Here is a 576,716-nt window from a genome sequence, read left to right on the forward strand (position 1 = left end):
AATAATAAAGCGGTTAAGTAAAAGAAAATCCTCAACCAACCGACCAAGGTTAATTATGGTCAATGGTGTTTCCGCCAAGGAAGCAAAATATTGGGAGGATTACCAATTCTCCGATGAATCGGATTCCGACGAGAATTCCGATGATGTTATAGAAATTACCCCAACTGAATTTAAAAAGGCAAAAGAAAATAATAAGGGAAAGGGCATAAAAATAGAGAAATCTAATTCCAACCCCGATGAACTTTATATGTATCGTCAACCCCTGAAGTCCTTAAGTTGTAACAATGACCCGGGAACCTCTAAACCACCAGGTTTTTCTAAACCAATGTGGAAAACGACGGCTCGTATTAGGGGAACATCATATATCCCTAGAAACTTGGCAAAACGAACCAAAATCGAAGAAGAAGAAACAAGTGAGTCGGAATAAGATAGCTGTATTCGTGTGGTGTAATATATGTAATATAGTGTGCTTATGCTTTATGATATATGTAAAAATTGCTTGTATTAATAAGTATTTTTTTTATGAATCTAACTCTTGTCTATTTTACAGTATAAAACACAAAATGGATAAACAACCCAATATTTTAAGAGACCTACCCGGAGACATGATTGATGAAATCTTGTCTAGAGTCGGTCAGAATTCTTCGGCACAACTATTTAAGGCGAGATCAGTTTGTAAGACATTCGAAGAACATTCCAAGAATGCCTTGGTTTATAAAAGGCTTTCGTTTGAAAGATGGGGGATATCACATTGGGAAATCCATAAGTTACGATGTGTTTACTTTGACGCATATATTGCGGGGAACCCAAATGCTATTTTACGCAATGGGTTAAGAAATTATTTTGACTCAATATATCCGAAAATTGGACTTCGTGATTTAGAAAAAGCGGCTAACATGCAACATAAAGAAGCATGTTATGCTTACGGATTAGTATGTTCGCTTCTCACCAAAGTGAGAACAAGAACATCGGGCTACAACTATTAAACAAAACGTTCCCACAAGTGACGGAGTCGGTAATTGGGGTAAGAAATGAGGTTTTTAGATTGTTACGGGACTGTTGGACATTACGTAACCCTCGTCCCTTTGACGACGTTACAACACGCTGTCTTATCAACGGCCATAACAGTTATGTTCCACAAGACCAAGGATGGGAAGTAATCCTAGTAAAACCAGAATGCATGACTTGTTTCTGGACGTATGAATTACGTGTCTTTATTGCCTTTACTGAACGACTTGTGTGTTAGCTAGAATTATCTTCACAGCCATCTTGTATCAAATTTATTGTGTGCTATATTTCATGCTATATGTAAAATAAGCGGTATTGTAAGTTTGTAAAATATTGTGTAAAAGTTTGAACGCGAAATATTATTATAATCAGTTTTTCATATAGAATTGTAGTAGTTGAATTGTATATTAGCTACTAAGTATGAACTTAACGGGTAGGTACTACCCGAATTTAAACTTATAAAACGCTAATATGAAGAAAAAGCTTTTATAAATGAGTTCATATTATGCTACGAAATACTATTAACTACTCTTAATATTCTGTATGATTAACTGGTTCCATTTGACTATTTTGAAGGAAATGGCACCGACTACTCGACACACCGTGAATATGAATGAAGAGGAATTCCGTACTTTTCTAGCTTCAAACATAGCCGCAGTACAGGCTGCGCTACATACCAACAATAACCTTGGATCTAGCAGTACAGGAAATCATGTAGGATGCACCTACAAAGAATTCACTGCCTGCAAACCTTTGGAATTTGATGGAACCGAAGGACCGATCGGATTGAAACGGTGGACCGAGAAGGTCGAATCGGTGTTTGCCATAAGTAAGTGTACTGAAGAGGACAAAGTGAAGTACGCTACGCATACCATCACAGGTTCTGCGTTAACATGGTGGAATACCTATCTAGAGCAAGTGGGACAAGACGATACGTACGCACTACCGTGGTCAGCATTCAAGCACTTGATGAACGAGAAGTACCGTCCCAGAACTGAGGTCAATAAGCTCAAGACAGAACTTAGAGGGATACGAACCCAAGGATTTGATATTACCACGTACGAAAGATTATTCACAGAATTGTGCCTATTGTGTCCTGGAGCATTCGAAGATGAGGAAGAGAAGATCGACGCGTTTGTGAAAGGATTACCGGAAAGAATCCAAGATGATATAAGTTCACACAAGCCTGCCTCCATACAACAGGCATGTAGAATGGCTCACAAACTAGTGAACCAGATTGAAGAAAGAATTAAAGAACAGACTACTGAAGAGGCCAATGTGAAGCAAGTCAAAAGAAAGTGGGAGGAAAACGGTGATAAGAATCACCAATACAACAACAACAGCAATTACAACAATAATCGCAACAATTATCCCAACAATCGCAACATCAATCGCAACTACAACAAACGGCCCAACAACAACAACAACAACAACAACAACAACAGCAACTACAACAATCATCCCAACAACAATAATAACCACAACAACAACAACAATCAGAAGCAGCTATGCCAAAGGTGTGAAAAGTACCACTCGGGGTTCTGCACCAAATTTTGCAACAAGTGTAAAAGAAATGGTCATAGCGCGAGGTTAATAGAACGAAAGGAACAAATGGTGTCGGAACGAGTAATGGCGGAGCAAGTAGTGTCGGAGCAAGTTATTCCAATGTAGTTTGTTATAAATGTGGAAAACTGGGCCACATTATTAGAAATTTCCCGAACCAGGAGAAAACGAATGGACAAGGCCGCAGAAGAGTTTTCAATATTAATGCGGCAGAGGCACAGGAAGACCCGGAGCTTGTTACGGGTACGTTTCTTATTGACAATAAATCTGCTTACGTTTTATTTGATTCGGGTGAGGATAGAAGCTATATGAGTAGAGATTTTTGTGCTAAATTAAGTTGTCCATTGACGCCTTTGGATAGTAAATTTTTACTCGAATTAGCAAATGGTAAATTAATTTCAGCAGATAATATATGTCAGAATCGAGAAATTAAACTTGTTAACGAAACATTTAAGATTGATTTGATACCAGTATAGTTAGGGAGTTTTGATGTGATAATCGGTATGGACTGGTTGAAAGAAGTGAAAGCAGAGATCGTTTTTTATAAAAATGCAATTCGCATTATACGAGAAAAAGGAAAACCCTTAATGGTGTACGGAGAAAAGGGCAACACGAAGCTACATCTTATTAGTAATTTGAAGGCACAAAAACTAATAAGAAAAGGTTGCTATGCTGTTCTAGCACACGTCGAGAAAGTACAAACTGAAGAAAAGAGCATCAATGATGTTCCCATTGCAAAAGAATTTCCTGATGTATTTCCGAAAGAATTACCGGGATTACCCCCACATCGATCCGTTGAATTTCAAATAGATCTTGTACCAGGAGCTGCACCAATAGCTCGTGCTCCTTACAGACTCGCACCCAGTGAGATGAAAGAACTGCAAAGCCAATTACAAGAACTTTTAGAGCATGGTTTCATTCGACCAAGCACATCACCGTGGGGAGCTCCTGTTTTGTTTGTCAAGAAGAAAGATGGTACATTCAGGTTGTGTATCGACTACCGAGAGTTGAACAAACTTACCATCAAGAACCGCTACCCACTACCGAGAATCGACGACTTATTTGATCAACTACAAGGCTCGTCTATTTATTCAAAGATTGACTTACTTTCCGGGTATCATCAAATGCGGGTGAAAGAAGATGATATTCCAAAGACTGCTTTTAGAACACGTTACGGTCATTGCGAGTTTATGGTCATGCCGTTTGGTTTAACTAATGCACCAGCTGTGTTCATGGACCTTATGAACCGAGTGTGTGGACCATACCTTGACAAGTTTGTCATTGTTTTCATTGATGACATACTTATTTACTCAAAGAATGACCAAGAACACGGTGAACATTTGAGAAAGGTGTTAGAAGTATTGAGGAAGGAAGAATTGTACGCTAAGTTTTCAAAGTGTGCATTTTGGTTGGAAGAAGTTCAATTCCTCGGTCACATAGTGAACAAAGAAGGTATTAAGGTGGATCCGGCAAAGATAGAAACTGTTGAAAAGTGGGAAACCCCGAAAACTCCAAAACACATACGCCAGTTTTTAGGACTAGCTGGTTACTACAGAAGGTTCATCCAAGACTTTTCCAGAATAGCAAAACCCTTGACTACATTAACGCATAAAGGGAAGAAATTTGAATGGAATGATGAACAAGAGAAAGCGTTTCAGTTATTGAAGAAAAAGCTAACTACGGCACCTATATTGTCATTACCAGAAGGGAATGATGATTTTGTGATTTATTGTGACGCATCAAAGCAAGGTCTTGGTTGTGTATTAATGCAATGAACGAAGGTGATTGCTTATGCGTTTAGACAATTGAAGATTCACGAGCAAAATTATACGAAGCATGATTTAGAATTAGGCGCTGTTGTTTTTGCATTAAAGACTTGGAGGCACTACTTATATGGGGTCAAAAGTATTATATATACCGACCACAAAAGTCTTCAACACATATTTAATCAGAAACAACTGAATATGAGGCAGCGTAGGTGGATTGAATTATTGAATGATTACGACTTTGAGATTTGTTACCACCCGGGGAAGGCAAATGTGGTAGCCGATGCCTTGAGCAGGAAGGACAGAGAACCCATTCGAGTAAAATCTATGAATATAATGATTCATAATAACCTTACTACTCAAATAAAGGAGGCGCAACAAGGAGTTTTAAAAGAGGGAAATTTAAAGGATGAAATACCCAAAGGATCGGAGAAGCATCTTAATATTCGGGAAGACGGAACCCGGTATAGGGCTGAAAGGATTTGGGTACCAAAATTTGGAGATATGAGAGAAATGGTACTTAGAGAAGCTCATAAAACCAGATACTCAATACATCCTGGAACGGGGAAGATGTACAAGGATCTCAAGAAACATTTTTGGTGGCCGGGTATGAAAGCCGATGTTGCTAAATACGTAGGAGAATGTTTGACGTGTTCTAAGGTTAAAGCTGAGCATCAGGTCTACTTCAACAACCCGAAATTCCGGAATGGAAATGGGAAAACATTACCATGGATTTCATCACTAAATTGCCAAGGACTGCAAGTAGTTTTGATACTATTTGGGTAATAGTTGATCGTCTCACCAAATCAGCACACTTCCTGCCAATAAGAGAAGATGACAAGATGGAGAAGTTAGCACGACTGTATTTGAAGGAAGTCGTCTCCAGACATGGAATACCAATCTCTATTATCTCTGATAGGGATGGCAGATTTATTTCAAGATTCTGGTAGACATTACAGCAAGCATTAGGAACTCGTCTAGACATGAGTACTGCCTATCATCCACAAACTGATGGGCAGAGTGAAAGGACGATACAAACGCTTGAAGAAATGCTACGAGCATGTGTTATTGATTTCGGAAACAGTTGGGATCGACATCTACCGTTAGCAGAATTTTCCTACAACAACAGCTACCATTCAAGCATTGAGATGGCGCCGTTTGAAGCACTTTATGGTAGAAAGTGCAGGTCTCCGATTTGTTGGAGTGAAGTGGGGGATAGACAGATTACGGGTCCGGAGATTATACAAGAAACTACCGAGAAGATCATCCAAATTCAACAACGGTTGAAAACCGCCGAAAGTCGACAAAAGAGCTACGCTGACATTAAAAGAAAAGATATAGAATTTGAAATTGGAGAGATGGTCATGCTTAAAGTTGCACCTTGGAAAGGCGTTGTTCGATTTGGTAAACGAGGGAAATTAAATCCAAGGTATATTGGACCATTCAAGATTATTGATCGTGTCGGACCAGTAGCTTACCGACTTGAGTTACCTCAACAACTCGCGGCTGTACATAACACTTTCCACGTCTCGAATTTGAAAAAATGTTTTGCTAAAGAAGATCTCACTATTCCATTAGATGAAATCCAAATCAACGAAAAACTTCAATTCATCGAAGAACCCGTCAAAATAATGGATCGTGAGGTTAAAAGACTTAAGCAAAACAAGATACCAATTGTTAAGGTTCAATGGAATGCTCGTAGAGGACCCGAGTTCACCTGGGAGCGTGAAGATCAGATGAAGAAGAAATACCCGCATCTATTTCCAGAAGATTCGTCAACACCTTCAACAGCTTAAAATTTCGGGACGAAATTTATTTAACGGGTAGGTACTGTAGTGACCTGAACTTTTCCATGTTTATATATATTAATTAACATTGATATTTACATGATTAAATGTTTCCAACATATTAAGCAATCGAACTTGTTAAGACTTGATTAATTGAAATATGTTTCATATAGACAATTGACCACCCAAGTTGACCGGTGATTCACGAACGTTAAAACTTGTAAAAACTATATGATGACATATATATGGATATATATATAGTTAACATGATACTATGATAAGTAAACATATCATTAAGTATATTAACAATGAACTACATATGTAAAAACAAGACTACTAACTTAATGATTTTTAAACAAGACATATATGTAACGATTATCTTTGTAAAGACATTTAATGTATATATATCATATTAAGAGATATTCATACAGGATAATATCATGATAATATAATAATTTAAAATCTCATTTGATATTATAAACATTGGGTTAACAACATTTAACAAGATCGTTAACCTAAAGGTTTCAAAACAACACTTACATGTAACGACTAACGATGACTTAACGACTCAGTTAAAATGTATATACATGTAGTGTTTTAATATGTATTTATACACTTTTGAAAGACTTCAATACACTTATCAAAATACTTCTACTTAACAAAAATGCTTACAATTACATCCTCGTTCAGTTTCATCAACAATTCTACTCGTATGGACCCGTATTCGTACTCGTACAATACACAGCTTTTAGATGCATGTACTATTGGTATATTCACTCCAATGATCAGATCTTAGCAGCCTATGTGAGTCACCTAACACATGTGGGAACCATCATTTGGCAACTAGCATGAAATATCTCATAAAATTACAAAAATATGAGTAATCATTCATGACTTATTTACATGAAAACAAAATTACATATCCTTTATATCTAATCCATACACCAACGACCAAAAACACCGACAAACACTTTCATTCTTCAATTTTCTTCATCTAATTGATTTCTCTCAAGTTCTATCTTCAAGTTCTAAGTGTTCTTCATATATTCTACAAGTTCTAGTTACATAAAATCAAGAATACTTTCAAGTTTGCTAGCTCAATTCCAATCTTGTAAGGTGATCATCCAACCTCAAGAAATCTTTGTTTCTTATAGTAGGTTATCATTCTAATACAAGGTAATAATCATATTCAAACTTTGGTTCAATTTCTATAACTATAACAATCTTATTTCAAGTGATGATCTTACTTGAACTTGTTTTCGTGTCATGATTCTGCTTCAAGAACTTCGAGCCATCCAAGGATCCGTTGAAGCTAGATCCATTTTTCTCTTTTCCAGTAGGTTTATCCAAGGAACTTAAGGTAGTAATGATGTTCATAACATCATTCGATTCATACATATAAAGCTATCTTATTCGAAGGTTTAAACTTGTAATCACTAGAACATAGTTTAGTTAATTCTAAACTTGTTCGCAAACAAAAGTTAATCCTTCTAACTTGACTTTTAAAATCAACTAAACACATGTTCTATATCTATATGATATGCTAACTTAATGATTTAAAACCTGGAAACACGAAAAACACCATAAAACCGGATTTACGCCGTCGTAGTAACACCGCGGGCTGTTTTGGGTTAGTTAATTAAAAACTATGATAAACTTTGATTTAAAAGTTGTTATTCTGAGAAAATGATTTTTATTATGAACATGAAACTATATCCAAAAATTATGGTTAAACTCAAAGTGGAAGTATCTTTTCTAAAATTGTCATCTAGACGTCGTTCTTTCGACTGAAATGACTACCTTTACAAAAACGACTTGTAACTTATTTTCTGACTATAAACCTATACTTTTTCTGTTTAGATTCATAAAATAGAGTTCAATATGAAACCATAGCAATTTGATTCACTCAAAACGGATTTAAAATGAAGAAGTTATGGGTAAAACAAGATTAGATAATTTTTCTCATTTTTGCTACGTGAAAATTGGTAACAAATCTATTCCAACCATAACTTAATCAACTTGTATTGTATATTATGTAATCTTGAGATACCATAGACACGTATACAATGTTTCGACCTATCATGTCGACACATCTATATATATTTCGGAACAACCATAGACACTCTATATGTGAATGTTGGAGTTAGCTATACAGGGTTGAGGTTGATTCCAAAATATATATAGTTTGAGTTGTGATCAATACTGAGATACGTATACACTGGGTCATGGATTCATTCAAGATAATATTTATCGATTTATTTCTGTACATCTAACTGTGGACAACTAGTTGTAGGTTACTAACGAGGACAGCTGACTTAATAAAATTAAAACATCAAAATATATTAAAAGTGTTGTAAATATATTTTGAATATACTTTGATATATATGTATATATTGTTATAGGTTCGTGAATCAACCAGTGGCCAAGTCTTACTTCCCGACGAAGTAAAAATCTGTGAAAGTGAGTTATAGTCCCACTTTTAAAATCTAATATTTTTGGGATGAGAATACATGCAGGTTTTATAAATGATTTACAAAATAGACACAAGTACGTGAAACTACATTCTATGGTTGAATTATCGAAATCAAATATGCCCCTTTTTATTAAGTCTGGTAATCTAAGAATTAGGGAACAGACACCCTAATTGACGCGAATCCTAAAGATAGATCTATTGGGCCTAACAAACCCCATCCAAAGTACCGGATGCTTTAGTACTTCGAAATTTATATCATATCCGAAGGGTGTCCCGGAATGATGGGGATATTCTTATATATGCATCTTGTTAATGTCGGTTACCAGGTGTTCACCATATGAATGATTTTTATCTCTATGTATGGTATGTGTATTGAAATATGAAATCTTGTGGTCTATTATTATGATTTGATATATATAGGTTAAACCTATAACTCACCAACATTTTTGTTGACGTTTTAAGTATGTTTATTCTCAGGTGATTATTAAGAGCTTCCGCTGTCGCATACTTAAATAAGGACGAGATTTGGAGTCCATGCTTGTATGATATTGTGTAAAAACTGCATTCAAGAAACTTATTTTGTTGTAACATATTTGTATTGTAAACCATTATGTAATGGTCGTGTGTAAACAGGATATTTTAGATTATCATTATTTGATAATCTACGTAAAGCTTTTTAAACCTTTATTGATGAAATAAAGGTTATGGTTTGTTTTAAAATGAATGCAGTCTTTGAAAAACATCTCATATAGAGGTCAAAACCTCGCAACGAAATCAATTAATATGGAACGTTTTTAATCAATAAGAACGGGACATTTCACTTCAGGTGGATAATATCCTCTTCAAGCTTAGGTAGATCAGGTACAGCGTCATTAATGATTAATTGTAGAAAACGGGCGTATATCAGATACTTCTGGGAAGAACTGAAGTGGTTTGCCTTGAAATAGTAGAAAATAAAACCTGAAAAATCATATGGAGCCTTGAGAACAAGTGCCACAAACATACTTTGCACTTTCTCGTTCAGCTTGTCAAAACCAGACTTGCGTCCACTCAAACAATGCATGATTACATGAGCAAGATATCTAAACTGCGGTGGCAGACATGTCTTCACCAGCTCAGATTTGCCAACAAGGTAACCAGAATAAGCACATCTTCTGAAACAGCCATGGATTCGTTCTCTACTGATAGTCATATGGGAGCATTTCTCGTCATTGAACCCCAAAATCCTTTTAATCACATTCTTAGAAACAGTAATATCATGACCTTGAATCTTACTAACAAGCTTATCTTCATCAACATCCAACACAGAATTTCTCCAGAACTCTCTGATGACTGTAGTATGCAGTGCATTCAGTAGAAATAGCATTGTGTATCCTTGATCTCTTAAGAAATTCGATAATCTCCTTAAAGTGAGAACCTCTCTCTAAAGTAGTGTCATAGAGAGCGACTTGATTGTTCAGTTCACCCATCTCTAGAGGAATCTCTTGCTGAGCAGGTGGGATGACTGGATTCACTTGAGGATTCGCTTGTGGATTAACTTGTTGCTCCCCCTGTCCTTCAACGTTATCAACTGGAACGTTTACTTTTTGTTCTGCCATCTGATGATATCTAAACAGAAACTGAAACATTTACAGAACAGTTAGATATATAAATCAATCACCATAAAACATTAAAGCATTTGCATCAACGCATCATAAAGGTGTTGAATATCATGAAACGTGCGAGTGACAGTGTCACACGTGCGGCTGAGAGATCAACCGTGCGAGTGATATAGTCACTCGTGTCACTGTTGACACGTTTGAGCAGTAATATGGTTTCAGACAGGGTACACAGCTGATACAAAAATTCTAAGCGAGTGAATCAACCGTGTGGTGACTCGTGCGGTTAATCACACGTGTCAGCTCTTGCAGACGAGTGATAAACAAAATCAAGACAAACGAGTGAGCTTAAATGGTCGACACGGTTGATCATCAACCGTGCACTGACTCGTGCGAGTCATGTCTCACACGTGCGAGTGATGTCACTCATGCATATCAGATGAAACCCGATATTAAATGCCTTTTTAAATCATCAAAATCACATAATCGAACGTTTTATGGACCGATTTACATCACAATAGCATAATAAGGTTCCAATTAACACAAAACAATAGCAAACTCAGTTCAAAACAAGCTCAAATTACATAAAATTCGATTTATAACCCTAAGGGTTTCGAATCACACAAACAACAAATTAAGCAACTAAAACTTGATGAAATTGTACCTAATAGGGGGCGCTGGGTTCTTCTAATGATGCTTAACGTTCATTGCAAAAGAATGCTTGATTGGTGATGATCGAAAATAGAGAGAGAAAAAGTATTGGGTGCACAAGTGTGAGCTGTTGAGCTCATCATCCCTATTTATACTCTCGTGATCAACCGTGCAGTTGATCACACGATCCACCATCAAACGTGCGTCTCACCTAGATCACACGTGCGTGTGACCCAATTGTCTTAGGACAAGTTGATCAGGGTCATCCGTACGGTTAACCTCAAACGCGTGGTCAATCGTACGGTTCACACATCAAACGTACGAGTGAGCACTTAGGCAATTTCAAAACTTCAAAATTTTACAACCTTAGGATTTCGACTCGTTCGTCAATCTTAGATCTAACAATCACTTTCAACTTGAGTCAAAAATCACTAAACCTTCAAGAAATGATCATTAACACTTAGGCAGATAATATCCTAACTAAACAAGGTTATTACTCTTAATCATTCTTTATTTCAAGAGTAAATCCTACAGTGTAATGTCAACTTAAGTTCATTAGCAATCTAAATCATCAATGTCCTTCAAACAGTCACAAGTTCTACGAACTTCTATCTCATGGATTTGGTGGCCCAATATCTTGATTTCAACAAAGTTCTTTCAGATGTCGTTATGCACTCAGAGGATAATCAGAAAAACAAGGAAATGATAAAATCTTTATGGATTTTCTGATGCAAAATGTCATGCAAATGAAAGACATTCTATCATGAAATGCAATAACATGCAAACCAAAATCTTTTTGTTGTTTTATAGATTACAATGCAGACAAAATAACAGAACAGATATATAAGACATACAAATCCACATTTTTTTTTTGTGAGCAAAATGATTAACTATTTTAAAATGGATCAGAACTGACATATTGAATCAATTTATGTTGTTCATTCCTAATTATCCAGTCTATGTCTATTATCATGCAATTACTGATATCAATCCTCATTAAACATGAACATATTCATTTCGGACACTTCGACAATCATGTTGGCATTAATTACTTGAACACTATAGAGCAATGATTTTTGAGATCATGCTAAGTTCATTAATCCTTGATTCTTCCAGCACTTATGATTGTGCGTTTTTATTAGGTAGTTAATTCATTACAAGTAACTTTTTGTTATCTCTTTCCATGTACTTCATTCAAATTGAACAGGATGGTTCTCACGGCATTTTAAATAACCCTGTCAGCCTTTGGCTTCTACCAATGTGTTGACAATCTTCAATCTAGTTGGCTCGGATGATCTCAGAGTATATTGGATTATTCAAATACGCACACTATTTACCGCGGGGATTAGTCTACAGTTAAAGCAGACTTGCCTGATGACCAGTCGTTACACGAAATAAATCTCGAGGCCCTTAACTTCTTTATGTTCAAGTTATCATGGAAAACGGAATCGAAAGTTAAACTTTCAAAAATAAGTATTAGAGTATATCTAGATAATTATCTTTCCAACTTACAGTCTTAATGGATATAACTCTATATTGCAGACGACAAGAATCTTGATAGTTCTGTGTGAACGTCGTGATTAACAATTCAAGCTGCGCGGGGGCGTCACACTAAGAATGATCTGAGTTCTTTATGAGCACATCATGAATCAGCATTCTTCATACTTTCAGGACTTTGCCATCTTGATACGCCAATTTTATTGACATTGAATTTCTTTTTATATTTAGATTTTTCAGCATATCACTGTCTTTTGATATATTGATTTTGAACGCCATCATGAATGGATTTTCCCTTTTTATGCATGAACTCATGTTTCTTTGTTGTGTGCTCAGATCACTCGAAGGTGTTCTCCCTTAAATGCTTAAACAGTCCGCAATAAGGAGTTATACTTTTTAACCTTAAGTGAGAAGGGACACTTACTTTCGACATAAACTAGTTTTCTCTGTATTTTCAGGGTTTAGTTTCGATTATTAATTCTAAGGCCCGTGACAACGTGGTATGCACCAGCCAAACAGATAATCCTCAACCCCTTAAATTGAAAGGACCCGTTCATATACATTATAAAGGATTCACAATAGTTGATTACATCGCGAGGTATTTGACCTCTATATGATACATATTACAAATATTGCATTCGTTTTTAAAAGACAAACTTCGTTTACATCGAAAATTGACAGGCATGCATACCATTTCATAATATCCACTATCCAATTATAAATTAACTTAATAGTAATCTTTGATGAACTCAATGACTCGAATGTAACGTTCTTCGAAATATGCCATGAAATACTCGAAGTAATATCTTTAAAACAAGCAAATGCACAGCGGAAGATTTCTTTTATACCTGAGAATAAACATGCTTTAAAGTGTCAACCAAAAGGTTGGTGAGTTCATTAGTTTATCATAATCATTCATTTCCATCATTATAATAGACCACAAGAATTTCATTTCCAGTTCTCATAAATATACGTCCCATGCATAGAGACAAAAATAATCATTCATATGGATTGAACACCTGGTAACCGACATTAACAATATGCATATAAGAATATCCCCATCATTACGGGATCCTTCTTCGGACATGATATAAATTTCGAAGTACTAAAGCATCCGGTACTTTGGATGGGGCTTGTTGGGCTCGATAGATCTATCTTTAGGATTCGCGTCAATTAGGGTGTCTGTTCCCTAATTCTTAGATTACCAGACTTAATAAAAAGGGGCATATTCGATTTTGATAATTCAACAATAGAATGTAGTTTCAATTACTTGTGTCTATTTCGTCAAACATTTATAAAAGCAGCGCATGCATTCTCAGTCCCAAAAATATATATTGCAAAAGCATTTAAAAAGGGAGCAAATGAAACACACCATACTGTATTTCGTAGTAAAAATACATATAACGTCATTGAACAAGTGCAAGGTTGGCCTCGGATTCACGAACCTAAATTAATTATGTATATATATGTGCTGGTCAATATTTGTCTAACAAATTAGGTCAAGTCATAGTGTACCACAATCCTAATGCTCGAGACTAATATGCAAAGGTCAACAAAAGTTAATTTGACTCAAAATGATTTCCAAAATTTATACATGATTATTATATAGTTTAAATATCGTCGTTTTATATTTTTAAATATTTTTAAAAGATTTAATAGAGTAAATAATATAATTCATTTATTAATAAATAAAATTTTATATAAAAATATACTTTTATATATCTTAAGTAATAAAATTTATAAAGTTAATTTAAAAAAAATATTATGATAGGTTTTATTAAGGTAATTATATTATTTGTATTACATATTTATTTGATAAAATAACATTGATAATAATAATAAGTAAAAGTTGTATTATTTTGCAATAATAATTATTATTATTCTTTTAATATAAATATCAATATTTATATTTACTAATAATGATATTATAATAAAACGATAATTCTAATTATGATAACTTTAATATTTACGATACTTTTTAATATTAACTTTAAAATAATAATTCTATTTAAAATGTTAATAATAATGATATTTTATAATAACAATGACATTTCTATTAAAATGATATTTTTTGTTAAAATGATAGTTTTAATACTAACGATACTTTTAATAATAATAGTAATGATAAAAATAATAAGAATGATAATTTTATCTAGATCAATATCTTATAATATTTTAATTTCATCATGATACTCATACTCATTATTTCCTAATCGTTTCGTTTAATAGCTTTTAATCGTCTTTTATATTGTGTTCATAATACTAATAATAATAGTACTAAAAAGAATTAGGTGTTACTAATATTAGTTTTAATTACAATAATACTAATAATGATAATTACTATGATATTATTAATAATACTAATAACTATTTTAATGATAATAATAATAATAATAACAATAACAATAACCATTTTTAAATAGTGATATATATATATTAATAATGATAATAATAATAATAATAATAATAATAATAATAATAATAATAATAATAAGATAATAATAATAATAATAATAATAATAATAATAATAATAATAATACTAATTATAACTTTAACGATGATAACAATAGTAATAATAATAAAAATAACAATTTTTAATGATAATTCCTTTTATTAATAATGATAATAATAAGATAAAATTAGAACGACGGTAATAACGACGATAATAATAATCATTTTTATAAAAATTCAATTGACTATAACTTCTAATCCGTTCATCGAACCCATTCGATATCTAAATGAAAAGTTCTCAATTTTTCGCTAGCCTTCCAAGGACATGCATATCTTATACCTTATCTCAACCGCAAGTGTAACTAATTCAGGATTCAGCATAACCTATCTAAGGGCAATATCAAAAGTACAAGCATGCATAATCCTATATTCTCGAGCGCTAGTAAGGGATACACTATTAATATGTAAAAATAATTTACGAGTACTCACGTATCAATATTGAGATTCAATATTGCAGGAAAGGTACGTAGACGCAACAGAGACGATAAACACTAGATTGACCTCATAAGCATACCCATGAACCATACCCATCACCTCCATAGCTATAACCCATGTTTTCCTTAACTCTATCCCACTCTAAAAATCCATTTTGAAATAATACGCTCATGACCTCGTCGTAGCATTTTATGTATACTAATAATATCTTGAAATAATACTGAGTAAATATATATATGTAAGTCGATTGAGAGAGTTTAGAGAAATATATTTCAAGTTTCTATGAAATAATGAAACCTATTGAATTCTATTTATAATAGATTTTTGAATTATTAAAGTGAATTATTAAAGTATGAATTATTAAAGTGAATTATTAAAGTATGAATTATTAAAGTGAATTATTAAAGTATGAATTATTAAAGTGAATTATTAAAGTATGAATTATTAAAGTTAAAGTAAAGTAAAAGTAAAGTAAAGGTAAAGTTAAAGTATAGTAAAAGTATAAAACGATGTACGTATAATACGCGTATAAATATATATAAATTTAATTTAAATCATTATTTATATTTAATAAAATAAAATATAAATATCGTTATCTTTATCATACTGGTTAAGTAATGAGTTGTCAAAAGTGGTTCTAGATATTTATAAAAGTTATATACGTGTTAATAATAAAGTTCTTTTTAAACTAAAAACGTTTTTGTACGTTTGAAAATAAATCAAATAAATATGATAATTTTGTTTTCCAAAACTAAATATATTTAAGAATCATTTTGTTAAAAGGTTAAAATAATGGAAATTGTTATATCATAAAACGTTTTAGAAAAGTAGAATCATATATATTCATAATAGGTTTCAAGTTTTTAAATTATGGTCTGTTGGTGAAGCATGGGATAAAGTCCAAAGGTTAAATAAACGTATGAAAAATGTCGAGTTACTTAACTTGTCGATATCCAACATCTAAGTTATTTACACTCCACGTTCTTACTTATAAATCACTTTACCATTTTTCGAATGTTGTCAAAAAGAATAGATTTATTAATTCACAGTGGACCTCATAACATAGACCCGTAATCATATCACAATGTATCTGATAAATTAATCATTTGATATTATCTTCTAATTCCATCGATAAACATATTGAAACAAATACGTTCGTGTAAAGTAATATACGTTTAATACTTTATTAATATTCTCAAGTTATAATATATATATATATATATATATATATATATATATATATATATATATATATATATATATATATATATATATATATATATATATATATATATATATATCTATTTATATATAACGGTTCATGAATCGTCGGAATTTGGTCGAGGTTATAATGAATGTATGAACACAGTTTAAAATTCTTGAGATTTAACTTAACAAACTTTGCTTATCATGTCGGAATAATATAAAGATAAAGTTTAAATTTGATTGGAAATTTCCGGGTTGTCACAGTACCTACCCGTTAAAGGTACGAGTGAAGTTATCACAAAAGAATGAAATGAGTAAATGCACGTTCTTTTTAACCAATGACATAGTCACGGCTGATTTCCGAAATTCAAGGAATTTAGAGAAAATCTTCGTAATAAGATTTGGTTCTTCGGAAATTAAGGAAGTTAAGATCAGCTTTGATTAAATGCGATAATATGTTTTGATTGCTCTTTCGGATATTTTACTATATATCCACCCTCTTCGTTTCCTTATTTCCACAACTCACACCTTTTATTCACTAATATGCTCCATCCAGTTCTGATTCTTGATATACACCTAACTTTCATATCTGTCATTCTTTTCTTTCATCTACCACCGGAAGAATCTATTTACTTTTACTATACTCTTAGTTTTATAGTGTTTTTAGTTCTCCCGTGTATTTATATTGCTATATGCATCGATATATATGGTTTATAATTTATGGGTCGTCGTTGGGCTTTATATCCTCCTTTATATTTCGAAGTCCCTGCTTCTGTCTTCTATAATTATTGTCATCTACAGTTAATGCTCCTTTCTATTTGCTGCGATTTATACTCCTATTTCTATTTCGGAGCTTCATTCTTTCGTTTCCTCTTCTTGAGATTAAGCACCGTATGTAATGGTCCAAAATTCGTAGAAATGAATTTCTGAATGAACATAGTTAATGTTCTAAGAAGGAAATTATAATGGCACGATCTTGATTTGTTAAATTATCAGAATACCCTAGAAAAGACCGAATCATTAAGAAATATTTTCTTGATATTTTAGAGATTAAATAGAATATAGGAGTCGTGTAACATGGCACATGATGACGTTATGATCTGTGAATCATCACGTTCCATTTAGAAACTCAGCATGAATTACTGTAATATAATCACGTTGATCAAGTGTCATTATATTATACTAACTCATGCTTCAGCTCAAAACACTACTTCAAAAAAAAAAATATTCCTATTTTAAACTCGAATGTTTCAGAATTTAGAAACTAAAATAGTTTCTTTTATGATGTAATACAGATAGCGCGAAGAGGTAAATGATTTCGGATAAGAATAATTAAGAAAATATCTTCAGAAATATGGAGGATATTTATAATGAAAGATATGATGATATCTTAGAATTTCTAATATCAGAGGATGATGAAGAATATTGTCCGCAGGGGTTTAGAGTCAAGAGCAAGGTATTCCTTTAATGACTTCAGTAGGTACTGAATCATTTAGATTCTTTGAAGGCATGTTTCGCCCTTATGATTTGTCCACAGCCTCTTTCATACTTTGCTCAATCCGTTTTCCAGTTCCAAAACTTCTCTTTTTCTGAGCTTTGCCAATACACTATTCTTTATCATCAAACTTTTTACTGTTAAGATCGTTTACAGTTGTTGCTGCTTCATCAGCATTTCAAGAACTAGTTCGCAGTTCAAGGTGTTTTTCAAAAACTTCACATTCAAAGTATGTAAGTCCAGGAGATAGATGTTGTACGTACACATATAACTGTTGGCGTAGACATGCTGCGAGATTTCAAATTAATGATTACTAATTCCCGATGATTCGTATGGCAATTCATGTTATAAGATGTAAATGAGTAAATGGTGGGGTTTCAATGAATAACTATAATGACTTTTTGGAGAGGTTAAAGTCAAAGGGTAATGAAGTTGTTGGTACATTTGCTAATAATGTGGTGGGATGTAAAAGGTTCCCTGGTAACGATGGTGTATATCTTAAGGTTATAATAAGGTTAGTCTGACTGAAAAGTCGAAGTTGACTTGCTGGAGCTGTGACAAAACTAGCTACTTTGAAAAGGAATTGCAAAGTTATTTTTGCTAATAAATGCCAAAGAATCTGACACAGATATGTGTGGAATTATGACTTTGGTTTCGAGTGCTTTTTAAGTACCTAACTGTGGGTAATATGTGGTTGGATCATCATCTCGATTGCTCATTATATGAAGTGTCTTCAGATATTTTCGAAGGGTTTGAAAACAGATTGTAATCGTTAATATACATTTGATGTTCTAACACAGTTTTGAAGTCAAAGTATAGCTTTGAAAGATGTAGGAATCTAAAAGTGATGATACCGGTTATATCTCAAATTGAATTCTGAGGTTTCAAAATCAAAATTTGTAATTGGGTTTGAATGAGTATGGTTGTTTTGATCTCTATGAAAGAATGTATATTATTGTGAAAGTAGGAAGTATAGTTGATAATTTGCTTGATCAGATTCGAAGAATGTAACATATTAATTGTGAATATATATATCTCTTGGGTATTACCTACCCGTTAAAAAATTTCACAATTAATATTTTGTACATAAGAATTTTATTACAGTCTTTGTGAAAATATATATGTATATATTCTCCTCAGATATAACATAAATTTTAATGAGTTAATACTAAATTAAACTTATTCGATTTACGGTTGAAACTAGAATTGAATAATCCCTTGAAGGCTTTAGAGATTACATAAGTATTTCTTCAATAATATTGAAATTACGAATCAATACTTCATTATTTTTTGAGGCAAGATGTTGATTTTTGTTAAATTCTTGTGAACTTCGCAAAGTACGAGTGATGGTATCTGAGAAGTTTCGGTTACATCGATGATGAAAGTGTAAAATCAAATATATACTTGATTTATTATGAATTGGAATTTGTTGAATTGAGACAGAGATTGTAGTTAACGATGGTTAAGTTGCGGGTGAACGACGTACATTATTGCATATTTGTAAGATGAATTAACCGAGTAGTTAAGATTCACACACAATAGCGTAGCACGGAAAGATTTATTTTTATTTCAAAATATGTATATATAAAATATACATATAATTTCTTCAGAGGGAATGAGTTAACTCTTCATAAATCCTTGATACAATATACGCGTTATTGATTTGTAATGATGTCCACAGTGATTCTTGAACTGACGGAGTTTGTGATGTTATAGGTGTTGTTGATTCTGATGTTGACTGTACTGACGATGCTGGTGACGCTGACGGTACTGTTGATGCTGTTGGTAAACCAAGTTTAGCTTGTTAATCACACACTATTTTTGTCAGGGTTTCTACTCTTCCTTCTATCATTTTGGTTCGCTTAACTAATTTATGGTTAGGGCTAGATTAGATAATCTCTAAGACTTTAGAGATTACATAATCTCCGTGGAATGTTTCTCCAATGAAGTTATGAATTAATACATCGTCAGTTATTGTTGCTAGTATTCCTTGATATCTATGGTGCGTATGACGTTGATGCTCGTGGACAGATTGTGAAGTTGAGGTTTACGACGCGGTTGTGGTTGGAGGTGGTAATGGTACTGTTGGCGTTGATGATGGTGGTACTGGTTATGCTGCTGGTGCTGCTACTGGTGCTGCTACTGGTGTTTGTAATTTCTGCACCATATTCTCCAAAGCCACTACCCGAGCGCGAAGCTCGTTTACTTCTTCTATTACACCGGGGTGATTGTCGGTTCGGACGAGCGGATAAATAAAATCTAGAATTTGATGGAGTATATAATCGTGACGAGATACTCTGGAAATGAGAGAGAAAATGGTGTTTCGGACAGGTTCGCCGGTAAGTGCTTCAGGTTCTTCGTCAAGAGGGCAATGTGGTGGATGGAAAGGATCGCCTTCTTCTTGTCTCCAATGATTGAGGAGACTACAAACCCATCCCCAATTCATCCAGAATAGATGATGACTGATTGGTTGATCCATTCCGGTCACACTGCTTTCGGAGCTTGAGTGAGATTCCATTTCAGAATTCGAGTGACTTGAACTGATGACAACTTCCATTTCGTACGATTGGATAAAGGATTTTTTGATATAAAATGATTTTCCAGCTATCGGGTGGTATTCTATTTACATAGGATATCCATATATGTATATAGATCAAAAGATTTCGTAGATTACGGAGGAATTTACAGAATATGTCAGGCAAAGTTTACAGTAATAGATACGATAAGATATGATTTAGCAGATACGCTAAGATATGAATTTTGTCTATACACTACTCATGCAATTAATGTAGCAAGACGTGTCTAGACTAATAATGATAAGTAGGTAATTTCCTAAGGATGATAAGCAGATGATTTTCGACTAGAAATGATAAGCAAAACTTTTGACATGCAGACACGGTCAAAGTCCAGACTCACTAATGCATCCTAACGACTTATCAGTTAGACACACTAATGCAAACCTGGTTCGCTAAGACCACTGCTCTGATACCAACTGAAAGGACCCGTTCATATACATTATAAACGATTCACAATAGTTGATTACATCGCGAGGTATTTGACCTATATATGATACATATCACAAACATTGCATTCGTTTTTAAAAGACAAACTTTCTTTACATCGAAAATTGACAGGCATGCATACCATTTCATAATATCCACTATCCAATTATAAATTAATTTAATAGTAATCATTGATGAACTCAATGACTCGAATGCAACATTCTTCGAAATATGCCATGAAATACTCCAAGTAATATCTTTAAAAGAAGCAAATGCACGGCGGAAGATTTCTTTTATACCTGAGAATAAACTTGCTTTAAAGTGTCAACCAAAAGGTTGGTGAGTTCATTAGTTTATCATAATCATTCATTTCCATCATTTTAATAGACCACAAGAATTTCATTTCCAGTTCTCATAAATATAAGTCCCATGCATAGAGACAAAAATAATCATTCATATGGATTGGACACCTGGTAACCGACATTAACAATATGCATATAAGAATATCCCCATCATTCCGGGATCCTCCTTCGGACATGATATAAATTTCGAAGTACTAAAGCATCCGGTAGTTTGGATGGGGCTTGTTGGGCCCGATAGATCTATCTTTAGAATTCGCGTCAATTAGGGTGTCTGTTCCCTAATTCTTAGATTACCAGACTTAATAAAAATGGGCATATTCGATTTCGATAATTCAACCATAGAATGTAGTTTCAATTACTTGTGTCTATTTCGTCAAACATTTATAAAAGCAGCGCATGCATTCTCAGTCCCAAAAATATATATTGCAAAAGCATTTAAAAAGGGAGCAAATGAAACTCACCATACTGTATTTCGTAGTAAAAATACATATAACGTCATTGAACAAGTGCAAGGTTGGCCTCGGATTCACGAACCTAAATTAATTATGTATATATATGTGCTGGTCAATATTTGTCTAACAAATTAGGTCAAGTCATAGTGTACCACAATCCTAATGCTCGAGACTAATATGTAAAGGTCAACAAAAGTTAATTTGACTCAAAATGATTTCTAAAATTTATACATGATTATTATATAGTTTAAATATCGTCGTTTTATTTTTTTAAATATTTTTAAAAGATTTAATAGAGTAAATAATATAATTCATTTATTAATAAATAAAATTTTATATAAAAATATACTTTTATATATCTTAAGTAATAAAATTTATAAAGTTAATTTAAAAAAAAATATTATGATAGGTTTTATTAAGGTAATTATATTATTTGTATTACATATTTATTTGATAAAATAACATTGATAATAATAATAAGTAAAAGTTGTATTATTTTGCAATAATAATTATTATTATTCTTTTAAAAAAAATATCAATATTTATATTTACTAATAATGATATTATAATAAAACGATAATTCTAATTATGAAAACTTTAATATTTACGATACTTTTTAATATTAACTTTAAAATAATAATTCTATTTAAAATGATAATAATAATGATATTTTATAATAACAATGAAATTTCTATTAAAATAATATTTTTTGTTAAAATGATAGTTTTAATACTAACGATACTTTTAATAATAATAGTAATGATAAAAATAATAAGAATGATAATTTTATCTAGATCAATATCTTATAATATTTTAATTTCATCATGATACTCATACTCATTATTTCCTAATTGTTTCGTTTAATAGCTTTTAATCGTCTTTTATATTGTGTTCATAATACTAATAATAATAGTACTAAAAAGAATTAGGTGTTACTAATATTAGTTTTAATTACAATAATACTAATAATGATAATTACTATGATATTATTAATAATACTAATAACTATTTTAATGATAATAATAATAATAATAACAATAACAATAACCATTTTTAAATAGTAATATATATATTAATAATGATAATAATAATAATAATAATAATAATAATAATAATAATAATAATAATAATAATAATAATAATAATAATAATAATAATAATAATAATAAGATAATAATAATAATAATAATAATAATAATAATAATTATAACTTTAACGATGATAACAATAGTAATAATAATAAAAATAACAATTTTTAATGATAATTCCTTTTATTAATAATGATAATAATAAGATAAAACTAGAACGACGGTAATAACGACGATAATAATAATTATTTTTATAAAAATTCAATTGACTATAACTTCTAATCCGTTCATCGAACCCATTCAATATCTAAATGAAAAGTTCTCAATTTTTCGCTAGCCTTCCAAGGACATGCATATCTTATACCGTATCTCAACCGCAAGTGTAACTAATTCAGGATTCAACATAACCTATCTAAGGGCAATATCAAAAGTACAAGCATGCATAATCCTATATTCTCGAACACTAGTAAGGGATACACTATTAATATGTAAAAATAATTTACGAGTACTCACGTATCAATATTGAGATTCAATATTGCAGGAAAGGTACGTAGACGCAACATAGACGATAAACACTAGATTGACCTCACAAGCATACCCATGAACCATACCCATCACCTCCATAGCTATAACCCATGTTTTCCTTAGCTCTATCCTGCTCGAAAAATCCATTTTGAAATAATACGCTCATAACCTCGTGGTAGTATTTTATGTATACTAATAATATCTTGAAATAATACTGAGTAAATATATATATGTAAGTCGATTGAGAGAGTTTAGAGAAATATATTTTAAGTTTCTATAAAATAATGAAACCTATTGAATTTTATTTATAATAAATTTTTAAATTATTAAAGTGAATTATTAAAGTATGAATTATTAATGTGAATTATTAAATTATGAATTATTAAAGTGAATTAATAAAGTATGAATTATTAAAGTGAATTATTAAAGTATGAATTATTAAAGTAAATTATTAAAGTTAAAGTAAAGTAAAAGTAAAGTAAAGGTAAAGTTAAAGTATAGTAAAAGTATAAAACTATGTACGTATAATACGCGTATAAATATATATAAAATTAATTTAAATCATTATTTATATTTAATAAAATAAAATATAAATATCATTATCTTTATCATACTGGTTAAGTAATGAGTTGTCAAAAGTGGTTCTAGATATTTATAAAAGTTATATACGTTTTAATAATAAAGTTCTTTTTAAACTAAAAACGTTTTTGTACGTTTGAAAATAAATCAAATAAATATGTCAATTTTGTTTTCCAAAACTAAATATATTTAAGAATCATTTTGTTAAAAGGTTAAAATAATGGAAATCGTTATATCATAAAACGTTTTAGAAAAGTAGAATCATATATATTCATAATAGGTTTCAAGTTTTTAAATTACGGTCTGTTGGTGAAGCATGGGATAAAGTCCAAAGGTTAAATAAACGTATGAAAAATGTCGAGTTACTTAACTTGTCGATATCCAACATCTAAGTTATTTACACTCCACGTTCTTACTTATAAATCACTTTACCATTTTTCGAATGTTGTCAAAAAGAATAGATTTCTTAAATCACAGTGGACCTCATAACATAGACCCATAATCATATCACAATGTATCTGATAAATTAATCATTTGATATTATCTTCTAATTCCACCGATAAACATATTGAAACAAATACGTTCGTGTAAAGTAATATACGTTTAATACTTTATTAATATTCTCAAGTTATAATATATATATACATATATATACATATCTATTTATATATAACAGTTCATGAATCGTCGGAATTTGGTCGAGGTTATAATGAATGTATGAACACAGTTTAAAATTATTGAGATTTAACTTAACAAACTTTGCTTATCATGTCGGAATAATATAAAGATAAAGTTTAAATTTGATTGGAAATTTTCGGGTTGTCACATAAATGAACTATTGAATGTCCCATTCATAGCTGTGAAGCTGAATTGGTAGAGCAACGCTGAATATTGCTTGGGGACATCCAACACCAACTTTCTCTTACGATTATCAATTATGATAGGGGATACCCTCAACCGACTGTTAAGTTCCTCAACAACTATCATTTCATATAGTTTCGGAGATAATTAGGTGATTACCTTCAAACGTTACAGATCTTCCATGACTTCTGAATCTTAGATGATCATTATTCTTATTATGATTGTCTAATGCCAAGAATTCATTAGTCACGTCTATCAATACATCACACAACAGATAGACATAAACGTTCAAATCAGTCATTACTAATCAAATATATTAATTCTCAGTACAGTAGTTTCTTCATCTCCAACATATTAATCAAAACAAGCTCATTTTCGGATTTTTCAACTTTTTAAGATTTTCTGGTGAGGCATTTTTCACTTTTTAGGTATTTTCTGCTGATAACATATACTCCCCCTAAAATGCTGAAATATAAAATCTTTATGTGTTTTAGCATTTTAACCAAACAGAAAATAACTACAGACTAGCATGCAAACATGAAATAAATCATGCAAAGGAATGCAAACAGAAAGCAAAAATATGCAATACAGATAATTAAAACAATTAAAAATCTACATGTCATGCATCCTATATGCAAAGTCTAAATGGTTGACTAACCCTCATACGCAACATCCGAAATTACTTTGTCTCGATCAACAATGCCATTCATCTCTAGTAGGAGTAAGAACCTAGGTTTATCAAAAGCCTTAGTGAATAGGTTAGCCCTTTGGTCCTTAGTACCTATTCTCTTAACCTCAATAATCTTCTTCTCATGACAATCCCTAAGAAAATGATATTTAACACCTATGTGTTTGGTCTTAGAATATTGCACAGGATTCTTAGTAATTGCTATAGCAGCAGTATTATCAATATAAAGAGGAGAGAAAGAGATTCTTAGCCCGTAATCATGAAGTTGTTGTTGGATCCAAACAACTTGCGAACAACAACTAGCAGCAGCTATATATTTAGCTTCACACGTGGAAAGGGCAACTGCAGTTTATTTCTTGCACTGCCAGGTCACCAGTCTTTCACCTAGAAATTGACATCCTCCTGATGTAGACTTGTTGTTGATTTTGCAACCAGCATAATCTGAATCGCTGTAAGCCACAAGATCAAACTTCTCATCGTTCGAATACTAGATGCCGAGATTTGGCGAGTGCAACAGATAACGTAGAATTCTTTTGGCAGCTGTAAGATGAACTTTATTCGGATTAACTTGATAACGAGCACACAGACATGTTGCGAACATAATACCTGGCCTGGACGCAGTGAGATACATGAGCGATCCGATGATTGCTCGATAATATGTAGGAACAACAGGTTCTCCTTCGCACTCTAACAGAGTTGACACAGGACGTTCTTGAGTCATACCGAATCGTTCGAGTATATCATTTACATACTTTGCTTGATGAAGAAAAATACCATTACTAGTCTGTTCGACTTGTAAACCAAGAAAGTAGTGTAAGAGACCCAATTTACTCATTTCGAACTCGTCCTTCATCACCTGTTCAAACTCATCAACGAGTTCCTGCTTAGTAGCACCGAAGATAATATCGTCAACATAAATCTGGACCAAAATAATGTCGTCATCTTGAACTTTTGTGAACAGAGTACAGTCTACCGTGCCCATTTGGTATCCTTTTTCAATCAGATAACTCGATAACCGTCCGTACCAAGCTCTAGGAGCTTGATGTAAACCATAAAGGGCTCGACGTAATCGGTAAACTTTGTCAGGATGAAGATGATCTTCAAAACCCGGAGGTTGACTGACATATACTCTTTCATTTAGCTTGCCATAAAGAAATTCACTCTTAACATCGATTTGATAAACTTTAAACTTCATAAAAGACGTGAAAGTCAAGAAAATGCAAATCGCTTCCAATCTGGCAACAGGAGCAAAAACCTCATTGTAATCAAATTCAGGATCTTGCTGATAACCTTTAGCAACTAATCTTGCTTTGTTACGGGTAACATTGCCATCTTCATCGAATTTGCACTTCCAAACCCATTTGAGGTCGATTACTTTCGCACCATGCGGCTTAGTAACTAACTTCCAAATATCTAGACGATGGAATTGCTGAATTTCTTCTTGCATAGCCATCACCCAATCAACATGCTTCAAAGCTTCTTTTGTTGTCTATGACTCTATTCTAAAAATATGACATGAGTACTCGTAATATGCAGCAGCGGCTGTCATATGAGAATCAACTTAACCATCAAACTGAACTTGTCTTCTTGTCCTAACACATGCATTCGAATCTCCAATTATATTTTCTCTAGGATGAGCAACTGTAGATCTAGGAACTGGGTGTGCAGGAACATGTATTTCTTAATGTAGATTCGTGGTATCTCCATCTTCAGGATTATCAGAATTGTCACTCGAAATATCAGATCCGCAGGTATCGTACACTGGATCAACATCTTGATCTGAATCTTGTGCTGGTTCAACGACAGTAGGTAATGGAGTTGGAGTAGGTACAGACACTTCTAGCTCATTCTGTAAATCAAACAGCATTTGTAACTCTACTTCATTCTCTGTCTGATCTGGAGCAAGATTAAATGAATCAATCAGCTCATCATAGTTGTAGATCCAAGGATGACTTTTGGTAGCAGTCTTTGTGAAATTCCGTTGGACGTCAACTTCAGACCATTCTTCAACACATCTCGTTTCATTGTTGAAAACTCTCTTCTTAGGAGAACTGTAACCAAGAAATACTCCAGTAACCACTTTTGAATCAAACTTACTTCTGGGTTTTCTTTTCAAAATGGTGCACGGCGCACCAAATGGTTCTAGATGCTTCAATGATGGTTTTCTCCCATGTAATAACTCATAACATGTTTTACCCAGTCGTTTAACAGTTAATACTCGATTCATAGTGTAACAATCATTTGCAACAGCTTCACCCCAAAAATGAACAGGTAAAGATGAATCAGCTAGCATAGTTCTAGCAATCTCAATCAAAACCCTATTCTTTCTTTCAGCAACACCATTCATCTGTGGAGCGTATGCAGAACTGAACTGCATATTGATACCTTTTTTGATACAAAAACCTGCAAGAAACTGATTCTTGAATTCTGTACCGTTGTCGCAACGAATCTTTCTAACTTTCAAATTAAAACCTGTCTCTAATCGATTGATTAGCACTTTCAAGTTCTCAAACGTATCAGACTTCTCTTTCAAGAATATTACCCAAGAGAATCTTGAATAATCATCAGTTACCACCAGACAATACTTACTTCCATCAATGCTTTCAAACCGGATTAGACTGAAAAGATCCATATGTAACAATTCAAGTGGAGCAGAGATAGGATTGTACTTCACCAACTTATGAGCTTTCTTGCTCTGCTTACCCTTCTTACACGGAACACATGTTCCTGGGATCTGAAAAGATCGAAGATCAACACCTTCTACAAGATTGTTGTGAACCAGATGGTTCATCTTTTGAAAACTTAAATGACCCCTGCGTTTGTGCCATGTAATAGAATCTTGTTCAGTCGCTTTAGAAACAAAAGCTTGATGATGTTCAGCAGTTGAAGTAGCAACATTCATATCTAGCATGTATAAATCAGCTTGTCTAGGAGCCTTCATCAAAATCATTTCTGGAGGAATCACAAACTCTGGTTTCAAAATGTAACTGAAATTGTCATCAAATGCTACTTTGAAGGATTTTTCACAGATTTGTGAAACCGACAACAAATTGTTTGCAAGCTCTTAACAATAGTTTACTTTGTAAAAACTAACTTTATCATTCTTCAATAAATCTTGAGCTGAAATGTTACCTCCTTTATCTCCAGCAAATGCAACATAACCTCCCTTAATTAGGTGTACATCCGAGAGAAGAGATAGCTGCCCAGTCATATGTCTTGAAGCGCCGCTATCCACTATCCAGGTGTTGTTTGTAGGTAGCCTGGTTCCCTGCATATCACATTAAAAGAATTAATTGATAATGGGAAATCACGCCCGGACGGCAGTAGGTTGTCCATTAACACCCATAGCTTGAACTTCCATCCATTACCCATTTGAGTAAGGTGGAACCTCATCATCTGAAACCATAAACTTAGACAGTTTAGAAGAAGCAACATTGCTCTTCTGGTTTTTCACATTCTCTCATCTTCAGAGCGATTTGCTCATGGTCTGGTACGGGAAAAATATTTCCTACGACTAGCCTTTTGCGAAGGTGATCGTGCCTTAAATTCATAGGCTTTACCTCGATCACTTGATTCGGCATCTCTTGCCTCGGTATCCTTCTTAGGAACCTTCATCTTCATAGGGGAAATTGATCTATTGAAGTTGTTTCTCTTATAGTCTCCATAGACAACATTTGTCGTATGTCTTCTAGTGCGAACTTCATCACGAACAGGTAAACCTGTTCTGTGAACATGAGGTGATCGGTAATCATCATATGTGAGGTCAATCTTACGTCTTGGTGTTCTATAACTTGTAGGACAGTTAGCAGCAATATCTCCAAACACACCACAACTAAAACATTGTCTAAATTCTCTATATCCTCTAGATTGATATTGATTATTAGAGTTAGAGGAAGAGGGATCTTGTGTTTTTGCAGACACAGGAGAAACGTTTGACCTCTTTCTAGGAACAGATTTATATACAGGTTTAGGTGTAATCGGTGAAACCACTCTATTAGAAAACTTTGGATTTTTCATAATCCGAATTGGCTCATCAGGTGTTATCACCTTCCTTTTCTCCGACTTATCTCCTAGGCCAGTTTTCTTATCTTCCTCATGATCTAAAGATCCTTCAGTTGTATCATCAGAAGGTGCATTCTCAGTTGAGCTACACTTTTTGTTCTTCTCAACATAGTCCTCATAACTAGGTGGAATACAGTCTTTTGGTTGTCCATCAACAACATTTGCATTAAAAAATTTGTTTTAAAACGGTGGAGCTGCGGCCTTTAATCCAATACCCTTTCCCTTGGTGCCATTTAATTCCACCATTAATGCATTCCATTGTGACGCACTTGCCCAACATTTCATCTTAATTGACATAGCTTCTAAATCAGCTTTAACACATTCATTTTCTTTCTTCAATTCGTTTATTGTGTAAACACGTTTAACTAAAGCTTGATTTATATCAAAGTTATAACATTTCAGATCGTGAAGTTGTTTTTTATAAACTTTGATTTGCTCTTTCAACTCATTTCCAACCTTAGTGGTTACATGGTCAGCATGCCATTTTCCTTTCACTTCCGCATATTCCTTAGTTAAATTATCTATTGTTACCTTAGATTAAGCACATTTAACACATTCAACAACAGTAGATGGATCTGAAGATACCTGTTGAGCATTATTTGATGAGGAAGTCTCAGCCATAAATGCAAAGAAATCTGTCTTCTTCCTATCATCCAGCTCATCTTCTGATTCTGACGAGTTTGTAAGAAACTCTGAAGTATCAGCATCTTTCCCCAAATGAATCTGCTCAAGTTTATCGCATATATCCTTAGCTCTTGTCAAACCGGAAACTTTTTCAAGATTACTAGCTGATAAGCACATCTTCAATAAGTCAACTGCTTGATTGTTCAATGCTTCAAAATCAGTTTGATCTACCCCAGTATGATCAGCTTTATCTTTAATCTATGATTCTGACGTCTTGTCTGAATCATCAATATATGAATTTACACTCTCGAGATCTAAACCTTCACCCAAAAGAACTAACATCTCCAATTCAACAGCAATCATTCTACCCCATTCGTCTAATTTCTTATCAGCATCAACCAATGTTTCTTCACTATGATCTGCTTCTAGACTGTCTTCAAACACTGAGGTATCACCATACTTATCCTTCCAACTGTTGAAGTAGTAGTCCTCTGATTATGTCGGTGAAACACTTCCAGATTCAGGTGTACAAGGAAATGAATCACGTGCTTTTTTGAATTTGCTCACAACTTGATTCTAAACCTTCTCTCTTCGAATGGTTCTTGACAATTCTTAAGCTTTTTCAGCACGAGAAGTCAGCTTCTCAATTATTTTTTGACTAGTGACGCAGTCTTCTTCTACTTCGGTGATCTTTGCTATGTCGGCTTTAGGTTGCTGGTCAGCCACATTTAACTTCATAGACCAATCATCATCATCTCCATGAATAACAACCAAAGCTTTGTTCGGACTTTTAGTTGCATCAGCTTCATTTAATTTATCAGTAATGTAGATCTCACGTTTAGTTGAATAACTCTGAGAACTGTAGTTCTGATTCTTAAACGGATTACGATTACCCTGCTTCTTCTGTTTTGTGCACTGTCTTGAAAAATGACCTAGTTCTCCACAGTTGTAACAAGTAACAGAATTCATATCAAAACCCAGTTTTGTATCTTTGGTCAGACTGATTGGTTTCCCAGTTCGCTCTTCATAATCTCTAGCACGTCTCACAAGATTTGCCATACCCCACATAATATCCATCTTTTCGGCTTCGTTCTTATCAAGTTGATGATAATCTTCAGTTGTTAGATGAATATTACCTACGCGACCATCAAGATAACTATCATAAGAATTAACAAGGCTTGACAGCAAAGCTATATCTTCACTAATCTTTTCTTTCCTGGCTTTCCTCATGTTTTCGATCTTAAGTGCAGAAAGAACATCTGATGCAATCGGCGTAGATGACTCAGTAGTATTCGAAGTAGGCTGTGATTGATTGTTGAGTGAACATGGTGAAACTTGTGGTGGATACGAAGTTTGTTGAATAGGTGTACTGCTAACATTCAAACCATACATATTCTGATTGTTAGTGGCAAAAGCTGTTTGAAATGGTGCATGAGCCGACTTGGGTGGTGTGTAACCATTTGGACAGTACATTTTGGTGTCTTGAACTTGTTTAGACCTCTTGACTTTGTTTAACAACTCTAGTTCTTCTTCCTGAAGTCTTGCGATAAATGAGCTCACTGTAGCAGTAGCTAATTCTCCACTAGTTTTCATAGTTAATACAAAACCATTTCATTCTAACGGTAATGCTCCAGCTAGACCTGTCACTTTGTCTTTCTCTTCAATAGTTACATCATGCTTATGTATTTCAGCTAGCAAATGACGATATCTTTCAACCAATACTGTAATAGACTCTCCAACTCACCAGTGAAAACGATCAAACTCAGCTTTTAGCTCTAAACCTTTTCTCGTTCTGTAAGATGAATTTCTTTCATTGAAAGTATGAAGTGCTTCCCATATCTTGAATGAATTATCATGACACAGAAATTGATGGAAAATCGGACCATCAAGAGCACTTGTCAAATTACAGTACATCTTTTTCTCCAAGTTATACTCCTCACGTTCTTCAGAAGGCATGTTGTGTAATGTATGCAACTCATTCGTAACTGGTGAACGTGGCCATTGATATTCCGTTTCAATGTACTTCCAAAGCTTCGTGTCCTGACCATCAGACCAAATCTTAAACCTCGACTTCCAAGTAGAATAATTATCCATATTCAGTAACCTCGGACATTTCGTACCACTTCCTGATTCACTCTCAGTAAGGAGTAATCGTTGAATCATATTCGTAATGCTCTGAACTGACGGTGTGGCCAACGCGTAATCATTTGAATTAAACATCTTGAAAACTTTACCAAAGGGTAAACCGTGCGGTTCAGGTTATCAATCGTACGTGTGATAGTATCAACCGTGCGTGTGAAAGTATCAACCGTACATGTCACAAACTCAAGCGTACGTGTTACTACTTAACCAACTAACCTAACACTAAGAATCAACCGTGCGAGTGACAATCACCCGTGTGATTACTCGTACGTGTCACAATCAACCGTTTGATCACCCGTGTGATCAGACTGTAGTCACTTAACCTCAAAAGGTTATGCTGATCAGTACGTGTGAGTTCATGAGTGATGATCGACCGTGTGATCAACCGTACGTGTGATCAAAAAGTTTGACCCACTCGTGTAAACTTCTGTTCAGCTCAAATCACCCAAAAACCTTAAAAATTGATGTTAAACCTCAATTTCTTCGTCCAAAAGCCGGTTTAACACTAAACAAACATAAACACACTATCTAATTACAATTACACACGTAAAAAAATTCCTTTTTAATTAAAATCACTTTTATCTCAAAAACCATAACAATAAACCCTATTAATCACCAAAAATCACTTGATGATGTTGAAATCACAACCAATGCTCTGATACCAATGATGAAACATGACTAGGAACTTCGAGATCAACAGGTTTAATTCACACAAAGGTGGAATTAGTAAATTAAACCAATCAAAGTGAATATGGGTAGCTTTTTGGGATTAAATTAGTCAAACCACAACAAGGATTGTGATTAGATTAATACCTAGAGCTATTATTCACTACCAGGAGTGATTTGGGTTGAGAGAGAATCGGATCAGGTGAACCAGATCTGAGTGATTGTGTGTGAGAGAGGCTTAACCTAAAATGAAGAACATAAGACTTTATATACCCCTGCTGTTGACTCACCCGTACGAGTCATCCATCACTCGTACGAGTTGGCTTCATCAGTCGTATGGGTGATCACTCACTCGTGTCTTTTCATTCAGGTTATAATTATGACTTAGCTCAGCATCAACCGTGCATATGAGCCTGTCTGCCGTACGAGTGATGCTTCACTCGTACATCTGACTAAGTCTAACATAGTCAAACATCCGTATCGCGTTCCTGCAGTACCTGTAACCACATACAAACACAGATAGGATAATAACGAGCGATCATGGTATCCCATAAATTGAAGTACCTGCAATGGACGTAGGTTAGATGTCTAGGGACTTACATAAAATGCATCAACAAAAATACTCACCCCCAAATTCACTATCAAATACGTTACCCTTTCCACCCTCTTTCTTTTCTCATTTCCAAAATCTAGAAATTTAAAAAGATAGATCGACCAAGTTTACTTCAAAACACTTGTCAAAAAATTCTGAAATTCCCAACTGTTTTTGATGTGCCATAAAAAGACCTATTTCTAGTAAAATAACCTTCTCTATGGGCACAAGAAGTAATAGACAAAATTATGAAGATGGGATATGCAAAAAAAAAAAAGTTGAGCAAATTCTCAAAAATAAAGAAGATAAAGGTCTTCGAATAAAAGCATATATTCCCAAAAAAAAATGAAGATTGTGAACCAGGAGGATTGCAGAAAAGAAGCAAAGTCTTCGCTGAATATCAGCACCCTCCAAAGGAACTCTTCAACAAAAATAGAGTACCATCTTTCCTAGAAAAATTATATCCTCATTGAAATCGAAATCTATCAAATCTCTCTAAATTTCAATGATTTGAAATCACCCTTTTCGCCATATCAAAACCTTCACTTTTCTCCGCAAACCAACCTTTAAACCAACTCTTCCTCTTGAAAGAATGATTAGGGAGAAGATCAGTGTCGTCCTTATCTAACCGGTGGGGATTTGATTCTTGGTGAAGCCTATGACAATACTTGCAGCATGACTGGCTATGAGCGAATTCATTTCCTAGATTGATAGGGAACCCCAAACACTTAAGTGATTTGAGTGACCTATGTAAGGAAGCCAATATCATGTAACCTCCCCTCATGCTTGCAGAGATAGTTTTCACCCCTTTTAGAAGACAGTTTGTCTGATCTTTCTCTTATAATAAATAACAAGCCACTTGAATAATAGAATGAAAACCTCAGAAGCATCCTTGAACTTAAAATAAAAGAGAGGTTTGCTTGAGGACAATCAAAGTCTAAGTGTGGGATATTTGATATTGGCTAAATAGTCACGTTTTTTTCTTTCGAAAAGCAATTTTATTAATCACGAAGCCCAATAAGGCCGGGCAGCCCAATACACGAATTAGCCCAATTTAAATGGACCAAACACGATCCTAAGCTTATGAACTATTACAGGAAAGAAATAAACAATCAGCAAGAAGAGTTGCAGAGATAGCAACTTTACAAAAGTGAAGACTAAACAAAATAGGACCAAGGATCCGAGATCCAAACTAGCCAATCCAACTTCCTATTCTTCATATGACTCGAAATACATTCAAATGATTTAAGTTGAACCTCCATTAATCCCGTAGGACCATTCCAAGAGCAGTTTGTAAATACTTTTTGATTGCGGTTTCAACAAATCAAATAAGCACACGACCATCCAATAGCTTGCCAAATACTTGAACTCAGAGAAGATAAGGTGCGGTTACAATTACCTCGAAAAGCTTCATTAATACTTAGATTTGTTACCGCACCTAAACCCCACCAATTGTAGACGCGTTCCCAAATTTCCATTGCATACCAACAAAAAATTAGAGTGTGATCAATTGTTTCCACGTCGTCATCACATAGAGGGCATCAGATGGACCCCAAGTCAATACCTATTTTATCAAGTTCAGTACAAACCGGGATCCGCCTTTTTAGAACCCTCCATATGAAAACTTCAATTTTTGGCGGCATGAACTTGTTCTTTAATGTTTCAACTCGATAATTGTTGTTGTTGCAGCAGAGTATCTGTTCATCAATGAGACCCGATAGCGACTTAGTAGTGAATATTCCGTTGGAGGCTAAGGTCCAAATCCACAAATACATGACCCTGTCCTGTTTTACATACAACATTAATAACTAGGTAAGTGAAGCTAGTTCTAGCTGTGCCCGACCTGACGGCTCCCTATTCCAACACCAATTCGTTGTTACAGCATGCTCAGACCAATTGACTCAATCATAAACTCGTACATCTTGACCTGCCTCTAAGTGGAAGAGGCGATTGAATCTGACTTTTAAATGTGTTGTATCCAACCACGGTTCTTCCCAAAAAAGCGTGCTGTCTCCGTTTCCAATTGACTTTATAAACGAGGAATTGAAATTTAATCCAGTTTCTTCAATTGCCCTACTTGCACGTAAAATATTGGCTCAAACACTACCCACTCTTTGCGGCCTGTTAAGGTCCGTCGGAGAAAGTAGTCCGTTAGTTCGATAAACACTTTTAATAATTGAGACCCAAAAAGCATTAGGTTCGAATATTGAGACCCCCATCCTCATAGGGTAAAAGACATTCCTCCCATTTAACCCAACTCATTTTACGACTCTCACCCGACCCGCCCCAAAAAAAATTGCGTCTAATACACTCTAATTTTTTATAACATTAGCCTCATTTATGATAAAGTAATTGACTTTATCATCTAAATAAGCATTTGTTTGCTTCATTTGGTAGATTATGTCATTACAAAGGCTATGTTTCAAGAATCACTAAAAATGGATGAAAAACAGGGAAAAACGATCAAAATCGGGTAAGACGTTTAACTCGCGTTTAAATAACTTATTTTATAATTTTTGGAAAAGTTTATTTACTTAATCTCATGTTGTATGATATTTAATTACGAATGCATGGGTGCCTGTACCTGCTCCGGCACCTAATAACCCTGCACCTGCTCCAATGTCTAACCATCATGTTACCATCCTCGTTATGGACCTAATCCATACTAACAGGAATCTGTTGATACGAGATCGTGTGAATGCCCTCAGTTATGTCATAAGAGTTACACTGTCATGACCCGTCCTAATCCATAAGAACGAATACATTGCACTTGGTTACATCGCGAGGTACTTGACCTCTATATGATACATTTTACAAACATTGCATTCGTTTTTCAAAGACAAACTTTCATTTCATCGAATGTTGACAACATGCATACCATTTCATAATATATTCAACTATAATTGACTTAATAATAATCTTGATGAACTCGACGACTAGAATGCAATGTCTTTTGAAATATGTCATGAATGACTCCAAGTAATATCTCTTAAATGAGCAAATGCACAGCGAAAGATTTCTTTCATACCTGAGAATAAACATGCTTTCAAGTGTTAACCAAAAGGTTGGTGAGTTCATTAGTTTATCATAATCAATCATTTTCATCATTTTAATAGACCACAAGATTTTCATTTTCATTTCTCATAAATATACGTCCCATGCATAGAGACAAAAATCATTCATATGGTGAACACCTGGTAACCGACCTTAACAAGATGCATATAGAATATCCCCATCATTCCGGGACTCCCTTCGGACATGATAAATTCGAAGTACTAAAGCATTCGGTACTTTAGATGGGGCTTGTTGGGCCCAATAGATATATCTTTAGGATTTACGTCAATTAGGGTGTCTGTTCCCTAATTCTTAGATTACCAAACTAAAAAGGGGCATATTCGGTTTAATAATCCAGCCATAGAATATAGTTTTAAGTACTTGTGTCTATTTCGTCAAACATTTATAAACGCAGCGCATGTATTCTCAGTCCCAAAATATATATTGCAAAAGCATTTAAAAAGGGAGCAAATGAAACTCACCTAATATATTTTGTAGTAAAAATACATATGAGTATATTGAACAATGCAGGGTTGGCCTCGGATTCACGAACTTATGTCATTTGTATATATATTAAAACATATACTTGTAAACCACGTAAATGACTAATCTTTATATTATTTTTAATAATATACTTGATAAATTATTTGTTACATAGATATAGGTATATTTGATTTATCTATTTTATTTAACTAGCGTTTATCTTTCATTATCACATATTAATAGTAATAATTTATATTATGGTTTATATATATAAAAATATATATATATGTATATATTAATTTATATATTATATATATAGCTTAGTTATTATATCGTTAATAATAAAATTATAGTGATATGTGATTTTTATATTTTGGTAATGTGTTTTATATAAAAATATTTATATAGTAATATTTATTTGTACTTGACCTCTATATGATACATTTTACAAACATTGCATTCGTTTTTCAAAGACAAACTTTCATTTCATCTAAAGTTGAAAACATGCATACCATTTCATAATATATTCAACTATAATTGACTTAATAATAATCTTGATGAACTCGACGACTAGAATGCCATGTCTTTTGAAATATTTCATGAATGACTCCAAGTAATATCTCTAAAATGAGCAAATGCACAGCGGAAGATTTCTTTCATACCTGAGAATAAACATGCTTTCAAGTGTCAACCAAAAGGTTGATGAGTTCATTAGTTTATCATAATCAATTATTTTCATCATTTTAATAGACCACAAGATTTTCATTTTCATTTCTCATAAATATACGTCCCATGCATAGAGACAAAAATCATTCATATGGTGAACACCTGGTAACCGACCTTAACAAGATGCATATAGAATATCCCCATCATTTCGGGACTCCCTTCGGACATGCTAAATTCGAAGTACTAAAGCATCTGGTACTTTAGATGGGGCTTGTTGGGCCCAATAGATATATATTTAGGATTTGCGTCAATTAGGGTGTCTGTTCCCTAATTCTTAGATTATCAGACTAAAAAGGGGCATATTCGGTTTAATAATCCAGCCATAGAATATAGTTTTAAGTACTTGTGTCTATTTCGTCAAACATTTATAAACGCAGCGCATGTATTCTCAGTCCCAAAATATATATTGCAAAAGCATTTAAAAAGGGAGCAAATGAAACTCACCTAATATATTTTGTAGTAAAAATACATATGAGCATATTGAACAATGCAGAGTTGGCCTCGGATTCACGAACTTATATCATTTGTTTATATATTAAAACATATACGCGTAAACCAGGTAAACGACTAATCTTTATATTATTTTTAATAATATACTTGATAAATTATTTGTTACATAGATATAGGTATATTTGATTTATCTATTTTATTTAACTAGCGTTTATCTTTCATTATCACATATTAATAGTAATAATTTATATTAGGGTTTATATATATAAAAAATATATATATGTATATATTAATTTATATATTATATATATAGCTTAGTTATTATATCGTTAATAATAAAATTATAGTGATATGTGATTTTTATATTCTGGTAATGTGTTTTATATAAAAATATTTATTTGTAGTAATATTAATAATAATGACCATGAATATAACAATTTTACTACTAATAATAATAATGATAATAAGTTTAATTATAACTATACTAATAGTCATATTACCAATAATAGTGATTTTATTAATATTACTTTTGTTGATAATAACAATACTTATAGAAATACTAATGATATTAATGTTTCTGATACTTGTAAATCTAAATATGTTAACAATATTAATGATATTTATAATACTAATAATAGTGATAATAATAATACTAATTATACTAATAACCATATTCTAACATTAGTAATAACAATAATTTTGTTAATCATTTTAATATTAATGATAATAATAATTGTAACACTAATAATAATAATAACACTAATAATAATAATAATAATAATAATAATAATAATAATAATAATAATAATAATAATAATAATAATAATAATAATAATAACACTACTAATAATAATGATAATGATACTAATTACATTAATGATAATAAAAAATTTATTTCTAGAATTAGTAATAATAACATAACAATAATAATTTTTAATCTCAATAATAATAATAATAATAATAATAATAATAATAGTAGTAATAATAATAATAATAATAATAATAATAATAATAATAATAATAATAATAATAATCATAATAATAATCATAATAATAATAATCACAATAATAATAATAAATATGAAAATATAAAAGTGTATACCCTTTTTAAAAACTTCACTAAAAAGAATTGTCCATGTCGGGGTTCGAAACTGAGACCTCTCGATAACCCGTACCCTACTTAAACCAATGCACCAATTCCATTTTTCTGATTAAACCTATAACCTAAAAGTATTTAGCCCGTATTGTTTTTGTTCTATTTCTTCCCCTTCTTCTTCATGAATCAGTCGACCCAGGAACCAAAGTGAATCATAACACACATACAAAATTGGTGTAAAAATTGAATCATAACACATAAACGACCTGGAGTAATGTGTTTAAATAAAAAAAATGAAGTCGAACGGCAGCAGAAGGAGCTGTGCCCGTAAAAAAAAATATACACTCCATTATTGAATTCAAATTTTGAAACATTTTTACACAATGATTTCTACATGAACAAGGTCTTAATTTGTAACGACCCGGATATTTCCGATTGTTTTATACATATAAGATTAATATTTACATAAATTAAACATTACCAACATGATAAGCAATCCAAATTGTTGAGTCTTGTGTTTTTGAAAAGAGTCTTACACGACGTTTGACCGTCCAATTTGACCGATGATAACACAAACTATATAACATACGATGATTATACGATTGTGTACATATACGTATTTATACATATTTAACATGATCTAAGGATGGTTTAACATATCATTGTGTACTAATAACAATGAGTTATAAGTATACTTTGAGACTACTAACTTAAGTTTTCAAAACGGTAACTATACGTAACGTTCTTTGACATATATACCTATAATCTATAATGCTTATACAAGTATCGTATAAATACGTACTTAATCACTTTTAAAGGGCTTAAATACATAAAAAAACATAAGTATATTCGTAAAAGATAGTTATATTTGAATTCTCGCTCCATTTCCTCAAGATTTCTACACGTATACTTAGGGTATATGTACCCGTATTATATGCAGCTTCTAGATGTATTTACTATTAATAAATACCAATTATTAGATCTCAATTATCTGCTCTTAGCAGCCATTGTTAGTCAACAACATGTGGGATCAATTAGGAAGACTTATGAGCTAAAAAACAAACTTAAGGATTTTTTTTTCTATATAACAAGTAAATTCGTTTTTATGATTTCACCTCATTTTTTCATTCCATTTTCTCATACTTACACTCCAAATTCTCTCTCAAAATACTCCTAACATCATACTTGATCATCTCCAAGCATTTTCACCATCTTTTAGCTTCATAATCAAGGTAAAACTATGTTTAAACTTTGATTCAATTCATGTAAGTTATTTATCTTAAATCAAGATATAAACTTACTTACAACCTTTGTTTCTTTTCATGATTTCACTTCTTAATCTTCCAAGTCATCAAGAACAAGTTCATATCTTGTTTATTCAGTAACTTTCTTCATCATACTTGAGGTATAACCTTTGTTCATCATCTTGTTCAATTATAACTATCTTATTAAGAATATACAAATCATAATAACAAGAACATAGTTTGAATGATTTCAAACTTGTTTGCAAACGAAATAGATCCTTCTAACTTGACTTTTAAAACACTTCAAGACCTATAATATATCATAATGACATGCTAACTTAACAAGATATAACTTGATTTTACAAAGAACACCTTAAAACTGAATCTACATCGTTGGAGTGCAATCGGGGGCTGTTTTGGGTTGGATAATTAAAAACCATCTTAAACTTTAAATTAGAAGTTTATATTCTAGAAAAATGATATTTCTTATGAATATGTTAATATATAAAAATCTCATGGTGTAACTCAAAGTGCAAGTATTTTTGTAAAAATGATCATCTAGGTGTTGTTTTTACAACGGAAATGATCACTTTCATAAGATTCACCAAAGTTTGACCTATAACCTGTGATTTCGAATGCAAACTAAGGTATTTACAGTTCATATTCATAAATAATGGCTCGATCTAAGGAAGTGGCAAGTTGAACCAACAAAAACGGAGTTGTATTGAAGAAACTGCGGCTAAAACAAAATTGGGTATCCGAAGCTAGTTTAGCTACGAAATTAATTGGAGTAAAACTAAACAAATCATGTCTTTGCTAATTAATATGATATTTTATATATATTTACTTTTGATTTGATTTTATATATTTCAGGACCACCGTAAACAACACGAGAGGATTAATTATAAGACCTCATGATTGTACGCAACACGTCATTTGACAACACGGTACTTTATGTACGCAACACGTCATTTGACAACATGGTACCATGGGTCGAGATTAATTCCGATTAATACGAAGACGATGGGGTCTTTATTTATTTTATTGAGCAACTAATTGTGGACCACTAACATCGGACTGTTAACTATAGACTAATAGATATTAAAAGTATTATAAGTATATATGAAACGATTATTTGAAAAGAAAATATGTTGATATATTATATATATGGTTAGGTTCGTGATATCTATCGGAGACCAAGTCATGTTAAATATCTTCAAAGCAAAAGTGAGTATATAGTCCCACTTTTAAACTCTAAATATTTCGGGATGAGAATACATGCATTTTATGATTTACGTTATGGACACAAGTGATAAAAAATATATATTCTACGTTGAGTTGTACCACTGGCATACTTCCCTGTAACTTGGTAACTACTATTTACATGCGGTATTGTAAACGCGAATCCTGTTGATAGATCTATCGGGCCTGATAACCCCAACTGGACTGGACGACCAATATTCAACGGTTGCACAGTACTTCGTTTCGGTAACTATACGTGGTACGGTGTAGTGAGATTTCATAATAAAGGGAATATGACCTTGATTAAATGTTAAGTATGGTTATCAAGTGCTCAACCACTTAGAATATTTTTATTAAAACGTTTGTGTATATGAAATCTTGTGGTCTATATTTATAACGCTGCTAGCATTAAACCTATATCTCACCAACTTTATGTTGACGTTTTAAGCATGTTTATTCTCAGGTGATAATTAAAAGCTTCTGCTGCATTATGCCGAATTTAAGCAAGATTTGGAGTATGCATATTTGTGTCAAAAATAAAACTGCATATCGGAAGATTTGTAATGTGAAATATGTTGGAAATCGTACTGTTATTATCAAATGTAAAGTTTGTAAGACTAAGATTATCGCTAAACAATAATCAATATTATGTTGTTTAAGTCTTTGGTTATAATAAAGTTTATGGTTTGTATTATAAAAACGTATGCAGATTTTTTTTTTAAAAATGTCACATATAGAGGTCAATACCTCGCAATGACACCAATGAATACGTGACGTTTATATTCGATATGAACGGGATGTCTCAGGTGGTATCAAAGCGTTGGTCTTAGAGAACCAGAAAATTTGCATTAGTGTGTCTTATCGAGTTTGTTAGGATGCATTAGTGAGTCTGGACTTTGATCGTGTTTGATTTCGAAAACTATTGCTTATCCTTGTTGGTTAAAAATTAATATGTAAATATTATGAGGTACTAACGTGCTAGTTGTTGTGTGATAGATGTCTGGCATAGAACTTGATATCACATTCAGCGACTCCGAACCAAAATCCTCAGATGGTGTTCTAGTCATTAACATATCCGATGATGAGGAAGAAATACAGGAAATTACGAAAGACAAGTACGAACGAGGAAAGAAACGAAAGGCTACTGAATTGGAAAATCCAAATCCCGAGTTTAGTGAGGATGTTGTGGCACCAACTCCACCAGACATTTCCACCCATATTCCCGCTATTCCTATTAGTTCTATCCTGGCATCCAGTTCTTCGGCCCCTCAGCCAAAACGTAGGGAGACAGCCAGGATAAGCTTTAAGCGATTTCTTTGAACACAAACATTTTGGGTTAAATGATGCGTTGTTGTTTTAAACCATGGGATCGTATAATGTTTTGTATAATATTACTAGTGTAGTTTGCTTAATGTTTGATGTAAGATAAGCATATGTAAAATAGTGAAGTGTAAAATGCAATAATTTTCCATGGTGAAGTATTATTTAGATGGTAGTAATTGATTTCCGTACTAAGCTATTAAGTATGAACTTTAACGGGTAGGTACTACCCTAGATATAATTATAAAACGCTAATAAGAAGAAAAGGCTTTTATAACAATAACTGGTTCATTTTATTAATAAGCTATGATGTACTGTAAATACACACTACATCTATAATATTCCATGTGAATAATTATTTTTTTCATTCTTATTGAAGAATATGGCGCGAATGAACCGAATGACGGAACAAGAAATCGAGGAACTCATCAATCAATGAGTGAACGACAGAATGTTATGGATCGAGGCTACAAGAGGTGCTGCAATTAACCCAAATCCTCATGTGGGATGCACCTACAAAACTTTTCAAGGTTGCAAGCCCTCATCATTCAGTGGAACAGAAGGACCGATCAGTTTAACCCGGTGGATCGAAAAGATTGAGTCTGTGTTTAAAATTAGTGGTTGTATTGAGAAGAACATGACCAAGTATGCATCGTGCACCTTACAAGATAGTGCACTCACGTGGTGGAAAAACTTTGTGAAGGCCGTAGGAGGAGATGTAGCTTATGATACTCCATGGGAAGAATTCAAAACAATGCTAATCAACGAGTATTGTCCAAGGAACGAGGTTAGGAAGTTGGAAGCTGAATTACGAAGCCTGAAAGTTGTTGGTACTGAACTCACCAACTACAATCAGTGATTCAGGGAATTAGCTTTGCTATGTCCCGAATTGGTACCAACCGAAGAACGGAAGATAGAACTGTACAAAGATGGTTTGCCTAAAAATGTCAAGGCAAATGTTACAGCATCAAAACCCAAGACTATTCATGAAGCCATCACTATGGCAAACGAGTTGATGGACCAGATTATTCTGGATAAGAACACCGATGTCAAGTCATCGGAAAACAAAAGAAAGTGGGAAGGTAATCAACAATCCAACAAGAAACAAGAAACCACGCAAGGTGTGGGTAGTGGTTCAAGCTCAGGTTACAAAGGACGAAATCCTTTATGTAACAGATGCCACAAACATCACTCTGATTATTGTAATGTGGTGTGCGATAATTGTAATCGAAGGGGTCATCTTGCTGAAGATTGTAGGATTCCTGTTACAAATACCAATGGCACCAACACTCCTACCACCAATGCAAATAGAACTGCCTTGGCCACTGTTACTTGTTATGGATGTGGGAAACAGGGTCATTATAAGAGCCAGTGCCCGAATCCAGAGAAGAATAATGGATCTGCACGTGGAAGAGCATTTATTATTAATACTAGAGAGGCGTGTGAAGACCCGGAGCTTGTTACGGGTACGTTTACCATTAATAACTTATCAGCATCTATTATATTTGATACTGGTGCTGATAGAAGTTACGTGTGTAGAGACTTTTACGCTAAATTGAATTGCTCATCATTACCTCTAGATGCTAAGTACATGATTGAGTTAGCTAATGGTAAACTAATTAAAGCCGATAAAATTTTCCGTGATTGTAAAATAAATTTAGCCGGAGAAATGTTTAAAATTGATTTGATACCTGTAGAATTAGGGAGTTTTGATGTAATAGTCGGCATGGACCGGATGTCCAAAATAGGAGCTGAAGTTGTATGGGCCAAGAAGGCAATTCGCATTCCTCGTAAGGATAAAACGCCAGTAATGATTTATGGAGAGAAGGGTAACTCAAAGCTAAAACTCATTACTGTTTGAAAGCCCAAAAGTGCTTGAAGAAAGGGTGCTATGCTATCTTACCACATGTTAATAAAGCCAAAACGAACGAAAAAAAGAAGAGCATCAACGACGTGCCTGTAGCAAAAGATTTTCCTGATGTATTTCCGGAAGAGTTGCCGGGATTACCTCCATTTAGATCTGTAGAAATTCAAATAGATCTAGTAACAGGGGCGGCACCAGTGGCTCGTGCTCCATACAGACTTGCACCATCTGAGATGAAAGAGTTACAAAGCCAGTTACAAGAATTACTGGACCGTGGTTTCATTCGACCGAGCACTTCACCGTGGGGAGCTCCGATTTTATTCGTCAAGAAGAAAGATGGATCCTTCTGAATGTGTATAGATTACCGTGAATTAAATAAGTTAACTATCAAGAATCGGTATCCACTACCGAGAATTGACGACTTATTTGATCAACTGCAAGGATCATGTGTTTATTCGAAAATCGACCTAAGATCGGGCTATCATCAACTATGCATCAAAGAAGAAGATATTCCGAAAACTGCTTTCCGGACACGCTATGGTCATTATGAATTTTTGGTCATGCCGTTTGGATTGACGAATGCGCCAGCTGTATTCATGGACCTCATGAATCGATTTTGTAGTCCGTATTTAGATAAGTTTGTTATCTTTTTCATTGACGATATTCTCATCTATTCCAAAAATGAGCAAGAGCATGAGCAGCATTTAAGGTTGGTATTAGAATTGTTAAGAAAAGAACAGTTATACACCAAATTTTCTAAGTGTGTATTTTGGTTGAAAGAAGTGCAATTTCTTGGTCACGTTGTTAGTAGCAAAGGAATTCAGGTTGATCCAGCTAAAATTGAGGCCATTGAAAAGTGGGAGACTCCTAAGACACCAACACAAATACGTCAATTTTTGGGTTTAGCCGGTTATTATATAAGATTTATTCAAGATTTTTCCCGAATAGCTAAACCATTAACAGCGCTAACGCAAAAAGGGAAGAAGTACGAATGGACTTCTGAGCAGGAGAGTGTATTTCAATTACGGAAGAAGAAGTTGACTACGACGCCTATTTTATCGTTACCTGAAGGGAACGATGATTTTGAGATATATTGTGACGCTTCGCGACAAGGTTTTGGTTGCGTCCTTATGCAACGAAAGAAAGTTATTGCGTACGCATCCCGACAATTGAAGATTCACGAGCGAAATTATACGACGCATGATCTAGAACTGGGAGCAGTAGTGTTTGCATTGAAGATATGGAGACACTACTTATATGGGGTTAAATGCACTGTGTTTACCGATCATAAAAGCCTTCAACATATTTTCGATCAAAAACAGCTGAACATGAGGCAACGTAGGTGGGTCGAGCTGATAAACGACTATGATTGTGAGATTCGCTATCATCCCGGGAAAGCAAATGTAGTGGCCGACGCTCTAAGCAGAAAGGAACGAGAGCTAATTCGAGTACGAGCGATGAACATAAAAATTCGCATGAATCTCAACTCACAAATCAAAGAGGCTCAACGAGAAGCTCTTACTAAAGAAAACCTAGGAAATGAAACAATGAAGAAGTATGAGAAGTAACTCATTATACAGGGAGATGGAATTCGATATTTTGCAAAACATATATGGGTACCAAAGTTGGGTGCATTAAGGAAGTTGATATTGAACAAGGCACATAAGATAAGATACTCGATACATCCTAGAGTTGGAAAGATGTATCAAGATCTTAAGACGCATTATTGGTGGCCTAATTTTAAGACAGACGTTGCAACATATGTCGGGGAATGTTTAACTTGTTCTAAAGTCAAAGCAGAACACCAGAAGCTGTCAGGGTTACTTCAACAACCAGAAATCCCAGAATGGAAGTGAGACGGTATTACCATGGATTTTATCACAAAGTTACCCAAGACTGCATGGGGTTATGACACCATTTGGGTAATAGTTGATCGTCTCACCAAATTTGCACATTTCTTGCCTATAAAAGAAATGGATAGAATGGAGAAACTATTACGGTTATACATAAAGGAAATTGTTTCAAGGCATGGAATACCTATTTCCATTATATCCGATCGTGATAGTAGATTTACATCAAAGTTCTGGCAATCACTACAAGAGGCCCTGGGAACTCGTTTGGATATGAGCACCGCATATCATCTGCAAACTGATGGTCAGAGTGAAAGAACAATTCAGACTCTTGAAGACATGCTCACGGCATGTGTGATCGATTTTGGAAACGGATGGGATAAATATCTACCATTAGCAGAATTCTCGTATAATAATAGTTATCATGCGAGCATTAAAGCTGCACCATTTGAAGCACTATATGGAAGGAAGTGTAGATCCCCTATCTATTGGAATGAAGTAGGAGATCGACGATTAACTGGTCCCGAGATCATACACGAAACTACTGAGAAAATAGTACAAATCAAGGAGAGATTGAAAACAGCCCGTAGTCGCCAAAAGAGCTACGCCGATGTCCGAAGGAAACCATTAGAGTTTCAGATCGGTGACATGGTTATGCTAAAGGTGTCACCTTGGAAAGGTGTAATACGTTTCGGCAAAAGGGGTAAACTGAACCCAAGGTATGTAGGCTCGTTCAAGATCATCGAATGCATTGGACCGGTAGCTTATCGACTCGAGTTACCACAACAACTCGTCGGAGTACAAAATACGTTTCACGTTTCAAACCTTAAGAAGTGTCTTCCAAAGGAAGACCTCACCATTCCCTTTGAAGAAATCCAAGTCGACGAGAAACTACAATTCACAGAAGAACCAGTCGAAATCATAGACCGTGAAGTTAAACAGCTCAAGAAGAGCAACATACCAATCGTTAAGGTTTGTTGGAATGCTTGAAGGGGTCCCGAGTTTAATTGGGAACGGGAGGATCAGATGAAACAAAAGTACCCACATTTGTTTCCCGAGAACGCAAAATAGGTACAACTTTAAAATTTCGAGACGAAATTTATTTAACGGGTAGGTACTGTAACGACCTGGATTTTTCCGATTGTTTTTTACATATAAGATTAATATTTACATAAATTAAACATTACCAACATGATAAGCAATCTAAATTGTTGAGTCTTGTGTTTTTGAAAAGAGTTTTACACAACGTTTGACCGTCCAATTTGACCGATGATATCACGAACTATATAACATACGATAATTATACGATTGTGTATATATACGTATTTATACATATTTAACATGATCTAAGGATGGTTTAACATATCATTGTGTACTAATAACAATGAGTTATAAGTATAATTTGAGACTACTAACTTAAGTTTTCAAAACGGTAACTATACGTAACGTTCTTTGACATATATACCTATAATCTATAATGCTTATACAAGTATCGTATAAATACGTATTTAATCACTTTTAAAGGGCTTAAATACATAAAACAACATAAGTATATTCACAAAAGATAGTTATATTTGAATTCTCGTTCCATTTCCTCAAGATTCTACACGTATACTTAGGGTATATGTACCCGTATTATACACAGCTTCTAGATATATTTACTATTAATAAATACCAATTATTAGACCTAAATTATCTGCTCTTAGCAGCCATTGTTAGTCAACAACATGTGGGATCAATTAGGAAGACTTATGAGCTAAAAAACAAACTTAAGGATTTTTTTTTTCTATATAACAAGTAAATTCGTTTTTATGATTTCACCCCATTTTTCCATTCCATTTTCTCATACTTACACTCCAAATTCTCTCTCAAAATACTCCTAACATCATACTTGATCATCTCCAAGCATTTTCACCATCTTTTAGCTTCATAATCAAGGTAAAACTATGTTTAAACTTTGATTCAATTCATGTAAGTTATTTATCTTAAATCAAGATATAAACTTACTTACAACCTTTATTTCTTTTCATGATTTGACTTCTTAATCTTCCAAGTCATCAAGAACAAGTTCATATCTTGTTTATTCAGTAAATTTCTTCATCATACTTGAGGTGTAACCTTTATTCATCATCTTGTTCAATTATAACTATCTTATTAAGAATATACAAATCATAACAACAAGAACATAGTTTGAATGAATTCAAACTTGTTCGCAAACGAAATAGATCCTTCTAACTTTACTTTTAAAGCACTTCAATACCTGTAATATATCATAATGATATGCTAACTTAACAAGATACAACTTGATTTTACAAAGAACACCTTAAAACTGAATCTACATCGTTGGAGTGCAACTGGGGCTGTTTTGGGTTGGATAATTAAAAACCATCTTAAACTTTGAATTGGAAGTTTATATTCTGGAAAAATGATATTTCTTATGAATATATTAATATATAAAAATCTCATGGTGTAACTCAAAGTGTAAGTATTTTTGTAAAAATGATCATCTAGGTGTTGTTTTTACAACGGAAATGATCACTTTCATAAGATTCACCAAAGTTTGACCTATAACTTGTGATTTCGAATGCAAACTAAGGTATTTACAGTTTATATTCATAAATAATGGCTTGTTCCAAGGAAGTGGCAAGTTGAACCAACAAAAACGGAGTTGTATTGAAGAAACTGCGGCTAAAACAAAATTGGGTATCCGAAGCTAGTTTAGCTACGAAATTAATTGGAGTAAAACTAAACTAATCATGTCTTTGCTAATTAATGTGATATTTTATATATATTTACTTATGATTTGATTTTATATATTTCAGGACCACCCGTAAACAACACGAGAGGATTAATTATAAGACCTCATGATTGTACGCAACACGTCATTTGACAACACGGTACTTTATGTACGCAACACGTCATTTGACAACATGGTACCATGGGTTGAGATTAATTCCGATCAATACGAATATGATGGGGTCTGTATTTATTTTATTGAGCAAGTAATTATGGACCACTAACATTGGACTGCTAACTACGGACTAATAGATATTAAAAGTATTATAAGTATATATGAAACGATTATTTGAAAAGAAAATATGTTGATATATTATATATATGGTTAGGTTCATGATATCTATCGGAGACCAAGTCGTGTTAAATATCTTCAAGGCAAAAGTGAGTATATAGTCCCACTTTTAAACTCTAAATATTTCGGGATGAGAATACATGCATTTTATGATTTACGTTATGGACACAAGTGATAAAAAATATATATTCTACGTTGAGTTGTACCACTGGCATACTTCCCTGTAACTTGGTAACTACTATTTACATGCGGTATTGTAAACGCGAATCCTGTTGATAGATCTATCGGGCCTGACAACCCCAACCGGACTGGACGACCAGTATTCAACGGTTGCACAGTACTTCATTTCGGTAACTATACTTGGTACGGTGTAGTGAGATTTCATAATAAAGGGAATATGCGACGTTGATTAAATGTTAAGTATGGTTATCAAGTGCTCAACCACTTAGAATATTTTTATTAAAACGTTTGTGTATATGAAATCTTGTGGTCTATATTTATAACGCTGCTAGCATTAAACCTATATCTCACCAACTTTATGTTTACGTTTTAAGCATGTTTATTCTCAGGTGATAATTAAAAGCTTCTGCTGCATTATGCCGAATTTAAGCAAGATTTGGAGTATGCATATTTGTGTCAAAAATAAAACTGCATATCGGAAGATTTGTAATGTGAAATATGTTGGAAATCGTACTGTTATTATCAAATATAAAGTTTGTAAGACTAAGATTATCGCTAAACGATAATCATTATTATGTTGTTTAAGTCTTTGGTTATAATAAAGTTCATGGTTTGTATCATAAAAACGTATGCAGATTTTTTTAAAAAAATGTCACATATAGAGGTCAATACCTCGCAACGACACCAATGAATACGTGACGTTTATATTCGATATGAACGGGACGTCTCATAATTCATCTTTAGAAACTTTTGGGACTATCAATTTTAACATAAACATTTCAAATAACCCGAATTCGATTTGAAAAACAAGGTTTGACTTTTTAGTTTTAAAATTTGACTCTTCAAATTCGGGTTCGATTTAGCGAATTAAAACTTGAGAAATTGAAGAAACAATCACGATGCAATTTAAAACACTTCTGCACTTCCACTTTTCTTCAAATTCGGGTTCGTGGTTTATTTTGAAGAATATGAATTGATTTATTTGATCTCTCTCTTCTCCCCATAACAGCAACGATTGGCAGAATATCAATGATATTGAAGATGGAAATTGAATGATTAATTTGCAGACAGGAAAAAGGATCACTTGAGGTGGTAGGTTTAGGTGTCGAGAGGAATCACAGGTGCACACAGAAAGAAGAAAACAAAATGTAAAGTGGGAAGGGTACATATTTCTGATTTATTTATTATATGTATTATTACAAATCTAATAATTATAAATATGTTAATAATAATACTATTTAATATTAATAATAATAATTAATAATACTACTACTAATAATAATAATAATAGGAACAATAATAATAATGTTAATAATACTAATCACAAAATAATACTACTAATAAGAAAAATGATAAAAATAATAAAAATAATCTTAAATAAAGATGATAATTTTTAGTAATTATATTGATAATGATAATAATAACTATATAATTGGTATTAATAATTTTATTAATGATATTAGTAATAATACTTATTATAATGATATTAATATTATTAATGATAATAGTAATATGAGTAATAATAATACTATAACAATTTATATATATATCAAAATTATATCTATAGATTATATATCTAAAATAATAATATTGATAACATTAGTATTGATATTAATATTGAAAGTAATAATAATATCATTATAACAACCTACATTTATAATTAAATTTAATATATTGGTATTACATTTTATTGATTATGTAATATCACTATATAATATTTATTTTGTAATAACTTATTTTGAGTATTAACTTCTTATACATTTTAATGCATATACATTGTACATATTTTAATTATGTGCAGAAATCATATATATTTTATATAGATTCATTATATTATTTTACTTATTTAATTCAGATGATTAAACTGCATTCTATAATTCCAATTCATTATATATACTTATTTTTATATTTAAGTATACATATATATACATATTTACTTGCAAACAATTGTTCGTGAATCATCGGGCTTAGTCAAAAGGTTAAATGATTCCATATAAATAGTTCAAAATGTTTGAGATTCAACTTAACAGACTTTGCTTATCATGTCGAAATCAAATAAGGATCAAGTTTAAATTTGGTCAAAAATTTCCGGGTCGTCACAGTACCTACTCGTTAAAGAAATTTCGTCCTGAAATTTGATCGTGGTCGTCATAGTTAACATTAAAAATATTTTCCTGACGAATTTGAGCTGATAAATAGAATTTTATTTCTGTTAAGTAATATGAATAAGATAATTCGATTACTCGAAGAGTACGAGTGAAGCTATCACTAAATTGTGAAATGAGAAAGACATATTTCATCATAACTTTTGACTAGTCATGCTTGAATTCCAGAATTCAAGGGATTTAAAAGAAATTCTTTGGAAATCTATAAGATCTGATTCTTCGTCGAATAAGGAAATCAGGATCTCTCCAATTAAATGCGGAGATCTGCCTTGATTACTCTGTCTGGCATTTCCATTATAAATTAAACTCTTCCGTTCCATTATTTTCACCCTTCCTATACTTTCTTTCTTAGTTCATACATTCAAAAGGTTATGAAAATGTTTAATCCAGTTCTAATCCTTGATATTTTCCTAATTATCATATCTGTCATCCTTCTCTTCAACCTTTCACCAAAAAAATCTGTTGACTTCTACTATTGCCTTGAGGTGATACTATTCTTAATTATACCGTGTCTTTATATTGCTATTCGTATTAATATCCACGTTTGTAACTTCCGTGTTGTTATTGTGCTTTATATTTTCTCTTATATTTTGGAGCTCTTTGCCTTTTTATTATCCTCCCGACCTCTAGTAAAGCGAGTAACGGTCCAAAATTCGTAAGTATGGAATTTCGGATAAACATCATGTTCTAAATAAGAAATAATGTATTAGCACGATTTGATTTGTCAAATTACCAGAATCACTGGGAATAGAACTATCAAGAATATACTTTCTTGATATGTTCAGAAGTTAAACAGAATGAAAGAGTTATGTATCATGGCACATGATGACGTTATGATCTGTGAATCATCACGTTCCATTAGAAACTCGGCATGACTTACTGTAATATAATCACATTGATCAAGTGTCATTATATTATACTAACTCATGCATAAGTTCCCAACACTACTTCAAAAATATTCATACTTTAAACTCGAAGGTTTCAGAATTTAGAAACTAAACAGTTTCCTTTATGATGTAATACAGATAACACGAGGAGATAAATGATTTCGGAAGAGAATATTTATGAAAATATCCTCAAAAATATCGAAGATATTTATGATGATATTTTGGAATTTCTAAGTTCAAAGGTTGATGAAGAAAAATTTTCCGCAAGATTTTAACATGACTTCGGAGCAAGATATTCTCTAAAGATTTCATCGGAAACAGAATCATCAGGATCCTTTTATGTACAAGTTTAGTCCTTGTTTAGAGTCTCTTTCATGATTTGATAAATTCATTTTTTTTCAGTATCAAAATCTTTGAGCTTTTTCAACACTCCATTCTTTATCAAACTTTTGACTGTTACGGTCGTTTACAGTTTTTTTTTCTGCTTCATTCAACTTTTAAATATTCAGAGTATTGATTCGCAGACTGGGCGCTTTTCAGAATTTCAGAATGGAAGATCATAATTGTAAAAAAAAAATGTTATATGTATACATATAACTGTTGATGTAGAAACGTTGCGAGATTCAAAATACTGATTGCTGATTCCCGATAATTGGTATGACAATTCTTGTTACAATATGCGGATGAGTATATGATAGGGTTTCAATGAACAGATAGAATGGTTTTTCGGAGAGACTTAAGCCAATGAGTAATGAAGTTACTGGTAAGTTTACTGCTAATGTGGTGGAATAAAAACGGTTCTCCGGTAACGATGACGAAATGAAAACTTATATATCGAGGTTATAATAAAACTAATCCGAATGAAAACTTGAAGTTGACTTGCTGGAGCTGTGACAAAATTGGCTACTTTGGAAAGGGACTGTAAAGTTATTTTCGGTAATAACAACGCCAAAGGAGCTAACACAGACATGTGTTAAACGTTTACTCAGGTTCCGAGTATTTTTAGGTGCATAACTATATGCATCAATCTTTTCTCCCGTAGATGAAGTGTGGTTGGTTCATCCTCTCGATTGAAGTGTTTTTAAGAATCGTGAAAGGTTTGAACGCAGTTTGTAATTGTCAAGATACAAACGAGGATTAAGATGAAATCAAGTGGAAAACTTGAAGAATTGTTTAGTTTCATATGTTATAGTCAATATTTTAATTCATTTTAATTGTCCAATGTTGGTAGTCCACAGTTAGCAGTTCACAGTTACTAATTCAATAATTTATATATAGTTTATAATATTCGAATTAATTAATACGTATCGTGATCCGTTATATACATGTCTCAGACTCGATCACAACTCAAAGTATATATATTATTTGAGAATTAACCTCAACCCTGTATAGCGAACTCGATCATTACAGCATATAGAGTGTCTACGGTTATTCCAAATAATATATATAGATGCGTCGATATGATATGTCAAAACCTTGTATACGTGTTCCGATATTTAAATGTGTAAATAACAGTATTTAAATGACGATAAATAAAGTGCATAAAAAAATAACAGAAATTAAATGACGATAAATAAAATTGCGAGAATTAAAATTGCGATAAAATAAATTGCGATAATTAAATTGCGATAAATAAATTGCGATAATTAAAATGTAATACGGAATTAACAGTTAGCTAGGAACAGTTAGCTAGGATTAGTTAGCGTGGATTCTTAACAAAATTTCTCATAATTAATTTGTTTGTTTCTAACAAATTTTATTTTGTCCAATGTTTTCTTCATTATGCCACTTGTTGAATTCTGATAAGTCAAAATTCAAATATGAAATTGAATGAAAATGGTTATTCTGCGGTGAACGGATACGTATATCGGTGGTTGTAAGTAGGATAGTAAATGACGGTTGAATCAACTTCGAAGAATGTACAGTGTAACTTATTAAGGTTAAATCTAAATATTCCTCGGGTATTACCTACCCATTAAAATATTTTAACCATTAACAGTTTGTACGAAAGAATGTTTAATTACAATCTTTGTGAAAATATACTTACATATATATTTTCTTCAGATGTAATCATGGATTTAATGAGTTAATATAGTATTAAACTCATTTGGTTTACCATCAAAACTAGAATACACAATCTCTATAACATTAGAGATTACATAATCGCCATGAAGAATGAAGATAATTGATGTAGAACGATACGTAGAATGATGATTATACTTGAGGTACAGAATGAGATGTTGAGGCATGGATTGTTGATGGTACTGGTGCTGTTACTGATGGTACTGTTGGTGCCGATGATGTTGTTGAAGCTGGTAAATTTTGCACTATATTCTCCAAAAATCATTACTCAGGCGCGAAGCTTGTTAACTTCTTCGATTACTCTGGGATGATTGTCGGTCAGAACGAGCGGATGAATAAGGTTTAGAATTGTGGATAGAAAATAATTGTGAAGAAATACTCTGGAAATAAGTGTGGAAATGGTGTTTCGAATGGGTTCGCCGGTAAATTTTTCAGGTTCTTCACCAAGAAGTGAATTCGGTTGGTGGGAGGGATTGCCTTCTTCACGTCTCCATTGATTAAGTAGACTACGAACCCATCTCCAATTCATCCAGAATAGATGATGGCTAATTGATTGATTCATTCCGGTTACACTGCTTTCGGAGCTCGAGTGAAAATCCATATCAGAATAGCTGTAGGAATAACTATCGGAATAGCTATCGAAATCTGAGGGACTCGAACTGGTTGAGTGATTCATCTCTTATGATCAGATGAAGTATTTTCGGTAAGAAATAGATTATAGGATGTAGATTATTACCCTGCAATACATAATTTACATATGCATATATAGTACTAAAATCCCATAAGTTACGGAGGAATCTACGGAAGCTGTCAGGCAAAGGTAATAATAACAGATACGCTAAGATATGAATTTTTCTATACACTATCTACGAAATAGAGGCAATAAGACGTGTCTAGACTTTAAGGATGATAAGCAAATAATTTTTGACACTAAATGATAAGCAAAACTTTTGACATGCAGACACGGTCGAAGTCCAGACCCACTAATGCATCTAAACAACTATCAGTTAGACACACTAATGCAAGACCTGGTTCGCTAAGACCATCGCTCTGATACCAACTATCATTACAGTGGGGACAACCACCGTCCCACCCAGTGCCTTCCCAGCTAACCGCCTGGTGACCACTGAGTGTACCTCAGATACTGATTTTAGGGCCTGCCTCTTGGCTACTGCCAACCCTCGTAAGGGATCGCAAGGAGTAAGAGACAATGCTTCGTCACAGGTAACACTATGAGAACCTCCTTTACAACTAACCTGCCACACATGGACGGTGTTATACTAGCTCTGATGCCAACTGTCATGACCCGTCCTAATCCATAAGAACGAATACATTGCACTTGGTTACATCGCGAGGTACTTGACCTCTATATGATAAATTTTACAAACATTGCATTTGTTTTTCAAAGACAAACTTTCATTTCATCGAAAGTTGACGGCATGCATACCATTTCATAATATATTCAACTATAATTGACTTAATAATAATCTTGCTGAACTCGACGACTCGAATGCAACGTCTTTTGAAATATGTCATGAATGACTCCAAGTAATATCTCTAAAATGAGCAAATGCACATCGGAAGATTTCTTTCATACCTGAGAATAAACATGCTTTCAAGTGTCAACCAAAAGGTTGGTGAGTTCATTAGTTTATCATAATCAATCATTTTCATCATTTTAATAGACCATAAGATTTTCATTTTCATTTCTCATAAATATACGTCCCATGCATAGAGACAAAAATCATTCATATGGTGAACACCTGGTAACCGACCTTAACAAGATGCATATAGAATATCCCCATCATTCCGGGACTCCCTTCGAACATGATAAATTCGAAGTACTAAAGCATTCGTTACTTTAGATGGGGCTTGTTGGGCCCAATAGATCTATCTTTAGAATTCGCGTCAATTAGGGTGTCTGTTCCTTAATTCTTAGATTACCAGACTAAAAAGGGGCATATTTGGTTTAATAATCCAGCCATAGAATGTAGTTATAAGTACTTGTGTCTATTTCGTCAAACATTTATAAACGCAGCGCATGTATTCTCATTTCCAAAATATATATTGCAAAAGCATTTAAAAAGGGAGCAAATGAAACTCACCTAATGTATTTTGTAGTAAAAATACATATGACTATATTGAACAATGCAGGATTGGCCTCGGATTCACGAACCTATATCATTTGTATATATATATTAAAACATATACTCGTAAACCACGTAAAAGACTAATCTTTATATTATTTTTAATAATATACTTGTTAAATTATTTGTTACATAGATATATGTATATTTGATTTATCTATTTTATTTAACTAGCGTTTATCTTTCATTATCACATATTAATAGTAATAATTTATATTAGGGTTTATATATATAAAAATATATATATATGTATATATTAATTTATATATTATATATATATAGCTTAGTTATTATATCGTTAATAATAAAATTATAGTGATATGTGATTTTTATATTCTGGTAATGTGTTTTTATATAAAAATATTTATTTGTAGTAATATTAATAATAATAACTATGAATATAACAATTTTACTAATAATAATAATAATAATAATAATGATAATAAGTTTAATTATAACTATACTAATAGTCATATTACCAATAATAGTGATTTTATTAATATTACTTTTGTTGATAATAACAATACTTATAGAAATACTAATGATATTAATGTTTCTAATATTTGTAAATCTAAATATGATAACAATATTAATGATATTTATAATACTAATAATAGTGATAATAATAATACAAATTATACTAATAACCATATTCTAACATTAGTAATAACAATAATTTTGTTAATCATTTTAATATTAATGATAATAATAATAGTAACACGAATAATAATAATAACACTAATAATAATAATAATAATAATAATAATAATAATAATAATAATAATAATAATAATAATAATAATAATAATAATAATAATAATAATAATAATAATAATAATAATAATAATGATACTACCTAATAATAATGATAATGATACTAATTGCATTTATGATAATAAAAATTTTATTTCTAGAATTAGTAATAATAACATAACAATAATAATTTATAATCTCAATAATAATAATAATAATAATAATAATAATAATAATAATAATAATAATAATAATTATTATAGTAATAATAATCATAATAATAATAATAATAATAAATATGAAAATATAAAAGTGTATACCCTTTTTATAAACTTCACTAAAAAGAATTGTCCATGACGGGGTTAGAACCTGAGACCTCTCGATAACCCGTACCCTTCTTAAACCAATGCTCCAATTCCATTTATCTGATTAAACCTATAACCTAAAAGTATTTATCCTGTATTGTTTCTGTTCTATTTCTTCCCCTTCTTCTTCACGAATCAGTCGACCTAGGAACCAAAGTGAATCATAACACACATACAAAATTGGTGTAAAACTTGAATCATAACACTGAAACGACCTGGAGTAATGTGTTTAAATAAATAAAAATGAAGTCGAACAGCAGCAGAAGGAGCTGTGCCCGTAAAAAAAAATACACTCCATTATTGAATTCAAAATTTGAAACATTTTTACACAATGATTTCTACATGAACTAGGTCTTAATTCATCTTTAGAAACTTTAGGGACTATCAATTTTAACAGAAACATTTCAAATAACCCGAATTCAATTTGAAAAACAAGGTTTGACTTTTTAGTTTTAAAACTTGACTCTTCAAATTCGGGTTCGATTTAGCGAATTAAAACTTGAGAAATTGAAGAAACAATCACGATGAAATTTAAAACATTTCTGCACTTCTACTTTTCTTCAATTGTTTTTGAATTAAATTAGAGGTTAAATGGGTTCGTGGTTTGTTTTGAAGAATATGAATTTATTTATTTGATCTCTCTCTTCTGTGATAACCCGAAAATTTCCGACCAAATTTAAACTTTAATCTTTATATTATTCTGACACGATAAGCAAAGTTTGTTAAGTTGAATCTCAAGAATTTTAAACTATGTCCATAAATTCATTTAAACCTCGATCAAGTTCCAATGATTCACGAACCATTAAATTGAACGAACATGATTATATATGTATATGTGTATATATTATAACTTGAAAACATTAACAAAGTATTAGGCGTATAATACTTTATATAAACGTATTTGTTTCAAAATATATTCTAATAGTTATTAACGGAATTCGAAGATAATATCAAATGACTGATTTATCAGATACATTGTGATATGATTACGGGTCTATGTTATGAGGTCCACTGTGATTTGAGAAATCTATTCTTTTTGACAACATTCGGAAAATGGTAAAGTGATTTATAAGTAAGAACGTAGAGTGTAAATAACTTAGATGTTGGATATCGACAAGTTAAGTAACTCGACATTTTTCATTAAGATGATTTCATACGTTTATTTAACATTTGGATTTTATCACATGCTTCACCAACAGACTGTAATTTAAAAACTTGAAACCTATTATGAATATATATGAATCTACTTTTCTAAAACGTTTTATGATATAACGATTTTCATTATTTTAATCTTTAAACAAAATAATTCTTAAATATATTTAGTTTTGGAAAATAAAATTTTCATATTTATTTGATTTAGTTTCAAACGTACAAAAAACGTTTTCAGTTTAAAAATAACTTTATTATTAAAACGTATATAACTTTTATAAATATCTAGAACCACTTTTGACAACTCATTACTTAACTATTATGATAAAGATAACGATATTTATATTTTATTTTATTAAGTATATATAACGATTTAAATTAATATTATATATATTTATACGCGTATTATACGTACATATTTTTATATACTTTTACTGTACTTAAACTTTACCTTTACTATATTTTTACTTTACTTTAACTTTAATAACTCACTTTAATAATTCATACTTTAATAATTGACTTTAATAATTCATACTTTAATAATTCACATTAATAATTCAAAAATCTATTATAAATAGAATTCAATAGGTTTCATTATTTTATAGAAACTTGAAAATATTTTCTCTAAACTCTCTCAATCGATTTACATATATATATTTACTCCGTATTATTTCAAGATATTATTAGTATACATAAAATATTTCGACGGAGTGCTGTTCGAGTGATTTCGAAATTGTTTTTCGAGCGGGATAGAGCTAAGCAAATTATGGGTTATAGCTATGGAGGTTATGGGTATGATTCGGGAGTATTACTCGTAAGTCAAACTAGTGTTTATCATCTCCGTTGCGTCTACGTACTTTTCCTGCAATATTGAATCTCAATATTGATACGTGAGTACTCATAATTTAATTTTTATATATTAATAGTGTATCCCTGACTAGTGCTCGAGAATATAGGATTATGCATGCTTGTACTTTTGATATTGTCATTAGATAGGTTATGTTGAATCATGAATTAGTTACGTATGCGGTTGAGATAAGGTATAAGATATGCATGTCGTTGGAAAGCTAGCGAAAAATTAAGAACTTTTCATTTAGATATCGAATGGTTTCGATGAACGGATTTGAACTTATAGTGAATTGAATTTTTGTAGTATTATTAAAAATTATTATTATTATCGTCGTTATTATCGTCGTTCTAGTTTTATATTATTATTACTATTATCATTATCAATAAAAGGAATTATCATAAAAATTTGTTATTTTTATTATTATTACTATCGTTATTATCGTTAAAGTTATAATTAGTATTATTATTATTATTATCTAATTATTATTATTATTATTATTATTATTATTATTATTATTATTATTATTATTATTTTTATTATTATTATCATCATTATTAATATATATATATATATCATTTTTTAAAAATGGTTATTGTTATTGTTATTATTATTATTATTAATTATTATCATTAAAATAGTTATTAGTATTATCGTTAATAATATCATAGTAATTATCATTATTAGTATTATTGTAATTAAAACTAATATAAGTAATACCTAATTATTTTTATTACTATTATTATCATTATTATGAACACGATATAAAAGACGATTAAAAGCTATTAAACAAAACGATTAGGAAATAATGAGTATGAGTATCATGATGAAATTAAAAGATTATAAGATATTGATTTAGATAAAATTATCGTTCTTATTATTTTTATCATTACTATTATTATTAAAAGTATCGTTAGTATTAAAAACTATCATTTTAACAAAAAATTATCATTTTAATAGAAATATCATTGTTATTATAAAATATCATTATTATTATCATTTTAAATAGAATTATTATTTTAAGGTTAATATTAAAAAAATATTGTAAATATTAAAGTCATCATAATTAGAATTATCATTTTATCATAATGTCATTTTTAGTAATTATAAATATTGATATTTTTATTAATAGAATAATAATTATTATTATTACAAAATAATATAACTTTTACTTACTATTATTATAGATATTATTTTATCAAATAAATATGTGATACAAACATATTTTACTACGTGTAATAAAATTACTTTAATAATACCTATCATATTATCTTTATGATATTAAATGAACTCTATAAATTTTATTACTTAATATATATAAAAGTATATTTTATTATATAAATTTTAATATAAAATTTTATTTATTAATAAATGAATTATATTATTTACTCTAATAAATCTTTTAAAAATATTTAAAAATATAAAATGACGATATTTAAACTATATATTAATCATGTATAGATTTTGGAAATTATTTTGAGTCAAACTGACTTTTCTTGACCTTTACATATTATTCTCGAGCCTTAGGATTGTGATACACTATGACTTGACCTAATTTGTTAGACAAATATTGACCAACACATAAATATATATAATTAATTTAGGTTCGTGAATCCGAAGCTAACCTTGCACTTGTTCAATGACGTTATATGTATTTTTACTATGAAATACAGTATGGTGAGTTTCATTTGTCTTTTTACCCTTTATATTTTTGGGCTGAGAATACATGCGCAACTTTTATAAATGTTTTACGAAATAGACACAAGTAATTGAAACTACATTATATGGGTGAATGATCGAAGCCGAATATTCCCCTTTTGCTTGGTAACCTAAGAATTAGTAAACCGATCTACTAATTGACGCGAATTCTAAAGATAGATCTATTGGGCCTAACGAACCCCATCTAAAGTACCGGATGCTTTAGTACTTCGATGTTGTTTTTATCATGTCCGAAGGATTTCCCAGAATGATAGGTGATATTCTTATATGCATCTTGTTAATGTCGGTTACCAGGTGTTCACCATATGAATGATTATTTTTGTCTCTATGCATGGGACGTATATTTATGAGAACTGGAAATAAAATTCTTGTGGTCTATTAAAATGATGAAAATGAATGATTATGATAAACTAATGAACTCACCAACATTTTGGTTGACACTTTAAAGCATGTTTATTCTCAGGTGTTAAAGAAATCCTCCGCTGTGCATTTGCTCATTTTAAAGATATTACTTGGAGTCTTTCATGGCATATTTCGAAGAACGTTGCATTCGAGTCATTGAGTTCATCAAAGATTATTATTATTAAGTCAATTTATAGTTGGATAGAGGATATTATGAAATGGTATGCATGCCTGACAATTTTCGATATAAAGAAAGTTTGTCTTTTAAAAACGAATGCAATGTTTGTAAAATGTATCATATAGAGGTCAAATACCTCGCGATGTAATCAACTATTGTGAATTGTTTATAATGTATATGAACGGGTCCTTTCAGTTGGTATCAGAGCGGTGGTCTTAGCAAACCAGGTCTGCATTAGTGTGTCTAACTGATAAGTTGTTAGGATGCATTAGTGAGTCTGGACTTCGACCGTGTCTGCATGTCAAAAGTTTTGCTTATCATTTCTAGTCGTAAATCATCTACTTATCAACCTTAGGAAATTACCTGCTTATCATTATTAGTCTAGACACGTCTTGCTATATTAATTGCATGAGTAGTGTATAGACAAAAATTCATATCTTAGCGTATCTACTAAATCATATCTTATCGTATCTGTTACTTTAAACTTTGCCTGACATATCCCGCAAATTCCTCCGTAATCTACGAAATCTTTTGATCTATATATATAGATATCCTATGTAAATAGAATACCACCCGATAGCCAGAAAATCATTTTATATCGAAAAATCCTTTATCCAATCGTACGAAATAGAATTTGTCATCAGTTCAAGTCACTCGGATTCCGAAATGGAATCCCATTCAAGCTCCGAAAGCAGTGTGACCGGAATGGATTAACCAATCAGTCATCACCTATTCTGGATGAATTGGGGATGGGTTCGTAGCCTCCTCAATCATTGGAGACAAGAAGAAGGTGATCCCTTCCATCCACCACATTGCCCTCTTGGTGATGAATCTGAAGTACTTACCGGCGAACCTGTTCGAGACACCATTTTCTCTCTCATTTCCAGGGTATCTCGTCATGATTACATACTACATCAAATTCTAGATTTTATTTATCCACTCGTCTTAACTGACAATCACCCCGGTGTAATAGAAGAAGTCAACGAGCTTCGCGCTCGGGTAATGGATTTGGAGAATATGGTGCAGATATTACAAACACCAGCAGTAGCACCAACAACATAACTAGTACCACCATCATCAACGCCAACAGTACCATTACCACCTCCAACCACAACCGCGTCGTAAACCTCAACTTCACAATCTGTCCCACGAGCATCAACGTCATACGCACTATGAAAGGAACCGTCCTATTCCATCCGGATGAAGTCCGTATCGATTATAAACGATTCATAATAGTTGATTACATCGCGAGGTACTTGACCTCTATATGATACAATTTACAAACATTGCATTCGTTTTTGAAAAGACAATATTTCATTACATCGAAAGTTGACTGCATGCATACCATTTCATAATATATCTAACTATAATTGACTTAATAATAATCTTGATGAACTCAATAACTCGAATGCAACGTCATTTGAAATATGTCATGAATGACTTCAAGTAATATCTCTAAAATGAGCAAATGCACAGCGGAAGATTTCTTTCGTACCTGAGAATAAACATGCTTTCAAGTGTCAACCAAAAGGTTGGTGAGTTCATTAGTTTATCATAAATAATCATTTCATAATTTTAATATACCACAAGATTTCATATTTCCATTTCTCATAAACATACGTCCCCTACATAGAGACAAAATATCATTCATATGGATTGAACACCTGGTAACCGACATTCACAATATACATATAAGAATATCCCCATCATTCCGGGATCCTCCTTCGGACATGATATAAATTTCGAAGTACTAAAGCATCCGGTACTTTGGATGGGGCTTGTTGGGCCCGATAGATCTATCTTTAGAGTTCGCGTCAATTAGGGTGTCTGTTCCCTAATTCTTAGATTACCAGACTTAATAAAAAGGGGCATATTCGATTTCGATAATTCAACCATAGAATGTAGTTTCACGTACTTGTGTCTATTTCGTAAAACAGTCATAAAAGCAGCGCATGTATTCTCAGTCCCAAAAATATATATTGCAAAAGCATTTAAAAAGAGAGCAAACGAAACTCACGCATATAATTATTGTAAAATAGTTAATAAAGCATTTGCATGTTTTCTCAGCCAAAAAATGTAATGAGTAAAAAGGGAATAATGAAACTCACCTAATGTATTTTGTAGCAAAAATACATATAACGACATTAAACAACTGAACAATGCAGGGTTGGCCTTCGATTCACGAACCTATATCATTTGTGTATTTATATTAAAATGTATATTCGTAATCGGACAAAATTTAATTATTATTAGTGATATAGTTTTTATATTAATAACTTATATTCATTTTATAATATAAAAGCATAAATTTTGTTATGTTGATTGTAATAAATATATATTTATATATAAATGTCATTTGTTTGTTTAGAACAGTATAATAATAATACAAGAAAATATTTGAAATGATTAGAATAATGATATTACTAATAAAAGTCATGATATTTATTTTAGTAATCACATAATAATATTACTTGTGATAATATAACTAATATTACTTATGTTAATTTTGTTTATAAAAAGATATTAATACTAATATCTATGAAAATAATAATAATTTATATTATTTTTACAATAATAATAATATTAAACATATTTATCATAATAATACTAATATTAAAGTTTTAAAATTAATAATAATAAATATAACACTTGTAGTTATAATAAAGTTAACAATTATGATATTTACAATAATAATTACCATATTACATATAATACTAGTATTTATGACAACAATAATACTATATTTATAATACTCTCAAAATTTATATTAATACTCATGATAATCACTAATATTCAAATATTAATAACAATAGTTACAATAATAATGATAATAATAATAATAATAATAATAATAATAATAATAATAATAATAATAATAATAATATTCAGTTTTATAATTATAAACCTAACAATAATAATATTTAATATTTGTATTAGTAATAAAGATAACAATATTACTAATCGCAATAACAATAACTAATCATAACAATAATAATAAAAATAAAATTTATAATAATAATAGTTTTAAGAAAACTACCTCATCAAAAATCGGCCCAAAAAAGATATATAATGACCAAGTCATGGCTCGAACCCGAGACCCCTCGCTCAACCGCTAACACTCTAAACCCTTGCTCTAATTCCATTTTTCTGATTTAAACTCACAAAATAAATATATAACCCGTCGTTCTAATTCTCCCTTCTTCTTCTTCTTCCCTCAAATCATACGATCCAATACATTTGCATCTTGTTAACATATACAAAACTGATTTTATGGTGTAATATTCGATACAACAACAACAACTATATAAGATTAACTGAATTAAAGAAGAAAAAAAATAATTAAAAGATACATAAGAAAAATTCTGCTGTCGCAGATTTAAAAAAAAAAATTTAATTAAAAAACGAATTCAAGCAAGTTTTGGACAATGTTTATAACATAAGATAGGTTGGAAATCATCATTAGAAATGTTCCAAATCCTTAATTGGTTCTGAAACATCAAAACAACTTCAAATTTCACGAATAACAAATGGGTTGACTTTTTACTTCGAAACTTTGACTTGCAAATTAGAACTCAATACGAAAAATTGGATTTTGAAACTTTACAAATAGTTTATATAAGAGATTCCTAACAATTCTGCATTTAAGGATTTTCAAATAAAACTTTAATTCGAATTTTGACTCTAAGAATGAAGAACAGAGATATTTTGACTAGTTTTCTTGAATTTCTTCATTTTCTTTTCAGACTGCAGTATGTAAATCCTATAGTGTAATTAAGTACTTGATTTAACAGTAATATTGATTTGTAATTGATCTGTGAAATGGACGTTTATGGATATGGACGAATTTTTCAAGCTGGAACAAGGAAAAAAAATAAAACAGAATAAATATATATTCAATTCGTACATTCACATGATTTGATTGTTAGCAACTTTTGTTTCCATCTGAATGTATCTGTATTATTAATAATTTATAGAATAGATAATATGCAGTTAATAAATGAGTAGTAATAATAATTATAGTAATAACATTAATAATAGTAATATCAAATTAATAAAATTATACTATTAATAATGATAATTAATAAAAATAACGTAAGTAATGATAATAATAATATAAATGATAATAATAATCTTATTAGTTTTAATAATATTAATAGTAATATTACTAATGTAAATAAAAATGTTAATATCAATATTGATAATAATAATGAGAGTTGTACTAATATTTTTGATATAACAATTTATGCTTATCAAATCTTATCTAATATTTAATTAATAGTACTGGTATCAATATTAATAATGAAAGTAATATAATAGCTTTATATTAACTTGTAATTAATAATAATAATACATATATTAATTATGTAATATTTATATTATATAATAGCATATTTGGATATTTAATATTTATATATATTATGACATACATATAATATTAGTTGTGTACAGAATTCATATATATACCTATATATATATATATATATATATATATATATATATATATATATATATATATATATATATATATATATATATATATATATATATATATTATTTATTTATTTATTTATTTTAAATAACATCTTAAATTATTTTGCATTTTACTCTTCATATTTAATTCAAATGATTAAATGGTATTATATTAATTTAAATTAATATATGAAATTTTATTTATACTTACATATATATAGATATATATAGATATAGATATATATATATATATATATATATATATATATATATATATATATATATATATATATATATATATATATATATATATATATATATTTATTTACGTTTTTATTTACACACAATCGTTCGTGAATCGTCGGGAATGGTCAAAAGGCAAATCTATTTATGTAACTGTTCCAAATTTTTGCGACTCGGTTTATAGACTTTGTTTATCGTGTCTGAATCATAATAAGATTTAAGTTTAAATTTGGTCGGAAATTTCCGGGTCGTCACAGTACCTACCCGTTAAAGAAATTTCGTCCCGAAATTTGAGTGAGGTCGTCATGGCTAACAATAATTATGTTTTCCTGACGAATATGAGTTGATAACTTGAGTTTTATCATCATTGAGCAATATGGATAAAAATAATTCGATTATTCGAAGAGTGCGAATGAAGCTATTCACAAAAGAATGAAATGAGAAACAAAGATTTGTTTTTAACTTTTGACATAGTCAGGTTTGAATTTAGAAAATAAGGCGCGTCTTAACTTTTGACATTGCCTTGGTTGAATTCCGGAATTTAAGGGATTTAAAGAAAATCTTGAAGATCTATAAAATCTGAATCTTCGGGGTTTATGGAAATTAAGATCTCTTTAATTAAATACGGTAATCTGCCCCGATTACTACGTCTGATATTTTCTTTATAAATTTACCTTTTCCGTTCCATTTATTTTCACCACTTCTATACTCAATTCCCAAATTCAAAATATTTATGAAAATGCTTAATCCAGTTCTGATCTTTGTTCTTATTCTAACTATCGCCATGATCGTTCTTCTTTTCCAACTTCAACCAGAGGAGTCTGCTTTTCTACTTTGCCCTCGGGATTATAATGTTTTTAATTCTCCCGTGTCTTTATGTTGCGATAAACATTGATATACACGGTTTGTAATTTGTATGTTGTTATCGGGCTTTATATTCTCCCTTATATTCCAAAGCTCTATGCTTTTGTTTCCTCTTCTCGACTTCAAGTCAAGCGAATAATGGTCCAGAATTTGTAGATACAGAGTTTCGAATGATTATAATGTTCAAAGCAGGAAGGAACGTGATAGCACGATTTGATTTTCAAATTTATCAATCATCACGGAAGATAGAACCATCAAGAATACATTTTCTTGATTTGTTCAGGAGTTAATTAGAATGAAAGAGTTATGTGACATGGCATATGATGACGTTATAATCTGTGAATCATCACGTCCCATTAGAAACTCAGCATGACTTACTGTAATATAATCACGTTGATCAAGTGTCATTATATTATACTAACTCATGCATCAGTTCTCAACATTACTTCAATATATTTTAAGCTCGAAAGTTTACAGAATATAGAAACTAACAGTTTCTATATGATGTAACACCGATAGCACGAAGAGATTAATGATTTCAGATAAGAACAGTTATGAAAATATCTTCAGAAATATGGAGGATATTTATAATGAAAGATACGATGATATCTTGGAATTTCTAATATCGATGGATGATGGAAACTATTGCCTGCAAGGGTTTAGAGTAAGGAGCAAGATATTCACTAAACACTTTTTAGCAGACATTGAATCATTTGGATTCTTTGAAGTCAAACTTATTCTTTGTGATTTATCCACGGCTTCCTTCATAGTTTGCTCAATTAGTTTTTCAGTTTCAAACTTTTTCTGAGCTTTGCCAACCTACAATTCTTTATCATCAACTTCCGACGATTAAGGTCATTTACGGTTGTCTACGGTTTCTGCTGCTTCATTCAGCTTTTTCAACATTGAGAGTATTTGATTTGTAGACTGAGTGTTTTTCAGGATTTCAGAATGAAAGACCATAATTCTAAAAGATAAATGTTATACATATAACTGTTGATGTAGATATGCTGTGAGTTTTCAAAGTACCGATTGCTGATTCCCGGTAACAATAAAAGAGTACGCATATATATCAAGGTTTTAGTAAGGCTAGTCCGACTGAAACGTCGAAGTTAACTTGTTGAAGCTGTGACAAATTTGGCTAATTTGGAACGAAATTGCAAATTGATTTTTGGTGATAACAATGCCAAAGGAATTAGCACAGATACGTGTTAACGTTTATTCAGATTCTGAATGTTTTCCAGTGCATAACTATATGTATAAATCCTTCCTTCCGTAGCTGAAGTGTGGTTGGTTCATCCTCTCGATTGAGGTGTTTTCAAAATTCATGAAAGGTTTGAACGCAGATTGCACTAGTCAATATACAAATGAGGTTTAAGATGAAAATCAAGTGGGAAACTTGAAGTATTGTTTAGTTTCATATGTTATAATCAATATTTTAATTTATTTTAATTGTCCACTGTTGGTAGTCCTCAGTTGATTAGTCTACAGTTAGCTAGGAACAGTTAGCTAGGATTTTGTTAGCGTGGATTCTTAACAAAATTTCTCATAGTTACTTTGTTTGTTTCTAACAAATTTTATTCCGTCAAATGTTTTCTTCATTATGCCACTTATTGGATTCTGATAGGTCAAAATTTAAATATGAAATTGGAACGGAAATGGGTATTCTGTGGTGAACGGATTCGTATATCGGTGGTTGTAAGTAGGATAGTATATGACTGTTGAAACAGATTCGAAGAACGTACAATGTAACTTATTAATGTGAAATTTAAATATTCCTCGGGTATTACCTACCCGTTAAAATATTTTCACCATTAGCAGTTTGTACAAGAGAAATTTTAATTACAATCTTTATGAAAACATATATACATATATATTTTCTTCAGATGTATTCATGGATTTAATGAGTTAATATGATATTAAACTCATTTGCTTTTTGGTTGGAACTAGAATAAATAATCTCTAAAACTTTAGAGATTACATATTCGCCATGTCGAACGAAGATAAATGAGGTAGAACGATACGTAGAACGAATATCATACTCAAAGTACAGATGATGATATTGAATCATGGATTGTTGATGGTACCGGTGCTGTTATTGATGGTACTGTTGGTGCCGGTGATGTTGCTGAAGCTGGTACATTTTGCACCATATTTTCCGAATTGATTATTCGAGCGTGAAGTTCGTTGACTTATTACTCCAGGATAATTGTCGATCGGAACGAGTGGATGAATAAGGTTCAGAATTGTGGATAGAATATGATCTTGTCGAGTTACCCTGGAAATGAGACTAAAAATGGTGTCTCGAACAGGTTCGCCGGTAAACGCTTCAGGTTCATTGTCAAGAGGTGAATTCGGTTGATGGAAGGGATTGCCTTCTGCGCGTTTCCATTAATTAAGTCGACTATGAATCCATCAGATGAATTAGGGATGGATGATTGGTTGCTTCATTCTGGTGTCGTTTCTTCCGGAGCTTAGATGACTATCCATTCTGAATAACTGTCGGGATAACTATCGGAATAGCTGTCGGAATTCGAGGGACTCGATCTAGTTGAGGGATTCATCTCGTACGATCAGATGAAGGATTTTCGATAAGAAATAGATTATAGGATGTAGATTAGTATCCTGCAACACGTAATTTACATATACATATATAATACTAAAATCTCATAAGTTACGGAGGAATCTACGGAAGCTGTCAGGCAAAGATAACAATAACTGATACGCTAAGATATGAATTAGCAGATACGCTAAGATATGAATTTTGTCTATACACTTTTCATGCAGTCAAGGCAATAAGATGTGTCTAGACTAAGAATAATGAGCAGGTAATTTACTAAGGATGATAAGCAATTGATTTCCGACTAGAAATGATAAATAAAACTTATGACATGCAGACACGGTCGAAGTCCAGACTCACTAATGCCTCCTAACGACTTATCAGTTAGACACACTAATGCAGACCTGGTTCGCTAAGACCTCTGCTCTGATACCAACTGAAAGGACCCGTCCTAATCCATCCGGATGAAGTCCGTATCGATTATAAACGATTCATAATAGTTGATTACATCGCGAGGTACTTGACCTCTATATGATACAATTTACAAACATTGCATTCGTTTTTGAAAAGACAATATTTCATTACATCGAAAGTTGACTGCATGCATACCATTTCATAATATATCTTACTATAATTGACTTAATAATAATCTTGATGAACTCAATGACTCGAATGCAACGTCTTTTGAAATATGTCATGAATGACTTCAAGTAATATCTCTAAAATGAGCAAATGCACAGCGGAAGATTTCTTTCGTACCTGAGAATAAACATGCTTTCAAGTGTCAACCAAAAGGTTGGTGAGTTCATTAGTTTATCATAAATAATCATTTCATAATTTTAATAGACCACAAGATTTCATATTTCCATTTCTCATAAAGAGACAAAATATCATTCATATGGATTGAACACCTGGTAACTGACATTCACAATATACATATAAGAATATCCCCATCATTCCGGGATCCTCCTTCGGACATGATATAAATTTCGAAGTACTAAAGCATCCAGTACTTTGGATGGGGCTTGTTGGGCCCGATAGATCTATCTTTAGAGTTCGCGTCAATTAGGGTGTCTGTTCCCTAATTCTTAGATTACCAGACTTAATAAAAAGGGGCATATTCGATTTCGATAATTCAACCATAGAATGTAGTTTCACGTACTTGTGTCTATTTCGTAAAACAGTCATAAAAGCAGCGCATGTATTCTCAGTCCCAAAAATATATATTGCAAAAGCATTTAAAAAGAGAGCAAACGAAACTCACGCATATAATTATTGTAAAACAGTTAATAAAGCATTTGCATGTTTTCTCAGCCCAAAAATGTAATGAGTAAAAAGGGAATAATGAAACTCACCTAATGTATTTTGTAGCAAAAATACATATAACGACATTAAACAACTGAACAATGCAGGGTTGGCCTTCGATTCACGAACCTATATCATTTGTGTATTTATATTAAAATGTATATTCGTAATCGGACAAAATTTAATTATTATTAGTGATATAGTTTTTATATTAATAACTTATATTCATTTTATAATATAAAAGCATAAATTTTGTTATGTTGATTGTAATAAATATATATTTATATATAAATGTCATTTGTTTGTTTAGAACAGTATAATAATAATACAAGAAAATATTTGAAATGATTAGAATAATGATATTACTAATAAAAGTCATGATATTTATTTTAGTAATCACATAATAATATTACTTGTGATAATATAACTAATATTACTTATGTTAATTTTGTTCATAAAAAGATATTAATACTAATATCTATGAAAATAATAATAATTTATATTATTTTTACAATAATAATAATATTAAACATATTTATCATAATAATACTAATATTAAAGTTTTAAAATTAATAATAATAAATATAACACTTGTAGTTATAATAAAGTTAACAATTATGATATTTACAATAATAATTACCATATTACATATAATACTAGTATTTATGACAACAATAATACTATATTTATAATACTCTCAAAATTTATATTAATACTCATGATAATCATTAATATTCAAATATTAATAACAATAGTTACAATAATAATGATAATAATAATAATAATAATAATAATAATATTCAGTTTTATAATTATAAACCTAACAATAATAATATTTAATATTTGTATTAGTAATAAAGATAACAATATTACTAATCGCAATAACAATAACTAATCATAACAATAATAATAAAAATAAAATTTATAATAATAATAGTTTTAAGAAAACTACCTCATCAAAAATCGGCCCAAAAAAGATATATAATGACCAAGTCAAGGCTCGAACCCGAGACCCCTTGCTCAACCGCTAACACTCTAAACCCTTGCTCCAATTCCATTTTTCTGATTTAAACTCACAAAATAAATATATAACCCGTCGTTCTAATTCTCCCTTCTTCTTCTTCTTCCCTCAAATCATACGATCCAATACATTTGCATCTTGTTAACATATACAAAACTGATTTTATGGTGTAATATTCGATACAACAACAACAACTATATAAGATTAACTGAATTAAAGAAGAAAAAAAATAATTAAAAGATACGTAAGAAAAATTCTGCTGTCGCAGATTTAAAAAAAAATTTAATTAAAAAACGAATTCAAGCAAGTTTTGGACAATGTTTATAACATAAGATAGGTTGGAAATCATCATTAGAAACGTTCCAAATCCTTAATTGGTTCTGAAACATCAAAACAACTTCAAATTTCACGAAGAACAAATGGGTTGACTTTTTACTTCGAAACTTTGACTTGCAAATTAGAACTCAATACGAAAAATTAGATTTTGAAACTTTACAGATAGTTTATATAAGAGATTCCTAACAATTCTGCATTTAAGGATTTTCAAATAAAACTTTAATTCGAATTTTGACTCTAAGAATGAAGAACAGAGATATTTTGACTAGTTTTCTTGAATTTCTTCATTTTCTTTTCAGACTGCAGTATGTAAATCCTATAGTGTAATTAAGTACTTGATTTAACAGTAATATTGATTTGTAATTGATCTGTGAAATGGACGTTTATGGATATGGACGAATTTTTCAAGCTTGAACAAGGAAAAAAAATAAAACAAAATAAATATATATTCAATTCGTACATTCACATGATTTGATTGTTAGCAACTTTTGTTTCCATCTGAATGTATCTGTGTTATTAATAATTTATAGAATAGATAATATGCAGTTAATAAATGAGTAGTAATAATAATTATAGTAATAACATTAATAATAGTAATATCAAATTAATAAAATTATACTATTAATAATGATAATTAATAAAAATAACGAAAGTAATGATAATAATAATATAAATGATAATATTACTAATGTAAATAAAAATGTTAATATCAATATTGATAATAATAATGAGAGTTGTACTAATATTTTTGATATAACAATTTATGCTTATCAAATCTTATCCAATATTTAATTAACAGTACTGGTATCAATATTAATAATGAAAGTAATATAATAGCTTTATATTAACTTGTAATTAATAATAATAATACATATATTAATTATGTAATATTTATATTATATAATAGCATATTTGGATATTTAATATTTATATATATTATATATATTATGACATACATATAATATTAGTTGTGTACAGAATTCATATATATACCTATATATATATATATATATATATATATATATATATATATATATATATATATATATATATATATATATATATATATATATATATATATATATATATATATATATATATATATATATATATATTTATTTTAAATAACATCTTAAATTATTTTGCATTTTACTCTTCATATTTAATTCAAATGATTAAATGGTATTATATTAATTTAAATTAATATATGAAATTTTATTTATACTTACATATATATATATATATATATATATATATATATATATATATATATATATATATTTATTTACGTTTTTATTTACACACAATCGTTCGTGAATCGTCGGGAATGGTCAAAAGGCAAATCTATTTATGTAACTGTTCCAAAATTTTGCGACTCGGTTTATAGACTTTGTTTATCGTGTCAGAATCATAATAAGATTTAAGTTTAAATTTGGTCGGAAATTTCCGGGTCGTCACACACTATAGATACCAAGAAGTACCAACAACAATAACTGACGAATTATTAATTCATAACTTCATTGGAAAAACATTCTGCGGCGATTATGTAATCTCTAAAGTCTTAGAGATTATCTAATCTAGCCCTAACCATAAATCAGTTAAGCGAACCAAAATGATAGAAGGAAGAGTAGAAACCCTGACAAAAATGGTGTGTGATTAACAAACTAAACTTGTTTTACCAACAGCATCAACAGTACCGTCAGCGTCACCAGCATCGTCAGTACAGTCAACATCAGAATCAACAACACCTATAACATCACAAACTCCGTCAGTTCAAGAATCACTGTGGACATCATCACGAATCAATAACGCGTATATTGTATCAACGAGTTATGAAGAATTAACTCATTCCCTCTGAAGAAATTATATGTATATTTATATTTATATATATATATATATATATATATATATATATATATATATATATATATATATATATATATATATATATATATATATATATATATTGAAATAAAAAAAAAAATCTTTCTGTGCTAAGCTATTGTGTGTGAATCTTAACTACTCGGTTAATTCATATTACAAATATGCAATAATGTACGTCCTTCGCCCGCAACTTAACCATCGTTAACTACAATCTCTGTCGCAATTCAACAAATTCCAATTCATAATAAATCAAGTATGTATTTGATTTTACACTTTCATCATCGATGTACCCAAAACTTTTCAGATAACATCATTCGTACTTTGCGAAGTTCACAAGAATTTAACGAAATCCAACATCACGCCTCAACAAATAACAAAGTATTGATTCATACATCATGCCTAAACAAAGTTTTAGGGATTTCTCAATTCTAGTTTCAATCATAAATCAAATGAGTAAAATTTAATATTAACTCATAAAATCTATGTTACATCTGAAGAAAATATACACATATATATATTTTCACAAAGACTGTAATAAAATTCTTTTGTACAAAATATTAATTGTGAATTTTTTTTTAACGGGTAGGTAATACCTGAGTGATATATTTAAATTCACAATTAATATGTTACATTCTTTGATCCCGATTCAACAAATCATCAACTATACTCATTACTTTCACAATGATATACATTCTCTCATAGAAATCAAAACAACCATTCGCATCCAAATTAGATTACATATTTTGATTTTGATAAATCAAAATCCAAGTCAAGATTTAATAGAAGACATCACTTTTAGATTCCTACATCTTTCAAAATTACACTTTGACTTCAAAACTGTGTTAGAACATCAAATGTATATTAACGATTACAATCTGTGTTCAAACCCTTCGAAAATTTCTGAAGACACTTCAAATAATGAGCAATCGAGATGATGATTCAACCACATATTACCCACAGTCATGTACTTAAAAAGCTCTCGAAACCAAAGTCATAATTCAACACCTATCTGTGTCAGATCCTTTAGCATTTATTAGCAAAAATAACTTTGCAATTCCTTTTTCAAAGTAGCAAATTCTATCACAGCTCCAGCAAGACAACTTCGATTTTTCATTCGGGGTAGCCTTATCATAATCTTGATATATATGTTGCCCTTTCGCCATTGTTACCGGGGAACCTTTCTTATCTCGCCACATTAGCAGCAAACTTATCAGCAACCGTAATAATCTGAGATTTTCCGAAAAATCAATATATTTATCAAAACCCCATCATTTACTCATCTGCCTCTTGTAACGAGAATTGCCATACGAATCATTGGGAATTAGCAATCAATATTTTGAAATCTCGCAGCATGTTGACGCCAACAGTTATACATATAACGTCTATCTCCAAGGCTTACATACTTCGAATGTGATGTTTCTGAAAAACACCCTGAACTGCAGAATAATTCTCGAAATGTTGATGAAGCAGCAAAAACTATAAAACGACCTTAACAGTAAAAAGTTTGATGATAATGAATAGTGTGCTGGCAAAGCGAAGAAAAAGCGAAGTTTTGGAACTAGAAAATGGATTGAGTAAAGTATGAAAGAGGCTGTGGACAAATCACAAGGACGAAACCTACATTCAAAGAATCCAAATGATTCAGTATCTGCTAAATTCATTAACAAATATCTTGCTCCTGACTCTAAACCCTTGCGGACAATATTCTTCATCATCCTCTAATATTAGAAAATCATAAGATATCATCATAACTTTCATTATAAATATCCTTCATATTTCTGAAGATATTTTCTTAATTTTTCTTATTTGAAATCATTTACCTCTTCGCACTATCTGTATTACATCATAACAGAAACTATTTTAGTTTCTAAATTCTGAAACATTCAAGTTTAAAACAGGAATATTTTGAAGTAGTGTTGGGAACTGAAGCATGAATTAGTATAATATAATGACACTTGATCAACGTGATTATATTACAGTAAGTCATGCTGAGTTTCTAAATGGAACGTGATGATTCACAGATCATAACATCATCATGTGCCATGTTATAAGACTCTTGTATTCTATTTAACCTCTAAAATATCAAGAAAATATTTCTTGATGATTCGGCCTTTTCCAAGGTATTCTGGTAATTTGACAAGTCAAGATCGTGCCATCACAATTTCTTCCTAGAACATTAACAATGTTCATTCCGAATTTCATATCTGTGAATTCTGGACCATTACAAGCGGTGCTTAATCGCAAAAAGAAGAAACGAAAGGACAAAACTCTGAAATAGAAATTGGGGTATAAATTGTAGTAAATAAAAGAGAGCATTAACTGTGAATGACAATGATTATAGAAGATAGAAGCAGAGACTTTGAAATATAAGGGAAGATATAAAGCCCAATGACAAACCATAAATTATAAACCATATATATCGATGCATATAGCAATATAAAGATACGGGAGAACTAGAAACACTATAAACCCAAGAGTATAGTAGAAGTAAATATATTCTTTTGGCGGTAAATGAAAAAGAAGAATGACCTATATGAAAGTTAGAAGTATATCGAGAATCAGAACTGGATGGAGCATATTGATGAATACTTTAAAATATGAGTTAAGGGGGAAAGAATAGAAGGTGATGAAACATGACTAGGAACTTAGAAATCAACAGATTTAACTCACACAATGGTGGAATAAGTGAATCAAACCCTCTAGTGAATAGGTTAAGTTTTTTTGGATTAATTTAGTTAAACCACAACTAAATCAAGTGTGACTAGATCAACACCTAGAGCTGTTATTCACCACCTGGGTGATTTGGACTGAGAGAGAATCGGAGGAGCTCACCAGATCTGAGTGTGTGTAACAAATGAGAGGCTTAACCTAAAATGAAGAACATAAGACTTTATATACCCCTGCTGTTGACTCACCCGTACGATTCATCCATCACACGTACGAGTTGGCTTCATCAGCCGTACGGGTGATCACTCACTCGTGTCTTCTCATTTAGGTTGTAATTGTGACTTAGCTCAGCATCAACCGTACGTATGAGCCTGTCAGCCGTACTAGTAAGGCTTCACTCGTATGTCTGACTAAGTCTAACATAGTCAAACATCCAAATCTCGTTCCTGCAGTTCCTATAACCACATACAAACATGGATAGGATAATAACGAGCAATCATGGTGGCCTGTAAACTGTTGTACTTGCAATGGACGTGGGTAGATGTCTAGGGACTTGCATAAAATGAATCAACAGAAGGTGTGAGTTGTAAGGAAATGAAGGAGGTAAATTTTTAAGAAAATCTCTGACAGAACAATTAAAATGGACGATCGCATTTAAAGTGGATCCTAATTCCCTTGGTTACCGGAGAATCAAATCTTATTACGAAGATTTTCTTCAAATCCCTTGAAATCTGGAAATCAATCATATCTACGTCAAATGATAAGATGGACCTACACTTACTCATTTCACTCTTCTATGTTAGCTTCATTCGTACTCTTCATATAAATGGATTGTTTATCCAAATTATTCGCTGATGATAAAACTCTAATTTTCAACCCGTATGCATCATGAAAACATACTTATTATCATTCACGACCTTTCTACTCAAATTTCGGGACGAAATTTCTTTAACGGGTAGGTACTGTGACAACCAGAAAATTTCTGACCAAATTTAAACTTTAATCTTAATATTATTCTGACACGATAAACAAAGTTTGTTAAGTTGAATCTCAAGAATTTTAAACTATGTCCATACATTCATTTAAACCTCGACCAAGTTCCAACGATTCACGAACCATTAAATTGAACGAACATGATTATATATGTATATGTGTATATATTATAACTTGAAAACATTAACAAAGTATTAGGCGTATAATATTTTATATAAACGTATTTGTTTCAAAATATATTCTAATAGTTATCAATGGAATTAGAAGATAATATCAAATGACTGATTTATCAGATACTTCGCGATATGATTACGGGTCTATGTTATGAGGTCCACAGTGATTTAAGAAATCTATTCTTTTTGACAACATTCGGAAAATGGTAAAGTGATTTATAAGTAAGAACGTGGAGTGTAAATAACTAAGATGTTGGATATCGACACGTTAAGTAACTCGACATTTTTCATTAAGATGATTTCATACGTTTATTTAACCTTTGGATTTTATCCCATGCTTTACCAACAGACTGTAATTTAAAAACTTGAAACCTATTATGAATATATATGATTCTACTTTTCTAAAACGTTTTATGATATAACGATTTCCATTATTTTAATCTTTAAACAAAATAATTCTTAAATATATTTAGTTTTGGAAAACAAAATTTTCATATTTATTTGATTTAGTTTCAAACGTACAAAAAAATGTTTTTAGTTTAAAAAGAACTTTATTATTAAAACGTATATAACTTTTATAAATATCTAGAACTACTTTTGACAACTCATTACTTAACTAGTATGATAAAGATAACGATATTTATATTTTATTTTATTAAGTATATATAACGATTTAAATTAATATTATATATATTTATACGCGTATTATACGTACATAGTTTTATACTTTTACTATACTTAAACTTTACCTTTACTTTATTTTTAATTTACTTTAACTTTAATAATTTACTTTAATAATTCATACTTTAATAATTCACTTTAATAATTCATACTTTAATAATTCACTTTAATAATTCAAAAATCTATTATAAATAGACTTCAATAGGTTTCATTATTTCATAGAAACTTGAAAATATTTTCTCTAAACTCTCTCAATCGATTTACATATATATATTTACTCCGTATTATTTCAAGATATTATTAGTATACATAAAATATTACGACGGAGTGCTGTCCGAATGATTTCGAAATTGTTTTTCGAGCGGGATAGAGCTAAGGAAATTATGGGTTATAGCTATGGAGGTTATGGGTATGATTCAGGAGTATTGCTCGTAAGTCAAACTAGTGTTTATCATATCCGTTGCGTCTACGTACTTTTCCTGCAATATTGAATCTCAATATTGATACGTGAGTACTCATAATTTAATTTTTATATATTAATAGTGTATCCCTGACTAGTGCTCGAGAATATAGGATTATGCATGCTTGTACTTTTGATATTGCCATTAGATATGATATGTTGAATCATGAATTAGTTATGTATGCGGTTGAGATAAGGTATAAGATATGCATTTCGTTGGAAAGCTAGCGAAAAATTAAGAACTTTTCATTTAGATATTGAATGGTTTCGATGAACGGATTTGAAGTTATAGTCAATTGAATTTTTGTATTATTATTAAAAATGATTATTATTATTATCGTCATTATTATCGTCGTTCTAGTTTTATATTATTATTACTATTATCATTATCAATAAAAGGAATTATCATTAAAATTTGTTATTTTTATTATTATTACTATCGTTATTATCGTTAAAGTTATAATTAGTATTATTATTATTATTATTATCTAATTATTATTATTATTATTATTATTATTATTATTATTATTATTATTATTATTATTATTATTATTATTATTATTATTATTATTATTATTATTATTATTATCATTATTAATATATATATATATATATATATATATATATATATATATATATATATATATATATATATCATTATTTAAAAATGGTTATTGTTATTGTTATTATTATTATTATTAATTATTATCATTAAAATAGTTATTAGTATTATCGTTAATAATATCATAGTAATTATCATTATTAGTATTATTGTAATTAAAACTAATATTAGTAATACCTAATTATTTTTATTACTATTATTATCATTATTATGAACACGATATAAAAGATGATTAAAAGCTATTAAATGAAACGATTAGGAAATAATGAGTATGAGTATCATGATGAAATTAAAATATTATAAGATAATGATTTAGATAAAATTATCGTTCTTATTATTTTTATCATTACTATTATTATTAAAAGTATCGTTAGTATTAAAAACTATCATTTTAACAAAAATTATCATTTTAATAGAAATATCATTGTTATTATAAAATATCATTATTATTATCATTTTAAATAGAATTATTATTTTAAGGTTAATATTAAAAAAATATCGTAAATATTAAAGTTATCATAATTAGAATTATCATTTTATCATAATGTCATTTTTAGTAATTATAAATATTGATATTTTTATTAATAGTATAATAATAATTATTATTACAAAATAATATAACTTTTACTTACTATTATTATAGATATTATTTTATCAAATAAATATGTGATACAAACATATTTTACTACGTGTAATAAAATTACTTTAATAATACCTATCATATTATCTTTATGATATTAAATGAACTCTATAAATTTTATTACTTGATATATATAAAAGTATATTTTATTATATAAATTTTAATATAAAATTTTATTTATTAATAAATGAATTATATTATTTACTCTAATAAATCTTTTAAAAATATTTAAAAATATAAAACGACGATATTTAAACTATATATTAATCATGTATAGATTTTGGAAATTATTTTGAGTCAAATTGACTTTTCTTGACCTTTACATATTATTCTCGAGCCTTAGGATTGTGATACACTATGACTTGACCTAATTTGTTAGACAAATATTGACCAACACATAAATATATATAATTAATTTAGGTTCGTGAATCCGAGGCCAACCTTGCACTTGTTCAATGACGTTATAAGTATTTTTACTACGAAATACAGTATGGTGAGTTTCATTTGCCTTTTTACCCTTTATATTTTTGGGCAGAGAATACATGCGCAACTTTTATAAATGTTTTACGAAATAGACACAAGTAATTGAAACTACAATATATGGGTGAATGATTGAAGCCGAATATGCCCCTTTTGCTTGGTAACCTAAGAATTAGTAAACCGATCTACTAATTGACGCGAATCCTAAAGATAGATCTATTGGGCCTAACAAACCCCATCCAAAGTACCGGATGCTTTAGTACTTCGATGTTGTTTGTATCATGTCCGAAGGATTTCCCGGAATGATAGGGGATATTCTTATATGCATCTTGTTAATGTCGGTTAACAGGTGTTCACCATATGAATGATTATTTTTATCTCTATGCATGGGACGTATATTTATGAGAACTGAAAATGAAATTCTTGTGGTCTATTAAAATGATGAAAATGAATGATTATGATAAACTAATAAACTCACCAACCTTTTGGTTGACACTTTAAAGCATGTTTATTCTCAGGTGTTAAAGAAATCTTCCGCTGTGCATTTGCTCATTTTAAAGATATTACTTGGAGTCTTTCATGGCATATTTCGAAGAACGTTGCATTCGAGTCATTGAGTTCATCAAAGATTATTATTATTAAGTCAATTTATAGTTGGATAGTGGATATTATGAAATGGTATGCATGCCTGACAATTTTTGATATAAAGAAAGTTTGTCTTTAAAAAACGAATGCAATGTTTGTAAAATGTATCATATAGAGGTCAAATACCTCGCGATGTAATCAACTATTGTGAATCATTTATAATGTATATGAACGGGTCCTTTCATCTTCTCCCTATAACAGCATCGATTGGCAGAATATCAATGATATTAAAGATGGAAATCGAATGATTAATTTGCAGACAGGAAAAAGGATCGCTTGAGGTGGTAGGTTTAGGTGTCGAGAGGAATCACAGGTGCACACAGAAAGAAGAAAACAAAATGTAAAGTGGGAAGGGTACATATTTCTGATTTATTTATTATATGTATTATTACAAATCTAATAATTATAAATATATTAATAATAATACTATTTAATATTAATAATAATTAATAATAATACTACTACTAATAATAATAGGAACAATAATAATAATGTTAATAATACTAATCACAAAATAATACTACTAATAAGAAAAATGATAAAAATAATAAAAATAATCTTAATTAAAGATGATAATTTTTAGTAATTATATTGATAATGATAATAATAACTATAGAATTTGTATTAATAATTTTATTAATGATATTAATAATAATACTTATTATAATGATATTAATATTATTAATGATAATAGTAATATGAGTAATAATATTACTATAATAATTTATATATATATCAAAATTATATCTATAGATTATATATCTAAAATAATAATATTTATAACACTAGTATTGATATTAATATTGAAAGTAATAATAATATCATTATAACAATCTATATTTATAATTAAATTTAATATATTGGTATTACATTTTGTTGATTATGTAATATCACTATATAATATTTATTTTGTAATAACTTATTTTGAGTATTAACTTCTTATACATTTTAATGCATATACATTGTACATATAATAATTATGTGCAGAAATCATATATATTTATATATAGATTCATTATATTATTTTACTTATTTAATTCAGATGATTAAACTGCATTCTATAATTCCAAATCATTATATATACTTATTTTTATATTTAAGTATACATATATATACATATTTACTTGCAAACAATTGTTCGTGAATCGTCGGGCTTAGTCAAAAGGTTAAATGATTCCATATAAATAGTTCAAAATGTTTGAGATTCAACTTAACAGACTTTGCTTATCGTGTCGAAATCAAATATGGATCAAGTTTAAATTTGGTCGGAAATTTCCGGGTCGTCACATACCCCTCATCCCAAGGTGATCGAGGGATTACAGGTGATGGTGATGTCCATGAACGAGTACTTGTACGAGATAGTGGCTAGATTTCACGAGCAAGAAAAGTTAAATGCAACATATGTTGCAAGGATATCTAAGCTTAAGGCGGATCTAGCCAAAGCTAAGAGTGATGATGGACCAGCCTTTCACACTAGGAAGAGGAAGAAGTCAAGGAGTCACTTGACTTTGGACTTTCTTCTACTCATTTCTTCGTTATTGTTTCCACTATTTATGCATAGACTTACCGGGTGGTTTATATCGGGCTATTAGTACTTGACATTTATTTTGGTTAGATATGTTACTTTTGGATTATTTTTGAATATGATGGATTACTTATCATTTATGGTTACTATTTACCTTTTTATTGTGTGGTGTGGTCTTATTTATATATCTGCAATTTGTGTGGTATTTATATTACTCGATGTTATGTGATGGATAATTACATGTGTTGTAGGAATACTACTATAATTAACACTGTTGTCACTACTCAATACTATTACCACTACTATCACTACATAACACTAGTGTCACTACTACCACTACTATCATTACTATCACTGGTGTCACTACTGTCACTACTGTTACTACTTGCTACTACTAGTACCACTTAACACTACTTCTCACTACTAAGAAATCTCTACGTATTTTTACTACTTACTAGACTTCACTACTCGTAGCTAGTATATTTTTATGTATAACGCTATTTTCAATTTACACTAATCTGGTGTGATATTCTGTTTTTAAGATCATGCCTGTGAAGGAATCTGCAGCAGCACAAATCAGGAGACTTGTCGTCGAGGGTATTGCGGAAGAGAGAGCTGAGTTACTCAGAGAGTTCAACTATACACATAAACACAACAATAACAATGGTGGACCGAGTAACAACAATAACGGAAACAATGGCCGTGGTGGTGTTCTTACAAAACATTCACTAGCTGCAACCCACACTCCTTTAGTAGGACTGAGGGACCAGTTGGTCTCAATCGATGGTTCGAGAAGTTAGAGTCAGTTTTCCGTATTAGCGGGTGTAATGATGATGACCGCGTAGCTACAGGCACGTTATCTGATAGTACGTTTACTTTGTGTAATTCCTACTCGCAATCCGTAGGTCATGATCAAGCTTATGCTCTTCCATGGGAAACCTTGAAACAACAGATGATCGAGGAGTACTGTCCTCGTAACGAGATTAAGAAGATGGAAGTAAGTTCTGTGGGTTGAAGTTAGTAGGTGTCAAAACCCGTCCTTAACCATAAGAACGAGTTAGATAACGTATGATTTCATTGCGAGGTATTGACCTCTATATGCGACATTTTTAAAAGAACAACTGCATTTATTTTACATTACAAACCATAACTCTTATTTTAATACAAGCTTTAGACAATAAAAAGATGATTATCGTTTAGCGATAATCTTAGACTTACAAACTTTACATGTGATGATAACAATACGATTTCTAGCATATTTTACATTACAAATCCTCCGGTATGCAGTTTTATTTTTGACACAAATATGCATACTCAAGATCTTGTTTAAATTCAACATGTTGCAGTGGAAGCTTCTAATTATCACCTGAGAATGAACATGCTTAAAACGTCAACAAAAAGTTGGTGAGATATAGGTTTAATGCCGGCAGCGATATAAATATATAGACCACAATATTTCATATATAAACATTTTAATAAAAATATTCTAAGTGGTTGAGCACTTGATAACCATACTTAACATTTAATCACGTCGCATATTCCCTTTATTATGAAATCTTACTACACCGTACCAAGTGTAGTCACGAAACGAAGTACTGTGCAACCGTTGAATACTGGTCGTCCAGTCCGGTTGGGGTTGTCAGGCCCGATAGATCTATCAACAGGATTCGCGTTTACAATACCGCTGTAAATAGTAGTTACCAAGCTACAGGGAAGTATGCCAGTGGTACAACTCAACGTAGAATATATTTTTCAGTTACTTGTGTCCATATCGTAAAACATAAAATACATGTATTCTCATCCCGAAATACTTAGAGTTTAAAAGTGGGACTATATACTCACTTTTGCCTTGAAGATATATATATATATTTTGACTTGGTCTTCGGTTGATATCATGAACCTATCCATATATAATATATCAATATATTTTCATTTTAAACAATCGTCACATATATATACTTATAATACTTTTAATGTCTTCTTAGTCCGTAGTTAGCAATTCAATTTTAATGGTTCATATTTAGGTGTTTAATAAATAAATTAAACCCCCCCTCGAAATAAATAAAACCCCATCATATTCGTATTGGTCGGGATTAATCTTGACCCACGGTACCGGTGTTGTCAAATGACGTGTTGCGTACATAAAGTACCGGTGTTGTCAAATGACGTGTTGCGTACAATCATGGGATCTTATGATTAATCTTCTCGTATTGTTTACGGGTGATCCTGAAATATATAAAATTAAATTATGAGTACATATATATAAAATATCATGTTATTTTAAAAAGATGTGATTTATTTAATTTTTCTCCAATTATTTTCGTGGCTAAACTAGTCTTGGATATCCGATTTTGTTTTGGTCATAGTTTCTTCGTTACAACTCCGTTTTCATTGGTTCAACTTGCCACTTCCTTGGATCGAGTCCTTCTTTAAGAATATGAACTGTAAATACCTTAGTTTGTATTCGAAATCACAGGTCATAGGTCAAACTTTGGTGAAACTTATGAAGTTAATCATTTTCCATCATATAAACAACCTTAAATGATTATTTTTCTAAAAATACTTATACTTTGAGTTAAATCATGAAATTTTTATGTGTTATCATATTCATAGTAAATATCAATTTTCCAGAAAATAAGCCTCTAACTCAAAGTTCAAGATAGTTTTTAATTATCCAACCCAAAACAGCCCCCGGTTGCACTCCGACGTCGTAAAAATAGTTTTTAAGGTGTTCTTTGAAAAACCAAGTTATACCTTGTTAAATTAGAATATATTTATGATATATTACAGGTCTTGAAGTATTTTAAAAGTTAAGTTAGAAGGATCTATTTAGTTTGCAAACAAGTTTGAAATCATTCAAACTATGTTCTTGTTGTTAAAATTGTATACCATAAAATAAGATAGCTATATATATATGAATCGAATAAGGTTATGAACAAAGTTACTACCTCAAGTTACTTGGACAAGATTTCTGTAAAAGAGGAGTAAAAACCTAGAACCAAAAGAGTGGTGGAGTTGGATGAAAGATTGGAAGTAAACTTGTGTTCTTGGAAGGATTCTTGAAGTGTTTTTGTAAGGGTTTTCTTATGGTGTTTAAGTGATGTTCTTGAAGCTAGATTTTCATGGTGATAGGCTGAGATGGTTAAGGTGTTTAAGTGTTATGAAAGGGTGTTCCTAACTAGCAAAATGATGTAGCAAAGTTGAAGATGGATGGAGTATTTAAGGTGGTGGTGGTGGCGTGAATGATGAGGAACAAAGACATGATCTTTGTTGTATTTTTGTGTAATAATTCATGCATGCATCCAAACTCTAATTACCTCTCATGTAGGGCAGTAATAATGGCTAGTTAGGTGGTGATTTGATGTGTATATACTAATAGTAAATACGTATAGAAGCTAGGTATGATACGAGTACATATACTCTAGATATACGTATAGAAATCTTGTGAAAAATGGAATGAGAATTCAAATATAGCTATCTTTTGTGAATATACTTATATGGTTTTATGTATTTAAGTCCTTAAAAAGTGATTAAATACATTATATATACGATATATGTATAAACATTATAGGTCATAAGTATTTATGTCAAATGACGTTACGTATGGTTATCGTTTTGAAAACTTAAGTTAGTAGTTTCAAAATATACTTATAACTTATTGTTATTAATACAAAATGAGGTATTAAAACATTCTTAGATCATGTTAAATATGTATATATACATATATATACACAAACGTATAATTATCATATGTTATATAGTTCGTGATATCATCGGTCAAACTAGACGGTCAAACGTTGTGTAAAACTATTTTCAAAAACATAAATCTCAACAATTTGGATTGCTTATCATGTTGGTAAGGTTTAATTTATGTAAATATTAATCTTATAAGTATAGAACGATCGAAAAAGTGCGGGTCATTACAGTACCTACCCGTTAAATAAATTTCGTCCCGAAATTTTAAAATTGTACCTATTTTGCGTCATCGAGAAACAAGTGTGGATACTTTTGTTTCATCTGATCCTCTTGTTCCCAAGTAAACTCAATACCTCTTCGAGCATTCCAACGAACCTTAACGATCGGTATGTTGCTCTGCTTGAGTTGTTTAACTTCACGGTCCATGATTTCGATTGGTTCTTCGATGAATTGTAGTTTCTCATCGACATGGATTTCTTCAAGAGGAATGGTGAGGTCTTCCTTTGCAAGACACTTTTTAAGGTTTGAGACGTGAAATGTATTATGTACTCCGGCGAGTTGTTGCGGTAACTCGAGTCGATAAGCTACCGGTCCGATGCGTTCGATAATTTTGAACGGGCCTACATACCTTGGGTTTAGTTTACCCCTTTTTCCAAAACGTATTACACCTTTCCAAGGTGACACCTTTAGCATAACCATGTCCCCGATCTGAAACTCTAATGGTTTCCTTCGGACATCGGCGTAGCTCTTTTGGCGACTACGGGCTGTTTTCAATCTCTCCTTGATTTGTACTATCTTCTCAGTCATTTCGTGTATGATCTCGGGACCAGTTAATTGTCGATCTCCTACTTCATTCCAACAAATAGGAGATCTACACTTCCTTCCGTACAATGCTTCGAATGGCGCAGCTTTAATGCTCGCATGATAACTATTATTATACGAGAATTCTGCTAATGGTAGATATTTATCCCATCCGTTTCCAAAATCGATCACACATGCCCTGAGCATGTCTTCAAGAGTCTGATTTGTTCTTTCACTCTGCCCGTTGGTTTGCGGATGATATGCGGTACTCATATCCAAACGAGTTCCTAGTGCCTCATGTAGTGATTGCCAGAACTTTGAGGTAAATCTACTATCACGATCAGATATAATGGAAATAGGTATTCCATGCCTTGAAACTATTTCCTTTATATATAATCGTAATAATTTCTCCATTCTATCTGTTTCCTTTATAGGCAAGAAATGTGCTGATTTGGTAAGACGATCAACAATTACCCAAATGGTGTCGTATCCCCAGGCAGTCTTTGGTAACTTCGTGATGAAATCCATGGTAATACCGTCCCATTTCCATTCTGGAATTTCTGGTTGTTGAAGTAACCCTGACGGCTTCTGGTGTTCTGCTTTGACTTTGGAACAAGTTAAACATTCCCCAACATATGTTGCAACGTCTGTCTTTAAATTAGGCCACCAATAATGTGTCTTAAGATCTTGATACATCTTTCCAACTCCAGGATGTATCGAGTATCTTGTCTTATATGCCTCGTTCAATATCAACTTCCTTAATCCACCCAACTTCGGTACCCAAATACGATTTGCAAAATATCGAATTCCATCTTCCCGTATAACGAGTTGCTTCTCATACTTCTTCATTATTTCATTTCCTATGTTTTCTTTAGTAAGTGCTTCTCGTTGAACTTCTTTGATTTGTGTGTTGAGATTCATGCGAATTTTTATGTTCATCGCTCGTACTCGAATTGGTTCTCGTTCTTTTCTGCTTAGAGCATCGGCCACCACGTTCGCTTTTCCGGGATGATAGCGAATTTCACAATCATAGTCGTTTATCAGTTCGACCCACCTACGTTGCCTCATGTTCAATTGTTTCTGATCAAAAATGTGTTGAAGGCTTTTATGATCAGTAAACACAGTGCATTTAACCCCATATAAGTAGTGTCTCCATATCTTCAACGCAAACACGACTGCTCCCAGTTCTAGATCATGCGTCTTATAATTCCGCTCGTGAATCTTCAATTGTCGGGATGCGTATGCAATAACTTTCTTTCGTTGCATAAGAACACAACCAAAACCTTGTCGCGAAGCGTCACAATATATTTCAAAATCATCGTTCCCTTCAGGTAACGATAAAATAGGTGCCGTGGTCAACTTCTTCTTGAGTAATTGAAATGCACTCTCCTGCTCAAAGGTCCATTCGTACTTCTTCCCTTTTTGTGTTAACGATGTCAATGGTTTAGCTATTCGGGAAAAATCTTGAATAAACCTTCTATAATAACCGGCTAAACCTAAAAATTGGCGTATCTGCGTTGGTGTCTTAGGAGTCTCCCATTTTTCAATGGCCTCAATTTTAGCTGGATCAACCTGAATTCCTTTGCTACTAACAACGTGACCAAGAAATTGCACTTCTTTCAACCAGAAAGCACACTTAGAAAATTTAGCGTATAGCTGTTCTTTTCTCAACAACTCTAATATTAACCTTAAATGCTGCTCATGCTCTTGCTCACTCTTGGAATAGATAAGAATGTCATCAATGAAAACAATAACAAACTTATTTAAATATGGACTACAAACTCGATTCATGAGGTCCATGAATACAGCTGGCGCATTCGTCAATCCAAACGGCATGACCAAAAATTCGTAATGACCGTAACGTGTCCGAAAAGCAGTTTTCGGTATATCTTCTTCTTTGACGCGTAATTGATGATAGCCCGATATTAGGTCAATTTTTGAGTACACACATGATCCTTGGAGTTGATCAAATAAGTCGTCAATTCTCGGTAGTGGATACCGATTTTTGATAGTTAACTTATTTAATTCACGATAATCTATACACATCCTAAAAGATCCATCTTTCTTTTTAACAAATAGAATCGGAGCTCCCCATGGTGAAGTACTTGGTCGTATGAATCCACGATCCAGTAATTCTTTTAACTGACTCTGAAGTTCTTTTAACTCGGACGGTGCAAGTCTGTATGGAGCACGGGCCACTGGTGCAGCTCCTGGTACTAAATCTATTTGAAATTCTACAGATCTAAATGGAGGTAATCCCGGCAACTCTTCCGGAAAAACTTCAGGAAAATCTCTTGCCACAGGCATGTCGTTGATGCACTTCTCTTTTTCTTTCTTTTCGACTTTATTAACATGTGCTAAGATAGCATAGCACCCTTTCTTCAAGCACTTTTGAGCTTTCAAATAACTAATGAGTTTTAGCTTTGAGTTACCCTTCTCTCCATAAATCATTACTAGCGTTTTATCCTTACGAGGAATGCGAATTGCCTTCTTGGCGCACACAACTTCAGCTCCTATTTTGGACATCCAGTCCATGCCGACTATTACACCAAAACTTCCTAATTCTACGGGTATCAAATCAATCTTAAATGTTTCTCCGGCTAAATTTATTTTACAATCACGGCAAATTTTATCGGCTTTAATTAGTTTACCATTAGCTAACTCAATCATGTACTTAGCATCTAGAGGTAATGATGAACAATTCAATTTAGCGTAAAAGTCTCTACTCACGTAACTTCTATCGGCACCAGTATCAAATATAATAGATGCGGATAAGTTATTAATGGTAAACGTACCTGTAACAAGCTCCGGGTCTTCACACGCCTCTCTAGTATTAATAACAAATGCTCTTCCACGTGCAGATCCATTATTCTTCTCTGGATTCGGGCACTGGCTCTTATAGTGACCTTGTTTTCCACACCCATAACAAGTAATGGTAGCCAAAGCAGTTCTATTTGCATTGGTGGCAGGAGTCTTGGTACCATTTGTATTTGTAACGAGAGCCCTACAATCTTCAGCAAGATGACCCTTTCGATTACATTTGTTGCATACCACATTACAGTAGCCAGAGTGATGTTTGTGGCATCGGTTACATAAAGGATTTTGTCCTTTGTAACCAAAGCTTAAACCACTACCCGCACCTTGCGTGATTTCTTGTTTTTTAAAAGATTGTTGTTGGTTACCTCGATCATAATTTCCATTCCACTTTCTTTTGTTACCTGATACCTTCACATCAGTATTGGATACTTTCTTATCCATGATGACCTGATCCATTAGCTCGTTTGCCATGGTTATAGCTTCATGAATTGTCTTAGGTTTCGATGCTGTAACATTTGCCTTGACCTTTTTGGGCAAACCATCTTTGTACATTTCAATCTTCCGTTCTTCGGTTGGAACCAATTCAGGACATAGCAAAACTAATTCCATGAATCGCTGATTGTAGTTGGTGATTTCAGTACCAACAACCTTCAGGCTTCGTAATTCATCTTCCAACTTCCTAACCTCGTTCCTTGGACAATACTCGTTGATTAACATTATTTTGAATTCTTCCCATGGAGTATCATAAGCTACATCTCCTCTTACAGCCTTCACATAATTTTTCCACCACGTGAGTGCACTATCTTGTAAAGTGCACGATGCATACTTGGTCATGTCCTTTTCAACACAACCACTGATTTTAAATACAGTCTCCATCTTTTCTATCCACCGGGTTAAACCGATCGGTCCTTCTGTTCCACTGAATGATGAGGGCTTGCAAGCTTGAAAAGTTTTGTAGGTGCATCCTACACGAGGATTTGGGTTAACTACAGCAGCTCTTGCAGCCTCGACCCATAACATTTTGTCGTTCACTCGCTGGTTGATGAATTCCTCGACTTCTTGTTACGTCATTCGATTCAATCGCGCCATATTCTTCTATAAGAATGAAAAGAAAATAATTATTCACATGGAATATTATAGATGTAGTGTATATTTACAGTACATTATAGCTTATTAATAATATGAACCAGGTATTATTATAAAAGCCTTTTCTTCTTATTAGCGTTTTATAATTATATCTAGGGTAGTACCTACCCGTTAATGTCCATACTTAATAGCTTAGTACAGAACCAATTACTACCATCTAAATAATACTTAACCATGGAAAATTATTGCATTTCATACTTCACTATTTTACATATGCTTATCTTACATCGAACATTAAGCAAACCACACTAATAATATTATACAAAACATTATATGATCCCATGGTTTAATACGGCAGCGCATTGTTTGGTCTATTTTCTAGGATGTTTAGGTTCAAAGAATCGCTTAACGCTTATCCTGGCTGTCTGCCTATATTTTGGCGGTGTCTCCCTATATTTTAGCTGTGGGGCTGAAGAACTGGATGCCGGGATAGAACGAATATGAATAGCGGGAATAGGGGTGGTAGTGTCTAGTGGAGTTGGTGCCACATCATCCTCACTAAACTCGGGATTTGAATTTTCTAGTTCATTAGCCTTTCGTTTCTTTCCTAGTTCGAACTTGTCTTTTGTAATTTCCTGTATTTCTTCCTCGGGTTCACTTTCCTCCTCGGATTCACTTTCCTCCTCGGGTTCACTTTCCTCCTCGGGTTCACTTTTCGGGTTCTCTATAGTCGGTTCATCCGAAATTTGTGAGTCTTCCCCAAAGATATTATTTTCGTCATCGGATAGGTTAATGACTGGAACACCATCTGAAGATTCTGGTTCGGAGTCGCTGAATGTGATAACAAGTTTTGAGCCCGACATCTATCACACAACAACTAACCCATTAGTACTACATAATTTTTACATATAAATTTTAACCAACAATGATAAGCAATGGTTTTTAAATCAGACCCGGTCAAAGTCCAGACTTACTAATGTATCCTAACGACTTATCAGTTAGACACACTAATGCAAACCTGGTTCGCTAAGACCACCGCTCTGATACCACATGTCAAAACCCGTCCTTAACCATAAGAACGAGTTAGATAACGTATGATTTCATTGCGAGGTATTGACCTCTATATGCGACATTTTTAAAAGAACAACTGCATTTATTTTACATTACAAACCATAACTCTTATTTTAATACAAGCTTTAGACAATAAAAAGATGATTATCGTTTAGCGATAATCTTAGACTTACAAACTTTACATGTGATGATAACAATACGATTTCTAGCATATTTTACATTACAAATCCTCCGGTATTATCACCTGAGAATGAACATGCTTAAAACGTCAACATAAAGTTGGTGAGATATAGGTTTAATGCCGGCAGCGATATAAATATATAGACCACAAGATTTCATATATAAACATTTTAATAAAAATATTCTAAGTGGTTGAGCACTTGATAACCATACTTAACATTTAATCACGTCACATATTCCCTTTATTATGAAATCTTACTACACCGTACCAAGTGTAGTCACGAAACGAAGTACTGTGCAACCGTTGAATACTGGTCGTCCAGTCCGGTTGGGGTTGTCAGGCCCGATAGATCTATCAACAGGATTCGCGTTTACAATACCGCTGTAAATAGTAGTTACCAAGCTACAGGGAAGTATGCCAGTGGTACAACTCAACATAGAATATATTTTTCAGTTACTTGTGTCCATATCGTAAAACATAAAATACATGTATTCTCATCCCGAAATACTTAGAGTTTAAAAGTGGGACTATATACTCACTTTTGCCTTGAAGATATATATATATTTTGACTTGGTCTCCGGTTGATATCACGAACCTATCCATATATAATATATCAATATATTTTCATTTTAAACACTCGTCACATATATATACTTATAATACTTTTAATGTCTTCTTAGTCCGTAGTTAGCAATTCAATTTTAATGGTTCATATTTAGGTGTTTAATAAATAAATAAAACCCCCCTCGAAATAAATAAAACCCCATCGTATTTGTATTGGTCGGGATTAATCTTGACCCACGGTACCGGTGTTGTCAAATGACGTGTTGCGTACATAAAGTACCGGTGTTGTCAAATGACGTGTTGCGTACAATCATGGGATCTTATGATTAATCTTCTCGTATTGTTTACGGGTGATCCTGAAATATATAAAATTAAATTATGAGTACATATATATAAAATATCATGTTATTTTAAAAAGATGTGATTTATTTAATTTTTCTCCAATTATTTTCGTGGCTAAACTAGTCTTGGATATCCGATTTTGTTTTGGTCATAGTTTCTTCGTTACAACTCCGTTTTCGTTGGTTCAACTTGCCACTTCCTTGAATCGAGTCCTTCTTTAAGAATATGAACTGTAAATACCTTAGTGTGTATTCGAAATCACAGGTCATAGGTCAAACTTTGGTGAAACTTATGAAGTTAATCATTTTCCATCATATAAACAACCTTAAATGATTATTTTTCTAAAAATACTTATACTTTGAGTTAAATCATGAAATTTTTATGTGTTATCATATTCATAGTAAATATCAATTTTCCAGAAAATAAGCCTCCAACTCAAAGTTCAAGATAGTTTTTAATTATCCAACCCAAAACAGCCCCCGGTTGCACTCCGACGTCGTAAAAACAGTTTTTAAGGTGTTCTTTGAAAAACCAAGTTATACCTTGTTAAATTAGAATATATTTATGATATATTACAGGTCTTGAAGTATTTTAAAAGTTAAGTTAGAAGGATCTATTTAGTTTGCAAACAAGTTTGAAATCATTCAAACTATGTTCTTGTTGTTAAAATTGTATACCATAAAATAAGATAGCTATGTATATATGAATCGAATAAGGTTATGAACAAAGTTACTACCTCAAGTTACTTGGACAAGATTGCTGTAAAAGAGGAGTAAAAACCTAGAACCAAAAGAGTGGTGGAGTTGGATGAAAGATTGGAAGTAAACTTGTGTTCTTGGAAGGATTCTTGAAGTGTTTTTGTAAGGGTTTTCTTATGGTGTTTAAGTGATGTTCTTGAAGCTAGATTTTCATGGTGATAGGCTGAGATGGTTAAGGTGTTTAAGGGTTATGAAAGGGTGTTCCTAACTAGCAAAATGATGTAGCAAAGTTGAAGATGGATGGAGTATTTAAGGTGGTGGTGGTGGCGTGAATGATGAGGAACAAAGACATGATCTTTGTTGTATTTTTGTGTAATAATTCATGCATGCATCCAAACTCTAATTACCTCTCATCTAGGGCAGTAATAATGGCTAGTTAGGTGGTGATTTGATGTGTATATACTAATAGTAAATACGTATAGAAGCTAGGTATGATACGAGTACATATACTCTAGATATACGTAAAGAAATCTTGTGAAAAATGGAATGAGAATTCAAATATAGCTATCTTTTGTGAATATACTTATATGGTTTTATGTATTTAAGTCCTTAAAAAGTGATTAAATACATTATATATACGATATATGTATAAACATTATAGGTCATAAGTATTTATGTCAAATGACGTTACGTATGGTTATCGTTTTGAAAACTTAAGTTAGTAGTTTCAAAATATACTTATAACTTATTGTTATTAATACAAAATGAGGTATTAAAACATTCTTAGATCATGTTAAATATGTATATATACATATATATACACAAACGTATAATTATCATATGTTATATAGTTCGTGATATCATCGGTCAAACTAGACGGTCAAACGTTGTGTAAAACTCTTTTCAAAAACATAAATCTCAACAATTTGGATTGCTTATCATGTTGGTAAGGTTTAATTTATGTAAATATTAATCTTATAAGTATAGAACGATCGAAAAAGTGCGGGTCATTACAGTAGGCACTGATCTTACTAGTTATAACAAAAGGTTCTTCGAGTTGGCACTAATGTGTCCAGAGATGGTCAGTCCCGAGACTCGTAAGATTGAATAGATATTGAAGGTTTAAGTGAGAACATACAAGGTGGAGTTACTACTTCCAAATCCACAACTTTGCAGGAGGCTATTGATATGGCAAGTTTGTTACTGGATCAGATTACTCAGAGAGGGAAGGTTACTACAGCTAGTCAGGTTAAGTCAAACGATGGAAAGAGAAAGTGGAACAACGAATAGGATAAGAACCACAACCAGCAACCGTTTAAAAAGTAGGAAACTTATAGAAATGATACTGGTGTCAAAGGAGCTGACTCTGGGTATAAGGGTAAGAAGCCACAATGTCAAAGGTGTGGAAGGCATCACTCTGGAACCTGTACTGCTGTGATTTGTGACAGGTGTAAGAAATTTGGTCATTTGGCCAAGGATTGCAAGGTTAAACTCAACAACAATACAAACAATTCTATTAATACTAAGAACTGCTATGGTTATGGACAGTCGGGTCACTTTAAGAAGGATTGCCCCAAGAATAACGTAACTGGAACTGCTCGAGGTAGGGCGTTCAATATTAACTCTGCAGAAGCTCGTGTTGACCAGAAGCTAGTCACGGGTATGTTTTCACTCAATGATCAACATGTTTATGTTTTGTTTGACATTGTATATCTAAAAATATTTGTCACAACGTTAAGTACCCTATTTCTCCCTTAGATAACATATATTCTATAGAACTAGGGAATGGTAACTTGATGAGAGTTGATAAGATTTATCGTGGTTGTATTTTGAAGTTAGAGGGCAAGTCTTTTAACATTGATGTGATACCTATTAAAGTGGGAAGTTTTGACCTTGTGGTTGGAATGGACTGGTTATCTGACAAAAAGCCGAGGTGGTATGCGACCAAAAGGCTATTCGTATTCCTATTGGAAACGGTGAACCAATCATGGTGTATGGAGAAAAGAGCAACACAAAACTACATCTTATTAACTGTTTCAAAGTCCAGAAGTATGTGAGGAAGGAATTTATCACATTTATGGAAAACGTAAGCCAAGTTGAACCTAAAGAAAGGAGACCCGAAGATGTCCCTATCGTTAAAAATTTCGTTGAAGTTTTTCCAGAGGAAATACCTGGTCTCCCACCGCATCGAGAAGTTGAATTTCAAATTGATCTAGTACCAGGAGTGGCACCAGTGGCTCGCGTACCATATAGGCTTGCACCTCAGAGCTAAAAGATTTGTCTAGCCAATTGCAAGAGCTGTTAGACAAGGGGTTTATACGACCGAGTTCTTCACCTTGGGGAGCTCCGGTCTTGTTCGTTAAGAAGGAGGATGGGTCGATGAGATTATTTATCGACTATAGAGAATTGTGTTGGATCCCTTGCATCAGTAGCTAGGATCTTTAGATCAAGGAACAAGCATCGATTAGCAATTTAAGCATAAAAGTGATAAATGAGATGAACATGATGAATATGAGATGAACACAAACAAACTCAGTGATAATCAGCTGATTATAGATCAAGATTACATGTAATAGATTGATAAACGAATTACAATAGCCATTACAAGAATCTAATCTAATCAACCTTGTCATTTTCAAGGTGGCTGGGGCATCAATCCACCATGGATCCTCTCCACCATGAAGGTGAAGAGGAGGATCACACACCTCACACACACTCAAGTGATCTTGGTGGAAAAGCCTCAACTCCAAATGAATAAGGAAAACTCTATTTATAGTGTCTGTCTACTATCAGCTCTGATGGTATTTCGTATGCCCGAGAGACATATTAAATTAATGTGGCTAATATGTTATGATCCAAGTCGGGTCATACCCAATAACAAACTTACCGACACCTTATATGTATTTAATCTTAACGATTGGATCGTTAAATAAATACGCGACACTTGAATTTTAGAAAATCGGTTTTCTAAAATGTAATCACTTGAGATAAATTATTTGGATAATTTATATATAATTGTTTATAGGTTTAAATGATTATGTTGTGTTATATTTTATAAAAATGTTTATAAAATGTGGAAGTAACAAAATAAATACATGTTTTTATATATATATATATATATATATATATATATATATATATATATATATATATATATATATATATATATATATATATATATATATCAAGTTTATGTATATATATATAACATTATTATTTAATATAAAGAGGATGCAGAATTTTGGTCTTCAAGAAAACATCCCATGCTCATTTTGTGACTTCCAACCCACACACAACTTTAGAGGTGCATGCTATTTACTTCAACCAAGGCTTGACCACTTCTATCAAGTGGGTCTTTACATTTTAGCTTGAAAAAAAAAACTGCATAACCAGTTTTTTTGAGAGCTGCTGGCCGTGCTTTTTGGTACTCAAAGGGAGTCCAAATATTGTTCTTCAAGCTCATATTAAGTGTCTAGTAAAATCCTAACTAAAGGCTAGGGTGTTGGTGATAGGTTTGGGGTATTATCTCTTGAGGTTTCATAGTTTTGAGACTCCATTCATCATCATCTTTTGACAAGCTGCTGTCCAGAATTTTGGGTTCAAAGGAAGTGGGTTTCTAGCTTGGTTTTAAGGTGATTAAGTGCCTAAAACATAACCAAGTTCAAGGGTGGTGTTGGTGCATCAAAAGCTTGGGGTTTTAACACACTTGTTCATCATCTTCTTGTATCAAACAACCCTCAACTAGCTTGAGGAGGTATTCAATCTTACTTCCTTTATTGTTATATGTAAGCATATATTCAAGGCTTGATAATTATTAATGGAGTTCAATCTAAAATGGTTTAACATATACACTTGTTTATAAATAACATAATGCTTCCGCTTGTCTTAATATTCATAAAATGGGTTTTGTGATTATATAAACATATGAACTCGTTGTCATGTTGAATTCCATCAATGGTATCTAGAGCCGAAGTCTTGAAATATGCTTCGTGATGTTTTTTTGAACTCACCATAACTTTGCATTTTATGTACATGCATGAAAATAGAATGCAAAAATTATTGGTTTTGGGTGGGTTAAGGCTTAGGCCGAATTGTTGGGGGCTCCAAAATTGGTTTTGGTTTGCCATTTGGTTCATATTTTGTTCATATGTTGTTGTTCACAATCATAGCCAAGACCTTGCGGTTGAATGAATGTTTGTTTGGTTGATTTGTTAATTTCAATATGGTTGTAATTATTCATTCAATTGGTTTGTAATAATATTCATTTGGTTATGTAATTTATTTTATATTTGGCATGCAAAATAGATTAGGTTGTATTTTCATTTTCTAGACAAAATGTATTAGGATATATTTTGTAACAAGATGAAGATGCATGAAGAACACAAGAAGCATGTGGATGCAAGGTTAAGTGGGAGGTTAAAACCTCTTACTTTGTGTTTTACCCATTGACCGGTGGCATTTTGTTTTCGGCTAAACAAAATGTCTACCAATAGGCTTGATTGTGAACATTTGTTTTGCATGCGTGGTTGTTTTAATTTCTTGTATGATTATGGATTGTGTATGTTACTACAACAAGTTATCACACAAGTTAACAACAAGTAAAACTACAATTTAATTGGTTAAATTATTAACTATATGCAATGAACAAAACGACAATTTAATTGGTTAAATTAGAAATCTCTAAAAGGACATTAATAAACGGTTATTAAGAACATGATAAGGATCATATATATAAATTGGTTTATATCAAGTAATTGGTTAAAATTACTAGACTTGAAAATGGATTTCAAATAAACCATACACTAAATGCATGTTGGTGTATGGCATAAATGTTTTCTCAAACTAGAATTAAAGAAAACTTAAAACCCTTTACACTAGGTCAACAAGTTTAAACGCCATCCTATTGTATGACACTTAAAAATATTAGGGAACTTATAATTGGATAAAGGTCACCTAACCGTTATGAGTAAACTAATATGATTAAGGTAAATTTCGCACACTTGTGGGATAAAGGTCACCTAACCACTTGTATGCTAAGTTTACATGTCTATACAAGTAGGACGACTTGATTTGGAAAACATGAACTTAGGGTCACCGAAGCATGATGAACAAATAGGTGTTGATGGGATAATATGCCATTTAAAAGGATTGCATGATCCCATAACTTAGAAGTTGCAAAAGGATTGCAATTGTCATACAATGACTACCTAGCTAAATCAAATGACGGGATAAAGGTCACCTAACCGAAATTTGGTTTACCGTTGGATTCTAAAATTTAATAAATATCAATTGGATTTAAAGGGTATTGATTGTTAAATTAAAATCGATACTTAAATGAACTTTGTTAAATTTTGTAGATGGCCGCCAATAACAACAACATGCAAAACGCACCTATTAACTTGAACAACCTATCGTTAAGGTCTCTCCTCGAGAAAGACAAACTCAACCATACGAACTTTATGGATTGGTTCCGCAATCTTAGGATTGTCCTCAAACTTGAGGATAAGGCGTATGTGTTGGAAGACCCCATTCCCGATCAACCCGACGAGGATGATACGAAAGGCATGGCTTATTGGGATAAGTATTGCGCCGATTCGGTGCAAGTCGCTTGCCTAATGCTTGGGACTATGATACCCGAACTCCAAAAGGATTTCGAACATCATAGTGCATATGACATGATTACGCAATTGAAGGAGATGTTCCTTCAACAAGCACGTGTCGAGCGCTTCGAAACGGTTCGAGCGTTACATGCATGTCGTATGGATGACACCCAATCCGTATCCTCTTATGTCCTCAAAATGAAAAGCCTTATTGATCACGCAAACCGTCTTAATCTCAACATATCTAATGAGCTAGCCACTGATCTTATCCTAAACTCCCTGGCAAAGAGGTTTGACCAATTTGTAATTAATTACAATATGAATGGGATGGATAAGACCATTGGTGAACTTCATGGCATGTTAAGGACGGTGGAAACTAGCATGGGTAAGAGGGCTTCACCCGTGCTAATGATCAATGATGGTGGGTCCAAAGGTAACAACACCTCTAAGCCAAAGGCGGCTAAGAGGAAAGGACCCGCCCATCAAGGCAAGGGAAAGGGGAGGATGGTTACCCCAACCAAAAACAAGAACAAGAAGCAAAAGGTTGCCGGACAAGCAAACCACAAGGAAGACCCGTGCTTCGGTTGCGGTGAAATGGGTCACTGGAAACGCAATTGCCCGGTCTACCTTAAGGAGTTGAAGGAAAAGAGGGATGCGGGGCAATCCTCAGGTAACATATATATGGTATATATAGAGCTTAGTATTACTTCTTCTAATACATGGGTATTAGACACTGGATGTGGAACTCACATTTGCAATTCTTTGCAGGGGTTCAAAAGAAGTAGCAAGCAAACGGGAACATCAAGTCTCTTTATGGGTAATGGAGCCAAAGTGCAAGTGAAGGCTCAAGGAGACTTTATATTAAAACTTCTAAGTGGTTTGGAACTTATTTTGAACAATGTTTTGTATGCACCGGATTTATGTCGAAACATTATTTCAGTTTCCCGTTTAAAACAATGTGGTTTTTATCTTAATTTTGTTAATGATGATATCCACGTTTATTTAGATAATGTATTTTATTTTAAGGCTTCGCCTTCAAATGGAATTTATGAATTGGTTCACGATGACACATCATCTAGTAGCTCAATATACCATACTAGCACCAAGAAACTCAAAAGAGATTTGAGTGATTCCTACTTATGGCATTGTCGCCTTGGTCACATAAACAAGAATCGAATGCATACACTCCAAAAGAATGGCCTTTTGAAATCAAATGAACTAGACTCGTTTGATGTATGTGAATCTTGTTTACAAGGCAAAATGACTAAAGCACCTTTCAAAGGGACCTACGAAAGGGCTAAGGACTTATTGGGATTAATACAATCAGATGTATGTGGACCCTTTAAGCCCATAGCTAGGAATGGTGAAAGATACTTCGTTACTTTCATTGATGACTTCAGTCGTTTCGGATATGTCTACTTGTTAAGACATAAGGACGAAACTTTTGAAGCATTCAAAGAGTATCAAAACGAAGTACAAAATCAACTCAATAAGACAATTAAGGTACTTCGAACCGATAGAGGAGGTGAATACCTAAGCGATGCCTTCCAAGATCATCTTAGAAGTTGTGGGATTATCTCGCAACTTACTCCACCCGGGACACCACAGCTTAATGGTGTGTCCGAAAGGAGGAACCGAACCCTAATGGATATGGTTCGATCTATGATGGCTAGAAGCTCGTTACCTCTATCATTTTGGGGTTATTGTCTATGCTCCGTGGCTCGTATTTTAAATATGGCCCCAACCAAGAAAATGGAACGAACTCCTCATGAGATGTGGTTTGAAAAACCTCCATCTCTATCATACTTAAAGGTATGGGGATGTGAAGCTTATCCTAAGCGTTACGTCCCTAATAAGTTGAATGCTCGATCCACGAAGTGTATCTTCATAGGATATCCCAAGGATGATATGGGATATTATTTCTATGATCCTTCCGAGCAGAATGTATTTGTTGCTCGGAAGGCTGAATTCCTTGAAACTAAGTTCCTAATGGAAGGCAAAAGTGAAAGGAAGATAGATCTTGAAGAGGTTCAAGATCAAGTAGATGATACACAATTGGCTGACACTAGCACTCAACATGAAAATGTTGAGAGTGATCAGATGGATGATCAAAATACACAAGACGTTCGCAGATCTAGTAGGATTAGTAATCCTCCTGAGAGATATGGGTTTCTCATGGATGGTTGCTATGTGGTTGATTTGGATGAACCAATAAACTACCAAGATGCTTTATCAAGGATTGATAAAGATAAATGGCAGGAAGCCATGAACGCTGAGATGCAATCCATGTATGACAACCAAGTTTGGGAACTTGTTGCGCAACCTCCTGGCTCTAGGCTAGTTGATTGTAAATGGCTGTTCAAAATGAAAACCGACATACATGGAAACTTGGATACATATAAAGCTAGACTTGTAGCAAAAGGTTTCACTCAAACTCAAGGGGTTGACTATGATGAAACTTTTTCGCCTGTGGTGATGCTAAAGTCTATTAGGATATTACTTGCCATTGCTGCTCATTATGATTATGAAATATGGCAGATGGATGTCAAGACCGCTTTCCTAAACGGACATCTTGAGGAAGATGTCTATATGGTTCAGCCTGAGGGTTTTGTTGATCCGAAATATCCTAAAAAGGTATGCAAGTTAAAGAAGTCAATCTACGGATTGAAACAAGCATCTAGAATATGGAATCATCGTTTTAATGAGGAGGCCAAGAAATTTGGCTTCATTAAAAATGGTGATGAAGCTTGTGTATACAAGAAAGCTAGTGGGAGCACTATCATGTTCCTTGTACTATATGTGGATGATATATTGTTATTTGGAAATGATATTCCGGCAATGCAAGGTGTTAAAACTTGGTTAAGCAAATGCTTCTCCATTAAGGATCTTGGAGAAGCACAATACGTTTTGGGGATTGGGATCTACAGGGATAGATCCAAGAAACTGATAGGTTTAAATCAAAGTGCATACATTGAAAAAATCTTGAAAAGGTTCAAGATGGAGAACTCTAAGAAAGGTTTGGTACCTATTCAAAAGGGAACACTTCTCAGTTCATCTCAGTGCCCCACCACGAAAGATGAACAGGAGAGAATGAAGAAAGTCCCATATGCTTCTGCCATTGGGTCAATCATGTATGCAATGATATGCACTAGACCGGATGTGTCATGCACTCTTAGCCTGACAAGTAGATACCAGAATAACCCAGGAAACAGTCATTGGATTGCTGTTAAAAGTATATTGAAATACCTTAGGAGGACTAAGGATATGTTTCTGATATATGGGTCTGGTGAGGAGGAACTCGCTGTAAAAGGTTACGTGGACGCGAGTTTCCAAACTGATCGTGATGATTCTCGATCACAATCCGGTTATGTCTTCACATTAAATGGAGGTGCGGTCTCTTGGAAGAGTTCAAAACAGGATGTTGTTGCTCTATCCACTACAGAGTCGGAGTACATCGCCGCATCATTGGCAGCTCAGGAAGCTGCATGGATGAAGAAATTCATCGACGACTTAGGAGTAGTCCCTTCCATTCTGGACCCTCTTGAGATCTTTTGTGACAACGAGGGTGCGATTGCTCAAATCAAGGAACCTCGTGCTCATCAAAAGACCCGTCACATTGAGCGGAGATTCAACTACATAAGGGATGAAGTTGAAAAGGGAAAGATATGTATTCGCAAAGTTCACACAGATCTTAATATAGCGGATCCTCTCACGAAGCTCTTACATGGATCAAAACATACAGCACATGTTTGTGCATTAGGGCTTCGATATTCTAGTGATTGGTCATGATCTATTTTAAGTATTGTAACGGAACTAAGTAGTTCAAACTCATTTATACAATTATGGCATTAATTTATCTTGAGTTATGTTCCTATTTTGCATATTTTATCCATGAATAAGTAATTATTCTAAAATTCCGTAGTTGATCACATTCGTGGGAACAAGTGTGAGGTTTAGACTATTATGAACTTGGATTGGTATACATTCACGGGATGAATGTGGGGCAAGGTTGCAACCAAGGTTCATAGATATTTGTGGGACACAAATATTGGAAGACCCGCTCTCAAGACTTACTAAATAGAGCCTTTGTGGTCGATCACATGTAGTCTTGATTAAAGGCGAATATCATTGTATCCTCTGACCTGAGATACATATTGGGTTCGGATATTTACCAAGTATTGTGCCTTGATTCTTTCCATCGCTAGTCTGAAATATGGTAGTTCATAAGGAAGAGCTCAGGTATAATGCAAGGTGTATATTTAGGACGTATGTAGTCAAGATGGAATTTGTCCCTCTTATTCGTTGAGAGTCAGATGTCTAAGGCCTGATAAAGTTAAATCTAAAAGAGAGTGATCACTCTGTATCTCTTGGAATTAACATGACATCTAGGACGAAAGGATGTAATGAAAGAAATTCACCTATTCATATTCGAGATGTGAACTCGAAAGGGATGATGTTATTGAATGGCAAAAGTCATAACATATTGGGGGTGATGGACGGTCGTTAGGTGGTATCCGTCACTTGCATTAATTTCTTATGTTTCTCGTGCAAGTGGGAGATTGATGGTATTTCGTATGCCCGAGAGACATATTAAATTAATGTGGCTAATATGTTATGATCCAAGTCGGGTCATACCCAATAACAAACTTACCGACACCTTATATGTATTTAATCTTAACGATTGGATCGTTAAATAAATACGCGACACTTGAATTTTAGAAAATCGGTTTTCTAAAATGTAATCACTTGAGATAAATTATTTGGATAATTTATATATAATTGTTTATAGGTTTAAATGATTATGTTGTGTTATATTTTATAAAAATGTTTATAAAATGTGGAAGTAACAAAATAAATACATGTTTATATATATATATATATATATATATATATATATATATATATATATATATATATATATATATATATATATATATATATATATATATATATCAACTTTATGTATATATATATAACATTATTATTTAATATAAAGAGGATGCAGAATTTTGGTCTTCAAGAAAACATCCCATGCTCATTTTGTGACTTCCAACCCACACACAACTTTAGAGGTGCATGCTATTTACTTCAACCAAGGCTTGGCCACTTCTATCAAGTGGATCTTTACATTTTAGCTTGAAAAAAAAAACTGCTTAACCAGTTTTTTTGAGAGCTGTTGGCCGTGCCTTTTGGTACTCAAAGGGAGTCCAAATATTGTTCTTCAAGCTCATATTAAGTGTCTAGTAAAATCCTAACTAAAGGCTAGGGTGTTGGTGATAGGTTTGGGGTATTATCTCTTGAGGTTTCATAGTTTTGAGACTCCATTCATCATCATCTTTTGACAAGCTGCTGTCCAGAATTTTGGGTTCAAAGGAAGTGGGTTTCTAGCTTGGTTTTAAGGTGATTAAGTGCCTAAAACATAACCAAGTTCAAGGGTGGTGTTGGTGCATCAAAAGCTTGGGGTTTTAACACACTTGTTCATCATCTTCTTGTATCAAACAACCCTCAACTAGCTTGAGGAGGTATTCAATCTTACTTCCTTTATTGTTATATGTAAGCATATATTCAAGGCTTGATAATTATTAATGGAGTTCAATCTAAAATGGTTTAACATATACACTTGTTTATAAATAACATAATGCTTCCGCTTGTCTTAATATTCATAAAATGGGTTTTGTGATTATATAAACATATGAACTCGTTGTCATCTTGAATTCCATCAAGCTCACACGCACGGTTGAGCTTTCAACTGTACGGATGACAGTTATCACCCGTACGAGTGACTTCAGTCACTCGTATGACAGACCTATATTACACGTTTGGTCACATATGCTCCTGCGACATGCGTTTTCTAGTTTAAACCTATGCTAGGTGTACAACATAAACCATAACTATTTCTAGTCTCTTCGATAGCGATGGACAACATCATAAAAAAATGCACTAACAAATTGAATAAGTTGACAATCAAGAATCGGTACCCACTGTAGAGGATTGATGACTTATTTGACCAATTACAGGCATCTAGTTGTTACTCAAAGATTGATCTGAGATCAGGTTATCACCAACTAAGGGTCAAGGAAGCTGATGTTTCTAAGATGGCGTTTAGAACACGCTATGGACATTATGAGTTTACAGTGATGCCGTTTGGTTTGACGAACACACCAGCAGTGTTCATGGACCTCATGAACCTTGTGTATAAGCCATACCTAGATAAATTCGTCATTGTATTTATTGATGATATATTGGTGTACTCCAAGAACAAAGGAGAGCACGAGAAGCATCTATGTTCAGTACTGACAATGCTTAGAGAAGAGCAATTGTATGCAAAGTTCTCAAAATGTGACTTTTGGTTACAAGAAGTAAAATTCCTTGCTCATGTTGTAGGTGCCAATAGAATACAGGTTTATCCGACAAAAATCGAAACGGTTAAGAATTGGGAAACCCCAAAGACACCAACTCAATTACGACAATTTCTAGGGCTAGCGGGTTACTACAGAAGATTCATTGAAGGATTCTCTATGATTTTCCGACCATTAACCGCGTTGACTCATAGAGGCTAGAAATATAAGTGGTCAGAACCACAAGAAACTGCATTTCAGATGTTGAAGGAGAAGCTTACAACTGCGCCGATATTATCTCTACCCGAAGGAAATAAAGACTTTGTTATTTATTGTGATGTCTTGATTCAAGGAATTGGTTGCATGCTGATGCAACAAAACAAGGTTATTGTTTATTAATCACGACAATTAAAGATTCACGAGCAGAACTATACTATGCATGATCTGGAACTAGGTGTTGTGGTCTTTGCACTCAATATGTGGATACACTACATGTATGGAACCAAGTTTACTATCTTCACCGATCATAAGAGTTTACAGCACATATTTGATCTGAAAAAGCTCAACATGAGACATCGAAGTTGGGTGGAATTGCTTAACGATTATGATTTGAACTTCAATACTATCCTGGTAAAGCAAATTTTGTAGTAGACACTTTGAGCAGAAAAGAGAGAGAAGCCTCTCAGGGTTAAAGCTCTTAACATAATTGTAACGACTCGGATTTTTCTGACTACTTGATTATACTATTACATGATTTAATTATTCCGACTTGATAAGCAATGAATTTTAATAAATCTTGAACTTCCAGAAAGATTTTTACACAAGCTTTTGGTCACCCTTTTATTCCGACGATTCACGAACGTCATAACTTGATTTAATTGTCTAATTGTTTAATTATTGTGTACATATATGGATTTATATATATTTAACTTGAAAATATGATAATTAAATATCTCATTATGTATATTAACAAAGTATTATATATATTTTCATATTACTAATTTAAAGAGTTTTTGAACAATATATATGTTACTATTTAAACGACGTAATTAACTTATGTTAAAATGTATTTACATATAAAGTATTACGAGTGTAAATACATCCTTACAAGTATTAAATACACTTTATAATATACCAATATATATAAAGAATAGCTATACTCGTATTTTCGTTCAATTTCCTCAAAAATTCTACTCGCATTCATACGGTATTTTTACCCGTATTATACACAGCTTTTAGAAGTATTTACTATTGGTATATACCAATAGAAATCTGCAATTATTTATGTAATATGTCATCCATGACCTAATCAATTTAATATGTCATCCATGACTTAATAAATTTTAACTTATCTTAGATATTTTCACTAAAAACTAAATTTTCAAGGCAATAAATAAGCACCATTTATAACTCATTTTTACACATTCATTTTCTAAATTTTACTTCCAATTTTCACACACACTTGCAAGAAATTTCTCAAGTTTTTTTCTACTACTTCTTTCCAGCAACTTTACATTCTAAACTTGAGGTAAAAACTCTACTTCAACTCTTGTTCAATTCATATGTCTATAGCTATCTATATAAGAGTTTATAAACTAGAACATAGTTTAGTTAATTCTAAACTTGTTTGCAAACAAAGTTAATCCTTCTAACTTGAATTTTAATAACAACTTAACACATGTTTTATATCTATATGATATACTAACTTAATGAGTTAAAACTTGGAAACACGAAGAACACCGTAAAACCGGACATACGCCGTCGTAGTAAAACCGGGGGCTGTTTTGGGTTAGATAATTAAAAACTATCATAATATTTGATTTAAAAGTTGTTATTCTAGGAAAATGATATTTCATATGAACATGATACTATATCCAAAAATCATAGTTAAACTCAAAATTGAAGTATGTTCTTCAAAATGGTCATCAAGATGTCGTTCTTTCGACGGAAATGACTACCTCTTTCAAATATGGATTATAACTTGTACCTCTGACTATAAACCACTACTTTTTCAGTTTAGTTTCACAAATTACAGTTCGTTATGAAACCATAGCAAATTGATTCACTCAATACGGACTTATAACGAAGAAATTATGGGCAAAACAATATTAGTTATAAATGGATAATTTGATTACGGGATTGATTCATTAAAATCTATACTAACCATATCCTAGCTAACTTTTCTTGTATTATACATGTATTCTAACATGTCATGGTTACACAATACATCGGATAAATCAAAAGACACCACATACACAATACATGTAACTACAATAGCGGTATTGTGGGTCATGATTGAGTCTTATACAACACGTGTATACTATGTACTACTAACTGTGGACTACTAACTGTGGACTACTAATTGTGAAATACTAACGTTGGACTACTAGCGTTGGACTTCTAACTTGACAACTTAAACAATCACACGTAATTGAAAATATAAACTTAAACAATCACACGTGATTGAAAATATGAACTTAAACAATCACATGTGATTAAAGATATGATATGAATAATAGTTGTATTACATTTTGATATACATATATATTTGTTACAGGTTCGTGAATCCAAGGATGATAGCCATATTTTTAATAAGTTGAAAACTTATTATTAATATACTTTTACTACCGTGAGTATATTGTCCCATTTTTAAAATCTAAAAATATTTTGGGATGAGAATACATGCAGTTTATGTTTTACGCCATGGACACAAGTACTTAAAATATATTCTACGTTGAGTTGTACCACTTTGCATATCTTCCCTAATAGCTTGGTAACTAATATTTACATGTTGTAAGAACATGTAAGTGCGAATCCTATTGATAGATCTATCGGGTTTGACAACCCCAACCGGGCTAGTCGCTCTAGTATCGTAAACGGTTGTATAGTACTTCGTTTTTACTACACTTGGTACAGTGTAGAGAGATTTCATAATAAAGAGAATATGCCACATTAATGGTTAAGTATTGTTACCGAAGCACTCAACAACTTATAGAATATCTTTATTGAAATATTTATAACTATGAAATCTTGTGGTCTATATTTATATCAATGATAGCTTTAAACCTATATATCTCACCAAGATTTGTGTTGAGTGTTTAAGCATGGTTATTCTTAGGTCCTTAAGAAAGTCTTCCGTTGTTTCGTTATCTGAGCAAGCTGTGCATGGAGTCTCATGCTTTTAATTAAATAAAGTGGTGTATTCAATAAAACCTTTGTCATGTATTATATTCGACTGTTATGTCACGTGTGTAGTATTTGAGAACCGATGTATTATGGGGATTATTCCTTAAATAATCACCCAATTGTTTAAAACATGCATTATGTATATTAATGGTGTACTTTTTATGAAACGAATGCAATATTTTCTAAAACATATCGTATAGAGGTCAAATACCTCGCTATAGGACTAATGAATAACGTAATGCGTTTATAGTAATATGGACGGGTCGTTTCAGTTGGTATCAGAGCTGGTTTAAGCTGTTTAATCGACTTAATCGTAGAGGGGGTCTCACAGTGTTACCTGTTGAAAGGACCCGTTCATATACATTATAAACGATCCACAATAGTTGATTACATTGCGAGGTATTTGACCTATATATGATATATTTTACAAACATTGCATTCGTTTTTAAAAGACAATCTTTCTTTACATCAAAAATTGACAGGCATGCATACCATTTCATAATATCCACTATCCAACTATAAATTGATTTAATAATAATCTTTGATGAACTCAATGACTCGAATGCAACGTTCTTCGAAATATGCTATGAAAGACTCCAAGTAATATCTTTAAAATGAGCAAATGCACAGCGGAAGATTTCTTTAACACCTGAGAATAAACATGCTTTAAAGTGTCAACCAAAAGGTTGGTGAGTTCATTAGTTTATCATAATCATTTATTTCCATCATTTTAATAGACCACAAGAATTTCATTTCCAGTTCTCATAAATATACGTCCCATGCATAGAGACAAAAAATAATCATTCATATGGTGAACACCTGGTAACCGACATTAACTAGATACATATAAGAATATCCCCTATCATTCCGGGATCCTCCTTCGGACATGATATAATTTCGAAGTACTAAAGCATCCGGTACTTTGGATGGGGTTTGTTAGGCCCAATAGATCTATCTTTAGGATTCGCGTCAATTAGGGTGTCTGTTCCCTAATTCTTAGATTACCAGACTTAATAAAAAGGGGCATATTCGATTTTGATAATTCAACCATATAATGTAGTTTCGATTACTTGTGTCTATTTCGAAAAACATTTATAAAAATTGCGCATGTATTCTCAGCCCAAAAATATAAAGGGTAAAAAGGCAAATGAAACTCACCATACTGTATTTCGTAGTAAAAATACATATAACGTCATTGAACAAGTGCAAGGTTGGCCTCGGATTCACGAACCTAAATTAATTATATATATTTATGTGTTGGTCAATATTTGTCTAACAAATTAGGTCAAGTCATAGTGTACCACAATCCTAATGCTCGAGACTAATATGCAAAAGTCAACAAAAGTAAATTTGACTCAAAATAATTTCCAAAAATTTATACATGATTAATATATAGTTTAAATATCGTCGTTTTATATTTTTAAATATTTTTAAAAGATTTATTAGAGTAAATAATATAATTTATTTATTAATAAATAAAATTTTATATTATATTTATATAATAAAATATACTTTTATATATATTAAGTAATAAAATTTATAGGGTTCATTTAATATTATAAAGATAATATGATACGTATTATTAAAGTAAGTTATTACACGTAGTAAAATATGTTTGTATCAAATATTTATTTGATAAAATAATATCTATAATGATATTAAGTAAAAGTTGTATTATTTTGAAATAATAATTATTATTATAAAAATATCAATATTTATAATTACTAAGATGACATTATGATAAAACGATAATTCTAATTATGATAACTTTAATATTTACGATAATTTTTAATATTATCTTTAAAATAATAATTCTATTTAAAATAATAATAATAATGATATTTTATAGTAACAATGACATTTCTATTAAAATGATAATTTTTGTTAAAATGATATTTTTAATACTAACGATAATTTTAATAATAATAGTAATGATAAAAATAATAAGAACGATAATTTTATCTAAATCAATATCTTATAATATTTTAATTTCATCATGATACTCTTACCCATTATTTTCTAATCGTTTCGTTTAATAGCTTTTAATCGTCTTTTATATCGTGTTCGTAATAATGATAATAATAGTAATCAAAATAATTAGGTGTTACAAATATTTGTTTTAATTACACTAATATTAATAATGATAGTTACTATAACATTATTAACGATAATACTAATAATTATCTTAATGATAATATAGTAATAATAATAATAACAATAACAATAACCATTTTTAAATAATGATATATATATTAATAATGATAATAATAAAAATAATACCAATAATAATAATAATAATAATAAGAATAATAATAATAATAATAATAATAATAATAATAATAATAATAATAATTGGATAATAATAATAATACTAATTATAACTTTAACGATAATAACGATAGTAATAATAAAAAAAAATAACAATTTTTAATGACAAATCCTTTTATTAATAAAGATAATAATAATAATAATAAGAAAAAACTAGAACGACGATAATAACGACGATAATAATATTCATTTTTAATAATAATACAAAAATTCGATGGACTATAACTTCAAATTCGTTCATCGAAATCATTCGATATCTAAATGAAAAGTTCTTAATTTTTTGCTAGCTTTCCAACGACATGCATATCTTATACCTTATCTCAGTCGCATATATAACTAATTCAGGATTCAACATAATCTAACTAAAGGCAATATCAAAAGTACAAACATGCATAATCCTATATACTCGAGCACTAGTCAGGGATACACTATTAGTATGTAAAAGTTAAATTATGAGTACTCACGTATCAATATTGAGATTCAATATTGCAGGAAAGGTACGTAGACGCAACGGAGATGATAAACACTATATTGACCTCACGAGCATACCCATGAACCATACCAATCACCTCCATAGCTATAACCCATAATTTCCTTAATCCAATCCCACTCGAAAAACAATTTCGAAATCACTCGGACAGCACTCTGAAGTAATATTTTATGTATACTAATAATATCTTGAAATAATACGGAGTAAATATATATATGTAAATCGATTGAGAGAGTTTAGAGAAAAATATTTTCAAGTTTCTATGAAATAATGAAGCCTGTTGAATTCTATTTATAATAGATTTTTAAATTATTAAAGTATGAATTATTAAAGTATGAATTATTAAAGTGAATTATTAAAGTATGAATTATTAAAGTGAATTATTAAAGTATGAATTATTAAAGTGAATTATTAAAGTGAATTATTAAAGTATGAATTATTAAAGTGAATTATTAAAGTTAAAGTAAAGTAAAAATAAAGTAAAAGGTAAAGTTTAAGTATAGTAAAAGTATAAAACTATGTACGTATAATACGCATATAAATATATATAATATTAATTTAAATCATTATATATATTTAATAAAATAAAATATAAATATCGTTATCTTTATCATACTGGTTAAGTAATGAGTTGTCAAAAGTGGTTCTAGATATTTATAAAAGTTATATACGTTTTAATAATAAAGTTCTTTTTAAAATGAAAACGTTTTTGTACGTTTGAAACTAAATCAAATAAATATAATAATTTTGTTTTCCAAAACCAAATATATTTTTAAGAATCATTTTGTTTAAAGGTTAAAATAATAGAAATCGTTATATCATAAAATGTTTTAAAAAAATAGAATCATATATATTCATAATAGGTTTCAAGTTTTTAAATTACAGTTTGTTGGTGAAGCATGGGATAAAGTTCAAAGGTTAAATAAACGTATGAAATCATCTTAATAAAAAATGTCGAGTTACTTAACTTGTCGATATCCAACATCTAAGTTATTTACACTTCACGTTCTTACTTATAAATCACTTTACCATTTTCCGAATGTTGTCAAAAAGAATAGATTTCTTAAATCACAGTGGACCTCATAACATAGACCCGTAATCATATCATAATGTATCTGATAAATCAACAATTTGATATTATCTTCTAATTCCATCGATAAACATATTGAAACAAATACGATCATGTAAAGTATTATACGTTTAATACTTAATTAATATTCTCAAGTTATAATATATATATATATACATATATATACATATTTATTTATATATAACGGTTGATGAATCGTCTGAATTTGGTCGAGGTTATAATGAATGTATGAACACAATTTAAAATTCTTGAGATTTAACTTAACAAACTTTGCTTATCGTGTCGGAATAATATAAAGATAAAGTTTAAATTTGATTGGAAATTTCAGGGTTGTCACAGTACCTACCCGTTAAAGAAATTTCGTCCCGAAATTTGAGTGGAAAGGTCGTGAATGATAATAAGTATGTTTTCATGATGCATACAGGCTGAAAATTAGAGTTTTATAATCAGCGAATAATTTGGATAAATAATCCATTTATATGAAGAGTACGAATGAAGCTAACATAGAAGAGTGAAATGAGTAAGTGTAGATTCATCTTATCATTTGACGTAGATATGATTGATTTCCAGATTTCAAGGGATTTGAAGAAAATCTTTGTAATAAGATTTGATTCTCCGGTAACAAAAGGAATTAGGATCCGCTTTAAATGCGATCGTCCATTTTAATTGTTCTGTCAGAGATTTTCTTATAAATTCACCTCCTTCCTTTTCTTACAACTCACACCTTCTGTTGATACATTTTATGCAAGTCCCTAGACATCTACCCACGTCCATTGCAGGTACAACAGTTTACAGGCCACCATGATCGTTCGTTATTATCCTATTTGTGTTTGTATGTGGTTACAGCAACTGCAGGAACGAGACGTGGATGTTTGACTATGTTAGACTTAGTCAGACGTCCGAGTGAAGCCTCACTCGTACGGCTGACAGGCTCATACGCACGGTTGATGCTGAGCTAAGTCACAATTACAATCTAAATGAGAAGACACGAGTGAGTGATCACCCGTACGGCTGATGAAGCCAACTCGTATGTGTGATGGATGAATCGTACGGGTGAGTCAACAGCAGGGGTATATAAAGTCTTATGTTCTTCATTTTTAGGTTAAGCCTCTCATTTGTTACACACACTCAGATCTGGTGAGCTCCTCCGATTCTTTCTCAACCCAAATCACCCAGGTGGTGAATAATAGCTCTAGGTGTTGATCTAATCACACTTGATTTAGTTGTGGTATGACTAAATTAATCACAAAAAGCTTAACCTATTCACTAGAGGGTTTGATTCACTTATTCCGTCATTATGTGAGTTAAATCTGTTGATTTCTAAGTTCCTAGTCATGTTTCATCACCTTCTATTCTTTCCCCCTCAACTCATATTTTAAAGTATTCATCAATATGCTCCATCCAGTTCTGATTCTCGATATACTTATAACTTTCATATCGGTCATTCTTCTTTTTCATCTACCGCCGGAAGAATTTATTTACTTCTACTATACTCTTGGGTTTATAGTGTTTCTAGTTCTCCCGTGTCTTTATATTGCTATAAGCATCGATATATATGGTTTATAATTTTTGGTTTGTCGTTGGGCTTTATATCTTCCCTTATATTTCAAAGTCTCTGTTTCTATCTTCTATAATCATTGTCATCCACAGTTAATGCTCTCTTTTATTTGCTGCAATTTATACCCCAATTTCTATTTCAGAGTTTTGTCCTTTCGTTTCTTCTTCTTGCGATTAAGCACCGCTTGTAATGGTCCAGAATTCACAAATATGATTTTCGGAATGAACATTGTTAATGTTCTAGGAAGGAAATTGTGATGGCACGATCTTGACTTGTCAAATAACTAGAATACCTTGGAAAAGGCCGAATCATCAAGAAATATTTTCTTGATATTTTAGAGGTTAAATAGAATACAAAAGTCGTATAACATGGCACATGATGATGTTATGATCTGTGAATCATCACGTTCCATTTAGAAACTCAGCATGAATTACTGTAATATAATCACGTTGATCAAGTGTCATTATATTATACTAACTCATGCTTCAGTTTCCAACACTACTTAAAAAACATTCATATTTTAAACTCAAAGGTTTACAGAGTATAGGAACTAAACAGTTTCCTTTTTGATGTAATACAGATAGCGCAAAGAGATAAATGATTCCAGATAAGAATAGTTATGGAAATATCTTCAGAAATATGGAGGATATTTATAATGAAAGATACGATGATATCTTAGAATTTCTAATATCAGAGGATGATGAAGAATATTGTCTGTAAGGGTTTAGTGTCAGGAGCAAGGTATTTGTTAATGACTTCAGCAGAAACTGAATCATTTAGATTCTTTGAAGGCAGGTTCAGTCTTTGTGATTTGTCCACAGCCTCCTTCATACTTTGCTCAATCCGTTTTCCAGTTCCAAAACTTCTCTATTTCTGAGCTTTGTTAATACACTAATCTTTATCATCAAACTTTTTACTGCTAAGGTCGTTTACAGTTTTTGTTGCTTCATCATCATTTCGAGAACTAGTTCGCGGTTCAGAGTGTTTTTCAGAAACTTCACATTCGAAGTATGTAAGCCTTGGAAATAGACGTTATGTATAACTGTTGGTGTCAACATGCTGTGAGATTTCAAAATACTGATTGCTAACTCCCAATGATTCGTATGACAATTCTCATTACAAGAGGCAGGTGAGTAAATGATGAGGTTTCGATAAATATAAAGATTCTTCGGAATGCCCAAGATCAGTGAAGTTGTTGGTAAGTTTATTGCTAATGTGGTGGAATATGAAAGGTTCTCCGGTAACAAAAGGGTAATCACATATATCAAAATTATGATAAGGCTACTCCGAATGAAAAAATCGAAGTTGTCTTGCTGGAGCTGTGATATAATTTGCTACTTTGCAAAGGAATTGCAAGGTTATTTTTGCTAATAAATGCCAAAAGATCTGACACAGATATGTGTTGAATTATGACTTTGGTTTCGAGAGCTTTTTAAGTACATAACTGTGGGTAATATGTGGTTGGATCATCATCTCGATTGCTCATTATTTGAAGTGTCTTCAGAGATTTTCGAAGGGTTTGAACATAGATTGTAATCGTTTGTATACATTTGATGTTCTAACACACTTTTGAAGTCAAAGTATAGCTTTGAAAGATGTAGGAATCTAAAAGTAATGGTACCGGTTATATCTCGAATTGAATTCTGAGATTTTAAAATCAGAATACGTAATTGGGTTTGAATGAGTATGGTTGTTTTGATTTCTATGAAAGAATGTATATCATTGTGAAAGTAGGAAGTATAATTGATAATTTGCTTAATCTGATTCGAAGAATGTAACATATTAATTGTGAATTTATATATATCTCTCGGGTATTACCTACCCGTTAAAAATTTTCACAATTAATATTTTTTACATAAGAATTTTATTACAGTCTTTATGAAAATATATATGTATATATTCTCCTCATATGTAACATAGATTTTAATGAGTTAATACTAAATTAAACTCATTCGATTTACAGTTGGAACTAGAATTGAATAATTCCTTGAAGGTTTAGAGGTTACATAAGTATTTCTTCAATAATATTGAAATTATGAATCAATACTTCGTTATTTGTTGAGAAGTGATGTTGGTTTTCGTTAAATTCTTGTGAACTTCGCAAAGTACGAATGATGTTATCTGAAAAGTTTCGGTTACATCAATGATGAAGTGTAAAATCAAATATATACTTGATTTATTAGGAATTGGAATTTGTTGAATTGAGACAGAGATTGTAGTTAACGATGGTTAAGTCGCGGGTGAGGGACGTACATTATTGCATATTTGTAATATGAATTAACTGAGTAGTTAAGATTCACACACAATAGCTTAGCACGGAAAGATTTGTTTTTTATTTCAAAATATATATATATATATATATATATATATATATATATATATATATATATATATATATATATATATATATATATATATATATATATATATATATATATATAATATATATAATTTCTTCAGAGGGAATGAGTTAATTCTTCATAACTTGTTGATACAATATACACGTTATTGATTCGTAATGATGTCCACAGTGATTCTTGAACTGACGGAGTTTGTGATGTTATAGGTGTTGTTGATTCTGATGTTGACTGTACTGACGATGCTGGTGACGTTGACGGTACTGTTGATGCTGTTGGTAAAACAAGTTTAACTTGTTAATCACACACCATTTTTGTCAGGGTTTCTACTCTTCTTTCTATCATTTTGGTTCGCTTAACTGATTTATGGTTAGGGCTAGATTAGATAATCTCTAAGACTTTAGAGATTATATAATCGCCGCGGAATGTTTCTCCAATGAAGTTATGAATTAATACTTCGTCAGTTATTGTTGTTGGTACTCCTTGGTATCTATGGTGCGTATGACGTTGATGCTCGTGGGACAGATTGTGAAGTTGAGGTTTACAACGCGGTTGTGGTTGGAGGTGGTAATGGTACTGTTGGCGTTGATGATGGTGGTACTGGTTATGCTGCTGGTGCTGCTGCTGGTGTTTGTAATCTCTGCACCATATTCTCCAAAGCCACTACCCGAGCGCGAAGTTCGTTGACTTCTTCTATTATTCCAGAATGATTGTCGGTCGGAACGAGCGGATAAATAAAATCTAGAATTTGATGTAGTATATAATCGTGATGAGATACCCTGGAAATGAGAGAGAAAATGGTGTCTCGAACAGGTTCGCCGGTAAGTGCTTCAGGTTCTTCGCCAAGAGGGCAATGTGGTGGATGAAAAGGATCGCCTTCTTCTTGTTTCCAATGATTGAGGAGGCTACGAACCCATCCCCAATTCATCCAGAATAGGTGATGACTGATTGGTTGATCCATTCCGGTCACACTGCTTTCGGAGCTTGAGTGAGATTCCATTTCGGAATCCGAGTGACTTGAACTGATGAAAAATTCCATTTCGTACGATTGGATAAAGGATTTTCAATATAAAAATGATTTTTCAGCTATCGGGTGGTATTCTATTTACATAGGATATCTATATATAGAGATCAAAAGATTTCATAGATTACGGAGGAATTTGCGGGGTATGTCAGGTAAAGTTTAAAGTAACAGATACGATAAGATATGATTTAGCAGATACGCTAAGATATAAAGTTTGTCTATACACTACTCATGCAATTAATGTAGCAAGACGTGTCTAGACTAATAATGATAAGCAGGTAATTTCCTATGGATGATAAGCAGATGATTTCCGACTAGAAATGATAAGCAAAACTTTTGACATGCAGACACGGTCGAAGTCCAGACTCACTAATGCATCCTAACGACTTATCAGTTTGACACACTAATGCAGACCTGGTTCGCTAAGACCACCGCTCTGATACCAACTGAAAGGACCCGTTCATATACAATATAAACGATCCACAATAGTTGATTACATTGCGAGGTATTTGACCTATATATGATATATTTTACAAACATTGCATTCGTTTTTAAAAGACAATCTTTCTTTACATCAAAAATTGACAGGCATGCATACCATTTCATAATATCCACTATCCAACTATAAATTGATTTAATAATAATCTTTGATGAACTCAATGACTCGAATGCAACGTTCTTCGAAATATGCTATGAAAGACTCCAAGTAATATCTTTAAAATGAGCAAATGCACAGCGGAAGATTTCTTTAACACCTGAGAATAAACATGCTTTAAAGTGTCAACCAAAAGGTTGGTGAGTTCATTAGTTTATCATAATCATTTATTTCCATCATTTTAATAGACCACAAGAATTTCATTTCCAGTTCTCATAAATATACGTCCCATGCATAGAGACAAAAAATAATCATTCATATGGTGAACACCTGGTAACCGACATTAACTAGATACATATAAGAATATCCCCTATCATTCCGGGATCCTCCTTCGGACATGATATAATTTCGAAGTACTAAAGCATCCGGTACTTTGGATGGGGTTTGTTAGGCCCAATAGATCTATCTTTAGGATTCGCGTCAATTAGGGTGTCTGTTCCCTAATTCTTAGATTACCAGACTTAATAAAAAGGGGCATATTCGATTTCGATAATTCAACCATATAATGTAGTTTCGATTACTTGTGTCTATTTCGAAAAACATTTATAAAAATTGCGCATGTATTCTCAGCCCAAAAATATAAAGGGTAAAAAGGCAAATGAAACTCACCATACTGTATTTCGTAGTAAAAATACATATAACGTCATTGAACAAGTGCAAGGTTGGCCTCGGATTCACGAACCTAAATTAATTATATATATTTATGTGTTGGTCAATATTTGTCTAACAAATTAGGTCAAGTCATAGTGTACCACAATCCTAATGCTCGAGACTAATATGCAAAAGTCAACAAAAGTAAATTTGACTCAAAATAATTTCCAAAAATTTATACATGATTAATATATAGTTTAAATATCGTCGTTTTATATTTTTAAATATTTTTAAAAGATTTATTAGAGTAAATAATATAATTTATTTATTAATAAATAAAATTTTATATTATATTTATATAATAAAATATACTTTTATATATATTAAGTAATAAAATTTATAGGGTTCATTTAATATTATAAAGATAATATGATACGTATTATTAAAGTAAGTTATTACACGTAGTAAAATATGTTTGTATCAAATATTTATTTGATAAAATAATATCTATAATGATAGTAAGTAAAAGTTGTATTATTTTCTAATAATAATTATTATTATAAAAATATCAATATTTATAATTACTAAGATGACATTATGATAAAACGATAATTCTAATTATGATAACTTTAATATTTACGATAATTTTTAATATTATCTTTAAAATAATAATTCTATTTAAAATAATAATAATAATGATATTTTATAGTAACAATGACATTTCAATTAAAATGATAATTTTTGTTAAAATGATATTTTTAATACTAACGATAATTTTAATAATAATAGTAATGATAAAAATAATAAGAACGATAATTTTATCTAAATCAATATCTTATAATATTTTAATTTCATCATGATACTCTTACCCATTATTTTCTAATCGTTTCGTTTAATAGCTTTTAATCGTCTTTTATATCGTGTTCGTAATAATGATAATAATAGTAATCAAAATAATTAGGTGTTACAAATATTTGTTTTAATTACACTAATATTAATAATGATAGTTACTATAACATTATTAACGATAATACTAATAATTATCTTAATGATAATATAGTAATAATAATAATAACAATAACAATAACCATTTTTAAATAATGATATATATATTAATAATGATAATAATAAAAATAATACCAATAATAATAATAATAATAATAATAATAATAATAATAATAATAATAATAATAATAATAATAATAATAATAATAATAATTGGATAATAATAATAATACTAATTATAACTTTAACGATAATAACGATAGTAATAATAAAAAAAATAACAATTTTTAATGATAAATCCTTTTATTAATAAAGATAATAATAATAATAATAAGAAAAAACTAGAACGACGATAATAATAATCATTTTTAATAATAATACAAAAATTCGATGGACTATAACTTCAAATCCGTTCATCGAAATCATTCGATATCTAAATGAAAAGTTCTTAATTTTTTGCTAGCTTTCCAACGACATGCATATCTTATACCTTATCTCAGTCGCATATATAACTAATTCAGGATTCAACATAATCTAACTAAAGGCAATATCAAAAGTACAAACATGCATAATCCTATATACTCGAGCACTAGTCAGGGATACACTATTAGTATGTAAAAGTTAAATTATGAGTACTCACGTATCAATATTGAGATTCAATATTGCAGGAAAGGTACGTAGACGCAACGGAGATGATAAACACTATATTGACCTCACGAGCATACCCATGAACCATACCAATCACCTCCATAGCTATAACCCATAATTTCCTTAATCCAATCCCACTCGAAAAACAATTTCGAAATCACTCGGACAGCACTCTGACGTAATATTTTATGTATACTAATAATATTTTGAAATAATACGGAGTAAATATATATATGTAAATCGATTGAGAGAGTTTAGAGAAAAATATTTTCAAGTTTCTATGAAATAATGAAGCCTGTTGAATTCAATTTATAATAGATTTTTGAATTATTAAAGTATGAATTATTAAAGTATGAATTATTAAAGTGAATTATTAAAGTATGAATTATTAAAGTGAATTATTAAAGTATGAATTATTAAAGTGAATTATTAAAGTATGAATTATTAAAGTGAATTATTAAAGTTAAAGTAAAGTAAAAATAAAGTAAAGGTAAAGTTTAAGTATAGTAAAAGTATAAAACTATGTACGTATAATACGCATATAAATATATATAATATTAATTTAAATCGTTATATATATTTAATAAAATAAAATATAAATATCGTTATCTTTATCATACTGGTTAAGTAATGAGTTGTCAAAAGTGGTTCTAGATATTTATAAAAGTTATATACGTTTTAATAATAAAGTTCTTTTTAAACTGAAAACGTTTTTGTACGTTTGAAACTAAATCAAATAAATATAATAATTTTGTTTTCCAAAACCAAATATATTTTTAAGAATCATTTTGTTTAAAGGTTAAAATAATAGAAATCGTTATATCATAAAATGTTTTAAAAAAATAGAATCATATATATTCATAATAGGTTTCAAGTTTTTAAAATACAGTTTGTTGGTGAAGCATGGGATAAAGTTCAAAGGTTAAATAAACGTATGAAATCATCTTAATAAAAAATGTCGAGTTACTTAACTTGTCGATATCCAACATCTAAGTTATTTACACTTCACGTTCTTACTTATAAATCACTTTACCATTTTCCGAATGTTGTCAAAAAGTATAGATTTCTTAAATCACAGTGGACCTCATAACATAGACCCGTAATCATATCATAATGTATCTGATAAATCAACAATTTGATATTATCTTCTAATTCCATCGATAAACATATTGAAACAAATACGATCATGTAAAGTATTATACGTTTAATACTTTATTAATATTCTCAAGTTATAATATATATATATATATATACATATATATACATATTTATTTATATATAACGGTTCGTGAATCGTCTGAATTTGGTCGAGGTTATAATGAATGTATGAACACAATTTAAAATTCTTGAGATTTAATTTAACAAACTTTGCTTATCGTGTCGGAATAATATAAAGATAAAGTTTAAATTTGATTGGAAATTTCAGGGTTGTCACACCTGTGACGAAGCATTGGCTCTTACTCCTCGGGGTCCGATTATGGTTGGCTTTGCCGAGAGGCGGGACTGTAAAATCAGTGTCTGATGTACGCTCAGTGGTCACCAGGCGGTTAGCTGGGAAGGCACTGAGTGGGATGCGTCCCCAACATTTCAGTTGGCATCAGAGCGGTGGTCTTAGCGAACCAGGTCTTGCATTAGTGTGTCTAACTGATAGTTGTTAGGATGCATTAGTGAGTCTGGACTTCGGCCATGTCTACATGTCAAAAGTTTTTCTTATCATTTCTTGTCGGAAATTATTTGCTTATCATTCTTAGTCTAGGCACATCTTACTGCATTGATTGCATGAATGGTGTATAGACAAAATTCATATCTTAGTATATCTGCTAAATCATATCTTAGCGTATCTGTTACTGTAAACTTTGCCTGACATATTCCGTAATCTACGAAATCTTTTGTTCTATATATATATATATATATATATATATATATATATATATATATATATATATATATATATATATATATATATATATATATATATTCTATGTAATTAGAATACCATCCGATAGTCGGAAATCATTTCATATCAAAAAAATCCTTTATTCAATCGTACGAAATGGAACTCGCCACTAGTTCAAGTCCCTCGGTTTCTGATATGGAGTTTCACTCGAGCTCCGAAACCAGTGTGACTGGAATGGATTAACCAATTAGCCATCATCTATTCTAGATGAATTGGGGATGGGTTCGCAGTCTACTTAATCATTGGAGACAAGAAGAAGGTGATCCCTTCCATCCACCACATTTCCCTCTTGGCGAAGAACCAGAAGCACTTACCGGCGAACCTGTTCGAAACACCATTTTCTCTCTCATTTCCAGAGTATCTCGTCACGATTATATACTATCCCAAATTCTAGATTTATTCATCCGCTCATCTGAACAACAATCATCCCGGTGTAATAGAAGAAGTCAACGAGCTTCGCACTCGGGTAGTGGCTTTAGAAAATTTGGTGCAAAGGTTACAAGCACCAGCAGCATCACCGGCATCAACAGTACCACCATCAGCAACATCAACAGTACCATTACCACCATCAACAACAACATCCACATCCCACACCTCAACGTCACAATCTATACCTCGAGCATCAACGTCATACGCACCGTAGATTCCAAGGAGTACCAACAACAATAACCGATGAAGTATTGATTCATAACTTCATTGGAGAACATTCTTCGGTGATTATGTAATCTCAAAAGTCTTAGAGATTATCTATTCTAGCCTTAACCATAAATCAGATGAGTGGATCGAAATGATAGAAGGAAGAGTAGAAAACCCGACAAGAATGGTGCGTGGTTTACAAGCTAGACTTGTTATACAAGCACCACCGGTAGTACCACCAGCATCACCATCAGTATCACCAACACCGGCAAAACCTGTAGCACTACAAGCTCCGTCAATTCCATAATCATCAACATCATCACAAATCAACAACACGTATATTGTATCAACGATTTATGAAGTATTAACTCATTCCCCCAAAGAAATTATATGTATATTTTATATATATATGAATTTTGAGATCAAAATAAATCTTTTCGTACTAAGCTATTATGTATGAATTGAAAAAGGGTAGATACTACTCGGTTAAATTCATATTAATATGCTATGATGTACATCCGTCGTTAACAACTTAACCATCGTTAACTACAATCTTTGTTTCAATTCAATGAATTCCATTTCATAATAAACCAAGTGTATTATTCAATTACATGTTTGATTTTACACTTTCATCTTCGATGTACTCGAAATCTTCTGGAAAACATCATTCTTGCTTTACGAAATTCACAAGAACTCCACAAACATCAACATCATTCACCGAAGAAATGTCAATAAGAATAAATAATGATGTATTGACTACATTAGTGAAATACTCCGCGAAGATTATGTAATCTCTAATGTTTTAGAGATTATTCATTCCTAGTTCCAGCCAAAAATCAAATGAGTTTAATATTATATTAACTTATTAAATCTATGTTACATCTGCAGAAAATATACATATATATATATATATATATATATATATATATATATATATATATATATATATATATATATATATATATATATATATATATATATATATATATATATATATATATATATATATTTTCATAAAGGCTATAATAAAAGTTCTATTGTACAAAATATTACTTGTGAAACTTTTAACAGGTAGGTAATAACCGAGAAATATATAAATTCACAATTAATATGTTACATTGTTCGATTCTGATTCAGCAAATCATCAACTATACTCACTACATTCATAACGATATACATTCTTTATAGAAATCAAAACAACCATTCTCATCCAAATTTGATTACATATTCTGATTTTGACAAATCAAAATTTAAGTCAAGATTTAACAGAAGACATCACTCTTAGATCCCTACAGTTTTCAAAGCTATACTTTGACTTCAAAACTGTGATAGAACATCACTTCTATTCATAAAACTCAGAAAAATATTCATGTCGTCCAAAACTCTAGAACATCATATGTATATTGACGATTACAATCTGCGTTTAAACCCTTCATGAGTCTTGAAAACACCTCAATTAAGAAACAATCGAGAAGATGATCCAACCACGCGTTATCTATGAAAAGAAGAACTTATGCATACAGTCATACACCTGGAAAACTCCCAGAACCCAAGTAGAAGTTTAACACGTATCCGTGTCAGATCCTTTGGCATTTATTACCAAAAATAACTTTTCAATCCCTTTTCAAAGTAGACAGTTTTGTCACAGCTCCAGCAAATCAACTTCAATTTTTCATTCGAATAAGCCTTATTATAACGATTACCCCTTCATCATTGTTACCGGGGAACCTTTTATATCTCATCACATTAGCAGTAAACTTACCAACAACTTCATTGATCTTTGATCTTCCGAAAAATCATTATACTCATTGAAACTGTATCATGTACTTATCCACATCTTGTAACAATAATTGCCATACCAACTACCAGTAATTAGCAATCAGTATTTCAAATCTCACAACGTTTCTACATCAACAGTTATATGCATACGTATAACAATTATCTCTTAGAATTATGATCTTCCATTATGAAATTCTTAAAAGCGCCCAACCTACAAATTAGTTCTCCAAATTTTAAAAAATACTGATGAAGCAGCAAAAAACTGTAAACGACCTTAACAGCCAAAAGTTTGATGATAAAGAATAGTGCGTTGGCAAAGCTCAGAAAAGAGAAGGTTTGGAACTGGAAAACGGATTGAGCAAACCATGAAGGAGGCTGTGGACAAATCACAAAGACTAAACCTGCCTTCAAAGAATCCAAATGATTCAGTGTCTGCTTAAGTCATTAACGAATACCTTGCTTCTAACTCTAAACCTTTGCAGACAAATCTTCTTCATCACCTTTCGATCTTAGAAATTCTAAGATATCATCGTATCTTTCATTATAAATATCCTAGATATTTCTGAAGATATTTTTGTAACTATTATTATCTAAAATTATTCATTTATGCACGCTATCTGTGTTATATCATAAAAGAAACTGTTTTAGTTTCTAAATTCTGGAAAAAAAAAATTCGAATTTAAAATATGAATGTTTTTGAAGTAGTGTTGGGGACTGAAGCATGAGTTAGTATAATATAATGACACTTGATCAACGTGATTATATTACAGTAAGTCATGCTGAGTTTCTAATGAAACATGATGATTCACAGACCATACCATCATCATGTGCCATGTTACATAACTTTTCCGTTCTATTTAATCTCTAGAATTATCAAAAAAATAATTTTCTTGATGATTCGGTCTTTTCCGTAATTTTCTGGTAATTTAACAAGTCAGATCGTGCTATTACCATTTCTTTCTTAGAACATTAGTATTGTTCATCCGAAGCTTCATACCTACGAATTCTGAACCATTACTCGGTTGACTTGAAGTCGAAAAGAGGAGACAAAAGCATGGAACTCTTAATTATAAAAGAAAATATAAAGCCCAACAACAATACATAAATTACAAACTGTGCATGTCAATACGTATTGCAACGTAAAGGCACGGGAGAATTAAAAACACTATAACCCCAAGGTAATAGTAAAAGTAAATAAATTCCTCCAGTTGTAGATGAAAAAGAAGAATGACAGATATGAAAGTTAGGAGTATATCAAGAATCAGAACTGGATGGAGCATATTGACGAATGTTTTAGAAGTATGAATTAAAGAAGAAAGTATAAAAGATGAGAGATGTGGAAATAAGGAAACGAAGGGGGGTGTTAATTTATAGCGAAATATCAGACATAGCAATCAAGGCAGATTACGTACCTAATCGAAGAAAATTCTAATTTCCTTAATTACCGAAGAATCAAATCTTATTAAGATTACAAAGATTTTCTTTAATCCAGAAATCAGCCGTGACGACGTCAAAAGTTAAGACGAATCTTTACTTTCCTCATTTCACTATTTTGCGATAGCTTCACTCATACACTTCACATAATCGAATTGTTTTATCCATATTACTCACTGATGATAAAACTCTAATTTTCAACTCGTATTCATCATGAAAACATACTTATTGCCAGCCATGACGATCTCGATCAAATTTCGGGACGAAATTTCTTTAACGGGTAGGTACTGTAACGACCCGGATTTTTCCGACTACTTGATTATAATATTTACATGATTTAATTATTCCGACTTAATAAGAAATGAATTTTAATAAGTCTTGAACCTCCGGAAAGAGTTTTACACAAGCTTTTGGTCTCCCTTTTATTCCGACAATTCACGAACGTCATAACTTGATTTAATTGTTTAATTATTGTGTACATATATGGATTTATATATATTTAACTTGAAAATATGATAATTAAATATCTCATTATGTATATTAACAAAGTATTATATATACTTTCATACTACTAATTTAAAGAGTTTTTGAACAATATATATGTTACTATTTAAACGACTTAATTAACTTATGTTAAAATGTATTTACATATAAAGTATTACGAGTGTAAATACATCCTTACAAGTATTAAATACACTTTATAATATACATATATATTAAGAATAGCTATACTCGTATTTTCGTTCAATTTCCTCAAAAATTCTACTCGCATTCATACGGTATTTTAACCCGTATTATACACAGCTTCTAGAAGTATTTACTATTGGTATATACCAATAGAAATCGGCAATTATTTGTGTAATATGTCATCCATGACCTAATCAATTTAGTATTTCATCTATGACTTAATACATTTTAACTTATCTTAGATATTTTCACTAAAAACCAAATTTTCAAGCATATAAATAACCACCATTTCTAACTCATTTTTACACATTCATTATCTAAATTTTACTTCCAATTTTTACACACACTTGCAAGAACTTTCTCAATTTTTGTTCTACTACTTCTTTCCAGCAACTTTACATTCTAAACTTGAGGTGAAAACTCTACTTCAACTCTTGTTCAATTCATATGTCTATAGTTATCTATAACAAATGGCCCCACTAAATTGTTGTATTTGTCTGTTGAATATGAAAAAAAAGGGATACAGCTAGAAAAAGGCGATGGCACAATTGTAATTAAATGGAACTTAAATCGGCTTGTTGATGCATTTTATGTAAAGTCCCTAGACATCTAACCTACGTCCATTGCAGGTACTTTAGTTTATGGGATACCAAGATCGCTCGTTATTATCCTATCTGTGTTTGTATGTGGTTACAGGTATTGCAGGAACGCAATACGGATGTTTGACTTTGATAAACTTAGTCAGATGTACGAGTGAAGTATCACTCGTACGGCTGACAGGCTCATACGCACGGTTGATGCTGAGCTAAGTCATAATTATAACCTGAATGAGAGGACACGAGTGAGTGATCACCCGTACGGCTGATGAAGCCAACTCGTACGTGTGATGGATGACTCGTATGAGTGAGTCAACAACAGGGGTATATAAAGTCTTATGTTCTTCATTTTAGGTTAAGCCTCTCTCACACACAATCACTCAGATCTGGTTCACCTGATCTGATTCTCTCTCAACCCAAATCACTCATGGTAGTGAATAATAGCTCTAGGCATTAATCTAATCACAATCTTTGTTGTGGTTTGACTAATTTAATCCCAAAAAGCTACTCATATTCACTTTGATTGGTTTGATTCACTAATTCCGCCTTTGTGTAAATTAAACCTGTTGATCTCGAAGTTCCTAGTCATGTTTCATCATTGGTATCAGAGCATTGGTTGTGATTTCAACATCATCAAGTGATTTTTGGTGATTAATAGGGTTTATTATTTGGGTTTTTGAGATAAAAGTGATTTTAATTAAAAAGGAATCATTTTTACGTGTGTAATTGTAATTAGAGAGTGTGTTTATGTTTGTTTAGTGTTAATCCAGCTTTTGGACGAAGAAATTGAGGTTTAACATCTTTAAGGTTTTTGGGTGAATTGAGCTGAACAGAAGTTCACACGAGTGGGTCATACTTTTTGATCACACGCACGGTTGACCACACGGTTGATCGTCACTCATGAACTCATACGCACGGATTAGCATAACCTTTTGAGGTTAAGTAACTACAGTCTGATCACACGGGTGATCAAACGGTTGATTGTGACACGTACGAGTAATCACACGGATGATTGTCACTCACACGGTTGATTCTTTGTGTTAGGTTTGTTGGTTAAGTAGCAACACGTACGCTTGAGTCTATGACATGTACCGTTGATACTTTCACATGTACAGTTGATACTATCACACAAACGATTGATAACCTGAACCTCACGGTTTACCCTTTGGTAATGTTTTCAAGATGTTTAATTCAAATGATTACGCGTTGGCCGCACCGTTAGTTCAGAGCATTACCAATATGACTCAACGATTACTCCTTGCTGAGAGTGAATCAGGAAGTGGTACGAAATGTCCGAGGTTGCTGAATATGGATAATTATTCTACTAGGAAGTCGAGGTTTAAGGTTTGGTCTGATGGTCAGGACACGAAGCTTTGGAAGTACATTTAAACCGAATTTCAATGGCCACGTTCACCAGTTACGAATGAGTTGTATACACTACACAACATGCCTTCTGCAGAACGTGAGGAGTATAACTTGGAGAAAAAGATGTACTGTAATTTGACAAGTGCTCTTGATGGTCTGATTTTCCATCAATTTCTGTGTCATGATAATTCATTCAAGATATGGGAAGCACTTCGTGCTTTCAATGAAGGAAATTCATCTTACAGAACAAGAAAAGGTTTAGAGCTGAAAGCTGAGTTTGATCGTTTTCACTGGCAAGTTGGAGAGTCTATTATAGAATTGGTTGAAAGATATCGTCATTTGCTAGCTGAAATACATAAGCATGATGTAACTATCGAAGAGAAAGACAAAGTGACATGTCTAGCTGGAGCATTACCATTAGAATGGAATGGTTTTGTATTAACTATGAAAACTAGTGGAGAATTAGCTACTACTACAGTGAACTCATTTATTGCAAGACCTCAGGAAGAAGAACTAGAGTTGTTAAACAAAGTCAAGAGGTCTAAACAAGTTCAAGACACCAAAATAAACTGTCCAAATGGTTACACATCGCCTAAGTCGGCTCATGCACCATTTCAAATAGCTTTTGCTACAAACAATCAGAATATGTATGGTTTGAATGTTAGCAGTACACCTATTCAACAAACTTCGTACCCACCACAAGTTTCACCATGTTCACTCAACAATCAATCACAGCCTACTTTAAATACTACTCAGTCATCTAAGCCGACTGCATCAGATGTTCTTTCTGCACTTAAGATCAAAAACATGAGGAAAGCTGGGAAAGAGAAGATTAGTGAAGATATAGCTTTACTGTCAAGCCTTGTTAATTCTTATGATAGTTATCTTGATGGTCGCGTAGGTAATATTCATCTAACAACTGAAGATTATCAACAACTTGATAAGAACGAAGCTGAGAAGATGGATATTATGTGGGGTATGGAAAATCTTGTGAGACGTGCTAGAGATTATGAAGAGTGAACTGGGAAAACGATCAGTCTGACCAAAGATACAAAACTGGGTTTTGATATGAATTCTGTTACTTGTTATAACTATGGAGAACTAGGTCATTTTTCAAGACAGTGCACAAAACAGAAGAAGCAGGGTAATCGTAATCTGTTCAAGAATCAGAACTACAGTTCTCAGAGTCATTCAACTAAATGTGAGATCTACATTATAGATAAAGTAAATGAAGCTGATGCAGCTGAAAGTCCGAACAAAGCTTTGGTTGTTATTCATGGAGACGATGATGATTGGTCTATGAAGTTAAATGTGGCTGACCAGCAACCCAAAGCCAACATGGAAAAGATCACCAAAGTAGAAGAAGACTGCATCACTAGTCTAAACATAATTGAGAATCTGACTGCTCGTACTGAAAGAGCTGAAGAATTGTCAAGAACCATTCGAAGAGAGAAGATTCAGAAGCAAGTTGTGAGTAAATTCAAAAAGGCACGTGATTCAGTTCCTCGTACACCTGAATCTGGAAGTGTTTCACCGACATCATTAGAGGACTACTACTTCAACAGTTGGAAGGATAAGTATGGTGATACCTCAGTGTTTGAGGACAGTCTAGAAGCAGATCATAGTGAAGAAACATTGGTTGATGCTGATAAGGAATTAGACGAATAGGGTAGAATTATTGCTGTTAAATTCGAGATGTTAGTTCTTTTGGGTGAAGGTTCAGATCTCGAGAGTGTAAATTCAGAAATTGATGATTCAGACAAGATGTCAGAATCAGAGGTTGAAGATAAAGCTGATCATACTGGGGTAGATCAAACTGATTTTGAAGCATTGAACAATCAAGCAGTTGACTTATTGAAGATGTGCTTATCAGCTAGTGATCTTGAAAAGGTTTCCAGTTTGACAAGAGCTAAGGATATATGGGATAAACTTGAGCAGATTCATTTGGGAAAAGATGCTGATACTTCAGAGTTTCTTACAGACTCGTCAGAATCAGAATATGAGCTCGATGATAGGAAAAAGACAGATTTCTTTGCATTTATGGCTGAGACTTCCTCATCAAATAATGCTCAACAGGTATCTTCTGATCCATCTACTATTGTTGAATGTATTAAATGTGATGAATCTAAGGTAACAATAGATAATTTAACTAAGGCATATGCGGAAATGAAAGAAAATGGCATGCTGACCATGTAACCACTAAGGTTGAAAATGAGTTGAAAGAGCAAATCAAAGTTTATAAAAAACAACTTTACGATCTGAAATGTTATAACTTTGATATAAATCAAGCTTTAGTTAAACGTGTTGACACAATAAACGAATTGAAGAAAGAAAATGAATGTGTTAAAGCTGATTTAGAAGCTATGTCAATTAAGATGAAATGTTGGGCAAGCGCATCACAATGGAATGCATTAATGGTGGAATTAAATGGCACCAAGGGAAAGGGTATTGGATTAAAGGCCGCAGCTCCACCGTTTCAGAACAAATTTGTTAATGCAAATGTTGTTGATGGACGACCAGAAGACTGTATTCCACCTAGTTATGAGGACTATGTTGAGAAGAACAAAAAGTGTAGCTCAACTGAGAATGCACCTTCTGATGATACCACTGAAGGATCTTTAGATCATGAGGAAGATAAGAAAACTGGCCTAGGAGATAAGTCGGAGAAAAGGAAGGTGATAACACCTGATGAGCCAATTCGGATTATGAAAAATCTAAAGTTTGCTAATAGAGTGGTTCCAACGGTTACACCTAAACCTGTATCTAAATCTGTTCCTAGAAAGAGGTTAAACGTTTCTCTTGTGTCTGCAAAAACACAAGATCCCTCTTCCTCTAACTCTAATAATCAATATCAACCTAGAGGATATAGAGAATTTCGACAATGTTTTAGTTGTGGTGTGTTTGGACACATTACTGCTAACTGTCCTACAAGGTTTAGAACACCAAGACGTAAGATTGACCTCACATATGATGATCACCGATCACCTTATATTCACAGAACAGGTTCACCTGTTCGTGATGAAGTTCGCACTCGAAGACATATGAAAAATGTTGTCTATGGAGACTATAAGAGAAAGAACTTCAATAGGTCAATTTCCACTGTGAAGATGAAGGATCCTAAGAAGGATACTGAGGCAAGAGTTGCTGAATCAAGTGATCGAGAATTTAAGGCACGATCACCTTCGTAAAACGCTAGTCATAGGAAATATTTTTCCTGTAACAGACCACGAGTAAATCGCTCTGAAGATGAGCAAAATCTGAAAAACCAGAAGAGCAATGTTGCTTCTTCTAAACTGTCTAAGTTTATGGTTTCAGACGATGAGGTTCCACCTGAATCAAATGGGAAGTGGATGGAAGTTCAAGCTATGGGTATTAATGGACAACCTACTGTCGTCCGGGCGTGGGTTCCCATTATCATTTAATTCTTTTAATGTGATATGCAGGGAACCAGGCTGCCTGTAAACAACACCTGGATAGTGGATAGCGGCGCCTCGAGACGTATGACTGGATAGCTATCTCTTCTCTCGGATGTACACCCAGTTAAGGGAGGTTATGTTGCATTTGCTGGAGATAAAGGAGGTCACATTTCAACTTAAGGTTTATTGAAGAATGATAACGTTAGTTTCGACAAAGTAAACTACTGTCAAGAGCTTGCAAACAATTTGTTGTCGGTTTCCAAATCTATGAAAAATCCTTCAAAGTAGCATTTGATGACAATTTCAGCTACATTTTGAAACCAGAATTTGTGATTCCTCCAGAAATGATTTTGATGAATGCTCCTAGACAAGCTAATTTATACATTCTAGATATGAATGTTGCTACTTCAACTGCTGAACATCATCAAGCTTTTATTTCTAAAGCGACTGAACAAGATTCTATTACATGGCACAAACGCATGGGTCATTTAAGTTTTCGGAAGATGAACCATATGGTTCACAACAATCTTGTAGAAGGTGTTGATCTTCGATCTTTTCAGATCCCAGGAACATGTGTTCCGTGTAAGAAGGGTAAGCAAAGCAAGAAAGCTCATAAGTTGGTGAAGTACAATCCTATCTCTGCTCCACTTGAATTGTTACATATGGACCTTCTCGGCCCAATCCGTTTTGAAAGCATTGATGGAAGTAAGTATTGTCTAGTAGTAACTGATGATTATTCAAGATTCTCTTGGGTAATGTTCTTGAAAGAGAAGTCTGATATGTTTGAGAACTTGAAAGTGCTAATCAATCGATTAGAGACAGGTTTTAATTTGAAAGTTAGAAAGATTCGTTGCGACAACGGTACAGAATTCAAGAATCAGTTTCTTGCAGGTTTTTGTATTGAAAAAGGTATCAATATGCAGTTCAGTTCTGCATATGCTCCACAGATGAATGGTGTTACTGAAAGAAAGAATAGGGTTTTGATTGAAACTGCTAGAACTATGGTAGCTGATTCATCTTTACCTGTTCATTTTTGGGGTAAAGCTGTTGCAAATGCTTGTTACACTATGAATCGGGTATTAACTGTTAAACGACTGGGTAAAACATGCTATGAGTTATTGCATGGGAGAAAACCATCATTGAAGCATCTAGAACCATTTGGTGCCCCGTGTACCATTTTGAAGAGAAAACCCGGAAGTAAGTTTGATTCAAAAGTGGTTACTGGAGTGTTTCTCGGTTACAGTTCTCCTAACAAGTGAGTTTTCAACAATGAAACGAGATGTGTTGAAGAATGGTCTGAAGTTGATGTCTAACAGAATTACACAAAGACTGCTACCAAAAGTCATCCTTGGATCTACAACTATGATGAGCTGATTGATTCATTTAATTTTGCTCCAGATCAGACGGAGAATGAAGTAGAGTTACAAATGCTGTTTGATTTACAGAACGAGCCAGAAGTGTCTGCACCTACTCCAACTCCATTACCTACTGTCGTTGAACCCGCACAAGATTCAGATCAAGATGTTAATCCAGTGTAGGATACCTGCGGATCAGATATTTCGAGTGATAATTCTGATAATCCTGAAGATGGAGATACCACGAATCTACATCGAGAAATACCTGTTCCCGCACACCCAGTTGCTAGAACTATAACTGCTCATCATAGGGAAAATATAATTGGAGATCCAAATGCATGCGTTAGGACAAGAAGACAAGTTCAGTTTGATGGTCAAGTTGATTCTCATATGACAGCCGATGCTGCATATTACGAGTATTCATGTCATATTTCTAGAATAGAGCCAAAGATAACAAAAGAAGCTTTGAAGCATGTTGATTGGGTGATGGCTATGTAAGAAGAGATTCAACAATTCCATCGTCTAGATATTTGGAAGTTAGTTACTAAGCCGCATGGTGCGAAGGTTATCAACCTCAAATGGGTTTGGAAGTGCAAATTCGACGAAGATGGCAATGTTACCCTTAATAAAGCAAGATTAGTTGTTAAAGGTTATCAGCAAGATCCTGATTTTAATTACGATGAGGTTTTCGCTCCTGTTGCCAGATTGGAAGTGTTTCGCATTTTCTTGACTTTCGCGTCTTTTATGAAGTTTAAAGTTTATCAAATGGATGTTAAGAGTGCATTTCTGTATGGCAAGCTAAATGAAAGAGTATATGTCAGTCAACCTCCGGGTTTTGAAGATCATCTTCATCCTGACAAAGTTTACCGATTACGTCGAGCCCTTTATGGTTTACATCAAGATCCTAGACCTTGGTACGGACGGTTATCTAGTTATCTGATTTAAAAAGGATACCAAATGGGCACGGTAGACTGTACTCTATTCACAAAAGTTCAAGATGACGACATTATTTTAGTCCAGATTTATGTTGATGATATTATCTTCGGTGCTACTAAGCAGGAACTCGTTGATGAGTTCGAACAGGTGATGAAGGACGAGTTCGAAATGAGTAAATTGGGTCGCTTACACTACTTTCTTGGTTTACAAGTTGAACAGACTAGTAATGGTATTTTTTTTCATCAAGCAAAGTATGTAAATGATATACTCGAACGATTCGGTATGACTCAAGAACGTCCTGTGTCAACTCCGTTAGTTGTGAATCATGGTATTTCTCTAGAGTACGAAGGAGAACCTGTTGATCCTACATATTATCGAGCAATCATCGGATCGCTCATGTATCTCACTGCGTCCAGGCCAAATATTATGTTCGCAACATGTATGTGTGCTCGTTATCAAGTTAATCCGAATATAGTTCATCTTACAGCTGCCAAAAGAATTATACGTTATCTGTTGCATTCGCCAAATCTTGGCATCTGGTATTCGAACGATGAGAAGTTTGATCTTGTAGCTTACAGCGATTCAGATTATGCTGGTTGCAAAATCAACAACAAGTCTACATCAGGAGGATGTCAATTTCTAGGTGAAAGGATGGTGGCATGGCAGTGCAAGAAACAAACTCCAGTTGCTCTTTCCACGTGTGAAGCTGAATATATAGCTGCTGCTAGTTATTGTTCGCAAGTTGTTTGGATCCAACAACAACTTCGCGATTATGGGCTAAGAATCTCTTTCTCTCCTCTTTATATTGATAATACTGCTGCTATAGCAGTTACTAAGAATCCTGTGCAACATTGTAAGACTAAACACATAGGTGTTAAATATCATTTTCTTATTAATTGTCATGAGAAAAAGATTATTGAGGTTAAGAGAATAGGTACTAAGGACCAAAGGGCTGACCTATTCACTAAGGCTTTTGATAAACCTAAGTTCTTACTCCTACAAGAGATGAATGGCATTATTGATCGAGACAAAGTAATTTCGGATGTTGTGTATGAGGGTTAGTCAAGCTTTTAGACTTTGCATGTAGGATGCATGACATGTATATTTTTAATTGTTTAATTATCTGTATTGCAAATTTTTGCTTTCTGTTTGCATTCCTTTGCATGATTTATTTCATGTTTGCATGCTAGTCTGTAGTTATTTTCTGTTTGGTTAAAATGCTAAAACACAAAAATATTTTATATTTCAGCATTTTAGGGGGAGTATATCAGCAGAAAATACCTAAAAAGTGAAAAATGCCTCACCAGAAAATCTTAAAAAGTTGAAAAATCCGAAAATGAGCTTGTTTTGATTATTATGTTGGAAATGAAGAAATTACTGTACTGAGAATTGATATATTTGATTAGTAATGACTGATTTGAATGTTTATGTCTATCTGTTGTGTAATGTACTGGTAGACGTGACTTATGAATTCTTGGCTTTAGACAATCATATTAAGAATAACGATCATCTAAGATTCAGAAGTCATGGATGATCTGTAGCGTTTGAAGGTAATCACCTAATTATCTCCGAAACTGCATGAAATGATAGTTGTTGAGGAACTCAACAGTCGGTTGAGGGTATCCCCTATCATAATTGATAATTGTTAGAGAAAGTTGGTGTTGGATGTCCCCAAGCAAAATTCAACGTTGCTCTACCAATTCAGCTTCACAGCTATGAATGGGACATTCAATAGTTCATTTAGGGGGTTGAGGATTATCTGTTTGGCTGGTGCATACCACGTTGTCACGAGCCTGAGACTTAATAATCGAAACAAAACCCTGAAGATACAGAGAAAATTAGTTTATGTCGAAAGTAAGTGTCCCTTCTCACTTAAGGTCGAAAAGTATAACTCCTTATTGCGGACCGTTTAAGCATTTAAGGGAGAACACCTTCGAGTGATCTGAGCACACAACAAAGAAACATGAGTTCATGCATAAAAATGGAAAATCCATTCATGATGGCGTTCAAAATCAATATATCAAAAGACAGTGATGTGCTGTAAAATCAAGATATCAAAAGAAAATCAATGTCAATAAAATTGGCGTATCAAGATGGCAAAGTCCTGAAAGTATGAAGAATGCTGATTCATGATGTGCTCATAAAGAACTCAGATCATTCTTAGTGTGACGCCCCCGCGCAACTTGAATTGTTTAATCACGACATTCAAACTGAACTATCAAGATTCTTGTCGTCTGCAATATAGAGTTATATCCATTAAGACTGTAAGTTGGAAAGATACTTGCCTATATATACTCTAATACTTAGTTATGAAATTTTAACTTTCGATTCCGTTTTCCATGACAACTTGAACATAAAGAAGTTAAGGGCCTCGAGATTTATTTCGTGTGACGACTGGTCATCAGGCATGTCTGCTTTAACTGTAGACCAATCCCCGTGGTAAATAGTGCGCCTATTCGGATAATCCAATATACTCTGAGATTTGCCGAGCCAACTAGATTGAAGATTGTCAACACATGGGTAGAAGCCAAAGGCTGACAGGGTTATTTAAAATGTCGTGAGAACCATCCTGTTCAATTTAAATGAAGTACATGGAAAGAGATAACGAAAAGTTACTTGTAATGAATTGACAACCTAATAGAAATGCACAATCATAAGTGATGGAAGAATCAAGGATTAATGAACTTAGCATGATCTCAAAAATCATTGCTTTATACTGTTCAAGTAATTAATGCCAACATGATTGTCGAAGTGTCCGGAATGAATATGTTCATGTTTAATGAGCATTGATATCAGTAATTGCATGATAATAGACATAGATTGGATAATTAGGAATGAACGACAGAAATTGATTCAATATGTCAGTTCTGATCCATTTTTTTAAAAATTGTTAATCATCTTGCTCACAAAAAGAATGTGGATTTGTATGTCTTATATATCTGTTCTGTTATTTTGTTTGCATTATAAACTATAAAACAACAAAAAGATTTTGGTTTGCATGTTATTGGATTTCATGATAGAATGTCTTTCATTTGCATAATTTTAGTTGCATGACATTTTGCATCAGAAAATCCATAAAGATTTTATCATTTCCTTGTTTTTCTGATTATCCTCTGAGTGCATAACGACATCTGAAAGAACTTTGTTGAGATCAAGATATTGGGCCACCAAATCCATGAGTTAGAAGTTCGTAGAGTTTGTGACTATTTGAAGGACATTGATGTTTTAGATTGCTAATGAACTTAAGTTTTCATTACACTGTAGGACTTACTCTTAGATCACAGATTGATTAGAGTAATAACCTTGTTTAGGTTAGGATTTTATCTGCCTAAGTGTTAATGATCATTTCTTGAAGGCTTAGTGATTTTCGAATCAAGTTGAAAGTGCTTGTTAGATCTAAGATTGCCGAACGAGTGGAAATCCTAAGGTTGTAGAATTTTTTAAGTTTTGAAATTTCCTAAGTGCTCACTCGCACGTTTGATGTGTGAACTGTACGATTGACCACACGTTTGAGGTTAACCGTACGGATGACCCTAATCAACTTGTCCTAAGACAATTGGGTCACACGCACGTGTGATCTAGGTGAGACGCGCGTTTAATGGTGGATCGTGTGATCAACCACACGGTTGATAACGAGAGTATAAATAGGGGTGATGAGCTCAACAGCTCACACTTGTGCACCCAATACTTTTTCTCTCTCTATTTTGGATCATCACCGATCAAGCATTCTTTTGCAACGAACGTTAAGCATACTTAGACGAATCTAGCACCACTTATTAGATATGATTTCATCGAGTTTAAGTTAGTTAATTTTGTGTTTTAATGTGCCGAAACCCTAAGGGTTCTTAACTCGAATTTCATGAAATTGAAGCTCATTTTGATGTATATCTGTGATTGTTTTGAGTTAATCGATACTTACACTTGCTATTGTGATGTAAATCGACACATAAAACGATCAAACTTGTGATCCCGTTAATTTAAAAAGTGCATTTAATATTCGGTTTCATCAGACATGCACGAGTGACGTCACTCGCACGCGTGAGGCATGACTCGCACGAGTCAGTGCATGGTTGATGATCAACCGTGTATACCTTTGAACTCAATCGTTTGTCTTGATTTTATTGATCACTCGTCTGCAAGAGCTGACATGTGTGATTAACTGCACGAGTCACCACACGGTTGATTCACTCGCTTAGAATTTCGGCATCAGCAGTGTACCCTGTCTGAAACCATATTACTGCTCAAACGTGTCAACAGTGACACTAGTGACTATATCACTCGCACGGTTGATCTATCAACCGCACATGTGAAACTGTCACTCGCACGTTTTCATCTTGTTCAACATATTTATGACACTTTGATGCAAATGCTATGATGATGTATGCTGATTGATTTATATATCTAACATCTCTGTTAATGTTTCAGTTTCTGTTTAGATATAATCAGATGGCAGAACAACAAGTAAATGTTCCAGTTGATAACGTTAAAGGACATGGGGAGCAACAAGTTAATCCGCAAGCGAATCCTCAAGTGAATCCAGTCATCCCACCTGCTCAGGAAGAGATTCCTCTAGAGATGGGTGAACTGAACAATCAAGTCGCTCTCTATGACACTACTTTAGAGAGAGGTTCTCACTTTAAGGAGATTATCGAATTTCTTAAGAGATCAAGGATACACACTGCTATTTCTACTAAATGCACTGCATACTACAGTCATCAGAGAGACTTCTGGAGAAATGCTGTGTTAGATGTTGATGAAGATAAGCTTGTTAATAAGATTCAAGGTCATGATATTATTGTTTCTAAGAATGTGATTACAAGGATTTTGGGTTTCAATGACGAGAACTGCTCCCATATGTGAAGGTTCTTCGTATGCCCGAGAGACATATTAAATTAATGTGGCTAATGTGTTATGATCCAAGTCGGGTCATACCCAATAACAAGCTTACCGACACCTTATATGTATTTAATCTTAGCGATTGGATCGTTGATTAAATACTCGACACTTGAACTTTAAGAAAATGGCTTTCTTAAATTATTACTTGATGTATATTTATATGAATCATGGAATAATTTATATGATATGGATTTAATTATTTATAGGTTAAATAATTAATTAATTATGTTACATTTTATAAAATAGGTTTTATAAATGATGTAAACATAATAAATAAAATGGAAGTTTTATAAAATGTATTTTATAAATTAAGTTTTATAAAATGTAATTTTATAAAATAAATCCATTTTATTTAATATTAGTAGTGGCCTTGGAGTTGTGCATACACATGCTAGAGATGCCATTCCTTTGGTCATGCTTTTCCATATATCCATATACATGTTCCTTGACTTCTTGGAACAACATACATGCAATATACTTCAAAAAAAAAAAACTGCACCAAACTCCTCCCAAATGCTGCTGTCCAGCAGTGACTTTTAGGGAAGAAAAGAGGGTTCAAAGTTTGGTTTTTGCAAGTATAATTCAAGTGTTTATAAATCCTAACTAAGGCTAGGTGTTGGTGCATAAGTTTGGGGTATAACTACTTGAGGTTTCATCCATTTGAAGCTCTATTCTTCATCATCATCTTCATCATCAACTACATAGCTTGGAGAAGGTATAATCTCTTATCTATCTTGTAGTTTGTAAGTATGTTTCACAACTTGATCCTAATTGGGATTTAACTTTAATTGGTTAAAGTTTAACAAGTCTAAAATTGGTAATTAACATGCTTCCGCTTTCTTAATTCTTAAAATGGTTTAAGTATATTATGAACTTGTTAAATCCCAACAATGGTATCTAGAGCCGAAGTTGATGGAATATGCTTCGAGATGATTTATTAAACCCACTATAATTTTGCATTCTATGAACATGCATGAAGTAGAATGTAAAATTTTCGGTTTTGGGTGGTTTGTCATTTTGGCCAAAATCACTTGTGATTCGGCATTCTGTATTGTCAATCACTTGTGATTCTGTACTGCCAATCACTTGTGATTCTGTACTTCCAATCACTTGTGATTCTGTACTGCCGATCACTTGTGATTCTGTACTGCCAATCACTTGTGATTCTGTACTGCCGATCACTTGTGATTCTGTACTGCCAATCACTTGTGATTCTGTATTGCCTATCTCTTATGTAGTTAAAGTTCACAATCTAAGCCTTGACCTTGTATTTGGTTGCATGCATGGTTGATTGATATTTATTCAATTGGTTTGTAATAATATTTATTCATTTGGCATGTAATAATTCATTTGGTTATGTAATTTATTTTATATTTGGTATGTAAAATAGATTAGGTTGTAATTTCATTTTTTAGACAAAATGTATTAGGATATATTTTGTAAAATGATGAAGAATGATGAAGACTTGAAGAACACATGAAGAAGCATTTGGATGCAAGGTTAAGTGGGAGATTTGAAATCTCCTACTTTGTGTAATTACCCCTTACCCGGTGGCGTTTTGTTTTCGGCTAAACAAAATGCTTACAAAAGGCTTGATTGTGAACATGTTGTTTTGCATGCTTGGTTGTTTTGTATGATTATGTGGATTGTGTGTTTGTATGCTACAAGTTAATCACACAAGTCGACAACTAGAAAATGGCAATTTAATTGGTTAAATTATAACATTATGCAAAACGTCAATTTAAATGGTTAAATTAAAAATGGCTAAAAGGACATTAATAATCGGTTATTAAGAACATGATAAGGATCATATATATATAAAATGGTTTATATCAAGTAATTGGCTAAAATTACAAGACTTGAAAATGGATTTCAAATGAACCATACACTAAATGCATGTTGGTGTATGGCATAAATGTTTTCTTAAACTAGAATTAACGAAAACTTAAAATCCCTTAATCGACAAGGTAAACAAGTTTAACGCCATCCTTTTGTGGGACACTTAAACATAGTAGGGAACTCATAAATGGGATAAAGGTCACCTAACCGTTATGAGCTAACTAATATGGTTAAGGTAAAATTCACATGCTTGTGGGATAAAGGTCACCTAACCACTTGTATGTTAATTTTACATGTTTACACAAGTAGGACGACTTGATTTGGGAATCATGAACTTAGGGTCACCGAAGCATGAGGAACAAATAGGCGTTGATGGGATAAATATGCCATGCAAAAGGATTGCATGATCCCATAATTTAGAAGTTGCAAAAGGATTGCAATTGTCATATAATGACTACCTAGCTAAATCAAATGACGGGATAAAGGTCACCTAACCGAAATTTGGTTTACCGTTGGATTCTAAAATTTAATATATATATCAATTGGATTTAAAGGGTATTGATTGTTAAATTTAAAATCGATACTTAAATGAACTTTGTTAAATTTTGTAGATGGCCGCCAATAACAACAACATGCAAAACGCACCTATTAACTTGAACAACCTATCGTTAAGGTCTCTCCTCGAGAAAGACAAACTCAACCATACGAACTTTATGGATTGGTTCCGCAATCTTAGGATTGTCCTCAAACTTGAGGATAAGGCGTATGTGTTGGAAGACCCCATTCCCGATCAACCCGATGAGGATGATACGGAAGGCATGGCTTATTGGGATAAGTATTGCGCCGATTCGGTGCAAGTCGCTTGCCTAATGCTTGGGACTATGATACCCGAACTCCAAAAGGATTTCAAGCATCATACTGCATACGACATGATCACGCAATTGAAGGAGATGTTCCTTCAACAAGCTCGTGTCGAGCGCTTTGAAACGGTCCGAGCGCTTCATGCATGTCGTATGGACGACTCCCAATCCGTTTCATCTTATGTCCTTAAGATGAAAAGCCTCATTGATCGCGCAAACCGTCTTAATCTAAACATATCTAATGAGCTTGCCACGGATCTTATCCTAAACTCCTTGTCAAAGAGGTTTGACCAATTTGTAATTAATTACAATATGAATGGGATGGATAAGACCATTGGTGAACTTCATGGCATGCTTAGAACGGCAGAAACTAGCATGGGTAAGAGGGCTTTACCCGTGCTAATGGTCAATGATGGTGGGTCCAAAGGTAATAACACCTCTAAGCCAAAGGTGGCTAAGAGGAAAGGACCCGCCCATCAAGGCAAGGGAAAGGGGAGGATGGTTACCCCAACCAAAAACAAGAACAAGAAGCAAAAGGTTGCCGGACAAGCAAACCCCAAGGAAGACCCGTGCTTCGGTTGCGGTGAAATGGGTCACTGGAAACGCAAGTGCCCAGTCTACCTTAAGGAGTTGAAGGAAAAGAGGGATGCGGGGCAAACCTCAGGTAATATATATATGGTATATATAGAGCTTAGTATTACTTCTTCTAATACATGGGTATTAGACACTGGATGTGGAACTCACATTTGCAATTCTTTGCAGGGGTTCAAAAGAAGTAGCAAGCAAGCGGGAACATCAAGTCTCTTTATGGGTAATGGAGCCAAAGTGCAAGTGAAGGCTCAAGGAGACTTTGTATTAAAGCCTCCAAGTGGTTTAGAACTTATTTTGAACAATGTTTTGTATGCACCGGATTTATGTCGAAACATTATTTCAGTTTCCCGTTTAAAACAATGTGGTTTTTATCTTAATTTTGTTAATGATGATATCCACGTTTATTTAGAAAATGTATTCTATTTTAAGGCTTCGCCTTCAAATGGAATTTATGAATTGGTTCGTGATGACACATCATCTAGTAGCTCAATATACCATACTAGCACCAAGAAACTCAAAAGGGATTTGAGTGATTCCTACTTATGGCATTGTCGCCTTGGTCACATAAACAAGAACCGAATGCATACAATTCAAAAGAATGGACTTTTGAAATCAAATGATCTAGACTCGTTTGATGTATGTGAGTCTTGTTTACAAGGCAAAATGACTAAATCACCTTTCAAAGGGACCTATGAAAGGGCTAAGGACTTATTGGGATTAATACATTCGGATGTATGTGGACCCTTTAAGCCCATAACTAGGAATGGTGAAAGATACTTCGTTACTTTCATTGATGACTTCAGCCGTTTTGGATATGTCTACTTGTTAAAACATAAGGATGAAACTTTTGAAGCATTCAAAGAGTATCAAAATGAAGTACAAAATCAACTCAATAAGACAATCAAGGTACTTCGTACCGATAGAGGAGGTGAATACCTAAGCGTTGCTTTCCAAGATCATCTTAGAAGTTGTGGGATTATCTCACAACTCACTCCTCCTGGAACACCTCAACTGAATGGAGTTTCCGAAAGGAGGAACTGAACCCTAATGGATATGGTTCGATCTATGATGGCTAGAAGCTCGTTACCTCTATCATTTTGGGGTTATTGTCTATGCTCCGCGGCTCGTATTTTAAATATGGCCCCAACCAAGAAAGTGGAACGAACACCTCATGAGATGTGGTTTGGAAAACCTCCATCTATATCATACTTAAAGGTATGGGGATGTGAAGCTTACCCTAAGCATTACGTCCCTAATAAGTTGAATGCTCGATCCACGAAGTGTATCTTCATAGGATATCCCTAGGATGATATGGGATATTATTTCTATGATCCATCCGAGCAGAATGTATTTGTTGCTCGGAAGGCGGAATTCCTTGAAACTAAGTTCCTAATGGAAGGAAATAGTGAAAGGAAGATAGATCTTGAGGAGGTTCAAGATCAAGTAGATGATACACAATTGGCTGACACTAGCACTCAACATGAAAATGTTGAGAGTGATCAAATGGATGATCAAAATACACAAGACGTTCGCAGATCTGGTAGGATTAGTAATCCTCCTGAGAGATATGGGTTTCTCATGGATGGTTGCTATGTGGTTGATTTGGATGAGCCAACAAACTACCGTGATGCTTTATCAAGGATTGATAAGGATAAATGGCAGGAATCCATGAATGCTGAGATGCAATCCATGTATGACAACCAAGTTTGGGAACTTGTTGAACAACCTACTGGCTCAAGGCTAGTTGATTGTAAATGGCTTTTCAAAATGAAAACCGACATACATGGAAACTTGGATACATATAAAGCTAGACTTGTAGCAAAAGGTTTCACTCAAACTCAAGGGGTTGACTATGATGAAACTTTTTCGCCTGTGGCAATGCTAAAGTCTATTAGGATATTACTTGCCATTGCTGCTCATTATGATTATGAAATATGGCAAATGGATGTCAAGACCGCTTTCCTAAATGGACATCTTGAGGAAGATGTCTATATGGTTCAGCCTGAAGGTTTTGTTGATCCGAAGTGTCCTAAAAGGGTATGCAAGTTAAAGAAGTCAATCTACGGATTGAAACAAGCATCTAGAATGTGGAATCATCGTTTTAATGAGGAAGACAAGAAATTTGGCTTCATTAAAAATGGTGATGAAGCTTATGTATACAAGAAGGCTAGTGGGAGCACAATCATGTTCCTTGTACTATATGTGGATGATATATTGTTATTTGGAAATGATATTCCGGAAATGCAAAGTGTTAAAACTTGGCTAAGTAAATGCTTCTCCATTAAGGATCTTGGAGAAGCACAATATGTCTTGGGGATTGGGATCTACAGGGATAGATCCAAGAAATTGATAGGTTTGAATCAAAGTGCATACATTGAAAAGATCTTGAAAAGGTTCAAGATGGAGAACTCTAAGAAAGGTTTAGTACCTATTCAAAGAGGAACACTCCTTAGTTCATCTCAGTGTCCCACCACGAAAGATGAACAGGAGAGAATGAAGAAAGTCCCATATGCGTCTGCTATTGGGTCAATCATGTATGCAATGATATGCACTAGACCGGATGTGTCATGCGCTCTTAGCCTGACAAGTAGATACCAGAATAACCCAGGAAACAGTCATTGGATTGCGGTTAAAAGTATATTGAAATACCTTAGGAGGACTAAAGATATGTTTCTTATATACGGGTCTGGTGAGGAGGAACTCGCTGTAAAAGGTTACGTGGACGCGAGTTTCCAAACTGATCGAGATGATTCTCGATCACAATCCGGTTATGTCTTCACGTTAAATGGAGGTGCAGTCTCTTGGAAGAGTACAAAACAGGATGTTGTTGCTTTATCCACTACAGAGTCGGAGTACATCGCCGCATCATTGGCAGCTCAGGAAGCTGCATGGATGAAGAAATTCATCGACGACTTAGGAGTAGTCCCTTCCATTCAGGACCCTCTTGAGATCTTTTGTGACAACGAGGGTGCGATTGCTCAAATCAAGGAACCTCGTGCTCACCAAAAGACCCGTCACATTGAGCGGAGATTCAACTACATAAGGGATGAAGTTGAAAAAGGAAAGATATGTATTCGTAAAGTTCACACAGATCTTAATATAGCGGATCCTCTCACGAAGCTCTTACATGGAGCAAAACATACTGGACATGTTTGTGCATTAGGGCTTCGATATTCTAGTGATTGGTCATGATCTGTTTAAGTATTGTAACGGAACGAAATTGTTCAAACTCATTAATATAATTATGGTATTAATTTATTTTGAGTCATGTTCCTATTTTGCATATTTTATCCATGAATAAGTAATTATTCTAAAATTCCATAGTCGATCACATTCGTGGGAACAAGTGTGAGGTTTAGACTATTATGAACTTGGATTGGTATACATTCACGCGATGAATGTGGGGGCAAGGTTGCAACCAAGGTTCATAGATGTTTGTGGGACACAAATATTGGAAGACCCGCTCTCAAGACTTACTAAATAGAGCCTTTGTGGTTGATCACTTGTAATCTTGAGTAAAGGCGAATATCATTGTATCCTCTGACCTGGGATACATATTGGGTTCGGATATTTACCAAGTATTGTGCCTTGATTCTTTCCTTCGCTATTCTGAAATATGGTAGCTCACAAGGAAGAGCTCAGGTATAATGCAAGGTACATATTTAGGACGTATGTAGTCAAGATGGAATTTGTCCCTCTTATTCGTTGAGAGTCAGATGTCTAAGGCCTGATAAAGTTAAATCTAAAAGAGAGTGATCACTCTGTATCTCTTGGATTTAACATGACATCTAGGACGAAAGGAAATAATGAAAGATTCACCTATTCATATTCGAGGTGGGAACTCGAAAGGGATGATGTTATTGAATGGCACAAAGTCATAGCATATTGGGGGTGATGGACGGTCGTTAGGTGGTATCTATCACTTGCATTAATTTCTTATGTTTCTCGTGCAAGTGGGAGATTGAAGGTTCTTCGTATGCCCGAGAGACATATTAAATTAATGTGGCTAATGTGTTATGATCCAAGTCGGGTCATACCCAATAACAAGCTTACCGACACCTTATATGTATTTAATCTTAGCGATTGGATAGTTGATTAAATACGCGACACTTGAACTTTAAGAAAATGGCTTTCTTAAATTATTACTTAATGTATATTTATATGAATCATGGAATAATTTATATGATATGGATTTAATTATTTATAGGTTAAATAATTAATTAATTATGTTACATTTTATAAAATAGGTTTTATAAATGATGTAAACATAATAAATAAAATGGAAGTTTTATAAAATGTATTTTATAAATTAAGTTTTATAAAATGTAATTTTATAAAATAAATCCATTTTATTTAATATTAGTAGTGGCCTTGGAGTTGTGCATACACATGCTAGAGATGCCATTCCTTTGGTCATGCTTTTCCATATATCCATATACATGTTCCTTGACTTCTTGGAACAACATACATGCAATATACTTCAAAAAAAACTGCACCAAACTCCTCCCAAATGCTGCTGTCCAGCAGTGACTTTTAGGGAAGAAAAGAGGGTTCAAAGTTTGGTTTTTGCAAGTATAATTCAAGTGTTTATAAATCCTAACTAAGGCTAGGTGTTGGTGCATAAGTTTGGGGTATAACTACTTGAGGTTTCATCCATTTGAAGCTCTATTCTTCATCATCATCTTCATCATCAACTACATAGCTTGGAGAAGGTATAATCTCTTATCTATCTTGTAGTTTGTAAGTATGTTTCACAACTTGATCCTAATTGGGATTTAACTTTAATTGGTTAAAGTTTAACAAGTCTAAAATTGGTAATTAACATGTTTCCGCTTTCTTAATTCTTAAAATGGTTTAAGTATATTATGAACTTGTTAAATCCCAACAATATGACTATCAGTAGAGAACGAATCCATGGTTGTTTTAGAAGATGTGCTTATTCTGGTTACCTTGTTGGCAAATCTGAGCCGGTGAAGACATGTCTGCCACCGCAGTTTAGATATCTTGCTCATGTAATCATGCATTGTTTGAGTGGACGCAAATCTGGTTTTGACAAGCTGAACGAGAAAGTGCAGAGTATGTTTGTAGCACTTGTTCTCAAGGATCCATATGATTTTTCGGGTTTTGTTTTCTACTATTTCAAGGCAAATCACTTAAGTTCTTCCCAGAGATACCTGATCTATGCCCGTTTTCTTCAATTAATCATTAATGATGCTGCACCTGATTTACCTAAGCTTGAAGAGGATATTATCCACCTGAAGCCGATGAATCCGATTACTTTCCGCAGAATGGAAGAGACAAGGATTGCTGAGTTAAAGCCTGACTTTAATAGAAAGCTCATTTGTCATCTTATCAAGGAGAACTATCGATGTCCAGCAGGTAATGCTTGGAGGAATGAGGATTCAGACTCTAACTATGAAGTTACAGATGAGGAAGGTGAGGGTGATAATCAGAAAGTTGCTGGTAATGTTCAAGGAGGAGGTAATGTTGATGATAAGATTATTGAGGGTGATGATGAAGCGACAGAGGAGGATGCCATCTTAATTCAGAGAAAAAGGAAAGGAAAGGATCCTATGACCGCAGAGCAACTCAAAAAGAAGGAGAAAAGAACAAAGTACTCTTATGAGTCACCTCAGAGATCATCACAGGGAGGTTCAAGGCAACAAGCTCAGAGAAAGCCATTGATGTGTAATTTCGTACTCTAAATTATTAGCTAAATACCTATCGATTATCACACAATACAGGAAACTATAACCAGTTCGTGTAGTAATTAAACAAGTATTTGACTAATTCATTCCACAGAGAGCAGGTAATTGAAAACTTGAACTATTAATTATTCTAAGATTTAAAAGGGAAGTTTTGTTGTAAAACTGACTAAACACTAAAGTAAATTAAACTTAACTCAATAAGAAACAAAGGTATCCACTTAGCTACAATTCCCTAGGCTAGGATTGCTCGGTTAAACTCGTTAAGTAAATAATTATAATGATGTGACACTGTATTTATCTGTCAATTCCTACAGTTTAAGACTAGCAACCTAAGTATAACTGTCGTTAACCTAGAATTACTAACCAATTCACAATGATATTACTCAAGATTATAATCTAACTTAGGTTGGTTTGGTGTCCCTTACAACCTCACAATTATTGCAACTAATTTCAAGCTCAACCACTATACGATTAATTTTATTATCGGTGTCCCTCATAAAATCTCACGTATTCCTAAATTATTCATGTTCAATAATCTAGTAAAAGCTATTAATCAATTTAACTGTCGTTAATTAATCAATAACTCCCGTGATCTAACAATCAATAATCTTTAATAATGGTGGATCTTAGCAAGACATAAAATTGTGTAATTTTAATTAATTGTCGTTAACCAAAAGATCACAATCCATCACCTAGGTTCATGCATCTAAGCGAATATTAAATATTTAGCTACTGATGGTAAAGCAAACAACAAATAAATAAGAAGAACAATTAAGCACGAACATTGAATTGAATAAAGAACAAAATAATAAAAGTTAAATAAGAGATTAAACTAACCAAACTTGATGTAATAAATTTAACCCTTGCAAAATAATGTAGAAAAGCTAATAAATTCGTAATTAATGTTGCTGTGAAAGAAAATTCGTAAATAAAACTGCATGCCCTAAATTAGGGTAAAATTCGTCTATTTATAGGAGTAAACAAATCAGCTGGAACTGACCCTGGTCGCGATCTGCAACAACCCATCACGAAACGCGATGAACCAGGACGCGACCAATTTGCTTGAAACGCGACAGATTGGTCAGTTTGGCTTCTTCTCCATGTCGTGTTCTAATGCACTTCATCACGTATCACGATGACCAAAACGCGATAAACCTCATCCTGAAGCAATGGAAACTGATTTTTCACCCAGGGCACGTTTATCTTCAACTCTAACTTCGTTTTGGCTATAACTTCGATGAAAATCAACATTAATGAGCCAACGAACCATATCTTGACACTTTCTTCATTTTAAACTCAAATAACTCGATATCTTAATCAAAGTCTTCAAAATACCAGCAAATGGAACAAGATAACACCCAAAATATATGTATGAAAATGGCGTTATCAAAATCCCCCACACTTGAACCTTGCTTGTCCTCAAGCAAGTCAATCTCGAACTAATAACTGTACGTATAATCTTCAACAAAATTTCGCAAGATTCAAGCCTTCAAGTCAGTCCTCCACAAGCTCTCGCACTCTTCATCTTTTCACGATTAAGCTTATTTCCTCACAAAACAATTCCTCACATTCCTGTCACTTATAAAAACAACATACAAACCATCAAACGCACCCCCCTTCTTCCCCCCATTTTCATTAAAACACATTTCAAAAACAATATCCTAAGTGGCCATTATTGCAAACAAATTTTCATAAAACATTTTTTCTAGGTCATGAATTGAGATGTAAAGATAATTTGGGTTGAGAACTCAAACTTCAAAAGTTTCCACAACTTTACTTCTTAACACAAACCTTTCATCTCAAAGCCTAAATTCTTTTCACTTAGCTTCCCCTAAAAATCACATTACTAGGCTTTCAATATCCTTCTTTTCTTTGCATCAATCAACCCTTAAGACTTAACTTTCAACCTCAATAACTAATCAACAATAAACATTCAAATTCCTACACAACGTGTCAAAAGAAACACACATTTTTTGAGTTGTTTCTACACCTGTGCTTATTTAATGAGGTAGATATAACTCGGATAACAATTGGTGTAAAATGATTACAAATGGTAAAAACAATCTTACGCTATAAGGTTTAGTATTTGTAACATGACTCTTATTCGCATCAAGATAGCCTACTAACAATATTTAAGGCACTATTGCAAATACCAATACTTCACAATTTAATTAGAGATCCAGTTATAAATAGATTCATACCTGTGTTTATGTAGGGAAACCCGTTTAACTTTTTAACTCTCTTGATTCCATTTCATGCTGATAATTTCTAAATATTCAAGCTATCCACATACTGGTCACATCTCTCTTATCCAACGTACCCCTCAAAGGTAACTCTCCCCAAGGTCTAGCCTTACTAGGTATTTCCTACATCATGAGCCAAAGGTGATCACTGCCGCATAAGTATAAGACGAGTACTTACAACCAAAACTACCTAAAGATGATCACCTTGCCTTGAGATAGTAACGTCCTTGACCCGTGTAGCGAACCTTCAACCAACCGATCCCAAACCGAAAAAAGGTCTTAGGTGGTTAGGTGATCTAGCACCCAAAAGGATCTATCGGCTCGAGTCTTAGAAACTACTACTTAAGCTCGGATCTCATAAGCATTTTTTTTTAAGAAGAACAATTATAATACTCTCTTTGAATGTCTTCCTCGTCTTCAATTTGTGATTTTGTAGAACCCGCAATGTATGATGTAGCGGATGGATAATGATGTGATCGATGATGATGAATGATTTGTTGTAGGAAGTCTTTAACTCATGACAATAAGCAATACCATTCACACCGTAGTCAGCAACAGTCACCCCTTAAAGGGTCCATTGGAGTCAGAGATTTGTGATTTTTCCTCTTCAAGCTTACATACCTAGCACTTATGAGTATAACACTTCTTTAAGAGAGTCAAAAAGCCATAAACACAAAATATGAAGCCATTTATATCCCAATCTCTAATTTAACCATTTTTCTCGCATTTTACCTTAAAGCCCTAAATACCGTTCTTCTTCATTTCTTGACACAAATAAGTTGCATTGTCATTTTTAAAACAAAAACTAAACTAGATAAAATAAGATTAAATTTTTAACATTTTTAACCAAATTTATCCAACATCTATCCCTCTCAACTTTCACCTTTCATCAATTGCCTTTCCTCAAGCATTTATATACTCAAAATTTCTCAGTCATGGTCAAAAAGGTCCATTCATAATTAACAAACCACTAACAATTTGCTTAAACCTAATAAACCTCACCGACCAAAACCAAAAATTCCAAATCAACCCCTAATCATTACGGGTGCTCTCATGGGTAAACATCTCAATTATAACCTTAAAAGTTTAAAAATTCTGACCACCAAGGCAATTAAAACATGCAAACATTTCAAAATCCGCAGAGAATTTATCTCTCCCCCCACATTTAAGATCATGTAATGCCCTCATTTACATGAAATCAGATAAACAAAAATAAATTCGAGAGGACAAAATAGTGAAAAAGGGAAAACAAAAGAAAAGAAAAACCCGGATTTTTAGATCCGTAGATCGCGGAAACACGGTGCACGATGGCGCTGAACTTACTGCCAGCATAAGAACATTGGCATCCACTCGATCACCAAAACATCATAATCAAGTAAGGTGCTGAACTTAATGCCAGACTTTGAAAAATTAAAGCATAACCACCGTGGAACCTGAAACGAAAACATACATAGCCACAACCATAACTAATGGGGTGGTACCACCATGGTACCGAAATGCCCCATTCAAAATCCAAAGTATTAAGTTTAAGACTAACAATTATAATAATCCTAATTAAGTTTACAGTCATCCAAAATAAAAAAAACAAATAAACGAAATTAAAAAGTTTTTCTTGTCAACACACGATCACCACCGCATCCAATCACCAAGGGTTATACCCTCCATAAGATCCATCATACTGCCCACCATAAGGACCACCACCACCTGAATGACCTCCCTGGTTACCTTCATCATGCTGAGAACTAGAACCTGCTCCTCTTTGTCGGACCATATCCTCCCAGACTGCCTGAGCTGCTGTGCAATCATACACCCGATAAGGACCTGTCGACTCCGGAGTCCATGGAATACGAGTGCCATAAGGAGTAAAGATGGTATTAGGAGAAACAAGATCCATGTTGTGTCGATGCCAATCATGATGATACACAACCTCACTAATGCCATACCCAATCTGACTTTCCGAGAGTGCTCGGGTCTCCTCATTATAAAGCTGCATAGTTCGCATTTGTTCCATTAAATCCCGGTTGGTAAACCACTGACCCCCGATACCTTGACCCGCATCTTGACCACCCTCGGCCATCTCCTCATCCTCCTCCTGTGCCCCCTGCGCATCTCGAAAAACATTTTCCCCTAACACAACCGCTTCAGTAACAATTCGTTCCATATCCGATCTATCAATTTCAAAAACCGACGCAATCCTCGTGATAAAGTGACCACCTCTAATCGGGCTTCCCGCAGAATGAAGTCCACTACCCTGATGTTTTAAAAAATAAGCCACTCCATAAGCAACCGAAGTAGGTGTCTTGGTTCGGAATTGGTTCACATACCAAAGGTCCAGTAAAGAGACCTTCTCGTTCCCACTTCTTCGATGTGTAATAGTATGCGAAACCATTCATTGAATTGGACGAAGAGCTAGATCCATGATGTTAACACAAGGACAGTTACTCGGGCTCCATTCAGAATCGGAAGCAATCTCCCCTCAAACTCCTGCTGCATCAAATTCACGAGGATCAATCATATCAATCACCCTTTCAGCACCCCAAAGATAATCTCGAAAACTAACTCGTGTGCATTCTTCATCGTTATAAATTCCCAAACAAGTAGCCAACTGAAATAATGACATGGAGCAGTTAACCCCACCCAATCGAAAAGTCATAAATGTTGGATCATCAACATTTTCAGGGTGAAGGTTCATCACATATGTAGCGTAAAATTCAATAACCAACTCCCGGTAAACTACTTCATGAATACCAAAGAAAGCAACCCAATCATTATACACAGCACTTCGCCATTCCAATTGCAAATATTCCATAACGGTAGCATATAAACCTCTCCGTTGTAAAACATTCCGATCGATCACCCGGTGTGGTTCAAATTCTTTCCGAATCAATTCTTGAACATCCGCCTTTCTTTGCTTAATAACCTCCGATCGACCATTAAATCATAAATTCACATGTAATTCTGTTTGAGGAATTGGAGGTTGCGGTTGAACCTCCTGAGCTGCACCGACTGCAGTACCGGAACTTGAAGCATCCCTAGCATTACCACGTCCTTCTGTCTGAAAAACAAACACAATGACATCCAAAAAGATATATCCCAAAGGACATGTTAGCGTTAGCTATAACCTGCATTCTTCCACAAATATACCTAAGGCACATAATGTCAACGGTTATTTAAAAACATGCCAAAAGCATAGATCATATAAGACTCCAACAACTATCATGCACTTATAACAAATTCCCAAGTAACATCATTAATCATCATGAAAATCCTCACAGTTATAAACAATTCAAAGCATGGATGTCAAATTAAATCAACACAAATCAATCTACTAACGTCATCCTCTCATTAACATATGCACCTTTAACTAAGTAAATCAACAATAAAAACACGTAATCAAAGCATACATATCATCAGCACATGTTAAACACAATCCAAAAGTCAAACTGAGTCAAACCCAGTCAACCAAGTCAAAAATCCTCAATTACACATGAACCCTAGAAATTAAAATCAAAATCTAGACAATTTAAGCATGCATTCATGGTAATCATACTCAGCTAATAATCATACAACATTCAAAACATATCAATTTAACTCACAAATTCAAAACCCCCAATTAATCATACCTAAGAACCCTAGAAATCAAAGAATGAATTGATAGAACAATAGGCATGAAAATCGAAGTAATAACATGTTAAGCATACATAATCTTCAATAAAAATCGAACAATAACACATAAACACACCCCCACACTTGTTTTTCTCATAAACCCTAATGAAATTTTGAGATTAAGCATGAGAAATAAAGAAAAACAAGCAAGAAGATGATAAATCATACCCTAGCCATGTTGTTAGTGTTGATTAGATGAAGATTCGTGAGTAAATCGAAGGTTTAATTGATGGGTTATGGTGTATTGAGAGCAGAAAAATTGAGAGAGATGAAAAGAATTAAGTGGTGGTAATGAATAAAGGTTGGGAAGAGCTCAAATAACCCGACCTGCTGTCGCGTCGCGTTTGGCGACAGGGTGTCGCGTTTCGTGACAGTACTGATTCCAACGCGATCTCACAGGTTCAAACGCGACAACTTATGGGGTCCGGACTGATCAATCCATCGCGTTTTGGTGGTGTATGTCGCGTTCCGCGATTTTTTTTTTTATTTTTTTCAGGTTTTATATTGTTTTTGGAATTTTCATGGTTTACCAATTAAAGCAAAAATACACACAAATTACCTAACAAATACAAACTCTACACGAATTGATTTTTTAACGAGTCATTTTCTCGACTCATGACCACGCTCATGCGTCTTTTGGGTAGAGGGTGAGGTCCTCCCTCTCGGTGTTATCGAATGCCTCGTGATACAATTTTAACCTATGACCTTTCACCTTAAAGCTTCTACCCTCGTTATCTAACAATTCCACGTGCCCGGCCGGAAAAGCTTTCTTTACCACGAATGGACCGGACCATCGTGACCTAAGCTTTTCGGCGGAGAATTTAAACTTAGATTGAAATAACAAAACTTTATCGCCCGGTTCAAATTCTTTTCTCATATTCAAATGCGCATCATGCCATAACTTCATTTTCTCCTTATAAATGCGCGAATTCTCATAAGCATGGTTTCGCAATTCCTCAAGTTCATGAAATTGCAAAAACCGATGTTCTCCCTCTTCATTAAGGTCCATATTACACTGTTTAAGTGCCCAATACGCCTTATGCTCCACTTCAACCGGCAAATGACACGCTTTTCCATAAATGAGACGGAATGGTGTGGTACCAATAGGCATTTTATAAGCAGTTCGAAATGCCCATAGCGCGTCATTCAACTTTCGGTTCCAAATCTTAGGATTATTTTTCACCGTTCTTTGAAGAATGCGTTTTAGTGCGCGGTTAGTATTCTCAACTTGGCCACTCGTTTGAGGGTGGTAAGTCGTGGAGAAACGGTGGGTTACTCCATACTTTTTAAGCACCTTCTCGAGTAGTCGATTTGCAAAGTGCGTACCACGATCACTAATCAAGGCCTTTGGAAGCCCGAAATGCGAAAAGAGATTTTTAAGGAAGTCAACAACGACTCTTGCGTCATTAGTAGGCAAAGCTTTGGCCTCGGCCCACTTTGACACGTAGTCAACCGCCACAAGGATGTATTTGCATTTGTTGGATGCGGGAAAAGGTCCCATGAAATCAATCCCCCAAATGTCAAATATCTCACAAACTTGAATACTCGTTTGAGGCATCTCATCTCTTTTGGAGATGTTTCCCACCCTTTGGCAAGCGTCACAAGTTTTGATAAAGGCACTAGCATCTTTGAAAATGGTAGGCCAATAGAATCCCGAATCGAAGATTTTCTTAGCCGTATAATTAGCTCCAAGATGCCCACTCGTGGGTCCTTGGTGACAATGCTCTAGAATTTGTTGAGCTTCCTTCCCATAAACACAACGACGAATCACTTGATCTGCCCCAATTCGAAAAAGATGTGGGGCATCCCAAAAGTAGAATTTAATATCCGCAAAGAATTTCTTCTTTTGTTGGTAAGTTAAACCTTTGGAAACAATGCCCGCGGCTAGATAATTAGCAATATCGGCGAACCAAGGAGTTTCGGATTCAATTTCAATACCCATAAGGGAGTCATCGGGGAATGTATCATGAATGTCCGATTCATTGAGTTCCTCTAGGTTTGGATTTTCAAGACGCGATAAATGATCCGTTGCAAAATTTTCGGCACCCTTTTTATCCTTGATCTCAATGTCAAATTCTTGGAGAAGAAGAATCCAATGAATGAGTCTAGGTTTAGCATCTTGTTTAGAGAACAAGTACTTAAGGGCTGAATGATCGGTGTAAACGACCATTTTAGACAACACCAAATATGACCTAAATTTATCAAACGCAAAGACGACTGCAAGGAGCTCCTTTTCCGTGGTGGTATAATTCAATTGAGCCCCCGTAAGTGTCTTACTCTCATAATAAATAGGTTTAAAGTGATTAACGTGGCGTTGACCTAAAACTGCGCCTAGCGCAAAATCACTAGCATCACACATAAGCTCGAAAGGATGTGACCAATCGGAAGATACCATGAAAGGAGCGTGTGTGAGCTTCTCTTTTAAGAAGTTGAAAGCGTTCTCGCATTCGATATTAAAGCCGAAAGGAACGTCCTTCTCAAGGAGTTTGGTCAATGGTCGGGCAATCTTAGAAAAGTCCTTAATGAACCGTCTATAGAATCCCTCATGACCAAGAAAACTACGAATGGCTTTAACATTTGTAGGTTTGGGAATGCCCGAGATAACATCAATTTTGGCCTTATCAACCTCAATACCTGCACGAGAGAATTTGTGCCCTAAGACAATGCCTTTCTTCACCATGAAGTGGTATTTCTCCCAATTAAGAACAAGGTTTGATTCCTCACACCTTTTGAGCACTTTTTCAAGATTAGCAAGACACGAATCGAAAGAGTCTCCAAAGACAAAAAAATCGTCCATGAAAACTTCCATGAAGTCTTCGATCATGTCATGAAAGATGGTGACTATACACCTTTGGAAGGTGCTCGGGGCATTGCATAGCCCGAATGGCTTTCGCCGATAAGCAAAGGTACTGAAAGGAGAAGTAAATGTGGTTTTATCTAAGTCCTACGGATCAATGGGGATTTGGAAGTAGCCTAAAAATCCATCTAGGAAACAATAGAACTCCCTTCCCGCTAAACGCTAAAGCATTTGATCGATAAATGGAAGCAGAAAGTGGTCCTTACTAGTGGCGTCGTTCAAACGACGATAATCTATACAAACTCTCCATCCCATGACAGTACGAGTAGGAACAAGTTCGTCCTTCTCATTGAGAACAACAGTCATACCCCCCTTTTTGGGCACAACTTGAACAGGGCTTACCCACGGGCTGTCCGAGATGGGATAAATTAACCCAGCATCGAGCAATTTAACCACCTCTTTTTTAACGACCTCTTTCATATTCGGGTTTAGACGACGTTGCCTTTGTACCACGGGTTTAAAATCATCTTCCATTAGGATTCGATGAGTACAAAAGGCCGGATTGATGCCTGGTATGTCCGAGGTTTTCCAAGCTATTGCCCTTTGGTGGGATTTAAGAACGGAAACCAATCGACCATTTTGGTCGCCGGTAAGTGTCGAAGAAATAATAACCGGCAATTGGGACGTACCTTGAAGATAAGCATATTCCATGTGAGGTGGAAGTTCTTTAAGCTCCAAGGTGGGCGGTTCTTCGAGAGATGTTTTGATACGGAATTCATTTTTCAACCGGATAGTTTCAAATGATTCCGATTCTTTAAGCTCATCCTCTTTAAGCAATTCCTCCAACTTAACTTCCGAGTCGAAGTCATCGTTGACTTCACCCATCATGATTACATCCGACGTGTCTACACTTAACAATTCCTGCAAATCATGCTCAACACAATCGTCAATAACATCAATAGCAAAACATTCATCATAGGTTGAAATAGGGTGTCTCATGGCTTTATTAATGTGACAAATCACCCTCTCATTCCCAACACCTAAGCTAAGTTGTTCTTTTTGAATGTGGATGATAGCATCCGCGGTGTTAAGGAATGGTCGACCTAAAATAATGGGCACCTTAGTGTCCTCTCTTATCTCTAAGATCACGAAATCAACTGGGAATACAAGTGACTCAACCTTTACCAATATGTCCTCAGCTATTCCAATGGGGATATCAAAAGAGTGGTTCGCTAAGCGAATCCCCATTCTTATAGGTTTCAAGTCTCCTAGGCCAAGTTTAAGATATAACGAATATGGCATAAGGTTAACACTAGCACCTAATTCGGCAAGTGCATCGTACACTTCCGAATTACCCATAACACAAGGGATAAGAAAACTACCCGGGTCTCCCAATTTTGGAGGCATCTTGCTCTTTTTCAAGATGGCCGAACATTCCTTATGGAGGAATGCGGCGGATACCTCATGGTACTTACCTTTCTTGGAGATTAGATCTTTAAGAAACTTCCCATAGTTAGGCATCCCCTGGAGTACTTCCGCGAGTGACATGTTCACGCTAATCTGTTTAATCATGTTTGCAAATTTCTGATATTGACTAGCGAGCTTATCCTTCTTTAATGCTTTCGGGTAAGGAATTGGTGCTTTGTATTCCTTCAATGGCGGTGATTTAGTTATGATCTCTGGTGGATCATCTTCCTTTTTCTCTTTGTCAGGCGACTTTTCTAACTCGGTGAAAGGACCCGTCCTAATCCACCTGGACGAAGTCATCAACATTTGGTCCCATTGTTATGATCGGCTCCAAGTAATGTCCTTATATTGAGCAAATGCACAGCGGAAGACTTAATTCGTACCTGAGAATAAACATGCTTTAAAGTGTCAACCAAAAGGTTGGTGAGTTCATAGGTTTATCATAACAATCATTTCAATATGTTAATAGACCACAAGATTTCATATTCATAAACATAATACACTCGCAAGTGTATGTAAAGCATTCTAAGTGGTTGAGCACTAGGTAACCATACTTAACATTTAATCAACGTCGCATATTCCCTTTATTATGAAATCTCACTACACCGTACCAAGTGTAGTCACCAAAATGAAGTACTGTGCAACCGTTGAATACTGGTCGTCCAGTCCGGTTGGGGTTGTCAGGCCCGATAGATCTATCAACAGGATTCGCGTTTACAATACCCATGTAAATATTAGTTACCAAGCTACAGGTAAATATGCCAGTGGTACAACTCAACGTAGAATATATTTTTAAGTACTTGTGTCTATTTTGTAAACATTTATAAAAGCAGCGCATGTATTCTCAGCCCAAAAATATATATTGCAAAAGCAATTAAAAAGGGAGCAAATGAAACTCACTTTTGCCTTGAAGGTATTTAATTCGACTTGGTCTCCGATAGATATCACGAACCTAACCATATATATAATATATCAACATATTTTCTTTTTAAGTAATCGTTACATATATATATACTTTTAATACTTTTAATATTTTCTTAGTCCGTAGTTAGCAGTCCGATGTTAGTGGTCCACAATTAGTTGCTTAAATAAAATAAATAAAGACCCCATCGTATTCGTATTGATCAGAATTAATCTCGACCCATGGTACCATGTTGTCAAATGACGTGTTGCGTACATAAAGTACCGTGTTGTCAAATGACGTGTTGCGTACAATCATGAGGTCTTATGATTAATCTTCTCGTGTTGTTTACGGGTGGTCCTGAAATATATAAAATCAAATCATAAGTAATTATATATAAAATATCATATTAATTAGAAAAGATATGATTAATTTACTTTTTCTCCAAATATTTTCGTAGCTAAACTAGCTTCGGATACCCAATCTTGTTTTAGTCGTAGTTTCTTCATTACAACTCCGTTTTTGTTAGTTCAACTTTCTACTTCCTTGGATCGAGTCAAATTTTAAGAATATGAACTGAAAATTCCTTAGTTTGTATTCAAAATTTTTAAGAAATATTATTTTTCCAGAACATGAACTTCCAATTCAAAGTTCAAGATAGTTTTTAATTATCCAACCCAAAACAGCCCCCGGTTGCACTCCGACGACGTAAATTCAGTTTTTAAGATGTTCTTTGTAAAACCAAGTTATATCTTGTTAGGTTAGCATATCATTATGATATATTACAGGTCTTGAAGTGTTTTAAAAGTCAAGTTAGAAGGATCTATTTAGTTTGCGAACAAGTTTGAAATCATTCAAACTATGTTCTTGTTGTTAAAATTTTATACCACAAAATAAGATAGCTATATGAATATGAATTGAATAAGATTATGAACAAGGTTACTACCTCAAGTTACTTGGACAAAGTTACTGCAAAAGATAAGAAATAATCTTGGAATCAAAGAGTTGTGGAGTTAGATCAAAAGGTTGGAAGTCAACTTCTTCAAATGGGTGGTTATTTTGATATGTTCTTGAAAGAGTTTTCATATGGTGTTTAAGGCTTGTAATTGAAGCTAAATGATGGGGAAAATGCTTGGAGATGATCAAGTATGAAGTTAGGAGTATTTTGAAAGAGAAATGAGGGTGTAGGTATGAGAAAATTGAGTGAAGAAATGGTGTTCATTTATAAAAACCTTTTTAGTTTATAAAGAAAGAAAAGGATTCCTAATTTTGTTTTCTTACTAATAATTCATACTACTTGACAAATTCTAGTTACCTCATATCTAGGGTAGTAATAATGTTGATTAGGATGTTGATTTGATGTGTATATACCAATAGTAAATACGTATAGAAGCTGGGTGTGATACGGGTACATATACCCTAGATATACGTATAGAAATCTTGAGAAAACGGAACGAGAATTCAAATATAGCTATCTTTTGTGAATATACTTATATTGTTTTATGTATTTAATTCCTTAAAAAGTGATTAAATACATTATATATACGATACATGTATAAGCATTATAGATTATAAGTATATATATCAAAGAATGTTATGTATAGTTATCGTTTTGAAAACTTAAGTTAGTAGTTTCAAAATATACTTATAACTCATTGTCATTAGTACACAATGAGATGTTAAACCATCCTTAGATCATGTTAAATATATATAAATACATATATATACACAAACGTATAATTATCGTATGTTATATAGTTCGTGATATCATCGGTCATATTGGACGGTGAAACGTTGTGTAAAACTCTTTTCAAAAACACAAGTCTCAACAATTTGGATTGCTTATCATGTTGGTATGGTTTAATTTATGTAAATATTAATCTCATAAGTATAATTTGGTCGGAAAATTCCGGGTCATTACAGTACCTACCCGTTAAAGAAATTTCGTCCCCGAAATTTGATAGAGGTTGTTATGGATAACAATAAGAAGGTTTTCATGACAAATATAAGGTGATAATGGAGTTTTATCATCATTGAGTAATGTAGATAAAACGATTCGATTATGCGAAGAATATAAATGAGACTATCGTAAAAGAGTGAGATGAGTAAAATATATTCGTCTTAACCGATGACGTAGTTATGATTGATTTCCGGGATTTAAGGGATTTAAAGAGAATCTTACGTAATAAGATTTGGTTCTTTGGTGATTAAGGAAATTAGAATCTTCTTTGATTATATGCAATAATCTGTTTAGATTGCTCTGTCGGATATTTCACTATAAATTCACCCCTTCGTTTCCTTATTTTCCACGACTCACATCTTCTATTCTTTCTCCCTTGATTCTTACTTTAAAGCATTCATCAATATGCTCCATCCAGTCCTGATTCTTAATATACTCCTAACTTTTATATCTGTCATTCTTCTTTTTCATCTACCACCAGAAGAATCTATTTACTTCTACTATACTCTTGTGTTTATAGTATTTCTAATTCTCCCGTATCTCTATACTGCTATCTGCATCGATATACACGGTTTGAAATTTCGGGGTTATTATCGAAGTTTATATTCTTCATTATTTTTCGGAGCTTCATGCTTTCGTTTTCTCTTCCCGACTTCGAGTCAAGCGAGTAATGGTCCGGAATTCATAGATATGAAATTCAGAATGAACATAGCTAATGCTCTAAGAAGAAAATGGTAATAGAACGATTTTGATTTGTTAAAATACCAGAACACCCTGGAGAAGACCGAGTCATCCAGAAAATTATTCTCTTGATATGTTTAGAGATTAGATAGAATGTAAGAGTCGTGTAAATGGCACATGATGACGGTACTGTGAATCATCATGCTTCATTAGAAACTCAGCGTGACTTACTGTAATATAATGATGTTGATCAAGTGTCATTATATTATACTAATCCAAGCTTCGGTTCCCAACACTACTTCAAAACATTCATATTTTAAACTCGAAGGTTTCAGAATTTAGAAACTAACACAGTTTCTTTTATGTTGCAGATATTACGGAGAGATAAATGATCTCGGATAAGAATATTTGTGAAAATATCGCCAGAAATATGGAGGATATTTATAATAGAACATACGAGAATATCTTAGAATTTCTAATATCAATGGATGATGAAGAAGATTTGTCTATGAAGGTTTAGAATGAGAAATAAGATGTTTGCTAACGATTTCAGCAGGCACAGAATCATTTAGATTCTTTAAAGGAAAACTTATTCTTTGTGATTTGTCCACGGCTTTCTTCATAGTTTCACATAATCCGCTTTTCGGTACTAAATTTTCTATCGAGCGTTCCTAACACTCCTTTCTTTATCATCAAACTTTTGGCCATTAAGATCATCTACAACATGCTGCTTCGTCAGCATTTTCAAAGTTAACTAATCTGGGTCATCAGTTATCAAACCGAGGTAGTTTCAGGAGAATTGTGTTTTTAGAATGATTAATCGCTGATGGTAATATTGTGGAATATAAAAGGTTCCATAGTAACAATAAAGAGTACGCATATATATCGCGGTTATAATAAAGTTGTTTCGGATGAAAAGTCGGAGTTGACTTGCTGGAGCTGTGACTAAATTAGCTACTTTGGAAAGGGATTGCAAAATGATCTTCGGTAATAACAATGTCAAAGGAACTAGAACAGATACGTGTCAAATGTTTACTCAGTTTCCGAGGGTTTTTCAGGTGCATAACTATATGCATCAATCTTTTCTTCCATAGATGAAGTGCGGTTGGTTTATCCTCTCGATTGAGGTGTTTTTAAGAATCATGATAGGTTTGAACGCTGATTGTAATCGTCGAGATACAATGAGGTTTAAGATGAAATCAAGTGGCAATCTTGAAGAAATGTTTAGTTTCATATGTTATAATCAATATTTTAATTCATTTTAATTGTCCAATGTCATTAGTCCACAGTAGATATTCCACAGTAACAGTCCAATAATTTATATATAGTTTAATATATAATATACGAATTAATTAATACATGTCGTGACCCGTATACCTCTCAGACTCGATCACAACTCAAACTATATATATTATTGTAGAATCAACCTCAACCCTGTATAGAGAACTCGATCATTACTGCATATAGAGTGTCTATGGTGATTCCAAATAATATATATAGATGCGTCGATATGATATGTCAAAACATTGTATACGTGTCCCGATATTTAAAGTGCGTAAAATAATTACAGAAATTAAATGACGATAAATAAAAGTGCGATAATTAAATTGCGATAAATAAACTGCGATAAATAAAATGTAATCAGTTAGCTAGGAACAGTTAGCTGGAAAAGTTAGCGTGGATTCTTAACAAAATTTTTCATAGTTAATTTGTTTGTTTCTAACAAATTTTATTTTGTCATATGTTTTCTTCATATGCCACTTGTTGGATTCTGGGAAGTCAAAATCCAAATATGAAATTGAATGAAAATGGTTATTCTGTGGTGAACGGATACGTATATCGGTGGTTGTAAGTAGGATAGTAAATGACTGTTGAATCAGCTTCGACGAATGTACAATGTAACTTACTAAGATGAAATCTAATTATTCCTCGGGTATTACCTACCCGTTAAAAAAAAAATTTCACCATTAATATTTTGTACAAAAGAACTTTTAATTACAATCTTTATGAAAACATATATACATATATATTTTCTTCAGATGAAATCATGAATTTAATGAGTTAATATGATATTAATCTCATTTGCTTTTCGGTTTGAGCTAGAATAAGAAATCTCTAAAACTTTTTGAAACCACATATTCTTCGCAGAATATCAATGAAGTTATGGATCAATACTTCATCGTTCATTAATGTTGGTACTCCTTGGTATCTATGGTGCGTATGATGTTGATGTTTGTGGGACAGATTATGATGTCGAGACGTGTGATGCGGATGTTGTTTGTTAGTTGTGATGATGGTATTGTTGATGTTATTGATGGTGGTGCTGATTATGTTGCTGGTGCTGCTGCCGGTGTTTGCAACCTTCGCACCATGTTCTCCAAAGCCGTCACGCGAGCGCAAAGTTCGTTAACTTCTGCTAGTACACCGGGATGATTGGCGGTTGGAGCGAGCGAATGAACAAGATTTGTAATATAGGATAGTATATAATCGTGACGAGATACTCTAGAAATGAGAGAGAAAATGGTGTTTCGAATAGGTTCGCCGATAAGTGCTTCAGGTTCATCGCCAAGAGGGCAATTTAGTGGATGGAATGGATCACCTTCTTCTTGTCTACAGTGATTTAGTATATTACGAATCCATCCCCAATTCATCCAGAATAGATGATGGGAAATTGGTTGATCCATTCCGGTGACGCTGCTTTCGGAGCCCGAATGGAAATCCATATCGGCATAACTGTCGGAATCTGAAGAATTCGAACTAGATGCGGAATCCATCTTGTATAATGGGGAAAATGAATTTTTGGTATGGAATAGATTATAGGAGTTAGATTTGGTACTCTTCAATACATAATTTACATATGTATATATAATACCAAAATCCCGTAAATTATGGAGAATCTTTGAAAAGATATCAGTCAAAGTTCGCAATAACAGATATGCTAAGATAAGAATTAGTCTATATACTATCAATGTAGTAAATGCAGTAAAATGTGTCTAGACTTATGAATGATAAGCAGGTAATTTCCTAAGGATGATAAGCAGATGATTTCCGACTAGAAATGATAAGCAAAACTTTTGACATGTAGACACGGTCGAAGTCCAGACTCATTAATGCATCCTAACAACTACTAGTTAGACACACTAATGCAAGACCTGGTTCGCTACGACCACCGCTCTAATACCAACTGAAAAGGACCAGTCCTAATCCACCTGGATGAAGTCATCAACATTTGGTCCCATTGCGATGATCGGCTCCAAGTAATGTCCTTATATTGAGCAAATGCACAGCGGAAGACTTAATTCGTACCTGAGAATAAACATGCTTTAAAGTGTCAACCAAAAGGTTGGTGAGTTCATAGGTTTATCATAACAATCATTTCAATATGTTAATAGACCACAAGATTTCATAATCATAAACATAATACACTCGCAAGTGTATGTAAAGCATTCTAAGTGGTTGAGCACTTGGTAACCATACTTAACATTTAATCAACGTCGCATGTTCTCTTTATTATGAAATCTCACTACACCGTACCAAGTGTAGTCACCAAAACGAAGTACTGTGCAACCGTTGAATACTGGTCGTCCAGTCCGGTTGGGGTTGTCAGGCCCGATAGATCTATCAACAGGATTCGCGTTTACAATACCCATGTAAATATTAGTTACCAAGCTACAGGGAAATATGCCAGTGGTACAACTCAACGTAGAATATATTTTTAAGTACTTGTGTCTATTTTGTAAACATTTATAAAAGCAGCGCATGTATTCTCAGCCCAAAAATATATATTGCAAAAGCAATTAAAAAGGGAGCAAATGAAACTCACTTTTGCCTTGAAGGTATTTAATTCGACTTGGTCTCCGATAGATATCACGAACCTAACCATATATATAATATATCAACATATTTTCTTTTTAAGTAATCGTTACATATATATATATATATATATATATATATATATATATATATATATATACTTTTAATACTTTTAATATTTTCTTAGTCCGTAGTTAGCAGTCCGATGTTAGTGGTCCACAATTAGTTGCTTAAATAAAATAAATAAAGACCCCATCATATTCGTATTGATCAGAATTAATCTCGACCCATGGTACCATGTTGTCAAATGACGTGTTGCGTACATAAAGTACCGTGTTGTCAAATGACGTGTTGCGTACAATCATGAGGTCTTATGATTAATCTTCTCGTGTTGTTTACGGGTGGTTCTGAAATATATAAAATCAAATCATAAGTAATTATATATAAAATATCATATTAATTAGAAAAGATATGATTAATTTACTTTTTCTCCAAATATTTTCGTAGCTAAACTAGCTTCGGATACCCAATCTTGTTTTAGTCGTAGTTTCTTCATTACAACTCCATTTTTGTTGGTTCAACTTGACACTTCCTTGGATCGAGTCAAATTTTAAGAATATGAACTGAAAATACCTTAGTTTATATTCGAAATCATAGGTTATAGGTCAAACTTTGGTGAAACTTATGAAAGTGATCATTTTCCATCATAAAAACAACATTTAATGATCATTTTTCTAAAAATACTTACACTTTGAGTTAAACCATGAAATTTTTATGTGTTAATATATTCATAAGAAATATCATTTTTCCAGAACATGAACTTCCAATTCAAAGTTCAAGATGGTTTTTAATTATCCAACCCAAAACAGCCCCCGGTTGCACTCCGACGACGTAGATTCAGTTTTTAAGATGTTCTTTGTAAAACCAAGTTATATCTTGTTAGGTTAGCATATCATTATGATATATTACAGGTCTTGAAGTGTTTTAAAAGTCAAGTTAGAAGGATCTATTTAGTTTGCGAACAAGTTTGAAATCATTCAAAGTATGTTCTTGTTGTTAAAATTTTATACCACAAAATAAGATAGCTATATGAATATGAATCGAATAAGATTATGAACAAGGTTACTACCTCAAGTTACTTGGATAAAGTTACTGCAAAAGATAAGAAATAATCTTGGAATCAAAGAGTTGTGGAGTTAGATCAAAAGGTTGGAAGTAAACTTCTTCAAATGGGTGGTTATTTTGATATGTTCTTGAAAGAGTTTTCTTATGGTGTTTAAGGCTTGTAATTGAAGCTAAATGATGGGGAAAATTCTTGGAGATGATCAAGTATGAAGTTAGGAGTATTTAGTGAGAGAAATGAGAGTGTAGGTATGAGAAAATGGAGTGAAGAAATGGTGTTCATTTATAAAAACGTTTTTAGTTTATAAAGAAAGAAAAGGATTCCTAATTTTGTTTTCTTACAAATAATTTATACTACTTGACAAATTCTAGTTACCTCATATCTAGGGCAGTAATAATGTTGATTAGTATGTTGATTTGATGTGTATATACCAATAGTAAATACGTATAGAAGCTGAGTATGATACGGGTACATATACCCTAGATATACGTATAGAAATCTTGAGGAAACGGAACGAGAATTCAAATATAGCTATCTTTTGTGAATATACTTATATTGTTTTATGTATTTAAGTCCTTAAAAAGTGATTAAATACATTATATATACGATACATGTATAAGCATTATAGATTATAAGTATATATATCAAAGAATGTTACGTATAGTTATCGTTTTGAAAACTTAAGTTAGTAGTTTCAAAATATACTTATAACTCATTGTCATTAGTACACAATGAGATGTTAAATCATCCTTAGATCATGTTAAATATATATAAATACATATATATACACAAACGTATAATTATCGTATGTTATATAGTTCGTGATATCATCGGTCATATTGGACGGTCAAACGTTGTGTAAAACTCTTTTCAAAAACACAAGTCTCAACAATTTGGATTGCTTATCATGTTGGTATGATTTAATTTATGTAAATATTAATCTCATAAGTATAATTTGGTTGGAAAATTCCGGGTCATTACACTCGGGCTCTTCCTCCTTTTTCTCCTCATTAATAGGTACCTGCAAAACATTAGAAGAAACAATAGGAGAAGACTTTGGAGTCTCCTTGTTAATAACCAAACCACTTCAAGTGGTTATAGCATTCACGTACTCATTCCTAGCAGGCACTTTGTTGTTTGGATTGGATTGCGTACCCGGTGGTCTCTCCGATAAAGATTGAGCGATACGCCCCACATCCCGTTCCAAGTTCTGAATCAAAGCCTGCTGATTTCTAACTTGCTGTTTTGTAGATTCCCCATCTTGCCTCAAAGCAGTGATACTTTCGTCTGTTTTCATAATAAAACCCGGTAGCAATTCCTCCAAAGGAGGCATCTTATTCTCTGGCTGCTGAACTAGTGGCATAGGCTACTGGAATTTTCTAGGTGGTGCTTGCTGATTTCTGTTATTAAACCCAGATGGCCTGTACGGATATACCTTCTGATTGCCCTGATAAACCTAATTACCACTCTGATAATTGTTACCACCCATATTATTCGCCTGATTGAAAAACTGTCTCCCACCCGGAAATTCACTAAGAGCAAAATCACCCTTCTTAACATAACCCAGATAATTAGCATGTTCCTCTATTGATGCTTGATCACAATCTTTGGTCAGATGCGGTCCTTGACAAAATTCACAACCCACCTTCATAGCGTGCATCTCTTTAGTCATTGACTCCATCTGTCTCTTTAAAGTCGCAAGTTGAGCCTTAACTGCAGCAAGCTCGTCACTAGTTTCGGTACTAGCAACATAAGAAGAGCGAGAAAGATCTAATTCTTGATGCCAATCATACGAATGCGTGGTAGTATCTGAGATGATTTCATAAGCGTCATCCGGAGTCTTTTTCATCAAAGAACCACCTGCAGCAATATCAAGTTCTTTCCTTATCGGCACATTAACACCTTTGTAGAAAATTTGGACCTTATTGAAGTTGTTCAACCCGTGTTGAGGACAATTACGTAACATTTTTCCGAACCGTGTCCAAGCATCATAAAGTGTCTCATGTGGCTTCTGAATAAAGTGATTAATGTCGCTCTGCAGTTGAGCGGCCTTTGCAGCTGGAAAGAAACGTTGCAAAAATTTATCTTCCATTGTAGTCCAACTATCAATTTCACCTTCAGGCAATGAGTCTAACCAATCCTTGGCGTCATCTTTCAAAAACCAAGGAAAAACCCTCAAATAGATAACTGTGTCCGCGATATTTGCAATCTTGAACAAGTTGCAAATTCTTTTGAAGGAACGAAGATGCTCGAATGCATCCTCTTTCGGTGTACCTCTGAATTGGCATTGGTGAGTTATCATATTAAGAATCTGTCCTTTGACCTCAAAATCTGTAGTGACTGGTGGTTACCTAATAGCATGTTCGTTACCAGCCCTTGTGGCTTTCATCAATGCTTCCATAGTCTGTCCTGCTGCTCCTTCAGCCATGTTAACTTCTTCCTTAATATACTCAAAATCCGGAATATAAAAAGGTAACTCAGCGAAATCCTCGATGATTTCCTGTTCTTCTTTAGCTTTGTTGCGTGTGTAGTAAACTCTAGACAGTTCCAGAGTTATTGGTACCTAACCTGCGATCACACCACAACAAAACCGCGCGTAAAATCAAACAAAAATAACAGAAAAGGAACCTTTGCAAGAATTGCTTCTCACAAAAGGATCAAATAATCAAAAGTTGAACCAAATTTCCAATAATTACACCGCTCCTCGGCAGCGGCGCCAAAAAGTTGATGTGTAATTTCGTACTCTAAATTATTAGCTAAATACCTATCGATTATCACACAATACAGGTAACTATAACTAGTTTGTGTAGTAATTAAACAAGTATTTGACCAATTCGTTCCACAGAGAGCAGGTAATTGAAAGCTTGAATTATTAATTATTCTAAGATTTAAAAGGGAAGTTTTGTTGTAAAACTGACTAAACGCGAAAGTAAATTAAACTTAACTCAATAAGAAACAAAGGTATCTGCTTAGCTACAATTCGCTAGGCTAGGATTGCTCGGTTAAACTCGTTAAGTAAACAATTACAATGATGTGACACTGTATTTATCTGTCGATTCCTACAGTTTAAGACTAGCAACCTAAGTATAACTGTCGTTAACCTAGAATTACTAACCAATTCACAATGATATTACTCAAGATTATAATCTAACTTAGGTTGGTTTAGTGTCCCTTACAACCTCACAATTATTGCAAATAATTTCAAGCTCAACCACTATACGATTAATTTTATTATCGGTGTCCCTCATAAAATCTCACGTATTCCTAAAATATTCACGTTCAATAATCTAGTAAAAGCTATTAATCAATTTAACTGTCATTAATTAATCAATAACTCCCGTGATGTAACAATCAATAAGCTTTAATAACGGTGGATCTTAGCTAGACATAAAATTGTGTACTTTTAATTAATTGTCGTTAACCAAAAGATCGCAATCCATCACCTAGGTTCATGCATCTAAGCGAATATTAAATATTTAGCTACTGATGGTAAAGAAAATAAAAAAATAAATAAGAAGAACAATTAAGCACGAACATTGAATTGAATAAAGAACAAAATAATAAAAGTTAAATAAGAGATTAAACTAACCAAACTTGATGTAATAAATTTAACCCTTGCAAAATAATGTAGAAAAGCTAATAAATTCGTAATTAATGTTGCTGTGAAAGAAAATTCGTAAATAAAACTGCATGCCCTAAATTGGGGTAAAATTCATCTATTTATAGGAGTAAACAAATCAGCTGGAACCGACCCTGGTCGAGATCCGCGACAACCCATCGCGAAACGCGATGAACCCCGACGCGACCAATCTGCTTGAAACGCGACAGATTGGTCAGTTTGGCTTCTTTTCTATGTCGTGTTCTAATGCACTTCATCACGTATCATGATGACTAAAACGCGATAAACCTCATCCTGAAGTGATGGAAACTGATTTTTTCACCCGGGGCATGTTTATCTTCAACTCTAACTTCGTTTTGGCTATATCTTCAATGAAAATCAACATTAATGAGCCAACAGACCATATCTTGACACTTTCTTCATTTTAAACTCAAATAACTCGATATCTTAATCATAGTCTTCAAAATACCAGCAAATGGAACAAGATAACGCCCAAAATATATGTATGAAAATGGCGTTATTAGCCATCTGGTTTCATGAAGGATGCAAGGGCTGCTGTTACCTCACCAAAACCTGCCACAACAACACCTCAGGTCACATCAGATGAATATAAGACTCAGCAAAATCTGTTGATGTCTTTGGTCATGAAAATAACCAATTTGGAGAATCAAGCTACTGAGGAGAAGAAGATCAGTAATGCTAAGATTGAATCATTGGTTGAAGAGAACAAGAGGTTATCTGAAAGGTTGAACCGTCGGAAAGAAAGAACATATAAGTTGAAGAAGAAGTTTTTGGCGATTAAGAGTGCGAACAGGGAGAAGATGAAGAAGTTAAATGAAAAGATTGAACAGCTTACCTCTGGTAAAACCAAGTTGATAAAGGAGAGAGAAGAAGAGTATTCTTCTGATTTGGGAGAAGGTGATGAAAAAGATGATGAAGAAGATGCTGGAACTGGAGGACCCTCTTTTGATATACCGTTAGTGATACCTATTCGAAGCTTTAATGAATATGGTGAGGTCTTTACTGTTGAATATTATATGAATTATTCAAATGTTTTTAATGATGCAGAAAAGGGGGACGTTCCACTAAGTGAATTTCCGATGGAACAGCTTGCTGCTCTAGCATATGACAGCGAAAATGATACGGAGAATGCAGAGTCGGTTGAAGCTGAAAACAAGGCTCCATAAGAAGAGTCATTATCAAGCATCCCTCCCGAATCAATCCAAAATATCAAGTTAAGTGATTTTAATCTGTTCGAAGATGAGAAGAGTGAAGATTCTATTGGTAAAGAGAGTTTGAAAGAGGATGTTATTATTGAGTCCAAAGACGAATTTGTAACAGAATCTGATGATGATGAAGAAGAAGAAGAAGAAGAAGAAGAAGAAGAAGTTGAGATTGCTATGCCTTCGCTTGAGCCATATTCGCATCTGTCACTCAACACCTTAAGTGAGTTCTTCAATCTGAGTTGTGAGGAGAAAAGGTGGAACTTAATTGAGTTAGAAAACGCGAGGAAGGTATACAAACAACAAGTGAAAGAAGTGGATGTTATGATAGAAAGGAACAAGAAGATCCGATATGAGAAACTGCTCGTTGAGAAAGAAAGAAAAGAAACTGAATTGAAGGATAAGAAACTCTGAGCCGAACAAGCTAAAGCCGAGACATGGAATGAGATTAATGAATGGTTCAAACGTGATAGGGTTAAAGTGAATAGAAACGTTAAGGAAGACGAAGATCGTTAAAGTTGGTGGAGACAGAACATTGTTAACCCTGATCAAGTAGATAAGCCAGTGCTCGAGCCGAAGTTTGTCAGTTTCTATGAGAAAGGTAAAAGAACCAAGAAGTACTCCAAGGGTAAAATTTTAAGCTGGGGCTATTTCAAGGAGATCAATTGTTTTGCGATCAAGAGGGAAGGAGGAGTTGATTATATGGCACGTTCAAGTCACTTCAAAACTCTACCGTACTTCAAGATCATGCAGCTTGCGAAGCTTAAGATGTTAAACGCTGAAGATTGTGACATTTCCAGACTGTTTCAGAGAAAACTCAGGTATGAGTATAAGACAGGGAAATGGGACATATTTAAGTCAACGGCCGCTAGGTTTTCCATACACCCAACAAAGAAAAATTCTAAAGGAGGACCTATCCGTGTTGTTAAGTTCCGTCCAGCTAAGTATATGAAACAATCTCCCTTGATGCCATTACCCAAGGATATCTGTAAGAACTTCAGATCGTGGTTCTATGATGAGTTGTCGGAAGAAGCAGTGATCTTAACTGCAATTAAGGAGGATGATGGAAGCATACAGTTCGACAATGTGAGGATTCTAGATCCTATGTGGCTGAGGAACTTATTGAGATTTGATGTGGAGATTCTTCACCGCCATCACATTACATTCAGAGATGATCGAAAGGAGGAAGCTATGAGATATCAACATGTGATTGATGTCCTCTATGCATACCTCAACAGAGAAAGTGATTCTCAAAGCTCAAACCAAGTTCAAGCCAGCTGATGTGTGTCGAATACTGTGATGCTAGTTTGTAATTTTTTGTTTGTTTGTTTTTGTTTTTGATGATGATGTATTTTGGAGAGAGAGAGAGAATCTGGAAATGTAATTAGAATGATGCTACTTTTGGACTTATATGTATTTTATGGACGTTTACTTTATTGTAATTGATGGTCTAGGTCCTAGGGGCAGTTGTTGATGCATTTTATGTAAAGTCCCTAGACATCTAACCTATGTCCATTGCAGGTACTTCAGTTTATAGGATACCAAGATCGCTCGTTATTATCCTATCTGTGTTTGTATGTGGTTACAGGTACTGCAGGAACACGATACGGATGTTTGCCTTTGATAGACTTAGTCAGACGTACGAGTAAAGTATCACTCGTATAGCTGACAGGCTCATACGCACGGTTGATGCTGAGCTAAGTCATAATTATAACCTGAATGAAAAGACACGAGTGAGTGATCACCCGTACGGCTGATGAAGCCAACTCGTACGTGTGATGGATGACTCGTACGGGTGAGTCAACAGCAGGGGTATATAAAGTCTTATGTTCTTCATTTTAGGTTAAGCCTCTCTCACACAAAATCACTCAGATTTGGTTCACCTGATCCGATTCTCTCTCAACCCAAATCACTCATGGTAGTGAATAATAGCTCTAGGCATTAATCTAATCACAATCCTTGTTGTGGTTTGACTAATTTAATCCCAAAAAGCTACCCATATTCACTTTGATTGGTTTGATTCACTAATTCCGCCTTTGTGTGAATTAAACCTGTTGATCTCGAAGTTCCTAGTCATGTTTCATCAGTTTATAAACTAGAACATAGTTTAGTTAATTCTAAACTTGTTCGCAAACAAAGTTAATCCTTCTAACTTGACATTTAAAAACAACTTAACACATGTTTTATATCTATATGATATACTAACTTAATGAGTTAAAACTTGGAAACACGAAGAACACCGTAAAATCGGACATATGCCGTCGTAGTAAAACCGGGGGCTGTTTTGGGTTGGATAATTAAAAACTATCATAATATTTCATTTAAAAGTTGTTCTTCTAAGAAAATGATATTTCATATGAACATGATACTATATCCAAAAATCATGGTTAAACTCAAAATTGAAGTATGTTTTTCAAAATGGTCATCAAGATGTCGTTCTTTCGACGGAAATGACTACCTCTTTCAAATATAGATTATAACTTGTAACTCCGACTATAAACCACCACTTTTTCAGTTTACTTTCACAAATTACAGTTCGTTATAAAACCATAGCAATTTGATTCACTCAAAACGGATTTATAACGAAGAAATTATGGGCAAAACAATATTAGTTAGAAATGGATAATTTGATTACGGGATTGATTCATTAAAATCTATACTAACCATATACTGGCTAACTTTTCTTGTATTATACATGTATTCTAACATGTCATGGTTACACAATACATCGGATAAATCAAAAGACACCACATACACAATACATGTAATTACAATAGCGGTATTGTGGCTCATGATTGAGCCTTGTACAACACGTGTATACTATGTACTACTAACTGTGGACTACTAACTGTGGACTACTAATTGTGGACTACTAACATTGGACTGCTAACTTGACAACTTAAACAATCACACGTGACTGAAAATATAAACTTAAACAATCACACGTGATTGAAAATATGAACTTAAACAATCACATGTGATTGAAGATATGATATGAATAATAGTTGTATTACATTTTAATATACATATATATTTGTTACAGGTTCCTGAATCCAAGGACGACGGCCATATTTTTAATAAGTTGAAAACTTATTATTAATATACTTTTACTACCGTGAGTATATAGTCCCATTTTTAAACTCTAAAAATATTTTGGGATGAGAATACATGCAGTTTATGTTTTATGCCATGGACACAAGTACTTAAAATATATTCTACGTTGAGTTGTACCACTTTTCATATCTTCCCTAATAGCTTGGTAACTAATATTTACATGTTGTAAGAACATGTAAGCGCGAATCCTATTGATAGATATATCGGGTTTGACAACCCCAACCGGGCTAGTCACTCTAGTATCGTAAACGGTTGCATAGTACTTCATTTTTACTACACTTGGTACAGTGTAGGGAGATTTCATAATAAAGGGAATATGCTACATTAATGGTTAAGTATGGTTACCGAAGTGCTCAACAACTTATAGAAAATCTTTATTGAAATATTTATAACTATGAAATCTTGTGGTCTATATTTATATCAATGATAGTTTAAACCTATATATCTCACCAACCTTTGTGTTGACTGTTTAAGCATGTTTATTCTCAGGTCCTTAAGAAAGTCTTCCGCTGTTGCATTATCTGAGCAAGCTGTGCATGGAGTCTCATGCTTTTAATTAAATAAAGTGTTGCATTCAATAAAACCTTTGTCATGTATTATATTTGACTGTTATGTCACGTGTGTAGTATTTGAAAACTGGTGTAATATGGGGATTATTCATTAAATAATCGCTCAATTGTTTAAAACATGCATTATGTATAATAAAGGTGTGCTTTTTATGAAACGAATGCAATATTTTCTAAAACGTATCATATATAGGTCAAATACCTCGCTATGGGGCCAATGAATAACGTACTGCGTTTATAATAATATGGACGGGTCGTTTCAATAATTGTACGTACGAACCTTACATCACAGATCCGTGATGCACAACATGAGGCTGTAAAGCAAGAGAATGTCGATGTAGAATTTATCAAGGGATTAGATAAGAAATTCGACATAAAAGAGTATGGAACACGATATTTTGCTAACCGAATCTGGGTGCCAAATTTGGTGGATTGAGAGAACTGGTGTTGGAGGAAGCACACAAGTCAAGGTAATCAATTCATCCAGGATCAGATAATATGTACCAAGATCTGAAGGCATTTTATTGGTGGCCAAATCTGAAAGCTGACATTGCTACCTGAAACGACCCGTCCTATTCCATCTGGACGAATACATTACATTTGGTTACATCGCGAGGTACTTGACCTCTATATGTTACATTTTACAAACATTGCATTCCTTCTTAAAAGACAAACTTTCTTTACATCGAAAGTTGACGACATGCAAACCATTTCATAAAATCCAACTATGAATGACTTAATAATGTTCTTGATGAACTCAACGACTCGAATGCTACGTCTTTTGAAATATGTCATGCATGACTCCAAGTATATCCCTAGAATGAGAAAATGCACAGCGGAAGATTTCTTTCATACCTTAGAATAAACATGCTTTCAAGTGTCAACCAAGAGGTTGGTGAGTTCGTAGGTTTATCATAAACAGTAAAATTCATTATTTTGATAGACCACAAGATTCAAATACAGTACACCTATCTCATGTACGAAACCATTTTCATAATGCTTAGTAGAGTAGGTTCGTATCCTTTTCTCCCCCGTAGGTTGCCTCGCGGTTTTTAATAATCGTACACATATCTCCTGCACAAAAATAACATATACATAACCTGTGCATAAAATCATTCTCTCGATACATAACATTCACTTTACTTTCATAGCTTGGCTTGGTAACCGACCTTAACATATAATGCGCATCAATAATATCCCTAAAACGTAACATCTCATCTGTAAAATATATAAACTTCGAAGTACTAAACACCACGCCCACTAGCCCTTCCGTCTAGTGACCATTCTGGGTGGCGGTGTTAAACCCGGTAGCTACCTTTAGGATTCGCGTGAATTAGGGTCATACCCGATTCTAATTCTTAGGTTACCAAGCAATAATAATCAGGGGAAAATATTCACAACAATTAGTGGCAATTATCACGTTCAACTAATTAAATAATAATCTACAGAACTTCTGTCTGCATAATAATTCATTCGAGGAATGTTTTGCTTGTGTCTATCTCGTCAAACATTTATAAAAGCATTTCATGTATTCTCAGTCCAAAAATATAGATTGCAAAAGCATTTAATAAAGCAGTTGTAAAAACAGGGTATGTATTCTCAGTCCCAAAAATGTAAAGAGTAAAAGGGAATCAAATGAACTCACAATACGATATTTTGTAGTAAAAATATGCATACGACGATACTGAACAATGCTGGGTTGGCCTTGGATTCACGAACCTATATTAATTATGTATATTAATACATATAATAACAACTAACAAGTTTATATATATATATATATATATATATATATATATATATATATATATATATATATATAATTTACATATTATATTACTACATAAGTTATATTTTTCCTATATTCTTTGTAATTATTTATTTCTATAATACATTTATTAATATTAATATAGTAAGTACTTATTAAAGTAGTTTAATAATATAATATTTATCATTTATCATAATATATTAAAAATAGAAATTTAATTCAAGATTTATATATGATAAGAATATATATATATATTTAATATATTTTATATATGGCTTACCTAATATCATTTTAATAATAAATATTTAGTAATATGTAATATTAATATATTCGTAATTTATTTTTGTAAAATAATTTTTATTTGTAATAATAACAATATTAGTGATAATAATAATGATAGTAATAATAATAAAAGTAATAATAAATATTACCTCACAAGAAAAGCTCCAAAAAGAAATAAACTACCTCAGCTCGGGCTCGAACCCGAGACCTCTCGCTAAACTCACAACACCTTAAACCATTAAACTGTCTTTGCTTTTCGGATAAAATCAGAACTTAATTATGTTTAACATGTATTAAGCTTTTCCATTCTTCTTCTTCTTCTCCTTTTTCTAAAAAGAAATGCCCCAGCCCGGGCTTGAACCCTTGACCCCTTATTTAACCAAAACTACCAAACCATCCTTCTGTCTTAACATTTCTGTTTTTAATTCAATTGCTAATTTTTTTTGTTTATCATGTCACTTTCTGTTTATCTCCTTCTTTCATAATCATAATCATTCTCCCTAATCATCATCGATTAATTCGTTTCCTTATTATAATTTCATAAACTAATCTAAATTGGGTTTCGGCCCAAGTATGAACCCAAAAGATGATAGTCCATGTTATAATCCAATAGCAAATTACATTTTCAATCCACCTAAAATAATAAGCGGCCCATCAGTTTACTAAGACCCATCTTGCAATTTATTAAAATCCCAAGTGGTCAATGAACATCAAATAATCATAAAAGGGTTTACGATTCCTGTTGATATGTTGTCATTGCCACGAACTAATACACCAACATGTCACCCACATGTTGTTGTTGGCCACAAGAAAGTAAATAAAACAGCCTCAATCAAAAGTTCGATTCATCATCATCATTTAATTAGCTATATGTTGTGATTGTTTGGAAACAGAAATACAGGCATCATCATATCAATTATGATAATCATCATCATCATCTTCTTTATTATAAAGTCACTTTCATCATCATTCATTATTATCTTCACTCATCAATTTAACAAAATTATAGAAATAGAAATAGCAAAGCAGCTGCATCTGCGATGGTTGTAGCAGTAACAGGAGTTATACGCAGGCTGTAGCACGAGTGTTGATTGAAGAACAGAAATAGATGGAGAAACACAAAAAAATATGATGGGTTTGGTGATGGTGATAAAATAGAAACAGAAAAGTTTTGCAGGTGTGTTGTGTGAATTTGATTGAAGGACAAATGGAACGAATAAAGCTGTTTCGTTTTGTTTTCTTTTAAACTGTACATCAACAGATTCTATGGTTTGAGGATGGTTGTTTTATCTTCGATTATGGATGGGAACAGGAACAAACATAATAACAGTCAAATTGGTGTTTGATCATAGGTTGTAGGGTGGTGGTTAATGGTTATGATGGTGGCGAAGTGGAGATGAGGGTGGTAGACGGTTGAAGTGGGTGCTCGATAACAACAAAAAGAAAGAAACATAGAAACTTACATGATGGTTTATGATCCAAGCTTTGAGTTGAAATTGATCAAAAGGTGATGGTTTGTATTGAGCTCACAGGAAACAAGAAACAGAATATATAAATGTCTAGTTTGAGTGGAATGGTGGTTTGGTGATTATCGTATTAGACTACACTAATAGTAGCAAAAACAAATTGATCCATGGTATTAATATGGGTCTGGTTCAAGCTGTAGATAGTAACAATTGTGGTAGTAGCAGAAAAACAGTTTAACAGTCACCTATGGTGATTCCGGTTGTTGTTGCAAGTGGAACAAGAAGGTTGCGGGCTATGGGGATGGTTATCGATAGTTTAAGAGAGATGGTTGTTTTTCTTTTAGATGATGTCCCGTATATATATATATATATATATATATATATATATATATATATATATATATATATATATATATATATATATATATATATATATTAGTGGATATGAGTTTGTATATAGATATGTATTCTATCTATAGGTATATATAAAGATAGATGGATAGTTGATTAGATTGAAAACAGAAAGTAAAAGAGATATTGATTGATGATAATTGAATTGAAAAAGGAACGTGATCAGATAGTATTTGAATGATTGAAAATAGAATCAATAATTGTTCCGTTTGTTTAGTAGTGTGATTGTGGTCGACATAAATCTCAATCAATAAAGAAAAAGATTAAAGTTGAAAGAGATACAAAACTGAATTTGTTGTTATGCCGAGAAAATGCATCTGTCATCCTTTGATTCTCCCAGACAAGAACAAAAAACACAAATAGTATAAAAATGCTGATATTGATTGATAACAGAATCCGAGTAATTAACTGATTTATCACTATTACTAATTAATAAATATAAATATCTTAATTGTTAATATTAATAATAATAATAATACTAATAAATTGTATTATTTGTATATTAATAATAATAATAATGATAACTATAATAATGTTAAAAATAATGATTTTTAATGATAATGGTAATAATAATTATAAAAATAATAACAATAATGATAATAAATATATTAATAATCATATTAATAATATCACAAATTACATGTAATAATAATTATATATAGGAACTATATATATAGATTCATAACAATTTATTATATCGTTTATTATTTTACTTATTTAATTTTAATGACTAATTCGTATTTTATTATTTCAAATTATATTTAAAATTATTATTATATATTTATATATTTAAATATATATGTAACTATTTACAAATAGTAGTTCGTGAATCGTCGGGAATGGTCGAAGGTCAATTGAATATATGAAATAGCTCAAAATTTTTGAGACTCAATCTAACCGACTTTGCTTATCGCGTCAAAATATAATATCGTATCGAGAGTTTAATTTAAAATTAGTCAAAATTTTCCGGGTCGTCACAGTACGTACCCGTTAAAGAAATTTCGTCCTGAAATTTGATCGAGGTCTTCATGGCTAACAATAAAAATGTTTTCATGACGAATATGAGTTGATAAATAAAGTTTTATCACCATTGAATAATATGGATAAAGCAATTCGATTACTCGAAGTGTACAAGTGGAGCTATCACAAAAGAGTGAAATGAAGAAATAGATATTCGTCTTAACTTTTGATGTAGTCACGGTTAAATTCCGGGATTCAAGGGACTTAAAGAAATCTTCTAATCAAAAAGAAAATGTAATCGCATGATTGATTAGCAAACTGTCGGAATTACAGAACAACAGAAATATCAAGGAAAATATTTCCGTGATATGCTTAGAGATTAAGTAGAATGAAAGAGTTATGTAACATGGCACATGATGAGGGTATGATCTATGAACCATCATCACGTTCCATTAGAAATTTAGCATGACTTACTGTAATATAATTACGTTGGCTGGGCGTCATTATATTATACTAACTCATGCTTCAACTCCCAACACTTCTCCAGAAATCATTCATAATTTAAACTCAAATTTTATAGAAGGATAGAAACTAAAACAGTTTCTTTTATAATGTAACATAGATAGCATGAAGAGATAAATAATTTCGGACAAGAATACTTATGAAAATATCCTCAGAAATATCGAAGATATTTATGATGATATTTTGGAATTTCTAAGTTCGAAAGTTAATGAAGAAAAATTTTTCTCAAGATTTTAACATGAGTGAGGAGCAAGATATTCGCTGAAGATTTCATTGGATCCAGAATTACCTGGATTCTTTGAATACATAATTTGGTCCTTGTATTTGTCCGCAGTCTCCTTCGTGGTTTGCTCAAACCGTTTTTTAGTACCAATTTTCTATCGAGCGTTCCCAACACTCAATTCTTTATCATCAAACTTTTGGCCATTTAGACCATCTATAACTTTTGCTGCTTCCTGAGCATTTTCTCATATCTGAATCATTGGTTATCAATCTAAGGTGTTTTCAAGAGTTTGAAGGGTTTGAATGATCATTGTAATTGTCAAGATACAAATGATGTTTAAGATGGAATCAAGTGGCAAACTTGAAGGAATGTTTAACTGTCGAAGGTGTAATTTATTACAAGTTGGCGACAAGGTCATGCTTAAATTATTACCCTGGAAGGGTATAGTACAGTTCAGAAAACGAGGTAAATTAAGCTCTAGATATGTTAGACCATTCGAGATAACTGAAAGGTTGGACCGGTGGCTTAAAGATTGAAACTGCCACAAGAACTCAGTGAAATACATGACACTTTCCATGTGTTGAACCTGAAGAAGTGCCTAGTCGATGAGAACTTGTGATTCATTTAGAGGAACTGTGCATTGATAATAAACTTCATTTTGTTGAAGAACACGTTGAGATCATGGACCATGAGGTCAAACACTTAAAGCAAAGTAATATCCCTATCGTCAAAGTTCGGTGGAATGCCCGTAGAGGACCAGAATTCACTTGAGAGTATGAAGATCAAATGAAGCAAAAGTATCCGTAACTGTATCCGGAAGGAACTACTTCACCGGATATTCACTAAAATTTTGGGATGAAATTTTCAATAACAGGTGGGTAATGTAACAACCCTACTTTTTTCGTTACTGTCGTTAACTGTTTGTTAATAATTTTAACGGTGATTATTTGACTTTATATGTGTTTAAGTGTATTAAATGCATACTTGATCCTTGGTAGGTTACTTGAATTAATATGGGTTAATATTAATTGGGAAATATATTTCGGATAATGAAATACGATAAAAATGAAACAGTTTGAATAACTGCAAAAACTATATTTCGAGTAACTAAACGCTAGGGTTTATTTAATAATTATTTTAATAATTATTAACTTTGAAAAATATTTAATTTATTAATTGTTTTAAAAAATTAGACTACTTGGTTGTGTTTTAACGATCGGTTTAGCGTTCCGGGACTTCGATACATTTAAACAACACTTGAAACGGACCACGAGTACACGAACTTGGACAACACGAGCCCGGGAATCCAATGTAAGCCATGTTTGGCCGTGACCCACCCCTTCACCCCATTAATTTTGTGCTTGGGCTTTGATTTGTCACTAGTGTTGTTGTTTGGCCCTAAATAAATTAACTAGTAATCATAACACTGCATATTATCACATAACCCTAAACACAGTCGACTTCTTTCTCCTCTCCTACTTCCCTTCATCGATAACCATCCCCAACACACCGCCACTCAATTTTAATTTTTAGCTTTTGCATTCAACACGAATATTGTAATTCTCATCGTTAGCTACGCATTGGTATAACTAATTTGTTGATCAAAGGTATAAATCTATAAACCCTAATTTTCATAATTCTGAATTTGATAAGATTTCATAGTATATGTTGTAAATTTCTCAAGTCTATACGTGTAAAATTAATTGCAAGCGTTAATTCATTCGTTTGACATGTTTAGGGTTAAAATTGAATTTGATTTGTATGATTACAGACACTTGAACTTGTTGAATATTAAATATAATTAAATATTCAGAATCCTCTCGAAAAACTAATAATTTTTGGCTTTTGAATTGCGTATTTTCGTTACCGTATGTGCAAGATATGTGTAATTGAAGTTTTGTTGCGAATCTGTGATATAATTTGAAATCTAGAAAAATAGGTAATGAATTGAGTTATAAATGATTACCATTGAGTAGATAGTTTAAAAACATTCAATTTAGACTAGGATATCATGCTATTTGGAGTTGTAAAACTCATTTTATGCTTAAATGATTGTTCTTGGTAAAACTCGTTTAATCGGTAACTTAAAACAGGTTCTAAAAGTATTTTGAAATGTGTTCTTGATATTGTAGATAACCTTTCATCTAGGCCTTGTGATAATTGGACATGTATAGCATGCGTAGTGTGCGTGCAAAAACGACTACCTGTATTCTGTCTGAATCTGCTAAGTATGAACCTTTAGCCCTATAAGTTGAGTTGTGGATAGTTTAAAGACTTGAACTTCTGGATATTTACTCATTATATGTTATAGAACAAAAGTCTAGTTCATGTAAAACCTTGTAACCTGCTACATTATGCACTATAATGCCAAAGTTTTGATAATTACTGAATTGGAATGAAACAGAATGTCTGACTTTCCAGAATAAACTGCACCAATTGGATAAACCAAATCACCTCATCTTTTGATATGTATTAGTTTAGCTTGTGCTTGAAATTAATCCACTGACCTTTCTTGATTTTAATGCTCCTAGCTTCGGTTATGCCCATTCTAAAACTGATGCGCAGATTAAAACTGATTTCGTGCGACGTGAATTGTGAATGCGATTATGTGCTTCGTACTAAGGACATAACTTTAAACTTGTGAATTGATGTAGATTATATACTGATCATTAACATGTTATATGTTCATATGTGGCTTTGTTGCACATTACTTAACATGCGGTATGACAACGAAATCGGTAATCGATTAAAACTTGAAACTGAAACTAAAAATGAACGATATAAACCAAGTTTGACTATTTGACCAACATTGACATGAACCTAATGATGGTGTGCCCTTAGGTTGACCACTTTGACTTTGTTTGACGAAGTTTGACTTTTGTTGACTTGCATGAACTAGTTGACTACGTGTTGACTTTACATTGAAACGCATCGGTCTGAGAAATAGGACAACTTACTCTATAAAATAACTATTGTACTAGATACAACTATTGCATACTTGACCGTAATTCATACAAGCTACTTGTTTCTTACTTATCATACCGAGCATTTCAAAGGTGAGTCTATAGTCTCGCTTTTTACATATTTTCTGGGATGAGAACACACACTGATTACATTTACATTTTATAAATGCTTTTACTTTTGACATGAGTAGTATTATACATGTTGAGTTATTGTTCATAAAGCCCTTAGCTTGAATACTTTAATTACCTCCGGGTAAGCACAAATTAGATGGACCGATCCATTAAGTTAGACAAACCTCACCCTACTATAACTGTGGTGCATTTACTTTGAACTATAAGTACACTCGAACAAGTGTATACGATATACGAGGCAAAGGATAAGTGTAGTTATATACTATACGCAGGTCTTTATGCTAGTATTTCAGGTGCTCATGGATGTATGTATATTTTCCAACCCTTGGGTTGTGGTTATTGAAATCTCGTGGTCAAATGCAAATGAACTATTTTTCTGAATACTATTTTTCAGATATTGTTTTTTATTACTTAAACCTGTAGATTCATCAATATTATTGTTGACCTGTTTTTGCGTGTTTGTTCTCAGGTGCATAGAGGTATATCTTCCACTGGTTTACTTGATGCATGGTCTGGACATGGAGTCAGCATTCTTTTGTCAAGACATTATTTCTATTTAATTCGCATTTAAATAATTTTTTTATATTTTCTAAATACTGTTGGCATGTGGTTACGATCACAATGATATTTCTTTATGGTTGTTGACTAGTGTTTTAAATTCAACTATTTGTAATAAAACTAAATGCGAATGCTTTTGAAACGTCTCATTTAGAGGGCGTGAACTGTTACTGTGGGACCTATGATTAACACGCCGTCAGATGGAATTTGGTGGGGTGTTATAGCTATGGAGCTAAACATTGATATTGGTATATGCTTAAACAGCAGTAGCTAGAGACTCTATACTCATCAGGAGAAGGCATTATTCTATGAAACTGTGCAACTGGATATGGACTTAGAACAATACTGCAACCTCATGGCTTCTGATGATGGTAGGCAGTTAATTCACTCAGCACGTTCCCTGAACATTACAATGAATGAATATATTACAAGTGTTCAACTGGAACAACAAATAAGGGATAACATTGATTTCCTTGAAAGAGTAAGGCTTCAGGAACAAGAAGCAAAATTGGCTGCCGATAGAGCTCATAAAGCAAAATCAATCAAATTAGCAAAAACCATCATTAAGGCACAGGAAAAGACTTTAGATAAACTTGAAGATGTTGAAAAGGCACCAGAAGTGAGTCCACAAGAGACTGAACGTATAAAACCCTTATCTAATAAGCATCTCAGGATAAAATATACTAATGTAATGACCAGGAGATCTAATCCTTGTAAAATCATCATATGTCACAGAGGAGCACAGAGAGCTTTCAGTATCAACGGAGATAATCATGTTCATGAGAAGGTAGATTATAGAGATCTAAGACTGTTTGGGTTTAGTGAATGGATGGAAATTCAGTAGTACTTCATTGGAAAAGGTGAAAGTAATCTCAAGAGCACATTGAGTCTTGATTTACAAGATTTATTTGATAAGGCAGCTAATCATGGCAATGCGCCAGTAGTAATAGTAGAATAAGTGTTATCTCAAAAGAAGAAGAAAAAGAAATCTACTGGTGGCCCACATAGAAGAGATCCAATCATTCTACCTCCTCAAATTCCTGTTTTCAAGCCTGAAGACCTACCTGGGTTGTTTCCTGAAGCTTGAAAGGTGAAAGAAGAAGAGCTATCTGAAGAAGAAAGGCAAAAAGAGAAAGATAGAGATAGATAGCCTTCTGTTGTTCAATTTTATCTTTTGTTATTTCATATTCATTGTACTGGCATGTAATTATTGTATATATTCATATGAATGTGAAATGAGTTTATCTTCAAAATCATATCAATTTATATGATATAGATAACTCAGCAAAAGATCCCAAAATAAACTTAAAAAGAGACAAAATTACTGCTTATTTTCATTAAGTCCTTTAGTACTGGCTTTAGTGTTTTCTTTATAAGTTATAGGTTTTGTCATCATCAAATATGGGAGATTGTTGAGTCCCCAAAATAATTAAGGATTTAATTATGACAAAAAAGGAATTATGTACACTAAAATGTTATGTGCAGCCAGCATAGGTTTATTTATGTATAGGTAGCATTTGTTGCTGTGTCTAATGTTATTATATGCTGCCTGGTCTACCAGCACAAGGTAGATAGCATTCTTCAACTGGCACAGGATGTGTGCCCAGCAAATCATGAAGATCAAGTGAACCAGTAGAAGAACCATCATAGTTGGTAGCAGCATACAACAGTTAGACAACTATGCACCATTACAAGCATATTAGTTTAATGAGTGGTTTACATCAATTGTACTATTCAATAGAAGTCAAAGAAAAATTTAATCAGAAAAGGACACATGTCGGTAGCTGACAAGTGACCTTACAAGATCATTTGGGAATGCAGAAGTTTGATGCATGTGCTGACATGTGTAATACTTTGTGAAAAGCTAGGGAACTCAACATTCTATTTGTTTATTCAAATAGTGGTGCCAAACCAAATTGGGGTGTTCGTGCAAATAGCTACCAAAGAGGAAAGAAGAGAGCATGCTCTCTAATGTAGTTGTCCTCATAAGTACAGACATCCTATGTACCAGTGGACAATAGATCAATTACATGGAGAGTAGGACTACTATAAATAGAAGTATTCACTATTGTAATAAGTAGTGGTGTGTGTTTATTTAAATAGAGCCCAAACATGTAATAGCTTTAAGATATCCTCTCTAACTATACTTAGGTATAATCTGTAATCAACCAACTATTTATTCCACCTTAGAACAGTTATGATTATTTGTGATTCATACAAATAAAGACTAATGTTGAAAATTACCCTTGACTCTCATTTAAATTATATGTTTGAATACTTGACTGTTACATTACTAATTTAATTATAAAGAATTTTATTTACCTCCCCTCTACAATACTCATGTTGTTAATCAAGGGATCAACAATTGGTATCATAGCTTCAGTCTTGATAATTTCATATCTTAGATCCGAGTTCTCTCATGGCTGCATACTTTAATTCAGCTTTCCTTGAAAATAGTTCTTCCAATATACCACTTAAATTTGATGAAGACGAATATGATACCTGAAAAGCTAGGTTCATGTTTCACCTTTAGTCTATTGAGCCACTTATGCCTGGCATTGCTACAAATGACCCATTCATCCCTACTGGAATAGTTAATGATGTTCCTACTACTGCAGACACTCCTGTCATTCCTGGTAGAGAGGTTATTCTTCCCCCATCTAGATGGGAGGATGAGCACAAACGTCATGTTAGACAAGACCCTAAGATTAAAACCATGATAGCCATAACTTTACCTAATCATGTGTTCAAACTAATTAAGGGAAAACCAACTGCTAAGGCCATTATAGACTATCTTGATGTCACCAATGATGGTAAGGATGAAGTTAGGTAAAATAAGATTATTGCTTTGAAAAGGGACTATGAATTGTTCTTTGCTTATAAAAGTGAGACCCTTAAACAAACCTTCATTAGGTTTAACTCCTTAGTTGCTGACCTGGATAGTTTGAAAATCAAGTATACTATTTTTGAACATGTCAACAAATTCATTGACTTATTGCCTACTAAATGAAAACCTGTTACTGACCCATTAAGAACCACACAGACCTTAAAGAACTTTGACATTTCATCTCTATATGGTACACTTTATGAAAAGGCATAAGCAAAACTTGAACTTAATTTTAAAGAAAAACTTTAATTTTGCCCCCACCACTTCAAAATATATAAAGTTAGATCATACTGCTGTTGTTGCTGCTGATAAAAGAAACCTCAAAAAGCTTTGCTGGTTCAAAAGCTGATGGCAGAAGAAGAGGCAGCTGAAGATGATGAGGGTAGTGGTACTGGGTCTGAGGAAAGTAGTGACGATCATGATGTTGAAGGGTTTGCTGAAGGGATGACTTTACTGGCTAGGCAGTTCAAGAAATTCAACCGTAGTAGGACCAGTAAGCCATACAAAGTGATCAAGAAACCTAGTGCAAGGTTTAGTAGTAAATCAGTTAAGGGTCCCAAATCTGAGTATTACAATTGTGGGAAGGTATGACACTTTGCATCCGAGTGCATGTCCAAAAAACCATCTTCACATGCTAAATCATTATCAAAAGCTGAGAAGTACAAGAACAAGTACAAAGCTATGAAGGCCCAAATGAAGGAGAACTCAAAGGCTGAGAAGAAAGAAAAGAAACTAGTAAAGGTGCTAGTTGCTAAACATCATGATTGAGATGAAACCAGTTCATCTTTATCTTCCGATAGTGAAATTGATGAGGATTGTGCTGGATATGCTACTGATAAAAAGCTTTGTTTGATGGCTAGAAAGGTTGAGGAGTTTGATGAGGAAGAAAGTGGTAGTACATTTTTAGGTTATATGAGGGAAGCTGATTAGAAAAAGCATTCACCTCAATGGGAATCTGAAATGTTGTATAAGGTTGGTAACTTTCGAACTTATACTGATGATGAAAAGGCTGAAATGTTTGACTATCTGATAATTGACTTAAGCAGAGGCAGCAAACGTGAAGAATTTTTCAAAACTGAAATTAAATCTGTAAATGAAAAACTTAAAGGCTAATCCAGCAAAAAGATTGTATCATCTTGGTGTACATCATGGTGTACATCTGCTCAACACACAGAAAAGTGCGTAAATGAGCATGTACCTGCCTAAGTTGAAGCTTTCTTTGCTGGTGACTATGCTGCTGCTGCTGCCCATGCTGAAGTTGCTTTCATAGACCCTATACTCGAAACTAATCCTGAAGCTATCTTTCCAAACACATTTTCTAAGATAGTTAAGGGTAAAAAGGTCTTAACAAATAAGTTTGTCAGACCTACAGTATCCCCACTACCTGCCATGAAAGAGATCTTGGAGGATGAAGTTAGGGCAAGAGAAGTAAGTACCTCAAATGATGAGAGCAATGACCCCTTAAGCATCTACTACACGACTCTAAAAGAAAGACGAAAGGGAAATCAATGAAAATAATCGAAGAAATTCAAAATCAGTTGATTACCCATCGTGTTCGAGTTCTACAAATACTGAGCCTGCTGATTCGAATCATACTGTTCAACCAGTAGCTGCAGACCAACTAGTAAATCCAATACTTGTAAGTCAAAGGCAGCAGTCAAGATTCATACTGGTCAACCAGTATCAGCTGACAAGCCAGTAACTTCCCATACTGGAAAGTCAAAAGACAAAGGCAAAGCAATATACCATGATTATGGTACTGGTTCCAAGCAGAAAGCTGCCCATAAGGGAAAAGCTAAAGTAGACCAAATTGTAGAGTCATGTGCTGGTCTCTCTACCACTGAGATAATGACTGTGAAGCTGGACCAGATTATATAGGCTGTATCCCAAAGCCAGCCACAGTTTCAGTCCATCAAATCTATGTATGACCATCCACCGAGACCAAAAGTGAGAAAATGCTACAAATGTGGCAGCAAAGCTCACATATCCCACTAGTGAACTGAAACCCAAACCCCATTTGCTACTGCCTCCTTAAGCAGACCAGCAGAAAGGAAAAAGTCATCAAAAATGACTCTTCTAGAACCCATCGTTGGATGGGTTCCCAAAAAAGAACTAATCTCTTAGCTTCTATGCAGGGCTTTCGAAATAAGTAAATCTAGTATCTCAATAGTGGATGTTCGAGACATATGACCAGATGTAAGTCCCTGCTGATGGACTATCAGGAAAATGGACTATCAAGAAAAAGATGGTCCGACTGTTTCATATGGAGATAATTCGTTGGGTTACACAAAGGGTTTTGGTACTTTAACACATGGGAATGTTACATTCACTAATGTGGCATACATCGTTGGTCTTAAACAGAACTTTCTCAGTATAAGCCAACTGAAAAACAAAAGAAAGATAGTCCAATTCAGAAGGAAAATTGGAACTATTTTTGATATGACAGTAAAGCCACTGCCGATAGAAAAAAGACATGAGAACATGTATCAAATTGACATGAACATGTCAGTCACAAAAACTAATACTTGTTTTTATTCAAAGGCAGCAGACAACCTCAAGTGGTTATGGCACAAGAGACTCTCACATCTTAACTTTAAAGATATTCATAAACTCTCAAGTAAAAGTTTAGTTTCTGGGCTACCCACCATATCTTATATGAAGGACAGATTGTGTCCTAGTTGTGAAAAAGGAAAGCATCACCATGCTTCATTCAAATCAAAGAAAATTTCATCTATTGAAAAGTCATTTCACCTACTTCATATGGATATTTTTGGTCCTGATTAATGTGGCCAAATGTAGTGGGAAGAGGTATACACTATACCTCTGGTTATTGTTGATGAATATTCCAGATACACTTGGGTATTCTTTTTGAAGTAAAAGAGTGAAGCTACTGATGAAATTATCAATTTTTACAAAAGAATGGAGTTATTAAATGGGCCATTGGTGAAGCAGATAAGAAGTGATCATGGTACATAATTCAGAAATGCAATATTGGAAGAATTTTGTGCTGACAAAGGAAGTTTCGAAAACATTTCTGCTGTGAGAACACCTCAACAAAATAGTGTTGCAGAAAAAGAAACAGAACTCTCATTGAAGCAGCAAGATCTATGTTGGCTAAGCCTGGGTTGAAGAATTCATACTGGGCAGAAGCTATGAATACTGCCTGTTTTACCCAGAATAGATCTTTAATAGTGAAAAGATATCAGAAAATACTTATGAAGTTCTCAAAGGAAGAAGACCCTCAATTTCATTTATTCATGTATTTGGCACTCCCTGTTTCTTTCTAAACAATAAGGATCAGCTTGGCAAGTTTGATGCTAAAGTTAATGAAGGAATATTTCTTAGATATTCTAATATATCAAAGGCATATAGGGTCTACAACAAAAGAAGGGGATGTTTTAAAGAATCTATTAATGTTACATTTGATGAAACTATCCCCTCCTTATCTGCTGGTCAAGAAGATGAGGAGTTACTGTTTGAAGAGCCTACTCAGCAAGCTCTTGATGAAGAAAAAGAATCAGCAGAAATTCCCTCACCAATCAATGCTGCAGGGTTCTCTACAAGTGAGATGGAATATTCTGTTCCATCTTTGTCTAAAACAGTTGGACCTACTGGCTCTATTGAAGTACTACAACTTGAGGAGAGGTCTACTCATTCTGAAGGATCACAGTTTGGTGCTGGTTCCACTAATAATTTGTAGTGGTCTCATGTTGATGTGCATACTGCTGAACCAACTAATGATCAAGATGATGTGTGTTCCACAACAAGCTCACCTGTCCATAACACTAGATGGACAAAGGAGCATTCAATTGAGCAGGTTATTGGTAATCTGGCTAGTAGTGTTAAAACAAGCAGGCATGCAACCAGCAACTTTTGTATGCATGTGAATTTTGTGTCTACCATTGAACCTACTTGTTGTGAAGAAGCATTGAAAGATCCTATCTGTGTAGGAGTTATGCAAGATGAACTTACTCAGTTTGATAGGAATAAAGTATGAATATTGGTACCTAAACATGATGATGATGAGTAGAAAATTATTGGTACCAAGTGGATGTTTAAGAACAAGATGGATGAAGATGGGATATGTTGCTAAGATGAACTTATGCACCAGTGGCTAGGATGAAAGCAATCCGACTTGTCGAGGCATATGATGCTAAGATGAACTTTAAGGTGTTCCAATTGGATATTAAATCTGCATTTCTAAATGGAAAGCTGCAAGAAGAAGTCTATGTCAAGTAGCCACCGAATTAGTGATGTGCAGCGGGGTAGTATATAAAATAGTTATTAATTTTAGCAGAAAACACTATTAAATACGATATAATTTTACACAAGATATTTATTTATTTATAGAATGGATATACTTAAACCTTGCTACAACACTTATAGGCAGTGTACCTAATCGTACAGTAGTGTAGTTTTTAGTAAGTCCGGTTCGTTCCACAGGGAAATCTTTAAACAAAGCTCAACGCTATATTAGTTTACTTTTATAAAAATACAAATATATATATAAGTAATATTATTATTATAAAGGGGGGTTTTTACCGTTTAATGACCGGTTTGTTGATTTTAAGACTTTAGTTGCAGTTAAAACCTAATGTAAAATATAAAATAAATACAAGACTTAAATTAAAGCGTAAAGTAAATAACGATAATGAAATTGCGAATAATAAAAGTGCGATAAAATAAAATTGCGATAATTAAAAAGTACGATAATTAAAAGTGCGATAACAATAAATAAAAGTGCGATAATTAGAAGTGCAATTAAATATAAAATAAAGGAAATTAAATATGAAATAAAAGAATTATGCTTATTTAAACTTCCGTAATCATGATGTTTGACGTGTTGATTTTAGTTTTATGCCCATGGGTTAATTGTCCTTTGTCCTGGATTATTTAATATGTCCGTCTGGTTTTTGTCCATAACAGTCCATCAGTCATAAATATAAAGTGCGAGTGTCCTCATCAAATTATTCTTATACCCGAAGTTAAATATTCCAACTAATTGGGGATTCGAATTGTAACAAGGTTTTAATACTTTGTTTAATGAATACACCAGGTTATCGACTGCGTGTAAACCAAGGTTTTACTACTTTGTTAACAATTACACCAATTACCCTTGAATGTAATTTCACCCCTGTTTTAATTATTCTAGTGGCTATTAATCCATTCCCGTGTCCGGTTAAATGAACGATTATTCGTACATATAAATACCCCGCCCATCGTGTCCGATCGAGTGTATATGGTAATTTATAGGGACGCCCAATTGTAAATCTTTATATTAACATTAACAAACTTTCATTTAGTTAAACAAATATAAAGCCCATTAATAGCCCATAGTCTAATTTCCACAAGTGTCGTTCTTTTATCCAAACCCCAATTATGGTACAAAGCCCAATTACCCAATTTTAGTAATTAGCCCAACATCATGATTACTTCGTTTTAAATAAGCATAATAATAACTTAGCTACGAGACATTAATGTAAAAAGGTTGAACATAACTTACAATGATTAAAAATAGCGTAGCGTTACACGGACAGAATTTCGACTTACACCCTTACAACATTCGCTAACATACCCTTATTATTAGAATTAAAATTAAAATTAAAATATAAATTATATATATATATATAAGTTTTACGTATGATAAGAGAAGAAAAAGATGATAGAATTTTGATCAGAATTCGGTTGGCTTTATATCCAGAGTTGATTTTTGGGGCTCCGCGACTCGCGGCAAAATCCCCTTCAAACTCCGCGAGTCGCGGAGATAGAAATTACAGCTCAGTCCTTGGAGTTTTCTCTGCCGACGGTTTTTAATATATATATATAATATATATATAATTAATATAATTAATTATATATTATATTATATTTATATACATAGTTAACTTGTAATTTTTAGTCCGTTGCGTCGAGCGTTAAGAGTTGACTCTGGTCCCGGTTCCGGATTTTCGAACGTCCTCGCGTACAATTTAATATCTTGTACTTTGCGTTTTGAATCTTGTACTCTTGTGATTTCGAGACGTTTCTTATCAATAATTGGAACCTTTTTATTGTCTTTTGTACTTTTGAGCTTTTTGGTCGTTTGCGTCTTCAATTCGTCGAATCTGTCTTTTGTCTTCACCTTTTATTATTTAAACGAATATCACTTGTAAATAGAACAATTGCAACTAAAAGCTTGTCTTTCTTGAGAAATAATGCTATGAAATATATGTTCGTTTTTAGCATTATCAAATATTCCCACACTTGAGCGTTGCTTGTCCTCAAGCAATATTGTCTTGAAATACTAGAATCACTTCTTTATTCTTCACACTTTGTACATCAGTGATTTCTATACGGCGGTATAAACAATGGTAGTAACGATATGGTTTACAGTCCCACATGACTATAAAAATTTAGATCCATTAAGGAAATTGGATCTTTATGAAAACATTTGATCTTTTGAAATCTAGTTTTTACCCTAGATAAGTTTTCCGGGATAACCCTTTACCGGTGTTTGCAAAATATTTTTGTGGGTTTGGTGGGTTTCAGATTTGAAAATTTTAGCTCAAAACTTGCGGTTTTGTGTCACCCACTTGCTAACCTTGTATTTGGAAAGCAACACGTCCAGTTTACTTGTCCCGTATATTACCTTTCGGTAAACTACCGTCCGGTTGAAAGGAAAGCGTTGAACAAGCAACTGTTAAGGCAATGTCCCGTGACATGCTTTTGATTATGGTCTATAATGTGTCGGACGTAATTACTATCCTTGGTAGGAGCAATAGTAAAGCTCACCCTTATAATTTTTTCGGTCTGGCACAAGGTCCTGTCTTTGACCATTATGCAACCACCGTTCTTACGGTTGACACCCGATTTGGTTCAGGTGACCTAATGAATTCCAGGTGAATTCCTAGGATTTTACGTTCAATGGTAATGAACGCATTGAAAATAGGGTTTTCAGAAAACAAATCGGTTTGTAATTTTTGATCAAAATATTTTCTCGTTCAAGCTCGAGTTTAGATATCATTGAATTCCATGAGTTTGAATTCTCAATCTTTAAGGTCAATCTCTAGGATTGAGTAATATCAGTCTTAAAAGCTGATTTTTAATCTTTAAGGAGATTATCCTTTCTGGGGATCTGATTCATTAGTCTTATCCAGCTAATTTGCATGGTGCCCCCCCATTGTACGAGATAAATCCTTCTCATGGTTAGGATAAATCTGACCACTTGGCGACCCTGTTTAATGCTGAGGTCCGTGGATTTCCTGCTGATTTTAGTGATGACTTTTCTAGATTTTTCGTCAACCTACAGCTGGTCTGGACGACAACTTCATGACCTAAATCAAGAAGCGCGTTTCTTTTTCGGAAGACTTTACTTCCTTTTAATGATGGAATTGATTCATCGTGTAGATCCATCTCTTCTTTTCTTTCATCGGGTAAAACAGTTTAGTTTAGTCCAAAGCAAAAGTATTTTCAGTTATTTGTTACAGATATATGTGACATATGTTTAAAATAACTTGGTAAATTTTCCCACACTTGGCTTTTTATTTTTCTTTTTATCGTCCTCTATTCCATTTTAAATGAATTTTAACATTTTAGTTTGTTTCTTAATTTATGTCCTTTCTGAGTTAACAATAATTTCGGTGTTAAAACCTAGTTTTATCGTTCATAAATATGTATAAACATGATTTGAATTCATTTAATTGAAAAATTTTACTAGAATTGGGTAGTCAGTATATAAGACTAGGGCTGTTCTTTTTTATCAGAGAGCACTAGATTCCAATTCAACTACTGCTTTACTAGTATTTTTAATGGTAACCAAGTGTTTAAGATAAAAATTTTAAAATCCGAAAGAATTTAACCCCTTCCCACACTTAAGATCTTGCAATGCCCTCATTTGCAAGAAATCAGTAACAATTTAAATTATTGAGGGTGATTTGTGTGAAAATGATTAAATTTTACCAAAGTTTCCAAATATATTGGCGTTTGTTTGCTGAATGATAAATGGTGCACATCATTTGTTCATTCCGTCTTGTTGTTATTTCACATATATTTTGCATCTTGTCGTCAAAATTAGTTGCTTTTGCTGAACTTAATGCCAGTCTTTGAAAATGCGTTGTTTTACCCTGTTGTGTACATAAGATAAACTGCAAACATATATACATATTTTTGAAGTTTGGTATATTACCCCACATTCAAAAATTATTAAAATCTAAGAATAAAAGTTAGATAATTATAAAAATGATTACAATATTAACAAAAGTATTAAACGTATCAATAATTACAAATTACAAAATAATAAAAAATAATAAGTAAACTAAGGATGATATTGGTACCAATAGGGGTTCCAGGCATAACCATAAGTGCTATAGAATGCTTCGGCAGGGTCATACGTAGGATATGGTGGCTGCATCTCTATTGACCAAGGAGGGAAGACGGGTTTCGGTGTAGGAATATAGTTTCTACCTATATGTTGGCAATGAGCTATGATCTGGTTCTGATGAACTTGCCAATCTTCAAATGCTCTCTGTCTAGTATTTTCGTATTCCTGAGAAGCTATAAACCTATGCATTTCTTGCATCTCATTCCCCCCTCCTACATTACCTTGTTGCTGGTTTCTCTCCACCTGTGGATGTCTACCATGGTATCGTACTGCGGCGTTATTTCGCCTCTTCAAAACTTTCGCACCATGGTATACATTTAAACCTATAGTGTCGCGGGGTTCCGGCTCTTCTAGTAATAATCCCCCCCGACTTATATCCACACCGAGATATTCACCAATCAAAGTAATAAAAATACCACCTCCTATTATGCTATGTGGTCGCATCCCCCGAACCATAGCTGATAAATAATAACCCACACAATATGGTATACTTACAGCGCTTTGTGGGTCTCGAATACATATATGGTAAAACAAATCTTGTTCATTTACTTTTTCTTTGTTCTTACCCCTTTGTGTAATCGAATTAGCTAAAAACCTATGTATCACTCTTAATTCGGCTCTATCTATATCCAAATAAGAGTAGTTTCCCCCTTTGAAACGGTGATGGCTTGTCATTTGACTCCACACACCGTGTGTATCAAAATTCTCATCTATCTTTCTACCGTTTAGTATCAATCCTCTACAATCGGCAGACGCTAACTCCTCAGGCGTATATATACGTAAAGCCTGAGCCATGTCCAGTAAAGACATGTGGCGCATCGAACCGCCTAACAAAAATCTAATAAAAGAACGATCGGTTAAACTAGCTACCCGATCATTCAACTCTATACTACATAACAACTCTTCACACCATACTTTATATACAGGTCTGCGTATGGTGAATAAACATATCCAGTCATTAAAAGAAGAATTACCATACCTCTGTACAAGTAATTCCCTAATTGGCCCGGCCAATTCTACAGCTTCTAAGGGTCCCCATTCTATGACCCTCGGTACCTCAACAACCTTAGAGTGAAGAGTATGCAAACCCCGTTGATATTTTGGATAATCTATCCAAAGTCTGTCAAATCTCAGGTTCGGGTGCAACTCTTCCAAATGCATATCGGAAAAGGTCATGACTGGATGAGGTACATCTTGCTTGTAGTAGTTATCTACCTCCTGTTGTTCCAAATTCTCAGCAGGAGCATTGCGGGCTTGGGATGAAGATTCACCCCTTTCATTCTGCAAAACACATCAAACACAATTTTTGTGCATCCAAATATGCATTAGTGTTAGCAAAATCATCAATCAAAATAATTACAATGACATTATCAATTTATATCAAACTTAAGCTTATTTTCACATTTTTATCAAATCTACACTTTTTCAAATAAGCATATACGAAAATTTTCGCCAAGTTCATAAGCATTCAACTCAAATAACATGTCAAAATAATCATTACTAGCAATTAAACAAGTCTCAAATGGCATTATCTTTCAAAAATCAAGTTCATGAATTTTGGACTTGAAAAAGTCCACTTTAATTCTCAAAATCATGCTTAGGCTCAAAGTTTGGATCATTTAACTACCTAGACATGTTACACTACTCAATTTAGCAACAATTCATGACAAAAATCGGCCATAACCTGTTTATATCAAAAAGCCCCAAATTTGCTCAAGAACACAAACCCTAGATTATTCAAAATTTGAAGTTTAAGGCTTCTAATCATGTTAAACAGCATCAATCTAGGTTATACAAGCATAATACATAAACAATTTAAGTCTAATTACACTAAAAAGCATCAAAATCAAATTGGGGAAAAAATAGCTCAAGAACACCAAAATTCGGATTAAATGGTGTTTAGGTGTAGAAATTTACCGTTTTTCTTGAGTAATTCTTAGATAGCATCCTTCTCAACATGATTTTAGCAAAAAATTTGGTGATTAACGGTTAAAAATTGGGATTTTTGGGGTTTTTTCTCGGGTTTTTTCGGGTTTTTTCGCTGTGAAATTCGCAGTGTTTTGTGTGGGGGAGTGAACTGATCGTGCAGTTCTTTATATTTTTTTTCTGATTTTCGGTCCCTCCGCGAGTCGCGGAGGTTTTGCATTTCAAACTCCGCGAGTCGCGGAGTTTGCTCTCTTTTTTTTTCTTTTTTTTTTATAATCATTAACTTATTAAAACAATTAAGTAATTAATTTTAAAATTTTGTTTCCCTTGTTATTTAGGACGAGGTCGTTTCGGATCGATGTCCTAGTCCGTCCTTCGACAAAATTTTAAAATTTGTCTTTTTGTAGCGATTGTTTTAAAAGCTAAGATTTTTGGGTTTTTTAATGTTTTTGGCATACTTTAAATCAATAAGATTAAAAATAATGATAATAAAAGTTCTCGTCCCTTCCTTGGGTAAAGCAATTTCGGTTCAAAGACCTAGTCTTCAACTTACGACGAATTTTAAAAATCATATTTTTAACTTAATGAGATAAAGTAAATTTTTGTTTTTAAATTCACACAATTTAAATATAAAATTCAAAATTAAAAATTAAAAATTAAAAATTCACACCAAACTTAAAATTTGAAATGCATAAAATTAAAAATTCACACCAGACTTAATTTAAAAATTCAAATATTTACAATTTTAAAAAAATATTGTTTTTACAAAGTTTACACTATTAATTTAAGATTTAAATATTAATTTTAAAAATATGGTAAAAATAAAATTAAAAATCTTTTTGTCTTTTTATCCCACTTTAATCAATCAAATATTATCAAAAATATGCGCCCCTCTTTTCGGTAAAGTAATTTCGGTTCCAAGACCTAATTTAACTCATGACGAATTTTTGAAATATTTTGGGTTGATTGATTAAAGATATTTATACCTTAATAATAAACGTTAAATTTCGCAGTGATGTAATAAATTTTTGAATGATATCAATAATTTCGGTCGCCAAACCTAATTTTATTTAATACCAATTTAATACTTTTTAGCGAACAAATTAGCGTTTATTATCAAAAGGTTAAAAATAAAAATAAAAATAAAAACTGTACAGACATACCTGTGAAATAGATTTCTTAGTTATATGATCTATTCCATTCATAAGATAGTCGGTTTAATTGATTTTCCATGGCTACATAGGCGTAACCTCAAGCATTCAGTGTCTTTTCTTCTAAACATATGAACGGTCCGTCTCTGCATAAAGTAACAAATTCGGTATTTGAATAGGTTTGATTATTTGAACATTTACCTCCATGTGACCATTTTCCGCATTTGTGACATCTTTCTAGGTGTCGTGCTCTTCTTTTCGCTGCGGATTTTGATTTTCCTTTACCAAATTGTAACTTATTATCTTCGCATCTGGATCCTTTTCTAACTCCGTAAATTCTTTCTCTGATTACTGATACTAATTCACTCGGTAGTATGTCATTATTTCTTTTAGTGATCAAAGCGTGTAGCATTAGACCATGATTTAGTTCACAGGCAGTCTTCATTTCGTAAAAACCTAAAAAAAATAAAAATTCAGAATGGGGGGAGAAGACTAGTTCTTTAGGGTCTGCTAGGGAAAGACCATACGTGTTCCATTTTCGAGAACTACACGAAAACAGACAATCTAACTCTAACAGAAATACATATTATCCTTTAAAGACTTAATTCTCCCCACACTTAGTTAGCTGTGGTGTCGAAATTGTGATTAACTTCGTTGTCGACTTCCATCGGACCATGTATGTAATGTTTAACTCTGTGACCATTAACTTTAAATTCAATCCCATTTGAATTTATCAATTCTATCGTTCCGTATGGGAAAACTCTTTTGACTATGAATGGTCCAGACCATCTTGATTTCAATTTTCCAGGAAATAGCTTGAATCGTGAATTGAAAAGAAGAACTCTGTCTCCTTCTTTAAATTCTTTTGAACTTCTGATTCTTTTATCATGCCATTTCTTCGTTCTTTCTTTATAGATTAACGAATTTTCGTATGCTTCATGTCTTAATTCTTCTAATTCGTTTAGTTGACTTAATCGTAGACGTCCGGCTTCATATAAATCAAGATTACATGTCTTCAAAGCCCAAAATGCTTTGTGTTCAATTTCTACTGGAAGATGACATGCTTTTCCATAAATAAGTCTAAAAGGTGTGGTTCCAATTGGAGTTTTGTAGGCTGTTCTAAAAGCCCAGAGTGCATCCTCCAATTTAATGGACCATTCCTTCGGATTTGATCCTACGGTTTTCTCTAGAATACGTTTTAAAGCTCGGTTGGTATTTTCAACTTGTCCACTTGTTTGTGGATGATATGCGGTGGAGATTTTATGAGTTACTCCATATCTTTTAAGAACTTTCTCAAGTTGATTATTACAGAAATGAGTACCCCGATCACTTATTAAAGCTTTCGGTGTTCCAAACCTTGCAAAAAGACGTTTTAAAAAGTTGACTACAACTCGTGCATCGTTAGTTGGGAGAGCTTGTGCTTCCGCCCATTTAGATACATAATCAATGGCTACGAGTATATATAGATTATTATGAGATTTTGGAAATGGACCCATAAAGTCAATACCCCAAATGTCAAATACTTCACATACTTGGATGACATTTTGTGACATTTCATCACGTTGACTTATTTTTCCGGCCCTTTGACATGCATCACAGGATTTGCAAAGAAGGTGTGCGTCTTTGTAAATTGTAGGCCAATAGAATCCAGCTTCATAGACTTTTCTTGCTGTTAGTTGAGGCCCATAATGCCCTCCTGTTGGTCCTGTGTGACAATGGTTTAAAATTTTACTAGCTTCATCTCCAAATACACATCGGCGTATTATTCCATCGGGACAACTTTTAAACAGATGTGGATCTTCCCAGAAATAGTGTTTTATATCACTGAAGAATTTCTTTCGTCTTTGGTACGATAATCCTTTTTCAAGGAATCCACAAACTAAGTAGTTTGCATAGTCTGCAAACCATGAAATTTCTTTATAATCTATCTTTAATAGATATTCATCAGGAAAGTTGTCTTGTATGGCCGATTCATTTAGAACTTCTAATTCGGGATTTTCAAGACGAGAAAGATGATCAGCGGCGAGATTTTCTGCTCCTCTTTTATCTCGGATTTCAATATCAAACTCTTGTAAGAGTAAGATCCAACGGATTAATCTTGGTTTAGCATCTTGTTTTGAAAATAGGTATCTAAGAGCAGAATGGTCGGTATAGACCACCGTTTTTGCTAGAACGAGATATGATCGAAATTTGTCAAAAGCAAAGACAATAGCAAGGAGTTCTTTTTCAGTAGTTGTATAGTTCGTTTGTGCTCCTTGTAATGTCTTACTAGCATAATATATAGGTTGAAATCGTTTTTCAATCCTTTGTCCTAAAACGGCTCCCATTGCAAAATCACTTGCATCGCACATTAGTTCAAATGGTAGATTCCAATTTGGTGTTATCATGATCGGTGCATTAGTGAGTTTTTCTTTAAGAATATTAAAAGATTTGATACATTCATTTGAAAAGATGAATGGAGCATCCTTTTCTAGGAGTTTATTCATAGGAGTGGCAATTTTAGAAAAATCTTTTATGAAACGTCGGTAAAAACCGGCATGCCCTAGAAAACTCCTAACTCCTCTAACATTGGTGGGATGTGGAAGTTTAGCAATTACATCTACTTTAGCTCTATCCACTTCAATTCCTTCTTTTGAAATTTTATGTCCAAGAACGATGCCTTCTTTAACCATGAAATGGCATTTCTCCCAATTAAGTACTAGATTTGATTTTTCGCATCTAATTAGCATTCGTTCCAGATTAACTAGACATGATTTAAATGTATCACCGAAGACTGAAAAGTCATCCATGAATACTTCCATGCATTCTTCTATCATGTCATGAAAAATCGCCATCATGCACCTTTGAAAGGTTGCAGGGGCGTTGCAAAGTCCAAATGGCATGCGTTTGTAAGCAAAAGTACCATAAGGGCACGTGAATGTGGTTTTCTCTTGGTCTTCGGGTGCTATTGGAATTTGAAAATATCCGGAAAATCCATCTAGAAAACAATAGTAACTATTTCCGGCTAATCTTTCCAACATTTGATCTATGAAAGGTAAGGGAAAGTGATCTTTTCTGGTGGCGTCATTTAATTTTCTATAATCAATACATACACGCCATCCTGTTACAGTCCTAGTAGGAATAAGCTCATTTTTCTCATTTGTAATAACAGTCATGCCACCCTTCTTAGGTACGCATTGAACTGGGCTTACCCATGGACTATCAGAGATTGGATAAATTAAACCTGCATCTAGCAGTTTAAAAATTTCCTTTTTAACAACATCTTGCATATTAGGATTTAGTCTTCGTTGGCGTTGCACATACGTTTTATGACCTTCTTCCATAAGGATTTTATGTGTGCAATACGAAGGACTTATTCCTTTAATATCATGAATCTTCCATGCAATGGCTGGTTTATGAGCTTTCAACACAGAAATGAGTTTTGATTTCTCATTTTCAGTAAGAGAAGACGATATTATTACAGGTAATTCAGATTCACCTTGTAAATAAGCGTATTCCAAATGGTTTGGAAGTGGCTTTAACTCTAATTTCGGAGGTTCTTCTATCGATGATTTATATCGATATCTGTCTTCTTCTTTTAGCATTTGAATTTCTTCTGTTGTTGGTTCATATCCATTAGCTATAAGTGTAGCTAACATTTCAGCTTCATCAATTGGTTCATTACCTTCTCCTAAAGAACATTCTCCTGTTCCTTGTAATTCTGGAAATTCTTCTAATAATTCTGCATGTGCATCTATAGTTTGAATATAATAACATGTATCATCTGCAGATTGTGGTTGTTGCATTGCTCTATCAACTGAAAAGGTAACACTCTCATCCTCTATACTTAGGGTCAGTTTCTTACCGAACACGTCTATCATTTCTTTAGCCGTGTTTAAGAATGGTCTTCCTAATATGAGAGGAACTTGAGAATCTTCTTCCATGTCCAAAACAACAAAATCTACTGGAAATACTAAAGTACCAACTTTAACTAGCATGTTCTCCATTATCCCTCTAGGATATTTTATTGATCTATCGGCTAGTTGTATGCTTATTCTGGTTGGTTTCAATTCTCCAAGGTCTAGTTTAGCGTATAGTGAATACGGCATTAGATTTATACTAGCACCTAAGTCTGCCAATGCTTCTATTGAACTAAGACTACCCAGAAAACATGGAATTGTGAAACTTCCTGGATCAGATAGTTTTTCTGGTATCTTATTCAACAGCACTGCTGAACAATTAGCATTCATAGTAACAGCCGAGAGTTCTTCCATTTTCTTTCTATTTGAGATTAGATCTTTCAAGAATTTAGCATATCTTGGCATTCCTGAAATCACATCAATGAAAGGAAGATTTACATTTATCTGTTTAAACATATCCAAGAATTTGGATTGCTCGGCTTCAAGTTTCTCTTTCTTCATTTTACTTGGGTAAGGAAGTGGTGGTTGGTATGGTTTAACATAAGGTTTATCCTTAACTGTGTTATTTTCATTAACCTTTTCAACTACCGGTTCTTTTTCCTTATCTTGATCAGGTTGTGGTTCTTGTGGAGTAGGAATAGTTTCATCAGAAGTTACAGGTATTTCAGGTGGTTTAAGTGTTGTACCACTTCTTGTGGTAATAGCTTTAGCTATTTCATTCCGGGGGTTAGCATTTGTATTGCTAGGTAGACTTCCCGGTTTTCTTTCACCTATTAACCTTGCTAGGTTACTTACTTCTTGTTCCAGATTTTGAATAGAAGCTTGTTGATTTCTAAATGCTTGAGCATTTTGTTCATTTGTTTGTTTTTGAGATGTGAAAAACTGCGTTTGAGTTTCAACTAGCTTCGTCATCATATCTTCTAAATTCGGCTTTTTATCATCGGTTTGTTGTGGTGGTTTGTTTTGAAAATTAGGTCTTTGCTGATTGTAAGTATTGTTGGATACTTGTTGATTGCTAGGACCTTGTTGGTTGTTGTATGGAATATTTCGGTTATAATTCTGGTTTTGATTGTAAATCGGTCTTGGCGGTTGATAATTATTCTGATAATTTTTTCCAGGCCTTTGGTTTATGTATGAAATATTCTCTCTTTGTTCCATTGTTAATTCAATACTGAGACAATCTTTTGTCAAATGTGGTCCTCCACACTGCTCACAACTAATTCGTATAGCATGAATATCTTTAGTCATCTTTTCCATTCGTCTCTCGAAAGCATCTATCTTTGCCGAAATGGAATCTAAGTCATGGCTAGAATCGGTTCTAGCTGCTTTAGATGATCTAATGATGTCTTTTTCTTGGTGCCACTCATGTGAGTGGGAAGCAGTATTATCAATAATTTTGTAAGCATCAGTTTCGGGTTTCTTCATAATAGAACCACCAGCTGCTATATCTATGTCTTTCCTTGTAGTGATGTCGCATCCTTGGTAGAATATTTGTACTATTTGACAGGTGTCTAAACCATGTTGCGGACATCCTCTTAACAACTTTCCATATCTTGTCCACGCCTCATATAGAGTTTCATTTGGCTTCTGTGTGAACGTAACAATTTCTGCTTGAAGTCTTACGGCTTTAGATGCAGGAAAGAATTGTTTAAGAAATTTGTCAATTAAAACGTCCCATGTATCGATCGCCCCTTCAGGTAACGATTCCAACCAATCTTTGGCTTCTCCCTTTAAAGTCCAGGGAAATAACATGAGATATATCTGTTCATCCTCCACTTCTCGTATTTTAAATAGTGTGCAGATTCTATTAAAGGTACGTAGATGTTCATTTGGATCTTCCTTCGGCGCACCACTAAATTGGCATTGATTAGTCACCATGTGTAGAATTTGTCCTTTGATTTCATAATCTGGCGCATTAATGTCTGGATGAGTAATTGCGTGACCTTGGCCAGTGCGTTTAGCTCTCATTCGGTCTTCCATACTTAAAGGTTCCAGATTCTCCATAATTGAATTTGTTGAATCGGTATCACTAGATGATTCTGATTTAATAGTTCGTTCCTCAACAATCTCTGTTTGAATGATTGGTGGTTCCGGAGGAAAGTTTAGTGGTTCAGGATCTATGAACCGTTCCTGAATATTTTCTGGATTCTCAATTGTGAGGTTGGGTTCAAAAAATGGATTATTGGAAATTTGAACTGAAGTACTTGGTTGACTAGATGACGATTCTAAAGAAAAATCAACGGCGGTTATATTTGCTAAATGTCTTGATCTAGTTACAGGTGGTGAACGTACAAAAGGCGATGAACGTCTTGCTCGGTGCATTCACTGAATATCCTATTAGTTTTTTAAAAGGAAAGAAAAATTATAATAAGTTATCCAATCAATAGACTTTTCTGATTTTGCCCACGTTTCGAATAGCCAAAAGATGCAGCAGAGGGGCAGGATTCGTTTGGTCTCAATATAATTGAGGACTGTTTGGCTCCAGTAACCCGGTCCACGTACAAATCCAACTATTACTACGAACCAGAAAATTTTGATGTCTATTAATTTAACCACTTAAAATAAATTTTCGTAATTTTAAGAAATTTAGATAAGAAGTAGAAAAAAAATTCTAAGTCCTAAAAACTAGAATGGCGAGAAATAAGAGAGAAAAAGAGTTCGTCGCAAAAGGTCGAAAAAGAAAAAAAATGGTTGAAAAATAAAAGGTGACGGAAAAATAAAAGAAACTTATAAAAACTTAAAAATACTTAACTAACCTAACCTTATTACTACAACTAACTTAAAATTATAATCGCAAATTGATATTACTAATTGGAATGATAATTGGTACATAGTAAAAGGTCTAAAACTATTAAAGCTTACAGGAAAAACTAAATCCCAAATGAAAATAACTTAAAAAGAAACTAAAACTTAAAAAGGCGTCGCAAAATTCTAAAGCACCTAAATCTTAGTCTAAAGAAAAAGCACTTAAGGAATTCTACGGCAAAGCCTAAAAATCTAGGAGTAAAAATGACTATAGCAAAAACTAAGTTTAAAATTAAATATGAGCTAAAAATACAAATATTACGCTACAATGATTAAAAAGGGACAAAATATAAAAATATACAAAAAGTTGTAAAAAGTACAATTTTTATAAAAATATTATTTTTATATTATTTATTTAATAAAACTACTAATTTTACAATTTAATAAAACTAATTTAACTAAAATATATAAATTAAATAAAAAGTAAAAATAAAACTAAAACTAATAATAATAATAATAATAATTAGGTTTAAATAATAATAATAATTAAAAATAACCCGTAATTAATGCAGATTTAGGGTTTTTGTCCGTGTGTCAGATGGTCTCCGCGAGTCGCGGCATTTATTGCATCAAACCCCGCGAGTCGCGGGGTTCAGAATTTCAGCTGACAGGTTTCAATTTTTACGCGTTTTTCTTTATTTTATTTTTTTTTCTATTTTCTGTTTTTTAATTAAATAAAAGATATTAAAACAAAACTTATATTTTTATAAACTAAAATAAAAATAAAGAAACTTATAAAACTTAAATATTTAACAAAATCTTAAAAATACTAATATTTTTGTTTTTCTTTTTATATTTTCGAATATTTAAAACGTATTTTTACAAAAACGACTTTTAATAAAAGTAACTAAAAATCTTATTTTTTTTTTTTATATTAGCGTTGCACTTCCGGCGTTTAAGAGAGTTCCCCGGCAGCGGCGCCAAAAATACTTGATGTGCAGTGGGGTAGTATATAAAATAGTTATTAATTTTAGCAGAAAACACTATTAAATACGATACAATTTTACACAAGATATTTATTTATTTATAGAATGGATATACTTAAACCTTGCTACAACACTTATAGGCAGTGTACCTAATCGTACAGTAGTGTAGTTTTTAGTAAGTCCGGTTCGTTCCACAGGGAAATCTTTAAACAAAGCTCAACGCTATATTAGTTTACTTTTATAAAAATACAAATATATATATAAGTAATATTATTATTATAAAGGGGGGTTTTTACCGTTTAATGACCGGTTTGTCGATTTTAAGACTTTAGTTGCAGTTAAAACCTAATGTAAAATATAAAATAAATACAAGACTTAAATTAAAGCGTAAAGTAAATAACGATAATGAAATTGCGAATAATAAAAGTGCGATAAAATAAAATTGCGATAATTAAAAAGTACGATAATTAAAAGTGCGATAACAATAAATAAAAGTGCGATAATTAGAAGTGCAATTAAATATAAAATAAAGGAAATTAAATATGAAATAAAAGAATTATGCTTATTTAAACTTCCGTAATCATGATGTTTGACGTGTTGATTTTAGTTTTATGCCCATGGGTTAATTGTCCTTTGTCCTGGATTATTTAATATGTCCGTCTGGTTTTTGTCCATAACAGTCCATCAGTCATAAATATAAAGTGCGAGTGTCCTCATCAAATTATTCTTATACCCGAAGTTAAATATTCCAACTAATTGGGGATTCGAATTGTAACAAGGTTTTAATACTTTGTTTAATGAATACACCAGGTTATCGACTGCGTGTAAACCAAGGTTTTACTACTTTGTTAACAATTACACCAATTACCCTTGAATGTAATTTCACCCCTGTTTTAATTATTCTAGTGGCTATTAATCCATTCCCGTGTCCGGTTAAATGAACGATTATTCGTACATATAAATACCCCGCCCATCGTGTCCGATCGAGTGTATATGGTAATTTATAGGGACGCCCAATTGTAAATCTTTATATTAACATTAACAAACTTTCATTTAGTTAAACAAATATAAAGCCCATTAATAGCCCATAGTCTAATTTCCACAAGTGTCGTTCTTTTATCCAAACCCCAATTATGGTACAAAGCCCAATTACCCAATTTTAGTAATTAGCCCAACATCATGATTACTTCGTTTTAAATAAGCATAATAATAACTTAGCTACGAGACATTAATGTAAAAAGGTTGAACATAACTTACAATGATTAAAAATAGCGTAGCGTTACACGGACAGAATTTCGACTTACACCCTTACAACATTCGCTAACATACCCTTATTATTAGAATTAAAATTAAAATTAAAATATAAATTATATATATATATATAAGTTTTACGTATGATAAGAGAAGAAAAAGATGATAGAATTTTGATCAGAATTCGGTTGGCTTTATAGCCAGAGTTGATTTTTGGGGCTCCGCGACTCGCGGCAAAATCCCCTTCAAACTCCGCGAGTCGCGGAGATAGAAATTACAGCTCAGTCCTTGGAGTTTTCTCTGCCGACGGTTTTTAATATATATATATATATAATATATATATAATTAATATAATTAATTATATATTATATTATATTTATATACATAGTTAACTTGTAATTTTTAGTCCGTTGCGTCGAGCGTTAAGAGTTGACTCTGGTCCCGGTTCCGGATTTTCGAACGTCCTCGCGTACAATTTAATATCTTGTACTTTGCGTTTTGAATCTTGTACTCTTGTGATTTCGAGACGTTTCTTATCAATAATTGGAACCTTTTTGATTGTCTTTTGTACTTTTGAGCTTTTTGGTCGTTTGCGTCTTCAATTCGTCGAATCTGTCTTTTGTCTTCACCTTTTATTATTTAAACGAATATCACTTGTAAATAGAACAATTGCAACTAAAAGCTTGTCTTTCTTGAGGAATAATGCTATGAAATATATGTTCGTTTTTAGCATTATCAATTAGTATTGTCATTTTTATGATTAATTATCATTATCCTTTTTATTAATATTAATTATTCATTATCATCATATGTATTATTATAAAAACTATCATTTGTTATTAATATTGTTATTTCTATTATTATTATCATTATTGTAAATATGAGTTTAGTTATTAATATAATTATTATTATTATTAGTATTATTTTTATTGATATTATTAATTATTATTATTTTTATCATTAATATTATTATTATTTCTGTATTTATTATTATTAGTATTTTATTATTATTAATAATACTAATTTTATTATTATTATTATTAACATATTTTCATTTATATTTAATAATTATTAATATTAATATTTAATATCAAATATAATATATAAGGACATATATTAAGCGTGATTAGTACAGACTTTAGCAGATTTTTTTTTTGTTTTGTTTCTTTCCTCTTGCTCGTGAACCCTGTCGACTCAATCATACATTACAAAACAAAGTTTACTCAATTATGGATGTGGAATAAATCATACAAAGTGTAACGTCCTCCCAATAGGGTCTGAAAGGAACGTCACTAATATCAAAACATACCAACATATTATAATAAACGAGAACAATACTAAATGATGAATTTAACTTTAATGAGTACGCAGCGGAAAATGAAATATCGTTACAATGACAGGAATAACAATATCGTAAATGTTCACATGCAGAAGTAATAAATGCGATATCTCTTGATCCTATGTCCAAGTAGCATCACATAAGCAGTAAGTATAAGAGCTTGAATCAAACAGTACCTGAGACAAAACATGCTAAAGTGTCATCCAAAAAGGTTGAGTGAAGTTCATAGGTTTAACAAAAAGTTTGTCGTTGTTTTAGACCACAAGATTTAGTTTGTAAAGTTGATCTCCCGCAGGATCAAAAAGTTATGCCAATGCGTGATATTTAGACTAAACGTTCAAGTTTGCCCCATAACAAGTTGTGTCTGTCCTTGTCGGTTTAATTTCATTATTAAGTAATACAATGACTTGGTCAAATATATCGGGGACTTTAATCCCGATAGGCCTATCCCCAATAATTAAGAACGCTGCAGCAATTAAAAATATCACTGTAGGGACTTAGTCGGACATAGCCGGGTATAGCATAGTTTAACAGTTTGGTACTTGTGTCTAAAGTGTAAAAAGTAAAAATAGCATGTGTCTCACCCCAAGTAAAAGTAAGTAAGTTTGCTATCAATTAAAGAGGGGCTATGAATTCACCTTAGTAAGTAGAGAGAGAGTTATTCCTCAGAATAAAGAGTTGAACGAGTGAGCAGGAAAATCAACCTATTGACATTTAAGAGTAGTTAAGTGTTTTGCCCATGTTTAAGTTTAAGTATGTGTTTAAGTATAGTTTGTTTTACTAAGTTTCTATTCCTAGTAAGTTACTATTTTTATAAAGTTTCCATTTTTAGAAAGTTTCTTATTTTACTAAGTTTCTATGACTAGAGAGTTTCTACTTTTATCAGTGTTTTCCATTTTAGGATACTTGTCGTATTAGATAAGCTTCCAATCACCCCTTTCCCTTCGAATGGCTAATTTAGATCTAGGGGCTTGAGCCATAGGACCATTTAAATCGGAAATCCAAACCCTCTGCCTAGAATCTCATAGAAACCATTCGTCAAGAAAGTTCGAAGATCTATACATCTCTAATACATATCCCAAAATGTTTTTATGTTACAATATAGGTAGTAGGTTATAGGTGCTAGTAATAGTAATAGTGTATACATGTTATTTATTTTATTTTTAATTGCATATAATTTATAACATTATTTACATGTTTTGGTAAAAATAATAACCGAAGTAAAAAGTAAAAAGTAAAAAAAAATAAAAAGTAAGAAAAGAATACTTATTAGTAGTAATTCTTCAAAGAGAGAATGAGAGAAATTTTGGTGTGAGTTTGAATTAGAAATGAGGGGTATTTATACTTGAAAAAATTAGGTAAAAAGAATAAAATAATTAAAATAAAAAGAAATATTTTAATTCTTAATAGGATTTTAAAATTAAAAAATATTAAATGTTAGGTCATGGGATAATGCACAAAATAAAATAATAAAAGTAGTTTTTTCATTACAATTTTTAATTAAAAAGTAATTTATTTATTTATTTATTTATTTATTTTTTTCATTTATTTTAAGAATTTTTTTTTTATAAATAAACAAATTGATTTAATGCTTTTCCAAGAATATTTGTCAATAATATTTTATTTTATTTTTTTATTTTTGTTTTATTTAATTAATAAATACAAATTTTGCATAAAAATAATAAATAATTTGGTATTTTGTATTTTTAATAATAATTATGATTTTAGTTATTAAACTATAGTTTTTGTAAGTTTGTAAATATTATTACATTTATATATAATTGGATTTATTATATATTATATAGTTAAATATATAATACATTAACTAAATAATAAAAGTGATACAAAGTTTATATACTTAGTTAAATTATGTCAAATTATATAAATTAATAATATATTATTTATTTAAGCGTACATTGTTGACTAAAAATTACTATTAGGTCAATATTTAATTGTATATAACAACACTTAATACATATAGTCAGACATATAACCCTAGGGTTAATTCAGTAATTTAGAAGTCGAAAAGTGAGGGTTGTTACAGTACCTCCCCGTTAATAAAAACTTCGTCCCGAAGTTTTAGGTAGCCTTCTCGGATGCATCAGCGGTTGAGAAGAGATGGGGATATTTCTGTTTCATTTGGTCTTCACGTTCCAAGGTATGTTCGGGGCCTTGCGTGTTTTCCAAAGGATAGAATATTGTTTTGTTTCAAGCGTTTAAGTCATACAAACCATAATCTCTATAGGTTCTTCTACGAAGTGCATTTTATCATTAATGCAGAGATCATTCAAAATGATGATGTTATGCAAGTCATTTCAGTAAATTGGATACATGAAATGTGTTATGAATAATATTGAGCTCATTTAAAACCTTGAGCGTTTATGCTGCAATATTAGGCAGACAAAACAGAGAGGAGTGCATGAAAATCATAGTCATGAAATTTGATAGAGATCGTCATTCTTTATAACAAGAATGATGAATTAGAGTTTTATCAACATTAAATAATATGGATAAAGTAATTCGATTATAGAAAGAGTATAAACGAAGCTATCGTAAAAGAGTAAATGAGAAAATTAAATGTTCGCCTTAACTTTTGACGTAGTTACGATTGATTTCCGGATTTCAAGGAATTAAAGAAATCTTCAAAATCTTTATAAGATTTGATTTTTCGGTAATTACGGAAATTAGGATTTTCTTTAATTAAATGCGGTGAATTGCCTCGATTGCTGTGTCTGGAATTTTTGCTATAAATTAGCTTCTTCCGTTTCATTATCTTCACCACTTATATACTTTCTTTCTCAATTCATACTTCCAAAAGTTTTGTTAATATGCTCAATCTAGTTCTTGTCTTTGACATTATATTGGTTATCGCCACAATCATCCTTCTTTTCCAACTCCCACCAGAGGAGTCTGTTTACTTCTACTATGCTCTAGGATTTATTGTGTTTTTAGTTCTCCCGTGTCTTTATATTGCTATACGCATTGATATACACGGTTTGTAATTTCAGTGTTGTTATCGGGATTTATATTTTCCCTTATATGTCGAAGCTTCATGCTTTTGTAAAGCAAGAATCGGTCCAGAATTCGTAGGTATGAAGTTTCGAATGATCATGATATTCAAAGCAGAAGGAAAGGTAATAGCACGATTTGATTTGTCATATTACCAGAATATCCGGAAAAGACCGAATTATCAAGAAAAATATTTTCTTGATATGTTTAGAGTTTAAATAGATAAGAGTCGTGTAACATGGCAAATGATAATTATAAAGTCTATGAATCATCATCTTCCATTAAAAATTTAGCATGACTTACTGTAATATAATCACGTTGGCCTGACGTCATTATATTATACTAACTCATGCTTCAATTCCCAACACTACTTCAAATCATTCATAATTTAAACTTGAACTTTACAGAATATAGAAACTAAAACAGTTTCCTTTATGATGTGATAAAGATATCGCAAAGAGATAATTAATTGCTGACAAGAATCGTTATAAAGATATCTTCAGAAATATAGAGGATATTTATAACGAATATACAGTGATATCTCAGAATTTCTTAGTTCCAATGACGAGGAAAATTATTTTGTTTCCTCTGCATTTAATGCTACCATATCTGAATCATTGGTTATCAATCCGAGATGGTTTCGAGAAATTTTATTTTTTAGATGATTAAACGCTGATTGTAATCGTCAACGGATCTAATGGTTAACGAATAGGCGTTGTTGATGATAATTTCAGTGGTTTGATGTGATAATTCATCATAGAATACGAATGAATATAATTCATGAATGTAGTGATCTTTAGGAAGATAAAACCTGCTAAAGCTTTACTTGAATTCTGGTATGTTAATTTCAGAATGTGTAATTAAATTTGTATGAAAATGATTGTGTATCACAGTGAAGGCAGTGAGTATAATTAATGATTTATGAATCGAAATTGAAGAATGTACAGTGTATTTATGTGAGATGTAAATATTTCTCGGGTATTACCTACCCGTTAAAATATTTTCACAATTAACAGTTTTTACAATCTTTATGAAGATATACGTTCATATATGTATTCTTCAGATATAATCATGGATTTAATGAGTTATTATATATTAAACTCATTTGATTTGCGGTTTGGAACGAGAGTAAATAATCTCCAAAATCTTAGAGATTTCATAATTGTTGCGAAATATTTCGCTAATGAAGTTATGAATCAATACATTCATCGTTATACTTGATTTATTATGAAATGGAGTTTATTGTGCTGAAGTAGTGATTAACAATTGTTAAGTCATTAGCGAAGGGTGTACATCATAGCATATTAGTGATATGAATTAACCAAGTAGTACATACTAGTTGAGATTCTCACGTAATTGCTTAGTACGACAAGATTTATTATTGTTCTAAATCATATATATATAAGGTATACATATATAATTCTTCATGAAGAATGAGTCAATACATCTTAACTCTTTATTGCTAATATTCCTTAGTATCTATGGGGCGTATTATGTTGACGTTTGAGGTACTGAGTGTGTTGTTGAGGCGGGGGATGCGAATGTTGTTGTTAATGAAGCTGATGCTGTTAGTGGTGATGTTGATGGTACTGATGGTACTGGTGGTGATGCTGGTTATGCTGCTGATGCTGCTGCTGGTGTTCGTAAGTTTCGCACCAGATTTTCCAGAGCCACTACTCGAGCGCGAAGCTCGTTGACTTCTTCTATTATTCAGGGATGATTGGTGGTTGGAACAAGGGGGTGAATAAGATCTAGAATCTTCGATATTATATATTCGTGACGGGATACCCTGGAAAGAAGAGAGAAAATGGTGTTTCGGACTGGTTCGCCGGTAAGCGCTTCAGGTTCTTCGCCAAGAGGTGAATTCGTTTGGTGGAAGGGATCACCTTCTTCTTGTCTCCATTGATTGAGTCGGCTACGAACCCATCCCCAATTCATCCAGAATAGATGATGGCTGATTGGTTCGTTTGTTCCGGTTACGCTGCTGTGGGAGCTTGAAGAGTTTGAGAAATTCATATTATATGTTTGGAATAGGGTTTGATATGAAATGGGTATTGAATACCGAATGATATATTCGTCTCCTTGAATACGTATTTATAGCAAAAAGATTTTCCGTAATTTACGGAGGAAATTTAGGATAAGTGGTAGACAAAGTTTATAGATATGATAATATATGATAAGATATGATGTGTCATCCATTTATGTAATAATAATGGTATGACGTGTTGAGATTTGTAACCAGATATTGATTAAAGAATTTCAATTCGTATACTGTGATAACCCAATAATATTCTCCGGTTCGTAAACCGATGCATAAAGGCATAACATACGTGAGTGTTTGAAGTAGTAGCAGGAGCTTGTGGATGAATCGTTATCTTCAATAACATATAGAAGTTTGATAAACTTGATAGGTCATAAGTTTGAAAAAAAAATTAAGTGGAATAAAGATGAATATGATATAAACGAAACACTTTATTTTATTAAGAACAAGGCTTTAAACAAGCCTTCTTATTACACGATTCGGGGATAGAAATAGTTTAAGTCCTAGCCTTTGCATACATAGAAAATAACTAGGAAATATTAAGATTGAAGTAGTCTTCATATTTCTTCTTCTCGTCCTCAACCTCCTTCATAAACTTCTCAAACTTGTCGTTCTTCTCCTTTTGTTCCTCATAAAGATACTCGATGTTATCATAAAGATTGGAAACATCATTGTTGATTACATGGTACTTGTGGTCCCTCATAGAAAGTTGATTATACACGCGGTTTTCTCCATCTTCAATCTAAAGTCAACATCTTCTCTTAGGTAGGAGAGATATTGCTTCCCCCATCGGGCATTTCTTGTAAGGGTGCAAACCAAAGTCCACATCGGTCATGGGATAAAACAAATGTATGTATATAATCTCTTTCTTTAGCTCAGCATTTTCCTCCATGAGCTTCTTGATCGCTAGGTCTTTTTCCTTCATTTGAGCATCGATCCTTGCAATATGGCGAATAAGGTCATCGGTAGTTTTTCGCAGATTCATGAGCTCGTACTTGGCATCAACTTCATCGTAGGAAGGAGATCGGGATCTTTTCTTTGACGGCCCAGTTTCTTCAAGACATTTCCTCTTGTCTTTATTCCTTGGGGTTGGATAGTATTCAGGAGACCCATGTAACTTTAGAGTAGTATTTGGGCTATAATTTGGTGAGGGAGGACCACCAAAGTCATAAGGTGGACTTTGGACTGGTCTTTCTGTGGAAGACCTTTCAGTATCTTTTTCGGTTGGCTTGAAAAGATTCATTTTGGTCATTTGATGATAATTAGACATCCTAACATTAGGAAGGATATTTTGATTAGAATCTTTAAGCATAATCGTTAAGATTATGGGGCAATCCTAAGTGCTTTAATTCTAAGGCAGGAAAGGTTATAGTTTCCTAGATTGCTAAGGCACCCTAGCTAACAAGTAAGGCACACATAAAAATGCAATCCTGGTTCTCTATAACAGCCTAGTTATGCTCTGATACCAATCTGTAACGTCCTTCCAATAGGGTCTGGAAGGAACGTCACTAATATCAAAACATACCAACATATTATAATAAACGAGAACAATACTAAATGATGAATTTAACTTTAATGAGTACGCAGCGGAAAATGAAATATCGTTACAATGACAGGAATAACAATATCGTAAATGTTCACATGCAGAAGTAATAAATACGATATCTCTTGATCCTATGTCCAAGTAGCATCACATAAGCAGTAAGTATAAGAGCTTGAATCAAACAGTACCTGAGACAAAACATGCTAAAGTGTCAACCAAAAAGGTTGAGTGAAGTTCATAGGTTTAACAAAAAGTTTGTCGTTGTTTTAGACCACAAGATTTAGTTTGTAAAGTTGATCTCCCGCAGGATCAAAAAGTTATGCCAATGCGTGATATTTAGACTAAACGTTCAAGTTTGCCCCATGACAAGTTGTGTCTGTCCTTGTCGGTTTAATTTCATTATTAAGTAATACAGTGACTTGGTCAAATGTATCGGGGACGTTACTCCCGATAGGCCTACCCCCAATAATTAAGAATGCCGCAGTAATTAAAAATATCACTGTAGGGACTTAGTCGGACATAGCCGGGTATAGCATAGTTTAACAGTTTGGTACTTGTGTCTAAAGTGTAAAAAGTAAAAATAGCATGTGTCTCACCCCAAGTAAAAGTAAGTAAGTTTGCTAGCAATTAAAGAGGGGCTATGAATTCACCTTAGTAAGTAGAGAGAGAGTTATTCCTCGGAATAAAGAGTTGAACGAGTGAGCAGGAAAATCAACCTATTGACATTTAAGAGTAGTTAAGTGTTTTGACCATGTTTAAGTTTAAGTATGTGTTTAAGTATAGTTTGTTTTACTAAGTTTCTATTCCTAATAAGTTACTATTTTTATAAAGTTTCCATTTTTAGAAAGTTTCTTATTTTACTAAGTTTCTATGACTAGAGAGTTTCTACTTTTATCAGTGTTTTCCATTTTAGGATACTTGTCGTATTAGATAAGCTTCCAATCACCCCTTTCCCTTTGAATGGCTAATTTAGATCTAGGGGCTTGAGCCATAGGACCATTTAAATCGGAAATCCAAACCCTCTGCCTAGAATCTCATAGAAACCATTCGTCAAGAAAGTTCGAAGATCTATACATCTCTAATACATATCCCAAAATGTTTTTATGTTACAATATAAGTAGTAGGTTATAGGTGCTAGTAATAGTAATAATGTATACATGTTATTTATTTTATTTTTAATTGCATATAATTTATAACATTATTTACATGTTTCGGTAAAAATAATAACCGAAGTAAAAAGTAAAAAGTAAAAAGTAAAAAAAATAAAAAGTAAGAAAAGAATACTTACTAGTAGTATTTCTTCAAAGAGAGAATGAGAGAAATTTTGGTGTGAGTTTGAATGAGAAATGAGGGGTATTTATACTTGAAAAAATTAGGTAAAAAGAATAAAATAATTAAAATAAAAAGAAATATTTTAATTCTTAATGGGATTTTAAAATTAAAAAATATTAAATGTTAGGTCATGGGATAATGCACAAAATAAAATAATAAAAGTAGTTTTTCCATTACAATTTTTAATTAAAAAGTAATTTATTTATTTATTTATTTTTTTCATTTATTTTAAGAATTTTTTTTTATAAATAAGCAAATTGATTTAATGCTTTTCCAAGAATATTTGTCAATAATATTTTATTTTTTATTTTTTTTATTTTTTTTATTTAATTAATAAATACAAATTTTGCATAAAAATAATAAATAATTCGGTATTTTGTATTTTTAATAATAATTATGATTTTAATTATTAAACTATAGTTTTAGTAAGTTTGTAAATATTATTACATTTATATATAATTGGATTTATTATATAGTTAAATATATAATACATTAACTAAATAATAAAAGTGATACAAAGTTTATATACTTAGTTAAATTATGTCAAATTATATAAATTAATAATATATTATTTATTTAAGCGTACATTGTTGACTAAAAATTACTATTCGGTCAATATTTAATTGTATATAACAACCCTTAATACATATAGTCAGACATATAACCCTAGGGTTAATTCAGTGATTTAGAAGTCGAAAAGTGAGGGTTGTTACACAAAGGCACTACATAAGTTCTAGGCTGCCATTCGATTAATTAAAAATCAGAAATTGAGAAAAATGAACCATTTTCTCTGTTCGTGACAGGTTCAAATCAAAGACTCAATTCAGAAACCATAATCAAAAATCCATGAATACAGATGTATTAGAAATCATATAGTCAAACTACCTGCATAATTTCAGATCATAATTCTTCCTATTGTGTATGAATTTCGAAGTCAAAGCATTTGATGAAAAAGTCAACTATTTCTTCTTCCTTCGAATTTATGAAATAGATGTTGTTTCTGATTCAATTAATAATTCCTAAAGTTTCTAAGAGTGATTTACTACCTAATTCATGTAGAAATCGTGATAAAAAATGTTCGAAAAATTGAATTTGATGTATGAGTTTATATCGGTGTTCTTCATCTCTGCTGCTGCTTTAATCCTTTCTTCTTTCTGTTTCTGTTTGTCTGATTGATCAAGATATCATTAAAGGACGTTTCCATTTCAATTTCAATTCATAAATCAAACTTGTAATTCATGGTTATGATGTTTGGAGATTTTTTTTTTTTGAGCAACCTTTTAATGAAGAAGAAGATGAACAGGGCATCTGTTTCATCCTCCTGTTCTCCTTATTCGATTAAATCCAACAACTAATTTCACATGTTTGTTTGTTTCGTCTATAATTCCTAAATCAAATTATTGTTGCTGCTCTGGATTTTCGATTTCAGTCTGTAAAGATTAATGGAGAAGAACAAACAGTTTAATGGGTTAAATAAGGTTTAGAATGAAAATAATCAGGAAAAACAAGATAGAGTAGTTGGTTTAGTTGTGTGTTGGGTTAACGAGAGGTTGTGGGTTCGAACACGGGCTAAGGCGTTCATTTTTTTTTTAAATCTTGTCTTCAAAGATTGTACTCTATTTTTTTATTATTCTTATTATTATTGTTATTATTAGTATTATTATGATTATTATTATTATTATTATGAAAACAATACAATTGATTATTTTTTTTTCATAAATATTATTTTTAGTATCATTTTATAACTATTAGTATTATTATTATTATCATTACTATAAGTATCATTATAGTTGAAATCTGTCATTTTTATTAAAATTAGTATTATCATTATTATTAATAATATTATTAAGTATCGTTATTAGAATTATCATTTGAACATTAATATTATTAATATGATTACTAAAATTATTATTAAAACTATTATTTTGCAAAATAAAGAAATTAATTTAAAAGTATATTTGTTACATAATTATACTAATATCACTTAATATTATGATATAATATTACTGATATTGATATAACGTTAACTAAATTATATATCAAATAAACATTAAAATATAATATAAGTATTAATGAAAGTATATATAAATATTGATCTTAATACATAACTAAATATATATAAAATTTACACGATTACGATTATATGTATTAATAAATATACAAATGATATAGGTTCGTGAATCAGAGGCCAACTCTGCATGGTTCAACATCGTCATATGTATTTTTACTACAAAATACAGTATTATGAGTTTCATTTGCTCCCTTTTTAAATGCTTTTGCAAGATATATTTTTGGAACTAAGAATACATGCACTGCTTTATAAATGTTTGACGAAATAGACACAAGTACTTAAAACTACATTCTATGGCTGGATTATTAAACCGAATATGCCTCTTTTTAGTCTGGTAATCAAAGAATTAGGAAACAGACACCCTAATTGACGCAAATCCTAAAGATATATCTATTGGGCCCAACAAGCCCCATCCAAAGTACTGGATGCTTAAGTACTTCGAATTTATCATGTCCGAAGGGCGTCCCGGAATGATGGGGATATTCTATATGCATTCGCTGTAGTATTGTCACACAGCTGCCTACCTAGAAGAGCCACTCGCTCTGTAGTGTTGTCACACAAGATAAGCACGCCGCCCGCCTGCTGATCGAAGATTAATACTAAGTCAATTATAGTTGGATATATTATGAAATGGTATGCATATCGTTAACTTTCGATGTAATGAAAGTTTTCCTTTTAAAAGAGAGTGCAATGTTTGTAAAAAGTACCATATAGATGTCAAGTACCTCGCGATGTACCTCACGATGCATATATCATGACCCGTCCTAATCCATCTGGACGAATACATTACATTTGGTTACATCGCGAGGTACTTGACCTCTATATGATACTTTTTACAAACATTGCATTCGCTTTTAAAAGACAAACTTTCATTACATCGAAAGTTGACGATATGCATATCATTTCATAATATATCCAACTATAATTGACTTAGTATTAATCTTGTAGAACTCGACGACTCGAATGCAACGTCTTTTGAAATATGTCATGAATGACTTCAAGTAATATCTCTAATATGAGCAAATGCACAGCGGAAGATTTCTTTCATACCTGAGAATAAACATGCTTTCAAGTGTCAACCAAAAGGTTGGTGAGTTCATTAGTTTATCATAAATAATCATTTCATAATTTTAATAGACCACAAGATTTCACATTTCCATTTCTCATAAACATACGTCCCATGCATAGAGACAAAAATCATTCATATGGTGAACACCTGGTAACCGACCTTAGTGTGTTTAACTGATAGTTGATAAGATGCATTAATGAGTCTGGACTTCGACCGTGTTTGCATGTCAAAAGTTTTGCTTATCATTTATTGTCAAAAATTATTTGCTTATCATCCTTAAAGTCTAGACACGTCTTACTACCTCTATTGCATAGACAGTGAATAGATAAATTTATATCTTAGCGTATCTGTTATTGTTACCTTTGCATGACAGCTTCCGTAGATTCCTCCGTAACTTATGGGATTTTAGTATTATATATGCATATGTAAACTATGTATTGCAGGGTACTAATCTACATCCTATAATCTATTTCTTTTCGAAAATCCTTCATCTGATCGTACGAGATGAATCCCTCAACTAGTTTGAATCCCTCAGATTCTGATAGTTATTCCGACAGCTATTCCGACATGTATATATATTACTATATAATATATATGATAAAAAAAATATAATTAATAATTGTAATATACTAAATTATAAGTTAAAATATAGTAAATACATTAATTGTTGTTATAAGTTATTAATAGCATCATTAAAAGTATAAACATAAGACTTGTTACATATAATTGTTATGTTATTATTAGTATTATTAGGATTACCATTTTTTTGTTAGTATTAATATTATCATACTATCATCATTATCAACAATATTATTATTATTAATATTATTATTAGTATTATTAATTATTAATAGTATTAATATATTTATAATGGTTAGATTCAAAAATTAAGAATTTGATATATATATATATATATATATATATATATATATATATATATATATATATATATATATATATATATAAACAAGATATATAATTATAGATATATATATATGAATACGTATATCTACATAAAATACAGATTATTATGCAAAATTTCATATACAGATATAGATAAATATAATCATACGAATATATATAACAGATAAATAAAAATACAAATCATATATATAATATAATTCATTATATATATATATAAATTCATATATATTTATAGATATAATTATAGATACGATTAAATGCTCATAAGGATCCAAATCAGTTTGAAATCCCTTTCCAACTGTAATTGATTGATAAACACTGTATCTAATTGTGGAGATTAAACTCATTCCCGTCCAAAATCAGTTTGATTTCACTATCAACTTTACATTTTTTTTATATTTATGTACTGGAAAAATATTTCTTGTCGACCTCAAATTCCTTTTAAAATCGATCAAATTCTGTTGCTAAACATTTCATTTAATTTTCCTCTTTCATTACCAATCACACAATACCATGTAATTTCATTCAACAGAAGGATTAATCCAAAATATTCAGAAAATAAGTTTCAGACCCCTGTACGTGCGTTTTTTTGTCCATCACTCGATTACGAATCAAATTTTAAATTCTATAAATGTAGTTTTGTTAGAATTTGTCTACTTAAACTATCTGCGAAAGATGAAACTCCAATTTTATCTATCGACTTCTAATTATCGAGTCAAAATTCATGTTTCAAAAAGTCAAAGGTAGTTCATCAGTAAAATTCGAATTCAGTTCGAGGTTTCAGAATCAATTAAGCATTTGGAAAGTTTCTTATGAAGATTTAACACCTTTTTCATGTTGGAGTCATGGCCTAAAACTTCCAAAATTCGATTTTTAATGTTTGAGTTCATATTTAAATAAAACACGCTGTATAAATTTTTTATTTATTTATTCTTTCCTGTTACTTTAATCCAAACCTGTTTCAATATTTTGGTTTCAAATTATACAAATTAATATGACCTGATATCTAGTAGCTAGGATCGATTTGGGTTTTGGTCGATTGAAAAACTTGAAGAAGGAAAGATATAATAGAAATTTCAATACGGGTTATATAAATAAAAAGATTAGTTATATCAGAAAAGTAAGCAGCAGACGGATGTGGTGGGTTATGGTGTCGGGTTTCGAGAGGTCACGAGTCCAATCCTTGCTTGTGGCAGTTTTTCTTTTTAAAAGGAACTCTTAAGGTAGTTAACATATTAAAATTCATTATTATTATTATTATCATTCTTATTATTATTGTTATTATTATTATTATTATTATTATCATTGTTATTATAAATTATTATTGTTATTGTTATTATTATTAGTATTATTATTATTATTATTAGAATTATTAAGTATTAGATAATATTATTATTAAGATCACCATTATAATGATTATCAATAATGTTCTTATTAATAATATAACTATTATTATTATTACTACTAACATTGGTATTGGAAATAACATTATTATTTTCATTAATACTAGTATTAATATCATTGTTATGTTTATTATGATATTATGATTATTATTCACATAGGTATCATTATTAACAATATCACTATTATTATTAATATTCATTATTAACAAGGTTATTATTATCATCTAGTAGAACAATAATATCAAAACTATCACTTCTAACAAGTAATTATTTTGTACATAAAAACACCCTTATTATATATATCTATATACTATAAATATATTGATAATCCATATAACTATATGAAAAACATATTATCATTATATATGATTACATATAACAAATTAGGTATTTTTTTAATAATACTAAATATATATAGATACTAATATAACTATAATAATCATTTTTGATATATATACAAAATAAACATATATAACATATAATTTAAGATATAATATAAATATATGATTTTAAATGAAATTTAGTATAAATTTTATATAACTACACTTACATAAATAACATATATTAACAAATGAAATTATGTGATTTTCAGTATACGTTTTAATATATAAATGAATGATATAGGTTCGTGAATCCGAGGCCAACCCTGCATTGTTCAATATAGTCATATGTATTTTTACTACAAAATACATTAGGTGAGTTTCATTGAACCCCTTTTTACTCATTACATTTTTGGGCTGAGAATACATGCAAATGCTTTATTTACTGTTTTACAATATTTATATGCGTGAGTTTTCATTTGCTCCCTTTTTAAATGCTTTTGCAATATATATTTTTGGGACTGAGAATACATGCGTTGCTTTTATAAATGATTTACAAAATAGACACAAGTACGTGAAACTACATTCTATGGTTTAATTATCGAAATTGAATATGCCCCTTTTTATTAAGTCTGGTAATCTAAGAATTAGGGAACAGACACCCTAATTGACGCGAATCCTAAAGATAGATCTATTGGGCCTAACAAACCCCATCCAAAGTACCGGATGCTTTAGTACTTCGAAATTTATATCATATCTGAAAGGACCCGTTCATATATATTATAAACGATTCACAATAGTTGATTACATCGCGAGGTATTTGACTTCTATATGATACATTTTACAAACATTGCATTCGTTTTTAAAAGACAAACTTTCTTTACAACGAAAGTTGACGGCATGCACACCATTTGATAATACATCAAACTATAATTGACATAATAATAATCTTGATGAACTCAATGACTCGAATGCAAAGTCTTTCAAAATATGCCATGAATAACTCCAAGTAATATCCTGAAAATGAGCTAATGCACAGCGGAAGATTTCTTTAATACCTGAGAATAAACATGCTTTAAAGTGTCAACTAAAAGGTTGGTGAGTTCATAGGTTTATCATAACAATCATTTCAATATATTAATAGACCACAAGATTTCCGTTTATAAATATATGTACACTCGCAAGTGTATAAAAGTATTCTATAAGTTGTAGGCACCCGGTAACAAGCCTTAACGTTCATGTTTTACCCTCTGAAGTACACCAGATCAGGTGTGTTTAAAATAACCTCGAAGTACTAAAGCATCCCATAGTCAGGATGGGGTTTGTTAGGCCCAATAGATCTATCTTCAGGATTCGCGCCTACCGTACATAGACAAGTAGTTTAATGTTACCAAGCTAAGGGTATATTTCTGGTTTAAACCCACATAGAATTAGTTTTAGTACTTGTGCCTATTTCGTAAAATATTTATAAAACAGCGCATGTGTTCTCAGCCCAAAAATATATATAAAAAGGGAGTAATGAAACTCACCATACTGTATTTCATAGTAAAAATACATATAACGTCATTTAACAAGTGCAAGATTGGCCTCGGATTCACGAACCTATATTAAGTATATATATTTATATGTTGGTCAATATCTGTCTAACAATTTAGGTCAAGTCGTAGTGTATCACAATCCTAATGCTCGAGACCGACATGCAAAAGTCAACAAAAGTCAACTTGACCCAAAATGACTTCCAAAATCTATACATGTTTATTATATAACTTATATATAGTCGTTTTATATATTTAAATATATTTATCAGATCTTATTATACTAAATAATACCAGTCATTTATTAATAAATAAAAATTTATATTTAAATTTATATATGATAAAAATATACTTTTATATATCTCAAGTAATAAAATTTATAAAATTCACTTAATGTCATAAAAATATAATGGTATGTATTATTAATGTAATTATATTACGTGTGGTAAAAATATCTTTGTACGCATATTTATTTGATTAAATAATATTGATAATAATAATAATAATAAAATGATAGTTTCAATAAAAATATTAATTTTTAGTAATAAAGATAATTTTAGTAATAACATCAACTGATAACAATTATAATAATCGTTTTAATAATAATATTAAAATTAATAATAATTCAGTTGACCATATCTTTTAATCCGTTCATCGAACCCACACGATTTCTAAATGAAAAGTTATTAATTTTTCTTTAGCTTTTCAATGACATGCATATCATATACCTTATCTCAGTAGCATATGTATCAAATTTGTGATTTATCATAAACTATTTAACGACAAAACTAAGCATACAAACATGCATAATCATATATACTCGAGCACTAGTCAGGGATACACTATTAATATATAAAAGATAAGATATGAATGCTCACGTATCAATATTGTGATTCAATATTGCAGGAAAGTACGTAGACGCAATGAAAGTGATAAATGTTAGGTTGACCTCACGAGCAATACCCTCGAACAATACCCATAACCTTCATAGCTATAACCCATAATTTCCTTAGCTCTATCCCGTTTGAAAACTTATTTTGAAATCGTCTGAATATAACTCCATCGTAGTATTTTATGTATACTAATAATATCTTGAAATAATACTTAAGTAAATATATATATGTAATTTGATTGAGAGAGTTTAGAGAAATATATTTTCAAATTTCTATGAAATAATGAAACCTATTGAATTCTATTTATAATAGATTTTTGAATTATTAAAGTGAATTATTAAAGTATGAATTATTAAAGTGAATTATTAAAGTATGAATTATTAAAGTGAATTATTAAAGCATGAATTATTAAAGTGAATTATTAAAGTATGAATTATTAAAGTGAATTATTAAAGTATGAATTATTAAAGTGAATTATTAAAGTGAATTATTAAAGTTAAAGTAAAGTAAAAGTAAAGTAAAAGTAAAGTAAAGGTAAAGTTAAAGTATAGTAAAAGTATAAAACTATGTACGTATAATACGCGTATAAATATATTTAATATTAATTTAAATCGTTATATCATAAAACATTTTAAAAAAATAGAATTATATATTCATAATAGGTTTCAAGTTTTTAAATTACAGTCTGTTGGTGAAGCATGGGATAAAGTCCAAAGGTTTAATAAACGTATGAAATCATCTTAATGAAAAATGTCGAGTTACTTAACTTGTCGATATCCAACATCTAAGTTATTTACACTCCACGTTCTTACTTATAGATCACTTTATCATTTTCCGAATATTGTTAAAAAGAATAGATTTCTTAAATCACAGTGGACCTCATAACATTGGCCCGTAATCATATCATAATGTATCTGATAATTCAATCATTTGATATTATCTCTTAATTCTGTCGATAAATATATCGAAACAGATACGTTCATGTAAAGTATCATATATATCAAATACTTTGTTAATGTTTTCAGTTATTATATATTATATATACATATCTATATACACATAATTGTTCGTGAATCGTCGAACACGGTCAAAGGGTAATTGATTACATGAATGTAGTTCCAAACTTTTTGAGATTCAACATTACAAATTCTGCTTATCGTGTCGGAAACATATAAAGGTTAGGTTTAAATTTGGTCGGAAATTTCCGGGTCATCACAATATCCGAAGGGTGTCCCGGAATGATGGGGATATTCTTATATATGCATCTTGTTAATGTCGGTTACCAGGTGTTCAATCCATATGAATTATATTTTTGTCTCTATGCATGGGACGTATGTTTATGAGAAATGAAAATCTTGTGGTCTATTAAAATGATGGAAATGATTATTTATGTTAAACTAATGAACTCACCAACCTTTTGGTTGACACTTTAAAGCATGTTTATTCTCAGGTATGAAAGAAATCTCCCGCTGTGCATTAGCTCATTTTAAGGATATTATTTGGAGTCATTCATGGCATATTTCGAAAGACGTTGCATTCGAGTCGTTGAGTTCATCAAGATTATTATTAAGTCAAGTATAGTAGGATATATTATGAAATGGTATGCATGCCGTCAACTTTCGATGTAAATGAAAGATTGTATTTTCAAAAACGAATGCAATGTTTGTAAAATGTATCATATATTGGTCAAGTACCTCGCGATGTAATCAACTATTGTGAATCATTTGTAATCGATATGGACTTCGTCCAGATGGATTAGGACGGGTCCTTTCAGTTGGTATCAGAGCGGTGGTCTTAGAGAACCAGGTCTGCATTAGTGTGTCTAACTGATAAGTCGTTAAGATGCTTTAGTGAGTCTGGACTTCGACCGTGTCTGCATGTCAAAAGTTTTGCTTATCATTTCGTGTCGAAAATTACCTGCTTATCATTCCAAGTCTAGACACATCTTGCTGCATTGATTGCATGAATAGTGTATAGACAAATTCATATCTTAGCATATCTACTAATTCATATCTTAGCATATCTGTTACTGTAAACTTTGCCTAACATATTCCGTAGATTCCTCTGTAAATTATGGGATTTTAGTATTATATATACATATGTAAATTATGTATTATAGGTTACTAATCTACATCCTATAATATATTTCCTATCAAAAATCCTTCATCTGATCGTACGAGATGAATCCCTCAACCAGTTCGAATTCCTCGAATTCCGACAGTTATTCCAATATGGAGTTTTACCTAAGCTCCGAAAGCAGTGTCACCAGAATGAATCAACCAATCATCCGTCCCCAATTCATCTGATGGATTCGTAGTTGACTTAATTAATGGAAACGTGCAGAAGGCAATCCGTTCAACCAACCGAATCCACCTCTTGACAATGAACCTGAAGCGTTTACCGGCGAACCTATCCGAAACACCATTTTCAGTCTCATTTCCCGGGTAGCTCGTCACGATTATATTCTATCTAAAATTCTAAACCTTATTCATCTGCTCGTTCTGACCGACAATCATCTTAGAATAATAGGAGAAGTCAACTAACTTCGCGCGCGAGTAATCGATCTGGAGAATATGGTACAAAATGTACCAGCTTCAGCAACATCACCGGCACCAACAGTACCATCAGTAACAGCACCAGTACCATCAACAATCCATGCCTCAACATCTCATTATGTACCTCGAGTATAATCATCGTTCTACGTATCGTTCTACATCGATTATCTTTGTTCTTCATGACGATTAAGTAATCTCTAAATGTTTTAGAGATTATGTATTTTAGTTCTAATGGTAAACCAAATGAGTTTAATATCATATTGACTCATTAAATCCATGATTACATCTGAAGAAAATATATATGTAAATATATTTTCATTAAGATTGTGATTAAAAATTCTTTCGTACAAACTGTTAATGATGAAAATATTTTAACGGGTAGGTAATACCTGAGGAATATTTAAATTTCACATTAATAAGTTACACTGTATATTCTTCGAATCTAATTCAACAGTTATTCACTGTCCTACTTACATCCACCGATATCCGTATTCGTTCACCACAGAATAACCATTTTCATTCAATTTTAAATTTAGATTTTGACCTATCAGAATCCAACAAGTGGCATAATGAAGAAAACATTTGATAAAATAAAATTTGTTAGAAATAGACTAATTAACTATGAGAAATTTTGTTAAGAATCCACGCTAACAAAATCCTGGCTAACTGTTCCTAGCTAACTGTTAATTCCGTATTACATTTTATTTTATCGTAATTTAATTATCGCAATTTATTTATCGCAGTTTATTTATCGCAATTTATATTCTCGCAATTTTATTTATCGCCATTTAATTTCTGTTATTTATTTTATGCACTTTAAATATCGGGACACGTATACAATGTTTTGACATATCATATCGACCCATCTATATATATTATTTGGAATAACCATAGACACTCTATATGCAGTAATGCGGGAGTTAGCTATACAGGGTTGAGGTTAATTCTATAATAATATATATACTTTGAGTTGTGATCGAGTCTGAGACATGTACACGGGTCACGATACGTATTAATTAATTCGAATATTATATATTAAACTATATATGAATTATTGGACAGTTAACTGTGGACTATCAACTGTGGACTACCAATATTGGACAACTAAAATAAATTAAAATATTGACTATAACATATGAAACTAAACAATTCTTCAAGTTTCCACTTGATTTCATTTTAAACCTCATTTGTATCTTGGCGATTCCAAACTGCGTTCAAACATTTCATGATTCTTGAAAACACCTCAATCGAGAGGATGAACCAATCACACTTCATCTACAGAAAGAAAAGATTGATGCGTATAGTTATGCACCTGAAAACTCTCGAAAACTGAATAAACGTTTAACGCATAGCTGTGCTAATTCATTTAGCGTTATTATTACCGAAAATAACTTTGCAATCTCTTTTCAAATTAGCAAATTTTGTCACAGCTCCAGCAAGTCAACTTCGACTTTTCATTCGAAGTAGCCTTACTATAATCCTGATATATACAATTACCCTTTTGATAACGGAGAATTCTTTTATATTCCACCATATTACCAGAAGACGTACCAGCAACCTCGTTGTTTTTTTTTTTTGGCTTAAATCTCTCTGACAAATCATTATATTTATTCATTGAAACCCTATCATATACTCATCCGCATCTTGTAACAAGAACTGCCATAACAATTACCGAGAATCAGCAATCAGTACTTTAAAAACTCACAGCATATCTACATCAACAGTTATATGTATGACATTTATCTCTTAGAATTATGATCTCTTATTCTGAAATTCTGAAAAGCACTCAGTCACAAATCAATACTCTGAATATTGAAAAAGCTGAATGAAGCAGCAGAAACCATAGACAACCGTAAAACGACCTTAATCATCGAAAGTTTGATGATAAATAATAGTATGGTGGAAAAGCTCAGAAAAGTTGGAACTGAAAAACGGATTGAGCTAACCACAAAGGAGACCAAGGACAAATACAAGGACCATACCATATATTCAAAGAATCCAGGTAATTCTGGATCCGATGAAACCTTCAATGAATATCTTACTCCGTACTCATGTTAAAATCTTTCCCCATCAACCATCGAACTTAGAAATTCCAAAATATCATCATCAATATCTTCGATATTTCTGAGGATATTTTCATAAATATTCTCGTCCGAAATTATATACCTCCTCGTGCTTTCTGTGTATCATTATATTGGAAACATTCAATAGAAAATTTAGTACCGAAAAGCGGATTATGCGAAACTATGAAGGAAGCCGTGGACAAATCACAAAGAATAAGTTTAACTTCAAAGAATCCAAATGATTCTGTTTCTGATGAAGTCTTTAGCGAATACCTTGCTTCCGAATCTAAACCTTTACGGATAAATCTTCTTCATCATCCATCGATATTAGAAATACCAAGATATCATTGTATCTTTCATTATAAATATCCTCCATATTTCTGAAGATATTTTCATAACTATTCTTATCTGAAATCATTAATCTCTTCCTGATATCAGTGTTACATCATATAGAAATTGTTAGTTTCTATATTCTGTAAACTTTCGAGATTATAATATGAATGTCATTGAAGTAATGTTAGGAACTGATGCATGAATTAGTATAATATAATGACACTTGATCAACGTGATTATATTACAGTAAGTCATGCTGAGTTTCTAAATGGAACATGATGATTCATAGATTATAACATCATCATGTGCCATGTTACATAACTCTTTCATTCTGCTTAACTTCTGAACATATCAAGAAAATATATTCTTGATAGTTCAATTCTCAGTGATTCAGGTAATTTGACAAAACAAATCGTGCTACTATCTTTCCTTTCTACCTTGTATATTATGATAATTCGAAACTCCATACCTATGAATTCTGGACCGTTACTTGCGAAAAGTAAACAAAAGCATGAAGCTCCGAAAAGGAAAGGGGGTATAAATCGCAGCAAATAAGAGGGCGCATTAACTGTGGATAACAATAATTATAGGAGACGAGCAGGGACATTGAAATATAAGGGAAGATATAAAATCCAACAACAACGCAAAAATTACAAACCATGGAAATTAATACGAATAGCAATATAAAGACATGGTATAATTAAGAATAGTATCACCCCAAGGTAATAGTAGAGGTAGACAGATTCTTCTGATGCAAGATTGAAATGAAGGATGACAGAAAAAAAATAATTAGGAAAAATATTAAGGATTAGAACTGGATTAAGCATTTTCATAATCTTTCGGATGTATGAACTAAGAAAGAAAGAATAGGAAAGGTAAGAATAGTGGAACGGAAGAGCTTAAATTTATAATGGAAATATCAGACAGAGTAATCGAGGCAGATCACCGTATTTAATTATAGATATCTTAATTTCCTTACTCACCGAAGAATCAAATCTTTTAGATTTCGAAGATTTTCTTTAAATCCCTTGAATTCCGGAATTCAACCCTGACTCTGCCAAAAGTTAAGAAGAATCTTTACTTTTCCTATTTAAATCTTTTGCGATAGCTTCACTCATACGCTTCAAGTAACCGAATCGTTTAATCTATATTACTCGGTAACGATAAAACTCTATTTACCACCCATATTCGCCAGAAAAACATTTTTATTGTTAGCCATGACGACCTCACTCAAATTTCGGGACGAAATTTCTTTAACGGGTAGGTACTGTGATGACCAGGGAATTTCTGACCAAATTTAAACTTAATCTTTATTTGATTTCGACACGATAAGCAAAGTCTGTAATATTAAGTCTCGAAAATTTTAGAACTGTGTTTATATATTTAAATACCCTTTGACTACTTCCGACGATTCACGAACAATTTATTTGTAAATAAATATGTAAACATTTATGTGTAACTAGATTCTATTTACAGGTAACATTAAGAATATATATAATTAATAAATATTAAAGATTCAATAAATTATACAAATTGATAAATATGATATAATAAATGAAAATATATTAAACTTAATCAAGTTTGAATATAATTGTTATGTTAATCTTATTATCCTTACTAGTAGTATTATTATGAATAAATTGTTATCATTATTATTATATATATTGTAATGTATAAATATAAATATAAAGAATACATAATAACTTGAAATCATAAAATACAATTTCATTAGTAGGATTAAAAATGTAAAATAATAATAAATAAGATAACATAAAAATGAATATATATATATATATATATATATATATATATATATATATATATATATATATATATATATATATATATATATATATATATATATATATATATACATATATAACTACATACATATTATTATGAACTTATATATAATTTCTATTTATAATTATTAACATAATGTAATTAATAGATATTGTATGATAAAAAAATATAATTAATAATTGTAATATACTAAATTATAAGTTAAAATATAGTAAATACATTAATTATTGTTATAAGTTATTAATAGCATCATTAAAAGTATAAACATAAGACTTGTTACATATAATTGTTATGTTATTATTAGTATTATTAGGATTACCATTTTTTTGTTAGTATTAATATTATCATACTATCATCATTATCAACAATATTATTATTATTAATATTATTATTAGTATTATTAATTATTAATAGTATTAATATATTTATAATGGTTAGATTCAAAAATTAAGAATTTGATATATATATATATATATATATATATATATATATATATATATATATATATATATATATATATATATATATATATATATATATATATATATATATATATATATATATAAACAAGATATATAATTATAGATATATATAGGAATACGTATATCTACATAAAATACAGATTATTATGCAAAATTTCATATACAGATATAGATAAATATAATCATATGAATATATATAACAGATAAATAAAAATAAAAATCATATATATAATATAATTCATTATATATATATATATAAATTCATATATATTTATAGATATAATTATAGATACGATTAAATGCTCATAAGGATCCAAATCAGTTTGAAATCCCTTTCCAACTGTAATTGATTGATAAACACTGTATCTAATTGTGGAGATTAAACTCATTCCCGTCCAAAATCAGTTTGATTTCACTATCAACTTTACATTTTTTTTATATTTATGTACTGGAAAAATATTTCTTGTCGACCTCAAATTCCTTTTAAAATCGATCAAATTCTGTTGCTAAACACTTCATTTAATTTTCCTCTTTCATTACCAATCACACAATACCATGTAATTTCATTCAACAGAAGGATTAATCCAAAATATTCAGAAAATAAGTTTCAGACCCCTGTACGTGCGTTTTTTTGTCCATCACTCGATTACAAATCAAATTTTAAATTCTATAAATGTAGTTTTGTTAGAATTTGTCTACTTAAACTATCTGCAAAAGATGAAACTCCAATTTTATCTATCGACTTCTAATTATCGAGTCAAAATTCATGTTTCAAAAAGTCAAAGGTAGTTCATCAGTAAAATTTGAATTCAGTTCGAGGTTTCAGAATCAATTAAGCATTTGGAAAGTTTCTAATGAAGATTTAACACCTTTTTCATGTTGGAGTCGTGGCCTAAAACTTCCAGAATTCGATTTTTAATGTTTGAGTTCATATTTAAATAAAACACGCTGTATAAATTTTTTGTTTATTTATTCTTTCCTGTTACTTTAATCCAAACCTGTTTCAATATTTTGGTTTCAAATTATACAAATTAATATGACCTGATATCTAGTAGCTAGGATCGATTTGGGTTTTGGTCGATTGAAAAACTTGAAGAAGGAAAGATATAACAGAAATTTCAATACGGGTTATATAAATAAAAAGGTTAGTTATATCAGAAAAGTAAGCAGCAGACGGATGTGTTGGTTTATGGTGTCGGGTTTCGAGATGTCACGAGTTCAATCCTTGCTTGTGGCAGTTTTTCTTTTTAAAAGGAACTCTTAAGGTAGTTAACATATTAAAATTCATTATTATTATTATTATCATTCTTATTATTATTGTTATTATTATTATTATTATTATTATTATTATTATCATTGTTATTATAAATTATTATTGTTATTGTTATTATTATTAGTATTATTATTATTATTAGAATTATTAAGTATTAGATAATATTACTATTAAGATCATCATTATAATGATTATCAATAATGTTCTTATTAATAATATAACTATTATTATTATTACTACTAACATTGGTATTGGAAATAACATTATTAATTTCATTAATACTAGTATTAATATCATTGTTATGTTTATTAAGATTATTATGATTATTATTCACATAGGTATCATTATTAACAATATCACTATTATTATTAATATTCATTATTAACAATGTTATTATTATCATCTAGTAGAACAATAATATCAAAACTATCACTTCTAACAAGTAATTATTTTGTACATAAAAACACCCTTATTATATATATCTATATATATACTATAAATATATTGATAATCCATATAACTATATGAAAAACATATTATCATTATATATGATTACATATAACAAATTAGGTATTTTTTTAATAATACTAAATATATATAGATACTAATATAACTATAATAATCATTTTTGATATATATACAAAATAAACATATATAACATATAATTTAAGATATAATATAAATATATGATTTTAAATGAAATTTAGTATAAATTTTATATAACTACACTTACATAAATAACATATATTAACAAATGAAATTATGTGATTTTCAGTATACGTTTTAATATATAAATGAATGATATAGGTTCGTGAATTCGAGGCCAACCCTGCATTGTTCAATATAGTCATATGTATTTTTACTACAAAATACATTAGGTGAGTTTCATTGAACCCCTTTTTACTCATTACATTTTTGGGCTGAGAATACATGCAAATGCTTTATTTACTGTTTTACAATATTTATATGCGTGAGTTTTCATTTGCTCCCTTTTTAAATGCTTTTGCAATATATATTTTTGGGACTGAGAATACATGCGTTGCTTTTATAAATGATTTACAAAATAGACACAAGTACGTGAAACTACATTCAATGGTTGAATTATCGAAATCGAATATGCCCCTTTTTATTAAGTCTGGTAATCTAAGAATTAGGGAACAGACACCCTAATTGACGCGAATCCTAAAGATAGATCTATTGGGCCTAACAAACCCCATCCAAAGTACCGGATGCTTTAGTACTTCGAAATTTATATCATATCCGAAGGGTGTCCCGGAATGATGGGGATATTCTTATATATGCATCTTGTTAATGTCGGTTACCAGGTGTTCAATCCATATGAATTATATTTTTGTCTCTATGCATGGGACGTATGTTTATGAGAAATGAAAATCTTGTGGTCTATTAAAATGATGGAAATGATTATTTATGTTAAACTAATGAACTCACCAACCTTTTGGTTGACACTTTAAAGCATGTTTATTCTCAGGTATGAAAGAAATCTCCCGCTGTGCATTAGCTCATTTTAAGGATATTATTTGGAGTCATTCATGGCATATTTCGAAAGACGTTGCATTCGAGTCGTTGAGTTCATCAAGATTATTATTAAATCAAGTATAGTAGGATATATTATGAAATGGTATGCATGCCGTCAACTTTCGATGTAAATGAAAGATTGTCTTTTCAAAAACGAATGCAATGTTTGTAAAATGTATCATATATAGGTCAAGTACCTCGCGATGTAATCAACTATTGTGAATTGTTTGTAATCGCTATGGAGTTCGTCCAGATGGATTAGGACGGGTCCTTTCAATTCATTCGTTTGTTCAAACCGCCAATCATTCTGGGGTAGTCAAAGAAGTCAACAACTTTGTGCTCGAGTAATCAATGTGGAAAATATGGTGCGAAACATACCAGCTTTAGCAACATCATCAGAACCGGTAGTACCACCAACAGCAACATCCGCATCCCACACATCGACAACACAATCTGTACCTCGAGCATCAACGTCGTAAGCACCATAGATACCAAGGAGTACCAATAACAATGAATGATGAAGTATTGATCCATAACTTCATTAATATTCTGCGAAGAATATGTGGTTCCTAATAGGTTTAGAGATTACTTATTCTAGCTCAAACTGAAAAAGCAAATGAGTTTAATATCATATTAACTCATTAAATCTATGATTACATCTGAAGAAAATATATATGTATATATGTTTTCATAAAGATTGTAATTAGAAATTCTTTTGTACAAACTGTTAATGGTGAAAATATTTTAACGGGTAGTAATACCCGAGGAAATATTTAACTTTCATATTAACATGTTATACTGTACATTCTTCGAATCTGTTTCAACAGTCATTTACTATCCTACTTACATCCACAGATATACGTATCCGTTTACCGCAGAATAACCATTTTTTCTTCAATTTCATATTTGGATTTTGACCTATCAGAATCCAACGAGTGGCATAATGAAGAAAACATTTGACAAAATAAAATTTGTTAGAAATAAACAAATTAACTATGATAAAATTTGTTAAGAAACCACGCTAACGAAATCTTAGCTAACTGTTCCTAGCTAACTGTTAATTCCGTATTACATTTTATTTATCGCAATTTAATTATCGCAATTTTAATTCTCGCAATTTTATTTATCGTCATTTAATTTCTATTATTTATTTTACGCACTTTATTTATTGTCATTTAAATACTGTTATTTACGCATTTTAAATATCGGGGCACGTATACAAGTGTAACAACCCAAACCAACCCTCGACCAAACCACGCGAAAATACAAAATAAAAAAAAAATTTCCTGTGCAGCATACCCGCGCGGCGCGCCAGGTAGGGGCGCGGGGCGCCAAAGTGGTCTGTCCGGAAAGTTTTAAAATGCGAAAAAGATCGGCTAGTTCCCGACATTTTTAGACGACACGCTTTTAACCACACATTCAAATATGTAAAACTATCACGATTCAAACATAAAAATGATGTTTTACAAGTTGGGCCCACATCGGCCGTTTTACGAGTTTAATACAATTCACGAGTTTCGACCACCAAAAAGTTTAAGTTCCAAACTACACAATGAGCATGGCGTCTGGGATTAAACTACCCAACTATCGGTCAAACTCCAAGAGCTACTAAAGCCAAAAGCGTCCCCTAGCATCAAGCGGGATCTCTAGTCCAAAACGATGCCCTTACCCTTGTCCAAAACCGAACCTATAAAATGGTAAACAACGAGAGGGTAAGCAAAGCTTAGTGAATGCAATAATTATACGAATACATATATAATTATACCTACTTGCATACACTTACACACCAAACCGCAAACACGCTAGCATACACATTTAGCTTACCGTCACAATAACGAGCTATAAGTCACCAATACTACAAGCTAGCATAACAACCGCATATGAATATAACTCGAATAATATAATATACTTACAACACAAATAACCATGGTCAACCAATAGTACAAGGGAACGGCGCTCGCGAAAACGCCATCGGTGTTCATAACATCCATTAGGGCACTTAACACCTCGCACCACTAACCCCTAGGGTGGCACCTTAACACCTCGGCACATCACCCCGAGTGGCATCTTAACACCTCGATGCATCACTCATTAATTTACGGAGTGGTGTCTTAACACCTCGACACTACACTCCTAGGTGGCATCTTAACACCTCGATGCTACACCCGAGTGGCATCTTAACACCTCGATGCTACACTCTTCACGTGAAACATGGTGTCTTAGCACCTCGACACTACACATTTCACGCTACAACAAATAGATACATTATATACATACGCATATAATTATTCCACTCACCTCAAAGTCTTGTGAAAAGATACCCGAGCTTGCGAAACCTCAAAGTAACGTACCTATCACATTATACATATAATCAAACGCAAACTCAAGTCGGTCAACCAAACCCTTTCACCATTCTAAGCCATTTTGACCCAAGGTGCAATTTCAACCCATTTGCACCCTTAACCCTAAATTGGGTCAACACATACCAAAACCCTAATCATTCGTCAAGATGGGTTTAAAACACACTTAGGTCACAAGGCTAACTCGTTTTCATACTTGCTAGGACGCTTAGGTCATTAAAGACTCATTTGACCCATTTCAAAGTCAACACACCCATTTGGGTCATCCATACCCAATAACACCCATTTACATATCATTAAAGTGTTCTAGTACTTTAACTAACCAATTAAGTTCATAATCATCAATCTAACACTTGAAAACCCTAGTTAGTCATCTTTGAGTCTTCACGACCCAAATTCATCCAAAAACACCCCATTCACCCACAAATGGGTTTTAAGTTCATCATTAACCCTAACTCTAACCCTTTCACAAATTAAACAAGGAAATCAAGATTAGAGCATACCACTATGATCAAAACGTAGCTAGAGGAAAGATGAACAACTTTAATACCCGCACTTTGATCCGAAATCGCCTCCTTCTTCCTTGATTCAAGCTTTCCCTCACTAAGAATCTCTCTCTCTAGAAACTAAATTGGAAGAAGTGAAGTAGATGAAAATGGAGTTATGAGGCTCCCCAAAAATGATCTAGGGCCTTAAGGTCGGCCCTCAAGTGAATTTACCCAATTGCCCTCAAAATATCTAATTAAAAACAAAGTGAGCTGTCAGCCCGTAATGGCGCGGCGCGCCATAAGGCCGCGCGGCGCGCCAAATGCCCAGTTCAACTTCTTTTGCCTTTTAATTAAATACAACCTAAACCCCACAACTTGAATAACTTATACATACATAAGTACAATAAAATATTCGGGTCTTACAACTCTCCCCCACTTAGATTGGATCACGTCCTCGTGATCCGCACCAAATACTAGAAGTTAAGCACTCTACCTTGAACATTTCCGTCTCCAATGCGGAATTACACTTGTAGCAATCACTCATCCGGGTTCTCACTTCGTACACTAACGCATCATAATACAACAACCGTACTTCACACTTCCATTCGATCAAAATTCTCACCACTCACTCGGAAAAACACCGTGAAAACATCATAATATATCTTTCCAAAAGCCATAGCACTCCATCATATCACGATATCGGGTAATCAACCCACGAGACCCAATAACTACAACCGTTTGCTCTTACGCCGAGTATCCAAACTCGTACCCTACACTCCACAATCGTCCTAAAAGTAGTAAAATCCACCGACAATCATTGTCGTCACGCCTATCAATCGTGGAATATTCGGGAATCATCCCGACACTTTTCGAAAATCTCTCGTATCCCTCTATCAGGAACTTCGCCATACCATCTCACGTCGCTAACTACCTTCGCAATTAACTCCAAAGTCCAACTTGGGACTTTTTCGAAGACCATCGAAGCTTTCTTTTCCTAAATGAGCGACACCCGTTTGCTCATCACGTCTACTAGATAGGAACTTTTCCGCATTCTCCGGCGTTGGTCATACTAAATAATCCTTCCAAGGACTCGCTATAAGATATTCGAACCTCGGTCTTTCAAATCATTTGCGTGTCAACGCTCGCTAAACATCACACTATACCACCGTTGTAAATTTGAGTTTCTCACCGGAGTCCAAAATCAAAGCAATCACATCATCGGGGTCAAAAGTTACACTAGTAGGTATAAGGAGGCACCTGACGTTGTGTTATCCAACTCCGATTACTAACACCGAGTCTCCCAGACTCGACCCTTACGGGGTCTACTCCTGATGTCACACGTCACCTAACTACACGCGGTCACACAAATCTAACGAACCTTATGGCTCGACACCCATGACTTCCTAGCGGCACCTGCTAGTCACTATCCACCTAGGCCGCATAGCTAGTCTACCTATATTCCATCTCAACACTAAGGAGGCGCTTGGAACACCAAGGCTTACACCTTTCCAACTTGGTCCTAACCATTAACCCGGTTACCTACATACATAAGGATAGTTAACCACCAAGACTCTACTCGCACACGAACGCGATTGAAATGCCTCTAGAACGCCACACCGCGTACACCCCCAAAATCATAAAAGAAAAGAGTGGCCGTCAAGAGCGTACAACACTCGCCACACAATCACAAAACCGCCATTGAAATTGAATCGTCAATTAATCATTAATTCGAAGATTATTCCAATAACTAAATACACACTTGCACGCATTCCGAAATGTGCAATACACACAACATCCGAAGTCTATAATGATCACTTGGAATACGCGAAGTCGTCACGTATTCTTCCAACTTCTCTAGGCAATCATTCTCTAAGAGTCAACATTAATAACTAAATTGTCACCTGCAATTTACTAAAGTCCACAATTCCGAGTACAAAGTTTGCTCAATCCCTTATATCGGGAAGAACTTAACCGATCTCGTGCCAAGATATCAATCCCCTAGCGTACCCTTACCAAGTACAATGCTAAAAACCACTAAGTCTCAACCTAATGTCAACAACCCAAAAGATGAAGGCCAAGTAAAAATGAATCCTTACGGATAACACCTTCCACCTAACACCCCTCTTAGTACGCATACACGGCTAAAACGCATCTACCACAAGTATTTGATCAGAACACGGCTATTGTATCACTAGTCACACAACATGGTCCTCATGACCGAACCACCGGCGTATACAACCAGTAATTTTCAATACTAACAATAAGAAGGTTATTCAATACAAAACTCAAGGTGTACAAAACGGCTATCGTGATATATCCGTAGTGCGCAAAAATGGCTATTGCAACACTACCAACAATATGTGTGTGAAACACGGCTACCGCACTATTAATACCAATGTGTGAGTAAAACCGACTATTACTCACAACCATGTGCACAAAACGGCTATGTGCACAATTCCTACAGGCAATTAAAATCGTAAATATACAAGTAACGGTTCTTCCCGAGAGCCGCTTGCCATCCATCACAACCAAGGGTGGTAACGAAGAGTTAATCCTTCCGGATATCCCTCATCACCTATCACAAGTCAAACGCGATCAACAGAGAGATGTGAAAGGACCCGTTCATATACATTATAAACGATTCACAATAGTTGATTACATCGCGAGGTATTTGACCTCTATATGATACATTTTACAAACATTGCATTCGTTTTTAAAAGACAAACTTTCTTTACAACGAAAGTTGACGGCATGCACACCATTTCATAATACATCCAACTATAATTGGCTTAATAATAATCTTGATGAACTCAATGACTCGAATGCAACGTCTTTCAAAATATGCCATGAATGACTCCAAGTAATATCCTTAAAATGAGCTAATGCACAGCGGAAGATTTCTTTAATACCTGAGAATAAACATGCTTTAAAGTGTCAACCAAAAGGTTGGTGAGTTCATAGGTTTATCATAACAATCATTTCAATATATTAATAGACCACAAGATTTCCGTTTATAAATATATGTACACTCGCAAATGTATAAAAGTATTCTATAAGTTGTAGGCACCTGGTAACAAGCCTTAACGTTCATGTTTTACCCTCTGAAGTACACCAGATCAGGTGTGTTTAAAATAACCTCGAAGTACTAAAGCATCCCATAGTCAGGATGGGGTTTGTCAGACCCAATAGATCTATCTTTAGGATTCGCGCCTACCATACATAGACAAGTAGTTTAATGTTACCAAGCTAAGGGTATATTTCTGGTTTAAACCCACGTAGAATTGGTTTTAGTACTTGTGCCTATTTCGTAAAACATTTATAAAAACAGCGCATGTATTCTCAGTCCCAAAAATATATATAAAAGGGAGCAAATGAAACTCACAATACTGTATTTCGTAGTAAAAATACGTATAATGTCATTTAACAAGTGCAAGGTTGGCCTCGAATTCATGAACGTATCAATATTGAGATTCAATATTGCAGGAAAGTACATAGACGCAACGGAGATGATAAACACTAGATTGACCTCACGAGCATTCCCATGAACCATACCCATCACCTCCATAGCTATAACCCATAATTTCCTTAGCTTCGACCCATTCAAAAAAAACTATTTTGAAATCACTCGGACAGTACTCCGTCGTAATATTTTATGTATACTAATAATATCTTGAAATAATACAGAGCAAATATATATAAATATATAAATCGATTGAGAGAGTTTAGAGAAATATATTTTCAAGTTTCTATGAAATAATGAAACCTATTGAATTCTATTTATAATAGATTTTTGAATTATTAAAGTGAATTATTAAAGTATGAATTATTAAAGTGAATTATTAAAGTATGAATTATTAAAGTGAATTATTAAAGTATGAATTATTAAAGTGAATTATTAAAGTGAATTATTAAAGTATGAATTATTAAAGTGAATTATTAAAGTATGAATTATTAAAGTGAATTATTAAAGTATGAATTATTAAAGTAAATTATTAAAGTATGAATTATTAAAGTGAATTATTAAAGTTAAAGTAAAGTTAAAGTAAAGTAAAGGTAAAGTTAAAGTATAGTAAAAGTATAAAAACTATGTATGTATAATACGCGTATAAATATATATAATATTAATTTAAATTGTTATATATATTTAATGAAATAAAATATAAATATCGTTATATTTATTATACTGGTTAAGTAATGAGTTGTCAAAAGTGATTCTAGATATTTATAAAAGTTATATACGTTTTAATAATAAAGTTCTTTTTAAACTGAAAACGTCTTTGTACGTTTGAAAACAGATTAATAGAATATTATGGAAACCAATTCTCCACTAACTTTTGTCTAAATTTCGTAAATGATACTTTTTGTTTTTATTTATAAATAGCTTTACAAATTATTCTGAATATCGTTAAGAGGAATAGATTTTCTCAAATCATAGTGGACCTCTCAACAGAGACTTGTAATCATAATTCAATATTTCTGATAATTCAATCATTTAATATATATTTTTTTAATTTCATCGAAAATTATATTGAAACAAATACGTTCGTGTAAAGTATTATACGTTTAATACTTTATTAATATTCTCAAGTTATAATATATATATATACATATACATATCTATTTATATATAACGGTTCGTGAATCGTCGGAATTTGGTCGAGGTTATAATGAATGTATGAACACAGTTTAAAATTCTTGAGATTTAACTAAAAAAACTTTTCTTATCGTGTCGGAATAATATAAAGATTAAAGTTTAAATTTGGTCGGAAATTTCCGGGTCGTCACAGTACCTACCCGTTAAAGAAATTTCGTCCCCGAAATTTGATAGAGGTCGTCATGACTAACAATGAGAATGTTATTATAACGATTATAGAGTTTTATCACGTTCAAGAAGAATGGATAAAATAATTCGATTACTCGAAACGTGTGAGTGAAGTTATCGTAAATGAATGAAATAAGATAATAGTGATTCGTCGTATCTTTTGACGTCATCACGATTGATCTCCGAAAAGAAAATCTTTGTAATCTATATTGGATTTGATTATTCGGCGATTAAGGAAATTATGATCCTCTTCGAATTAATGCGATAATCCATTTTGATTTCTCTGTCGGATATTTCACTATAATTCCACCTCATTTGTTTTCTTACAACTCACACCTTCTCAACTCATATTTTAAAGTATTTGTCAATATGCTTCATCCAGTGCTAATTCTTGATATACTCCTCACTTTCATATCTGTCGCTCTTCTTTTTCATCTGCCTCCGGAAGAATCTATTTACTTCTACTATACTTTTAGTTTTGTAGTGTTTTTAGTTCTCCCGTGTCTTTATATTGCTATATGCATTGATATATACGGTTTGTGATTTCTGGGTTGTTGTTGGGTTTTATATCTTCCTTTATATTTCAAAGTCCTTGCTTCTTCTATAATCATTGTCATCCACAGTTAATGCTCTCTTCTATTTGCTATGATTTATACTCCCATTTCTAGTTCGGAGCTTTGTCCTTTCGTTTCTTCTTCTTGCGATTAAGCACCGCTTGTAATGGTCCAGAATTCGCAGATATAAATTTCGGAATGAACATTGTTAATGTTCTAGGAAGAAAATTGAAATGGCACGATCTTGACTTGTCAAATTACCAGAATACCTCGGAAAATGTCGAATCATCAAGAAATATTTTCTTGATATTTAGAGATCAAAGAGAATACAAGTGTCGTGTAACATAGCACATGATGACGTTATGATCTGTGAATCATCATGTTCCATTTAGAAACTCAGCATGAATTACTGTAATATAATCACGTTGATCAAGTGTCATTATATTATACTAACTCATGCTTCAGCTCCCAACACTTCTTCAAGAATATTCCTATTTTAAACTCGAATGTTTCAGAATTTAGCAACTAAAATATTTTCTTTTATGATATAATACAGATAGCGCGAAGAGGTAAATGATTTCAGATAAGAATAATTATAAAAATATCTTCAGAAGTATGGATGATATTTATAATGAAAGATACGATGATATCTTAGAATGTCTAATATCAGAGGATGATGAAGGATATTGTCCGCAGTGGTTTAGAGTCAGGAGCAAGGTATTCGTTAATGACTTCAGCAAGTACTGAATCATTTGGATTCTTTGAAGGCAGGTTCAGCCTTTGTGATTTGTCCACAGCCTCCTTCATACTTTGCTCAATCCGTTTTCCAGTTCCAAAGCTTCTCTTTTTCTGAGCTTTGCCAATATACTATCCTTTATCATCTAACTTTTTACTGTTAAGGGCGTTTATAGTTTTTGCTGCTTCATCAGCATTTTTCAAAATTTCGAGAACTGGTTCGCAGTTTAGGGTGTTTTTCAGAAATTTCTCATTCAAAGAATGTAAGTCTTGGAGGTAGACGTTGTGTGTATATGTAATTTTTGATGTAGACATGCTGCGAGGTTTCAAAATACTGATTGCTGATTCTCAATAATTGGTATGGCAATTCTTGTTATAAGGTACGAATGAGTATATGATAGGGTTTCGATAATTATAATGATTTTTTTTTAAAGTCAAAGATCAGTGAAGTTGTTGGTAAGTTTATTGCTAATGTGGTGAATATAAACGATTCCCCGGTAACTTTGGCGAAAGGGCAACGTATCTATCGAGGTTATAATAAGACTATTTTGATTGAGAAGTCGAAGTTGACTTGCTGGAGCTGTGACAAAACTGTCTATTTTGAAACGGAATTGAAAAGTTATTTTAGCTAGTAAATGCCAAAGGGTCTAACACAGATACGTGTCGAACTATGACTTGGGTTTTGAGAGTTTTTCAGGTGTATAACTGTGGGTAACATGTGGTTGGATCATCATCTCAATTGTTCCTTAGTTGAAGTGTCTTCAGGAATTTCGAAGGGTTTGAGCACATATTGTAATCGTTAATACATATGATGTTCTAACACAGTTTTGAAGTCAAAGTATAGCTTTGAAAGATATAGGAATCTAAGAGTGATGATACTGGTTATATTTCGAATTGAATTATGCGATTTCAAAATCAGAATATGTAATTGAATTTGAATGAGTATGATTGTTTTGATTTATATGAAAGAATGAATATTGTTGTGAAAGTAGAGAGTATAGTTGATGATTGCCGAATCAGTTTCGAAAAATGTAATATATTAATTGTGAATTTATATATCTCTCGGGTATTACCTACCCGTTAAAAAAAATTTCACAATTAATATTTTGTACAAAAGAAGTTTATTACAGTCTTTATGAAAATATATGTGTATATTTTCTTTAGATGTAATATAGATTTAATGAGTTAATATTAAATTAAACTCATTTGTTTTATGGTTGGAACTAGAATTGAGTAATCCCTAAAACTTTATAAATTGCATAAGTATTTCTTCAATAATATTGAAATTATGAATCATTACTTTGTTATTTGTTGGTTTTCGTGAAATTCTTGTGAACTTCGCAAGGTACGAATGATGTTATTTGAAAAGTTTCGAGTACATCGATGATGAAAGTATAAAATCAAACATATATTCGAATAATACACTTGATTTATTATGAATTGGATTTTTATTGAATTGAGACAGAGATTGTAATTAACGATCATTAAATTGCGGACGAAGGACGTACATCATTGCATATGTGTAATATGAATTAACTGAGTAGTTAAGATTCACACATAATAGCTTAGTACGGGAAGATTTATTATGGTTTAAAAATTTATACATATAAAATATACATATAAATCTTTCGATTGGAAATGAGTTAATATTTCATAACTCGTTGATACAATATATTTGTTGCTGATTCGTAAGGATGTCCACAATGATTCTTGAACTGACAGAGTTTGTGATGTTACAGGTGATGTTGATTCTGACGATACTGACGGCACTGACTGTGTTGATGATGCTACGGTCCTGTTGATGCTGTTGGTAAAATAAATCTAGCTTATAAATCGTACACCATTTTCGATCAAAGTTTCTACTCTACCATCTCCGTTCACTCATCCGATTTACGGTCAGAATTAAATAATCTCTAAGATTTTGGAGATTACATAACTGCCGCAGAGATATCTCTTCAATGAAGTTTATGAATTAATACTTCATCGTTTGTTGTTGTTGATATTCCTGGATATTTACAGGGCGTATGACGTTGATGTTTGAGATACAGATTGTGATGTTGTGGTGTGGGATGTGGATGTTGTTGTTGGTGGTGGTGATGGTACTGTTGGTGTTGCTGATGGTGGTACTGTTTATGCTGCTGGTGCTGGTGCTGCTGCTGGTGTTTGTAACCTTTGCACCATATTCTCCAAAGCCACTACCCGAGCGCGAAGCTCGTTTACTTCTTCTATTACACCGGGGTGATTGTCGGTTCAGACGAGCGGATAAATAAAATCTAGAATTTGGTGTAGTATGTAATCGTGACGAGATACTCTAAAAATAAGAGAGAAAATGGTGTTTCGGATAGGTTCGTCGGTAAGTGCTTCAGGTTCTTCGCCAAGAGGGTAATGTGGTGGATGGAAGGGATCACCTTCTTCTTGTCTCCAATGATTAAGGAGGCTACGAACCCATCCCCAATTCATCCAGAATAGATGATGACTAATTGGTTGATCCATTCCGGTCACACTGCTTTCGGAACTTGAGTGGGATTCCATTTCGGAATCCGAGGGACTTGAACTAATGAAGAATTTCATTTCGTACGATTGAATAAAGAATTTTTCGATATGAAATGATTTTCCGGCTATCGGGTGGTATTCTAATTATATAGAGTAAAAGGTTTCGTAGATTACGGAGGAATTTACTGAATATGTCAGGCAAAGTTTACAGTAACAGATACGCTAAGATATGAATTAGCAGATACGCTAAGATATGAATTTTGTCTATACACTATTCATGCAATCTATGCAATAAGATGTGTCTAGACTAAGAATGATAAGCAGGTAATTTCCGACAAAAATGATGATCAAAACTTTTAACATGCAGACACGGTCGAAGTCCAGACTCACTAATGCATCCTAACGACTATCAGTTAGACACATTAATGCAGACCTGGTTCACTAAGACCACCGCTCTGATACCAACTGAAAGGACCCGTTCATATACATTATAAACGATTCACAATAGTTGATTACATCGCGAGGTATTTGACCTCTATATGATACATTTTACAAACATTGCATTCGTTTTTAAAAGACAAACTTTCTTTACAACGAAAGTTGACGGTATGCACACCATTTCATAATACATCCAACTATAATTGGCTTAATAATAATCTTGATGAACTCAATGACTCGAATGCAACGTCTTTCAAAATATGCCATGAATGACTCCAAGTAATATCCTTAAAATGAGCTAATGCACAGCGGAAGATTTCTTTAATACCTGAGAATAAACATGCTTTAAAGTGTCAACCAAAAGGTTGGTGAGTTCATAGGTTTATCATAACAATCATTTCAATATATTAATAGACCACAAGATTTCCGTTTATAAATATATGTACACTCGCAAATGTATAAAAGTATTCTATAAGTTGTAGGCACCTGGTAACAAGCCTTAACGTTCATGTTTTACCCTCTGAAGTACACCAGATCAGGTGTGTTTAAAATAACCTCGAAGTACTAAAGCATCCCATAGTCAGGATGGGGTTTGTCAGACCCAATAGATCTATCTTTAGGATTCGCGCCTACCGTACATAGACAAGTAGTTTAATGTTACCAAGCTAAGGGTATATTTCTGGTTTAAACCCACGTAGAATTGGTTTTAGTACTTGTGCCTATTTGGTAAAACATTTATAAAAACAGCGCATGTATTCTCAGTCCCAAAAATATATATAAAAGGGAGCAAATGAAACTCACAATACTGTATTTCGTAGTAAAAATACGTATAATGTCATTTAACAAGTGCAAGATTGGCCTCGGATTCACGAACGTATCAATATTGAGATTCAATATTGCAGGAAAGTACGTAGACGCAACGGAGATGATAAACACTAGATTGACCTCACGAGCATACCCATGAACCATACCCATCACCTCCATAGCTATAACCCATAATTTCCTTAGCTTCGACCCATTCAAAAAAAACTATTTTGAAATCACTCGGACAGTACTCCGTCGTAATATTTTATGTATACTAATAATATCTTGAAATAATATAGAACAAATATATATATATATATATATATAAATCGATTGAGAGAGTTTAGAGAAATATATTTTCAAGTTTCTATGAAATAATGAAACCTATTGAATTCTATTTATAATAGATTTTTGAATTATTAAAGTAAATTATTAAAGTATGAATTATTAAAGTGAATTATTAAAGTATGAATTATTAAAGTGAATTATTAAAGTATGAATTATTAAAGTGAATTATTAAAGTATGAATTATTAAAGTGAATTATTAAAGTATGAATTATTAAAGTGAATTATTAAAGTATGAATTATTAAAGTAAATTATTAAAGTATGAATTATTAAAGTGAATTATTAAAGTTAAAGTAAAGTTAAAGTAAAGTAAAGATAAAGTTAAAGTATAGTAAAAGTATAAAAACTATGTATGTATAATACGCGTATAAATATATATAATATTAATTTAAATTGTTATATATATTTAATGAGATAAAATATAAATATCGTTATATTTATTATACTGGTTAAGTAATGAGTTGTCAAAAGTGATTCTAGATATTTATAAAAGTTATATACGTTTTAATAATAAAGTTCTTTTTAAACTGAAAACGTCTTTGTACGTTTGAAAATAGATTAATAGAATATTATGAAAACCAATTCTCCACTAACTTTTGTCTAAATTTCGTAAATGATACTTTTTGTTTTTATTTATAAATAGCTTTACAAATTATTCTGAATATCGTTAAGAGGAATAGATTTTCTCAAATCATAGTGGACCTCTCAACAGAGACTTGTAATCATAATTCAATGTTTCTGATAATTCAATCATTTAATATATATTTTTTTAATTTCATCGAAAATCATATTGAAACAAATACGTTCGTGTAAAGTATTATACGTTTAATACTTTATTAATATTCTCAAGTTATAATATATATATACATATACATATCTATTTATATATAACGGTTCGTGAATCGTCGGAATTTGGTCTAGGTTATAATGAATGTATGAACACAGTTTAAAATTCTTGAGATTTAACTAAAAAAACTTTGCTTATCGTGTCGGAATAATATAAAGATTAAAGTTTAAATTTGGTCGGAAATTTCCGGGACTTCACAAGATGACCCCAAATAAACACATATATCTAATTTCCTCGTAGTACACAAAATGGCTATTTTGTAACTACTACCCAAAGTATACGACAATGAGGCATCGTACCCTTTCTCAAATCCCATTACGCTTCCTCGGTAGGAATATAAATCCTAAAAAAGTCGACACAATTTCTTTGATGTAACACTACCAACTTCCCAACGTAGAACCTCGTTCCTAAATCAAATCGTCAAGATTACAAAGTCAAACGATTTCGCCATTTACCGTCGTACACGACCATACTTGGCATCGGTCCCTCTTCCTGAATTCTCGAGAGCTCAATTCGATAATAATAAATACTAACGTCTACCGTCACCCGATTGCGCCACTAAAGTGATGACACAATGTCAACATAACACGTATCCTTTTAGAACGAAATTACCGCTACCTGCAAGGTAGACTTTTCCAACTATCAAATCCTTTGTACCCGTTACCACTACGAAAGCATCCGGTCAACGATACATACATGCTCTCAAGGGTTTCACCCACTTTACTACAAACGCGAACACTCGCTCACAACCTAACGCCAAAGTTCGTTCTCATGACTTAGTGGATTCATTTACCCTGTCACTAAGAAATGCTTGATTGCACCAAGTCTTACGCCCTCATCCGTCAATACAAATGTCATCATAGGGTGTTTCCATTAGGAATGTCACCCGCATCAATACTACGTATTACCACTATGCATTCGTCCCCAGGGTGCGTTTCCACGAGTCAACGACTCAAGCGCTACCCTGGTGCACTATCATCAAAACCATCAACCAACCGAATCTTCACCGAGTTCACTTGAGTCTAAATAGATCTCGAAGCAAAGTTTAAGTCCCTAATACATACACGAATCCATCGGCACGAATAAACAATAATAAGGCATATTTGTACCAAAGACGAAAATACCTGAAACATCATCGTTGGACCCTTGCGCTCCACTGATCATCAGATAGTCACTCTCTAACCTCCTAACCCGATCTACAAACGATTCTGAACATTCCTACTTACGGTGTCCCTTCTTTTGGCAAATAAAGCACTTGATCGTGCTTAAAGGTACACTCGTACAATCCCGTGCAAAATGACCTCGTCCTCCACACCGAAAGCACGTAGGCCCATAACCTGTCTTACTACTCTTCTTCACTTTTTCAACACCTCCGGGCGTACTTCTCGCCCTTTTACTAGGAGCACCTCTTGATTCTAACTTTCTCTTACCCAAAGAGTGATCAGCAAATTTTGAAGCATGAGATTCAATCCCCATAGTTGTTCCTTCGTCACCGTTACCTTGAGGTTTAGGAAACCTCTTTTCTAACTCTTCCTTCACGACCTTAGGCACTCGGTCTCGAACCATCTCGGTCACTATTCCCTCGAACGACTCTTGGAGAACTTGCTTAACCTTGTTGGCGAAAATCAAGATATAGCGTTCGAACTCCGCCTCAATCCTTAATGTTAACTCATCCTTCCCCTCATGAATAGGCGCGTCCTTTCCGGTTCCATCTTTCGTCTTCATTCTAAAGAATGCATATAGATTAAACAACGAAACAAAAAGTAACGACATACATATACCACACCGCCCCATCTTGGTTGATACTCGTCGTACATTGCTTGTTTGACACGTCTTGAACCCGTAACAATGGTAGCTAATCATTGTTACACGAGCACGTCGCATTAACTTGCTAGTACAACGTCTATCTCGCTTGATGATTGCTAAAACAACACAAAACGATTAGTGCAAGGTTAGTTCACATAGACCTAAGCACTAACCAAATCCCCGGTCCGACCCGTCTCCTACAAGTCCCGCAAAAAGTGCATACACATTAAAGTCTAAGTCTAGGCACCTATCTCAAGTCGCCTAAATCCCTTAGACCATGCTCTGATACCACTTGTAACAACCCAAACCAACCCTCGACCAAACCACGCGAAAATACAAATTAAAAAAAATAATTTCTGTGCAGCATACCCGCGCGGCGCGCCAGGTAGGGGCGCGGTGCGCTAAAGTGGTCTGTCCGAAAAGTTTTAAAATGCGAAAAAGATCGGCTAGTTCCCGACATTTTTAGACGACACGCTTTTAACCACACATAAAAATGATGTTTTACAAGTGGGGCCCACATCAGCCGTTTTACGAGTTTAATACAATTCACGAGTTTTGACCACCAAAAAGTTTAAGTTCCAAACTACACAATGAGCATGGCGTTTGGGATTAAACTACCCAACTATCGGTCAAACTCCAAGAGCTACTAAAGCCAAAAGCGTCCCCTAGCATCAAGCGGGATCTCTAGTCCAAAACGATGCCCTTACCCTTGTCCAAAACCGAACCTATAAAATGGTAAACAACGAGAGGGTAAGCAAAGCTTAGTGAATGCAATAATTATACGAATACATATATAATTATACCTACTTGCATACACTTACACACCAAACCGCAAACACGCTAGCATACACATTTAGCTTACCGTCACAATAACGAGCTATAAATCACGAATACTACAAGCTAGCATAACAACCGCATATGAATATAACTCGAATAATATAATATACTTACAACACAAATAACCATGGTTAACCAATAGTACAAGGGAACGGCGCTCGCGAAAACGCCATCGGTGTTAATAACATCCGTTAGGGCACTTAACACCTCGCACCACTAACCCCTAGGGTGGCACCTTAACACCTCGGCACATCACCCCGAGTGGCATCTTAACACCTCGATGCATCACTCATTAATTTACGGAGTGGTGTCTTAACACCTCGACACTACACTCCTAGGTGGCATCTTAACACCTCGATGCTACACCCGAGTGGCATCTTAACACCTCGATGCTACACTCTTCACGTGAAACATGGTGTCTTAGCACCTCGACACTACACATTTCACGCTACAACAAATAGATACATTATATACATACGCATATAATTATTCCACTCACCTCAAAGTCTTGTGAAAAGATACCCGAGCTTGCGAAACCTCAAAGTAACGTACCTATCACATTATACATATAATCAAACGCAAACTCAAGTCGGTCAACCAAACCCTTTCACCATTCTAAGCCATTTTGACCCAAGGTGAAATTTCAACCCATTTGCACCCTTAACCCTAAATTGGGTCAACACACACCAAAACCCTAATCATTCGTCAAGATGGGTTTAAAACACACTTAGGTCACAAGGCTAACTCATTTTCATACTTGCTAGGCCGCTTAGGTCATTAAAGACTCATTTGACCCATTTCAAAGTCAACACACCCATTTGGGTCATCCATACCCAATAACACCCATTTACATATCATTAAAGTTTTCTAGTACTTTAACTCACCAATTAAGTTCATAATCATCAATCTAACACTTGAAAACCCTAGTTAGTCATCTTTGAGTCTTCACGACCCAAATTCATCCAAAAACACCCCATTCACCCACAAATGGGTTTTAAGTTCATCATTAACCCTAACTATAACCCTTTCATAAATTAAACAAGGAAATCAAGATTAGAGCATACCACTATGATCAAAACATAGCTAGAGGAAAGATGAACAACTTTAATACCCGCATTTGATCCGAAATCGCCTCCTTCTTCCTTGATTCAAGATTTCCCTCACTAAGAATCTCTCTCTCTAGAAACTAAATTGGAAGAAGTGAAGTAGATGAAAATGGAGTTATGAGGCTCCCCAAAACTGATCTAGGGCCTTAAGGTCGGCCCTCAAGTGAATTTACCCAATTGCCCTCAAAATATCTAATTAAAAACAAAGTGAGCTGTCAGCCCGTAATGGCGCGGCGCGCCATAAGGTCGCGCGGCGCGCCAAATGCCCAGTTCAGCTTCTTTTGCCTTTTAATTAAATACAACCTAAACCCCACAACTTGAATAACTTATACATACATAAGTACAATAAAATATTCGGGTCTTACAACAAGGTTTTGACATATCATATCGACGCATCTATATATATTATTTGGAATAACCATAGACACTCTATATGCAGTAATGATAGAGTTAGCTATACAGGGTTGAGGTTGATTCTCAAATAATATATATACTTTGAGTTGTGATCGAGTCTGAGACATGTACACGGGTCACGATACGTATTAATCAATTCGAATATTATATATTAAACTATATATGAATTATTGGACTGTTAACTGTGGACTATCGACCGTGGACTACCAACATTGGACAATTAAAATGAATTAAAATATTGATTATAACATATGTAACTAAACAATTCTTTAAGTTTGCCACTTGATTTCATCTTAAACCTCATTTGTATCTTGACGATTACAATCAGCGTTCAAACCTTTCATGATTTTTGAAAACACCTCAATCGAGAGGATGAACCAACCGCACTTCATCTATGGAAGGAAAGATTTATGCATATAGTGATGCACCTGAAAAACTCTCGGAACTGAGTAAACGTTTAACACGTATATGTGCTAACTGATTTGGCGTTGGTATTACCGAAAATAACTTTGCAATCCATTTCCAAAGTAGCCAATTTTGTCACAGCTTCAGCAAATCAATTTCCACTTTTCATTCGAATGAACTCTACTATAACTTTGATATATAAGATCGCCCTTCATTATCGTTCCCGGGAACCATTTATATTCCACCACATTAGCAGTAAACTTACCAGCAACTTCATTACTCTTTGGCATGAGTCTCTCGAGAAGAACCACTACTTTGATTCATTGAAACCCTATCATATACTCATCTACATCTTATAACGAGAATTGCCATACCAGTTACTAGAAATCAGCAATCAGTATTTCGAATCTCGCAGCGTTTCTACATCAAACGTTATATGCATACATATAACAATTATCTCTTAGAATCATGATCTTCCATTCTAAAATTTTGAAAAGCACCCAGTTCGCGAATCAATACTCTAAATGTTGAAAAATCTGAAGGAAGCAGCAAAACCTGTAAACGACCTTAACAGTCGAAAGTTTGACGATAAAGAATAGTATATGGGCAAAGCTCAGAAAAGTTGGAAATGGAAAACGGATTGAGCAAACCATGAAGGAGGCTGTAGACAAATCACAGAGACTAAATCTGCCTTCAAAGAATCCAAATGATTTAGTATCTACTAAAGTCATTAACGAATACCTTACTCCTGACTCTAAACTCTTGCGGACAAATTTTCTTCATCAACCTTCGATCTTAGAAATTCCAAAAATATCGTCATAAATATCTTCGATATTTCTGAAGATATTTTCGTAACTATCCTTATCTGAAATCAGTTATCTTTTCACGTTATCTGTATTACACCATAAAAGAAACTGTTTAGTTTCTATATTCTATAAACCTTCAAGTTTAAATTATGAATGATTTTGAAGTAGTGTTGGGAACTAAAGCATGAGTTAGTATAAAATAATGACACTTGATCAATGCGATTATATTACAGTAAGTCATGCTGAGTTTGTAATGGAACGTGATGATTCACAGACTATAACGTCATCATGTGCCATGTTACACGACTCTTACATCCTATTTAAACCCCAAATATATCGAGAACATATTTTCTTGATAGTTCTATTTTTCCCTTGAATTCTGGTAATTTGACAAGTCAGATTGTGCTATTACCATTTCTTTCTTAGAACATTAACTATGTTCATTCTGAAATTTATATCTACGAATTTTGGACCATTATTCCCTTGACTTAAGGTCAGGAAAAGAAAACAAAGGCTAAAGCTCCAAAATAGAAATGGGGGTATAAATCGCAACAAATAGGAGAGAGCATTAACTGTGGATGACAATGATTATAGGAAATAGAAGCAGGGACACCGAAATATAAGGGAAGATATAAAACCCGAAAACAACACATAAATTACAAACCGTGTATATCAATGTTTATCGCAACATAAAGACACAGAAGAATTAAAAGCACTATAACCCCAAGGGCGAAGTAGAAGTAAACAGATTCCTCCAGAAGAAGTTGGAAAAGGAGAATGATTGTTGCGATAGTCAGGATAAGGACAAGGATCAGAACTGGATTAAGCATTTTCACAAGCTTTTGAATTTGGAAATTGAGTATAGAAGTGGTGAAAACTAATGAAATGGAAAAGGTAAATTTATAATGAAAATCGGGACATATCATCACATTTAATGAAAGAGATCCTAATTTTCTTAAATCTCGAAGAATCAGATCTTATAGATTTCCAAGATTTTCTTTGGAAACCCTTGAATTCCGGAATTCAACCCTCTACGTCAAAAGTTAAGACGCACCTTATTTTCTGAATACAACCTTAACTCTGTCAAAAGTTAAGACGAATCTTTACTTTTCCTATTTCAATCTTTCGTGATAGCTTCACTCGTACTCTTCACCTAAATGAATTGTTTTATCCATATTACCCAATGATGATAAAACTCTAATTTTCAACTCATATGAGTTATGAAAACATACTTATTGGCAGCCATGACGATCCTAATCAAATTTCGGGACGAAATTTCTTTAACGGGTAGGTACTGTGATGACCCGGAAACTTCTGACCAAATTTAAACTTCATATTTATATATTTCTGACACGATAAGCAAAGTCTGTATTGATGAGTCTCGAAAACTTTGGAATTATATTCATGTAATCAAATACCCTTTAACTGCGCTCGACGATTCACGAACATTTATGTGTATATAGATGTGTATATAATATATAATTATATTAATTGAAAACGTTAACAAAGTATTAGATGTATAATACTTTACATGAACGTAATTGTTTTAATATATATTTAATATATTTATCGACGGAATTAAAAGATAATAGCAAAGGATTGAATTATTGGATGTATTGTGTTATTATGATAAGTCTCTATTGAGAGACCCATTATGATTTGAGAAATCTTTCCTTTTTAACAATATTCGGAACGAATAGTAAAGTGATTTACATATGAGAACAATGTACCAATTATCGATAGTTAGACAAAAGATAGTGGAGGTTCCTGCTTAGCTTTCAACGTGTGCTTTACAATAATTTCTCGTGTATATTGATAAGATAATCATTAGAATTAAATATGTAAAATAATATACAAAGTAATAAAGTTACTGTTAAAATGAATATATACATATATATATATATATATATATATATATATATATATATATATATATATATATATATTACTACTATGAATTTATATATGATTTCTATTAAATATATATAAATTATATAAATATTAACTATTCAGTAAATGTTATCGTAGAATATAATATTACATAAATAATAAATAGTATTATATTAAATTGATTACAAGTTTGAATATAATTTTTATATTAATATTAATATTATTACTGTTATTATTGTTAATATTGATATTAATAGCTGTATCATTAATATTATAATTTTTAATACAAAATATATATATATATATATATAATTTGATATGTATAATTAATTATATTAATATTAATAACATTATTATTATCATTAATAATATTAATATTATTATAACTAATAGGATTAGTATTGTCATTTTTATGATCAATTATCATTATCCTTTTTATTATATTAATTATTCATTATAATCATATGTATTATTATAAAAACTATCATTTGTTATTAATATTCTTATTACTATTATTATTATCATTATTGTAAATATGAGTTTAGTTATTAATATAATTATTATTATTATTAGTATTATTTTTATTGATATTATTAATTATTATTATTTTTATCATTAATATTATTATTATTTCTGTATTTATTATTATTAGTATTTTATTATTATTAATAATACTAATTGTATTATTATTATTATTATTATTATTATTAACATATTTGCATTTATATTTAATAATTATTAATATTAATATTTAATATCAAATATCAAATATAATATATAAGGACATGTATTACGCGTGATTAGTACAGACTTTAGCAAAAAAAAAAAAAAAAATTGTTTTGTTTCTTTCCTCTTGCTCGTGAACCATGTTGACTCAATCATACATTACAAAAGAAAGTTTACTCAATTATGGTTGTGGAATAAATCATACAAAGGCACTACATAAGTTCTAGGCTGCCATTCGATTAATTAAAAATCAAAAATTGAGAAAAACGAACCATTTTCTCTGTTCGTGACAGGTTCAAATCAAAGACTCAATTCAGAAACCATAATCACAAATCCATGAATACATATGTATTTGAAATCATATAGTCAAACTACTGTATAATTTTAGATCACAATTCTTCCTATTGTGTATGAATTTCGAAGTCAAAGCATTTGATGAAAAAGTTAACTATTTCTTCTTCCTTCGAATTCATGAAATAGATGTTGTTTCTGATTCAATTGATAATTCCTAAGGTTTCTAAGAGTGATTTACTACCTAATTCATGTAGAAATCGTGATAAAAAATGTTCGAAAAATTGAATTTGATGTATGAGTTTATATCGGTGTTCTCCGTGTCTGCTACTGCTTTAATCCTTTCTTCTTTCTATTTCTGTTTGTCTGATTGATCAAGATATCATTAAAGGAAATTTCCATTTCAATTTCAATTCGTAAATCAAACTTGTAATTCGTGGTTATGATGTTTGGAGAATTTTTTTTTTTTTGAGCAACCTGTTAATGAAGAAGAAGATGAACAGGGCATCTGTTTCATCCTCCTGTTCTCCTTATTCGATTAAATCCAACAACTGATTTCACATGTTTGTCTGTTTTGTCTATAATTCCTAAATCAAATTATTGTTGCTGCTCTGGATTTTCGATTTCAGTCTGTAAGATTAAAGTAGAAGAACAAACAGTTTAATTGGTTAAATAAGGTTTAGAACGAATATAATCAGGAAAAACAAGATAGAGCAGTTGGTTTAGTTGTGTGTTGGGTTAACGAGAGGTTGTGGGTTCGAACACGGGCTAAGGTGTTCATTTTTTTTAAAAAAAAAACTTGTCTTCAAAGGTTGTACTCTATTTTTTTATTATTCTTATTATTATTGTTATTATTAGTATTATTAAGATTATTATTATTATTATTATTATTATTATTATTATTATTATTATTATTATTATTATTATTATTATTATTATTATTATTATTATTATTATTATTATTATTATTATTATTATTATTATTATTATGAAAACAATACAATTGATTATTATTTTTTTCATAAATATTATTTTTAGTATCATTTTATAACTATTAGTATTATTATTATTATCATTATTAACGTGAGTAGTATTATTATTATCATTACTATAAGTATCATTATAGTTGAAATCTGTCATTTTTATTAAAATTAGTATTATCATTATTATTAATAATATTATTAAGTATCGTTATTAGAATTATCATTTGAACATTAATATTATTAATATGATTACTGAAATTATTATTAAAACTATTATTTTGCAAACGAAAGAAATTTATATAAAAGTATATTTGTTACATAATTATACTAATCACTTAATATTATGATATAATATTACTGATATTGATATAACGTTAACTAAATTTTATATCAAATAAACATTATAATATAATATAAGTTTTAATGAAAGTATATATAAATATTGATCTTAATACATAACTAAATATATATAAAATTTACTCGATTACGATTATATGTATTAATAAATATACAAATGATATAGGTTCGTGAATCCGAGGCCAACTCTGCATGGTTCAATATCGTCACATGTATTTTTACTACAAAATACAGTATTGTGAGTTTCATTTGCTCCCTTTTTAAATGCTTTTGCAATATATATTTTTGGGACTGAGAATACATGCGCTGCTTTATAAATGTTTGACGAAATAAACACAAGTACTTAAAACTACATTCTATGGCTGGATTATTAAACCGAATATGCCCCTTTTTAGTCTGGTAATCTAAGAATTAGGGAACAGACACCCTAATTGACGCGAATCCTAAAGATAGATCTATTGGGCCCAATAAGCACCATCCAAAGTACCGGATACTTTAGTACTTCGAATTTTTCATTTCCGAAGGGAGTCCCAGAATGATGGGGATATTCTATATGCATCTTGTTAAGGTCGGTTACCAGGTGTTCACCATATGAATGATTTTTGTCTCTATGCATGGGACGTATGTTTATGAGAAATGGAAATATGAAATCTTGTGGTCTATTAAAATTATGAAATGATTATTTATGATAAACTAATGAACTCACCAACCTTTTGGTTGACAATTGAAAGCATGTTTATTCTCAGGTATGAAAGAAATCTTCCGCTGTGCATTTGCTCATATTAGAGATATTACTTGGAGTCATTCATGACATATTTCAAAAGACGTTGCATTCGAGTCATCGAGTTCTTCAAGATTAATACTAAGTCAATTATAGTTGGATATATTATGAAATGGAATGCATATCGTCAACTTTCGATGTAATGAAAGTTTGTCTTTTAAAAGCGAATGCAATGTTTTTAAAAAGTATCATATAGAGGTCAAGTACCTCGCGATGTAACCAAATGTAATGTATTCGTCCAGATGGATTAGGACGGGTCATGAAAGTATGTAGACCACCCAGCACAACAAGGTCTTTTAAATTGGTTAAAAGTTTGTAAAATGAAGTAATAAATAGCTCAAAACATTAAAAATACCTTAAAATGAACCTCATTTAATTCCAATGATTTAAATTAAATTCATGACTTATTAAATGTAACAATGGAATTTTGTATTAACTACAAAACTTATCTTGTGGTTTTTAACATCACAATTTGAATTAAAACCTACTTCATTTAATGCCTAATGGAAGTCATGAGTGTCGAAGCCGATTAAACATCGTATCAATAGTCTGATGTCCCTCGAAAACGTGCCAGACTGTTACATCTGCCACGCGCCTACATATGATAGTTGCCATTTTCTCGCTCCTAAACTTTTTCCACCAATCCAAAAGGTAAATAGGGTGATCCACTTTCCATTTTACCCTTCGGTTATTCAACTTTAAAAATTCCCGTTCTCTCTCAAAAATCTCCAAAACTTCAAATCTTTAAACATTCATCTTTCTTTCCAAAATTTCAATGGCAGAACAACAACAACAACAACAACAACCAATCCAGAACCAACCTAAGGAACAACCACAACAACAACAACCACATCAGCAAGAACAACCACAACCACGGCAACAAGAGGAACCCTAAGCATTGTTTGCTCTTTACACTATTCTTGTGAGGGCTGAATCTACTCCTGATCATGATCGAATTCGCCGATCTAGAGGCAATGTGTAGTGACCTGAACTTTTCCATGTTTATATATATTAAATGAAATTATTATTTAAATGATTAAGTGTTTCCAACATATTAAGCAATCAAACTTGTTAAGACTTGATTAATTGAAATAGGTTTTATATAGACAATTGACCACCCAAGTTGACCGGCGATTCACGAACGTTAAAACTTGTAAAAACTATATGATGACATACATATGGATATATATATAGTTATCATGATATTATGATAAGTATGTACCTCATTAAGTATTTTAACAATGAGTTATATACATAAAAATGAGACTATTGAATTAAGAAACTTGAAAACGGTATATATAACGATTATCGTTATAACAACGTCTTACTAATTACATATGAATCATTTTAAGATATTGATACACTATATATAAACATGTTAAATGATAAGTAAACATATCATTAAGTATAATAACAATGAACTACATATGTAAAAACAAGACTACTAACTTAAGGATTTCGAAACGAGGCATATATGTAACGATTATCGTTGTAACGACATTTAAATGTATATATATCATATTAAGATATATTAATATATCATAATATCATGATAATATAATAATTTAACATCTCATTAGATATAATAAACATTGGGTTAACCACATTTAACAAGATCGTTAACTTAAAGGTTTCGAATCAACATTTACATGTAACGACTAACGATGACTTAACGACTCAGTTAAAATGTATATACATGTAGTGTTTTAATATATATTCATATACTTTTGAAAGACTTCAAGACACTTATCAAAGTACTTCTACTTAACAAAAATTCTTACAATTACATCCTCGTTCATTTTCATCAACAATTCTACTCATATGCACCCGTATTTGTACTCGTACAATACCCAGCTTCTAAATGTATTTACTATTGGTATATACGCTCCAATGATCAGCTCTTAGCAGCCCATGTGAGTCACCTAACCATGTGGGAACCATCATTTGGAAACTAGCATGAATGATTACACAAAATTACAAACTAATGGAGCCTATATGTTGACTCCATTTTCACGTGAAGTATGGTGTCCACAAACACATTCATTTTGCAACTTACATGCATCAACCTACTCTCTCTCAAGTGTTCTTCCTTTGTTCTAAGTGTTCTTCATCATTTTCAACAAAATCTAGCTCAATCTAATTCATAAATCCATACATAAACCAAGTTATAAAACAACTACTCAAGAACACACCAACAACACTTCCAAGTTTGCTAACTTACTTCCAATCTTGTAAATCCACTTTGAGTGATCATCCAACCTCAAGAAATCCTTCTTATTTACAGTAAGATATCTTTCTAATATAAGGTAATACTCATATTGTAGTGACCCGAACTTTTCCATGTTTATATATATTAATTGAGATTGATATTTACATGATTAAATGTTTCCAACATGTTAAGCAATCAAACTTGTTAAGACTTGATTAATTGAAATATGTTTCATATAGACAATTGACCACCCAAGTTGACCGGTGATTCACGAACGTTAAAACTTGTAAAAACTATACGATGACATATATATGGTTATATATATAGTTAACATGTTTTTATTATAAGTACGTATCTCATTAGGTATTTTAACAATGAGTTATATACATAAAAATGAGACTATTAATTTAAGAAACTCGAAAACGATATATATAACGATTATCGTTATAACAACGTCTTACTAGGTACATATGAATCATATTAAGATATTGATACACTTGGTTAATTATGTTAAATGATAAGTAAATATATTATTAAGTTTATTAACAATGAAATACATATGTAAAAATAAGACTACTAACTTAATGATTTCGAAACGAGACATATATGTAACGATTATCGTTGTAACGACATTTAACTGTATATACATCATACTAAGATATATTATATATCATAATATCATGATAATATAATAATTTAACATCTCATTTGTTATAATAAACAATGGGTTAACAACATTCAACAAGATCGTTAACCTAAAGGTTTCAAAACAACATTTACATGTAACGACTAACGATGACTTAACGACTCAGTTAAAATGTATATACATGTAGTGTTTTAATATGTATTCATACACTTTTGAAAGACTTCAAGACACTTATCAAAATACTTCTACTTAACAAAAATGCTTACAATTACATCCTCGTTCAGTTTCATCAACAATTCTACTCGTATGCACCCGTATTCGTACTCGTACAATACACAGCTTTTAGATGTATGTACTATTGGTATATACACTCCAATGATCAGCTCTTAGCAGCCCATGTGAGTCACCTAACACATGTGGGAACCATCATTTGGCAACTAGCATGAAATATCTCATAAAATTACAAAAATATGAGTAATCATTCATGACTTATTTACATGAAAATAAAATTACATATCCTTTATATCTAATCCATACACCAACGACCAAAAACACCTACAAACACTTTCATTCTTCAATTTTCTTCATCTAATTGATCTCTCTCAAGTTCTATCTTCAAGTTCTAAGTGTTCTTCATATATTTTACAAATTCTAGTTACATAAAATCAAGAATACTTTCAAGTTTGCTAGCTCACTTCCAATCTTGTAAGGTGATCATCCAACCTCAAGAAATCTTTGTTTCTTACAGTAGGTTATCATTCTAATACAAGGTAATAACCATATTCAAACTTTGGTTCAATTTCTATAACTATAATAATCTTATTACAAGTGATGATCTTACTTGAACTTGTTTTCGTGTCATGATTCTGCTTCAAGAACTTCGAGCCATCCAAGGATCCGTTGAAGCTAGATCCATTTTTCTCTTTTCCAGTAGGTTTATCCAAGGAACTTAAGGTAGTAATGATGTTCATAACATCATTCGATTCATACATATAAAGCTATCTTATTCGAAGGTTTAAACTTGTAATCACTAGAACATAGTTTAGTTAATTCTAAACTTGTTCGCAAACAAAAGTTAATCCTTCTAACTTGACTTTTAAAATCAACTAAACACATGTTCTATATCTATATTATATGCTAACTTAATGATTTAAAACCTGGAAACACGAAAAACACCGTAAAACCGGATTTACGCCGTCGTAGTAACACCGCGGGCTGTTTTTGGTTAGTTAATTAAAAACTATGATAAACTTTGATTTAAAAGTTGTTATTCTGAGAAAATGATTTTTATTATGAACATGAAACAATATCCAAAAATTATGGTTAAACTCAAAGTGGAAGTATGTTTTCTAAAATGGTCATCTAGACGTCGTTCTTTCGACTGAAATGACTACCTTTACAAAAACGACTTGTAACTTATTTTTCCGACTATAAACCTATACTTTTTCTGTTTATATTCATAAAATAGAGTTCAATATGAAACCATAGCAATTTGATTCACTCAAAACGTAATTAAAATGAAGAAGTTATGGGTAAAACAAGATTGGATAATTTTTCTCATTTTAGCTACGTGAAAATTGGTAACAAATCTATTCGAACCATAACTTAATCAACTTGTATTGTATATTATGTAATCTTGAGATACCATAGACACGTATACAATATTTCGACCTATCATGTCGACACATCTATATATATTTCGAAACAACCATAGACACTCTATATGTGAATGTTGGAGTTAGCTATACAGGGTTGAGGTTGATTCCAAAATATATATAGTTTGAGTTGTGATCAATACTGAGATACGTATACAATGGGTCGTGGATTGATTCAAGATAATATTTATCGATTTATTTATGTACATCTAATTGTGGACAACTAGTTGTAGGTTACTAACGAGGACAGCTGACTTAATAAACTTAAAACATCAAAATATATTAAAAGTGTTGTAAATATATTTTGAACATACTTTGATATATATGTATATATTGTTATAGGTTCGTGAATCAACCAGTGGCCAAGTCTTACTTCCCGACGAAGTAAAAATCTGTGAAAGTGAGTTATAGTCCCACTTTTAAAATCTAATATTTTTGGGATGAGAATACATGCAGGTTTTATAAATGATTTACAAAATAGACACAAGTACGTGAAACTACATTCTATGGTTGAATTATCGAAATCGAATATGCCCCTTTTTATTAAGTCTGGTAATCTAAGAATTAGGGAACAGACACCCTAATTGATGCGAATCCTAAAGATAGATCTATTGGGCCTAACAAACTCCATCCAAAGTACCGGATGCTTTAGTACTTCGAAATTTATATCATATCCGAAGGGTGTCCCGGAATGATGGGGATATTCTTATATATGCATCTTGTTAATGTCGGTTACCAGGTATTCACCATATGAATGATTTTTATCTCTATGTATGGGATGTGTATTGAAATATGAAATCTTGTGGTCTATTATTATGATTTAATATATATAGGTTAAACCTATAACTCACCAACATTTTTGTTGACGTTTTAAGCATGTTTATTCTCAGGTGATTATTAAGAGCTTCCGCTGTCGCATACTTAATTAAGGACGAGATTTGGAGTCCATGCTTGTATGATAGTGTAAAAAAACGCATTCAAGAAACTTATTTTGTTGTAACATATTTGTATTGTAAACCATTATGTAATGGTCGTGTGTAAACAGGATATTTTAGATTATCATTATTTGATAATCTACGTAAAGCTTTTTAAAACCTTTATCTATGAAATAAAGGTTATGGTTTGTTTTAAAAATGGATGCAGTCTTTGAAAAATGTCTCATATAGAGGTCAAAACCTCGCAACGAAATCAATTAATATGGAACGTTTTTAATCAATAAGAACGGGACATTTCAGTTGGTATCAGAGCGTTGGTCTTAGAGAACCAGAAGTTTGCATTAGTGTGTCTTATCGAGTTTGTTAGGATGCATTAGTGAGTCTGGACTTCGACCGTGTTTACTTGAAAAATGATTGCTTAACAAAATTTGTTGGAAACTATATATTTTTAACATGTGAATATTATGTGATATATTAATCTCTTAACTCGTTTGATATTATGTGATAGATGTCTACCTCTAGAACAAGTCCCATTGACTCACCTAATAATAATGAAGAGTCAAATGTAAATTGGAATGATTCGTGGACTGATTCACAAGTTCCCGAAGAGGAACCGGAAGAAGAGTCGGAACCGGAAGAAGAATCGGAACCGGAAGAAGAATCGGAACCGGATGAAGAAATAGAACCGGTGGGGGAAATAATAAAACGGTTAAGTAAAAGAAAATCCTCAACCAACCGACCAAGGTTAATTATGGTCAATGGTGTTTCCGCTAAGGAAGCAAAATATTGGGAGGATTACAAATTCTCCGATGAATCGGATTCCTACGAGAATTCCGATGATGTTATAGAAATTACCCCAACTGAATTTAAAAAGGCAAAAGAAAATAATAAGGGAAAGGGCATAAAAATAGAGAAATCTAATTTCAATCCCGATGAACTTTATATGTATCGTCAACCCCCGAAGTCCTTAAGTTGTAACAATGACCCGGGAACCTCTAAACCACCAGGTTTTTCTAAACCAATGTGGATAACGACGGCTCGTATTAGGGGAACATCATATATCCCTAGAAACTTGGCAAAACGAACCAAAACCGAAGAAGAAGAAACGAGCGAGTCGGAATAAGATAGTTGTATTCGTGTGGTGTAATATATGTAATATAGTGTGCTTATGCTTTATGATATATATAAAAATTGCTTGTATTAATAAGTATTTTTTTTATGAATCTAACTCTTGTCTATTTTACAGTTTAAAAACACAAAATGGATAGACAACCCAATATTTTAAGAGACCTACCCGGAGACATGATTGATGAAATCTTGTCTAGAGTCGGTCAGAATTCCTCGGCACAACTATTTAAGGCGAGATCAGTTTGTAAGACATTCGAAGAACGTTCCAAGAATGTCTTGGTTTATAAGAGACTTTCGTTTGAAAGATGGGGGATATCACATTGGGAAACCCATAAGTTACGATGTGTTTACTTTGACACATATATTGCGGGGAACCCAAATGCTATTTTACGCAACGGGTTAAGAAATTATTTTGACTCAATATATCCGAATATTGGACTTCGTGATTTAGAAAAAGCGGCTAACATGCAACATAAAGAAGCATGTTATGCTTACAGATTAGTAATGTTCGCTTCTCACCAAAGTGAGAACAAGAACATCAGGCTACAACTATTAAACAAAACGTTTCCACAAGTGACGGAGTCGGTAATTGGGGTAAGAAATGAGGTTTTTAGATTGTTACGGGACTGTTGGACATTACGTAACCCTCGTCCCTTTGACGACGTTACAACATGCTGTCTTATCAACGGCCATAACGGTTATGTTCCACAAGACCAAGGATGGGAAGTAATCCTAGTAAAACTAGAATGCATGACTTGTTTCTGGACGTATGAATTACGTGTCTTTATTGCCTTTGCTGAACGACTTGTGTACTAGCTAGAATTATCTTCACAACTATCTTGTATCAAAGTTATTGTGTGCTATATTTCATGCTTTATGTAAAATAAGCGGTATTGTAAGTTTGTAAAATATTGTATAAAAGTTTGAACGCGAAATATTATTATAATCAGTTTTTCATATAGAATTGTAGTAGTTGAATTGTATATTAGCTACTAAGTATGAACTTAACGGGTAGGTACTACCCGAATTTAAACTTATAAAACGCTAATATGAAGAAAAAGCTTTTATAAATGAGTTCATATTATGCTACGAAATACTATTAACTACTCTTAATATTCTGTATGATTAACTTGTTCCATTTGACTATTTTGAAGGAAATGGCACCGACTACTCGACACACCGTGAATATGAATGAAGAGGAATTCCGTACTTTTCTAGCTTCAAACATAGCCGCAGTACAGGCTGCGCTACATACCAACAATAACCTTGGATCTAGCAGTACAGGAAATCGTGTAGGACGCACCTACAAAGAATTCACTGCCTGCAAACCTTTGGAATTTGATGGAACCGAAGGACCGATCGGATTGAAACGGTGGACCGAGAAGGTCGAATCGGTGTTTACCATAAGTAAGTGTACTGAAGAGGACAAAGTGAAGTACGCTACGCATACCTTCACAGGTTCTGCGTTAACATGGTGGAATACCTATCTAGAGCAAGTGGGACAAGACGATGCGTACGCACTACCGTGGTCAGCATTCAAGCACTTGATGAACGAGAAGTACCGTCCCAGAACCGAGGTCAATAAGCTCAAGACAGAACTTAGAGGGTTACGAACCCAAGGATTTGATATTACCACGTACGAAAGACGATTCACAGAATTGTGCCTATTGTGTCCGGGAGCATTCGAAGATGAGGAAGAGAAGATCGACGCGTTTGTGAAAGGATTACCAGAAAGAATCCAAGAAGATATAAGTTCACACGAGCCCGCCTCTATACAACAGGCATGTAGAATGGCTCATAAACTAGTGAACGAGATTGAAGAAAGAATTAAAGAACAGACTGCTGAAGAGGCCAATGTGAAGCAAGTCAAAAGAAAGTGGGAGGAAAACGGTGATAAGAATCACCAATACAACAACAACAGCAATTACAACAATAATCGCAACAATTATCCTAACAATCGCAACATCAATCGCAACTACAACAAACGGCCCAACAACAACAACAACAACAACAACAACAACAACAACAACAACAACAACTACAACAATCATCCCAACAACAATAATAACCGCAACAACAACAACAATCAGAAGCAGCTATGCCAAAGGTGTGAAAAGTATCACTCGGGGTTCTGCACCAAATTTTGCAACAAGTGTAAAAGAAATGGTCATAGCGCGGCGAAGTGTGAGGTCTACGGACCAGGGGTTAATAGAACGAAAGGAACAAATGGTGTCAGAACGAGTAATGGCGGAGCAAGTAGTGTCGGAGCAAGTTATGCCAATGTAGTTTGTTATAAATGTGGAAAACCGGGCCACATTATTAGAAATTTCCCGAACCAGGAGAACACGAATGGACAAGGCCGCGGAAGAGTTTTCAATATTAATGCGGCAGAGGCACAGGAAGACCCGGAGCTTGTTACGGGTACGTTTCTTATTGACAATAAATCTGCTTACGTTTTATTTGATTCGGGTGCGGATAGAAGCTATATGAGTAGAGATTTTTGTGCTAAATTAAGTTGTCCATTGATGCCTTTGGATAGTAAATTTTTACTCGAATTAGCAAATGGTAAATTAATTTCAGCAGATAATATATGTCGGAATCGAGAAATTAAACTGGTTAGCGAAACATTTAAGATTGATTTGATACCAGTAGAGTTAGGGAGTTTTGATGTGATAATCGGTATGGACTGGTTGAAAGAAGTGAAAGCAGAGATCGTCTGTTACAAAAATGCAATTCGCATTATACGAGAAAAAGGAAAACCCTTAATGGTGTACGGAGAAAAGGGCAACACGAAGCTACATCTTATTAGTAATTTGAAGGCACAAAAACTAATAAGAAAAGGTTACTATGCTGTTCTAGCACACGTCGAGAAAGTACAAACTGAAGAAAAGAGCATCAATGATGTTCCCATTGCAAAAGAATTTCCCGATGTATTTCCGAAAGAATTACCGGGATTACCCCCACATCGATCCGTTGAATTTCAAATAGATCTTGTACCAGGAGCTGCACCAATAGCTCGTGCTCCTTACAGACTCGCACCCAGCGAGATGAAAGAACTGCAAAGCCAATTACAAGAACTTTTAGAGCGTGGTTTCATTCGACCAAGCACATCACCGTGGGGAGCTCCTGTTTTTGTTTGTCAAGAAGAAAGATGGTACATTCAGGTTGTGTATCGACTACCGAGAGTTGAACAAACTTACCATCAAGAACCGCTACCCACTACCGAGAATCGATGACTTATTTGATCAATTACAAGGCTCGTCTGTTTATTCAAAGATTGACTTACGTTCCGGGTATCATCAAATGCGGGTGAAAGAAGATGATATTCCAAAGACTGCTTTCAGAACACGTTACGGTCATTACGAGTTTATGGTCATGCCGTTTGGTTTAACTAATGCACCAGCTGTGTTCATGGACCTTATGAACCGAGTGTGTGGACCATACCTTGACAAGTTTGTCATTGTTTTCATTGACGACATACTTATTTACTCAAAAAATGACCAAGAACACGGTGAACATTTGAGAAAGGTGTTAGAAGTATTGAGGAAGGAAGAATTGTACGCTAAGTTTTCAAAGTGTGCATTTTGGTTGGAAGAAGTTCAATTCCTCGGTCACATAGTGAACAAAGAAGGTATTAAGGTGGATCCGGCAAAGATAGAAACTGTTGAAAAGTGGAAAACCCCGAAAACTCCGAAACACATACGCCAGTTTTTAGGACTAGCTGGTTACTACAGAAGGTTCATCCAAGATTTTTCTAGAATAGCAAAACCCTTGACTGCATTAACGCATAAAGGGAAGAAATTTGAATGGAATGATGAACAAGAGAAAGCGTTTCAGTTATTGAAGAAAAAGCTAACTACGGCACCTATATTGTCATTGCCTGAAGGGAATGATGATTTTGTGATTTATTGTGACGCATCAAAGCAAGGTCTCGATTGTGTATTAATGCAACGAACGAAGGTGATTGCTTATGCATCTAGACAATTGAAGATTCACGAACAAAATTATTCGACGCATGATTTGGAATTAGGAGCGGTTGTTTTTGCATTAAAGACTTGGAGGTACTACTTATATGGGGTCAAAAGTATTATATATACCGACCATAAAAGTCTTCAACACATATTTAATCAGAAACAACTGAATATGAGGCAGCGTAGGTGGATTGAATTGTTGAATGATTATGACTTTGAGATTCGTTATCACCCGGGGAAGGCAAATGTGGTAGCCGATGCCTTGAGCAGGAAGGACAGAGAACCCATTCGTGTAAAATCTATGAATATAATGATTCATAATAACCTTACTACTCAAATAAAGGAGGCGCAACAAGGAGTTTTAAAAGAGGGAAATTTAAAGGATGAAATACCCAAAGGATCGGAGAAGCATCTTAATATTCAGGAAGACGGAACCCAGTATAGGGCTGAAAGGATTTGGGTACCAAAATTTGGAGATATGAGAGAAATGGTACTTAGAGAAGCTCATAAAACCAGATACTCAATACATCCTGGAACGGGGAAGATGTACAAGGATCTCAAGAAACATTTTTGGTGGCCAGGTATGAAAGCCGATGTTGCTAAATACGTAGGAGAATGTTTGACGTGTTCTAAGGTCAAAGCTGAGCATCAGAAACCATCAGGTCTACTTCAACAACCCGAAATCCCAGAATGGAAATGGGAAAACATTACCATGGATTTCATCACTAAATTGCCAAGGACTGCAAGTGGTTTTGACACTATTTGGGTAATAGTTGATCGTCTCACCAAATTAGCACACTTCCTACCAATAAGAGAAGATGACAAGATGGAGAAGTTAGCACGACTGTATTTGAAGGAAGTCGTCTCCAGACATGGAATACCAATCTCTATTATCTCTGATAGGGATGGCAGATTTATTTCAAGATTCTGGCAGACATTACAGCAAGCATTAGGAACTCGTCTAGACATGAGTACTGCCTATCATCCACAAACTGATGGGTAGAGCGAAAGGATGATACAAACGCTTGAAGACATGCTACGAGCATGTGTTATTGATTTCGGAAACAGTTGGGATTGACATCTACCATTAGCAGAATTTTCCTACAACAACAGCTACCATTCAAGCATTGAGATGGCGCCGTTTGAAGCACTCTATGGTAGAAAGTGCAGGTCTCCGATTTGTTGGAGTGAAGTGGGGGATAGACAGATTACGGGTCCGGAGATTATACAAGAAACTACCGAGAATATCATCCAAATTCAACAACGGTTGAAAACCGCCCAAAGTCGACAAAAGAGCTACGCTGACATTAAAAGAAAAGATATAGAATTTGAAATTGGAGAGATGGTCATGCTTAAAGTTCCACCTTGGAAAGGCGTTGTTCGATTTGGTAAACGAGGGAAATTAAATCCAAGGTATATTGGTCCATTCAAGATTATTGATCGTGTCGGACCAGTAGCTTACCGACTTGATTTACCTCAACAACTCGCGGCTGTACATAACACTTTCCACGTCTCGAATTTGAAGAAATGTTTTGCTAAAGAAGATCTCACTATTCCGTTAGATGAAATCCAAATCAACGAAAAACTTCAATTCATCGAAGAACCCGTCGAAATAATGGATCGTGAGGTTAAAAGACTTAAGCAAAACAAGATACCAATTGTTAAGGTTCGATGGAATGCTCGTAGAGGACCCGAGTTCACCTGGGAGCGTGAAGATCAGATGAAGAAGAAATACCCGCATCTATTTCCGGAAGATTCGTCAACACCTTCAACAGCTTAAAATTTCAGGACGAAATTTATTTAACGGGTAGTTACTGTAGTGACCCGAACTTTTCCATGTTTATATATATTAATTGAGATTGATATTTACATGATTAAATGTTTCCAACATGTTAAGCAATCAAACTTGTTAAGACTTGATTAATTGAAATATGTTTCATATAGACAATTGACCACCCAAGTTGACCGGTGATTCACGAACGTTAAAACTTGTAAAAACTACACGATGACATATATATAGTTATATATATAGTTAACATGTTTTTATTATAAGTATGTATCTCATTAGGTATTTTAACAATGAGTTATATACATAAAAATGAGACTATTAATTTAAGAAACTCGAAAACGATATATATAACGATTATCGTTATAACAACGTCTTACTAGGTACATATGAATCATATTAAGATATTGATACACTTGGTTAATTATGTTAAATGATAAGTAAATATATTATTAAGTGTATTAACAATGAAATACATATGTAAAAATAAGACTACTAACTTAATGATTTCGAAACGAGACATATATGTAACGATTATCGTTGTAACGACATTTAACTGTATATACATCATACTAAGATATATTATATATCATAATATCATGATAATATAATAATTTAACATCTCATTTGTTATAATAAACAATGGGTTAACAACATTCAACAAGATCGTTAACCTAAAGGTTTCAAAACAACATTTACATGTAAAGACTAACGATGACTTAACGACTCAGTTAAAATGTATATACATGTAGTGTTTTAATATGTATTCATACAATTTTGAAAGACTTCAAGACACTTATCAAAATACTTCTACTTAACAAAAATGCTTACAATTACATCCACGTTCAGTTTCATCAACAATTCTACTCGTATGCACCCGTATTCGTACTCGTACAATACACAGCTTTTAGATGTATGTACTATTGGTATATACACTCCAATGATCAGCTCTTATCAGCCCATGTGAGTCACCTAACACATGTGGGAACCATCATTTGGCAACTAGCATGAAATATCTCATAAAATTACAAAAATATGAGTAATCATTCATGACTTATTTACATGAAAACAAAATTACATATCCTTTATATCTAATCCATACACCAACGACCAAAAACACCTACAAACACTTTCATTCTTCAATTTTCTTCATCTAATTGATCTCTCTCAAGTTCTATCTTCAAGTTCTAAGTGTTCTTCATATATTTTACAAATTCTAGTTACATAAAATCAAGAATACTTTCAAGTTTGCAAGCTCACTTCCAATCTTGTAAGGTGATCATCCAACCTCAAGAAATCTTTCTTTCTTACAGTAGGTTATCATTCTAATACAAGGTAATAATCATATTCAAACTTTGGTTCAATTTCTATAACTATAATAATCTTATTTCAAGTGATGATCTTACTTGAACTTGTTTTCGTGTCATGATTCTGCTTCAAGAACTTCGAGCCATCCAAGGATCCGTTGAAGCTAGATCCATTTTTATCTTTTCTAGTAGGTTTATCCAAGGAACTTAAGGTAGTAATGATGTTCATAACATTATTCGATTCATACATATAAAGCTATCTTATTCGAAGGTTTAAACTTGTAATCACTAGAACATAGTTTAGTTAATTCTAAACTTGTTCGCAAACAAAAGTTAATCCTTCTAACTTGACTTTTAAAATCAACTAAACACATGTTCTATATCTATATTATATGCTAACTTAATGATTTAAAACCTGGAAACACGAAAAACACCGTAAAACCGGATTTTCGCCGTCGTAGTAACATCGCGGGCTGTTTTGGGTTAGTTAATTAAAAACTATGATAAACTTTGATTTAAAAGTTGTTATTCTGAGAAAATGATTTTTATTATGAACATGAAACTATATACAAAAATTATGGTTAAACTCAAAGTGGAAGTATGTTTTCTAAAATGGTCATCTAGACGTCGTTCTTTCGACTGAAATGACTACCTTTACAAAAACGACTTGTAACTTATTTTTACGACAATAAACCTATACTTTTTCTGTTTAGATTCATAAAATAGAGTTCAATATGAAACCATAGCAATTTGATTCACTCAAAACGGATTTAAAATGAAGAAGTTATGGGTAAAACAAGATTGGATAATTTTTCTCATTTTAGCTACGTGAAAATTGGTAACAAATCTATTCCAACCATAACTTAATCAACTTGTATTGTATATTATGTAATCTTGAGATACCATAGACACGTATACAATGTTTCGACCTATCATGTCGACACATCTATATATATTTCGGAACAACCATAGACACTCTATATGTGTGTCACACCCCCAGTTAGGGCCTGGGTGAAATGTGACTTAATATCAAATCAACCAACATATTATAATATACGAGAACAATACTAAATGATAAAACAAACTTTATTGAGCACGCAGCGGAAAATGAAACGTAGTTACAATGATAGGAATAACAATAATGGAAATGTTCACACGCAGAAGTAATAAATGCGATATCTCTTGATCCTATGTCCAAGTAGCATCACATAAGCAGTAAGTATAAGAGCTTGAATCAAACAGCACCTGAGACAAAACATGCTAAAGTGTCAACCAAAAGGTTGAGTGAAGTTCATAGGTTTAACAAATAAGTTTGACCGTTTGTTTTAGACCACAAGATTTAATTTGTAAGGTTGATCTCCCGCAGGATCAAAAAGTTATGCCAGTGCGTGATATTTAGACTAAACGTTCAAGTTTGCCCCATGACAAGTTGTGTCTGTCCTTGTCGGTTTAATTTCATTATCAAGTAATACAAAGACTTAGTCAAATGTATCGGGGACGTTACTCCCGATAGGCCTACCCCCAATAAATAAGCATGCCGCAGCACTTAAAAATATCACTGTAGGGACTTAGTCGGACATAGCCGGGTATAGCATAGTTTTAGCAGTTGGTACTTGTGTCTAAATTGTAAATAGTAAAAGCAGCATGTGTCTCACCCCAAAAAGTTAAATAAGTTTGCTAGCAATAAAGAGTGGGGCTATGAATTCACCTTAGTAAGTAGAGAGAGAGTTATTCCTCGGAATAAAGAGTTGAACGAGTGAGCAGGAAAGTCAACCTATTGACATTTAAGAGTAGTTAAGTGTTTTGCCCATGTTTAAGTTTAAGTATGTGTTTAAGTATAGTTTGTTTTACTAAGTTTCTATTCCTAGTAAGTTACTATTTTTATAATGTTTCCATTTTTAGAAAGTTTCTTATTTTACTAAGTTTCTATGACTATAGAGTTTCTACTTTTATGAGTGTTTTTCATTTTAGGATACTTGCCGTATTAGATAAGCTTCCAATCACCCCTTTCCCTTCGAATGGCTAATTTAGATCTAGGGGCTTGAGCCATAGGACCCTTTAAATCGGAAGTCCAAACCCTCTGCCTAGAATCTCGTAGAAACCATTCGTCAAGAAAGTTCGAAGATCTATACATCTCTAATACATATCCCAAAATATTTTTGTGCTACAATATAAGTAGTAGGTTATAGGTGCTAGTAATAGTAATAGTGTATACATGTTAAGTACTAGTATAAGTAGTATTAGGGTTTAAGGTTTTAATATGTATATGTATATATAATTCGTATATATACATAAAAATATTTTTTTTACATGTATATATGTATATATAAATCTAGGAGTGTTTATGTATATACTTATGAATAACAAGTTTATAATATGAATATGAATTAACAAAGATTAAAGTTTATGTAAATAGTTTAGGGTTTATGTTATACCTTTGAAGATTCAAGATAATTAACAAAGAAAAGATGAACACGATGAAGATGGAAGATCAAAGCCTTAAAAATCTTGAAGAACTCCTTAAAGATTCTTGAAGAACACGAAGAACAAGCTTGAAGATCCGAATACCACAAGAGAGGGAGAGGGAGAGATTGTTTTTGAGAGAGGATTTTGGTGTGATTTGTGAATGAGAAACTAGGAGTTTATATAGTGCAAGTATTAGAGTGTTAGTCAACATAAGGATGTTCTAATTAATGATTTTATTTTATTTTATAATTTTTAGTCAACAATAGGTGGTACTAGTTTATATATATATTATTTTAATTTTTAGTCAACATAAGGATGTAATTGTTTAAGATTCTTTAGTCTCATTATTATTACTATTATTACTATTATTATTTTTTACATTTACTACATGATAAGTATTATTTTCTTTTTACTAATTCATGACTTGTATATATTTAGTTCTCAATTGTTTTATTATTTATATAAATGTCAATTTTTATTTATTACTTATAGGTTATCAGTTATAATATTACATAAATGCATAAATTTTAATTAGCAGTGACTGTCGACTAACAGTTTATTATTTTCATCTTTTATTAACTTGTCAATTATTGCACAAAGTTAATTAATATGTTTTCTAACTCTTAATACTTAACAATTGTTGATTAAAGTTTAATCATTAAGTTTTGATTATATTATTTGGGCATTTAATATTGGAAAAATATAGAATGGAAAAATGAGGGTCGTTATAGTACCTCCCCGTTATTGAAAACTTCGTCCCGAAGTTTTTAGGTAGTTTTCTCGTTTGCATCAGCAGTTGAGAAGAGATGGGGATATTTCCGTTTCATATGGTCTTTGCGTTCCCAGGTATATTCGGGGCCTCTACGCGAATTCCACCGGACTTTAACGATAGGTATATTGCTTTTACGCGTTTGTTTGACCTCTCCTTCCATGATTTCTATAGGTTCTTCAACGAAGTGCATTTGCTCATCAATGCGGACATCATCCAGAGGAATAACGAGTGTGTCATCGGCAAGACACCGTTTAAGATTTGAGACATGAAACACATCATGTACTTGACTAAGTTCGGTTGGCAGTTCTAATCGGTATGCCACGGGACCGACTCTTTCAGTGATTGTGAATGGTCCAACATAGCGTGGACTGAGTTTACTTCGCTTACCGAAGCGGACAACACCTTTCCAAGGGGATACTTTCAACATGACTTTATCTCCAACTTGGTATTCGATGTCTTTTCGTTTCTTATTGGCATAGCTTTTCTGTCGGCTACGGGCAGTTTCTAAACGTTGCTTGATTTGAACGATCTTTTCGGTAGTTTCGTGAATAATTTCAGGACCAGTTAAATGTCTGTCCTCAAGTTCATCCCAACACAAAGGGGATCTACACTTCCGTCCATATAAAGCTTCAAAAGGTGCAGCCTTAATGCTGGAGTGATAACTGTTATTATAAGAAAATTCAACCAAAGGTAGATGTCTATCCCATCCTTTGCCGAAATCGATTGCACAAGCACGTAGCATATCCTCCATAGTTTGAATGGTTCGTTCACTTTGACCATCGGTTTGCGGATGATAAGCTGTACTCATGTCGAGTTGAGTTCCAAGAGCAGATTGTAAAGTTTTCCAAAATCTAGAAACAAATCGACTATCGCGATCAGAAATGATCGAGATAGGAACACCATGACGTGAGACGATTTCTTTAATATAAATCTGTGCTAATCTCTCCATCTTGTCGGTTTCCTTGATTGGTATGAAATGTGCAGATTTAGTAAGACGATCAACTACGACCCAAATAGTATCGTTACCGTTCGAAGTCTTAGGTAACTTAGTAACGAAGTCCATAGTGATACCTTCCCACTTCCACTGCGGAATGTCGGGTTGTGTCAATAGACCAGAAGGCTTTTGATGTTCGGCCTTGACTTTCAAACAAGTGAGACACTTACTAACATAAGTAGCAATATCGGCTTTCATGTTAGGCCACCAGTAGAATTCCTTCACATCGTGATACATCTTACTGGAACCGGGATGGATAGAATATCTAGTCTTATGTGCTTCATCCAAGACTAGTTCGCGAAGATTACCAAAACGAGGAACCCAGATTCTATTGCCAAAGTACCGTGTACCATTAGCTTTCACTTGAAGTTGGTTCTCAAAACCAATAGGTCCTTCACCTTCGATAAGTGTCGGTCTAATAGCTTCCAATTGAGCTTCACAGATTCGTGAAATAAGATTCGATTTGATTTTTAGGTTTAAAGCACGAACACGTTTAATATCGTCTTTTCGACTAAGGGCATCGGCAACTACATTCGCCTTGCCAGGATGATATTTCAGCTCACAATAATAATCGTTCAATGTCTCGAGCCATCGACTTTGCCTCATATTCAGCTGTTTTTGATCAAAGATGTGTCGAAGACTTTTATGGTCAGTGTACACCGTAAAGTGATTACCATAGAGATAATGTCTCCATATCTTTAATGCAAATACCACGGCACCTAACTCTAGGTCATGTGTGGTATAGTTTACTTCATGTTTCTTCAACTGTCTAGATGCATAGGCGATAACCTTCTCTCGTTGCATTAAAACACAACCAAAGCCATGCTTTGAGGTATCGCAGTAAACAACAAAGTCGTCGGTACCTTCAGGTAAAGAAAGAATCGGGGCTGTGGTCAACTTCTCCTTCAGAATCTTGAAAGCAGATTCCTGTTCTTCGGACCACTCAAATTTCTTCCCTTTTTGAGTCAGCTTTGTAAGAGGTTTGGCAATGAGAGAAAAATCTTTTATAAACCTTCGATAGTAACCGGCAAGTCCCAAAAATTGACGAATATGCTTTGCAGTCTTTGGTATCTCCCAGTTCTGAATAGCAGTAATCTTAGCTGGATCGACATGTATTCCGTTTCTATCAACAACATGTCCGAGAAATTGTACGGTTTTGAGCCAAAACTCGCACTTAGAAAATTTAGCATAAAGTTGTTCCTTTCGTAAGAGTTCAAGAATCATGCGCAAATGTTGCTCATGCTCTTTCTCATTCTTCGAATAGATCAAGATGTCGTCAATGAATACGATGACAAATTTGTCAAGATACGGTTTACAAACACGATTCATGAGGTCCATGAACACGGCAGGAGCATTAGTTAAACCAAAAGGCATGACACAGAATTCATAGTGCCCATAACGAGTGCGAAAAGCAGTCTTAGGAATATCGGATTCCTTGACCTTGAGTTGGTGATAACCGGATCTTAAATCAATCTTTGAATAAACACTTGACCCTTGAAGTTGGTCAAATAGATCATCAATACGTGGCAACGGATAACGGTTCTTGATAGTAAGCTTGTTAAGTTCGCGGTAATCAATGCACATCCTTAATGTACCATCCTTCTTTTTAACAAACAGAATAGGAGCTCCCCAAGGGGACGAGCTTGGACGAATGAAACCTTTATCCAATAGTTCTTGGAGTTGGTTGGATAATTCCTTCATTTCGGAAGGTGCTAAACGGTATGGTGCTTTAGCAACAGGAGCAGCACCAGGAGTTAAATCAATTTGGAATTCAACTTGTCGAGGAGGTGGAATACCCGGAAGATCTTCGGGAAACACATCGGGAAAGTCTTTAACTACTGGTACATCTTCAATTCGCTTCTCTTTCGATTCAATCAGATTAACGTGGGCTAGAATAGCTGGATAACCTTTCATAAGGTATTTGCGGGTTTTAATACAGGAGATAATATTGAGATTGGAACCACTCTTTTCACCTTGGATAATAAGAGTCTCTCCATTTCCTAATGGAACATGAACGGTTTTATCGTAACACATGATCGCAGCTCTTAATGGACGTAACCAATCCATTCCAACTACGACATCGAAACTTCCTAGCTCGACCGGCAAAAGGTCTATCTTAAATTCTTTGCTGGCTAAGATTAGGTTGCAGTTTTTATAAATTTTATCAACTTTCATGATCTTTCCATTGGCTACTTCTACTAATCGTTTAGTTTCTAAGGGTTGAGGCTTTTCAGTAAATAGGGTACAAAATTCATTAGATACGTAACTTCGGTCGGCACCAGTATCGAATAAAATAGTTGCGTAGCAATTATTGACGAGATACGTACCCGTGATGACCTCATCTTCATCTCGGGCTTCAGCAGCAGTAATAACAAATGCACGACCCTTTGCAGCAGTAGTATTGGCTCCAGTAGCAGGATTATCTCTCTTCTTAGGGCAATTTGGACTAATGTGTCCCTTTTCCCCACAAGTATAACAAGTAGGAGGAGCTTTGGCAGGAACAATAGATTTATTCTTTGGAGGAGTCCTACACGTCTTAGCTACGTGTCCCACTTTCTTACACAACGAACAAGTGGCAGTGCACTGCCCCGGGTGATGCCTTTCACAACGAACACAAAAAGGATAAGTGCCCTTATAATTCGTCCTTGTACTATCCATAAGCTTTTTACTAACATTCTGAGTTGAACCTTGAGACGGCTCAAACTTCCTCTTACCATCATTACCCTTGGTTTCAACTTGCTTATTGGCCGACGCCCTTCTTCTCTTGGCCAACATGAGATTTTGTGCCATGAGAATCACAGCATCCAAAGTAACCTTCTCAGCAGCAATAACATTCCCTTGAACATCCTCGGGAAGACCTTCAATATACCGCTCAATTCTTCTAGCTTCAGTAGGAAACATTTCAGGACATAGAGTAGAAAGCTCCAGATAACGATTGGTATAATTCTCAATGTCAGTACCCTTGACCCTGAGTTCCCAGAACTCAGCTTCAAGCTTCTGAACTTGACTCCTTGGGCAGAATTTGTTGACCATCATACTTTTGAGTTCGTCCCATGGAATTGCATTAGCATTATCAATTCCTACGGACTTGGCATAAGCAGTCCACCAAGTTAAAGCATTACCACCCAACGAGCTAGTGGCATACTTTACTCGATCATCATTACCACAGTTGCAAATACGGAAAATAGATTCCATCTTTTCGAACCAACGAACTAGTTCGACAGCTTCTTCGTTTCCCTTAAAAGCGGGAGGGTGACAGTTTGTAAAGTCCTTGTAGGAACAAGGTTTTGGTTGAGTATTAGCATGATTAGCTTGGGCGTTGCCTTGGGCAGCAGCGAGTAACTGTTGGAATTGCTCAGTAGTTAACACAACGTTGTTAACGGTAGGTGCAGCTGGACGAACCATGATGTCACTACATAAAAGTGAACATATATTTGATAAGTTTAACAAGTTATAAGTTTGAGTAATCACAAGTATGAATAAACTAAAGTATTGATATCGCATGATATTAATAAAACACTTTATATTATTAGAATGAGGCATTAAATAAGCCTTTATTACACGATTCGGAAATAGAAATTGTTTAAGGCACAGCCTTTACATAGATGGAAAATAGGAAAAATAACTAGGAAATATTAAGATTGAAGTAGTCTTCATATTTCGTCTCCAACCTTCTTCATAAACTCCTCAACTTTCTCATTTTTCGACTTTTGTTTCTCATAGAGATACTCGAAGTTGTCATAAAGGTTGGTAACACGACTGTTTACGGCATTAGTGTTGTACTCTCTTATGGCAAGTTGTTCGTCGACTCGACCTTTCTCCATTTTCATTCGGACATCAACATCCTCCTTGAGGTAAGCAAGTGATTGCTTTCCCCAGCGAGTGTTGCGTTCTTCCTCGCACTTTAGCATCAGCAACTCCTTTCTTAGCTCGACGTTTTCTTTCATAAGTTTCTTCATTCGACGATCCGCTCTTTCCATGTGGCGAAGTAGACCTCCAATGTTTCTCTCGGTATCGTTTCGTAATCTCATGATTTCATACTTAGGACCATCATAAAAAGGAGATCGGCCTCTCTTCCTTGATGGACCAACTTCTTCATGCCGTTTTCCCTTATCTTGGGTTCTCGGAGTTGGGTAGTATTGAGGAGACCCATGTGAATCTAAAATAGTATTCGGGCTATAATTCAGCGGTGGTGAAGCAGGATTATAAAGAGGACTTCGAACTGGTCTCGAAGTTGAAGAGTGTCCAACACCTACTTCGGTGGTAGGGTTGTGAGTTGCTTTGTTGGACTTGTTAACGCTTGAGCTTGACATCCTATCATTAGGAAAGAGACCTTGATTAGAATCTTTGAGTCAAGTTTATTAAAGCATAATTGTTAAGATTATACGACAATCCTAAGTGCTTTAAGTCCAAGGCAGGAAAGGTTATAGTTTCCTAGATTGCTAAGGCACCCTAGCTAACAAGTAAGGCACACATAAAAATGCAATCCTGGTTCTCTATAACAGCCTGGTTTGCTCTGATACCAATCTTATTACTGTTATTATTTTTTACATTTACTACATGATAAGTATTATTTTCTTTTTACTAATTCATGACTTGTATATATTTAGTTCTCAATTGTTTTATTATTTATATAAATGTCAATTTTTATTTATTACTTATAGGTTATCAGTTATAATATTACATAAATGCATAAATTTTAATTAGCAGTGAGTGTCGACTAACAGTTTATTATTTTCATCTTTTATTAACTTGTCAATTATTGCACAAAGTTAATTAATATGTTTTCTAACTCTTAATACTTAACAATTGTTGATTAAACTTTAATCATTAAGTTTTGATTATATTGTTTGGGCATTTAATATTGGAAAAATATAGAATGGAAAAATGAGGGTCGTTATAATGTGAATGTTGGAGTTAGCTATACAGGGTTGAGGTTGATTCCAAAATATATATAGTTTGAGTTGTGATCAATACTGAGATACATATACACTGGGTCGTGGATTGATTCAAGATAATATTTATCGATTTATTTCTGTACATCTAATTGTGGATAACTAGTTGTATGTTACTAACGAGGACAGCTGACTTAATAAACTTAAAACATCAAAATATATTAAAAGTGTTGTAAATATATTTTGAACATACTTTGATATATATGTATATATTGTTATAGGTTCGTGAATCAACCAGTGACCAAGTCTTACTTCCCGACGAAGTAAAAATCTGTGAAAGTGAGTTATAGTCCCACTTTTAAAATCTAATATTTTTGGGATGAGAATACATGCAGGTTTTATAAATGATTTACAAAATAGACACAAGTACGTGAAACTACATTCTATGGTTGAATTATCGAAATCGAATATGCCCCTTTTTATTAAGTCTGGTAATCTAAGAATTAGGGAACAGACACCCTAATTGACGCGAATCCTAAAGATAGATCTATTGGGCCTAACAAACCCCATCTAAAGTACCGGATGCTTTAGTACTTCGAAATTTATATCATATCCGAAGGGTGTCCCGGAATGATGGGGATATTCTTATATATGCATCTTGTTAATGTCGGTTACCAGGTGTTCACCATATGAATGATTTTTATCTCTATGTATGGGATGTGTATTGAAATATGAAATCTTGTGGTCTATTATTATGATTTAATATATATAGGTTAAACCTATAACTCACCAACATTTTTGTTGGCGTTTTAAGCATGTTTATTCTCAGGTGATTATTAAGAGCTTCCGCTGTCGCATACTTAAATAAGGACGAGATTTGGAGTCCATGCTTGTATGATATTGTGTAAAAAACGCATTCAAGAAACTTATTTTGTTGTAACATATTTGTATTGTAAACCATTATGTAATGGTCGTGTGTAAACAGGATATTTTAGATTATCATTATTTGATAATCTACGTAAAGCTTTTTAAAACCTTTATCTATGAAATAAAGGTTATGGTTTGTTTTAAAAATGGATGCAGTCTTTGAAAAACGTCTCATATAGAGGTCAAAACCTCGCAACGAAATCAATTAATATGGAACGTTTTTAATCAATAAGAACGGGACATTTCACATATTCAAACTTTGATTCAATTTCTATAACTTTAACAATCTTATTTCGAGTGGAAATCTTACTTGAACTTGTTTTCGTGTCATGATTTTGCTTCAAGAACTTTCAAGCCATCCAAGGATCCTTTGAAGCTAGATCTATTTTTCTCAATTCCAGTAGGTTTATCCACAAAACCTGAGGTAGTAATAATGTTCATAACATCATTCGATTCATATATATAAAACTACCTAATTCGAAGGTTTAAACTTGTAATCACTAGAACATAGTTTAGTTAATTCTAAACTTGTTCGCAAACAAAAGTTAATCCTTCTAACTTGACTTTTAAAATCAACTAAACACATGTTCTATATCTATATGATATGCTAACTTAATGATTTAAAACCTAAAAACACGAAAACACCTTAAAACTGGATGTACGCCGTCATAGTAACACCGCGGGCTGTTTTGGGTTAGCTAATTAAAAACTATGATAAACTTTGATTTAAAAGTTGTTCTTCTTGGAAAATTATTTTTCTTATGAACACGAAACTATATCCAAAAATCATGGTTAAACTCAAAGTGGAAATATGTTTTCCAAAATGGTCATCTAGACGTCGTTCTTTCGACTGAAATGACTACCTTTACAAAAATGACTTGTAAGCTGTATTTTTTACTATAAACTTATACTTTTTATATTTAGATTCATAAACTTAAGTTCAATATGAAACCATAGCAACTTGAATCACTCAAAACGGATTTAAAACGAAGAAGTTATGGGTAAAACAAGATTGGATAATTTTGCTTGTTGTAGCTACGTGAAATTTGTAACAAATCTATACAAATCATATCCTAGCTAACTTATATTGTATTATACATGTATTCTAATATATCATATAATCTTGGGATACCATAGACACGTATACAAATGTTTTGACATATCATATCGACCCATGTATATATATTATTTAGAACAACCATAGACACTCTAAATGCAGTAATGTTTGAGTTAGCTATACAGTGTTGAGGTTGATTCCAAAAATATATATATACTTTGAGTTGTGATCTAGCCTGAGATGTGTATACACTGGGTCATGGATTGATTCAAGATAATATATATATCGATTTATTTCTGTACATCTAACCGTGGACAACTAGCTGTAGGTTACTAACAAGGACAGCTGACTTAATAAACTTAAAACATTAAAACGTATTAAAAATGTTGTAAATATATTTTGAACATACTTTGATATATATGTACATATTTGTTATAGGTTCGTGAATCCACCAGTGGCCAAGTCTTACTTCCCGACGAAGTAAAATCTGTGAAAGTGAGTTATAGTCCCACTTTTAAAATCTAATATTTTTGGGTTGAGAATACATGCAGCTTTCTAAATTTTTTACAAAATAGACACAAGTACGCGAAACTATATTCTATGGTTGGATTATTAAACCAAATATTGCCCCTTCAAGTCTGGTAGCCTAAGAATTAGGGATATGACCCCTAATTGATGCGAATCCTAAAGATAGATCTATGGGCCTAACAAACCCCATTCTCACAACGAAATCAATTAATATGGAACATTTATAATCAGTATGAACGAAACATTTCAGTTGGTATCCGAGCGTTGGTCTTAGAGAACTAAAAAATTGCATTAAGTGTGTCTTACCGAGTTTGTTAGGATGCATTAGTGAGTCTGGACTTCGACCGTATTTTCTTTAAAAACGATTGCTTAACACTTTTTGTTGGAAACTATATATTATTAACATATAAATATTATGTGATATATTAATCTCTTAACATGTTTGATATTGTGTGATAGATGTCTACCTCTAGTACAAATCTCATCGACTCACCTAATAACAATGAAGAGTCGAATATATATTGGGAAGATTCACAAATTCCCAAAGAGGAACCGGAAGAGGAGGAACCGGAAGAAGAGGAACCGGAAGAGCAGGAACCTAAAGAAGAAGAGGTTCTGGAGGAAGAAATATTGATACCTACAGTAAATCGATTAAACAAAAGAAAATCCTCAACCAATGGACCAAAGTTAAAAATGGTCAATGTTGTTTCCGCCAAGGAATCAAAATATTGGGAAGATTACCAATTTTCTGATGAATCGGATCCCGATGAGGATTCCGATGATGTTATAGAAATTACTTCGACCCAATTTAATAAAGCAAAAGAAAATAATAGGGGAAAAGGTATAAAAATAGAGAAACCTGATTCCAACCCCGATGAACTTCATATGTATCGGCAACATCCGTATTTCCTAAAATGTAACAATAACCCGGGAACCTCTAAACCACCAGGTTTTTCTAAACCATTGTGGAAAACAACGGCTCGTATTAGAGGAACACCATATATCCCTAGAAAATTAGGAAAACGAACTAAGTTCCAAGAAGAAGAAACCAGTGATTCAGATTAGAGGGTTGTAATTATGTTGTGTATTATATGTATTGTAGTGTGCATGTACTTTTATGTTCTATGTAAAACTTTTTTTGTATTATTTGTTAATTATATTTTACGAATCTAATCCTTGTCTATTTTACAGTATAAAAACAAAATGGACGTTAAGGGTAGACAACCGAATATTTTAGAAGAAGACCTACCAGAGGATATGATTGAGGAAATCTTGTCTAGAGTCGGTCAGAATTCATCATCACATTTAGTTATGGCGAAATTAACTTGTCAAACATTTGAAAGACTTTCCAGAAATACCTTAGTTTATAAAATGTTTTCCTTTGATAGGTGGGGTATATCACAATGGAGAGACCGTAAGATACGCCATGTTTTCTTTAAAGCATTAAATGCGGGGAACCCAAATGCAATTTTACGCTATGGGTTAAGAACCTATTTTGACTCAACATATTCCAACATAGGGTTTCATGAGTTAGAAAGAGCTTCTAACATGCAACATAAAGAAGCATGTTATACTTACGGGTTAGTGATGTTCGCTTCTTACTAAAGTGAGAAAAAGAACATCGGGTTACAACTTTTAAATAAAACCTTCCCACAAGTGACGGATTCAGTAGTTGGGGTGAGAAACAAGGTTTTTAGATTATTACGAGGCTATTGGACATTACGAAACCCTCATCCTTTTGACGACATTACAACATGCTGCCTAGCCAATGGTCATAACGGTTACTTCCCACAAGACCAAGGATGGGAAGTCGTCTTAGTAAAACCAGAATGCACGACTTGTTTCTGGACTTATGAATTACGTGTCTTTATTTCTTTTGCTAAACAACTTGCGTATTAACTAGAATTTCCTTTATAGCTGCCGAGTAGTAAAGTTATTATGTGCTATATTTCATCTTATATGTATAATAGCGGTCTTGTAAGTTTGTAAAATATTGTATAAAAGTTTGAACGTAAAATATTATTATAATCAGTTTTTCATATAGAATTGCAGTAGTTAAATTGTATATTATCTACTAAGTATGAACTTAACGGGTAGGTACTACCCGAATTAAAACTATAAAACGCTAATATGAAGAAAAAGCTTTTAAAAATGAGCTCATATTATGCTACGAAATACTATTGACTACTCTTAATATTCTATATGATTAACTTAATTCTTTTGGGCTATTTTTTGAAGGAAATGGCACCGACGACTCGTCAAAATTTGAACATGAGCGAGGAAGACTTCCGTGTTTTCCTTGCAGCAAACATAGCCGCAGTACAGGCTGCGATGCAAAATAATAATAACTCTGGATCTAGCAGTTGAACTAATTCCACAAGAAATCGTGTAGGATGCTCCTACAAAGAATACACTGCCTGCAAACCTTTAGAATTTAATGGAACTGAATGACCAATTGGATTGAAACGGTGGACCGATAAAGTCGAATCGGTGTTTGCCATAAGTAAGTGTACTGAAGAGGACAAAGTTAAGTACACTATGCATACCTTCATAGGTACTGTGTTAACATGGTGGAACACCTATCTTGAACAGGTAGGACAAAAGCTGCTTACGTACTACCGTGGTCGGCATTCAAGCAATTGATGAACGAGCAGTACCGTCCTAGAAACGAAGTCAATAAGCTCAAGGTAGAACTTAGAGAGTTACGAACACAAGGGTTTGACATTACCACATATGAATGACGATTCACAGAGTTGTGCCTATTGTGTCCGGGAGTGTTCGAAGATGAAGAAGAGAAGATCGACGCGTTTGTAAAAGGGTTACCAGTAAGGATTCAAGAAGATGTGAGTTCACACGAGCTCGCTTCTATACAGAAGGCAAGTCGAATGGATCATAAACTCATAAATCAGATTGAGGGGTGAATTAAAGAGCAAGCGACCGAAGAAGCCAACACGAAACAAGTCAAGAGGAAGTGGGAAGAAAACAGTGACAAGAGTCACCAATACAACAACAACAACAACAACAATAATCCCAATTACAAACGCAATAACTACCACCACAACTGCAAATTTAACCGCAATAACAATAACAATCCCAACAATAACTACAATAACCGTTCCAACAATAACAACAACCGCAACAACAACAATCCCAACAATAACAACCAGAGGCGGAAACCATGCCAGAGGTGTGAAGGATACCATCTGACTGGGCTTTGTACGACATCGTGTACTAAGTGTAATAGAAAGGGTCATGGTACGATGAAGTGTGAAGTTTACGGACCAATGGCTAACAAGAATAAAGGAACAAATAATGTAAGAATAAATAATATCGCCATTATTTGTTATGGATGTGGGAAGCCGGGTCATATCAATAACGAATGCCCAAATCAGGGGAATGCTAATAGACAGGGCCGCGGAAGAGTTTTCAATATTAATACGGCAGAAGCGTAAGAAGACCTGGAGCTTGTTACGAGTACGTTTCTTATTGATGAAAAACCTGCTTATGTTTTATTTGATTCGGGTGCGGATAGAAGCTATATGAGCAGAGATTTTTGTGCTAAATTAAGTGGTCCATTGACGGCTATGAATAATAAATTTTTACTAGAATTAGCAAACGGTAAATTAATTTCGGCAGATAAAATATGTCAGAATTGAGAAATTAAACTGGTTAGCGAAACGTTTAAGATTGATTTGATACCAGTAGAGTTAGGGAGTTTTGATGTGATAATTAGCATGGACTGGTTGAAAAAGGAGAGAGCAGAGATCGTATGTTACAAAAATGCAATTTGCATTGTACGAAAAGAAGGAAAACCCTTAATGGTGTACGGAGAAAAGAGCAACGAGAAGTTAAATCTTATTAGTAATTTGAAGGCGTAAAAACTAATAAGAAAAGGTTGTTACGTCATTCTAGCACACAGCGAGGAAGTTAAACTTGAAGAAAAGAACATCAGTGATGTTCCTGTCGCAAAAGAATTTCTCGATGTTTTTCCGAAAGAATTACCGGGATTACCCCCACATCGAACTGTTGAATTTCAAATAGACATTGTACCAGGAGCTGCTCCATACAGACTCGCACCTAGTGAAATGAAGGAACTCCAAAACCAACTACAAGAATTTTTAGAGCGTGGTTTTATACGACCAAGTACATCACCATGGGGAGCTCCTGTTTTGTTTGTCAAAAATAAGGATGGTACATTCAGGTTGTGTATCGACTACTGAGAGTTGAACAAACTTACCATCAAGAATCGTTATCCAGTACTGAGAATCGACGACTTATTTGATCAACTACAAGGCTCGTCAGTTTATTCGAAGATTGGTTTACGTTATGGGTATCATTAAATGCAGGTGAAGGAGGATGATATTCTGAAGACTGCTTTCAGAACGCGTTACGGTCATTACGAGTTTATGGTTATGCCGTTTGGGTTGACTAACGCACCAGCTGTGTTCATCAACCTCATGAACCGAGTGTGTGGACCATACCTTGATAAGTTTGTCATTGTTTTCATCGATGACATACTTATTTACTCAAAGAATGATCAAGACCACGAAGAACATTTGAGAAGAGTGCTAGAGTTGTTGAGGAAAGAAAAACTGTACACTAAATTTTCAAAGTGTGCATTTTGGTTGGAAGAAGTTCAATTCCTCGGTCACATAGTGAACAAAGAAGGTATTCAGGTGGATCCGGCAAAGATTGAAACCGTTGAAAAGCGGGAAACCCCAAAAACTCCGAAGCATATACGTCAATTTTTAGAATTGGCTAGTTACTACAGAAGATTCATCCAAGATTTTTCCAAAATAGTAAAATCCTTGACTGCATTAACGCATAGAGGGAAGAAATTTGAATGGAATGATGAGCAGGAGAAAGTGTTTCAATTGTTGAAGAAAAAGTTAACTACGGCACCTATATTGTCATTATCTGAAGGAAATGATGATTTTGTGATATATTGTGATGCCTCAAAGCAAGGTCTCGGTTGTGTATTAATGCAACGAATGAAGGTAATTGCTTATGCGTCTAGACAATTGAAGATTCACGAGCAGAATTATACGACGCATGATTTGGAATTAGGCGCGATTGTTTTTGCATTAAAGACTTGGAGGCACTACTTATATGGGGTTAAAAAGTAGTATATATACCGATAACAAAAGTCTCCAACACATATTTAATCAGAAACAACTAAACATGAGAAAGCGTAAGTGGATTGAGTTATTAAATGATTACGATTTCGAGATTCGTTACCACCCGGGGAAGGCAAATGTGGTAGCCGACGCCTTGAGCAGAAAGGACAGAGAACCCATTCGAGTAAAAGCTATGAATATAATGATTCACAATAACCTTACTACTCAAATAAAGGTGGTGCAACAAGGAGTTTTAAAAGAGGGAAACTTAAAAGATGAAATACCCAAAGGATCGGAGAAGCATCTTAATACTCGGGAAGACGGAACCCGGTATAGGGCTGAAAGAATCTGGGTACCAAAATTTGGAGATATGAGAGACATGGTACTTATAGAAGCTCATAAAACCAGATACTCAATACATCCTGGAACGGGGAAGATGTACAAAGATCTCAAGAAAGATTTTTGATGGCCAGGTATGAAAGCCGATGTTGCTAAATACGTAGTAGAATGTTTGACGTGTTCTAAGGTCAAAGCGGAGCATCAGAAACCATCAGGTCTACTTCAACAACCCGAAATCCCGGAATGGAAATGGAAAACATTACCATGGATTTCATCACTAAATTGCCAAGCACTGTAAGTGGTTTTGATACTATTTGGGTAATAGTTGATCGTCCCACCAAATCAGCACACTTCCTGCCAATAAGAGAAGATGATAAGATGAAGAAGTTAGCATGACTGTATTTGAAGGAAGTCGTCTCCAGACAAGGAATACCAATCTCTATTATCTCTGATAGGGATGGCAGATTTATTTCAAGATTCTGGCAGACATTACAGCAAGCATTAGGAACTCTTCTAGACATGAGTACTGCTGTAAGACCTAAATATTTATTGTACATAATGTATTTATGGTGTACGATGCCTGTATGAAGTTTACGTGTTGCTTGCTCGAACACCGAAGGAAACTGGACGTTGTCTGAAGTGACAAGGTGTGTACGTTTCCTTTCAACCCCAAATAAAGTTTGTGTTGATGTTCCAAAAACTTACCATTGGAAAGGAAATCTTATCACGTTTCCAACGATATTTGATTCATCGAAAACGGAGCTACGGTCAAAAAGTTATGGCCAAAACAAGAAACTAAAAACTGACCTGAAGGTTGGAGCGGTGCTCCACCTTTCGGCGCGGTGCGCCGAACCCGTCTGATACAATTTTCAGCCTTTTTAAAAGGTCTAAATGAGGGGTACTTTGGTCTTTTCACTTGGGGTCGGTTTGGGGTCATCAAAACTGATCCATTGATCAGTTTGGATCACATCTCACTCATCAAACACTCCCATCCTCAAACCCTAGAGAGAGATTGAGTTCTAGTGAGAGAGAACTCCATTTGGAGAAGAAGGAGGTTGTTTTGGGTCAAACCTCAAGCATTAAAGTTGTTCTACTCGTCAACGGCATCATTTTGGCGGTATTGGTAAGTTCTAACTCCGAATTTCATTGTTGATTTTGCTATTCAAAGTTAGGGTTTGAACTTGATTTGTTGATAAACCCATTTAGACTCATGAAGTGGGTTTAGTGATGCTAGCAATCGGGTTTATTGTTAGTGTTGGTGGATTTTGGGTTAGTGAACAAATTGGCCTTGATTAGGACTTGTAATTGGGTTTAATCACTAGGTTTAATGATTATGGAAGTGTTGGAACACTTTTAGGTGTGTAGGTTGACTAATTTTGACTTTGGGTCAAAATTAGGGTTTGGTGATGATTATGACCCAATTGTCGAATTAATAAGGTTTATAAACTTAAAATGGATTAGGTTGAAGCATAGAACCGAGTTAAATATGTTTTGGTGTCAAAACTTTCTAATGGCGTGATATTGACTTCTTATGGGTCAAATTAGGGTTTAAGTGTCATTTTGGGCAAGATAGGTATTTAACACCTATGATGGGTTTAATTGGCGTATTAAGACCATTCTCACTTGTGTTAGTGATTATTGGTTAATTTTGGGCGCGGTTTGTACTTGGAAGTGCATTTGGGTCAAATTTGCACTAAGTGTCAAATTGGGTTGGTTTGTAAATCCAATCTAAGTGTGTTGTTGAATTTGTGATAATGGAATAGGTACTTTCCATTGACGAGTTGCAGATTATTCGGTAGCATTCTTCAAGGCGACAAGGTGAGTGGTAATATCCTATATGCATATGTATGTGTAGGATGGGTGCGGGTCGGGAGAAGGGGTTCTCGCTTGTAGAGCTCGCTTCTCGTATAGGTGGAATAATTATATGTGTAGGTATATAATATATCTATTTGTGGTAGCGTGAAATGTGTAGTGTCGAGGTGTTAAGACACCACGTTTCATGTGACGAGTGATGTGTCGAGGTGTTAAGACGCCACTCGGAGTGAAGCATCGAGGTGTTAAGATGCCACTCTAAGTAATTGATGGGTGAAGCATCGAGGTGTTAAGATGCCACTCGGGGTGAAGCATCGAGGTGTTAAGGTGCCACCTAGGGGTGTAGTGTCGAGGTGTTAAGATACCACTCCGTAAAATAATGAGTGAAGCATCGAGGTGTTAAGATGCCACTCGGGGTGAAGTACCGAGGTGTTAAGGTGCCACCCTAGGGTTTAGTGATACGAGGTGTTAAGTATAGTAAAGAATGTTATGAACATCGATGACTTGTTTCGCGAAGTCATTCCCTTGCGAAGATTTGGTTAACCATGGTTATTGTGATGTAAGCGTAAGCAATTATGCTATTCGAGATATTTATATATATATATTGTATACGTATAATGTTGTTTATATTAATGAATTGTTGTGATGTAGCTAACCCTCCGGGTGTGGCTTATTGGCGTTGTTCACATCGCCGTTGGTGAACTCACTTTATTTATTATTAGCTTGTTGCTTAGTGATGTTACGGTATGCTTAGACTAGCTTGCCTTTATGCTTGGATGCTTCGGTATGCGGTATTTGATATTTGTGTGGCGTGTCCATTTTATACATATATATGTATGTAGTATGTTATCATTCACTAAGCGTTAGCTTACCCTCTCGTTGTTGACTTTTTTTATAGATTGCATGGATGCGGAGGCTCGGGTAAGCAGGGACTAGTGGACTCGCGTAGTTGCTTTAGAAGGCTTGCTTTTGGATTGATTAGGATTGGGTAGCGTATCCCCAATCGCCATGCTCGACCTTTATTTTGTATTACAAATCATGTGGTTGAAAACTTGTATTTTCATACGAAAGTCGTAAAACGACCGATGTGGGCCCGGTCTTCGTAAAACATATTTTATTAATGGAACGTGTTAGTTCTACATATATTAATGTATGGTTAAAAGCGTTTTGTCTAAATACATCGGGAAGTGGTCAAACATTTTCGCATTTCATGACTTTTTGGACAGGCCACTTTGGCGCGCCGCGCGGCCATATGGCGCGCCGCGCCATGTGCTGTACCAGAAAAAAAAAAAATTTCTTTCTGCGTTATTGGTTGGTTAACGGGTTGGGTTGTTACAAGTGGTATCAGAGCATGGTCTAAGGGATTTAGGTGACTTGAGATAGGTGCCTAGACTTAGACTTGTGTGTGTGCTTAATTGTTGCGGGACTTGTAGGATTACGGGTCGAAATGGGTTTAGTTAGTGCCTTGTTTATAGATTGACTAACGTGTATATTAGTAATGCGGATATTATTAATATATTATTGTGATGTGATAATAATTCTCGCGTGTGTTTATATCGCGTAGGATTTTGTTTGTACTAACGAGCCGATACGGCGTGTATGCGTAATAAGGACTTGCAAACCTTATTACGGGTGCAAATCGTGTCTAGCAAGTGATGTACGACGAGTGTTTAGCAAGATGGGACGGTGTTGTGCGTGTGGTTTATACGTTCGTGATCTAATCGTTTGCATTCCTTAGAATGAAAACGGAAGATGGATGCGGAACGAGTGAGCCTATTCACGAAGGGAAGGATGAGTTAACGTTAAAGATTGAGGCTGTGTTTGAACGATATGTCTCGATTTTCACCGGCAGAGTTAGAGAAGTAACCAAGGAGTTGGTCGAAGGACAAATGACGAAAGTGGTCCGAGACCAAGTGACTAAAGTTGTAAAGGAAGAGTTTGAAAAGAGGTTTCCCAAACCTCGAGGTAGCGATGATGAAGATGTACTTGTAAGGTTAGGATTACACGGTGCTCATGGTAAGAGGGCACGAAGTACTCCTGAAGGCGTCGGGAATGTGAAGAAGAAGAGTAAGAAGGGTTACAATCTTACGTGCTTTAAGTGTGGGGAACGGGGTCATTTGGCACAAGATTGTACGGTAGTGCCTTTAGGCTCAATCAGGTGTTTCATTTGCCGGATGGAGGGACACCGGAAGTCAGAGTGTTCCGAATCGCATGACGATCAGGTTAGGAGGTTAGAGCGCGAATATATGATGGGAAGTGGAGCACAGAAGCCCAACAGCGCTACATCAGGTTCTTTTAGTACGAAATCATATGTCATTCGTTTGTAATAACATGCGGTATGTGCGTAAGTCTTAGCTAAACTTTATTCTCCGTTGGAGATAATTTGTAGCAAGCGGGCGGTTTACGTTTATGGTTCCGGTTTGATCTCAGCAGAGCGTATAAGTGGTGTGTTGTGCCTTGACTCTATGGTGTGAATCCTTGGGTGCTTAGGCATTTTGGTTGGTATCGGGTTGTTTAGCTCGTTCGAGTGAGACCCTTAAGGTCTCAATTGTGTTGTGCATGTTATTGATATGGGTGACGTTCCTAATGGAAGTACCCTATGGTGACTTTGGAATGTCGGGCCAAGGGCGTAAGACTTGGTGTAACCAAGCATTCCTTAGTATTTGGGAAATGTCTCTACCAAGCCATGAAAATGAGTTTTGGTGTTCGGATGTTAGAGTGTGTTCGCTCTCGTGTTGAAGTTGATGAACCATGAGGTTCGACGGGTGGGATGAAACCCGAGAAATTGAGTGTTTTGGATCTCGATGTATGTTGGTAAAGGATTCTACATGACGCGACATTAGGTGCCTCTTTTATACTTACTAGCGTGGTGTTCGACTCCGATTGTGTTGCGGTTACATTGTACTTAGGGTACCGAAGTGAAACCCTTAGGTTCATGAGTGATCGGGTGAAATTCGACAAACTAAAGCAATTGGATGATTGCGAGTGTATAGTTCGTGTAATTTGTGGTACACTTTTCGTTCGAAATGTTCAAGGATAGGTTAGGATCCTTGGTATGCTCAAAGTTGGATCAAGACATGGTGATGGGCCGTGCGAACCCAATTATTGGTAAAGTCTACCTTTGGTAGCATTGTACGGGTGTACGAGATGCGGTTATGGAACGTAATTCCAAGTGGAGGAGTTACACTCCCGCACGAGGAGGTTTTAGTGTGAGATTTCGGACAATGTTTTAGTAAACCGAAACTTGTGTCGGGACCTAGATTTGGTAGATTGTGGTAGAGTACAATTTCGGTTAAATTGTACTTATGATTTTGGATTTGAATTATCACCAAGGTGGTAATGTGGTAAATCTCATTCAGAGATAATGGACGTGTTTGGCAAGCAAGGTGAAATCCCTCGGTTAAGGGATGTGTGTGTCGGATTCTCTTTTAGAGAATTATTGTTTTGTACCTATGTTTGATATAGGTGGTTCTTGCTCGATTGTGGGATGGTTAGTGGTATCCGTTAGGGTTCACTATAGTGTAACAGAGTGCGATGTTGCACTACTCGTTGTTCGAGGCCAAAAGTACGTATGTGATTGGTGAAGCATGACCTTCGGGGTCCGCTGACTTCATCATAGTATTTTTGATTGGTGGAGCATGACCTTCGGGGTCCGCTGACTTCATCCGGTGTTGAGTGATCTATTGGCTGTTTTATACACCGATGGTAGGATCGTGAGGACCATGTTGTGTGATTAGTGATTGCGATAGCCGTGTTTCGCTCACGTGTTGTTACGGGTGTGACAATAGTCGATTTTGGACACCTTAGGATTAGCGTTGCCATAGTCGTTTTGGGCGCTTTTGGTTTTAGTCGTTGCTTATGATGTTAGGATAGTGGCGTATTGGTTGTATTGCGCACTACAAAGGATGTTTAGTGGTAAGAGTAATCCGTGAGGATTCATGTGGTTCGATCTTTAACGTTCGGATTGTTGACTTTAGGTTGAGACTTGGTCACTTTTAGCGTTGTCCGTGGTAAAGGTACGCTAAGGAATTTATATCTCTGTACGAGGTTGGTTGAGTTTTTCCCGATATGGGAAATTGAGCAGGTTTTAGTGCTCGGATTGTGGTTTTGATAAATCACGGTTGACGATTTAAGTTGTTAAAAGTGATCCATTGGAAAGAATTGTCTAGGAAAGTTCGTATTGGGACTTGAGTGAGGATCGTTGAGTAGGTCCGGATTTGTTAAGTGGAGAAGATCACGAGGACGTGATCGAGTTTAAGTGGGGGAGAGTTGTAAGACCCAAATATTTATTGTACATAATGTATTTATGGTGTACGATGCGTGTATGAAGTTTACGTGTTGCTTGCTCGAACGCCGAAGGAAACTGGACGTTGTCTGAATTGACAAGGTGTGTACGTATCCTTTCAACCCCAAATAAAGTTTGTGTTGATGTTCCAAAGCCTTACCATTAGAAAGGAAATCTTATCACGTTTCCAACGATATTTGATTCATCGAAAACGGAGCTACGGTCAAAAAGTTATGGCCAAAACATGAAACTGAAAACTGACCTGAAGGTTGGAGCGGCGCTCCACCTTTCGGCGCGACGCGCCGAACCCGTCTGATGCAATTTTCAGCCTTTTTAAAAGGTCTAAATGAGGGGTACTTTGGTCGTTTCACTTGGGGTCGGTTTGGGGTCATCAAAACTGATCCATTGATCAGTTTGGATCACATCTCACTCATCAAACACTCCCATCCTCAAACCCTAGAGAGAGATTGAGTTCTAGTGAGAGAGAACTCCATTTGGAGAAGAAGGAGGTTGTTTCGGGTCAAACCTCAAACATTAAAGTTGTTCTACTCGTCAACGGCATCATTTTGGCGATATTGGTAAGTTCTAACTCCGAATTTCATTGTTGATTTTGCTATTCAAAGTTAGGGTTTGAACTTGATTTGTTGATAAACCTATTTAGACTCATGAAGTGGGTTTAGTGATGCTAATAATCGGGTTTATTGTTAGTGTTGGTGGATTTTGGGTTAGTGAACAAATTGGCCTTGATTAGGACTTGTAATTGGGTTTAATCACTATGTTTAATGATTATGGAAGTGTTGGAACACTTTTAGGTGTGTAGGTTGACTAATTTTGACTTTGGGTCAAAATTAGGGTTTGGTGATGATTATGACCCAATTGTCGAATTAATAAGGTTTATAAACTTAAAATGGATTAGGTTGAAGCATAGAACCGAGTTAAATATGTTTTGGTGTCAAAACTTGCTAATGGCGTGATATTGACTTCTTATGGGTCAAATTAAGGTTTAAGTGTCATTTTGGGCAAGATAGGTATTTAACACCTATGATGGGGTTTAATTGGCGTATTAAGACCATTCTCACTTGTGTTAGTGATTATTAGTTAATTTTGGGCGCGGTTTGTACTTGGAAGTGCATTTGGGTCAAATTTGCACTAAGTGTCAAATTGGGTTGGTTTGTGAATCCAATCTAAGTGTGTTGTTGAATTTGTGATAATGGAATAGGTACTTTCCATTGACGAGTTGCAGATTATTCGGTAGCATTCTTCAAGGCGACAAGGTGAGTGGTAATATCCTATATGCATATGTATGTGTAGGATGGGTACGGGTCGGGAGAAGGGGTTCTCTCTTGTAGAGCTCGCTTCTCGTATAGGTGGAATAATTATATGTGTAGGTATATAATATATCTATTTGTGGTAGCGTGAAATGTGTAGTGTCGAGGTGTTAAGACACCACGTTTCATGTGACGAGTGATGTGTCGAGGTGTTAAGACGCCACTCGGAGTGAAGCATCGAGGTGTTAAGATGCCACTTTAAGTAATTGACGGGTGAAGCATCGAGGTGTTAAGATGCCACTCGGGGTGAAGCATCGAGGTGTTAAGGTTCCACCTAGGGGTGTAGTGTCGAGGTGTTAAGACACCACTCCGTAAAATAATGAGTGAAGCATCGAGGTGTTAAGATGCCACTCGGGGTGAAGTACCGAGGTGTTAAGGTGCCACGCTAGGGTTTAGTGATATGAGGTGTTAAGTATACTAAAGAATGTTATGAACATCGATGACTTGTTTCGCGAAGTCATTCCCCTGCGAAGATTTGGTTAACCATGGTTATTGTAATGTAAGCGTAAGCAATTATGCTATTCGAGATATTTATATATATATATATATATATTGTATACGTATAATGTTGTTTATATTAATGAATTGTTGTGATGTAGCTAACCCTCCGGGTGTGGCTTATTGGCGTTGTTCACATCGTCGTTGGTGAACTCACTTTATTTATTGTTAGCTTGTTGCTTAGTGATGTTACGGTATGCTTAGAATAGCTTGCCTTTATGCTTGGATGCTTCGGTATGCGGTATTTGATATTTGTGTGGCGTGTCCATTTTATAGATATATATGTATGTAGTATGTTATCATTCACTAAGCGTTAGCTTACCCTCTCGTTGTTGACTTTTTTATAGATTGCATGGATGCGGAGGCTCGGGTAAGCGGGGACTAGTGGACTCGCGTAGTTGCTTTAGAAGGCTTGCTTTTGGATTGATTAGGATTGGGTAGCGTATCCCCAATCGCCATGCTCGACCTTTATTTTGTATTACAAATCATGTGGTTGAAAACTTGTATTTTCGTACAAAAGTCGTAAAATGACTGATGTGGGCTCGGTCTTCATAAAACATATTTTATTTATGGAACGTGTTAGTTCTACATATATTAATGTATGGTTAAAAGCGTTTTGTCTAAATAAGTCGAGAAGTGGTCAAACATTTTCGCATTTCATGACTTTTTGGACAGGCCTCTTTTGGCGCGCCGCGCCATGTGCTGTACCAGCAAAAAAAAAATTTTTTCTGCGTTATTGGTTGGTTAACGGGTTGGGTTGTTACAACTGCCTATCATCCACAAACTAATGGGCAGATCGAAAGGACGATACAAACGCTTGAAGATATGCTACGAGCATGTGTTATTGATTTCGGAACCAGTTGGGATCGACATCTATCGTTAGCAGAATTTTCCTACAACAACAGCAACCATTCAAGCATTGAGATGGCGTCGTTTGAAGCACTTTATGGTAGAAAGTGCAGGTCTCTGATTTGTTGGAGTGAAGTGGGGGATAGAAAGATTACGAGCCAGGAGATAATACAAGAAACTACCGAGAAGATCATCGAAATTCAACAACGGTTGAAAACCGCCCAAAGTTGACAAAAGAGCTACGCTGACATTAAAAGAAAAGATATAGAATTTGAAATTGGAGAGATGGTTATGCTTAAAGTTTCACCTTGGAAAGGCGTTGTTCGATTTGGTAAACGAGGGAAATTAAATCTAAGGTATATTGGACCATTCAAGATTATTGATCGTGTCAGACCAGTAGCTTACCAACTTGAGTTACCTCAACAACTCGTGGCTGTACATAACACTTTCCACATCTCAAATTTGAAAAAAATGTTTTGCTAAAGAAGATCTCACTATTCTGTTAGACGAAATCCAAATCAACGAAAAACTTCAATTCATCGAAGAACCCGTCGAAATAATGGATCGTGAGGTTAAAAGACTTAAGCAAAACAAGATACCAATTGTTAAGGTTCGATGGAATGCTCGTAGAGGACCCGAGTTCACCTGGGAATGAGAAGATCAGATGAAGAAGAAATACCCGCACCTATTTCCTGAAGATACGTCAACACCTCCAACTGCTTAAAATTTCGGGACGAAATTTATTTAACGGGTAGGTACTGTAGTGACCCGAACTTTTCCATGTCTATATATATTAAATGAAATTGTTATTTACATGATTAAGTGTTTTCAACATGTTAAGCAATCAAACTTGTTAAGACTTGATTAATTGAAATAGGTTTTATATAGACAATTGACCACCCAAGTTGACCGGCGATTCATGTAGTGACCCGAACTTTTCCATGTTATATATTAAATGAAAACTATATTTGTATGATTAAATGTTTCCAACATATTAAACAATCAAACTTGTTAAGACTTGATTATTTGAAATGTGCTTCATATAGACAATTGACCACCCAAGTTGACCGGCGATTGACGAATGTTAAAAATTTGTAAAAAAACTACATGATGATATATATATGGATATATATATGGTTAACATGAGACTATGATAAGTAAGTATCTCACTAAGTATATTAACAATGAGTGATATACATAAAAATGAGTTTATTGAGTTAAGAAACTTGAAACGATATATATAACGATTATCGTTATAACAACGTCTTACTAAATACATATGAACCATATTAAGATATTGATACACTATGTTTAACATGATAAAATGATAATTAAGTATATCATTAAGTGTGTTAACAATGAACTACATATGTAAAACAAGACTACTAACTTAAGAATTTCGAAACAAGGCATATATGTAACGATAATCATTGTAACAAAATTTTAATGTATATATATCATATTAAGATATATTCATACATTATAATATCATGATAATGTAATAATTTAACATCTCATTTAAGTATAATAACAATGAATTAATTACATTTAACAAGATCGTTAACTTAAAGGTCTTAAAACAACACTTACATGTAATGACTAATGGTGACTTAACGACTCAGTTAAAATGTATATACATGTAGTGTATTAAGATGTATTAATACACTTTTGAAAGACTTCAAGACATATATCAAAGTATTTCTACTTACCAAAATGCTCCAAATTACATTCTCATTCGTTTCCATCAACAATTCTACTCGTGTACACCCGTATTTGTACTCGTACAATACACAGCTTCTAGATGTATTTACTTTTAGTATATACATCTTTAATCATTCATTCTTAGCAGCCATCTTAGAGTCAAAAATATGTGGAACCATTATTTAACAACTTGTATGACTAATGAGATAAAAACAAACTTAAGGATCTTTTTTTTCTTTATAACAAGTAATTTCGTTTTTATGATTTCACCCCATTTTTCCATTTCATTTTCTCATACTTACACTCCAAATTCTCTCTCAAAATACTTTTAACATCATACTTGATCATCTTCAAGCATTTTCACCATCTTTTAACTTCAATTACAAGCTTTAATCATCATAAAAACAACCATTCAAGAACACTTCAAGAAATCTTGCTAGCTTACTTCCAATCTTGCAAATCCATTTCAAGTGATCATCCAATCTCAAGAAATCTTTCTTATTTACAGTAAGATATCTTTCTAATTAAAGGTAATACTCATATTCAAAATTTTATTCAATTTCTATAACTATAACAATCTTATTTCGAGTGGAAACCTTACTTGAACTTGTTTTCGTGTCATGATTCTGCTTCAAGAACTTTCAAGCCATCCAAAGATCCTTTGAAGCTAGATCTATTTTTCTCTTTTCCAGTAGGTTTATCCACAAAACTTGAGGTAGTACTGATATTCATAACATCATTCGATTCATACATATAAAGCTATCTTATTCGAAGGTTTAAACTTGTAATCAGTAGAACATAGTTTAGTTAATTCTAAACTTGTTCGCAAACAGAAGTTAATCCTTCTAACTTGTCTTTTAAAATCAACTAAACACATATTCTATATCTATATGATATGCTAACTTAATGATTTAAAACCTGGAAACACGAAAAACACCGTAAAACCGGACATACGCCGTCGTAGTAACACCGCGGGCTGTTTTGGGTTTGATAATTAAAAACTATGATAAACTTTGATTTAAAAGTTGTTCTTCTGGGAAAATGACTTTTCTTATGAACATGAAACTATATCCAAAAATCTTGGTTAAACTCAAAGTGGAAGTATATTTTTTAAAATGGTCATCAAGACGTCGTTCTTTCGACTGAAATGACTACCTCTTACAAAAAATGACTTGTAACTTACATTTCTGACTATAAACCTATACTCTTTCTGTTTAGATTCATAAAATAGAGTTCAATATGAAACTATAGCAATTTGATTCATTCAAAACGGATTTAAAACGAAGAAGTTATGGGTAAAACAAGATTGGATATTTTTTGATTGTTGTAGTTACGGGAAATATTGTAACAAATCTATATAAATCATATTCTAGGTAACTCATATTGTATTATACATGTATTCTAATATATTATCTAATCTTGGGATACCATAGACACGTATGCAAATGTTTTGACATATCATATCGACCCATGTATATATATTATTTAGAACAACCATAGACACTCTATATGCAGTAATGTTGGAGTTAGCTATACAGGGTTGAGGTTGATTCCAAAAATATATATACTTTGAGTTGTGATCTAGCCTGAGATGTGTATACACTGGGTCGTGGATTGATTCAAGATAATATATATCGATTTATTTCTGTAAATCTAACTGTGGATAACTAGTTGTAGGTTACTAACGATGACAGCTGACTTAATAAACTTAAAACAGTAAAACGTATTACAAATGTTGTAAATATATTTTGAACATACTTTGATATATATGTACATATTTGTTATAGGTTCGTGAATCGATCAGTGGCCAAGTCTTACTTCCCGATGAAGTAAAAATCTATGAAAGTGAGTTATAGTCCCACTTTTAAAATCTAATATTTTGGGATGAGAATACATGCAGCTTTATAAATGTTTTACAAAATAGACACAAGTACGCAAAACTACATTCTATGGTTGGATTATTAAACCGAATATCGCCCTTCAAGTCTGGTACAATAAGAATTAGGGAAATGGCCCCTAATTGACGCGAATCCTAAAGATAGATCTATTGGGCTTAACAACTCCCATTTAGGTTATGGATGGTTTAGTACTTCGAGATTATTATACAGACGAGGTTCTGTTTTGGGGATATTCTATGCATTAAGTTAACGTTGGTTACCAGGTGTTCAACATATGAATGATTTTTATGCACTTGCAAGTGTAATGATATTTATGAAAAATGAGAAATCTTGTGGTCTATTATTATGATATGATAATATATAGGTTAAACCTATAAATCACAAACACTTTTGTTAACGTTTTAAGCATGTTTATTCTCAGGTGATTATTAAAAGCTTCTGCTGTTGCATACTAAAATAAGGACAAGATTTGCAGTCCATGCTTGTATGATATTGTGTAAAAACTGCATTCAAGAAACTTACTTTGATGTAATATATTTTTATTGTAAACCATTATGTAATGGTCGTATGTAAACGGTATATTTTAGATTATCATTATTTGATAATCTACGTAATGTTTTTTAAACCTTTATCGATAAAATAAAGGTTATGGTTGTTATAAAAATGAATGCAGTCTTCGAAAAATGTCTCATATAGAGGTCAAAACCTCGCGATGAAATCAATTAATATGGAACGTTTATAATCAATATGAATGGGACATTTCAGTTGGTATCCGAGCGTTGGTCTTAGAGAACCAGAAAATTTGCATTAGTGTGTCTTATCGAGTTTGTTAGGATGCATTACTGAGTCTGGACTTCGACCGTGTTTTCTTTAAAAATGATTGCTTAACATTTTTGTTGCAAACTATATATTATTAACATGTAAATATTATGTGATATATTAATCTCTTAACGTGTTTGATATTGTGTGATAGATGTCTACCTCTAGCACGGATCTCATTGACTCACCTAATAATAATGAAAAGTCGAATATATATTGGGAAGATTCACAAATTCCCGAAGAACCGGAAGAAGAAGAAGAAGAACTGGAAGAAGAAGAACCGGAAGAAGAGGAACCAGAAGAAGAGGAACCGGAAGAAGAAGAGGTTTCGGAGGGGGAAATATAAGGAACCATAGAAAAATGGTCAAATAAAAGAAAATCATAAACCAATGGACCAAAGTTAAAAATGGTCAATGGTGTTTCCGCTAAGGAAGCAAAATATTGGGAAGATTACCAATTCTCCGATGAATCGGATCCCGATGAGGATTCCGATGATGTTATAGAAATTACACCGACCCAATTTAAAGAGGCAAAAGAAAATAATAAGGGAAAAGGTATAAAAATAGAGAAACCCGATTCCAACCCTGATGAACTTTATATGTATCGAAAACATCCGTATTTCCTAAATTGTAACAATAACCCGGGAACCTCTAAACCACCAGGTTTTTCTAAACCATTGTGGAAAACGACAGCTATATTAGGGGAGCACCATATATCCCTAGAAAATTAGCGAAACGAACTAAGTCCGAAGAAGAAGAAACAAGCGAGTCGGAATAAAGGGTTGTAATCATGCGGTGTAATATATGTAATATAAGTGTGCTTATACTTTTATGCTGTATGTAAAAAAAAAAAATTTCTTGTATTATTTGATAATTATCTTTTACAAATCTAATCCTCATCTGTTTTTACAGTATAAAAACACAATGGACGTTAAGGATAGACAACTAAAAATTTTAGAAGACCTACCCGGGGACATGATTGATGAAATCTTGTCTAAAGTTGGTTAGAATTCGTCGGTACAATTTTTTACGGCGAAATTAGTTTGTAGAACATTTGATGAAAATTCCAAGAATGCCTTAGTTTATAAAAGGCTTTCCTTTGAAAGTTGGGGTATATCACATTGGGAAGACCGTAAGCTACGCCGTATTTTCTTTAAAGCAATAAATGCGGGGAACCCGAGTGCAATTTTACGCTACGGATTAAGAACCTATTTTGACTCAACTTATCCCGACATAGGACTTCGTGAATTAGAAAGAGCTTCTAACATGCAACATAAAGAAGCATGTTATGCTTATGGGTTAGTGATGTTCGCTTCTCACCAAAGTGAGAAAAAGAACATCGGATTACAAATATTAAACAAAACATTCCCACAAGTAACGGACTCAGTAGTTGGGGTGAGAAACAAGGTTTTTAGATTGTTACGGGGCTGTTGGGCATTACGAAACCCTCGTCCCTTTGACGATGTTACAACATGCTGTCTTATCAACGGACACAACGGTTATGTTTCACAAAACCAAGCATGGGAAGTAGTCTTAGTAAAACCAGAATGCATGATTTGTTTCTGGACTTATGAACTACGTGTCTTTATTGCCTTTATTGAACGACTTGCGTATTAACTAGGATTGTCATCGAAACTGCTTTGTATCAATGTTAGTGTGTGCTATATTTTATACTATATAACGGTATTGTAAGTTTGTAAAATATTGTGTAATAGTTTGAACGAGAAATATTATTATAATCAGTTTTTCATATAGAATTGTAGTGGTTGAATTGTATAGTAGCTACTAAGTATGAACTTAACGGGTAAGTACTACCCGAATGGAAGAAAAAAAACTATAAAACGCTAATATGAAGAAAAATCTTTTATAAATAAGTTCATATTATGCTACGAAATACTATTGACTACTCTTGATATTCTATATAATTAACTAAATTTTTTGGCTATTTTTGAAGGAAATGGCACCAACTACTCGACACACCCTGAATATGAGCGAGGAAGAATTCCGTGCTTTCCTTGCAGCAAACATAGCCGCAGTACAGGCTGCGATGCAAAATAACAATAACTCTGAATCCAGCAATGGAACTAACGCCACGAGAACTCGTGTAGGATGCTCCTACAAAGAATTCACTGCCTGTAAACCTTTGGAATTCGATGGAACCGAGGGTCCAATCGGATTAAAATGGTGGACTGAGAAGGTTGAATCGGTGTTTGCCATAAATAAGTGCACTGAAGAAGACAAAGTAAAGTACTGATGTCAAAGCAGAGGGGTATAAAATACTATTAAATTTTAGCAGAAAATACTATTAAATACGATACAATTTTACACAAGATATTTATTTATTTATAGAATGGATATACTTAAACCTTGCTACAACACTTATAGGCAGTGTACCTAATCGTACAGTAGTGTAGATTTTAGTAAGTCCGGTTCGTTCCACAGGGAAATCTTTAAACAAAGCTCAACGCTATATTAGTTTACTTTTATAAAAATACAAATATATATATAAGTAATATTATTATTATAAAGGGGGGTTTTTACCGTTTAATGACCGGTTTGTCGATTTTAAGACTTTAGTCGCAGTTAAAACCTAATGTAAAATATAAAATAAATACAAGACTTAAATTAAAGCGTAAAGTAAATAACGATAATGAAATTGCGAATAATAAAAATGCGATAAAATAAACTTGCGATAATTAAAAAGTACGATAATTAAAAGTGCGATAAAATAAAATAAATAAAAGTGCGATAATTAGAAGTGCAATTAAATATAAAATAAAGGAAATTAAATATGATATAAAAGAATTATGCTTATTTAAACTTCCGTAATCATGATGTTTGACGCGTTGATTTTAGTTTTATGCCCATGGGTTAATTGTCCTTTGTCCTGGATTATTTAATATGTCCGTCTGGTTTTTGTCCATAACAGTCCATCAGTCATAAATATAAATTGCAAGTGTCCTTGTCAAATTATTATTATACCCGAAGATAAATATTCCAACTAATTGGGGATTCGAATTGTAACAAGGTTTTAATACTTTGTTTAATGAATACACCAGGTTATCGACTGCGTGTAAACCAAGGTTTTACTACTTTGTTAACAATTACACCAATTACCCTTGAATGTAATTTCACCCCTGTTTTAATTATTCTAGTGGCTATTAATCCATTCCCGTGTCCGGTTAAATGAACGATTATTCGTACATATAAATACCCCGCCCATCGTGTCCGATTGAGTGTATATGGTAGTTTATAGGGACGCCCAATTGTAAATCTTTATATTAACATTAACAAACTTTCATTTAGTTAAACAAATATAAAGCCCATTAATAGCCCATAGTCTAGTTTCCACAAGTGTCGTTCTTTTGTCCAAACCCCAATTATGGTACAAAGCCCAATTACCCAATTTTAGTAATTAGCCCAACATCATGATTACTTCGTTTTAAATAAGCATAATAATAACTTAGCTACGAGACATTAATGTAAAAAGGTTGAACATAACTTACAATGATTAAAAATAGCGTAGCGTTACACGGACAGAATTTCGACTTACACCCTTACAACATTCGCTAACATACCCTTATTATTAGAATTATAATTAAAATTAAAATATAAACTATAAATATAAATATATTTACGTATGAAGAGGAAGAGAAAAAAGATGATTAAAACTCGGCAGAAAACTGGCTTTATATAGGACCTGACCAGCAATCTCACTCCATGCGACTCGCATGGATTTGTGCTTCTGGCCATGCGAGTCGCATGGCCACCCTGGATCCAGCCAAATTGCTTTGTTTTCTTCTTGCCGACGTAATATAATAATAATAATATATATAATATATAATTATATATAATTATATATATATTATATTATATTCTTGTGCATAGTAGACTAGATATTTTTGGTCCGTTGCGTCGGGCGTTTCTTCTTGGCTCAGGTCCCGGTTCCGGATTTTCGGACGTCTTCGCGTATTATTTTATATCGCGTACTTTGCGTCTTGTAACTTGTACTCTTGTCATTTTGAGACGTTCCTCATCAATATTTTGAACCTTTTTAATTGTATCTTGTACTTTTTAGCTCTTTGGACCTTTTTGTCTTCAATTTGTTGAATCTGCCTTTTGTCTTCACCTTTTATTATTTAAACGAATATCTCTTGTAAATAGAACAATTGCAACTAAAAGCTTGTCTTTCTTGAGGAATAATGCTATGAAATATATGTTCGTTTTTAGCATTATCAAATATTCCCACACTTGAGCGTTGCTTGTCCTCAAGCAATATTGTCTTGAAATACTAGAATCACTTCTTTATTCTTCACACTTTGTACATCAGTGATTTCTATACGGCGGTATAAACAATGGAAGTAACGATATGGTTTACAGTCCCACATGACTATAAAAATTTAGATCCATTAAGGAAATTGGATCTTTATGAAAACATTTGATCTTTCGAAATCTAGTTTTTACCCTAGATAAGTTTTCCGGAATAACCCTTTACCGGTGTTTGCAAAATATTTTTGTGGGTTTGGTGGGTTTTAGATTTGAAAATTTTAGCTCAAAACTTGCGGTTTTGTGTCACCCACTTGCTAACCTTGTATTTGGAAAGCAACACGTCCAGTTTACTTGTTCCGTATATTACCTTTCGGCAAACTACCGTCCGGTTGTAAAGGAAAGCGTTGAACAAGCAACTGTTAAGGCAATGTCCCGTGACATGCTTTTGATTATGGTCTATAACGTGTCGGACGCAATTACTATCCTTGGTAGGAGCAATAGTAAAGCTCACCCTTATAATTTTTCGGTCTGGCACAAGGTCCTGTCTTTGACCATGTTATGCAACCACCGTTCTTACGGTTGACACCCGATTTAGTTCAGGTGACCTAATGAATTCTAGGTGAATTCCTAGGATTTTACGTTCAATGGTAATGAACGCATTGAAAATAGGGTTTTCAGAAAACAAATCGGTTTGTATTTTTGATCAAAATATTTTCTCGTTCAAGCTCGAGTTTAGATATCATTGAATTCCATGAGTTTGAATTCTCAATCTTTAAGGTCAATCTCTAGGATTGAGTAATATCAGTCTTAAAAGCTGATTTTTAATCTTTAAGGAGATTATCCTTTCTGGGGATCTGATTCATTAGTCTTATCCAGCTAATTTGCATGGTGCCCCCCCATTGTACGAGATAAATCCTTCTCATGGTTAGGATAAATCTGACCACTTGGCGACCCTGTTTAATGCTGAGGTCCGTGGATTTCCTGCTGATTTTAGTGATGACTTTTCTAGATTTTTCGTCAACCTACAGCTGGTCTGGACGACAACTTCATGACCTAAATCAAGAAGCGCGTGTCTTTTTCGGAAGACTTTACTTCCTTTTAGTGATGGAATTGATTCATCGTGTAGATCCATCTCTTCTTTTCTTTCATTGGGTAAAACAGTTTAGTTTAGTCCAAAGCAAAAGTATTTTCAGTTATTTGTTACAAATATATGTGGCATATGTTTAAAATAACTTGGTAAATTTTCCCACACTTGGCTTTTTATTTTTCTTTTTATCGTCCTCTATTCCATTTTAAATGAATTTTAACATTTTAGTTTGTTTCTCAATTTATGTCCTTTCCGAGGTAACAATAATTTCGGTGTTAAAACCTAGTTTTATCGTTCATAAATATGTATAAACATGATTTTGAATTCATTTAATTGAAAATTTTGAAAAATTTTACTAGAATTGGGTAGTCAGTATATAAGACTAGGGCTGTTCTTTTTTATCAGAGAGCACTAGATTCTAATACAACTACTGCTTTACTAGTATTTTTAATGGTAACCAAGTGTATAAAGTAAAAATTTTAAAATCCGAAAGAATTTAACCCCTTCCCACACTTAAGATCTTGCAATGCCCTCATTTGCAAAAAATCAGTAACAATTTAAATTATTGAGGGTGATTTGTGTGAAAATGATTAAATTTTTACCAAAGTTTCCAAATATATTGGCGTTTGTTTGCTGAATGATAAATGGTGCACGTCATTTGTTCATTCCGTCTTGTTGTTATTTCACATATATTTTGCATCATTGTCGTCAAAATTACTTGCTTTTGCTGAACTTAATGCCAGTCTTTGAAAACGCGTTGTTTTACCCTGTTTTGTGCATAAAAGAGAATACATACAATACAAATATAATCATACATGCAATTTGAAATGGAACTTTGGCATCCCACTTTCAAACTATAAGAAAAATATTAGTACACAATAATAATAAGAATATCAAACATTACATAAACGTAATAAAATGTTAAGTGTTTAAAATAAAAATAAAATTACCAACTTATCTCTACTGATCAGGAGGTGGGTTAGGAGGAAAATTAGGATATGGATCCCAATTCATGTTCGCGTCCGGGTTCCATGGCTGATTATAGGTGAACTGGTATGCTGCGTCATAATCATATGAATCATAGGGTGGTCTCATTTCTGGCTGATGTGCGGGATAGTATGCGGGTCGGGTCGGATAATACATCTCGCCAGGCTGCAACTGGCTTATAATTTGGCGCTGATGATAATCCCATCGGCCATGCTCTCGTTGCCGGGAATGCTCGTAGTCATTCCGACGTTGCCATGCCTCGTACTGCGTATGCCTATCATAGTTCGTCATGTATTCATCCTCCATACGAACGCCTAAATCAAGAGCAGTCTCCCGAACAACTCCTATAATGTTGTTCGCATCCTCCATCTCGTCATCCGAACCTCTTTCTACCTGTCGCTGAGGTCCCTCGTATCGATATACCCGACCACGTCTCATCAATAATACCCTTGCACCGTGATAAAGGTTTGAACTTATAGTTTCACCTCCGTCCTCTATTTCGTTCATTGGACCCCCTTGGTGCTTATCTACACCTAAATACTCTCCAATGAGAGTAATGAAAATACCACCACCTATAATACTCCCCGATTTCATCCCCGAAACTACATTAGCGAGATAATAACCAACACAATAGGGAATGTTAACGAAACTCCTCGGGTCTCTAATACACTTGAGGTAGAACAAATCGTTTACGGTCAATTTCTCCTTATTCCTACCCCTTTGTGTAATTGTGTTTGCTAAGAATCTATGAATCACCCGGAGTTCAGCTCTGTCTATATCTAAGTATGTATGATTTCCACTGGCGTGAAATTCATTAAAGTGGGACATACGCCTCCAGATGGCGTTAATATCAAATTCCCTATCTACCCTTTCTCCTTGGGCAATCAGGCTATTACAGTCGGGGCTCAAAAGTTCAGCAGGGGTGTAAATCTGTAAGGCCCTAGCTAAATCTATCATGGACATTCTGTACATTCGTCCACCTAACAGAAATCTAATAAAGCTTCTATCATCTATCCTCCTAACATCACTGTTTAACTTAATAGTACTAAGTAATTCTATACACCATTCCCTCTATATGGTTCTACGAATGGAAAATAGACGCATCCAATCGTTAAACTGAGAATTACCATACCTTTGCACCAATAATTCCCGAATCGGTTCGGCAAGGTTAACTGTTTCCAAAGGTACCCAGTCAATTGCCCTTGGCATTTCAACAACCTTAAAGTAGAGAATCTGCATGTTCTTTTGATAATCTGGATACTCTATCCAACATCGATCAAATCTCAGATTTGGGTGTAACTGATCTTCATTAATGTCTAAACTCAGAATCCTTTGATGTGGAGCGAATTGACGAAACTGATTCATGAATAATTGATCTTGATCGTGATATGGAATATGTTGCTCCTCCTGTTCTTCTTCTTCTTGTTGCATATGTTGTTCTTGTTCATGAAACATTTCCGGTTCGGGCTCTGGTTGCCTGGATGATGATGCTCCTGAACCTCCAGTATCGGCTCTCTGCAAAACACATTAAACACAAAATTTGTGCATCCAAATATGCATTAGTGTTAGCAAAATAATAACTTGAAACAATTATGATGACATGTTCAATTCATAACACATTTTATACATATTTTCTTAACAATAACAATTCTACACTTTTACATACGAAAATGTGTACAATGTTTTATCACATTTAAACTCTTAAACATGTCAACAATAATCATTATAGCAATTAAACACTTGTTACATGGCATTCAAATCAAACTAGTGCTCATTTTCATATTTTTGTCAAGTCTACACTTTGTCAAATAAGCATATACGAAAAATGTACATCAAGTTCATAAGCATTTATCTTAAATAACATGCCAAAATAATCACTACTAGCAATGAAACAAGTTTCAAATGGCCTTTATATCAAATTATCCAAGTTCATGAATTTTTAGACTTAAAAAGTCCACTTTAATTCTCAAAAACATGTTTAGGCTCAAAGTTTGGATCAATTAACTACCTAAACATGTTACACTACTTAATTTAGCAACAATTCATGACAAAAATCGGCCATAACCTGTTTATATCAAAAAGCCCCAAATTGCTCAAGAACACAAACCCTAGATTCTTAAAAATTTGAAGTTTTTAGCTTCAATTCATGTTAAATAGCTTCTATCTAGGATATACATGCATAATATAACAATAATTTAGCTCTAATTACACCTAAATTTAACAAAATCAAAATATAAATTTTCTAGCTCAAGAACACAAAAATTCGAATTTAAAGAGATTAGGGGTGAAATCTTTACCTTTCTCCTGAAGGGGTTGAGACTACTGAATCTAGGCATGATTGTTGTGAAGTTTTGCAAGAAATTTGGTGAAAAATGGCGGATTTTTGAGAGGATTTGGGAGAGTTTTCGTGTATATGTGTGTGTATTGTAAAAGAAAAACAGATCGGACTGAGCTTTTGAACCTGACCAGTTTTCTGTGGCCATGCGACTCGCATGGATTATGCCTTTCCCCCATGCGAGTCGCATGGGGGTAAATTCCAGGTTTTGTTTTTTTTTTTTTTTTTTTTTTTTTTTTTTTTATATAAAACCTTATACTTTTAAAACATAGAATTAATAAAATTTTTAAAAATTTTGTTTCTTTTTAAGACGAGGTCGTTTCGGGACGATGCCCTAGTCCGTCCCTCGACAAAATTTTAAAATTTTGTCATTTTCAAGCGATTGTTTTAAAAGCTTAGATTTTTGGATTTTTTAATTTTTTTTTTTTTTTTTTTTTGGCATACTTTAAATCAAAAAGATTAAAAATAATGATAATAAAAGTTCTCGTCCCTCCCTCGGGTAAAGCAATTTCGGTTCAAAGACCTAGTCTTCAACTTACGATGAATTTTAAAAATCATATTCTTAACTTAATGAGATAAAGTAAATTTTTGTTTTTAAATTCACACAACTTAAATATAAAATTCAAAATTAATATTAAAAATTCACACCAAACTTAAAATTTGAAATTAAAAATTCATATTTTAAAAATTCACACCAGACTTAATTTAAAAATTCATATTATAAATTCACACCAAACTTATATAAATTTTTCAAATATTTACAATTTTAAATATATTGTTTTTACAAAGTTTACAATATTAACTTAAGATTTAAATATTAATTTTAAAAACATGGTAAAAATAAATTTAAAAATCTTTTTGTCTTTTTATCCCACTTTTATCAATCAAATATTATCAAAAATATGCGCCCCTCTTTTCGGTAAAGTAATTTCGGTTCCAAGACCTAATTTAACTCATGACGAATTTTTGAAATATTTTGGGTTGATTGATTAAAGATATTTATACCTTAAGAATAAACGTTAAATTTCGCAGTGATGTAATAAATTTTTGAACGATATCAATAATTTCGGTCGCCAAACCTAATTTTATTTAATACCAATTTAATACTTTTTAGCGAACAAATTAGCGTTTATTATCAAAAGGTTAAAAATAAAAATAAAAATAAAAACTGTACAGACATACCTGTGAAATAGATTTCTTAGTTATATGATCTATTATATTCATAAGATAGTCGGTTTAATTGATTTTCCATGGCTGCATAGGCGTAACCTCGAGCATTCATTGTCTTTTCTTCTAAACATATGAACGGTCCGTCTCTGCATAAAGTAACAAATTCGGTATTTGAATAGGTTTGATTATTTGAACATTTACCTCCATGTGACCATTTTCCGCATTTGTGACATCGTTCTAGGTGTCGTGCTCTTCTTTTTGCTGCGGATTTTGATTTTCCTTTACCAAATTGTAATTTATTATCTTCGCATCTGGATCCTTTTCTAACTCCGTCCATTCTTTCTCTGATTACTGATACTATTTCGCTCGGTAGTATGTCATTATTACGTTTAGTGATCAAAGCGTGTAGCATTAGACCATGGTTTAGTTCACAGGCAGTCTTCATTTCGTAAAAACCTAAAAAAAATAAAAATTCAGAATGGGGGGAGAAGACTAGTTCTTTAGGGTCTGCTAGGGAAAGACCATACGTGTTCCATTTTCGAGAACTACACGAAAACAGACAATCTAACTCTAACAGAAATACATATTATCCTTTAAAGACTTGATTCTCCCCACACTTAGTTAGCTGTGGTGTCGAAATTGTGAGTAACTTCGTTGTCGACTTCCATCGGACCATGTATGTAATGTTTAACTCTGTGACCATTAACTTTAAATTCAATCCCATTTGAATTTATCAATTCTATTGTTCCGTATGGGAAAACTCTTTTGACTATGAATGGTCCAGACCATCTTGATTTCAATTTTCCAGGAAATAGCTTGAATCGTGAATTGAAAAGAAGAACTCTGTCTCCTTCTTTAAATTCTTTTGAACTTCTGATTCTTTTATCATGCCATTTCTTCGTTCTTTCTTTATAGATTAACGAATTTTCGTATGCTTCATGTCTTAATTCTTCTAATTCGTTTAGTTGACTTAATCGTAGACGTCCGGCTTCATGTAAATCAAGATTACATGTCTTCAAAGCCCAAAATGCTTTGTGTTCAATTTCTACTGGAAGATGACATGCTTTTCCATAAACAAGTCTAAAAGGTGTGGTTCCAATTGGAGTTTTGTAGGCTGTTCTAAAAGCCCAGAGTGCATCCTCCAATTTAATGGACCATTCCTTTGGATTTGATCCTACGGTTTTCTCTAGAATACGTTTTAAAGCTCGGTTGGTATTTTCAACTTGTCCACTTGTTTGTGGATGATATGCGGTGGAGATTTTATGAGTTACTCCATATCTTTTAAGAACTTTCTCAAGTTGATTATTACAGAAATGAGTACCCCGATCACTTATTAAAGCTTTCGGTGTTCCAAACCTTGCAAAAAGACGTTTTAAAAAGTTGACTACAACTCGTGCATCGTTAGTTGGGAGAGCTTGTGCTTCCGCCCATTTAGATACATAATCAATGGCTACGAGTATATATAAATAATTATGAGATTTTGGAAATGGACCCATAAAGTCAATACCCCAAATGTCAAATACTTCACATACTTGGATGACATTTTGTGGCATTTCATCACGTTGACTTATTTTTCCGGCCCTTTGACATGCATCACAGGATTTGCAAAGAAGGTGTGCGTCTTTGTAAATTGTAGGCCAATAGAATCCAGCTTCATAAACTTTTCTTGCTGTTAGTTGAGGCCCATAATGCCCTCCTGTTGGTCCTGTGTGACAATGGTTTAAAATTTTACTAGCTTCATCTCCAAATACACATCGGCGTATTATTCCATCGGGACAACTTTTAAACAGATGTGGATCTTCCCAGAAATAGTGTTTTATATCACTGAAGAATTTCTTTCGTCTTTGGTACGATAATCCTTTTTCAAGGAATCCACAAACTAAGTAGTTTGCATAGTCTGCAAACCATGGGATTTCTTTATAATCTATTTTCAATAGATATTCATCAGGAAAGTTGTCTTGTATGGCCGATTCATTCAGAACTTCTAATTCGGGATTTTCAAGACGAGAAAGATGATCAGCGGCGAGATTTTCTGCTCCTTTTTTATCTCGGATTTCAATATCAAACTCTTGTAAGAGTAAGATCCAACGGATTAATCTTGGTTTAGCATCTTGTTTTGAAAATAGGTATCTAAGAGCAGAATGGTCGGTATAGACCACCGTTTTTGCTAGAACGAGATATGATCGAAATTTGTCAAAAGCAAAGACAATAGCAAGGAGTTCTTTTTCAGTAGTTGTATAGTTCGTTTGTGCTCCTTGTAACGTCTTACTAGCATAATATATAGGTTGAAATCGTTTTTCAATCCTTTGTCCTAAAACGGCTCCCATTGCAAAATCACTTGCATCGCACATTAGTTCAAATGGTAGACTCCAATTTGGTGTTATCATGATCGGCGCATTAGTGAGTTTTTCTTTAAGAATATTAAAAGATTTGATACACTCATCTGTAAAGATGAATGGCGCATCCTTTTCTAGGAGTTTATTCATAGGAGTGGCAATTTTAGAAAAATCTTTTATGAAACGTCGGTAAAAACCGGCATGCCCTAGAAAACTCCTAACTCCTCTAACATTGGTGGGATGTGGAAGTTTAGCAATTACATCTACTTTAGCTCTATCCACTTCAATTCCTTCTTTTGAAATTTTATGTCCAAGAACGATGCCTTCTTTAACCATAAAATGGCATTTTTCCCAATTAAGTACTAGATTTGATTTTTCGCATCTAATTAACATTCGTTCCAGATTAACTAGACATGATTTAAATGTATCACCGAAGACTGAAAAGTCATCCATGAATACTTCCATGCATTCTTCTATCATGTCGTGAAAAATCGCCATCATACACCTTTGAAAGGTTGCAGGGGCGTTACAAAGTCCAAATGGCATGCGTTTGTAAGCAAAAGTACCATAAGGGCACGTGAATGTGGTTTTCTCTTGGTCTTCGGGTGCTATTGGAATTTGAAAATATCCGGAAAATCCATCTAGAAAACAATAGTAACTATTTCCGGCTAATCTTTCCAACATTTGATCAATGAAAGGTAAGGGAAAGTGATCTTTTCTGGTGGCGTCATTTAATTTTCTATAATCAATACATACACGCCATCCTGTTACAGTCCTAGTAGGAATAAGCTCATTTTTCTCATTTGTGATGACAGTCATGCCACCCTTCTTAGGTACGCATTGAACTGGGCTTACCCATGGACTATCAGAGATTGGATATATCAAACCTGCATCTAGCAATTTAATAATCTCTTTCTTAACTACATCTTGCATATTAGGATTTAGTCTTCGTTGGCGTTGCACATACGTTTTATGACCTTCTTCCATAAGGATTTTATGTGTGCAATACGAAGGACTTATTCCTTTAATATCATGAATCTTCCATGCAATGGCTGGTTTATGAGCTTTCAACACAGAAATGAGTTGTGATTTCTCATTTTCAGTAAGAGAAGACGATATTATTACAGGTAATTCAGATTCACCATGTAAATAAGCGTATTCCAAATGGTTTGGAAGTGGCTTTAACTCTAATTTCGGAGGTTCTTCTATCGATGATTTATATCGATATCTGTCTTCTTCTTTTAGCATTTGAATTTCTTCTGTTGTTGGTTCATATCCATTAGCTATAAGTGTAGCTATCATTTCAGCTTCATCAATTGGTTCATTTCCTTCTCCTAAAGAACATTCTCCTGTTCCTTGTAATTCTGGAAATTCTTTTAATAATTCTGCATGTGCATCTATAGTTTGAATATAATAACATGTATCATCTGCAGATTGTGGTTGTTGCATTGCTCTATCAACTGAAAAGGTAACACTCTCATCCTCTATACTTAGGGTCAGTTTCTTACCGAACACGTCTATCATTGCTTTAGCCGTGTTTAAGAATGGTCTTCCTAATATGAGAGGAACTTGAGAATCTTCTTCCATGTCCAAAACAACAAAATCTACTGGAAATACTAAAGTACCAACTTTAACTAGCATGTTCTCCATTATCCCTCTAGGATATTTTATTGATCTATCGGCTAGTTGTATGCTTATTCTGGTTGGTTTTAATTCTCCAAGGTCTAGTTTAGCGTATAGTGAATACGGCATTAAATTTATACTAGCACCTAAGTCTGCTAATGCTTTTATTGAACTAAGACTACCCAGAAAACATGGAATTGTGAAAGTTCCTGGATCAGATAGTTTTTCTGGTATCTTATTCAACAGCACTGCTGAACAATTAGCATTCATAGTAACAGCCGAGAGTTCTTCCATTTTCTTTCTATTCGTGATTAGATCTTTCAAGAATTTAGCATATCTTGGCATTCCTGAAATTACATCAATGAAAGGAAGATTTACATTTATCTGTTTAAACATATCCAAGAATTTGGATTGCTCGGCTTCAAGTTTTTCCTTCTTCATTTTACTCGGATAAGGAAGTGGTGGTTGGTATGGTTTAACATAAGGTTTATCCTTAACTGTGTTATCTTAATTAACCTTTTCAACTACCGGTTCTTTTTCCTTATCTTGGTCAGGTTGTGGTTCTTGTGGAGTAGGAATAGTTTCATCAGAAGTTACAGGTATTTCAGGTGGTTTAAGTGTTGTACCACTTCTTGTGGTAATAGCTTTAGCTGTTTCATTCCGGGGGTTAGCATTTGTATCACTAGGTAAACTTCCCGGTTTTCTTTCACCTATTAACCTTGCTAGGTTACTTACTTCTTGTTCCAGATTTTGAATAGAAGCTTGTTGATTTCTAAATGCTTGAGCATTTTGTTCATTTGTTTGTTTTTGAGATGTGAAAAACTGTGTTTGAGTTTCAACTAGCTTCGTCATCATATCTTCTAAATTTGGCTTTTTATCATCGGTTTGTTGTGGTGGTTTGTTTTGAAAATTCGGTCTTTGCTGATTATAAGTATTATTGGATACTTGTTGATTGCTAGGACCTTGTTGGTTGTTGTATGGAATATTTCGGTTATAATTCTGGTTTTGATTGTAAATCGGTCTTGGCGGTTGATAATTATTCTGATAATTATTTCCAGGCCTTTGGTTTATGTATGAAATATTCTCTCTTTGTTCCATTGTTAATTCAATACTGAGACAATCTTTTGTCAAATGTGGTCCTCCACACTGCTCACAACTAATTCGTATAGCATGAATATCCTTAGTCATCTTTTCCATTCGTCTCTCGAAAGCATCTATCTTTGCGGAAATGGAATCTAAGTCATGGCTAGAATCGGCTCTAGCTGCTTTAGATGATCTAATGATGTCTTTTTCTTGGTGCCACTCATGTGAGTGGGAAGCAGTGTTATCAATAATTTTGTAAGCATCAGTTTCGGTTTTCTTCATAATAGAACCACCAGCTGCTATATCTATGTCTTTTCTTGTAGTGATGTCGCATCCTCGGTAGAATATTTGTACTATTTGACAGGTGTCTAAACCATGTTGCGGACATCCTCTTAATAACTTTCCATATCTTGTCCACGCCTCATATAGAGTTTCATTTGGTTTCTGTGTGAACGTAACAATTTCTGCTTGAAGTCTTACGGCTTTAGATGCAGGAAAGAATTGTTTAAGAAATTTATCAATTAAAACGTCCCATGTATCAATCGCCCCTTCAGGTAACGATTCCAACCAATCTTTGGCTTCTCCCTTTAAAGTCCAGGGAAATAACATGAGATATATCTGTTCATCCTCCACTTCTCGTATTTTAAATAGTGTGCAGATCCTATTAAAGGTACGTAGATGTTCATTTGGATCTTCCTTCGGCGCACCACTAAATTGGCATTGATTAGTCACCATGTGTAGAATTTGTCCTTTGATTTCATAATCTGGCGCATTAATGTCTGGATGAGTAATTGCGTGACCTTGGCCAGTGCGTTTAGCTCTCATTCGGTCTTCCATACTTAAAGGTTCCAGATTCTCCATAATTGAATTTGTTGACTCGGTATCACTAGATGGTTCTGATTTAATAGTTCGTTCCTCAACAATCTCTGTTTGAATGATTGGTGGTTCCGGAGGAAAGTTTAATGGTTCAGGATCTATGAACCGTTCCTGAATATTCTCTGGATTCTCAATTGTGAGGTTGGTTTCAAAAAATGGATTATCGGAAATTTGAACTGAAGTACTTGGTCGACTGGATGACGATTCTAAAGAAAAATCAACGGCGGTTATATTTGTTAAACGATGTCTTGATCTAGTTACAGGTGGTGAACGTACAAAAGGTGATGAACGTCTTGCTCGGTGCATTCACTGAATATCCTATTAGTTTTAAAAAGGAAAGAAAAATTATAATAAGTTATCCAATCAATAGACTTTTCTGATTTTGCCCACGTTTCGAATAGCCAAAAGATGCAGCAGAGGGGCAGGATTCGTTTGGTCTCAATATAATTGAGGACTGTTTGGCTCCAATAACCCGGTCCACGTACAAATCCAACTATTACTACGAACCAGAAAATTTTGATGTCTATTAATTTAACCACTCAAAATAAATTTTCGTAATTTTAAGAAATTTAGATAAGAAGTAGAAAAAATTCTATGTCCTAAAAACTAGAATAGCGAGAAATAAGAAAGAAAAAGAGTTCGTCGAAAAAGGTTGAAAAAGAAAAAATGGTTGAAAAATAAAAGGTGACGGAAAAATAAAAGAAACTTAAAAATACTTAAAAATACTTAACTAACCTAACCTTATTACTACAACTAACTTAAAATTATAATCGCAAATTGAAATTACTAATTGGAATGATAATTGATACATAGTAAACGGTCTAAAAATATTAAAGCTTACAGGAAAAACTAAATCCCAAATGGAAATAACTTAAAAAGAAACTAAAACTTAAAAAGGCGTCGCAAAATTCTAAAGCACCTAAATCTTAGTCTAAAGAAAAAGCACTTAAGGAATTCTACGGCAAAGCCTAAAAATCTAGGAGTAAAAATAACTATAGCAAAAACTAATTTTAAAATTAAATTTGAGCTAAAAATATAAATATTACGCTACAACGATTAAAAAGGGACAAAATATAAAAATTATAAAAAGTTATAAAAATATTATATTTTATAAAAATATTATTTTTATATTATATAATAAAAGTATTAAATTTATAATAAATAAAACTAGTTTAAAAGTAATATAAATAAAATAAAGTAAAAACTTAATTATAATAATAATAATAAGATTTAGGGTTTAATTAATAATAATAATATATTAACCGTAATAAATGCGAAATTAGGGTTTGGATGTGGCCCTGTCAGACCCCTCATGCGAGTCGCATGATTTAAGAGGGTGGGTCATGCGAGTCGCATGACTGAACTGGACCGGTTCAATTGACAGGTTCAATTTGACAGGTCACGTAATATTTAATATTTATTTTCTTTTTTTCTGTTTTATATTTAAAATATAAATATATATATAATTAAAATAAAACTTAATTTTAAAAACTAAAAATAAACTTAAAATACTTTATAATTTTGTAAAAATAAAAGAAAAACTTAAAAAAATATATTTAAAATACTTTTTTTTTTTTCGATTTTAAAAGCTTTTTTTTTATATTTTTTTTTATTTTTAAACAAAAATATAAATTTTACAAAAACTAATTATAACTTAAAAATTAAAAATTATAACGTTTCGCTTTGGCGAATGTTCCCCGGCAGCGGCGCCAAAAATACTTGATGTCAAAGCAGAGGGGTATAAAATACTATTAAATTTTAGCAGAAAATACTATTAAATACGATACAATTTTACACAAGATATTTATTTATTTATAGAATGGATATACTTAAACCTTGCTACAACACTTATAGGCAGTGTACCTAATCGTACAGTAGTGTAGTTTTTAGTAAGTCCGGTTCGTTCCACAGGGAAATCTTTAAACAAAGCTCAACGCTATATTAGTTTACTTTTATAAAAATACAAATATATATATAAGTAATATTATTATTATAAAGGGGGGTTTTTACCGTTTAATGACCGGTTTGTCGATTTTAAGACTTTAGTCGCAGTTAAAACCTAATGTAAAATATAAAATAAATACAAGACTTAAATTAAAGCGTAAAGTAAATAACGATAATGAAATTGCGAATAATAAAAATGCGATAAAATAAACTTGCGATAATTAAAAAGTACGATAATTAAAAGTGCGATAAAATAAAATAAATAAAAGTGCGATAATTAGAAGTGCAATTAAATATAAAATAAAGGAAATTAAATATGATATAAAAGAATTATGCTTATTTAAACTTCCGTAATCATGATGTTTGACGCGTTGATTTTAGTTTTATGCCCATGGGTTAATTGTCCTTTGTCCTGGATTATTTAATATGTCCGTCTGGTTTTTGTCCATAACAGTCCATCAGTCATAAATATAAATTGCAAGTGTCCTTGTCAAATTATTATTATACCCGAAGATAAATATTCCAACTAATTGGGGATTCGAATTGTAACAAGGTTTTAATAATTTGTTTAATGAATACACCAGGTTATCGACTGCGTGTAAACCAAGGTTTTACTACTTTGTTAACAATTACACCAATTACCCTTGAATGTAATTTCACCCCTGTTTTAATTATTCTAGTGGCTATTAATCCATTCCCGTGTCCGGTTAAATGAACGATTATTCGTACATATAAATACCCCGCCCATCGTGTCCGATTGAGTGTATATGGTAGTTTATAGGGACGCCCAATTGTAAATCTTTATATTAACATTAACAAACTTTCATTTAGTTAAACAAATATAAAGCCCATTAATAGCCCATAGTCTAGTTTCCACAAGTGTCGTTCTTTTGTCCAAACCCCAATTATGGTACAAAGCCCAATTACCCAATTTTAGTAATTAGCCCAACATCATGATTACTTCGTTTTAAATAAGCATAATAATAACTTAGCTACGAGACATTAATGTAAAAAGGTTGAACATAACTTACAATGATTAAAAATAGCGTAGCGTTACACGGACAGAATTTCGACTTACACCCTTACAACATTCGCTAACATACCCTTATTATTAGAATTATAATTAAAATTAAAATATAAATTATAAATATAAATATATTTACGTATGAAGAGGAAGAGAAAAAAGATGATTAAAACTCGGCAGAAAACTGGCTTTATATAGGACCTGACCAGCAATCTCACTCCATGCGACTCGCATGGATTTGTGCTTCTGGCCATGCGAGTCGCATGGCCACCCTGGATCCAGCCAAATTGCTTTGTTTTCTTCTTGCCGACGTAATATAATAATAATAATATATATAATATATAATTATATATAATTATATATATATTATATTATATTCTTGTGCATAGTAGACTAGATATTTTTGGTCCGTTGCGTCGGGCGTTTCTTCTTGGCTCAGGTCCCGGTTCCGGATTTTCGGACGTCTTCGCGTATTATTTTATATCGCGTACTTTGCGTCTTGTAACTTGTACTCTTGTCATTTTGAGACGTTCCTCATCAATATTTTGAACCTTTTTAATTGTATCTTGTACTTTTTAGCTCTTTGGACCTTTTTGTCTTCAATTTGTTGAATCTGCCTTTTGTCTTCACCTTTTATTATTTAAACGAATATCTCTTGTAAATAGAACAATTGCAACTAAAAGCTTGTCTTTCTTGAGGAATAATGCTATGAAATATATGTTCGTTTTTAGCATTATCAAGTACGCTACGCATACCTTCACGGGTACTGCGTTAACATGGTGGAACACTTATCTAGAATAGGTGGGACAAGATGCTGCTTACGCACTACAGTGGTCAGCATTCAAACACTTAATGAATGAGCAGTACCGTCCCAGAAACGAGGTCAATAAGCTCAAGGTAGAGCTTAGTGAAAGGACCCGTCCTAATCCATCCGGACGAAGTCCATATCGATTATAAATGATTCACAACAGTTGATTACATCGCGAGGTACTTGACCTCTATATGATACATTTTACAAACATTGCATTCGTTTTTTGAAAAGACAATCTTTCATTACATCGAAAGTTGACAACATGCATACCATTTCGTAATATATCTTACTATAATTGACTTAATAATAATCTTGATGAACACAATGACTCGAATGCAATGTCTTTTGAAATATGTCATAAATGACTCCAAGTAATTTCTCTAAGATGAGCAAATGCACAGCGGAAGATTTCTTTCGTACTTGAGAATGAATATGCTTTAAAGTGTCAACCAAAAGGTTGGTGAGTTCATTAGTTTAACATAAATAATCATTTCCATCATTTTAATAGACCACAAGATTTTCATATTTCCATTTCTCATAACATACGTCCCATGAATAGAGACAAAAATATCATTCATATGGATTGAACACCTGGTAACCGACATTCACAATATGTATAAAAGAATATCCCCATCATTCTGGGATCCTCCTTCGGACATGATATAAATTTCGAAGTACTAAAGCATCCGGTACTTTGGATGGGGCGTGTTGGGCCCGATAGATCTATCTTTAGAGTTCGCGTCAATTAGGGTGTCTGTTCCCTAATTCTTAGATTACCAGACTTAATAAAAAGGGCATATTCGATTAGATAATTCAACCGTAGAATGTAGTTTCGATTACTTGTGTCTATTTCGTAAAGCATTTATAAAAGCAGCGCATGTATTCTCAGTCCCAAAAATATATATTGCAAAAGCATTTAAAAAGGGATTAATGAAACTCACACATATAAATATTATAAAACAGTTAATAAAGCATTTGCATGTATTCTCAGCCCAAAAATATAAAGAGTAAAAGGGTAAATGAAACTCACCTATTGTATTTTGTAGTAAAAATACATATAACGACAATGATCAAGTGTAGGGTTGGCCTCGGATTCACGAACCTATATTCAATATGTATATTAATATATGTAATGGAAATCTCATAATCCCATTTATTAATTATATAATATTTATGGGTTTGTAGTTATATAAATTTCATACTAAGTTTTATTTTATACATATACTTTGTTTATATGTATTATAACTTAAATTATATGTTATATATCTACTTTGTATATATATATATATATATATATATATATATATATATATATATATATATATATATATATATATATATATATATATATATATATATATACATTAAAAATAATTAATATTTATTCATTTAGTTATATTAATATATCTATATATATCATTACATGTTTTAGTGTTATATATAAAAAAATATAGTTTGTTATATTTAATATTGTTCATAATAATAATACTAACCTAAATGAAATTTTAATAAATATAAAAACTTTATATAACAATGATAATTTTTACAAGGAGATAGTTTTAATAAAAATAGTAGTAATAATCATATTAATAAATATAATGATAATATTAATAATAATACTTATGTTAATAATAATAATAATAATAATAATAATAATAATAATAATAATAATAATAATAATAATAATAATAATAATAATAATAATAATAATAATAATAATAATAATTAATAAAAATAAAAATAAGTTACAACCTTTGAAGGGAAGCTCAATAAAAAGAACGCCTCGACCGAGACTCGAACCCACGACCTCTCAAATACCCAACACCCCTTATAACCATTCAATCTAGCCTGCTTTTCTGATTATCTATACAATCTAATTTATTTAAACCCGTTTCTTAGCTCAACATAAACTCCAAAATTCATTTAAAACAAGGATGGCCCAACTGTCTAGATTTGATCTCGGCCCAAACATTTAAAAGGAATTACGGCCCAACAGACCATCAATTTGAAGAACCCGTCCAGAATTTAATATAAGCCCAAAACATTTTTAATTTAGATTGAACAAGGAATATGTGTGGTGGGGTTCGATTGAAAAAAAAAATATACGGCTCAGCAGAATTTAAAAGGACTTCGGTTCTTCCTCATCATCTATCCTTATCAACCTAAGCTCATATCATCATCATCTATCGAGTATATAACATCAATATTCGGAACAGTATATCATCAAGATCATATCAACTATCAAATCATCATTCCCTCGTTCATGTTCATTATCACAACCATTTTCCTACACAAACCATTATTATTATTCGCGTATCCCTTTTTCTTTTTCATCATCATCCTTAAAAAAAAATGAAGTAATGAATCAGATTTATCAAGCAGCAGCTCGATATACTTCTTGTTGGGCCAGAAATAAATATTTTGGCCCAAGTTACCTCAATAGTTTAAATGAAGCCCGCTACAAAACAGGTTAGTTGCCCAACTTACTTAGCCCGACTACAAAGCTAATTATACGGCCCATCTAATAGTCTGTGGCCTATCTTGAATCCTCTCTAAGTTCGACCGAAACAAAAGGAGAAAAAAAAATATAACGTGCTCATCCCTCATCATGTCATCACAACTACCTCATCTTCCATTAATCATCAATGTAGGCTTTATAATTAAAAGGGACTAGTGGGAGTCGTTTACAACTTTCCATAAAGTAACAAAAAAAAAATAATCACTTTCAACCATAGCAAGTGGCAACGTAAACAATTAAGTGCATGTGATGTTTGAGTGGGTTTGTTCAAAAAGAATTTGGAAACAGAATATATATCATAGCAATAATATTTGAGATGATGGTTGTACATCGATTTAAAACAGGAATAAATAAAATAAGAAAGAGATGAGAAAGGTGGTTTATGGTGGTTGTTTCAAGAGGGTAGCAGTCGGTTTGTGAGTTAAATGGAAAAACAGAAAATAAAGTGCAGCAGTAACCTTCAAATAAGTGGCGATGGTGGTCGATCACTGCAGCTCAGCAGTGGGGTTTGGGTGGCGGTTTTGGTTCTTGATGGTGTGAATCGATGATGATGGTTAAAGAGGGTAGAGTTCACGAATGGTTGTGACATTTTATGTGGGTTCAAAATGGTGGTTACACAAGGTGGAAGATGGTCGTTTAGTTGGTGTCATTGACATGATCCAGAAACATAATAGCAGCACTTGTAGTCGTGAAAGTGATGAAATTGGTTCTAGTTTCATGAGTGATAAAACAGAAACGTCTGTGTATTACCTTGATGATAGGTGGTGTTTGCTTTGAGTTGTTTTGATGGTGGGTGTTGGAGATGGTTTTTGGTTCACAAAGTGTAAAAAGAAAGGTGTTGTGCTGTATGTGTAAGAGATAGATAAGGATATATAAAGATATACATATAAAGATTGTAAAGGATGGATAATAGAAATATTAGATTTTTAAATCGTAAAGTGGGTGATTGATTGATGCAAGATGTTGATGTAAAACCGAAATTAAAGATGACAAATATGTAATAGTAACATATGTCTTAATTTCAAAATCACGGGTATCACAAAAAGCAAACTCATTGATTTGAGTAGATTCCACCAACTAACTATCTTTAAAATTTATTTTTAATTAATATTAACAATTAATAATTAGATTATCAATAATAATATTTTTAACATTACTGATAATAATAATAATGATAATAATAATTATTAATGATAATAATCATTATTAATGGTGTTAATAATGATATTAGTACTAATAAATATAACAAATTAATATTAATATATAATTATTTTCATTAAGATGAAATATTATAATTTTCTACATATAATATTTATAAATTATTTATATTACGATATTCATTTAACCACTTATGTATTTCAATTCACTCTATTCGTATATATATTTATTTACACATAAATGTTCGTGAATCTTTGAGAGCCGTCGAAGGTCAATTGAATATATGAACATCGTTCCAAACTTTTTGAGACCCAACATTACAGACTTTGCTTATCTTGTCGAAATCATATAAAGATTAAGTTTAAATTTGGTCGAAAATTTTTGGGTCGTCACAGTACCTACCCGTTAAAGAAATTTCGTCCCGAAATTTGAGCGAGGTGGTCATGGCTAACAATAAAAATGTTTTCATGACGAATATGAGTTGATAGATAGAGTTTTATCATTGTTGAGTAATACGGATAAAATAATTCGATTACTCGAATAGTATTAATGAAGCTATAACTAAATAGTGAAATGAGAAAGACATGTTTCATCATAACTTTTGACTAGTCATGGTTGAATTCCGGAATTCAAGGGATTTCAAAGAAAATCTTCGGTATCTATAGAAGATTTGATTCGTCAGTGATTAAGAAAATTAAGATTTTTTTAATTAAATGTGATCATCTGCCTCGATTGCTCTGTCGGGTATTTCCATTATAAATTTACCTCTTTCGTTTTATTATTCTCACCATCTCTATACTTTCTTCCTTAATCCCTACTTCTAAAACTTGTAAAAATGCTTAATCCAGTTCTAATTCTTGTCCTCATCCTAACTATCGCAACAATCATTCTCCTTTTCCAACTTCCACTGAAGGAATCTATTTACTTTTACTTCGCCCTTGGGGTTATAGTGTTTTTAATTCTCCCGTGTCTTTATGTTGCGATAAATATTGGCATACACGGTTTGTAATTTATACGTTGTTATCGGGCTTTATATTCTCCTTTATATTTCGAAGCTCCATTATTTTATTTTCTCTTCCCGACTTTAAGTCAAACGAATAATGGTCCAGAATTCGCAGGTATGGAGTTCTGAATGAACATGGCTAACATTCTAAGAAATAAATAGTAATAGCAAGATCTTGATTGGTTAAGTTACTAGAATTCAAGAGAAAAGATACAATTATCGGGAAGGTATGTTCTTGATATGTTTAGAGATTAGATAGAATGTAAAGGTCGTGTAACATGGCACATGATGACGTTATGGTCTTTGAATCATCATGTGTCATTAGAAACTCAGCATGACTTACTGTAGTATAATCACATTGATCAAGTGTCATTATATTATACTAACTCATGCATCAGTTCCCAACACTACTTCAAAAACATTCATATTTTAAGCTCGAAAGTTTACAGAATATAGAAACTAACAGTTTCAGTATGATGTAACACTGATAGCACGAAGAGATTAATGATTTCAGATAAGAATAGTTATAAAAATATCTCCAGAAATATGGAGGATATTTATAATAAAAGATACGATAATATCTCAGAATATCTAAGATCAGAGGATGATAGAAACTATTGCCTGCAAGGGTTTAGAGTAAGGAGCAAGATATTTACTAAAGACTTTAGCAGACATTGAATCATTTGGATTCTTTGAAGCAAACTTATTCTTTGTGATTTATCCACAACTTTCTTCATAGTTTCGCATAATCTGCTTTTCGGTACTAAATTTTCTATTGAATATTTCCAATATAATGATACACAGGAAGCACAAGAAGGTATATAATTTCGAACGAGAATATTTTTGAAAATATCCTCAGAAATATCGAAGATATTGATGATGATATTTTGGAATTTCTAAGTTCGATGGTTGATGGAGAAAGATTTTCCGCAAGATTTTAACATGACTTCGGAGCAAGAATTATCTGGATTCTTTGTATACAGGGTATGGTCCTTGTATTTGTCCTTGGTCTTCTTCGTGGTTAGCTCAATCCGTTTTCCAGTTTCAACTTTTCTGAGTTTTTCCAACATACTATTCTTTATCATCAAACTTCCGATGTTTAAGGTCGTTTACGGTTGTCTACAGTTTCTGCTGCTTCATTCAGCTTGTTCGATGTATTGATTTATAGACTGGTGTTTTTCAAAATTTTTGAATTGAAGATTGTAATTCTAGGAGATAATTGTTATATGTATACATATAACAGTTGGTGTAGACATACTGCTAGATTTCAAAATACTGATTGCTAAACCCTGGTAATTGGTATAGAACTTTTCGTTACAAGATACGGATGAGTATATAATAGGGTTTCAATGAACATAATGATTCTTCGGAAGGTCAGAGATCAATGAAATTGCTGGTAAGTTTACTGCTAAGGTGGTGAAATATAAACGATTCTATGGTAACAATGATGAAAGTTAACTTATATAATCAAGATTATAATAAGGCTAATTCTAAAGAAAAGTCGAAGTTGACTTGCTGGAGCTGTGACAAAATTGGATACTTTGAAAAGGGATTGCAAAGTTATTTTGCTAATAAATGCCAAAGGATCTGATGCAGCTACGTGTTAAACTTTTACTCAGTTGCCGAGAGTTTCTCAGGTGCATAATTATATGCATCCATCTTTTCTTCCGTAGATGAAGTGTGGTTGGTTCATCCTCTCGATTGAGGTGTTTTCAAGAATTATGAAATGTTTAAACGCATATTGGAATCGTCAAGATACGAATGAGGTTTAAGATGAAATCAAGCGGCAAACTTGAAGAATTGTTTAGTTTCATATGTTATAATCAATATTTTAATTCATTTTAATTGTCCAATGTCGGCAGTCCAAAATTGATAGTCTACAGTTAACAGCGCAATCATTCATATATAGTTTAATATATAATATTTGAATTAATTAATTCATATCGTGACCCGTGTACATGTCTCAGACTCGATCACAACTCAAAGTATATATATTATTTGAGAATCAACCTCAACCCTGTATAGAGAACTCGATCATTACTGCATATAGAGTGTCTATGGTAATTCTAAATAATATATATAGATGTGTCGATATGATATATGTCAAAACCTTGTATACGTGTCCCGATATTTAAAGTGCGTAAAAATAAATAACAGAAATTTAAATGACGATAAATAAAGTGCGTAAAGTAAATAACAGAAATTAAATGACGATAAATAAAATTGCAAGAATATAAATTGCGATAAATAAACTGCGATAAATAAATTGCGATAATTAAATGGTAATACGGAATTAACAGTTAGCTAGGAACAGTTAGCTAGGATTTTGTTAGCGTGGATTCTTAATAGAATTTCATATTGTTAATTAATCTGTTTCTAATCAATTTTTATTGTGTCCATTATTTCTTCGTTATGCCACTTGATGGATTCTGATAGATCAAAATCCAAATATGTAATTGGATGAATATGGTTATTCTGTGGTGAACGGATTTTGTATATCGATAGATGTAAGTAGGATAGTATATGACTTGTTGAAACAGATTCAAAGAAAGTACAATGTAACTTATTAATGTGAAATTTAAATAGTCCTCGGGTATTACCTACCCGTTAAAATATTTTCACCATTAACAGTTTGTACAAGAGAATTTTTAATTACAATCTTTATGAAAACATATATACATATATATTTTCTTCAGATGTATTCATGGATTTAATGAGTCAATATGATATTAAACTCATTTGCTTTTCAGTTGGAACTAGAATAAATAATCTCTAAAACTTTAGAGATTACATATTCGCCATGTCGAACGAAGATAATTGAGGTAGAACGATACGTAGAACGAAGATCATACTCGAAGTACAGATAGTGATATTGAAGCATGGATTGTTGATGGTACTGGTGCTGTTACTGATGGTACTATTGGTGCCGGTGATGTTGCTGAAGCTGGTACATTTTGCACCATATTCTCCGAATTGATTATTCGAGTGCGAAGTTCGTTGACTTATTACTCCAAGATGATTGTTGGTAACGAGCGGATAAATAAGGTTCAGAATTGTGGATAGAATATAATCTTGTCGAGTTACCCTGGAAATGAGACTAAAAATGGTGTCTCGAACAGGTTCTCCGGTAAACACTTCAGGTTCATTGTCAAGAGATGAATTCGGTTGGTGGAAGGGATTGCCTTCTGCGCGTTTCCATTAATTAAGTCGACTACGAACCCATCAGATTAATTGATAATGGTTGATTGGTTGATTCATGCCGATGACGCTGTTTTTGGAGCTTAGGTGAACATCTATGTCGGAATAGCTATCGGAATAACTATCGAAATAGCTATCGGAATCTGAGGTACTCGAACTGGTTGCAGGATTCATTTCGTACGATCAGATGAAGGATTTTCGATAAGAAATAGATTATAGGATGTAGATTAGTACCCTGCAATACATAATTTACATATGCATATATAATACTAAAATCCCATAAGTTACGGAGGAATCTACGGAAGTTGTCAGGCAAAGTTACAGTAACAGATACGCTAAAATATGAAGTAGCAGATACGTTAAGATATGAATTTTGTCTATACACTATTCATGCAGTCAATGCAGTAAAACGTGTCTAGACTAAGAATGATAAGTAAGTGATTCTCTAAGAATGATAAGCAGGTAATTTTTGACACAAAATGAAAAGCAAAACTTTTGATATGCAGACACGGTTGAAGTCATGACTCAATAATGCATCCTAACAACTTATCAGTTAGACACACTAATGCAGACATGGTTCGCTAAGACCACCGCTCTGATACCAACTGAAAGGACCCGTCCTAATCCATCCGGACGAAGTCCATATCGATTATAAACGATTCACAACAGTTGATTACATCGCGAGGTACTTGACCTCTATATGATACATTTTACAAACATTGCATTCGCTTTTTGAAAAGACAATCTTTCATTACATCGAAAGTTGACAACATGCATACCATTTCGTAATATATCTTACTATAATTGACTTAATAATAATCTTGATGAACACAACGACTCGAATGCAATGTCTTTTGAAATATGTCATAAATGACTCCCACATATAAATATTATAAAATAGTTAATAAAGCATTTGCATGTATTCTCATCCCAAAAATATAAAGAGTAAAAGGGCAAATGAAACTCACCTATTGTATTTTGTAGTAAAAATACATATAACGACAATGATCAAGCGTAGGGTTGGCCTCGAATTCATGAACCTATATTCAATATGTATATTAATATATGTAATGGAAATCTCATAATCCCATTTATTAATTATATAATATTTATGGGTTTGTAGTTATATAAATTTCATACTAAGTTTTATTTTATACATATACTTTGTTTATATGTATTATAACTTAAATTATATGTTATATATCTACTTTGTATATATATATATATATATATATATATATATATACATTGAAAATAATTAATATTTATTCATTTAGTTATATTAATATATCTATATATATCATTACATGTTTTAGTGTTATATATATAAAAATATAGTTTGTTATATTTAATATTGTTCATAATAATAATACTAACCTAAATGAAATTTTAATAAATATAATAATTTTATATAACAATGATAATTTTTACAAGGAGATAGTTTTAATAAAAATAGTAGTAATAATCATATTAAGAAATATAATGATAATATTAATAATAATCCTTATGTTAATAATAATAATAATAATAATAATAAAAATAATAATAATAATAATAATAATAATAATAATAATAATAATAATAATAATAATAATAATAATAATAATAATAATAATAATAATAATAATAATAATAATAATAATAATAATAATAAAAATAAAAATAAGTTACAACCTTTGAAGGGAAGCTCAAATACAGAACGCCTCGGCCGAGACTCGAATCCATGACCTCTCAAATACCCAACACCCCTTATAACCATTCAATCTAGCCTGCTTTTCTGATTATCTATACAATCTAATTTATTTAAACCCGTTTCTTGGCTCAACATAAACTCCAAAATTCATTTAAAACAAGGATGGCCCAACTATCTAGATTTGATCTCAGCCCAAACATTTAAAAGGAATTACGGCCCAAGAGACCATCAATTTGAAGAACCCGTCCAGAATTTAATATAAGCCCAACACATTTTTAATGTAGATTGAAAAAGGAATATGTGTGGTGGGGTTCGATTAAAAAAAAAATATACGGCTCAGCAGAATTTAAAAGGACTTCGGTTCTTCCTCATCATCTATCCTTATCAACCTAAGCTCATATCATCATCATCTATCGAGTATATAACATCAATATTCGGAACAGTATATCATCAAGATCATATCAACTATCATATCATCATTCCCTCGTTCATGTTCATTATCACAACCATTTTCCTACACAAACCATTATTATTATTCTCGTATCCCTTTTTCTTTTTCATCATCATCCTTAAAAAAAAAAAATGAAGTAATGAATCAGATTTATCAAGCAGCAGCTCGATATACTTCTTGTTGGGCCAGAAATAAATATTTTGGCCCAAGTTACCTCAATAGTTTAAATGAAGCCCGCTACAAAATAGGTTAGTTGCCCAACTTACTTAGCCCAACTACAAAACTAATTATACGGCCCATCTAATAGTCTGTGGCCTGTCTTGAATCCTCTCTATGTTCGACCGGAACAAAAGGAGAAAAAAAAATATAACGTGCTCATCCCTCATCATGTCATCACAACTACCTCATCTTCCATTAATCATCAATGTAGGCTTTATAATTAAAAGGGACTAGTGGGAGTCGTTTACAACTTTCCATAAAGTAACAAAAAAAAATAATCACTTTCAACCATAGCAAGTGGCAACGTAAACAATTAAGTGCATGTGATGTTTGAGTGGGTTTGTTCAAAAAGAATTTGGAAACAGAATATATATCATAGCAATAATATTTGAGATGATGGTTGTACATCGATTTAAAACAGGAATAAATAAAATAAGAAAGAGAGGGGAAAGGTGGTTTATGGTGGTTGTTTCAAGAGGGTAGTAGTCGGTTTGTGAGTTAAATGGAAAAACAGAAAATAAAGTGCAGCAGTAACCTTCAAATAGGTGGCGATGGTGGTCGATCACTGCAGCTCAGCAGTGGGGTTTGGGTGGCGGTTTTTGGTTCTTGATGGTGTGAATTGATGGTGATGGTTAAAGAGGGTAGAGTTCACGAATGGTTGTGGCGTTTTATGAGGGTTCAAAATGGTGGTTACACAAGGTGGAAGATGGTCGTTTAGTTGGTGTCATTGACATGATCCAGAAACATAATAGCAGCACTTGTAGTCGTGAAAGTGATGAAATTGGTTCAAGTTTCATGAGTGATAAAACAGAAACGTCTGGGTATTACCTTGATGATAGGTGGTGTTTGCTTTGAGTTGTTTTGGTGGTGGGTGTTGGAGATGGTTTTTGGTTCACAAAGAGTAAAAAGAAAGGTGTTGTGCTGTATGTGTAAGAGATAGATAAGGATATATAAAGATATACATATAAAGATAGTAAAGGTTGTATAATAGAAATATTAGATTTTTAAATCGTAAAGTGGGTGATTGATTGATGCAAGATGTTGATGTAAAACCGAAATTAAAGATGACAAATATGTAATAGTAACATATGTCTTAATTTCAAAATCACGGGTATCACAAAAAGCAAACTCATTGATTTGAGTAGATTCCACCAACTAACTATCTTTAAAATTTATTTTTAATTAATATTAACAATTAATAATTATATTATTAATAAAAATATTTTTAACTTTACTGATAATAATAATAATGATAATAATAATTATTAATGATAATAATCATTATTAATGGTGTTAATAATGATATTAGTACTAATAAATATAATAAATTAATATTAATATATAATTATTTTCATTAAGATGAAATATTATAATTTTCTACATATAATATTTATAAATTATTTATATTACGATATTCATTTAACCACTTATGTATTTCAATTCACTATATTCGTATATATATTTATTTACACATAAATGTTCGTGAATCGTTGAGAGCCGTCGATGGTCAATTGAATATATGAACATCGTTCCAAACTTTTTGAGACCCAACATTACAGACTTTGCTTATCGTGTCGAAATCATATAAAGATTAAGTTTAAATTTGGTCGGAAATTTTCGGTTCGTCACACTTAGAGGGTTACGAACACAAGGGTTTGATATTACCACGTACGAACGACGATTCACAGAGTTGTGCCTATTGTGTCCGGGAGCGTTCGAAGATGAAGAAGAGAAAATTGACGCATTTGTAAAAGGGTTACAGGAAAGGATCCAAGAGGATATAAGTTCACACGAGCCCACCTCTATACAAAAGGAAAGTCGAATGGCTCATAAATTTATAAATCAAATTGAGGAAAGGATTAAAGAACATGCGGTCGGAGAAGCCAATATGAAACAAGTCAAGAGGAAATGGGAAGAAACCAGTGACAAGGGTCACAATTTCAATAATCAACCCAACAATCACAACTACAATCGCACAAATTTTCGCAACAACAAACGCAACAACAACAACCACCCCAGCAACAACTACAACAACCGCAACAACAACAATAACAACAAGAGGAAGAAATTCTGCCAGAGATGTGAAGGATACCATCCAACTGGGCTCTGTACAACAGTGTGTACGAAGTGTAATAGAAAGGGTCATGGTGCGACAAAGTGCAAAATCTACGGATCAATGGCTAAGGGAACAAATAATGCCGGAACAAGTTATGCCGACATTACCTGTTTCGGATGCGGGAAGAAGGGCCATTACAAAAATATGTGTCCAAATCAGGGAGATAATAATGGGTAAGGTCGAGGAAGAGTCTTCAACATTAATGCGGTTGAAGCGCATGAAGACCCGGAGCTTGTTACGGGTACGTTTCTTATTAACAATACATATGTTTATGTTTTATTAGATTCGGGTACGGATAGAAGCTATATGAGTAAGGATTTCTGTGCTAAATTAAGTTGACCATTGACGCCTTTGGATAATAAGTTTATACTAGAATTAGCAAACGGTAAATTAATTGCAGCAGATAATATATGTCGGAATCGAGAAATTAAACTGGGTAGCGAAACGTTTAAGATTGATTTGATACCAGTAGAGTTAGGGAGTTTTGATGTGATAATCGGTATGGACTGGTTGAAAGAGGTGAAAGCAGAGATCGTATGTTACAAAAATGCAATTCGCATTGTACGAGATGAAGGAAAACCCTTAATGGTGTACAGAGAAAAGAGCAACGCGAAGCTAAATCTTATTAGTAATTTGAAGGCGCAAAAGCTAATAAGAAAGGGTTGCTATGCTGTTCTAGCACACGTTGAGAAAGTACAAACTGAAGAAAAGAGCATCAATGATGTTCCCATCGCAAAAGAATTTCCCGATGTATTTCCGAAAGAATTACCAGGATTACCACCACACCGATCTGTTGAATTTCAAATAGATCTTGTACCGGGAGTAGCACCAATAGCTCGTGCTCCATATAGACTCGCACCCAGTGAAATGAAGGAACTTCAAAGCCAATTACAAGAACTTCTAGAGCATGGTTTCATACGACCAAGTACATCACCATGGGGAGCTCCTGTTTTGTTTGTCAAAAAGAAGGATGGTACATTCAGGTTGTGTATCGACTACCGAGAGTTGAACAAACTTACCATCAAGAACCATTACCCTCTACCGAGAATCGACGACTTATTTGATCAACTACAAGGCTCGTCGGTTTATTCGAAGATCAATTTACGTTCCGGATATCATCAAATGCGGGTAAAGGAGGATGATATTCCGAAGACTGCTTTCAGAACGCGATACGGTCATTATGAGTTTATGGTTATGCCATTTGGTTTGACTAACGCACCAACTATGTTCATGGACTTCATGAACAGAGTGTGTAGACCATATCTCGATACGTTTGTCATTGTCTTCATCGATGACATACTTATTTACTCAAAGAATGATCAAGAGCATGAAGAACATTTGAGGAAAGTATTGGAATTATTGAGGAAAGAAAAACTGTACGCTAAGTTTTCAAAGTGTGCATTTTGGTTGAAAGAAGTTCAATTCCTCCTACACATAGTGAACAAAGAAGGTATTCAGGTACATCCGGCAAAGATTGAAACCGTTGTAAACTGGGAAACCCCGAAAACTCCGAAGCATATATGTCAATTTTTAGGATTGGCTGGTTACTACAGAAGATTCATCCAAGATTTTTCCAAAATAGCAAAACCTTTGACTACATTAACGTATAAAGGAAAGAAATTTGAATGGAAGGATGAACAGGAGGAAGCATTCCAATTGTTGAAGAAAAAGTTAACTACGGCACCTATATTGTCATTTCCTGAAAGGAATGATGATTTTGTGATATATTGTGATGCCTCAAAGCAAGGCCTCGATTGTGTATTAATGCAACGAATGAAGGTAATTGCTTATGCGTCCAGACAATTGAAGATTCACGAGCAAAATTATACAACTCACGATTTGGAATTGAGCGCTGTTGTTTTTGCATTAAAGACTTGGAGGCACTACTTATATGGGGTCAAAAGTATCATATATACCGACCACAAAAGTCTCCAACATATATTTAATCAGAAACAATTGAACATGAGGCAGTGTAGGTGGATTGAGTTATTGAATGATTACGATTTCGAGATTCGTTACCACCCGGGGAAGGCAAATGTGGTAACCGACGCTTTGAGTAGAAAGGACAGAGAACCTATGAAGGTAAAAGCTATGAATATAATTATTCGTACTAACCTTACTACTCAAATAAAGGAGGCACATCAGGGAGTTGTAAAATAAGGAATGTTGAAGAATGAAATACCCAAAGGATCAGAGAAACATCTTAATATTCGGGAAGACGGAACCCGGTATAGGGCTGAAAGAATTTGGGTACCAAAGTTTGGAGATGTGAAAGAAATGGTACTTAAGGAAGTACATAAAACCAGATACTCAATATATCCAGGAGCAGGAAAAATGTACAAAGATCTCAAGAAGCACTTTTGGTGGCCTGGTATGAAAGCCGATATTGCTAAATATGTAGGAGAATGTTTGACGTGTTCAAAGGTCAAAGCTGAACATCAGAAACCATCAGGTCTACTCAAACAACCTGAAATCCCAGAATGAAAATGGGAAAACATTACCATGGATTTCATTACTAAATTGCCAAGGACTGCAAGTGGTTATGATACTAATTGAGTAATAGTCGATCGTCTCACCAAGTCAGCACACTTTCTGCCAATGAGAGAAGATGATAAAATGGAGAAGTTGGCGAGATTATACTTGAAGGAAGTTGTCTTCAGACATGGAATACCAGTCTCTATAATCTCTGATAGAGATGGTATATTTGTTTCAAGGGTTTGGCAGACATTACAACAAGCATTGGGAACTCGTCTAGACATGAGTACTGCCTATCATCCACAAACTGATGGGTAGAGCAAAAGGACGATACAGACTCTTGAAGACATGCTACGAGCATGTGTTATTGATTTTGGAAATGGTTGGGATTGACATCTACCATTAGCAGAATTTTCCTACAACAACAGTTACCACTCGAGTATCGAAGTGGCACCGTTCGAAGCACTTTATGGTAGAAAGTGCAGATCTCCAATTTATTGGAATGAATTGGGGGATAGACAGATTACGGGTCCAGAGATAATCCAAGAAACTACAGAGAAAATCATCCAAATTCAACAACGATTGAAAACTGCCCAGAGTCGACAAAAGAGCTATGCGGACAGTAAAATAAAAGATATAGAATTTGAGATTGGAGAGATGGTCATGCTTAAGGTTTCACCTTGGAAAGGCGTTGTTCAATTTGGTAAATGAGGGAAACTAAATCCAAGGTACATTGGACCATTCAAGATTATAGATCGTGTCGGACCAGTAGCTTACCAACTGGAGTTACCTCAACAACTTGCGGCTGTACATAACAATTTTCATGTCTCGAATCTGAAGAAGTGTTTTGCTAAAGAAGATCTCACTATTCCGTTAGACGAAATCCAAATCAACGAAAAACTTCAATTTATTGAAGAACCCGTCGAAATAATGGATCGTGAGGTTAAAAGACTTAAGCAAAACAAGATACCAATTGTTAAGGTTCGATGGAATGCCCATAGAGGACCTGAGTTTACCTGGGAGCATGAAGATCAGATGAAGAAGAAATACTCGCACCTATTTCCAGAAGATGCGTCAACACCTCCAACTGCTTAAAATTTCGGGACCAAATTTAATTAACGGGTAGGTACTGTAGTGACCCGAACTTTTCCATGTTATATATTAAATGAAAACTATATTTGTATAATTAAATGTTTCCAACATATTAAGCAATCAAACTTGTTAAGACTTGATTATTTGAAATGTGCTTCATATAGACAATTGACCACCCAAGTTGACCGGCGATTCACGAACGTTAAAAATTTGTAATAAAACTACATGATGATATATATATGGATATATATATATATATATATATATATATATATATATGTATATATATATGTGGTTAACATGAGACTATGATAAGTAAGTATCTCACTAAGTATATTAACAATGAGTGATATATATAAAAATGAGTTTATTGAATTAAGAAACTCGAAACGATATATATAACGATTATCGTTATAACAACGTCTTACTAAATACATATGAATCATATTAAGATATTGATACACTATGTTTAACATGATAAAATGATAATTAAGTATATCATTAAGTGTGTTAACAATGAACTACATATGTAAAACAAGACTACTAACTTAAGAATTTCGAAACGAGGCATATATGTAACGATTATCATTGTAACGACATTTTAATGTATATATATCATATTAAGATATATTCATGAATTATAATATCATGATAATGTAATAATTTAACATATTATTTAAGTATAATAAAAATGAATTAATTACATTTAACAAGATCGTTAACTTAAAGGTGTTAAAACAACACTTACATGTAATGACTAACGGTGACTTAACGACTCAGTTAAAATGTATATACATGTAGTGTATTAAGATGTATTAATACACTTTTGAAAGACTTCAAGACATATATCAAAGTATTTCTACTTAGCAAAAATGCTCAAAATTACATTCTCATATGTTTCCATCAACAATTCTACTCGTGTACACCCGTATTTGTACTCGTACAATACACAGCTTCTAGATGTATTTACTATTGGTATATACACATTTAATCATTCATTCTTAGCAGCCATCTTAGAGTCAAAAATATGTGGAACCATTATTTAACAACTTGTATGACTAATGAGATAAAAACAAACTTAAGGATCTTTTTTTTTTCTTTATAACAAGTAATTTCGTTTTTATGATTTCACCCCATTTTTCCATTCCATTTTCTCATACTTACACTCCAAATTCTCTCTCAAAATACTCCTAACATCATACTTGATCATCTCCAAGCATTTTCACCATTTTTTAGCTTCAATTACAAGCTTGAATCATCGTAAAAACAACCATTCAAGAACACTTCAACAAATCTTGCAAGCTTACTTCCAATCTTGCAAATCCATTTCAAATGATCATCCAATCTCAAGAAATCTTTCTTATTTGAAGTAAGATATGTTTCTAATTCAAGGTAATACTTATATTGAAACTTTGATTCAATTTCTATAACTATAACAATCTTATTTCGAGTGGAAACCTTACTTGAACTTGTTTTCGTGTCATAATTCTGCTTCAAGAACTTTCAAGCCATCCAAGGATCCTTTGAAGCTAGATCCATTTTTCTCTTTTCCAGTAGGTTTATCCACAAAACTTGAGGTAGTAATGATGTTCATAACATCATTCGATTCATACATATAAAGCTATCTTATTCGAAGGTTTAAACTTGTAATCACTAGAACATAGTTTAGTTAATTCTAAACTTGTTCGCAAACAGAAGTTAATCCTTCTAACTTGACTTTTAAAATCAACTAAACACATGTTCTATATCTATATGATATTCTAACTTAATGATTTAAAACCTGGAAACACGAAAAACATCGTAAAATCGGACATACGCCGTCGTAGTAACACAGCGGGCTGTTTTGGGTTTGATAATTAAAAACTATGATAAACTTTGATTTAAAAGTTGTTCTTCTGGGAAAATGATTTTTCTTATGAACATAAAACTATATCCAAAAATCATGGTTAAACTCAAAGTGGAAGTATATTTTTTAAAATGGTCATCAAGACGTCGTTCTTTCGACTGAAATGACTACCTCTTACAAAAAATAACTTGTAACTTATATTTCCGACAATAAACCTATACAGGGTTGAGGTTGATTCCAAAAATATATATAATGTGAGTTGTGATCTAGCCTAAAATGTGTATACACTGGGTCGTGGATTGATTCAAGATAATATATATATCGATTTATTTCTGTACATCTAACTGTGGACAACTAGTTGTAGGTTACTAACGAGGACAGCTGACTTAATAAACTTAAAACAGTAAAACGTATTAAAAATGTTGTAAATATATTTTGAACATACTTTGATATATATGTACATATTTGTTATAGGTTCGTGAATCGACCAGTGGCCAAGTCTTACTTCCCGACGAAGTAAAAATCTGTGAAAGTGAGTTATAGTCCCACTTTTAAAATCTAATATTTTAGGATGAGAATACATGCAGCTTTATAAATGTTTTACAAAATAGACACAAGTACGCAAAACAACATTCTATGGTTGGATTATTAAATCGAATATCGCCCTTCAAGTCTGGTAGCCTAAGAATTAGGGAAATGGCCCCTAATTGACGTGAATCCTAAAGATAGATCTATTGGGCTTAACAACCCCCATTCAGGTTATGGATGGTTTAGTACTTCGAGATTATTATACAGGTGAGGTTCTGTTTTGGGAATATTCTATGCATTAAGTTAACGTCGGTTACCAGGTGTTCAACATATGAATGATTTTTATGCACTTGCGAGTGTAATGATATTTATGAAAAATGAGAAATCTTGTGGTCTATTATTATGATTTGATAATATATAGGTTAAACCTATAACTCACCAACATTTTTGTTGACGTTTTAAGCATGTTTATTCTCAGGTGATTATTAAAAGCTTCCGCTATTGCATATTAAAATAAGGACAAGATTTGGAGTCCATGCTTGTATGATATTGTGTAAAAACTGCATTCAAGAAACTTACTTTGATGTAATATATTTTTATTGTAAACCATTATGTAATGATCGTGTGTAAGCGGTATATTTTAGATTATCATTATTTGATAATCTACGTAATGCTTTTTAAACCTTTATCGATAAAATAAAGATTATGGTTGTTTTAAAAATGAATGCAGTCTTCGAAAAACGTCTCATATAGAGGTCAAAACCTCGTGACAAAATCAATTAATATGGAACGTTTATCATCAATATGAACGGGAAATTTCAATTCACGAACGTTAAAACTTGTAAAAACTATATGATGACATACATATGGATATATATATATATATATAGTTATCATGATATTATGATAAGTATGTACCTCTTTAAGTATTTTAACAATGAGTTATATTCATAAAAATGAGACTATTGAATTGAGAAACTTGAAAACGGTATATATAACGATTATCGTTATAACAACGTCTTACTAATTACATATGAATCATTTTAAGATATTGATACACTATATATAAACATGTTAAATGATAAGTAAACATATCATTAAGTATAATAACAATGAACTACATATGTAAAAACAAGACTACTAACTTAAGGATTTCGAAACGAGACATATATGTAACGATTATCGTTGTAACGACATTTAAATGTATATATATCATATTAAGATATATAAATATATCATAATATCATGATAATATAATAATTTAACATCTCATTAGATATAATAAACATTGGGTTAACAACATTTAACAAGATCGTTAACTTAAAGGTTTCAAATCAACATTTACATGTAACGACTAACGATGACTTAACGACTCAGTTAAAATGTATATACATGTAGTGTTTTAATATGTATTCATACACCTTTGAAAGACTTCAAGACACTTACCAAAGTACTTCTAATTAACAAAAATGCTTACAATTACATCCTCGTTCATTTTCATCAACAATTCTACTCGTATGCACCCGTATTCGTACTCGTACAATACCCAGCTTCTAAATGTATTTACTATTGGTATATGCACTCTAATGATCAGCTCTTAGTAGCCCATGTGAATCACCTAACCATTTGGGAACCATCATTTGGCAACTAGCATGAATGATTACACAAAATTACAAACTAATGGAGCCTATATGTTGACTCCATTTTCACGTGAAGTATGGTGTCCACAAACACATTCATTTTGCAAATTACATGCATCAAATTACTCTCTCTCAAGTGTTCTTCCTTTTTTCTAAGTGTTCTTCATCATCTTCAACAAAATCTAGCTCAATCGAGTTCATAAATTCATACATAAACCAAGTTATAAAACAACTACTCAAGAACACACCAACAACACTTCCAAGTTTGCTAACTTACTTCCAATCTTGCAAATTCACTTTGAGTGATCATACAACCTCAAGAAATCCTTCTTATTTACAGTAAGATATCTTTCTAATATAAGGTAATACTCATATTCAAACTTTGATTCAATTTCTATAACTTTAACAATCTTATTTCGAGTGGAAATCTTACTTGAACTTGTTTTCGTGTCATGATTTTTCTTCAAGAACTTTCAAGCCATCCAAGGATCCTTTTAAGCTAGATATATTTTTCTCAATTCCAGTAGGTTTATCCACAAAACCTAAGGTAGTAATGATGTTCATAACATCATTCGATTCATATATATAAAACTACTTTATTCGAAGGTTTAAACTTGTAATCACTAGAACATAGTTTAGTTAATTCTAAACTTGTTCACAAACAAAAGTTAATCCTTCTAACTTGACTTTTAAAATAAACTAAACACATGTTCTATATCTATATGATATGCTAACTTAATGATTTAAAACCTGAAAACACAAAAAACGCCGTAAAATCGGATATACGTCGTCGTAGTAACACCATGGGCTGTTTTGGGTTAGCTAATTAAAAATTATGATAAACTTTGATTTAAAATTTGTTCTTCTGGGAAAATAATTTTTCTTATGAACATGAAACTATATCCAAAAATCATGGTTAAACTTAAAGTGGAAGTATGTTTTCCAAAATGGTCATCTAGACGTCGTTCTTTCGACTGAAATGACTACCTTTACAAAAACGACTTGTAACTTGTATTTTAGAATATAAACTTATACTTTTTTTGTTTAGATTCATAAAATTATGTTTAATATGAAACCATAGCAACTTGAATCACTCAAAATGGATTTAAAACGAAGAAGTTATGGGTAAAACAAAATTGGATAATTTTGCTTGTTGTAGCTACGTGAAATTTGTAACAAATCTATACAAATCATATCCTAGCTAACTTATATTGTATTATACATGTATTCTAATATATTATGTAATCTTGGGATACCATAGACACATATGAAAATGTTTTGACATATCATATCGACCCATGTATATATATTATTTGGAACAACCATAGACACTCTATATGCAGTAATGTTTGAGTTAACTATACATGGTTGAGGTTGATTCCAAAAATATATATATACTTTGAGTTGTGATCTAGCCTAAGAAGTGTATACATTGGGTCATGGATTGATTCAAGATAATATATATCGATTTATTTCTGTATATCTAACTGTGGACAACTAGTTGTTGGTTACTAACGAGGACAGCTGACTTAATAAACTTAAAATATTAAAACGTATTAAAAATATTGTAAATATATTTTGAACATACTTTGAAATATATGTACATATTTGTTATAGGTTCCTGAATTGACCAGTGGCCAAGTCTTACTTTTCGACGAAGTAAAAATCTGTGAAAGTGAGTTATAGTCCCACTTTTAAAATCTAATATTTTTGGGATGAGAATACATGTAGCTTTCTAAATGTTTTACAATATAGACACAAGTACGCGAAACTACATTCTATGGTTGGATTATTAAACCAAATATTGCCCCTTCAAGTCTGGTAGCCTAAGAATTAGGGAAATGACCCCTAATTGACGCGAATCCTAAAGATAGATCTATGGGCCTAACAAACCACATTCTGGAATTTGGAATGCTTTAATACTTCAATTTATATGGTGATTGTGATTGCCAATATTTGACATACTTGCGAGTATGCGGGGAATATTCTATATGCATTATGTTAATGTCGGTTACCAGGTGTTCATCATAGAACGATTTTTATACACTTGCGAGTGTAGGATTATTGAATAAATGAAATCTTGTGGTCTATTATATTAATTTGATAATATATAGGTTAAACCTATAACTCACCAACATTTTTGTTGACGTTTAAAGATGTTTATTCTCAGGTGATTATTAAAAGCTTCCGCTGTTGCATGCTAATATATGGACAAGACTTAGTGTCAGCATGCTTGTATAATATTGTTTAAAACTGCATTTGAGATTTACTTTTTTTGTAACATATTAATATTGTAAACCAATATGTATTGGTAGTGTGTAAGTGTGATATTTTTAGATTATCATTTCTGATAATCTAGGTGGTGTCCTTTTAACCTTGTCGATAAAATAAAGTTTATGGTTTTTTTTAAAAACGAATGCAGTCTTTTAAAAACGTGTCATATAGAGGTCAAAACCTCGCAAAGAAATCAATTAATATGGAACGTTTATAATCAATATGAACGGGTCATTTCACAATGCTTCTCACTCCCTCTCCATTCCAAATGCTAAGGATAATATGGGCTATGAGTCCATTATTGAGTATCTGAGGCAATCATAAATTTCCATATTTGTCACCGGTGTTCCCTCATGATTCTATCCTTCATGTCTGGGCAGATTCTGGTACATTGGGATGTTTGCCACCACCAATGAGGGTGTTCCATGCATTCGAGGCATGGTGATTGAAACCCTAACCTGTTCCATTACTGTAGATTCCATTGGACATGCTCTTCAACTACCAGGTGGACCATTTGTTGACTCACCAACTAGTGATGAGTTTAGGAGGGAGGTGCTGGAGTTTATAAACTATGCTGGTGAAGTTGCTCACAAACTGTTAAAGAAAAACATGCCACCTCTGTGGTATTACTTGGTATTACTTCTTTGGAGTACTGACTCAATGCATGAGTCAAAAATCTAGTAGTTTTGACCAGAGTTCTTATTTCGAGATAAAGATTGGTCATGGACCGATCTTCAATAGAAACATCGACTTTGTTGCTAAAATCTTCATAAGGTTAAGGTAAATGGTGGTTACACCACTAGAAGTTAATTGATTCATTTCCCAAGGTTTTTAAGTGTTTGGATATGAATCGGGTGATGGCTTGTCATGGCACCATTTCGATCTTGAAATGTGACGTGATAGATGCCCCAGTTATAGTTAACGATTTCTAATGACGGCAGCGGAAACGTATTTATTACGACATACAAGTACAAGTTTTGAGTTATATGTACGGACTTAAAAGTAAAGTACAATAAATACAACCAAATCATGACAAAGTACAACACTTAAACATAGTGCATGATGATTTATTTTTAAAATGACGTCCCGACATCCTGACAACATCCCAAAAGCCAACCTGAAAGTATGCGAACTCCTGCTTAAGGACCTGAGAAAACACATGCTTAAAAATGTCAACAGTAATGTTGGTGAGATCATAGGTTTAATGTATATAAATGAATGGACCATAAGATTTTCAAGTATAAATAGTTGTAAATATATTCTAAGTAAATATGAGCTCCCGATATCGAACTTACCAATCAAGAACCCGAAATCATGTAGTCTCACTTAGCTAGAGCTACAAAGTCGAAGATTATGCATCCGCTAGCCTGAAGACTATGCCAGATGTGAGGAGTCACCCTGAAATAGATCTATCCACAGTATTCGTGTTTACCATAAACAAGTAATTAACGATATCAGAATCGGGGTTTAAGCTAAGTCATAAACTCAACACAATAGAATATAGATTTAAGCACTTATGTCCATATTGTTTAAAACAAAAAAGAATGATGTTTCTCATCCATATGATACACACAATGATGCGTAACGGCTAAATGTAGTAAGCGCGGTTAAGTGATTCAACGACTCCGAGATCAAGGACCTAGATAAATGATTTAGGTCAGAGGTCATACTATGATAAATATAGTATTTAGTTAAGTTTCTTATATGAGTTAGTAAGTTTTATATGTTCGTTTCGGTTTTCGGTTTCGTTTAGTTCTTTGTTTCATAACTTAGTGTTTTAGGATTTTACTGTTTTGGACTATCATTTTGTCCCTAGTGTTTCTCCCAGAATACACATCCATTTAGGATGCGGTTACCACCTATGGAAATAACTTTGAGTCCTCTTTTCAAATATGTAAGTCTCTATTTGAGACTCAAAATAAAAGTTGATCTAAATTACATATATTTACAGGTGTGCAAAACAGTCCAATTTTGCACTATTATTAGTAAAACACATTTTTTTGACATGAGCTCTTTACAGAGGGTTTAGAAGACGTAAAATAACATATTTTTAAAAGGATTTGACTCCAGGTCTCCATTTACCTAGTTTTTACAAGTGGTGTTCTAGACCTTTATTAAACAACAACAAATTCATAGGTCAACTAGAAAAGGTCATTTCTCCATGAATACTACATGGTTTTGAGTGGTTCAAATTGAGATTTACTCCTCTATGTGTCCTATTTAAAGATCAAAAGATTATATTTCCATAACCTTTTTAGTTTTTGATTTATACCCCAATCTTTACACCTTGGTCAGATCAGTCCAAAGTCTGACACATAGTGAGAAAATAAAAATCAAAAATACCGTTTTCTTTGATAAAAATCACGAAAACTTTACAGAGAGCTTAGAACATATGTATGAACATGGATTAAATTTATAAATCCCAGATCTTAAGTCTAATTTGGTTTTTGGGTGATGAACTTACAAAAGCTGTTTTGGACAGATTCAAGGTTATGAAGTTTCTAAGTGTTTTAATTAGTTTTTCTTGTGTTTTAGTGTTCAAATCTTCAAAATAACTTTTATTAGTGATATTTAACATATATGTAAGTATATAAATGTAGCCACAACTTGAAAAGATCATGGCTTGGCACATGAACATCCTTGTGTTTAAAACACTAGTTCTAGTATTCTCACCAAGTTTGATCTTGTTAGAGGGCTTGTAGAAGATGAAGAAATTAATTAGATTTTTATACCTTTATGAAGATGAATGATGAATGAAGATGAAGATTACTTAAAGGTGGGTTTGAATATGGATGAAGATGATGAAGATCGATGAAGATTGAGAGAGAATTGCAAGTATTAAATTTGATGGTGATGGAGTGAATGATGGTGGTGCTGGCGTGTTTTAGGGAAGGAAAAGGGAGGAAGCAAGTCAAAAAAATTCCATGCAATATTAAATGGTGAGGTGATGTCTAGTGCATGTGATTAAGTAAGCTAATTGCATGCATTCTTCTTAATCCATGATTAAGTTTAAGTAATTATAAGCTAGTGATTTAATGGTAAGTTTATGAGTTAATTATTGTTGTTTAGTTTAAATGATGCAAGATTCATTTTAATGTACATTTTCAAGTATCATTTTGATATAAAAAGATGTATTGTACATGTTACTTGTTAGTAAGGTCTTTCACTTATTATATTAAGGTACCTAGGAAATTTATTTACATATACTTATGAAATGGCATACGTAAAAATGTTTTAGTCTTTTATTTGTTTTTACCTTGTGAATTAAAGTTAGGGTGAAAGTGGTAGTTCCCTAAATGCTTACAAAATAACCATAAATCTTACAAAATACTAAAAAGACTCAAGACATCAAATTGCTTATCGTGTCGAAACTTAAATCATTCAAGTTAGGTGAAGAAAACCTAGTCAGAAAAATACGGGTTATCACAGTACCCATTTGTTAAAGAAAATTTCGTCCCGAAATTTTAGGTAGTACCTAACGTTTGTGTGATATCAGTGAAAAGATGTGGATACTTCCGCCGCATGTGGTCCTCCCGTTCCTAAGTAAATTTCAGTCCTCTACGAGCGTTCCAACGAAACTTGAAAATCAAAATCCTACTATGCTTCAAGCCCTTAACTTCGACATCCATGATCTCAGCTGGTTCCTCGATAAAATGAAGTTTGTTGTCTATACGAATCTCTTCCAACGAAATGACGAGACTCTCATCGGACAAACACTTCTTTAAGTTTAAGACGTGAAAAGCATCATGGATGCCGCTCAGTTCTTGCGGTAGTTTCAAACGATACGCCACAGGACCAATCCTTTCAATTATCTCGAAAGGTCCAACATATCTCGGGTTTAGTTTTCCTCACTTCCTAAATCGAATCACACCCTTCCAGGGAGACACTTTAAGCATGACTTTGTCTCCTACCTGAAATTCTAAGTCTTTTCTGCGAACATCAGCATAGCTCGTTTGTCGGCTCATGGCAGTCCTCAATCCCTTTTGAATCTGAAAGATTTTCTCGGTTGTCTCATGTATAATTTCTGGACCAGTGAGTTGTTTATCACCCACTTGATTCCAATATAGAGGCGATCTACATTTTCTACCATAGAGAGCTTCAAATGGTGCGACCTTAATACTCGCATGATAACTGTTGTTGTATGAAAATTCCGCTGACGGTAGATATTTATCCCATCCACTACCAAAATCAATAACACCTGCCCGAAGCATGTCTCCTAAGGTTTAGATGGTCCTTTCACTTTGTCCGTCAGTTTGCGGATGGTAGACGGTACTCATATCCACACGAGTTCCTAAAGCTTTTTGCAAAGATTTCCAAAATCTTTACCCGAATCGACTATCATGATCAGATATAATAGAGACAGGCACTTCGTGTCTTGAAATAACTTCTTTCAAATATAATTGTGCCAATTTCTCCATCCTATCCATCTCTTACATAGCTAGAAAATGTGCAGACATAGTAAGACAATCGACAATCACCTAAATAGTGTCATAACCACTCGCGGTTCTAGGTAACTTCATTATAAAGTCCATTTTTATTCTCTCCCATTTCCATTGTGGGATTTCCAGTTGTTGCAACAACCCTGACAGTTTTTGATTCTCTACTTCGACTTTCGCACAAGTCAAACATTTGCTCACATAAGTAGCAACGTCTGCCTTCATGTTAGGCCACCAATAAAATTCTTTAAGATCATGATACATTTTCCCGGTTCCAGGGTGAATTGAGTATCTCGTCTTGTGCGCTTCATCTAACACAAGTTTTCTTAACTCACCATGCTTTGGAACCCATAAACGTCCTGCAAGGTATCGGGTCCCATCACCTTTTACTTCAAATTGCTTAGCCAATCCTTTAGTCGCCTCATCCTTCCAATGCTCCTCCTTCACAGCCTCTAACTGAGCATCTCGGATTTGCGAAACAAGATTTGCACGAATAGTCATATTCAATGCTCTAACTCGCAGAGGTTTAATTCTTTCCTTCCGGCTCAATGCATCGACAACCACGTTTGCCTTCTCACGATGATAACGGATTTCGCAGTCATAATCATTCAACAATTCAACCCAACATCGTTGTCGCATATTTAATTATTTTTGATCAAAAATATGTTGAAGACTCTTATAATCCGTAAATATGGTGCATTTGGTTCTATACAAGTAGTGTCTCCACATTTTTAAGTGCAAAGACAACAGCTCCCAACTCTAAATCATGAGTTGTATAGTTCTGCTTGTACACCTTCAGTTGTCTTGATGCATAGGTAATGACCTTCTGTCGTTGCATCAAAACACATCTAAGTCCTTGACACGAGGCATCACAATAAACCATAAAATCATCATTTCCCTCAGGTAATGATAATATGGGTGCAGTAGTTAATTTATGCTTCAATTGTTGGAATGCAGACTCTTGTTCCTTCAACCATTCAAACTTCTTTCCTTTGTGAGTCAATGTAGTTAAAGGTCACGAAATCTTCTAAAAATCTTGGATAAACCTTCGATAATATCTAGCAAGACCTAAAAATTGACTCACATGAGTTGGGGTCTTAGAAACTTCCCAATTGCCAATAGCCTCGATCTTGGTACGATCAACATGAATACCTTGGCTACTAACCACGTGACCCAAAAATTGTACCGACTGTAACCAAAATTCACACTTTGAAAACTTGGCGTACAATTGCTCTTTCTCTAGCAATCCAAGAATTATCCTCAAGTGTTCTTCACGTTCTTCTTTCCTTTTGGAGCAGATCAATATGTCATCAATGAATACGATAACAAACTTGTCCAAATATGGCTAACACACACGATTCATGAGATCCATGAATACCGCAGGTGCGTTAGTCAAACCAAATGGCATGACTAAGAACTCGTAATGGCCATATCGCATCCTAAAAGCGGTCTTAGGAATGTCATCCTCCTTGACTCTTAGCTGATGATAACCAGATCTCAAATCAATCTTCGATTATACACTAGATCCTTGTAATTGATCAAACAAATCATCGATCCTCGATAGTGGGTACCGATTCTTAATCGTCAATTTGTTCAATTCTCGATAGTCTATGCACATCCTCATATACCCATCTTTCTTCTTTACAAACAAAATAGGAGCACCCCAGGGCAATGAACTAGGTCGAATAAATCTTTTATCCAACAGTTCTTGTAATTGGTTCGACAACTCTTGCAATTCCGAAGGTGCTAATCGATACGACGGTCGAGCAACAGGTGCAGCACCCGGAATTAAGTCGATTTGGAATTCAACTTGTCTATGCGGAGGAAGACCAGGTAAATCTTCAGGAAAAACTCCAGGAAAATCCTTTACTACCGGTACATCCTCAAGTCGCTTCTCCTCCGACTCTATCTCTTTTACGTGCGCGAGGATGGCTTGACATCCTTTCCTTAAACATTTTCGAGCCTTCATGCAAGAAATGATGTTGAGTTTCGTGCCACTCTTTTGTCCTTGCACTACCAAAGTCTCACCATTCGCGAGAGGAATACGAATGGCTTTCTCCACGTAATCAATATCCGCATGGTTCTTAGATAACCAATCCATACCAATAATACCATCAAAAATACTTAACTCAACAGGCATAAGATCATCAAATAGTTTATCAGCTAACGTTAGAGCACAACCTCGAAAGATCTTATCTACTTTCAAAATTTCCCTATCAGCCAATTCTATGACATACCTAATGTCTAAGGCAGCTGTAGGTACGTTAATCACGGTACTAAAGTCCTTAGAAATAAAACTTCTATCAGCACCACTATCAAATAGCAAATATGCAATGCAGTTGTTAAGAAGAAATGTACCCGTAACCAACCCAGAATCTTCACGAGCTCCTTTTGCCGAGATATTAAATGCTCTTCCTTTTGCATTTCCATCCTTCTTGGCATTTGGACACTGATTCTTCATGTGCCCCACTTGTCCACATCCATAACAAGTCTTGGGTTTGTTTCCAGTTGGCTGTGCAAGATTGACTCTGCAATCTTTGGACATATGTCCCACCTTTTTGCACTTATCACAAACAATAGTGCAAGCTCCATAATGATGCTTATAACATCGATTACAATAAGGTTTCTTGCCATTGTAGTTCTTGTTGGCACTCGTATTCTCGAACTTGGGATTGTCATTCTTCTTCTGCTGAGAACTATTTCCTTGGTTCTCGTTCCACTTGCACTTGTTGCCTTGAGCTTTCACATTAGTCGTCGCTTCTGGTTTTTAACGACGTGTAATCTGATCCATCAAATTATGTTCCATTCGGATAGTACCTTGAAGAGTTCCTGGTTTCGAAGACATTACACCACCTTGGATGTCTTCGAGATTCCCCACACATACCTCTCGATCTTCTTTTCTTCAGTAGTAACACACTCATGACACATCAAAGAAAGTTCTAGGAATCGCTTCATATATCCAGTGATGTCAGTTCCTTAAATCTCCAAATTCCATAACTCTATCTCAAGTTTCTGAATCTCATTCCTTGGACAATACTCACTGATCATCATTCGCTTGAATTCTTCCCATGGTGTTGCGTAAGCTTCATCCATGCCTGTAGAATGAGTAAAAGAATTCCACCATGTAAGAGCACTATATTGAAGAGTACATGTGGCAAACTTTACTCTATCTATATCAGCACAGTTGCTGATCTTGAAAACTGACTCGAGCTTCTCAAACTACCTCATCAAACCAACCGGGCATTCCACTCCAGTAAAAGTTTGAGGTTTACAGTTGATGAATTATTTGTAAGTACACCTTTGTGAAGCATTGTTTCCACCAGATCCTCCAGCTTGACTCGCATTAGCTTGCATTCTCCGTGCCTCAGCAACAGCTAAAGCTTCATTAACTCTTTGACTAATCATCTCGTCAACTTGGACGTCGATAAAAGTCCTTCGTGTTTGCATTATCCTTCATGATAATCAAAAGAGACCATCAATTACTTAAAATAATATATACAAAATAAATAGTAGTGATTGTACATAATGGCACAATTAAGAAAATGAACTAAACCTCATAATAATGAAAGCCTTTTCCATTAGCATTTTATAATTACAAAATTTAGGTTATATCCACCCATTTACAGTTCACTTGGATAATCTTGCTAGTACAATTAAAGTTACTACTACAATCCCTATAAATATCTGATTAATGAAATGTCCCTTTCATGTCGATTATAAACGTTTCATATTAATTGATTTCGTTGCGAGGTTTTGACCTCTATATGAGACGTTTTTCAAAGACTGCATTCGATTTTTAAAACAAACCATAACCTTTATTTTATCGATAAAGGTTTAAAACATTTCAAAGATTATCAAAAAATGATAATCTAAAATATAGCGTTTTCACATGACCATTACATAATGGCTTACAATAATATTACACAACAACTTAAGTCTTCGAATGCAATTTTTAAATAATATTAAACAAGCATGCAGACTCCAATTCTATCTTTATTTAGCATGCAACAGCGGAAGCTCTTAATAATCACCTGAGAATAAACATGCTTTAAACGTCAACAAAAATGTTGGTGAGTTATAGGTTTAACCTATATATTTATTAAATTGTAATAATAGACCACAAGATTTTATCTTTTAATAACATGCAATCTGCATAAAAAAAAATCATTCATATGGTGAACACCTGGTAACCGACATTAACAAGATGCATATAGAATATCCCCATCATTCCGGGACATCCTTCGGACATGATAATTTCGAAGTACTAAAGCATCCGCAACAATGGATGGGGCTTGTTGGGCCCAATAGATCTATCTTTAGGATTCGCGTCAATTAGGGGCCAGTTCCCTAATTCTTAGATTACCAGGCAAAAAGGGGCATATTCGATTTCGATCCATTCAACCATATAATATAGTTTCACGTACTTGTGTCTATTTTGTAAAACATTTATAAAACTGCATGTATTCTCATCCCAAAAATATTATATTTTAAAAGTGAGCTATAACTCACTTTCACAGATTATCAATTCGTCGAGAATTAGACTTGGCCACGGGTTGATTCACGAACCTATAACATATATATATATATATATATATATATATATATATATATATATATATATATATATATATATATATATATATATATATCAAATTATGATCGAAATATAATTATACCATATTTTATTACATTTTAACGATTTAATTTTGTTAAGTTGATAGTCCAATGTTTGTAGTCCACAAATAATTGTCCACAATTAGTAGTACAGAAATAAATCAATATATTTATCTCGAATCAATCTACGACCCAGTGCATACAAGTCTAAGACTCGATCACAACTCAAAGTATATATATTATTTTAGAATCAACCTCAACCCTGTATAGCTAACTCGATCATTACCGCATATAGAGTGTCTATGGTTGTTCTAAATAATATATATAGATGACGTCGATATGATATGTCAAAATATTGTATACGTGTCTATGGTCTATCAAGACATGTATAATACAATATAAGTTAGTTAAGTTATGGTTTGTATGGATTTGTTACAACTTTCACGTAGCTACAACAAGCAAAAATATCTAATTTTGTTTTACCCATAACTTCTTCGTTTTAAATCCGTTTTGAGTAAATCTAATTGCTATGGTTTTATAATGAACTGAAATTTATGAAACTAAACAGAAAAAGTATAAGTTTGGAGTCGGAAATACAAGTTACAAGTCATTTTTGTAAGAGGTAGTCATTTCAGTTGAAAGAACGACGTCTTGATGACAATTTTGAAAAACATACTTTCACTTTTAGTTTAACCATGATTTTTGGATATAGTTTCATGTTCATAAGAAAAATAATTTTCCCAGAAGGATAACTTTTAAATCAAAGTTTATCATAGTTTATAATTATCTAACCCAAAACAGCCCCCGGTTTCATTACGACTGCGTATGTCCGGTTTTACGGTGTTCTTCGTGTTTCCAGGTTTTAAATCATTAAGTTAGCATATAATATAGATATATAACATGTGTTTAGTTGATTTTAAAAGTTAAGTTAGAAGGACTAACTTTGTTTGCGAACAAGTTTAGAATTAACTAAACTATGTTCTAGTGATTACAAGTTTAAATCTTCGAATAAGATAGTTATATATATATATATATATATATATATATATATATATATATATATATATATATATATATATATATATATATATATATATGAATCGAATGATGTTATAAACATCATTACTACCTCAAGTTTAGTAGGTAAACCTACTAGAAGTGACAAGAAATGATCTAGCTTCAAATGATCTTGGATGGCTTGAAAGTTCTTAAAGTAGAATCATGACACGAAAACAAGTTCAAGTAAGATTTTTACTAGAATTAAGATAGTTATAGTTATAGAAGTTGAATCAAAGTTTGAATATGAGTATTATCTTGAATTAGAATGATAACCTACTGTAAGTAATAAAGGTTTCTTGATCTTAGATGATTACTTGGAATGGATTAGAAAGCTTGGAAGTATACTTGCAAACTTGAAAGTATTCTTGATTTTATGAAACTAGAACTTATAGAATTTATGAAGAACACTTAGAACTTGAAGATAGAACTTGAGAGAGTTCAATTAGATGAAGAAAATTGAAGAATGAAGGTGTTTGTATGTGTTTTAGTTCGTGATATATGGATTAGATATAAAGGATATGTAAGTTTGTTTTCTTGTAAATAAGTCATGAATGATTAATAATATTTTTGTAATCTTGCTAAATAATTCATACTAGATTACAAAGTATGGTTCCCACATGTTTGATGACTCATTAAGGGCTGCTAAGAGCTGATCATTGAAGTGTATATACCAATAGTATGTATATCTAGGAGCTGTGTATTGTATGAGTACGAATACGGGTGCATACGAGTAGAATTGTTGATGAAAATGAATGAGAATGTAATTGTAAGCATTTTTGTTAAGTAGAAGTACTTTGATATGTGTCATGAAGTCTTTCAAATGTGTAACAATACATCTTAATACATTACATGTATATACATTTTAACTGAGTCGTTAAGTCATCGTTAGTCGTTACATGTACATGTTGTTTCGGAACCTATAAGTTAACGATTTCGTTAAATGTAATTAATCCCATTGTTATTATATTTAATGAGATATTAAATTATTACATTATTATGATAACATGATGTACTAATATATCTTAATATGATATATAAATATTAAGACGTTATTACAACGATAATCGTTACGTATAGATATCGTTTTGAATTTCTTAGGTTAGTTGTCTTGTTTTATGTATAAGATTCATTGTTAGTATACATAATAAGATACTTACTTATCATTTCATCATATTAAACATATATATATGTTCATATATATAATATCAGGTCATATACAAGTTATAACATTCGTGAATCATCGGACAAACTGGGTGGTCAAATGTTAACACAAAATCCGTTTCAATTAATCAAGTCTTAACAAGTTTGATTGCTTAACATGTTGGAAACATTTAATCACGTAAATATAGTTTTCATTTAATATATAATCATGGAAAAGTTTGGGTCACTACAATTAAGTGGTAGATAGTCAAAATTTACTAATGCTATACAACACTAGTAGGGATCACCACAATCTCCCACAGTAATCTAAGATCTCCACTGGCGATCTTGAGAGAACATTTGCAAGTCCGCCGAACGCATCGCCTCCATAGCACACTACAAGAAAAATGGCCTATCGGGACCCTTTTTGGGTCCTCAAAAAAAAGGGTCCTAACAGCACCTCATAGGACCCTTCGTCATGTAGCCTAAAAAATGACGCATCATCATGTCTTCATCGCCATTATTCACGCTATTTTAATTGTAAATTATAACCAATGGAAGAATAGGAATGAATATGACAGTTTAATAAGAGGTTCCTATAACCCATATCATTGTATTATCATCACCATGAATTCATTATATAATAGGACTGTTTGATATATGGGTCCCATTAATTATATCATTACATTTTCATGGCCATTAATTAACTCTTATATTAGGACCCTTAAATTTGGTCGTACAATTATAACTTGCATTATTAACCAAGTGTACAGACAAATGGAATTAATGTGACGGTTTGATATAAGGGTCTTATAACTCATATCATCATATTATCATGGTCGTGAATTCACTATATTAATAGAACAGTTTGTTAATGGGGTCCTTATAATGATATAATTAGGTTATCATGGCCATTAATTAACTTTAATAATAGGACCCTTTACTTTAGTCGCAAAATTTATATTTTTCATTTTTAGCCAAATGTATAAAAAATAGGACGGTTTAATAAAGGTTCCTTTTAACCAAATCATCGGGTTATAAGTTAGTTTGGTTCGCGCCTGTGTTGCATATATTAAAAAGTCATTTGTGTTGCTTGATTACAACTAGTGAAAAACTCATGTATTACAGTGCTTCATACATACAATATTGGTGTATGGTTACAAAAACAAGTGTCGAACTTTTGTTAAAATAACAAGTGCAAGTAAACTGCTTATTTACTTTATTTAGTGAAACTGATGAGAGGATTCAACATAATGTCAAACTTGTGTATTCATTTCATTGGACACTTTTACACATGAGATATGGCAACAATCATACATCACAATTGGCTAAAAAATTGCAGTCGGAGTAAATAATACAATTGTTGAATGAACTTTTATTCAATAGAATTCAAAATGATCGAATTTCAAAAGCAACAAAAAAACATAGACGACTTGAAGGAAATACCATAATAAATAAAGGATCATCTAATAAAACAAAAAATAATACAAATATTATTCATGAATTAAAATTATCACTTAAAAATTTAAATACATAAATATGAATACAAATATGCACACACATTTATACATAACTAGAAAAAGGCCCATTTCGCACGTTGCGGCGATCTAGGCGTTAGTATGTATGTATGTGTATATATGTATATGTATGTATATATATATATATATATATATATATATATATATATATATATATATATATATATATATATATATAGTGGTAGGATCAAGAGGGAAGTAACCAATCGGGGGGAAGCGGGGGGAAGCAAAAAAAAAAAATTTCATTTTTTGAAAAAACTTTGTTCACGAACATTATAGATGGGATGAAAATATGAACATTTAGTAGAGACACTTGTGATAAATGTTTTTATTTTGGCGGGAAAATGCTCGAAGAAGTAATATATAACAATTATCGTATTTTTCGAGCGTATGTTGAGGTTTTGGCTATTGGAGTTTCGATATTAGGGTTTAGATATTAGGGTTTATAGGGTTTAGATATTAGGGTTTAAAAATTTAGGGTTTAGGGTTTAGATTTAGGGTTTAGATTTAGGATTTAGATTGAGTTTTTAACACGAACGGTTTAGAGTTTAGGGTTTAGGGTTTAGGGTTTGGTGTTTTGGGTTTATGGAATAAACCCAAAACACCAAACCCAAAACCCTAAACCCTAAACCCTAAACTATAAGTCGGGCTAAATTTTACTTCACAAAACATGAAGAAGAAAAAAAACGTTCATATTCTTCACGAACAATATTATCTTGAATGTTATTTTTGTCGATCGTTTTCCCGCCTGAATAATAACATTCATCACGAAGTGTCTCTTCTAAATGTTCATATTTTCGTGTGATCTTGATGCTGGAAAAAAAATTTCCAAAAAAAACGAAAAAAAACAAAATTTGCTTCCCCCCGCTTCCCCCCGATTGGTTATAAACGGATGCAACACAATTGCTGAACAGACGCGCCACCATAGTGTAATTGTTGATGAATGATAGTGGGACGAAATGTGTGTGCAAGAACATTAGATGTGGTATATAACTCTGACAACCTATGTTGCAAACATTAACATAATACAATATCAACATCCTAAACAAATCACAATTAACCACAAGTCATGAAATATTCAAAACACCGAAAACAACAAACCTGTTGATGATAGATAATGAAGATCGAAAACAAACTTGAGAAGCGGAATCAGGATCAACCAGCAACAGCAGATTTCAATATGCATGTACATGCAATTAATTTTAGTAAATCATCGATATCGCGCATTCTAAATCATACGTGCAGCGATAGCATTCATATAATCAATTTTAGTAATATCATTGATATCACACATTTTTAGCAAACAAATCGTAAGCAGCCATATTGACTACTATTCTGATATACATGCTACTTTTAGATAACTAAATTTACAAGTTGATAGAGAGTGTATTTCCTTTTAATAGGCAATATAAAGTGGTAAATTGGGTGGGTTGGTAACCAGGTCAAAGGAGAACGTATTAACCTAAAATAACCAAAATACGTAGTAAAATACATTACTTGAAATCACTACCATCTACCATATCCAGTGACATAGTGCAGCAGCTCAGATAAGATAAACTAAATTAAATAAAAAATCATATTAAATACAGTACCGGATTTAACTTTTATCATTAGTGCATTCATAAGTTCCTATAAGTTGTGATCCAAGTAAAGTTCATAGGAATGACCAGAACCATCAGATATTTAACATTCCTTAACCGCCTACAAATTCATATTCTATTACATTAGTAATAATATCAATGAATGTTATATAATTTTTATTTCTTCCAAAATTAAGATATTTAAGCTCATAAGATTTCTTATATCTTATATCTTACTTAAACTGGTTTAAATACTTTTGACAAATAGATAAATAGTTTTCGTATGTGTGAATTCGAACTTTGTAATTTTGGTAATCATTTTATTTGTACCTTGGTATAGACGCGAGGTTCACAATCGATAGCTTCAACCTCAGGTTTTGGATCTAATTTGGGAACTATGTATAATTTTATTGTTTAAAATTTAAGATGGTACGTACCGGTTTAGATGTTGATTCAGGCGGTCCGGGCTTTTCTCGAGTTAATCCATACATGATTTGTCATAGTATCGACAACTCTTCTATTGACAATAACATGAAACTGTTAGTTTTATCAGCACAGAATAATGTAACCCACAATATTGATAACAAAATTATCCAACTATTCACAACACATATTAACTTAACATCATCAAACGTTAAGAAATTTTCAATTAACATATACAGTAGATACCTCTGAATCAGTGTGTTCGATTTCATCCTGAATATTATCATCAAAAAAACTTATGATGTTGTTCATCTTTGTCGTTGTTACCATTCCGTGATCATACTAAAATCCGTCATCATAATCCATCAGTGAGTTGTCATCTTAAAATTCAAATAAATCGATAAAAAGCCAAATAGTGACTATAATTTAGGTAGGCTCAGATTTAAAATTGGGGTTTCAGGGAAAAAAGGATACTCGAAATCCGCCATGGCTGCAAAGACACACGGTTGCATCAATTATATGCCTTCCCAGTGTTACCCCGCCAAGATATGGATAAGATATCCAATAACCCTTAGACATCTAGCATGATAATAGCAACAATCATCACAACCTTTTTTTACCATATATTACTACGAATTCATCTAGACCCATTTTTTTCATTGCTGCAACTATGTTTACCATGTTTGCAACTCGAGATATTCATCTAGCGCGTCAAACCATCAAAGAACGATATGAATCAAAGAAGGAAAAGTAAGTAGCAAACCACGTGTCCCACATGATTTGCCCAAAACTAAAACGACAACCAAGGATTAAATCAACAGGATTAACAACAAATTAAAACACAAAATGACAAACCAATGTTTGGTTGTTATTAGTATATATGGACAAATAAGGCTCAGGCATGTGAACAATATCAGTCAACAAAACATCAATCGCAATAGCTACAACCTCTTGGGTGCCCCGCCAAGATACAAACGTATTTTCTAATTGCTCAACACAATTCCCACGTATACATCATCACAGCCAATTTTTTAGAATAGGCGAAAACTGAGTATCAAATCAACCAAGATAATGTGATGGCTGCACCCCCGTAGGTTGGCCCGCCAAGATACGAATCGACTGTTTTTTATTGGTCAACCTAACTCTGACGTATTCAACATGTTCATCACATAAACAATTTTTTTAAGCTTCTTTATATGGACTCCATAATGAGGCTGTTTCAAGTACCTTTTAGAGCATCAACATTATTTTTTGTACCATGAAGACCTCAACTTGATCTTTCCATCGAGCCAATGTATAACGTATCAAGAACACGTAAAATGACTACTTGTAATGATAACCATAATTTGAACATAGTGCTATTCTTCAAAACATTAGTACAGTACTGCTAATGTTAAATTATCAGAACAAATTTCATTAATGGTCAACATTTCATTTCAGTACCAGGTTGTTTCCAAGATCTATCATGTATTTGAGACATGTTTTTAACTTCATAATATGTATTTAAAGGACTATATGCACCCATACCTTCAAGTAAAGGCAATTTTCTTCCATGCCAACTGTTAAATGAATTGAAATGTGCTCCCATTGCAACAACCAGGTAATTCTAACCATCTTCAAAAGCAGTACTCCACCATCACCATCTTCAAATTCACCACCTATAATTCTAACCATCAAATTTCAACTATCCTTTTCTCTTTGACATTCCAACAAACACGTAGTGTGCATCACATATTCCCAGGATATATGAATTAACTGGACCAATTGAGCATACAATCAAAACTAATGAATTGAAAATCATAAAATAAGCATATATGCAGACACAATTATAAAAACTACTACAACACAAAATACATAGCAAGATTTAATCAAAATAATACCAAAAACATAATAACACCAAACCTGATGAAGCAGAATTTCCACAAACACCATGTCTATCATTATTAGATGCTTTCTAGAAGAACTTGCAACCATTAAAAACAAGTAATCAAAATAAGCAGGAGGTTTCAATTTTACCAAGGCAGTAGTCAATTTAGGGGGTTTTTTTTGCCAACCGGTTAATCAGCGAAGATGGGAAGCTGTAGTCAATTTTACCAAGGTAGTAGCGAACTAAATAGTTGCGATAGACATAATTTGTAAGGATTTAGGGTTTTTTGACAAACGGTTAATCGATTCGATGGGAACCCGTTGATCGTTGTTTTATTTATTTATTTATTTATGTTAATTGTTTATTTTTATAGGAAAACTGAAATATTAAGGAGGGAATATCATAACACTATGGAGGGAAACTGAAATATTAAGGTGAAATAGCCGAGAGAATTTGTCTGCCAATTTCTAGGAGCATTAGGTGCTCGTGTCCATTTGTTAAGGTTCATTTCGGCATCCAATATGGACACTGAAATTGACTGACAGTGACATGGGTGGAGGTGTTCCCAGTGTCCATTTCGGTGTCCATTTTTTTAATTTATTTTTTAAATTTTTCTTATTAATTATTATTTTATATTTAAATAAAAATTCATATAATAAAATTAAATACTAAACTAAAATTCTTAACACAAAAAAATAATTATTCATAAATATGCCTCGTCCCAAAAGTTCTTTCAACATCTTTGCGAGCAGCAACTTGTTTCCTTGTAAAGTAATAACGCTTTTCCTCAATGACACTTGAAAATCCCTTAACAAATTATGCCCATGTTAGATAAATCTCGTCTGGTAAATAGTACTCTCTTTTAAGCATTGCATGAAACGACCGCTCCTAATCCATCTGGACGAATACATTACATTTTGTTACATCGCGAGGTACATGACCTCTATATGATACATTTTACAAACATTGCATTCGTTTTTAAAAGACAAACTTTCATTACATTGAAAGTTGACGGCATGCATACCAATTCATAATATATCCAACTATAATTGACTTAATAATAATCTTGATGAACTCGACGACTCGAATGCAACGTCTTTTGAAATATGTCATGAATGACTCCAAGTAATATCTCTAATATGAGCAAATGCACAGCGGAAGATTTCTATCATCATCATCATTAATCAAAAAGTGTAAAGTAAGTTTCAATCTAGAATAGAGTTTGAAATAAAGGCTGACTTTGTTCAGTCGCCACGACCTCTATACAAACTGAAATGAGGTGAGACCAGTGGCCATGGCTCCGTATATGAGTCCCCTAGAGGCTGACCAATTTCCAGAACCAAACTCGTCTTCGTTTGACCGTGGCGATGATTTAAGTGCAAGTAGGTCAGAAATTTCAGCACAACGTTAAAAGGGTGTAGTGACTTTCGAAAGGCCATAAATCCTAAACCGTAACTCGTGTTAAGACGAGGCCTAAACGGAAAATTATCTACTCGAACTGAAATAGCTGTAAATCACCTTTTCCAGTAACGCAGGTTATTGATTAGACTCAGAAAACAGTAGGTAAGGTGCTCTGGTGGGTTCTTGGTGCTTGATGCTCATCACGGTTCTCATCCTTGATGCTTATAGCTTCAAGTGTACAACTCATTGATGTGTTTGCATCATATTAACCAAGTTTTAACCATCATAACACTAGTGTAAGTCTAAGATATGTAGCACAACTCAATTAAGGGTTGTAAGTAGTTTGATGAACCAAAGTTACATCAAGATCTTAGATCCGACACATACATGAGTTCTAATAGTAATATTAAGCTACAAACTTGAAAGTAAACTAAATAAACGAGATCTTAAGTGGTAGAACTTAGATCTTAGCTAGATCCTAAAGATCCTAGACTAGAAAGTCTAGATCTAGTGTTCTTAAGTTAGATCCTAAGTTATAGAACTTGGATCTTCACTTTAATGAAACCATAAGTTATGAAACTTAGATTTTCATCTTGTAAAATATATGTAAGCTTATAAGCTCTTATTTACAACAAAATTAGAAGACCATAAGCTATAAAAACTTAGATCCAACATAAGTGTGTGAAGTTATAACTAGAAAGTTATACTTCCATGTTCTTGACTTATAATGTTAACTTTTGTTTCAAGAAATATGAGATCAAGTTAAATAGTAATACTTGACCAAATTAACAACATCACAACTTTAAAGTACTTACAAAAGAAAGAAATAAACTAAAGTTACAAGTATTATGTTCATGTTTGTTTCATACTTAAGAAGATTCAAGTCAAGCTTGGATCTTAAGAATTTAAGTCTACAAAACATGAACACAAGTATGATTATAAAGTTTATGAACTTTAAATCTTATAACATTTAAGTGTAGAACCATAAACTAACAAGTTTAGATTCTTGTTCTTGGTTCTTCATCAAACAAAGATGGAAGTAACCAAGATTATATGAAGATACAAGTTATAGAACTTGATCTTTAACAACAACAAACAACAACAAGTTACTAAACAAGTAAGAATGATGATACTAGTGGCGGTTTTAGTGGAAGAAAAAGAAAGAAAATAAAGCTTGTTACTTACAAGTTTGAGAGAAAAAAAGATGAGAGAAAAAGAAGTGCAAGTATGTGTGTGTATGGAAAGAAGTATTACAAGTAAATAAGTAACCAAAAAAAAAGTTTGAATCCCTCCCACACACCACCAAGGCCGACGGTTTTCATGGCCAAAGAGGGAAGGTCAAAAGCTACTTTCTAGTGTGGGAGAATGGTGTAAGCTTAGAATGGTATTAAAGTTAAATGTATGGGAAATAGTTCTAGCATGCTTATAAGATTTGTCTCCTAATTAGCTTAATTAACCTTGCTTTTCCTTAATGATTCATTAGCTTAAAAGATGGGCTTACTAGTCCATTAAGTGTGTAGGGTGGGCTTCCAAGTCCATATAATAAAAGCCCAAGTCCAAGTAACCAACAAATAAATAAAAAGCCCAAGTAATTAACTAGTAACATTAGTTAATTAAAAATGATTAATAATAATTAATCATGTACGTAAATAATATTCGAAATATTATTCGTAAAAAGTACGTGTGTCACAAAGACAAGTCGGGCCATGTAAAGTCAAATACGGCAACAAGTAAATGTATAAAAATACATTTATTAAAACGCAAGCATTAATAATAAATTATTAATAATAAAAGTTGGAAAATCCAGGGTCGTTATATTACCCAACTGTTAAAGAAAATTTCGTCCCAAAATTTTAAGCTGAGGTAGAAGGAGGAGCTGGGAAAAGGTGAGGATACTTCTGCATCATTTGATCCTCTCGTTCCCAGGTAAACTCAGGTCCTTGTTTGGCATTCCATCAGACTCGGACGATTGGAATCCTGTTGTGTTTCAAAGTTTTGACCTCACGGTCCATAATTTCGACAGGTTCTTCCACGAAGTGGAGTTTGTCATCAATCGTAAGTTCCTCCAATGGTAGGACATGTTCCGGTTCAGCAAAACACTTCTTCACATTCGATACATGAAAGGTAGGATGAACTGAGCTCAATTGAGTCGGAAGATCTAGACGGTAAGCAATGGGTCCAACACGCTCCAAGATTTCAAAAGGACCAATGTATCGCGGGTTTAACTTTTTGCGCTTTCCAAAATGGATTACACATTTCCAAGGTGCGACTTTCAACATTACATGGTCACCCACGTTGAATTCGAAGTCTTTACGTTTAAGATCCGCATAACTCTTTTGGCGATCACGGGCCGTCTTGAGTCTCGCTTGAATTTGGACAATCTTCTCAGTTGTTTCATGGACTATCTCGGGTCCAGTGATTTGCGTTTCGCCTACCTCGGCCCAATAAATAGGAGATCAGCACTTGCGTCCATACAACGCTTCAAAAAGTGCGGCATTAAGAGAATTCGGCTAGCGGCAAATGCCTTTCCCAAGCCATTCCAAAATCAATAACACAAGCACGCAACATGTCCTCCAAAGTCTGAATCGTGCGTTTGCTTTACCCGTTAGTCTGTGGGTGATACGCAGTACTCATGTCGAGACGAGTCCCCAAGGCTTCTTGCAAAGAACGCCAAAATCTGGAAGCAAAATGGGGGTTGCAATCTGAGATAATCGATAAGGGCACACCATGATGAGAAACAACCTCTTTTATGTATAGTTGAGCGAGCCTCTCCATCGTATCCATTTCCTTCATGGCTAAGAAGTGTGCAGATTTGGTAAGACGATCAACGATAACCCAGATGGTATCGTATCCGCCCACCGTCTTTGGTAGCTTCGTAATGAAATCCATTGTTATCCTTTCCTACTTCCATTGTGGGATTTCTGGTTGCTGAAGTAATCCAGAGGGCTTCTGATGTTCGGCCTTAACTTTCGAGCTAGTCAAACACTTGCCAACATAAGTTGCAACATCCTTCTTAAGATTCGGCCACCAATACTATTCCTTGAGATCGTGGTACATTTTACCAGCTCCTGGATGAATCGAATAACTTGACTTATGGGCTTCATCTAGTATAAGGTTCCATAGATCTCCATAACGAGGTACCCAAAGTCTTCCGGCATAGCATCGGAGTCCAGTCTCCTTAACTTCAAATCGAGAAACGAGAATGTTCAAGTATTCATGAGATATATTCTCCTCCTTGAGAGCCTCATCTTGGGCTGCTCGGATCTGGCTATTGAGGTTCGAATGAATGGTGATGTCCAGTGCCCGAACACGAAGAGGTGTCATCCTTTCCTTTCAGCTCAAAACGTCAGCTGAAATGTCCCTTTCTTATTGATTAAAAACGTTCCATATTAATTGATTTCGTTGCGAAGTTTTGACCTCTATATGAGACGTTTTTCAAAGACTGCATTCATTTCTAAAACAAACCATAACCTTTATTTCATAAATAAAGGTTTAAAAAGCTTTACGTAGATTATCAAATAATGATAATCTAAAATATCCTGTTTACACACGACCACTACATAATGGTTTACATTACAAATATGTTACATCGAAATCAGTTTCTTTAATGCAGTTTTTACACAATATCATACAAACATGGACTCCAAATCTTTTCCTTATTTTAGTATGCAACAGCGAAAGCTCTTAGTATTCACCTGAGAATAAACATGCTTTAAACGTCAACAAAAATTTTGGTGAGTTATAGGTTTAACCTATATATAAAATCGTAACAATAAACCACAAGATTTCATATTTCAATACACATCCCATACATAGAGATAAAAATCATTCATATGGTGAACACCTGGTAACCGACATTAACAAGACGCATATATAAGAATATCCCCATCAGGTCGATAACCGACATTAACCGACATTACATGCAGGTCGATAATTCAACCATAGAATGTAGTTTCACGTACTTGTGTCTATTGTGTAAATCATTTATAAAACCTGCATGTATTCTCATCCTAAAAATATTAGATTTTAAAAGTGGGACTATAACTCACTTTCACAGATTTTTACTTCGTCGGGAAGTAAGACTTGGCCGCTGGTTGATTCATGAACCTATAACAATATATACATATATATCAAAGTATGTTCAAAATATATTTACAACACTTTTAATATATTTTGATGTTTTAAGTTTATTAAGTCAGCTGTCCTGGTTAGTAACCTACAACTAGTTGTCCACAGTTAGATGTACAGAAATAAATCGATAAATATTATCTTGAATCAATCTACGACCCAGTGTATACGTATCTCAGTATTGATCACAACTCAAACTATATATATTTTGGAATCAACCTCAACCCTGTATAGCTAACTCCAACATTCACATATAGAGTGTCAATAGTTGTTCCGAAATATATATAGATGTGTCGACATGATAGGTCGAAACATTGTATACGCGTCTATGGTATCTCAAGATTACATAATATACAATACAAGTTGATTAAATTATGGTTGGAATAGATTTGTTACCAATTTTCACGTAGCTAAAATGAGAAAAATTATCCAATCTTGTTTTACCCATAACTTCTTCATTTTAAATCCGTTTTGAGTGAATCAAATTGCTATGGTTTCATATTGAACTCTATCTTATGAATCTAAACATAAAATGTATAGGTTTATAGTCAGAAAAATAAGTTACAAGTCGTTTTTGTAAAGGTAGTCATTTCAGTCGAAAGAACGACGTTTAGATGACCATTTTAGAAAACATACTTCCACTTTGAGTTTAACCATAATTTTTGGATATAGTTTCATGTTCATAATAAAAATAATTTTCCCAGAATAATAACTTTTAAATCAAAGTTTATCATAGTTTTTAATTAACTAACCCAAAACAGCCCGCGGTGTTACTACGACGGCGTAAATCCGATTTTACGGTGTTTTTCGTGTTTCCAGATTTTAAATCATTAAGTTAGCATATCATATAGATATATAACATGTGTTTATTTGATTTTAAAAGTCAAGTTAGAAGGATTAACTTTTATTTGCGAACAAGTTTAGAATTAACTAAACTATGTTCTAGTGATTACAAGTTTAAACCTTCGAATAAGATAGCTTTATATGTATGAATCGAATGATGTTATGAACATCATTACTACCTCAAGTTCCTTGGATAAACCTACTGGAAATGAGAAAAATAGATCTAGCTTCAAAGGATCCTTGGATGGCTTGAAAGTTCTTGAAGCAGAATCATGACACGAAAACAATTTCAAGTAAGATTTCCACTCGAAATAAGATTGTTATAGTTATAGAAATTGAATTAAAGTTTGAATATGATTATTACCTTGTATTAGAAAGATAACCTACTGTAAGTAACAAAGGTTTCTTGATCTTGGATGATTACTTGGAATGGATTTAGAAAACTTGGAAGTAAACTTGCAATCTTGGAAGTATTCTTGATTTTATGAAACTAGAACTTTTGGAATTTATGAAGAACACTTAGAACTTGAAGATATAACTTGATAGAGATCAATTAGATGAAGAAAATTGAAGAATGAAAGTGTTTTTAGGTGTTTTTGGTCGTTGGTGTATGGATTAGATATAAAGGATATGTAATTTTGTTTTCATGTAAATAAGTCATGAATGATTACTCATATTTTTGTAATTTTATTAGATATTTCATGCTAGTTGCCAAATGATGGTTCCCACATGTGTTAGGTGACTCACATGGGCTGCTAAGAACTGATAATTGGAGTGTATATACCAATAGTACATACATCTAAAAGCTGTGTATTGTACGAGTACGAATACGGGTGTATACGAGTAGAATTATTGATGAAACTGAACGAGGATGTAATTGTAAGCATTTTTGTTAAGTAGAAGTATTTTTATAAGTGTCTTGAAGTCTTTCAAAAGTGTATGAATGCATATTAAAACACTACATGTATATACATTTTAACTGAGTCGTTAAGTCATCGTTAGTCGTTACATGTAAATGTTGTTTTGAAACCTTTAGGTTAACGATCTTGTTGAATGTTGTTAACCCATTGTTTATTATAACAAATGAGATGTTAAATTGTTATATTATCATGATATTATGATATATAATATATCTTAGTATGATATATATACAGTTAAATGTCGTTACAACGATAATCGTTACATATATGTCTCGTTTCGAAATCATTAAGTTAGTAGTCTTGTTTTTACATATGTATTTCATTGTTAATACACTTAATAATATATTTACTTATCATTTAACATAATTAACCAAGTGTATCAATATCTTGATATGATTCATATGTACCTAGTAAGACGTTGTTATAACGATAATCGTTATATATATCGTTTTCGAGTTTCTTAAATTAATAGTCTCATTTTTATGTATATAACTCATTGTTAAAATACCTACTGGGATACATACTTATAATAAAATCATGTTAACTATATATATAACCATATATATGTCATCGTATAGTTTTTACAAGTTTTAACGTTCGTGAATCACCGGTCAACTTGGGTGGTCAATTGTCTATATGAAACCTATTTCAATTAATCAAGTCTTAACAAGTTTGATTGCTTAACATGTTGGAAACACTTAATCATGTAAATAAGAATTTCATTTAATATATATATAAACATGGAAAAGTTCGGGTCACTACAGTACCTACCCGTTAAATAAATTTCGTCCCGAAATTTTAAGCAGTTGGAGGTGTTGACGTATCTTCTGGAAATAAATGCGGGTATTTCTTCTTCATCTGATCTTCACGCTCCCAGGTGAACTCGGGTCCTCTACGAGCATTCCATCGAACCTTAACAATCAGTATCTTGTTTTGTTTAAGTCTCTTAACCTCGCGATCCATTATTTCGACGGGTTCTTCAATGAATTGAAGTTTTTCATTGATTTGGATTTTGTTCAACGGAATAGTGAGATCTTCTTTAGCAAAAAATTTCTTCAAATTTGAGACGTGGAAAGTGTTATGTACAGCCGCGAGTTGTTGAGGTAGCTCCAGTTGGTAAGCTACTGGTCCGACACGATCTATAATCTTGAATGGTCCAATGTACCTTGGATTTAGTTTCCCCCGTTTACCAAATCGAACAATGCCTTTCCAAGGTGAAACCTTAAGCATGACCATTTCTCCAATTTCAAACTCTATATCTTTTCTTTTACTGTCCGCGTAGCTCTTTTGTCGACTCTGGACGGTTTTCAATCTTTGTTGAATTTGGATGATTTTCTCGGTAGTTTCTTGTATTATCTCCGAACCCGTAATCTGTCTATCCCCCACTTCACTCCAACAAATCAGAGACCTGCACTTTCTACCATAAAGTGCTTCAAACGGCGCCATCTCAATGCTTGAATGGTAGCTATTGTTGTAGGAAAATTCTGCTAACGGTAGATGTCGATCCCAACTGTTTCCGAAATCAATAACACAAGCTCGTAGCATGTCTTCAAGCGTTTGTATCGTCCTTTCGCTCTGCCCATCAGTTTGTGGATGATATGCAGTACTCATGTCTAGACGAGTTCCCAATGCTTGCTCTAATGTCTGCCAGAATCTTGAAATAAATCTGCCATCCCTATCAGAGATAATAGAGATTGGTATTCCATGTCTGGAGACGACTTCCTTCAAATACAGTCGTGCTAACTTCTCCATCTTATCATCTTCTCTTATTGGCAGGAAGTGTGCTGACTTGGTGAGACGATCAACTATTACCCAAATAGTATCATAACCAATTGCAGTCCTTGGCAATTTAGTAATGAAATCCATGGTAATGTTTTCCCATTTCCATTCCGGAATTTCAGGTTGTTGTAGTAGACCTGATGGTTTCTGATGTTCAGCTTTGACCTTAGAACACGTCAAACATTCTCCTACATATTTAGCAATATCGGCTTTCATACCTGGCCACCAAAAATGTTTCTTAAGATCCTTGTACATCTTCCCCGTTCCAGGATGTATTGAGTATCTGGTTTTATGAGCTTCTCTAAGTACCATTTCTCTCATATCTCCAAATTTTGGTACCCAAATTCTTTCAGCCCTATACCGGGTTCCGTCTTCCCGAATATTAAGATGCTTCTCCGATCCTTTGGGTATTTCATCCTTTAAATTTCCCTCTTTTAAAACTCCTTGTTGCGCCTCCTTTATTTGAGTAGTAAGGTTAGTGTGAATCATTATATTCATAGATTTTACTCGAATGGGTTCTCTGTCCTTTCTGCTCAAGGCGTCGGCTACCACATTTGCCTTCCCCGGGTGGTAACGAATCTCAAAGTCGTAATCATTCAACAATTCAATCCACCTACGCTGCCTCATATTCAGTTGTTTCTGATTAAATATGTGTTGAAGACTTTTGTGGTCGGTATATATAATACTTTTGACCCCATATAAGTAGTGCCTCCAAGTCTTTAATGTAAAAACAACCGCGCCTAATTCCAAATCATGCGTCGTATAATTTTGCTCGTGAATCTTCAATTGTCTAGACGCATAAGCAATCACCTTCGTCCGTTGCATTAATACACAACCGAGACCTTGCTTTGATGCGTCACAATAAATCACAAAATCATCATTCCCTTCAGGCAATGACAATATAGGTGCCGTAGTTAGCTTTTTCTTCAATAACTGAAACGCTTTCTTTTGTTCATCCTTCCATTCAAATTTCTTCCCTTTATGCGTCAATGCAGTCAAGGGTTTTGCTATTCTGGAAAAGTCTTGGATGAACCTTCTGTAGTAACCAGCTAGTCCTAAAAACTGGCGTATGTGTTTCGGAGTTTTCGGGGTTTCCCACTTTTCAACAGTTTCTATCTTTGTCCGATCCACCTTAATACCTTTTTTGTTCACTATGTGACCGAGGAATTGAACTTCTTCCAACCAAAATGCACACTTTGAAAATTTAGCGTACAATTCTTCCTTCCTCAATACTTCTAATACCTTTCTCAAATGTTCACCGTATTCTTGGTCATTCTTTGAGTAAATAAGTATGTCATCAATGAAAACAATGACAAACTTGTCAAGGTATGGTCCACACACTCGGTTCATAAGGTCCATGAACACAGCTGGTGCATTAGTTAAACCAAACGGCATGACCATAAACTCGTAATGACCGTAACGTGTTCTGAAAGCAGTCTTTGTAATATCATCTTCTTTCACCCGCATTTGATGATACCCGGAACGTAAGTCAATCTTTGAATAAACAAACGAGCCTTGTAGTTGATCAAATAAGTCGTCGATTCTTGGTAGTGGGTAGCGGTTCTTGATGGTAAGTTTGTTCAACTCTCGGTAGTCGATACACAACCTGAATGTACCATCTTTCTTCTTGACAAACAAAATAGGAGCTCCCCACGGTGATGTGCTTGGTTGAATGAAACCACGCTCTAAAAGTTCTTGTAATTGGCTTTGCAGTTCTTTCATCTCGCTGGGTGCGAGTCTGTAAGGAGCACGAGCTATTGGTGCAGCTCCTGGTACAAGATCTATTTGAAATTCAACAGATCGATGTGGGGGTAATCCCGGTAATTCTTTCAGAAATACATCGGGAAATTCTTTTGCGACGGGAACATCATTGATGCTCTTTTCTTCAGTTTGTACTTTCTCGACGTGTGCTAGAACAGCATAGCAACCTTTTCTTATTAGTTTTTGTGAATTCAAATTACTAATAAGATGTAGCTTTGTGTTGCCCTTTTCTCCGTACACCATTAAGGGTTTTCCTTTTTCTCGTATAATGCGAATTGCATTTTTATAACATATGATCTCTGCTTTCACCTTCTTCAGCCAGTCCATGCCAACTATTACATCAAAACTCCCTAACTCTACTGGTATCAAATCAATCTTAAATATTTCGCTACCCAGTTTAATTTCTCGATTCCGGCATATATTATCTGCTGAAATTAATTTACCGTTTGCTAATTCGAGTAAAAATTTACTATCCAACGTCGTCAATGGACAACTTAATTTAGCACAAAAATCTCTACTCATATAGCTTCTATCTGCACCCGAATCAAATAAAACGTAAGCAGATTTATTGTCAATAAGAAATGTACCCGTAACAAGCTCCGGTTCTTCCTGTGCCTCTGCCGCATTAATATTGAAAACTCTTTCGCGGCCTTGTCCATTCGTGTTCTCCTGGTTCGGGCAATTTCTAATAATGTGGACCGATTTTCCACATTTATAACAAACTACATTGGCATAACTTGCTCCGACACTACTTGCTCCGCCATTACTTGTTCCGACACCATTTGTTCCTTTCGTTCTGTTAACCCCTAGTCCGTAGACCTCACACTTCGCCACGCTATGACCATTTCTTTTACACTTGTTGCAAAATTTAGTGCAGAACCCCGAGTGATACTTTTCACACCTTTGGCATAGCTGCTTCTGATTGTTGTTGTTGTTGCGGTTGTTATTGTTGTTGGGACGATTGTTATAGTTGCTGTTGTTGTTGTTGTTGTTGTTGTTGTTGTTGTTGTTGTTGTTGTTGTTGTTGTTGTTGTTGGGCCGTTTGTTGTAGTTGCGATTGATGTTGCGATTGTTGGGATAATTGTTGCGATTATTATTGTAATTGCTGTTGTTGTTGTATTGGTGATTCTTATCACCGTTTTCCTCCCACTTTCTTTTGACTTGCTTCACATTGGCCTCTTCAGCCGTCTGTTCTTTAATTCTTTCCTCAATCTGGTTCACTAGTTTGTGAGCCATTCTACATGCCTGTTGTATGGAGGCGGGCTCGTGTGAACTTATATCTTCTTGGATTCTTTCCGGTAATCCTTTCACAAACGCGTCGATCTTCTCTTCCTCATCTTCGAACGCTCCCGGACACAATAGGCACAATTCTGTGAATCGTCTTTCGTACGTGGTAATATCAAATCCTTGGGTTCGTAACCCTCTAAGTTCTGTCATGAGCTTATTGACCTCGGTTCTGGGACGGTACTTCTCGTTCATCAAGTGCTTGAATGCTGACCACGGTAGTGCGTACGCATCATCTTGTCCCACTTGCTCTAGATAGGTATTCCACCATGTTAACGCAGAACCTGTGAAGGTATGCGTAGCGTACTTCACTTTGTCCTCTTCAGTACACTTACTTATGGCAAACACCGATTCGACCTTCTCGGTCCACCGTTTCAATCCGATCGGTCCTTCGGTTCTATCAAATTCCAAAGGTTTGCAGGCAGTGAATTCTTTGTAGGTGCATCCTACACGATTTCCTGTACTGCTAGATCCAAGGTTATTGTTGGTATGTAGCGCAGCCTGTACTGCGGCTATGTTTGAAGCTACAAAAGTACGGAATTCCTCTTCATTCATATTCACGGTGTGTAGAGGAGTCGGTGCCATTTCCTTCAAAATATTCAAATGGAACAAGTTAATCATACAGAATATTAAGAGTAGTTAATAGTATTTCGTAGCATAATATGAACTCATTTATAAAAGCTTTTTCTTCATATTAGCGTTTTATAAGTTTAAATTCGGGTAGTACCTACCCGTTAAGTTCATACTTAGTAGCTAATATACAATTCAACTACTACAATTCTATATGAAAAACTGATTATAATAATATTTCGCGTTCAAACTTTTATACAATATTTTACAAACTTACAATACCGCTTATTTTACATAAAGCATGAAATATAGCACACAATAACTTTGATACAAGATAGTTGTGAAGATAATTCTAGCTAGTACACAAGTCGTTCAGCAAAGGCAATAAAGACACGTAATTCATACGTCCAGAAACAAGTCATGCATTCTGGTTTTACTAGGACTACTTCCCATCCTTGGTCTTGTGGAACATAACCGTTATGGCCGTTGATAAGACAGTGTGTTGTAACATCGTCAAAGGGACGAGGGTTACGTAATGACCAACAGTCTCGTAATAACCTAACAACCTCATTTCTTACCCCAATTACTGACTCCGTCACTTGTGGGAACGTTTTGTTTAATAGTTGTAGCCCGATGTTCTTTTTCTCACTTTGGTGAGAAGCGAACATTACTAACCCGTAAGCATAGCATGCTTCTTTATGTTACATGTTAGCCAATTTTTCTAAATCATGAAGTCCTATATTCGGATACATTGAGTCAAAATAATTTCTTAACCCGTTGCGTAAAATAGCATTTGGGTTCCCCGCAATATATGCGTCAAAGTAAACACATCGTAACTTATGGGATTCCCAATGTGATATCCCCCATCTTTCAAACGAAAGTCTCTTATAAACCAAGACATTCTTGGAACGTTCTTCGAATGTCTTACAAACTGATTTTGCCGTAAATAGTTGTGCCGAAGAATTCTGACCGACTCTAGACAAGATTTCATCAATCATGTCTCCGGGTAGGTCTCTTAAAATATTGGGTTGTCTATCCATTTTGTGTTTTTATACTATAAAATAGACAAGAGTTAGATTCATAAAAAAAAATACTTATTAATACAAGCAATTTTTACATATATCATAAAGCATAAGCACACTATATTACATATATTACACCACACGAATACAACTATCTTATTCTGACTCGCTCGTTTTTTCTTCTTCGGTTTTGGTTCGTTTTGCCAAGTTTCTAGGGATATATGATGTTCCCCTAATACGAGCTGTCGTTTTCCACAGCAGTTTAGAAAAACCTGGTGGTTTAGAGGTTCCCGGGTCATTGTTACAACTTAAGTGCTTCGGGGGTTGACGATACATATAAAGTTCATCGGGGATGGAATTAGATTTCTCTATTTTTATGCCCTTTCCCTTATTATTTTCTTTTGCCTTTTTAAATTCAGTTGGGGTAATTTCTATAACATCATCGGAATTCCCGTCGGAATCCGATTCATTGAAGAATTGGTAATCCTCCCAATATTTTGCTTCCTTGGCGGAAACACCATTGATCATAATTAACCTTGGTCGGTTGGTTGAGGATTTTCTTTTACTTAACCGTTTTATTATTTCCTCCACCGGTTCTATTTCCTCCTCCGGTTCCTCCTCTTCCGGTTCTGATTCTTCTTCCGGTTCCTCTTCTGGAACTTGTGAATCAGTCCAATATATATTTGACTCTTCGTTATTATTAGGTGAGTCAATGGGATTTGTGCTAGAGGTAGACATCTATCACACAATATCAAACATGTTAAGAGATTAATATATCACATAATATATACAGGTTAATAATATATAGTTTCCAACAAAAATGTTAAGCAATCATTTTTAAAGAAAACACGGTTGAAGTCCAGACTCACTAATGCATCCTAACAAACTCGATAAGACACACTAATGCAAATTTTCTGGTTCTCTAAGACCAATGCTCTGATACCAACTGAAATGTCCCGTTCTTATTGATTAAAAACGTTCCATATTAATTGATTTCGTTGCGAGGTTTTGACCTCTATATGAGACGTTTTTCAAAGACTGCATTCATTTCTAAAACAAACCATAACCTTTATTTCATAAATAAAGGTTTAAAAAGCTTTACGTAGATTATCAAATAATGATAATCTAAAATATCCTGTTTACACACGACCACTACATAATGGTTTACATTACAAATATGTTACATCGAAATCAGTTTCTTGAATGCAGCTTTTACACAATATCATACAAACATGGACTCCAAATCTTTTCATTATTTTAGTATGCAACAGTGGAAGCTCTTAGTATTCACCTGAGAATAAACATGCTTTAAACGTCAACAAAAATGTTGGTGAGTTATAGGTTTAACCTATATATATCAAATCGTAACAATAGACCACAAGATTTCATATTTCAATACACATCCCATACATAGAGATAAAAATCATTCATATGGTGAACACCTGGTAACCGACATTAACAAGACGCATAAATAAGAATATCCCCATCATTCCGGGACACCCTTCGGATATGATATAAATTTCGAAGTATTAAAGTATCCGGTACTTTGGATGGGGTTTGTTAGGCCCAATAGATCTATCTTTAGGATTCGCGTCAATTAGGGTGTCTATTCCCTAATTCTTAGATTACCAGACTTAATAAAAAGGGGCATATTCGATTTCGATAATTCAACCATAGAATGTAGTTTCACGTACTTGTGTCTATTTTGTAAATCATTTATAAAACCTGCATCTATTCTCATCCCAAAAATATTAGATTTTAAAAGTGGGACTATAACTCACTTTCACAGATTTTTACTTCGTCGGGAAGTAAGACTTGGCCGCTGGTTGATTCACGAACCTATAACAATATATACATATATATCAAAGTATGTTCAAAATATATTTACAACACTTTTAATATATTTTGATGTTTTAAGTTTATTAAGTCAGCTGTCCTCGTTAGTAACCTACAACTAGTTGTCCACAGTTAGATGTACAGAAATAAATCGATAAATATTATCTTGAATCAATCCACGACCTAGTGTATACGTATCTCAGTATTGATCACAACTCAAACTATATATATTTTGGAATCAACCTCAACCCTGTATAGCTAACTCCAACATTCACATATAGAGTGTCAATAGTTGTTCCGAAATATATATAGATGTGTCGACATGATAGGTCGAAACATTGTATACGCGTCTATGGTATCTCAAGATTATATAATATATAATACAAGTTGATTAAGTTATGGTTGGAATAGATTTGTTACCAATTTTCACGTAGCTAAAATGAGAAAAATTATCCAATCTTGTTTTACCCATAACTTCTTCATTTTAAATCCGTTTTGAGTGAATCAAATTGCTATGGTTTCATATTGAACTCTATCTTATGAATCTAAACAGAAAAAGTATAGGTTTATAGTCGAAAAAATAAGTTACAATTCATTTTTGTAAAGGTAGTCATTTCAGTCGAAAGAACGACGTCTAGATGACCATTTTAGAAAACATACTTCCACTTTGAGTTTAACCATAATTTTTGGATATAGTTTCATGTTCATAATAAAAATAATTTTCTCAGAATAACAACTTTTAAATCAAAGTTTATCATAGTTTTTAATTAACTAACCCAAAACAGCCCGCGGTGTTACTACGACGGCGTAAATCCGGTTTTACGGTGTTTTTCATGTTTCCAGGTTTTAAATCATTAAGTTAGCATATCATATAGATATAGAACATGTGTTTAGTTGATTTTAAAAGTCAAGTTAGAAGGATTAACTTTTATTTGCGAACAAGTTTAGAATTAACTAAACTATGTTCTAGTGATTACAAGTTTAAACCTTCGAATAAGATAGCTTTATATGTATGAATCGAATGATGTTATGAACATCATTACTACCTCAAGTTCCTTGGATAAACCTACTGGAAATGAGAAAAATAGATCTAGCTTCAAAGGATCCTTGGATGGCTTGAAAGTTCTTGAAGCAGAATCATGACACGAAAATAATTTCAAGTAAGATTTCCACTCGAAATAAGTTTGAATATGATTATTACCTTGTATTAGAAAGATAACCTACTATAAGTAACAAAAGTTTCTTGATCTTGGATGATTACTTGGAATGGATTTAGAAAACTTGGAAGTAAACTTGCAATCTTGGAAGTATTCTTGATTTTATGAAACTAGAACTTTTGGAATTTATGAAGAACACTTAGAACTTGAAGATAGAACTTGAGAGAGATCAATTAGATGAAGAAAATTGAAGAATGAAAGTGTTTGTAGGTGTTTTTGGTCGTTGGTGTATGGATTAGATATAAAGGATATGTAATTTTATTTTCATGTAAATAAGTCATGAATGATTACTCATATTTTTGTAATTTTATGAGATATTTCATGCTAGTTGCCAAATGATGGTTCCCACATGTGTTAGGTGACTCACATGGGCTGCTAAGAGCTGATCATTGGAGTGTATATACCAATAGTACATACATCTAAAAGCTATGTATTGTACGAGTACGAATACGGGTGCATACGAGTAGAATTGTTGATGAAACTGAACGAGGATGTAATTGTAATCATTTTTGTTAAGTAGAAGTATTTTGATAAGTGTCTTGAAGTCTTTCAAAAGTGTATGAATACATATTAAAACACTACATGTATATACATTTTAACTGAGTCGTTAAGTCATCGTTAGTCGTTACATGTAAATGTTGTTTTGAAACCTTTAGGTTAACGATCTTTTTGAATGTTGTTAACCCATTGTTTATTATAACAAATGAGATGTTAAATTATTATATTATCATGATATTATGATATATAATATATCTTAGTATGATATATATATACAGTTAAATGTCGTTACAACGATAATCGTTACATATATGTCTCGTTTCGAAATCATTAAGTTAGTAGTCTTATTTTTACATATGTATTTCATTGTTAATACACTTAATAATATATTTACTTATCATTTAACATAATTAACCAAGTGTATCAATATCTTAATATGATTCATATGTACCTAGTAAGACGTTGTTATAACGATAATCGTTATATATATTGTTTTCGAGTTTCTTAAATTAATAGTCTCATTTTTATGTATATAGCTCATTGTTAAAATACATACTTATAATAAAATCATGTTAACTATATATATAACCATATATATGTCATCGTATAGTTTTTACATGTTTTAACGTTCGTGAATCACCGGTCAACTTGGGTGGTCAATTGTCTATATGAAACCTATTTCAATTAATCAAGTCTTAACAAGTTTGATTGCTTAACATGTTAGAAACACTTAATCATGTAAATAAGAATTTCATTTAATATATATATAAACATGGAAAAGTTCGGGTCACTACATCAGCTACAACATTGGCCTTGCCAGGGTCATAATGAAGGTCACAACCATAGTCGTTCAGCGTCTCGATCCATCGACGCTGTCTCATATTCAGTTACTTCTGATCAAAGATGTGTTGGAGGCTCTTATGATCGGTGAAAATAGTGCTCTTTGTTCCATAAAGGTAGTGTCTCCATAGTTTTAATGCAAAGACAACGGATCCAAGCTCGAGATCATGCGTTATGTAATTTCGCTCGTGAATCTTCAGTTGTCAGGAGGTATAAGCGATAACCTTTGTGCGTTGCATCAGTACACAACCAAAACCACTTTTCGAAGCATCGCAATAAACGAAGAAATTGTCACTGCCTTCAGGAAGTGATAAGATAGGTGAGGTGGTTAACATCTTTTTCAAGGTTTGAAATGCTGATTCCTGTTCGGGTTCCCAAATGAACTTCTTCCCTTTGTGAGTCAGCGCGGTCAAAGGACACGCAATCAGAGAAAAACCTTCAATAAATCTTCGGTAGTAACCGGCGAGGCCTAAAAATTGGCGAATGTGAGTCGGAGTAGTGGGGGTTTCCTACTTGCTGATAGCTTCGATCTTTGCGGGATCAACTTTGATACCTTGATCACTCACAACATGACCCAGAAATTGGACTTCCTTCAACCAAGACTCACTGATGTTATGCGAGGTGTATATAAAATAGCTTAAATTTTACTAGGAAATACTATTAAATACGATACAATTTTACACAAGATATTTATTTATTTATTGAATGGATATACTTATACCTTGCTACAACACTTATAGGAAGTGTACCTAATCGTACAGTAGTGTAGTTTTTAGTAAGTCCGGTTCGTTCCACAGGGAATCTTTTTCACAAAGCTTAACGCTATATTAGTTTTATTTTATAAAAATACAAATATATATATAAGTAATATTATTATTATTAAGGGGGGTTTTTACCGTTTAATGACCGGTTTGTCGATTTTAAAAACTTTAGTTGCAGTTAAAACAAAATGTAAAATATTGAATAAATAAAAGACTTAATTTAAAGCGTAAAGTAAATAATGATAATGAAATTGCGATAAATAAAAGTGCGATAAAATAAACTTGCGATAATTAAAAAGTACGATAATTAAAAGTGCAATTAAATACAATAACAATAAAAGTGCGATAATTAGAAGTGCAATTAAATATAAAATAAAGGAAATTAAATATGAAATAAAACAATTATACTTATTTAAACTTCCGTAATCATGATGTTTGACGTGTTAATTTTAGTTTTATGCCCATGGGTTAATTGTCCTTTGTCCTGGATTATTTAATATGTCCGTCTGGTTTTTGTCCATAACAGTCCATCAGTCATAAATATAAAGTGCGAGTATCCACGTCAAATTATCCTTATACCCGAAGTTAAATATTCCAACTAATTGGGGACTTAAACTGTAACAAGGTTTTATTACTTTGTTTAATAATTACACCAGGATGTCGACTGAGTGTAACCCAAGGTTTTAATACTTTATTATCAATTATGCCAAGTGTCCTTGTACATAATTTTACCCCTGTTTTAATAATTCTAATGACTATTAATCCATTCCCGTGTCCGGTTAAATGAACGATTATTCGTACATATAAATACCCTGCCCATCGTATCCGATCGAGTGTATATGGTTATTTATAGGGACGTCCAATTGTGAATCTTTATATTAAAACTAACAAACTATCATTTAGTTAAACAAATATAAAGCCCATTAATAGCCCATAGTCTAATTTCCACAAGTGTCGTTCTTTTGTCCAAACCCCAATTATGGTACAAAGCCCAATTACCCAATTTTAGTAATTTGCACAACATCATGATTACTTCGTTTTAAATAAGCATAATAATAATTTAGCTACGAGACATTAAATTAAAAATGTTGAACATAACTTATAATGATTAAAAATAGTGTAGCGTTACACGGGCAGAATTTCGACTTACACCCTTACAACATTCACTAACATACCCTTATTATTAGAATTAAAATTAAAATTAAAATTAAAATATATATATATATATATATATATATATATATATATATATATATATATATATATATATATATATATATATATATATATATATATATATATATATATATATATATATATATATATATATTACGTATATATTGAGAGAGAGATAGATTATATGATGTTTTTTACGATCAAACTGCGTTTGCTTTTATAGGGATTTGAGTCCAGGTGAGCTCCATGAGTCGCGGCCTTTTCCCTCTTTGAACTCCGCAAGTCGCGAAGTTCGATTTTACAGCTCACACCATTTTGGAGCCTTTCTTGCCGACGGATTATTATATAAATATAATATATATATAATTTATATAATTAATTATATATTATATTATATTTATATACATAGTTAACTTGTAATTTTTAGTCCGTTGCGTCGAGCGTTGAGAGTTGACTCTGGTCCCGGTTCCGGATTTTCGAACGTCTTTGCGAATAATTTAATATCTTGTACTTTGCGTTTTGAATCTTGTACTCTTGTAATTTCGAGACGTTTCTTATCAATAATTGGAACCTCTTTGATTGTCTTTTGTACTTTTAAGCTTTTTGATCGTTTGTGTCTTCAATTCGTCGAATCTGCCTTTTGTCTTCACATTTTATTATTTAAATGAATATCACTTGTAAATAGGACAATTGCAACTAAAAGCTTGTCTTTCTTGAGGAATAATGCTATGAAATATATGTTCGTTTTTAGCATTATCAAATATTCCCACACTTGAGCGTTGCTTGTCCTCAAGCAATATAGTCTTGAAATACTAGAATCACTTCTTTATTCTTCACACTTTGTACATCAGTGATTTCTATATGGCGGTATAAACAACGGTAGTAACGATATGGTTTACAGTCACACATGACTATAAAATTTAGATCCTTTAAGGAAATTGGATCTTTATGAAAACATTTGATCTTTTGAAAATTTTAATCTTGCTTTTACCCTAGATAAGTTTTCCGGAATAACCCTTCACCGGTGTTTGCAAATTATTTTTGTGGGTTTGGTGGGTTTCATATTTGAAAATTTTAGCTCAAAACTTGCTGTTTTGTGTCACCCACTTGCTGACCTTGTATTAGGAACGCAACACGTCCAGTATACTTGCTCCAAATATTACCTTTTGGTAAACTACCGTCCGGTTGTAAAGGAAAGCGTTGAACAAGTAACTGTTAAGGCAATGTCCCCTGACATGCTTTTAATTATGGTATATAACGTGTCGGATGCAATTACTATCCTTTGTAGGAGCAATAGTAAAGCTCACCCTTATAATTTTTCGGTCTGGCACAAGGTCCTGTCTTTGACCATGCTATGCAACCACCGTTCTTACGGTTGACACCCGATTTGGTTCAGGTGACCTAATGAATTCCAGGTGAATTCCTAGGATTTTACGTTCAAAGGTAATGAACGCATTGAAAATGGGTTTTCAGAAAACAAATCGGTTTATAATTTGATCAAAATATTTTCTCGTTCAAGCTCGAGTTTAGATATCATTGAATTCCATGAGTTTGAATTCTCAATCTTTAAGGTCAATCTCAAGGATTGAGTAATATCAGTCTTAAAAGCTGATTTTTGATCTTTAAGGAGATTATCCTTTCTGGGGATCTGATTCATTAGTCTTATCCAGCTAATTTGCACGGTGCCCCCCCCATTGTACGAGATAAATCCTTCTCATGGTTAGGATAAATCTGACCACTTGGTGACCCTGTTTTATGCTGAGGTCTGTGGATTTCCTGCTAATTTTAGAGATGACTTTTCTAGATTTTTTATCAACCTACAGCTGGTCTGGACGACAACTTCATGACCTAAATCAAGAAGCGCGTGTCTTTTTTGGAAGACTTTACTTCCTTTTAATGATGGAATTGATTCATCGTGTAGATCCATCTTTCATTACAGTAAATCGGGTAAAACAGTTAATTTAGTTCAAAACAAAAGTATTTTCAATTATTTGTTACAGAAATATGTGACATATGTTTAAGATAACTTGGCAATTTTTCTCACACTTGGCTTTTATTTTCCTTTTTATTGTCCTCTATTCCATTTTAAATGAATTTTAACATTTTGGTTTGTTTCTCAATTTATGTGCTTTCCGAGGTAACAATAATTTCGGTGTTAATACCTAATTTTATCATTCATAAATATGTATAAACATGATTTTGAGTTCATTTAATTGAAAATTTTGAAAAATTTTACTAGAATTGGGTAGTCAGTATATAAGACTAGGGCTGTTCTTTATTATCAGAGAGCACTAGATTCTAATACAACTACTGCTTTACTAGTATTTTTAATGGTAACTAAGTGTTTAAGATAAAAATCCGAAAGAATATAACCCCTTCCCACACTTAAGATCTTGCAATGCCCTCATTTGCAAGAAATCAGTAACAATTTAAATTATTGAGGGTGATTAGCGTAGAAAAATGATTAAATTTTACCAAAGTTTCCAAACATATTGGCGTTTGTTTTCTGAATGATAAATGGTGCATATCATTTGTTCATTCCGTCTTGTTGTTATTTCACATATATTTTGCATCTTGTCGTCAAAATTAGTTGCTTTTGCTGAACTTAATGCCAGTCTTTGAAAATGCGTTGTTTTTCCCTGTTGTGTACATAAGATAAACTGCAAACATATATACATATTTTTGAAGTTTGATATATTACCCCACATTCAAAAATTATTAAAATCTAATAATAAAAGTTAGAAAATTATAAAAACTATTACAATATTAACATAAGTATTAAATGTATCAACATTACAAATAATAAAATAAATAAAACTAAGTAGACTAGGGATGATACTGATACCGGTAGGGGTTCCATGCATAACCGTATGTGTTATAGAATGCTTCGGCTGGGTTATATGTAGGATACGGTGGTTGGAACTCTATAGACCAGGGAGGAAATACGGGCAATGGAGTAAGAATATAGTTTCTACCTATTTGTTGGCAATAAGCTATGATTTGGTTTTGATGAACTTGCCAATCTTCAAATGCTCGATGTCTAGCATTTTCGTACTCTTGTGAAGCTATAAACCTTTGCATTTCTGTCATTTCATTTCCCCCTCCCACATTACCTGGCTGTTGGTTTCTCTCAACCTGTGGATGTCTACCATTATATCGTACTGCTGCGTTATTTCGCCTCTTCAAAACTTTAGCACCATGGTATACATTTAAACCAATTGTATCGTGGGGTTCTGGTTCTTCGATTAGTAATCCCCCCTGACTTATATCCACACCGAGATATTCAGCAATCAAAGTAATAAATATACCACCTCCTATTATACTGTGTGGTCTCATCCCTCTAACCATAGCTGATAAATAATAACCCACACAATACGGTATACTTACAGCGCTTGGTGGGTCTCGAATACACATATGGTAAAACAAATCCTGTTTATTTACCTTTTCCTTATTCTTACCCCTTTGTGTAATCGAATTAGCTAAAAACCTATGAATTACTCTTAACTCTGCTCTATCTATATCCAAATAAGAGTAATTTCCCCCTTTAAATTGGTGATGGCTAGTCATTTGACTCCATACACCATGTGTATCAAAATTTTCATCAATCTTTCTACCATTTAATATCAACCCTCTACAATCGGCAGATGCTAACTCCTCAGGCGTATATATACGTAAGGCTTGAGCCATGTCTAGTAAAGACATGTGGCGCATCGAACCTCCTAACAAAAATCTAATAAAAGATCGATCGATTAAACTAACTACCCAATCATTTATTTCTATACTACACAATAATTCTTCACACCATACTTTATATACAGGTCTACTTATGCTGAATAATCGTACCCAATCGTTAAAAGTAGAATTACCATACCTCTGTGTAAGTAATTCTCTAATTGGCCCGGCTAATTCTACAGCTTCTAACGGTACCCATTCTATTACCCTAGGTACTTCAACAGCTTTAGAATGAAGAGTATGCAAACCCCTTTGGTATTTTGGATAATCTATCCAACGTCTGTCAAATCTCAAGTTCGGGTACAACTCTTCCAAGTGCATATCTGAAAATGTCATGACTGGATGAGGTATATCTTGTTTGTAGTAGTTATCCACCTCCTGTTGTTCCGCATTCTCAGCAGGAGCATTGCGAGCTTGGGATGAAGATTCACCCCTTTCAGTCTGCAAAACACATCAAACACAATTTTTGTGCATCCAAATATGCATTAGTGTCAGCAAAATCATCAATCAAAATAATTACAATGACATGTTCAATTTATATCAAACTTAAGCTCATTTTCATATTTTTATCAAATCTACACTTTTTCAAATAAGCATATACGAAAATGTTCGCCAAGTTCATAAGCATTCAACTTAAATAACATGTCAAAATAATCATTACTAGCAATTAAACAAGTTTCAAATGGCATTATCTCTTAAAAATTAAGTTCATGAATTTTAGACTTGAAAAAGTCCACTTTAATTCTCAAAATCATGTTTAGGCTCAAAGTTTGGATCATTTAACTACCTAAACATGTTACACTACTTAATTTAGCAACAATTCATGATAAAGTTCGGCCATAACCTGTTTATATCAAAAAGCCCCAAATTGCTCAAGAACACAAAGCCTAGATTACTCAAAATTTGAAGTTTAAGGATTCTAATCATGTTAAATAGCATCAATCTAGGTTATACAAGCATAATACATAAGCAATTTAAGCATAATTACACTAAAAAGCATCAAAATCGAATTGGGTAAAAAATTGCTCAAGAACACTAATTTTCAGATTAAATGGTGTTTAGGTGTAGAAATTTACCGTTTTTCTTGAGTAATTCCTTGATAGCATCCTTCTCAACATGATTTTAGTAAAAAATGTGATGATTTTTGGTGAAAAAATTCGGATTTTAGAGGTGATTTTCGGTATTTTTCGCAGTTTTATGTGTGTGGTAGTGTGCAGACTGATCTGTTCGGCCCTTTTATTTTTTTTCTGTATTTTTGGAACTCTGCGACTTGCGGTGTTTGACTCTCTCAAACTCTGCGAGTCGCGGTGTTTGATATTTTTTTTTTTAACTATCTATAACTTATAAAACAATTAAGTAATTAATTTTAAAATTTTGTTTCCCTTGTTATTTAAGACGAGGTCGTTTCGGATCGATGTCTTAGTTCGTCCCTCGACAAAATTTTAAAATTTGTCTTTTTGTAGCGATTGTTTTAAAAGCTAAGATTTTTAGGTTTTTTAAATGTTTTTGGCATACTTTAAGTCAATAAGATTAAAAATAATGATAATAAAATTTCTCGTCCCTCCCTCGGGTAAAGCAATTTCGGTTTAAAGACCTAGTCTTCAACTTACGACGAATTTTAAAAATCATATTTTTAACTTAGCGAAATAAAGTAAATCTTTGTTTTTAAATTCACATCAAACTTAAATTTAAAATGCATAAAATTAAAAATTCACATTTTAAAAATTAAAAATTTACACCAAACTTAATTTAAAAATTAATATTATAAATTCACACCAAACTTAAATTATATTTTTGTTTTTATACATGCAAACTTATATTAAAAATATTAATTTTTCAAATATTTACAATTTTAAGTATATTGATTTTAAAAAGTTTACAATATTATTTTAATATTAATTTTAAAAACAAAGTAAAAATAAAATTAAAAATCTTTTTGGCTTTTATCCCACTTTAATCAATCAAATATTATCAAAAATATGCGCCCCTCTTTTCGGTAAAGTAATTTCGGTTCCATGACCTAATTTAACTCATGACGAATTTTTGAAATATTTTGGTTTGATTGATTAAAGATATTTATACCTTAAGAATAAACGTTAAATTTCGCAGTGATGTAATAAATTTTTGTATGATATCAATAATTTCGTTGGCCAAACCTAATTTTATCGAATACCAATTTAATACTTTATAGCGAACAAATTAGCATTTATTATCAAAAGGTTAAAAATGAAAATAAAAAAAATAAAAATTGTACAGACTTACCTGTGAGATAGTATTCTTAGTGATATGATCTATCCCACTCATAAGATAGTCGGTTTAATTGGTTTTCCATAGCTACAAAGGCGTAACCTCGAGCATTCAGTATTTTTTCTTCTAAACATATGAACGGTCCGTCTCTGCATAAAGTAACAAATTCGGTGTTTGAATAGGTTTGATTATTTGAACATTTACCTCCATGTGACCATTTTCCGCATTTGTGACATCTTTCTAGGTGTCGTGCTCTTCTTTTCCCTGCGGATTTTGATTTTCCTTTACCAAATTGTAACTTATTATCTTCGCATCTGGATTCTTTTCTTACTCCGTCCAATCTTTCTCTGATTACTGATACTATTTCACTCGGAAGTGTGTCATTATTACGTTTAGTGATCAAAGCGTGTAGTATTAGACCATGGTTTAGTTCACAGGAAGTCTTCATTTCCTAAATAAAAATAAAAATTCAGAATGGGGGGAGAAGACTAGTTCTTTAGGGTCTGCTAGGGAAAGACCATTCGGATTTCATTTTCGAGAACTACACGAAAACAGAAAATCTAACTCTAACAGAAATACATATTATCCTTTAAAAGACTTGATTCTCCCCACACTTAGTTAGCTGTGGTATCGAAATTGTGATTAACTTCATTGTCAACTTCCATTGGACTATCTATGTAATGTTTAACTCTGTGACCATTAACCTTAAATTCAATCCCATTTGAATTTATTAATTCTATCATTCTGTATGGGAAAACTATTTTGACTATGAATGGTCCAGACCATCTTGATTTTAATTTTCTAGGAAATAGCTTGAATCGTGAATTGAAAAGAAGAACTCTGTCTCCTTCTTTAAATTCTTTTAAACTTCTGATTCTTTTATCATGCCATTTCTTCGTTCTTTCCTTATAGATTAACGAATTTTCGTATGCTTCATGTCTTAATTCTTCTAATTCGTTTAGTTGACTTAACCGTAGACGTCCAGCTTCATGTAAATCAAGATTACGTGTCTTCAAAGCCCAAAATGCTTTGTGTTCAATTTCTACTGGAAGATGACATGCTTTTCCATAAACAAGTCTAAAAGGTGTGGTTCTAATTGGAGTTTTGTAGGCTGTTCTAAAAGCCCAGAGTGCATCCTCTAATTTAATGGACCATTCCTTCGGATTTGATCCTACGGTTTTTTCTAGAATACGTTTTAAAGCTCGGTTGGTATTTTCAACTTGTCCACTTGTTTATGGATGATAAGCAGTGGAGATTTTATGAGTTACTCCATATCTTTTAAGAACTTTCTCAAGTTGATTATTACATAAATGAGTACCCCGATCACTTATTAAAGCTTTCGGTGTTTCAAACCTTGCAAAAAGACGTTTTAAAAAGTTGACTACAACTCGTGCATCGTTAGTTGGGATAGCTTGTGCTTCCGCCCATTTAGATACATAATCAATGGCTACGAGAATATAGAGATTATTATGAGATTTTGGAAATGGACCCATAAAGTCAATACCCCAAATGTCAAATACTTCACATACTTGAATGACATTTTGTGGCATTTCATCACGTTGACTTATTTTTCCGGCTCTTTGACATGCATCACAGGATTTGCAAAGAAGGTGTGCGTCTTTGTAAATTGTAGGCCAATAGAATCCAGCATCATAAACTTTTCTTGCTGTTAGCTGAGGCCCATAGTGCCCTCCTGTTGGTCCTGTGTGACAATGGTTTAAAATTTTACTAGCTTCATCTCCGAATACGCATCGGCGTATTATTCCATCGGGACAACTTTTAAACAAATGTGGATCTTCCCAGAAATAGTGTTTTATATCACTGAAGAATTTCTTTCGTTTTTGGTACGATAATCCTTTTTCAAGGAATCCACATACTAAGTAGTTTGCATAGTCTGCAAACCATGGAATTTCATTATAATCTATCTTCAATAGATATTCATCAGGAAAGTTGTCTTGTATGGCCGATTCATTTAGAACTTCTAATTCAGGATTTTCAAGACGAGAAAGATGATCAGTGGCAGGATTTTCTGCTCCTCTTTTATCTCGGATTTCAATATCGAACTCTTGTAAGAGTAAGATCCAACGGATTAATCTTGGTTTGGCATCTTGTTTCGAAAATAGGTATCTAAGAGCAGAATGGTCGGTATAGACCACCGTTTTTGCTAGAACGAGATATGAACGAAATTTTTCAAAAGCAAAGACAATAGCAAGGAGTTCTTTTTCAGTAGTTGTATAGTTCGTTTGTGCTCCTTGTAACGTCTTACTAGCATAATATATAGGTTAAAATCGTTTTTCAATCCTTTGTCCTAAAACGGCTCCCATTGCAAAATCACTTGCATCGCACATTAGTTCAAACGGTAGATTCCAATTTGGTGTTATCATGATCGGCGCATTAGTAAGTTTCTCTTTAAGAATATTAAAAGATTTGATACATTCATCTGAAAAGATGAATGGAGCATCCTTTTCTAGGAGTTTATTCATAGGAGTGGCAATTTTAGAAAAATCTTTTATAAAACGTCGGTAAAAACCGGCATGCCCTAGAAAACTCCTAACTCCTCTAACATTGGTGGGATGTGGAAGTTTAGCAATTACATCTACTTTAGCTCTATCCACTTCAATTCCTTCTTTTGAAATTTTATGTCCAAGAACGATGCCTTCTTTAACCATGAAATGGCATTTCTCCCAATTAAGTACTAGATTTGATTGTTCGCATCTAATAAGCATTCGTTCCAGATTAACTAGACATGATTCAAATGTATCACCGAAGACTGAAAAGTCATCCATGAAAACTTCCATGCATTCTTCTATCATGTCGTGAAAAATCGCCATCATGCACTTTTGAAAGGTTGCAGGGGCGTTGCAAAGTCCAAATGGCATGCGTTTGTAAGCAAAAGTACCATAAGGGCACGTGAACGTGGTTTTCTCTTGATCTTCGGGTGCTATTGGAATTTGAAAATATTCGGAAAATCCATCAAGAAAACAATAGTAACTGCTTCCGGCTAATCTTTCCAACATTTGATCAATAAAAGGTAAGGGAAAGTGATATTTCTGGTGGTGTCATTTAATTTTCTATAATCAATACATACACGCCATCCTGTTACAGTCCTAGTAGGAATAAGCTCATTTTTTTCATTTGTAATGACAGTCATGCCACCCTTCTTAGGCACGCATTGAACTGGGCTTACCCATGGACTATCAGAGATTGGATAAATTAAACATGCATCTAGCAGTTTACTTATTTCTTTTTTAACAACATCTTGCATATTCAGATTTAGTCTTCGTTGGCGTTGCACATACGTTTTATGACCTTCTTTCATAAGGATTTTATGTGTGCAATACGAAGAACTTATTCCTTTTATATCATGAATCTTCCATGCAATGGCTGGTTTATGAGCTTTCAACACAGAAATGAGTTGTGATTTCGCATTTTCAGTAAGAGAAGACGATATTATTACAGGTAATTCAGATTCACCATGTAAATAAGCGTATTCCAAATGGTTTGGAAGTGGCTTTAATTCTAATGTCGGTGGTTCTTCTATCGATGATTTATATCGATATCTGTCTTCTTCTTTTAGCATTTGAATTTCTTCTGTTGTTGGTTCATATCCATTAGCTATTAGTGTAGCTAACATTTCAGCTTCATCAATTGGTTCATTACCTTCTCCTAAAGAACATTCTCCTGTTCCTTGTAATTCTGGAAATTCTTCTAACAATTCTGCATGTGAATCTATAGTTTGAATATAATAACATGTATTATCTGTAGATTGCGGTTGTTGCATTGCTCTATCAACTGAAAAGGTAACACTCTCATCCTCTATACTTAGGGTCAGTTTCTTACCAAACACGTCTATCATTGCTTTAGCCGTGTTTAAGAATGGTCTTCCTAATATGAGAGGAACTTGAGAATCTTCTTTCATATCCAGAACAACAAAATCTACTGGAAATACTAAAGTACCAACTTTAACTAGCATGTTCTCCATTATCCCTCTAGGATATTTTATTGATCGATCGGCTAGTTGTATGCTTATTCTTGTTGGTTTCAATTCTCCAAGGTCTAGTTTAGCGTATAATGAATACGGCATTAAATTTATACTAGCACCTAAGTCTGCCAATGCTTCTATTGAACTAAGACTACCCAGAAAACATGGAATTGTGAAACTTCCTGGATCAGATAATTTTTCTGTAATCTTATTCAACAGCACTGCTGAATAATTAGCATTCATAGTAACAGCCGAGAGTTCTTCCATTTTCTTTCTATTTGAGATTAGATCTTTCAGAAATGTAGCATATCTAGGCATTCCTGAAATCACATCAATGAAAGGAAGATTGACATTTATTTGTTTAAACATATCCAAGAATTTGGATTGCTCGGCTTCAAGTTTTTCTTTTTTCATTTTACTTGGGTAAGGAAGTGGTGGTTCGTATGATTTAACATAAGGTTTAGCCATAACTGTGTTATCTTCATTACATTTTCAACTACCGGTTCTTTTTCCTTATCTTGTTCAGATTGTGGTTCTTGTGGAGTAGGAATAGCTTCATCAGAATTTTCAGGTATTTCAGGTGGTTTAAGTGTTGTACCACTTCTTGTGGTAATAGCTTTAGCTGTTTCATTCCGAGGGTTTGCATTTGTATCACTAGGTAAACTTCCCGATTTTCTTTCACCTATTAACCTTTCTAGGTTACTTACTTCTTGTTCCAAGTTTTGAATAGAAGTTTGTGATTTCTAAATGCTTGAGCATTTTGTTCATTAGTTTGTTTTTGAGATGTGAAAAACTGCGTTTGAGTTTCAACTAGCTTCGTCATCATATCTTCTAAATTCGGCTTTTTATCATCGGTTTGTGGTGGTTTGTTTTGAAAATTAGGTCTTTGCTGATTGTAAGTATTATTGGATACTTGTTGATTGCTAGGACCTTGTTGGTTGTTGTATGGAACATTTCTATTATAATTCTGGTTTTGATTGTAAATCGGTCTTGGCGGTTGATAATTATTCTGATAATTATTTCCAGGCTTTTGGTTTATGTATGAAATATTCTCTCTTTATTCCATTGTTAATTCAATACTGAGACAATCTTTTGTCAAATGTGGTCCTCCACACTGCTCACAATTAATTCGTATTGAGTGAATATCCTTAGTCATCTTTTCCATTCGTCTCTCGACAGCATCTATCTTTGCAAAAATGGAATCTAAGTCATGGCTAGAATCGGCTCTAGCTGCTTTAGATGATCTAACGATATCTTTTTCTTGGTGCCACTCATGTGAGTGGGAAGCAGTGTTATCAATAATTTTGTAAGCATCAGTTTCGGTTTTCTTCATAATGGAACTACCAACTACAATATCTATGTCTTTCCTTGTAGTGATGTCGCATCCTTGGTAGAATATTTGTACTATTTGACAAGTATCTAAACCATGTTACGGACATCCTCTTAATAACTTTCCAAATCTTGTCCACGCCTCATATAGAGTTTCATTCAGTTTCTGTGTGAACGTAACAATTTCTGCTTGAAGTCTTACGGCTTTAGATGCCGGAAAGAATTGTCTAAGAAATTTTTCAACTAAAACGTCCCATGTATCAATCGCCCCTTCAGGTAACGATTCCAACCAATCTTTGGCTTCTCCCTTTAAAGTCCAGGGAAATAACATGAGATATATCTGTTCATCCTCAACTTCTCTTATTTTAAATAGAGTACAGATCCTATTAAAGGTACGAAGATGTTCATTTGGATCTTCCTTCGGCGCACCACTAAATTGGCATTGATTAGTCACCATATGTAGAATTTGTCCTTTGATTTCATAATCTGGCGCATTAATGTCTGGATGCGTAATTGCGTGACCTTGACCAGTGCATTTAGCTCTCATTCGGTCTTCCATACTTAAAGGTTCCAGATTTTCCATGATTGAATTTGTTGAATCCGAATCACTAGAGAATTCTGATTTAATGGTTCGTTCCTCAACAATCTCTGTTTGAATGATTGGTGGTTCCGGAGGAAAATTTAATGGTTCAGGATCTATGAATTGTCCCTGAATATTATCCGGATTCTCAATTGTGAGGTCGGGTTCAAAAAATGGATTATCGGAAATTTGAACTAGAGTACTTGGTCGACTGGATGACGATTCTAAAGAAAAATTAACGGCGGTAATATTTGCTAAATGTCTTGATCTAGTTACAAGTGGTGAACGTACAAAAGGTGGTGAACGTCTTGCTCGGTGCATTCACTGAATATCCTATTAGTTTTTAAAAGGAAAGAAAAATTATATAAGTTATCCAATTAATAGACTTTTCTGATTTTGCCCACGTTTCGAATAGCCAAAAGATGCAGCAGAGGGGCAGGATTCGTTTGGTCTCAATATAATTGAGGACTGTTTGGCTCCAATAACCCGGTCCACGTACAAATCCAACTATTACTACGAACCAGAAAATTTTGATGTCTATCAATTTAACCACTTAAAATAAATTTTCGTAATTTTAAGAAATTTAGATAAGAAGTAGAATAAAAATCTATGTCCTAAAACTAGAATTGCGAGAAATAAGAAAGAAAAAGAGAGCGTCGAAAAAGAAAAAGAAAAGGGTTGAAAAATAAAAGGCGTCGGAAAATAAGAAATAAAAAGAAATGACTTATAGAACTTAAAAACACTCGACTAACCCAACCTTATTACTATCACTAACTTAAAATTATAATCGCAAATTGAGATTACTAATTGGAATGATAATTGATACATAGATAAAAGGCGTCTAAAAATATTAAAGCTTACAAGTAAAACTATATCCCAAATGGAAATAACTTAAAAAGAAACTAAAACTTAAAAAGGCATCGCAAAATTCTAAAGCACTTAATTCTTAGTCTAAGGAAAAGGCACTTAAGGGATTTTACGGCAAAGCCTAAAAATCTAGAAATAAAAATAACTATAGCAAAAACTATGTTTAAAACTAAAAACTAGCGAAAAACACAAATATTACGTTAAAACAATTAAAAAGGGACAAAATATAAAAATATACTAAAAGTTGTAAAAAGTACAATTTTTATAAAAATATTATTTTTATATTATTTATTTATTAAGAGTGTTAATTTTAAAATTTATTTAAATTAATTAAACTAAATATACAAATTAAATAAATAAACTAAACTTAATTAATTAAAAATTAAAACCTAATTAGGGTTTTTAATTAATAATAATAATAATAATTACGTAATTAATGCGAAATTAGGGTTCTGTGTAACCCGTGTCAGACGGCTCCGCGAGTTGCGGTATTCCAGGCAACAAACTCCGCGAGTCGCGGGGATCGAAATTTCAGATGACAGGCTGTTTCGTTTCAGTTTTTCGACGTAATTATTTTTTTTTTTGTTTTTAATTTAATTAATATATTTATATAATTTAAATAAAACTTATCTTAAAAAACTAAAATAGAAATAAAATACTTTATAATTTTATAAATAAAAATCTTAAAACTAGATTTATATATATATATATTTTTTCGGTTTTTTTATGTTTTAATAAAAACAAAATATTTAAATAAAACTTATAATTTTTTTATAAAATAAAAATAAAGAAACTTTATAAAACTTAAATATTTAACAAACTCTTAAAAATATTTATATTTTTGTTTTCTTTTTATATTTTCGAATATATAAAACGTATTTTTATAAAAACATATTTTTATAAAATTAAACTAAAAAAATAAAAATCTTTTTGTTTTTTTTTTATATATTAGCGTTGCGCTTTCGGCGTTTAAGTTCCCCGGCAGCGGCGCCAAAAATACTTGATGTTATGCGAGGTGTATATAAAATAGCTTAAATTTTACTAGAAAATACTATTAAATACGATACAATTTTACACAAGATATTTATTTATTTATTGAATGGATATACTTAAACATTGCTACAACACTTATAGGCAGTGTACCTAATCGTACAGTAGTGTAGTTTTTAGTAAGTCCGGTTCGTTCCACAGGGAATCTTTTTCACAAAACTTAACGCTATATTAGTTTTATTTTATAAAAATACAAATATATATATAAGTAATATCATTATTATTAAGGGGGGTTTTTACCGTTTAATGGCCGGTTTGTCGATTTTAAAAACTTTAGTTGCAGTTAAAACAAAATGTAAAATATTGAATAAATAAAAGACTTAATTTAAAGCGTAAAGTAAATAATGATAATGAAATTGCGATAAATAAAAGTGCGATAAAATAAACTTGCGATAATTAAAAAGTAAGATAATTAAAAGTGCAATTAAATACAATAACAATAAAAGTGTGATAATTAGAAGTGCAATTAAATATAAAATAAAGGAAATTAAATATGAAATAAAAGAATTATGCTTATTTAAACTTCCGTAATCATGATGTTTGACGTGTTAATTTTAGTTTTATGCCCATGGGTTAATTGTCCTTTGTCCTGGATTATTTAATATGTCCGTCTGGTTTTTGTCCATAACAGTCCATCAGTCATAAATATAAAGTGCGAGTATCCTCGTCAAATTATCCTTATACCCGAAGTTAAATATTCCAACTAATTAGGGACTTAAATGTAACAAGGTTTTATTACTTTGTTTAATACTTACACCAGGATGTCGACTGAGTGTAACCCAAGGTTTTAATACTTTATTATCAATTATGCCAAGTGTCCTTGTACATAATTTCACCCCTGTTTTAATAATTCTAGTGACTATTAATCCATTCCCGTGTCCGGTTAAATGAACGATTATTCGTACATATAAATACCCTGCCCATCGTATCTGATCGAGTGTATATGGTTATTTATAGGGACGTCCAATTGTGAATCTTTATATTAAAATTAACAAACTATCATTTAGTTAAACAAATATAAATCCCATTAATAGCCCATAGTCTAATTTTCACAAGTGTCGTTCTTTTGTCCAAACTCCAATTATGGTACAAAGCCCAATTACCCAATTTTAGTAATTAGCCCAACATCATGATTACTTCGTTTTAAATAAGCATAATAATAACTTAGCTACGAGACATTAAATTAAAAAGGTTGAACATAACTTACAATGATTAAAAATAGCGTAGCGTTACACGGACAGAATTTCGACTTACATCCTTACAACATTCGCTAACATACCCTTATTATTAGAATTAAAATTAAAATTAAAATTAAAATTAAAATATAAATATATATATATATATTACGTATATATTGAGAGAGAGATAGATTATACGATGATTTTTACGATCAAACTGCGTTTGCTTTTATAGGGATTTGAGTCCAGGTGAGCTCCACGAGTCGCGGCCTTTTCCCTCTTTGAACTTCGCAAGTCGCGGAGTTCGATTTTACAGCTCACACCATTTTGGAGCCTTTCTTGCCGACGGATTATTATATAAATATATAATATATATATATATATATATATATATATATATATATATATATATATATATATATATATATATATATATATATATATATATATATATATATATAATTTATATAATTAATTATATATTATATTATATTTATATACATAGTTAACTTGTAATTTTTAGTCCGTTGCGTCGAGCGTTGAGAGTTGACTCTGGTCCCGGTTCCGGATTTTCAAACGTCTTTGCGAATAATTTAATATCTTGTACTTTGCGTTTTGAATCTTGTACTCTTGTAATTTCGAGACATTTCTTATCAATAATTGGAACCTCTTTGATTGTCTTTTGTACTTTTGAGCTTTTTGGTCGTTTGTGTCTTCAATTCGTCGAATCTGCCTTTTGTTTTCACCTTTTATTATTTAAACGAATATCACTTGTAAATAGGACAATTGAAACTAAAAGCTTGTCTTTCTTGAGGAATAATGCTATGAAATATATGTTCGTTTTTAGCATTATCACTCACACTTGGAGAATTTTGCATAAAGTTGTTCTTGTCTCAAGAGTTCCAACACTAGACGAAGATGTTGCTCATGTTCTTCTTCGCTTTTGGAGTAGATGAGGATATCATACATGAAGATGATAACGAACTTATCCAGGCATGGCTTGCATACACGATTCATAAAAATCCATAAACACGGCAGGTGTGTTGGTTAAACCGAATGGCATCACGAGAAACTCATAATGACTATAACGAGTCCTGAATGCAGTCTTCATCACATCGCTCTCTTTCACCCTCAACTGGTGATAACCGGATCGCAAATCGATCTTAGAGTAAATGCTAGATCCTTGTAGTTGATCAAAAAGATCGTCAATTCGAGGAAGAGGATACCGATTCTTGATCATCAATTTATTGAGTTCACGGTAGTCGATATACATGCGGAATGATCTGTCCTTCTTCTTCACAAATAAAACTGGTGCGCCCCAAGGCGAGAAACTTGGTTGGATAAATCCACGGTCTAGCAGTTCTTGTAATTGGCTCTGCAACTCTTGCATCTCGAAAGGTGCGAGTCGATAAGGTGCGCGAGCTACAGGTGCAGCTCCTGGCACTAAATCGATCTGAAACTCCACTGCTCTCAGTGGCGGTAATCCAGGCAATTCTTCCGGAAAGACATCGGAAAATTCGTTCACAATTCGTACGTCATCCACACTCTTCACCTCAGTATCTAACATTTTCACATGTGCCAAAACAGTAAGACGTCCTTTCTTCATAATCTTTTGCACTTCCATACAACTAATGAGATTCAGTTTCGAGCTACATCTCTCTCTGTAAATAATCAGTGGCTCACCGTCTCCGTGTGGTATACGAAGAGCTTTATCTCCGCAGATAATGTCAGCCTTTACCTTGGTCAACCAGTCCATACCGATAATAACATCAAAGCTTCCCAACTTAATGGGTATCAAGTCAATCTCGAAATCCACACCAGCTATGTTGATAATAGCTCCTCGGCTAATTTGGTCAACTTTCTCAAGTTTTCCATTGGCTACCTCTACAAGCATACTCTCCTTTAAAGGAACTAACGACCAATTTATCTTAGAGAAAAAGTGTCTACATACATAACTTCTATCGGCACCAGTATCAAATAGGACGGAAGCTAATAGATTGTTGATAGTGAATATACATGTGACCAAGTCGAGGTTCTCACGGGCATCCCTTGCGTTTACGTTGAAAGCTCTGCCACATGGTGGTCCGCCATCCTTTCGCTTATTGGGACACTCATTTCTGAAGTGGCCCTGTTGTCTGCATTCATAGCACTTTCTCGGTCCATTAGGGTTTGTCTTCACATTCAGGGTGGTGATCTTACAGTCTTTGCCAATATGCCCAGTTCTTTTACATTTTTTGCAGACCACATTGCAGTACCCGGTGTGATGCTTGTAGCATCTCTTGCACTACGTTAGACTACCCTTGTAGTTAGAATTCAAGCTAGGGTTCGGGTTGGGGTTATTTCCCTTGAAATCTTCATGTCGCTTAGCCGGGTTTTGATCAAAGACCCTCCCCTTGTTGTTGTCCCACTTACGCTTCTCACTACTACCCGATTCAGATTTAGCCTTTTCTGGTTCTTTGCTGGTGATTTGGTTCATCAGGGTATGCGCCATGTGCATAGCTTTCGGGACATCAGCTGGTTTTGAAGAGGTGACATTTCCTTGGATGGACTTGGGAAGTCTCCACAAATATCGTTCCATTCGCTTAAATTCTGGGGTAACCATCGTGGGACATATCAGAGCTAATTCCAGGTACCTACGGTTATAACCATCGAGATCGGTTGCCATAACCTTCCAATCCCAGAACTCAGCCTCCATTTTCTGTATCTCTGTCCTGGGGCAATACTCTTCAATCATGGCCCCCTTAAATTCCTCCCACGGGGTAGCATACGCCTCATCAATACCCTTAGCTTGAGCAAGTGTGTTCCACCAGGTTATGGCGTCATCCGACAGTGTACAGGAGGCATACTTAGTGTTGTTCATTTCTGAACATTTGCTTACACGGAACACAGCTTCTAATTTCCCCAACCACCTTGTAAGTCCAACTGGCCCCTCAGTACCACTAAAATTGTGGGGCTTGCAGCTTTGGAATTCCTTGTATGTGCACCCGTTATGATTGTACTGGATAACCGGTGGATCTTGGGGGTTCATTTTCGCTATAGCTGCGGCTACCCGTTCAGCTATCATTTCTTCGATCTGTGCTGCTGTGGGCGTTGATCTTACGTTGGCCATTGATTTTCTAAACAAAATTTTTGACTAAAGTCAAAATCCAGTATTCAAATAATAATAATACATTAAATGGTAACCAACATGGAATCAACACAACACATGTTACTTAAGTAATGCAACTAGATACAGATACCACAAAATCATCATACAGTAACGTAAATAGAACACCGTACAAAGATTAAACAACACTAAGTTCCATTCATTAATAAAAAGTTGCATACATTCGCATAAGATTCGTACAATACATGAGTGAAACATGAAACTACAAACGGGATTACATAAAGAAATCTAATACAAAAGCCCTATGGTGACGGTGGGTAGAGGATGTCCATTATGTGGGACATCTGGTCCTCGAGCTCAGTTACCCAAGCACGAAGGGTATCCACCTCCCTCGTCAGTTCCTCGACAGAGGGAGAGGCTAGTGGAGCAGGCGGTGCTGATGGTGCAGGTGGTGCCGGTGGTGCAGATGGTCAGGCTCCAGAAGTAGATGCTGCGTAACGGGGAGCCTTACATATGAATGGATCAGCAGGATACGGCACAAGCCGCTTACGGACGGTAACTCTAACCTTCAGTCCATGTGCGTTAACGAACGACCTACCTCCGTTAACCCCCAGAATAACAGTACCGTCGAAACGATACCGCTTCTTCGGCGGTGTAGAGGGTAGCTGCACGGGTGCCTCCTCAGGGTCCTCGTCGGAATCATCGTCGGAATCCTATTCGCTGGAATCGTCGGATGATGAGTCGTCGGAATCATCGGAAGGTGGATGTGCTCGGCCTGTAGTCATCAGTCGGTATCTGCCGGGTGGAATCGGCATGACACGTCCATCAGGAAGGCGTCTAGCCCAATGACCATGCTCATTCCGGAAAGGAACGTCCCCATATTCCCCAGGAATCACAGCACCACCGGAGTGGTTTAACACCCCGCCAAAATCGCCATTGATGCGGATGTTAACTCTGGTCCCAGTGCGTGGCTTGACTTCTAAGTAACAGCAGAGTTCTACAGCGGAAGCAATATATCTAAGTACCTGAGACAAAACATGCTTAAAATATCAACATAAAGGTTGAGTGAACAACATAGGTTTAATAATTATAACAAGTTTTTAGACCACAAGATTTAATTATTAAAAGTAATTGCTAAAGTTATGATATCGAGACGTAAACAAAGTTACCCCAGGACACCTTGAACTGTCAGTGTCATTTAATCATTATTATGTAACCAAAGACCAACGGTCAAATGGTTAGAGACGTCACTCTCAATAGCGCTATTCACAATAACTAAGCTTGCCTTTATACGTAGCAATTAACGATATCATGGTAGGGATTTATCATGAATCAAAGCATGTCAGCACAGTTAAACAGTTTTCAGGTACTTGTGCTGAAAGCAAGCATGTGTCTCACCTCAAAATTCAAAATAGTAAATAGAGAAAATTAAAAAGTGGGGCTATGAAGTTCACCTTAATAGCAAGCAAGAAATTCCACGTAAGTAGTATGAATGGAGTGTGTAAGCAGAGATTCTCAACCTAGAGATATAATGTTCGATTAACTAATGTCTAATAGACATAAAGCTTGTTTATTAATATAGCAAACTATATTAACAGTGACCGTTCTCGAGAAAAGTTATATTTATATAGGTGATAATATACTTAGTGTACTTAAGTGTTACTATATAAATAAGTGTATGAGTTATAATAATAATAGTAGTATTATTCTTTAATTAATCAAGTATTAAGTAGTCTCATTAATACAAGTGTTATATATATCCATACCTACATGTTACATATACATATAATCTTTATTATTATATTATGTATATATTTATAGCCATACTATGTATGTATATCTTTTATGTATGTGTTACATATATATTAGTGTAAAGGTGATACATATATATACATATAACTACTTATCATCTTTGTAATTTCTTATAATATTTACCTAATACATATACACACTCATACATACATACACACGTACATATACATACATATGTACATATACATATACACCCATGTATATTCGCATATACACACACACATATATCTACAATGTATACATGTACATACGTATGTATGTATGCATGCATGCATACATGTGTATCATTATTATTATTACTTACTAACTTAACTCATGCACATGAAATCATAATCTAATTCATGATCATACTCTTCATCCATTATTATTACTAACTTATTAACTTTACACATAAAATCATAACTCCTTATTCATATTCATAAACTAAACTTTTTAATCAAAATCTTTATCTATTTTAATGATCATATCTAAACCTAATAATCATAATCAACTCATTAATCTCCTAACTTTCACTTACATAAAATCATAATCATAATCTTATAATTATTCTTCTAATTTTGATCATAACCATACTTACTAGTTATCAAATTATTTGTACTTCATAATCATACTTTTAGATTCCACATGAATTCATAACTTTTAATCATTATTATCTCATTCATAATACTTTTAACTATTATTATCTAGTTTCATGATCACTCTATAATCATATTCATATTCTTTTATCTTTTAACTTATTCATTCATAATTAAAACATAATAACTAGAACCATAATATAAGTATGATTAACTTTAGAGTTTAGGGATACCTTAAGATTTTAAGATAAATAAAAAGATGATGATTGTGAGTCAAACTGAAACAGAATTCTAGCAGCAAGGCACGAGCCAACAAGGGTTTTTCTTGGGTCTGTTTGAGTCACGTAGCACCAGCAGGAAATCAAGCAAAAAACGCAGCAACTTAAGTGGCAACAACAATCGACTTTAGAGGCTGTCTTGATCACGAATTCACAGCAGGAAAAAGGCTGTTTTGAGTGGCGAAAAGCTGCAGCAAAAGGGCTGTGATGTGGCGATTTATGGCTGCACCTGAGCAGCCTATTGTGGCTCGATTATGGCAGCAAAAAAAGCAGCCGTTTGTGGCGATATGGGGCTACAGAAACAGCAGTGATGGTGGCTGCAATTTGTAGTTGGAAAGTAACGATGGAGGGACTATTTTGGTGGTCAAGCACAGCAACAAAAGCTGCGGTTTTGAGGTTGTTGTGGGCTGCAATTACAGCAGCATAAGTGGTGGTAAAGGCTGCCAAAAACTGCACACCAAGTGGTGGTTTGAGTGCCGATGCAGGTGAGGTTTGTTGAGGGCTGTTTTTGGCTCGTGATGTGCGTAGAGGTGTATACGAAATAATATTAATTTTTACTAGGAAATACTATTAAATAGGATACAATTTTAAACAAGTTATTTATTTATTTATAGAGTGGATATACCTAAACCTTGCTACAACACTTATAGGCAGTGTACATAATCATACAGTAGTGTAGTTTTTAGTAAGTCCGGTTCGTCCACAGGGAACTAGCCAAGTTTAACGCTATATTTTTGAAAATAAATTTGTAGATAAATATATATATAAATATAAGAGGTATTATTATTATTACAAAAGGGGGTTTTTACCGTTTAATGACCGGTTTGTCGATTTAAAAACTTTTAGTCGCAGTTAAAACCTAATGTAAAATATTAAATATATAAAAGACTTAATTTAAAGCGTAAAGTAAATGACAATAATTAAAGTGCGTTAAATAAAAGTGCGATAATTAAAATGATAATCAAAGTGCGATAATTAAAAATTACGAAAATTTATAAACAGCATCGCAAAATTCTAAAGCACCTAAATCTTAGTCTACAGAAAAAGCACTTAAGGGATTTTACGGTAAAGCCTAAGAATCTAAAAATAAAAATAAACTACGGCAAATACTAGTCTTAAAACTAATTACGAGCGAAAAATACAAATATTACGATTAAACGACTAAAAAGATACGAAAAAAATAAGCTTAAAGTTATAAAAATAAAATTTTTATATTTTATTTTATAAAAGTATTAATTTTATATATTAATAAAACTAATTTAAACTAAAATACACAAAATATAAATTAAAACTAAACTAAGTTAAATAATAATACTAATAATTAATTCAAACCCTAATTAGGGTTTAATAATAATAATTATTAATAATACTCCGTAATTAATTGCAGTACCAGGTTGAACTTGTCAGGGTAGATCCGCGAGTGTGGAATTTTTGCTACCCCAGAATTCCACGAGTGCGGAGGTTGCAGTTTCAAATGATGAGCAGGCTCATAAATCGCAGGTTCGATTTTTTTTTTTTTACTTTTTTTTTTTAATTTTCTGTTTTTATTTTATATAAAATATAAATATAACTTATTACTTTTTTATAACTTTTTCACAATAAAAAAATAAACTTTTTAATTTAACTAAACTTAAAAATATATAGATATATTTTTCTTTTTCTTGTATTTTTAATATTTAAAATGTATATTTTTAACAGAAATAGATTACGACTTTAATAAAAATCTTTTTTTTTATAGCGTTACACTTTCGGCCTTTAGGATTCCCCGGCAGCGGCGCCAAAAATACTTGATGTGCGTAGAGGTGTATACGAAATAATATTAATTTTTACTAGGAAATACTATTAAATACGATACAATTTTACACAAGTTATTTATTTATTTATAGAGTTGATATACCTAAACCTTGCTACAACACTTATAGGCAGTGTACATAATCATACAGTAGTGTAGTTTTTAGTAAGTCTGGTTTTTCCACAGGGAACTAGCCAAGTTTAACGCTATATTTTTAAAACTAAATTTGTATATAAATATATATATAAATATAAGAAGTATTATTATTATTATAAAAGGGGGTTTTTACCGTTTAATGACCGGTTTGTCGATTTAAAAACTTTTAGTCGCAGTTAAAACCTAATGTAAAATATTAAATATATAAAAGACTTAATTTAAAGCGTAAAGTAAATGACAATAATTAAAGTGCGATAAATAAAAGTGCGATAATTAAAATGACAACTAAGTTGCGATAATTAAAAAGTATGAAAATTAAAATGACAATAAATTAAAGTGTGATAATTAAAAGTGCAATTAATTATGAAATAAACGAATTATGCTTATTTAAACTTCCGTAATCATGATGTTTGACGTGTTGATTTTAATTTATTACCATGGATTAATTGTCCTTTGTCCTGGATTATTCGATATGTCCATACGGTTTTGTCCATAATAGTCCATCAGTCATAAATATAAAGTGCGAGAGTCTTCATCAAATTATCCTTATATCCGAAGTTAAATATTCCAACTAATTGGGGATTTGAATTGTAACAAGGTCTTAATACTTTATTAAATGAATACACCAGGTTATCGACTGTGTGTAATCCAAGGTTTTATTACTTTGTTAACAATTACACCAATTACCCTTGAATGTAATCCACCCCTGTTTCAACTAGTCCATTAACTATTAATCCAGTTCCATGTCCGGTAAAATGAACAATTATTGGTATTTATAGATATCCCGCCCACCGTACCCGATTAAGCGTAAGTGGTTATTTATAGATACGTCAAATTATAACCTTTATATTAAATTAACGAGGTATCGTTAAGTTAATATAAAACCCATTAATAGCCCATAGTCTAATTTCCACAAGTGTGGTTCTTTTATCCAAACCCCAATTATGGTCCAAAGCCCAATTACCCAATTTTAATATTTAGCCCAACATCACGATTACTTCGGCATTAAATAAGCATAATAATAACTTATCTACGAGACATTAATTTAAAAAGACTGAACATAACTTACAATGATTAATAATAGTGTAGCGTTACACGGACAGAATTTCGACTTACAAACTTAAAACATTCGCTAACATACCCTTATTATTAAAATTAAATTAAATATAAATATAAATATATATATTGAGAGATAGAGTAAGGAAAAGAAAAAGATGTGTTTTTGTTTTGCAGAATTCGTTGCCTTTTATTGGCCTACATTTTACTGTGCAGCTCCGCGAGTGCGGAGTTTTTACCCTTTATAGCTCCGCGAGTGCGGAGCTTCGGATTCCAGCTCACCAAATTTTGGATCCTAGCTTTGTCGACATATTTATTATATATATATAATATATAAATAATTTATATAATTATTTATATATTATATTTTATTCTTGTGCATAGTTGACTTGTAATTTTAGGTCCGTTGCGTCGTACGTTGAAAGTTGACTTTGGTCCCTGTTCTGGATTTTCGAACGTCCTTGCGTATAATTTAATATCTTGTACTTTGCGTTTTGCGGCTCGTACTCTTGTAATTTTTAGATGTTCCTCATCAATAATTTGAACCTCTTTGATTGTACTTTGTACTTTTTAGCTTTTTGGTCGTTTGCGTCTTCAATTCGTCGAATCTGCCTTTTGTCTTCACCTTTTGTTATTTAAACGAATATCACTTGTAAATAGGACAATTGCAACTAAAAGCTTGTCTTTCTTGAGGGATAATGCTATAAAATATATGTTCGTTTTTAGCATTATCAAATATTCCCACACTTGAACGTTGCTTGTCCTCAAGCAATATAGTCTTGAAAAAAAAATACTAGAATCACTTCTTTATTCTTCACACTTTGTACATCAGTGATTTCAATACGGCAGTATGAACAATGATAGTAACGATGTGGTTTACAGTCCCACATGACTATGAAAATTTAGATCTGTTAGGAAATTGGATCTTTATGAAAACATTTGATCTTTTGAAAATTCAATCTAGCTTTTACCCTAGATAAGTTTTCCGGAATAACCCTTCACCGGTATTTGCAAATTGTTTTTGTGGGTTTTGTGGGTTTCATATTTAATATTTTAGCTCAAAACTTGCGGTTTTGTGTCACCCACTTGCTAACCTTATATTAGAAAAGCAACACGTCTAGTATAATTGCTCTGTATATTACCTTTCGGTAAACTACCATCCGGTTGTAAAGGAAAGCGTTGAACAAGCAACTGTTAAGGCAATGTCCCATGACATGCATTTAATTATGGTCTATATCATGTCGGATGCAATTACTATCCTTTGTAGGAGCAATAGTAAAGCTCACCCTATGGTTTTTCGGTCTGGCACAAGGTCCTGTCTTCGACCATGCTATGCAACCACCATTCTTACGGTTGACACCCGATTTGGTTCATGTAACCTAATGAATTCCAGGTGAATTCTTAGGATTTTACGTTCAATGGTAATGAACGCATTAAAAATGGGTTTTCAGAAAACAAATCGGTTTGAAATTTTGATCAAAATATTTTCTCGTTCAAGCTCGAGTTTAGATATCATCGAATTCCATAAGTTTGTAATTCTCAATCTTTAAAAGTCAATCTCAAGGATTGAGTAATATCAGTCTTAAAAGCTAATTTTTTGATCTTTAAGGAGATTATCCTTTCTGGGGATCTGATTCATTAGTCTTATAAGCTAATTTGCACGGTGCCCCCATTGTACGAGACAGATCCTCTCATGGTTAGGATAAGTCTGACCACTTGGCGACCCTGTTTGATGCTGAGGTCCGTGGATTTCCAGTTGATTTTTGAGAAAACTTTTCAAAGTTTTTCGTAGACTCTACAACTGGTCTGGACGATAACTTCCTGACCTAAATCAAGAAGCGCGTTTCTTTTTAGGAAGACTTTACTTCCTTTTAATGATGGAATTGATTCATCGTGTAGATCCATCTTTCTTTCAAATATATTAAAATTTACCAGGTAAAACGGTTAATTTTATCCAAAACAAAAGTATCTTCAATTATTTATACAAAAATATGTGATATATGTTTTAAATAACTTGGTAAATTTTCCCACACTTGGCTTTTATTTTCCTTTCTTTGCCTTTTTATTCTCCTCTATTTCATTTTAAATGAATTCAAGCGTTTTGAGTTGTTTCTCAATTTATGTCCTTTCCGAGGTAACAATAATTTCGGTGTTAACACCTAGTTTTATCGTTCATAAATATGTATAAACATAATTTTGAGTTCATTTAGTTGAAAATTTTGAAAATTTTTACTAGAATTGGGTAGTCAGTATATAAGACTAGGGCTGTTCTTTATTATCAGAGAGCACTAGATTCTAATACAACTACTGTGTTACTAGTATTTTTAATGGTAACCAAGTATATAAGTCAAAAAAAAATTTAAAAATCCGAAAGAATTTAACCCCTTCCCACACTTAAGATCTTGCAATGCCCTCATTTGCAAGAAATTAGTAACAATTTAAATTATTGAGGGTAATTAGCGTAGAAAAATGATTAAATTTTACCAAAGTTTCCAAACATATTGGCATTTGTTGGTTTTTTTTTTTTTTTTGGCATACTTTAGATCAATAAGATTAAAAATAATGATAATAAAATTTCTCGTCCCACCCTCGGATAAAGCAATTTCGGTTCAACGACCTAGTCTTCAACTTACGACGAATTTTAGAAATCATTTTTTTAACTCAATGAAATAAAGTAAATTTTTATTTTTAAATTCACACCAAACTTAAATTTAAAATGCATAAAATTAAAAATTCATATAAATATTATTAATATTTTTATACATTAATTTTACAAACTTATATTGAAAATATTAATTTTTAAAAATATTTAAAAACTTAAATATTTTGATTTAAAAAGATTTACAATATTAATTTAATATTTATATATTAATTTTAAAAACAAGGTAAAAAAATAAAATTAAAAATCTTTTTGGTGTTTTATCCCACTTTAATCAATCAAATATTATCAAAAATATACGCCCCTCTTTTCGGTAAAGTAATTTCAGTTCAACGGCCTAGTTTTACTCCTGACGAATTTTTGAGATATTTTGGTTTGATTGATTAAAGATATTTATACCTTAAGAATAAACGGTAAATTTCGCAGTGATGTAATAAATTTTTGTATGATATCAATAATTTCGGTTACGCATACCTAATTTTATTGAATACCAATTTAATACTTTATAGCGAACGATTCAGCGTTTATTATCAAAAGGTTAAAAGCAATAAAAAAAATAAAAACTGTACATACTTACCTGTGAGAAAGAATTCTCTAAGACCTGCTTTAGCCGACTCATAGGAGAGTCGTGTGATTTGGTTCTCCATAGCTACGTAAGCGTAACCTCGATTCTTCAATATCTTTTCTTCTAAACATATAAACGGTCCTTCTCTGCATAGAGTAACAAATTCGGTATTTGAATATGTTTGATTATTTGAACATTTACCTTCGTGTGACCATTTTCCGCATTTATAACATCTTTCAAGGTGCCGTGCTCTTCTTTTTGTTGCGGAATTTGATTTTCCTTTACCAAAATGTATCTTATGATGATCTTTCCTGAGTTCTTTCCTTACTTCGTTCATTTTGGCTCTTATTACTGACACCAGGTCACTCGGAAGTGTGTCATTATTACGTTTGGTAATCATAGCATGTAGCATTAGATCATGGTTCAGATCAAAGGAATTCTTCATCTCGTAAAACCTAAAAAAATAAAAATTCAGAATGGGGGGAGAAGACTAGTTCTTTAGGGTCTGCTAGGGAAAGACCATACGGATTCCATTTTCGGAAACTACACGAAAATAAATATCTAACTCTAACAGAAATATAAATAACCCTAAGTAGATTCGATTCTCCCCACACTTAGTTAGATGTGGTGTCGAAATTGTGATTAACTTCGTTTTCAATTGGACTATCAACAACTTGTATATCTTTGACTTTTACTTCAAGCCAATTGTTGATTTCCTCTGTAACTTTCACAAATTCAACTAACATTGCCTTTTCTTTTGGAGATAAATTGGATACTAATCGGTTACATAACTTAAAGTTTCCCTTAATCCTAGCATCGTGAATCCGTTTATAAAGTTTCTTTGTTGAACTGTTAAAAACGGGTTCATCTAATTTCGTATCATCAACGGGGTTCTTTGTTATCGGATCATCATTAAGTATTTCTTCATCCTCCCCACACTTAGGCGTTTTTATTGTTTTAACAGTTTTGGTTGGTGGAGATCTAAACTTTCGGTTCACAAAGGTGACCGATTTATCACCATCCCTAAGTGTCATTCTACCTTCTCTTACATCAATGAATGCCTCGGTGGTTGCTAAAAATGGGCGACCTAAAATTAGAGGAATATCAAGGTCTTCCTCCATATTAATAACTATAAAGTTTGCAACAAAGGTCAAACTTCCCACTTTAACAAGTAAATTATTGGCTATTCCAACCAGGTGTTTAATGGTATAATCAAATAATTGAACACCTATTCTGGTTGGTCTTAATTTACCCACACCTAATCTTTTATATAAGGAAAGAGGCATAATATTTGCACTTGCTCCTAAATCTGCGAGTCCATTATATATAGCACCATCATTAAGCAAGCAAGAAATGATAAATTCACCCAGGTCTCCTACTTTAGTAAGTCGAGTTGGTTTGTTAACCTTTTTCAGGTGTTCTTTTCTTGGTTCTTTTACTTCTATTTGAACTTCTTTTTCTTCATTTCTTGGAATGGGAGGTTTGTATAGAAATTCTTCGTCATCACTCCAATTTGAATCCTCCCCATTTTTCAATTTTGATTTTTCATGTGTTGTTGATAACATATTTATGTTTTCATTTTGAAGGTTTTCTTGGGTGGTGAAATTATGATTGACTTCATTGTCAACTTCCATCGGACCATGTATGTAATGTTTAACTCTGTGACCATTAACTTTAAATTCAATCCCATTTGAATTTATTAACTCTATTGTTCCGTATGGGAAAACTCTTTTGACTATAAATGGTCCAGACCATCTTGATTTCAATTTTCCAGGAAATAGCTTGAATCGTGAATTGAAAAGAAGAACTTTATCTCCTTCCTTAAATTCTTTTGAACTTCTGATTCTTTTATCATGCCATTTCTTCGTTCTTTCCTTATAGATTAAGGAATTTTCATATGCTTCATGTCTTAATTCTTCTAATTCGTTTAGTTGACTTAATCGTAGACGTCCGGCTTCATGTAAATCAAGATTACATGTCTTCAAAGCCCAAAATGCTTTGTGTTCAATTTCTACTGGAAGGTGACATGCTTTTCCGTAAACGATTTTAAAAGGTGTGGTTCCAATTGGAGTTTTGTAGGCTATTCTAAAAGCCCAAAGTGCATCCTCCAATTTCATGGACCATTCCTTCGGATTTGATCCTACGGTTTTCTCTAGAATTCGTTTTAATGCTCGGTTAGTATTTTCAACTTGTCCACTTGTTTGTGGATGATAAGCGGTTGAGATTTTATGAGTTACTCCATATCTTTTGAGAACTTTCTCAAGTTGATTATTACAGAAATGAGTACCCCGATCACTTATTAAAGCTTTCGGTGTTCCAAACCTTGCAAAAAAGACGTTTTAAGAAGTTGACTACAACTCGTGCATCGTTAGTTGGGAGAGCTTGTGCTTTCGCCCATTTAGATACATAATCAATGGCAACGAGAATGTAGAGATTATTATGAGATTTTGGAAATGGACCCATAAAGTCAATACCCCAAACGTCAAATACTTCACATACTTGAATGACATTTTGTGGCATTTCATCATGTTGACTTATTTTTTCGGCCCTTTGACAAGCATTACAGGATTTACAAAGAAGGTGTGCGTCTTTGAAAATTGTAGGCCAATAGAATCCAGCATCGTAAACTTTTCTTGCTGTAAGTTGAGGCCCATAATGCTCTCCTGTTGGTCCTGTGTGACAATGGTTTAAGATTTGACTGGCTTCATCCCCGAATACACATCGTCGTATTATTCCATCGGGACAACTTTTAAACAAATGTGGATCTTCCCAGAAATAGTGTTTTATATCACTAAAGAATTTCTTTCGTTTTTGGTACGATAATCCTTTTTCAAGGAATCCACATATTAAGTAGTTTGCATAGTCTGCAAACCATGGAATTTCATTATAATCTATCTTCAATAGATATTCATCAGGAAAGTTATCTTGTATGGCGGATTCATTTAGAACTTCTAATTCGGGATTTTCAAGACGAGAAAGATGATCAGCGGCGAGATTTTCTACTCCCTTTTTGTCTCGGATTTCAATATCGAACTCTTGTAAGAGTAAGATCCAACGAATTAATCATGGTTTAGTATCTTGTTTCGAAAATAGGTATCTAAGAGCAGAATGGTCGGTATAGACCACCGTTTTAGCTAGAACGAGATATGAACGAAATTTGTCAAAAGCAAAGACAATAGCAAGGAGTTCTTTTTCAGTAGTTGTGTAATTCGTTTGTGCTCCTTGTAACGTCTTACTAGCGTAATAGATAGGTTGAAATCGTTTTTCAATCCTTTGTCCTAAAACGGCTCCCATTGCAAAATCACTTGCATCGCACATAAGTTCAAACGGCAGATTCCAATTTGGAGTTATTATGATCGGCGTATTAGTGAGTTTTTCTTTAAGAATATTAAAAGATTTGATGCATTCATCTGAAAAGATGAATGGAGCATCCTTTTCTAGGAGTTTATTCATAGGAGTGGCAAAAGTCTTTTATGAAACGTCGGTAAAAACCGGCATGCCCTAGAAAACTCCTAACTCCATTAACATTGGTGCGATGTGAAAGTTTAGCAATTACATCTACTTTAGCTCTATCCACTTCAATTCCTTTTTTTGAAATTTTATGACTGAGAACGATGCCTTCTTTAACCATGAAATGGTATTTCTCCCAATTTAGTACTAGATTTGATTGTTCGCATCTAATAAGCATTCTATCAAGATTAACTAGACATGATTCAAAAGTATCACCGAAGACTGAAAAGTCATCCATTAAAACTTCCATGCATTCTTCTATCATGTCGTGAAAAATCGCCATCATGCACCTTTGAAAGGTTGCAGGGGCGTTGCAAAGTCCAAATGGCATGCGTTTGTAAACAAAAGTACCATAAGGGCACGTGAATGTGGTTTTCTCTTGATTTTCGGGTGCTATTGGAATTTGAAAGTATCCAGAAAAACCGTCAAGAAAACAATAGTAACTATTTCCGGCTAATCTTTCCAACATTTGATCAATGAAAGGTAAGGGAAAGTGATCTTTTCTGGTGGCGTCATTTAATTTTCTATATTCTATACAAACACGCCATCCTGTTACAGTCCTAGTAGGAATAAGCTCATTTTTCTCATTTGTGATGACAGTCATGCCACCCTTCTTAGGTACACATTGAACTGGGCTTACCCATGGACTATCAGAGATTGGATAAATTAAACCTGCATCTAGCAGTTTAATAATTTCTTTCTTAACAACATCTTGCATATTTGGATTTAGTCTTCGTTGGCGTTGCACATACGTTTTATGACCTTCTTCCATAAGGATTTTATGTGTGCAATACGAAGGACTTATTCCTTTAATATCATGAATTTTCCATGAAATAGCTGGTTTATGAGCTTTTGGCACAGAAATGAGTTGAGATTTTTCATTTTCCGTAAGAGAAGATGATATTATTACAGGTAATTCAGATTCACCATGTAAATAAGCATATTCCAAATGGTTTGGAAGTGGCTTTAACTCTAATTTTGGTGGTTCTTCTATCGATGATTTATATTGATATCTGTCTTTTTCTTTTAGCATTTGAATTTCTTCTGTTGTTGGTTCATATCCATTAGCCATAATTGTAGCTATCATTTCAGCTTCATCAATTAGTTCAGGTCCTTCTCCTAAAGAACATTCTCCCGTTCCTTGTATTTCTGGAAATTCTTCTAACAATTCTGAATGTTAATCTATAGTTTGAATATAATAACATGTATCATCTGCAGATTGCGGTTGTTGCATTGCTCTATCCACTGAAAAGGTAACACTTTCGTCCTCTATACTTAGGGTCAATTTTTTACCGAACACGTCTATTATTGCTTTAGCCGTGTTTAAGAATGGTCTTTCTAATACGAGAGGAACTCGAGAATCTTCTTTCATGTCTAGAATAACAAAATCTACTGGAAATACTAAATTACCAACTTTAACTAGCATGTTTTCCATTATCCCTCTTGGATATTTTACTGATCGATCGGCTAGTTGTATGCTTATTCGTGTTGGTTTTAATTCTTCGAGGTCTAGTTTAGCGTATAGTGAATACGGCATTAAATTTATACTAGCACCTAAATCTGCCAATGCTTCTATTGAACTAAGACTACCTAGAAAACATGGAATCGTGAAACTTCCTGGATCTGAAAGTTTTTCCGGTATCTTATTCAACAACGCTGCAGAACAATTAGCATTCATAGTAACAGCCGAGAGTTCTTCCATTTTCTTTCTATTTTTGATTAGATCTTTCAATAATTTAGCATATCTTGGCATTCCTGAAATTACATCAATGAAAGGAAGATTGACATTTATTTGTTTAAACATATCCAAAAATTTGGATTATTTGGCTTCAAGTCTTTCTCTTCTCATTTTACTCGTGTAAGGAAGTGGTGGTTGATATGGTTTAACATAAGGTTTTGCCTTAACTGTGTTATATTCATTAACCTTTTCAACTACCGGTTTTGTTTCCTTATCTTGTTCAGATTGTGGTTCTTGTTGAGTAGGAATAGCATCATCAGAAATTACAGGCATTTCAGGTGGTTTAAGTGTAATACCACTTCTTGTGGTAATGGCTTTAGCCGTTTCATTCCGGGGGTTAGCATTTATATCGCTAGGTAGACTTCTCGGTTTTCTTTCACCTATCAATCTTGCTAGGTTACTTACTTCTTGTTCTAAATTTCGAATGAAAGCTTGTTGATTTCTAAATTCTTGGGCATTTTGTTCATTCGTTTGTTTCTGAGATGTGAAAAATTGAGTTTGAGATTCAACTAGCTTTGACATCATATCTTTTAAATTTGGCTTTTTATCATCGGTTTGTGGTGGTTTATTTTGAAAAATAGGTCTTTGCTGATTGTAAGTATTATTGGATACTTGTTGATTGCTAGGACCTTGTTGGTTGTTGTATGGAACATTTCGGTTATAATTCTGGTTTTGATTGTAAATTGGTCTTGGCGGTTGATAATTATTCTGATAATTATTTCCTGGCCTTTGGTTCATGTATGAAACATTCTCTCTTTGTTCCATTGTTTGTTCAATACTGAGACAATCTTTTGTCAAATGTGGTCCTCCACACTGCTCACAACTAATTCGTATTGAGTGAATATCTTTAGTCAGCTTTTCCATTCATCTTTCGACAGCATCTATTTTTGCGAAAATGGAATCGAAGTCATGGCTAGAATCGGCTCTAGCTGCTTTAGATGGTCTAACGATATCTTTTTCTTGGTCCCACTCATGTGAGTGGGAAGCAGTGTTATCAATAATTTTGTAAGCGTCAGTTGAGGTTTTCTTCATAATGGAACCACCAGCTGCTACATCGATGTCTTTTCTTGTAGTGATGTCGCATCCTTGGTAGAATATTTGTACTATTTGATAAGTGTCCAAACCATGTTGCGGACATCCTCTCAATAACTTTCCAAATCTTGTCCACGCCTCATATAGAGTTTCATTTGGCTTTTGTGTGAACGTAACAATTTCTCCTTGAAGTCTCACGGCTTTAGATGCCGGAAAGAAATGTTTAAGAAAATTTTCAACTAAAACGTCCCATGTATCAATCGCCCCTTCGGGTAACGATTCTAACCAATCTTTGGCTTCTTCCTTTAAAGTCCAGGGAAATAACATGAGATATATCTATTCATCCTCCACTTCTCTTTTTTTGAATAAAGTACAAATCCTATTAAAGGTACGAAGATGTTCGTTTGGATCTTCCTTCGATGCACCAATAAATTGGCATTGATTAGTTACCATGCATAGGATTTGTCCTTTGATTTCATAATCTGGCGCATTAATGTCTGGTTGAGTAATTGCGTGACCTTGGGCAGTACGTTTAGCTCTCATTCGGTCTTCCATACTTAGAGGTTCCAGATTTTCCATGATTGAATTTGTTGAATCTGAATCACTAGAGGATTCTGATTTAATGTTTTGTTCCTCGAAAATCTCTGTTTGAATGATTGGTGGTTCTGGAGGAAAAATTAATGGTTCAGGATCTCTGAATTGTCCCTGAATATCCTCCGGATTCTCAATTGTGAGGTCGGGTTCAAAAAATGGATTATCGAAAATTTGAATTGGAGTACTTGGTCGACTTGATGACGATTCTAAAGAAAAATCAACGGAGACAATATTGGCTAGATGTCTTGATCGAGTTACAGGTGGTGAACGTACAAAAGGTGGTGAACGTTTTGCTGGGTGCATTCACTGAATATCCTATTAGTTATAAAAATAAAAATTATATAAGTTATCAAATTAATAGACTTTTCTGATTTTGCCCACGTTTCGAATAGCCAATAGATGCAGCAGGTAGCCAGGACCCTTTAAATCGGAAGCCCATAACTTGCCACTAACAAATCCAACTATTACTACGAACCAGAAAATTTTAGATGTCTATCAATTTAACCGCTTAAAATAATTTTTCGTTTTGAATTATTAGAGAAGAAGTAGAAAATTCTATATGCTAAAAACTAGAGCGTCGAGAAATAAGAAAGAAAAAGAGCGCGTCGAAAAGCGTCGAAAAATAAAAGATTGAAAAATAAAAATAAGAAAGTAGCGCGTCGAAAATTAAAAAGGAATTAAAATTTATAAACAGCGTCGCAAAATTCTAAAGCACCTAAATCTTAGTCTAAAGAAAAAGCACTTAAGGGATTTTAGGGCAAAGCCTAAGAATCTAAAAATAAAAAAAAAACTACGGCAAATACTAGTCTTAAAACTAATTACGAGCGAAAAATACAAATATTACGATTAAACGACTAAAAAGATACGAAAAAAATAAGCTTAAAGTTATAAAAATAAAATTTTTATATTTTATTTTATAAAAGTATTAATTTTATATATTAATAAAACTAATTTAAACTAAAATACACAAAATATAAATTAAAACTAAACTAGGTTAAATAATAATACTAATAATTAATTCAAACCCTAATTAGGGTTTAATAATAATAATTATTAATAATACTCCGTAATTAATTTCAGTACCAGGTTGAACCTGTCAGGGTAGCTCCGCGAGTGCGGAATTTTTGCTGCCCAGAATTCCGCGAGTGCGGAGGTTGCAGTTTCAAATGATGAGCAGGCTCAAAAATCGCATTTTTACTTTTTTGTTTTGTTTTTAATTTTCTGTTTTTATTTTAATAAAATATAAATATAACTTATTACTTTTTTATAACTTTTTCACAATAAAAAAATAAACTTTTTAATTTAACTAAACTTAAAAATATATAGATATATTTTTCTTTTTCTTGTATTGTTAATATTTAAAACGTATATTTTTAACAGAAATAGATTACGACTTTAATAAAAATCTTTTTTTTATAGCGTTGCGATTTTTGGCATTTAGGATTCCTTGGCAGCGGCGCCAAAAATACTTGATGTGCGTAGAGGTGTATACGAAATAATATTAATTTTTACTAGGAAATATTTTAAATACGATACAATTTTACACAAGTTATTTATTTATTTATAGAGTGGATATACCTAAACCTTGCTACTGAAGGTATTTCGTATGCCCGAGAGACGTATTAAATTAATGTGGCTAATGTGTTATGATCCAAGTCGGGTCATACCCAATAACAAACTTACCGACACCTTATTCGTATTTGATTTTAACGATTGGTTCATTGATCAAATACGCGACACTTGAAATTTAAGAAAAATGGTTTTCTTAATAATATTACTTGATGTGTATATAAATTATGGTATAATTTATATAACAAGAATTTAATTATTTATAGGTTAAATAATTAATAAAGTTAAGTTGCATTTTATAAAAATGGTTTTATAAAATAATGTAAACATAACTTATAATATGGATTTAATTATTTATAGGTTAAATAATTCATTAAAGTTATGTTACATTTTGCAAAGTTGGTTTTGTAAAAAAAAATACAAATTACAATAATATGCAAGTTTATAAAAATGCATCTTATAAAATCTTGTTTTATAAAAACTAGTTTTATAAAGACTAGTTATATAAAATGTTGATTTATAAAATGAGTTTATAAACAATTGGAAGTGGCATGGGAGTATGGAGTAGGCATGCTCTTTTGACTCATCTTTTAGCTTGTTACTCACATGCTAAGTGCATATTAACCAAGGCATTCAACAAGACCAACACACACATGCAAATACACATCAATACTTGTAAAAATTCTGCATTTTTTCTCTCCCATTTGGAGCTGGCTGCCGTGGCCTTTTGTAGCACAAAGGGAGTTCAAAATTTGAAGATTGCAAGCCAAATTCAAGTGTTAGTAAATCCTAACCAAAGTACAAGGTGTTGGTGACAAGTTTGGGGTATAACTACTTGAGGTTTCATACTTTTGGAGCTCCATTCATCATCATCATCTTCATCACTCATCAACAAGCTTGGAGTAGGTATAAACTCTTTTCTTGCTTGTAGTTTGTAAGTATGTTTCACAACTTGATCCTAATTGGGATTTAACTTTAAATGGTTAAAGTTTAACATGTTCAAAAATGGTAATTACATGCTTCCGCTTTTATTTGATTCTTAAAAGGTTTTAAGTATTATGAAACTTGTTAAATCCCAACAATGGTATCTAGAGCCGAAGTTGTTGAAATATGCTTCGAGATGGTTATTAAACCCACTATAATTTTGCATTCTATGAACATGCATGAAGTAGAATGTAAAATTTTCGGTTTTGGGTGGTTGTCATTTTGGCCAAAATCACTTGTGATTCTGCATTCTGTACTGCCAATCACTTGTGATTCTGTACTGCAAATCACTTGTGATTCTGTACTGCCAATCACTTGTGATTCTGTGTTGCCGATCACTTGTGATTCTGTGTTGCCGATCACTTGTGATTCTGTATTGCCAATCACTTGTGATTCTGTGTTGCAGATCACTTGTGATTCTGTGTTTCCAATCACTTGTGATTCTGTATTGCCTATCACTTATGTTGATGATGTTCACAATCTAAGCCTTGACCTTGTGTTTGGTTGCATGCATGGTTGATTGATATTTATTCAATTGGTTTGTAATAATATTTATTCATTTGGCATGTAATAATTCATTTGGTTATGTAATTTATTTTATATTTGGTATGTAAAATAGATTAGGTTGTAATTTCATTTTTTAGACAAAATGTATTAGGATATATTTTGTAAAATGATAAAGAATGATGAAGACTTGAAGAACACATGAAGAAGCATTTGGATGCAAGGTTAAGTGGGAGATTTGAAATCTCCTACTTTGTGTTATAACCCTTAACCGGTGGCATTTGTTTTCGGCTAAACAAATGTCTACCAAAATGGCTTGATTGTGAACATATTTGTTTTGCATGCATGGTTGTGTATTGTATGATTGTGGATTGTATGTTTGTATGCTACAAGTTAATCACACAAGTTAACGACATGCAAAACGACAATTTAATTGGTTAAATTAAAAAATGGCTAAAAGGACATTAATAAACGGTTATTAAGATCATGATTAGGATCATATATATAAAATGGTTTATAGACATGAAAATGGATTTTCATAAGAACCATACACTAAATGCATGTTAGTGTATGGCATAAAAGTTTTCTCAAACTAGAATTAATGAAAACTTAAAATCCCTTAACTAAAACAAGGTAAACAAGTTTAACGCCATCCTTTTGTGAGAACACTTGAACATAGTAGGGAACTCATAATGGGATAAAGGTCACCTAACCATTATGAACTAACTAATATGCTTAAGGTAAAATTCGCATGCTTGTGGGATAAAGGTCACCTAACCACTTGTATGTTAATTTTACATGTTTGCACAAGTAGGACGACTTGATTTAGGAATCATGAACTTAGGGTCACCGAAGCATGAGGAACAAATAGGCGTTGATGGGATAAATATGCCATGCAAAAGGATTGCATGATCCCATAACTTAGAAGTTGCAAAAGGATTGCAATTATCACATAAATGACTACCTAGCTAAATCAAATGACGGGATAAAGGTCACCTAACCGAAATTTGATTTACCGTTGGATTCTAAGATTTAATAAAACAATTAAAAATAAGAGGGTATTGTTTATTAAATTTAAAATCAGTACTTAAAAGAACTTTGTTGAATTTTGTAGATGGCCGCCAATAACAACAACAACATGCAAAACGCACCACTTAACCTAAACCACCTATCATTAAGGTCTCTCTTAGAGAAAGACAAACTCAACCATACCAACTTTATGGATTGGTTCCGCAATCTTCGGATTGTCCTCAAACAAGAGGATAAAGCGTATGTACTTGAGGACCCCATTCCCGATCAACCGGATGAGAATGATGTGGAGGCAATGGCCTCTTACGATAAGTATTGCCACGACTCCCTTCAAGTCTCATGCTTAATGCTTGGGACTATGATACCCGAACTCCAAAAGGATTTCGAACATCATAGTGCATACGACATGATAACGCAATTGAAGGAGATGTTCCTTCAACAAGCGCGTGTCGAACGCTTCGAAACGGTTCGAGCGCTACATGCTTGTCGTATGGACGATACCCAATCGGTTTCATCTTATGTACTTAAGATGAAAAGCCTTATCGATCGTGCTAACCGTCTTAACCTAAACATATCTAATGAGTTAGCCACCGATCTTATCCTTAACTCCCTATCAAAAAGGTTTGATCAATTTGTAATTAATTACAATATGAATGGGATGGATAAGAGCATAGGTGAACTTCACGGTATGCTTAGAACGGCGGAAACTAGCATGGGTAAAAGGGCTTTACCCGTGTTAGCAATCGATCAAGGTGGGTCCAAAGGTAAGATCTCTAAGCCAAAGGTGGCTAAGAGAAAAGGACCCGCTTACCAAGGCAAAGGGAAGGGGAAGATGGTTACCCCAACCATCAACAAGGCTAAGAAGCAAAAGGTAGCCGAGAAGGCAAACCCCAAGGAAGACCCATGTTTCGGTTGCGGTGAAATGGGTCATTGGAAACGAAACTGTCCGATCTATCTTAAGGAGTTGAAGGATAAGAGGGATGCAGGGCAAACCTCAGGTAATATATATATGGTATATATAGAGCTTAGTATTACTTCTTCTAATACATGGGTATTAGACACTGGATGTGGAACTCACATTTGCAATTCATTGCAGGGGTTCAAAAGAAGTAGCAAGCAAACGGGAACATCAAGTCTCTACATGGGTAATGGAGCCAAAGTGCAAGTGAAGGCTCAAGGAGACTTTGTGTTAAAGCTTCCAAGTGGTTTGGAACTTATTTTGAAAGATGTTTTGTATGCACCCGATTTATGTCGAAACATTATTTCCATTTCCCGTTTGAAACAATGTGGTTTTAATCTTAATTTTGTTAATGATGATATCCATATTTATTTAGATAATGTATTCTATTTCAAGGCTTCGCCTTCAAATGGAATTTATGAATTGGTTCATGATGACGCATCATCGAGCTCTATATACCATACAAGCACCAAGAAACTCAAAAGGGATTTGAGTGATTCCTACTTATGGCATTGTCGCCTTGGTCACATAAACAAGAACCGAATGCATACACTTCAAAGGAATGGACTTTTGAAATCAAATGAAATGAATTCATTTGATGTATGCGAATCTTGTTTACAAGGCAAGATGACTAAAGCACCTTTCAAAGGGACTTATGAAAGGGCTAAAGATTTATTGGGATTAATACATTCGGATGTATGTGGACCCTTTAAACCCATAACTAGGAATGGTGAAAGATACTTTGTTACTTTCATTGATGACTTTAGTCATTTCGGATATGTCTACTTATTAAGACACAAGGACGAAACGTTTGAAGCATTCAAAGAATATCAAAACGAAGTACAAAATCAACTCAATAGGACAATTAAGGTACTACGTACCGATAGAGGAGGTGAATACCTAAGCGATGCCTTCCAAGATCATCTTAGGAGTTGTGGGATTATCTCACAACTTACTCCACCCGGAACACCCCAACTTAATGGAGTTTCCGAAAGGAGGAACCGAACCCTAATGGATATGGTTCGATCTATGATGGCAAGAAGCTCGTTGCCTCTATCATTTTGGGGTTATTGTCTAAGCTCCGCGGCTCGTATTTTAAATATGGCCCCAACCAAGAAAGTGGAACGAACTCCTCACGAGATGTGGTTTGGTAAACCTCCATCTCTATCATACTTAAAGGTATGGGGATGTGAAGCTTATCCTAAGCGTTACGTCCCTAATAAGTTGAATGCTCGATCCACGAAGTGTATCTTCATAGGATATCCCAAGGATGATATGGGATACTATTTCTATGATCCATCCGAGCAGAATGTATTTATTGCTCGAAAGGCGGAATTCCTTGAAACTAAGTTCCTAATGGAAGGAAATAGTGAAAGGAAGATAGATCTTGAAGAGGTTCAAGATCAAGTAGATGATACACAATTGGTTGACACTAGCACTCAACATGAAAATGTTGATAGTGATCAAATGAATGATCAAAATACACAAGGCATTCGTAGATCTGGTAGGATTAGCAATCCTCCTGAGAGATATGGGTTTCTCATAGATGGTTGCTATACGGTTGATTTGGATGAACCAATTAACTACCAAGATGCTTTATCAAGGATTGATAAAGATAAATGGCAGGAAGCCATAAACGCCGAGATGCAATCCATGTATGAAAACCAAGTGTGGGAACTTGTTAAGCAACCTCCTAGCTCTAAGCTAGTTGATTGCAAATGGCTTTTCAAAATGAAAACCGACATACATGGAAACTTGGATACATATAAAGCTAGACTTGTTGCAAAAGGTTTCACTCAAACTCAAGGGGTTGATTATGATGAAACTTTCTCGCCTGTGGCAATGCTAAAGTCTATTAGGATATTATTTGCCATTGCTGCTCACTACGACTATGAAATATGGCAAATGGATGTCAAAACCGCTTTCCTAAATGGATATCTTATGGAAGATGTCTATATGGTCCAGCCTGAAGGTTTTGTTGATCCAAAATATCCTAAAAGTGTATGCAAGTTAAAGAAGTCAATCTACGGATTGAAACAAGCATCTAGAATGTGGAATCATCGTTTTAATGAGGAAGCCGAGAAATTTGGCTTCATTAAAAATGGTGATGAAGCTTGTGTATATAAGAAAGCTAGTGGGAGCACTATCATGTTCCTTGTACTATATGTGGATGATATATTATTATTTGGGAATGATATTACCACAATGCAAGGAGTCAAAACTTGGCTAAAGAGTTGCTTCTCCATTAAGGATCTTGGAGATGCACAATACATATTGGGGATAGGGATCTATAGGAATAGATCCAAGAGATTGATAGGTTTAAGTCAAAGTACATACATTGATAAAATCTTGAAAAGGTTCAAGATGGAAAACTCTAAGAGAGGTTTGGTACCTATTCAAAAGGGAACCGTTCTCAGTTCATCTCAGTGTCCTGCCACGAAAGATGAACAAGAGAGAATGAAGAAAGTCCCATACGCATCTGCTATTGGGTCTATTATGTATGCAATGATATGTACTAGACCGGATGTGTCATGCGCTCTAAGCTTGACAAGTAGATACCAGAACAACCCAGGAAACAGTCATTGGATTGCTGTTAAAAGTATATTGAAATACCTTAGGAGAACTAAGGATATGTTTCTAATATATGGGTCTGGTGAGGAGGAACTCGCCGTAAAAGGTTACGTGGACGCGAGTTTCCAAACTGATCGAGATGACTCTCGATCACAATCCGGTTATGTCTTCATGTTAAATGGTGGTGCGGTCTCTTGGAAGAGTTCGAAACAGGAAGTTGTTGCGTTATCCACTACAGAGTCGGAGTACATTGCCGCCTCACTGGCAGCTCAGGAAGCTGCATGGATGAAGAAATTCATCGACGACTTAGGAGTGGTCCCTTCCATTCAGGACCCTCTTGAGATCTTTTGTGACAACGAGGGTGCGATTGCTCAAATCAAGGAACCTCGTGCTCATCAAAAGACTCGTCACATTGAGCGGAGATTCAACTACATCAGGGATGAGGTTGAAAAGGGAAAGATATGTATTCACAAAGTTCACACAGATCAAAATGTTGAGGATCCACTCACGAAGCTTTTACATGGGCCAAAACATGAGGGACATGTTTGTGCATTAGGGCTTTGATATTCTAGTGATTGGATATGATCTATTTTATGTATTGTACCGGAACGAAATTATTCAAACTCATTAATATAACTATGGTGTTAATTTATTTGAGTTATGTTCCTATTTTGCATATTTCATCCATGAATAAGCAACTATTCTAAATTTCCGTAGTCGATCACATTTGTGGGAACAAGTGTGAGGTTTAGACTATTATGAACTTGGATTGGTATACATTCATAGGTTGAATGTGGGGCAAGGTTGCAACCAAGGTTCATGGATATTTGTGGGAAACAAATATTGGAAGACCCGCTCTCAAGAATTACTGTATAGAGCCTTTGTGGTTGATCACATGTAATCTTGAGTAAAGGCGAATATCATTGTATCCTCTGACCTGAGATACATATTGGGTTCGGATATTCACCAAGTACTGTGCCTTGATTCTTTCCTTCGCTATTCTGAAACATGGTAGTACATAAGGAAGAACTCAGGTATATTACAAAGTGTATATCTAGGACGTATGTAGTCAAGATGGAATTTGTCCCTCTTATTCGTTGAGAGTCAGATGTCTAAGGCCTGAAAAGTTAAATCTATAAGAGAGTGATCACTCTGTATCTCTTGGATTTAACATGACATCTAGGACGAAAGGAAATAATGAAAGATTCACCTAATCATATTCGAGATGGGAACTCGAAAGGGATGATGTTATTGAATGGCACAAAGTCATAACATATTAGGGGTGATGGACGGTGTGTTAGGCTGTATCCATCACTTGCATTAATTTCTTATGTTTCTCGTGCAAGTGGGAGATTGAAGGTATTTCATATGCCCGAGAGACGTATTAAATTAATGTGGCTAATGTGTTATGATCCAAGTCGGGTCATACCCAATAACAAACTTACCGACACCTTATTCGTATTTGATTTTAACGATTGGTTCATTGATCAAATACGCGACACTTGAAATTTAAGAAAAATGGTTTTCTTAATAATATTACTTGATGTGTATATAAATTATGGTATAATTTATATAACAAGAATTTAATTATTTATAGGTTAAATAATTAATAAAGTTAAGTTGCATTTTATAAAAATGGTTTTATAAAATAATGTAAACATAACTTATAATATGGATTTAATTATTTATAGGTTAAATAATTCATTAAAGTTATGTTACATTTTGCAAAGTTGGTTTTGTAAAAAAAAAATACAAATTACAATAATATGCAAGTTTATAAAAATGCATCTTATAAAATCTTGTTTTATAAAAACTAGTTTTATAAAGACTAGTTATATAAAATGTTGATTTATAAAATGAGTTTATAAACAATTGGAAGTGGCATGGGAGTATGGAGTAGGCATGCTCTTTTGACTCATCTTTTAGCTTGTTACTCACATGCTAAGTGCATATTAACCAAGGCATTCAACAAGACCAACACACACATGCAAATACACATCAATACTTGTAAAAATTCTGCATTTTTTCTCTCCCATTTGGAGCTGGCTGCCGTGGCCTTTTGTAGCACAAAGGGAGTTCAAAATTTGAAGATTGCAAGCCAAATTCAAGTGTTAGTAAATCCTAACCAAAGTACAAGGTGTTGGTGACAAGTTTGGGGTATAACTACTTGAGGTTTCATACTTTTGGAGCTCCATTCATCATCATCATCTTCATCACTCATCAACAAGCTTGGAGTAGGTATAAACTCTTTTCTTGCTTGTAGTTTGTAAGTATGTTTCACAACTTGATCCTAATTGGGATTTAACTTTAAATGGTTAAAGTTTAACATGTTCAAAAATGGTAATTACATGCTTCCGCTTTTATTTGATTCTTAAAAGGTTTTAAGTATTATGAAACTTGTTAAATCCCAACAGCTACAACACTTATAGGCAGTGTAACTAATCGTACAATAGTGTAGTTTTTAGTAAGTCTGGTTCATCCACAGGGAACTAGCCAAGTTTAAAGCTATATTTTTAAAACTAAATTTGTATATAAATATATATATAAATATAAGAAGTATTATTATTATTATAAAAGGGGTTTTTACCGTTTAATGACCGGTTTGTCGATTTTAAAACTTTTAGTCGCAGTTAAAACCTAATGTAAAATATTAAATATATAAAAGACTTAATTTAAAGCGTAATGTAAATGACAATAATTAAAGTACGATAAATAAAAGTGCGATAATTAAAATGAAATTAAAGTGCGATAATTAAAAAGTATGAAAATTAAAATGACAATAAATTAAAGTGCGATAATTAAAAGTGCAATTAAATATGAAATAAAAGAATTATGCTTATTTAAACTTCCATAATCATGATGTTTGACGTGTTGATTTTAATTTATTTCCATGGGTTAATTGTCCTTTGTCCTGGATTATTCGATATGTCCATACGATTTTGTCCATAATAGTCCATCAGTCATAAATATAAAGTGCGAGAGTCTTCATCAAATTATCCTTATACCCGAAGTCAAATATTCCAACTAATTGGGGATTCGAATTGTAACAAGGTCTTAATACTTTGTTTAATGAATACACTAGGTTATCGACTGTGTGTAATCCAAGGTTTTATTACTTTGTTAACAATTACACCAATTACCCTTGAATGTAATCCACCCCTGTTTCAACTAGTCCATTAACTATTAATCCAGTTCCGTGTCCGGTAAAATGAACAATTATTGGTATTTATAGATATCCTGCCCACCGTACCCGATTAAGCGTAAGTGGTTATTTATAGATATGTCAAATTATAACCTTTATATTAAATTAACGAGGTATCGTTAAGTTAATATAAAACCCATTAATAGCCCATAGTCTAATTTCCACAAGTGTCGTTCTTTTATCCAAACCCCAATTATGGTCCAAAGACCAATTACCTAATTTTATTATTTAGCCCAACATCACGATTACTTCGGCATTAAATAAGCATAATAATAACTTAGCTATAAGACATTAATTTAAAAAGATTGAACATAACTTACAATGATTAATAATAGCGTAGCGTTACACGGACAGAATTTCGACTTACAAACTTAAAACATTCGCTAACATACCTTTATTATTAAAATTAAATAAAAATTAAAATTATAAATTATAAATATAAATATATATATTAAGAGATAGAGTAAGGAAAAGAAAAAGATGTGTTTTCGTTGTGCAGAATTCGTTGCCTTTTATAGGCCCACATTTTACTGTGCAGCTCCGCGAGTGCGGAGTTTTTACCCTTAACAGCTCCGCGAGTGCGGAGCTTCGGATTTCAGCTCACCAAATTTTGGATCCTAGCTTTGTCGACATATTTATTATATATATAAAATATATAAATAATTTATATAATTATTTAAATATTATATTTTATTCTTGTGCATAGTTGACTTGTAATTTTAGGTCCGTTGCGTCGTACGTTGAAAGTTGACTTTGGTCCCGGTTCCAGATTTTCGAACGTCCTTGCGTATAATTTAATATCTTGTACTTTGCGTTTTGTGGCTCGTACTCTTATAATTTTTAGACGTTCCTCATCAATAATTTGAACCTCTTTGATTGTACTTTGTACTTTTTAGCTTTTTGGTCGTTTGCGTCTTCAATTCGTCGAATCTGCCTTTTGTCTTCACATTTTATTATTTAAACGAATATCACTTGTAAATAGGACAATTGCAACTAAAAGCTTGTCTTTCTTGAGGGAAAATGCTATGAAATATATGTTTGTTTTTAGCATTATCAGCTCGCAACAAGCAGGAAACACAGCAGCTTTGATGGCGGTTTGGAGGCTGGGTTGGGTGGCGATTAAGGGTTGTTTTGATGGTGCAGGAACAGCAGCTAAGCTGCAGAAGAATGGCGGATAAAGGGGACTGTTTTGGGGCGTTTTGGTAATCGAGTGAGAGTATTATGGTGCGGCTAGAGTGGTGGCGATTGGGAGTCATCGAACATCAACAAAATCAAAGAGTTTCGGTTTCGTACTCGAGTAACAAGAACCGAAGTGGTTTGCTTTAGTTATAGTCGACTATAGTGACTTGTTTTTGGGTTTGGAAGTCGACTGAAAAACAGAAGCCGGGAATTTAATTGTGGTGAATACCTTGTGAGGTTTTGAGGGTGTGTATATATAGATTAGAAGTTAGAGTTAAGCTAGGGCTTAAATACCTTCTAGGTTGGGTTGGAGACTAAGATTGAACAAGGTTGGTATTCCATAATATTTGGGATAGACACAAATTATTTAAAGTTTATTTAGGATTACACCACTTAACATGGCCGATTATTTTTATTTACTCCGTATTATTATATTTATACTCAGCATATTATCTAATTTATATATTTTATATATGTATTTTTTTTTTAAAGTTACATTAAGATACATTTTGTTTAATCATTTATTTATTAGTCATGTCTTTTATTTATATTTTTACTTAGTTCTTTTTAGTTAAATGTTATAAATTGTCACCATTTAATTATTAATTTAGTATTAGGGTTAGGGTATAAGGTTAATAAATTCAAGTATTAATTAAGGTCATTAATTATGAATGGATAACAACCCTAACTCAAATGCACAAAACAACCTGGTGAAACCCTAAGGGAAATTTGGTAAATTCAGAAGGGAAAAGTGAAGGTTGTTATAAATGGTGCGGTGGCTCCGAGGGTCCTGGCATGAGTGGAGCTGGAATCTCCGGTGGATCCTCATGTACGTCTGAGATGATCACTGGGTCGGGTGCATGGCTACTGGCTCCAGAGGACGAAGCGCTAGAGTCGCTGGACGGTAGAGAGGATGGGATCTGTGAATCGGCAACAATGACAGGCGATGTGGCAGATGAGTCTGAGTCGCTCTCCAAAATGATAACGGGCGGGACATCCGACATCTGAACAAGGAAAAATAACTTTTTCCATGTCAGTAAGTCATAAAGCAAGCACGTATTAGGCAAAGTAACTACGACAGTCTAGATCATCTATAGTAGTAAGTAGCATGGCAATAACGACAATTATCATGCAATCAAAAGCAGATGGTAGCATGCAGTAGTGAAAACAAGTAGTAGTATACGACATATAGCAGTAAAAGTAAGCAGCATCATGCAACAAGTTCCGCAGAAACAGGTAAACTAGCAAGTTGTAGATTAGTCCAATTAGTGAATCCTACTCGGTCCGGTCTAGACTCACTAATGCAACCTAATTCCCTACAACCAATGCTCTGATACCAAATGTGACACCCCGTACAAAACCATCGTGTACAGATCATCAACAACAGGATCATTACAAGGTCAAACACTATATGTTGTCTTAAAATAAGTTTGCGTTCATAAGAAAAGGTGACGTCATAATCAACGCCAAATGTTTAACATACAATAATGTGCCTCTACGAATAGAAGACGATAATAATAGTACGTGACCCAATGGTTGTTACAAATTCATTGTTTCAAAAGTAACATAGTTTGAATGCAAAATAAACGTTTCATGCGAAGACATCTCTAATAAGCGCAGCGGGAGTCTACAAAGCATGGCAACTACAGCGGAAGCAATCAAACCTTAAGCATCTAAGAAAAACATGCTTAAAAATGTCAACACAAAGGTTGATGAGCTATAGTTTAAATATAACAGTAACGTAAGGTAGGCCACAAGATTTTAGTGTTTCAAAACAGTATGAAAAGTATATGTATAACCATGGGCACTTGGTAACTAACTTAACGTAAATAGCACCCCCTAAAAGTACACTTGGTGAGTGCGTAAGTTTATGAAGTATTAAACACCCGTTAAATGCTAGCGCTACTAGCCCGAGTGGGGATGTCAAACCCTATGGATCCATATCTAAGATTCGTGTTCACCGGTTCAAAGACCAATGACTAAACGTTACCGAGCTAAGGGAAAGTTTATGCCGTTGTATAACCCACACATATATAAAGTTTAAGTACTCGTGCCTAGTATGTAAAACATAAAATGCGCAAGTATTCTCAGTCCCAAAATAGTTAAAGTAAAAAAGGGATGCTATAACTCACAGTGGAAAGTAGTAAAAGTCGATACGCGGGAATAGTAAGCAAGTGGTTGGTCCGGAAGGTCCTCAACCTAAGTCAAAAGTTACTAAGTCAGTAAATTGTTCCCAAAGGTTTAATAGTATGTAAATTAGGTCTTAAGTATCATCATCATTCATCATTAATTAAAAAGTGTAAAGTAAGTTTCAATCAAGAATAGAGTTTGAAATAAAGGCTGACTTCGTTCAGTCGCCACGACCTCTATACAAACTGAAATGAGATGAGACCAATGGCCATGGCTCCGTATATGAGTCCTGTAGATGTTGACCAATTTCCAGAACCAAACTCATCTTTGTTTGACCGTGGCAATAGTTTAAGTGCAAGTAGGTCAGAAATTTTAGCACAACGTTAAAAGGGTGTAGTGACTTTCGGAAGGCCATAAATCCTAAACCGTAACTCGGGTTAAGACGAGGCCTAAACGGAAAATCATCTGCTCGAACCGAACTAGCTATAAATCAAATTTTCCAGTAGCCCAGGTTATTGATTAGACCCGAAAAACAGTAGTTAATGTGCTCCGGTGGGTTCTTGGTGCTTGATGCTCATCACGGTTCTCATCCTTGATGCTTATAGCTTCAAATGTACAACTGATGTGCGTAGAGGTGTATATGAAATAGTTATATATTTACTACAAAATACTATTAAATATGATACAATTTTACACAAGTTATTTATTTATTTATAGAGTGGATATACCTAAACCTTGCTACAACACTTATAAGCAGTGTACCTAATCGTACAGTAGTGTAGTTTTTAGTAAGTCCGGTTCATCCACAGGGAACTAGCCAAGTTTAACGCTATATTTTTTAAAAAAAACTATATTTGTATATATATATATATATATATATATATATATATATATATATATATATATATATATATATATATATATATAAGTAGTATTATTATTATAAAAGGGGGTTTTTACCGTTTAATGACTGGTTTGTCGATTTTAAAACTTTAATCGCAGTTAAAACCTAAAGTAAAATATTAAAAATAAAAATAACTTAATTTAAAGCGTAAAGTAAATGACAATAATTAAAGTACGTTAAATTAAAGTGCGATAAATAAAATGACAATAAATAAAATTGCGATAATTAAAAAGTACGATAATTAAATGTGCAATTAAATAAAATGACAGTAAATAAAAGTGCGATGAGATATAAAATAAAGGAATTATGCTTATTTAAACTTCCGTAATCATGATGTTCGACGTGTTGATTTTAATTTATTACCATGGGTTATTTGTCCTTTGTCCTGGATTATTCAATATGTCTATACGGTTTTGTCCATAATAGTCCATCAGTCATAAACATAAAATGCGAGAGTCTTCGTCAAATTATCCTTATACCCGAAGTCAAATATTCCAACTAATTGGGGATTCAAATTATAACAAGGTCTTAATACTTTGTTTAATGAATACACCAGGTTATCGACTGCGTGTAGTCCAAAGTTTTACTACTTTGTTAATGAAATGTCCCGTTCATATTGATTATAAACGTTCCATATTAATTGATTTCGTTGCGAGGTTTTGACCTCTATATGAGACGTTTTTCAAAGACTGCATTCATTTTTAAAACAACCATAACCTTTATTTTATCAATAAAGATTTTAAAAACATTACGTAGATTATCAAATAATGATAATCTAACATATACTGTTTACCCGCGACCATTACATAATGGTTTACAATAGAAATATATTACGTCGACATATGTTTCTTGAATGCAGTTTTTACACAATGTCATACAAACATGGACTCCAAATCTTGTCCTTATTTTAGTATGCAACAGCGGAAGCTCTTAGTATTCACCTGAGAATAAACATGCTTTAAACGTCAACAAAAATGTTGGTGAGTTATAGGTTTAACCTATATATATCAAATCGTAACAATAGACCACAAGATTTCATATTTCAATACACATCCCATACATAGAGATAAAAATCATTCATATGGTGAACACCTGGTAACCGACATTAACCAGATGCATATATAAGAATATCTCCATCATTCCGGGACACCCTTCGGATATGATATAAATTTCGAAGTACTAAAGCATCCAGTACTTTGGATGGGGTTTGTTAGGCTCAATAGATCTATCTTTAGGGTGTCTGTTCCCTAATTCTTAGATTACCAGACTTAATAAAAAGGGGCATATTCGATTTCGATAATTCAACCATAGAATGTAGTTTCATGTACTTGTGTCTATTTTGTAAATCATTTATAAAACCTGCATGTATTCTCATCCCAAAAATATTAGATTTTAAAAGTGGGACTATAACTCACTTTCACAGATATTTCCTTCCTCGGAAATAAGACTTGGCCACGGATCGATTCACGAACCTATACAAATATGTACATATATATCAAAGTATGATCAAAATATAATTACAACCATTTTTATTATGTTTTAAAGATTTGAGTGTATTAAGTCAGCTGTCCTCGTTAGTAACCTACAACTAGTTGTCTACAGTTAGATGTACAGAAATAAATCGATATATATTATCTTGAATCAATCCACGACCCAGTGTATACACGTCCCAGGCTAAATCACAACTCAAAGTATATATATTTTTGAAATCAACCTCAACCCTGTATAGCTAACTCCAACATTACTGCATATAGATTGTCTATGGTTGTTCCAAATAATATATATACATGGGTCGATATGATATGTCAAAACATTTGCATACGTGTCTATGGTATCCCAAGATTACATAATATATTAGAATACATGTATAATACAATATAAGTTAGCTAGGATATGATTTGTATAGATTTGTTAAACATTTCCCGTAGCTAAAAAGATCAAAAATATCCAATCTTGTTTTACCCATAACTTCTTCATTTTAAATCCATTTTGAGTGAATCAAATTGCTATGGTTTCATATTGAACTCTAATTTAAGAATCCAAACAGAAAAAGTATAGGTTTATTGTTAGAAATTTAAGTTACATGTCAATTACTAAAGAGGTAGTCATTTTCGTCGAAAGAACGACATCTTGATGACCATTTTGAAAAACATAATTTCACTTTGAGTTTAACCAAGATTTTTGGATATACTTTCATGTTCATATGAAAAATCATTTTCCCAGAAGAACAACTTTTAAATCAAAGTTTATCATAGTTTTTAATTATTCAAACCAAAACAGCCCCCGGTTTCACTACGACGGCGTATATCCGATTTTATGGTGTTCATCGTGTTTCCAGGTTTTAAATCATTAAGTTAGCATATCATATAGATATAGAATATGTGTTTAGTTTATTTTAAAAGTCAAGTTAGAAGGATTAACTTTTGTTTAGAATTAACTAAACTATGTTCTAGTGATTACAAGTTTAAACCTTCGAATAAGATAGCTTTATATGTATGAATCAAATAATGTTATGAACATCATTACTACCTCAAGTTTTCTGGATAAAACTACTGGAAATGAGAAAAATGGATCTAGCTTCAAAGGATCCTTGGATGGCTTGAAAGTTCTTGAAGCAGAATCATGACACGAAAACAGTTCAAGTAAGATTTTCACTCGAAATAAGATTGTTATAGTTGTAGAAATTGAATCAAAGTTTGAATATGAATATTACCTTGAATTATAAAGATAACCTACTGTAAATAACAAAGGTTCCTTGATCTTATATGATTACTTGGAATGGATTAGAAAGCTTGGAAGTACACTTGCAAACTTGGAAGTATTCTTGATTTTTATGAAACTATACTTATGAAATTTATGAAGAACACTTAGAACTTGAAGATAGAACTTGAGAGAGATCAATTAGATGAAAGTGTTTGTAGGTTTTTTTGGTCGTTGGTATATGGATTAGATATAAAGGATATGTAATTTTGTTTTCATGTAAATAAGTCATGAATGATTACTAATATTTTTGTAATTTTATGAGATATTTTATGCTAGTTGCCAAATGATGGTTCCCACATGTGTTGGTGACTCACATGGGCTGCTAAGAGCTGATCATTGGAGTGTATATACTAATAGTTCATATATCTAAAAGCTGTGTATTGTACGAGTACGAATACGGGTGCATACGAGTAGAATTGTTGATGAAACTGAACGAGGATGTAATTGTAAACATTTTTGTTAAGTAGAAGTACTTTGATATGTGTCTTGAAGTCTTTCAAAAGTTTAAGAATACATATCAATACACAACATGTATATACATTCTAATGAAGTCGTTAAGTCTTCGTTAGTCGTTACATGTAAGTGTTGTTTTGAAACCTTTAATTTAACGATCTCAATTAATGTTGTTAACCCAATTTTTATTATATCAAATGAGATGTTAAATTATTATATTATCATGATATTATGATGTATGAATATCTCTTAATATGATATATACATTAAAATATCGTTACAACGATAATCGTTACATATAAGTCTCGTTTCGTAATTCTTGAGTTAGTAGTCTTGTTTTTACATATGTAGTTCATTGTTAACACAATTAATGATATATTTAAATATCATTTTATCATGTTAAATATAGTGTATCAATATCTTAATATGATACATATATATTTAGTAGACGTTATCATAACGATAATCGTTATATATATCATTTCGAGTTTCTTAACTTAGTAATCTCATTTCTTATGTATATCACACATTGTTAATATACTTAGTGAGATACTTACTCATCATAATCTCATGTCAACCATATGTATATGTCTATATATACCACAACATGTAGTTTTTACAATTTTGTAACGTTCGTGAATCGCCGGTCAACTTGGGTGATCAATTGTCTATATGAAACTTATTTCATTTAATCAAGTCTTAACAAGTTGGAAACATTTAGTCATGTAAATATCAATCTCAATTAATATATATAAACATGGAAAAGTTCGGGTCACTACAGTTAACAATTACACCAATTACCCTTGAATGTAATCCACCCCAGTTTCAACGAGTCCATTGACTATTAATCCATCCCCGTGTCCGGTAAAATGAATAATTATTGGTATTTATAGATATCCCGCCCACCGTACCCAGTCAAGCGTATGTGGATATATATAAATACGTCAAATTATAAGTCTATATATTAAATTAACGAGGTATCATTTAGTTAATATAAACCCCATTAATAGCCCATAGTCTAATTTCCACAACTGTCGTTCTTTTATCCAAATCCCAATTATGGTACAAAGCCCAATTACCCCGTCTTTAATATTTTAGCCCAACATCACGATTACTTCTGCTTAAATAAGCATAATAATTACTTAGCTACGAGACATTAATTTAAAAAGGTTGAACATAACTTACAATAATTAATAATAGCGTAGCGTTACATGGACAGAATTTCGACTTACACACTTACAACATTCGCTAACATAACCTTATTATTATTAATCTTAAATTTAAATTAAAATTATAAATATAAATATATATATTGAGAGTAAAAGAAATTGAAAAATTATATGTAAAAATTCGGCCAGAATTCGTTGTATTTAAAGAATGTGGCCTGCTACAGTAACTCATGCGGTCGCATGAGTTTTGTACTTTCTGGCCATGCGATCGCATGGCCGTCATTTCCTGGTCACATACTTTTTGGCTCCTAGTTTGTCGACATATTTATTTAATATATATATATATATATATATATATATAATTTTATATAATTATATATATAATATTATATTCATGTGCATAGTTAATTTGTAATTTTAGCTCCGTTGCGTCGCGCGTTGATAGTTGGTTCATGTCCCGGTTCCGGATTTTCGAACGTCCTTTCGTACTATTTAATATCTTGTACTTTGCGTTTTGCGGCTCGTACCCTTGTAATTTTTAGACATTTCTCATCAATAATTTGAACCATTTTGATTGTACTTTGTACTTTTTAGCTTTTTGGTCGTTTGCGTCTTCAATTCGTCGAATCTGTCTTTTGTCTTCACCTTTTATTATTTAAACGAATATCACTTGTAAATAGAATAATTGCAACTAAAAGCTTGTCTTTCTTGAAGGATAATGCTATGAAATATATGTCCGTTTTTAGCATTATCAAATATTCCCAAACTTGAGCGTTGCTTGTCTTCAAGCAATATAGAACTTGAATATAACTTTACTAGAATCACTTCTTTATTCTTCACACTTTGTACATCAGTGATTTTAATACGGCGGTATGAACAATGTTAGTAACGATGTGGTTTACAGTCCCACATGACTATAAAAATTTAGATCCTTTAGGAAATTGGATCTTTATGAAAATATTTGATCGTTTTGAAAATTCATTCTAGCTTTTACCCTAGATAAGTTTTCTGGAATAACCCTTCACCGGTGTTTGCAAAATGTTTTTGTGGGTTTTGTGGGTTTCAGATTTGAAAATTTTAGCTCAAAACTTGCGGTTTCGTGTCACCCACTTGCTAACCTTGTATTGGGAAAGCAACACGTCCAGTTTACTTGCTCCGTACATTACCTTTCGGTAAACTACCGTCCGGTTGTAAAGGAAAGCGTTGAACAAGCAACTATTAAGGCAATGTCCCGTGACATGCTTTTGATTATGGTCTATAACGTGTCGGATGCAATTACTATTCTTTGTAGGAGTAATAGTAAAGATCATCCGATAATTTTTCCGTCTGGCACAAGGTCCTGTCTTCGACCATGCTATGCAACCACCGTTCTTACGGTTGACACCCGATTTGGTTCAGGTGACCTAATGAATTCCAGGTGAATTCCTAGGATTTTACGTTCAATGGTAATGAACGCATTAAAAATGGGTTTTTAGAAAACAAATCGGTTTGTAATTTTGATCAAAATATTTTCTCGTTCAAGTTCGAGTTTAGACATCATCGAATTCCATGAGTTTAAATTCTCAATCTTTAATGTCAATCTCAAGGATTGAGTAATATCAGGCTTAAATGCTGATTTTTGATCTTTAAGGAGATTATCCTTTCTGGAGATCTGATTAATTAGTCTTATAAGCTAATTTGCATGGTGCCCCCCATTGTACGAGACAGATCCTCTCATGGTTAGGATAAGTCTGACCACTTGGCGACCCTGTTAGATGCTGAGGTCCGTGGATTTCAAGCTGATTTTCGAGAAAAACTTTTCAAGGTTTTTCGTAGACTCTACAACTGGTCTGGACGACAACTTCCTGACCTAAATCAAGAAGCGCGTGTCTTTTTCGAAAGACTTTACTTCCTTTTAATGATGGAATTGATTCATCGTGTAGATCCATCTTTCTTTCAAATATATTACAATTTACCGGGTAAAACAGTTAATTTTGTCCAAAACAAAAGTATCTTCAATTATTTGTACAAAAATATGTGACATATGTTCTAAATAACTTGGTAAATTTTTCCCACACTTGACTTTTATTTTCCTTTCTTTGCCTTTTTATTTTCCTCTATTCCATTTTAAATGAATTCTAACATTTTAGGTTGTTTCTCAATTTATGTCCTTTCCGAGGTAACAATAATTTCGGTGTTAACACCTAGTTTTATCATTCATAAATATGTATAAACATGATTTTGAGTTCATTTAGTTGAAAATTTTGAAAAATTTTACTAGAATTGGGTAGTCAGTATATAAGACTATGGCTGTTCTTTATTATCATAGAGCACTAGATTCTAATACAACTACTTCGTTACTAGTATTTTTAATGGTAACCAAGTGTTTTAATTTAAAATTTTAAAAATCCGAAAGAATTTAACCTCTTCCCACACTTAAGATCTTGCAATGCCCTCATTTGCAAGAAATCAGTAAAATTTCAATTATTGAGGGTGATTAGCGTAGAAAAATGATTAAATTTTACCAAAGTTTCCAAACATATTGGCATTTGTTTGTTGAATGATAAATGGTGCACATCATTTGTTCATTCCGTCTTGTTGTTACATCACATTTGTTTTTCGTTTTGTCGTCAAAATTAGTAGCTTTTGCTGAACTTAATGCCAGTCTTTAAAAATTCGCTGTTTTACCCTGTTGTGTACAATTAACAATATACATACATACAAAATACTATGAATTTTAAAAATTTTCACTTTTTAAGCGTTGTTTTAAAAGCAAAGATTTTTGGGTTGTTTAATGTTTTTGGCATACTTTAATTCAATAAGATTAAAAATAATGATAATAAAATTTCTCGTCCCGCCCTTGGGTAAAGCAATTTTGGTTCAACGACCTAGTTTTCAACTCACGACGAATTTTAAATATCAAATTTTTAACTTAATGAAATAAAGTAAATTTTTGTTTTTTAAATTCACACCAAACTTAAAATCAAAATGCATAAAATTTAAAAATTCGTATAAATATAATTAATATTTTTAATTTTACAAACTTATATTAAAAATATTAATTTTTAAAATACTTAAAAACTTAAATATATTGATTTTTAAAAATTTACAATAATAATTTAATATTTATATATTAATTTTAAAAACATGGTAAAAATTAAAATTAAAAATCTTTTTGGTCTTTTATCCCACTTTAATCAATCAAATATTATCAAAAATATACGCCCCTCTTTTCGGTAAAGTAATTTTGGTTCCATAACCTAGTTTTACTCCTGACGAATTTTTGAAATATTTTGGGTTGATTGATTAAAGATATTTATACCTTAAGAATAAACGGTAAATTTTGCAGTGATGTAATAAATTTTTGTATGATATCAATAATTTCGGTTACGCATACCTAATTTTATTGAATACCAATTTAATACTTTATAGCGAACGATTCAGCATTTATTATCAAAAGGTTAAAAGCAATAAATAAAAATAAAAATAAAAACTGTACATACTTACCTGTGAGATAGAATTCTCAGAGACCTGCTTTAGCCGACTCATAAGAGAGTCGTGTGATTTGGTTCTCCATAGCTACGTAAGCGTAACCTCGATTCTTTAATATCTTTTCTTCTAAACATATAAACGGTCCTTCTCTGCATAGAGTAACAAATTCGGTATTTGAATATGTTTCGTGTGACCATTTTTCGCATTTATGACATCTTTCAAGGTGTCGTGCTCTTCTTTTTGTTGCGAATTTTGATTTTCCTTTACCAAAATGTATCTTATGATGATCTTTTCTGAGTTCTTTCCTTACTTCGTCACATCTGCCTCTTAGTACTGACACCAGGTCACTCGGGAGTGTGTCATTATTATGTTTAGTAATCAAAGCGTGTATCATTAGACCATGGTTCAAATCAAAGGAATTCTTTACCTCGTAAAACCTAAAAAAATAAAAATTCAGAATGGAGGGAGAAGACTAGTTCTTTAGGGTCTGCTAGGGAAAGACCATTCGGATTCCATTCTCGGGAACTACACGAAAACAGAATATCTAACTCTAACAGAAATACATATTACCCTTAAAAAGACTTGATTCTCCCCACACTTAGTTAGCTGTGGTGTCGAAATTGTGATTAACTTCATTGTCAATTTCCATCGGACCATGTATGTAATGTTTAACTCTGTGACCATTAACTTTAAAGTCAATCCCATTTGAATTTATTAACTCTACTGTTCCATATGGGAAAACTCTTTTGACTATGAATGGTCCAGACCATCTTGATTTCAATTTTCCAGGAAATAGCTTGAAACGTGAATTGAAAAGAAGAACTCGGTCTCCTTCTTTAAATTCTTTTGAACTTCTGATTCTTTCTTTATAGATTAACGAATTTTTGTATGCTTCATGTCTTAATTCTTCTAATTCGTTTAATTGACTGAACCATAGACGTCCGGCTTCATGTAAATCAAGATTACATGTCTTCAAAGCCCAAAATGCTTTATGTTCAATTTTTACTGGATGGTGACATGCTTTTCCAAAAACGATTCTAAAAGGTGTGGTTCCAATTGGAGTTTTGTAGGCCGTTCTAAAAGCCCAGAGTGCATCCTCCAATTTCATGGACCATTCTTTCAGATTTGATCCTACAGTTTTCTCTAAAATACATTTTAAAGCTCGGTTGGTATTTTCAACTTGTTCACTTGTTTGTGGATGATAAGCGGTTGAAATTTTATGAGTTACTCCATATCTTTTGAGAACTTTCTCAAGTTTATTATTAAGGAAATGAGTACCCCGATCACTTATTAAAGCTTTCGGTGTTCCGAACCTAGAAAAAAGACATTTTAAGAAGTTGACTACAAGTCGTGCATTGTTAGTTGGGAGAGCTTGTGCTTCCGCCCATTTAGATACATAATCAATGGCAACGAGAATGTAGAGATTATTATGAGATTTTGGAAATGGACCCATAGAGTCAATACCCCAAACGTCAAATACTTCACATATTTGAATGACATTTTGTGGCATTTCATCACGTTGACTTATTTTTCCGGCCCTTTGACAAGCATCGCAGGATTTACAAAGAAGGTGTGCGTCTTTGAAAATTGTAGGCCAATAGAATCCAGCATCGTAAACTTTTCTTGCTGTAAGTTGAGGCCCATAATGCCCTCCTGTTGGTCCTGTGTGACAATGGTTTAAGATTTGACTAGCTTCATCCCCGAATACACATCGACGTATTATTCTATCGGGACAACTTTTAAACAAATGTGGATCTTCCCAGAAATAGTGCTTTATATCACTAAAGAATTTCTTTCGTTTTTGGTACGACAACCCTTTTTCAAGGAATCCACATACTAAGTAGTTTTCATAGTCTGCAAACCATGGAATTTCATTATAATCTATCTTCAATAGATATTCATCAGGAAAGTTATCTTGTATGGTTGATTCATTTAGAACTTCTAATTCAGGATTTTCAAGACGAGAAAGATGATCAGCGGCGAGATTTTCTGCTCCCTTTTTGTCTCGGGTTTCAATATCGAATTCTTGTAGGAGTAAGATCCGACGGATTAAATCGTGGTTTGGCATCTTGTTTTGAAAATAAGTATCTAAGAGCAGAATGGTCGGTATAGACCACCGTTTTAGCCAGAACGAGATATGAACGAAATTTGTCAAAAGCAAAGACAATAGCAAGGAGTTCTTTTTAGTAGTTGTGTAATTCATTTGTGCTCCTTGTAACGTCTTACTAGCGTAATAAATAGGTTGAAATCGTTTTTCAATCCTTTGTCCTAAAATGGCTCCCATTGCAAAATCACTTGCATCGCACATGAGTTCAAATGGTAAATTCCAATTTGGAGTTATCATGATCAGCGCATTAGTGAGTTTTTCTTTAAGAAATTAAAAGATTTGATGTATTCATCTGAAAAGATGAATGGAGCATCCTTTTCAAGGAGTTTATTCATAGGAGTGGCAATTTTAGAAAAATCATTTATGAAATGTCGGTAAAAACCGGCATGCCCTAGAAAACTCCTAACTCCTCTAACATTGGTGGGATGTGGAAGTTTAGCAATTACATCTACTTTAGCTCTATCCACTTCAATTCCTTCCTTTGAAAATTTATGACCAAGAACGATGCCTTCTTTAACCAAGAAATGGCATTTCTCCCAATTAAGAACTAGATTTGATTGTTCGCATCTAATAAGCATTCGTTCAAGATTAACTAGACATGATTCAAAAGTATCACCGAAGACTGAAAAGTCATCCATGGATACTTCCATGCATTCTTCTATCATGTCGTGAAAAATCGCCATCATGCACCTTTGAAAGGTTGCAGGGGCGTTGCAAAGTCCAAATGGCATGCATTTGTAAGAAAAAGTACCATAAGGGCACGTGAATGTGGCTTTCTCTTGATCCTCGGGTGCTATTGGAATTTGAAAGTATCCAAAAAAAACCGTCAAGAAAACAATAGTAACTATTTCCGGCTAACCTTTCCAACATTTGATCAATGAACGGTAAGGGAAAGTGATCTTTTCTGGTGGCGTCATTTAATTTTCTATAATCAATACAAACACGCCATCATGTTACAGTCCTTGTAGGAATAAGCTCATTTTTTTCATTTGTGATGACAGTCATGCCACCCTTTGTGATGACCCGGGAATTTCCGACCAAATTTAAACTTAATCTTTAGATGTTTCGACACGATAAGCAAAGTTTTTAATGTCGAGTCTCAAAAACTTTGAACTGTTTTGTATATTCAATTGACCTTCGACCATTCTCGATGATTCATGAACAACTATATATAAATAGATACATATACATTAATTTTGAAAATATTATTATTTGAAATAATATATGATTTAATTGTTGAAAATAAATATGAAAAATAATATGTGATGTAATGAAAACTATTATTATAAATATATAGATATATATTTATATATATAAATATGTATATAAATATTACTTATATATATATAAATTATATTAAATTCAATGGTTTAATGATATATAATTATTTAGTAGTTAAACTTGCTATTTAAAACTCGGTATATATATAGAAAGAGAATATATTAAAAATAAATGATTTCGAGTCTAATTAGTAAACGTCAGTAGCACTCGGTTGACGATTTGTTAGTTTTAATATAGATATTGTACATGTCCATGAAGGATTGAAATAAAAGTTGAACTGTAAATTGATTACGAAGATTTTAGAGTTGTCAAAAATATTTTTACTCTTTTATGATTAAATATTAATACTCCGTACATATAAATTAGTACAGAAAATAAATAATTACCAAACCTTTTTGATCAGGTTTCAAACAGGTAATGAGTGAAATAATTAAATATATTTAATCTAAAGATTTGGGATTTTTAGGAACATTTTTTTTACGCTAACTGTTTAGCAATGGACACGAATTACACCCGTTGAAAGTGTCGGCAGATAAATAATCATGTAGTCCGTGATTTAATTATTATGTACTGTTTTTCCTTTGACTCCCTAATCTATCCAACTAACAATATATATATATATATATATATATATATATATATATATATATATATATATATATATATATATATATATATATATATATATATATATATATATATTATATATATACATTAAATATAGGGATGAACATAAAACTTCTCTTCCCTTGCACCACTTCAAAGTTGTATTTCTGTTTTAAGGGCAACGACCAAGACCACCTTTAATCCCCGCCACCATGAACAACCGCAGCTAACTACCACCACAAACTACCATCTACCGGTGCCACCATGTGCAACCATCACTCTTGCCATCATTAACCGCCACCTTCTCTCTCTCCTCTCTCTTTCTTTTTCTTCTTAGATAAATCAACACCCACAACCATCATGTGATCATCACCATCTTCTAACACTGTAAATCACCTAATCGACCTCCTATTCAACTGTTTCCCCTCCTGCTGTTCGAACAGCAACTTATGCTGCTGTTTCTGTTTACTACTCCACACCGAACCACCATCGAGCCCATACAACGACCATGAAAACCATTTTTGATATTATTGCTACTGTTTTCGCTATTTCCATTTCGCCACCAACACAAACCATCCTCCTGCTACGCTACTATATTATTATTATTTTTTTGTTTCCAATTCATGTTCGAACAAGCAGCTACTGCTGCTGTTATACTTCTGTTTCAGTCATACATAACCAACGACCACCACTTGAAACCACCACATTCGACTAACATATAAAAACTGTTGGTGTTGTTAATCAAACGATACACACACGTGGATGTTGGTGATAATACAGTGAAGAGGATGATTCAAGAAAGGATGATGGTATGTATTTGATAAGTAACGATAAGAAATGAAAATAAAAATGATGTTTAGATCGATGATGTTGATGGAAGATGTATGAGGAAGATGAAACAGTTTCATATAATAAAGAATAAATCGAGCGTGTTAAAAGTAAAACAAATTGACGGTTCAATGGTTAAAGGTGGTTATGGTGTAAGCTGGAGGTCCCGGGATCGAATCCAGCAGGCTGCGAATTTTTTTTTTATTGAAGAGTGTGGATCGGTTCTTGTTGGGCTTAGATTGACTGTTGGGCCGAGCCTTTATTTGGTTGTTGGGTAGTAATTGATAATGGACCGAAATCAATCTTAATTTCATGTTGGGCCAAGACAGTTTACGGCTTATATAAATATTACTTAGGGTTTTATACAGAAAAACTGAGATAGTGAATTGGTTAAGGGGCGTTACAGTTAAGCGAAAGGTTCTGGGTTCGAGTCCCATTCGCAGCAGCTTATTTTTTTTAGCCTTTTCCATTAAGGTAGTAATTTCAATTACCATTATTATTATTATTATTATTATTATTATTATTATTATTATTATTATTATTATTATTATTATTATTATTAGCATTAATATTATTACCATTGTAATTATTATTATCATCAAGAAAGTATTATGATATTTATATAAATGAGAAGTTAGTAAAATACGATTATGATATAAGTTATTATAAATCTTAATTAAAAAAAATATAATTTTGTATGTAGGTTAAAAATAATAATAACTAAGTTATGATCATAGATTAACTATAAGTATAATTATCATATTTATGTAAATTTAATATAATTACAATAAATATATTGTTATTATTACCATCAAGATTATTATTATTAGTATTAACATTATTATTATTATTATTATTATTAGTATTATTGTTATTATTATAAAAATTAGTAATTTCAGTATCACTATTAAGATTGTTATTATTAATTTACTAAATAAATGTTTTATATATAAGGAAAATATATTTATTATATATAACCTAACTACATTGATATTTTATAATAAATACAAATTATCTATCTAGTATATATAAAAATAAATATATTTAATTAAGTTATTAATGAAACACATAATTTATTAGGATAACATTTATAATATATATAAATTTGTTCGATTACTATTTGGTGTTAATATATATATATATATATATATATATATATATATATATATATATATATATATATATATATATATATATATATATATATATATATATATATATATATATACTGGATATAGGTTTGTGAATCCGAGGCCAACCCTGCATTGTTCAATGTCGTCATATGTATTTTTACTACAAAATACATTACTGTGAGTTTCATTTGCTACCTTTTACTCTTTACGTTTTTGGGCTGAGAATACATGCAAATGCTTTATTAACTGTTTTACAATATTTATATGCGTGAGTTTCATTAATCCCTTTTTAAATGCTTTCGCAATATATATTTTTGGGACTGAGAATGCATGCGCTGCTTTTATAAATGTTTTACGAAATGGACACAAGTGATCGAAACTACATTCTATGGATGGATTATCTAATCGAATATGCCCTTTTTATATAGTCTGGTAATCTAAGAATTAGGGAACAGACACCCTAATTGACGCGAACTCTAAAGATAGATCTATCGGGCCCAACAAGCCCCATCCAAAGTACCGGATGCTTTAGTACTTCGAAATTTATATCATGTCCGAAGGAGGATCCCGGAATGATGGGGATATTCTTATATGTATATTGTGAATGTCGGTTACCAGGTGTTCAATCCATATGAATGATATTTTTGTCTCTATGCATGGGACGTATGTTTATGAGAAATGGAAATATGAAATCTTGTGGTCTATTAAAATTATGAAACGATTATTTATGTTAAACTAATGAACTCACCAACCTTTTGGTTGACACTTGAAAGCATGTTTATTCTCAGGTATGAAAGAAACATTTCCGCTGTGCATTTGCTCATTTTAAAGACAGTATTTGGAGTCGATCATCGCAATGGAACCAGTTGTTGGTGACTTTGTCCAGATGGATTAGGACGGGTCCTTTCAGTTGGTATCAGAGCGGTGGTCTTAGTGAACCGGGTCTGCATTAGTGTGTCTAACTGATAAGTCGTTAGGATGCATTAGTGAGTCTGGACTTTGACCGTGTCTGCATGTCAAAAGTTTTGCTTATCATTTTGTGTCGAAAATTTCCTGCTTATCATTCTTAGAGAATCACTTGCTTATTATTCTTAGTCTAGACACGTTTTACTGCATTGACTGCTTGAATAGTGTATAGACAAAATTCATATCTTAGCGTATCTGCTACTTCATATCTTAGCGTATCTGTTACTGTAACTTTGCCTGACAACTTTCGTAGATTCCTCCGTAACTTATGGGATTTTAGTATTATATATGCATATGTAAATTATGTAATGCAGGGTACTAATCTACATCCTATAATCTATTTCTTATCAAAAATCCTTCATCTGATCGTACGAGATGAATCCTGCAACCAGTTCGAGTCCCTCAGATTCCGATAGCTATTCCGATAGTTATTCCGACAGCTATTCCGACATAGATGTTCACCTAAGCTCCGAAAACAGCGTCATCGGCATGAATCAACCAATCAGCCATTATCAATTCATCTGATGGGTTCGTAGTTAACTTCATTAATGGAAACGCGCAGAAGGCAATCTCTTCCATCAACCGAATTCACCTCTTAACAATGAACCTGAAGCGTTTACCGGCGAACCTGTTCGAGACACCATTTTCAGTCTCATTTTCAGGGTAACTCGACAAGATTATATTCTATCCACAATTCTGAACCTTATTCATCCGCTCGTTCCGACCGACAATCATCCTGGAATAATAAGTCAACGAACTTCGCGCTCGAATAATCAATTCGGAGAATATGGTGCAAAATGTACCAGCTTCAACAACATCACCAGAACCAACAGTACCATCAATAATAGCACCAGTACCATCAACAATCCATGCTTCAATATCATCATCTGTACTTTGAGTATGATCTTCGTTCTATGTATCGTTCTACCTCATTTATCTTCGTTCGACATGGCGAATATGTAATCTCTAAAGTTTTAGAGATTATTTATTCTAGTTCCACCCGAAAAGCAAATGAGTTTAATATCATATTAACTCATTAAATCCATGAATACATCTGAAGAAAATATATATGTACATATGTTTACATAAAGATTGTAATTAAAAATTCTCTTGTACAAACTGTTAATGGTGAAAATATTTTAACGGGTAGGTAATACCCGAGGACTATTTAAATTTCACATTAATAAGTTACATTGTACGTTCTTCGAAGCTGATTTAACAGTAATTTATGATCCTACTTACATCCATCGATATACGTATCCGTTCACCACAGAATAACCATTTTTATTCAATTTCATATTTGGATTTTAATCTATCAGAATCCAACAAGTGGCATAATGAAGAAATAATGGACACAATAAAAATTGATTAGAAACAGACTAATTAACAATATTAAATTTTATTAAGAAACCACGCTAACAAAATCCTAGCTAACTGTTCCTAGCTAACTGGTAATTCCGTATTACATTTTATTTATCGCAATTTATTTTATCGCAATTTATATTCTCGCAATTTTATTTACTGTCATTTAATTTCTGTTATTTACTTTACGCATTTTATTTATTGTCATTTAATTTCTGTTATTTATTTTACGCACTTTAAATATCGGAACACGTATACAAAGTTTTGACATATCATATCGACACATCTATATATATTATTTGGAATCACCATAGACACTCTATATGCAGTAATGATCGAGTTCTCTATACAGTGTTGAGGTTGATTCTATGATAATATATATACTTTGAGTTGTGATCGAGTCTGAGACGTATACGGGTCACGACACGTATTAACTAATTCGAATATTATATATTAAACTATATATGAATTATTGGATTATCGGCTGTAGACTAATAACATTGGACAATTAAAATGAATTAAAATATTGATTATAACATATGAAACGAAACAATTCTTCAAGTTTGCCACTTGATTTCATCTCAAACCTCATTTGTATCTTCACGATTACATTCTGCGTTCAAACCTTTCATGATTCTTGAAAACACCTCAATCGAGAGGATGAACCAACCGCACTTCATCTACGGAAGAAAAGATTTACGCATATAGTTATGCACCTGGAAAAAAAAAACACTCGGAACCTGAGTAAACGTTTAACAAGTATCTGTGCTAGTTCCTTTGACGTTATTATTACCGAAAATAACTTTGCAACTCCTGTTCGAGTAGTCAATTTTGTCACAGCTCCAACGAGTCAACTTCAATTTTTTCAGACGGATTAGTCTTATTATAACCTTGAATTATAAGTCTGCCTTTCGTCATCGTTACCGAAGAACCGTTTACACCCTATCACACTATCAGAAAACTTAGCAGTAACTTCATTACTCATTGACTTAAGCTTCTCCGAAGAACCATTATATTTGTTCATTAAAACCTTATACTCATCCACATCTTATAATGAGAATTGCCATACCAATTACCAAGAATCTTTAATCAGTATTTCGAATATCGCAACGTTACTACATCAACAGTTATAAGTATACATATAACCCTTATCTCTTAGAATTATGATCTTTCCACTTTGAAATTTTGAAAAGCACCAAATTTACGAATCGATACTCTGAATGTTGAAAAAGCTGAATGAAGCAGCAGAAACTGTAGGCAACCGTAAACTACCTTAGTCATCGAAAATTTGATGATAAAGAATAATATGTTGGAAAAGTTCCGAAACGTTGGAACTGGAAAACGGAAAGAGTTAACCATGAAGGAGACCAAGGACAAATACAAGGACCATACCCTATATTCAAAGAATCCAGATAATTTTGGATCCGTTGAAATCTTTAGAGAATATCTTGCTCCGAAGTCATGTTAAAATCTTGCGGAAAAATCTTTCTCCATCAACCATCGAACTTAGAAATTCCAAAATATCATCATCAATATCTTCGATATTTCTGAGGATATTTTCATAAATATTCTCGTCCGAAATTATATATCTCTTTGTGCGTCCTGTGTATCATTATGTTGTAAACATTCAATGGAAAATTTAGTATCGAAAAGCGGATTATGCGAAACTATGAAGGAAGCCGTGAACAAATCACAAAGAATAAGTTTGACTTCAAAGAATCCAAATGATTCCGTTTCTAATGAAATATTTAACGAATACCTTGCTTCCGAATCTAAACCCTTACGGATAAATCTTCTTCATCATCCATCGATATTGGAAATTCCAAGATATCATCGTATCTTTCATTATAAATATCCTCCATATTTCTGAAGATATTTTCATAATTATTCTTATCTGAAATCAATAATCTATTCGTGCTATCAATGTTACATCATATAGAAACTGTTAGTTTCTATATTCTGTAAACTTTCGAGCTTAAAATATGAATGTTTTTGGAAGTAGTGTTGGGAACTGATGCATGAGTTAGTATAATATAATGACACTTGATCAACGTGATTATATTACAGTAAGTCATGCTGAGTTTCTAATGAAACCTGATGATGGTTCACAGTAGATTATACCATCATCATGTGTCATGTTACATAACTCTTTCATTCTACATAACCTCCGAACATATCAAGAAGAATATATTCTTGATAGTTCTATCATCTGTATTTTTGATAAATTTGAAAATTAAATCGTGCTATCACGTTCCACCCTGCTTAGAAAATTATAATCATTTAGAACCCTATATCTACAAATTCTGGACCATTATTCGCTTGATTTAAAGTCGGGAAGAGAAAACAAGAGCATGAAGCTCCGATATATAAGAAAAATATAAAGCCCAACAACACCACCGAAATTACAAACTGTGGATATCAGTGCGTATAGCAATATAAAGACACGGGAGAATTATAAATACAATAATCCCTAGACCATAGTAGAAATAAACAGATTCTTCCGGTGGGAGTTGGAAAAGAAGAATGATCATTGTGATAGTCAGAATAAGAACAAGGATTAGAACCGGATTAAGCATTATTATAATCTTTTAGATATATGAACTGAGAAAGAAGGTATAGAAGTGTTGGAAACTAACGGAATGGAAAAGATAAATTTATAGTGGAAATATCAGACAGAGCAATCAGGGCAGATCATCGCATTTAATTAAAGAGATCCTAATTTCTTCATTTACCGAAGAATCATATCTTTTAGATTTCGAAGATTTTCTTTAAATCCCTTGAATTCCGAAATTCAACCCTCTACGTCAAAAGCTATGACGCACCATATCTTCTAAATTCAACCATGACTACATCAAAAGTAAAAACGACTATCTATTACCTTATCTCTAGCTTTTGTGATAGCTTCATTCATACGCTTCGATTAATCGAATCATTTTATCCATATTATTCAATAATGATAAAACTCTATTTATCAGCTCATATTCGTCAGGAAAACATATTTATTGTTAGCCATGACGACCTCACTCAAATTTCGGGACAAAATTTCTTTAACGGGTAGGTACTGTGATGACCCGGGAATTTCCGACCAAATTTAAACTTAATCTTTAGATGTTTCGACACGATAAGCAAAGTCTGTAATGTTGAGTCTCAAAAACTTTGAACTGTTTTGTATATTCAATTGACCTTCGACCATTCTCGACGATTCATGAACAACTATATATAAATAGATACATATACATTAATTTTGAAAATATTATTATTTGAAATAATATATGATTTTTGAAAATAAATATGAAAAATAATATGTGATGTAATGAAAACTATTATTATAAATATATAGATATATATTTATATATATAAATATGTATATAAATATTACTTATATATATATAAATTATATTAAATTCAATGGTTTAATGATATATAATTATTTAGTAGTTAAACTTGCTATTTAAAACTCGGTATATATATAGAAAGAGAATATATTAAAAATAAATGATTTCGAGTCTAATTAATAAACGTCAATAGCACTCGGTTGACGATTTGTTAGTTTTAATATAGATATTGTACATGTCCATGAAGGATTGAAATAAAAGTTGAACTGTAAATTGATTACGAAGATTTTAGAGTTGTCAAAAATATTTTTACTCTTTTATGATTAAATATTAATACTCCGTACATATAAATTAGTACAGAAAATAAATAATTACTGAACCTTTTTGATCAGGTTTCAAACAGGTAATGAGTGAAATAATTAAATATATTTAATCTAAAGATTTGGGATTTTTAGGAACATTTTTTTTTACGCTAACTGTTTAGCAATGGACACGAATTACACCCGTTGAAAGTGTCGGCAGATAAATAATCATGTAGTCCGTGATTTAATTATTATGTACTGTTTTTCCTTTGACTCCCTAATCTATCCAACTAACAAATATATATATATATATATATATATATATATATATATATATATATATATATATATATATATATATATATATATATATATATACACACATTAAATATAGGGATGAACATAAAACTTCTCTTCCCTTGCACCACTTCAAAGTTGTATTTCTGTTTTAAGGGCAACGACCAAGACCACCTTTAATCCCCGCCACCATGAACAACTGCAGCTAACTACCACCACAAACTACCATCTACCGGTGCCACCATGTGCAACCATCACTCTTGCCATCATTAACCGCCACCTTCTCTCTCTCCTCTCTCTTTCTTTTTCTTCTTAGATAAATCAACACCCACAACCATCATGTGATCGTCACCATCTTCTAACACTGTAAATCACCTAATCGACCTCCTATTCAACTGTTTCCCCTCCTGCTGTTCGAACAGCAGCTTATGCTGCTGTTTCTGTTTACTACTCCACACCGAACCACCATCGAACCCATACAACCACCATGAAAACCATTTTTGATATTATTGCTACTGTTTTCGCTATTTCCATTTCGCCACCAACACAAACCCTCCTCCTGCTACGCTACTATATTATTATTATTTTTTTGTTTCCAATTCATGTTCGAACAAGCAGCTACTACTGCTGTTATACTTCTGTTTCAGTCATACATAACCAACGACCACCACTTGAAACCACCACATTCGACTAACATATAAAAACTGTTGGTGTTGTTAATCAAACGATACACACACGTGGATGTTGGTGATAATACAGCGAAGAGGATGATTCAAGAAAGGATGATGGTATGTATTTGATAAGTAACGATAAGAAATGAAAATAAAAATGATGTTTAGATCGATGATGTTGATGGAAGATGTATGAGGAAGATGAAACAGTTTCATATAACAAAGAATAAATCGAGCGTGTTAAAAGTAAAACAAATTGACGGTTCAATGGTTAAAGGTGGTTATGGTGTAAGCTGGAGGTCCCGGGATCGAATCTAGCAGGCTGCGAATTTTTTTTTTATTGAAGAGTGTGGATCGGTTCTTGTTGGGCTTAGATTGACTGTTGGGCCGAGCCTTTATTTGGTTGTTGGGTAGTAATTGATAATGGACCGAAATCAATCTTAATTTAATGTTGGGCCAAGACAGTTTACGGCTTATATAAATATTACTTAGGGTTTTATACAGAAAAACTGAGATAGTGAATTGGTTAAGGGGCGTTACAGTTAAGCGAAAGGTTCTGGGTTCGAGTCCCATTCGCAGCAGCTTATTTTTTTTAGCCTTTTCCATTAAGGTAGTAATTTCAATTACCATTATTATTATTATTATTATTATTATTATTATTATTATTATTATTATTATTATTATTATTATTATTATTATTATTATTATTATTATTATTATTATTATTATTATTATTATTATTAGCATTAATATTATTACCATTGTAATTATTATTATCATCAAGAAAGTATTATGATATTTATATAAATGAGAAGTTAGTAAAATACGATTATGATATAAGTTATTATAAATCTTAATTAAAAAAATATAATTTTGTTTGTAGGTTAAAAATAATAATAACTAAGTTATGATCATAGATTAACTATAAGTATAATTATCATATTTATGTAAATTTAATATAATTACAATAAATATATTGTTATTATTACCATCAAGATTATTATTATTAGTATTAACATTATTATTAGTATTATTATTAGTATTATTGTTATTATTATAAAAATTAGTAATTTTAGTATCACTATTAAGATTGTTATTATTAATTTACTAAATAAATGTTTTATATATAAGGAAAATATATTTATTATATATAACCTAACTACATTGATATTTTATAATAAATACAAATTATCTATCTAGTATATATAAAAATAAATATATTTAATTAAGTTATTAATGAAACACATAATTTATTAGGATAACATTTATAATATATATAAATTTGTTCGATTACTATTTGGTGTTAATATATATATATATATATATATATATATATATATATATATATATATATATATATATATATATATATATATATATATATATATATATATATATATATATAGGTTTGTGAATCCGAGGCCAACCCTGCATTGTTCAATGTCGTCATATGTATTTTTACTACAAAATACATTACTGTGAGTTTCATTTGCTCCCTTTTACTCTTTACGTTTTTGGGCTGAGAATACATGCAAATGCTTTATTAACTGTTTTACAATATTTATATGCGTGAGTTACATTAATCCCTTTTTAAATGCTTTCGCAATATATATTTTTGGGACTGAGAATGCATGCGCTGCTTTTATAAATGTTTTACGAAATGGACACAAGTGATCGAAACTACATTCTATGGATGGATTATCTAATCGAATATGACCTTTTTATATAGTCTGGTAATCTAAGAATTAGGGAACATACACCCTAATTGACGCGAACTCTAAAGATAGATCTATCGGGCCCAACAAGCCCCATCCAAAGTACCGAATGCTTTAGTACTTCAAAATTTATATCATGTCCGAAGGAGGATCCCGGAATGATGGGGATATTCTTATATGTATATTGTGAATGTCGGTTACCAGGTGTTCAATCCATATGAATGATATTTTTGTCTCTATGCATGGGACGTATGTTTATGAGAAATGGAAATATGAAATCTTATGGTCTATTAAAATTATGAAATGATTATTTATGTTAAACTAATGAACTCACCAACCTTTTGGTTGACACTTGAAAGCATGTTTATTCTCAGGTATGAAAGAAACATTTCCGCTGTGCATTTGCTCATTTTAAAGACAGTATTTGGAGTCGATCATCGCAATGGAACCAGTTGTTGGTGACTTTGTCCAGATGGATTAGGACGGGTCCTTTCACCCTTTTTAGGTACGCATTGAACTGGGCTTACCCATGGACTATCAGAGATTGGATAAATTAAACCTGCATCTAGTAGTTTAATAATTTCTTTCTTAACAACATCTTGCATATTAGGATTTAGTCTTCGTTGGCGTTGCACATACGTTTTATGACCTTCTTCCATAAGGATTTTATGTGTGCAATACGAAGGACTTATGCCTTTAATGTCATGAATCTTCCATGCAATAGCTGGTTTATGAGCTTTTAGCACAGTAATGAGTTGAGATTTTTCATTTTCCGTAAGAGAAGACGATATTATTACAGGTAATTCAGATTAACCATGTAAATAAGCATATTCCAAATGGTTTGGAAGTGGCTTTAACTCTAATGTCGGTGGTTCTTCAATCGATGATTTGTATCGATATCTATCTTCTTCTTTTAACATTTGAATATCTTCTGTTGTTGGTTCATATCCATTAGCCATGAGTGTAGCTAACATTTCAGCTTCATCAATTGGTTCAGTTCCTTCTCCTAAATAACATTCTCCTGTTTCTTGTAATTCTGTAAATTCTTCTAACAATTCTGCATATGAATCTATAGTTTGAATATAATAACATGTATCATCTGCAGATTGCGGTTGTTGCATGGCTCTATCAACAGAAAAGGTAACACTCCCGTCCTCTATACTTAGGGTCAATTTCTTACCAAACACGTCTATTATTGCTTTAGCCGTGTTTAAGAATGGTCTTCCTAATATGAGAGGAACTCGAGAATCTTCTTTCATGTCCAGAATAACAAAATCTACTGGAAATACTAAAGTACCAACTTTAACTAGCATATTTTCCATTATCCCTCTAGGATATTTTACTGATCGATCGGCTAGTTTTATGCTTATTCGTGTTGGTTTCAATTCTCCAAGGTCTAGTTTAGCGTATAGTGAATATGGCATTAAATTTATACTAGCACCTAAATCTGCCAATGCTTCTATTGAACTAAGACTACCCAGAAAATATGGAATTGTGAAACTTCCTGGATCTGATAATTTTTCTGGTATCTTATTCAATAGCACTACAGAACAATTAGTATTCATAGTAACAGCCGAGAGTTCTTCCATTTTCTTTCTATTTGTAATTAGATCTTTCGGAAATTTAGCATATCTTGGCATTCCTGAAATTACATTAATGAAAGAAAGATTTACATTTATTTGTTTAAACATATCCAAGAATTTGGATTGCTCGACTTCAAGTCTTTCTTTTCTCATTTTACTTGGGTAAGGAAGTGGTGGTTGATATGGTTTAACATAAGGTTTAGCCTTAACTGTGTTATCTTCATTAACCTTTTCAACTACCGGTTGTATTTCTTTATCTTACTCAGGTTGTGGTTCTTGTGGAGTAGGAATAGCGTTATTAGAAATTACAGGTATTTTAGGTGGTTTAAGTGTAATACCACTTCTCGTGGTAATGGCTTTAGCTGTTTCATTACGGGGGTTAGCATTTGTATCACTAGGTAGACTTCCCGATTTTCTTTCACCTATCAACCTTGCTAGGTTGATTACTTCTTGTTCCAGATTTTGAATAGAAGCTTGTTGATTTCTAAATGCCTGAGTATTTTGTTCATTGGTTGTTTCTGAGATGTGAAAAATTGAGTTTGAGATTCAACTAGCTTCGACATCATATCTTCTAAATTTGGCTTTTTATCATCGGTTTGTGGTGGTTTATTTTGAAAAATAGGTCTTTGCTGATTGTAAGTATTGTTAGATACTTGTTGATTGCTAGGACCTTGTTGGTTGTTGTATGGAACATTTCGGTTATAATTCTGGTTTTGATTGTAGATTGGTCTTGGTGGTTGATAATTATTCTGATAATTATTTCCAGGCCTTTGGTTCATGTATGAAACATTCTCTCTTTGTTCCATTGTTTGTTCAATACTGAGATAATCTTTTGTCAAATGTGGTCCTCCACACTGCTCACAACTAATTCGTATTGAGTGAATATCTTTAGTCATCTTTTCCATTTGTCTCTCGACAGCATCTATCTTTGCGGAAATGGAATCAAAGTCATGGCTAGAATCGGCTCTAGCTGCTTTAGATGATCTAACAATATCTTTTTCTTGGTGCCACTCATGTGAGTGGGAAGCAGTGTTATCAATAATTTTGTAAGCTTCAGTTGCGGTTTTCTTCATAATGGAACCACCGGCTGCGATATCGATGTCTTTTCTTGTAGTGATGTCGCATCCTTGGTAGAATATTTGTACTATTTGATAAGTGTCTAAACCATGTGGCGGACTTCCTCTGAACAATTTTCTAAATCTTGTCCATGCTTCATATAAAGTTTCATTTGGCTTCTGTGTGAACGTAATAATTTCTCCTTGAAGTCTCACGGCTTTAGATGCCAGAAAAAATTGTTTAAGAAATTTTTCAACTAAAACGTCCCATGTATCAATCGCCCCTTCAGGTAACAATTCTAACCAATCTTTGGCTTCTCCCTTTAAAGTCCAGGGAAATAACATGAGATATATATGTTCATCCTCTACTTCTCTGATTTTAAATAGAGTACATATCCTATTAAAGGTACGAAGATGTTCGTTTGGATCTTCCTTCGGCGCACCACTAAATTGGCATTGATTAGTTACCATGTGTAGGATTTGTCCTTTGATTTCATAATCTGGCGCATTAATGTCTGGTTGAGTAATTGCGTGACCTTGGCCAGTGCGTTTAGCTCTCATTCGGTCTTCCATACTTAGAAGTTCCAGATTTTCCATGATTGAATTTGTTGAATCTGAATCACTAAAGGATTCTGATTTAATGGTTTCTTCCTCGACAATTTCTGGATGAGTGATTTGTGGTTCAGGAGGAATGATTAGTGGTTCAGGATCTCTGAATTGTCCCTGAATATCCTCCGGATTCTCAATTGTGAGGTCAGGTTCAAAAAATGGATTATCGGAAATTTGAATTGGAGTACTTGGTCGACTGGATGACAATTCTAAAGAAAAATCAACGGCGACAATATTGGCTAGATGTCTTGATCGAGTTACAGGTGGTCAACGTATAAAAGGTGGTGAACGTTTTGCTCGGTGCATTCACTGAATATCCTATTAGTTATAAAAGATAAAAATTATATAAGTTATCAAATTAATAGACTTTTCTGATTTTGCCCACGTTTCGAATAGCCAATAGATGCAGCAGGTAGTCAGGACCCTTTAAATCGGAAGCCCACAACTCGCCACTAACAAATCCAACTATTACTACGAACCAGAGAATTTTGGATGTCTATCAATTTAACCGCTTAAAATAATTTTTCGTTGAAGTTTTAAAGAAATTTTAGAGAAGAAATAGAAAATTCTATGTCCTAAAAACTAGAGCGTAGAGAAATAAGAAAGAAAAAGAGCGCGTCGAAAAATGTCAAAAAATAAGAGGTCGAAAAAATAATAAAATGCAGCGTCGAAACTTAAAAGTCTAAAAACTAAGAATTAAAACTTACGTCTAAAGGTATTAAAGCTTAAAAAGAATTCTATATCCAAAACGGAAATAACTTAAAAAGTACTAAAATCTTAAATACTAAAACAATAAGTGATGTCGTAAAATTCTAAGGCGCCTAAATCTTAATCTACAGAAAAAGCACTTAAGGGATTTTACGGCAAAGCCTAAAAATCTAGAAATAAAAGTAAACTACGGCAAAAACTATATTTTAAAACTAATTACGAATGAAAAATACAAATTACGAATTAAACTAATAAAAAGATACGGAAATATAAAAATAAAACTAAAGTTATAAAAATACAATTTTTTTATAAAAATATTATTTTTATATTATTATTTTATAAAAGTATTAATTTATATAATTAATACAACTAATTAAACTTAAAAATACAAAAAATAAATAAACTAAAACTAATTTATATAAAATATAAACCCTAATTAGGGTTTAATAATAATAATAATTAATAATACCCGTAATTAATGCAGTAAAAGGTTCAGACCAGCGTGTCAGGTTACCTCATGCGATCGCATGAGGTTTCTTTATTAATTCCATGCGGTCGCATGATTCGTGGATCCAGGCCAGATATTGGGCCGCTACAGTATTGTGGTCCGATTACAATTTTAATTATATTTTTGTAAAATATTTATATAAAACTAAATAAAACTTATATTTAAAAACTAAAATAAAAATACTTTATAATTTTATATATTTTGAACAACTCTTAAAAATATATATATTTTTTTCTTTTTATATTTTTGTATTTTTAATATTTAAAATGTATTTTTACAAAAGTAAATTAAAAAAATCTTTTTTTTATATAGCGTTTCGCTTTTGGCGTTGTTTGTCCCCGGCATCGGAGCCAAAAATACTTGATGTGCGTAGAGGTGTATATGAAATAGTTATATATTTACTACGAAATACTATTAAATATGTGTCATAACCCGACCTTAACCATAAGGACGAATACAATAACATTTGATTTCATCGTGAGGTATTGACCTCTATATGCGACATTTTTCAAAAACTGCATTCGTTTTTACAATACAAACCATAGCTTTTATTACAAATACAAGGTTTAAACAACTTAATAATGATTATCGTTTAGCGATAATCTTAGAATTACAAACTTTACATGTGATAATAACAATACGACCTCCAACATATTTTACATTACAAATCCTCCGATATGCAGTTTTATTTTTGACACAAATATGCATACTCAAGATCTTGCTTAAATTCAACATGTTGCAGCGGAAGCTTTTAGTTATCACCTGAGAATAAACATGCTTAAAACGTCAACATAAAGTTGGTGAGATATAGGTTTAATGCCGGCAGCATCATAAATATAGACCACAAGATTTCATATATAAATGTTTTAATAAAAATATTCTAAGTTGTTGAGCACTTGATAACCATACTTAACATTTAATCAACGTCGCATATTCCCTTTATTATGAAATCTTACTACACCGTACCAAGTGTAGTCACTGAAGCGAAGTACTGTGCAACCGTTGAATACTGGTCGTCCAGTCCGGTTGGGGTTGTCAGGCCCGATAGATCTATCAACAGGATTCGCGTTTACAATACCTCATGTAAATAATAGTTACCAAGTTACAGGGAAGTATGCCAGTGGTACAACTCAACGTAGAATATATATTTTTAATCACTTGTGTCCATAACGTAAATCATAAAATGCATGTATTCTCATCCCGAAATATTTAGAGTTTAAAAATGGGACTATATACTCACCTTTGTCTTGAAGGTATTTAACTCGACTTGGTCTCCGATAGATATCACGAACCTAACCATATATATAATATATCAACATATTTTCTTTTTAAGTAATCGTTACATATATATATATATATATATATATACTTTTAATACTTTTAATATTTTCTTAGTCCGTAGTTAGCAGTCCGATGTTAGTGGTCCACAATTAGTTGCTTAAATAAAATAAATAAAGACCCCATCGTATTCGTATTGATCAGAATTAATCTCGACCCATGGTACCATGTTGTCAAGTGACGTGTTGCGTACATAAAGTACCGTGTTGTCAAATGACGTGTTGCATACAATCATGAGGTCTTATGATTAATCTTCTCGTGTTGTTTACGGGTGGTCCTGAAATATATAAAATCAAATCATAAGTAAATATATATTAAATATTATGTTAATTAGCCAAGATATGATTAATCCGATTTTGTCATAATATGATATATTACAGGTCTTGAAATGTCTTTTTAAAAATCAAATTAGAAGGATCTATTTAGTTTGCGAACAAGTTTGAAATCACTCAAACTATGTTCTTGTTGTTAAAATTTTACAACACAAAATAAGATAGCTATATAAATATGAATCGAATAAGGTTATGAATAAGATTACTACCTCAAGTTACTTGGATAAAGCTACTGGAAAAGGTAAGAAAAATCTTGGAATCAAAAGAGTGGTGGATTGGGATTGAAAGATTGGAAGTAATCTCCTTGAAATCGGATGACTATATTGATACGTTCTTGAGTAGGTAAATGAAGAGAGATTAGGGAGTGAATTAACTTAAAAGAAAATTGGAAATAAAATTGTATGTGTGTGTGCACAAAATAGCATGATTATGGGATGGATATATAGGAGATTTAGTTTGTTTTCTTGCACTAAAGTCACACATGAGGTTAAATGGCTGGTTCCCACATGTAACATCATGTCTAGTGGCTGATCATTGAAGTTTATTATTGGTATATACCAATAGTAAATACGTATAGAAGCTGGGTATGATACGGTTACATATACCCTAGATATACTTGTAGAAATTTTGAGGAATCGGAACGAGAATTCAAATATGGACGGGTTTATAACTGTAAAAGAGGCTCAAAACTGGGCTTTTATTTTTTGGGTCAAACCGGGCCAAAATAAAATTTTAAGACATTTTTTGGGTCAAACCAGAACGAGAATTCAAATATGGACGGGTTTATAACCGCCAGGGGTTGCCACCCCTTGGACCCCGCTTATCGGGGGCGCTGCCCCCGAACCCCCGTCATAATCAAGATAAGTTCAAACAAGTGTGCACTCCACACTTCCCCAAACTTGTTCGATATTTATCAAGATCATTTTGGTTACAAATTAATCCCATTACACTTAAATCATATTGGTGACATAGATCACCAACACAATATAGATTGTAAATATATATGTCAAAGAACGTTACATATAGTTATCGTTTTGAAAACTTAAGTTAGTGGTCTCAAAGTATACTTATAACTCATTGTTGTTAGTTTACAATGAAATGTTAAACCATCCTTAAATCATGTTAAATATGTATAGATATGTACATATACATAATCGTATAATTATCGTGTGTTATATAGTTCATGATATCATCGGTCAAATTGGACGGTCAAACGTTGTGTGAAACTCTTTTCAAAAACATAAGTCTCAACAGTTTGGATTGCTTATCATGTTGGTAAGGTTTATTTTATGTAAATATTAATCTCATAAGTATAAAACGATCGGAAAAATCCGGGTCGTTACAGTACCTACCCGTTAAATAAATTTCGTCCCGAAATTTTAAAGTTGTACCTATTTTGCGTTGTCGGGAAACAAATGTGGATACTTTTGTTTCATCTAATCCTCTCATTCCCAAGTAAACTCGGGACCCCTTCGAGCATTCCAACGAACCTTGACGATTGGTATGTTGCTCTGCTTGAGTTGTTTAACTTCACGGTCCATGATTTCGACTGGTTCTTCTATGAATTGTAGTTTCTCGTCGACTTGGATTTCTTCAAGAGGAATGGTGAGATCTTCCTTTGCAAGACATTTCTTGAGGTTTGAGATGTGAAATGAATTATGTACCCCGGCGAGTTGTTGTGGTAACTCGAGTCGATAAGCTACCGGTCCGATGCGTTCGATGATCTTGAACGGGCCTACATACCTTGAATTCAGTTTACCCCTTTTTCCAAAACGTATTACACCTTTCCAAGGTGACACCTTTAGCATAACCATGTCACCGATCTGAAATTCTAATGGTTTCCTTCGGACATCCGCATAGCTCTTTTGGCGACAACGGGCTGTTTTCAATCTCTCCTTGATTTGCACTATCTTCTCAGTAGTTTCATGGATTATCTCGGGACCAGTTAATTGTCAATCTCCTACTTCATTCCAACAGATAGGGGATCTACACTTCCTTCCATACAGTGCTTCGAATGGTGCAGCTTTAATGCTCGCATGATAACTATTATTATACGAGAATTCTGCTAATGGTAGATATTTATCCCATCCATTTCCAAAATCGATCACACATGCCCTGAGCATGTCTTCAAGAGTCTGAATTGTTCTTTCACTCTGCCCGTCAGTTTGCGGATGATATGCGGTGCTCATATCCAAACGGGTTCCCAGGGCCTCCTGTAGTGATTGCCAAAACTTTGATGTAAATCTACTATCACGATCGGATATAATGGAAATAGGTATTCCATGCCTTGAAACAATTTCCTTTATGTACAGTCGTAATAGTTTCTCCATTCTATCTGTTTCCTTTATAGGCAAGAAATGTGCAGATTTGATGAGACGATCAACTATTACCCAAATGGTGTCATAACCCCATACAGTCTTAGGTAACTTTGTGATGAAATCTATGGTAATACCATCCCATTTCCATTCTGGGATTTCTGGTTGTTGAAGTAACCCTGACTGCTTCTGGTATTCTGCTTTAACTTTAGAACAAGTTAAACATTCCCCAACATACGTTACAACGTCTGTCTTTAAATTAGGCCACCAATAATGCGTCTTAAGATCTTGGTACATCTTTCCAACTCCAGGATGTATCGAGTATCTTGTCTTGTGCGCCTCATTCAATATCAACTTCCTTAATCCACCCAACTTCGGTACCCAAATACGGTTTGAAAAATATCGAATTCCGTCTTCTCGTATAACGAGTTGCTTCTCATACTTTTTCATTATTTCATTTCCTATGTTTTCTTTAGTAAGAGCTTCTCGTTGAACCTCTTTGATTTGTGAGTTGAGATTCATGCGAATTTTTATGTTCATCGCTCGTACTCGAATTGGTTCTCGTTCCTTTCTGCTTAAAGCGTCGGCCACTACATTCGCTTTCCCGGGATGATAGCGAATCTCACAATCGTAGTCGTTTATCAGCTCGACCCACCTACGTTGCCTCATGTTCAGCTGTTTCTGATCGAAAATATGATGAAGGCTTTTATGATCAGTAAACACAGTGCATTTAACTCCATATAAATAGTGTCTCCATATCTTCAATGCAAACACTACTGCCCCCAATTCTAGATCATGCGTCGTATAATTCCGCTCATGAATCTTCAATTGTCAGGATGCGTATACAATAACTTTCTTTCGTTGCATAAGAACGCAACCAAAACCTTGTCGCGAAGCGTCACAATATATCTCAAAATCATCGTTCCCTTCAGGTAATGATAAAATAGGTGTCGTGGTCAACTTCTTCTTGAGTAATTAAAATGCACTCTCCTGCTCAGAGGTCCATTCATACTTCTTCCCTTTTTGTGTTAACGCTGTCAATGGTTTAGCTATTCTGGAAAAATCTTGAATAAACCTTCTATAATAACCGGCTAAACCCAAAAATTGGCGTATCTGCGTTGGTGTCTTAGGAGTCTCCCATTTTTCAATGGCCTCAATTTTAGCTGGGTCAACCTGAATTCCTTTGCTACTAACAACATGACCAAGAAATTGCACTTCTTTTAACCAAAATGCACACTTAGAAAATTTGGCGTATAATTGTTCTTTTCTTAACAATTCTAATACCAATCTTAAATGCTGCTCATGCTCTTACTCACTCTTGGAATAGATAAGAATATCGTCAATGAAAACGATAACAAACTTATCTAAATACGGACTACAAACTCGATTCATGAGGTCCATGAATACAGCTGGTGCATTAGTCAACCCAAACGGCATGACCAAAAATTCATAATGACCGTAGCGTGTCCGAAAAGCAGTTTTCGGAATATCTTCTTCTTTGACGCGTAGTTGATGATAGCCCGACCTTAGGTCAATTTTCGAGTAAACACATGATCCTTGCAATTGATCAAATAAGTCATCAATTCTCGGTAGTGAATACCGATTCTTGATAGTTAACTTATTTAATTCACGATAATCTATACACATTCGGAAAGATCCATCTTTCTTCTTGACTAATAAAATTGGAGCTCCCCACGGTGAAGTGCTCGGTCGAATGAAACCACGGTCCAGTAATTCTTGTAACTGGCTTTGTAACTCTTTCGTCTCAGATGGTGCAAGTCTATATGGAGCACGAGCCACTGGTGCAGCTCCTGGTACTAGATCTATTTGAAATTCTACAGATCTAAATGGAGGTAATCCCGGCAACTCTTCCGGAAATACTTCAGGAAAATCTCTTGCCACAGGCACGTCGTTGATGCTCTTCACTTTTTCCTTCGTTTCGACTTTATTAACATGTGCTAGGATAGCATAGCACCCTTTCTTCAAGCACTTTTGAGCTTTCAAACAACTAATGAGTTTTAGCTTTGAGTTACCCTTCTCTCCATAAATCATTAATGGCGTTCTATCCTTACGAGGAATGCGAATTGCCTTCTTGGCGCACACAACTTCAGCTCCTATTTTGGACATCCAGTCCATGCCGACTATTACATCAAAACTTCCTAATTCTACGGGTATCAAATCAATCTTAAATGTTTCTCCGGCTAAATTTATTTTACAATCACGGCAAATTTTATCGGCTTTAATTAGTTTACCATTAGCTAACTCAATCATGTACTTAGCATCTAGAGGTAATGATGAACAATTCAATTTAGCGTGAAAGTCTCTACACATGTAACTTCTATCAGCACCAGTATCAAATATAATAGATGCGGATAAGTTATTAATGGTAAACGTACCCGTAACAAGCTCCGGGTCTTCATACGCCTCTCTAGCATTAATAACAAATGCTCTTCCACGTGCAGATCCGTTATTCTTCTCTGGATTCGGGCACTGACTCTTATAATGACCCTGTTTCCCACACCCATAACAAGTAAAAGTGGCCAAGGCAGTTCTATTTGCATTGGTGGCAGGAGTCTTGGTACCGTTTGTATTTGTAGCGGGAACCCTACAATCTTCAGCATGATGACCTTTTCGATTACAATTGTTGCACACCACATTACAATAACCAGAGTGATGTTTGTGGCATCTGTTACATAAAGGATTTCGTCCTTTGTAACCTGAGTTTGAACCGCTACCCGCACCTTGCGTGGTTTCTTGTTTCTTGTTGGATTGTTGATGATTACCTTCCCACTTTCTTTTATTTCCCGATGTCTTGACATCGGTGTTCTTATCTAGAATAATCTGGTCCATCAACTCGTTCGCCATGGTGATAGCTTCATGAATAGTCTTGGGTTTGGATGCTGTAACATTTGCCTTGACCTTTTTAGGCAAACCGTCTTTGTACAGTTCAATCTTTCGTTCTTCGGTTGGTACCAATTCGGGACATAGCAAAGCTAATTCCATGAATCGCTGATTGTAGTTGGTGAGTTCAGTACCAACAACTTTCAGGCTTCGTAATTCAGCTTCCAACTTCCTAACCTCGTTCCTTGGACAATATTCGTTGATTAGCATTGTTTTGAATTCTTCCCAAGGAGTATCATAAGCTACATCTCCTCCTACGGCCTTCACATAGTTTTTCCACCACGTGAGTGCACTATCTTGTAGGGTGCACGATGCATACTTGGTCATGTCCTTCTCAATACAACCACTAATTTTAAACACAGACTCAATCTTTTCGATCCACCGGGTTAAACCAACCGGTCCTTCTGTTCCACTGAATGATGAGGGCTTGCAACCTTGAAAAGTTTTGTAAGTGCACCCCACACGAGGATTTGGGTTAACTGCAGCACCTCTTGCAGCCTCGACCCATAACATTCTGTCGTTCACTCGCTGATTGATGAGTTCCTGGATTTCTTGTTCCGTCATTCGGTTCAATCACGCCATAATCTTCAACAAGAATGAAAAAAAAATTATTCACATGGAATATTATAGATGTAGTATGTATTTACAGTACATCGTAGCTTATTAATAATATGAACCAGTTATTATTATAAAAGCCTTTTCTTCTTATTAGCGTTTTATAATTATATCTAGGGTAGTACCTACCCGTTAAAGTTCATACTTAATAGCTTAGTACGAAAATCAATTACTACCACCCAAATAATACTTAACCATGGAAAATTATTGCATTTCACACTTCACTATTTTACATATGCTTATCTTACATCAAACATTAAGCAAACCACACTAGTAATATTATACAAAACATTATATGATCCCATGGTTTAAAACAACAGCGCATCATTTAACCCAAAGCGTTTGTGTTCAAAGAAATTGCTTAAAGGTTATCCTGGTTGTCTCCCTGCGTTTTGGCTGAGGAACCGAAGAACTGGATGTCAGGTAGAACTAATAGGAATAGCGGGAATAGGTGTGGAAGTATCTGGTGGAGTTGGTGCCACAACATCCTCTCTAGACTCGGGATTTGGATTTTCCATTTCAGTAGCCTTTCGTTTCTTTCCTCGTTCGAACTTGTCTTTCGTAATTTCCTGTATTTCTTCCTCCTCAGTATCACTTTCTGGTTCCTCTTCAATTGATTCATCCGGAACTTGTGAGTTTTCCCCAAAGGTGTCGTTTTCATCATCGGATAGGTTAATGACTGGAACACCATCTGAAGATTCTGGTTCGGAGTCGCTGAATGTGATAATAAGTTCTAAGCCAGACATCTATCACATAACAACTAGCACGTTAATACCACATAATATTTACATATTAATTTTTAACCAACAAGGATAAGTAATAGTTTTCGAAATCAAACACGGTCAAAGTCCAGACTCACTAATGCATCCTAACAAACTCGATAAGACACACTAATGCAAATTTTCTGGTTCTCTAAGACCAACGCTCTGATACCACATGTCATAACCCGACCTTAACCATAAGGACGAATACAATAACATATGATTTCATCGTGAGGTATTGACCTCTATATGCGACATTTTTCAAAAACTGCATTCGTTTTTACAATACAAACCATAGCTTTTATTACAAATACAAGGTTTAAACAACTTAATAATGATTATCGTTTAGCGATAATCTTAGAATTACAAACTTTACATGTGATAATAACAATACGACCTCCAACATATTTTACATTACAAATCCTCCGATATGCAGTTTTATTTTTGACACAAATATGCATACTCAAGATCTTGCTTAAATTCAACATGTTGCAGCGGAAGCTTTTAGTTATCACCTGAGAATAAACATGCTTAAAACGTCAACATTAAGTTGGTGAGATATAGGTTTAATGCCGGCAGCGTCATAAATATAGACCACAAGATTTCATATATAAACGTTTTAATAAAAATATTCTAAGTTGTTGAGCACTTGATAACCATACTTAACATTTAATCAACGTCGCATATTCCCTTTATTATGAAATCTTACTACACCGTACCAAGTGTAGTCACCGAAACGAAGTACTGTGCAACCGTTGAATACTGGTCGTCCAGTCCGGTTGGGGTTGTCAGGCCCGATAGATCTATCAACAGGATTCGCGTTTACAATACCTCATGTAAATAATAGTTACCAAGTTACAGGGAAGTATGCCAGTGGTACAACTCAATGTAGAATATATATTTTTAATCACTTGTGTCCATAACGTAAATCATAAAATGCATGTATTCTCATCCCGAAATATTTAGAGTTTAAAAATGGGACTATATACTCACCTTTGTCTTGAAGGTATTTAACTCGACTTGGTCTCCGATAGATATCACGAACCTAACCATATATATAATATATCAACATATTTTCTTTTTAAGTAATCGTTACATATATATATATATATATACTTTTAATACTTTTAATATTTTCTTAGTCCGTAGTTAGCAGTCCGATGTTAGTGGTCCACAATTAGTTGCTTAAATGAAATAAATAAAGACCCCATCGTATTCGTATTGATCAGAATTAATCTCGACCCATGGTACCATGTTGTCAAGTGACGTGTTGCGTACATAAAGTACCGTGTTGTCAAATGACGTGTTGCGTACAATCATGAGGTCTTATGATTAATCTTCTCGTGTTGTTTACGGGTGGTCCTGAAATATATAAAATCAAATCATAAGTAAATATATATTAAATATTATGTTAATTAGCCAAGATATGATTAATCCGATTTTGTCATAATATGATATATTACAGGTCTTGAAATGTCTTTTTAAAAATCAAATTAGAAGGATCTATTTAGTTTGCGAACAAGTTTGAAATCACTCAAACTATGTTCTTGTTGTTAAAATTTTACAACACAAAATAAGATAGCTATATAAATATGAATCGAATAAGGTTATGAATAAGATTACTACCTCAAGTTACTTGGACAAAGCTACTGGAAAAGGTAAGAAAAATCTTGGAATCAAAAGAGTGGTGGAGTGGGATTGAAAGATTGGAAGTAATCTCCTTGAAATCGGATGACTATATTGATACGTTCTTGAGTAGGTAAATGAAGAGAGATTAGGGAGTGAATTAACTTAAAAGAAAATTGGAAATAAAATTGTATGTGTGTGTGCACAAAATAGCATGATTATGGGATGGATATATAGGAGATTTAGTTTGTTTTCTTGCACTAAAGTCACACATGAGGTTAAATGGCTGGTTCCCACATGTAACATCATGTCTAGTGGCTGATCATTGAAATTTATTATTGGTATATACCAATAGTAAATACGTATAGAAGCTGGGTATGATACGGTTACATATACCCTAGATATACTTGTAGAAATTTTGAGGAATCGGAACGAGAATTCAAATATGGACGGGTTTATAACTGTAAAAGAGGCTCAAAACTGGGCTTTTATTTTTTGGGTCAAACCGGGCCAAAATAAAATTTTAAGACATTTTTTTGGGTCAAACCGGAACGAGAATTCAAATATGGACGGGTTTATAACCGCCAGGGGTTGCCACCCCTTGGACCCCGCTTATCGGGGGCGCTGCCCCCGAACCCCCGTCATAATCAAGATAAGTTCAAACAAGTGTGCACTCCACACTTCCCCAAACTTGTTCGATATTTATCAAGATTATTTTGGTTACAAATTAATCCCATTACACTTAAATCATATTGGTGACATAGATCACCAACACAATATAGATTGTAAATATATATGTCAAAGAACGTTACATATAGTTATCGTTTTGAAAACTTAAGTTAGTGGTCTCAAAGTATACTTATAACTCATTGTTGTTAGTTCACAATGAAATGTTAAACCATCCTTAAATCATGTTAAATATGTATAGATATGTACATATACATAATCGTATAATTATCGTGTGTTATATAGTTCGTGATATCATCGGTCAAATTGGACGGTCAAACGTTGTGTGAAACTCTTTTCAAAAACATAAGTCTCAACAGTTTGGATTGCTTATCATGTTGGTAAGGTTTATTTTATGTAAATATTAATCTCATAAGTATAAAACGATCGGAAAAATCCGGGTCGTTACAATATGATACAATTTTACACAAGTTATTTATTTATTTATAGAGTGGATATACCTAAACCTTGCTACAACACTTATAGGCAGTGTACCTAATCGTACAGTAGTGTAGTTTGTCGATTTTAAAACTTTAGTCGCAGTTAAAACCTAAAGTAAAATATTAAAAATAAAAATAACTTAATTTAAAGCGTAAAGTAAATGACAATAATTAAAGTACGATAAATTAAAGTGCGATAAATAAAATAACAATAAATAAAATTGCGATAATTAAAAAGTACGATAATTAAAAGTGCAATTAAATAAAATGACAGTAAATAAAAGTGCGATGAGATATAAAATAAAGGAATTATGCTTATTTAAACTTCCGTAATCATGATGTTCGACGTATTGATTTTAATTTATTACCATGGTTAATTGTCCTTTGTCCTTGATTATTGAATATGGCCATACGGTTTTGTCCATAATAGTTCATCAGTCATAAACATAAAGTGCGAGAGTCTTCATCAAATTATCCTTATACCCGAAGTTAAATATTCCAACTAATTAACAAGGTCTTAATACTTTGTTTAATGAATACACCAGGTTATCGACTGCGTGTAGTCCAAGGTTTTACTACTTTGTTAACAATTACACCAATTACCCTTGAATGTAATCCACCTCTGTTTCAATGAGTCCATTGACTATTAATCCATCCCCGTGTCCAGTAAAATGAATAATTATTGGTATTTATAGATGTCCCGCCCATCGTACCCAGTCAAGCGTATGTAGATATATATAAATACGTCAAATTATAAGTCGATATATTAAATTAACGAGGTATCATTTAGTTAATATAAACCCCATTAGTAGCCCATACTCTAATTTCCACAAGTGTCGTTCTTTTATCCAAACCTAAATTATGGTACAAAGCCCAATTACCCCATCTTTAATATTTTAGCCCAGCATCACGATTACTTCGGCTTAAATAAGCATAATAATAACTTAGTTACGAGACATTAATTTAAAAAGGTTGAACATAACTTACAATGATTAATAATAGCGTAGCGTTACACGGACAGAATTTCGACTTACACACTTACAACATTCGCTAACATAACCTTATTATTATTAATCTTAAATTAAAATTAAAATTATAAATATAAATATATATATATATATATATATATATATATATATATATATATAGTAAGAGAGATTGAAAAATTATATGTAAAAATTCGGCCAGAATTCATTGTATTTAAAGAATGTGGCCTACTACAGTAACTCATGCGGTCGCATGAGTTTTGTGCCTTCTGGCCATGCGATCGCATGGCCTTCATTTCCTGGTCACATAATTTTTGGCTCCTAGCTTGTCGACATATTTATTTAATATATATAATATATATATAATTTTATATAATTATATATATTATATTATATTCATGTGCATAGTTGATTTGTAATTTTAGCTCCGTTGCGTCGCACGTTGATAGTTGATTCATGTCCCGGTTTCGGATTTTCGAACGTCCTTTCGTACTATTTAATATCTTGTACTTTGCGTTTTGCGGCTCATACCCTTGTAATTTTTAGACGTTTCTCATCAATTATTTGAACTATTTTGATTGTACTTTGTACTTTTTAGCTTTTTGGTCATTTGTGTCTTCAATTCGTCGAATCTGTCTTTTGTCTTCACCTTTTATTATTTAAACGAATATTACTTGTAAATAGAACAATTGCAACTAAAAGCTTGACTTTCTTGAAGGATAATGCTATGAAATATATGTTCGTTTTTAGCATTATCCACAACTCGTTGATGTGTTTGCATCATCTTAACCAAGTTTTAACCATCATAACACTAGTGTAAGTTTAAGATATGTAGCACAACTCAATTAAGGGTTGTAAGTAGTTTGATGAACCAAAGTTACATCAAGATCTTAGATCCGACACATACATGAGTTCTAATAGTAATATTAAGCTACAAACTTGAAAGTAAACTAAATAAACGAGATCTTAAGTGGTAGAACTTGGATCTTAGCTAGATCTTAAAGATCCTAGACTATCTGTTAGATTATTGATTTCATTCAATGATTAGGATTTTTTATTTAACACTTTCTAATTGTCTTATTGTATGCTTGGATAAAATGTATTATTTTTTTCAATCAAATAGCCATAATATTGACAAGATTAGGCTGGAGATAGTTTCAGATTCTTCAACAATTTTGTCAGATTACATGATTAGAGCTGTTGTTTAAAGTCTGGCATCATAAATTTGAAATTCTCATTGCTTATAGTTTCGTTATTATATATGACTTTTAAAGGTAAAACGCCATTTTAGGTGGCTGCTTATTAGTCAATGTCTTTTTTTCTTCTAAAATTATAGACAGTAGCATAGCTGAATAATCTACAAGGAGAATTGACAAACGTTTTTGAAATTTTAAGTGAATATAATTCTATACTTGACAATTGAGACCCAAACACTCAAATTCAGGTCGAATGGGTCAAGCTTTCGGGTCAATTGGGCCTTGAGAAAAATTAGGCCTAACAATGTAAATCAAAACATAAAAAAAGATTCAAATGTGTTTCTCTCCAACCTATCGAGACCTATACAAAAAATGAATGAACGGGTCTAATGGGTATCAATACTCAAAGATCAATAAATAGAAATAGGTCAAATGGGCACAGACTTTTTTTGTTGTTTATTGCATTTAGGCTGTTTTTTGCTGCTGTAATGATGCTGATTTAATAGATCTTTAGCGTATATTTTGCTGCTGTAAATCAATCGTTTAACTGGTGATGCTTAACTGCTGGTTTGGTTCTGCAGTTTAGCTGTTGTGGTGCTGCATATTAGTTGACGTTTTGGTGCTGTTTCGGCACAGTTTGATTGTTGGTTTGCTGATGCAATTTTGCTGCCATTTTATTTGCTGTTTTGGTGCTTCAAGTGTGCTTTTTTGCTGCAGTTTAAGCATTGTAAGTTTTTTTTTTTTTTTTTTTTTTTTTTTTTGCTACGGTAAACTATGCAGTTTTGGGAGTTCAAGCCTTCTAAGAAAGTTTTTTGGTCAGGGTAAATTACATAGTTTTTAACCTACTTAAAAGTAAAATGATAATGATTAAAGAATTAGTGAGTTAAACATACACCTTTTCGATAAAAAAAAACACAAAAAGTAGCTGAGTTTGGTTTATGAAGGAAACAGAAAATATGGAAATGTGAAATGACGATTTTAAACTAAACGGTAATTCCCAACCCAAATGGGCATATCCAAACCTGCCAAGTGTTATTCCAAAGCTAAAAAGGTAGTTCTCTATGGATATATAGAGTACGAGTAATAATTAATGGTAAGATGTCTGCCCTCAACTACGAGATTATGAACTTTTTTTATGCTATGTTGTTGAGTTGTGGGTACAGTTAAACAGATCAATGGCAAGGGTGTTACTAAATGATATTGTTTCTGTAAATAATGTTTTAGTAAATAATATTTTGATTAACAGATAAAGATTTGGGAATATCAGAAGTCCACACCAATTGCAGTGTTGAGGCCACACCAATTGCAGATAAAGATGTGGTTGTACTACGGTTAGCTTTGTAAATTAGAACTAGAATATGGGTCGTTTCTATTTGGGTTTAAATTATATAAATGGAATCATGAAATCTATGATGTAAAACGCGAAACAAATTGTTGGACTGCTACTGAAGTTCCAATTATGCTCAAATGGGTAATATTTGTTTTTCCTACTCTTGACAAGAACCATACTGATATGCTACATTCAACAAAAATATCCATTTACAAACTATGATATGCTTTTGACATGCTACTGAATTTGATTTTTTTGTTACAGATGTAAAGTAATTCGCTGTTGCCTCATGTCACATAACTTATATGTGGTTTAAATCTAATCAGATGTTGGCAATCGGGGATCAAGTCAAAAGAAGATGTGGATGGTGTATCATAATAAAATGATGGCTTCACCCAAACCAGCCTCTTATCAGAAACCTTCTACAGGTACTTTTATTTTGACTCACCTTTACAACTGCCCGAATTTATAGAGTGAAACCTTACAAAATTTGTATCTTAGCTTTACTGACAAGGGTGTAGAGACTAATAAAATAGTTCAAAAATGTGAATTTCTTGTACTTTTTTGAGATGCATTCTCACTTTCATCTCTATTTGAAAAGTACCTATTTTCTTAATCTTTTTTATTTGAAAAGTAGCTATTGTAGTTTCATTGAATAAAAGAGTGTTTTGGGTGAAAAGTTTACAAAACACAAAAGCAAATCCCATTAAAACTTATCATCTTACAAGGGCTGGCTTCGCAGTTTAGACCCACTAAAAGTGGTTGGAGGAATAGAGATTGGTCCAGGTTGGGGTGAAGTAAATGTTCAAGTCGTAATAAAAAGTGATGAAGCAGTGATAAGACCATTTGAACTTGTTACTACAATGATAGAGGCTATCGGTGTGGCTATTGCGTGGCCAACTTCTTTACTCTCGGTATGCCATTGTTAAATTGTTGATGTAATTCGTTTTAATAACTTTGGAAGCTTATGCTCAATATTTGTTTGTAGGTTGTGACATTGAATTAAGATCGCATGATTAGAGGGGAATTATGCTTGATGATGTTGCTACTCTTTTTTTTTTTTTTTTTTTTTAAATGTTCGATTACTTTTCTGTTGAATGTTTTATTTTAAGTGTATCACTTATTTATCCTTTATTCAGTTTGCAACAATATTATGTATTTTATTTTTATTTTATTAATGGAAATTATTAATTGCATGTCCATATTGGTTAAACAAAGCTTTATATAAATATAAATATAAATATAAATATAATAATAAATATATAAATATATATAAATATATAAATACAAAATATATATATATATATAAATATAAATACATATCCTATTGGGATCATTGTGATGATAAATAAATGATAAAATATAGTTTTAGGACCCTTTTCGGGGGTACTAATTAGTATATCGTTGCTTCTTATTATCATGGTTATGACATGGAAATTACAAAATTTATTTTTAGGACTCTTTTTAGAAGTCCTAAACTAGTCACATTAGTTTATCGTTTTCTATGAATATCATGGCCATTACACGATATCTATATTAGGACCCCTATCGGTCATAATAAAGGGTCCCAAATATGTTTTTAAGGACCATTTTTCTTCGTAATAAAGGGTCCCAATATGTTTTTAAGGACCATTGTACATCGTAATAAAGTGTCCCAAATAGTTTAGGACCATTAATAAAGGGTCCCAAAATGTTTTTAGGACCTTTAATAAAGGTTTCCAAAACCCCATTACTAACGTAGATCGTCACATGATAGGACCTTTCTGAGGGTCCTTATAGGTCATTTTTTTGGGACCCTATTGACCCTTTAGGTACGGTTTATCTAGTAACCAACAACCAACTTTCAATGGGTCCCAAAAGAAAAAAGGTCCCAAACAGGCACATAATGGGACACTTTTGGGGGTCCCGTAAGGTCATTTTTGTTGTAGTGGCACCCAACCTTGAATCAAAATCAATCACGGTACGCTCCATCCTATCAACATTACCCGCATATCGCTCCATCCACTCCCTAATGAGCTCTACCTTAGCATAAAGGTTATCATAGTCATCACTAAGATCTTTAACTGAAGCCTCTAATGCCTCTTGCTTATAGGAATCATAAAATGTCTAAACGGAATGAACAACCCTAGAAATACGGTTATCGAGATGACGAATTCGGGCAATAATGGTATAAAGAGTTTCCCTAACGGTTTGGCCAGTCAAAACATCAACACCTCCTCGGGAAGGTGGAACATGCACCTCATGATAAGGTGTAACTTCCTCATGTACCCAAGAGGAAATCATGGTTCTAACCTAACCCTAACGTCTCCAAAACGGTTGGTAAATGTTCGCGTCTTCGTCGGAGCTATCATCACTACTCGAGCTTGAGTTCACCATCGGGTCAGAAAAGTAGTTGGAAGACATCGAGCTTTGTGAAGCGGCCATCTTAAGTCATCACACAAAAACATACAAGTTAACATATAGAAGTTTCGACAAGCAAAATGACACAAAAGACCAAAATACGTGAAAGACGGAAAATGACTCGGCTATAGATTCGAATCACTAATGCATCCTAGTATCTTAGACACACTAATGCAGTCCTAGTTCCCTATAACTTGGGCTCTGATACCATGTCTGTCACGACCCCATTTCGATCTTAAAATGTGACGTGATAGGTGTCCCAGTTATAGTTAACGATTTCTAATGACGGTAGCGGAAACGTTTTTATTACGACATACAAGTACAAGTTTTGAGTTACATGCCGGGTCTTAAAAGTAATGTACAACAAATACAACCAAATCATGACAAAGTACAACACTTAAACATAGTGCATGATGATTTATTTTTAAAACAACGTCCCGACATCCTGACGACATCCCAAAAGCCAACCTGAAAGTATGCGGACTCCTGCTTAAGGACCTGAGAAAACACATGCTTAAAAATGTCAACAATAATGTTGGTAAGATCATAGGTTTAATGTATATAAATGAATGGACCATAAGATTTTCAAGTACAAACAGTTGTAAATATATTCTAAGTAAATATGAGCTCCCGATATCGAACTTAACAATCAAGAACCCGAAATAATGTAGTCTCACTTAACTAGATCTACAAAGTCGAAGATTATACATCTGCTAGCCTGAAGACTATGCCGGATGTGAGGAGTCATCCTCAAATAGATCTATCCACAGTATTCGCATTTACCATAAACAAGTAATTAACGATATCAGAATCGGGGTTTAAGCTAAGTCATATACTCAACACAATAGAATATAGTTTTAAGCACTTATGTCTATATTGAATAAAAAATAAAAGCAGCATGTTTCTCATCCCAAAATAGTAAGTTTGCTAAAATCAAGTAAAAATGGGACTATGATACTCACAATGATGCGTAACAACTAAATGTAGTAAGAGCGGTTAAGTGATTCAACTACTCCGAGATCAAGGACCTAGATAAATGATTTAGGTCAGAGGTCATACTATGATAAATATAGTATTTAGTTACGTTTATTATATGAGTTAGTAAGTTTTATATGTTCGTTTCGGTTTTCGGTTTCGTTTAGTTCTTAGTTTCCAAACTTAGTGTTTTCAGATTTTACTGTTTTGGACTATCAGTTTGACCCTAGTGTTTCTACCAACATACACATCCATTTAGGATGAGATTACCACCACTGGAAAGGTCTTTGAGTCCTCTTTTCAAATATGTAAGGCTCTATTTGAGACTAAAAATAAAAGTTGGTCGAAATTGCATATCTTTACAGGTGTGCAAAACAGTCCAATTTTGCACTATTAACTCCCATGCAAGCTTAAAATTAGTAAAATACATTTGTATGACATGAGCTCTTTACAGAGGGTTTAGAAGACATAAAATAACATATGTTTAAAATGATTTGACTCCAGGTCTCCATTTATTTAGTTTTTACAAGTGGTGTTCTAGACCTTTATTAAACAACAATAAATTTATAGGTCAACTAGAGAAGGCCATTTCTCCATGAATACTACATGGTTTTTAGTGTTTCAAATTGAGATTTACTCCTATGTGTGTCCTCTTTAAAGATCAAAAGATTATATTTCCAGAACCTTTTTATTTTTTGATTTATACCCCAATCTTTAGACCTTGGTCAGATCAGTCCAAAGTCTGACACATAGTGAGAAAATAAAAATCAAAAATACCTTTTTCTTTAATAAAAATCACGAAAACTTTACAGAGATCTTAGAACATATATATGAACATGGATTAAATTTATAAATTCCAGATCTAAAGTCTAAGTTGGTTTTTGGGTGATGAAATTACAAAAGCTGTTTTGGACATATTCAAGGTTATGAAGTTTCTAAGTGTTTTAGTTAGTTTTTCTTGTGTTTTAGTGTTCAAATCTTTAAAATAACTTTTATTAGTGATATATAACATATATGTAAGTATATAAATATAGTCACAACTTGACAAGATCATGGCTTGGCACATGAACATCCTTGTGTTTAAAACACTAATTCTAGTATTCTCACCAAGTTTGATCTTGCTAGAGGACTTGAAAAAGATGAAGAAATTAGTTAGATTTTTATACCTTTATGAAGATGAATGATGAATGAAGATGAAGATTACTTGAAGTTGGGTTTGAATATGGATGAAGATGGATGAAGATTGAGAGAGAATTGCATGTATTAAGTTTGATGGTGATGGAGTGAATGATGGTGGTGGTTACGTGTTTTAGGGAAGGAAAAGGGAGGAAGCAAGTCAAAAATATTCCATGCAACATTAAATGGTGAGGTGATGTCTAGTGCATGTGATTAAGTAAGCTAATTGCATGCATTCTTCTTAATCCATGATTAAGTTTAAGTAATTATAAGCTAGTGATTTAATGATAAGTTTATGAGTTAATTATTGTTGTTTTGTTTAAATGATGCAAGATTCATTTTAATGTACATTTTCAAGTAACATTTTGATATAAAAAGATGTATTTTACATGTTACTTGTTAGTAAGGTCTTTCACTTATTATATTAAGGTACCTACGAAATTTATTTACATATACTTATGAAATGGCATATGTAAAAATGTTATAATCTTTATTTGTTGTTACCTTGTGAATTAAAGTTAAGGTGAAAGTAGTAGTTCCCTAAATGCTTACAAAATAATCATAAATCTTACAAAAGACTAAAAAGACTCAAGACATCAAATTGCTTATCGTGTCGAAACTTAAATCATTCAAGTCGGGAAATTCTGGGTTATCACATGACTACAGGAGCATCACTGACCCCTCAATTGACATGAAATTAAAACAAGGGGGGATGACAAAAGAAGCACTAGCTGCTCCACATACTGGTCCATCACCATCAATCCTCCAGTACCTAGGTGCTAAGGGTGGAGCTATCCCATTGACTTCCTCTGGTCATGCACCAGCTGAGGGGGAGGGATCTCAGTGTAAGCCAGCTACACGCAAGTAGCAGCCAGCTACCCCAACTGGAATATCCACCGTCGCAGAAACTGGTAAAGCAGTAGTTTTATTAGAATCTAGTGCTCTTTGATCATAAAGAACAGCCCTAGTCTTATATACTGACTACCCACTTCTAGTTTTAGAATCCATCGCTCATCCATTTCTTGGTAACAGGAAAATCTAAATGCTTAAATGCTGGCTCGAAGCATGCCAAAGGGGAGAAAGCAATAGTCTTAACTTCTGTTCCTGAAAAGGAGATGGCTATGGATCCTGGTGGGTCTTTAGACCATATAGCATAAATCTCTAACATAATTCAAAATATTTTATCTGCTGACTTAAATGTTAAAAGTGGAGTTAAAGGTATGCCCGTTGCTCCCAAACTGACTGGTTTTAAAACTAGTGTTAAGAGGATAGCAACCTGTCACGACCCTACTTTTTCCGTTATCTTTTACCGTTTGTATTTAACGTCCATTAATTGATATTCGTGCTACGTCATTTCTATGACTTATATTATTAATTTAGTAATAATATATTCCTTATTATGTGTTATATGAATATATGTATTCGTATTTAAAATTGTACGTTTGTAGGTGTCGTGGATTTCTATCAGGCGAATCATTTCGGTTTTCAAACCAACGATTAGACTTTTGAGATTTTTGAATCCAAATTATTTTAATTATGATATTTTTATGTCATATGAGTATATAAAGTATTTCTATATTCTATTTTACGCGCGTGCGTATTATCTCCAAGATTTAATCGCGTAACGTTGTTTTCGCGAATCGGGTTTCGTTCGGGCATTCAGGCCACAAGCAATTATCCATAAGTTCAAAGTGGGCCAATGGGGCCCACCCCCATGCAAAAATTCGGATGAATACTCCCATGGAAGGGGGATATGTGTCACATTTTGGAACTTGAGGTTACATGATCAAATCTAGCTCATTACTTCATTTTAACCTAAACTATTTTGCTCTCCTCTCCTCTCTTTCTCTCTTTTTTGGCTGCACCCCAAAACCACCACCATCATCATCATCATCATCATCGATTGTTCATCATCTAAGGCTTGGATCATTTGATTGTTTGCGTATCCGGATTCCTCTCTTCATTCTCTATGCGATTATATCATTTAATTCCCGATTAGGGTATAATCTCAAACACTAGCCTTTTCATTTCTACTTATTTTTACTGACTTTAATCTTATATTGTTAGTATAGTACTTGTGTATGATTGTGTTGTTGATTTGGCGTGTAGAAATGCTCGATTTCATGTGTTTTCGGTATGATTAAAAACGGACAGCGGGATTTTTGTTAAAATTAGTAAAATTAACCTATGTTTATGTTTAAATAACTTGTATAAATGAGTTCCTCTCATCAAGAGCATAATTTAGGCTTTGGATTCATGTCATTTCGAGTTACGGATCATAAAATATGCTTGTTTTAATGTTTTGTTGATATTGAAATGTGATAACTTGTGATATTAGTTTTGGTGTGACTTTGTAGCCATTTTTGGAGACTTTAGGGTGTATCATTGGGTTAGGATTGATGATTGGATGAACAATTTATGTTCGGGTCATCGAAATCCGAGCCACGGATCACCCGGAATGGCTAAAACAAGTTTTAAATCGAATTAATGAAATAGTTTGGTTCATGGCTGTTCTTCATGACCCCATGAACTGATCTAGGGTGTTCTTGAGTGTTCTAAGGTGTCGGGTGGGTAGGTTAGAGACGAGGATATATATAAAATTCGTCAAAAACCGACATCCGAGGCTCAAGTTATGACCCGGCGAACTTTTAATTAAACTTATGGTTATGAAATTGAAACTTAGATTATAAATAATGATTTGCATTATAATTCAATTACTTATGATATAAAAGTAATTATTTTTAATTAATACTTATGATATATATTTATTATATCATTTAATAATTACATTATGATTTAATTATTCTTATAATTAAACTTATGATTAATAATAACATTTATTATCAATGAAAATACTTATGATAAGTATAAAACCTATTTTATGAGATTATTATATCATGACTTATAATAAAGATAAATTATTTATTTATTTATTATAAGACTTAGTTATTAATTATTTATAATACAATTTTATTATTAAATACTTATGGTTTGATAATTATAATAAAATACTTATGATATGTGTAACATTTCATAATTAATTTCAAGATACTTATGACATGATTAATAATTCATTATTAATTAATAATACTTATGATATGATTAATATTTAATTAATTAATTAAATACTTATGTTATATCGATTATATTATTTAAACTTATATTAACTTTATAATTCGATTTAATTCAATTAAACTTATGATAAGACATGATTATGCAAATATTATATTATTAATATAATAACGTATATTATTAATATAATTTACACTTTAAAATAGAAACTTTCCAAAAATAGAAACTTTCCAAAAATGGAAACCTGGTAAAATAGAAACTTTCTAAAAATAGAAACTTTCTAAAAATAGAAAGTACGCGTTATACGCTGTTCTGATCATACTGAATCATACCAAGTGATGTTCTATGCTTATTTACAACAAGTACTATATTTATCATACTAACACTTGACCTAAGTTAGTTATTTATATCAACCTGCTTTATTTATAGGTCGGCGTTGTGGTCATTCTTGATCACTTTACCTTTTGCTGTTCGCATTTTTGTGTTGTTGCTTCATTTTCTTTAAGGTGAGTTATAGTCCCGTTTTTCATACTATTTAAAGTATTTTTGGGATGAGATTACATGCAATTTTTGTTTTACGTTTAGACATAAGTGGAATTAAATTTAAATTATTCATTATGAGTTGAACCAAAATATTCCCTAGTCTGGTAACTGTAATCACTAGTTTCTACTGGTGAACGGGAATCCTATGGATAGATCTATCGAGCTTGACAGCCCCATTTTGAGCTAGTCGCGCTAGCAATTTATAATCGAAATGTATTAGTACTTCGTTATTTTTGAAGATACACCTGTTCAGTGTATATTATTGTTTGGTAAGGGTATGGAAATGGTTAAGTGGTTACCATGTGGCTCATGGATTAATGGAGTAATATTTTTATGTTTTCTAACATTTGAAATATTGTGGTCTAAAGTTTATTCGTTATTTTAAAACCCATAATTCACTCAACATTTTTGTTGACAGTTTACTCGCATCTTTTCTCAGGTACTTGATTATTTGGCATCCGCTGTGCTAGAGAGTCTGTATGCATATTGGCAGATTTTATTAAACATTAAACCTTGCATTCTATTTTTGGTTATGTTACATTGTGGCTGTTTTGGTTGACTTGTTTTTGGTCAACTTTGGTTATTTATATATGTTGGGTTTTTCTAAAATACTTATTTTGGTGGATTTCCTTTATAGGAAATCATTTTTAAATAAAGAATGCAATGTTGTTTATTAAATTCATTTAGAGTTATGATCAAGCTATGGGGCCAAGTAACGGAGCCGTTAAGGGTACTTGGCAGGTCGTTATAGTTGGTATCAGTGCGTTGGTTGTAGGGAACTAGGCGGTCATAATGTGGTCAACCCTTGGTCATTAGGGTGCATTAGAGTCTAGTCTACAGCCCGACCTTTCCTGTTATAGCATTATTATGCACTTTTATTCACATGAGAAATATTTATAAGTTGTTGCTTATTCAATTTCTCTACTGTATGTTCGTATATGATTTTTATGTTTGCAGATGTCGGCTTCGAGTAATACTTCTGTTCCTACTCCTGTTTCTCCATATGCTGCTTGACGTTGTGCTCATCAGCCTTTGATCGATGACCCGGTTAATTACTACATGTCCACAATTACCCATATGACCAGGGCCTATACGCCGGAGACTCGTATTGATGCCCTAAGTGACTGCATGCATGTTCTGTCGCATGTGGACATGCTTGATGAGATTAAGAGTGCTATGGATGGGTTCGTTAGCTTCAAGAATGGGTTCGAGTTCAGGACCCGAAAGTGTAACCGAGAGGTGAATGCTAGGTTCGAGGCCTTGAAGAGTGAGTTGAGTGGCCTCAAGACTGTGTTGGAGGCGGTAAAGGGTAAGTTGAGAAAGTATGAGACTCCCGAGGAGCCTCATGCCGGACCAGCTTATCACACCCGCTCCAAGAAAATGTGATATGATATATTCATGAGTGATTTATTTATTTCATAGACTTATTTTCCTATATACATTCATTTTGGTGATGTACGGCGCTTTGCCGAGGATTTTGTCATGTTATATTTTCATTTATGTTATGGATGGTTATTTCATTTATATCATATGTTATTTATCATTATCATGATTATATTATGGTGTTCTGACTCTTGGCATGTTATATTATATGTGTAATATAGTTCATGTATGTTAGATGCTATGTATGATGTATTATTTCTATCATAAGTATGTACGCATGTTGTGGTTATTTCTATAACTATGATAACAACCATGATATTACTCATTAGTGTTCATTGACTATTATTGTAATGGTTAATATTTATGTGTTCGATCTATTCCTTTATAACACTAGTATTATTCTTAGTACTAACGGTTGTGTTATTCTGTTTTGAAGATCATGCCGTCCCGTGAGTCCACCGAAGCTCGCATGCAACGTTTGATTTCTGAAGGGATAGCAGCTGCAATGGCAGCTAATGCTAATGCGAATGATAATGTCAATAATCAAGTGGGGTGTTCCCACAAGACTTTCATGGCTAGTCGGCCACAGGAATTCAGTAGCACAGAAGGGCCTATTGGACTTACCCCCTGGTTTGAGAAATTAGAGTCTATCTTTCGGGTTAGTAGAGTCCGTGATGAGGACAAGGTCAGTTTTTCCAGCTGCACTCTCAAGGACAGTGCTTTAACCTAGTGGAATAATCTGGTTAACAGTTTGGGTAATGATGATGCTTATAGCCTTACTTGGAATGCTTTCAAAGAGAGGATGATCACCCGTTACCGTCCAAAGGGTGAACTCAAGAAGTTGGAGACTGAATTAAAGAACTTGAAGATGAAGGGCACCGATATCGATGCCTATGATAAAAGGTTCTTTGAACTAATGCTGTTGTGCCCAAATACTTATCCTGAGGAAGACCTCAAGATTGAAGCGTATTTTGATGGGTTGTCCGATCAGATTGAGACGGGGGTTGAGTCTAGTGAGCCCCAGACTATTGAAGCGGCCATATCGATGGCACATAAGCTAAATGATAAGATATTGAGAATGGGTAAGAAAACTGTGTCGGATGCTGGTGATGAAGTAGTTAAGAAGGCTGATGATGGAAAAAGGAAGTGGGATAACACCCGCAACCAGAATCAAAATCAGCAAAAGAAATAAAATACTTCTGGTTCGAATAACTGTAGTCAGCGTGTTTATCCAAGATGTTATAAAGCTCATGATGGTTATTGTTCTGTTACTTGTAATAGGTGTTCGAAGCAAGGATACATTGCTAAGTATTGTAAGGTAATCATGCCAAATACTGAACCTCCTGTAGCGGGTGGTGGTAATGGTAGTGGTAATGGAAAGTCGAAGAATGGTGCTACTCAGAAGGTTTGTTATGCGTGTGGTAAGCCTGGGCATTTTCGTGATACGTGCCCCAATAAGAAGACAACTGCGAACGCACGTAGAAGAGCATTCAATATTAATGCCAGGGATGCCGAGGAAGATCCAAAACTTGTTACTGGTACGTTCTCGGTCAATCATTTATTGGTTTATGTACTATTTGATTCAGGGGCTGATTTAAGTTTTGTGTCAAGTAAATTTAGTCCTAAAATCAAAGCTCCGTTAACTCCTCTAGACAGAACTTATGTTGTAGAGATAGCTAATGGTAAAGTGCTTACTGCTAACACTGTACCGTAAGTGTAATATTAAACTGGCTGGTAGAGACTTTGAGGTAGACTTAGTGCCGATTGAACTAGGAAGTTTTTATGTTGTTATTGGTATAGATTGGTTATATGAGAATCTTGCTGAAATCGTGTGCTATGAGAAAGCAGTTCGTATTACTCGTGTGGTAGGAGAGCCGCTGATGGTTTTTGGGGATAAGAAATGCAGACAGTTAAATCTTATTAGCTGTTTGAAAGTTCATAAATATCTTCGCAAAGGCTGTCATGGTATTCTAGCCCATGTCGTAGAATCTGAAAAAGAAGAGAAGAGGATTGGTGATGTTCATGTTGTTAGATATTTTTCTGAGGTATTTCGCGCGATAGAATTTCAAATTGATCTTCTACCCGCTGCTGCTCCTGTAGCATGTGCTGCTTGAAATGTCCCGTTCTTATTGAATAAAAACGTTCCATATTAATTGATTTCGTTGCGAGGTTTTGACCTCTATATGAGACGTTTTTCAAAGACTGCATTCATTTTAAAACAAATCATAACCTTTATTTCATCAATAAAGGTATAAAAAGATTTACGTAGATTATCAAATAATGATAATCTAAAATATCCTGTTTACACACGACTATTACATAATGGTTTACAATACAAATATGTTACAACGAAATAAGTTTCTTGAATGCAGTTTTTACACAATGTCATACAAGCATGGACTCCAAATCTTGTCCTTATTTAAGTATGCGACATCGGAAGCTCTTAATAATCACCTGAGAATAAACATGCTTAAAACGTCAACAAAAATGTTGGTGAGTTATAGGTTTAACCTATATATATCAAATCGTAACAATAGATCACAAGATTTCATATTTCAATATACATCCCATACATAGAGATAAAAATCATTCATATGGTGAACACCTGGTAACCGACATTAACGAGATGCATATATAAGAATATCCCCATCATTCCGGGATACCCTTCGGATATGATATAAATTTCGAAGTACTAAAGCATCCGGTACTTTGGATGGGGTTTGTTAGGCCCAATAGATCTATCTTTAGGATTCGCGTCAATTAGGGTGTCTGTTCCCTAATTCTTAGATTACAAGACTTAATAAAAAAGGGCATATTCAATTTCGATAATTCAACCATAGAATGTAGTTTCATGTTCTTGTGTCTATTTTGTAAATCATTTATAAAACCTGCATGTATTCTCATCCCAAAAATATTAGATTTTAAAAGTGGGACTATAACTCACTTTCACAGATTTTTACTTCGTCGGGAAGTAAGACTTGGCCACTGGTCGATTCACGAACCTATAACAAATATGTACATATATATCAAAGTATGTTCAAAATATATTTACAACACTTTTAATACATTTTGATGTTTTAAGTTCATTAAGTTAGCTGTCCTCGTTAGTAAACCTACAACTAGTTGTCCAAAGTTAGATATACAGAAAAAATTGATATATATTATCTTGAATCAATCCATGACCCAGTGTATACACGTCTCAGGCTAGATCACAATTCAAAGTATATATATTTTTGGAATCAACCTCAACCCTGTATAGCTAACTCCCACATTACTTCATATAGAGTGTCTATGGTTGTTCCAAATAATATATACACATGGGTCGATATGATATGTCAAAACATTTGCATACGTGTCTATGGTATCCCAAGATTACATAATATATTAGAATACATGTATAATACAATATAAGTTAGCTAGAATATGATTAATATAGATTTGTTACCAATTTTCACGTTGCTACAACAAGAAAAATTATCCAATCTTGTTTTACCCATAACTTCTTCATTTTAAATCCGTTTTGAGTGAATCAAATTGCTATGGTTTCATATTGAACTATATTTTATGAATCTAAACAGAAAAAGTATAGGTTTATAGTCGAAAATATAAGTTACAAGTCATTTTTGTAAAGGTAGTCATTTCAGTCGAAAGAACGACGTCTAGATGACCATTTTAGAAAACAAACTTCCACTTTGAGTTTAACCATGATTTTTGGATATAGTTTCATGTTCATAAGAAAAATCATTTTTCAAGAAGAACAACTTTTAAATCAAAGTTTATCATAGTTTTTAATTAACTAACCCAAAACAGCCCGCGGTGTTACTACGACGGCGTATGTCCGGTTTTACAGTGTTCTTCGTGTTTCCAGGTTTTAAATCATTAAGTTAGCATATCATATAGATATAGAACATGTTTTTAGTTGATTTTAAAAGTCAAGTTAGAAGGATTAACTTTTGTTTGCGAACAAGTTTAGAATTAACTAAACTATGTTCTGGTGGTTACAAGTTTAAACCTTCGAATAAGATAGCTTTATATGTATGAATCAAATGATGTTATGAACATCATTACTAAATCAAGTTTTCTGGATAAAGCTACTGGAAATGAGAAAAATGGATCTAGCTTCAAAGGATCCTTGGATGGCTTGAAAGTTCTTGAAGCAGAATCATGACACGAAAAACAAGTTAAGTTAAGATTTCCACTCGAAATAAGATTGTTATAGTTATAGAAATTGAATCAAAGTTTGAATATGAGTATTACCTTGTATTAGAAAGATATCTTACTGGAAGTAAGATAGCAAACTTGGAAGTATTCTTGATTTTATGAAACTAGAACTTGTAGAATTTATGAAGAACACTTAGAACTTGAAGATAGAACTTGAGAGAGATCAATTAGATGAAGAAAATTGAAGAATGAAAGTTTTTGTAGGTGTTTTTGGTCGTTGGTGTATGGATTAGATATAAAGGATATGTAATTTTGTTTTCATGTAAATAAGTCATGAATGATTACTCATATTTTTGTAATTTTATGAGATATTTCATGCTAGTTGCCAAATGATGGTTCCCACATGTGTTAGGTGACTTACATGGGCTGCGAAGAGCTAATCATTGGAGTGTATATACCAATAGTACATACATCTAAAAGCTGTGTATTGTACGAGTACGAATACGGGTGCGTACGAGTAGAATTGTTGATGAAACTGAACGAGAATGTAATTGTAAGCATTTTTGTTAAGTAGAAGTATTTTGATAAGTGTCTTGAAGTCTTTCAAAAGTGTATGAATACATATTAAAACACTACATGTATATACATTTTAACTGAGTCGTTAAGTCATCGTTAGTCGTTACATGTAAGTGTTGTTTTGAAACCTTTAGGTTAACGATCTTGTTAAATGTTGTTAACCCAATGTTTATAATATCAAATGAGATTTTAAATTATTATATTATCATGATAATATGATGTATGAATATCTCTTAATATGATATATATACATTAAATGTCGTTACAACGATAATCGTTACATATATGTCTCGTTTCAAAATCATTAAGTTAGTAGTCTTGCTTTTACATATGTAGTTCATTGTTAATATACTTAATGATATGTTTACTTATCATAATATCATTTTAACTATATATATATATATATATATATATATATATATATATATATATATATATATATATATATATATATATATATCCATATATATGTCATCATATAGTTTTTACAAGTTTTAACGTTCGTGAATCACCGGTCAACTTGGGTGGTCAATTGTCTATATGAAACCTATTTCAATTAATCAAGTCTTAACAAATTTGATTGCTTAACATGTTGGAAACACTTAAACATGTAAATAACAATTTCATTTAATATATATAAACATGGAAAAGTTCGGGTCACTACAGTACCTACCCGTTAAATAAATTTCGTCCCGAAATTTTAAGCAGTTGGAGGTGTTGACGTATCTTCTGGAAATAAGTGCGGGTATTTCTTCTTCATCTGATCTTCTCATTCCCAGGTGAACTCGGGTCCTCTACGAGCATTCCATCGAACCTTAATAATTGGTATCTTATTTTGTTTAAGTCTTTTAACCTCACGATCCATTATTTCGACGGGTTCTTCGATGAATTGAAGTTTTTCGTTGATTTGGATTTCGTCTAATGGAATAGTGAGATCTTTTTTAGCAAAACATTTCTTCAAATTCGAGACGTGAAAAGTGTTATGTACAGCCGCGAGTTGTTGAGGTAACTCAAGTCGGTAAGCTACTGGTCCGACACGATCAATAATCTTGAATGGTCCAATATACCTTGGATTTAATTTACCTCGTTTACCAAATTGAACAACGCCTTTCCAAGGTGCAACCTTAAGCATGACCATCTCTCCAATTTCAAATTCTATATCTTTTCTTTTAATGTCGGCGTAGCTCTTTTGTTGACTTTGGGTGGTTTTCAACCGTTGTTGAATTTGGATGATCTTCTCGGTAGTTTCTTGTATTATCTCCGGACCCGTAATCTGTCTATCCCTCACTTCACTCCAACAAATTGGAGACCTGCACTTTCTACCATAAAGTGCTTCAAATGGCGCCATCTCAATGCTTGAATGGTAGCTGTTGTTGTAGGAAAATTCTGCTAACGGTAGATGTCGATCCCAACTATTTCCGAAATCAATAACACATGCTCGTAGCATGTCTTCAAGCGTTTATATCGTCCTTTCGCTCTGCCCATCAGTTTGTGGATGATAGGCAGTACTCATGTCTAGACGAGTTCCTAATGCTTGCTGTAATGTCTGCCAGAATCTTGAAATAAATCTGCCATCCCTATCAGAGATAATAGAGATTGGTATTCCAGGTCTGGAGATGACTTCCTTCAAATACAGTCGTGCTAACTTCTCCATCTTGTCATCTTCTCTTATTGGCAGGAAGTGTGCTGATTTGGTGAGACGATCAACTATTACCCAAATAGTATCAAAACCACTTGCAGTCCTTGGCAATTTAGTGATGAAATCCATGGTAATGTTTTTCCATTTCCATTCCGGGATTTCAGGTTGTTGAAGTAGACCTGATGGTTTCTGATGCTCAGCTTTGACCTTAGAACACGTCAAACATTCTCCTACGTATTTAGCAACATCGGCTTTCATACCCGGCCACCAAAAATGTTTCTTGAGATCCTTGTACATCTTCCCCGTTCCAGGATGTATTGAGTATCTGGTTTTATGAGCTTTTCTAAGTACCATTTCTCTCATATCTCCAAATTTTGGTACCCAAATCCTTTCAGCCCTATACCGGGTTCCGTCTTCCCGAATATTAAGATGCTTCTCCGATCCTTTGGGTATTTCATCCTTTAAATTTCCCTCTTTTAAAACTCCTTGTTGCGCCTCCTTTATTTGAGTAGTAAGGTTATTGTGAATCATTATATTCATAGATTTTACTCGAATGGGTTCTGTAGTGACCCGAACTTTTCCATGTTTATATATATATTAAATGAAATTTTTATTTACATGATTAAGTGTTTCCAACATGTTAAGCAATCAAACTTGTTAAGACTTGATTAATTGAAATAGGTTTCATATAGACAATTGACCACCCAAGTTGACCGGTGATTCACGAACGTTAAAACTTGTAAAAACTATACGATGACATATATATGTTTATATATATAGTTAACATGATTTTATTATAAGTATGTATCTCATTAGGTATTTTAACAATGAGTTATATACATAAAAATGAGACTATTAATTTAAGAAACTCGAAAACGATATATATAACGATTATCGTTATAACAACGACTTACTAGGTACATATGAATCATATTAAGATATTGATAAACTTAGTTAATTATGTTAAATGATAAGTAAATATATTATTAAGTGTATTAACAATGAAATACATATGTAAAAATAAGACTACTAACTTAAAGATTTCGAAACGAGACATATATGTAACGATTATCGTTGTAACGACATTTAACTGTATATATATCATACTAAGATATATTAACATCTCATTTGTTATAATAAACAATGGGTTAACAACATTCAACAAGATCGTTAACCTAAAGGTTTCAAAACAACATTTACATGTAACGACTAACGATGACTTAACGACTCAGTTAAAATGTATATACATGTAGTGTTTTAATATGTATTCATACACTTTTGAAAGACTTCAAGACACTTATCAAAATACTTCTACTTAACAAAAATGCTTACAATTACATCCTCGTTCAGTTTCATCAACAATTCTACTCGTATGCACCCGTATTCGTACTCGTACAATACACAGCTTTTAGATGTATGTACTATTGGTATATACACTCCAATGATCAGCTCTTAGCAGCCCATGTGAGTCACCTAACACATGTGGGAACCATCATTTGGCAACTAGCATGAAATATCTCATAAAATTACAAAAATATGAGTAATCATTCATGACTTATTTACATGAAAACAAAATTACATATCCTTTATATCTAATCCATACACCAACGACCAAAAACACCTACAAACACTTTCATTTTTCAATTTTCTTCATCTAATTAATCTCTCTCAAGTTCTATCTTCAAGTTCTAAGTGTTCTTCATAAATTCCAAAAGTTCTAGTTTCATAAAATCAAGAATACTTCCAAGATTGCAAGTTTACTTCCAAGTTTTCTAAATCCATTCCAAGTAATCATCCAAGATCAAGAAACCTTTGTTACTTACAGTAGGTTATCTTTCTAATACAAGGTAATAATCATATTCAAACTTTAATTCAATTTCTATAACTATAACAATCTTATTTCGAGTGGAAATCTTACTTGAAATTGTTTTCGTGTTATGATTCTGCTTCAAGAACTTTCAAGCCATCCAAAGATCCTTTGAAGCTAGATCTATTTTTCTCATTTCCAGTAGGTTTATCCAAGGAACTTGAGGTAGTAATGATGTTCATAACATCATTTGATTCATACATATAAAGCTATCTTATTCGAAGGTTTAAACTTGTAATCACTAGAACATAGTTTAGTTAATTCTAAACTTGTTCGCAAATAAAAGTTAATCCTTCTAACTTGACTTTTAAAATCAACTAAACACATGTTCTATATCTATATGATATGCTAACTTAATGATTTAAAACCTGGAAACACGAAAAACACCGTAAAACCGAATTTACGCCGTCGTAGTAACACCGCGGGCTGTTTTGGGTTAGTTAATTAAAAACTATGATAAACTTTGATTTAAAAGTTGTTATTCTGGGAAAATTATTTTTATTATGAACTTGAAACTATATCCAAAAATTATGGTTAAACTCAAAGTGGAAGTATGTTTTCTAAAATGGTCATCTAGACGTCGTTCTTTCGACTGAAATGACTACCTTTACAAAAGAGACTTGTAACTTATTTTTCTGACTATAAACATATACTTTTTCTGTTTAGATTCATAAAATAGAGTTCAATATGAAACCATAGCAATTTGATTCACTCAAAACGGATTTAAAATGAAGAAGTTATGGGTAAAACACGATTGGATAATTTTTCTCATTTTAGCTACGTGAAAATTGGTAACAAATCTATTCCAACCATAACTTAATCAACTTATATTGTATATTATGTAATCTTGAGATACCATAGACACGTATACAATGTTTCGACCTATCATGTCGACACATCTATATATATTTCGGAACAACCATAGACACTCTATATGTGAATGTTGGAGTTAGCTATACAGGGTTGAGGTTGATTCCAAAATATATATAGTTTGAGTTGTGATCAATACTGAGATACGTATACACTGGGTCGTGGATTGATTCAAGATAATATTTATCGATTTATTTCTGAACATCTAACTATGGACAACTAGTAGTAGGTTACTAACGAGGACAGCTGACTTAATAAACTTAAAACATCAAAATATATTAAAAGTGTTGTAAATATATTTTGAACATACTTTGATATAATGTACATATTGTTATAGGTTCTGAATCAACCAGTGGCCAAGTCTTACTTCCCGACGAAGTAAAAATCTGTGAAAGTGAGTTATAGTCCCACTTTTAAAATCTAATATTTTTGGGATGAGAATACATGCAGGTTTTATAAATGATTTACAAAATAGACACAAGTACGTGAAACTACATTCTATGGTTGAATTATCGAAATCGAATATGCCCCTTTTTATTAAGTCTGGTAATCTAAGAATTAGGGAACAGACACCCTAATTGACGCGAATCCTAAAGATAGATCTATTGGGCCCAACAAACCCCATCCAAAGTACCGGATGCTTTAGTACTTCAAAATTTATATCATATCCGAAGGGTGTCCCAGAATGATGGGGATATTCTTATATATGCATCTTGTTAATGTCGGTTACCAGGTGTTCACCATATGAATGATTTTTATCTCTATGTATGGGATGTGTATTGAAATATGAAATCTTGTGGTCTATTGTTAATATTTGATATATATAGGTTAAACCTATAACTCACCAACATTTTTGTTGACGTTTAAAGCATGTTTATTCTCAGGTGAATACTAAGAGCTTCCGCTGTTGCATACTAAAATAAGGACAAGATTTGGAGTCCATGTTTGTATGATATTGTGTAAAAACTGCATTCAAGAAACTGATTTGAATGTAACATATTTGTATTGTAAACCATTATGTAATGGTCGTGTGTAAACAGGATATTTTAGATTATCATTATTTGATAATCTACGTAAAGCTTTTTAAACCTTTATTTATGAAATAAAGGTTATGGTTTGTTTTAAAAATAAATGCAGTCTTTGAAAAACGTCTCATATAGAGGTCAAAACCACGCAACGAAATCAATTAATATGGAACGTTTTTAATCAATAAGAACGGGACATTTCAGTTGGTATCCGAGCGTTGGTCTTAGAGAACCAGAAAATTTACATTAGTGTGTCTTATCGAGTTTGTTAGGATGCATTAGTGAGTCTGGACTTCGACCGTGTTTTCTTTAAAAATGATTGCTTAACATTTTTGTTGGAAACTATATATTATTAACATGTATATATTATGTGATATAGTAATCTCTTAACATGTTTGATATTGTGTGATAGATGTCTACCTCTAGCACAAATCCCATTGACTCACCTAATAATAACGAAGAGTCGAATATATATTGGACTGATTCACATGTTCCCGAAGAAGAACCGGAAGAAGAATCAGAACCAGAAGAAGAATCAGAACCGGAAGAGGAGGAACCAGAGGAGGAAATAGAACCGGTGGGGGAAATAATAAAACGGTTAAGTAAAAGAAAATCCTCAACCAACCGACCAAGGTTAATTATGGTCAATGGTGTTTCCGCCAAGGAAGCAAAATATTGGGAGGATTACCAATTCTCCGATGAATCGGATTCCGACGAGAATTCCGATGATGTTATAGAAATTACCCGAACTGAATTTAAAAAGGCAAAAGAAAATAATAAGGGAAAGGGCATAAAAATAGAGAAATCTAATTCCAACCCCGATGAACTTTATATGTATCGTCAACCCCCGAAGCCCTTAAGTTGTAACAATGTCCCGGGAACCTCTAAACCACTAGGTTTTTCTAAACCGTTGTGGAAAACGACAGCTCGTATTAGGGGAACATCATATATCCCTAGAAACTTGGCAAAATGAACCAAAATCGAAGAAGAAGAAACGAGCGAGTCGGATTAAGATAGTTGTATTCGTGTGGTGTAATATATGTAATATAGTGTGCTTATGCTTTATGATATATGTAAAAATTTCTTGTATTAATAAGTATTTTTTTTTATGAATCTAACTCTTGTCTATTTTACAGTATAAAAACACAAAATGGATAGACAACCCAATATTTTAAGAGACCTACCCGCAGACATGATTGATGAAATCTTGTCTAGAGTCGGTCAGAATTCTTCGGCACAACTATTTACGGCGAAATCAGTTTGTAAGACATTCGAAGAACGTTCCAAGAATGTCTTGGTTTATAAGAGACTTTCGTTTGAAAGATGGGGGATATCACATTGGGAAACCCATAAGTTACGATGTGTTTACTTTGACGCATATATTGCGGGGAACCCAAATGCTATTTTACGCAACGGGTTAAGAAATTATTTTGACTCAATGTATCCGAATATAGGACTTCATGATTTAGAAAAAGCGGCTAACATGCAACATAAAGAAGCATGCTATGCTTATGGGTTAGTAATGTTCGCTTCTCACCAAAGTGAGAAAAAGAACATCGGGCTACAACTATTAAACAAAACGTTCCCACAAGTGACGGAGTCGGTAATTGGGGTAAGAAATGAGGTTTTTAGGTTATTACGAGACTGTTGGTCATTACGTAACCCTCGTCCCTTTGACGATGTTACAACACGCTGTCTTATCAACGGCCATAACGGTTATGTTCCACATGACCAAGGATGGGAAGTAGTCCTAGTAAAACCAGAATGCATGACTTGTTTCTGGACGTATGAATTACGTGTCTTTATTGCCTTTGCTGAACGACTTGTGTACTAGCTAGAATTATCTTCACAACTATCTTGTATCAAAGTTATTGTGTGCTATATTTCATGCTTTATGTAAAATAAGCGGTATTGTAAGTTTCTAAAATATTGTATAAAAGTTTGAACGCGAAATATTATTATAATCAGTTTTTCATATAGAATTGTAGTGGTTGAATTGTATATTAGCTACTAAGTATGAACTTAACGGGTAGGTACTACCCGAATTTAAACTTATAAAACGCTAATATGAAGAAAAAGCTTTTATAAATGAGTTCATATTATGCTACGAAATACTATTAACTACTCTTAATATTCTGTATGATTTACTTGTTCCATTTGACTATTTTGAAGAAAATGGCACCGACTACTCGACACACCGTGAATATGAATGAAGAGGAATTCCGTACTTTTCTAGCTTCAAACATAGCCACAGTACAGTCTGCACTACATACCAACAATAACCTTGGATCTAGCAGTACAGGAAATCGTGTAGGATGCACCTACAAAGAATTCACTGCCTGCAAACCTTTGGAATTTGATGGAACCGAAGGACCGATCAGATTGAAACGGTGGACCGAGAAGGTCGAATCGGTGTTTGCCATAAGTAAGTGTACTGAAGAGGACAAAGTGAAGTACGCTACGCATACCTTCACAGGTTCTGCATTAACATGGTGGAATACCTGTCTAGAGCAAGTGGGACAAGATGATGCGTACGCACTACCGTGGTCAGCATTCAAGCACTTGATGAACGAAAAGTACCGTCCCAGAACCGAGGTCAATAAGCTCAAGACAGAACTTAGAGGGTTACGAACCCAAGGATTCGATATTACCACGTACGAAAGACGATTCACAGAATTGTGCCTATTGTGTCCGGGAGCATTCGAAGATGAGGAAGAGAAGATCGAAGCGTTTGTGAAAGGATTACCGGAAAGAATCCAAGAAGATATAAGTTCACACGAGCCCGCCTCCATACAACAGGCATGTAGAATGGCTCACAAACTAGTGAACCAGATTGAGGAAAGAATTAAAGAACAGACGGCTGAAGAGGCCAATATGAAGCAAGTCAAAAGAAAGTGGGAGGAAAATGGTGATAAGAATCACTAATACAACAACAACAGCAATTACAATAATAATCGCAACAATTATCCCAACAACCGCAACATCAATCGCAACTACAACAAACGGCCCAACAACAACAACAACAACAACAACAGCAACTACAACAATCATCCCAACAATAATAACAACCGCAACAACAACAACAATCAGAAGCAGCTATGCCAAAGGTGTGAAAAGTATCACTCGGGGTTCTGCACCAAATTATGCAACAAGTGTAAAAGAAATGGTCATAGCGCGACGAAGTGTGAGGTCTACGGACCAGGGGTTAACAGAACGAAAGGAATAAATGGTGTCGGAACGAGTAATGGTGGAGCAAGTAGTGTCAGAGCAAGTTATGCCAATGTAGTTTGTTATAAATGTGGAAAACCGGGCCACATTATTAGAAATTTCCCGAACCAGGAGAACACGAATGGACAAGGCCGCAGAAGAGTTTTCAATATTAATGCGGCAGAGGCACATGAAGACCCGGAGCTTGTTACGGGTACGTTTCTTATTGACAATAAATCTGCTTACGTTTTATTTGATTCGGGTGCGGATAGAAGCTATATGAGTAGAGATTTTTGTGCTAAATTAAGTTGCCCATTGATGCCATTGGATAGTAAATTTTTACTCGAATTAGCAAACGGTAAATTAATTTCAGCAGATAATATATGCCGGAATCGAGAAATTAAACTGGGTAGCGAAATATTTAAGATTGATTTGATACCAGTAGAGTTAGGGAGTTTTGATGTAATAGTGGTCATGGACTGGCTGAAGAAGGTGAAAGCAGAGATCGTATGTTATAAAAATGCAATTCGCATTGTACGAGAAGAAGGCGAACCCTTAATGGTGTACGGAGAAAAGGGCAACATGAAGCTACATCTTATTAGTAATTTGAAGGCACAAAAACTAATAAGAAAAGGTTGCTGTGCTGTTCTAGCACACGTCGAGAAAGTACAAACTGAAGAAACGAGCATCAATGATGTTCCCGTCGCAAAAGAATTTCCCGATATATTTCCGAAAGAATTACCGGGACTACCTCCACATCGATCTGTTGAATTTCAAATAGATCTTGTACCAGGAGCTGCACCAATAGCTCGTGCTCCTTATAGACTCGCACCCAGCGAGATGAAAGAACTGCAAAGCCAACTCAAGAACTATTAGAACGTGGTTTCATTCGACCAAGCACATCACCATGGGGAGCTCCTGTTTTGTTTGTCAAGAAGAAGGATGGTACATTTAGGTTGTGTATTGACTACAGAGAGTTGAACAAACTTACCATCAAAAACCGTTATCCACTGCCGAGAATTGACGACTTATTTGATCAACTACAAGGCTCGTCGGTTTATTCGAAGATCGATTTACGTTTTGGATATCATCAAATGCAAGTAAAGGAGGACGATATTCCAAAAACTGCTTTTAGGACGCGTTATGGTCATTACGAGTTTATGGTTATGCCGTTTGGATTGACTAACGCACCAGCTGTGTTCATGGACCTTATGAACCGAGTGTGTGGGTATATCTTGACAAGTTTGTCATTGTTTTCATCGATGACATACTTATTTACTCAAAGAATGATCAAGAGCACGAAGAACATATGAGAAAAGTGCTAGAAGTATTGAGGAAAGAAAAATTGTACGCTAAGTTTTCAAAGTGTGCATTTTGGTCGGAAGAAGTTCAATTCCTCGGTCACATAGTGAACAAAGAAGGTATCCAGGTAGACCCGGCAAAGATCGAAACCGTTAAAAAGTGGGAAACCCCAAAAACTCCGAAGCATATACGTCAATTTTTAGGATTGGCTGGTTACTACAGAAGATTCATCCAAGATTTCTCCAAAATAGCAAAACCCTTGACTGCATTAACGCATAAAGGGAAGAAATTTGAATGGAAGGATGAACAAGAGAAGGCGTTTCAATTATTGAAGAAAAAGCTAACTACGGAACCTATATTGTGATTGCCTGAAAGGAATGATGATTTTGTGATTTATTGTGACGCATCAAAGCAAGATCTCGGTTGTGTATTAATGCAACGGACGAAGGTGATTGCTTATGCGTCTAGACAATTGAAAATTCACGAGCAAAATTATACGACGCATGATTTGGAATTAGGCGCGGTTATTTTTGCATTAAAGACTTGGAGGAACTACTTATATGGGGTCAAAAGTATTATATATACCGACCACAAAAGTCTTCAACACATATTTAATCAGAAACAACTGAATATGAGGCAGCGTAGGTGGATTGAATTGTTGAATGATTACGACTTTGAGATTCGTTACCACCCGGGGAAGGCAAATGTGGTAGCCGACGCCTTGAGCAGAAAGGACAGAGAACCCATTCGAGTAAAATCTATGAATATAATGATTCACACTAACCTTACTACTCAAATAAAGGAGGCGCAACAAGGAGTTTTAAAAGAAGGAAATTTAAAGGATGAAATACCCAAAGGATCGGAGAAGCATCTTAATATTCGGGAAGACGGAACCCGGTATAGGGCTGAAAGGATTTGGGTACCAAAATTTGGAGATATGAGAGAAATGGTACTTAGAGAAGCTCATAAACCAGATACTCAATACATCCTGGAACGGGGAAGATGTACAAGGATCTCAAGAAACATTTTTGGTGGCCGGGTATGAAAGTCGATGTTGCTAAATACGTAGGAGAATGTTTGACGTGTTCTAAGGTCAAAGCTGAGCATCAGAAACCATCAGGTCTACTTCAACAACTTGAAATCCCGGAATGGAAATGGGAAAACATTACCATGGATTTCATCACTAAATTGCCAAGGACTGCAAGTGGTTTTGATACTATTTGGGTAATAGTTGATCGTCTCACCAAATCAGCACACTTCCTGCCAATAAGAGAAGATGACAAGATGGAGAAGTTAGCACGACTGTATTTGAAGGAAGTCGTCTCCAGACATGGAATACCAATCTCTATTATCTCTGATAGGGATGGCAGATTTATCTCAAGATTCTGGCAGACATTACAACAAGCATTGGGAACTCGTCTAGACATGAGTACTGCCTATCATCCACAAACTGATGGGCAGAGCGAAAGGAAGATACAAACTCTTGAAGACATGCTACGAGCTTGTGTTATTGATTTCGGAAATAGTTGGGATCGACATCTACCGTTAGCAAAATTTTCCTACAACAACAGCTACCATTCAAGCATTGAGATGGCGCCGTTTGAAGCACTTTATGGTAGAAAGTGCAGGTCTCTGATTTGTTGGAGTGAAGTGGGAGATAGACAGATTACGGGTCCAGAGATAATACAAGAAACTACCGAGAAAATCATCCAAATTCAACAAAGATTGAAAACCGCCCAGAGTCGACAAAAGAGCTACGCGGACAGTAAAAGAAAAGATATAGAGTTTGAAATTGGAGAAATGGTCATGCTTAAGGTTTCACCTTGGAAAGGCGTCGTTCGATTTGGTAAACGGGGGAAACTAAATCCAAGGTACATTGGACCATTCAAGATTATAGATCGTGTCGGACCAGTAGCTTACCAATTGGAGCTACCTCAACAACTCGCGGCTGTACATAACACTTTCCACGTCTCAAATTTGAAGAAATGTTTTGCTAAAGAAGATCTCACTATTCCGTTGGACGAAATCCAAATCAATGAAAAACTTCAATTCATTGAAGAACCCGTCGAAATAATGGATCGTGAGGTTAAGAGATGATAATGCTAAATACGAACATATATTTCATAGCATTATTCCTCAAGAAAGACAAGCTTTTAGTTGCAATTGTTCTATTTACAAGTGATATTCGTTTAAATAATAAAAGATGAAGACAAAAGACAGATTCGACGAATTGAAGACGCAAACGACCAAAAAGCTCAAAAGAACAAAAGACAATCAAAGAGGTTCCAATTATTGATAAGAAACGTCTCGAAATTACAAAAGTACAAGATTCAAAACGCAAAGTACAAAATATAAAATTGTACACAAGGACGTTCGAAAATCCGGAACCGGGACCAGAGTCAACTCTTAACGCTCGACGCAACGGACTAAAAATTACAAGTTAACTATGCATATAAATATAATATAATATATAATTAATTATATTAATTATATATATATTATATTTATAAATAAAAACCGTCGGCAGAGAAAGACTCCAAGGGTGTGAGCTGTAAATTCATTCTCCGCGACTCGCGGAGTTTGAAGAGGATTTCACCGCGAGTCGCGGAGCCCCAAAATGAAAAACCCCCTATAAAGCAAACCGAATTCTGATCAAAAATCATAATCTTTTTCTTCCTCATTCATACGTAAAATTTATATTTATATTTATAATTTATATTTTAATTTTAATTATAATTCTAATAATAAGGGTATGTTAGCGAATGTTGTAAGGGTGTAAGTCGAAATTCTGTCCGTGTAACGCTACGCTATTTTTAATCATTGTAAGTTATGTTCAACCTTTTTATATTAATGTCTCGTAGCTAAGTTATTATCATACTTATTTAAAACGAAGTAATCATGATGTTGGGCTAATTACTAAAATTGGGTAATTGGGCTTTGTACCATAATTGGGGTTTGGACAAAAGAACGACACTTGTGGAAATTAGACTATGGGCTATTAATGGGCTTTATATTTGTTTAACTAAATGATAGTTTGTTAATGTTAATATAAAGATTTACAATTGGGCGTCCCTATAAATTACCATATACACTCGATCGGACACGATGGGCGGGGTATTTATATGTACGAATAATCGTTCATTTAACCGGACACGGGAATGAATTAATAGCCACTAGAATAATTAAAACAGGGGTGAAATTACATTCAAGGGTAATTGGTGTAATTGTTAACAAAGTAGTAAAACCTTGGTTTACACGCAGTCGATAACCTGGTGTATTCATTAAACAAAGTATTAAAACCTTGTTACAATTCGAATCCCCAATTAGTTGGAATATTTAACTTCGGGTATAATAATAATTTGACGAGGACACTCGCACTTTATATTTATGACTGATGGACTGTTATGGACAAAAACCAGACGGACATATTAAATAATCCAGGACAAAGGACAATTAACCCATGGGCATAAAACTAAAATCAACACGTCAAACATCATGATTACGGAAGTTTAAATAAGCATAATTCTTTTATTTCATATTTAATTTCCTTTATTTTATATTTAATTGCACTTCTAATTATCGCATTTTTATTGTTATGGTATTTAATCGCACTTTTAATTATCATACTTTTTAATTATCGCAATTTTATTTTATCGCACTTTTATTGCAATTTCATTATCGTTATTTATTTTACGCTTTAAATTAAGTCTTTTATTTATTTAATATTTTACATTAGGTTTTAACTGCGACTAAAGTTTTAAAATCGACAAACCGGTCATTAAACGGTAAAAACCCCCCTTTATAATAATAATATTACTTATATATATGTTTGTATTTTTATAAAAGTAAACTAATATAGTGTTGAGCTTTGTTTAAAAAAGATTCCCTGTGGAACGAACCGGACTTACTAAAAACTACACTACTGTACAATTAGGTACACTGCCTATAAGTGTTGTAGCAAGGTTTAAGTATATCCATTCTATAAATAAATAAATATCTTGTGTAAAATTGTATCGTATTTAATAGTTTTTCCTAGTAAAATATAAACTATTTCGTACCCCTCTGCTAAAACATCAAGTATTTTTGGCGCCGCTGCTGGGGAAATCTCTTAAAAGCCGGAAGCGGAACGCTAATATAAAAAAAAAAAAGATTTTTATTTTACTTTTATTAAAAGTCGCTTTTGTAAAAATACGTTTTAAAAATTCGAAAATATAAAAAGAAAAACAAAAATTTATATATTTTTAAGAGTTTGTTAAAAGTTTTATAAGTTTCTTTATTTTTATTTTAGTTTATAAAAAATATAAGTTTTATTTAAATATCTTTTATTTATATAAAAAAATAGAAAAAAAAAAATAAATAAATAAATAAAGAAAAACGCGTTGAAATTATAAGCTGTCATCTGAATTTCTGAACCCCGCGACTCGCGGGGTTTTCTTTATAAATTACCGCAACTCGCGGAGGGTACCTGACACACGAACAGAAACCCTAATCCTGCATTTATTACAGTAATTATTAATTAATTATTATTAAACCCTAATTATTTTTATTATTATAATTAATTTTATTTTAACTTTTACTTTTTATTTAATTTATGTATTTAGTATTAATTAGTTTTATTAAATTGTAAAATTAGTAGTTTTATTAAATAAAAAAATATAAAAATAATATTTTTATAAAAATTGTACTTTTTACAACTTTTTATATATTTTTATATTTTGTCCCTTTTTAATCGTTGTAGTTATTTTTAATTTTAATTTTATATATGTACTTTTAATTTTAAACTTAGTTTTTGCTATAGTTATTTTTACTCCTAGATTTTTAGGCTTTGCCGTAGAATTCCTTAAGTGCTTTTTCTTTAGACTAAGATTTAGGTGCTTTAGAATTTTGCGACGCCTTTTTAAGTTTTAGTTTCTTTTTAAGTTATTTCCATTTGGGATTTAGTTTTTCTTGTAAGCTTTAATATTTTTAGACACCTTTTACTATGTATCAATTATCATTCCAATTAGTAATTTCAATTTGCGATTATAATTTTAAGTTAGTTGTAGTAATAAGGTTAGGTTAGTTAAGTATTTTTAAGGTTTTGATAAGTTTCTTTTATTTTTTTTCGTCACTTTTTTTTCAACCATTTTTTCTTTTTCTACCTTTTGCGACGAACTCTTTTTCTCTCTTATTTCTCGCCATTCTAGTTTTTAGGACTTAGAATTTTTTCTACTTCTTATCTAAATTTCTTAAAATTACGAAAATTTATTTTAAGTGGTTAAATTAATAGACATCAAAATTTTCTGGTTCGTAGTAATAGTTGGATTTGTACGTGGACCGGGTTATTGGAGCCAAACAGTCCTCAATTATATTGAGACCAAACGAATCCTGCCCCTCTGCTGCATCTTTTGGCTATTCGAAACGTGGGCAAAATCAGAAAAGTCTATTAATTGGATAACTTATTATAATTTTTCTTTCCTTTTTAAAACTAATAGGATATTCAGTGAATGCACCGAGCAAGACGTTCATCACCTTTTGTACGTTCACCACCTGTAACTAGATCAAGACATTTAGCAAATATAACCACCGTTGATTTTTCTTTAGAATCGTCATCCAGTCGACCAAGTACTTCAGTTCAAATTTCCGATAATCCATTTTTTTGAACCCAACATCACAATTGAGAATCCGGAAAATATTCAGGAACGGTTCGTAGATCCTGAACCACTAAACCTTCCTCCGGAACCACTAATCATTCAAACAGAGATTGTTGAGGAACGAACCATTAAATCAGAATCATCTAGTGATACCGATTCAACAAATTCAATTATGGAGAATCTGGAACCTTTAAGTATGGAAGACCGAATGAGAGCTAAACGCACTGGCCAAGGTCACGCAATTACTCATCCAGACATTAATGCGCCAGATTATGAAATCAAAGGACAAATTCTACACATGGTGACTAATCAATGCCAATTTAGTGGTGCGCCGAAGGAAGATCCAAATGAACATCTACGTACCTTTAATAGGATCTGCACACTATTTAAAATCCGAGAAGTGGAGGATGAATAGATATATCTCATGTTATTTCCCTGGACTTTAAAGGGAGAAGCCAAAGATTGGTTGGAATCATTACCTGAAGGGGCGATCGATACATGGGACGTTTTAGTTGACAAATTTCTTAAACAATTCTTTCCTGCATCTAAAGCCGTAAGACTTCAAGCAGAAATTGTTACGTTTACACAGAAACCAAATGAAACTCTATATGAGGCGTGGACAAGATATGGAAAGTTGTTAAGAGGATGTCCGCAACATGGTTTAGACACCTGTCAAATAGTACAAATATTCTACCAAGGATGCGACATCACTACAAGGAAAGACATAGATATAGCAGCTGGTGGTTCTATTATGAAGAAAACCGAAACTGATGCTTACAAAATTATTGATAACACTGCTTCCCACTCACATGAGTGGCACCAAGAAAAAGATATCGTTAGATCATCTAAAGCAGCTAGAGCCGATTCTAGCCATGACTTAGATTCCATTTCTGCAAAGATAGATGCTGTGGAGAGACGAATGGAAAAGATGACTAAGGATATTCACTCAATACGAATTAGTTGTGAGCAGTGTGGAGGACCACATTTGACAAAAGATTGTCTCAGTATTGAATTAACAATGGAACAAAGAGAGAATATTTCATACATAAACCAAAGGCCTGGAAATAATTATCAGAATAATTATCAACCGCCAAGACCGATTTACAATCAAAACCAGAATTATAACCGAAATATTCCATACAACAACCAACAAGGTCCTAGCAATCAACAAGTATCCAATAATACTTACAATCAGCAAAGACCTAATTTTCAAAACAAACCACCACAACAAACCGATGATAAAAAGCCGAATTTAGAAGATATGATGACGAAGCTAGTTGAAACTCAAACGCAGTTTTTCACATCTCAAAAACAAACTAATGAACAAAATGCTCAAGCATTTAGAAATCAACAAGCTTCTATTCAAAATCTGGAACAAGAAGTAAGTAACCTAGCAAGATTAATAGGTGAAAGAAAACCGGGAAGTTTACCAAGCGATACAAATGCTAACCCCCGGAATGAAACAGCTAAAGCTATTACCACAAGAAGTGGTACAACACTTAAACCACCTGAAATACCTGTAACTTCTGATGAAACTATTCCTACTCCACAAGAACCACAACCTGATCAAGATAAGGAAAAAGAACCGGTAGTTGAAAAAGTTAATGAAGATAACACAGTTAAGGATAAACCTTATGTTAAACCATACCAACCACCACTTCCTTACCCGAGTAAAATGAAGAAAGAAAAACTTGAAGCTGAGCAATCCAAATTCTTGGATATGTTTAAACAGATAAATGTAAATCTTCCTTTCATTGATGTGATTTCAGGAATGCCAAGATATGCTAAATTCTTGAAAGATCTAATCTCAAATAGAAAGAAAATGGAAGAACTCTCGGCTGTTACTATGAATGCTAATTGTTCAGCAGTGCTGTTGAATAAGATACCAGAAAAACTATCTGATCCAGGAAGTTTCACAATTCCATGTTTTTTGGGTAGTCTTAGTTCAATAGAAGCATTGGCAGACTTAGGTGCTAGTATAAATCTAATGCCGTATTCACTATACGCTAAACTAGACCTTGGAGAATTGAAACCAACAAGAATAAGCATACAACTAGCCGATAGATCAATAAAATATCCTAGAGGGATAATGGAGAACATGCTAGTTAAAGTTGGTACTTTAGTATTTCCAGTAGATTTTGTTGTTTTGGACATGGAAGAAGATTCTCAAGTTCCTCTCATATTAGGAAGACCATTCTTAAACACGGCTAAAGCAATGATAGACGTGTTCGGTAAGAAACTGACCCTAAGTATAGAGGATGAGAGTGTTACCTTTTCAGTTGATAGAGCAATGCAACAACCACAAATTGCAGATGATACATGTTATTATATTCAAACTATAGATGCACATGCAGAATTATTAGAAGAATTTCCAGAATTACAAGGAACAGGAGAATGTTCTTTAGGAGAAGGTAATGAACCAATTGATGAAGCTGAAATGTTAGCTACACTTATAGCTAATGGATATGAACCAACAACAGAAGAAATTCAAATGCTAAAAGAAGAAGACAGATATCGATATAAATCATCGATAGAAGAACCTCCGAAATTAGAGTTAAAGCCACTTCCAAACCATTTGGAATACGCTTATTTACATGGTGAATCTGAATTACCTGTAATAATATCGTCTTCTCTTACTGAAAATGAGAAATCACAACTCATTTCTGTGTTGAAAGCTCATAAACCAGCCATTGCATGGAAGATTCATGATATTAAAGGAATAAGTCCTTCGTATTGCACACATAAAATCCTTATGGAAGAAGGTCATAAAACGTATGTGCAATGCCAACGAAGACTAAATCCTAATATGCAAGATGTAGTTAAGAAAGAGATTATTAAACTGCTAGATGCAGGTTTGATATATCCAATTTCTGATAGTCCATGGGTAAGCCCAGTTCAATGCGTACCTAAGAAGGGTGGCATGACTGTCATTACAAATGAGAAAAATGAGCTTATTCCTACTAGGACTGTAACAGGATGGCGTGTATGTATTTATTATAGAAAATTAAATGACGCCACCAGAAAAGATCACTTTCCCTTACCTTTCATAGATCAAATGTTGGAAAGATTAGCCGGAAATAGTTACTATTGTTTTCTAGATGGATTTTCCGGATATTTTCAAATTCCAATAGCACCCGAGGACCAAGAGAAAACCACATTCACGTGCCCTTATGGTACTTTTGCTTACAAACGCATGCCATTTGGACTTTGCAACGCCCCTGCAACCTTTCAAAGGTGTATGATGGCGATTTTTCACGACATGATAGAAGAATGCATGGAAGTATTCATGGATGACTTTTCAGTCTTCGGTGATACATTTAAATCATGTCTAGTTAATCTGGAACGAATGAGAATTTGATGCGAAAAATCAAATCTAGTACTTAATTGGGAGAAATGCCATTTCATGGTTAAAGAAGGCATCGTTCTTGGACATAAAATTTCAAAAGAAGGAATTGAAGTGGATAGAGCTAAAGTAGATGTAATTGCTAAACTTCCACATCCCACCAATGTTAGAGGAGTTAGGAGTTTTCTAGGGCATGCCGGTTTTTACCGACGTTTCATAAAAGATTTTTCTAAAATTGCCACTCCTATGAATAAACTCCTAGAAAAGGATGCTCCATTCATCTTTTCAGATGAGTGTACCAAATCTTTTAATATTCTTAAGGAGAAACTCACTAATGCACCGATCATGATAACACCAAATTGGAATCTACCATTTGAACTAATGTGCGATGCAAGTGATTTTGCAATGGGAGACGTTTTAGGACAAAGGATTGAAAAACGATTTCAACCTATATATTATGCTAGTAAGACGTTACAAGGAGCACAAACGAACTATACAACTACTGAAAAAGAACTCCTTGCTATTGTCTTTGCTTTTGACAAATTTTGATCATATCTCGTTATAGCAAAAACGGTGGTCTATACCGACCATTCTGCTCTTAGATACCTATTTTCAAAACAAGATGCTAAACCAAGATTAATCCGTTGGATCTTACTCTTACAAGAGTTTGATATTGAAATCCGAAATAAAAGAGGAGTAGAAAATCTCGCCGCTGATCATCTTTCTCGTCTTGAAAATCCCGAATTAGAAGTTCTAAATGAATCAGCCATACAAGACAACTTTCCTGATGAATATCTATTGAAGATAGATTATAAAGAAATTCCATGGTTTGCAGACTATGCAAACTACTTAGTTTGTGGATTCCTTGAAAAAGGATTATCGTACCAAAGACGAAAGAAATTCTTCAGTGATATAAAACACTATTTTTGGGAAGATCCACATCTGTTTAAAAGTTGTCCCGATGGAATAATACGCCGATGTGTATTTGGAGATGAAGCTAGTAAAATTTTAAACCATTGTCACACAGGACCAACAGGAGGGCATTATGGGCCTCAACTAACAGCAAGAAAAGTTTATGAAGCTGGATTCTATTGGCCTACAATTTACAAAGACGCACACCTTCTTTGCAAATCCTGTGATGCATGTCAAATGGCCGGAAAAATAAGTCAACATGATGAAATGCCACAAAATGTCATCCAAGTATGTGAAGTATTTGACATTTGGGGTATTGACTTTATGGGTCCATTTCCAAAATCTAATAATAATCTATATATACTCGTAGCCATTGATTATGTATCTAAATGGGCGGAAGCACAAGCTCTCCCAACTAACGATGCACGAGTTGTAGTCAACTTTTTAAAACGTCTTTTTGCAAGGTTTGGAACACCGAAAGCTTTAATAAGTGATCGGGGAACTCATTTTTGTAATAATCAACTTGAGAAAGTTCTCAAACGTTATGGAGTAACTCATAAAATCTCAACCGCATATCATCCACAAACAAGTGGACAAGTTGAAAATACCAACCGAGCTTTAAAACGTATTCTAGAGAAAATCGTAGGATCAAATCCGAAGGAATGGTCCATTAAATTGGAGGATGCACTCTGGGCTTTTAGAACAGCCTACAAAACTCCAATTGGAACCACACCTTTTAGACTTGTTTATGGAAAAGCATGTCATCTTCCAGTAGAAATTGAACACAAAGCATTTTGGGCTTTGAAGACATGTAATCTTGATTTACATGAAGCCGGACGTCTACGATTAAGTCAACTAAATGAATTAGAAGAATTAAGACATGAAGCATACAAAAATTCGTTAATCTATAAAGAAAGAACGAAGAAATGGCATGATAAAAGAATCAGAAGTTCAAAAGAATTTAAAGAAGGAGACAGAGTTCTTCTTTTCAATTCACGATTCAAGCTATTTCCTGGAAAATTGAAATCAAGATGGTCTGGACCATTCATAGTCAAAAGAGTTTTCCCATACGGAACGATAGAATTAATAAATTCAAATGGGATTGAATTTAAAGTTAATGGTCACAGAGTTAAACATTACATACATGGTCCGATGGAAGTCGATAATGAAGTTAATCACAATTTCGACACCACAGCTAACTAAGTGTGGGGAGAATCAAGTCTTTAAAGGATAATATGTATTTCTGTTATAGTTAGATTGTCTGTTTTCGTGTAGTTCTCGAAAATGGAACCCGAATGGTCTTTCCCTAGCAGACCCTAAAGAACTAGTCTTCTCCCCCTATTCTGAATTTTTATTTTTTTTAGGTTTTTACAAAATGAAGACTGCCTGTGAGCTAAACCATGGTCTAATGCTACACGCTTTGATCACTAAACGTAATAATGACATACTACCGAGTGAAATAGTATCAGTAATCAGAAAAAGAATGGACGGAGTTAGAAAAGAATCCAGATGTGAAGATAATAAGTTACAATTTGGTAAAGGAAACTCAAAATCCGCAGCGAAAAGAAGAGCACGACACCTAGAACGATGTCACAAATGCGGAAAATGGTCACATGGAGGTAAATGTTCAAATAATCAAACCTATTCAAATACCGAATTTGTTACTTTATGCAGAGACGGACCGTTCATATGTTTAGAAGAAAAGACACTGAATGCTCGAGGTTACGCCTATGTAGCCATGGAAAATCAATTAAACCGACTATCTTATGAATGGGATAGATCATATAACTAAGAAATCTATTCCATAGGTATGTCTGTACAGTTTTTATTTTTATTTTTATTTTTAACCTTTTGATAATAAACGCTAATTTGTTCGCTAAAAAGTATTAAATTGGTATTAAATAAAATTAGGTTTGGCGACCGAAATTATTGATATCATTCAAAAATTTATTACATCACTGCGAAATTTAACGTTTATTCTTAAGGTATAAATATCTTTAATCAATCAACACAAAATATTTCAAAAATTCGTCATGAGTTAAATTAAGTCTTGGAACCGAAATTACTTTACCGAAAAGAGGGGCGCATATTTTTGATAATATTTGATTGATTAAAGTGGGATAAAAAGACAAAAAGATTTTTAATTTTATTTTTACCATATTTTTTTTAAAAAAATTAATATTTGAACCCTTTATAAATATTGTAAACTTTGTAAAATCAATATTTTTAAAATTGTAAATATTTGAAAAAATTAAATAAGTTTGGTGTGAATTTATAATATGAATTTTTAAATTAATATTGGTGTGAACTTTTAATTTTTAAAATATGAATTTTTAATTTTATGCATTTCAAATTTTGAGTTTGGTGTGAATTTTTAATATTAATTTTGAATTTTATATTTAAGTTGTGTGAATTTAAAAACAAAAATTTACTTTATCTCATTAAGTTAAGAATATGATTTTTAAAATTCATCGTAAGTTGAAGACTAGGTCTTTGAACCGAAATTGCTTTACCCGAGGGAGGGACGAGAACTTTTAATATCATTATTTTTAATCTTATTGAATTAAAGTATGCCAAAAACATTGAAAAAAAACCCAAAAATCTTAGCTTTTAAAACAATCGCTACAAAAAGAAAAATTTTAAAATTTTGTCGAAGGACGGACTAGGACATCGATCCGAAACGACCTCGTCCTAAATAACAAGGGAAACAAAATTTTAAAATTAATTACTTAATTGTTTTAATAAGTTAATGATTATAAAAAAAAAAAATACCAAACTCCGCGAGTCGCGGAGTTTGGAGGGTTAATCCCCGCGACTCGCGGGAGAGTCGGATTACAGAAAAAAAATAAAGAGCTGCAACAGCTCAGTTTCACACACCCAAAACAGAAAATAGCTGCGAAATACTCCGAAAATACCCGAGAAAAAACCCCCAAAATCACAATTTTTAACCGTTAATCACCAAATCTTTTGCTAAAATCATGTTGAGAAGGATGCTATCTAAGAATTACTCAAGAAAAACGGTAAATTTCTACACCTAAACACCATTTAATCCGAAATTTGGTGTTCTTGAGTCATTTTTTTCCCAATTTGATTTTGATGCTTTTTAGTGTAATTAAACTTAAATTGTTTATGTATTATGCTTGTATAACTTAGATTGATGTTGTTTAACATGATTAGAAGCCTTAAACTTCAAATTTTGAGTAATCTAGGGTTTGTGTTCTTGAGCAAATTTGGGGCTTTTTGATATAAACAGGTTATGGCCGATTTTTGTCATGAATTGTTGCTAAAATAAGTAGTGTAACATGTCTAGGTAGTTGAATGATCCAAACTTTGAGCCTAAACATGATTTTGAGAATTAAAGTGGACTTTTTCAAGTCTAAAATTCATGAACTTGATTTTTGAAAGATAATGCCATTTGAAACTTGTTTAATTGCTAGTAATGATTATTTTGACATGTTATTTGAGTTGAATGATTATGAACTTGGCGAACATTTTCGTATATGCTTATTTGAAAAAGTGTAGATTTGATGAAAATATGAAAATGAGCTTAAGTTTGATATAAATTGATAATGTCATTGTAATTATTTTGATTGATGATTTTGCTGAAACTAATGCATATTTGGATGCACAAAAATTGTGTTTGATGTGTTTTGCAGAATGAAAGGGGTGAATCTTCATCCCAAGCCCGCAATGCTCCTGCTGAGAATTTGGAACAACAGGAGGTGGATAACTACTATAAGCAGGATATACCTCATCCAGTCATGACCTTTTCCGATATGCACTTGGAAGAGTTGCACCCGAACCTGAGATTTGACAGACTTTGGATAGATTATCCAAAATATCAAAGGGGTTTGCATACTCTTCATTCTAAGGTTGTTGAGGTACCGAGGGTCATAGAATGGGGACCCTTAGAAGCTGTAGAATTGGCCGGGCCAATTAGGGAATTACTTGTACAGAGGTATGGTAATTCTTCTTTTAATGACTGGGTATGTTTATTCACCATACGTAGACCTGTATATAAAGTATGGTGTGAAGAATTGTTATGTAGTATAGAGTTGAATGATCGGGTAGCTAGTTTAACCGATCGTTCTTTTATTAGATTTTTGTTAGGCGGTTCGATGCGCCACATGTCTTTACTGGACATGGCTCAGGCTTTACGTATATATACGCCTGAGGAGTTAGCGTCTGCCGATTGTAGAGGATTGATACTAAACGGTAGAAAGATAGATGAAAATTTTGATACACACGGTGTGTGGAGTCAAATGACAAGCCATCACCGTTTCAAAGGGGGAAATTACTCTTATTTGGATATAGATAGAGCCGAATTAAGAGTGATACATAGGTTTTTAGCTAATTCGATTACACAAAGGGGTAAGAACAAGGAAAAAGTAAATGAACAGGATTTGTTTTACCATATGTGTATTCGAGACCCACAAAGCGCTGTAAGTATACCATATTGTGTGGGTTATTATTTATCAGCTATGGTTCGGGGGATGCGACCGCATAGCATAATAGGAGGTGGTATTTTTATTACTTTGATTGGTGAATATCTCGGTGTGGATATAAGTCGGGGGGGATTATTAGTAGAAGAACCAGAACCCCGCGATACTATAGGTTTAAATGTATACCATGGTGCGAAAGTTTTGAAGAGGCGAAATAACGCCGCAGTACGATACCATGGTAGACATCCACAGGTGGAGAGAAACCAGCAGCAAGGTAATGTAGGAGGGGGGAATGAGATGCAAGAAATGCATAGGTTTATAGCTTCTCAGGAATACGAAAATGCTAGACAGAGAGCATTTGAAGATTGGCAAGTTCATCAGAACCAAATCATAGCTCATTGCCAACATATAGGTAGAAACTATATTCCTACACCGAAACCCATCTTCCCTCCCTGGTCTATAGAGATGCAGCCACCGTATCCTACGTATGATCCTGCCGAAGCATTCTATAGCACCTATGGTTATGCCTGGAACCCCTATTGGTACCAATATCATCCTTAGTATACTTATTATTTTTTTATTTTGTAATTTGTAATTATTGATACGTTTAATACTTTTGTTAATATTGTAATCATTTTTATAATTGTCTAACTTTTATTCTTAGATTTTAATAATTTTTGAATGTGGGGTAATATACCAAACTTCAAAAATATGTATATATATTTGCAGTTTATCTTATGTACACAACAGGGTAAAACAACGCATTTTCAAAGACTGGCATTAAGTTCAGCAAAAGCAACTAATTTTGACGACAAGATGCAAAATATATGTGAAATAACAACAAGACGGAATGAACAAATGATGTGCACCATTTATCATTCAGCAAACAAACGCCAATATATTTGGAAACTTTGGTAAAATTTAATCATTTTCACACAAATCACCCTCAATAATTTAAATTGTTACTGATTTCTTGCAAATGAGGGCATTGCAAGATCTTAAGTGTGGGAAGGGGTTAAATTCTTTCGGATTTTAAATTTTTTTACTTTATACACTTGGTTACCATTAAAAATACTAGTAAAGCAGTAGTTGTATTAGAATCTAGTGCTCTCTGATAAAAAAGAACAACCCTAGTCTTATATACTGACTACCCAATTCTAGTAAAAATTCTCAAAATTTTCAATTAAATGAATTCAAAATCATGTTTATACATATTTATGAACGATAAAACTAGGTTTTAACACCGAAATTATTGTTACCTCGGAAAGGACATAAATTAAGAAACAAACTAAAATGTTAAAATTCATTTAAAATGGAATAGAGGACGATAAAAAGGAAAATAAAAGCCAAGTGTGGGAAAATTTACCAAGTTATCTTAAACATATGTCACATATATCTGTAACAAATAACTGAAAATACTTTTGCTTTGGACTAAACTAAACTGTTTTTACCCGATGAAAGAAAAGAAGAGATGGATCTACACGATGAATCAATTCCATCATTAAAAGGAAGTAAAGTCTTCCGAAAAAGACACGCGCTTCTTGATTTAGGTCATGAAGTTGTCGTCCAGACCAGCTGTAGGTTGACGAAAAATCTAGAAAAGTTATCACTAAAATCAGCAGGAAATCCACGGACCTCAGCATTAAACAGGGTCGCCAAGTGGTCAGATTTATCCTAACCATGAGAAGGATTTATCTCGTACAATGGGGGGGCACCATGCAAATTAGCTGGATAAGACTAATGAATCGGATCCCCAGAAAGGATAATCTCCTTAAAGATTAAAAATCAGCTTTTAAGACTGATATTACTCAATCCTAGAGATTGACCTTAAAGATTGAGAATTACAAACTCATGGAATTCAATGATATCTAAACTCGAGCTTGAACGAGAAAATATTTTGATCAAAATTACAAACCGATTTGTTTTCTGAAAACCCTATTTTCAATGCGTTCATTACCATTGAACGTAAAATCCTAGGAATTCACCTGGAATTCATTAGGTCACCTGAACTAAATAGGGTGTCAACCGTAAGAACGGTGGTTGCATAGCATGGTCAAAGTCAGGACCTTGTGCCAGACCGAAAAATTATAAGGGTGAGCTTTACTATTGCTCCTACCAAGGATAGTAATTGCGTCCGACACGTTATAGACCATAATTAAAAGCATGTCAGGGGACATTGCCTTAACAGTTGCTTGTTCAACGCTTTCCTTTACAACCGGACGTTAGTTTACCGAAAGGTAATATACGGGACAAGTAAACTGGACGTGTTGCTTTCCAAATACAAGGTTAGCAAGTGGGTGGCACAAAACCGCAAGTTTTGAGCTAAAATTTTTAAATCTGAAACCCACCAAACCCACAAAAATATTTTGCAAACACCGGTAAAGGGTTATTCCGGAAAACTTATCTAGGGTAAAAACTAGATTTAATTTTCAAAAGATCAAATGTTTTCATAAAGATCCAATTTCCTTAATGGATCTAAATTTTTATAGTCATGTGGGACTGTAAACCATATCGTTACTACCATTGTTTATACCGCCGTATAGAAATCATTGATGTACAAAGTGTGAAGAATAAAGAAGTGATTCTAGTATTTCAAGACGATATTGCTTGAGGACAAGCAACGCTCAAGTGTGGGAATATTTGATAATGCTAAATACGAACATATATTTCATAGCATTATTCCTCAAAAAAGACAAGCTTTTAGTTGCAATTGTTCTATTTACAAGTGATATTCGTTTAAATAATAAAAGATGAAGACAAAAGACAGATTCGACGAATTGAAGACGCAAACGACCAAAAAGCTCAAAAGAACAAAAGACAATCAAAGAGGTTCTAATTATTGATAAGAAACTTCTCGAAATTACAAGAGTACAAGATTCAAAACGCAAAGTACAAAATATAAAATTGTACGCAAGGACGTTCGAAAATCCGGAACCGGGACCAGAGTCAACTCTTAAAGCTCGACGCAACGGACTAAAAATTACAAGTTAACTATGCATATAAATATAATATAATATATAATTAATTATATTAATTATATATATATTATATTTATAAATAAAAACCGTCGGCAGAGAAAGACTCCAAGGGTGTGAGCTGTAAATTCATTCTCCGCGACTCGCGGAGTTTGAAGAGGATTTCACCGCGAGTCGCGGAGCCCCAAAATGAAAAACCCCCTATAAAGCAAACCGAATTCTGATCAAAAATCATAATCTTTTTCTTCCTCATTCATACGTAAAATTTATATTTATATTTATAATTTATATTTTAATTTTAATTATAATTCTAATAATAAGGGTATGTTAGCGAATGTTGTAAGGGTGTAAGTCAAAATTCTGTCCGTGTAACGCTACGCTATTTTTAATCATTGTAAGTTATGTTCAACCTTTTTATATTAATGTCTCATAGCTAAGTTATTATTATGCTTATTTAAAACGAAGTAATCATGATGTTGGGCTAATTACTAAAATTGGGTAATTGGGCTTTGTACCATAATTGGGGTTTGGACAAAAGAACGACATTTGTGGAAATTAGACTATGGGCTATTAATGGGCTTTATATTTGTTTAACTAAATGATAGTTTGTTAATGTTAATATAAAGATTTACAATTGGGCGTCCCTATAAATTACCATATACACTCGATCGGACACGATGGGCGGGGTATTTATATGTACGAATAATCGTTCATTTAACCGGACACGGGAATGGATTAATAGCCACTAGAATAATTAAAACAGGGGTGAAATTACATTCAAGGGTAATTGGTGTAATTGTTAACAAAGTAGTAAAACCATGGTTTACACGCAGTCGATAACCTGGTGTATTCATTAAACAAAGTATTAAAACCTTGTTACAATTCGAATCCCCAATTAGTTGGAATATTTAACTTCGGGTATAATAATAATTTGACGAGGACACTCGCACTTTATATTTATGACTGATGGACTGTTATGGACAAAAACCAGACGGACATATTAAATAATCCAGGACAAAGGACAATTAACCCATGAGCATAAAACTAAAATCAACACGTCAAACATCATGATTACGGAAGTTTAAATAAGCATAATTCTTTTATTTCATATTTAATTTCCTTTATTTTATATTTAATTGCACTTCTAATTATCGCATTTTTATTGTTATTGTATTTAATCGCACTTTTAATTATCGCAATTTTATTTTATCGCACTTTTATTGCAATTTCATTATCGTTATTTATTTTACGCTTTAAATTAAGTCTTTTATTTATTTAATATTTTACATTAGGTTTTAACTGCGACTAAAGTTTTAAAATCGACAAACCGGTCATTAAACGGTAAAAACCCCCCTTTATAATAATAATATTACTTATATATATGTTTGTATTTTTATAAAAGTAAACTAATATAGTGTTGAGCTTTGTTTAAAAAATATTCCCTGTGGAACGAACCGGACTTACTAAAAACTACACTACTGTACGATTAGGTACACTGCCTATAAGTGTTGTAGCAAGGTTTAAGTATATCCATTCTATAAATAAATAAATATCTTGTGTAAAATTGTATCGTATTTAATAGTTTTTCCTAGTAAAATATAAACTATTTCGTATACCTTAGCTTTGACATCAAGAGACTTAAAAAAACAAGATACCGATTGTTAAGGTTCGATGGAATGCTCGTAGAGGACCTTAGTTCACCTGGGAGCGTGAAGATCAGATGAAGAAGAAATACCCGCATTTATTTCCAGAAGATACGTCAACACCTCCAACTGCTTAAAATTTCGGGACGAAATTTATTTAACGGGTAGGTACTGTAGTGACCCGAACTTTTCCATGTTTATATATATATTAAATGAAATTGTTATTTACATGATTAAGTGTTTCCAACATTGTGACGACCCGGAAATTTCCGACTAAATTTAAACTTTATCTTTATATTATTCTGACACGATAAGCAATGTTTGTTAAGTTAAATCTCAAGGATTTTAAACTATGTTTATACATTCATTTAAACCTCGACCAAATTCCAATGATTCACGAACCATTAAATGAACATATATGAATATGTATGTATATGTGTATATGTTATAAATTGAAAATGTCAACAAAGTATTTAAAATTATAATGCTTTATATGAACGTATTTGTTTCAATATGATTATCGACGAAATTAAAAAAATATATATTAAATGATTGAATTATCAGAAACATTGAATTATGATTACAAGTCTCTGTTGAGAGGTCCACTATGATTTGAGAAATCTATTCCTCTTAACGATATTCGGAATAATTTGTAAAGCTATTTATAAATAAAAATAAAAAGTGTCATTTACGAAAGTTAGACAAAAGCTAGTGGAGAATTGGTTTCCATAATATTCTATTAATCTATTTTCAAACGTACAAAAACGTTTTCAGTTTAAAAAAAAAACTTTATTATTAAACTTTTATAAATATCTAGAATCACTTTTGACAACTCATTACTTAACCAGTATAATAAATATAACGATATTTATATTTTATTTCATTAAATATATATAACGATTTAAATTAATATTATATATATTTATACGCGTATTATACATACTTTTACTATACTTTAACTTTACCTTTACTTTTACTTTTACTTTACTTTAACTTTAATAATTACTTTAATAATTCATACTTTAATAATTCACTTTAATAATTCATAATTTAATAATTCACTTTAATAATTCACTTTAATAATTCATACTTTAATAATTCACTTTAATAATTCATACTTTAATAATTCACTTTAATAATTCATACTTTAATAATTCACTTTAATAATTCACTTTAATAATTCATACTTTAATAATTCACTTTAATAATTCATACTTTAATAATTCAAAAATCTATTATAAATAGAATTCAATAGGTTTCATTATTTCATAGAAACTTGAAAATATATTTCTCTAAACTCTCTCAATCGATATATATATATATATATATATATATATATATATATATATATATATATATATATATATATATATATATATATATATATATATATATATATTTGCTTTGTATTATTTCAAGATATTATTAGTATACATAAAATATTACGACGGAGTGCTGTCCGAGTGATTTCAAAATAGTTTTTTTGAATGATTCGAAGCTAAGAAAATTATGGATTATAGCTATGGAGGTGATGGGTATGGTTCATGGGTATGCTCGTGAGGTCAATCTAGTATTTATCATCTCCGTTGCGTCGACGTACTTTCCTGCAATATTGAATCTCAATATTGATATGTTCGTGAATCCGAGGCCAACCTTGCACTTGTTAAATGACGTTATATGTATTTTTACTACGAAATACAGTATTGTGAGTTTCATTTGCTCCCTTTTTAATTGCTTTTGCAATATATATTTTTGGGCTGAGAATACATGCGCTGTTTTATAAATGTTTTACGAAATAGACACAAGTACTAAAACTAATTCTATGTGGGTTTAAACCAGAAATATACCCTTAGCTTGGTAACATTAAACTACTTGTCTATGTACGGTAGGCGCGAATCCTAAAGATAGATCTATTGGGCCTGCCAAACCCCATCCTGACTATGGGATGCTTTAGTACTTCGAGGTTATATTAAACACACCTGATCTGGTGTACTTCAGAGGGTAAAACATGAACGTTAAGGCTTGTTACCGGGTGCCTACAACTTATAGAATACTTTTATACACTTGTGAGTGTACATATATTTATAAACGGAAATCTTGTGGTCTATTAATATATTGAAATGATTGTTATGATAAACCTATGAACTCACCAACCTTTTGGTTGACACTTTAAAGCATGTTTATTCTCAGGTATTAAAGAAATCTTCCGCTGTGCATTAACTCATTTTAAGGATATTACTTGGAGTCATTCATAGCATATTTTGAAAGACGTTGCATTCAAGTCATTGAGTTCATCAAGATTATTATTAAGTCAATTATAGTTGGATGTATTATGAAATGGTGTGCATACCGTCAATTTTTGTTGTAAAGAAAGTTTGTCTTTTAAAAACGAATGCAATGTTTGTAAAATGTATCATATAGAGGTCAAATACCTCGCGATGTAATAAACTATTGTGAATCGTTTATAATGTATATGAACGGGTCCTTTCAGTTGGTATCAGAGCTGGTTTAATGCCGTTTATTAGCGGGTTAATCGTAGAGGGGGTTCTCACAGTGTTACCTGTGACAAAGCATTGGCTCTTACTCCTCGCGGTCCCTATTAGGGTTGGCTGTACTGCCGAGAGGCGGGCCGTAAAATCAGTGTCTGAGGTACGCTCAGTGGTCACAGGCGGTTAGCTGAGAAGGCACTGAGTGGGATGCGTCCCCAACTTTCAGTTGGTATCAGAGCGGTGGTCTTAGCGAACCAGGTCTGCATTAGTGTGTCTAACTGATAGTCGTTAGGATGCATTAGTGAGTCTGGACTTCGACCGTGTCTGCATTTCAAAAGTTTTGCTCATCATTCTTGTCGGAAATTACCTGCTTATCATTCTTAGTCTAGACACATCTTATTGCATTGATTTCATGAATAGTGTATAGACAAAATTCATATCTTAGCGTATCTGCTAATTCATATCTTAGCATATCTGTTACTGTAAACTTTGCCTGACATATTCCGTAAATTCCTCCGTAATCTACGAAACCTTTTGCTCTATATAATTAGAATACCACCCGATAGCCGGAAAATCATTTCATATCCAAAAATTCTTTATTCAATCGTACAAAATGGAATTCGTCATTAGTTCAAGTCCCTCGGATTCCGAAATGGAATCCCACTCAAGTTTCGAAAGCAGTGTGACCGGAATGGATCAACCAATTAGTCATCATCTATTCTGGATGAATTGGGGATGGGTCCGTAGCCTCCTTAATCATTGGAGACAAGAAGAAGGTGATCCCTTCCATCCACCACATTGTCCTCGTGGCGAAGAACCTGAAGCACTTACCGGCGAACCTATCCGAAACACCATTTTCTCTCATATTTCTAGAGTATCTCGTCACGATTACATACTACACCAAATTCTAGATTTTATTTATCCACTCATCCGAACCGACAATCACCCCGGTGTAATAGAAGAAGTCAACGAGCTTCGCGCTCGGGTAGTGGCTTTGGAGAATATGGTGCAAAGGTTACAAATACCAGCAGCAGCACCTGCAGCATAAACAGTACCACCATCAGCAACACCAACAGTACCATTACCACCACCAACAACAACCGCATCGCAAACCTCAACTTCACAATCTGTCCCATGAGCATCGACGTCATACGCCCTGTAGATACTAAGGAATACAACAACGATGAAGTATTGATTCATAACTTCATTGGGAAAACATTCTACGACGATTATGTAATTTCTAAAGTTTAGAAATTATCTATCCTAGCCTTAACCATAAATCAAGTGAGTTTAATTTAATGTTAACTCATTAATTCTATATTACATCTGAAGAAATATACACATATATTTCCATAAAGACTGTAATAAAATTCTTTTGTACAAAATATTAATTGTGACATTTTTTTTAACGGGTAGTTAATACCCGAGAGATATATAAATTCACAATTAATATGTTACATTCTTCGAATCTGATTCAGCAAATCATCCATTATACTCGCTACTTTCACAACAATATACATTCTTTTATAGAAATCAAAACAACCATACTCATTCAAAAATCTAATTACATATTCTGATTTTGAAATCGCCGAATTCAATTCAAGTTATAAACGATATCATCACTCTTAGATTCTTACATCTTTCAAAGCTATACTTTAACTTCAAAACTTTGTTAGAACATCGTATGTATATTAACGATTATAATCTGTGTTCAAGCCCTTCGAAATACCTGAAGACACTTCAAATAATGAACAATCGAGATGATGATCCAACCACATGTTATCCACAGTTACGTACCTGAAAAACTCTTGAAACCAAAGTCATAATTTAACATGTATCCATGTCAGACCTTTTGGCATTTACTAGCTAAAATAACTTTTTAATCCCTTCTAAAAATAGACGATTTTGTCACAGCTCCAGCAAACCAACTTCAATTGTTCATTCGAATAAGCCTTATTATAATGATTACCCCTTCATCATTATTACCGGGGAACCTTTCATATCTCGCCACATTAGCAGTAAACTTATTAACAACTTCATTGATCTTTGACTTTCCGAAAAATCTTTATATTTATCAAAATCCCATCATTTACTCATCTGCATCTTGTAACGAGAATTGCCATATGAATCATCAGAAATTGGCAATCAGTATTTTGAAATCTCGCAGCATGTCTACGCCAACAATTATATGTGTCTATCTTCTGGACTTATATACTTTGAATGTGAAGTTTCTGAAAAACACCTTAAACTGCGAACTAGTTCTCGAAATACTGATGAAGCATCAAAAACTGTAAACGATCTTAACAGTAAAAAGTTTGATGACAAAGAATAGTAAGGTGGAAAAGCTGAGAAAAAGAGAAGGTTTGGAACTGGAAAACGGATTGAACAGACTATGAAGGAGGCTGTGGACAATTCACAAAGACTAAATCTGCCTTCAAAGAATCCAAATGATTCAATGCCTGCTAAAGTCATTAACGAATACCTTACTCTTTATTCTAAACCTTTACAGACAAATCTTCATCATCATCCATCAATATTAGAAATTCTAAGATATTATCATATCTTTCATTATAAATATCCGCGATATTTCTGAAGATATTTTCACAACTAATCTTATCTGAAGTCATTTATCTCTTTGCTCTATCAGTGTTACATCATATAAGAAACTATTAGTTTCTATATTCTATAAACTTTCGAGTTTAAATTATGAATGTTTTGAAGTAGTGTTGGGAACTGAAGCATGAGTTAGTATAATATAATGACACTTGATCAACATGATTATATTACAGTAAGTCATGCTGAGTTTCTAATGGGACATGTCGATTCACAGACCATGCCGTCATCATGTTCCATGTTACACGACTCTTATATTCTATTTAATCTCTAAAAATATCAAGAATATATTTTCTTGATGATTCGGTCTTTTCAGGGTATTCTGGTAATTTGACAAGTCAAGATCGTGTCATTACAATTTCCTTCCTAAAACATTAACAATGTTCATTCCGAAATTATATCTGCGAATTCTGGACCATTACAAGCGGTGCTTAATCGCAAGAAGAAGAAACGAAAGGACAAAGCTCCGAACTAGAAATGGGAGTATAAATCATAGCAAATAGAAGAGAGCATTAACTGTGGATGACAATGATTATAGAAGAAGTAAGGAATTTGAAATATAAGGGAAGATATAAAACCCAACAACAACCCAGAAATCACAAACCGTATATATCAATGCATATAGCAATATAAAGACACGGGAGAACTAAAAACACTATAAAACCGAGAGTATAGTAGAAGTAAATAGATTCTTCCGGAGGCAGATGAAAAAGAAGAACGACAAATATGAAAGTGAGGAGTATATCGAGAATCAGTACTAGATGAAGCATATTGACAAATACTTTAAAATATGAGTTGAGGGAGAAAGAATAGAAGGTGTGAGTTGTAAGGAAACGAAGGAGGTGGATTTATAGTGAAATACCCGACAGAGAAATCAAGATGGATTATCGTATTAATTCGAAGAGAATCAAAATCTCCTTAATCACCGAAGCATCAAATCCAACATAGATTACAAAGATTTTCTTTAAATTCGGAGATCAATTATGATGACGTCAAAAGATATGACGAATCACTATAATCTTATTTCCTTCATTTACGATAACTTCCCTCATACGCTTTGAGTAATCGAATTATTTTATCCATACTTCTTAGACATGATAAAACTTCATAATCGTCATAATAACATTTTCATTGTTAGCCATAACGACCTCTATCAAATTTCGGGGACGAAATTTCTTTAACGGGTAGGTACTGTGATGACCCGGAAATTTCCGACTAAATTTAAACTTTATCTTTATATTATTCTGACACGATAAGCAATGTTTGTTAAGTTAAATCTCAAGGATTTTAAACTATGTTTATACATTCATTTAAACCTCGACCAAATTCCAATGATTCACGAACCATTAAATGAACATATATGAATATGTATGTATATGTGTATATGTTATAAATTGAAAATGTCAACAAAGTATTTAAAATTATAATGCTTTATATGAACGTATTTGTTTCAATATGATTATCGACGAAATTAAAAAAATATATATTAAATGATTGAATTATCAGAAACATTGAATTATGATTACAAGTCTCTGTTGAGAGGTCCACTATGATTTGAGAAATCTATTCCTCTTAACGATATTCGGAATAATTTGTAAAGCTATTTATAAATAAAAATAAAAAGTGTCATTTACGAAAGTTAGACAAAAGCTAGTGGAGAATTGGTTTCCATAATATTCTATTAATCTATTTTCAAACGTACAAAAACGTTTTCAGTTTAAAAAAAAAAACTTTATTATTAAACTTTTATAAATATCTAGAATCAATTTTGACAACTCATTACTTAACCAGTATAATAAATATAACGATATTTATATTTTATTTCATTAAATATATATAACGATTTAAATTAATATTATATATATTTATACGCGTATTATACATACTTTTACTATACTTTAACTTTACCTTTACTTTTACTTTTACTTTACTTTAACTTTAATAATTCACTTTAATAATTCATACTTTAATAATTCACTTTAATAATTCATACTTTAATAATTCACTTTAATAATTCATACTTTAATAATTCACTTTAATAATTCATACTTTAATAATTCACTTTAATAATTCATACTTTAATAATTCACTTTAATAATTCATTCTTTAATAATTCACTTTAATAATTCATACTTTAATAATTCAAAAATCTATTATAAATAGAATTCAATAGGTTTCATTATTTCATAGAAACTTGAAAATATATTTCTCTAAACTCTCTCAATCGATTTATTTATATATATATATATATATATATATATATATATATATATATATATATATATATATATATATATATATATATATATATATATATTTTCTTTGTATTATTTCAAGATATTATTAGTATACATAAAATATTACGACGGAGTGCTGTCCGAGTGATTTCAAAATAGTTTTTTTGAATGATTCAAAGCTAAGAAAATTATGGATTATAGCTATGGAGGTGATGGGTATGGTTCATGGGTATGCTCGTGAGGTCAATCTAGTATTTATCATCTCCGTTGCGTCGACGTACTTTCCTGCAATATTGAATCTCAATATTGATATGTTCGTGAATCCGAGGCCAACCTTGCACTTGTTAAATGACGTTATATGTATTTTTACTACGAAATACAGTATTGTGAGTTTCATTTGCTCCCTTTTTAATTGCTTTTGCAATATATATTTTTGGGCTGAGAATACATGCGCTGTTTTATAAATGTTTTACGAAATAGACACAAGTACTAAAACTAATTCTACGTGAGTTTAAACCAGAAATATACCCTTAGCTTGGTAACATTAAACTACTTGTCTATGTACGGTAGGCGCGAATCCTAAAGATAGATCTATTGGGCCTGACAAACCCCATCCTGACTATGAGATGCTTTAGTACTTCGAGGTTATATTAAACACACCTGATCTGGTGTACTTCAGAGGGTAAAACATGAACGTTAAGGCTTGTTACCGGGTGCCTACAACTTATAGAATACTTTTATACACTTGCGAGTGTACATATATTTATAAACGGAAATCTTGTGGTCTATTAATATATTGAAATGATTGTTATGATAAACCTATGAACTCACCAACCTTTTGGTTGACACTTTAAAGCATGTTTATTCTCAGGTATTAAAGAAATCTTCCGCTGTGCATTAACTCATTTTAAGGATATTACTTGGAGTCATTCATGGCATATTTTAAAAGACGTTGCATTCAAGTCATTGAGTTCATCAAGATTATTATTAAGTCAATTATAGTTGGATGTATTATGAAATGGTGTGCATACCGTCAATTTTTGTTGTAAAGAAAGTTTGTCTTTTAAAAACGAATGCAATGTTTGTAAAATGTATCATATAGAGGTCAAATACCTCGCGATGTAATCAATTATTGTGAATCGTTTATAATGTATATGAACGAGTCCTTTCAAACATGTTAAGCAATCAAACTTGTTAAGACTTGATTAATTGAAATAGGTTTCATATAGACAATTGACCACCCAAGTTGGCCGGTGATTCACGAACGTTAAAACTTGTAAAAACTATACGATGACATATATATGGTTATATATATAGTTAACATGATTTTATTATAAGTATGTATCTCATTAGGTATTTTAACAATGAGTTATATACATAAAAATGAGACTATTAATTTAAGAAACTCGAAAACGATATATATAACGATTATCGTTATAACAACGTCTTACTAGGTACATATGAATCATATTAAGATATTGATACACTTGGTTAATTATATTAAATGATAAGTAAATATATTATTAAGTGTATTAACAATGAAATACATATGTAAAAATAAGACTACTAACTTAATGATTTCGAAACGAGACATATATGTAACGATTATCGTTGTAACGACATTTAACAGTATATATATCATACTAAGATATATTATATATCATAATATCATGATAATATAACAATTTAACATCTCATTTGTTATAATAAACAATGGGGTAACAACATTCAATAAGATCGTTAACCTAAAGGTTTCAAAACAACATTTACATGTAACGACTAACGATGACTAAACGACTCAGATAAAATGTATATACATGTAGTGTTTTAATATGTATTCATACACTTTTGAAAGACTTCAAGACACTTATCAAAATACTTCTACTTAACAAAAATCCTTACAATTACATCCTCGTTCAGTTTCATCAACAATTCTACTCGTATGCACCCGTATTCGTACTCGTACAATACACAGCTTTTAGATGTATGTACTATTGGTATATACACTCCAATGATCAGCTATTAGCAGCCCATGTGAGTCACCTAACACATGTGGGAACCATCATTTGGCAACAAGCATGAAATATCTCATAAAATTACAAAAATATGAGTAATCATTCATGACTTATTTACATGAAAACAAAATTACATATCCTTTATATCTAATCCATACACCAACGACCAAAAACACCTACAAACACTTTCATTCTTCAATTTTCTTCATCTAATTGATCTCTCTCAAGTTCTATCTTCAAGTTCTAAGTGTTCTTCATAAATTCCAAAAGTTCTAGTTTCATAAAATCAAGAATACTTCCAAGATTGCAAGTTTACTTCCAAGTTTTCTAAATCCATTCCAAGTAATCATCCAAGATCAAGAAAGCTTTGTTACTTACAGTAGGTTATCTTTCTAATACAAGGTAATAATCATATTCAAACTTTAATTCAATTTCTATAACTATAACAATCTTATTTTGAGTGGAAATCTTACTTGAAATTGTTTTCGTGTCATGATTCTGCTTCAAGAACTTTCAAGCCATCCAAGGATCCTTTGAAGCTAGATCTATTTTTCTCATTTCCAGTAGGTTTATCCAAGGAACTTGAGGTAGTAATGATGTTCATAACATCATTCAATTCATACATATAAACCTATCTTATTCGAAGGTTTAAACTTGTAATCACTAGAACATAGTTTAGTTAATTCTAAATTTGTTCGCAAATAAAAGTTAATCCTTCTAACTTGACTTTTAAAATCAACTAAACACATGTTCTATATCTATATGATATGCTAACTTAATGATTTAAAACCTGGAAACACGAAAAACACCGTAAAACTGGATTTACACCGTCGTAGTAACACCGCGGGCTGTTTTGGGTTAGTTAATTAGAAACTATGATAAACTTTGATTTAAAAGTTGTTATTCTGGGAAAATGATTTTTATTATGAACATGAAACTATATCCAAAAATTATGGTTAAACTCAAAGTGGAAGTATGTTTTCTAAAATGGTCATCTAGACGTCGTTCTTTCGACTGAAATTACTACCTTTACAAAAACAACTTGTAACTTATTTTTCCGACTATAAACCTATACTTTTTCTGTTTAGATTCATAAAATATAGTTCAATATGAAAACATAGCAATTTGATTCACTCAAAACGGATTTAAAATGAAGAAGTTATGGGTAAAACAAGATTGGATAAATTTTCTCATTTTAGCTACGTGAAAATTGGTAACAAATCTATTCCAACCGTAACTTAATCAACTTGTATTGTATATTATGTAATCTTGAGATACCATAGACACGTATACAATGTTTCGACCTATCATGTCGACACATCTATATATATTTCGGAACAACCATAGACACTCTATATGTGAATGTTGGAGTTAGCTATACAGGGTTGAGGTTGATTCCAAAATATATATAGTTTGAGTTGTGATCAATACTGAGATACGTATACACTGGATCGTGGATTGATTCAAGATAATATTTATCGATTTATTTCTGAACATCTAACTGTGGAAAACTAGTTGTAGGTTACTAACGAGGATAGCTGACTTAATAAACTTAAAACATCAAAATATATTAAAAGTGTTGTAAATATATTTTGAACATACTTTAATATATATGTATATATTGTTATAGGTTCGTGAATCAACCAGTGGCCAAGTCTTACTTCCCGACGAAGTAAAAATCTATGAAAGTGAGTTATAGTCCCACTTTTAAAATCTAATATTTTTGGGATGAGAATACATGCAGGTTTTATAAATGATTTAAAAAATAGACACAAGTACGTGAAACTACATTCTATGGTTGAATTATCGAAATCGAATATGCCCCTTTTTATTAAGTCTGGTAATCTAAGAATTAGGGAACATACACCCTAATTAACGCGAATCCTAAAGATAGATCTATTGGGCCTAACAAACCCCATCCAAAGTACCGGATGCTTTAGTACTTCAAAATTTATATCATATCCGAAGGGTGTCCCGGAATGATGGGGATATTCTTATATATGCATCTTGTTAATGTCGGTTACCAGGTGTTCATATGAATGATTTTTATCTCTATGTATGGGATGTGTATTGAAATATGAAATCTTGTGGTCTATTGTTACGATTTGATATATATAGGTTAAACCTATAACTCACCAACATTTTTGTTGACGTTTAAAGCATGTTTATTCTCAGGTGAATACTAAGAGCTTCCACTGTTGCATACTAAAATAAGGATAAGATTTGGAGTCCATGTTTGTATGATATTGTGTAAAAACTGCATTCAAGAAACTGATTTCAATGTAACATATTTGTATTGTAAACCATTATGTAATGGTCGTGTGTAAACAGGATATTTTAGATTATCATTATTTGATAATCTACGTAAAGCTTTTTAAGCCTTTATTTATGAAATAAAGGTTATGGTTTGTTTTAAAAATGAATGCAGTCTTTGAAAAACGTCTCATATAGAGGTCAAAACCTCGCAACGAAATCAATTAATATGGAACGTTTTTAATCAATAAGAACGGGACATTTCAGGTTCTCTGTCCTTCCTGCTCAAGGCATCGGCTACCACATTTGCCTTCCCTGAGTGGTAACGAATCTCAAAGTCGTAATCATTCAACAATTCAATCCACCTACGCTGCCTCATATTCAGTTGTTTCTGATTAAATATGTGTTGAAGACTTTTGTGGTCGGTATATATAATACTTTTGACCCCATATAAGTAGTGCCTCCAAGTCTTTAATGCAAAAACAACCACGCCTAATTCCAAATCATGCGTCGTATAATTTTGTTCGTGAATCTTCAATTGTCTAGACGCATAAGCAATCACCTTCGTTCGCTGCATTAATACACAACCGAGACCTTGCTTTGATGCGTCACAATAAATCACAAAATCATCAATCCCCTCAGGCAATGACAATATAGGTGCCGTAGTTAGCTTTTTCTTCAATAACTGGAACGCTTTCTCTTGTTCAACCTTCCATTCAAATTTCTTCCCTTTATGCGTTAATGCAGTCAAGGGTTTTGCTATTCTGGAGAAGTCTTGGATGAACCTTCTGTAGTAACCAGCTAGTCCTAAAAACTGGCGTATGTGTTTCGTTGTTTTCGGGGTTTTCCACTTTTCAACAGTTTCTATCTTTGCCGGATCCACCTTAATACCTTCTTTGTTCACTATGTGACCGAGGAATTGAACTTCTTCCAACCAAAATGCACACGTTGAAAACTTAGCGTACAATTCTTCCTTCCTCAATACTTCTAACACCTTTCTCAAATGTTCACCGTGTTCTTGGTCATTCTTTGAGTAAATAAGTATGTCATCAATGAAAACAATTACAAACTTGTCAAGGTATGGTCCACACACTCGGTTCATAAGGTCCATGAACACAGCTGGTGCATTAGTTAAACCAAACGGCATGACCATAAACTCGTAATGACCGTAACTTGTTCAGAAAGCTGTCTTTGGAATATCATCTGCTTTCACCCGCATTTGATGATACCCGGAACGTAAGTCAATCTTTGAATAAACAGACGAGCCTTGTAGTTGATCAAATAAGTCGTCGATTCTTGGTAGTGGGTAGCGGTTCTTGATGGTAAGTTTGTTCAACTCTCGGTAGTCGATACACAACCTGAATGTACCATCTTTCTTCTTGACAAACAAAATAGGAGCTCCCCACGCTGGGTGCGAGTCTGTAAGGAGCACGAGCTATTGGTGCAGCTCCTGGTATAAGATCTATTTGAAATTCAACGGATCGATGTGGGGGTAATCCCGGTAATTCTTTCGAAAATACATCGGGAAATTCTTTTGCGACGGGAACATCATTGATGCTCTTTTCTTCAGTTTGTACTTTCTCGACGTGTGCTAGAACAGCATAGCAACCTTTTCTTATTAGTTTTTGTGCCTTCAAATTACTAATAAGATGTAGCTTCGTGTTGCCCTTTTCTCCGTACACCATTAAGGGTTTTCCTTTTTCTCGTATAATGCGAATTGCATTTTTGTAACAAACGATCTCTGCTTTCACTTCTTTCAACCAGTCCATATCAATTATCACATCAAAACTCCCTAACTCTACTGGTATCAAGTGAATCTTAAATGTTTCGCTAACCAGTTTAATTTCTCGATTCCGACATATATTATCTGCTGAAATTAATTTACCATTTGCTAATTCGAGTAAAAATTTACTATCCAAAGGCGTCAATGGACAACTTAATTTAGCACAAAAATCTCTACTCATATAGCTTCTATCCGCACCCGAAGCAAATAAAACGTAAGCAGATTTATTGTCAATAAGAAACGTACCCGTAACAAGCTCCGGGTCTTTCTGTGCCTCTGCCGTATTAATATTGAAAACTCTTCCGCGGCCCTGTCCATTCGTGTTCTCCTGGTTCGGGCAATTTCTAATAATGTGGCCCGGTTTTCCACATTTATAACAAACTACATTGGCATAACTTGCTCCGACACTACTTGCTCCACCATTACTCATTCCGACACCATTTATTCCTTTCGTTCTGTTAACCCCTGGCCCGTAGACCTCACACTTCACCGCGCTATGACCATTTCTTTTACACTTGTTGCAAAATTTGGTGCAGAACCCCGAGTGATACTTTTCACACCTTTGGCATAGCTGCTTCTGATTGTTGTTGTTGTTGCGGTTATTATTGTTGTTGGGATGATTGTTGTAGTTGCTGTTGCTGTTGTTGTTGTTGTTGTTGTTGTTGTTATTGTTGTTGGGCCATTTGTTGTGGTTGCGATTGATGTTGCGATTGTTGGGAGAGTTGTTGCGATTATTGTTGTAATTGCTGTTGTTGTTGTATTGGTGATTCTTATCACCATTTTCCTCCCACTTTCTTTTGACTTGCTTTACATTGGCCTCTTCAGTAGTCTGTTCTTTAATTCTTTCTTCAATCTGGTTCACTAGTTTGTGAGCCATTCTACATGCCTGTTGTATGGAGGCGGGCTCATGTGAACTTATATCTTTTTGGATTCTTTCCGGTAATCCTTTCACAAACGCGTCGATCTTCTCTTCCTCATCTTCGAACGCTCCCGGACACAATAGGCATAATTCTGTGAATCGTCTTTCGTACGTGGTAATATCAAATCCTTGGGTTCGTAACCCTCTAAGTTCTGTCTTGAGCTTATTGACCTCGGTTCTGGGACGGTACTTCTCGTTCATCAAGTGCTTGAATGCTGACCACGGTAGTGCGTAAGCATCATCTTGTCCCACTTGCTCTAGATAGGTATTCACCATGTTAACGCAGAACCTGTGAAGGTATGCGTAGTGTACTTCAATTTGTCCTCTTCAGTACACTTACTTATGGCAAACACCGATTCGACCTTCTTGGTCCACCGTTTCAATCCGATCGGTCCTTCGGTTCCATCAAATTCCAAAGGTTTGCAGGCAGTGAATTCTTTGTAGGTGCATCCTACACGATTTCCTGTACTGCTAGATCCAAGGTTATTGTTGGTATGTAGCGCAGCTTGTACTGCAGCTATGTTTGAAGCAAGAAAGGCACGAAATTCCTCTTCGCTCATATTCAAGGTGTGTCGTGTAGTCGGTGCCATTTCCTTCAAAATAGTCAAATGAAACGAGTTAATCATATAGAATATCAAGAGTAGTCAATAGTATTTCATAGCGTAATATGAACTTATTTATAAAAGCTTTTTCTTCATATTAGCGTTTTATAAGTTTAAATTCGGGTAGTACCTACCCGTTAAGTTCATACTTAGTAGCTAATATACAATTCAACTACTACAATTCTATATGAAAAACTGATTATAATAATATTTTGCGTTCAAACTTTTACACAATATTTTACAAACTTACAATACCGCTTATTTTACAAATAGCATGAAATATAGCACACAATAACTTTGATACAAGATAGTTGTGAAGATAATTCTAGCTAGTACACAAGTCATTCAGCAAAGGCAATAAAGACACGTAATTCATACGTCCAAAAATAAGTCATGCATTCTGGTTTTACTAGGACTACTTCCCATCCTTGGTCTTGTGGAACATAACTGTTATGGCCGTTGATAAGAAAGCATTTTGTAACATCGTCAAAGGGACGAGGGTTACGTAATGTCCAACAGTAACAATCTAAAAACCTCATTTCTTACCCCAATTACCAACTCCGTCACTTGTGGGAACGTGTTGTTTAATAGTTGTAGCCCGATGTTCTTGTTCTCACTTTGGTGAGAAGCGAACATTACTAATCCGTAAGCATAACATGCTTCTTTATGTTGCATGTTAGCCACTTTTTCTAAATCACGAAGTCCTATATTCGGATATAATGAGTCAAAATAATTTCTTAACCCGTTGCGTAAAATAGCATTTGGGTTCCCCGCAATATATGCGTCAAAGTAAACACATCGTAACTTATGGATTTCCCAATGTGATATCCCCCATCTTTCGAACGAAAGCCTTTTATAAACCAAGGCATTCTTGGAACGTTCTTCGAATGTCTTACAAACTGATCTTGCCTTAAATAGTTGTGTCGAGGAATTCTGACCGACTCTAGACAAGATTTCATCAATCATGTCTCCGGGTAGGTCTCTTAAAATATTGGGTTGTCTATCCATTTTGTGTTTTTATACTGTAAAATAGACAAGAGTTAGATTCATAAAAAAATACTTATTAATACAACAAATTTTTACATATATCATAAAGCATAAGCACACTATATTACATATATTACACCACACGAATACAACTATCTTATTCCGACTCGCTCGTTTCTTCTTCTTCGGCTTTGGTTCGTTTTGCCAAGTTTCTAGGGATATATGATGTTCTCCTAATACGAGCCATCGTTTTCCACATTGGTTTAGAAAAACCTGGTGGTTTAGAGGTTCCCGGGTTATTGTCACAACTTAAGAAATACGGGTGTTGACGATACATAAAAGTTCATCGGGTTTGGAATCAAATTTCTCTATTTTTATGCCCTTTCCCTTATTGTTCTCTTTTGCCTTATTAAATTGTGTTGGGGTAATTTCTATAACATCATCGGAATCCTTGTCGGGATCCGATTCATCGGAGAATTGGTAATCCTCCCAATACTTTGCTTCCTTGGCGGAAACACCATTGACCATAATTAACTTTGGTCAGTTGGTTGAGGATTTTCTTCTACTTAACCGTTTTGTTATTTCCCCCACTGGTTCTATTTCTTCTTCCGGTTCCGATTCTTCTTCCGGTTCCGACTCTTCTTCCGGTTCCTCTTCGGGAACTTGTGAATCAGTCCACGAATCATTCCAATTTACATTTGACTCTTCATTATTATTAGGTGAGTCAATGGGACTTGTTCTAGATAAGAGATTAATATATCACATAATATTCACATGTTAAAAATATATAGTTTCCAACAAAATTTGTTAAGCAATCATTTTTCAAGTAAACACGGTCGAAGTCCAGACTCACTAATGCATCCTAATAAACTCGATAAGACACACTAATGCAAAATTCTGGTTCTCTAAGACCAACGCTTGGATACCAACTGAAATGTCCCGTTCTTATTGATTAAAAACGTTCCATATTAGTTGATTTCGTTGCGAGGTTTTGACCTCTATATGAGACGTTTTTCAAAGACTGCATTCATTTTAAAACAAATCATAACCTTTATTTCATCAATAAAGGTTTAAAAAGCTTTACGTAGATTATCAAATAATGATAATCTAAAATATCCTGTTTACACACGACTATTACATAATGGTTTACAATACAAATATGTTACAACGAAATAAGTTTCTTGAATGCAGTTTTTACACAATATCATACAAGCATAGACTCCAAATCTTATCCTTATTTAAGTATGCGACAGCGAAAGCTCTTAATAATCACCTGAGAATAAACATGCTTAAAACGTCAACAAAAATGTTGGTGAGTTATAGGTTTAACCTATATATATCAAATCGTAACAATAGACCACAAGATTTCATATTTCAATATACATCCCATACATAGAGATAAAAATCATTCAAATGGTGAACACCTGGTAACCGACATTAACAAGATGCATATATAAGAATATCCCCATCATTCCGGGACACCCTTCGGATATGATATAAATTTTGAAGTACTAAAGCATCCGGTACTTTGGATGGGGTTTGTTAGGCCCAATAGATCTATCTTTAGGATTCGCGTCAATTAGGGTGTCTGTTCCCTAATTCTTAGATTACCAGACTTAATAAAAAGGGGCATATTCGATTTCGATAATTCAACCATAGAATGTAGTTTCACGTACTTGTGTCTATTTTGTAAATCATTTATAAAACATGCATGTATTCTCATCCCAAAAATATTATATTTTAAAAGTGGGACTATAACTCAATTTCATAGATTTTTACTTCGTCGGGAAGTAAGACTTGGTCACTGGTCGATTCACGAACCTATAACAAATATGTACATATATATCAAAGTATGTTCAAAATATATTTACAACACTTTTAATACATTTTGATGTTTTAAGTTCATTAAGTTAGTTGTCCTCGTTAGTAACCTACACCTAGTTGTCAAAAGTTATATGTACAGAAAAAAAATTGATATATATTATCTTGAATCAATCCACGACCCAGTGTATACACGTCTAGATCACAACTCAAACTATATATATTTTTGGAATCAACCTCAACCATGTATAGCTAACTCCCACATAACTGCATATAGAGTGTCTATGTTTGTTCCAAATAATATATACACATGGGTCGATATGATATGTCAAAACATTTGCATACGTGTCTATGGTATCCCAAGATTACATAATATATTAAAATACATGTATAATACAATATAAGTTAGCTAGGATATGATTAATATAGATTTGTTACCAATTTTCACGTTGCTACAACAAGAAAAATTATCCAATCTTGTTTTACCCATAACTTCTTCATTTTAAATCCGTTTTGAGTGAATCAAATTGCTATGGTTTCATATTGAACTATATTTTATGAATCTAAATATAAAAAGTATAGGTTTATAGTCAGAAATATAAGCTACAAGTCATTTTTATAAAGGTAGTCATTTCAGTCGAAAGAACGACGTCTAGATGACCATTTTAGAAAACAAACTTCCACTTTGAGTTTAACCATGATTTTTGGATATAGTTTCATGTTCATAAGAAAAATCATTTTTCCAGAAGAACAAATTTTAAATCAAAGTTTATCATAGTTTTTAATTAACTAACCCAAAACAGCCCGCGGTGTTACTACGACGGCGTATGTCCGGTTTTACAGTGTTCTTCGTGTTTCCAGGTTTCAAATCATTAAGTTAGCATATCATATAGATATAGAACATGTGTTTAGTTGATTTTAAAAGTCAAGTTAGAAGGATTAACTTTTGTTTGCGAACAAGTTTAGAATTAACTAAACTATGTTCTAGTGATTACAAGTTTAAACCTTCGAATAAGATAGCTTTATATGTATGAATCGAATGATGTTATGAACATTATTACTACCTCAATTTTTCTGGATAAAGCTACTGGAAATGATAAAAATGGATCTAGCTTCAAAGGATCCTTGGATGGCTTGAAAGTTCTTGAAGCAGAATCATGACACGAAAAACAAGTTCCGTTAAGATTTCCACTCGAAATAAGATTGTTATAGTTATAGAAATTGAATCAAAGTTTGAATATAAGTATTACCTTGTATTATAAAGATATCTTACTGTAAATAAGAAAGATTTCTTGAGGTTGGATGATCACTCCACAAGATTGGAAGTAAGCTAGCAAACTTGGAAGTATTCTTGATTTTATGAAACTAGAACTTGTAGAATTTATGAAGAACACTTAGAACTTGAAGATAGAACTTGAGAGAGATCAATTAGATGAAGAAAATTGAAAAATGAAAGTGTTTTTAGGTGTTTTTGTTCGTTGGTGTATGGATTAGATATAAATGATATGTAATTTTGTTTTCATGTAAATAAGTCATGAATGATTACTCATATTTTTGTAATTTTATGAGATATTTCATGCTAGTTGCCAAATGATAGTTCCCACATGTGTTAGGTGACTCACATGGGCTGCTAAGAGCTGATCATTGGAGTGTATATACCAATAGTACATACATCTAAAAGCTGTGTATTGTACGAGTACGAATACTGTTGCATACGAGTAGAATTGTTGATGAAACTAAACGAGAATGTAATTGTAAGAATTTTTGTTAAGTAGAAGTATTTTGATAAGTGTCTTGAAGTCTTTCAAAAGTGTATGAATACATATTAAAACACTACATGTATATACATTTTAACTGAGTCGTTAAGTCATCGTTAGTCGTTACATGTAAGTGTTGTTTTGAAACCTTTAGGTTAACGATCTTGTTAAATGTTGTTAACCCAATGTTTATAATATCAAATGAGATTTTAAATTATTATATTATCATGATAATATGATATATGAATATCTCTTAATATGATATATATACATTAAATGTCGTTACAACGATAATCGTTACATATATGTCTCGTTTCAAAATCATTAAGTTAGTAGTCTTGCTTTTACATATGTAGTTCATTTTTAATATACTTAATAATATGTTTACTTATCATAATATCATGTTAACTATATATATATCCATATACATGTCATCAAATAGTTTTTACAAGTTTTAACGTTCGTGAATCACCGGTCAACTTGGGTGGTCAATTGTCTATATGAAACCTATTTCAATTAATCAAGTCTTAACAAATTTGATTGCTTAACATGTTGGAAACACTTAATCATGTAAATAACAATTTCATTTAATATATATAAACATGGAAAAGTTCGGGTCACTACACTCCTTATAGACTCGCTCCTTCTGAACTTCAAGAATTGTCAAGTTAACTTCATGAGTTGTTAGACAAAGGTTTCATTCGTCCCAGTTCGTACCCTTGGGGAGCTCCTGTTTTGTTTGTTAAAAAGAAAGATGGTTCGTTTCGATTGTGTATTGATTATCGCGAGTTGAACAAGCTTACTGTTAAGAACCGTTACCCTCTTCCGAGAATTGATGATCTGCTCGATCAGCTTCAAGGTTCATCTGTTTATTCTAAGATCAATCTTCGTTCTGGTTATCACCAATTACGCATCAAAGAAATCGATATTCCAAAAACCACTTTTCGTACCAGTTATGGTCACTACAAATTTCTGGTTATGCCATTCGGATTGACTAACGCACCTACAGTATTCATGGACCTCATGAACCGTGTGTGTAGCCCATATCTGGACAAGTTCATTATTGTTTTCATCGATGATATTCTTATCTATTCCAAGAGTGATGAAGAGCACGAAGAGCATTTGAGATTAGTGCTTGATTTGTTAAGAAAAGAAGAGTTGTATGCTAAGTTTTCAAAGTGTGCGTTCTGGTTGAAAGAAGTTCAATTCCTTGGACACATTGTTAGTAAACAGGGAATTTAAGTTGATCCTGCTAAGATTGAAGCAATTGAGAAGTGGGAAATTCTGAAGACTCCCACTTAGATTCGTCAGTTCCTAGGTTTGGCAGGCTATTATAGAAGGTTCATCCAAGATTTTTCATGAGTAGCAAAACCTCTGACTGTTTTAAAGCATAAGGGGAAGAAGTACGAGTGGAATAGTGAACAAGAGTCTGCTTTCCAAACTCAGAAGAATAAGTTAACCTCAGCATCAATATTATCACTACATGAGGGTAATGATTATTTTGTTATCTATTGTGACGCTTCGTGTCAAGGCTTTGGTTGTGTTTTGATGCAGCGAAAGAAAGTCATTGCTTACGTCTCACGTCAGTTGAAGATTCGTGAACAAAATTATACAACCCGTGATTTAGAATTGGGAGCTGTTGTGTTTGCACTCAAGATTTGGAGATATTATCTGTATGGGGTCAAATGTACAGTGTACACTGTTCACAAAATTCTTCAACATATATTTGATAAAAAACAGTTGAATATGAGACAGCAAAGATGGTTGAGTTGTTGAACGATTATGATTGTGAACTCCTTTATCATTCGGGAAAGGCCATTGTTGTGGCTGATGCTTTGAGTCAAAAAGAGAGAGTTGAACCTCGTAGATTTAGAGCCTTGAATATGACCATTCGAACAAACCTCGCAAGGCAGATTTTTGCGACACAACAAGAAGCTTTGAAGGAGGAGAATGTTGTGAATGAAAAGGTGAAAGGTTTGAGTAAACAGCTAGAGGTACGATTAGATGCTACTTGGAATTTTGTGGGACGTCTTTGGGTTCTGAAATTTGGGGATTTACGATAACTTATTTTAGATGAAGCTCATAAGTCTAGATACTCTATTCACCCTGGTTCGAGGAAGATGTATCATGATATTAAGAAGCTATATTGGTGTCCTAACTTGAAAGCTGATGTGGCTACTTATGTGGCTAAGTATTTGACTTGTGCTAAAGTTAAAGCTGAACATCAGAAACCATCCGGACATTTAGTGCAACCTGAGACTCCCGAGTGGAAGTGAGAAGGTATTGCCATGGATTTTATTACGAAGTTACCGAGAGTTGTGGGTGGTTATGATACCATTTGGGTGATTGTTGATCGACTCATAAAGTCAGCTCATTTCTTTCCGATTAAAGAAACTGATTCAATGGAGAAGCTTACCTGCTTATATTTGAAGGAAATTGTTTCAATATATGGTGTTCCTGTATCCATTATTTCAGACCGAGACAGTCGATTCACATCGGGGTTTTGGCAATCACTACAGGAAGCTTTGGGAATAAAGTTAGATATGAGCACTACTTATCATCCACAGACGGATGGTCAGGGTGAAAGGACCATTTAAACGTTGGAGGACATGTTGCGAGCATGCGTCATTGATTTCGGTAATGGTTAGGATAGATAATTGCCACTGGCTGAATTTTCTTCTAATAACAGCTATCATGCAAGTATCAAAGCCACACGTTTGAGGCACTATATGGTCGAAAGTGTAGGTCTCCTATCTGTTGGAATGAGGTTGGGGATGCTCAACTCACAGGCCCAGAAATTATTCATGAGAGTACCGAGAAGATTGTGTAGATTAAAGAAAGGTTATGAACCGCCAGGAGTCGGCAACAGAGTTATGCCGATGTTAGAAGGAAATCTTTAGAATTTCAAGTTGGTGATTGTGTCATGTTAAAGGTATCACCTTGTAAAGGTGTGGTACGTTTAGTAAGAGGGGAAAATTGAATCCTTGATTTGTTGGACCGTTTGAGATTATTGAAAGAGTTGGACCCTTAGCTTATCGTTTGAAATTGCCACAAGAGCTTAGCGTTGTTCATGACGTTTTTCATGTATCTAATTTGAAGAAGTGTTTGGCTGAGGCCGATGAAACCATTCCTCTTGATGAATTTCATGTTGATAAACAACTCCATTTTGTTGAGGAACCTGTCGAAATTATGGATCGAGAAGATTAGAAGTTCAAGCAAAGTAAGATTCCTATCGTCCGAGTTAGATGGAATGCCAGACGCGGATCCGAGTTCACTTGGGAATGTGAAGATCAGATGAGGCAGAAATACCCGCATTTTTTCTCAAATGGCGAGTCAACCCCTGCATCTGCTTAAATTTTGGGACGAAATTTCCGTAACGGGAAGGTACTGTCACGACCCTAATTTTTCCGTTATCTTTTACCGTTTGTATTTAACGTCCGTTAATTGATATTCATGCCACGTCATTTCTATGACTTATATTATTAATTTAGTAATAATATATTCCTTATTATGTGTTATATGAATATATGTATTCGTAATTAAAATTGTACGTTTCTACGTATCGTGGATTTCTATCCGGCGAATCATTTCGGTTTTCAAACCAACGATTAGACTTTTGAGATTTTGAATCCAAATTATTTTAATTATGATATTTTTATATCATATGAATATATAAAGTATTTCTATGTTTTATGTTTCGCGCGTGCGTATTATCTCCGAATATGTAATCGTGTATCGGTGGTTTCGCGATTCGGGTTTCGTTCGGGCATTCGGGCCACAAGCAATTATCCATACGATCAAAGTAGGCCAATTGGGCCCACCCCCATTCAAAAATCGGCCGAATACTCCCATAGAGGGGGGATATGTGTCACATTTTGAAACTTGAGGTTACATGATCAAATCTAGCTCATTACTTCATTTTAACCTAAACTATTTTGCTCTCCTCACCTCTCTTTATCTCTTTTTTGGCCGCACCCCAACACCATCATCATCGATTTTTCATCATCTAAGGCTTGGATCATTTGATTGTTTGCGTATCCGGATTCCTCTCTTCGTTCTCTACACGATTATATCATTTAATTCTCGATTAGGGTATAATCTCAAACCCTAGATTTTTCATTTCTACTTATTTTTACTACTATTAAACTTATATTGATAGTATATTACTTGTGTATGATGGTGTTGTTGATTTGGTGCGTAGAAATGCTCGATTTCATGTGTTTTTGGTATGATTAAAAATGGATAGCGGGCTTTTTGTTAAAATCAGTGAACTTAACATATGTTTATGATTAAATAAATTGTATAAATGAGTTCATCTCATTAAGAGCATAATTTTAGGCTTTGGATTCATGTCATTTCGCGTTACGGATCATAAAATATGCTTGTTTTAGTGTTTTGTTGATATTGAAATGTGATAACTTGTGATATCAGTTTTGGTCCGACTTTGTGGCCATTTTTGGAGCCTTTAGGGTGTACCATTGGGTTAGGATTGATGATTAGATGAACATTCGTGTCCGGGTCATCGAAATCCGAGTCACGGATCACCCGGAATGGCTAAAACAAGTTTTAAATCTGATTAATGAAATAGTTTGGTTCATGGTTGTTCATCACAACCCCATGAACTGATTTAGGGTGCTCTAGAGTGTTCTAAGGTGTTGAGTTGGTTGGTTAGATGGGGATATATTTAAAATTCGTCAAAAACCGACACCCGAGGCTCAAGTTATGACCCGGCAAACTTTTAATTAAACTTATGGTTATGAAATTTTAACTTAGGTTATAAATAATGATTTTCATTATAATTAAATTACTTATGATATAAAAGTAATTATTTTTATTTAATACTTATGATATATATTTATTATATCATTTTAAAATTACATTATGATTTAATTATTCTTATAATTAAACTTATGATTAATAATAACATTTATTTTTAATGAAAATACTTATGATAAGTATAAAACTTATATTATGAGATTATTATATCAAGACTTATAATAAAGATTAATTATTTATTTATTTATTATAAGACTTAGTTATTAATAATTTATAATACAATTTTATTATTAAATACTTATGGTTTAATAATTATATTAAAATACTTATGATATGTGTAACATTTCATAATTAATTCAAGATACTTATGACATGACTAATAATTCATTATTAATTAATAATACTTATGATATGATTAAATTTAATTAATTAATTAAATACTTATGTTATATCGATTATATCATTTAAACTTATATTAACTTTATAATATTTAATTCAATTAAATTTATGATATGACATGATTATGCAAATATTATTTTAAATGATATTATAACGTATATTATTAATATAATTTACACTTTGAATTTCAATGTTGACTAAGTTTGACCAAGGTTAACTTTTGAGTTGACTTTCGGTTGACTTTGACTTTCAGTTGACTTTTCTAATTAAGGAAACTTTCCAAAAATAGAAACTTTCCAAAAATGGAAACCGGCTAAAAATAGATACTTTATAAAAATAGAAAGTACGTGTTATGCGCTGTTCTGATCATACTGAATCATACAGAGTGATGTTCTATGCTTATTTACAACAAGTACTATTGGTATCATACTAAGACTTGACCTAAGTTATTTATTTATATCGACCTGCTTTATTTATATGTAGGCGTTGTGGTCATTTGTGATCACTTTTGTGACGCCCCATACAAAGCCATCGTGTACGGATCATCAACAACATGATCATTACAAGGTCATACACTATATGCTGTTTGAAAACCAATTTTGCATTCATGAAAATATAGCGTTTTACAAAAGATAATGTGTTTCCTATGAATAGAAGCATAAACATAAGTACGTGACCCAAAGGTCATTACAAAGCCATTGTTTAAAAATAACGTAAGCTACGAATGCAAAATAAAAGTTCCATGATTGAGACATCTCTAAGTAGTGCAGCAGAAGTCTAACACAGCAAGTCTGTAACACCAAGACAGCAAGAATAACAGCGGAAGCAACAATGTCTAAGCACCTGAGAAATACATGCTTAAAAAGTTAAAACGAATGTTGGTGAGCTATAGTTGTTTGTAATTAGTAATGTAATGTAGGCCACGAGATTTCAGTGCTTCAAATCAGCATTTCAAATCAGTAATTCAAATCAGTATGATAAAGTATATGTTCAACTGTGGGCACTTGGTAACTAACTTAACGTAAATAACACCCCCTGAAAGTACACTTGGCGAGTGCGTAAGTTTACGAAGTATTAAACACCCGTTAAATGCTAGCGCGACTAGCCCGAGTGGGGATGTCAAACCCTATGGATCCATATCTAAGATTCGTGTTCACCGATTCAAAGACCAATGACTAAACATTACCGAGCTAAGGGGAAAGTTTATGCCGTTGTATAACCCACACATATATAAAGTTTAAGTACTCGTGCCTAGTATGTAAAATGTAAAACGTGCATGAATTCTCAGTTCCCAAAATAGTTAAAGTAAAAAGGGATGCTATAACTCACAGTGTAAAGTAGTTAAGTTGATTCGAGATAAGTTTGCAAGTAGTTGGTCCGAAAGGTCCTCAACCTAAGTCAAAAGTTACTAAGTCAGTAAATCGTTTCCAAAGGTTTAAAAGTATGTAAATTAGGTCTTAATTATCATCATCATACATCATTAATCAAAAAGTGTAAAGTAAGTTTCAATTAAGAATAGAGTTTGAAATAAAGGCTGACTTCGTTCAGTCGCCACGACCTCTATACAAACTGAAATGACGTGAGACCAGTGGACATGGCTCCGTATATGAGTCCCCTAGATGCTGACCAATTTCCAGAACCAAATTCATCTTCGTTTGACCGTGGTGATGGTTTAAGTGCGAGTAGGTCAGAAATTTTCAGCACAACGTTAAAAGGGTGTAGTGACTTTCGGATGGCCATAAATCCTAAACCGTAACTTGGATTAAGACGAGGTCTAAACGGAAAATCTTCTACTCGAATCGAAATAGCTGGAAATAAACTTTTCCAGTAGCCCAGGTTACTGATCAGTTCCAGAAACTGTAAGTAAATGTGTTCCGGTGGGTTCTTGGTGCTTGATGCTCATCACGGTTCTCATCCTTGATGCGTATAGCTTCAAATGTACAACTGTAACAACCCGACTTCATAAACTCAAAACGCATACCAAAAAAAAAATTTTTGTATGTCAGTGCATCTGGACGGCGTCCAGAATCCTGGACGGCGTCCAGCTCAGAATGGTGGGACGGCGTCCAAACATTTGGGACGGCGTCCAGCTCAAATAACTGGGACGACGTCCAAGCAATTGGGACGGCGTCCCAATGGTATTCCAGCTACTGATCACGGGTCCAACTCACACGAGCGGAAAACCCGCTTCCCGACACTTTCAAACGAAAACCTTTTTACCACAAATCAATATAAGTGAAACTAAGAGATTTTCATCATCAAATCAAGTTTTACATAATCGAGCCCACATCGCCCATTTTACGAGTTTCGTTCAAAAAATAAAAGTTTCGACCCAATATAAGTTTAAGTTCCAAATGACACTAGAGCATGGTGTTTGGGGTTAAACTACCCAATCTCGGTCGAACTCCAAAAGCTAACACCCAAAAGCATCCCCTAACAAAACAAGCGGGAGATCACTAATCCAATTGAACGCTCTTACCCTTGTCAACGCCCGAGCCTATAAAAAGGTAAACAACGAGAGGGTAAGCAAAGCTTAGTGAATGCAATAATTATACGAATACATATATAATTATACCTACTTGCATACACTTACACAACCGCAAACATGCTAGCAAACGACATTAGCTTATCGTCGCAATAACAAGCTATAATTCACCAATACCCCCAAGCTAGCATAACAACCGCATATAAATATAACTCGAATAATATAACATGCTTACAACACAAATAACCATGGTTAACCAATAGTACAAGGGAATGGCGCTCGCGAAAACGCCATCGGTGTTCGTAACATCTGTTAGGGCACTTAACACCTCGCACCACTAACCCCTAGGGTGGCACCTTAACACCTCGGCACATCACCCCGAGTGGCATCTTAACACCTCGATGCATCACTCATTATTTTACGAAGTGGTGTCTTAACACCTCGACACTACACTCCTAGTTGGCATCTTAACACCTCGATGCTACACCCGAGTGGCATCTTAACACCTCGATGCTACACTCTTCATGTGAAACGTGGTGTCTTAACACCTCGACACTACACCTTTCACGCTACAACAAATAGATACATTATATACATACGCATATAATTATTCCACTCACCTCAAAGTCTTCGTGTAAGATAACCGAACTTGCAACGTCAATGTAACGTACCTATTACATTTTAGCACATAATCAATTCACAACTCAAGTCGGTCGAGCAACTCACTTAACAATCTAGAGTCTTTTGACCCTAAGTGCAATCCCGACCCATTTTGCACCTTTAACCCTAATAATGGTTAACTTCACCAAAAACCCTAACTTTAGCCAATTAAGGTATTTACACACTTTTAACCACAAAGTTAACTCGTTTTCATACATGCAAGACAACCTAGGTCATCAAAGACCCATTTGACCCATTTCTAGGTCAACACACCCATTTGGGTCACCCACAACTCAAATCACGCCCACTAACATTAACTATAAGTGTATTAGTATTTACTTAGGTCTTTAAGACCCATTTACACCATTTACCCTTTCAAAACCCTAGGTTAGTCACCATTTGGGTCTTCATGACCCAAACTTACCTAAAACCCCAAATTACTCACAAATGGGTTTTATGTGCAATACTAACCCAAACCCTAACCCTTAAACACATTAAACTAAGGTAATCAAGTTTAGGGCTTACCACAGCAATCAAAACGAAGCTAACGAGGAGATGAACAACTATAATGCTCGAGCTAAAACCCGAAACAAGCTTCTTCTTCTCCGATTTGAGCTTTCTCACACTTGAATCACACTCTCTCACTAGGATTTAAGTGGATGAAGTTTGGTGGTTAGGAATGGAGTAATGAGGCTCAACCAAACTGATCTAGGGCCTTTAATTCGTCCACCAAGTGAAATTACCAATTTACCCATCTAAGATATTTAAAAGCAAAAAGACATGCCTGCCAGCCATTCTGGACGGCGTCCCAAAATGTTGGACGGCGTCCAAGTCTTCGATCTGGGACGGCATCCCAAATTGTTGGACGGCGTCCAGGTATTCAAACTGGGATGGCGTCCCAAATAATTGGACGGCGTCCAAACCCAAAAAGAAAACAGGATCTTACAACTCTCCCCCACTTAAACCGGATTGCGACCTCGCAATCCAAGCCGCATGACACGAGGGAAGATAAACTAACACGAACTCTTCGGGCTCCCAAGTGAACTCGGAACCTTTACTTCGCCGCCATTGAACCTTGAAAGTTCTCACCTCTTTATTCCTCAACATTTTCACCTTCTCGTCAAGGATAGCAATCGGTTCCTCGACATATTCTAACTTGTTGTTTAGCTCGATCTCGTCTAAAGGCATCCATGAGGAATCATCCGCAAGACACTTACGGAGGTAGGAAACTTGAAATGTATTATGGATCCCCGCAAGTTCTTCGGGTAATTCCAAACGATAAGCAACTTCGCCAACATGAGCTAAAACTTTGAATGGCCCAATAAACCGAGGAGCTAACTTTCCCCGTTTTCGAAATCGAATAATACCCTACCATGGCGAAACCTTAAGCATCACCATATCGCCTTCTTGAAATTCGATCGTTCGTCTACGTTTATCGGCATACGACTTTTTCCTATCTTGAGCCTTCTTCAAATGTTCCCGAATCAAATCGATCTTGCTATTTGTCTCTAAAACCAAATCGGTACTCCCGATCTCTCTTTGACCCACTTCTCCCCAATAAACGGGAGTTCGACACCTACGCCCATAAAGCATTTCGTAAGGTGGCATCCCGATACTAGTATGATAACTATTATTGTACGAGAATTCCACCAAAGGTAAATGCTCATCCCAACTACCACCAAAGTCAATGATGCACGCCCGTAACATATCTTCCAAAGTTTGATTCGTACGTTCGGTTTGACCGTCCGTTTGAGGATGATACGCCGTGCTCAACTTCAATTGCGTACCCATATCTTCATGAAACTTTTCCCAAAACCGAGATGTAAAACGGGTATCTCGATCCGAAATAATAGATATAGGAACCCCATGTCGCGAGACCACTTCCTTGATAAACAACTTAGCCAAAGTCTCTGACGATATCGCTTCTTTAATGGGAAGAAACAAAGCGCTTTTTGTCAATCGGTCAACTATAACCCAAATCGAATCGAATTGGGTTCTCGCCGTTTTAGGTAACTTTGTAATGAAGTCCATGGTAATGTGCTCCCATTTCCATTTCGGAATTTCTAACGGTTGCAATTTACCATACGGCTTTTGGTGTTCGGCTTTTACTTGCAAACACGTGACGCATTGCTCAACATACTTCACAACATCACGCTTCATGCCCGGCCACCAATAATCTTTTTTCAAGTCAAGATACATTTTCGTCGCGCCCGGATGAATGGAGTATTTTGACTTATGTGCTTCATCAAGTAGCACTCGTCGGTAATCACCCATCTTAGGCACCCACACCCTTCCTTGAAAAGACAACAAACCACGCGAGCCCATAGTAATGAACTCCGATTGGCCCACGATTCGTTCCGCATGCTTGTTGTGAACGTAAGCCTCTATTTGAATCTCGCCAAGCCTTTCAAGAAAATCGTTGGAAATAATCAAACGTAACGATCCCACTTTTATCGCCGGATGTTGACTCTTTCGACTCAACGCATCCGCGACAACATTCGCCTTACCCGGATGATTAAGTATCTCACAATCATAATCTTTCACCACATCCATCCACCTACGTTGGCGATAATTCAAATCTCGTTGATTAAAGAGATGTTTCAAACTCTTATGATCCGAATAAATCGTACACTTGACACCATACAAGTAATGGCGCCAAATTTTCAACGCATGCACAACCACCGCCAACTCAAGATCATGAGTCGGATACCTCGTTTCATGTTCCTTTAATTGTCGAGAGGCATAAGCGATGACTTTACCTCTTTGCATTAGAACACACCCGAGACCATTTAAGGAAGCATCACAATAAACCACCATGTCTTCAACACCTTCCGGTAACACTAACACTGGAGCTTGACACAACTTCTCTTTTAACAATTGAAAAGCAATTTCTTGCTCGTTCTCCCAAACAAATCTCGCATTCTTCCTTGTCAATTTCGTCAACGAAGAAGCGATCTTAGAAAAATCTTGGATAAACCGACGATAATCACCGGCCAATCCGAGAAAACTTCGGATTTCCGTAGGCGTAGTCGGTCGTCCCCAACTCTTCACCGTCTCGATCTTTCCCGGATCTACTTGAATACCGTTTTCGTTCACAATATGACCAAGGAATTGAACTTCCCTTAGCCAAAATTCACATTTGGAGAACTTTGCATACAACTTCTCCTTTCGTAGCGTCTTCAATACTTCACGCAAATGACGTTCATGTTCGTTCATACTTTTCGAGTAGACTAGTATGTCGTCAATGAACACTATTACCGACTTGTCCAACATAGGTTGGCACACCCGGTTCATAAGATCCATGAATGCCGCCGGTGCATTCGTAATACCAAAGGGCATAACTACAAACTCATAATGCCCGTAACGCGTTCGAAAAGCCGTTTTCTCTATGTCTTCCTCACGGACCCGCATTTGGTGATAGCCGGACCGTAGGTCGATCTTAGAGAAATACGTTGCACCTTGAAGTTGATCAAATAAATCGTCAATCCTAGGTAATGGATAACGATTCTTGATCGTCACTTTATTCAACTCACGGTAATCAATGCACATACGCATACTACCATCTTTCTTCTTCACAAATAACACCGGAGCACCCCATGGCGAAGCACTCGGTCGAATAAAACCCTTCTCGAGCAACTCTTGGGTTTGATTTAAAAACTCTTGCATTTCCGTTGGTGCTAAACGATAAGGAGTTTTAGCAATGGGAGTAGCTCCCGGAACCAACTCAATACGAAACTCAACTTGTCTTTTCGCCGGAACACCCGGTAATTCGTCCGGAAAAACGTCTTCGAATTCACTAACAACCGGAATTTCACGAATAGGTGGTGGCTCATTACGAGTATCAACAACATGAGCAAGGAAAGCCATGCCACCACTAATAACAAAACGACGTGCCCGTTCAAAAGTGCACATCGGCACCGGTCTCCTTCGCTTGTCACCATGAATAATTAACTCTCCCCCACTTAGGGTCTTCACACGAATAAAATTATCATGGCATGCAATATCGGCTCCATAACGATCGAGCCAATCCATACCAACGACAATATCAAAGTCGCCCAAGGTCATTGGAATAAGATCAATTTTAAAGGTTTCGGCACCAAAAACGACATCACAATTTTCACACACATCAACCACTAGCACCGTCTTGTCGTCCGCTATTTCGACTTCTATCGGACGACTTAACTTAGCTAACGGTCTATTAAGTTTAGGCACAAATTTAGGAGACACAAACGACAAATTTGCACCGCTATCGAAAAGAACCCTTGCCGGATTAGAATTAACCATGTAAGTACCTGAGACAACTTCGTGCGATTGTTTGGCTTCATCATTGGTCATCAAATAGTTGCGACCCCTAGCTGTACCCGCCGCCTTCTCTAACTGTTTCACATTGTCATTTCGCAAATCGGGAAACTCCGGCTTCTTATGCCCCTCTTTGCCGCAATTAAAACAAGTGATTTTGTTTTCGGAACGTGGTTTCGGACACTCACGAGCCATATGACCCGGTTGCCCACAATCGTAGCACGTATAAGAAAACCCACCGGTAGTGCCCTTCTTTGCACTATTGACACTTTCGGCCCCCCTCTTGCTCTTGCTCTTCTTGCTTGAGGCGTTAGAGTAACTAAAACCTTCAAACTTTCTTTTGGAAAACATGAAATCACTCTTTCTTGGAACCTCCGGCTCAAAACCCCGAGCCAACTCAAACAATTCATCAAAAGTCTTAGCCATACCCTGACTAATCTTCCCCTTGTACTCATCATTCAGTGTACGGTAGAAATCCTTCATGAGCTTATGATCATCACCCACATATTCCGGGCAAAAACGAGTCTTTGCCAAGAATGTAGACTTGAGGGTAACCAAATCCATGGAACCTTGTTGCAAATGGTGCAACTCGTCTCGGATTCTATCGAGATCAGATGAAGTTCGGTATTCTCTGAAAAATTCTTTCTTGAACTCCTCCCATGTCAAGCCCATACATTGTTCTTCACCAAACAAGTTGATTTTATCGTCCCACCACAACTTAGCTTCTTCGCGTAACATGCTAGAACCATACCTCGTCTTCTTTTCGGGAGGACATTCCGCGGTACGGAAAGCTCCCTCAATATCGGAGATCCAACATGTACTTTTTAAAGGATCCCGCACCCCATTAAACATCGGGGGTTGAGCATCCTTGAAGTTCTTGTAGTGGAAGTCCCGCCTTCCTTCACCTCCTTCACCGCGAGGGTAGATATTCCTAGCGTCAAGGGCCTCTTCGATAGTGGCCTTCATTCGTTCATTAATTAGATCGGTTATTTGCTCATCAACCGAATCTTGAAAAACCTTTCGAACGTCCGCAAGAAAATCCGCTTTTAACTTCTTAAAGACGGCCTCGACCTTGGTTGAGAACTCGGCGTCCTCGCTTGTACTTCCGTTATCATGATCGGGACCGTTTCTCATCTTCATTCTATAAAACGAATTAGGTTAAACCACAAAACGAAAGGACAGATTACATATACACATACATATACGCCACACTACTCTATCTACGCGAGCACGTCGCGTTAACTCGCTAGTACAACGTCCATCTCGCTTGATGATTGCTAAACACAACACAACAATTAGCGCATGATTAGTTCACATAAACCTATGCACTAACCATCCCGATCCGACCCAAATCCTACAAGTCCCGCATAAACGCGCACACAAAAAGTCTAAGTCTAGGCGCCTATCTCAAGTCACCTGAATCCTTTAGACCATGCTCTGATACCACTTGTAACAACCCGACTTCATAAACTCAAAACGCGTACCAAAAAAAAAAAATTTTGTATGTCAGTGCATCTGGACGGCGTCCAGAATCCTGGACGGCGTCCAGCTCATAATGGTGGGACGGCGTCCAAACATTTGGGATGGCGTCCAGCTCAAATAACTGGGACGGCGTCCAAGCAATTGGTACGGCGTCCCAATGGTCTTCCAGCTACTGATCACGGGTCCAACTCACACGAGCGGAAAACCCGCTTCCCGACACTTTCAAACGAAAACCTTTTTACCACAAGTCAATATAAGTGAAACTAAGAGATTTTCATCATCAAATCAAGTTTTACATCATCGGGCCCACATCGCCCATTTTACGAGTTTCGTTCAAAAAATAAAAGTTTCGACCCAATATAAGTTTAAGTTCCAAACGACACTAGAGCATGGTGTTTGGGGTTAAACTACCCAATCTCGGTCAAACTCCAAAAGCTAACACCCAATAGCATCCCCTAACAAAACAAGCGGGAGATCACTAATCCAATTGAACGCTCTTACCCTTGTCAACGCCCGAGCCTATAAAAAAGGTAAACAATGAGAGGGTAAGCAAAGCTTAGTGAATTCAATAATTATACGAATACATATATAATTATACCTACTTGCATACACTTACACAACCGCAAACATGCTAGCAAACGACATTAGCTTATCGTCGCAATAACAAGCTATAATTCACCAATACCCCCAAGCTAGCATAACAACCGCATATAAATATAACTCGAATAATATAACATGCTTACAACACAAATAACCATGGTTAACCAATAGTACAAGGGAACGCTCGCGAAAACGCCATCGGTGTTCGTAACATCCGTTAGGGCACTTAACTGAAAGGACCCGTTCATATACATTATAAACGATTCACAATAGTTGATTACATTGCGAGGTATTTGACCTCTATATGATACATTTTACAAACATTGCATTCGTTTTTAAAAGACAATCTTTCTTTACATCGAAAATTGACAGGCATGCATACCATTTCATAATATCCACTATCCAACTATAAATTGATTTAATAATAATCTTTGATGAACTCAATGACTCGAATGCAACGTTCTTCGAAATATGCTATGAAAGACTCCAAGTAATATCTTTAAAATGAGCAAATGCACAGCGGAAGATTTCTTTAACACCTGAGAATAAACATGCTTTAAAGTGTCAACTAAAAGGTTGGTGAGTTCATTAGTTTATCATAATCATTTATTTCCATCATTTTAATAGACCACAAGAATTTCATTTCCAGTTCTCATAAATATACGTCCCATGCATAGAGACAAAAATAATCATTCATATGGTGAACACCTGGTAACCGACATTAACAATATGCATATAAGAATATCCCCTATCATTCCGGGATCCTCCTTCGGACATGATATAAATTTCGAAGTACTAAAGCATCCGGTACTTTGGATGGGGTTTGTTAGGCCCGATAGATCTATCTTTAGGATTCGCGTCAATTAGGGTGTCTGTTCCCTAATTCTTAGATTACCAGACTTTAATAAAAAGGGGCATATTCGATTTCGATAATTCAACCATATAATGTAGTTTCAATTACTTGTGTCTATTTCGTCAAACATTTATAAAAGCGCATGTATTCTCAGTCCCAAAAATATAAAGGGTAAAAAGGCAAATGAAACTCACCATACTGTATTTCGTAGTAAAAATACATATAACGTCATTGAACAAGTGCAAGGTTGGCCTCGGATTCACGAACCTATATTAATTATATATATTTATATGTTGGTCAATATTTGTATAGCAATTTAGGTCAGGTCATATTGTAATCCTATCATATAGCTCGAGTCTAACTCTACAGTATAGTAACATGTTATATTACTCATGCTCAATTAAGATTCTAGTAAAAGGTGACGTGTGAAACAACGTAACACAAATGGTTTCATAATCATAAAATAGTATTTTAGGTTTTTTTTTATTTTTAGAGAAAATCAACACAAAAAGTTAACTGAAAAGTTAACAGGAAAAGTCAAAGTTCAAAGTCAAAAGTCAAAGGTTCAAGTCAAAAGTCAAAGGTCAAAGTAAAAATGAGGTCGCATGCAAATATATAATAACTTATACAAAAATGATTTTCGGTCAAACATGACTAAACGGGCCACTTCAGCTATTTTTAGAAAAATTATCGGAACTCCGATTGATAAACGGCCAAAGATAAAAGTTACACATTACCAAAAAAAATTAAGCATAAATATTACAGAAGTAAACTAAACCTAGACAACTCGTAGTTGCCAACGCGTTTTCGGCATTTCAAAGTTAATTTTTCAGCTTTAATAAATTTACAAAAGTAACCGAGTAGCCTACTTTGGAGATTTTTAGAAAATTCCTCAAAACTCGTATTGACAAACGGTCAAAGCCTGCAAATTCTCGTTACCACAAAGATATAACATGATTTTTGGCAAGAGTAAACACATATCAGGCCGACCATGACAACTGATACAAAACTGACATTTTTAAATAAAAAAGTTTCAGCTCTTTTTAGAATTTTAAAATGTGACCAAACTGTCAACTTTGATGATTTTTAGAAAAATCGTCGAGACTCGAATTGACAAACGGCTAGGGTTGTTTATTAGACCTTACAGCAAAGAATTCAGTGGTATTTTTTTATATATGAAACAACGCAGATCAGCGAGAATTTCAGTTCCCGTTTCGACATTTCATCAAAATTTGCAAAACTTCTTTTGTCCATAACTTGACAACCGTTCAACGAAACGAGACGTGCTTTATATGAAAATTCATCTACTCGACGAGTAGAATCCAAATAATCACTTTTTATAACCCAGCAAATTAGTTCACTAATTATCATCAGCAATTTTAATTACGAAATTAATTATACAATTTGTTTATTTCATAACTTTCTAACCATTACTTGGATTCAAGTGATTCTTAAACCAAAATTCAACTATTTTTCGCTAGCTTTCCAACGACATGCATATCTTATATCTTATCTCAATCGTATATGTAACTAATTCAGGAATCAACATAACCTATCTAATGGCAATATCAAAAGTACAAGCATGCATAATCCTATATACTCGAGCACTAGTCAGGGATACACTATTAGTATGTAAAAATTAAATTATGAGTACTCACATATCAATATTGAGATTCAATATTGCAGGAAAGGTACGTAAACGCAACGGAGATGATAAACACTATATTGACCTCACGAGCATACCCATGAACCATACCCAATCACCTCCATAGCTATAACCCATAATTTCCTTAATCTTATCCCACTCAAAAAAACAACTTCGAAATCACTCGGACAGCACTCCGTCGTAATATTTTATGTATACTAATAATATCTTGAGATAATACGGAGTAAATATATATATGTAAATCGATTGAGAGAGTTTAGAGAAAACTATTTTCAAGTTTTTATGAAATAATGAAACCTATTGAATTCTATTTATAATAGATTTTTGAATTATTAAAGTGAATTATTAAAGTATGAATTATTAAAGTATGAATTATTAAAGTGAATTATTAAAGTATGAATTATTAAAGTTAAAGTAAAGTAAAAATAAAGTAAAGGTAAAGTTTAAGTATAGTAAAAGTATAAAACTATACGCGTATTAAGTATAGTAAAAGTATAAAACTATGTACGTATAATACGCGTATAAATATATATAATATTAATTTAAATCGTTATATATATTTAATAAAATAAAATATAAATATCGTTATCTTTATCATACTAGTTAAGTAATGAGTTGTCAAAAGTGGTTCTAGATATTTATAAAAGTTATATACGTTTTAATAATAAAGTTCTTTTTAAACTGAAAACATTTTTGTACGTTTGAAACTAAATAGATCAATCGAGTCTTTATGAGATTCAATCTTCCACTATCCTTTGTCTAGTTCTCAATGATTGACAATTTGTTCATATTTATAAATCACTTTACCATTTTCCGAATATTGTTAAAATGAAAAGATTTCTCAAATCAACGTGGGCCTTTCAACAGAGACTTGTAATCATAATTCAATATATCTGATAATTCAATCATTTGATCTTATCTTCTAATTCCATTGATAAACATTTTGAAACAGATACAATTATATAAAGTATTTAATCTAATATTTTGTTTACGTTTCAAGTTATAATATATATACACATATACATATATAATCATATTCGTTTAATGGTTCATTAATCGTTGAAACTTGGTTGAGGTTGAATGAATGTATGAACATAGTTTAAAATTCTTGAAATTTAACTTAACAAATATTGCTTATCGTGTCGGAAACATATAAAGATTAAAGTTTAAATTTGGTTGGAAATTTCCGGGTTGTCACAGTACCTACCCGTTAAAGAAATTTCGTCCCGAAATTTGAGTGGAAAGGTCGTGAATGATAATAAGTATGTTATCATGATGCATACGGGCTGAAAATTAGAGTTTTATCATCAGCGAATAATTTGGATAAACAATCTATTTATATGAAGAGTACGAATGAAGCTAACATAGAAGAGTGAAATGAGTAAGTGTAGACTCATCTTATCATTTGACGTAGATATGATTGATTCCCAGATTTTAAGGGATTTGAAGAAAATCTTCTTAATAAGGTTTTACTCTCCGGTAATCAAGGGAATTAGGATCCGCTTTAAATGCGATCGTCCATTTTAATTGTTCTGTCGGAGATTTTCTTATAAATTCACCTCCTTCATTTCCTTACAACTCACACCATCTGTTGATGCATTTTATGCAAGTCCCTAGACATCTACCCACGTCCATTGCAGGTACAACAGTTTACAGGCCACCATGATTGCTCGTTATTATCCTATCCGTGGTTGTATGTGGTTACAGGAACTACAGGAACGAGATTTAGATGTTTGACTATGTTAGACTTAGTCAGACGTATGAGTGAAGCCTCACTAGTACGGCTGACAGGCTCATACGCATGGTTGATGCTGAGCTAAGTCACAATTACAACCTAAATGATAAGACACGAGTGAGTGATCACCCGTACGGTTGATGAAGCCAACTCGTATGTGTGATGAATGAATCGTATGGGTGTGTCAACAGCAGGGGTATATAAAGTCTTATGTTCTTCATTTTAGGTTAAGCCTCTCATTTGTTACACACACTCAGATCTAGTGAGCTCCTTCGATTCTCTCTCAGTGCAAATCACCCAGGTGGTGAATAATAGCTCTAGGTGTTGATCTAATCACACTTGATTTAGTTGTGGTTTGACTAAATTAATCAAAAAAAAAAAAACTTAACCTATTCACTAGAGGGTTTGATTCACTTATTCTGCCATTGTGTGAGTTAAATCTGTTGATTTCTAAGTTCCTAGTCATGTTTCATCATCTTCTATTCTTTCCCCCTCAACTCATATTTTAAAGTATTCATCAATATGCTCCATCCAGTTCTGATTCTCGATATACTTCTAACTTTCATATCGGTCATTCTTCTTTTTTTTCATCTACCGCCGGAAGAATCTATTTACTTCTACTATACTCTTGGGTTTATAGTGTTCCTAGTTCTCCCGTGTCTTTATATTGCTATATGCATCGATATATATGGTTTATAATTTCTGGTTTGTCGTTGGGCTTTATATGTTCTCTTATATTTCAAAGTCTCTGCTTCTGTCTTCTATAATCATTATCATTCACAGTTAATGCTCTCTTTTATTTGCTGCAATTTATACCCCAATTTCTATTTCGAAGTTTTGTCCTTTCGTTTCTTCTTCTTGCGATTAAGCACCGCTTGTAATGGTCCAGAATTCACAGATACGAATTTCGAAATGAACATTGTTAATGTTCTAGGAAGGAAATTGTGATGGCACGATCTTGACTTGTCAAATTACTAAAATACCTTGGAAAAGGCCGAATCATCAAGAAATATTTTCTTGATATTTTAGAGGTTAAATAGAATACAAGAGTCATATAACATGGCACATGATGATGTTATGATCTGTGAATCATCACGTTCCATTTAGAAACTCAGCATGACTTACTGTAATATAATCACATTGATCAAGTGTCATTATATTATACTAATTCATGCTTCAGTTCCCAACACTACTTCAAAATATTCCTATTTTAAACTTGAATGTTTCGGAATTTAGAAACTAAAATAGTTTCTTTTATGATGTAATACAGATAGCGCGAAGAGGTAAATGATTTCAAATAAGAAAAATTAATATCTTCAGAAATATGGAGGATATTTATAATGAAAGATATGATGATATTTTAGAATTTCTAATATCAGAGGATGATGAAGAATATTGTCCGCAGGGGTTTAGAGTCAGGAGCAAGGTATTCGTTATTGACTTCAGCAGATACTGAATTATTTGGATCCTTTGAAGTCAGGTTCAGTCTTTGTAATTTGTCCACAGCCTCCTTCCTACTTTGCTCAACCCGTTTTCCAGTTCCAAGACTTCTCTTTTTCTGCGCTTTGCCAGCACACCTATTCATTATCATCAAACTTTTACTGTTAAGGTCGTTTATAGTTTTTTTGCTGCTTCATCAGTATTTTTCCATTTTCGGAGAACCAATTCGTAGTTCGAAGTGTTTTTCAGAATCTTCACATTCAAATTAAGTCCAGAAGATAGACGTTATATATACACATATAACTGTTGGCGTAGACATGCTGCGAGATTTCAAAATACTGATTGCTAATTCCCAATGATTCGTATGGAAATTCTCATTACAAGATGCGAATGAGTAAATAATGGGGTTTCAATGAATAATTATAATGACTTTTTGGAGAGGCTAAAGTCAAAGGGTAATGAAGTTGTTGATACATCTGTTAATAATGTGGTGGAATGTAAAAGGTTCCCTGGTAACGATGGTGTATATCTCAAGGTTATAATAAGGTTAGTCTGACTGAAAAGTCGAAGTTAACTTGCTGGAGCTGTGACAAAACTGGCTACTTTGAATAGGAGTCGCAAAGTTATTTTTGCTAATAAATGCTAAAGAATCTGACGCGGATACGTTGTTTAAACTTTTACTTTGGTTTCAAGAGTTTTTCAGGTACATAACTGTGGGTAACATGTGGTTGGATCATCATCTCGATTGCTCATCATTCGAAGTGTCTTCAGAAATTTTCGAAGGGTTTGAACACAGATTGTAATCGTTAACATACATTTGATGTTCTAACACAGTTTTGAAGTCAAAATATAGCTTGTGAAAGATGAAAGGATCTAAGAGTGATGATTTTGGTCATATCTCAAGTTGAATTTTGAGATTTCAAAATCAGAATATGTAATTAAATTTTGAATGATTATGGTTGTTTTGATTTCTATAAAAGAATGTATATTGTTGTGAAAGTAGGGAATATAATGGATGATTTGCTGAATCAGATTCGAAGAATGTAATATATTAATTGTGAATTTATATATCTCTCGGGTATTACCTACCCGTTAAAAAAAATTTCACAATTAATATTTTGTACAAAAGAATTTTATTACAGTCTTTATGAAAATATATATATGTATATTTTCTTCAGATGTAACATAGATTTAATGAGTTAATGTTAAATTAAATTCATTTGATTTACGGTTGAAACTAGAATTGAATAATCCCTAAAGGCTTTAAAAAGTACATAACTTTTACGCAGTATTTCTTTAATGACATTGAAATTATGAATCAATACTTCGTTATTTGTTGATGTATGATGTTCGGTTCGTGGAAAACTTGTGAATTTCGCAAAGTACGAATGATGTTATCTGAAAAGTTTCGGGTACATCGATGATGAAAGTGTAAAATCAAATATATACTTGATTTATTATGAATTGGAATTTGTTGAATTGCGACAGAGATTGTAGTTAACGCTGGTTAAGTTGCGGCCGAAGGACGTACATTATTGCATATTTGTAATATGAATTAACCGAGTAGTTAAGATTCACACACAATAGCTTAGCACGGAAAGATTTATTTTTATTTCAAAATATATAAAATATACATATAATTTCTTCAAAGGGAATGAGTTAATTCTTCATAACTCGTTGATACAATATACGGGTTATTGATTCGTAATGATGTCCATAGCGATTCTTGAGCTGATGGAGTTTGTGATGTTATAGGTGTTGTTGATTCTGATGTTGACTGTACTGATGATGCTGGTGACGCTGACGGTACTGTTGATGCTGTTGGTAAAACAAGTTTAGCTTGTTAATCACACACCATTTTTGTCAGGGTTTCTACTCTTCCTTCTATCATTTTGGTTCGCTTAACTGATTTATGGTTAGGGCTAGATTAGATAATCTCTAGGACTTTAGAGATTACATAATCTGCGCGGAATGTTTCTCCAATGAAGTTATGAATTAATACTTCGTCGGTTATTGTTGTTGGTATTCCTTGGTATCTACAGGGCGTATGACATTGGTGCTCGTGGGACAGAGTGTAAAGTTGAGGTTTACGACGTGGTTGTGGTTGGGGTGGTAATGGTACTATTGGCGTTGATGATGGTGTTACTGGTTATGCTGCTGATGCTGCTGCTGGTGTTTGTAATCTCTGCACTATATTCTCCAAAGCCACTACCCGAGCGCGAAGCTCGTTGACTTCTTCTATTACACCGGGGTGATTGTCGGTTCGGACGAGCGGATAAATAAAATCTAAAATTTGATGTAATATATAATCGTGACGAGATATTCTGGAAATGAGCGAGAAAATGGTGTTTCGGACAGGTTCGCCAGTAAGTGCTTCAGGTTCTTCGTCAAGAGGGCAATGTGATGGATGGAAGGGATCACCTTCTTCTTGTCTCCAATGATTGAGGAGGCTACGAACCCATCCCCAATTCATCCAGAATAGGTGATGACTGATTGGTTGATCTATTCCGGTCACACTGCTTTCGGAGCTGGAGTGGGATTCCATTTCGAAATCCGAGGAACTTGAATTAATGATGAATTCCATTTCGTACGATTGAATAAGGATTTTTTTTTCGATATGAAATGATTTTCGGTTATCGGATGGTATTCTAATTACATAGAATATCCATATATATAGAACAAAAGATTTCGTAAATTACGGAGGAATTTACGGGATATATCAGGCAACGTTTACAGTAATAGATACGATAAGATATGATTTAGCAGATACGCTAAGATATGAATTTTTGTCTATACACTATTCATGCAATCAATGCAGCAAGACGTGTCTTAGACTAAAAATGATAAGCAGGTAATTTCCTGAGGATGATAAGTAGTTAATTTTTGACACAAAATGATAAGCAAAACTATTGACATGCAGACACGGTCGAAGTCCAGACTCACTAATGCATCCTATCGACTTATCTGTTAGACACACTAATGCAGACCTGGTTCGCTAAGACCACCGCTCTGATACCAACTGAAAGGACCCGTTCATATACATTATAAACGATTCACAATAGTTGATTACATTGCGAGGTATTTGACCTCTATATGATACATTTTACAAACATTACATTCGTTTTTAAAAGACAATCTTTCTTTACATCGAAAATTGACAGGCATGCATACCATTTCATAATATCCACTATCCAACTATAAATTGATTTAATAATAATCTTTGATGAACTCAATGACTCGAATGCAACGTTCTTCGAAATATGCTATGAAAGACTCCAAGTAATATCTTTAAAATGAGCAAATGCACAGCGGAAGATTTCTTTAACACCTGAGAATAAACATGCTTTAAAGTGTCAACTAAAAGGTTGGTGAGTTCATTAGTTTATCATAATCATTTATTTCCATCATTTTAATAGACCACAAGAATTTCATTTCCAGTTCTCATAAATATACGTCCCATGCATAGAGACAAAAATAATCATTCATATGGTGAACACCTGGTAACCGACATTAACAATATGCATATAAGAATATCCCCTATCATTCCGGGATCCTCCTTCGGACATGATATAAATTTCGAAGTACTAAAGCATCCGGTACTTTGGATGGGGTTTGTTAGGCCCGATAGATCTATCTTTAGGATTCGCGTCAATTAGGGTGTCTGTTCCCTAATTCTTAGATTACCAGACTTTAATAAAAAGGGGCATATTCGATTTCGATAATTCAACCATATAATGTAGTTTCAATTACTTGTGTCTATTTCGTCAAACATTTATAAAAGCGCATGTATTCTCAGTCCCAAAAATATAAAGGGTAAAAAGGCAAATGAAACTCACCATACTGTATTTCGTAGTAAAAATACATATAACGTCATTGAACAAGTGCAAGGTTGGCCTCGAATTCACGAACCTATATTAATTATATATATTTATATGTTGTTCAATATTTGTATAGCAATTTAGGTCAGGTCATAGTGTAATCCTATCCTATAGCTCGAGTCTAACTCTACAGTATAGTAACATGTTATATTACTCATGCTCAATTAAGATTCTAGTAAAAGGTGACGTGTGAAACAACGTAACACAAATGGTTTCATAATCATAAAATAGTATTTTAGGTTTTTTTTTATTTTTAGAGAAAATCAACACAAAAAGTTAACTGAAAAGTTAACAGGAAAAGTCAAAGTTCAAAGTCAAAAGTCAAAGGTTCAAGTCAAAAGTCAAAGGTCAAAGTAAAAATGAGGTCGAATGCAAATATATAATAACTTATACAAAAATAATTTTCGGTCAAACATGACTAAACGGGCCACTTCAGCTATTTTTAGAAAAATTATCGGAACTCCGATTGATAAACGGCCAAAGATAAAAGTTACACATTACCAAAAAAAATTAAGCATAAATATTACAGAAGTAAACTAAACCTAGACAACTCGTAGTTGCCAACGCGTTTTCGGCGTTTCAAAGTTAATTTTTCAGCTTTAATAAATTTACAAAAGTAACCGAGTAGCCTACTTTGGAGATTTTTAGAAAATTCCTCAAAACTCGTATTGACAAACGGTCAAAGCCTGCAAATTCTCGTTACCACAAAGATATAACATGATTTTTGGCAAGAGTAAACACATATCAGGCCGACCATGACAACTGATACAAAACTGACATTTTTAAATAAAAAAGTTTCAGCTCTTTTTAGAATTTTAAAATGTGACCAAACTGTCAACTTTGATGATTTTTAGAAAAATCGTCGAGACTCGAATTGACAAACGGCTAGGGTTGTTTATTAGACCTTACAGCAAAGAATTCAGTGGTATTTTTTTATATATGAAACAACGCAGATCAGCGAGAATTTCAGTTCCCGTTTCGACATTTCATCAAAATTTGTAAAACTTCTTTTGTCCATAACTTGACAACCGTTCAACGAAACGAGACGTGCTTTATATGAAAATTCATCTACTCGACGAGTAGAATCCAAATAATCACTTTTTATAACCCAGCAAATTAGTTCACTAATTATCATCAGCAATTTTAATTACGAAATTAATTATACAATTTGTTTATTTCATAACTTTCTAACCATTACTTGGATTCAAGTGATTCTTAAACCAAAATTCAACTATTTTTCGCTAGCTTTCCAACGACATGCATATCTTATATCTTATCTCAATCGTATATGTAACTAATTCAGGAATCAACATAACCTATCTAATGGCAATATCAAAAGTACAAGCATGCATAATCCTATATACTCGAGCACTAGTCAGGGATACACTATTAGTATGTAAAAATTAAATTATGAGTACTCACATATCAATATTGAGATTCAATATTGCAGGAAAGGTACGTAAACGCAACGGAGATGATAAACACTATATTGACCTCACGAGCATACCCATGAACCATACCCAATCACCTCCATAGCTATAACCCATAATTTCCTTAATCTTATACCACTCAAAAAAACAACTTCGAAATCACTCGGACAGCACTCCGTCGTAATATTTTATGTATACTAATAATATCTTGAGATAATACGGAGTAAATATATATATGTAAATCGATTGAGAGAGTTTAGAGAAAACTATTTTCAAGTTTCTATGAAATAATGAAACCTAATGAATTCTATTTATAATAGATTTTTGAATTATTAAAGTGAATTATTAAAGTATGAATTATTAAAGTATGAATTATTAAAGTGAATTATTAAAGTATGAATTATTAAAGTTAAAGTAAAGTAAAAATAAAGTAAAGGTAAAGTTTAAGTATAGTAAAAGTATAAAACTATACGCGTATTAAGTATAGTAAAAGTATAAAACTATGTACGTATAATACGCGTATAAATATATATAATATTAATTTAAATCGTTATATATATTTAATAAAATAAAATATAAATATCGTTATCTTTATCATACTAGTTAAGTAATGAGTTGTCAAAAGTGGTTCTAGATATTTATAAAAGTTATATACGTTTTAATAATAAAGTTCTTTTTAAACTTAAAACATTTTTGTACGTTTGAAACTAAATAGATCAATCGAGTCTTTATGAGATTCAATCTTCCACTATCCTTTGTCTAGTTCTCAATGATTGACAATTTGTTCATATTTATAAATCACTTTACCATTTTCCGAATATTGTTAAAATGAAAAGATTTCTCAAATCAACGTGGGCCTTTCAACAGAGACTTGTAATCATAATTCAATATATCTGATAATTCAATCATTTGATCTTATCTTCTAATTCCATTGATAAACATTTTGAAACAGATACAATCATATAAAGTATTTAATCTAATATTTTGTTTACGTTTCAAGTTATAATATATATACACATATACATATATAATCATATTCGTTTAATGGTTCGTGAATCGTTGGAACTTGGTTGAGGTTGAATGAATGTATGAACATAGTTTAAAATTCTTGAAATTTAACTTAACAAATATTGCTTATCGTGTCGGAAACATATAAAGATTAAAGTTTAAATTTGGTTGGAAATTTCCGGGTTGTCACATTAACACCTCGCACCACTAACCCCTAGGGTGGCACCTTAACACCTCGGCACATCACCCCGAGTGGCATCTTAACACCTCGATGCATCACTCATTATTTTACGGAGTGGTGTCTTAACACCTCGACACTACACTCCTAGGTGGCATCTTAACACCTCGATGCTACACCCAAGTGGCATGTTAACACCTCGATGCTACACTCTTCACGTGAAACGTGGTGTCTTAACACCTCGACACTACACCTTTCACGCTACAACAAATAGATACATTATATACATACGCATATAATTATTCCACTCACCTCAAAGTCTTCGTGTAAGATAACCGAACTTGCAACGTCAATGTAACGTACCTATTACATTTTAGCACATAATCAATTCACAACTCAAGTCAGTCGAGCAACTCACTTAACAATCTAGAGTCTTTTGACCCTAAGTGCAATCCCGACCCATTTTGCACCTTTAACCCTAATAATGGTTAACTTCACCAAAAACCCTAACTTTAGCCAATTAAGGTATTAACACACTTTTAACCACTAAGTTAACTCGTTTTCATACATGCAAGACAACCTAGGTCATCAAAGACCCATTTGACCCATTTCTAGGTCAACACACCCATTTGGGTCACCCACAACTCAAATCACACCCACTAACATTAACTATAAGTGTATTAGTATTTACTTAGGTCTTTAAGACCCATTTACACCATTTACCCTTTCAAAACCCTAGGTTAGTCACCATTTGGGTCTTCATGACCCAAACTTACCCAAAACCCCAAATTACTCACAAATGGGTTTTATGTGCAATACTAACCCAAACCCTAACCCTTAAACACATTAAACTAAGGTAATCAAGTTTAGGGCTTACCACAACAATCAAAACGAAGCTAACGAGGAGATGAACAACTTTAATGCTCGAGCTAAAACCCGAAACAAGCTTCTTCTTCTCCGATTTGAGCTTTCTCACACTTGAATCACACTCTCTCACTAGGATTTAAGTGGATGAAGTTTGGTGGTTAGGAATGGAGTAATGAGGCTCAACCAAACTGATCTAGGGCCTTTAATTCGTCCACCAAGTGAAATTACCAATTTACCCATCTAAGATATTTAAAAGCAAAAAGACATGCCTGCCAGCCATTCTGGACGGCGTCCCAAAATGTTGGACGGCGTCCAGGTCTTCGATCTGGGACGGCGTCCCAAATTGTTGGACGGCGTCCAGGTATTCAAACTGGGACGGCGTCCCAAATGTTTGGACGGCGTCCCAAATGTTTGGACGGCGTCCAAACCCAAAAAGAAAACAGGATCTTACAACAACTCGTTGATGTGTTTGCATCATCTTAACCAAGTTTTGACCATCATAACACTAGTATAAGTCTAAGATATGTAGCACAACTCAATTAAGGGTTGTAAGTAGTTCGATGAACCAAAGTTACATTAAGATCTTAGATCCGACACATACATGAGTTCTAATAGTAATATTAACTCACAAACTTGAAAGTAAACTAAATACACAAGATCTTAAGTTATAGAACTTAGATCTTAGCTAAATCTTAAAGATCTTAGAATAGAAAGTCTAGATCTAGTGTTCTTAAGTTAGATCCCAAGTTATAGAACTTGGATCTTCACTTTAATGAAACCATAAGTTATGAAACTTAGATTTTTAACTTGTAAAATGTATATAAGCTTATAAGCTCTTGTTTACAACAAATTTGGAAGACCATAAGCTATAGAAACTTAGATCCAACACAAGTGTATGAAGTTATAACTAGAAAGTTATACTTCCATGTTCTTGAACTTATAAAGTTAACTTTAGTTTCAAGAAGTATGAGATCAAGCTTAACTAGTAATACTTGACCAAATTAACAACATCACAACTTTAAAGTACTTACAAAAGAAAGAAATAAACTAAAGTTACAAGTATTATGTTCATGTTTGTTTCATACTTAAGAAGATTCAAGTCAAGCTTGGATCTTAAGAATTTAAGTCTACAAATCATGAACACAAGTATGATGATAAAGTTTATGAACTTTAAATCTTATAACATTTAAGTGTAGAACCATAAACTAACTAGTTTAGATTCTTGTTCTTGGTTCTTCATCAAACAAAGATGGAAGTAACCAAGATTACATGAAGATACAAGTTATAGAACTTGATCTTTAACAACAACAAACAACAGTAACTACAAACTAGTAAGAATGATGATGAAGATTTCGGTTTTAAGGAAGAAAAAAGAAAGGAAATAAAGTCTTGTTACTTACAAGTTTGATAGAAAATGTTGAGAGAAAAAGATGGTGTAAGTATTATGTATGTGTGTGTGAAATGAAGTCAAGGCTAGTAAATAAGTAACAAAAAAAAATGAAAATAGAATCTCCCTCCCCATTCAAAACCCACGGTTTTGGAGTCCAAAAAGGGTAAGTCAAAAGTGATCTTTCAAGTGTTGAAAGATGGTGTAAGCTTAGAATGGTATTAAAGTTAAATGTATGGGAAAGAGTTCTAGCATGCTTGTAAGATTTTGTCTCCAACTTAAGTTAATTAATTCATATTTATCATTAATAAAACACTAGCTTAAAAGTGGGCTTACTATTCCATTAAAGAAGTAGGATGGGCTTCCAAGTCCATGTTCATTAATAAAGGCCCAAGTCCAAGTATGTATGCAACAATTAAATAAATAAAGCTCAAGTAATTAACTACTAACATTAGTTAATTAAAAATGATTAATAAATAAAAAAATTAATCATGAACGTAAATAATATCCGAAATATTATTCGTGAAAAACGTGTGTCACAAAGACAAGTCGGGGCATGGAAAGTCAATTAAGGTGCTAAGTCCATTAAGGTAACTAGTAAGAATTAGTAATCACTAAGCTTAATTAAATACGCCCTTAAGCCAAGTAATTGTTATAATCAGTATCAATCAAGTTTACGCAGTCATAATATTCCAATTACGACAAAAGTTTAACGTGTACCAAGTACGTATCTCGTTTAAAATGATAAGTGACACCAACGGACGTAAAAGCATTTGGGGATCAAGTTAATTGATTACACACTTAATAGCACGCTATAAGATATTAACGAAAGTAATTAATCATGATAAAAGATCCCAGAGCATAAGCTCGCTCAGTACGCACAAATACGTAGTTTCCTGAAAGCACAAAGCACAAAGCACAAAAGCAAGTCGAAAAAGCCGGGTCGTTACATTACCCACCTGTTAAAGAAAATTTCGTCCCGAAATTATGAGGGGTGACCAAAAATAGTACCGTATTTGAATAAGAAGGAGCGTATCAAAGTTCCGTGAGACTCGTGGCTCAGAAGTGAGTTTTTTACCTTGAAAGGTTCTTTGACGTATGGAAGTAAGAATAAGTATATGCTATTAATTAAGTCTCTTGTCCTAAGGGATCAACAAATTGAATTCGCTTCTGTTTAACATGAGTATGTCATCTGGATATATATCCACAAAAGGAAAGATGGTGTTTTTAGCATTACAGGCATCTTCAATATGCTGATTGCGTGAAATGAATCATGAATGTTTCTAACTCATCTAAAACATTGAGCGCTTATGTCGCTATACAAAGCTGACAGGTAGGATGGAAAGCATGGTGATCACAACCATTCGATTTGATGTCTGGATAGTGTTAGCCACGGATTTTACCAACCCCTTGATTTTGGAAGGAGGCCATAGGCATAAAGAACTCAATATTTAAGAATGTTTGCAATCCATAATTATTTATAGTGCCTTCAGAATGGTCTGAACGAACAATGAAAGATATCACCCACTTTACCATACTCCTGGTGAACTTATCCTTGGAAGAAATGAAAGCACAGTTTCGTAATGTAACTTCATCCTTTCAGTTACATGTTGAAGTTAGGGTTAACATTTACTAGGACAACAGATAGTTGCAACCAACGAAGGAAGGAATATGTAGAGTAACCACATCAGTGTCGTAGATGTTTTAAGCAGCCCCCTTCCAAGAGGATAAAAAGATTCATAGATTCTCAAAGTATCTTACATTACATTTCCGAAAGAGAATCACACGAAAGGTGTGATCTTTGAACGAGAGTGAACTCTTCGAGCAGTTCCTTTTGAATTTATCCTTATACTTAGGGGGATGTGCGAATGAGAAGATACGTGAACTCTTAGTCCTAAAGAATGGTTTACTCCGAGTGAAAAGAATCTTCAAAAATGATTCCTGTACCTCTACATACAGATTTATAGAGATGAGGTTTACGAGGGTGTTGCGATTTGCCGTGAAGTTTTGAGAACAGAAACCCACCTCGTGCCTTTCCTAAAATAGGGTGACCACTGAGTGTACCTCAGAAAACTGATTTATTGGCCCGCGCTTTTGTCATGTCTAACCTTAAAAGGAACATTTTATGGGTGCGAAGATTTTCTAACAAATTTTATAAAACTGCCATCCAAAGTAGCTCAAGAGTTTTTAACAAAGATCTTAATGGTAAGCTTCATCCCCAACAGAGGGCGAGAAGAAGTGTGATCCATACATGGTGTAGTCTAATACGAAAACTTTTAATAAAATCAACCAAGGAAGTTTTGAAAAACCTTTAACCGTTTGATGCGACAGCATAAACGGAACGAAGTTCTTAGTAAATTTAGAAGTAGGTACAATGTGTACCATTTTGCACAGAACTATTTGACTTAAGTTAAATAACTCGTTAAAGGAGCGATTTTTAAATAATTTGAAGATATAACTTAGTATGTGCTAACCAAAATGAGTAAAGGTAGATTTATTAACTTAATTATACATACATATATGATTTTATAAATCGCATAAGTGACAGAAAAATTTTATTACTTTCATTTGTCCATAAATCCCGTGAGGACCACACGAATAATCAACGTGTAAAAATTTTGATAAACATAGCTTTTCGTATTTCAGAGGTTGCGATTTGAAAAAAAAGATTGAGTGGAGAATCTTTAAATCATCGGGTGATAAGTTACTAGGTAATGAAAACTAATGAATTAAATGTAGTTTTGATAATTATTAGGACATAAATCTTTGGGCCAAAAATGTTCACGTGCGAAGCCGTTGCTAAAAGGTGAGGTATGAAGGATAGAGCATGAGGACGAGAAGTTAATCGCTTCTTGACTTTGCAAAATGCCAAACAGGTTATGACTAATAATAAAGTCGGAATACTGATGGTGGTAGTATCACTAAATGAGAGTCTCTTGGAATAAGTCAGGACTTAGAGTTATGTAAGAAAGAGCATTGTTCCAACAGGTGTGGCGAATAAGATCCCTGGGGTAACGCAATAACTTTAAATGGTTTAAATGTTAGTGGATGCCCAAAGGCTCTGAATGACGTAGCAGTAAGTGTCTTCAACACATACACACATGAATCTCTCGATTTCGACGGTTGTAAAGTCTTCATGATGACTTGGATACGAATAGCAACGAAAAAAAATTATATAACAAGCAACGAGAATTTTATAGAAATCGTTTAAGGTGACAATGTAAGAAAAGAAATGAAGTTCTTAGCAAACTAGAGTTATGTACAACATGTACTATTCTAAGTAAAAATTTCTTTTTAATAAAAGAATTGAGTTGTAAAAGTGAAAGTAAAATTTCATGTGTACTAGTCAAAATAAGTAATTATTTACTTTAACATATACGGTTTCAAAAATTTGTACAAATGGCAATAAAAGAAATTTATTTTTGTAAACTTCGAGGGGATCGCATAGTAAAATAGCGTGAGGAAAGTTTTTGGCAAACAAAATTTTCATATTTCGGAGGTTACAATTTGGAAGGAGATTGATGAGGATCGAATAAAAGATTTTTGAAAACTTCAGGTGATATTTGAGCAACAATATTACGAGGTAATGAAAACTATTTAAATGTAGTTGATGACTATTAGTAGGGTATAAGTCCTTTGACCAAAAATGCTTAAGTGTGAAGCTGTTGCTTATAAGTGAGGTACAAATGGGAGAGTATGAGGATGCGAATTAATCACTCATTGATTTTGGAAAAATTTCGAACTGGTATGACTAATATCGAAGTGAGAAGGATGATGTTGTGCTTATCATCAAATAAGAAACCTCTCGGAATAAGTTAGGATTCAGAGTCGCGTAAGAATGAGTATCAAATAAGATTCTTGGGTAGTCCTTACTATAGAATTTGAATCACTGAAGTAACGGGGTACAATTTCCTTTATGTATCATTGCGCAAGTTTGTCCATTGTATTGGTTTCTCTTGTGGGTAGAAAGTGAGCAGATTTGGTGAAGCGGTCAACAATAACCCAGATGGAATTTAGCTTACCATTCTCGTGAGGTATACGAAAAATTTTTTTACTATAAATACCCTTCGCTTTCATCCTTGAAAGTCACTCCGTTCCAACTATTTCCTCAAAGCATCCCAACATGATGAGTATTAGGTTAATCCTAAAGTCCATTCCAACTATTACATTAAAACTTCCAAGTTTTGTTGACATGAGGTCATCTCCAAATGACCCACCTGTTATTTGTAATGTTCTACCTTAAATCATTCCTCTATCTCTGCCAGCTTACCATTAGCTTATCCTATAGAATACTTAACTCTCATGGTTGTTAATGGCTTATTAGTCATAACACTAAGATTCTTAGATATAAGGTTTCTATCGCTCCAGTATTAAACAACCTTGAGACAATAAAACATTGTGATGAAACGTACCCTAACTAAAATCAGGATCCATGCGAGTTTCCATAACTAAGATAACGATTGCTCTACCGCAAGTCAGTACAAAGTTTTTCCTATTTGTGAACTTTTTCCTTAAATGTCCAGGGTGTCGATATCTATAACAAATTTTCGGGTTATCAATTCTACAATCAAGGCCCCTCTTGTACCGTATCTTGGCTACGTGGTTATTCATTCCCTACCTTTAACAGACTATAATGTGTATGTTCAAGTGATCCCCGCCAAAATTTTCCCTGGATCATCTCATATTCCTCATGTAGTATCATTGGAACTTCTGCATGATTTACCTCAATATAATCACGCTGGCCTGGCGTCATTATATTGTACTAAATCATACGTTCATTCCAATATCATTCCATATGGTCAATGTAACGTGATCACTTCCAGTTATACTCAAATTCATCTAACGGTGCTTTAGCTATGTTACCTCAAAACAAATTTTACATAATTAATCTCGCGGTTTCTGGGTGTGGGTGCGTAGGTTCCGTAGGTCATGCATTAATGCCTAAATGTCCAAAAATTTCTTCAAAATATTTGGGTTCAGGTAACGTCGTTAGGTTCCTTTCTAGAAATTCAATCTGGGTCTCGCGTCAAGATGTACGTGTAGCAAGTAGTGATATGATATATCTCGAGGAAACTCCCAGATCTTTGGGTATGGCTGAGCATCTGTAGAAGGAACTCTGACCTTGTGAAAGGAGATGTCCTCCTGACCTCCCCAATGCCCAAGAGTGTTTGGAACTTAAGTCCAGAAGTGTCGTTAGATCATCGAGCAGTGGTGAAGAATGAAAGAGTTAAGTGACGGTCATGAAAGCGTACAGGATATGTGTCAACTGAACACCCTGCTATTTTTCATACGTTGTACGTGGCTAATTAGAGTGAGCTCGGGGTGCGGTTACTCCGACAAGTCCTCAAATATCTCCGCCTCTGAGGATCAACTTTAGTGGGCGCGTAATCCGAGGGGTACTCCTTCTAGATTGCGTGAAGAAATGTTTCGATCTCTGGAACGGTGGAACAGTAGTAATAGGTGGATTACACTACTAGTTCTTAGGGTCAGACGAGTGGGAAAGTAATTCAGAAAACCATCTGAACTGGGAAGGGTAAGTTCTCCAAGTCAGTACAGCAAAAAGCAGATGAGTAGCAAGCACCTAATCAGGCATAATAACTACAGCAGCCTAGATCGTCTACATCAGTACATAGCATGGCAGTAATAGCAGTATCAACAGAAGTATCATGCAAGAAGCAGATAGTAGCATGCAGTATCGAGAATAAGCACAGCATACAGCAAGTTTTACATAGCAGTAAGGGTAAGCAGTAGCATGCAGGAAGTTCGTATAAGTAGTAGAAGTAAGCAGTGGCATGCAGTAGTAGTAAGCAGTAACATGCAGTAATATAACACAGTAGCATGCAGCAGGTTTTGCAGAAACAAGTAAATGAGCAAGTTGTAGATTAGTCCTATTAGCGAATCCTACTCGACTCGATCAAGACTCACAAATGCAACATAATTCCCTACAACCAGTGCTCTGATACCAAATGTGACGCCCCGCATAAAGCCATCGTGTACGGATCATCAACAACAGGATCATTACAAGGTCATACACTATATGCTGTTTGAAAACCAGTTTTGCATTCATGAAAATATAGCGTTTTACAAAAGATAACGTGCTTCCTATGAATAGAAGCATAAACATAAGTACGTGACCCAAAGGTCATTACAAAGCCATTGTTTGAAAATCACGTAAGCTACGAATGCAAAATAAAAGTTCCATGATTGAGACATCTCTAAGTAGTGCAGCGGAAGTCTAACACAGCAAGTCTGTAACACCAAGACAGCAAGTCTAATAGCGAAAGCAACAATGTCTAAGAACCTGAGAAATACATGCTTAAAAAGTCAAAACGAATGTTGGTGAGCTATAGTTGTTTGTAATTAGTAATGTAATGTAGGCCACGAGATTTCAGTGCTTCAAACCAGCGTTTCAAATCAGTAATTCAAATCAGTATGATAAAGTATATGTTCAACTGTGGGCACTTGGTAACTAACTTAATGTAAATAACACCCCCTGAAAGTACACTTGGCGAGTGTGTAAGTTTACGAAGTATTAAACACCTGTTAAATGCTAGCGCGACTAGCCCGAGTGGGGATGTCAAACCCTATGGATCCATATCTAAGATTCGCGTTCACCGGTTCAAAGACCAATGACTAAACATTACCGAGCTAAGGGGAAAGTTTATGCCGTTGTATAACCCACACATATATAAAGTTTAAGTACTCATGCCTAGTATGTAAAATGTAAAACGCACATGAATTCTCAGTTCCCAAAATAGTTAAAGTAAAAAGGGATGCTATAACTCACAGTGTACTGTAGTTAAGTTGATTCGAGATAAGTTTACAAGTAGTTGGTCTGAAAGGTCCTCAACCTAAGTCAAAAGTTACTAAGTATGTAAATCGTTCCGAAAGGTTTAAAAGTATGTAAATTAGGTCTTAAGTATCATCATCATACATCATTAATCAAAAAGTGTAAAGTAAGTTTCAATCAAGAATAGAGTTTGAAATAAAGGCTGACTTCGTTTAGTCGCCACGACCTCTATACAAACTGAAATGAGGTGAGACCAGTGGACATGGCTCCGTATATGAGTCCTGTAGAGGCTGACCAATTTTCAGAACCAAACTCTTCTTCGTTTGACCGTGGTGATGGTTTAAGTGCGAGTAGGTCAGAAATTTCAGCACAACCTTAAAAGGGTGTAGTGACTTTCGGATGGCCATAAATCCTAAACCGTAACTCGGATTAAGACGAGGTGTAAACGGAAAATCATTTACTCGAACCGAACTAGCTGGAAATCAAATTTTCCAGTAGCCCAGGTTATTGATCAGTTCCTGAAATAGTAAGTAAAGGTGTTTCGGTGGGTTCTTGGTGCTTGATGCTCATCACGGTTCTCATCCTTGATGCGTATAGCTTCAAGTGTACAACTCGTTGATGTGTTTGCATCATCTTAACCAAGTTTTGTCCATCATAACACTAGTGTAAGTCTAAGATATGTAGCACAACTCAATTAAGGGTTGTAAGTAGTTTGATGAACCAAAGTTACATCAAGATCTTAGATCCGACACCTACATGAGTTCTAATAGTAATATTAACTCACAAACTTGAAAGTAAACTAAATAAACAAGATCTTAAGTTGTAGAACTTAGATCTTAGCTAGATCTTAAAGATCCTAGACTAGAAAGTCTAGATCTAGTGTTCTTAAGTTAGATCCCAAGTTATAGAACTTGGATCTTCACTTTAATGAAACCATAAGTTATGAAACTTAGATTTTCAACTTGTAAAATGTATATAAGCTCTTGTTTACAACAAATTTGGAAGACCATTGTAGTGACCCGAACTTTTCCATGTTTATATATATTAAATGAAATTGTTATTTATATGATTAAGTGTTTCCAACATGTTAAGCAATCAAACTTGTTAAGACGTGATTAATTGAAATAGGTTTCATATAGACAATTAACCACCCAAGTTGACCGTTGATTCACAAACGTTAAAACTTGTAAAAACTATATGATGACATATATATGATTATATATATAGTTAACATGATATTATGATAAGTAAGTATCTCATTAGGTATTTTAACAATGAGTTATATACATAAAATTGTGTTTATTGAATTAAGAAACTCGAAACGATATATATAACGATTATCGTTATAACAACGTCTTACTAATTACATATGAATCATATTAAGATATTGTTACACTATGTTTAATCATGATAAATGATAAGTAAACATGTCATTATGTATATTAACAATGAACTACATATGTAAAAACAAGACTACTAACTTAAGGATTTCGAAATGAGACATATATGTAACGATTATCGTTGTAACGACATTTAAATGTATATATATCATATTAAGATATATTAATATATTATAATATCATGATAATATAATAATTTAACATCTCATTAGATATAATAAACATCGGGTTAACAACATTTAACAAGATCGTTAACTTAAAGGTTTCAAATCAACATTTACATGTAACGACTAACGATGACTTAACGACTCAGTTAAAATGTATATACATGTAGTGTTTTAATATGTATTCATATACTTTTGTAAGACTTCAAGACACTTATCAAAGTACTTCTACTTAACAAAAATGCTTACAATTACATCCTCGTTCAGTTTCATCAACAATTCTACTCGTATGCACCCGTATTCATACTCGTACAATACACAGCTTTTAGATGTATATACTATTGGTATATACACTCTAATGATCAGCTCTTAGCAGCCTATGTGAGTCACTTAACACATGTGGGAACCATCATTTGGCAACTAGCATGAAATATCTCATAAAATTACAAAAATATTAGTAATCATTCATGACTTATTTACATGTAAACAAAATTACACATCCTTTATATCTAATCCATATACCAACGACCAAAAACACCTACAAACACTTTCATTCTTCAATTTTCTTCATCTAAGTGATCTCTCTAAAGTTCTATCTTCAAGTTCTAAGTGTTCTTCATAAATTCTATAAGTTCTAGTTTCATAAAATCAAGAATACTTCTAAGTTTGCTAGCTTACTTCTAATCTTGTAAAGTGATCATCCAACTTCAAGAAATCTTTATTATTTACAGTAAGATATCTTTCTAATACAAGGTAATACTCATATTCAAACTTAGATTCAATTTCTATAACTATAACAATCTTATTTCGAGTGGAAATCTTACTTGAATTTGTTTTCGTGTCATGATTCTGCTTCAAGAACTTTCAAGCCATCCAAGGATCCTTTGAAGCTAGATCTATTTTTCTCATTTCCAGTAGGTTTATCCATAAAACCTGAGTTAGTAATGATATTCATAACATCATTCAATTCATATATATAAAACTACCTTATTCGAAGGTTTAAACTTGAAATCACTATAACATAGTTTAGTTAATTCTAAACTTGTTCGCAAACAAAAGTTAATCCTTCTAACTTAACTTTTAAAATCAACTAAATACATGTTCTATATCTATATGATATGCTAACTTAATGATTTAAAACTGAAAAACACGAAAAACACCGTAAAACTGGATATACGCCGTTGTAGTAACACCGCGGGCTGTTTTGGGTTAGTTAATTAAAAACTATGATAAATTTTGATTTAAAAGTTGTTCTAGACGTCGTTCTTTCGACTGAAATTACTACCTTTACAAAAACGACTTGTAACCTGTAATTACGACTATAAACATATACTTTTTATGTATAGATTCATAAAACTAAGTTCAATATGAAACCATAGCAATTGGATTCACTCAAAATGGATTTAAAACGAAGAATTTATGGGTAAAACAAGATTGGTTATTTTTGCTTGTTGTAGCTACGTGAAAATTGGTAACAAATCTATATTAATCATATCCTAGCTAACTTATATTGTATTATACATGTATTCTAATATATTATGTAATCTTGGGATACCATAGACATGTATGCAAATGTTTTGACATATCATATCGACCTATCTATATATATATTATTTGGAACAACCATAGACACTCTATATGCAGTAATGTTGGAGTTAGCTATACAGGGTTGAGGTTGATTCCAAAAATATATATAGTTTGAGTTGTGATCTAGCCTGAGACG

Source organism: Rutidosis leptorrhynchoides, chromosome 4, assembly GCF_046630445.1.
Source record: "Rutidosis leptorrhynchoides isolate AG116_Rl617_1_P2 chromosome 4, CSIRO_AGI_Rlap_v1, whole genome shotgun sequence".
Lineage (NCBI taxonomy): Eukaryota > Viridiplantae > Streptophyta > Magnoliopsida > Asterales > Asteraceae > Rutidosis > Rutidosis leptorrhynchoides.